Source organism: Adiantum capillus-veneris, chromosome 20 (genome assembly GCF_014529385.1).
Source record: "Adiantum capillus-veneris isolate H3 chromosome 20, ASM1452938v2, whole genome shotgun sequence".
Taxonomy (NCBI): domain Eukaryota; kingdom Viridiplantae; phylum Streptophyta; class Polypodiopsida; order Polypodiales; family Pteridaceae; genus Adiantum; species Adiantum capillus-veneris.
Genome location: NC_140950.1, coordinates 86,260,009 through 86,836,724, shown reverse-complemented (window position 1 = coordinate 86,836,724; position 576,716 = coordinate 86,260,009). Strand labels below are relative to the sequence as shown.

The 576,716-nt window shown below is 41.3% G+C and overlaps 1 pseudogene; it reads left to right on the top strand.

The window, feature by feature from the left end:
• The first annotated feature begins 148,070 nt into the window (after positions 1-148,070).
• On the top strand, positions 148,071-151,226 carry LOC147432858 (chlorophyll a-b binding protein CP24 10A, chloroplastic pseudogene; annotated as a pseudogene).
• The last annotated feature ends 425,490 nt before the right edge of the window (positions 151,227-576,716 follow it).

Genomic DNA, 576,716 nt, shown 5'->3' with positions numbered 1-576,716 from the left:
GAAGACTTTAACGTTGGGGTATAAAGCCCAATGTGGTCACCCACGTAAGTGGGCGGGCCGCCAGGTATGTACACATATTCTTTTGTTAAAACCTAATAAGAACTCACTATGCTCTACACATTATAGTAGAGCAAGTTCACCATATCATCGTGCTCTTCTTCTCGCACTCTCTCTCGCATCGCACATCCGCTTGTACTTCTTCAACTGGTATCAAAGCTCAGATCGAGGCTCGGGGCAGCATTGTAGGAGGCTAGAGTCACCAGCTCAGAGTGGAGTGAAATTCGGCAGGCAAAGACACGGCCCCAAATCTTGTGGGAGAGCCCGTAGGCCCTGGTGTGCTCATAATTTCATTCTGAGGTCATCTCGGTCACCGTTCGGCTTCGACAAAGTTCTGCGCAGGCCATTTTCTACTACGTGGTCCCAGCCAATGCAGATCCGACTCTGCAAATTTGGGGTTTTCGGCCTACAACTGCAGGTGCTGAGGATATCGACACTCCCAAAGTGTTGATTTGTGGCTGTCTACACATCGAAGGACGGCTCACAGTTCTTGGAGGCATGTCACATACGACACGGGCGCATCTACACACAGACTATAGGCGACATCCACTAGTTCATCAAGTAGCTTGTGTTTGCTGCTTGATATTCCAGATTTCATCCTGACATTGCAGGTACTTCCACATGGGATGTATTGTCAGAGATTATGTATGTCAGTTGAGGGTTTGCTGGCTGTGAGTCACGCAGCAAACAACCGCCGCAACGGTTACAGCATACAGTGGGAAATTTGTGGATGTAAGACTTTGTGGGAAGTCTATGTACTGTCAAATTTACTGCAGCCTTTGTTGAGGGTCGAGTGAGGTTTTATTGAGCTGGGGGATTCTCGAATGTTGAGATCCTTTCGGTGATAGAGGTCTTGGAGCGATCCCTCGAGCACCCTTAGATAGGCAGCTAGGATGTATTGACTGTGAGTTAGACAGTTCGGATTGCATCTTTGCTTTACTGCCGTTGAGGCATTGTCATAGTCTATGCTTACAGGACAGCGACAGGACAGTGAGAGATAGTACAGGTGCAGGACAGGTTTAGCCACAACTTACAGTGTCAGAGAGACAGTGTTTTTGGAGCTGTTTTTTGGTCTGTTTTTTGAGTACACCAGAGCCATTTTACAAAGGAGACTCTGCCAAAATTTATGCAGAATCTGAAGCTTTCTTGGTTCATTTGACAGGTTGATATTGGTTCAGAGGTCAGTTTACAGGGGAAACTCTGCTGAATTTTTCCCAGGAAAGTAAACTACTGTGAAGCGTAGCTATGGCTGGATCACAGGACACTGCTCTTTACAATATCAAGAAGCTGGATAGAACCAATTTCCCATTGTGGAAGAAGCAGATTTGGCACGTGTTGGTACAAAAGAATCATATAAAACCTATAAAGCTCAAGGGGATAAAACCAGAAGCTATGGACGAAGATGAATGGAGCGAAATGGATGAATTGGCACTTTCTACCATTATGCTGACTTTGGCAGAAAGCGTTCACTTCAATGTAGCAGACGAGATGTCGGCTTATCAAGCATGGTTAAAGCTGAGTGATCTTTATGAGAAGCAGAGTGCAGCTTCACAGGTATACTGGCTTAAGAAGCTTGTTGACTTGAAGATGAAAGAAGGGACACCTATGTCCAATCATCTGAATGAATTCAACACAATTTATAGTCAGTTGTCAGCTCAAGGTGTCAAGTTTGATGAACCTGTTAGAGCTATGTTCCTATTGATCACATTGCGGGAAAGTTGGGACACTTTTCGCACAGCTTTGAGTAATTCTGCACCTCCAGATGGTTTGAACATAGCAGGTGTAGAAGGAAGTCTGCTTACTGAAGAAACCAATAGAAAGACAATGGACAAAGGCAAAGGAATAGCCTTAGTTGTCAGGGGAAGGACCAAAGAACAGTACGAAAGTGGAAAGAGGAATCAGTCTCGTAGCAAGTCCCGCAGTGCTAAAGGCAAGAGGGACATAGAATGCTACCATTGTGGCAAGAAGGGTCACATGAAAAGAGACTGGAGAGAATGGAAAGCAGAAAAAGGCAAAGAGAAAGCTAAAGACCATGGTGAGAAGAACAAGTCCTCAGTGAAGATTCAAGAAATAAATGTGACAAACACTGTTGCAGAGGATGACAGTCTAGTGTCAGGAGACATGTACTTCTTGAAGAATACAATGGACTCAGCTCTTCTTACAACATCTGATGGAAATGCACTGAGTGACTTGATTATAGACTCACGGGCATCACTTCATGTGTCTCCAAACAAGGAGTGGTTTACTTCTTATGTGACCACTAAAGATCATGTTCCGCTAGGAAATGGGTAGACATGTGAGATCTTAGGTGTTGGAGATGTTCAATTGAAGTTTCAGAATGGCTCTTCTTTCACGCTGAAGAATGTGAGACATGTTCCCGCAATTACAAAGAGCTTGATCAGCACAGGTTTACTTGATGATGCTGCTACGTCACCACTTTTGGACTAAACATGTGGAAGATATCCAAGGGTTCTATGACAGTAGCACATGGAGTAAATTCTGGAGGACTTTACATGATTTATGTATCAAATGTCTCTCAAAATATAATCAATGTAACCGAGCAGCCGAACGTTTCTTTGTGGCATAGCCGGTTAGGACATATGTCCAAGAAGGGAATGGAAATCTTGTCTCGTTCTCGTTATTTGCCTGGATTTTCATTTAATGATTTTGAATTCTGTGAACATTGTCTGTATGGTAAGCAAACACAGCAGCCACATAAGCATAGAAGCAATAGAAGAGATACACAGTTGGCACTTGTTCATAGTGATTTGTGTGGACCTATGACTAACCTATCTCTAGGGGGAGCTTCTTACTTTATAAAATTTATAGATGATTACTCGAGGAAAGTATGGGTTTACTTTCTCAAGCACAAGGATGAAGCGTTTAGTGTTTTCAAAACGTTTGTGACACTTGTGGAGAATCAGAGTGGCAAGAAGCTTAAATGCGTACGCACTGACAATGGTGGAGAGTATGTTTCAAAGGCCTTTCAGGACTTTTGTGAGTCAAAAGGTATAAAACGTGAGCTTACTGCTCCTTACAATCCTCCTCAAAATGGTGTTGCTGAGAGGATGAATAGGACCATACAAGAGAAGTTCAGAAGTATGTTGTCTAATGCACAGCTGCCAAATGGGTTTTGGGCTGAAGCTGTATCAACAGCTGTTCATCTTGTAAATAGATCTCCTAGCAAGGTTTTGCAGAAGGATTCAGTGCCAGAGATGGTATGGTCAGGCAAAATGCCCTCATACAAGCATCTCAGAGTCTTTGGATGTGAGGCATATACTCACGTTCCAAAGGAATTTAGGAACAAACTTGAGCCAAAGAGTAGAAAGTGCATCTTTCTAGGCTATGGTAATTCTGGTGAGATGGGGTACAGACTTTGGGATCCCGATTCCAGAAAGGTTGTCCGCAGCAATGATGTTCACTTTAATGAATCCAAATATCATTCTAAACCAGAGAGGGTTGAGGAGATTAGAAGAGTTGTCTTCCAAGAAGATGGACCTGCACGTGCAAGACAAAATGTCAGGGCTCAAGAGGAGCAAGGACAGGATAGAGTGGAACCACAGGTTGTGGCTGAGCTTGAGCCACCTATTGTGCGTAGATCTGGTGTCACGCGACCTCCTGATAGGTTTGTTCCATCTATGAACTATGTCATGTTGACTGATTGCAATGAGCCTTCATGTTACAAGGAAGCAGTGCAAATGAAGGACTCCGGGAATTGGCAATTGCCATGCAGTCAGAGATGACAGCTCTGCATAAAAACAAGACATGGAAGCTAGTTAAATTACCACAGGGCAAAAAGGCTCTACCTTGTAAATGGGTTTACAGGTATAAGATCACCGCTCATGATAGTCAGCCAAAGTACAAAGCAAGGCTTGTTGCCAAGGGCTTTAAGCAAGAACAAGGCATTGACTTTGATGAAGTCTTCTCTCCGGTGGTCAAGATGACTACATTGAGATGCTTTCTTGCATTGGTTGCCATATTAGATTTGGTGTTGCACCAAATGGATGTCAAGACAACGTTCTTGCATGGTGATTTAGATGTGGAAATTTACATGCAGCAGCCAGAAGGGTTTGTTGAGAAAGGCAAGGAAGATTGGGTATGCCAGTTGTTAAAGAGTCTTTATGGCTTAAAACAATCACCGAGGGCATGGTACCATAAATTCCACAAGTTTATGCTTTCTCAAGGCTACAAACGTAGTGAGTTCGATCACTGTCTATATACAAAGAAGGCTAAGGATGGTAGTTGGCTGATCCTTATTTTGTATGTGGATGACATGTTGATTGCTGGCAAGCACTTGGAAGAAATTTCAGCTTTGAAGTCAAAGATGGCAAAATCGTTTGACATGAAAGACATGGGTGAGGCAAGTCATATACTTGGTATGCGCATTGAGAGAGACAGATCAAAGAAGTTGATTTGGTTATCTCAAACAGAGTATATTGACAAGGTTTTGCAACGTTTCAATATGGAGAAGGAAAGGCATTGAGTGTTCCATTGCCACCATATGTGAAACTTAGCAAACAAGATTGTCCTGTGTCTGAGGAAGAACAGGTGAAATGGATAAGATTCCATATGCGTCTGCAGTGGGTAGTTTGATGTATGCAATGATTGCTACTCGCCCAGACATTGCATTTGCAGTGGGAGTAGTAAGTCGATACATGTCAAACCCAGGCAAGAAACATTGGGAGGCAGTGAAAGGAATATTGAGATACCTGAAAGCTACAAAGAGTATGCGTATATGCTATGGGAGTCAGGAGCTAAGTGTAAAGGGTTTTACAGACTCAGATTATGCAGGTGACTTAGACAACCGAAGGTCTACGTCAGGGTATGTCTTTACATTGGCTGGTGGAGCAGTATCATGGCGTTCTAGATTACAAGATTGTGTTACTCAGTCTACTACAGAGGCTGAATATGTTGCAGCATCAGAGGCATGCAAAGAATCAATTTGGCTTAATCGACTAGTAACAGATTTGGGAATCAAAGAAGAGATGCCTGTGTTATATTGTGATAGTCAAAGTGCTATACAATTGGCTCGCAATCCAGTTTATCACTCAAAGACAAAGCATGTGGATGTGAAGTATCATTTCATCAGGGAAATGCTCGAGGATAAGCAACTTCAGCTTGTCAAAGTTCACACCACAGAAAATCCTGCTGATCTACTTACAAAAGGACTTCCGTCAGAGAGCTTTGCGCATTTTCGCAAGCAATTAGGTGTAGGGTAGTACATCACTTCTCTACATCTCTTGTATATTAGCTTGTATAGTAGCTTCTCTCACACTTAAAGTACCACATTGGAATTTAAGTGGGAGGTTGTTGGGGTATAAAGCCCAATGTGGTCGCCCAGGTAAGTGGGGGGGCCGCCAGGTATGTACACATATTCTTTTGTTAAAACCTAATAAGAACTCACTATGCTCTACATATTACAGTAGAGCGACTTCACCATATCGTCGTGCTCTTCTTCTCGCACTCTCTCTTGCGTCGCACTTCCCCTCGTACTCCTTCATTTAATCGTAATCAAAAACTTTAGCTCTGTCGTCTACTGTGTGTGAGAGAGAAAGAGAGTGAGAGTGAGCTTTATCCTCTAGCTATGCCCGGCTCGCTCAACACATTGGAGATCCGACTGCACCATTGTTGTAGGCTCGAGGAGAGCTACGCGACAACGCCAAGCATTCCATGCGAGACGAAGCGCACATGCCGACGCATCTACGAGCTATTTGTGGCCGTAAGTGTATCAAACGATGTCTGTTTTCTGCGTGCTAGTAGTCTATAGAATCGTGGTGACATAAGCTACGCATAGGTACTCATAAGTTTCAATTTTGGGAACTTTCAAAATTATGCTCTGTCATCCTACGCGTTTTCCGCAGATGGGTTAAGAGTGAGGATTTAGAGTGTAGAAGTTAGGGATAGTTTATTAGTGAGGGGGGTAGTTCTTAGTGTGGTAGAATTATGATAGTGTTTCCTTATATGTGGTATGGTGTTACATCTAGTTTGGTATTATCTTAATAATTCAGCATGACAAGCTAAAGAGATTTCCTTTGTGTGCCTATCGTGTCATCTGTGTCCTCGATTGACATTATGTTGATCTAGGTAGTGTTTGCATGCACTTCATGTGTGTGTGAGGCGCTCCGGCAACATTGGCACCGCTGCCAGGGACACAAGGACCTAAGTAGGTTTCCTACTAACACTCCTGTGATGGTTGCTTGATTTAGTTTCGGCTAAAGAAAGCATTTTTCTTAAGTGGATCCGAAAGAGGATATTCTGCAATCAAGTGGATAGCCAGGAAGCGTGTGTCTTGCCAAGGGCCTGCGACTAGATAGGTTTAGTTAGGATCTGTGGATTAGAGTAGTTGTTGGTGGTCGAGTGATTTGTGAGGTGATAAAAGCGTTTACTAGTCCGTGTGTGGCAGTGAAGCGTTTTTCTACTCATAGATGCAAAACCCCATATGATTTGTAGGAGTAGCTTTAGGTAAGTGATCCGATTCTGATCTAGAGCTATTCAACACTGAATTATTTGCTAAAGTGGTTGATTGCATTTGAAATCACATAAAAGTGTGCTTTTGAGGGTAAAAATGCATTAAACAAGCTTTTGTGGATATTTTTGTATGACTGACTGATGCTGTGCAGATAAAAGAGCATTTGCAAGGGTTCTGTGAAGAAAACCTGCAATTCTGTAAACATAGAAATCCTACGCGTAGGATGTCTCAAGGGGGTTCTGGAGACCAAATTTGAAAATTTTGACTACACCAGTGTGTTCAGAAGGGGGGGTTTACCCTAAGTATACATTGAAACTAGAGTTTTGGCCAACTCTTGACACCCAAAAGACCAAAGACGGAGTGTCAAAAATGCGAAAACAAGAAACTTAAGATTTTGAGCACAATTTTGCATAAAAACTGGTAGGAATGCTTGAAAAGTAGTGCTCAAGACTTCGGGATGCCTGTGGATGAATTCTGCCAAAAATTTCATCAGTAGACATCCTACGCGTAGGATGTCTAGAGAGTGATTCTGGAAGCAAAAATCAAGTTTTGACATCATACCCATATTCTGCATCTTGTGTTGGACACATACACCAAAGCTCATGTCATTTGGACATATAGACTAAGAGTTAAGGGGATGTTACTCTTTCAGAGAAATATTTTCCCAAAAGTGGTGATTCTGAGCAATTTTGACATCCAAAATTTGTTGTGATCACATATTCTTGTTATATGCATCAAGAAGCACCTTGGGTAGAAACAGAAGTCCATTCTGAGAAAAAAGACATCCTACGCGTAGGATGTCTACAGGGTGATCTGGGCACTGTTTTTGAAAATATGAGGTTACCAGTGTGTTTAGAAGGTAGGTTCTACCTTATTTTCACCTGAAAAGTAGAAATTTGACCAAATTTTGACACATTAAAGCCAAAAGATGAGAATTGTCAGATATCCTACCCAAATTGTGTCCAAGGCCTAACTTTGAGACCAAACCATAGGATGACTCCAAAGGCATGTTCTAAATGTTGTATTGAGTGCATGTGATAAATTTCATCTCATTTATGTCAGTGAAAGGAAGATTGAACAGACTTTAGCATTTTTTACTGAAAAAGGCAAGAATAGCTAGTTTTGGGGTCTTTTGACATTCAAATTAAAATCTAAGCATAGAATTGGGTTGCTGACATGAAGGGGAAGCTGTGGCTCAAGTTTGGGGCAATTTTAAGCACTTAGACATCCTACGTGTAGGATGTCTTCACCATGATTTAGCACTCCAAATCAACCTCTGAGCATACCAGTGGGTTGCTGAAGACTAGGGGAATCTTTGGTCCAAGTTTGGGTTCATTCTGAGCAAAAAGACATCATACGCGTAGGATGTCTACTGCACAATTCTGAAACCAAATTTCTACTATGACCATACCATGCTGTCATATAGCCTTAGATAAGCCACGTAGGCAAATTTGGTCCAATTTGGAGTTGATTTGACTTAGGAATTCATCAGAACAGACATCAGGATTTTGGAACAGATTCTTGATCATTTGACCAACCTATAGGTGTTAGAATCAAAAAGTAAAAATAGAAGTGAGCTTAGCACATCAAGGGGAAGCTACAGTGCAAGTTTGAGCTGAAACATAACAAAAAGACATCCTACGCGTAGGATGTCTCCTGGGTCATAAAGTGGTCAAAATTCTATTGTAGCCATAAAGGGATGTTCTAAGTGTCTCAAGGACTCAATAACTTTTTTCAAAAGTGAATTTGGACCTTGTTTGGCCTATTTACCAAGCAAAGACAAGAATTGTCAGACATCCTACTCTTGGAGTGCACTAGAAGCTCTTGCAGCCTAAATCTTGACCTATTGGCATCCAAATTCAATTTTGAGTATACCATTGGGTTGCTGAGCACTAGGAGAATCTTGGGATCAAGTTTGGACAAAATCTGAGCAGTTAGACATCCTACACATAGGATGTCTCCAGCTTGATTTAGGACTCCAAATCAGCCTCTGAGCACACCACTGTGATCAACACATCAAGGAGAAGCTGGGGTGAAAATTTCAAGTCATTCTGAGCAAAAAGACATTCTATGCGTAGGATGTCTCAAGGCCATTTTTAGGTCCAAATGAAATTCTGAGCATACCATTGTGTTTCTAGACTTAAGGGGAGTCTCTAGACCATATTTTGTTAAATTCTGAGCATATAGACATCCTACACATAGGATGTCTCTATGCCAGTTTTAGGGTCAACTGTAATTTTGACCATACATAAGTGTTCACGGTACTGCAAATCCCTTCTTTTAAAAATAATTTGGACTCATTTTTCCATTCAAATTGCGTTTCACTGTTTTCATGTTATTTGTGCCAGTGACGGGTTATGGATGAGTTTTATCGGAGTAGTTGGTCCTCGGCATTAAATTTGCGCGCGTATGACTAAGTCCTCCCAAGAAATTCTTGCAGCAGAAGATCCCGATTTCGAGACTTTCTACACAAAGAATATCTTACTAACGAAGGGATCCGTGCCTGGATGGCAGCTCAGGATCAGCAAGCCTCACGAAATCTTGTATTCCCCGAGGAGGTTTTACCCCGTGGAAACGCTCTTTATTGAACTCTCTCGCTGGTGGTCGCGATCAGGAAACCACGGGTTTTGCTTGGTGGGCGGGGAACGCCCGGTTGATTAATTTGTCTGGTAAATTGCTTGGTGCCCACGTAGCTCATGCTGGTCTGATTGTATTTTGGGCTGGAGCTATGAATTTATTTGAAGTAGCTCACTTCGTATCAGAGAAGCCTATGTATGAGCAGGATTAATTCTACTTCCCCACTTGGCAACCCTGGGTTGGGGGGTAGGTCCTGGCGGGAAGTGCCGATACCTTCCCTTACTTTGTTTCCGAGTGCTGCTATTCATCATTTTGATTCTTCCGCAGTTTTGGGTTTTGTGAGGCATATATCATGCTTTGATTGGTCCCGAAACTCTGGAAGAATCTTTTCCTTTCTTTGGTTACACTTGAAGGATAAAAATAAAGATGACTACAATTCTCGGTATTTCATCTAATATTACTAGGTTTCGGCGCTTTCCTACTGTTTTTCAAAGCACTCTATTTCGGAGGGTTGTATGATACATGGGCACCCCGTGGCGGAGATGTAAGAGAAATTACGAATCTTACTCTAAACCCCAATATTATCTTTGTTACCTACTAAAGTCTCCGTTTGGCGGAGAGGGATGGATTGCGAGTGTAGATAATCTAGAAGATATTATCGGGGGACATGTGTGGCTCGGATCCATCTGTATTTTCGGCGGATTTGGCACATAATAACAAAACCGTTTTGCCTGGGCTCGTCGAGCTTTGTGTGGTCCGGGGGAGCTTATTTATCTACAGCTTGGGAGCTCTAGCCATATTTGGCTTCACTGCCGTTTGAGGAGTTTATTGAAGAATTCTCGCAAAAAGGCATTGCTCACAACACGGTCTCGCAAATCCATAGATTCAAACAGAAAGAGGATGAATCAGTACGCAAAGCATCATTATGGCTCAAGAGATATGTTAAGCTCTATCCGGGAGCGGAATTACCTACGCAAGCACGACTGATGTTGATCTTTATCCAGGGAATGAGACATGCGGGCCTTCAGAAGGATCTACATATGATAAGGAGGATGATGCTAAACGAGTTGATCAAAGAAGCTCTTTATCTAGTGGATAACTGTGAGCATACAAAGAAAAGGACTCAAAGAGTCAAGGAGATGACACATCCTCTCAGCACAATGTTTCACAGATAAGTGAGTCCATTGCCAAGCCAACGGCACCTATTGATCAAGAAAAGCTTATCGACGACTTGGTCAAGAGGTTGATTCCTCTTGTAAGGTCTGATTCGGGAGAGCCGAAGTGGTGTGAAATTGAGAGAAAATGGACGAACCATATGGGGGAAGAGTGCTATTTTAGCATGGAAAATGCTAGGGAGAGGTATGTACAACCTGTTCCAGAATCACCTACTCCACCTAGATACATTACGAGGAATGCGCCACGATCAGTAGGAGTTTTAAGGCCACAACTTGTCTTAGGACAAAAACCTCCACTTCCTGGTGCTAGAATGCCGGTAGACATGAGATACATGCCAATGATGGAAGCATCAAATAAACCAATGCCAATACCAGCTACAATGTGGTATAGCAACCAAACTGAGTACTACCCTTCGGAGCAACAAAATGTGAGAGAAACACATGGAGTGGTGAGGCTGGTACAACCTCCACCTCTTGGGTTTCAGTTGAAAGAAAGAAGGTATGAAATGGACAAAAGGACATTGCGATTCATTGCAAATAGCAGCTTATCTAGGTCAAAGCTTGCTTATAGCCAAGAGGAAATGCTAAAAGAATCTCCTCAACCAGAGACAGACTGTCACAAAATTTGTGACAACCACTTGTAAAACAACGGAGATCACCGAAGTAAATGCCTATTGTCTTGAGTGGGGCATCAATCACTTGATCCCCGATTTCCCGAAAAACCCAAACCAAATCAGGAAAATGACAACAAATGTATTAGGGATTATTCAGCTACCTAGTAGCTCAGAAAATGAAAATGTCGTACCAGTTCAAGTGGTTACGAGAGCAATAGCTCAAAAGAAAGCTGATGAGAATCCAGAGACAAAGAACACGGAAAGTGACACGAGTCCAAAGACAGATGATGGACCAAAGACAGATGCACCTAGTCAGAAAACCAAGAGCAAACGAAATAGTTGGAAAGCTAGAAAGACTAGGATGAAAGCACGCAGGGAACGGGAGAGAAAATCCCTAGCTGAGAAGCTTACCGAAGCTGAGGAGAAGATAAAACAACATGAGAAAAGGAGGCACCTTCTCTTACACAGATGGTTAAACCTCTAGAAGAACCATCCATGGATGAGAAACTGAGAAGTGCTAGTTCATGAGGATTTGTGTTGGCAGAGAAGGTTAATGAGACATTAGATGCCCTCTTGAAAGCCTATGATGTGAGGCTCAAAAACAACCGAACCCAAGAACACAGGTGGATGACATATCCCTATGCAAAACTAGAAAACCAAAGGTTTGAAATGTGCCAGAAAATGATTCAAACAGCCCAAGATTTAGTAGAACCACTAGTTGCAAAACCTGAGGATATGATCCGTGTCTTGCCTACACAAGTAAATCCCACCAAACCAGGAACTAAAAGAGCTAGATTCTAGTCATGAGCACAGAACAAACCTCAAAGACCCAGCATTAGAACCAAGGATAGTACTGAATACCACGAATAACTCTTCCGAGGGATTTCACCAAGCTATACCTGAGGATTGTAAAGAGATAGATGGTCTTGATGAATTGTGAAAACAAGTCAAAGAGGCCAATGAAGCTAATGACCTAAGAAGACTAGCAGACAAGACTGGTGATAAACGAGGAGTGTTTCTACCACCAATAGAGGAATTTGAGATTGGATCTCAAATGAATCTAGACGTGAAATCGTATTGGGGCGACAAAGGATCTCTAAATGTAATAGGACTAATCTTTGAAGTTCTTAAAGTCGAAAAGAATGTAGCAAGGCATATCTTTCGTTAGCACGATCTGAAAGATTGTTGAATAGTCTATTAAATAGAGCTTATACGAATGAGTTGAAATATTAAGAGAGAACATATATTCTTTTTTTTAAATAATACACTAAAGACGGATTTGATAAAGATTAATGAATAACAGATAGTCTGTCTATGAACAGTAAAATTAAGATTTTTATTAATATCAATGTTTTATATTTATGTGTTTTAGCTTAAAATGCATGGGGAGGCTTAAAATAAGTTGTGAAAGTAGTGGAGACCCAAAAATAGAGGTTTTATAAGTCGCGACCTAAAAGTTGCGTTTTTAGCCAAACAAAGACGTTTTTTGCAATTCTGTCCGTGTTGCCTTGTAGACCAGACCTATTCCCGTTGTTTTGAGTACCTGGATTGCTCTGTTCTGATTTTGTTTGTAAAAGTTATGATGAAAACAAACAGAAGGCAGCAGCAGTGTAATGTACACAGGGACAGACAGACCTACAACATCATACAGTTCTCCCTGCTATCAACCAAGAAGTGGATTGTTTCTTCATGGTAGAGTATGGCAATTGAGATTATGAAGGTATACTTGGTACGAAAATCGTACAGGCTTTTCGAGGAAAAGAAGGATAAAAGCACGACGGGTGGTGCGTTTGGGGATCATTCACCGATCTCTTCTTCTGCGAGTGCGAGTGCGAGTGCGAGTGCGAGTGAGAGTCAGAGTGAGAGTGCGAGTGCGAGTGCGAGTGAGACGCTGCATGCAAGCGAACTGAAGCTCGGGGGTGGTCGGGAGGTTCGAGCTCCGTACAACGGAGTGCGCCCATATATTTTTCTCCTCTGTTGTATCAAAACTCTACAAAGATTCATCAATACAAAGATCTCTTTCTCTATCTTTTTCTATCGATCTCTATTATTCGGTTCCCGTGACAATTGGTATCAGAGCAAGCGGTTGATTCTGGACATGGAAGGATACGAGAGGAGGATGAAGGAGCAAGAAGACCTGATTCGGCGACTATGAGAAGATCTGAAAATTGCAAATCGGGAGTGTGTTGAGGCTCTGCGGGGCAAAGCAGCACGAGAGCTTGATATCTATGTAGACCTTGATGGCCAACATGAAGGTGAAAACCATGCTAATCCACCTGGAAACAATAATCATCGTGGTGGCACTGGGGTACCGCCAAAAGAAACGATGACGATATGGGAGAAGCGACAACCAAATCATTCTTAACGAAGGCTAAGCTTAAAGAGTTTGATGGCATAAGAAAGATATGCGAAGATTTAGAAGCGTGGATTGAAGAACTCAAAGATTGGAATTATACTTTCAATATCGAGAACACGACCACGAGACTTTCGAATGCTCGAGCAAGGTGATCGATAAGACAATACGTACCAAGATGGCTCAATTGGAGACTTTTGGCGATGCGTACGATAAAGGTAAGTCATCTACCCCTTCTTTGTGATGTTTTATGTCTTTGATACGTCCTTTGAAAGCTTCTGTGAGATCGAATTTATGCGTAGAAGTTGAGATTAAAATTTGAATTTCTTAATTGATTTGGATAGTATTCATTGCTTCTTATCGTCTAAATTGATTGAGAAATTAAACTTGAAATTAAATCGAGAAGTTAAAAGACTTGTGGATTTAACTAGTGGTAATAATAGTTTCACGAAAGAGTTAGTAGAAAAATTGTTTTTTTTTCTTGAAGAGTCGAAATCATAAAGATGATTTCTATAACATAAACATTGATATGCATGATGTTATCATTGGTATCAATTAGATCATTGAAAATCATGTTTTGATTGATTGTTAAGAAAGAAAAATATATCTTTAATCATTTGATGGTGATAAGTCACACTCTTTGTGGAAAGAAAGAGATTCTAAATCTAGTTTTGGCAATGGAATTGATAAGGTGACTTAGATAAGAGTGTGAGACGTTGCTTGTGTTTGCTAATGAGATTAAAGAGAATCTAGGGATAATCATAAAGACACAAATCGAGAATTTATAGAGGATCTCTTACATGAAGTTAAGGATGTGTTCCAGGACGATCTTCCTGGTATACCTCCGCCTAGAGCGGTAGACCATGCCAAAGATCTATATCCAGGAGCGACACCTTATTCCAGATCTCCATACAGGCTCAATATTGATGAGCTTAAAGAGCTCAAGATACAACTTGATGATCTTTTGAAAAAGGGTTTCATTAAACCTAGTGTATCTCCTTGGGGTAGTCCTGTGTTATTCCAAAAGAAAAAGGATGGTACATATAGGTTATGCATCGACTATAGGGGATTAAACAAAAAGACCATTAAGAACAAATATCCTCTTCCTCACATAGATGAACTGCTTAGTCATTTGAGTGGTGCCACAATATTTTCAAAGGTTGCTCTTCGTTCTGGCTACCATCAAATCCGTATTAAGATCGAGGACATTCCAAAGATTTCTTTTCGTACACGTTATGGACATTATGAATTTAGAGTTCTTGCTTTTGGTTTGACTAATGCACCAACAACTTTCATGTGCTTAATGAATAATATTTTTCACCCGTATCTTGATGACTTCATTCTGGTATTCTTGGATAATATTTTTGTGTATTCTACGAATGAAGAAGATCATGCATTGCACTTAAAGAAAACATTTGAGGTTTTGTGTCAACATAAATTGTCTGCCAAAGCAAGTAAGTGTACTTTTGCAAAGGATCAGATTGTGTATTTGGGAAGAGTGATTTCTAAAGAGGGGATTCACATTAACCTTGACAAAGTTAAGACTATTGTGGAGTGGCCAACATCAAAGTCATTAAGGGATGTGAGAAGCTTTATGGGTCTAGCACAATATGCGAGAGCACACATTAAAGATTTCTCTAAGATAGCAAGTCCTTTGACCAAATTGACCAAGAAAGACAAGGGTTTTGCGTGGACTTCTACCTGTGAGACTGCTTTTGAGACCTTGAAGGCTAAAATAGCAGAAAATTGTGTTTTGAAAGTTCCTGAGATGGGCAAACCATTTGTTGTGTCATGTGATGCTAGTGGTGAACAACTAGGGTGTGTTTTGACACAAGAAGGAAGAGTGGTTGCATATGAGTCTAGGAAATTAAGACGACATGAATTGAACTATGCAACACATGATCTAGAATTGCTTGCTGTTGTTCATGCATTGAAACATTGGCGTCATCTTTTGCTTGGTGTCAAATTTGAATTGCGTACTGATCATCAAAGTTTGAAGTATATTTTCACGCAGCCATTGTTAAACAACAGACAAAGGAGATGGATTGAATTGTTGGCTGAGTATGATTTTGACTTGAAGTATTTGTGTGGGAAAGAAAATAAAGTTGCAGATGCATTGAGTCGTAAGCCCATGTGTAATTTGTTGACTGTTGTGCGATCCAATTTGGTTGATGAGATACATACCGAAGTTGAAAACGATTCTTTTTACATGACTATTTTGAAATTCTTGCGTGAGAATATTGGTGAGAGGTATGAGAACAGATATCACTTGTATAAGGAAAATCTGTATTATTATGACCGCTTGTGTATTCCTACAAATTCTGCTTTCAAGAGTCAAATTTTGTATGAGTGTCATAATTCAACTTTTTCTGGTCATCCTGGATTGAATAAGACACATGAAAAGATTAAAAGTTCATTCTTTTTCCGCGTATGAAATTGGATGTTAAGAATTATGTGCGTGAATGCTTTCAATGTCAACAAGTTAAGATTGAACATAAGAGGATACTTGGTGACCTTCAACCCTTAGACATTCCTTTACAGAAGTGGGAGTGTATATCCATGGACTTTATCATTAGACTTCCTACTACTCGTGGAGGGTATGATTCGATCTTTCTGGTGGTAGATAGACTCACAACACAAGCTCACTTCTTTCCTGTAAAAATAACTTATACTGCATTGACCATTGCATACTTGTTTATGAAAGAGATATTTCGTTTGCATGGCATGCCCAAGAGCATAGTGGCTGACAGAGATTCTAAGTTCACTTCTCATTTCTGGAGAGCGACTTTTGACTCTATAGGTACCCAGTTACGCATGTCTAATGTCACTGCTTTTCATCCTCAAATAGATGGGGAAACGGAGAGAGTGAGATCGTATTTTAGAAGATATGTTACAAATGTATGTCAATGAAAACCAATGTAATTGAAATGAATACTGCCTTTGGTGGTTGAATTTGCATATAACAGTTCATATCATTCATCTATTAGGATGACTCCGTTTGAGGCAATGTATGGCATAACTATCTACAACATATTCATTTTCTTAATACGAGGAATAAGGTAGAACTGTCACGTGAGATGCTTGAGAAAATGGATAGCGAGTCGGCCAAAAATCAGGGGGAATATAAGAGAATCTCAAAAGAGACATAAACCGTATTATGACAAGAACATCGTGTTGTGGAGTATGAAACGGTGAATTTTTTTAAAGGTTATTCCTGAGAAGTCTCATTTGATTCTTGGAAATGATAGAAGATTGTCTCCACGATTTGTTGGTCCATTTAAAATTTTGAAGCGCATTGGTTCATTAGCTTACAAATTGGAATTGCCTTCTCATGTTAAAGTGCATCATGTATTCTATGTGAGTTTAATTTATTGAAAAAGTATGTTCCTAATGTGCATCATGTTTTAGAGGACAACTCTAAGTTGAAAGATGACGGACCATTGATTGTAGAACCAGACTTAGTACTAGATAGGCGTTTTAAACATATGAGAAATAGAGACATTGTGGAAGTTTTGGTTAAGTGGCAGAACTATTCAGTAGAGGATGCATCATGGGTTTGATCTTAGTGTTTTGCAAAGAGAATTTTTCTCTCTTTAGACCAACTCTGAGGACAGAGTTAATTTTGATAAGGGGAGAATGTAATAGGACTAATCTTTGAAGTTCTTAAAGTCGAAAAGAATGTAGCAGGGCATATCTTTCGTTAGCACGATCTGAAAGATTGTTGAATAGTCTATTAAATAGAGCTTATACGAATGAGTTGAAATATTAAGAGAGAACATATATTCTTTTTTTTAAATAATACACTAAAGACGGATTTGATAAAGATTAATGAATAACAAATAGTCTGTCTATGAACAGTAAAATTAAGATTTTTATTAATATCAATGTTTTATATTTATGTGTTTTAGCTTAAAATGCATGGGGAGGCTTAAAATAAGTTGTGAAAGTAGTGGAAACCCAAAAATAGAGGTTTTATAAGTCGCGACCTAAAAGTTGCGTTTTTAGCCAAACAAAGACGTTTTTCGCAATTCTGTCCGCGTTGCCTTGTAGACCAGACCTATTCCCGTCGTTTTGAGTACCTGGATTGCTCTGTTCTGAGTTTGTTTATAAAAGTGATGATAAAAACAAACAGAAGACAGCAACAGTGTAATGTACACAGGGACAGACAGACCTACAACATCATACAGTTCTCCCTGCTATCAACCAAGAAGTGGATTGTTTCTTTATGGTAGAGTATGGAAATTGAGATTATGAAGGTATACTTGGTACGAAAATCGTACAGGCTTTTCGAGGAAAAGAAGGATAAAAGCACGACGGGTGGTGCGTTTGGATCATTCAGCCGAGTGCTGCTTCTTGCGAGCGAGTGCGAGTGCGAGTGCGAGTGAAGAGTGAGAGTGCGAGTGCGAGTGCGAGTGCGAGTGCGAGTGAGACGCTGCATGCAAGCGAACTAAAGCTCGGGGGTGGTCGGGAGGTTCGAGCTCCGTACAACGGAGTGCGCCCATATATTTTTCTCCTCTGTTGTATCAAAACTCTACAAAGATTCATCAATACAAAGATCTCTTTCTCTATCTTTTTCTATCGATCTCTATTATTCGGTTCCCGTGACACTAAATCTATGGATAGTCAACCCCATTTGCTAAAAACACTACCGTCCTACATGGGAGAGTACGAGACCAAGTCAGATATGGTTGTAGTCCCATCACAGAGACTGTCTCCCAACAAGGCCATCGATTCAAAGGGGCTAGTACATATTCTATCTACCCCAGTCACCTGTACAATAATGTTAGCCGAGTTGCTCAGAATAAGACAAAACATGTGGGCTAATGTCGGAAATATGTCTATGTCTAGAGAAATTTGGTGTAAAAACCCCAATGACTCAAATCGAGGAAGGCATCAAAGAGCTTGAAATGCCTCAACTAAATACTAGGCCAGTGCCATTAAACAAGGTAGGCGAGTATTACGAGGGAGAAGATGGAAACACCACCCTTCCTCTGGAATTCAACGGTGTAAAGACCATGGCAATCCTTGACAGTGGAGCTGGTGTGGCCATTGCAACCAAAGAGGTTTGGAAAAAATGAGGAAAACCTGCCCTCATATCCACACGAATGACCCTGAAACTTGCAGACGGACACAAGGAAAAGCCCCTAGGACTGCTAGAAAAAGTACTTGTTACTTCTTGTGGCATTGAATATGAACACACTTTTGCTGTTGTTGACTTTGGCAAGAAGAACAACTATGACATAATTCTGGGAAGACCATTCATGCGACAATTGAAAATGGTCCAAGATTGGGGTTATGACCATATATACCCGAGACATATGGAAACCATAACAAAGATTAACTTGAGGGACCATAGCTATAGGGATGTGACAAGAACGTCGGTTGAGGATTTTGATTCCGCCACAATAGCAGGATCAGAACTTCCAGCTTGGTTAGGTAAGCCTAAAGAACTGTGGATGTGTGGAGCTTCACAATGTGGTAGCTTGAAACATGAGGAATGTATCCTAGAGCGGGTTATAGAGATAGGGACTATATCCTAGAACCATTTCCTGAAGAAGAGTTAGAGCCTTTTGTGATGGGAAAACATCTTGGCTAATCTGGACGTGTGCGTCGTGGAGGATGCTCCCACAACAAAGTTTGTGATGAAAATGGCTATGATGTCGTTCCTTATTTTGTAGTGAGTGTAATCCAGGAAAACGAAGAGATCTAGACATCAACAAGCTCTCGAAATAAGGAGCAAACAAAGAAATGTGGAAATCAAAAGATGAAGAAGACGACGAGTTCTATGACTCTGTAGAACACTTTGAGTTTCCAGAAGATCAACGACCCGGGAATCAATGTCATCGCTACACGGATAAAGTGCATCAAAAAGTGGATTCCAAAGTCCTCGATGAAGATACATCCACCACAAGCATCTTCATACATGGCTCCTAATAAGGATGCAAAGACTCATCTAGAGGAATACGACCCAGAGCAACGGCGAACAATGCTCTAATCAATGGGCCAGAAAAGTCCTCCAAGAAACTACCACCTCACAGACAAACCAAGTCAGAGACAAAAATATCGACAAATCTGGATACCAAAAAGCCAAATCGGCCAAAACAATATGGATCAAGAAGACAAAGATCTCTAACGACAAATCACAAGATCCAACACCAAAACAAAAACAAGGAAAGCGTGCAAAAACGGGTAAGAATATCACAAAGTCCCAAGCTTTCACAACTCAGGTTTGGGCTCCAAAGAAGTTAATTCAAGCACATAAAATTCAGGAATTCATTTGGATTCCAAAACAACCACAGTATCAACCTTCAAAGCCTAAATCACATCCCCAACCAAGCGTACAAGGGCTGAAGCAAAGACCACTGTCGACTCACACAACAAAAAGGTGGATCCCAAAGAAGTCTCTTCAAACACAAACGAAGCGCAGACAAGTATGGGTTTCCAAACGAGCGTTGCAACAAAACAATAAATAATCGCAAAGAAATGGGTCCCAAAGAAGAACAACAAAACTGCTGTCAGTGCATCGCCGCTTGAATTCTTACAATTCTTCCTACGATTACAGCACAGTTAGAAGAGAGCGAGTCGCTTCAATCAAGCAACGATACAGGAGCTTCAAAGACCATTACATTGCTTAGAATAGGAAGCCTCGCCAACAAATGCCAATAAGAAAATTGCTTATACCCACATCTTGCACAACATAAATCTTTTCCATGCATTCACTGTGTATGTATAATAGGGCTACATTAGAAGGCCTGCATAGGCACAACTTTTAATTGCCCAAGCACAACGCATACCCTTTGCGATACCCTGTCGTAAACGATGACTCCAAATAGGAAGGGGGCAAGCATTCTGAATGCGGACCTAACATTATGACTATTAGAGGGCAATGTTTTGTGAGAGGCATTGAATTTTTGCGTTTTATTGTGATACCTTTTTTACGAAATTTAGAGGCATTGAATTTTTGCGTTTGGCGTGATGCTTTTTTTTACGAAATTTAGAGTATATGCTTATAGTAGTGTTACAGAGGAGTATGGGAAAAAATCCATATATGAGCCCCTAGGGACATGTGTATAGTGTACATAGCATTTAGATTTCTATTTGAATGAATTTTCTTTTGCTGAGTTGTTTTAAGATTTTCTTTGTTTATTATTAAGAAAAAAATAAAAAATTCCATAATCCACATGAAGAAAAGACTGACGAGAGGCCTGAGCACTACAAAGAGAAGAAGGTACATGAAAACGATGAAACTTCACGAATTATGTCTTAGCAACCACTACAATAGCCAAAGAACTTGTCACAAAGTAGTGTCAACATGCAACCGACAAGTCATACAAGTCAGAGTCGAGTAGCTAAGCCACAAAATGGGTGAGGTGTTAGTCCCAAAGCTTCAAGTAATATTCCCTGTGGTCTAAGCGTCTTAGCTATTGTAGGTACTGGTCAAGCTGGAAGAGTTGAGCATATTTACGTTGTGTCGCTCATGCTGGTATAGGTGAGCAAAAGAGTCGTAGTCTAAGTACTTAAGTCTGGTGAAGTGAAGGAGAAGGTCCAAAAGACACTCACGTACTGATCACAGTGAGATACGAGTGGAGAAACTTCTACATTGACAACCCTTCTTGGAAAGGTGGAAGCTATTGAGACATCTTTTGATGTCACATGTGCTACATTCATTCCTCGAAACACCCATCATCTCCTTCTTTCACATTGCATGCTTTTGGTGACAAATTTCTCATATGCATATAGAGTGTCCCATAATTGGCACTTGCATCAAGCACTCTTTCCATGTTTCACCCAAGCACTCACCTTTCACGAACATGTACTTCACGTTCAACTTCTCAACTCCAATAAGAGCGTATACCAAAGGCATTTTTTTTCCCACCGGGTTTTTTCCCTTTGGTCATCCAGGTTTTAGACCCTAATCTAAGGACACCTATCACCATCCTCTTGTACATATTCCTTCTACATCAACAATAAGGAAATGCTACTCAAATCAATTGACAAATGAATTGGAGCACCAATTTCAGATCATAGCATACTTCTCCTCAATGGCGAGTCGAAGAATGGCCTACAATGACAAAGCTGCAGACAACACTAACAACATGATTGCACAGGAACAAAGAAGTCCCCAATGAAGAAGAGCAGACATAAAAGTAATCAGAGGATCTCAAAAGATGAATGGTTATGATGATAGATGTCCGCTCTAACGGATCATAGTTCTTGTTGTGGTTCGACAAAGTTATAAGCAGTGCAGCAGATGAAGCCAAAACGACAGCAAAGACCACATTGCCATTGACAATCAGGTCATGTCGGGGACGACATGAACGCGGAAGGGGGGAGTGTTGACCGCTGGGTCAACAACACAATATAACCAAGTTTCGTACCAAAGTCTTCTCTTTTGCGAGTTATGGCTATAAACGTCATTTGTAATGAGTAGTTATTCTAGTTCCAGAAGCCGGGGTGCAATGGCACTTCCAGATTGTAAATACAAAGCCATTTGACCCTTTCAACCCCATTTTTGGTTAAACCTAAGGTAGCCTTAGTATATAAGGTACCTAGGTCATTTTGTAAAAGGGGGGGGGCGGGGGGGGGTAAGACTTTAATCGTAATCAAAAACTTTAGCGACGTTGCCGTCTACTATGTGAGAGAGAAAGAGAGTGAGCATGAGCTTTATCCTCTAGCTACGCCCGGCTCGCTCAACACACTGGAGATTCGACTGCACCATTGTTGTAGGCTCAAGGAGAGCTACGCGACAACGCCAAGCATTCCACGTGAGACAAATCGCACACGCCGACGCATCTACGAGCTATTTGTGGTCGTAAGTGTATCCAACGATGTCTGTTTTCTGCGTGCTAGTAGTCTATAGAATCGTGGAAACATAAGCTACGCATAGGTACTCATAAATTTATGTTTCGCGAACTTTCAAAATTCTGCTCTATCATCCTACGCGTTTTCCGCAGATGGGTTTAGAGTGTAGAAGCTTTGGGACAGGTGTATCCTAATGAGGGGATGGTGTTCCTTAAGTTTCGTACGAATCTGGCATGATTAGTTGAGTTACCTTTCGTATGTGTGTATGTGGCTAGGTGGTGTAGTTGAGAGCAGTGAGGTTCTTGATTGTGGTTTAGTTGGCCTTCCAGAGTGTTGTATGTGTAGGATGGTCTCATCCTGACAAGCTAAAGATATTTCCTCCGTATGCCTATTGTGTCATCTCTGTCCTCGATTGACATTATGTTGATCTAGGTAGTGTTTGCATGCACTTCATGGGTGTGTGAGTCGCTCCCGCAACAAGGAAGTCAAAGGTAGAAGAACCAGTTTGATAGAAGCACAAAGGGAAAGCGAAGGTAGAAGAAGTGGATGCTATGGGAGTGAAGCGTGCCAGGCACGAAGAAGCATCTCAAAGAGAAGAGAAGGTGAAAGGGAAGGCCGAGTCTAGCAAGCAAGTAGCTAAATCGCAACGGAAGATAGACATCGTGGACTTCTCACTAGGTGAGTATGCAAAACCCTATGACTTAGTTCAGGATGTGTTAATGCAGGGCCCGAAGATAACTTGGCCCCAATTACTCCACCTTGCACCAAGGATGAGGAGGCAATGGAAAAAAATGGTAAGTACCAGGAAATCAAGGATGAGGAGGCAACAACTTGGCCCCAATTACTCCACCTTGCACCAAGGATGAGGAGACAATGGAAAAAAAATGGTAAGTACCAGGAAATCAAGGCCCAGGATAGCTGGGGCTATCTCTGGAAGGGATCTTGACGACATCCTACCAACCATGGATGCTCACATCAAGGGGCAACGAATCTCAAATGTTTACATAGATGGTGGCGCACAAATATGCGTCATGAGTGAAAAGATGATGCACCATCTAGGTCTAGAGGTAAGTAGGCCGGCACCCTGCCGAGCCAAGATGGCAAACAATGTAAGAGTGAAATGCGCGGGCATTGTAAATGTGGTCAAAGTAAAAGCATTCAATACAAAAGTGGAGGTAGACATCTTCATCATGCCACATAAAGGGGAGGGCTACCCCATCATTCTTGGGAGGCCTTGGCTTATGGCTATGGAAGCTAATCAAGACTGAAGCACCGGGATGATTGAGATGAAGGACGCTAAAGGGAAGTCCATATTCTACGACATGAGGACTGGAAAGCAGCACAACATGATCTTGGAGGCTTCAGAAGATGATTCCACCAGCGACTATTCGTCTACCTCAGGAGAAGAGACGACCACCACCAACGGAAGTGACAGTAGCATCGAAGTGATGGGGTCATTCTTAGTAGATTGACACAATCTGAAACACCCTTGACAAACCAAGAGGGATCATCAGTTATGCAGTCCTTGGAGGATGCAGATAAGTTATAGAAAATGCTCTCAAATGATTTAACCAATGAAAAAAGGAAGGAGTATGTCTCCATGCTAGGTAACTTCACTACTTTGTTCATTGATGGCTATGATAAGATCACAGGAATTACAGTAGTGGAACACCACATAAAACTCAAGGAAGGCAGTAAACCCGTAGTACAAAATCTCAGAAGACTTGGAGTAATCCAACAAGAGGCACTACTTAAAGAAGTAAGCAGTTTGCTACAAGCAGGTTTCATCTACCCCGTCGAAGACTCATAATGGGCCTCCCCAGTAGTAGTCACACCAAAAGAAAATGGGAAGTGGAGAGTCTGTGTGGATTATAAACCTCTCAATGCATCCACGAAGAGGGATCACTTTCCCCTCCCATTCGAGGATGAAATACTCAATGAAGTGGCAGGTCACGAGCGATACACAGTGTGTGATGGCTACTCAGGATACTTCCAGATTAGCATTGCGGAGGAAGATCAGAAGAAGACAACCTTCATCACACCTTGGGGATGCTTTGCCTACAGAGTGATGCCATTTGGCCTCACTAACGTCCAAGACACATTTCAGCACTATATGACTTTTGTTTTCCAACCCTACTTTGGAACATCAATACGGGTTTTCATAGATGATTTTTACATCTATAGTTTACGAGCCCTTCATTTAAGCAAAGTCTATGATGGATTAACTAGTCTGCAAACCTTGGGTGGCTAGCTCAGCGTGGATAAGTGTCACATTGGTGAAAGCAAAGTCACCCTCCTTGGTCATGTAATTTCAGAAAAAGGGATCGAGGCTGACCCTAGCAAGATTCAAGCCCTGGTATCTTTGTCGTCACCCACCACCGGTCAACTACGCCAAGTTAAGGACCTTCTAAAGAACTTTGAAGCAGTGAAACTATTTCTTGTCCCCAGAGCAGAAAATCAGGAGGCAAATGCTCTAGCCAAAGAAAGAATACAAGACGTTCCCGTAGGAGCAATCAAACTGAAGCTACCCCTTTTCCAAGGTAGTGATGCTATGCCTGATGTCGTCAGATTTTTAGATATAGGAGAATGTCCGAGAGGATACACCAAAGGCCAGAAACAATGGCTGGTAAGGAAGGCTACTAGGTACCGCCTTGTAAACGACCACTTGTATTGTACGGGCAAGGATCAAATTCTCAGGTGGGTGGCAACCTCCAGTGAGATCACAGAGGTAATTTCAAGTTTCCATGATGGCATCTACGGCGGTCATTTTGCTTTACCAAGGGCCCAATCAGGTAAATTGTACATCATAGTGGGTGGAGACTACATGTCTCGATGGGCAGAAGCAATAACCACCACCCGCATTACAACCCAAGAGGTGGTAAAGTTCATTTTTGAGCATATATTTTGCCGTCTTGGCACTCCTCTTGAGATAATATCAGATAGAGGACCAAGATTCAGAGGTGATTTGGTGGGAGAATTGATGAAGAAGTTAGGCATCACACGCCGACATTCCACACCATACTATCCACAATGCAATGGTCTGGTAGAGAAGTTAAACGAAATGATTTGGAAAATCATCACAAAGCAGGTGAACAATCACACAGGGGACTGGGATAAACATCTCATGGCAGCTCTTTGGGCCTACAGAACAACATTCCGAACATCACTAGGTTTCACCCCTTTCCATCTAGTTTATATGAAGGAGGCAATTCTACCCATTGAGGTACAGATAGCCAGCTTACAAGTTTTTTCTACCCAGATACATCGTCCGATTGTAAATCTCCAGATCCACATCTTGGATCTGGAGAGATTCCAACTAGATAGGGAAGAAGCAATTAATCACTATGCAACGCAGGTAGAATGACACCGGCTCACCTTCAATCAAGGGCTTAAAGAAAAGGGACTGGAAAAAGGTATGCTAGTGCTGAGATACGACAACAGATTTGATACCAGGAATGACAAGAAATTTCAACCCAATGGGAAGGGCAGATGGGAAGGAAATTCATCATCATGACATGACAACGACAGCTATAAGCTGATGGAAGCAGATGGGAGAATTCACAAGACTAGGGTCAATGGATGGAGATTGAAAAGGTATTTTCTTAGGTTTGATCCAGAATTCATGCAAGACATTCCAGAAGAGGGAGAACCCTCTAACTCCACAGCTAAAGATGCAGAAGAAGGGCTAGAAGCATGAATGCCTCTAGCCAAAGGGAGAGGGCTAATGATGGCCGATTTTTGAAAATCAAAGAGAAATAGAAGAAAAAAAACTTATTTTTCCTCTACCGGAGCCTTGGCGACATTGTTGGAAGGCTCGGCAATGCTTGGTCAACCTCACAACACCCCTACGGGCATGGAACCCCCCCCCCCCCCCCCCCTTTTCGATTGGCCGGCCTTATCACCATCAGGCCCCCGCTTGTCTATACCCCAGCCTAGCCAGACGCCCTCGATTTCAGATACCCCTTCTCTCTTTCCCCCATAGTTTATTCCCCTGACGAGCATCGAATGAAATATCCCCCCCCCCCCCCCCCCCCCCTCTCTGTCTCTCATTTTTCCTACATACCTCTCTCTAATATCCTCTCTCTCTCTCTCTCTCTCTCTCTCTCTCTCTCTCTCTCTCTCTCTCTCTCCCTACACCCCTCCTACTGGCCACCCTCGGCCACAGGCGCAAGCCTCGAGTGCTCAGCCCGACCCCTCTCTCGCCCCCTCTCACAGTCTTTCCCTCGCCCTCTCATTTTCCCTCCCTTGGCCCGCTAATAATCTCCTCGCCTCTCTCTTCCCCACCCGCTCGCCTCACCCTTCCCTCGGCTTCATTCCCCCCCCCCCCCTTGGCCCGCTATCCCCACCCTCTTTCCTCCCCCCACACCATTGACTTATCCCCCTCCTCTCATACTTGAGACACCATGAAGGACAAAGAATAAGACCCCCCCCCCCCCCCCCCCCCCCCCCTCTCACACACTCTCTTCCCTCCCCCCACGATGGGCACCCGCCATAGAACTCTCACTCTCTCCTATCCATGCCACCTCATCCCCTTCTCTCTCCCTCGCTCTTCTCAGCCCGAAGGCGCAGCGCAAGAAACGGGAGCCCAGCCAGAGCCCACTCTCTCTTCACCACACACCCACATATCACACACACACACACACACACACACCCTCATGCTCTCCCTCACTCACCACCTCCAATCCCCTCTCCCTCTCTCATGCTCTGTTTTGGCACCAGATTAACTGCAATCTCTCTCTCTCCCTCTCGGCCTGTACAGGCACAATGCAAAATTTCTCTCTCTCTCTCTCTCTCTCTCTCTCTCTCTCTCTCTCTCTCTCTCTCTCTCTCTCTCTCTCTCTCTCTCTCTATACACACACCAAACACACAAACACACACACACACACCATCCCCCCCCTATTAGAAGCTGGACACACCCTACGAAAATTGACTGCTCGGTAGATTACCATTTTTTGTAATTATTCATTTATTGAGAAAACCCGACATTTCACCTTGTAAATATTGGGGCTTACAGAAGTTTCCAGATTGTATCCCATTTCTGACATTTAGATTGAGTAGATGGTTAATTTGGAACTTTAGGGTTTGAGAATTATAAGGTATTTATACCACTTTTTGACCTTAATGAAAAACCTTTGTCCTTCTAAAAAAGTTCTTGAAGTCTGTGAGTGAGCGTACTATGTACGAGAGAGAGTGTGAGCTTCATCTTGACGCTATATGTGCATCAATGGTCGGAATTGAGTGCGGAGAAGTGCAGCGTGTTGCCCCCGACAAGAGCTACGCCCCAATACCTACATTGCGCGCGTACGGTCTGGTTTTGCGAGCTCCATCTACGAGCTTCATCTGGTGATTCGGTGAGCATACGTTGTCCGATTTTGCATTGCAGCATATCCACGCATTCACATTGAGTAGAGATACACATTAGGCACTTTAGATTACGGAAACGAAGACCTGCAAATTTCGGCCAGACATCCTACGTGATTTTGCACTGGGTGTTATGGGTTGGGGTTTTGGTTCATAGACCTTAGGGAGAGCGCCTATTGGTGTTAGTAGGGTCTCCTTCAAGTTCTGTGGTGTTTCGAGATTGTTTGATGGGTGTTCGCGTCTCTAGAAAGCGTTGTAGGAAGTTTCCTCTTATGCACTCCCGAAGGCTGTGACTTAGACATTGGGTAGATACCTCAGTAGGAATTAGTTAGGAGTCCGTTCTGTGTAGGTTGACACCCTATGCTTGCTTCCACGCGCCTACGGGTCGAGCTTCGTCCTTAGCTGAAAAATCTTGTTAAGTGAGTTCTCGTTGTGCTGACGTCCGTCGCGGTGTATCTGTCCAACATTGGAGCCGCTGCTGGGGACGAAAACCTTAGGTAGGTGACCAAGACTAGTCGTTGAGGATAGGGATTCTTTGGCTTGCCAAGAGCCTCGTTTTACATTTAGATATGATGAGACGGTGGAGGACTCTCCAGGTCTTAGAGGGAGTCTAGGGAGTGTGTGTCTAGCCTAGATCCTCCGACTTAGGTAGATTTAGGTAGACTGAGATATTTTTAGATATTAGTTGAGTTCTTGAGTAGGCGTTGGAGTGGTAGAAGTGGTGAGGAGAGCTGGAGAGTCCGGAGAGGCCAGGAAGGAACCAAAACACCATTATCACCATTTCATATGATGAGTAGGAGTAGAGTAAGTAGGACATCATGATTCAGGATCTATAGCATTTCATGCATGTATACTTGCTTGTAGATTCATCACAAGGTTGTAAAAGACGTAAAAAGACGCAAAAGTGTGTTTGAAAGCTGAAGTGAAGTCTAAAAGTTACTGTGAGTGTTTCTGATAGAGCTGCAGAGCATCAGAAGCATTTCTATCAGGAAGAAATTTAATTTTAAGCCAGGAGACATCCTATGCGTAGGATGTCTACAGGCTAATCTGGTGGGAAGTTTGGAATTTTGAGTAGACCAGTGTGTTCAGAAGGTGGGGTTTACCCTATTTTCACGTGGAAAGTGGAGATTTGACCATATCTCGATAGGATAAGGCCAGATGGACTGAAATTTCCAGACATCCTACCCAATTGTGCCAAAGCATTATTTTAAGACCAAAACCATAGGATGGCTGCATGAGCATGATCTGCATAATATATATGATATATACTGACACTTCATCAGACAAATCTTTCTTCATGATGGGTAGTCAATAGCCAGGAGGTTTTACCTATGACGGACCAATGCCAGGAGGAAGCACCTCCCTAAATCCTTTGAATGATTCCAAGTTCACTATGATCTTCTTAGAAGGAACAAACTCGAGGGGAGCCCTAGTTTATTCTGACTATTGAGGACACAAGTGTATTTGTATTGAAGAAAGGCCGGCTCAGAGACTATAGATAATTTGAGTCTATGATGATGGAGATAGATTCCGAGACGAAAAGGGGAACCACTATCTGATAGTGAGTAACCCTGAAGATTACAACAGATATGGAGATAACGTGGAAAAAGGGAAAATCGTTTCAGAAACTCAAGAACCACCACCAAACATTGATCGACCTGGAGCAATTTTTATGTATGATAAGAAAACAACCCGGGTTTCAACTTATAATGAGAATGTGGGAATCTACAAGCATGAGAGCGAGGGAATAGTCTCTTACTTTTGTTGCAAAGAACCATACCCAAACCGAGTTAAGCAAAGACAAGGTTCATTACTTATTCTCTTATGAAACTGCTATGGGGAAGGATATAGCTTTTGTTGATAGGTACGGGCAGGAATACCAACGTATTCTCCCAGAGGAGGTAGAAAAGGAAACAGTTCCAGGAGCATCAACATATGCCCGTGACAAAGTGCCAAGAGCCACCTACACCCCTAGCAAGTCTACAAATCCCTTTTCAGAGGAGTATGACGCGACCTCACATTCTACCCGACCGCTGCCGCAGACATTCAACAACCAAAACCAACCAGCAACTCAGCCATCATTGCACGCATGGCTTCGACAGAGTGCAACATTAGAACAATACCGAAATCGAGATGGTTATCAAGCCTCACAAGGGCTAAGGGATTTACAAGAACCACCACTCTATTCAAGGTATCAAGGAGAGAGTAAACTAGAAATTCAATGGTCAACGGAGCCTGGAAGACCACCCATAGAACAAGTTTCAAGAGATCAACCATCTCTTGCAAGAACTATTGGAAATTATGGCTTAGGAGCACCATTGGGAGAGGAACCAGCCTACTACAAAATACCAGAAGAGGTATATCGATTAGGACGTGGAGATCCAATGATGAGGTTTGTAGACCATCGTAGAATTAGTCCTTCTCAAGTGCAAAAATGGGTAAACAAGAAATACACAGGGAACAGAGATCCCAGAGATCATATAGCTGTCTTTGTGCGTGTAATTAGAGAGGAAGAGGTGTTAGACTTCCCTACCCAATTTGCAGGGTTTGGACTAACCCTAGAGGATGACGGTGTTACTTGGTTTGACTATGTGGAGCGTAGAGACTTTGAGTCTATGGAGGAGGTGTTTGACAAGTTTATCGAGGAATTCTCACAAAGGGGGATAGCTCATAATACGGTCTCAGAAATCCATAAATTCAAACAGAAAGACGGAGAATCTGTGTGAAAGGCAGCCCTAAGACTAAAAGGATATGTTAAGTTCTGCCCTGTGGAAGAACTGCCAACTCAGTCCAGACTTATGATTATATTTATCCAAGGACTAAGGAATGCAGATCTCCAGAAGGACTTACATATGAAGAGGAGCACGACGTTGAATGAGTTAACCAAGGAGGCTCTTTACCTTGTAGACAATTGTGCGGTCTACAAAGAGGGTGAGTTCAAAGATCTTGACGACGATTCATCTTCACAACAAAGTGAAAGCAAGTCTTCTAAGACAGCACCGAAAGGAGAAGTAGTTGTAAGCCAGGAGCAGCTTGTAGAGAAAGTGCTAAAAAAGATTAACTTGTACGCCAAACCCCAGGCTAAATAGCCCAAGTGGTGTGCTATTGAACAAAAATGGACAAACCATGGGACGGAGGAATGTTATTATAACAAGGGATATGTGAGAGAAAGACCTTACGCTCCCCAAGCTCAGGTAGCTTCTCCTCAAGTTCCATGGATGCCTAGGTATCAAGCAGGCAACCTACCAGGACCTGTAGGTGTAGAAAGACCACAATCAGTGTTGGGGCAACAACCACCCTTACCAGGATTACGACCAACCGGCATAAGATACACACCAACCATAACCGAATCAGAAGAGAAGGCTTTGGTGCCTATGCATGCACATTATGAATATCCCAGTGGATATGCGGCAAACCCTATCTATTATCCATCGGAAGAACTCTCGACATCAAAACCATGGAGCATGATAGGAAATACAAGACCACCAATAGCTGCACAGGCCGCAGGAGAAGGAAGATATAGCTTAGATGAACGAACATTATTGTTCATAGCCAACGGAGGCATGGGCGGATAGAGACATGCATACCAACAAAGAGGAGCTCAAGGAGCAGCTCAACAGCCTAAAGGACCCTGCTACAAGTGTGGCGGAGACCATTGGCTAAGAGACGGTCCTCATGATGAAATCATTATAGTCAACGCATATTGCACCGAGTGTGGAATTAATCATTTGAATCCTGATTGCCCTAAGAACCCGAGCAAAGGATCAAAAACTACCTTGAAAATACTAGAAGCAGTGCCTTCCACTGGGGGGTCAAAAAACGAAACAATCATACCTATTCAGGCAGTGACATGAGCCCAAGCTCAAAGAATGACAAACGAACCCATAATTGAAGAGCCAAAAACCGATGTCCCAAGTTCAGAAACGAAAAATCAGAGAAGCACTTGGAAAGCTAGAAAGGCGCGGATGAAAGGTAGGAAAGAATGAGAGCAAATGGCTCTATCCGAGGAGTTAAAACACACAAAGAATAGATTAGAGTGGTTAGAGGATCTAGCTAGCCTAAGCTCATACTTTGCAACAACTATAGCACCCAAGGAAATAGCAGAACCCAAAAGTGCAGGATCAGAAGGATCAGTACTGGCAGACAAGGTAAATGAGCAGTTAGATGCACTTCTAAAAGCTTATGAAGCTAGACGAAAAAAAAACCAAACCCAAGAGCAAAGATGGATGACTTATCCATATGCTAAAATAGAAAAACAGAGGTTGGAAATGTGTAGAAAGATGATTGAAAAAGCTCAATCTCTGATAGAAAAGCTGCTTGGTAAATCTGCAAATTGGCATGAAGTACCAGCTCCAACCCCTATCAAACCAGCTTTAGAGGAACAAGTAGAAATGAAGGAAAGACTCATGAATGCCTGTGAGTCGAGGGGAGAGCCTATCATAGTGCCAAATACAAAAGATGAGGCAAGTGACGGGTTCCAACCTAAAACATTGGCAGAAATAGGTAATGACTGTAATGGTCTAGATGTCTGTGGAAGCAAATCCGTGAGGCCAACAAAGCTAACAGGGAAAGTTTCCACATGAATCGCAGGAGAAAAGAGAAAAATGAGATCTTACCTCCTATTGAAGAATTGGAGGCAAGGTCGCAAATGAACTTTGATATACATTCACAAGGGGGAGACCAGGGATCAATTAGTTCGGGGCATAGCCAACCAGACTCGCTGAAAACTCTACCCTCGTATCAAGGAGATTATGAAGCCAAGTCTGAAGTGAGAGCAATCCCATCTCAAAGACTTTCTTCTAACAAAGTGATGGATTCACAAGGGTTGATTGAGTTATTGTCCACCCCGGTGGCATGCAGAATCACATTAGCCGAACTCCTAAGGTTACGAACAAACATGTGGACCACAATAGGTAAATGCCTAAAAAATTTGGAGTGAAAGACCCCAGCTCGAAGCTTCAGGAAGGGATCAGAGAATTGGACAGGCCTCAACTAAATACTAGGCCAGTACCTTTAAACAAGGTTGGAGAGTATTGTGAGGGAGAAGATGGAAACACCACGCTACCAGTAGAATTCCAAGGAGTAGTTTCCAAAGCTATTCTTGACAATGGAGCGGGAGTTGCTATCGCCACCAAGGAAATCTGGAAAAAATGGGGAAAACCAGCTTTGAGAGCTACCAGAATGAAATTGCAATTGGCAGATGGGTTCATGGAAAAGCCTCTAGGACTCTTAGAAAAAGTGATTGTCACCTCGTGCGAAATCGAGTATGAGCATACATTTGCAATAGTCGATTTCGATAAAAATAACAATTATGAGATCATCTTGGGAAGACCATCCATGAGACAATTGAAGATGGTCCAGTATTGGGGTTACGACCACATATACCTCAAACATGGCGAGACAACAACCAAAATACACCTGAAAGACCATAGTTACAAGGATGTGACCCAGACACCAGTGGAAGAGTTTGATTCAGCTACAGTCGCAGGGTCGGAACTCTCAGCATGGTTAGGGCGACAAAAAGATCTATGGATGTGCGGAGCTTCACATTGTGGAAGCCTAAAAAGAGAGGAATGTGTCTTATAAAGAGCGACTGAGGACAAGGATTATATTCCGGAACCTTTTCCTGAAGATGCCTTGGAAACTCTAGAATGGGAACACATACTAGCAACATTGGATGTTTGTACCATTACAGATAGTCCAACAACAAAATTTTGCAATAAGGATGGCTATGATGTGCTACCTGATTACATGGTAAGAATTATACCAGGAGGAGATGAGATGATAGAACCACCAGAACAAGAAGAGTTTTATAACTCCTCTAAACATCTGGAGATAAACAATGATGCAGATAATGAGTGTTCAGACAACTCAAGTGGGTGTGGGGAGAAAAAAGAGAATATCAAATTTTATGATTTTGCTAATCAGCACCCTAGACACCAGGAACGCTATAGGAGAAAACGAGCAGGAAACAAAGTGAGAGAGAACCTGATGCCCAGGATAAAAGGTAAAACTCACTATCTGATGCTTGTAAAAGCAGGGGATTGTGTAAAAGATCAAATATCAGGAATATTCTCAAAAGTTCGAAGGGAAATAACGCGAGAGGAAATAAGACAAGTGCAGAAAGCTAAAACAGAAACAAAATCAAAAAAATCTCAAAAATAAAAAAAGAAACAACGAAAGACCAAGAGTGGACCAAACTGGAGCGTAAATTGAAATACCAAGAACTAAAACGGTCTTTACGAGAGATATAGACTACTGAGGAAGATAGTGATGGTAAAGGGGAGTTAGAAAAGGGAAACATGAATGTACCATCACACTATCGGAAATTCACCATCCAGGAGAGAAAAATCATAATGACACCACCAGTTAGGGAAAGAACAAACCAGGAATCTTACGATGGGCCAGAAAATGCAAAAAGGATAGATCTCGCGGAACCAGGTGAGAAGCCACAGCCGGTCTATATGGCAACCGATTTAGAGCCTGAAGAAGAAGAACGGCTAACACAACTTCTCAAGAAGTATAAAGATGTGTTTGCATGGTCCTATAAAGACCTCAAAGGAGTTGATCCATCGATATGCCAACATACAATTCCTTTGAAATCAGATGCAAAACCTAGCAAACAGCATCCTTATACATATAATGACACATTTGCTAAACGAATCACAGAGGAGATTGACAAGCTGATGGAAGTTGAATTCATCTATGAAATTGAACATACAGATTGGGTGTCACCCATTGTGGTAGTCCCTAAAAAGAACGGAAAACTGAGAGTGTGTGTAAACCTCAAAAAGGTAAACGTAGCCAACATAAGGGATAATTATCCCTTGCCAATCACAGAACATGTACTTGAGAGGGTGGCCGAGAAACGGACTTATTCCTTTGTGGATGGGTTTTCAGGATATAACCAACTGGCAATTGCAATGGAGGATCAACACAAAACAACATTTGCCACAGAATGGGGAATTTATGTGTATCCAATTATGCCATTTGGCTTAACTAATGTCCCAGCTACCTTTCAAAGGTTAATGATGCACGCGTTCAAAGAATACCTGAGAATATTCTTAGAAATATACATGGATGATCTTTGTGTACACTCTCTTCTACGAGAGGAACATATTGACCATTTGCAAAAGGTATTTGAAAAATGCAAGACATATCGAATTTGTCTTAACCCGGAAAAGTGCATTTTCATGGTTAGGCAAGGCCGCATCTTAGGACACATTGTCTCAAGAAATGGCATAACCAATGACCTAGACAAACTCAAAATCATAGTAGACCTACCCAAGCCTACTAATGCGAAACAAGTGCAATCCTTCATGGGACACTGTGGGTATTATCAAAGATTCATATATATTTATGCAGTCATCGCACAACCCTTGTATCGTTTGCTAGTCAATTTCGACTGGATCGAGGAGTGTGAAACTTCATTCCAAAAGCTGAAGGAAAACCTTGTACCAGTACCTGTACTTAAAGCACCGGATTGGGAAAAGATATTCCATGTTCACATCGATGCTTTTGCATATGCAATCGGGAGTATTCTGGCTCAACCTGGAGACGGAACAATGGATTTTCTAGTTTTTTATGCAAACCGACAGTTAAACAATGAGGGAAAGAACTACACAACCACCGAAAGAGAGGGGTTAAGAATGATTTATGTTGTAAAGAAATTTCGGCATTATTTGCTTGCAAACAAATTTGTGTTCTTCACAGATCATCAAGCTCTTTTGTATCTGGTGAATAAACCATGCAATACAGGAAGAATTGTACGTTGGTTTATTATATTGCTAGATTTTGATTTCACAGTGGTGGTAAAAAAGGGTAAAACCCATCTACAGGCGGATCATCTTTCAAGGCTACACAACGGGGAAGCTCCTGAAGGAGTAGATGATGACATACCAGATGCTTATCTTTTCAATATTGAAATGATCCCCAAATGGTCTCAGAAAATTACTAGCATTCTTTCCTTTGGAGGTAGGTTTGATAACACAGAAGACAAATCCAAACAACAAACAATTCGACAAACAAAAAACTTCCATTTGATTGTAGGACGGCTGTATCATCTAGGATCAGACCAAATTCTACGATTATGTATAAATCCGGAAGAATCCGAGTGTTATCTTGAAGAAGCACATGTCCAGGATTGTGCATTTCATTGTTCAACAGTGAAAAAACACCAGATAATGAGACAGTTAGGGGTTTATTGGCCAAATATGTACGTGGATAGACATGATTATGTTAACAATTGTACTATATGTAGTGCCAAACGACTAGTGGATCACGCGACATTGTTTCAGGTAAACATTGCACCTACATGGAGTCAATATATCATTGATTTCTTAACCATAAGGATGTTTCCTGAAAACATAACAAGAGCACGGAAAAGGGCTATAGAGCTGGAGGCTCATGACTTTCAACTAATTGGCAACCAAGTCTATAAGCGATGAAAGGACAATCAACTTAGAATCTGTGCAAGTGAAAGTGAATACCTGCTGATTCTAGAACACGTACATGGAGGTAAAAGTGGAGGCCATTTTTAGGCGACAAGACGGCAAAAATTGTCTTAACCGTAGGAATATGGTGGCCTACATTGCATATGGATCTTGAAGAGTTTGTAAAGAGTTGTGATGCATGTCAGCGCACCAAGGTGCCGATAAAGAGAGATGAGATTCCACTACGGCCAATGATGGGGGCAAGGGAATTTGCAAAATGAGGCATTGAGTTTGTGGGGCCTATTTCACCCCCTGCATATCGTACCCATACCCAATATATTATTGTGGCTACAGACTATCTCACAAAATGGACGAAAGCCAAGGCAACACAAAAAACAGATTCACGGGCCACTGCACAATTTTTGTATGAGAATGTTTCTGTACGGCACGGTTTACCAATAGAAATTGTCAGTGATCGTGGAACACATTTTCTTAATGAAGTCATTGAATATCTGATAGAGGAATTCAAGGTCATACATAGGAAATCTGCTCCATACCATCCACAGGCAAATGGACAAGGTGAGGCCACAAATAAAACACTATACACTGATCTCACTAAAATTATATCAGAGACAAGAATAGATTGGGATCAGCAGGTACACTCAACACTATGGGCATACAAGGTAGCTTACAAAACATCGATAGGAACGACACTGTACAACATGGTGTTTGGCCTAAATACTATATTACCCATAGAGTTTTTAATTCCAAATCTACGAGTAGGAAAATGCTTAAAATGGACAGGGCATGAGCTCTCTTCAAGAATAGATGATCTTGAAAAGCTAGATGAACTTTGCTTGAGAGCTGTAGCTTCGATCTATGCTAAAAAGAGAAGACATAAAGAGTTTTTTGACAAGCATGTGCGCATGAAAGAGTTCAAAATAGGTGATTATGTACTTGTTTATACTTTGAAGCAGCATGCCAAGAAACTTAAAAAGCGAAGGATGGGACCCTTTGTGATTCGTGATCTATCACAAAGTGGAGTTTTCAAGCTTACTACATTAGCAGGTGGAGAAATGCCAAATTGGATTAGTGGGTGTCGATTGAAGAAATGTCATTTACCACTAACACAGGAGATCATCAAGAAAAACAACGAATGAAGGAGAAATAGAGGGTACGAGAAGCAGCTCAAGCAGAAGAAAAAGAACGCATTGCAAAAAGAAGGCTTCTACGACAACAACAACAATGTGGAGCACCATTGCAAATCAATGCCATTCGACTAACGAGATTTGATGAAGACACAGTGGAGCCAATAATTGCAGTCAAAGTGGGTAGCAATCAAGTTCAATCGACGGCATTGCTTGATTCTGGAGCTCAAGCAAATTTAATCTCTTACGGATTATACAAAAAACTCAAGTCCACAGGTCAACTCCATCCTACTCCACAAGTGCTGGAAAGTAGTACATCACATTCGTTGAAAACATTGGGTTGGACTATATTGCATGTACAAGTACATCAATATATTTACCCACACAAGTTTTATGTGGTCAAGGTTGAAAGTACACAACACGCCATGTTTTTGGGACAACCTTGGCAAAAAGAGTACAATGTGCAGATAGATTGGAATGTGAATACAGTCAAAATTCAGCATGCACAAGAACAACAGGTAATAGCCTTTGCTCAGCAACCCCGGAATAATCAGATGCCAACAATTCAATCACTAGATAAAACGCCGAAAGGAAGAGTGCCACTAAAGGACACCATGATACCCGAGGCTAACAAACACGAAACTGCCAACCATGCTCACTACATACATACGAAGTCAACAACCGTAGTAAAAAGATCAGGGTTACCAAAGCAAGAGAAATAAGTATGGATGCGAAAGGATAGAAATGACATGGCAGACAGAAAACAAGACAATGGAGGAAGTCAACATAAGCCGATAGTTCAACCAAACACCAAGGACATAAAACAGATATGGATCCAAAAGAAAAATCTCAGCAACAACTCAAATGCAACTCGCATTTGGATACCGAAACCGTAGCAAAAAGAACTCCCTTCAGTACAAGCAACATCGGAAGGCAGACACCTGCATATAAAACCAACAAACCGATTTATATGGATGCCCATCAGCTCAAAACAATGGCACGCAATGCAGTAGCAATAAACACTAAACCAGCAGCACAAAGCTACAAATGGAAAGCCAAAGAGATAAGGTCTACGGCCATTCCAGCCAAGCCAATTCTCTCCAAAGCGACAAATACGGCCATATCAATAGTAGCGGCAAAGCAAGCGACCTTTGCTCGAAAGACAATCAAACAAAGAGCAGTAGAGTTACCGCTATTACTTGCAAAGAAAATAGGAAACCTTGACGGCGAATGCCAATAAGCATCTTGCTTATACCCTTCTCTGCACAGCATTAATTTTTCCATGCATTGACCGAGTATGCATTAAATAGGGCCACATTACACGGCCAAGCATTAGCACAATTTTTTTAACCCATGAACAGCACATACTCTGAGGCGATACCTTGCCGTCCAGGAGGACTCCGGCTAGGCGGGGGGGGGGGGGGGGGGGGGGGGGGGGATTTTCAAATGTGGAACCAATGGCAGAAAGAGCAAAAAAGGGCATGACTTTTGACTATCTTTAAGGGTTGTTGTTTGATTGCAAAATTTTCTGGACGAACCTAAGTACATATGCCCTTATACAACATGAATCTACACGTATATGGGGCCAAACGTAGAAATAGCCATTTTTCGGGCAAAATATTAGTAAAACGGAGAAATCCAGCCATAAAAATTGCATGTGAGTGTATATAATGTTTTGCAGTGATGTTTTTTGATTTATTATGATTTTTGGAGATTTTATGGGTTTGATTTGCTATTTTCCTTTTGATTTTGCTAATTTTCGGTAAAAAACCTTCAAAAATACAAAAAGCAGGTGAAAAACGGTCATGATGAAAAACAAAAAAAATGGGGATGATCAGTGACTATAGGACAACTTATGGTACAGCGGGGGTGCAATTATGAGACTAGAGCGGAAAGTGTGTTTTGGCCAGATTTTGACCGAAATGCCAAATTTCTGGTAAACAGGGCAAATGGAGTCCAAAGCCTAAAACTGCATCTCGCAAGAAGTTGGGAGCACATGTCAAATTTCATGAAAAGTGATTCGGGGACCCCCATTAAAAGAAATTTTCACTTCATTTTTAGCTCATTTTCACTATTGACCTTTGAGAGAGAGCTTCTGCCACCTAGAGCGAGCGGAACTTCCCACAGCTTCTATGACGCGCACGACTACCCAACGGGCTTCAGACATGAGAGGTAGGCTCACCACCTTGAGCTTTTTGCGCATGTTTGTCGTTTTGTCGCAAAAACTAGCGTAGGGTTCACATAGAAAGCCAACAGTAGAGACCTACAACTAGAAGTGGCCACCCAACGGCTAACCCAAAAGCAATGAGACTTCATTGGCAGCTTACCCTAGCATAGGAGGCTAGTCTTGGATGTCCAAAGGTAGTAGAAAAACATCGGGAAAAACCCTAGCTCCTAGAATCGTGCAAGAGACCTGTTACCATATACATGTGGTAGTGCTTACTCCCCTTTGTGGATTGATCCTGTCCTCTGGGCATGGCACTTCCCTTTACTCATGTGCCAGCTCTCGTTCACCGCATCACTCCAGGGGGGATTTGTTACCATATACATGTGGTAGTGATGTGTGTGAACACACTAGGACCGCCAGGGCATTTTTTCCCTCTTTAGGAGGTTTTTTTCCCCGTGCATTGTATATACGCCCATCACTCTAGGGCTATCTATCTTTCCATTGCACACTAAGTAACACACTCTCTGTCATGTGCCTTGAGCTTCCTTCATCTTCTCCAAGCAGTGTGTGTTTCTCTGCAACCCTAATTCCAACAATTGGTATCAGAGCAGGTCACGTCCTCCCGGGCTTAGTCGCCAGCTGCTCCAGCACACGCCTGATCACTTTCTCCGATTTCAGTGAGCTTTGGCGAGCGTTCGCAGGTCGACAAATATTTTGGGTGAGATCGAAGAGCTCGGTCTGCTCAGAATTTTGATTTGGGCTCATTTCGGCCTCGGTTTCCACTACGGACAGTACTGCACAGGCTATTTCGTCATTTTGTGGAGATTTTCTGTCAGTGCCGTTTTCTGCATAACAGGTGCCTTATAGTCTTCTACGGTTTGTGCTATATAGCACAAGTTGTTCCTGCTCCATTTCTCCTATTTCGGGCAGTTTTCACATCAGGTGCAGCATTTACCATGGCTGACAACAACAACACAGATGTGTTCAAGATGTTTGCTGCTGAGGACAGGTTGGATGGGGACAACTATCCTATGTAGGCTTATATGATGCAACATGTTCTTGTGTCAAAAGGTGTCTGGAACATTGTGCAGGGCATTGATGTACGTCCTCGTTCTGAAGATGTAGGCGATGTTGAGGATGTTGCAGGTCTTGCTGCAAGGATTGCAGCTGTTAGAGTTGTTTTGCCTACGGTAGAACAAGCTCTTTGGGATGTTAAGGATGCGCAGGCTCATGCATTGATTGCGTTGTCTGTGAAGCGCACCATTATTCCTCACATCCGTTCAGCAAAATCTGCAAAACAGGCTTGCGATATTCTAGCAGGTCTTTATGCAAGCCGCAATGAGGCTAAAATTGCTTTGCTGCGAAAAGAGCTATAGTCGAAGATTATGCATGAGGAAGATGATATGGACACTTTCCTTTCTAGTGTCAAAGATATCAATGAGAAACTCATTTCTGCAGGTGAAGTCATTTCGGACAGTTCCCTTGTGCAGACTGTTCTTGATGCCTTACCAGATTCCTACAAGACTTTTGCTAGTACTTGGAGACTGATGACCCAAGGAAATCATGAAGTTGTCAAGTTTGATGCATTATGCACATTGCTGTTGCAAGAGTCACTTTCTAGAAAAAACAGGACTAGGCAGCGTGCAGTTGAACAGGCTTTTATTGCTACTCAAAGAAAGGGTGGTAACAGTAATGCAGCCACTTCTTATGGTTCTGCTGCGAGTGGCAAAAATTCTGTTCCTGATGCTTCTGCTGGCAGCACTTTGTCTGGCAATTCTGGTGATAAGGGCAAAAAGAAGATGCGTTGCCATTATTGTAAAGCCAATGATCACTTGATCAAGTCGTGTCCTAAGTTGAAGGCCAAAGAGGCTAAGAAGAAAGAGGGTGGTTCCACTGCAAATGCTGGATCCACTACAAATTCAGCCATTGTTGAGTCTTCTGTGAAAGAAGATTGTGATGCTGATGTTGATGCAGAATGGGCTTTTAGCGCAGAGTGCACTTACAATCCTGCTGTCCATGATGCATGCTTGTCAGTTGATGCAGATTCACATGTGTGGTATTTTGACAGTGGTGCTACAAAGCACATTACCTCACATCGTGAATTGTTTACCTCTCTCGAGTCTGTCCCTCATGGGAATTCAGTCACTTGTGCCAACAACGCCTCTTATCCAGTTCAGGGAGTTGGAAAGATTGTGCTCACTGCTGCTAATGGCAGTTCCTTCACACTTGTTGATGCACTTTATGTACCTGGGATCAAGAAGAATCTCTTGTCTGTATCCGCACTTGCTAGAGTTGGACTTGCAGTCAAATTTGTGGATGACAGATGTACAGTTCATGATCTCAGTTTTGGTGATGAAATTGTTGCATCTGGGCTTTTGTGCCGTGGGCTGTATAAGCTCACTTTGTATGACAAGTGTGGACAAAATTTTGCAAATGCTGTTGCAGATTCAAGGGCTATTTCAGATGCAAAACTTTGGCATGCACGTTTTGGTCATCTGAATTTTGCCAGTTTGCTGCGTTTGCAGAAATCTGAGATGGATGCTTCTTTGCCGCCTCTTGAAGCACCTGTCAAACATGTTTGTGAAGGCTTTATTCTGGGTAAAATGCAACGTTCTAAGTTTCCAAAGGATGGTTCAGTTAGGGCCACATGCAGGTTGCAGCTTGTGCATAGTGATGTTTGTGGGCCCATGCAAACTCCGTCCTTGGGCAATTACTTGTACTTCGTGACTTTCATTGATGATTACTCCAGGCATGCATGGGTATTTCCGCTTAAAGTGAAGTCGGAAGTTTTTATGTGCTTCAAAATTTTTTTGGCTATGGCTGAAAATGTCTCAAAATGTACTATGGGCACCCTCCGTTCCGATCGAGGGGGGGAGTATATGTCTCATGAATTTAATGCAATTCTGGATAGTCGTGGGATAAAACACCAATGTACAGTGCCTTATACACCTCAGCAAAATGGTGTTGCTGAGAGGAAAAACAGGTCACTAACGGAAATGGCACGATGTATGGTCAAAAGTCAAGCTTTGCCGCATTCTTTTTGGCTTGAGGCCATCATGTGTGCCACTTATGTACTTAACAGGTGTCCTACGAAAGCTTTGCAGTCTATTACTCCATATGAAGCATGGCATGATAGAAAGCCTTCTATTGAGCACATGCATGTTTTTGGCTATTTGGCATATGCTTTGGTGCCACAAGTGCAGCGCAGAAAATTGGATGATAAGGCTGTCAAATGTATTTTTGTTGGTTATAGTGCTGAAAGCAAAGGTTATGTGAGGTCCCTGTCCCTAGTCGAGAGGAGCGGAGTAACTTTGATAGGTCTCCAATCCTGAGAAGGAAAAACCAACGGACATTGCCTTAGCTACTACGTAGCCACGGGCATGAACCGTTAGTGAAGGATTGGTCCTATCTCGCTGTGGCGGAGAGTGACCACCATAACCCTATCTAAAAACTATCTATAATCAATTATACCTAAAAGTATAAATCTTAGAGTGACCAACCTGTGCGCTTTTTTCCTTATGTTTCAGAAGCACAGCCGCCAAGGTTTGTCTCTTTTAAGATTTATGACTAAAAAAAATTCTAGCGTTGGAAAGTTACCCGACTCATCGGGTCCACTCGTCCATAGAATGATACCGTCGGGGTATCATTCTCCCACTTTCCACACCACACTCACCCTTCTTTTGTTATCTAATTACTGTTGGAGCTATATATGGCTCACTCTACTCAACTTGGTCTCACCTATATATTTGTATCTTGTCCTCAATATGAATCAGTCTTTGGGAGCGTATATAGTGTGTCTCTTGTCTCGTCTCTCTCTCTTTCTCTCTACATCTCAACATGGTATCAGAGCAGTAACGATCAAATTGCTTCAAATTTTATTTTTGAGCATTGATTCTTGTTAATTGTGGTTGTTTTGTGTTAAGAAGAATATGATTAGTGTTTTGTGTGACGTTTATTGCTAATCAATCTAATCATTGATTATGTTTTCTTGTTGATGACACCTTGAACTTCATCTCAATTTTTCTTGCTGTTCTGCTCAAAATTTGGAGAAACGGGAAAAACGCAATGGAGCGTGGCGCAATGGCACTTTTCATCCAAAACTTGTTCGTCTCCTCGAGCTCTTCGATTTGAGTTCTAGGTTTGCGTCAATCGGAGTTCGCAGTAGAAAGTTATGCTGTTTTTACTGCAATTGAGCTTGACGCAGCTTTCTTCGTCCTACTTCTTCGTGAAGCGTCCGCGATCATTTTTCTTATTTTGGCGTTAACTTTTTTGAGAAGATTTAGCTTTTTGCTATTCATATTGTGGCCGTCAATCTTGCGTCTCACGCCACTCTATTTTGAGGACTCTTTTATTATTAACGTCTCCTTTACCCTGCCCTTTTTGGGTGACATCTCTCACATCTTTGGAAGTTCCTTGAGCATCCTTATTACGTTTATCGTTGACAGAACGCAGTCCTCATATCTCTCTCATTCTCAATTGCGGCCTTCACCATATATGGTGTGCAAATTCTGCGATCTTATCTTATACGTCTTCTCGCAACAAGATATGGCTATGAATATTCTCGTCAACGGCTTTCCTTCTGGCCAGCGTTCTGTTTCTCCTCAGCCTGTTGATACGGATAATGATAACGTGCTTATCACTGAAGGACCTATATTTGAAGATTGGAATGTTTGTCCGCCTCAGCCTGTTGATACGGATAATGATAACGTGCTTATCACTGAAGGACCTATATTTGAAGATTGGAATGTTGCCTATACGGATTGGCAACGACGTGATAAAGCAGCTCGTCGGTATATTCTTTCTGCTCTTACTGATTCCCTTTTGCTTGATATGTACGAACTGCCTACTTCCCACGACGTATGGAAGTACCTTATTGCAAACTTTCAGAAGAAATCTGTCATTGAAATACTTTATTTGAGAGGGTTGCTTAACAAGTTACAATATGAAGTTGGTACTGCCATGACGGGACGTATTGAATCTTTCAAATCTATTATTAATCAACTTGCTGCTGCCGGTGATCCTGTTCCACAAAAGAAACTGATCACACTTCTCCTTGATACGGTGAAGGACTCTTCTTATGATAACATTGTTACTATTCTCTCTAATAAAGATGGTCTTGATTTCGACCAAGCCTGCATGTCTTTAATTGAATACTCTGAATGTCAAGAACATCGTAATGCTAGTCATGATACAACTATGATTTCACACGAGGAGACTGAGTCACAACAGATGGAACGGGCTTTTTATGCTTGAAGGCGTCCATTTCAACGAGGAAACCGCAGAGGTGGCCGTCGTGGTAATATTTTCTCTCGTCTCAAATTTCCTAATAAGCAATGTTCTTACTACAACAGAAATGGCCATACTGAAGATGATTGTTGGGCACGTCAATATGATGAAGAACACAATATTACCACAAAACAACCACGTTTATCTAGAGACTCTTCTTCTTCTTCTTGTGAATATTGTGGACGATCTGATCATCCCACTCATATGTGCTATAAGCGTCGATTCGACACAGATCGAAATAGAGCATATGCCACTGAACATCGAAACAACATTGTACCAGAAACAAGTTGCGTCCTATGTTCAGTTGCTCCAGACAGAATACTTCATGTACGCAATGGATCACTTTTTATTGTCGATTCTGGTGCTACCGGAAATATGACATATCAGTCTAAGTGGCTCCATAACTATCATCCATTGCCAGTTCAACGTGTTGTTTATCTTGCTGATGATACTACTTGTCAAGTAAAGGGTATTGGAGACTTATATCTTGGTACCTTATCTTCTTCCACTCGAATTTTGCGAGGAGTATTACATGTACCAGATCTTCAACGTAATCTTCTTTCAGTTGCTAGACTTGTTGATCTTGGTTTGTTTGTTGGATTTGATCATACCAAATGCCGAATTGAGAAAGATGGACAGACTATAGGCACTACTCCTCGAAATGGTAATTTGTTTGAACTTTCTCTCAACGATGCTGTAGCAAATGTTGTCACTGCTCCAGGTGATCATGATTGCAAAGTATGGCATCACCGTTTTGTTCATGCTGATTTCTCAAAACTCCTTGATCTTCAACGTCGTGATCTTGTTCATGGCATGGATCTTAAAGCCCATCCTCATATGGGAATTTGTGAATTTTGTGCTCTTGGGAAACACAATTGCAAACCTTTTCCTCTTTCAAATACAACTCATTGTCATGACATATTGGATCTTGTTCATACTGATATATGTGGACCTCTACCTTCTTCGAGATCACAATATCGCTACTTCATTACTTTTATTGATGATTTCTCAAGGTATACGACAGTATTTCTACTTAGACAAAAATCTGAAGCCTTATCTGTTTTCAAACAATTCCACAAGGCTGCGGAACTTCAAACTGGTCGTCGCCTTAAGAAGCTTCGTAGTGACAATGGAGGCGAATATGTTTCTCGAGAGTTTGTGAGTTACTGTGCTGACAGTGGAATTCATCATGAACATACTATTCCATATTCACCTCAACAGAACGGTGTTGCTGAACGAAAGAATCGCACTATTCTCAATGCTGTAAGATGTATGCTGATTCATTCTGGCTTATCTCGTGTTTTTTGGACTGAAGCTACTTTGACAGCAGTATTTATTCAGAATCATCTCTCTACTACTACACCCTCTGGTAAGATACCCATCACAGCATGGACAGGTGACATTCCTTCTGTATCTCATTTTCAAACCTTTGGATGTATTGCTTATATTCATGTTCCTAAAGAAACACGAACAAAGCTTGATGCTCCTGGTCTTAAAGTTATTTTTATTGGATATTCTAACACTTCCAAAGGCTAAAAATTCTATGACCCTTCCTCGAAGAAAGTAATTGTGAATCGTGATGCTACTTTTAACGAACATCTTATGGGAGGCTCATGGTCCATGGATGATTCTGATGATACTAAATCATTGCTTCAAGCTTTTCCATTTCTTTCAGAAGATGAAACTCTTCCTGTAGAGCAACTTTCCTCTTCACAACCATCCATTTCGAATGTCGCCAATGATGATATTGATATTTTTGTTGATCTGCCTATTGATTTTGAACATGGCTCATGTCATGTTTATGATGACGATATTGCTGATAATGCTTTTTCTACTTCCGAAGATCCAATTACTTATGATGAAGCTATCTCTACACCACAAAAGGATCAATGGCAAGAGGCTATGGAAGCAGAGTACGATTCTCTTATCTCTAAAGGTACATGGATACTAACTGAATTACCTCCTGGTCGTACAGCTATTAAATGTAAGTGGGTGTATAAGACAAAAGTAAAAGCAGATGGATCTTTTGACAAGTTCAAGGCGCGTTTAGTTGCAAAAGGTTATTCCCAAGTAGCTGGTGTTGATTATCAAGAGACTTTTTCACCAGTGGTTCGCATTACAAGTGTTCGAGTTTTATTGGCATTTGCTGTTCAATTTGATTTAGAAGCTCATCAAATGGATGTGCGAACTGATTTTCTTAATGGTGACTTGGAAGAGGAAATTTATATGGAACAACCAGAAGGGTTTGTTATTCCAGGTAAAGAAGACCTTGTTGCTCAACTCCATAAGGCACTATATGGTCTCAAACAAGATTTGCAAGCCTGGTATACAAAATTTGATCTTTTTCTCACCTCTAAAGGATTCATCTCTTGCTCGTCAGACCCCAACTTATACATAAAACGCCAAGGTAGCAGTTTTGTGATTCTTGCTCTTTATGTGGATGATACCATCCTTGTTTTCAATGATTTGGGATTTCTTCAGCAAGTGAAAAAGTTATTGTCTTCTGCATTTGATATGGTGGATCTTGGAGAGATTCACTCGTGTCTGGGCATTCAAATCCAACGGAACCATACAAAAGGTATTTTATTCCTTCGACAGTCAAAGTTTATTGCAGATACTATTCAAAAATTTGGTATGGAATCTGCACATTCAGCCAACACACCTTGTCTTGCAAGCTCTACGAAGAACACTTTTGACAACGGCGGTCAACTTGTCACAAATCAACCTTATGCTAACTTGATTGGATGTCTTCAGTTTATTGGCATGAACACTCGTCTTGATATTCTCTTTGCTGCTAATTATCTTGGACAACATCTTGCATGTCCTTCTCTTAAGCATTGGTCTGCTGCAAAGCGTGTGTTGAAATACTTGAAAGGCACTACAGATTTTGGTTTAGTCTATCGACGACAACTCACATCCGATTCTATGCAATCTCTTTCTCTTTTGGGTTACACAGATGCAGACTGGGCAAGCTCACATTTATCTATGCGATCTACTAGTGGAAATTGCTTCTTTATAAATGGTTGTCTTGTTTCTTGGACTAGCAAGAAACAACGTTGTGTTGCAGTTTCTACGACTGAGTCAGAATATGTTGCGGCATCACTTGCAGCTCGTGAGTTGATTTGGCTTCGACAAATGCTGGTTGATATTGGTCACTCTCCTCTTTCTAGCACACCCTTGCGGTGTGACAACCAAAGTGCTATTAGTCTTGCAAAAGACTATGTTCAACATAATAAGTCAAAGCACATTGCTGTCCATTATCATTATGTCATGTATGAAGTACCCAAAGGAACCATTATGGTTGAACACTGTCCAAGTGACCAGATGATTGCAGACATTTTGACCAAAGGCCTCAACGAGTCACGTTTCATCCTCTTGCGCTCGGCGCTTGGAGTTGCTTCGACCTCACTCTTTCTAGATTAGCTTCTTTGCTATTGTAATAGCTTTGTACATATGACATTGTAATCTTTTAGGTACCATGCACTATGCACACTCCACATTTGCACATTGTGATCTCTAAGTCACTTGAATATTTGTACATAGATGCACAATTCACTTTCACATCATCATCGCTGGTTCATATTTTCACATTGTATAGGGGCTTGGGTTTTTTCCTTGAACTCCCGAAAGGGTTTTTTCATCCAAAGCTAGAGACCTTTGTTTGAGTGGGGGTGTTGGAGCTATATATGGCTCACTCTACTCAACTTGGTCTCACCTATATATTTGTATCTTGTCCTCAATATGAATCAGTCTTTGGGAGCGTATATGGTGTGTCTCTTGTCGCTATTATGTCCGATCGGTGTATACATTATTCATAAAAACCCTTGTCCTCATGAGCGTCCCATACCGCTCGACAAGTACTCATTGTGCTAATCTGGACGTACTCCCGTCACAGCAACAACGGTGCCAATCTGGGCGTCATCCTCACGCCACGGCAAAACAAAACCGCAGTATCCTGCTGGGCTAATCTGGGTGTACTCCCACCACAGCATCAACGGTGCCATCCTGGGCGTCATCTCACGCCTCAGCAACTGCCACATAATACCAACCCTAATAAGTAGAGATACTTGAGAAAAACCATACCGAAGGTTTTGGACAAACATTCTTTCCTATAGCAACCAGTTTAACCAGACAATCTTTCCTACTTGTCAAACATATGACGCGTTTCTTGGGGTTAAGCCCCGTGGTTTCGGTCCGTATTTTCTTTTCATAAGGTAAATAATATATTCCTATGGTCTCGCATATGCAATGATGCATAACTTGAAACTGCCATACTAACCTGTACCATAGCTCCGATTGGTCCGATTGGTGGAGACATAGCATTTTCCGCAGGGATTCCACCGTTACTTGTACCAGCTTCATGATCATTAGTGCCTTGTGTTCGAGCACGCTTTGGAGCCATTTTTTTGTACTACACTTATGTTATACACTTAGAACTTTAAATTGGTCAATTTCCCTAGTAATATCCTTATTTTCAAAGAGAGTCTGTAATTTGAACCCTCGCCAACTCGGATTCACACTTAGTGTTGTTGTTCTACATATAATTTCTATACACCAAATATTTGCTAATCTTAATTAATAAATTAAGTGTGTAAATTATGAGTGAAAGTTTAGGAATGCATTACTTTTATGCTTGACATTTCTAATCCAATTCTAACTTCAATTCTATACTTCAACTAAATCAATTTTTAGTTATTATTCAAAATTCTATTTAACCTAATTGACAATAACACTGGTGAATGAGAATTTCATCATGTATGATAAGAATACGATGAGTTCTCTTATGTATTAACTTTCAATTAACAATATATAAGTTAATAGTGAAGATGTACTAACTAGAGAGAATAGGTATACTTAGAGAGATTAGAGTAAGAGAAAACACACACACACATCTTTTCTAAAGTTAATTGAATATCCCCAATCTATTAGAGAGATTAGAGTAAAAGATAACACACACACACACACACACACATATCCTTCTTAAACTAATTGAATCTTACTAATCTATTAGAAGATTAGAGTAATAATAGATAGCACACACACACACATAACTAATTGAATCTTACTAATCTACTAGAGAGATTAGAGTAAGAGATAGCACATACACACACACATAACTAATTGAATCTTACTAATCTATTAGAGATTAGAGTAGGAGATAGCACACATACACATAACTAATTGAATCTTACTAATCTATTAGAGATTAGAGTAAGAGATAGCACACATACACATTACTAATTGAATCTTACTAATCTATTAGAGATTAGAGTAATAGATAGCACACACACACACATAACTAATTGAATCTTACTAATCTATTAGAGAAATTAGAGTAAGAGATAGCACACATACACACATATCCTTCTTAGAACTAATTGAATGCTCAATTAATACATACCTTATTAGTCCACTAGAGTTTTTGCTCTCTTAGTGGTTTGTGGACGCCTTCTCTCTAAGAGAAGTGGCAGCACTTCGTGAGCGCTATAGAGGCAATTTCTATGCCCAAAGTGTGAGCATGGATGCTCTATTTATAGCAGAAAGAAAAACGTCCAACTTTTTTATTTATTTATTTATTTATTTTTTAAATATATATTTTTTTTCAAAAATCATATCCGCGTTTTTGGTACCCTTGTGGTACCCATGAGTTTGACCACTTTGTCATTATCATCAAAAGATAAGGCCACTCCTTTCCATGTGATAGTGTGTCCCACTTTGTCCCCTCCTATGTGATCCATGTGCCTTCATTTGTCATCCCTATGTATTATTTTATTTATTTTCTTGATAATAATTTACTTTACATTTTTAAGTTAAACTTTACAGTCTTATATTAACTTTACAGTAGTAAAAGAAAATTCTACAATCAGTAAATAAGTCTTGCAATAAGTTAGTTAGTGATTCATATAGCTAAACATGTCAGAATTTTGTAGCGTAAATTTTAAATTCTAGGTTTTCTCAACCTACGATTCATAATTTGAACTTGAATTTGAAAGTAGAGACCTTACAATCTCCCCAACTTAGAATTTGAGATGTCCTCATCTCAAGAACAGTGAAGGGTAATCCTTAAGAAGGGATGTCTCATCTTCCCAAGTAGCATCTTCTATAGGAAAATCCTTCCATAAGATAAGATGTTCTTTGATGGATCTATTCCTAAGCTTTCTCTCTCGAGTTTCTAGGATAGTATCAGGTTGGAGTTGTAGAACATCTTAATCAGGTAAAATGATTTGCTCATCATCAAGGACATGGTCAGGGTTATATACATAAGGTTTTAACAGACTTACATGAAATACATCGCGCACTTTGAGATGAGAAGGGAGTTTTAGTTTATAAGCTTGATCACTTACAACCTTGATTATTTCGTAAGGTCCACAATATCGTTAGCTAAGCTTCTTATACCTTCCGAGAGATAGATTGCTCTTTTTGGGCTTTACTCGTAAGAAAATTTTGTCACCTTCTTTGAAAATCCAATCATATCTTTTTAAGTCGGCGTATTTCTTTTGTCGATCTTGAGCCGCTGGAATATCCCTTCGAATAGCTTTGGTTTGAGCTGCCATTTCTTCAAGCATTTTCTTTGAGGCTTCTACCCTTATAGTGGGGTCAGAAAAGTTTAGAGGTGATAAACATTCTTGACCATAAAGAGCATTAAAAGGTGTCATTCCAATACTTCTATGAGTAGAGGAATTGTATGCATACTCTACCAAGGGTAGGTATTGAATCCACTTGCGAGGTTCCCTATTGCAGTAGGCTCTAAGGATGTCTTCAACTACTTGATTAACTCTTTCAGTTTGGCCATCAGTTTGAGGATGATAAGCAATACTAAAACATAATTGGGTTCCAATAGCTTGAAGCAATGATACCCAAAACTTTGAAGTAAACTTGGCATCACGATCACTGACAATCCTCTTGGGTAAACCATGAATTCTGAAAACCTCCTTCACAAACAGATGAGCAATATCTGAAGCTGTAAAGGTTGTCTTGACTGGGATTAAGTGAGCCACTTGAGTAAGCAAGTCGACTATGACCATGATTGAATCATAGCCAGCTTGGACAGAAGGAAACTCTGTGATAAAGTCCATGCTAATACATTCCCATTTCATTTGTGGAATATCTAAAGGATGTAATTTACCTTGTATCTTTAGTCTCTCTGCCTTAATCCTTTGACAAGACAAACACTGCTTGACATAGCGAAGGACAAATAGCATTCCTTAGGGTAGAATCCTTAGGTATGCAAAGTCGATTCCTATAGTAAATTTTCCCATCTTCTAAGGAGTAATGTAGAGGTTTAGGCTGATTTGATGATACCCTCTCTTCACGTAGGATACTAGCAAGCATCTGGTAATCTGCATCTCTGACAGCAGCATAGGAGACCTTGTCTAAAATAGGGTTGTTAGCCATGGAAATTGCCCCCAGAAAAGCTTTACGGCTTAGGGCATCTGCCACAACATTATCCTTACCTGGTCTAGATTTAATATCAAAATCATATTCGTGCATGAGCTCTATCCATCTCCTCTGTCTCATGCTAAGGTTAGGTTGGGTAAAAATCCACTTAAGACTCTTGTGATCTGTTACCAACTGGAATTTGCGTCCCAATAGATAATGTCTCCATAGCTTGAGAGCATGAATAACTGCTAACAATTCTAAATCATGTGTAGCATAATTCACTTCATGAATCCTAAGCTTCCGAGAAGTATATGCTACAGGCCTTCCTTCTTGAGTAAGGACTCCTCCTAATGCACTCTTGGGTTATCAATTGCAGAATGTAGAGTTTCTCTTTCCTCTTGTTCTTCTCCCAATGTTGGTTCTCCTATGATAGCATTGATTTGGAAGCCATTCCGCGCCCTCGACCTCTTCCTCCATTTCTTCCTCCACGATTTATTATTTGGCCTCGTCCTCTAGCTTGATTGGGTGTATTTGTTGCGGAGACTCGCCTCGGACATATATTCCTAAAATGTCCTAGCTCGTTGCATTCATAGCATCTAAGATCTGCATTTTGAGCTCCATTTGCTGAAGCTACAACTATTGGATGAGTTTGGTGAACGGGGTGAACTTGCCTTTGGTTCCACATCATAGACCGTCCTCTCCCTCCAGCATTCCTTAAATTTCCATTTCGTACCCTTTGAGAGTTTGACATCTCTTTAGCTAAGGGTTTAACTCTTAAAAGAGCATCTTGCAAATTTTCAGGCCTCATAGCTTCTAGACGTGTATTTAAAGGAGAATTTAGCCCTTGGCAGAAACGGGCTACTTGTTGATCTGCGGTCCTTGGCGGAGCATAGCGCCTAAGAGTTACAAATTTGGAGTAGTATTCTTCCACTGTAAGATGAAACTGACGTAAGTTGAAGAATTCATTCATCTTAAGGGATTCATGTGCAGGTGGAAGATAACGTCCTTTGACAGCATACTTAATGTCTTCCCAAGTTTGAGTGTTTTGAGCTACTTGGTTATCTTTGCAGTGTTGTTTCCACCAAAGCTTGGCATCCCCCATGAGACGAAACATAGCCTGGTTATCGGGAGTAGTACCAACAGCAACAAAATAATCCTCCATCTCTTCGAGCCACACTTCTGCATCACGCTCAACTAGGGCTCCTTCCCCTTTGAAAGAGGGAAGTTTAGCTTGCTTGAGAAGTAGCTTTTTCTCTTGAAGAGATGTATACACTGCACTCTGTGCAATATAGATTAAGTGAAACTTTATTGGATACTCTAACTTTAATCTACTTTAAGGCAAGACTTGATCACACAATAATACAAACAAAAGATAATATTAATCCAAACTTTATTTATATACACATTATTTACTACCAAGGTTGGTCGTCTTTAGGTACAAGGCTTGTAATGTCTCTATATTTTGAGTTTAGTGACTACAAAAGGATAGGCTAAAGGATCAAAATAATAAGTTTCCTTTGACCCTTGAAAGCTACGAGATACACATATGGGTCGAATCCTACCACCATGGATAACTTTTGTAACTTGGTTATAGACCCATTGAGTCTAAGATATCTTTTCTCCTCCCAAGGTAATGGTAGCATCTGGATTCTTAGTACCAATGAAAAGATACACTTCGATGACTTTTAACTCCTCTGCCCAACGAAGTTTCTTAAGATTGGTATCCATGCACCATATCTTGTCAGCATCGATGGTATAGATTCCTCCAGATGGACTCCAGTTGATACCCCATCGTCTATGCACCCTTGGAATAGGTGGTGCAAACACCCTATCCAAAATCATCATCACCCTTTTTCGAAACTGATAATTTGGTTATTGGCATGCATTTTCAAACATGATGGTGAACACCTGGAATTTCTGGTAGGCTGAATGAACATTTTCCTATACCAGGAAAGTTCAGTCTTCAATACCATATAAAAACTCAAAACAATTTTTCTAGGTTCTTCTATTATTTCAAACATTCGCATCCTTCAATATCCAAACATCAATCTGAAAATATCCCCAAGCTTTAACCTAGGCTTTGATACCAGTGTGAGGTCCCTGCCCCTAATAGAGAGGAGCGGAGTACCTTTGATAGGTCTCCAATCCTGAGAAGGAAAAACCAACGGACATTGCCTTAGCTACTACGTAGCCACGGGCATGAACCGTTAGTGAAGGATTGGTCCTATCTCACTATGGCGGAGCGTGACCACCATAACCCTATCTAAAAACTATCTATAATCAATTATACCTAAAAGTATAAATCTTAGAGTGACCAACCTGTGTGCTTTTTTCCCCATGTTTTAGAAGCACAGCCGCCAAGGTTTGTCTCTTTTAAGATTTATGACTAAAAAAAATTCTAGCGTTGGAGAGTTACCCGACTCATCGGGTCCACCCGTCCATAGAATGATACCGTCGGGGTATCATTCTCCCACTTTCCACACCACACTCACCCTTCTTTTGTTATCTAATTACTACCACACTGTTTAAACATACATGTTCCTTTACTTTATTTATGATACTGGTTCGTTAAAACAGCCCTTCAACCAGTATTACAAACAATTGTCAAACAAGAAGTCGTCCAATTTTTAAACCAACAACCCTTGGATTAGGTTCACTCAAGAATCTCTACTGGCGCTATTATGTCCGATCGATGTATACATTATTTATAAAAACCCTTGTCCTCATGAGCGTCCCATACCGCTCGACAAGTACTCGTTGTGCTAATCTGGACGTACTCCCGTCATAGCAACAACGGTGCCAATCTGGGCGTCATCCTCACGCCACGGCAAAACAAAACCGCAGTATCCCGCTAGGCTAATCTGGGTGTACTCCCACCACAGCATCAGCGGTGCCATCCTGGGCGTCATCTCACACCTCGGCAACTGCCACATAATACCAGCGTTAATAAGTAGAGATAGTTGAGAAAAACCATACCGAAGGTTTTGGACAAACATTCTTTCCTATAGCAGCCAGTTTAACCAGACAATCTTTCCTACTTGTCAAACATATGACGCCTTTCTTGGGGTTAAGCCCCGTGGTTTCAGTCCGTATTTTCTTTTCATAAGGTAAATAATATATTCCTATGGTCTCGCATATGCAATGATGCATAACCTGAAACTGCCATACTAACCTGTACCATAGCTCCGATTGGTCCGATTGGTGGAGACATAGCATTTTCCGCAGGGATTCCACCGTTACTTGTACCAGCTTCATGATCATTAGTGCCTTGTGTTCGAGCACGCTTTGGAGCCATTTTTTTGTACTACACTTATGTTATACACTTAGAACTTTAAATTGGTCAATTTCCCTAGTAATCTCCTTGTTTTCAAAGAGAGTCTGTAATTTGAACCCTCACCAACTCGGATTCACACTTAGTGTTGTTGTTCTACATATAATTTCTATACACCAAATATTTGCTAATCTTAATTAATAAATTAAGTGTGTAAATTATGAGTGAAAGTTTAGGAATGCATTACTTTTATGCTTGACATTTCTAATCCAATTCTTTCAATTCTATACTTCAACTTAATCAATTTTTAGTTATTATTCAAAATTCTATTTAACCTAATTGACAATAACACTGGTGAATGAGAATTTCATCATGTATGATAAGAATACGATGAGTTCTCTTATGTATTAACTTTCAATTAACAATATATAAGTTAATAGTGAAGATGTACTAACTAGAGAGAATAGGTATACTTAGAGAGATTAGAGTAAGAGAAAACACACACACACATCTTTTCTAAAGTTAATTGAATATCCCCAATCTATTAGAGAGATTAGAGTAAAAGATAACAAACACACACACACATATCCTTCTTAAACTAATTGAATCTTACTAATCTATTAGAAGATTAGAGTAATAATAGATAGCACACACACACACATAACTAATTGAATCTTACTAATCTATTAGAGAGATTAGAGTAAGAGATAGCACATACACACACACATAACTAATTGAATCTTACTAATCTATTAGAGATTAGAGTAGGAGATAGCACACATACACATAACTAATTGAATCTTACTAATCTATTAGAGATTAGAGTAAGAGATAGCACACATACACATTACTAATTGAATCTTACTAATCTATTAGAGATTAGAGTAATAGATAGCACACACACACACATAACTAATTGAATCTTACTAATCTATTAGAGAGATTAGAGTAAGAGATAGCACACATACACACATATCCTTCTTAGAACTAATTGAATGCTCAATTAATACATACCTTATAATTCCACTAGAGTTTTTTCTCTGTTAGTGGTTTGTGGACGCCTTCTCTCTAAGAGAAGTGGCAGCACTTCATGAGCGGTATAGAGGCAATCTCTATGCCCAAAGTGTGAGCATGGATGCTCTATTTATAGCAGAAAGAAAAACGTCCAACTTTTTTTTTTTTTTCAAAAATCATATCCGCGTTTTCGGTACCCTTGTGGTACCCATGAGTTTGACCACTTTGTCATTATCATCAAAAGATAAGGCCACTCCTTTCCATGTGATAGTGTGTCCCACTTTGTCCCCTCCTATGTGATCCATGTGCCTTCATTTGTCATCCCTATGTATTATTTTATTTATTTTCTTGATGATAATTTATTTTACATTTTTAAGTTAAACTTTACAGTCTTATATTAACTTTACAGCAGTAAAAGAAAATTCTACAATCAGTAAATAAGTCTTGCAATAAGTTAGTTAGTGATTCATATAGCTAAACATGTCAGAATTTTGTAGAGTAAATTTTAAATTCTAGGTTTTCTCAACCTACGATTCATAATTTGAACTTGAATATCTTAAATAATGAGTGATGGTTAAAAAAATTCAATTGCGTAACAGAACTTGTGTGAAATTTGAAAGTAGAGACCTTACAGGTTACAGGTTGTATCATCCGCAAACAAAACGTATTCTTGTTTCACGAGATGTAGTGTTTGTGGAAGATTCTGTTCAGCCCTAGCTGTCATGTACTAGAGACAGTAATGTAAGCTCAAAGGACATATTTGACACTTTGTTGCCTCTTTTCAGTGGTGGAAATACGAATGTAAGTTCCAATGAGGCAAATGTACAGCATATGGGGGTTTCTGAAAATGTTTTAGAACAGCCTATTACTGATGCAGATGTACATGATGTACTTGATGAGGAAAGGGCTGAAAATGAGCAGGCTAGAGGTATGCCAAAATGGCTGGTGCACACTTTGCGTGACAATAAATTGGATGCACCTTTATCTAGTCGTACTCGTTCAGGCTCTCGCCATGCATCTTATGCATCAGATTGTTATGCTTTGGCTGTGTGTAGTTTACATGATGTTGAGGAGCCTCTGTCTTTTGATGAAGCACAGAATTCAGAAAATTGGATTGCTGCCATGAAATCAGAATATGATGCACTTATAGAGAATGACACATGGACTTTATGTGATTTGCCTCCTGGCAAAAAGGCCATTGGTACGAAGTGGGTTTACAAGTTGAAACGCAAGCCGGATGGTGAGATCGCCATAAGGCTCGACTTGTTGCAAAGGGTTATGCACAACAAAAAGGCATAGATTATGAAGAGACTTTTGCTCCCACTTGTCATATGACTACTGTACGTTTTCTATGTGCATTGGCAGCTCATTTTGGTTGGGATGTACATCAATCAGACATTGTTACTGCTTTCTTGAATGGTGACATATTTGAGGAAGTTTATGTAACGCAGCCTCGCGGTTTTGTCATAAAAGGACAAGAGGACAAAGTGTGCAAATGTAAGAAGGCTTTGTATGGGTTGAAGCAATCTCCTCGTGCTTGGTATGAGAAAGCTGACACTCATTTGGTTAAACGAGGCTTTCGTAACAGTCCAACAGAAAGCACATTGTATGTAAAGCGTGAGGATGATGTATTTCTCATTGTGGTTCTTTATGTTGATGATTTGCTGATCACTGGACCAAATGAGAGACATATTGCTAAATTTAAGGCTGATTTGAATGCTACTTTCAAGATGAAAGATTTGGGGCTGTTGCATCAGTACTTGGGTATACAGTTTAAGCAGTGTGATGGTGGTATTGCCTTGTGTCAGAAAAGTTACATAGAGACATTGCTATGTAAGTTTGGACTTGAGGATTGCAAACCTATTGCCACTCCCATGGAAACAGGTTTGAAGTTGAGTCTACATGATGCTGGCGATCCTGCTGATGTCACTCTTTACCAAACTGCTGTTGGCTGCCTCATTTATGTATGCAACACGAGGCAAGATACTCAGTTTGTAGTCTCGCAGGTCAGCAGATTTATGCATAGCCCAGGGTCTAAGCATTGGCAGGCTGTCAAGAGGATTTTCTGCTACCTTAGTGGCACTTTACATGTTCGCTTGTTTTATCCCAAGGGGGGATCATTGCCGCCAGACTTACATGCTTTTTCGGACTCAGATTGGGCTGGTTGTTTTAACACGCGAGTATCCACAAGTGGTTTTTGTTTCATGCTTGGCCGTTCATGTATATCATGGTTGACAAGAAGCAACCTACTGTGGCCACTTCGAGTTGTGAGGCTGAGTACAGGGCAGTCTTCACAGCTACGGTTGAGTGTGTATGGCTCATACGCCTTATGGATGACTTGGGTGTTGGACAGGACACTGCCAACACTATCTACACTGACAGTCAGAGCGCATTGGCAGTTACGAGGAACCCAGTTTTTCATGCTCGCACAAAGCACATTGAGGTGCATTACCACTATGTCAGGGAGAGGCTCTCAGCAAGAGAGATCAGCTTGGCTTATGTGCCAACACAGGACAACCTTGTAGATATTTTCACAAAGGCATTGTCTCGTGAGAAGCTTGAAGCTTTCCGCAAAGCTTTGGGCTTACTCCCCTTTGTGGACTGATCCTGTCCTCTGGGCATGGCACTTCCCTTTACTCATGTGCCAGCTCTCGTTCACCGCATCACTCCAGGGGGGATTTGTTACCATATACATGTGGTAGTGATGTGTGTGAACACACTAGGACCGCCAGGGCATTTTTTCCCTCTTTAGGAGGTTTTTTCCCCCGTGCATTGTATATACGCCCATCACTCTAGGGCTATCTATCTTTCCATTGCACACTAAGTAGCACACTCTCTATCGTGTGCCTTGAGCTTCCTTCGTCTTCTCCAAGCTGTGTGTGTTTCTCTACAACCCTAATTCCAACAAGACCACCAAATGGAAAATCGGCGGAAAGGCTCCCAAATGCTACCAAAATTCATGGGTAGGAGCATCTCGACATGCTCGACAAGTCTATGAAGCCCACATGACCAAAAGGTGACCCGAAGCGGCACTAAACTTCAGAACGGCATCAGACACACAAAGTGTCAAATAGCTCTTGCGGCCAAACCGCATGTCTGTTTGCCACCAAACTTCACGAGCGGCTTTCCTAGACCATCAACAACCAATTCCTATGGTGGTAGACTGCCACAAGTCATCGAAGGCATGTAAACGCAACCACAGGTGCTTCTAGGGTGACAAATTTCCAAATGGAGCTCCAGTGAAGCCAAAGTCGACAAAAACCATACGGTAAGCATCCCCAAGGGATCGGGAAGCAAAGGAGACCAACATGAAGAAATTTCATCGCTGAAAAGCACTCCAAAAGTCAAGAAACGGTTCGGAGGCTCTGAAATCCACATAGGGAGTTATTTTCTCTCCATTTGATTTTTTTGTTGAAATTAGGCTTAAAAGGGACTCAGGGGGACTAAGGGCAGGCACTAGTGACAATTTCTATGAAAAAATCATCAAGAGACATCCTACGCGTGTCTATTTGACATTTTTGGCCTACACAGGGTATTTTTACATTCAAGATCTTTTCTTATCATCTTCAAGAGCTCATATATCAAGTTTGAAGCCATTCTAATCATTTTTGACCCCCAACACCTTCAAGATACACTTTTTGAGCCCAAAAACATTGCACAGGGTCTTACCAACATCAATTCTTGTCCAAATCAAAATCCAAGAGGATGGCCATGTTCCACAGGCCAAGAGCTAACCACAGAACAAATCTCAAGCCATTTTGATGAAATAGACATCCTACGCGTAGGATGTCTCCAGCATGTTTTTGAACTTCTGTGCAAAGAATGACATCATGGGAGCCTTACCATGGTGCAAGGAGCCCATATATCAATTTTCAACCCATTTGGATATCATTTAATACTTGTTATGGACATTCTACCCAATTTGTGACCTAAAGCCAGAATCTTCCCAAAAATCCACTTTTTGATGCCCAAATCCAATTCCAAGCACATAGCTATGTTGTACAAGCAAAGGACCACCAGCATGTCAAGTATCACCAAATTCTGATGAAAAAGACATCCTACGCGTAGGATGTCTAGATGATAAATTTTTGCCAGAAATGCGTTGTGAGCACATGCACAGTTTCTCAAGTTCCTTTTAAGTTTTATTTTCATTTTTCAAGTCATTTGTATAAGGCCTAGGGTAACTGAACCTGGGATCCTCCTCCCTACCGCCCCTTATATAGGCTAGCTCCTAGCACTTGCTCTAAGCAGATCCCCAGTCCGCACTGGTCCAGCCGCGGCCCTTGGCCTAGGTCCCTGACCCCCTAGGTTGGGCCTTGCCCCGTAGGACCCTTGTACTGACATTACTCCCCCCTTAAGAAAGAGTTTTCGTCCTCGAAAACACAAGTAGTAATATCTTCTTAAGAATACTAATGTTTTCTTTACTAACATCCCATAAGTGAGCCAGTTGTTTGTATGACTGATAATTGGTGCAGTGAGGAGGTTCAATGAAACCAATAGCAACATATTGATTTTCAACATTCTTGTCTGTTTGCAACCACTTGGGTCTAAAATGGTAACTCCATTTATGACTCACTTGAGTGCTGTAAAGGAGTAACCACAACTAAGAGTTGTCCAAAGGCATAACCAGTTTTCAGATCTTCTAAAGGTACTAGAATAATGCAAGGGAACTTTGGCGTAACTATCCATGCAGTTGTGAGCCAGATTTCCTACTCACCTGAGTATCTTGAAAAGTCCGTAGATAGGGAATGTCCTCATGTTACAATTCTGAATAGTTTGGAACACAAAGAACTACATGCTCATCCCTAATGAAGGTTACTTGCCAACATACTATGTCAACACACCTGGTAAGTCCTTTACATATGAATGTACTGAGACAATCTCCAACCCCACCACAAGAGGTGTTCAAAGTCGAAAATCGTACTTAAGCAAATTCTAGAATAGGGAGAAAATCATCTATTCAGAAATGTGTTGAGCTAACATATGATCTTAGCAGATCCTTTAGCACAAGATTAATCTTTGTAATCTTCCTATCCCCTTGGATAACTGACAATACTGAGGTGTGTTTTCCTCACGGTTTACAGAGAGTCGTCCCAGATGATTGGTAAACGGGGAATCATAGTAGTGTTTAACATTGGTGAAGAATCAACAATGTCTGAAATAACCATCGTGGTTAACTTGAAAAAATCCACAAACGCCCAAACCAAGCCATGAACTCTATTGGTGATTAGTGGATCAAAAAGTAATCTCATAGAGATAGTGCACATAGAGTGCAAAATGCTTCATAAGCAACAGCCTGTGGAATATGCATGCCGTTCCAAATCAGCCTTTGCTAAACACTAGGGACCATAACACCTAGTGTGCATGCATTTAGCAAAGACTAACCCAAACCTGTATATCCACAATGATCCTTGCCAATACTTATGGCAAATGTGATGCACCTAGCATGCATTTAAAAGGAATGTAAATAGTTCTGAAAAGAAACTAAATACTTTTAGCTGCAATCTTTTGCAAACCTTGCTGAAACGTCTGAATCACAATAGAAGGTGAAACATTGATCACTTCTAGGTACAGACAATGAAACTTTTTCATTAACAACTTATAGCCTTGCTATATGTATAAACAGCCATCTGTAATGTTTTTTAGCAGTACTTGTACCTTAACAAGTCATTCTAAGTATCCGACAATTTTTGGCCACGAAATTGCTCCTGATACGTTGTGCTAAAAATGGTCTAGAAAATAGATGTGACCAGCACCTAGGGACTTTGTCATGACACATAATTGAAATAATGGCGCCAGTGTCAATCTAGAGACTCATATTCTCCACATGTGGAATATGTCTCATGTAAGGATGTGAAGAAAAGAACATCCTTCATGTACAAGATGTACTTGTGTGTGGAGGTAATTGCAAACAATCTACGACGGGAGTGAGAGGGACCCTCACTAGCCTTGCTCCACACTAGCTAAATCAAACTCCTGGAGTTCCTAGACCATGTCGTATCCCATTTGACAACATTTGCCAAATTGAACCCTACGAGTAGGTTTGTAACAGCATAAGACAGAAAGATAGATTTGACACTTGGCCCAAAATACTTTGTGCCGACATGACCTTGGCATTGCTTTGTAACATTCAAGCGTACTTAGATGTATTGAAAAACCAAGCAAAGAATACTAAAAATGGAATAGCACCAAATCAATAGATGCGTACTTGGAGATTTGAACGTAATGTACACTTACCTGTATTCAAATGTAGAGGAGGACGTACCCTACCTAAAACAACAAATAGCATTGCACTAGGAACCCTGGGTGTTGCCTTTGCAATCCAAGCCCTTGGATTAGAATCTATGTAGTCAAACCCCTTGGTAAGACTCTTTGTAGAAACTGCTCAACTAAAAGATAACAATAACCAACATAGTCAACCGTGTACAGAATGATTGGAATCAACTTGAAAAGTGTGTCCATCCGCTACCGTGTGTGGTAGATCACAGACTTCTTTCCTTGGAGAGATCAACTGTGATCCTTAATGGAGACCAAACTGTGATCCTTAATGCCTATGGGGTGATGTAACAATCACCTGCCAGGTCTTACCCCAAAACAGTGGTACCGTGACTACAAAGCATCATAACCACTTGAGGCTATAGAATGCTATCGACAAGATGTCGTGACCTTTCTCTCCCGACTAGGACTACCTACAAGAGAGTGGTAAGTTTTATAGATTGTTTACACATAAAAACAATCTTAATGAAGAGTCCTACTCGCCTTTATCTATCTTGTAGAAAAAGGACACTATCTCTGAGGCATTGAGAAGAGAAACACCTCACAAGAAAACACGAATGACTCATAGGCATGAGACTCGTATCCAAGCGACGTACCACAATGTAACTCATAGTCAAAACTATGGTAAAAGAACCACCAAGACAAAGTGTCATCCATCTGCTGAAACTGATCATCATGCCTTGCATGTAAGGACAAAACATCTCAAGTGTATACTACACTTGTAACGTGGTAGACATTCTTGAAATCCCAACAGTGTAGTGAAACAACTAGATGTTCACAAGAGAAGTTCATGGCTCCTAGCCTAGCTTGAAGTTGGACAAGCCTTGCTTACAAAATCCTAGTTGTGTCTTGCACAAGTCAAGAAATAACAACAACTTAAGCAGCTCTATTGTCGCATCGTACAACTCGCCACATGCCTTGGATGTGGTGTATACATAGCATACATATTTTGCTTGATGAGAGGTTATCTCGAAGACAAGAGAGTTGAACACAACTCTTTTTTCCCACACAAAGGAGAAACCGTGTCTCACCAAAGTATCAAAAAGTCTCAAATGGACAACCACTGGAATTATGCCTTGCATATTCCCTGTTGAAATCTCTAACACATGCTCATAGTAGTGTGTCATGTAGATCTGGAGCAAGCAAACCATAATAGATGCAATCACCACGGAGCCAGCATCTTCATGCATCAAAAAACGTGTACCCTTACTCAACATACAAGGTCATGCCCAATTCATAGAGTATGCCTTGTCATGCGAGTGGAGGGATACCAATTCATGCAAGCAAGAAAATCCCAAGCAACATGTTACATACGATGGTCTACTAGCACTTCAATAGAGCATACACCTTGTGTGACCACTCTAACCACCTTGTGATGAAGAGTATGCTTTAATTCATAGTTTATGGCTCGTAGATACAAACGGAACATACTTTACATGCCAGAAACTACTTGTAGTGTTCATAAGACCTCACAACTGGGAGTGTGCATATGTGCACAAAGACATGGCATCCATGGCAGTAAGTTCAAAGTACTTTGGATAGATAAAAGAACGTAAGCTGCTCACAAACCTTGTAGGATGTGCAATCAGCTCATACACCTCTTGTGTATGACTCCGATTTGATAACTGAGAAGCATACGACGACATGAAATTCGTTGCTTCCTAACCATCATATACATACATAATAAAGATGGATAGGTGCAAGTAGGATAGTCTCAAGCACTAGGTGACTTTACAATGAGCAACAACCATCATTGCACCGTAAGTCACTGCAAGTGCTTCCAATATAACATGCCATGCATTCTTGAATCTCCTTGAGAGAGCTTGTCATATCGACTCAAGCAACATAAAATATGTTTGTAATCCTTGTAGGATAATGTAATCCATAGACGTGATGTCGTATTACACTTGTAGACATAGAATCATAGCCTAGTGACATGTAGACAAGCTATTGTTACATGTTTTACATGTTGCCCAACATGCTCACCGTCTAGGTCGCATCATCGTAAAATAGTGGCATGTACTCCAAGATCAAAGTAAGTGCATAACATGTCGTACATGTCAGCAACTATGAAAGGTTATGTCGTACAGACTATTGTTTATATATCTTAAAAAACATGATTTACTAAAACAAGAAGTCATACCTTGGCATTAGGTCATGCATAGCATACCTCAACAATATGCTTCAAGCCTTAACCACCATGTAGTTAACAATTAGTACTATGAGAGATGCTTTGCATGTCCAGGTATTCAAGCCATTATCATGAGTAGTCATATATGGAGACGTGCTCCCTGGTAAGCTACAACACCTAGAAGGGATTATGCATCCAATGCATGGAGCCATGCTTCTAAAATCCTTGCTCCCCCTCTTCTAGATAGCACCAATGAATCCCATGGAATGTCTCTTGCCAACACGGAATTTAGGTACCATTTCTGAATGCCAGCTTCGTAGAATCAGATTATTGATCGGCCTTGCTTGAGTTACAGGGAAAGGCCATGCCTGAGCTACATGTACTAGTAGACAAATGGTGTCATTCATCGATGCAATCCAAGGCCTTGCCCATCTCCATGATATTTGTAAACACATGATTATGGTAATGATCACAAGCCTTGCTTGTGTCATGAGTGCCATAATTTCAATATTATGGAAAAACAACCATGGCAGTGCGTATATCCTTTACATGCCATAACCATGCCGCAAAATTCAAACAAAGCCAAATATAACTGCATACCTCAGTAATGAAGCGAATCATCTTGCCATGTCGATCACATGGCCAGGGTGTTCAAGAAAATCGGCGTAGCCAATAGCATGGTTCGAGCCCTTTCGGTCCATGCTAGTACCTAAATATTTTTTGCATGCTCTGCGACACCATGCATTTTACCTTTCTGTCCATGCCAGTACCTTGCATGCTTTCCTTGTATCCTACCTTGACTGCTACCGAGGCGGGATACGCCGCTTAACTGGATTTAGGGTACCCTTAGGGTGCCCATGCAGTTCCCATGTAAACCCCAGTGATGGCTAAACACAGACAATGCCGTCAGAGAAGGTTCGCTCATGGCGTCATGTGCGCTATCCAGTTGAGCACAAGCAGGAAACGATTTTTCCTCAGCAGCCCTGCACGCGCTCGACAAGCTCCCTCTTGCTCCATATGGTGCTTGCCTCCACTGCTCTTCTTGAGCCTACAAGCGGCGGTTCATGCCGAGATCCTTTTCCCCTGCAAGCGGTCTCTCCCATAGCTCTCGACCCTGAGGTTTCCTCCTATGGAAGTTGTGATTCCCATGGGCTTATCTGCGTTGTCAAGCCCGCCTTGCTTGTTCCAGACCCGCCCACACAGAGAGGGAGAGAGAGAGAGAGAGAGAGAGAGAGAGAGAGAGAGAGAGAGAGAGAGAGAGAGAGAGAGAGAGAGAGAGAGAGAGAGAGAGAGAGAGAGAGAGAGAGAGAGAGAGAGAGAGAGAGAACGATCATGCAATCCTCCATGCTCGGCTTCCTCCTCCTCCATAGCTCCCCCTTCCCCTAAGCTCTGATACCAATATAAGGCTTAGGGTAACTCAACCTAGGATCCTCCTCCCTACCGCCCCTTATATAGGCTAGCTCCTAGCACTTGCCCTAAGTGGATCCCCAGTTCGCATTGGTCCAGCCGGCCCTTGGCCTAGGTCCCTGACCCCCTAGGTTGGGCCTTGCCCCGTAGGACCCTTGTCCTGACAATTTGGATAGTTAAAACTCCGTTTCTTAGCTAATATGGGGAAAACGCTAACTTCGGACTACTAAGTGCAACAGGATCTATGGCAGCCACCGCAAAGTCACCGGAAAAGAAGAAAAGGATGACCATAAAGGATTATTTAAAAGAAGTAGAGCCCTTCGTCATACCAGAAGAAACTCTAAAGCCAACCAGCACATGGATCTAAGAAGATCTGTTAGAGTCAAATGATCTAAAGATTTACCAAGGAGTGTTCAAAGACACGGAAGGAAATGTGATAGAGCTACCAATGCTACCGGGGAGCTCAATGAGTTCGTCAGAAGCGAGATGGCAGAGTACGTGGAAAAGATTGATCTCCACAATTATTTTGAAGCTGTGCCGGTAGGTATTGACATAAAAAGAGTATGGGAATTTGTGACGACAATCAAAGAAGATAGAGTGGCCCGGGTTACAGATCTGCAGGGCAAGCCAGACACGGAGATTATAATCACGGAGAGAGTGGTGGCAGCTGCACTAGACCTCTCAAACAAAGGGGATAGTGTAACCAAAAGAAGAGACGAAGTAAAGGTGTACACAGAAAAGAAATCCAACTACACCTTTGAAGACATTGCCAACCCTAAAGTGGCAATCATGAGTCAGCTGTACAATCAATATTTCCATATGTGTACAAAGCGGCCACAAAAGTAAAGAATGCCGCCTGCAGCAATTGCCACAACATTCACCGGGGCAATGCAGAAGAGCAAGCCAAAGGTAATCAATTATGTAGCTTTTATACATGATAATCTGGTGAAGATGGGCAACAACAACCCCACATGCATCGAGTCGAGTGAGCTAATCACGAAGGTGATTTATGGAGCATTGCATGCCAAGGGGAGATGGCTTGACCCTCCATCATAGAACGACTGGCTGAGGCTCTAGGAAGATAAGGAAGACGAACATCCCAAAACACCAAGGGTGGCAATGCGTTTGAAACGCCGGTTAGAAACCGTGCAAGAAGAGCAGCCTGAGCTGAAGAAGGGAAAGAAGGAATCTGTCCAAGTGCAAGTAAAAGAGACGAAATCACAGAAAGCGGCACGGCTAGAGCGGCTGATGGAAAGTTTCAGGGCCGAAAGAGCCCTCAAGGGAGATTTGAATGAGCTATGGAAGCCGTCTCTAGAAGCAATGTCGGGATCATCCCGGAGGGTGCACATAGACAGATTCGACGACTATATTAAGAATTTTGAGATTCTGGATGCCACAGCGGAAAATATCCCACATGTACCATTTACAAAGCAGAAGTGGAGCAAGTCCGATGAAAATTTCTAGAGGAGCAGGAAAGCCAAGACAGAGAAAGGAAGACAAAGGCGGACAGAGATTTCAAGAAAAATCTGACAACTCCACCGTCCAGCCCTGAGTCCAGCCCACTACCCTCACCACCTCCTCGTAGCCCTCCACAAGAAGAGAAAGAGGAGAAGGACAAACCGGAAGACCAAGAAGAGTCAAAGCAAGAACAAAGCCAAGAGCAAGAACCAAAGGAAGAGGCTAAGCCTAAAAGTGATTAGCCAGAGCCAAATGAAGCAAGATATAACACATTTCTCAGACCTACTAGCTGCTAGATATACAAAAGAAGAGGCTTCCCCCACAGTCACATTTGACTTGGCAAGCATGGGGCCCAAAGAGAAAATGCAGAGCCTGCGGTTAGTGGAGATTAAAGAAATGGCCACTGATATAGTGGACCTACATCCACCCACCAATGATTGGGATGTGGTGATGATCAAGCTAACCGGGCTAAGAGCACAATCAATGGCCTTAGAAAGTGAAATGGCAACTCTCAAATCCACTGAAGTGCAGATAAAGCTTGAAGTCAACACTTTACAAAAACAAAGCCAAAGGCAGATAGAGAGAGAAACAGAGCTACAAGCCCGTCTGGCAAAGGCATTGCAAAGATGCCAGGAAATGGAAAGAGAAAATCATGAAGCAGCTCAAAGACTGCAAGGAGCCAAAGAGGATTATAGACAACTCAGCAAGTCATTGACAGATGCAGAGAGGGAAAGAGATAACCTAACCTGAGGAGTCCAAGGAAGTTGAAGCAATGTGGAATGCCAAGGAGAAGGAAGAAATAGATCAGGAGGCTAGCCAGGATGAGGTCGTTGAGCTCAAGGACCAGCTTCAAGTTAAAGATCAAACCATCCAGCGGCTACGGTCATCTCCTGCCAGAGTCAGAGCTACTAGCTCGACTCACACCACTACAGAGAGCCAGATCTATGAAGAACATATGAAAGAGCTCTAGAAAGAGTTGACCTTATAGAAGAAGCAAAGGTTGATGATGGAAGAGAGGTCGGTGGTTATGCAAACACGCCTGGAAGAAGAGGAGAAGGCAATGCAAGATGAGCTAGAAAATTCAAGAGAAAGCTGGAGGAGGCGGAGAAGATAAACGCCGAGTTGAACGACCTCCTCGTGAGCATGGGGGAACAAGATGAAGCAGAGAAACATACACTCCAAAAGCAGATAGAAGAGTTGAGAGGCCAGCAGGCAAGCACAGGGCTAGCAGCCATGGAAGGCATAGACCTAGAGAATGTGGCAGATCCTGTGGACACACCCATGCAAGAGGAAATCCTAGTAGGACCCTCTCAAGAGCCACAAGATCTGACAAAAAAAGAGGAAGAGAAGATGCGCAAGGCCATAGAAGCAGAAATCAGAGAAATGGCTAAGGAAGCTTTGGAATGGGAGCAGAGGGTTTTTAAATCCATGACCATTCAAAAGATATATGCCAGCAACCTTCGGCATGAATGGCTATAGCCCTCTCTCCCATATCCTTTGCTAAAGTACGAAGCCGCCACAATCAACAAGAGAATGAGAGAAGAGCCAACAGTGCCACTCTACATAGCAGATATCTCCAAGCGTGAAGGGGTAAAGTTTATTGTCGACTCCCAGCCCAGGTGGAGAGAGGCATGGCTGACGAAGTATCCACAATACCTAATCCATTTGGTAGAGGCACCCAAAATCATCAGAGATAACCTAAGCTTCTACCCTCTACCAAGGATGCGGACCCAGAAGCTACTACAAAGAAGCCAACCCACTTGGATAAACTATTTGAAGCTGCCAGGCTTGAAGGCAAGCGATGTCGGGGGATAAGTGCTCGAAACTTGAGCCAGATCAGCACCGGCGGGTTGCTGGCTATGGAAAAATTGAGAGCAAAAATTTGCCGCACCGCACAATACAATAGCTTCTAATCACTTGGTAATGCTGTCGACGCACAAAACTTGCTCGGAAACCGGTAACACCGACGAAATTGATGCACAATTATAAAGAAGTGTCATTAACAACACCGTTTATTCTAATGACGATTTCGGAGCTTAAACTCCCCGTACAGAATACTCCGGGCCATTAAGAGCTCCGCGATGCAGTAAAAAGAAAGAAAATAAAATTAGGTTGCCTGGCGACGAACAAAATCCTAATGTGCCGGTTCCATTTGATTGACTTGTCTTCGAACACTATCTTGGCTTTTCTTTAGCATTGGACTTTCCAATTTCCCTTCACGGTCGGCTTACCCGGGCTCCCAAAACTTGTCCTGCTTGCTATGCCGAAGCTTGGCTTTCTTTCTCAAAGACTGCTTACGAGCCTTGTTTGCCCTCTTCTTGCTTGAGCCGGAGATCGAGAGAGAGGGAGAGAGAGCTTGCCTTGAATTGGTGAGTGATAGAGAGGGAGAACTCGTTCTCGCCAAGATTTTCCTCGCCCTTCAATACGAGAGAGAGAGAGAGAGAGAGAGAGAGAGAGAGAGAGAGAGAGAGAGAGAGAGAGAGAGAGAGAGAGAGAGAGAACTAGTCCTTGCTTGTGTGCCAAAGACGAGCCCAATCACCTTCTTGTCCAAGCTCGCAAGAGAGAGCACACCTTCCTTGCCTCTTTGCTTCCTTCCTTGATGCACTACCTCTCCCTTCTTCTCTTGCTCATTTTCTTCCCAACTCACGCATGCAAAAAAGACCTCCTCTATTAATAGCATGCATCCTCCCTTAGTAACAACGGCGCCGTCGTTGCTAGGGAGGCATAAAAACCCTCTCCTGCTGACGTGGCAACGCGAGAAAATCGACCAGCGTGAAATTTGTTGCAAACAACTGGGATCAAAATTGTGCACGCTCTCGAGTTCTGCATTTTTTCGCTTCTTCATGAGGGTCATCCAAGGCTCATACAAGCCTCTGCGAGCTCATTTACCCTCCCCTGCTTTCCTGCGCACTGTTGAACGCCATTCTTTTCCTTCTTTTCTTTTGTTCATACCCCCTTTTAATGGGCGGCCTCGCCATAAGCGGGCGGCCTAGCCTATATAAGGTTATGGCTTTGGGCATCACACTGGGAAGCGCGCATGGCATACATCTCGGCCAAGGTATTGCCAAGCATAACATCTTCAGTACACCCCTTTTTGCATACATAACCGACTGCCTCAAAGAAATATCCATGCTCCATGTAAGCTTGTATCCAACTAACAACATCTCGTCGGTGCATAAGTTTCTTGAAGACCAGACATGCACAATCTAGGTTTCTAAGATCGGCATACATACTGACTAAAGCAATGCCAAGCACATTATTTTTCTCTATTGGGCGGCCATAGCCATTGTAAGGGCACCACAATTGGCATAAATGTTGGCCAAGGCAATGCTTGGCACCTCATTTTTCTCCAGCATGCCGTAGCCACGTTGACTTTTCCCTGCAATCATTGCATTCCAAAACCTAGATAAAGCTCAAAAATGTCTAGTTAGCACTCTAACCAAGCCCGACCAGATTGGTACAGAACCGGCCCCCAGGGAATATTTAACGACCAATAACTTGGCAATCGGAACTCTGATCGTTGCTGATCTGAAAAGACCGACGCGCTCCACAAAGTGAGCTCTTCAGGCCCGTGCATTCATTTCAATTCTGTCACCTCAACTGCGGTTGCCCAATCCGGTATGGATCTGCAATCGACTTAAACTTTAAACTGCCATAACTTCTTCAACATAGCTCCTATCGATGAGCCATAGAGACAGGCCGTTAGAGAACTTCAAGCACTTCACTTCTAGATCATAATCTCCCACTTATTCTCACCTCAAGAATACTCATTTTTTGGCATCATTAAGGCATGTTTTGTCTCTTTCAGCCGCATTTGACGTACATTCAGCATTGAACTTGGCCTGTTACCAAGGCCCTAATCACTGTTCATTAATCTTGTAAGCTTCAAACAAACTTGATGTGCATTTTCTTGGCATCTTTCTTAGCATGGGAGCAGAGCTGCACAACATCCACCCCCTCTGAACCTACACAGCCTCCGGTCTGTGCCAACCGCACTTATAAAGCATCATCAAGAGCATCATCAGACTCATCGTCTAATGCATACATAACGTTGTCTTCAGGAGGTTGATCTCTATTGAAGTCTCCAATATTAATCTCACTATCTCGTTGCTTAAACAACTTAACTCTTTTCCCTGCAATCGGCACCTTGAGCTCAGTGCCATCAAGCTCGCATAACATGTAGGTCGCATTATCATAAACATGAAGTACTAAATATGGACCGAACCATTGTTTAACCATCTTTCGTATAGCAGTGTACTGGTTCTCCAGGATACTGTCATGTACAAGGACCCAATCCCCATCTTTAATAGCACGAGGTCGTAGTTTGTGCTTACCATCAAACGTTGCTTTGTTCTTCAACCTTGCTTCCTTAAGCATTACTTTAGCCTGTTCAATATCTTCTTGACGTCTCTCAAGTTGGTGTATGCGCAATGCAAGCAGATCTTTGTAGACATACCTTCTTTCCATGGCATTATGGTCCAAGAGATAACCGCTTCCTCTGTAGGCATAATGGGTTTTTGCCCGTACATTAGCTCAACTGGCATAAAACCTGTAACAGAACTATGTGTAGTTCGATGAGCTCATAAAGCAAATGGTAAGAGTTTAGGCCAATCACCAATATGTCCCTGGCATGACTTTGCTAAAGCTTTAACAATAGACAGATGCCCTCTTCCACTTTTGCCATTACCCTATGGATTGTATGCCATAGTGAGAGCCAATTTCATGCCCAAGCGAGCAAAGAAATCCCGAGCTTCATCTGCATCAAGCTCTCCTCTATCAGCAGTAATTCTACCAACACATCCATACCTGGAAATAACATCCTCAAGCAAGAACTTGCATACGGAACTTGTAGCCTTGGTATGCAAAGCTCTGCCTTCCACCTGATTAGTAAGATCCTCTCTGGCAAGAACTATATACCGCATTCGCCAGACACCTACTGGCATGGTAATCAGGTCCACCACCCACTTGTAGTGCATAGCCAGTGGATAGGTGGGATGCAATCCATCTCGATGTCGTACATTAGAATACTGTTGGCATATTAGGCATGTCTCCACAAACTGAGCCACATCTTTATACATACCTTTCCACCAGTAATGATCCTTAATCTTGACAAAAGTTGCCCAGACCCCTCTATGTCCAGCCCATAAACTTTCATGAAACTCTTTGATAAGCTGCTGTTGAGTCACTTTATCACAAACAATCCACTGCGGTACTCCTTTAGAGCATTTTGGCTGCTTCCATAAATGCCCATCCTTCAAAAAATAGCTGTAAGCTTTCTTCCTTATCTTTTTGTACTCTTGATCCATCCACACTTCATGCTTAGTAAGAGTGCTAAGGTAGCGACCAATCAAAAGCCATTCTCCTTCATAGAACTCTTTAGAAAATACCTCAAAAGCATGAGCAATATTTCCAAAATTTGCATGCAGATAAGAAGACGAATAGAACTTCAAGCCAACATCATCACTTGTGGTCAGCATCTCTTCTTCATCTTCAAATCTAGCTCTTGATAACATATCTGCAATAGGATTATCTCTACCTGCAATATGACAAAATTCAGGATTAAGAGACTTAATATAGGCTATCCATCGTAGCATAGCAATATCGAGAGTAGAGCAATTTGAAATCATCCCTATCAGTGGCAATAAATCTGTCTCTACCACGACTAAAGCTCCAATAAAGTGTTCTTTATCAGACCTTAGAGCAGTAGCAACGCCCCAAACTTATCTCTTAACCTGTGGGTAGCCTCTTTGGTGAGCATTGAGCACTTTTGCTCCAAATCGACCTGTTACCTCCTTCATCATCTTGACCTATAGCCCATCCAATACCTGTCGGGCTAGTGTCAACTGTTAAAATTACGGGCCTTCCACATTTGTAGTCGACTTTCCTCAAGGTCAGAGCCTCAAGAAGCATCTTCTTTAAATTCTTGATAGTCTGTGTATGAACTTCTTCCCAAACAAATCTTTCACCTTTTCTTAGCAGTTGATAAAGCACTTCTACAACATGAGAAAAATGTGGCAGCCAAATAAGATAGAAAACACATGCACCCAGAAATCGACGAACTTCAGTAACCGAAGAGCACGTTTCCTTCATCTTTTGAATAGCTTCGACTTTAGCCAGACTTGGCCTTCTACCTTCTGGACTGCACATGTGCCCTACAATTAGAACCTCTTTGGCACCAAAAGTTGATTTTTGCGTTGAAAGTGTTAAGTTAACTTCTTCAAACCTGGATAAAATAGCATCACAATCAGCAATATGTTGAGCAACAAAAACTGTCGGCACCCCCTCTGATCTTTTACCTCATCTTTTGAGCTTTCCTCACATCCCTTAATCGGTACATCATCAATGAAAGGCATAGTAACATGTGGGATAAAGTCCCTTAATACCTTATTCATGCCGTTCATCATATGAGCTACAGAATTATTAGCACCCTGTGGCAGAGTGCACATCCTTACCAATCCGAGAGGTGTACGCATCGTAGTAAGATCCCTACTCTCGAAAGCTACTAAAATTGATCATATCCAAGATTAAGATCACCCATAGAGTAAATTGACCTTCCTGCAAAAGCCTCAGCAAATTCATCCAAAATTGGGCAAGTACCCACATTGCGGATTGTTACCTTGTTAACAGGTTGCATATCCTATATAAACCTTAAAGTACCATTTTTCTTTGGAACAGTGAACCATCGGTTAGAGTATGGCGCACTTGATGGTTCCAAGATTCCCATTTGTATCTTCTCATTAAGAAAATTGATAAGCTTTGGGAAGTGAGCTTTAGGAACTAGAATAGGACGTAAGCTCCATGGCATGTGAGGAACAGTGAATATAACCATAGGTGCAACAACACTTGGATCCACACACCCAATCTCACTTGGCTAAAAGGAAAAAGCCTTACCATGTTTTTCGAGCATACCTTGAAAACACTTGATTTCCTCTTTGTTGTTAAGAAAACCATCTTCTCCCACCTTCAGTTGCTGCTGCTACAATGTCTCTTTAGTAAACTTGAGCTCAATGTTCTTAGGATTTCTGAGCATACGCCATCGAGAAGCTTCTTTAATTAATCCATCACTTCCCTTTGGTAGAGGTGTAGCCCACAGGTATCACTTTCTTTGCAACTGTCTTATACTTCGTCTCTACCTGTGCTTCAACTTCTTTATCCAAGTCATCCTCAATATGCATAAGTGCCTTGTATATGTCCAGCTCTTCGTACATGTCCATTGAGTGCACTTTAACAACGTCGGTTCCACTTTCTAACGTGTTCTGCTTGATATCCTCAAGCTCTGACATAGTATCAACATAAGAGATCTCTTCGAAGATTCCTGAAATCACATCACCTGGTTCTAGCACATCACATCCCTGCAAGTCACTTTGAATGCTGAAACATATTGTTTCTCCCACTTAGTTAAATCATTAAATTTCCTGTAAGATACTGAACCCTCACATGTCAACCCTAGAAATCCTGAAGAGAAGGTTTCTCTCTGCGAGAACTTCTCCTCACTTGCACCACCATAGGCCCGCTTTATAGTGGCACCCCAAGAAAATCCTGAAAATATCTTTGTTCTTTAAACTCCTTGTGTATCTTTGGCATTTGGACGATCACGTAAACTGTCTTTGTTTCTAACATGATCAACACATACAGTTAGAAATTGAACCGCTTTCTTACCATCTCAGCTTCGAACCTTGGCATAGGCCGAGCCACCATCTAGCACCTTAGTTTCCATCCGCACAGCTGTAATGTAGGGTTGTCCCTGAGTCAATGGATAGGAGGAATGCTCTTGTATAAAAAAGTTCTGCTCATCCCAGACATTCCCAATAGCTACCTTAACATTTGCACATGCACCATAAGGATCTCTAGGAAGCATGTTGGCAGCTCGTATCCGCCACCCATGATCTACATCAATAGGCCACTTCCCCTTTTGGTGCAAATTCTTTGCCATATTGAGATTGATTTCCGAACCATGGTCTATGAGGGCTAAGACCGCCGGCTCCTCAATGTCGCCAAGCTTTACAACTGTTTCTGTCATTGCTCTGGCCCAATAGGTCCTCGAAAAGTGACTCTTGGGTATAACTTCTTCATCTTCACCATCATTAAAATGCATGTTTCTTACCTCAGGTATAATCGGGCTGGGAACCACCACAGGCTTTGGCTCTTCTTCTTCAAGATCTGCTAAATACTCTTCATAGTCTTCCAAGATTGCTTCAATGTGATGAACCACTTGGCTTTTAACGGGATCTGACTCTTGATCACTCGGTACTTGTCGCTTCCTTTTTATAATGTCAATGATCTCTTCGTGGAACTCGCGCTTAGCAATTCCAAGAATATCCCCCAAGGTGAGCTCCACTTTACTATTTAGGATACGTTCTTCAAAAAATTTATTCAAATCTGTAGCCAGTTCAATATCAGACTTGAGTTTATAGGAGGGCCCTTTAGGCTTACCTTGCTTCTTGTCCTTCGGAGCCTCTTCTGTAACCACCTCCATAGCAGGTTTAGGAGCTGGAACTTCTTCTTTCTTATTGTTGGATCCCAGCCACCTCTTCATCTCTTTTCCGCTTCTCTTCCACCATAGCTTCATTGGCTTGAGCTTTAGCAATATAAGCATATACTGAAAGACAATCCACTGGATCGGTCCACCTAGTAGTTTCTCGAATTGAATTATCCACCTGGCGTAACTTCCCATATGTTACCTTACCTGCTTCTGCTGTCTTTAAAGCATATGGCCACAACTGGCCCTTTGTACGTGTACTATCATCATCTTCCTTACCACAAACTTGGAGCTCATATGTAGCTCCTTCCACAAGGGCAACATTATGCTGTATTTCCTCCACTATTTTCTTCATTCTGCGTCTGCCAAAGTTCAAGCAGAGCAGCTCCCCTGTCGCCCTAAGATGAATCTTCTTGTCTTTCCAGAAAACACATTCTTCTTATAAGCTTCATCAAACTCATTACATTCTCTCACAAACCTGTGGTCTTCACTGTCGCACCACATGCATCGATCCCAATTTTTACGTGGTGGTTGCTGCTGCTTAGGTTCAGAAGTAGACGCCTTTGTAGCTAACCCTTCAAATTTAACAGTTTTAAAATTCAAATTTGGTTCTTGAATACCTTTAACGAGATCATCAAGAATAGGCCCCTCCACTTTGGGTAATGTCGAGGGTGGCTTCTCTTTAAGCTCTTCTTCATCATCATCCAGTACCTCGATACGATTTGCTTATTAGCCCGCTTATGTCATTTTACGATCATGTTCACCGCTTCAGATACTATTTTCAAATCTGATGTCAATCCCAATTCTCCCGCCGGATCCTCCAATAATTGCACCAAATTCTTTTGTAGTCGCGGATCAGCAGCTTGAATAAACAATTCCACCTTTTAATCCTTCAAGGAACGTTGTTCTGCTGACGATAATTGATCAAACTTCTTTTCAAACTCTCGCAACAGTTCTCGTACAGATAAATTTTTACCCTTCTTCTGCACCCACTTCGTAAAACTCTGCCTGGTCACCCATTGAGAATCCTCCAGAAAATATTCCTCTTGCAACGCCTTCTTAAAATCCTGCCACTTTGTCCCTTGAGCCGCTTGAATTTCTTTAATCCGGGCCCTAAGTTCTGGCACTGCAATCAAATGAAATCCTTCCACTGAATCCAAGTCTTCAATACCATTATCTTCCATAGACTGCTCATATAAATTGCAAAATTTTGAAATATCTCGGCCCTCAAACCGTTGTAGCTTTTTCGTAACATTTTGATGAGCTTTACGAATCCGCTCTTGAAAATTATGTTGCTGCTCGGCAGCCTGTTGCTATTGCATGTATGATGCAAACTGTTGCATCATCTACTGCATGGCTGCTTCTTGTAGTGTAGACATAAGCTTCAACAATTTTCCCACCCCGGCTCGATTTCGCGTCGGGTTCACCAGGTGTCAGGGGATAAGTGTTCAAAACTTGAGCCAGGTCAGCAACGGGCTGCTAGCTGTGGAAAAATTGAGAGCAAAAATTTGCCGCATCGCACAATACAACAGCTTTTAATCACTTGGTAATGCTGTCGATGCACAAAACTTGCTCAGAAACCGGTAACACCGATGAAATTGATGCACAATTATGAAGAAGTGTCGTTAACAACACCGTTAATTTATACTAATGACGATTTAGGAGCTTAAACTCCCCTTACAGAATACTCCGGGCCGTTCACGACTCCGCGATTCAATAAAAAGAAAGAAAATAAAATTAGGTTGCCTCCCGACAAACAAAATCCTAATGTGCCGGTTCCATTTGATTGACTTGTCTTCGAACACTATCTTGGCTTTTCTTTAGCACTGGACTTTCCAATTTCCCTTCACGGTCGGCTTACCCCGGGCTCTCAAAACTTGTCCTGCTTGCTATGCTGAAGCTTGGCTTTCTTTCTCAAAGACTGCTTACGAGCCTTGTTTGCTCTCTCCTTGCTTGAGCCGGAGATCGAGAGAGTGGGAGAGAGAGCTCGCCTTGAATTGGTGAGTGAGAGAGAGGGAGAACTCCTTCTCACCAAGATTTTCCTCGCCCTTCAATACGAGAGAGAGAACTAGTCCTTGCTTGTGTGCCAAGGACGAGTCGAAGCACCTTCTTGTCCAAGCTCGCGAGAGAGAGCACGCCTTCCTTGCCTCTTTGCTTCGTTCGTTGAGGCCCTACCTCTCCCTTCTTCTCTTGCTCGTTTTCTTCCCAACTCACGCATGCAAAAAAGACCTCCTCTATTAATAGCATGCATCCTCCCTTAGCAACGACGGCGTTGTCGTTGCTAGGAAGGCGTAAAAACCCTCTCCTGCTGACGTGGAAACGCAAAAATAGACCAGCGCGAAATTTGCTGGAAGTGGGATCAAAATTGTGCGCGCTACCGAGTTCTGCATTTTTCGCTTCTTCACTAGGCTCATCCAAGGCTCGTACAAGTCGCTGAGAGCTCATTTTCACTCCCCTGATTTCTTGTGCGCTGTTGAACGCCATTCTTTTCCTTCTTTTCTTTTGTTCATACCCCCTTTTAATGGGCGGCCTTAGTTTATGTCGGCGGCCTCGCCATAAGTGGGCGGCCTAGCCTTTTATAAGGTTATGGCTTTGGGCATCACACTCGGGCATCGTGCATGGCGTACATCTCGGCCAAGGTATTGCCAAGCATTCATTTCAATTCTGTCACCTCAGCTGCGGTTGCCTAATCAGGGACGGATCTGCAATCGACTTAAACTTTAAATTGCCATAACTTCTTCAACATAGCTCCTATCACGACGAGCCGTAAGGACAGACCGTTAGAAGACTTCAAGCACTTGAGTTCTAGATCATAATATCCCAGCTATGCTCACCTCAATAATACTCATTTTTGGCATCATTAAGGCATGTTTTGGCTCTTTAGCCGCATTTGACACACATTCAACATTGAACTTGGCCTGTTTCCAGGCCCTAATCGCTGTTCATTAATCTTGTAAGCTTCAAACAAACTTGATGTGCACTTTCTTGGCATCTTTCTTAGCATGGGAGCGGAGCTGCACGACAGCGAGAGAATAAGTGTTCAATACATGGTGAAAACCCTAGGGGCGCCATCAAATTGTTCACTGGCTCGCATGACCTTTCTTGCATAATGATGAGGAAGATCTGAAAAATCCTTTTGGCAGTCTTCGAGACTTTGAAACCGGGCCAGGTGACAGACAGTATCTTCTTCTTTCAAGATACTTACAGATGTGCATATGATCTGTCCGGGTCAGCCTTTCACGGAGGTGATAAATGCATTGTATCAAAGGATCATGTTTTTGCCATCCTATCACCTCTAGTCCTTTGAAGAAGCTTTCTACACCGGCTTCTTCACCATCATCACCGACATATTCGGCCCAACACTACTGGATTTACATGCAAGATACGAGTCGCTACTCAAGATGTGAGAAACCATAAGATAAAGAAGCAGCTCAACAGCCATGTCGGGGATGACATGAGCAAGGAGGGGAGGAGTGTTAGAAGGTGGACACATCCTACGGAAATTGACTGCTCGGCAGATTATCATTTTTTTTAATTATTCATATATTGAGAAAATTCGACATTTCACCTTGTAAATATTGGGGCTTACAGAAGTTTCCAGATTGTATCCAGTTTTGACATTTAGATTGAGTAGATGGTTAATTTGGAACTTTAGGGTTTGAGAATTGTAAGGTATTTATACCACTTTTTGACCTTAATGAAAAACATTTGTCCTTTTAGAACAGTTTTTGAAGTCTGTGAGTGAGCGTACTGTGTACGAGAGAGAGTTTGAGCTTCATCTTGACGCTACATGTGTACCGATGGTCGGAATCAAGTGCAGAGAAGTGCAGCGTGTTGCCCCCGACGAGAGCTACGGGCCGATACCTACATTGCGCACGTACGGTCCGGTTTTGTGAGCTCCATCCACGAGATTCATCTGGTGATTCGGTGAGCATATGTTGTCCCATTTTGCATTGCATCATATCCACGCGTTCACATTGAGTAGAGCTACACATTAGGCACTTTAGATTGCGGAAACGAAGACCTGCAAATTTCGGCTAAACATCCTACGTGATTTTGCACCGGGTGTTATGGGTTGGGGTTTTGGTTCATAGACCTTAGGGAGAGCGACCTATTGGTGTTAGTAGGGTCTCCTTCAAGTTCTGTGGTGTTTCGAGATTGTTTGATGGGTGTTCGGCTCTAGAAAGAATTGTTGGAAGTTTCCTCTTATGCACTCCCGAAGGCTGTGACTTAGACATTGGGTAGAGACCTCTATAGGAATTAGTTCGGAGTCGGTCGAGTGTAGGTTGAAACCCTATGCTTGCTTCCATGTGCGTGCGGGTTGAGCTTTGTCCTTACCTGACAAATCTTGTTAGGTGAGTTCTCACTGTGCTGACATCCGTCGCGGCGTATCCGTCCAACACCCCCCCCCATCCTCACGTAGCAGTCTACCGTCAACAAAGCTGAAAAAGATCTAAAATATATATATATATATTTATTTATATAATATATATTATACAAGCCCATTCCCAGACTCGCATGCGCATCCACACATATATATACACACACATCCGTCCACATGCATACATACACACACACACACACGCATATACGCACATAAATACAAGGAAAAACGAAGGATTCCACGACTACGATGACAACAAAAAAGAAGGACGACCCAAAGCACGCGCCGCCAACAACAAAAAGAGGAAATGTGCCGAAGGCATGCCCGGCCGACCCCGAAAAGAAGTACTCTCTACACCGACGCACCGGCAACACACCATTCGTCGACAACACGCAACCACGACGCCAATTCAGTAATTTATAGGTTATTTTCATCATTTCTTTAGTTTTCACCCAAGCCATTGTAAAATTTCCTCTCCCTAGCTGATGGTCACAAAGGCCCACCTAGAGATTCTCATCTTTTAATAACCTCCCAAAACAAAGCAAGGGTCAACCACACCTGGCCCACCACTTGCTTTGTCTCCCCGATTAAGCTTACCCTAATCACACCAGGATTACCATAATCCAAACAGCCAACACCTATAAATTGGCACTAAGAAGTCACTATCTGGGGAGGGGGGGGCAGTTCATGAGAAGCCAGCACTTGGTAGTGTAGTGGGAAGAGTTGACACTATCACCATCATGGGGAGGGGGCTTGTGTGTTGCGTTTGCCTTGGGAATTTCACCATGCGAAGGGAGCCACGTCCATCTCTCGACTCCAATGGTCGATACACACACATATACACGCTCTTGGTAGAAAGCTTCACCATCATTGTGTCATCTTAGAGAGCGCACCAAGTAGTTGCACCATCTTTTCTCCCTACCTCTCTATCACCACGGCGTGCCATTTGTAAATACTGCACAAATAGTTCTCCCTCACACCCCCGAAGGTTTTCATCATTTGCAAAATCTCTCTCTCTCTCTCTCTCTCTCTCTCTCTCTCTCTCTCCTCTCTCTTCTCTCTCTCTCTCTCTCTCCCCCCCGTGTGTAAGGTTGCGGTGTTCATATCATCGTGGTTTGCGTCCTAGCCGCTCAAAGCTAGGTGTTGCCCCCTGTTCGCTTTACCGTGACAATTTCGAGGCGCGCCATTCGGCCCCATACGTTTTAGAGGCCGTCAGGGCTCGGGGTTCACTTTGCTCCCGTCAACGTCTCTTGTAATGCAATGAGTGCGGGGAGTGCCCAACACGGATACGGTAACAAGCTTCGGGCTATTTTCAGCGAGTGCGAAGGGAGTTCTCTCAGCCAAAGCAATCACCTATGCTTGCATCTTGAAGGTGTATGGCATTGAGATGCCAATATGAGCAGTTAAATTCACGGATTGTATTGTTGATCAAGCATATTGTGTAAAGATGTCGTGCCTTGCAAGAAGTTGGCCGGCATGTGTGCCAAATTTGGTGCCCTTCATAAGGCCGCCCATAAGCCATGAAATAAGGCCGCCCATTGAGACCGGCCACCCACCCAATTAGAGGGTTTTATTAAGTGTAAAAAGAAAAGGAAAGAAAGAAAGGCATGGTGGGCAACAGAGGCGCTGTAGGTAGCGAGGAAGGAGATGAGAGCTTGCACAAGCCGCTAGGGTGCTCATACGAGCCCGATTGTGAAACGTGATTCCCTTAGTAGGTCTAGGCGCCCTCGTTCGAGCAAAAAGCCCTCGAATTCTGTGCAGATCGGGGACTCAACTGCCACATCATAGAGAAGGTATCCATTAGCGACGTTGGTAATGGGTAGGCTTTTTTTAACAAGAAAATAAGCCATGCAAGATATAAAGCGAAGGGGGCTCTCTTGAGCACTCTCATGTGTTTGGAATTCTCTCCCCTTTCTTGAGCTCTCTCTGTAGGGGCGAGCAAAGCTCTTGATTTCTTAATCTTGCTTAAGCCATATTCCTAAGCTCTCTAATCCTTAAGCCTAATCTTAAGCTCATGAGCCAAGCCTAAGCTTGCTTTCATTAAGCTTTCAAAAGCCAAGATTTCCTAAGCTCTAATCTCATTACCCAAGCCTAGCCAAACAAAGCTCTTGATCTTATTAAGCTCAATTTCTTAAGCCAAACCTAATCTCGCTCTCATTAGCCAAGCTTAAACCTTAATCTCCTTAAGCCAAACCTAAAGCTCTCAAAGCTAAGCTCTCAAAACCAAACTTCCCTAATCATTAGCCACTATAACCTTAAGCCGTAAACCTGAGCCACAATCGTAAGACAAATCAAAACTCCTAAGGCCGTTCGAAACTGAAGCTCCCATAGCCATAGTGGAAGGTAAATCGATTCTCTTTCAATCTTGAAGGAGCAGGCGGGAACGAATCACATCAGTAATAATTGTCTCGATTAGCACCTAGATTAAGACAGGTTCAACCTTGTAAGGAGCATAAACGCATCCATTAACAATTGATTAATCATGGATACTGTTGATTATTTGGTTTAAGTTAAACTGTTTGTTCTAAGCTCTGTTCCCATTAATTGTGTCTATTGTAACTCTTTTCCTGGCACCTCTGACAGTTAGGGGCCATGTGCCTTCCTGGCTCACCTTTCAAATACAAATCCCTCGACATTCTTGGTGAACCCAACGAGAAACAAGCCGGGATGAGCAATGTTGTGGAGAAAGATGTCGACACCACAAGAGGCACCCATTCAACAAATGATGCAGCAGTTTGCTACTTACATGAAACAAGAACAGGCTTTCCAACAACAGTATAATTTGCAAGAGAGGATCCGTAAAGCTCGGCACACAGTTACTGAGAAATTACATCGATTCGAAGGCCGGGATATTATCAAGTTTTGCAATATCTATGAGCAAGCAATGGAAGATAATGGAATTGATCAGATTCCGTTTAATTGTGGAGCCGAATTAAAGAAATTCCAGCGGTTGAAGGCCCGAATTGGGAGGACTTCAAGAAGGCTCTTCAAGAGGAAGAATTCCTTCAGGATTCACAAAGAGTAACAAAACAAAGATTTATGAAGTGGGTGCAGAAGAAGAACAAAAATCCATCTGCACGAGAATTATTACCGGAATTTGAGAAGAAATTCGAGCAATTGTCCTCGACAGAGCAATGTTCAATGAAGGATCAAAAGGTTGAACTGTTCATTCAGGCTACTAATCCACGACTTCAGAAGAGTGTAATGCAGTTGCTGGAGGATTCGACAGGAGAATTGGGCTTAACATCCGATTGGAAGATAGTCAGCACTAAAGATGATCGTGAAACGACAAATGAGAGTCGATAAGCTGATCGTGGCTGACATCATGGATGTTGTGGAAGAGGATCCTAAGGATAAAACAACCTCGTAAATACCAAGAGTGGAAGAGCCAGTTCTTGCAGAATTGGTGAAAGTTATTCAAAGATAGTAGAAGAGATCCAGCATAATGTTGCTCTTGTGGAAGCAGCTACATATGGGCTGCAAGTCTGCGGAAAGGGTGATGATGATGGTGTAGGTACTAAGGGTCAATTATGGCCTTATGCTTTGAAGATAGAAAAAACAGGGCAGGTAACTTATGGGAAGCTGCGACAAGTAGGGAATTCAATTCGAGAAACTACATGGTGGACTGATCCAGTGGATTCCCTCTCGGTGTATGCATTCATTGCGAAGTCTCAAGCTAATGAGGCTATGCTGGAGGAAATGCGCAAAAGAGATGAAGAAGCTCCTAGGACATCGAAAAGAACAACGAGATTCAACAGCAAAAAAGAAGAATGTCCTACTCCGAAGCCCGCTCCGGAAGCGGTGATGGAGAGGCACCCAAGGACAAAAGCAAGGTAAACCCAGGGGACCCTCGTATAAGCTTAAATCTGACATTGATTTAGCTATAGATTTAAAGATTTTTTTTGAAGAACGCATTGGGAATAGCAAAGTGGAACTCACATTCGATGATATTTTGGGCATTGCCAAACTTGAGTTTCATGAAGAGATTATTGATATTATCAAAAGAAAGAGGCAGATACCAAGTGAACAGGAGCCATAGTCAGTTAAGAGCCAGGCGGTTCGCCACATTGAAGCAATTTTGGATGACTATGAAGAGTATTTGGCTGATCTTGAAGAAGAAGAAGAGTCGAGGTCTGTGGTGGTGTCAAATCCAACCGTACCAGAGGTAAGGCATGTTCATTTCAATGAAGATGAAGACAATGAAAGTATACCAAGGAGTCACTTTTCAAGGACTCATTGGGCAAGAGCAACAACTGAAACTGTTGTAAAGCTTGGCAACATTGAAGAACCGGTCTTAGCACTAATAGATCATGGATTGGAGATCAATTTGATGGAAAAAAGCTTGTACAAAAAGAGGAAATGGCCTATTGATGTGGACCATGTTTGGTGGATTCGAGCTGCCAATATGCTTCCAGGTGACCTCTATGGTGCATGTGCCAATGTTAAGGTAACTGTAGGGGATGTCTGGGATGAGAAAAATTTCTTTATACAGGAACATTCCTCTTATCCATTAATTTTAAGGCAACCATACATTACGGCTGTGCGAATGGAAACCAAGGTGTTGGATGATGGCTCGGCCTATGCCAGGGTCCGAAGCTGAGATGGTAAGAAAGCTGTTCAATTCTTGATTGTATGTGTTGAACATGCCAGGAACAAGGATAGTCTACGTGATCATCCAATGCCAAAGATACACAAGGAGTGTAGAAAACACAGGTTTTCACAGGATTTTCTTGGAGTGCCATTATAAAGCGGGACTATGGTGGTACAAATGAGGAGAAGTTCTCTCAAAGAGAAGATTTCTCTTCGGGGTTTTTGGGGTTAACATCTAAAGCTTCGGTATCTTTCAAAAAATTTAATGATTTGCCAAAGTGGGAAAAACAGTATGTTTTAGGTATCCAAAGTGAATTGTAGGGATGTGGTGTGCTTGAATCACATGATGTGATTTCAAGAACCTTTGAAGAGGTATCATACGTAGATACTATGTCAGAGCTTGAGGAAATCAAGCAACACAGGTTACAAAGCGGAACTGAAGTGGTTAAGGTCCATTCAATGGACATGTATGATGAGTTAGGTATATATGAAGCACTTATGCATATTGAGGATAATTCAGGTGAAGCAGTTGAAGCATAGGTAGAGACAAAATACAAGATTGTTGCAAAGAAAGTGAGGCCAGTGGCTACACCGCTACCAGAAGGAAAAGATGGGATGATCAAGGAGGCTTCTCGACAGCCTATACTCAGGAATCCAAAGAACATAGGGCATAAATTTACTAAGGAGACATTGCAGCAACTGAAGGTTGGAGAAGATGGTTTCCTCAATGAAGAGGAGATCAAGTGTTTTCAAGATATGCTTGAAAAAATTGATAAATATTTTGCTTTTGAGCCAAGTGAGATAGGATGTGTGGATCCAAGTGTTGTTCACCTATGGTTATTTTCACTTCCTTACATGCAATGGATCTTACGTCCTATTTTAGTTCCTAAAGCTCACTTGCCAAAGCTTATCAATTTGCTTAATGAAAAGATTCAAATGGGAATTTGGAGCCATCATGTGCACCATATTCCAATCAATGGTTTACTGTTCTGAAGAAAAACGATACATTAAGGTTCATTCAAGCTATGCAACCGGTTAAGAAAGTAACAATCCGCAATGTGGGTACTGGCCCAATTGTGGATGAATTTGTTGAGGCCTTTGCAGGTAGATCTATTTACTCCATGGGTGATCTTTATTTAGGATATAATCAATTCCAGTTAGCTTTGGAGATCAGGGATCTTACTACGACGCGTACTCCTCTTGGTTTGGTAAGGATTTGCACTCTGCCACAGGGTGCTACTAATTTTGTAGCTCATGTGATGAACTGCATGAATAAGGTATTAGGGGATTTTGTCCCACATGTTACTATGCATTTCATTGATGATCTACCAATTAAGAGATGTGAAGAAGTCTCAAAAGATGAAGCAAAAGACCAGACTCGGGTGCAAATAGTTTGTTGCTCAACATATTGCTGACTGTGATGCTATTTTATCAAGGCTTGAAGAAGTTAACTTAATACTTTCAGGTCAAAAATCAACTTTTGGTGCTAAGGATGTCTTAATAGTGGGACATACGTGCAGTTCTAAAGGTACAAGGCCATGTCCATCAAAAGTCGAAGCTATCCAAAAGATGAAGGAAACATGTTCTTCGGTTACTGAAGTTTGTCAATTCTTGGGTGCATGTGTGTTCTATCATATTTGGCTACCACAACTTTGCTCATGTTGCATAGGTGTTGTATCAATTGTTAAGGAAAGGTAAAAGGTTTGTTTGGGAAGAAGTTTACACACAAGCTAACAGAAAATTAAAGAAGATACTTCTTGAGGCTCCGACCTTTAAGGAAAGCCGACTATAAATGCAAAGTTGAAGACCCCTTCCAAAGTTGAAGACCCCCCAGTATAAAAGTCATTTTTTAATCAAATTAGGGGCTTTTTGCGTGCCGTTTGAAGCCTGCAAAGGAGAGTTCTTTGGCAGAAGAGTGTGCCTATCAAATCCTTTGTAATTTTTCTTGAAATGAACATGGTGATGGCATTGTAAACTCTGTACATGCCTTTTCAAGCTTAATCAAGCAACTATTGCCCCGCTTTGCTGTTGTTTCCCCTTCCCCACCTTATCTTTCTCCTTCTCCTATGTCTCTCCTCGGTGCCGACAGTGTGGATGCATGTGCCCCCTCCGACCGACGGTGTTTTGTGTGAGAGATTGAGATTGAGCGGCTGTGTGTGTGTGTGTGTGTGTGTGTGTGTAAGGGTGGAGACCGACTGTGGAAATATGTGTGCATTGTGTGGTGGACTTGTGGAGTGTGTAGACATTGGGAAAAGAGAAGGCAGTGTTCTACTAGTGAGAAGTGTGTTTTTGAAGGTGTTTTCTGAGAGGATAGGGGTGTGTGGATACCCTAAGCTATAGACAGGCCTTTGTTGTTATGGTGGATGTGTTCCCCCATTCCCCCTCTCCATCTTCTGGTGCCCCCACTAAGGAGTTGTCTGATGCTCCTGGTTAATGTCGAAGCAGTAATATTGGTGATGCCAAAGATGCAACCTTTGAAGAGCAAGTGCTGCTAGAGATGGAGTGGACAGGTTTTCCCATTTTCACTAGGGTTGAATATATGGAAACCTAACTCCAAGACTACGGATTGTTCGTGTTGGAAAGCGGTCTATCGAGAGAAGAAAGTGTCGGTACAGGTGTTCTCGCTCCTAGTTCGTGGTAAAGCGATGCTATGGTTCAATGGCTTGTGTGAAGAAGACAAGGCAGATTGTGAAGCCCTAGAGGTGGATTTTTGAAGCAAATTTGTAGCGGATGCGCAGCTGGATGAAGTAAAGTAGAAGTTAATCGGGTTGAATCAAAGCTTGGAGGGTGATTTTCAAGCGTTTGAGTGGGAGTTCAAGGCCCTTTGGGGGAAATTGATCAAGGTAATTACTGCAAAAAATGCCAATTTTTTAAAGTTGAGTAAATTCATGGATTGCCTGCATGGGGAAGTGTGTGATAAGATGGAGATAGATGGCCCGGTGTCGTATCATTCTAATGGAACAATCGGATCAAAAATTACACTTTAGAACTATTTATTATGACTCTCACTCACTTGAAAACAATAGGTTGGTGGGAAATTTAAGCCTCAAGATTGTATCTAAAGATAAGAGTTGACCCTTTAGGAAAGAGAGAGTAATTTTAGGAAAGGAGGTGTAATTTTAGAAGAGAAGGAGTAGGAGGAGTACTTTTAGGAAAGAACGAGTCTTTTTAGAAAAGAGAGAGGAGAAGCTTAGTTTAGAGCTCTTTTCTTGGGAGACAAGCTTCTTCTAAGAGGCACAAAATCGTGCATCCGATCAGTGTCCGCAAAAGAAAAAAAACAGCCCCACGAATGTGCGTGAACTTATCTCTCCTTGCTTCCCTTTATTCTTACCTCGTCTTGGGAGCCTATATAAAGACCCCTCTCCCTTCACTTTGAGACACAAACTCTCAGAAGCAGAAGCTCTCTTGCCTTGACGTCAGAGTTACCTTCTCTCCCTCAACCTTTCTCCCTCAAGCTCTTACCCTCAAGCCATCTCCATCTCCAGATTCTTTCTCTACCATCATCGTGTTGTCGCTCAATGTATTGAGTTCTCTTTCTCCCTTATCTTTTTCAATACAATGGCCCTGAAGTGAGTGACTTGAAGCTTGAGGATGCTCATGCCGCTCCACCTCCAAGAAAGGTGCAGAGGAAGGCATCAACTACTCCAAACATTACTCATGTGGAGGTATTGGTTGTGGAAGAAGTCGAAGCCGTCCAACCTCAACCACGAGAGGTAGCAAAACGTGTTTTCTAATTCGGTAAGGTGAATTTATAATTCTACATCGTTATACATGATGACCGGTAAGTTAAGCCTAAGACTTCCCTTAAACTATCCAAGAAACGTGATTATATCACAAGAAACAAGCATATGATTTCATAGAGTAGAGAAAGAATTATTTGATTAATGGTTATTGTTTGATAAACTGCATTTGTTTAATATAAGAAGTTGGGTAATTATGCTTGATAAATCAGTTAAAGATAATTATTGCTCAAAGAATATCTTGTTTCCAGATGGAACTCGCGGTTAGTGAGGTGATTCCGCGATTAGCAAAGATTAAGCTGAGGTTATTGGCTTTCTTTTTATCTCTTGCGGTTAGCAAGATGCCTTCTTGCGCGGTTAGCAAGATGTATTCTTGCACGGTTAGAAGGATGTATTGCGATTAGCGAGAGGTTCCCTTGAAGTTAGCGACTGGGAAAGTATGCGTATTTTGCGATTAGCGAATAAGTAAATACTTTGCAAAGGCTCTATTGATTAGACAAAGAAAGTCCACGGGCAGTGGCAAATTCTTAAGAATAATTGAAAGATTCATTTTTGTTGAATTATAGGATTGTCTTCATTAGACCGTGTCTGAGAAAGAAATGTTTTGGTGATATTTGAAGGACTGGATGAAAGAACTTGTGCTTGGAATCAAGAAAAGAACATTGTTTGTATATGTAAAACAATGTGGTAGTAATAAGAAAACAAGCTAAAAAGTGCGAGTGTGGGGTGGAAAGTGGGGAGTTGGCTCAGGTTGCCAGTGAAGGATGGGTGGTTTTGAGTAGTCGGGAAACTCTCCACTCCCTCTTATTAAGAGAAGTGAAATTAGAGACTCATTCTGCCAAGAGTCGAGATGTCCCAAATCTACATGCCCTGGAAGCTAGGGACCCAATTAGTCGGGTACTTTGATTACTAGTTAGTTTAGACTAAGTATCATATCATATTTATGGTTTATGGATGGCAGCCGTGCCTCTCAAATGTGGGGAAAAAGACGTTGTTTATGGATTCTAAATATGTCAATGGGATTTCATCTTTATATTAGGAGAAAAATTTCAATATAATCCTAGATTTATTGACCTGGCTTATGGCATAACACCCTTATAACCACGTAAACGATGGATAGAGGACTTTCTCTCTTATGTTGCTCATATCTCTACTTTGTGGAAACGAAGTAGGGTGTCGTCAACAAAAAATGAGAATAAAGGAAGGCCATCTATCAAGTCGCCCCAATCTTCTTGGGGTTGGGGACATCACAATTGGTATCAGAGCCTTAGGTTTAAAGCTTGTTTTCTTAACCTCCTGTACTATTCTTAGACTAATTGTATGAATACTTGCTTTTACATAGTTATTCTATCTATTTTGTAGCACAAATTTATGGACATCAATTGTTTAACCATCTTTAAGGCAAAATATAACACTGCTTGCCAATCACCAATATTTGAATTCCGTGAGAATATGTTCCGCATTCTTGATAAGATTTTTGCACCTCACATCAATTTTGACCCACCAAATACATGGTTATATACAAGTCATTGGGTTCGCGGAACAACTTTTGCTATTCGAGCACGTCACATTGAACACTTGGAGATTGACCTACATCGAATCAAGTGGGTTGAAGACTTGAAGTTGGTTTCATACTTTCAATTTTATGAAGCACGATTGGCTGTCATGGCCCCAGATGGAGTCACAATTTGTAATCGATGGGTTTACGACAAAGTGACATCAGTTATCCCTTCCAATTATGTTGTTATCGACAATCACACTCAATCGACCTTCAAGGGAAAAGTTTTCATTGGCTACCCCGAGCTTGCTCTTGTGTTTTGCTTCTTACATCCACATCACCAACCACCAATATTTTATGATATGTCAATTGATGTGTATTACAGTTATGGTTGAAACCTCTATTATATATTTTCATGGAGAGATTTCTTGTAGACGCGCATATGGATTTTTGATGAGTTTATGATTAGTAATGTTTTTCTTACAAAAATGGTTGACTGCTTAAGTCATTTGATTGAGTTGTTTTTCTTTTGAAAATAATCATATGACTGGTTAAGTCGTGTGACTGACAAGAGTCGTATAATTATATGACTGGTTAAGTTGTGTGACTGACAAGAGTCATGACTGGTTAAGTCGTGTGACTAAGTTCTAATACGCTAGGTAAGTCATGACTGGTTAAGTCATGTGACTAAGTTCTAATACGCTAGGTAAGTCATGACTGGTTAAGTCATGTGACTGAGTTTTGATGGACTAAATAAGTCAGAGTTGGTTAAGACATATGGTTAAGTTTTACTAGACTGGATAAGTCATGATTAATAAAGCCATGTGGTTGAAACTTTACTAGACTGGATAAGTCTAAGTCTAGAAAATACCCGAGTGTTTTGAGTTACTATTAATATTAACGTTAATATATGCGTACACTCAAAATAATTCTCAAATCACTCCTATAATGGGGATCTCTCGATGTTATCTATACGGAGATTCAGGAGAAGAAGTTATTGCTGAAACAAATGCAACCACCTTCTTTTAAAGGAGAGGGTGTTGATATTGAGAAGGGTACAAAAGTATGGATTGAAGCTATGGATGATTACTTCTTGGCTGCAAGGACTGCACCTGCAAATAAGGTGATGATAGGGATGTTTTGCCTCTCTGGTGAAGTGAAATTATGGTGGAAACAACATTGTTGTGACATGGGAGTATTGGAGAACTCCCAGAGTTGGTGGGAAATTAAATAGGCATTGAACGAAAGATACTTTCCTCGTGCCCATGAAGCATTGAAGATGAATGAGTTCTTTAGCTTGAAACAATACAGTTTAACCCTGGAAGAATACTACTCAAAGTTTGTAAGGCTTATGCGTTGTGAGCGGGATGGAAACACACAGAACGTCTCTATAATGACCCGACACACACTCTTGGAAGGATATACACACACACTATGGGGCACCACTTGGCTGACACAACACACCTGGCCGAGACACGGAACACACCGATGGAGCGAGAGGAGAGAGACTATCCGCTTACCCACTCCACACAGAGACACACACACACACACACCCAAAAAACTCAGCCCAAAAGAGGAGAATTTTGGATGTTTAGATACAAATGAGCTTGGGCCAACACCAATGGGGAAAATAGTTTACACAGTTTTCAAGAAATACACCAGATACAACCACAAAGTTAAGAAGAGGCTTCACTCTCATCGGAGAAGATTACACAGAAAACAACAAAAAAAGAGTGGGGAATTTGGAAAAATGGATAGCTCCATCATGTCCGGAACGGCCCAAAACCATAGTCTACAATGTCAAAGTGCTCAAATCCGACCTCGGATGAGCAGTTTACGACCAAAACAGGCTCCAAAAACCCCAAAAAACACACCTGCGGCTTTTCCTCCTCTCTTCTCCACATTTTTTCTGGTCTTCTCTCTCTTTTTTAGTTCCCACACTTAGCTTTATTACTTGGGCACCCTTGGCCTTTTAGATGACCTCAAACGGACCCCGAACATGCCAAAAACTGACCTTGCAGTGCATAGTTGTCACCTTTTTGCATCATCCGCACACCTAGCACTCAACTTTTTCCAGTAATGCATCCCGCCACCACGTGAAGTGGTTCCAAAATATGGTCCTCATGATGAACTTTTTGCATAATTAGCACAAGAAAACACCCACGTCGTGTCTGTACTTATCCACGTGCAAGTATTGACCCCATTCAGCCTCCTGACGCCACTAGATGCCATCTGACGCACCTGCTTACCTCATGTCGTCGGCCCGCGGATAGCTTTCTCGAGAAGTTTTACGCGCTACCAACTCCTCCTTATTGTAGAAAAAACACACTGGTACTGGTAATAGTGAAAATCGATGCACTATGTACATGTTGTCCTACCTGTATACATGTGGGCCCCATGTAACCACCTGGCTATGGAAAATGGGCAATACTTTATTCGATGCACCATGCATGTGTATGTACATATGCGCAATCCCTTGCTCCAAAAAACTCGTGACATAATTTGCCCATCCCCTAGCCTGCTAGATCATTCATGATCAGCAGTAGCAAAAAGCGATTTGAGACTCGTGGAATCACAAGTCTCCTCATCCTTCACCAACATTACTTTCTCCACAGACAACTCATCTTGCTCCATCATCATTAACCTCGCATGATATAATTTAAGACGCAATCCATTGACCCTTGCCTTATGCAGAATTCCATCCAGGTTAGCCAACTGATATGTACCATTCAGAAAACACTCCACTACCTTGAAAGGGCCTTCCCACTTAATTTGAAACTTCGTTTGGAAGGTGTTTTCCAACTTACTGTTGTAGCGCAAAACCAAGTCATGCTTCTTGATACCCTTACTTTTGACCTTTTAATTTATCTTTGCCAAAGCCTGTTGACTGCTGGGTCAACAACACAACATAACTCAAGTTTCGTACCAAAGTCTTATCTTTTGAGAGTTATGAAATGCTGCGGATTATGGCTATAAACATCATTTGTAATGAGTAGTTATTCTAGTTTCAGAAGCCGAGGTGCAATGGCACTTCCAGATTGTAAATACAAAGCAATTTGACCCTTTCAACCCCATTTTTGGTTAAGCCTTAGTATATAAGGTACCTAGGTCATTTTGTAAAGAAGACTTTTTAATCATAATCAAAACTTAGCGTTGTCGTCTACTATGTGTAAGAGAGAAAGAGAGTGAGCGTGAGCTTCATCCTCTTGCTACGCCCGGCTCGCTAAGCACATTGGAGATCCAACTGCACCATTGTTGTAAGCTCGAGGAGAGCTACGTGACAACGCCAAGCATTCCACGCGAGACGAAGCACACACGCCGACGCATCTACGAGCTATTTGTGGCTGTAAGTGTATGAAACGATGTTTGTTTTCTGCGTGCTAGTAGTCTATAGAATCGTGGAAACATAAGCTACGCATAGGTACTCATAAATTTCAATTTCGGGCACTTTTAAAATTCAGCTCTGTCATCCTATGCGTTTTCCGCAGATGGGTTTTGAGTGAGGGTTTTGAGTGTAGAGGCTTAGGGACAGGTGTATCCTAGTGAGGGGATGGTGTTCGTTAAGTTTCGTATGAATCTGGCATGATTAGGTGAGTTACCTTCCGTATGTGTGTATGTGGCTAGGTGGTGTAGTTGAGTTGAGAGCAGTGAGGTTCTTGATTGTGGTTTAGTTGGCCTTTCAGAGTGTTGTATGTGTAGGATGGTCTCAGCCTGACAAGCTAAAGAGATTTCCGCCGTGTACCTATCGTGTCATCTGTGTCCTCGATTGACATTATGTTGATCTAGGTAGTATTTGCATTCACTTCATGGGTGTGCGAGTCTCTCCCGTCCAACATTGGCGCCGCTGGCAGGGACACAAGGACCTAAGTAGGTTTCCTACTAACACTCGTGTGATGGTTGCTTGATTTAGTTTTGGCTAAAGAAAGCGTTTTTCTTAAGTGGATCCGGAAGAGGATATTCCGCGATCAAGTGGATAGCCAGGAAGCGTGTGTCTTGCGGAGGGTCTCCGACTAGATAGGTTTAGTTAGGATCTGTGGATTAGAGTAGTTGTTAGTGGTCGAGTGATTTGTGAGGTGATAAAAGTGTTTACTAGTCCGTGTGTGGCAGTGAAGTGTTTTTCTACTCATAGATGCAAAACCCCATATGATTTGTAGGAGTAGCTTTAGGTAAGTGATCCGATTCTGATCTAGAGCTATTCAACACTGAATTATTTGCTAATGTGCTTGATTGCATTTGAAATCATGGAAAAGTGTGCTTTTGAGGGTAAAAATGCATTAAACAAGCTTTTTGTGGACATTTTTGTATGACTAACTGATGCTGTGCATATAAAAGAGCATTTGCAACAGTTTTGTGAAGAAAACCTGCAATTCTGTAAACATAGACATCCTACGCGTAGGATGTGTCATGTGGGTTCTAGAGACCAAATTTGAAAATTCTGATTGCACCAGTGGGTTCAGAGGGTAGGTTTTACCCTAGTAACATATTGACTTGGGTGTTTTTTCCTATTTTTGTTGACCAAAAGCCAAAAGGCGGAGTCAGAAAACGTAAAATTTCAGCAAAGGCTTAATTGAGTGATTTTTGCATGTTTTTGCAATTGTGAAGCATACTTGCACTTGCTGAGAGCATAAGGAAGCATCAGGGACACTTCGCTCTCAAAAAATAAGCAGTAGACATCCTACGCGTAGTATGTCTACAGGGTGATCTGGTGGAAATTTTGAAAAATCTGAGATTACTAGTGTGTTTAGAAGGTAGGTTTTACCCTATTTTCACCTGGAAAGTGAAACTTTCACCAAATTTTGACATATCAAAGCCAAAAGACGAGAATTGCCAGACATCCTACCCAAATTGTGTCCAAGGCCTAATTTTGAGACCAAACCATAGGATGACTCCATAGGCATGCTCTAAATGTTGTATTGAGTGCATGTGATAAATTTCATCTCATTTGGGTCAATGAAAGTGAAGATTGAACAGACTTTAGAGTTTTTGGACAGGCAAAAGGCAAGAATAGCTAAATTTGGGACTTTTGAAATCCAAACCAAAATCTAAGCATACCACTGGGTTACTGACATCAAGAGGAAGCTGTGGGACAAGTTTGGGGTCAAACAAGCCAAAAAGACATCCTACGCGTAGGATGTCTTCTGTGTGATTTTGGACTCTAAACAAAATTCTGAGCATACCACAGTGATCAGCACCTTAAGGAGAGTCTGTGGTTCAAATTTGGAGCAATTCTCAACAGTTAGACATCCTACGCGTAGGATGTCTAAGGCATGATTTAGAGGCCAAATTCAAACTGTGGACATAGCACGGTGTGTATAGCCTTAGGCAAGCCTCCTAGTCAAATTTGGTCCAATTTGGAGTTGATTTGACTTAGGAATTCATCAGAACAGACATCAGGCTTCTAAAGCAGATTCTTGATCATTTGACCAACCTATAGGTGTCAGAATCAAAAAGTAAAAATAGCTGTGAGATCAGCACATCAAGGGGAAGCTACAATGCAAGTTTGAGCTGAAACAGAGCAAAAAGACATCCTACGCGTAGGATGTCTCCAGCTTGATTTAGGACTGCAAACCAACTTATAAGCACACCACTGTGATCAGCACATCAAGGAGAAGCTAGGGTGAAAATTTCAAGTCATTCTGAGCAAAAAGACATCCTACGCGTAGGATGTCTTATGGCCAAATGAAATTCTGAGCATACCATTGTGTTGCTGGACTTAAGGGGAGTCTCTGGACCAAATTTTGCTAAATTCTGAGCATATAGACATCCTACGCGTAGGATGTCTCTAGGCCAGTTTTAGGGTCCAACTGTAATTTTGACCATATAGAAGTGTTCACAGTGTCACAGAGATCCAAACCTTCTTTTAAAATTGAATTTGGACTCATTTTGACCAGTCTAAACTACATTTCACTGTTTTGGCCATAACTTTCACAAAAGGTATCGGATTGAAAAAGTTTTTATATCAAAACGTAGCCTGAGAGTGGATCTACAGATCTTAGAGCAACCATTTAGTTTGACTTTGAAAAAAACATCGTTTGAGGACTCAAAATTCATTCGCAAGTTAGGGGTGTCTAAAAGCGACAATTTACGAGAATTGTGACGAAACGGATGCGGTTTTGGACATAGTTTCGACTTTTCCTTAACCAAAGAGCTTGAACACAGTGGACTAAGTCTACTTGAACCAATAAAAAGCTCTTAAGCCCAGAAATCATGTCTACCCTAGATTCAAACGCAGCTTACACAAGCTTGGAGATCCCGACGATAGAGGAATATCCTCCAAATGGATCTTCCAAACTTGCAATTGATAAAGACCCATCTTGTTGAGAGAGTTTGGATGATTGGTCATGAGAGTGAAGGACTATATAGATACATTGACGACAATGAGGTCAATCTTTATAGGTGCTGAGATCCATACCTAGAAGAGATAACGGATTACAAGCTCTTATATGTCTACACATACGGAGTCGACTGTCAATGGAGATCTATAGTTGTCGACAAGTATGGACGAGAATACAGAGTTGAAGAAAGCACAAATCCACAGATTGTACTAGAAAGCGGTGGATGTTTGGTCAATGAAGGACCACAAATGCCTCCACCAAACACGAGAATTCCTATAGGAATTCCAAGAAGAGAGCCACCAGGATTCCCTTCAAGAGCAATAACTAGAGAAGGATTGGGAGAGTCTCTGGTTAGACTTGTAGACAATCGACGAGTTAGACCATCCCAAGTCCAGAAATGGGTAAACAGAAAATACTCCGGAGATAAAGATCCGAGAGATCACGTAGCGGCTTTTAGAAGAGTGATTAGAGAGTAGAGGAAGTTTCAGATTTTGCGATACAGTTTGCGGGATTTGGATTGACTCTAGAAGATGATGCAGCTACATGGTTCGACTCGATGGAAAAATGGGATTTTGAGACCCTAGATGAGCTGTTTGAGGAGTTTATTGAAGAATTCTCGCCAAAAGCCATTGCTCACAACACGGTCTCGCAAATCCATAGATTCAAACAGAAAGAGAATGAATCAGTACGCAAAGCATCATTACGGCTCAAGAGATATGTTGAGCTCTTTCCGAGAGCGGATTACCTACGCAAGCACGACTGATGCTGATCTTTATCCAGGAATGAGACATGCGGGCCTTCAGAAGGATCTGCATATGATAAGGAGGATGACGCTAAACGAGTTGATCAAAGAAGCTCTTTATCTAGTGGATAACTGTGAGGGATACAAAGAAACGGACTTAAAGAGTCAAGGAGATGACACATCCTCTCAGCACAGTGTTTCACAGATAAGTGAGTCCATTGTCAAGCCAACGGCACCTATTGATGAAGAAAAGCTTATCGACGACTTGGTCAAGAGGTTGATTCCTCTTGTAGGTCTGATTAGGAGAGTCCGAACTGGTGTGAAATAGGAGAGAAAATTGGACGAACCATACGGGGGAAGAGTGCTATTATAGCATGGAAAATGCTAGGGAGAGGTTTGTACAACCTTTTCCAGAAGCACCTACTCCACCTAGATACATTACGGGGAATGCGCCAAGACCAGTGGGAGTTTTAAGGCCACAGCTTGTCTCAGGACAACAACCTCCGCTGCCAGGTGCTAGAATGCAGGTAGACATGAGATACATGCCAATGATGGAAGCATCAAATAAACCAACGCCAGTACCAGCTACAATGTGGTATAGCAACCAAAGTGAGTACTACCCTTCGAGCAACAAAATGTGAGAGAAACACATGGAGTGGTGACCTCCACCTCCTGGGTTTCAGTCGAAAGAAAGAAGGTATGAAATGGACGAAAGGACATTGCGATTCATTGCAAATAGCGGCTTATCTAGGTCAAAGCTTGCTTATAGCCAAGAGGAAATGCTAAAAGAATCTCCTCAACCAGAGACAGATTGTCACAAAAGTCGTGAAAACCACTTGGTCAAACAATGTCCTCATACGGAGATCACTGAAGTAAATGCCTATTGTCTTGAGTGTGGCATCACTCACTTGATCCCCGATTGCCCGAAAAAACCAAACCAAATCAGGAAAGTCACGACAAATGTATTAGGGATTGTTCAGCTCCCTAGTAGCTCAGAAAATGAAAATGTTGTACCAGTGCAAGTGGTTACGAGAGCACAATCTCAAAAGAAAGCTGATGAGAATCCAGAGACAAAGAACACGGAAAGTGACATGAGTCCAAAGACAAATGATGGACCAAAGACAGACGCACCTAGTTAAAAAACCAAGAAAAACGAAATAGTTGGAAAGCTAGAAAGACTAGTATGAAAGCACGCAGGGAACGAGAGCAAAAATCCCTAGCTGAGAAGCTTACCGAAGCTCAGGAGAAGATAAAACAACATGAGGGAAAGGAGGCACCTTCTCTTACACAAATGGTTAAACCTTTAGAAGAACCATCCACGGATGAGAAACCGAGAAGTGCTAGTTCAGGAGGATCTGTGTTGGCAGAGAAGGTTAATGAGGCATTAGATGCCTCTTGAAAGCCTATGATGTGAAGCTTAAAAACAACCAAACCCAAGAACAAAGGTGGATGACATATTCCTATGCGGAACTAGAAAAGCACAAGTTTGAAATGTGCTAGAAAATGATTCAAACAACCCAAGCTTTACTAGAACCACCAGTTCCAAAACCTGAGGATGTGATCTGTGTCATGCCTACACAAGTAATCCCACCAAACCAAGAACTAAAATAGCCAGATTCTAGTCATGAGCATAGACCAAAACTCAAAGAACCAGCATTAGAACCAAGGATAGTACTAAATAGCACGGATAACTCTTCCGAGGGATTTCACCAAGCTATACCAGAGGATTGTCAAGATATAGATGTTCTTGACAAATTGTGGAAACAAGTCAGAGAGGCCAATGAAGCCGATGACCTAAGAAGACGAGTAGACAAGACTGGTGATGAACGAGGAGTGTTTCTACCACCAATAGAGGAATTTGAGACTAGATCTCAAATGAATCTAGACGTGCGATCGTATTGGGGCGACAAAGGATCTGTACAATCTATGGATAGTCAACCCCATTCGCTAAGAACACTACCATCCTACATGGGAGAGTACGAAACCAAGTCAGATGTGGTTGCAATCCCATCACAGAGACTGTCTCCCAACAAGGCCATTGATTCAAAGGGGCTAGTAGATATTCTATCTACCCCAGTCACCTATACAATAATGTTAGCCGAGTTGCTCAGAATAAGACCAAACATGTGGGCTAATGTGGGTAAATGTCTAGAGAAATTTGGTGTAAAAACCCCAATGACTCAAATCGAGGAAGGCATCAAAGAGCTTGAAATGCATCAACTAATTACTAGGCCAGTGCCATTAAACAAGGTAGGCGAGTATTACGAGGGAGAATATGGAAACACCACCCTTCCTTTGGAATTCAATGGTGTAAAAACCATGGCAATCCTTGACAGTGGAGCTGGTGTGGCCATTGAAACCAAAGAGGTTTGGAAAAAATGGGGAAAACTTGCCTGAGATCCACACGAATGACCCCCAGCTTGCAGACGGACACAAGGAAAAGCCCCTAGGACTGCTAGAAAAAGTACTTGTTACTTCTTGTGGCATTGAATATGAACACACTTTTGCTGTTGTTGACTTTGGCAAGAAGAACAACTATGACATCATTCTGGGAAGACCATTCATGCGACAATTGAAAATGGTCCAAGATTGGGATTATGACCATATATACCTGAGACATATGGAAACCATAACAAGGTAAACTTGAGGGACAATAGCTATAGGGATGTGACAAGAACACGGTTGAGGAGTTTGATTCCGCCACAGTAGCAGGATCAGAACTTCCAGCTTGGTTAGGTAAGCCTAAAGAACTGTGGATGTGTGGAGCTTCACAATGTGGTAGCTTAAAATGTGAGGAATGTATCCTAGAGCGGGTTATAGAGGATATGGACTATATCCCAGAACCATTTTCCTGAAGAAGAGTTAGAGCCTTTTGGATGGGAACACATCTTGGCTACTCTGGACGTGTGCGCCGTGGAGGATGCTCCCACAACAAAGTTTTGTGATGAAAATGGTATGATGTCGTTCCTTATTTTGCAGTGAGTGTAATCCAGGAAAACGAAAGAGATCCAGACATCAACAAGCTCTCGAAATAAGGAGCAAACAATAAATGTGGAGAATCAAAAGATGAAGAAGACGACGAGTTCTATGACTTGTAGAACACTTCGAGCTTCAAGAAGATCAAAGACCCAGGAATCAATGTCATCGCTACACAAATAAAGTGCATCAAAAGTGGATTCCAAAGTCCTCCGTGAAGACACAGCCACCACAAGCATCCTCAAACATGGATCCTAATAAGGATGCAAAGACTCAGCTTGGAGGAATACGACCAGAGCAACGAGCTAAAATGCTCTAATCAATGGGCTAGGGAAAAGTCCTCCAAGAAACTACCACCACACGAGCAAACAGACAGTAACTTTCCACTACCAGCCAAAAAATCAAAGGAAAGTACAAGAAGTCAACCTTGCTGAGGATAGTAGAGATAGCAATGAATCTTACGACATTTCCTATCATCAACTCTGGCCATCACTATCACCAACCCCTTCAGCAACAACCATGAAAGGTCAAAAGAACAGGACAACAAGTCAAAGCCAAAAATCTCGACAAATTTGGATACCAAAAAGCCAGATCGGCCAAAAACAGATATGGATCAAGAAGACAAAGATCTCTAATGACAAATCACAAGATCCAACACAAAAACAAAAACAAGGAAAGCGTGCATGAACGGGTAAGAATACCACAAAGTCGCAAGCTTTCACAACTCAGGTTTGGGCTCCAAAGAAGTTGATTCAAGCACAAAAAAGTCAGGAATTCATTTGGATTCCAAAACAACCATAGTATCAACTTTCAAAGCCTAAATCCCGCCCCCAACGAGGCGTACAAGGGCTGAAGCAAAGACCACTGTCGACTCACACAACAAAAAGGTGGATCCCAAAGAAGTCTCCTCAAACACAAACGAAGCACGGGCAAGTACGGGTTCCCAAACGAGCGCCAACAACAAAACAACCAATAATTGCAAAGAGACGGGTCCCAAAGAAGAACAACAAACAGCCTCTTGAATTCTTACAATTCTTCCTACGATTACAGTACAGTTAGAAGAGAGCAAGTCGCTTCAATCAAGGAACGATAGAGGAGCTTCAAAGACCATTACATTGCTTAGAATAGGAAGCCTCGCCAACAAATGCCAATAAGCAAATTGCTTATACCCACATCTTGCACAATATAAATCTTTTCCATGCATTGACTCTGTATGCATAATAGGGCTACATTAGAAGTCCTGCATAGGCACAACTTTTAATTGCCCAAGCACAACACATACCCTTTGCGATACCCTATCGTAAAGGATGACTCCAAATAGCAAGGGAGGAGGCATTCTGAATGCAGACCTAACATTATGACTATTAGAGGGCAATGTGTTGTGAGATTCATTGAATTTTGCGTTTATTGTGATAATTTTTTGACAAAATTTAGAGTATATGCCCTCATAGTAGTGTTACAGAGGAGTATGGGGACAAAATCCATATATGAGCCCCTAGGGACATGTGTATAGTATACATAGCATTTAGATTTCTATTTGAATGATTTTTCTTTTGTTAAGTTTTTTTTTATTTTCTTTGTTTATTATTAAGAAAAAATTAAAAAAATCCATAATCCACATGAAGAAAAGACTGACGAGAGACCTGAGTACTACAAAGCAAAGAAGGTACAGGGAAACGATGAAACTTCAAGAAGTATGTCTCAGCAGCCACTACAACAGCCGAAGAACTTGTCACAAAGCAGTGTCAACATGCAACCGACAAGTCATACAAGTCATAGTCGAGTAGCTAAGCCACAAAATGAATGAGGTGTTAGTCCCAAAGCTTCAAGTAATATTCTCTGTGGTCGAAGCGTCTTAGCTATTATAGGTACTTCTCTAGCTGGAAGAGTTGAGCATATTTACATTATGTCGCTCATGCTGGTATAGGTGAGCAAAAGAGTCAAAGTCTAAGTACTTAAGTCTGGTGAAGTGAAGGAGAAGGTCCAAAAGACACTCACGTACTGAGCACAGTGAGATACGAGTGGAGAAACTTCTACATCGAACACCCTTCTTGGAAAGGTGGAAGCTATTGAGATATCTTATGATGTCACATGTGCTACATTTATTCCTTGAAACACCCATCATCTCCTTCTTTCACATTGCTTGCTTTTGTTGACAAATTTCTCATATGCATATAGAGTGTCCCATAATTGGCACTTGCATCAGGCACTCTTTCCGTGTTTCACCCAAGCACTCACCTTTCATGAACATATACTTCACATTCAACTGCTCGACTCCAATAAGAGCGTATACCAAAGGCATTTTTTTCCCACCGGGTTTTTTCCCTTTGGTCATCCAGGTTTTAGACCCTAATCTAAAGACACCTATCACCACCCTCTTGTACATATTCCTTCTACATCAACAATAAGGAAATGCTACTCAAATCAATTGACAAATGAATTGGAGAACCAATTTTAGATCATAGCATACTTCTCCTCAATGGCGAGTCGAAGAATGGCCTACAATGACAAAGCTGCAGACAACACTAACAACATGATTGCATAGGATCAAAGAAGTCCCCAATGAAGAAGAGCAGACATAAAGTAATCAGATGATCTCAAAATATGAATGGTTACGATGATAGACGTCCGCTCTAATGGATCATAGTTCATGTTGTGGTTTGACAAAGATACAAGCAGTGCAACAGATGAAGCCAAAACAACAGCAAAGTGTTGACCGTTGGGTCAACAACACAACATAACTCAAGAACAAAGAAGTCCTCAATGACAAAGAGCAGACATAAGGGTAATCAGAGGATCTCAAAAGCTTGTCCTTGATAATGCGCATCGAATGCTCGGCAGGGTTTTGAACCTCAAATTAGAATAATTAAGTCCTGGATTCGGCCTGACAGACAGACTTTGAATTGGAGTGCAACTTGGCCTAAAGAAGTTAGGGGTTTAGCCATACAATTTCTACAAAATCCTTACAGAGTTTTCATTGGCTCACAAGATCAGAAAGCCAATCACTTAATTCTACAGATTGTAGAAGTTGTTTCTGAGAATCACAAATACTCCGAATTCACAGATTTGCTGGAGAAAATGATGGATGGAGCTTTCTCTATCCATGATAATAAGAGTCAAGTTAAACGACATTGGGTTCTTTTTGAATTTAGATCTGGCAGTAGACCTATAATGACAGAAACAGATGCTACAGCTCGGAGTGTGGATGTGAAAGACATAAAGTTCGTCATCAATTATGATTTTCCTGAATCATGTGAAGACTATGTACATCGGATTGGACGAACAAGACAAGCTACTACAAAGGCTATGGTCTATACTTTCTTTCCAACAACAAAACGAAAACAAAGACCACATCGCCATCGACAATCAGGTCATGTCGAGGACGACATGAACGCGGAAGGGGGGAATGTTGACCGCTGGGTCAACAACACAACATAACTCAAGTTTCGTACCAAAGTCTTATCTTTTGAGAGTTATGAAATGCTACGGATTATGGCTATAAAAGTCATTTGTAATGAGTAGTTATTCTAGTTTCAGAAGCCAGGGTGCAATGGCACTTCCAGATTGTAAATACAAAGCCATTTGACCCTTTCAACCCCATTTTTGGTTAAACCTAAGGTAGCCTTAGTATATAAGGTACCTAGGTCATTTTGTAAAGAAGAATTTTTAATCATAATCAAAACTTAGCGCTGCCGTCTACTGTGTGTGAGAGAGAAAGAGAGTGAGCGTGAGCTTCATCCTCTTGCTACGCCCGGCTCGCTCAACACATTGGAGATCCGACTGCACCATTGCTCTAGGCTCGAGGAGAGCTACGCGACAACGCCGAGCATTCCACGCGAGACGAAGCGCACACGCCGACGCATCTACGAGCTATTTGTGGTCATAAGTGTATCAAACGATGTCTGTTTTCTCCGTGCTAGTAGTCTATAGAATCGTGGCAACATAAGCTACGCATAGCTACTCATAAGTTTCAATTTCGGGCACTTTCAAAATTCAGCTCTGTCATCCTACACGTTTTCCGCAAATGGGTTTTGAGTGTAGAGGCTTAGGGACAGGTGTATCCTAGTGAGGGGATGATGTTCGTTAAGTTTTGTATGAATCTGGCATGATTAGGTGAGTTACCTTCCGTATGTGTGTATGTGGCTAGGTGGTGTAGTTGAGAGCAGTGAGGTTCTTGATTGTGGTTTAGTTGGCCTTCCAGAGTGTTGTATGTGTAGGATGGTCTCAGCCTGACAAGATAAAGAGATTTCCTTCGTGTACCTATCGTGTCATTTGTGTCCTCGATTGACATTATGTTGATCTAGGTAGTGTTTGCATGCACTTCATGGGTGTGTGAGTCTCTCCCGTCCAACAAAGCCCTATCCTGCATCTGCCCATAATGTTCCAATGCACTCATCCTATTAGCCTGAACCTCTTGTAATTGTAAGAGCCTCTCTTTGAATGCATCACTAGGCGGCCCAAGCAACGTTTCTAACATCTTGACTGCAGGCAAATCCACTTCCAGAGGCAATAATGCTTCCTTTCCATATACCAAATGAAATGGAGTAAACCCTATACCCATCTTCACTGAAGTACGATAAGCCCATAATGCACTAGGCAATTCCAAATCCCAATTATTTCCTTGGTGCTCTGTCACTTTCGAAAGAATCTGTACCAACTCACCATTGAATCTTTCATTTAATCCATTACAATGTGGGTAATAAGGAGTGGTATGCTGGTGCCTAATCTTCATCTTTGCACATAAAAAATCTAGTAGTTTAGCTCTAAAGCCAGGCCCCTTATCTGAAAGTAGCTCTAGTGGCACCCCAAACTTGCAACATATTTCATTGTACACAAATTTTTCCACATCCTTTGCAGTGATTTGTTTTACTACTATAGCCTCTGCCCATCTAGAGAGATAGTCCACTGCAGTCAAAATATAGCTTTTACCCCTGCTTGTGATAGGTAACGGGCCTATTGCATCAATCCCCCACTTTTCAAACACATCAAACGCCATAATGTTTTTTCGTAGCTCTGGCTTCAACACTCTCTTCCCAAATGATTGAAACCTATTGCAAGACCTACACCAATGGTGAACATCCTTGTGCAAACTAGGACAGACATACCCTTCTTGCAATATCTTATGCAAAGTGATCTTTAGAGCAAAATGGCCACCACATGCGCCTTCACGATTCTCTTCGAACACTCTGTAAAGCTCCTCCCTCCAAGGCACACGTCTCAACATGAGATCAGCCCCTTTCATGTATAATACATCACCAATCAATTTGTACCTATATGCTCTACGCACAAAACCATACTTCACATTCATCATATCGAGCCAATACCATCTGCAGCTTCTCATAGTGTTCAACCATGCTGTTGTAGGCACATAAGTCATCCATAAAAGCTTTAACACAATTGCCAATGAATGGTTTCAATACCCAATTTTCTCTCTCTTGATAGAAAGATGGTCCATTTGAAAACCCAAATGGCAATACCGTGTAGCAATAGCATCCCCATGGCATAATGAAAGTTGTCTTTGTGCGGTCTTTAAGAGCAATCTTCAATTGAAAATAGCCTGAAAAACCATCACACACACTGTATCTCTCATAACCTGCCACTGAATCCAAGATCTGATCAATGAATGGAAGAGGATATTGATTCTTCTTAGTGGATGCGTTTAAGGGTTTTAAATCTACACAAATCCTCCACTTCCCATCCTTCTTTGGACTCACTACTACTGGACTCACCCATTCTGTGGTCTCCACTAGGACTATGAACCCTGCCTTCAATAGCTTGTCCACCTCTTCCCGCAAGGCTTCCATCTGCTCTTGACCCATCCTTCTTAGCCTTTGCCGCACTGGCTTAGCACCTTCTTTCAGCTCTATATGCATCTCTTCACCCTTGAACCCGCTGATCTCTTCATATGAAGTAATGAACAAATTAGGAAAACTAGCTAGCATGTGCAAATATATCTCCTTCTCCATGGCTGAGAGGTCTCCACTGATCATTTGTGTCATCAAATCCTGCTTCTTTGACAACTCAACGTTGGTTTGCATCAGCCCTTCAATCACTTCATAAGGCCCTTCACTTTCATCTTCAACCTCATTTGCAAATGCGACTACACCAGACTCCTGGATTCCTTTGTCCATCAAAAGAAATGCAACATCAGCATCCTCATCACTGTTGGTAGTACTATCACTGTCCTCATCAGACACTGTGGAATAGTCTTCATCACTAGACTCATCTTCATCTTCATAAAGCTCCTCCAATCATTTCCTTGTGTCCATATTATATAGCTTCTTGGCACCTGTCTTTCCATAGAGGCTAATAGTACCACGTCGCCAATCTTGAACAGCTCCCACTGCACGTAACCATGGTTTGCCCAGTATAATAGGATATGCTCCCAACCCCGTTTTCCTTTGCATCATATGCCTCCACTTATAAGCTCTTTACAACACCCAAACATTTTACTTTCTGATGGTTTGCCAATCTAATCCGGAAGCGTGACACCCTAGTCACTCTAAGGCCCATCTTCTCAACGAATTAGTGTGTTATGACACATATTTGGGCTCCACCATCCACATAACCTTGTCCCAGATTTTTTCTTTTATGCCACACATCTACTATTGGACAAATGTCCGGTAGCTCATCCATCGCCAACACCTTCATAGAACCTCTCTCTGGATCTTTCTCCATTGGGTTAACCATCCTCTTCCACTGTCGCTTTACTTTAGGCACCATCTCTATAAGCTGTCCAAAAGTAACATCTACCTTCCTGCTTATCAGATCCTCCTTCAAGTCATAGCTTAATTGCCCATCCCCTAGTGGAAAATCTGAAACATGAAACTTGCGACGAGCTCTCCTTTTCCTCTTGGACTTGACATCTTCGCCTTCATGGCTCTTTCCCTTCTTCTTGCTAGGACCTAGGGCACTTCTTTCTTCCTTTCCCTCTGTGGTCCTCTTCCCAATGGGCATCACTAATGTATCCTCTAAATTTGATGCCTTTTCCAAGGTGACTACACTTACACTTTTGTCTTTCCCTTTTCCTCTTGGGTTAATCCATTGGTTCCTTCATCTCCCTTAATTTCGACGCCATAATCATTGGACCTAGTTAGCACATGTCTTGGCAATGGATACATGTCTCCCCCCATCCTTGTTGGCTTATCACATTGTGGGCTGATGTGGCCCAACTCTCCACAATTATAACATGTGGGCGTCTGCATCTAGAACCTACCATTTCTTTGTCCAACACCATTCCTAGGTCTTTCTTCACCTCTTGGCTGATTTTCAAACCTCCCTCGACCTCGATTATTTCCCACTTGACCAAGAATTTTTAGACTGAGATTATTCATTAAATCTACCACTTGCCTCATGTCTTACCTTAGCCCATCATCTTGCACTGCTGTAGTGACCACTGCTGACATAACCTGAGGAGTAACAAAAACCACTGGTTCATGATGAACCCACCCTTGCGAAGAATCCATAGGCTCATGGGCAAAGACTCCACCCCTACCTGGCTCATTTTCCTCAGCTTCCACTCTTTGTTCCTTGCCACCTCTAGTGCATCTTCACATGTCCTAGGCTTCTTTAGCTCCACTCTCCAACGTAAATTCTCCCAAAGACCAGCCAAGAATCTGTCCTTCTTCATCATATCACGTGGGGGTACCTGTGGTGCTAAGGCCTTGCACATCCTCTCCCATGACAATGAGAACTTACGTATGTATGCATCTACTGGCTCACCTTCCTTTTGCACTAAAGCCTGTACTTCTTGCCACACTTTGTCAGGATCTTCTATCTTCACAAATTCCACTTCCAATCCATGCCTTACATTGTCCCAACTCAATCTTACAGGTGGATCAGCCACACGCAACTCCTCTTCAAATGCTTTGGACCACACTCGTGCATCACTCTTCAAACAAATCTGGAGAAGACGCAACATCTGCGCAGGGTCATGAATCTGGTTGCTAATGCATGCAACCTCCATCTTTTCTAAAAAGTCTTCCACATCTTCATCACTTCTTCCATGAAACTCCGGATAAGAGAAAGCCATGGCTACCCAAGTTACAATGCTTTGAGAACCCCTTTGAACACACGTGCAAGAACCCAAAACTTTTGACTGACTCAATTCCCAAAAACTTCAATGGAGCTCAAGCTTTAGATAAGGACAAACACATGTACATCAAATGAGTTTTCATAGTTAATCATCGGAATTACAACAGGCAAAGGACATTCAAGTATCTCTCTTAATCTTCTTGGCCCGAACATAAAGACTATGTGTTGCTGGAAAAAATATCTTCCTGGACACATGAACATTTATCTAGATTCTCTGAGTTAAATGAACTGGAGTGAACTGAGGTCCATTTTGATCATGCATTAAAGTCAACCATGCAGCTCCCAAGAAAGCACACCTGTCTTATTGTCTGATTTTGTCAAAACTTCATCAGCATAACAGCATAAATGGCTCAAAAGACCAAAAATCCAGCCATCATATCTTGGAAAAATTTTGACAGAGTTTCCCCAGAAGTAGAACCGTAAGAACCTAGAATATAGACTGTATATGTATGCATAAATTGACAACAATAGAACCCAAGCATCAATTAGGAATCACTAGTACATAGCCTATGGAGAGGTCACGAAAAGGGTGCTCCAGCTACATGTATCACTGAAAGGATCTCCACATTTGAGAATCCCCCAGCTCAATAGAACCTCACACGAAGGCTAATGCAAATCGCGTATAGTCAAGTCTCAGAAATGACTATCTTCCAGACCAAGTCTCAGAAATGGCTGAGACTGCCAAATAAAACCAAATATGGCTCCACAAAAGCGTATAATGGGAGTTTCCACAAGTAACGTACAATCTAGCAGACAATGCGCTCAAACAGGCGCCAAATGATGCATACCCATAACAACTGCAAGTGACACCACTCCTAGTATATCACTGTACTCCAACTACCTGTACCTGTGTGAATCACCTGTACTTGTCCCTGTAATCTGTAACCTGTAACCTGTAATCCCGAATCTAGAAGCTTGAAGCTCGAAGCAAAAGGTACTCGAAGAAGATCCTCTGTGGGGGCGCCAAAAGAATGTGAGCGGGATGGAAACACACAGAACGCCTCTATAATGACCCGACACACACTCTTGGAAGGATATACAAACACACTATGGGGCACCACTCGGCTGACACAACACACCTGGCCGAGACAGGGAACACACCGATGGAGCGAGAGGAGAGAGACCATCCGCTTACCCACTCCACACAGAGACACACACACACACACCCAAAAAACTCAGCCCAAAAGAGGAGAATTTCTGATGTTTAGATACAAATGAGCTTGGGCCAACACCAATGGGGCAAATAGTTTACACAGGTTTCAAGAAATACACCAGATACAAGTTCCACAAAGTTAAGCAGAGGCTTCACTCTCACAGGAGAAGATTACACAAAAAAATAGCAGAAAAAGATTGAGGAATTTGGCAAAATGGACAGCGCCATCGCGTCCCAAACAGCCCAAAACCACTATCTACAATGTGAAAGTGCTCAAATCCGACGTACCTCGGATGAGCAGTTTACGGCCAAAATAGGCTCCAAAAACCCCAAAAACACACCTGCGACTGTTCCTCCTCTCTTCTCCACATTTTTTCTGGTCTTCTCTTTATTTTTTCAGTTCCCACACTTAGATTTATTACTTGGGAACCCTTGGCCTTTTAGATGACCTCAAACGGACCCCGAACAGGCCAAAAATTGACCTTGCAGTGCATAGTTGTCACCTTTTTGCCTCATCCGCACACCTAGCACTCAACATTTTCCAATAATTCATCCCACCACCACGCGAAGTGGACCCAAAAGATGGTCCTCATGATGACCTTTCTGCATAATTAGCACAAGAAAAAACCCACGTCGTGTCTGTACTTATCCACGTGCAAGTATTGACCCCATTCAGACTCCTGACGCCACTAGATGCCATGTGACGCACCTGCTTACCTCATGTCTTCGGCCCGTGGATAGCTTCCTTGATAATTTTTACGCGCTACCAACTCCTCCTTATTGTAGAAAAAACACACTAGTACTGGTAATAGTGAAAATTGATGCACTATTTACATGTTGTTCTACCTGTATACATGTGGGCCCCACTTAACCACCTGTCTATGGAAAATGGGCAATCGTTTATTCGATGCACCATGCATGTGTATGTACATATGCGCAATCCCTTTGCTCAAAAAACTCCTGACAACATTATGCTCCACCAATGACCATAGAGCCGTAGGTAGCCCATTTCTATCAAGGTTTGAGAGAACCAATTAGCTCACGATTAGAAGCCATGAAACCTACTACTATGCAAGATTCTTTACTTACAAGCTAAGAGCTTAATGAAGGAGCAAGGGATTAGAAGGAGAGTTGAACAAAATCAAAGTTTTAATGGTGCCAGACAACCAATAAGGCTTCCCAATAATAATTGACAACCACAAAGAGCTTATGCCGCTAATGCTCAAAATCCTTCACGCTTGGATGTTGGATGCTTTGAGTGTGGAGAGTTGGGACATTCTCAGAATATATGTCCACGTCTGACTAATAGAGCAACAAAAACTACTAGATTACATCAAAGACACTGCCCTTTTGGACATAACAATGGACGAGGTAGAGGACGAGGAAAGGCAGCAAGAGCCTTTGGAAGAGGTCAAGGTAGGAATGCCCATGTACATGTAGTCTTAGGAGAGCCTAGCCTTGGTGAAGAAGAAGAGAGAGCAAGAATTTATGTAGCTATTGACAACCCTAGAGCCCAAAGAAAATTGGATGTTATTCAAACACCAACAACCCATTAAGGTAAATCTTTTAACATCCTCATTGATTGTGGAAATATTCATTCTTTTCTATCCCCAAAATGCTTGCGAAAGTTGAACTTGAATAAAAAACAAGCTAAACCTATGATGGTAGAATTGGCTAATGGGTAAACCGCGGTATCACAATATTTTGTGGAAACCCTTGACTTTGAACTAGGAGGACATGCTACTTCAACTTTCTTTAGAACCCTACCAATTGAGATGTATGATGGAATTTTTGGGATGGATTGGCTATCTAATAATCACTCTAGCATCCGTTGTGGCTTAGGTAGTATGAGCTTTAGAGATAGTCAAGCAAAGCAAGTCAAAGTATAGGGAAAGGATGGGATTCCAATGATTCAATTAGTTAAAGCCAACCGTCTACTCAAAGTTATGAGGGCCGGTCAAAAAATACTAGTGGTCAAGCTGAACAAGATGGATTCAAAATCAAGCATTACAAAACCCTCTTGGATTCATGAATATTCAGATGTCTTCCCTGAAGATCTCACCTCTCTTCCTCCAAATGGAGAGATCGATCATGAGATAGAGATTCTTCGAGGAAGTGAGCACGTGTCAAAGAGACCGAAAAAGTATGCTACCAAAGGCCATTGAATTGAAAGAACAACTTCATCAGCTTATAGAACAAGGATCTATTAGACTGAATAAATCAAGTTGGGGAGCTCGAGTACTCTTTTAGAAGAAAGATGGGACTTTACAAAGTCTACATTGATTACAGAGGACTAAACCAGGTAAGAGTTAAGAACAACTATCCTATCCCACAAATCAATGATTTGTTGGACAGGCTACATGGTTCCAAGGTCTTCTCAAAGATATATTTAAGATTTGGTTATTATCAAATTAGAATGAAGGAATCAGATATTCCAAAGATAGCTTTCAACACTTTTGAGTTTATAGTAATGTCATTTGGTCTGACTAATGCTCTGGATACATTCAATAGATTGATGCAAGATGTTTTTAGGCCGTACCTAGATGACTTTGTTCTTGTCTTCTTTGATGATATTCTAATCTACCCAAAGGATAAAGAAAAACATGAAGACCACCTGAGAAAGGTGTTTGATACTCTTCGAGAACACAAGCTATATGCAAAGATAAGCAAGTGTTCATTTTTCACTCCAAGGATTTAGTATTTGGGATTTATTATTTTGCATGAAAAAATATCAGTGGACCTTGATAAAGTTCGATGTCTCAACCATTAAATGAAAGTGAGCTAAGAGGATTCTTGGGCATCACAGGATGGTAAAGAATATCTATAAAGGATTATGCAGTGATTGCTTCACCCTTGACCGATCTTTTGAAGAAAGGAGTGAAGATAAGCTGGGGGGCCACTACACCAAGAAATATTCGATCAACTTAAGCAGTATGTGACTACAACACCGTGCCTAAAGCTACCAAATTTTAATTAGGCCTTTGAAGTCATCACTGATGCTAGTGGGATAGCAGTTGGAGGAGTATTAGTTCAAGAAAGCAGACTAATAGCTTTTACCTCGCGTAAGCTTAAAGGTACATTAAAAGAACTACCCCACCCATGACCTCCAACTATTGACAATCATTCATGCTCTGAAGCTATGGAGACACTTCTTATTGGGAAGGGAGTTTGGACTCATAACCAACCATAAGAGCTTAAAGTGGATTTTCACCCAAGCAACCTTGAATATGCGGCAAAGGTGATGGGTAGAACTTTTGCAAGAGTTAGACTTTGACATTATCTATTGTCCTGGAAAAGAAAAAACAGTTGCAAATTCACTTAGTCGAAAACCCTTTTTGAGCTCATATCTATACCCAACAACCCAATCATTGAAAATATTAAGGAAGTTGTGTCATTTGATTCAGAGTATCAAAGGCAGCTTAACCTAGTTTGATATGGGGATTCAAAGAATATACCTTCAATGTTACACTTCTCACATGATGGACCTTGTCTCTACTGTAGAGATAGGTTATGTGTACCAAAGGACCTGAACTTAAAGAAGGCTATCTTATTTGAGGCCCATGATAGCCCTACTGCAGGACACCTAGGATATGCGAAGACTCTCAATGCCGTATAAACCAGTTTCTATTGTACTGGGCAAAAGGAAGATGTTCTACGTTATGTTCGCGTTAATGCTTGACATGCCAAAGGATAAAATCTAAGAGAGTTAAACTTCCCGGTAAATATCAACCATTGGACATTCCCCAAATGAAGTGGGAGTGCATAAGTATGTAATTTGTCATTGGATTACCTACAGTACAAGGAGGTTATAATTCACTTATGGTAGTTGTTGACCCACTCACAAAGTTTGCACACCTCATACTGGTCAAGACAACTTTTACCGCCTTTGATATTGCACGACTATTTGTTAAAGAGATTTTCAGATTGCATGGATTGCCCAAACGGATTGTAAGCAAGCAACATGTGAAGTTCACTTCAAACTTTTGGACCTCACTCTTCAAGGCGAGTGGAACAGAATTAAACTTTAGTACCGCATACCATCCTAAATCCCATGGTCAAACAGAACGAGTAAACCAAGTCATCACAGATATTCTTAGAGCTTACTGCAGTAGAGAACCTAAGTGATGGATTCAATTTTTACCTCTAGTGGAGTATGCTTACAATGCTTCTCATCTCATCAAAGCATTGTATGAACCATTTTGTGCCTTGTATGGTCAAGTATGTGTCTCTCCACTCAACTTTTCTCACCCTACCATCAAAGTTGAAGTGTCTAAGAAATGTCAAGACAACAGCAAGGCCGGACTAGACAAGGGCAAGGCCGGGCTAGGCAGTGTGGGAAGGGAGTCTAACTAGGGCAAAGGTCTAAGAGCCATGCTATATAATGGGTGGTTGGGAGGTGGACTCCTAGGTTCTAGTTCCCCTTGTCTAACATTGTTATCAAGAGCAAGGTTCCTATTTTTGGGAGGGGAGAGATGTGGTGTTGGCGAGCCACACGAAACTTTGCATGTCGGGATGAAGAGCACCGTCGAACTCACCCCCTGTGAGGAGGACGATGAAGAAGACGTCGTGGGCAACACCGCTTGCGAGGAGAAGGGGCCAAAATGTTTCCTTTGCAAAATCTTCTCCTCTCGGGCTCTACGGCATCGTGCCGGGCTACTGAGCAAATCACAAACCAAGGCTCTACTCCTGCCGTCTATGGCATTTGTGGAGCTTTGAATTCACACTTAAAACGCCTAACGTCCTTGGCCTTAGGACTTTAAAGTGGTCCTAGGGGTGATACACACCCCGCATCAAGCAATGAGCTCTGACCTCCAGAGTTGTAAGCAGATCCAAGGGGATCGAAGGCAGGGCCGACAAGTACACACACCCACACAAATTTTCTGTGTACTATCCACATAAATATATAGAATTAATAAATCGTCTCAAGGGGAGTCAGAAGCAATGTTATTTCTCAAAATTGATTGCGGTGGAAAGCAATTCTACTCATACTCTATAAGGCTACAACGGGTTAAGTAGTTTCCTACACGGCTGACATTTTGGATCAATTTCGACTTGGAGAATATCCATTTCATCGAGATTAGGAAGGCTAATTAACCTTTGCAGTGCATATCAGTCATGGAAGAAAATTTTAAATCTTTAAATGAAAATGTCACTAAATTATCCACATTAGTGATCCAATTAATGCAATAGCAGTACAAGGGTCCTGCTGACATGCACATGCATGAGCACGTTGCTACGTAGGGGCAAGGCCCTTCTAATCTCGGACAAGGTCCATCTGCTGCTGCTGCTAATACTTTGCACACTCTCACTGCAAAAGAGGTGGATGAGTTGTTGAAAAACACCAAACCACCGACTTTTAAGGGAGAAGACCGATACCACAATAAGGATGCAGTGAATATCTTTCTCAGCAAGTGGGATGGAATTCACTCCTTACGACGTACTCCGGACACAGTCAGAGCACTGCAAACGAGCTTAACTCTAGAAGGCAAGGTCTACAAATGGTGGATGTCTCTCAAGGATAAGAATATCATACCACAGAGTTCGGTAGCGTTTGAAGCTATGTTTCGCAAAGAATTTTTGCCTACAAATGAGGCAGATTGTAATTGGACGGCTTGGGACACGTGTTCCATGTGCCAATACCCATCATTACTTGAATATATATCTCACTATCGAGATGTTATCCTCAAGTTGGAAGGCTTAGATAATTTTCAGCAAGTACAGGGGTTTATACGTGGTCTCACACAAGAGCTTAAGAAGCACGTCAAGACCCAAAACCCTAAAACACTTGAGGAAGCCATCGTGAAAGCACATATTCATGATGATCCATATGAAAATAAATCACATAATACAGACGTACCTGCTAATACACATGATAATATACGCACACAGTATGGGAAAAATAAAAAGAAATTTATAGTAGCCAATTCAGAAGCATCTAAAAAACCCAAGGGGTCCATAGACCCTCTCTCTCCTGAGTACATGATAAAGCTAAGAAAGAGAAATTATGTTTTCAATGTTTAAGAAGCGGTCATGGAAAAAAGGATTATCTCAAGGGGAAATATGCTACTCATGGCAAGGAGAAAGCAGTGCACACGGTGCAACTGCTACTTCTTGAGTTTTCCTTACGATTCTCTACAGTGGAAGTAACACACACCGAGGTGGTGCATGAATGTTGTCTCATAGCTTCCATGTGGCAAAAATCTTTGGACCACATGTGTTAGTATGTATGCACGGATCTCTGTAGGGACACAAGGTGCGCATCTCCGTAGATGATGGTGCTACTAACAATTTTATCAATTATGGATTGGTGAAAAAACTCAAATTGCCTCAAACTCCGTGTACCCACTACTACAAGGTAGCAATGATGAATGGACATAATACCGAAATCAGGGATACTCAAGTCCGAGCTGCTCTGTTGGAAGTACAAGGCTACTCTACATCCTTGGATTTTCAGGTTATGAACATGGAGAGGGCAGACGTGGTCCTTGGTAGAGAATGGTTGCATAGCCTAGGACCATCACTGAAGCGTAGCTATGAGCACAACAACTTGATGTTCAAATCCCATGGCGCACATGTGGTGTTGTTTGGAGAGAAGGATATACCTTCTTCACCATTGATATGTACAGATGAGCTTATGCAACTCATTTTTGATGATGAAATAGATCAAGTTTTCTTGTGTTACTCATTGTCTCATTTTCTCTCTAATATTGAATCTGTTGAACATTCCTCAACGCTGCATGCTTCTCTCTCATCTCGTCCACCAATGGCTACTTCCAAACAAGAAAAAGTTTCTAGTGAGTTACAAAAATTATTAAAGGAATTTCAAGATGTTTTTCCTAATGATTTACCACCAGGATTACCATTGACACGATCGATGCAACATACCATCGATGTGGTTGCAGGCAGTAAACTTGTCAGAAAACCACCCTACCGTATAAGTTACTCTGAAGTTGCTGAGGTGGAATGTCAGCTTGCTAACTACCTTAGCAAAGGGTTTATCCAACCGAGTTCTTCACCATGGGCTTCTCCTATCCTATTAGTGAAGAAAAAAAGACGCAGTATGCACATGTGCGTAGACTACGTGGCTTAAATGCGGTTACTGTTAAGAACAAGTACCCATTGGCACGCGTGGATGAGTTGTTCGACAAACTCACTCCTACTCTATTTTTACAAAAATAGACTTGTGTTCAGGTTATCACCAGTCCGTATTCGACTTGCTAATATACCAAAACTGCATTCCGAAACTAGTTTGGGGGGTGGCAAGGTTTCATGGACACTGACAAGGTTTGGACACTACGAGTTTTTGGTGATGCCCTTTGGATTGACCAATGCGCCCGCAACATTCATGACACTTATGGATAGTGTCTTGAATCTGTATTTGGGCAAATTTTTCATCATTACTACATCTGAGGCAGGTGTTTGAATTGTTACAAACAAATCAATTATATGCCAAGGAATCTAAGTGTGATTTTTTGAAAGAAGAAATTCACTATCTTGGGCATGTTATTTCAACTAATGGGCTATATACGGATCAATCCAAAGTGGATACAATCCGGTAGTGGCCTTCTCCTAAAAATCTAGAGGAGTTACATCTTTTTTTAGGATTTGCAGGTTTTTATCGAAGGTTCATTAAGAACTATGCTAATATTGCTATTCCCATGACGGATCAACTGAAAGGCAAAGGCAAAAATTTTTAGTGGGGACCCGCTCAACAACACAGTTTTGATACGCTCAAGGATGCATTAGCTACAGCTCCCATACTAGCTATTGTAGATTTTTTGAAACCATTCATTTTGGAAACGGATGCCAGTGACTGTGCTATTGGAGCAGTCTTGTTACAAGACGGATGGCCAATTGCATTTGGAAGCAAGAAGCTTGATGCAGCTCAGTAGAACTACTCTACTTATGAGTGCGAACTCTATGCAGTAGTGTCTGCCTTAAAAACATGGAGGCATTATTTGTATGGTGCTCACTTTGAGATTGTGTTTGACCATGAAATCATTAAATGGTATACACAACAAACGGATTTGAAGGGTCGGAAAGCCAGGTGGGACAAGATTCTTTAGGAATATGAGGCCAAGCTTCAGTATCGTAAAGGATGATACAATGTGGTGGCCGAAGCTCTAAGTCGTATGCCGGAGATCAATTCTCTCTTGTTCACAGAACTTCATAGTGAATTTTTGATTCTCTAAAAGGAAAATATGAGCATGATGAAGGATATTCCAAAGTGTGGAGCCATGTACAAATGAGGGATCCTTCTCTCTCCAATGATGGTAGGGTAACGTTAACCTCCACAGATAGTTCTCCTCTATCGAGTGATGAACTACAGCGATGGAAGCATTTCACCATCAACAACGGTACCTACTCCATAAGGGGAGAGTCTGTGTACTGATGGACACAGACAATCGGTGCCAAATTCTTTATGAATGTCATGATAGTCCAAGTGCAGGGCACCCGTGTATTAGAAAGACTTATGCTCTCGTATGACCATAGATTTATTGGCCAGGTTTACATGTCTTTGTTCAAACTTATGTCTTGCATTGCCAAAAATGTCAATTTAACAAAGCAGAGCACCTGTAAGCAAGAGGACTCTTACATCCTTGGGAGATTCCCAATGGAAAATGGAAAAGTATCTCTATGGACTTTATTGTGGGTTTACCAACCACTGTACGAGGTCATGACTCGATATGGGTGGTCGTAGACCGGTTGACTAAAGTATGTAAGTTTATTCCAACCAAATCAATGGTTAAGACTCCAGAACTAGCCAAGTTATTTGTGGACAATCTATACAAGTTGTCTGGTTTGCCAAGAAACATTGTCAATGGTCGTGATCCTCAGTTTAATAGTCATTTTTGGAGGTCTGTGTTCAAACATTTGGGTACACAATTAAACCTCAGTACAACCGATCATCCAGAAACAGATGGTCAGTCTAAATGAGTTAACCAAGTGCTAGAGGATATGCTAAGAGTATACGTTAGCAAGAAACAGTCAGACTGGGAAGAATATTTACCTATTCTCGAGTTTGCTTACAATAGTGCTGGGCATGTCACAACTAGATTTAGTACTTTCATGGTCGTGTATGAGTTTCAACCTAGATCACTAGTTATGGTGGGTTTGGCAATCAAAAAGCTCCAACAGGTTAAGGAGTTTCTCCAAGATCACATGGATATGCTAAGACTCGTTCATCAGAATTTCCAAGAAACGCAGGATCGGTATAAGAAGTACGCTGATGAGAAACGTCGACAAGTTACCTTTGAGGAAGGGGAGAAAGTATTTTTATGTCGGGCGGCAAGTTTCTCCAAGACCACATGGATATGCTGAAACTCGTTCATCAGAATGTCTGACAAGCGGCGCAGGATCGGTATAAGAAGTACGCTGATGAGAAACGTCCGCAAGTTACCTTTGAGGAAGGGGAGGAAGTATTTTTACGTATGCCAAAACATTCAAAAAGTCCAAAAATTGGGCCAACACCTAAATTATCTCCATGATATTTTGGGACTTTTAAAATACTCAATCAAGTAGGTGATCGTGCCTACAAACTATTGCTACCTACACATTCTCGTATTCATCCGGTGTTTCATGTAAGTTGTTTACATAAGCGGTTACATGGGGATGCCAATGTCATTGACCAACAGATTTTGGTTGATTTCGTTCAACCTCCTACCTTTATCGCATGAACCTGAACGCATTCTCGACTATCATGATTTACGTATGCGTCATCATGTACGTTAACAAGCATTAATCAAGTGGAAAGATCTACCTGAGGAAGGCGCCACTTGGGAAAACATTAGTGTTCTTAAGAATAAGCTCCCCACTTTTGTTTGAGAGGAAAAAAACTCTTCTTTAAGGGGAGTAATTTCAGGACAAGGGCAAGGCCGGACTAGACAAGGGCAAGCCCAGGCTAGGTAGTGTGGAAAGGGAGTCCAACTAGGGCAAAGGGCTAGGAGACATGGTATATAGTGGGTGGTTGGGAGGTGGAATCCTAGGTTCTAGTTCCCCTTGTCTAACAAGAGATGCTAGAAGAAATGGAAAATCAAACAAAAGCCATCCAAAAGGATATTCAGGTAACTCAGGATTGTCAAAAGCAGTATGCAGATAATAAGATATCCAAAAGAAGATTTAAAGAAGGTGACAAGGTTTTTCTTTGAATTCATCCAAAGAGAAGTACCTCATCACTTGGAAAGTACAAGAAGCTTAGTCTACATTATTTTGGCCCTTACAAAGTGACCAAGTGTATAGGAACCCAAGCTTACAAGTTGAAGTTGCCAGATCACATCAAAGTCCACGATGTATTTCATATAAGCTTATTAAAACCCTATATTCCCAGTGATGATCAACTCCTAATGATGAACAAATTTTCATGCCTACTCAAAAGATCTTGGAACTCCAACCTTCTAGAATTTTAGAGTCTCAAGAGAATATTCTTTGAAATAGAGTTCTCATAGAACACCTTGTTCAGTGGAAAAACTATCCTGAAGAAGATGCGACATAGGAAGATGAAGCCACCCTAAAGAAGGAATATCCATACTTTTTCCTGAGATGAGAACATGTCCAATCCCTAAGTTGGGGAGATTTTAATGTACCCAACATTTTTCAATAAAAGTATTTCATTTACTTTGCAAATATTCGAGGTTTGCATTTTATGAAGTCAAAGAGCATTCTAATGGAACGATCAGATGAAAAAAATCATACTTCAGAACTATTAATTATGACCCTTATTCACTTGAAAACAATAGGTTGATGGGAAACATAAGTCTCAAGATTGTATCTATAAATAAGAATTGACCCTTTAGGAAAGAGAGAGTAACTTTAGGAAAGGAGGAGTAATTTTGGAAGAGGAGTGGGAGGAGTAGTTCTAGGAAAGAAAGAGTCTTATTCACTTGAAAACAATAGGTTGATGGGAAACATAAGTCTCAAGATTGTATCTATAAATAAAAATTGACCCTTTAGGAAAGAGAGAGTAACTTTAGGAAAGGAGGAGTAATTTTGGAAGAGGAGTGGGAGGAGTAGTTCTAGGAAAGAAAGAGTCTTTTTAGAAAAGAGAGAGGAGGAGCTTAGTTTAGAGGTCTTTTCTTGGAATCCAAGCTTCTTCTAAGAGGCTCAAAATCGCGCATCAAAATCTGTGTCCATAGAAAAAAAAACAGCCGCCGCAAACGTGCACAAAGTTATCTCTCATTTCTTCCCTCTATTCTTAGCTGGCCTTGAGAGAGCCTATATAAAGATCCCTCTCCCTTCACTTTGAGATACACACTCTGAGAAGCGGAAGATCTCTTGCCTTGATGTTTGGGGATAGACCAAACGGGTGCCCAAGTAGTCAAACACGTAGCTGGACACCACATTTGTAGTCTATTATTTTGCCGAGCTAGTGTAGTTATACTCTGTGTAAATCCTGATTCCAGGGTAGTGGATCAATTCCCTGAGTTGTAATGATGTCATGATATTTGTAAAGGTTCATGTGAGTCGGCCAGTGGCCATTTAGAATGCCCTAGGTAAAGGTCAATAATTTTAATGTGAAAGAGGGCTTATTTTTAGAAGAAAAAAGAGCTCTGTTGTACATACACTCAAGCTACGAGTTGCTCCAACTTGTAATCACCATAACTAATGATTGAGTAATCCATTTTTGAATCCAAAACTTGCATTGTGTTCGTCTCTCTTTGCTCTTTCAATTAAGTGATTAAGCATTGTCAGTTTGCTATGGTTTGTGACTACACGTCTGTGAGCCTTAATTGCAGATTTGAGTGTTTAAATCACTACTTTTAGTCGTTCTGACCATAGGAGAGTGTTCTTAAACCATAGGACGACTTTTGGGATAGTTTTGTTGCAATTTTCAAGACCTTTTCCATGATGGATCGTGATTTTGGTACCTTGTCCAATTGTGGCCAAACTTGGTAGGATAGTGCCCCTATGTGTCCTAGACCTCCTCCTAAAGTTTCATTGCATTTTGAGTCCGTTCGAGTGCCAAAATGTCGTGATGACCTAGAGCTGTGAGAAAGGATATAAGCAGATTTCCTTGATCTTTGAGTGCTGATTTGCTTGTTGAGCTAGTGTGTTTGCTTGTTAAGGTTCACTTCTTGAGATTGACGATCTCAAAGAGTCTCCGTGTCCCATCCAAGTCACTTTCTCTGAGTATTGACATTATATTAGTACCAAAAAGCTATGATGTAGACGTTTGTCACAGCGACCCGCTAACATTGACGCCGTTGTCGGGGATATGATCCTTAGATGGTGAGTGACCGAGTGTGTATTTAGAGCGTTCTTTTCTAACATTTGTCTCTCCATTCCATTTACACCTTAGCAGTGAAGCTGCTAGACACGGGGTTTAGTGCTTGATAGAGTATAGAAGTTGAGGACTTGCTAGATCTATTCTTGAGAAGTAAAGAGGGTTGTGAGTGAGATAGCCAAAAGAATTTCATTTTTTGATTTTATTTATGCTTTTAGAGTGCTGTTCCATTTTCCATTTTGACTATTTTTTGTATCATTTTGTTTGTTTTTGTTTCATGTTTCATTTCAGTACTTAGAAGTAGGTAAGTAGAGACTATGACCATCAAATTTGGGCTAAAAGAGTGAGGGAAAAATGGATGAAAACCATATTTTTACCAAAACGACCATATAACTCTTAAATTTTGAAAAAATTTGATGGTACAGACCTCAAAAACGATCCAAATTCAAAAATTTGTTGATCACAGGCATCAAAATACTCTCTAGAAGAAATCTAGAAAGTTTGGCCAGAATCTATGGAGGAACATGGATCATGATCCATGCACCCCAGAGACCATTTTTGGTAAAAAGTGACTTGTTACATTGAGCATCAATGGGATACTGCTTTGATCAGGTTTACTTGAAAGAAAAACTCAAAATCACATCAGAATTGGCTGTAAGGACAAAACCAGTAAAACAGGAATTCAGACACAAAATTGGGCAAATCTTGAGATTTTGGGATCCAAATTCAAAAAGGGGTGAGATTTGGCTTCTACAAGGCATAGAGAACCTGTAGAACAAAATTAATGAAAAAATGCTGCCAAACATGGATCGCGATCCATGTTGACATTTGGGGCTGATATTTGACAAGTACATTCCTAATAACTATTGGAACAACTTTGCCAAAAGGGACCATGTCAAAAAATTAAAAAAAGGTTGGTCAAAATAGCCAATACAAAAACTAGTCAAAAGTCGCAGGGGAGACAGAAAAAAGTCACTTTTGACTAAGAAAAATTTGGCCAATTTCAAAAAGATTTGGGAAAGAGTGTCACCATAACATGGACTATAAGTTGACCAAGTTTCGTGTCAAAATGAGATCAAACATGGATCACGATCCATGTATCTCATGAAAAAAATGATTTTTTTTTTGCTGAGATTTGAGCAGTGGATAGCTGACACATAGACAAACAACTATCCCAAAAGAACCATATGCAAAAATGTTGTAAAAAGTGGTCAAAAGAGCCAAACTAGTTCATTGTCAAAACTGCCACAACAAAATTTCAGATCCAAAAGTGGTGGAACATGGATCGCGATCCATGTACCCCTGAGAAATTTTTGGACAGAAATGTTTCTAGCCTGTAGTAAAGAACATTGTGAGCAAAAGTCCCCAAAGACGTTTTGTCAAAATAGTTCAAAAAGTGGTTGAAAAGAGCCAAAAACCGTTCAAAGAGGAAGACCCTAAAGTAGACTTAGGGATTGACTTTTGCCTGGCCTAAACAAGTCCAAATCACACAAAAACCACATAGCTAGCAACAAGAGCCCAAGGGAAAGCTGTGTACCAAGTTTTAGTACATTCTGACACATAGGTATGTGGATCGCGATCCATGTTCCTTTGTCATAGATTGATACCAAATTTGTGTCATAGCTAGAGGACATCACAAGGAGTCTAGTGGTCTTTTCAAAAGTGAATTTAGATCCCAAAAACCAAACCAAAAGCCTAAAACTACCAAGTACGCTGACAAAGTGATAGAATTGACCTAACTTTCAATCCAAAGGTCCATTTTCAAAAAAACTAATACCACAGGACCTCCTAATCATGCTGATTTTGATGGTACCAAGAAAAGTTAATTTGGGCTCCACACATGGATCATGATCCATGTACCCATGGTGATAGCATGACCTATAACTTTTCAGAGTAGTAGTGCATACACAAGGAAACATATCCCCAAGTTCAATTTTGAAAAAAAATTGAGCAAAGTTGGGTCAAAAGAGAGCAAAACATGTGACAGACTGAAAACCACTATGCAAACCTAGTATTGGCTATTTGACCTATCAAAACAAGTCCAAATACAAAAATATTTGAGATTTAGCTTGTGGACATAGATTACAACAAGATGCCAAGAGAGCAAGTCCAGATGTGGTTGAACATGGATCGCGATCCATGTACCTCAACCTCAAAAATTGATGAAAATTGGTATATAGCCTGCATATGACCTTGTCTACACATAGTAAAAATTTGGGAAATTTGGAGAAAAAATTTGACAAAGGAACATGGATCGCGATCCATGTACCTCAGCATAGTGGGGGTATTTGAGTTGGTGATCTTGTAGATATTTTTGAGTACATCCCAAATCTCAAGTTTGAGCTAAAAATACCTTCTGGAGACCAAGATACAAGCCAAAGTTTTTGTGTTCTGGTCTTGAGACTATCTTGAGTGCTATTTCAAGTGGAGTTCACTAACAGTGCTCTAGCTTTTGATAGACAACTCCAAATTCAGTCCGGTATAGCCAGGAAGAAAGCTTGTGGGAAATAACACACACCTAGACCTGAGTTTTGGTTTTAGAGTTGAGTTTTACTAATTTTCCTAAATCCAAACTTTTAGGGTATCTCAGAACCAATTTCAAGAAACCAAAAAGTCACAAACTCCTAACTTTTGAGATACCTTACCAAGGGCAAAAAGGGATAAGTTGCACTAAGCCATGTTGGAGCTGTCAAGTACTATCTTGAGAGATTTGAGTGAGCCTTAACCATGACAAATCATCCACCACTAGGGTTTTCTACTCCACTCAGAGACATGAAAAACGTTGCAAGGCCGACAAGAGTGGGCTTGGGAGAATACATAGAGGAGAGGCATCCTCTGATCAACAAACCAAACGTGAGATTCATCAAAGCCAAAGAATCCATGAGAGTGCTTACAGATTATTCTCATGAGGCTTATTTAGGTTCACAAACGGGGATCCATGTTTTATCTTCTACAAGTATGTAGAGCCCAATGCTAAAGAGTTGGCCACCCATAAGAATCTCTATGCATTAACGTATACAGATGCCAACGAAGTGCAAGTTTTGATGGTAGATAAATATGGACGTGAGTACAAACTTGTCGATCCCATTGACCTAGACAGATACACATACAAGGGAACTCCTATCTCTACTTACTTTCAGTCAAAAATGATACCAGAGTATACATCATAGAGGATTCCACTGGGATTCTCTCCAAGACAAGAGGAGAGCACCAGACACGTCTTTCCAAGAGACCATAAATTGGCTAGATTGGTGACTGAACCACAACGATTAAGACCATATCAAGTGGTCAATGTGTCAAAACAAAATACGATGGGTTGAAGGATCCATATGCTCATGTCTCACTCTTCAAACAAGTTTTAAGAGACGAACAAATTGCAGATTTCCATACTCAATATGAGGGATTTGGGTTGACATTAGAAGGAACAGCTTTGATTTGGTTCCAACCATTGAATAGGGATGACTTTCCCAATATAGCACAACTCTTACAAGATTTTGTAGAGGAGTTCTCAAAAAGGAGAATCAAAACACAACAAGTGTCCCAGATCTACGCTTTCAAACAAAAAAGGATGAAAGTGAAGGAATCTTTGCTTTGCTTCAAACAGTACATAGACAGATGTCCTATGAGAGAGCTACCACAAGATGAAAGATTATCAGTTCTCTCCATAAAGGGCTTAAGGAATGAAACTCTCAAAAAAGTCCTACATCCGAAAGGATGCACAACATTTCACCAAGTCACTAGAGAAGCTCTATATCTAGTTGACAATTGCAAGGCCTGCAGAGAGGTGAGTGAAGATATAGACAACACGACTAGTAGTGCATCATCTCCAAAAAGAAAATCAACAACAAAGGAGGATGTTCAAACTCCTTGAACATATCAGTGAGCAAGTGATTGAGTGGGTAATCAAAAAAATAAACCAAGGCTACAAAAAAAACTTGAATGTACGACAACTTCAATTGAGGAGATGTAATACTTGTGCAGGGGATCATCACACTCCATGGTGTAGCACTCAACCAAAACTGCAACGTATTCTAGGGCAACAACCGCATCCTTTGAATGATGGTAGAGTAGTAGTCAACTACACCTAGCCAACACATGTGCCACAACCTACAAGAAACCAGTACGCCATGAATACAAATACACTCATGTTCATAGCCAATCATGAGTATGGTTCAAATAAAATCCTTACAAGTCAAGAACAACCATCGGTGGATCACCAGCTGTGAAACAAGAAGGTCCATGTTATGAGGGTGGAAGTGATCATTGGGCACGAAGTTGTCCAAACAAGGGTCCACAAATAGAATTATTTGTATTCTGTGTGAATGTTGTGGGACAGAACATCTATGCCAAAACTTTGCCAAAAATCCAGACTACAAGCGGAAAGCAAGAATGAATGTTGTAGGCGTTATGCCTTCTTCAAGCGGATCTAAGGTAGAGCCTTCCATTCCTTTTAAGGTGATGACTCAAGCTCAAGCTCAAGAAACTGCCAAAAACGTAATCATTGAGGAGGAAGCCACATTGCCTGTTCAAATAGAAATAAAAAACGTATCGATGAGAACAGGAAGAAAATTGTGGAAAGCCAAAAGGGAAAAAATGAAAGCAAAGAGGCTGCAGGATAAAGATGCTTTGGAAATTGAACTACATCAAACCAAAGAACAACTTAAACATGAGCAAGAAAGCAAGAAAACACAAAGGAATACAAAGAGTCAAAGACTAACTTGGGAGGTTTGGTCTTGGTCGACAAAGTCTTGAACCTTTGGATGCAATCTTGAAAGCTTATGATGCTAGGTTAAAGACGAACCAAACCCAAGAGGATAGGTGGTTGACATATCCTCATCGAGGATATGAAAAAGAGAGGCTGCAAATGTGCAAGGAGCTCATCCAGAAGGCCCAAGCTCTTATGGAACCAGTTCCAGATGCTCCAAAACTGGAGGTACTAGTCCACGAAAAAATCAAGGAAATGGAGAGCCGTGGTATTGTAAAGAAAGAGGAAGAGCCAGAAGTTGAGGAACCTTTAGATACAAGGGAAGTAGCCAATACCACATATGGGGTGGGCTCACAAGTAGTGATGCCTATTCTGGAGGTAGAAGAACTGTGGCCACATTCCTTGTGGGATCGATCAGAAACCAAAAAGATGGTAATGCTACTTTACAGTCTACACTTATCTCTGAGATAAACATGGATCACGAATTTTTCCCAGGGGATATAAGATCTCTATACGGGGATGTCGAGTATGTTATCTAAAGACTTTGCCATCTTTCATAGGAGAACTCAAAACAAAATTGGAGGTTGAAATGCTACTACCTTCTCAGTGGAAAGCCACACCAAAAATGATGGATACCAAGAGCTTGCATGAATTGATGTCTTCTCTTATATAATTCACACTTTATCTCTCCGAGCTACTAAAAATTAGACCGCATCTATGGGGACAAATGGGCAAAAACCTAGAAAATATGGGGTTGATAATCCCTTCACATGACCAACTTTCAGACAAAAACATGGATGACACCATGCCTAAGAAGCCACAAACAAAGCCAATATCGGTAAATAAGGTGGGTGACTACTGTGAAGGCAAAGAAGGAGACACCACCTTACCACTTGAGTACAAAGGAGTAAAGACGGTTGCTATATCAAATAGTGGGGTAGGAATTGCCATTGCAACCAAAGAAATATGGAAAAAATGGGAAAAGCTTGCTCTTACAAAACCCGAATGAAACTGTAATTAGCAGATGGATACGTGGAGAAATTGATAGGATATTAGAAAAAATCATTGTATCCTCGTGGGGCATTGAGTATGAGAACACCTTTCCCATAATGAATTTTGACAAGAGAAGCAACTTTGATATCATATTGGGCAGACCATTCATGCGTCAGCTCAAAATGGTACAAGACTGGGGGATATGACTATAGCTACTTGAGACACAAAGAGATCACTACAAAAATCGGTGTCAAAATTCATAGTTATAGAGATGTAGAACAAACCCCGGGGGAAAAATTAGACTCCACAACTGATTTTGAAAGGAAAGTGCATATTTGGATGTATGGAGCTCCTGAGAGCGGAAGTCTTAGAAAGGAAGATTGCATCCTAGAGCGTTCAGTAGAAGATGAGGCATATGTAGGAGAGCCATTTCTAGAGGAGTTATTTGAACCCTTTGGATGGGATCAAATTGGCCACTCTTGATGTGTGTGTGAATGAGGTGACCCTGACTAAATTTTACGATGAAGATGGGTATGATATAACTCCCTTATTTATGATAAAGGTGTTGAAGGAAGCTAATGAAGTTTGTGAGTGTGAAACCAGAAAAGGTGAGACAGATAGCTACATCCTGGAGCATGATGCCAAAGTGCAAAAGAAGGAAGCAGAGCAACCACGAGAATATGTCATCATTGACATACTTGAAGAATCGACGAAAGCTGTTTCAAAGAAGCCGACTCCAAAAAAAGTGCAAATAAAAGTAGATGAAGGAGAAAAGTTTCCAAGTTCATCGGAAAATCTTCAACAAACGCAAGATCAAAAGAAGAATAGGGATAAGGACGAAGATCGATTGTCTCCTACTATGATCAAATTCAGCATGTGCGGAGAAACAAAACTCAAAATCACATGTGTAGATGTGATAGATCCAGGAGCAGCAAAGAATCTAATGATTTATGGAACGAGGATCATGATGGGAAAGCCACCAATCACTGTGCTAGAGAAGATCGTGTACACTAGTTCAAAAATACCGATTCCTAGCTTCAGAGTGGCAGAAGATGTACTCAAGTTGAGTACCGGGGAGTATAAGGATATTTTCCACATAATCGACTCCCATCACATCAAAGAGGGTATGGTCCTGACAGAAAGCTAGAGGAACATCTTCTTTTGACAACAATCACAAGCTTCAACAACAACAACTATAAGAGTTCATGAAGCTTCTCAAATCCATGTGGAGAAGAAATCGCCAACCATCACGAGAAAAGGTAAAGCAAAGGAAAACATTAAAGTATATCAACCTTGAAAGACGACTTTTACCTTCCACGAGCTTTGATCAAACTTCCATAGCAAAGCCTCTACATCAGTAGCCAAACCATTGGCAATGCAATGGAAACCAAAACAAAAAGTCTATCAAGCAAAAGTTTTCCATCACAAAAAAGCAAGTCAGAAGAATCCAAAGAATGTCAACCAAGTTCTAGTATCCAAACAACACATCCAAGTCAAAGACCCAGTTTGGATACATGAAGCACAAGTTCAACCACAACAACAAAAGGTGATAGGGTGGGTAGCATCAAATGAGTCAATCACTGCTCAGGGCTACTTCCAAGGAAACACTAATGTTTGGGCCAAAAAGCCTAAAGTAGTAGCCTGTATCTACTTGTCTCAACCAAAGAGTTCTACAAGGAGCAAGACGAGCTATAAACGCAAGACAAACAGCTCAACAAGGAGAAAGAACTACCACAAAAGGCAGAAGAAAAGACCTTTCAATAAAGCAACACGACAAGTTTGGGTATAAAAGTCAGACCTCGTCGAAGCTACCCAGCACAAACAGTTGAAGCAGCAGATGATTCCAGTGAAGCTACCCGAAGCACAAGGATTTTATGAAGGTAACACTCAAATATGGTTACCAAAAGTTGTAGCTCAGTCTGGAACAACCAAGAACAATCATGCAACACAAGCTTATATCGAAAGGCAAGCAATGACAACCAAAATCTACAATTGCAACCAAGTCTGCTACAATCTCTAGATGGATACCTCATCATCAACTCCAAAATCAAGGCTTCTACAAAGGAGATCATCAGATGTGGATACCAAAGCCTAGTGTCAATCAAGCCAAAGAAGCAGAGAAAATTCCACATACGATCACACAAGGACCAAATACAAGGTGGGTTCCAAAATTGCTAGTCAAAACTCAATCACAAAGAACCCACACCTCTCGGTAACTGATTCTCATGGAAAATAATGGAAAGGCTACATCAGTCCCTACCAGAGCTGAAGGACTTGTTTCACAATGTAGTATGAACATACAACAAGCAAGTCAAGAAGAGCCAAAATATGCCAACCTACTTGAAAAAATGGTGGCATCCAAAGACCAACACAATGGAAGAGGCCTAAATTTCAAGAACTTATGGGAATGAGTTTCTGGCCTTGAACAGGTAAGTCCAAGTCGCCATTAAAAATACATGGCATAAAAGTCAAAGTCGGGCAGCTAAGCCACTAAATGAGCAAGAGTTAGTCCCAAAACTTCATGTAATATTCTTTGTGGTCTAAGCATCTTAGTTATTCTAGGTACTGCTCAAGCTGGAAGAGTTGATCATAAGAGTAAAAGTGATTGTAGTATAGTGGTAAGTGAAGAAGGAAGTCCAAAGACACTCACACACTTAGCACAATGAGGTATGAATGGAGAAGCTTCTTCATAAAAAACCCTTCTTGAAAACGTGGAAGCTATTGAGACGTCTTTGATGTCACATGTGCTACATTTGTTCCTTGAAGGACCCATCAACTGCATCTCTTGTACTACATGCTTTTTTCAAAAAAATTCTCGTATGCATATAGAGTGTCCCATAAATAAAACACTTGCATTAGACACTCTTCCTTTTTTCTCCCAAGCACTCACCTTGCATGACAGGTAGTTCAAGTACAAATGCTCAACTCCAATAAGAGAGTATACCAAAGGCACTTTTTTCCTACTGGGTATTTCCCTTTGGTTATCCAAGTTTTAGACCCTAATCTAGGAACCCTCATCATCAATTTCTTGTATATATTCCTTCTACATCAAAAATCACATCTCACCACATGAGCTAACGACAGCCATGCAGCACCTATATGGATACCCAAATATATTAACAATGACTTGGAGCAAAATTGTAGGTCTCCATATGCTTATCAAGATAATCTTTTATCTCCAAGGTCAACAACAAAGCTCCATCAAACAATGGCAAGTCAAAGAGTGGCCTACAACTACAAGAAATGACAAATTCCGCAAGAGAGTCATCCACAACGACCTTCAACATTGACTACCTACTATGGTAATCTCAAATTGCAGGGGGCCTTGAAAGAAAATCCATTGTAAATTCCACTCCATAAAGAGGATTGGTTCTATAAACTCCAAAACATTAAAATCCTTCTTCATGGTGGCCAAGACTAGCAAAAGAGAGAAGACAGTGCACTGAGAAGAAAAGTTATCTTGATAATGAAAGATCAAGTCATGTATCCACAACACAGCAGATATGAATAACTCAAGGAAGGGGGACCGTCATGAACAACAATGTACTTCCAAATCTAAAGACCAACCTTGAAGACAACGATTCAATGATCAATGGAAAGACGAAGAATGTCATAAAAAGACAACACACAAATAATTATAGCTTTAACAAAAAGCTGCCAACAACAAAACATAAGGAGTTCCATAGTGCTGAAGCTAGTGAAGTATTGCAAGTGAATGACAAAGACAGAAACATCAAGAGAACTCTTCATGGCATATATGAATCACTCAAGGGGGGTACAAGGGGGGTCATCAAGACAAAGCACTTCCCAAGCTAAAGTCCAACCTTGCAGACAAAGCTGATGACAACCCTACGACAAGACTGCACAAGGTTGTGTCAAGGGACGTCACGAATTAGGAAGGGGGGAATGTTTGAGGACAGACCAAATGGGCACCCAACTGGTCGGACACGTAGTCGGACACCACATTTGTAATCTATTATTTTGCCAAGCTAGTGTAGTCATACTCTGTGTAAATCCTAATTCGAGGATAGTGGATAAATTCCTTGAGTTGTAATGCTATCATGATATTTGTAAAGGTCCATGTGAGTTGGCCCCTTTCCAGGCCCCTGGCCATTTAGAATGCCCTAGGTATAAAGGTCAATAACTTTAATGTGAAACAAGGCTTATTTTTAGAAGAAGAAAGAGCTCTACTGTATGTACGCTCAAGCTACAAGCTGCTCCAACTTGTAATCATCGCAACTAATGATTGGGTAGTCCATTTTTGAATCCGAAACTTGCATTGTGATGCTCTCTCTTTGCTCTTTCAATTAAGTGTAAGCATTGTCAGTTTTGTTGTGGTTTGCGACTACACATTTATGAGTCTTAAATGCAGATTTGAGTGCTTAAATCACTATTTCTAGTCGTTTTGACCATAGGAGAGTCTTCTTAGACCATAGGGGACCTTTCTGGATAGTTTTGTTACAATTTTCAAGACCTTTTTCATGATGGATTGTGATTTTGTTACCTTGTGAGATTGTGACCAATCTTGCTAGGATAGTGCCCATAGGTGTCCTAGACCTCCTCCTAAAGTTTCGTTGCATTTTGAGTCCGTTCGAGTGCCAAAATAGTGTGCAAGTTGTGAGAAATGACATGGGCATATTTCCTTGATCTTTGAGTGTTGGTTTGCTTGTTGAGCTAGTGTGTTTGCTTGTTAAGTTTCACTTCTTGAGATTGACGATCTCAAGGAGTCTACGTACCCCATCCAAGTCACTTTCCCTGAGTATTGACATTATGTTAGTACCAAAAGTCATGGCGATCCGCTAACACTTGACGTTGGAGTTACCTTCTCTCCTGCAACCTATCTCCTTCAAGCTCTTACCCTCAAGCCATCTCCATATCCAACTTCTTTCTCTACCATCATTGTGTTGTCCCTCAATTTCTTGAGTTCTCTTTCTCTCTTTCTCCCTTCTGTTTGGCGATACGATGGCCATGAAGCGAGTGACTCGAAGCTCAAAGGAAGCTCATTCCACTCCATCTCTAAGAAAGGTGCAGAGGAAGGCTAATCTTGGAAGATGAATTTATAATTTTGCATCGTTATACATGATGATCGATAAGTCAAGCCTAAGAATTCCCTTAAACTATCCAAGGATTATATCACAAGAAACAAGTATATGATTTCATAGAGTAGAGAAAGAATTGTTTGATTAATGGTTACTATTTGATAAACTGTCTTTGTTTGATATAAGAATTTGGGTACTTATTCTTGAGAAATCAGTTAAAGAAAAAAATTGATGAAAGAAATGGAACTCGCGGTTAGCGAGGTGATTCCGCGATTAGCGGAGATTAAGGTGAGATTATTGGCTCTCTTTTTGTCTCTTGCAGTTAGTAGGATGCCTTGCGATTAACGAGATGTTCCCTTGTGCATTTCACGACTCGCGAATAAGTAAATCCTTTCCAAAAGCTCTGTTGGGGTTAGGCAGATCAAGTCCACGGGTAGCGGCAAGCTCTTAAGAACAATTGAAAGATTCATTTTTGTTGAATTATAGGATTTTGTTAATTAGACCATGTCTAATTAAGAAATATTTTGGTTATAGGATTGTGTTAATTAGACCATGTCTAAGAAAGAAATATTTTGGTGATGTTTGAAGGGCTGGATGAAAGAACCTATGCTTGGAATTAAGAAAAGAATATTGTTTGTATATGTAAAACTGTGTGGTAGTAATTTGAAAACAAGCTAAAAAGTGTGAGTGTGGGGTGGAAAGTAGGGGATGGCTCAAGATTCCAGTCAAGGATGGGTGGTCTCAATTAGTCGAGAAACTCTCCACTCCCTCTTATTAAGAGAAGTGATATTAGATAATCATTGTGCCAAGAGTGGATATGTCCCAAATCTACGTGCCCCTGGAAGCTAGTGTCCCAATTAGTTGGGTAGTTTTCACAAAATTACCTTAGCTTAGACTAAGTATCATATCATATTTATGGTTTATGGATGGCGATCATGCCTCTTAAATGTGGGGAAAAAGGCGTTGTTTATGGATTCTAAATATGTCAATGAAATTCATCTTTATGTTGGCAAACAACTATCATTAGAATCCTAGATTTATCGACGGCTTGTGGCATACGACCCTTATAACCACGTAAACGATGGATAGAGGACTTCCTCTCTTTTGTTGCCTGTATATCTACTTTGTGGAAACAGAGTAGGATTTTGTCACAACAGAAAAGGAGAATAAAGGAAGGCCATCTATCAAGTTGCCCCAATCTTCTTAGGGTTGGGGACCTCACAATGACAGGTGAGAGGGGCAGTGCAGAGTCAAAGATAGAGGTGCTTCCTATGCAACCAGTGCACTCTATGACAGGTGATGCCGGTTGCAAGGTGGTGTCTAAGCTTTCCAAGGGCTTTGTGAACCGTGGTTGAAAGGGATGCTGATAAAAGAGGATGTGCAATGGGCCACTGAGCAAGTGCAGAATCTAGTGGAGGAGAATTTAGCTTTACATGGATGGGAGGGTGGGCCAGGTATGTCAAGAGTGTTGGTTGAATAGGATGGTGAGCACGATGGTGCTCTATTTGGTGTTCTTGGAGGTGCTTTTTTGCGAGTGGGAAGTAGGCCATTGGGTGCATGGAGTGGTAGAAGTATGCCGCTGGCGGTTTGGGTATGCAATTGGCTATGTGCCTTGGTGTGCACTATGCAAGGGTGTTACAGGTGGGTGGAGGAGACCAATGGAAGGTGTTTGACCCAGGTAGATGAGGGTAGGTAAAGTAGGGAGTTGGGAAACCCACTTAAACAAAAGCAGCGGGTGACAGATGCCAGGTTTTGTACATATTCTAGGTGCTTTGTGATGTCTAGAGAGTTTTTTTTTGGTGTGCGGTCTTTTGGTGTAATAAGCCTATGTGTGGTCAAACATAAAGGTTCGACGAGGGACAGGGCAATAATGGTGCAGCCAAATTTGGTCGAAGCTGGAAAGTGATCTATGTCAAACAAAGGCTACATGAAGGTGCACTGCAGAAGGCTAGGGCAGGTACCAAGGTCCTGGGCAGCCAAAGGGTAGTGGGAATGTATGCTTAATGCATATCTTAGGCCAAAAAAATCTCCAAGGTGGCTCAGTTGGGATAGAAAGTGAAGGTGCCCAAAGTGCCAAGTGAGTGCTCTAGAATGTAGTGTTTGATGTGCTCTATAATCTGGTCCAGACGGCTCGTCAAACGGAGCCATGGTGTGTAGAATATTGCAGTTCAAAGTTAGAAGGTTTAGCAGATCCCCGACGGGCAGGGCAGATGGGGACATGAAAAAAGATATTTGAATCATATGATATGGTCCCTCTTTTGTATTATTTTGGGTGAAAGAGGAAAAAGTATCCAAGTAAAGCAAAATCATATAATAAAAGTAACCAGGGAGTAGAAACAGTTTTTTTGTTTTCACAAGGGTGAGGATAAAAATGTGGGGGTGATTTGTATAAAAGAAAACAAATATTCATGAGACTAGGGAATGTGTACATTGGAAAAGAATATATACTTATGGTGCAAGAGGATAAAAGAAGGCATACATAGGTTTAATAAAACACACACACTAGGTATAAATGTTTAAATAAAATGCCAAAATAATTATAACAAAAAGTCCTTGATGATTAGGTCCTATATACAATGAAATATTTACACACAAAAAGGCCATAATATACCGTTTTATCTTTATTTTATTTATGTTTTTGGCTCAACTAGACCAGTGAATAGCTAATCGAGGGTTTTTAAGGAGATATGGGAAAAGTCCCCTAACTCACACACGGCTATGTAATGCAAGGGTGAGGATAACCACAGTTTTTGAGTGATTTTGATAGGGTGAGGTAGCTCCACTATGGAAATTTTGGATAGCCAAAAAACGGCTATCATTAGCCCCCCCCCCCCCCCCAAGATAATGGCACATTCATGTGGCATTATCCAATTGATCAAGTCACGAAGATACATCTTTTAAGGCTTGTAGTGTTTGTCTTTGTCTGCTTTTATCTTTCTTGAAGCACATGTGATGTATCATTAGAGAACTTTGTGTGCTACGAAAGATTGTCTCCAAATTCAATAGCATGATGCAATGAAGTGGTTGAGTAAACCGCCTCCATTAAAAAAAATCCATAAGCACCTCCCAAGATCAAAGATCTTGAAGTTTGTTTCCCAGAGAAAGATGTATGGTATGGAATCACTTACTAAATCTCGTTGAAGAAACTTGTGGCTCATATTGTTGTCCATCATTGCCTCCACCACTATCAATGTGATATAAAAGATAGGTTGCTCTTTCTCCTGTGTAAAGTTGATGTATCTACTACAATCTTCAAGAGCTTGTATGAGAGAATCTTTGAATTGTAGCTCATAAAATTCATTCAACCTAGGTAGGCTCATCAAGTCAAAAATTCTATGACTTGCATGATTTAGGAAAGCTTGATCCATGCTTCCATGTTGGAAACTATTGCAAATAGTTTACCGCATAAGTAGATAATAGACGAAGGTTCCTATTGCTTTCAACACATTGGAAGAGAATAGATTTTGGTACGGATTGATGAAATATCCTCAGGTAGCAATCAACAAGTTTTCCATATATGATGAAGACCAGAACCATCACAATCTGAGACCTCTATACACCAAAGAACCAAATGAAGAAGGTTTGGAAACACTATGTTCATCACCAAGTACTCATGTCCTCTTCCACTTAAGAAGGTATGGTGCCCATGTTGAAAGGTATATGTGAAGAGAGGATAAGTTGATTTTGAAGAGGTGAAACCCAATGTGAAGCTGATTGAGACTTCAAAAACTTGGATTTTCTTACTAGGAGATTGTCCTATGAGTGAAAATCCGCCCACTAATACACCATTGGAGAGAATAATACCCTTTTAGTAGTTTCTTTTTACGGTTTTATTTTTGCTACTCTCCCATGTTCTTCATCCCCTTCTAAGCACCCCCCTTGGCAAGTTTGGAACTCCTCACATTGTACCACCTCAAAGGTTGATGGATTATTTTTGATTTTGTAAAAACTTTGGCTTCTTGCATGGTAGGTTCCTCCATGCTTAGCATACAAGAGTCATACCAATGCTTTTCAAAATCCTCAAACACTTCTTGAAGATTATCCTCACATGGATTCAACTCACATCTTCTACTTTGTTTTGAACTTGGCCTTCCATGTACATAGTCATCTCTTTATGATCAATGTGGTCAATGATCTTCCCACTTATGATTTCATATTCTTCTTCACTCTCTTTGTTTAGACAAGACACATTCTCAAAACATTCCATAGGATCAAGGTTACCTTCAATGTCTTCATTCTCCATAGAGTCATGTTGCATAAAAGCTTCCTCTGCTTTGACTAGAAACTAGCCCTCCAAAAGGTTGGGTGTATCTATTATTGAATCATCCCCAACACCATTCGAGATATCTTGTGTTGATCATTTCAAGATTGTAATGAAGGTAGGAGAAAGAGATGCCACGTTTAAATCTCTATCACACGCTTTAGCACTTGAAGCATTGATTTCCATGTTAACATCATTTTCAATATTTTTTGGAGTATAAGGAAAGAAAGACGACAAAGGAACCAATTCTTTTATTGAAACACTTTGTTGATGGTTGGTTCTTCCAGAATGATGGAAACCATTTTTAATGTAGAAGTACTTGTGAAACTTTCTTCGTGCAATAGTGACCCCTTCTTCAAAGGTGGAGGGTCCACTATAAGTAACCTTAGTCTTTAGGAAAGGAGACAAAAAACCCAAAATAAATTGATACATTTTTACATAATCTGGAAATGTAAAATTAAATCCACATCCTGTCCATTGACGAGAAAAAATCTCCTCATAAGCATAGTAGTCTTTACCGTGTTGTTGAAGTCTCCTCAATGAAGCCCATGCTTTCTCCGTTGTTGGAACTTTAGAGAATCTGCTCTTTAAAGGTTTGAAATTTGGGTATCTTCAATCTATGAAGACATACTCCAAAACCATTGCTCAGCATTGCCTCTAAGGCATAGCAACAAAACATCCCCTTATTCAATGTCATCCCTTTTGCCAAGGATATGGTAAACCATTCTAAAATCAGCAAGAAAATCATCATCATCTTCTTCTAAATTTCCAAAGAAGATTGGGATATCCTCAAAGGTATAGCATGGCATAGTCTTTAAATGCTAGAACCACACATATGCTAGTTCCAAACAATCATTTTTGCTCATGACATGCAATAAACCACATGGAGTGTTGAAAGGAATTCCAACATAAATTCTAGATTCTTGTATGAAAATTGTTTTTCTTTATTATGTTATGCCAATCCATATTGGTACTACCTTTTGTGAACAAGTTTAGAGCAAGGTCACACTATCAATTACTTCTTCTAATAATTATGCCTTGGTGGTTATGTGAGAGAAGACTTTGAGCAGAGTAGAAATGTGCAACAACTTTTGGAACTATGCATTGCAATTAAATGGGTTTGAGTGATGAAGCTTTTATTAGATGTTGGATGTTGCCCGCATGATATGGATTCCTAGAATTGGCTACAACATCACCTCCATGCTCCCTTGTGTGCAGGCCAAGCCTCTCTCTCTCTCTCTCTCTCTCTCTCTCTCTCCACGTTAGTGTGAAGTGTTAAAGAGTTCATTTTTTGCAAGAACAAAAATTTGATCGACCTGCCTCTTGCATTTTAATCATTATATAATTGGCTCCCTCTTCTCTCTCTCTCTCTCTCTCTCTCCTCTCTCTCTCTCTCTCTCTCTCTCTCTCTCTCTCTCTCCACATTAGTGTGTAAAGAGGCTAATTTTTAAAGAACAACAACTTGATCGACCCGCCTCTTGCATTACTTAATTATATCCCACTTGGCTCCTCTCTCTCTCTCTCTCTCTCTCTCTCTAAGAAGTTAGAGTTTCTCTTTCTCTTCTTCGGAGTCTTCTTCTCTCTCAATCAGTTAATGATCTTGAACCATCAAAAGCTAAACTTTCTCTAGCGGCACACACCAACATGGATTTCTAGAGAGAATGTTATCAACTCTTTCTCTCTTTCCCTCTACCCCTCAAGGCTAGAAAAATACATTTTTCCTAACTAGTGAAAATAAGGGAAAACTTGAAACTCTCCCGGTTTGTAGGTCAAAATTTCAAGCTTTTAGCCTTAATTACACTAAGACGTGTAAATTTCTCATTTTTTCCAAATGCAACCTCAAAATCTAACCAGGATTTTTATCATTTCAAACAATTTAAATACATGGGACCCGTTTTTTCCATTTGGAGTTCTACATGAATCTCCTTCTCCTCATTTCTCTCTCTAGAATGACGCGCATGTGCACAAGAAGTAGGAAATAGAGGCTCCTTGCTGTTTTCCAGTCAACCTAGTGCATCTCTCTATCTCTCTTTATTAATATAATAATCTCTCTATAAATAAATTAAGCTTTTCTCAATCAGGATAAATTGCTAAGTTAGAATTGCTACCCACATCATCAAGTTTGCATAAGTTTACGCTTCTCTTGAAGAAGAAGAAGAGTGCCCACTTTGCCTTAGTAATTGTAGATTTCATACAAAACTTGCCTACTATTGATTCATACATCACCATTTGTGAGCTTGAAACAATCCATGATTGTGGGCTCGCAAGGGGACAAACAAAGAAACCGAGGGCTACCCTTGTTGTTTGCACCAGCCTAATCAGAGATGAGGGTTGGCCCAGGACAGAGGGGCGGGGGGGGGGGGGGGGGGGGGGGGGGGGACTGCACCAGATGGATGCGTGCATAGATCACCATGCAAACAGTGATGTATGCAAGGGATGACGTGGTAGTATGATTTTGCAAGATCGGGGGTGAGAGGCTTGTGGGGCAATAGTAGTGCCTCCACGCTCCGTGATCCCAAAAGAATGTGCCTCAAAGAAAATACCTTCAAAGAAACATCCCCTTCATAACCCTTCAACGATACATTTTTTGTTGCTTCGTATTGTGCTAATAGTTCCCTCGAGGTCCTATCCACCTTCATGCAAGGCATCCACCATCACCCACAAATCTTGCTCTCTCTCTCTCTCTCTCTCTCTCTCTCTCTCTCTCTCTCTCTCTACCTCTGGGTACACAAGAAGTTTTAGACAAATTCTCACAATAACTCCCACATTGTGACTTACCTTAACATCATTAGCTTCTATGAAGGAGACACTAGATACCTAGCTAGGTACGATTGGGGCAGGGGACCACCGGCCGGTGAGGGGTGGTGGTCCTCCGACCCCAATCGTACCTAGCTAGGTATGCGATGCCTCTCGAGCAGAAGCTCATGATGTTATGTACTGTATGAAAAACATTGAAAAAGAGTCCTTTTTCTTACATGAGGAAATGTTTAAATCTTCTTGTGAATTAAGGGGACCTACACTTTTCTACCTTGAGTCACAAAAGAGTCTTGAAAACCGGTTTGGCATTGTCATCGTGATACTCGAAAAAGATATCATAATATAATTCAAAGATAGAGATTCTTGAAGACGAGAAAAAGATTGAATGATCATTTAAAGGCAATGCGAGAATTATAATGACCCACTTCCACACACATAAACTTCTTGTGAATTAACTGACAAAATGCTTTTTACGTAATCTTCAAGACATGCTACATATTTTCAGTTCTTGTAAAACTTTCATGTGTAAATGTGATGTTGTTGCCAGAGATGGGAGGCGTTGCCATCATTCTACGCAATGGCATTGAAATTTGACAGGCTCAAGTACTCCCTTGCAAAACGACTTTTGGGTCCCTTAGGTTGCCTACAATGATGAATAATTCATGTCTTTGACAAGGGGGACAACGATTCCCACTCAAGCACACATCATGTCCACCCTTCTCTTCTTGCCTTGAATAAGTAAAGGCCTTGATTTTGACTTGGATCGGTGGACGTGATGATTGGTCCACATGGTTCACTCGACTTATTCTTAGTTCATGGGTAGGACGCCGTCAAGTTCGCTTTTGCTGCTGATATTTTGGCCACCTAGCAATCCTCCAACAACACCGCGCCCCCATTTGCTGCCACACCGTTTCCTATAACCATGCACGCTCTCCTCTAGTTGCACCTTCAAGGCCACCTATTGATTAAGCTTCTGCCTCAGCCATTTTCTTACCTACTGGGCACTCAAGTCTGCATGCACATCAGTGCTTCTACATTACTCCACGTGAATATGGGCTTTCCATTCCTTAGCGCAACCATCAATAGGCTTGCATCATCAATCTCAATCGCCTTGGGCCGCCAACTACTTATGACACCATCTCTCTCTCTCTCTCTCTCTCTCTCTCTCTCTCTCTAACCCAAATAAATATTGAGCTCAGATTTCTCTTAGAAAAAAATAAAGTGTGTCTCCAACAAACTGTTGGAAAGAGGTTGTTGAAAGCACTTTACCATAAGCATACATCCATGAAGAAGGGTTATCTGATCACCAACACTCGAGCAATTGTGTACAAGGGTTAAGAAATAGAAACCTACAAATGCTTTTGTTCAAAATAGGTTGAACGGTGTCAGGAGTTTTTTGGAGAAAGGGATTACGCATATGTACATACCCATGCATGGTACATCGAATAAAGGATTGCCCATTTTCCATAGCCAGGTGGTTACGTGGGGCCCACATGTGTACAAGTAGGACAGGGTGTACATAGTGCATCGATTTTCACTATTACCAGTACCAGTGTGTTTTTCTATAATAATGAGGAGTTGATAGCACATAAAACTTATCGAGGAAGCTATCCGCAGGCTTAAGACATGAGGTAAGCAGGTGCGTCAGATGGCATCTAGTGGCGTTAGGAGGTCGAATGGGGTCAATACTTGCACGTGGATATGTACGGACACAACGTGGGTGTTTCCTTGTGATAATTATGCAGAAACGTCATCATGAGGAACATATTTTGGGGCCACTTCATGTGGTGGCAGGATACATTATGGGAAAAAGCTGAGTGCCAGGTGTGCGGATGGATGCAAAAAGGTGACAACTATGCCTGTTCGGGGTCCGTTTGAGGTCATCTAAAAGGCCAAGGGTGCCCAACTAATAAAGCTAAGTGTGGGAACTGGAAAAACAGAGAGAAGACCAGAAAAAACGTGGAGAGAAGAGGAGGAACAGCCGCAACTGTTTTTTGCTCATTTTGGAGCCTGTTTTGGCCGTAAACTGCTCATCCGAGGTCGGATTTGAGCACTTTGACATTGTAGATTGGGTTTTTGGGCCGTTCTGGACGCGATGGAGCTGTCCATTTTGCCAAAGTCCTCACTGTGTTTTTGTTTGTTTTGACTTTGTAAGTTTCTCCTATGAGCGAAGCCTCTGCTCCAGTTTGTGATTGTATCTGGTATATTTTACCCATATTGGGTGAGCTATTTGCCCCATTGGTGGTGGCCCAAGCTCAATTGTATCTAAACATCATAAATTCTCCTCTTTTGAGCTGAGTTTTTTGGGTGTGTGTGTGTGTGTTTCTTTGTGTGGAGTGGGTAAACCGACAGTCTCTCTCCTCTGACTCCATCGGTGTGTTCCCTGTCTCGGCCAGGTGGATTGTGTAAGCCGAGTGGTGCCCCATAGTGTGTGTGTATCATCCCAAGAGTGTGTGTCGGGTCATTATAGCGGCGTTCTGTGTGTTTTCATCCCCTCACATTCTTTTGGTGCCGCCACGGAGGATCTTCTTCGAGTACCTTCTGCTTCGAGCTTCAACCTTCGAGATTCAGGATTACAGGTTGCAGACTACAGATTACAGGTTACAGGTTACAGGGACAGGTACAGATACAGGTGATTCACACAGGTACAGGTAGCTGGAGTACAGTGGTATACTAGCAGTGAAGTCACTTGCAGTTGTCGTGGGTATACATCAATTAGCGCGTGCTTGAACGCATTGTTTGTTGGTATTGTATGTTACTTGTGGAAACTGCCAATTGTACGCCTTTGTGGAGCCATACTTGGTTTTATTTGGCAGTCCCAACCATTTCTGAGACTTGGTCTCGAAGATAGTCATTTCTAAGACTTGACTATACGAGATTTGCATAAGCCTTCGTGTGAGGGTCGATGGCGTGAGGTTTTATTGAGCTGGGGGATTCTCAAATGTTGAGATCCTTTCGGTGATACAGGTAGCTGGAGCAACCTTTTCGTGACCTCGCCATAGTCTATGTACTAGTGATTCCTACTTGATGCTCGGGTTCTATTGTTGGCAGTTTATGCATACATATACAGTCTATATTTTGGGTTCTCACTGCTCTACTTCTAGGGAAACTCTGTCAAAATTTTCCCAAGTTATGATGGCTGGTTTTTTGGTCTTTTAAGCCATTTATGTTGTTATGCTACTGAAATTTTGGCAAAATCAGAGGATAAGTCAGTGTGCCTTTTTGGGAGCTTCATGGTTGACTTTAATGGATGATCAAAATGGACCTCAATTCACTCCTTTTCATTTAACTCAGAGAATCCAGATAAATGTTCATGTGTCCAGGAAGATTTTTTTCCAGCAATGCATAGTCTTTATGTTCCGGCCAAGAAGATTACGAGAGATCCTGGAATTTCCTTTGCCTGTTGTAATTCCAATGATTAACTATGAGAACTCATTTGATGTGCATGTGTTTGTGCTTATCTAAAGTTGAGCTCCATTGAGGTTTCTAGGGATTGGGTAGTGAAAAGTTTTGGGTTCTTGCACGTGTGTTCGAAGGGGTTCTCAAAGCATCGTAATTTGGGTAGCCATGGCTTTCTCTTATCCGGAGTTTCATGGAAGAAGTGATGAAGATGTAGAAGAATTTTTGGAAAAGATGGAGGTTGCTTGCATTAGCAACCAGATTCATGACCCTGCACAGATGTTACGTCTTCTCCAAATCTGTTTGAAGAGTGATGCACGATTTTGGTCAAAAGCATTTGAAGAGGAGTTGCGTGGGGCTGATCCACCCAGAAGGTTGAGTTGGGACAACCTACGGCATGGGTTGGAAGTGGAGTTTGTGAAGATAGAAGATCCTGACAAAGTGTGGCAAGAAGTACAATGTTTGGTGCAGATGGAAGGTGAGCCAGTAGATGCATACATACGTAAGTTTTCATTGTCATGGGAGCGGATGTGTAAGGCCTTAGCACCACAGGTACCCCCGCTTGACATGATGAAGAAGGACAGGTTCTTGGCTGGTCTTTGGGAGAATATACGTTGGAGAGTGGAGCTAAAGAAGCCTAGGACATATGAAGATGCATTGGAGGTAGCAAGAAACAAAGAGTGGAAGCTGAGGAAAATGAGCCAGCTAGGGGTGGAGTCTTTGCCCATGAGAACTGAACTTCAGCCTATGGATTCTTCGCAATGTCGCATGCCAGGGGTTCATCATGAACTAGTGGTTGTTGTTACTCCTCAAGTTATGCCAGTAGTGGTCACTACAGCAGTGCAAGATGATGGACTAAGGCAAGACATGAGGCAAGTGGTAGATTTAATGAAGAATCTCAGCCTAAACATGCTAGGTCAAGTGGGAAATAATCGAGGTCGAGGAAGGTTTGTAAATCAGCCAGGAGGTGAAGAGAGACCTAGGAATGCTGTTGGACAAAGTAATGGTAGGTTTTGGAGGCAGACGCCCACATGTTATAATTGTGGAGAGTTGGGTCACATCAGCCCGCAATGTGATAAGCCACCAAGGATGGGGGGAGACATGTATCCATTTCCAAGACAGGTGCTAACTAGGTCAAATGATTATGGCATCGAAATTAAGGGAGATGAAGGAACCAGTGGATTAACCCAGGAGGAAAAGGGAAAGAAAAAAGTGATCAATGTAGTCACCTTGGAGAAGGCATCAAAGCTAGAGAATAAATTAGTGATGCCTATTGGGAAGAGGACCACAGAGGGAAAGGAAGGAAGAAGTGCCCTAGGTCCTAGTAAGAAGATGGGAAAGTGCCATGAAGGCGAGGATGTCAAGGCCAAGAGGAAAAGGAGGGCTCGTTGCAAGTTTCATGTTTCAGATTTTCCACTAGGGGATGGTTAATTAAGCTATGACTTGAAGGAGGATCTGACAAGCAGGAAGGCAGGTGTTACTTTTGGGCCACTTATAGAGATGGTGCCTAAGCTAAAGCGAAAGTGGAAGAGGATGGTTAACCCAATGGAGAAAGAGCCAGAGAGAGGTTCAGTGAAGGTGTTGGCAATGGACGACCTACCAGATATTTGTCCAATAGTAGATGTGTGGCATAAAAGAAAAAAATTGGGACAAGGTTATGTTGATGGCGGAGCCCAAATATATTTCATAACACACTCATGCGTTGAGAAGATGGGTCTTATAGTGACTGTGGTGTCAGGCTTCCGGATTAGATTGACAAACCATCAAAAAGTAAAATGTTTGGGCGTATGATGCAAAGGCGGTGGTTGATTTTCATGTGATGCCAACAGGGTTGGGAGCATATCCTATTATATTGGGTAGACCATGGTTACGTGCAATGGGAGCTGTTGAAGATTGGCGACGTGGTACGATTAGCCTCTATGGAAAGACATGTGCTAAGAAGCTTTATAATATGGACACAAGGAAACGGTTAGAAGAGATTTATGAATATGAAGATGAGTCTAGTGTGATGAAGACTATTCCATAGTGTCTGATGAGGACAGTGATAGTACTACCAACAGTGATGAGGATGCTGATGTTGCATTTCTTTTTATGGACTAAGAAATTCAGGAGTCTGGATTAGTTGCATTTGCGAATGAGGTTGAAGATGAAAGTGAAGGGCCTTATGAAGTGGTTGAAGGGTTGATGCCAACCAAGGTGAATTGTCAAAGAAGCAAGAATTGATGCCACAAATGATGAGTGAAGACCTCTCAGCTATGGAGAAGGGGATATATTTGCACATGCTAGCTAGTTTTCCTGATTTGTTCATTACTTCATATGAAGAGATCAGAGGGTTCAAAGGAGAAGAGATGCATATAGAGTTGAAGGAAGGTGCTAAGCCAGTGCGGAAAAGGCTAAGAAGGATGGGTCAAGAGCAAATGGAGGCCTTGCGAGAAGAGGTGGACAAGTTATTGAAGGCAGGGTTCACAGTCCCTGTGGAGACCACAGAATGGGTGAGTCCAGTAGTAGTCAGTCCAAAGAAGGATGGAAAGTGGAGGGTTTGTGTAGATTTTAAACCCTTAAATGTAGCCACTAAGAAGAACCCATATCCTCTTCTATTCATCAATCAGATCTTGGATTCAGTGGGGCAGGTTATGAGAGGTACAGTGAGTGTGATGGTTTTTCAGGCTATTTTCAATTGAAGATTGCTCTTAAAGACCGAACAAAGACAACTTTTATTATGCCATGGGGCTGATATTGCTACATAGTATTGCCATTTGGGTTGTCAAATGGACCATCTTTCTATCAAGAGAGAGAAAATTGGGTATTGGAACCATTCATTGGTAGTTGTGTTAAATCTTTTATGGACGAATTCTGTGTTTATAGCAGTAGGGCTGAACACCATGAGAAGTTGCAGATGGTATTGGCTTGATATGATGAATGTGGAGGACAAATAAATCCAAAGAAATGTCATCTAGCACAGCCAAGGGTGAAGTTATTGGGCCATATGGTGTCAGAAAATGGCATTGAGGCTGATCCAGACAAGGTTAAGTCTATTATTCTTCTTCCATCACCTACGAGTACGAAGCAGTTGGCAACTTTTATACACAAAGTGAAGTACATGGCACAATTTATTCCATTGTATTCACAGCTCCTTTATCCATTACAACAAGTGGCAAAGCATGATCCATTGCAATGGGACGACAAGTGTGAAGAAGTGTTTCAAGAGGTCAAAGAGTTGTTAGGGGGGTTGTCAGCCATGCAGGCTCCTGATTGGGAAGCAAGAGTTTTGTGTAAATCCATCAGTAGGGGATGATGCCATTGGAGCCATGCTATTGCAAAAGGGGAAGGGAAAACATTATATGAGGCCAACGTATTGTGCAAGTTGAGTGAAGTTGGTAGCAGAGAGAAAGTTCTAGGAAGTAGAGCTAGTGATGGCCAGTGTAATATTTTCTTGTCGACGATTTCGTCATTACTTGCTACCACGACCGTTTGTTTTCCTGACGAGTTATGCTTTTTTGCCACAGTTAATTAATGGAACTAACATGTCAAATGTGGTGAAGAAATGGGTAATTGAGTTGCAAGAGTTTGAGTTCTCGTTTTTAGTGGAAGAAAGCATAAGAGCTACCCTAGCTGATTTGTTGACTTACAAGGAGAATCCCCTTCTTGTTAAGGAAGAGGTGGTGAGAAGGGTAGTCAAAGAAATGCCACAGATCAGAAATGCACATGTGTTGTTCTTTGATGGCTCATACAGAAAGAGCCATGATGCCGCTTCAGGGGGTATAGCACTTTATGATCCAGAGGGGAAGCTAGTATGCAAGAGAGGGTTCAAGTTGGATGTGCATAGTAACAATGAGGCTGAATATGTTACTTTGGAAGCCAGATTACACATTTGTTTGAAGCATGGGATTCAAAGGTTGAGCATAAAAGATGATGCCTTGTTAGTGGTGAAGCAAGTGCTGGGTGTGTGGAAGAGCAAGAACAGCTCATTAAAGGAAATGTGTTTCAAAATTAAAGGCCTGTTAAAAAAGTTTGAAGCATGAAGCATTAGACACATTTAACGTGCTCTAAATGGAGAGGCACATGAAGCAGCTCAAAGCATGATTGGGGAGCTATTTGTGTTGAGGACCACTTTACCTCTTTATCATGGCCGGGAAAGTTTGGCTCAAGAAGAGGAGTTTTTGCTATAACAGGAATCATTCCGAAGGACATTGAGAAGCCTAAGAAGTATGTTTTTGTGCGTAGAGCATACAGGTAAAAATTGATTGGTGATGTCCTCTACATGAAAGGGGCTGATCTCGTGTTGAAACGTGTACCTTGGCGGGAGTAGCTTTATAGAGTGTTGGAAGAGAATCATGAAGGCGCATGTGGCGGACATTTTGCTCTAAAGATCACCTTGCATAAGATCTTGCAAGAGGGGTATGTATGGACTAGTTTGCACAAGGATGTTCACCATTGGTGTAGGTCTTGCAATAGGTGTCAAGCATTTGGGAAGAGAGTGTTGAAGCCAGAGCTACGAAAAACCATTATGGCGTTTGATGTATTTGAAAAGTGGGGGATTGATGCAATAGGACCGTTACCTATCACAAGCAGGGGCAAAAGCTATATTTTGACTGCAGTCGACTATGTCTCTAGATGGGCAGAGGCTATAGCAGTAAAACAAATCACTGCAAAGGATGTGGCAAAATTTGTGTATGATGAAATATATTGCAAGTTTGGGGTGCCATTGGAGCTACTTTCAGATAAGGGGCCAGCCAGGCTTTAGAGCTAAACTGCTAGACTTTTTATGCGCAAAGATGAAGATTAGGCACTGGCATACCACTCCTTATTACCCGTAGTGTAATGGCTTGAATGAAAGATTCAATGGTGAGTTGGTACAAATTCTTTCAAAAGTGACAGAGCACCAAGGAAAGAATTGGGATTTGGAATTGCCTAGTGTATTATGGGCTTACCGTACTTCGGTGAAGACAGGTACAGGGTTTACTCCATTTCATCTGGTGTATGGAAAGGAAACACTATTTCCGGTGGAGGTAGAGTTGCCTGCAGTAAAGATGCTAGAAAATTTGCTTGGGCCGCCTAGTGGTGCGTTCAAAGAGAGTCTCTTACAGTTTATAGGAGGTTCGGCTGGATAGGATGAGTGCATTGGAACATTATGGGCAGATGCAAGATAGGGCTGTGGCAAAGATAAATGAAAAGGTGGTTACGTGGGGCCCACATGTGTACAGGTAGGACAGGGTGTACATAGTGCATCGATTTTTACTATTACCAGTACCAGTGTGTTTTTCTATAATAATGAGGAGTTGATAGTGCATAAAACTTCTCAAGGAAGCTATTCGCGGGCTAACGAAATGAGGTAAGCAGGTGCGTCATATGGCATCTAGTGGTGTCAGGAGGTCGAATGGGGTCAATACTTGCACGTGGATAAGTACGGACACAACATGGGTGTTTCCTTGTGATAATTATGCAGAAAGGTCATCATGAGGACCATCTTTTGGGGCCACTTCGTGTGGTGGCAGGATGCATTATGGGAAAAAGCTGAGTGCCAGGTGTGCGGATGGATGCAAAAAGGTGACAACTATGCACTGCAAGGTCAGTTTTTGGCATGCTCGGGGTCCGTTTGAGGTCATCTAAAAGACCAAGGGTGCCCAGCTAATAAAGATAAGTGTGGAAACTGAAAAACAGAGATAAGATCATAAAAAACATGGAGAGAAGAGGAGGAACAGCCACAACTGTGTTTTTGCTCATTTTGGAGCCTGTTTTGGCCGTAAACTGCTCATCCGAGGTCGGATTTGAGAACTTTGACATTGTAGACTGGGTTTTTGGGCCATTCTAGATGCGATGGCGCTATCCATTTTGCTAAATTTTTTATTATCTATTGTTTTGACTGTGTAAGTTTCTCCTATGAGCGAAGCCTCTGCTCCAGTTTGTGATTGTATCTGGTATATTTTACCCATATTGTGTGAGCTATTTGCCCCATTGGTGTTGGCCCAAGCTCAATTGTATCTAAACATAAGAAATTCTCCTCTTTTGAGCTAAGTTTCTTTTTTTTTTTGTGTGTGTGTGTGTTTCTCTATGTGGAGTGGGTAAACCAACTGTCTCGCTCCTCTCGCTCCATCGGTGTGTTCCCTGTCTCCGCCAGGTGGATTGTGTAAGCCAAGTGGTGCCCCATAGAGTGTGTGTATCATCCCAAGAGTGTGTGTCGAGTCATTATAGAGGCGTTCTGTGTGTTTCCATCCCGCTCACAGTGGGAAGCCATCAATAGGATGCACAAGGTATGTAACCAAGAGTGCCACAAACATTAGGGCATAGGCAATGCCAAGGTCAATTGTGGTTCCATCACTGGTTGGGGAAGGAGCGCGGAAGCCATTGATGGCTAGCCATGCGGCATTGCATTCTGCATAAGAAAAAGGAGAAAGACAAATAAGAGGAAGGAGAGCTTGGAGTACGCCATAGTCAGGTCACTCCAAGTTTCCTATGCAGAAGCCTGTCTCTCTCTCTCTCTCTCTCTCTCTCTCTATCTTGGTCTTGAGGTTTCATCCAATCATAAACGGAACGATTGTGCAATGCGTAGCTTGGAAGCTGGAAAGAGGGCTTATTATGCATTTGAGAACATGTGCAATGCTGGAGAGATCAAGTGTTGGGCTCTCAAAAAGTACCTCTTTGACACATTGGTGACACCGGTGCTTCTTTATGGAGTGAAGGTGTGGGGTGGAAGCATTGGGAAGTCTACTTGGAAAGAGTTTGAGAATGTCCAAAAGCGTTTTCTCACCAACTTTCTCCAAGTCAAGACACAAACACCCTACATGATCTTACTTCTTGAGTCCTGATCGCTTCTTATTGAGGTCTTGGGCATGCAAAGGGTTGTGGAGTACATGCGTAAGACACAACGTAGCCCTTTCCATCGACTTCCTAGAATTGCATATGAAGCAAGTCAAAAGGTTCAAAAGACATGCAAGAGAAAAATACTAAGTTCGGGGTGGATGCTTGACATCAAGAATTGGTTTGGAAGATGGGATGCATGTCACTTGGTCAAGGATGCGTCGATTGACTCCCAAGGCCTTCTTACAACGCCAATGTATCATGGCTTGGGAGAAATCCGGAGGTTCTCACTTTAGCCATTACACCACACACGTTGCCCCAAATTACAAATCTCTCTTCTTCTCCGAAAGAGGTAACCGAACCCATCCCTACATCCTTGAGCCCATCCGGTTGAGCGCGATCCGCACCATTGCCTCCATTCGTCTTAGCTCCCACTCTCTACGCTGCGAGATAGGACATTGGGGCACTGGCGAGGAGTGTCATTGACTTTGCACCTTATGCCCTCGTCAAGTGCAAGAGAGTGAGTACCACACACTACTTGAGTGCTCAGATTTTGACCACATTAGGTCCTCTTTTCTCCATATATTCAACCATGATCTCTCCCTACATACCTTCCTCTCCCAACCACGATATGGACTCTCTATTGCGACGCTCATTTGAGCCATTTTTGAGCATCGAGAGTCACTTATGACCTACACTCACACCACGTGACATGTTTAAGTTGGTCCCATAGGTCATATTTGACCTCCGAGGATGATAATAGAACTATCTATCTATCTATCTATCTCTCTCTCTTACTAACAACCCCCATGCCCATGCAGCGAGAGGCATAGAATGCGTAGAAAGAGAGACTAGTCACTGGTAAGAGCTAAATTCTCTCTCGCTCAAACGCACACGTGCAGACAGAATCACAAATCGAGAGAAGCAGAGAACACGTAGAAAGAGAGACTAGTCACTGGTAAGAGCTAAATTCTCTCTCGCTCAAACTCGCACGCGCACACAAAATCACAAATCGAGAGAGAGAGAGAGAGAGAGAGAGAGAGAGAGAGAGAGAGAGAGAGAGAGAGAGAGAGAGAGAGAGAGAGAGAGAGAGAGAGAGAGAGAGAGAGAGAGAGAGAGAGAGGAGTTTGCTCGTAGGTGAAAGAGTGAGGAAAGGTAGTTGGCAAGATTGCTTTTGTGTGTAAATATTGTGGCCATTGTATTAAGCTCTTCATCCATCTCGTCTTTGCATAGTGTCACCCTATGCTCGTCCTCTTCATCAACATCCTTTTCCTTGAAGTTCTAACCCTCCCTCTCCTTCACCCCCTCCAGTGGTTTTTGCCTTATTTGCATGGTCACCGAGAAGGCCTCTGCCTGATCCTCCGGAAAGATGTCGTGGCTTTTTGAGATTAGGGGAGGTGGCAACCTTGTCGATCTTGAATGGCTTGATGGATTTATTTTCAATGACTATGGATTTAATCTCCTACAACTTGGAAAGGATATAACTACCAACAAAGGTGAAAATATTTGTGGGGCAAGTATGGAGCGTAGTCCCCTAGTTCCAAGTTGGAGCTCAACCTTGAGTAGTTGCTCCATTCTCTTTTGGAAAGATGTTTGGTACTCAACTATTGTTGATGTGATGGTTTGAGAGCACAAGATGGGTTGATTTTTTTGACACCGGTACCCAATCTTTGCTCGGGTATTAGTTTGCTAAAAAAATCTCGCTCGAGCTATGGTAAGACTCATTTTTTGTGTTCTTTAAATTAAACTATGCACTCAAGACTATTTTGCTAAGTTGCACTAAAACAAGATGAAAGCATGCACGTCAAAGGATGCATGATGGTCAACAAGAGGCAGGATGAGAGGGTTGATGATGCAAGAACTTCTCCTACTTTTTGGGCACCAATATGAACACCATATGTTGTTGTAAATGGATCTTTCTACTAATTGAAATGTTTACTCTAATATGTGGAGTGAAATGAAAGGAAAAACCTTTCATGATGGGCCATTATCCATGGTTTATGCATGACCTAATTCTTAAAACAAAACAAAAATATAGACGTCAAACTAAGGTCGTACCTAATGAGAGGCCAAATAAAAGGTTTACCGAAGCTTTTATCTCGGCCAACCTAAGAGGGCCTAAAATTCTACAAATTACACGTTGAAATTGCAAATAGTACTAGCAAATATTTATACCTTTTGCCTTGCAATGGGAATGAAAGGATCATACAAATTCTTGTGATTCATGCAAACTAATTGACTATGTTAAAGGTTGAACCTACACAAAAACATACACAATCCATCCTCCATGGGAGCACAAAAATTGAGGCAATCCGGGGCGGGCAACAAGAGAGGCAACCTATAAACACCCCTCAAGGCTCCCGTGCTGCTCAATTGGGGTTGGGGCTACCACAAACAAGCAAAACAATAGCAAACACATAGCCACAACAACAAGTGAAGGGGAACCACCTAGTTATAGAGAGAACTAGAATGCAACAAATTAGTAGAATCCCTGAGCAAGAAAGCGAGAAGGAAGGGTATACTATCACTAATATCAATGATACATATACACACATCAACCATAGAGAGACAGATAGACAGAGAGAGAGAGAGAGAGAGAGAGAGAGAGTTTTGTGCAAGAATTTATCTTCATGTTAATGATTGATGCGGGTGTATAAACATCTTGGAGAAGAGTCAAGAGACACAATTAAGTTTGACGTTGTTGAAATCTACACATTATCTTAGGGTTATGGAAACCCTCTCACCATACAACCCTCTTATAATGTTTTCCCAAGCAACAAAAACAAACACAAAATCTCTTGAGTCACATATAAGAAAATACTATGAAAGAATCTCAAAATGAAAAAGCGTCACCTTACACCAAATGAGATGAGGTTGGCAAGCCTGAGTTGGAGAGACTCAAGAGAGTTTTGAACCATGGTTGCACCCAACTTAGTGATTCAATTGATGTGCAAAAGTAGGTACAACTTTGATTGGAAGTGATGAATCACTCACTCCGTTGCAATGCTACAACTAGCTCAAAGAAGATTTCCTATACACCACAAGTATGGTGTATAGAGAGATCACTCTCTCCCTACAACTAAGATGGAGAATGGTATTCTTAAAGTAGTGAGAAATAGTGTAGAGATCATGCCATTTGCAACAGGAGAAGGGCTCTATTTTTAGGTGAGGAGAGCCCTTATTAGGATTATATCTTGATCAACATTTACATAGAAAACCATGTTTCTGAAATTGTTTACATATTCTTATGAGAGTGGGCTCTCTTGTCTCTTGAGTCACATGGATGTGGGTTGAAGACGAGAGAATTTTTGAGGTGAAATAGAGAAGATTCTAGAGAGGTGAAATAGAGAAGATTTTTGCGTAAGGTAACCTCAATAAATAGAGAATATTAATGTGTCAGGTTTGCTCAATAGATTCTTGATTTATTGAGGGGAAATAGAGAAGATCTTTGTGTGAGGTTTCCTACTCCAAGGTAAAGTAGAGTGCGTACAATTTACAAGAAAGGGTTAGCAGTTAATATTAGCAATCACTAGAAAATGCTAGTAATATAATTACAATGGGTACAATTACTTGAAGGATGAGAAAAGAGGGGTGAATGAGGTGGGTGTACCCTCGAGATGGTTAATCCTTATCTTGGACTCACTCGTGTGTAGATTGTCAAGCGTGATCGCGTCGATTTTCTTCATCTTCTTTTCTTCATGCCACCACCATAGTTGAACACCTCCAAGAATATGAGGGTTATTTGTTGATAAAAAACCCCCATTTTGCAGAGCTGTAAGCATGGTTAGGTTATTGAATTTTTAAAAGATGAAATAAAATTGTAATATGCGAGTAATAAAGAGGGATATGGAGATAATGTATGTAGGTAGACCTTCAAGATAAAGATATGGGTGTGAGAGGAGAGGGTAATGGTGAGGAGGATGAGAGAAACCATGGAAGTGAAGGTTTGAATGAGGGATGGAGAGAAATGAGTGTGTGTGTGTGTGTGGAAGTGGGAAGGGAAGTATGAAAAGAAGTGAGAGAAGACTATGCTAGCTTGTGAGAAAAGGTGGACAAACTGGGGTCCACCATAAAATTCATATCTCACCGATGGTAGCTCTAGAAATCATGAAAAACTTTGAGGTGATTACTCAGCTTGTGGGCTATATTTTGTTTGTTGGTCACTTCTTCAAATTCCGAGTGGAGATAGGCGCCAAAAATCTCACCCAAAATCCTGTTTTTTATGTTTGCAAAGGTCTTTATTGCCTCCCTCCTTTGTTGAATTTGCATAATGCATCCAAGAGTGAGCCCCTCCTTTTTCATATCATATCATGATACAAAGCATCCAAGTTATCTTTACACATGCATGGAGGAGGATTATTGGTGAATAAAGAAACATATACATGGTGGGACTAGTGTATGGACTATTCATGGATTTTAGCTCAATGAGCACATTGTGCTAGAATAATGAGTACATAATGAGAAAATATGGAAGAATTATGGATATGAAAAAAGATATTGGAGTCATATGATATGGTCCCTCTTTTGTATTCTTTTGGGTGAAAGAGAAAAAAGTATGCAAGTAAATCAAAATCATATATTAAAAGTGATTAAGGGAGTAGAAGCTAGTTTTTTTGTTTTCACAAGGGTGAGGATAAAAATGTGGAGGTGATTTGTATAAAAGAAAACAATATTTATGAGATTGAAGAATGTACACATTGGAAAAAATATATACTTATGGTGCAAGAGGATAAAAGAAGGCATACATAGGTCTAATAAAACACACACCTAGCTATAAATATTTAAATAAAATACCAAAATAATTATAATAAAAAATTTCTATATTTAGGCCCTATATACAATGAAATATTTACACACTAAAAGGCCATAAAAAATTTAAAATTTTTATTTTTGTCTCACTAGCCCTGTGACTAGCTAATTGAGGGTTTTTAACACTAGGTTGGTAACCTAACAGGACATAAAAGTGTCCTTTCAGGGTTTTGAAAAAAACCTCCAAAACCATAGTAGATCCACTCATTTTGTGAAATCCTTTCATGAGGTTATAGTTCAAGGCCTACTACACATGGAAAAAATAAGAAACTTGTAAAATTTCTCATCTTTGGTCACACCAAGCCTCCAAAGTTGATGGAGCAGTACATTTTCATCAAAACAGTCATTTCTTATGTTTTGTTGCATAAAAATAAGATTAGGGATTTTTGTAGGACTTGAGATAAATTCCCTAGTTAACTTCAATGGGTTGGTGATCAGAATACATGAGTGCTTCTCACTCACTATTTTTTGTTTTGCCAAAAGAAATAGGTACAAAAGTTGAATTTTTACCAATCTGCAAACCTATCATCAAAGTTTCTATAGACACGCTCAATACAAATAATATATGCATGTTTTCTTAGTTCCCTGTTGTCCTTTAGGTTCATAAGGATCCATGGAGCATCTCAAAAGAATAATACATCTCTTACCAAGGGGAATCTTGGGGACAAAGATGAAGTGCTAAAGACAACAAACATGAAAAAACTGGGTTCAACATTATGAGTTGTAGAATCCCATAGAAACTATTCAATATCTAGCCAAATTTGATCCTTATGACTAGATATGGTTACTACCTACAAAATGCATATAGTTGTCACAAGAAGCTAGAAATATTGAAAAAGCTATACGTGATATACTAGAATGTTTCGTTTTCTTCTATAATTGAAAAAATCAACCATCGTTGTGTACTATGCAAAATAGGGTATTAGGTGCCCCAAAACTCAGGGAATATTAGATTTATGTTACAATATGCGACATAGAAAATCAAAACTGCATTTGGATATCATGAAAGCCACCAAAAAAATCATAGAAGAGCTAAAACTGGCTAAAAAACAGTTTTTGTAATTTGGTCATAACTTACAACTTTAACATTTATTTATCCCTAGAAGCATCTAGACATGTTGAGGACTACTAAAGATAGTTCTCTAGCATTATAGACCTCACAAACATGAATTCTAGAGTGGTATAGTTGCAAAAAGTTGAAAAAAGCCAAAAACAGGACCCATTCTTTCACACAGTTTAGGTTGTGAAATGTTGTGCAAGGACGAGGTTAAAGATGGAATTGATATTCCAAAAAAATGTCAAGTTTTTTTCAGCTCATGAGACAACTTTCTAGATAGATAGAACCTCAGAATCCATTTTAAAACTTTTGATATAATTCAAGGAAAATGGTCACTTAACAGGACATAAAAGTGTCCCATTACCAACCTAGTGTTAAGGAGATATGGTGAAAGTCCCGTAGCTCACACATGCCTATGTACAGTGAAAGGGTGAGGATAACCACAGTTTTGAGTGATTTTGATAGGGTGAGGTAGATCACTATGGCAATTTTGAATAGCCAAAAAACGACTATGAGTGGCTCTCCTTTGTAGGGCTTAAGTAGGCTCACATGAAAAGCATTGTGTATGAGACAATGGTTGGGAAACTTGAGTTGATAAGCCATGTCATTGATTGGATTCAAGATTTGAAAAGGACCATAGGATATTAATACTTTTGATGGCCTGTAGGATTTTTTCCCATCGTTTGCCTCAATCGAAACTTGGGAGACTTAAGTAAGACCCAATCATTTCCTTTGAACGTTAAGGCCCTTCTATGCTTGTGAGCAGCATCTTTTTGCCTTTGCTGAGAGATATACATAGCCTTCTTAAACTTTTGAAAACATCCTTGTAGGTCACGCGTATACTCATTAGCAGCGAAGAGCTTCCCATGTACTTTAAGTAGCAAGGGATTTTTAGGTCTTCCCTCTATGATCTCAAAGGTGCTTTTCCCATAGAAGTATGGACAATATTATTGTATGCATACTCTACAAGGGGTAAATACTACTCCCATTGTGAGCATTAATCTAGTTTTGTAACATAAGTCTTTAGTATATCAAGTATTGTAAGATTGGCTATCTCACTTTGGTCATCCACTTCTGTGTGATAAGCCAAAGAGAAATTCAATCTTGTACCTAGATTTTCAAAGAGACCTTTCCAAAAATTATTAGTCATCCTAGAATCACTATCCATGGTGTTTAAAAATCTGAGATATGAAGCTGGTTACCATTTGGTGTGCCTTAATAGTATTTTTGACAAGAATAAAGTGTGCTTGCTTTCTAAACCTATCGATTGTTGTCCATATTCCCGTATTCCCATGGATAGACATGGGTAATCCAAAGATAAAATCCATGGATATACTCTCCCATGGTGAATTAGGGATTGGCAATGGATGGAGTAATCCAGGTTTCTTCCCTCTATCATACTTAGTCTTTTGGCATACCACACATTTTGAAACATACTCTTGTATGTCCACTTTCATGGTAGTCCAATAAAAGTACATCTCTACTCCTTGAAGAGTAGGTTGAATGCCTCTATGCCCCGCATAGGGAGGATAATGGGATTCATACATGACTTTCTCACGAAGAGAGTGGGTAATACATAGCCTATTGCCATGGATAAGACAACCATCCTGCAAGGTGAATGGTTGCTTCCGCAAATCAAGGGTTGACATTACATCTTTAAAGTCAAGGTCAGTTAGCAAACTTATTTATCATAAAAGATAGATCATTGTGAGTTTCTATAGAGACCGCATTAACTTTTGGTCCTTGTTAAAGTGCACTAGCCACTTGATTGTGCTTACCAGCAATGTGAGCAATATGAAAAAAAATTACAAAAAATGTTTTTCCCACTTCATTTGCTCGTCGGAAAGCTTGGTTTGCGTCATGAAGTACTTGTGACTTTGGTGGTGTGTTTGTAAAATAAATGAGTCCCCAATAAATAGTGCTTTTATGTGTCTAGGACTTGTAGAATAGCTAAAATCGCTTTCTCATAAATGCCCAAGACCCGTTCATCCGTATTGAGCCTTTGCCTCTCATATGCTATGGCATGCCCTTCTTGAAGCAATACTTCTCCAAGGAAATCACCACAACCATCACATTGGACCTCAAAAGGCTTTGAGAGATCCGGAAGCATGAGGATTGGTTGGGAGGTAAGATTATCTTTGAGCTTGTCAAAAGAGTTTTGTTTTGTAGCAGTCCATGAGTACTTAACGTTCTTATTTGTTAAGTCGTGCAATGGTCCTTCTATTTCATAATTTTTTTCTATGAAGCGCCTATAGTATGCACACATACCAATAAAGCTTCTTAGCTCATGTAGATTCCTTGGATTAGGTCATGCTTTTATTACCTCTAACTTCAATGGATCCATACGGATACCATCTTGAGAGATAATATGACCTAAGTATTGAATATATTGAAGAATTTTTTTATTTATTTTTTGTTGAGAAAACATTTTTTCTCCCTCAATTCTTGGAAAAACTTGGAGATGTGATTGTGTTCCTCCAAGGACTTGGAGTAGATGATGAAATCATCAACGAATGAACTTGCATTAGGGTCTAACATTTTCTCCATCAAATGATTGAATGTGGATGGTATATTGTGCAAGCCAAAAGGCATGACTAGTTATTCATAAAGACCAAACGTTGTACGAAACACGCTCTTTAGGATATCTTTATCCACTATCCTTATTTGATGATAGCCACTTTTAAGGTCAATCCTACTAAAGTAGGTAGATACTTGTACCTTATCCAAAGAGATCTTCTACCCGAAGCATGGGAAATTTGTTTCTGATAGTGATATGGTTTAGTGCTCGATATAGTCCACACACATACCATATGTACCATCTTTCTTTTGCAGTAAAAGGATTGGAGAACAAAAGAGAGAGGATCTAGGCTTCACCATCCCTTTGTCTATCAATTCTTGTACCTGCCTCATGATCTCCTTTTGTTGAGCTTGGGAAACTCTATAAGGAGGATCGTTAGGCGATGAGCTTCCTGGAAGGAGCTCAATTCAATGGTTATCATCCCCTCATTTTGGAGGTAAGTCCTTAGGGATATTTAGAAAAGTAGATAAGTGTAACTCTTCTTGATTCCTACCATTTTCATTTGATAGATGATTAGCGTCATTAGTGGATTCTTTGACAAAAATCATGTACGCAGAAAACCAAGCTTTTCATTGACTTATCAAAAGCTGATGAATTTACAAGTGGTATAATATGACCAGACTCATTAGCATCTATATACATTCTCTTTTCCGTGTAGGTGAAGTAGATTCTCCTTTCAGGGAACTTCATGTTGGCAAAAATGTGGTTGAACCATGGTGTCCCTAGGAAAGCACTCATGTTGGAGAGGAGAGATAAAAAAGTCTTCTTTGTCAACGTAGCTTTGGACATGAAGCCTTAAATTCCTAATCAAGGGAGTAAAGGAGGCTTGTGGTCCCTTGAAAGCTCCATCAACAGTGACTGTATCTCCCATATCAAAAGCTTACATGCCCAGATTGGTGGCCAACTCCTTTTATATATAGTTGTGAGTAGAGCCAGGGTCAAAGACAATAAGAGCATCATGCTCCCTCACCTTTCCCCAATCATACGAAAGGGATGAGTATCCTCTTTTGGAGCTTCAACCATGGAAGCCCTAGAGGTATCATTTCATACATTTCTCTCGGTGCAAGAACAATAGCCATGTCCTTGCTCCCAACACTTAAAACACTTATGGTCCTTATGAAAAGATTCAAGCTCTTCAGGAGAGAGTTTTTTTCTACCTTTGTAAACTCCCTTCTCCTTGTACCAGTTGTTGTTGTTGTTGGTATTTGAATTTCCTTGCAAAGAATTTTGGGCATTGGTTTTTCCCTTTGCATCACTTTTGTCTTTGTTTTCCATGGGCTTGACATTCCGTCTATCCGCTTGTTAGAAAATGGTGTGGGAAGTAACCATGGTGTGGTGGATTACTTCAAAGATAGAACCAGACCGTTGGGAGTTGACATACTCTAGTGTGTCAACTCCCCTCTTGTATTCTCTAGGAGAATAGCCATAGCTTTAGCCATAGCTTTCGTTGAAAGAGGAGAAAGGTGAAGAAGAAGGAGAAGAGGTTGACCTATTTCTTGAGCTTTTCTTTCTTTTTTTCCTCTCTTCCCTTTTGGAATGACAAGGAGAAGGACTGTGTGTTGATCGTTTCCTCTTAGGAGGAGTTGTCAATCATCTAGATCGTTGTCTTCATCGAGCCCCATCTTCATAGGAACTTAGGGATTCATTATTATTGTTCTTTGCATTCCTCTTCTTGTATGGGATAGATTTTTCTTTTGGGGGTCTCATCAAGAGGCCTCCTAATCTCTCTCTCCTCTTGGAGAGAAAGGGAAATCCCATAAGCACAAAGTTGTTGAGTAACTTTGGCTTGCAAAGCACGGTTGCCCATAGCTTGTTGCCCATAGCTTGCTACAACCTAGGGGTAACCGGATAGTTGACAAACATGGAGGGATCATCATTAGCACCTTCATGTGCAAAATCAAAGTTATCAATCTTCATTCTACTCTCTTGGTTATTGCCATCCATGCTAATTATACTAGTTGTTTACTTAGTGTATTCTTTGGGCAATTCAAAATGTTAGTTGGCACTCCTCTTAGCCTTTGAAAATCAGCAGACTCAAGTATCTAAACCCACGGCTCAAATTGGTTAATTATAGATAGTAGTGGAGTGGATATAATATTGTATAATTTTTTAGGGCTATCTCCTTTTGGACTTCTTATGGCTTAATAATGGTAAAGCACAAGCAAGTCTAAAAAGACCCCATTATTATAACCGAAGCTCCCGAGGTGTGCACCATATCCTACATAGTGGGCTCAACAAAATTGATAATAGATCCTAGTCCCACTTATCCTAATATAATTAACATAATCAACCATTATTAGGCAATGCTCTGATACCAATGTAATGGAAATAGCCTATGAACTTTGAGAATAGCGGAATTAAGATAATTGGAGTGAACATTTTTGTGAGGTTACTTTGAGAACATAGAGGATGAACTTAATTGATGGTAGAAACATAAAAATAGTACTTAATTAAATTGACATGAAAAATAATTTTGCAAGAGAGATTATTAGAGGACATGACAATAGTTGAGGACCGGATTTACTTGGAGCCGGTACCCCCTCCAAAAGGCGTTTGTGTTATAGATTCTCCCATCAAGAGAGACTTGGTACAATACAAAAGTTGTGTTCCTTGTGACCTAGGTGATGCAATGAAGATGGAAAGCTTCATGCATCATAAGAATAGCATAAAATTTGCAAGAAGCATTAACTATCCCAAGCCTCGATCCCAAGGCCTCAAACACCTTCGAAGGTGGAGAGAGCTAGTGGGGGAATGAGGGTGGGGAAGAGGAAGAAGAATCATTCATAGGAGAAAGAAATAGTTCCTCACTTATCATCACTCTTCTTGCCTAGCATAGCATAATAGCATAGTAATGAAGATGAATAAGATGGCAAGATTAAGAATTTAAGCATGACTCTTGGTTGGATTTGCATTCGATAGCCAAGAGTGTTGGTGTAGGCTCTCAACTTCTCAACAAGCTTGGATAAGGAGATGGAGCTCCTGCATTTTTCACTTCACACAACGAGAGAGAGTGTGTTTTTGTGTGGGAGAGTATATTTCCTCTCATTCTTGGTCCACCCCTCCTCTCTCTCTCTCTCTCTCTTGTATTATTTAATTATATCATTTTGACATGTGTCCTCTTTTTCAACTGAGAGAAAGAACTTAATTATTTATTTGTATGCATCAAAACTCTCATTGGACCCCTTTAAATACTATCCAATAGGATTCAAGCATAGAATGAGGGCCCAATGGGGGGATCTTGACATGTGCCTTTTATGCTTCTTAAGATATCATGTTTGAATTGAACACTTCAAGCACCTTAGTCATTTAAGCATGAAAATTGTTTATGCCTCTTGAGAGATCATGTTTGAATTTAACACTTCAAGAAACTTATTAATTTATACATGAGAAACACCTCAAGATTCAGTAAGGTTCCCACAAACACTTTAAGCACCTTAGTTAGCAAGAACGAGAAGAACCTCATGCTTGGGTAGTATTCCCACCTCAAGGTCAGCCCTAGCTTGCCTAAGGTCAAAGGACCTTTTAACACTAATTTTGGAGGTCTTTAAAGAATCTAACCCTAAGGTCTTTAAGCTCCATTAGGTACCATTTCTCTTTAACAGACCATCTCTCATTTGGACCCTAATGTTTTTAAATCTCAAAGATTTGTCACGCATAGAGTTGGGATTCTAAGCATCTGTTACAATAAAAAAAACCTAGAAAATGATGAGATTTAGACGGTTTTCCAAATCTCAACAAAAAGAAAACTCAATTGCAAGCTTCATGAACATCTTTTCAATGGGCCTTGCACCACCGATGATCACAAATACATAAATGAGATTTGGACAACTTTCCAAATCTCAACCCCTAATTAGAAAGTGACAGCCACTTAGAAATCAAGCCAAAACTTCCAAGATCGCTTTTTGATAGGGTAGTTCCAATGAGATATAATCGTCTTTTGTTGATTTTACCTTCTGATGCACCAGTTATGGTCCATTACCGAGTTTTCAAGGTTCCTCTTAAATTGAAGACCTTAAACACTAGTGTTCACATATCAATAGGAGATGTTGAAGGTTTTCCTATTCTCAACCACAAGAAATATCCCATGCTTGAACATGAGATTTGGAAGGTTGTTGTCAAAATCTGAAGGATTTATCACTCATAGATTTATTACCGTTCACATATTTAGTAAAAGCAAACACTTGGAGAACAATGAGATTTGGACATATGTATAGATCTCAATTGCAAACCAAATTTGGACAACTATCCCATATCCTAAAATCCTTAGCAGATATAGAAAAAAGATTAAGGATACCATCCAAATACTCTGGTCATTGTTATTGAAATCCTAAAATTGTTCACAAATACACAAAAAAATGTTAGTACAACCATCCAAATCTCAACACCCAATTAGAGTTGGATGGTTGAGATTTTGGACAATTTTCCTTGTTTGTGTATTTGTTAAGGATGTTAGGATGTTCAAGATAGTGACATTCATGGAAACATGACAATCAATTATACTTAGTGTAAGACCCATAACTAAAATTAACATATTTTGTAAGACCATGGGTAACCTGAATGCCTATTCACCTCTGTAATCTATTATAGGACAACCCCAAGCCATGTTTAGACTGCCCAATGGCCTTTGGCGCTTGGCCTTACATTACTCCCCCCTTGAAAAATTTCAATCCTCAAAAATAAAAGTGAGAAACTTCTTCTTAAGAACACTAATGAAGTGGCACCTTCCTAAGGTTTGTCTTTCCACTTGAATAATGCGTTTTGACAAACATGATGATGCATACATAGATCATGGTAGTTGAGTATACACTCAGGTTCGTGCGGTTGAGTAGGAGGTTCGATCAAATCAACCAAAATTTTTTGATCAATAATATTTTTGTCCTTATGTAAGTGTTTACGTACATGACTTACATGAGATACAGGATGAGTATGAAAGTCCACAGGTAATGAGAGTTTGTAGGCCATATCACCAACTTGCTTGAGTATCTTGAAAGGACCAAAATACCTCGAGCATAATTTATGTATTGGCCCAATCTTTAGACTTTAAAAATGCTCTAGCACATGCAAAAATACCTCTTCCATTTTTTTTGAAGGTAACTGGGCGACGTTTCTCATTAGCATACTTCTTATACCGATCATATGCTTGTTGAACACTTTGATGAGCCAATCTCACCATTTCAATTTGGTCATCGTAGGGAATCCTTGATGTGTTGAATCTTTTCAATCACCATCCCCACCGTAGCAGGTGACCTACGTTGAAAATTGTTCATGAGCATAAAACCAATTGTGACATGCTTAACACTTTTATAAAGAGAACTTGAGAATAGAAAGATAATGTTCCCAATTTGATTGCTTCTTGCTAACGTACACCTCCACCACTTGGTTGACTTGTTTAGTTTGACCATCCATTTCAAGATGATTTGTACTACTTATGTTGCGTTGTGTATCCAATCGTTTAAACATAGCCCTCCAAAAGTGACTGTTATACCTGGGATCACGATCACTCACAATGTTACTTGGAAACATATACACTCAGTACAGATTGTTTAGAAGTAACTTGGTTATCTCCTGAGCCTTAAGTATGGATATGGCTGAAATAAACTTGCAAAGATTAGTCAAGTGGTGTACAACCATCCATACCAAGTCATGACTTTGTACAATGGTTTGTAAACATACAATGAGATCCATAGAGATACTTGTACTGTTTCCATTGGGAATATCTAATGGATTCAAGAGATCTCCTGACTTTAGGCGCTCTCTTTTATTTAATTGACATTTTTTTCAATACAAGATATAGTCTTGCACATAGCCCTATAAACGTGGGTAGTAAAACTATCGTCTTATGATAGTATAATTCTTCTTAATGCCCCCTACACTTAAATTATTGTGACATTCATAAAGAATGTTCCTTTAAATGTTCATGTCCATCAGTACACAAACTCTCCCCTTGTAGAGTAGGTACCCATCATTCATTAGGTAGAGGATGGGTTCACGGAGGGCTTCTTTATTTGGCATGATCTTATGGAGGAAATTTGGACAAATAGGTGTAAGCCATGTGTGCAACGATGGTGGGTGTGTAAGAGGTGTGTAAGAGTGGTCAAAGGATGTACTTTTCTTTCCAAAAAGGAGGTGGATAATTTTATGATTTATGGCCTTCCATAACTCCCACGTATGATCTCCAATTTGAGCAAAGATCATAGATCTTCAATCTACGCATCGACTTCTTTCTATTGATATGCTACATGATATAGTTTTACCTACTAGATTTGTATAATCCATTTAGGGGGGGAAATTTGAACACAAATAGACTAGCCATTTTTCTTGTTTGAACTCAAAAGCTTTCATTTGCTTACTTTATTAATAATAAAGGTTTGACTTCCTTAAAGAGGCCCTCCTAGACCCCATTCTCTTCCTACTGTATGGGGGGGGGGGAACGAGTTTTGCTTTCAAGTACAATTGGCCTTTCCTAGTGTATAAGAACTGGTCCAATAGCACAATTGCTAGCATTTGTTTCTAAAAAATATGGCTTCAAAACATCCACAATCAGTAGAATAGGAGTTGTGTGCTAATGTATCCTTGATAGCATTGAAACTTTGTTGTTGAGATTCGCCTTACTGAAACATTTTCCTTGTGTCTTTTAGTTGTTTGGTAGTTGAGCAACAATATGAGCATAGTTTTTAAAAAACCTTTGATAAAAACCTACAAATCCAAAGAAAATTTGTAACTCTTTGAGGTTTTTGGGATAAATCCACCTTTAAACGCAATCCACTTTGGATTGATCCATGTGCAGCCCATCATCTAAAATAACATGACCTAAGTAGTTAATGTCATCCTAAAGAAAATGACACTTTGATTCTTTGGCATGTAAGTTATTTCCTTGTAATAATTCAAACACATGTTTTAGATGTTATGAGTCATTATACACTAGAAGCTCATGGAGAATAACGATGACAAACTTGCCTAGCTATGGGTTCACGACGTTATCCATAAGCATCGCAAAAGCTTGGGTGCATTGATTAATCCAAAGGGCATAACCAAAAACTCATAGTGTCCAAACCATCTTCAAAATACAGTCTTGGCAGTGGGTACTAGTTCTTAACAGTCTTGGCAGTGGTGAGCTCTCAAGGGTGAGTACTCAAGAATAAATCCTCAAGAATGAAGCCTCTTTGGATAAAAGGCTTTCTTATAAAGGCATGAAGCACAAGACTTCTACGATGGGATTAAGTTGAGCTTTCTAGCTAGCATATACAATTTGGAACTCTCAAATGAGCCCAAGACCTTATACAATGTGAATAGGAAATATTGTGCACATCCATAGCACATCCCTATCTTGATGCATAATTGGTATAGCATGAGTTAGCTGCTGCTAACAGCCAACTAAGGACCGCATCAGCCCACTCCATATTCATGACTTGAAAATTCAAGAATTTGTGATATCCTTGATTCCCCAGCTATACATCTTTCACTTGAGTATCCCCCACCTCGGCATCACGGCTGTTCATCATTGCTACCTTGTGACAATGGGCTCAAAGTTTGGGGTAATTTGAGCCATTTCACTACCTAAATAGCTAATGAAATGTGCAAATGACCACCATTCACTAAGTTTTCTACCTTGTGTCTTTGGATAGACCCATGCATTTGTACGTCCATATTGAAAAATTATACGTATAAAACGCTATTATACACCGAAATCTCGAATAATCACCGAATAGCCATATTTTTTACTTCCCATCAAAAGATATTTTGATCGAGAAAACTACTTATATAAAGACAGTTGCTAACTTTGATTGAAACTAGAGACTACCTACTGTTACCTTGCTAGGGTTTGAGAGACTACCCATTTGGAGAGCTACACTACATTTATCGATGGATAGAGACTATTGAGGTATAATTTTTTACTTGTTTATGTGTACTAACTTGTTTTTTTTTTTGTGTCGGACTCGTGTGGTGTAACAATTTTTCTCTCACCACCCACAAAGTTGGCTTCTAGGTTATAGGCCACTTTGTGGTGTGTAGCTATTTGGCTCACTCCAGAAGTGAGTACAATCTAGTCGCTTTTCTTGTGTTGTGCAACCACTACGCTCACTAGAGAGAAGGGTTCTAGGACAGACTTAGATTCTCACTTGTGTGGTACAGTAGTATATCTCTCACCACATAGTTGGGTGTATGCAAGATAGAGCATACCCACTTTCCGTAGTCCGCACCCAAGCGTGACCTAGGCTAGCTCGTTGAGTTACCTTTGTGCCTGAAGCAAGAACTTTCGACACATGGCATACTTCTAGAATTCGACGAGCTATTGTGGTAAGAGGCTCCATGTAACTTGTGACTGATGTGGTTATGCCACAAAGGCAACAGGTTATTTCCACGTACATACGCACGTAGCATTTCCATGTAGCTCACAACGTAACGTGGCCATGCCAACATAGGCAGGCCACGTAACTCGTCGAGTTACGTGGCAAAGCCTACTAGATTGTCACATAGGCAGGCCACATAACTCAACAACTTACATGGCTACTGTCTAGGAAGAACTCTTAACAACGACATGGGATACACTTTAGATATCCATTCACCCGTTGAATCACATGGGCACCACATAACTCAGCGATTTAGGTGATCGCCATGTAACTTGGCAAGTTACGTGAACAAGTCTTTGACCGTTTGCATGCCATGCAACGCGACCAGTTATGTGTAACTTTGTGAGGCTTGCAAAGATAATTTTACATGGACCCACATCCGTGCATGGACTGTTTCGACAAGAATCTTACTAAGCATCTAGCTCAGAGAATGTTTGGACCAAATCTCCATCACTCCTTGTCTCTATTGACAATCTTTTTTTCTCTTTTCTCTCTCTCCTCATACAATAAGTATAAGAGTCCCTCCACCACATGAAAAATATCATATCATTTTTTTTATATATATACAAATACATATCCAAAAATGCACTTATTTCCAACCTTTGGGGGTGTTGCCCCCGAACTCCTCCGCGGGAGGCGGGGGGGGGGGGGGGGGGGGGGGGGCTAAATAGCTGTTACCGCCCCCCCTTGGATCCCACTGCTCACAATATATATATATATATATATATATATATATATATAGAGAGAGAGAGAGAGAGAGAGAGAGAGAGAGAGAGAGAGAGAGAGAGAGAGAGGAAGAGTTCTCTTTTAAATTTTAGTTGATAAAAATATATTTGTCCATATAGACGATGAGCTAGTTATCTAAGTAGACACCAATCTAGTTGACCATATATGAGACAATAAAGATGATGACATAGAAAATAATCAAAAAGACCATATAGATAAAATCTAGTTAACCATACAAAGAACCATTTAAAAGGCCTTGGAGCAATCATATAAGCAACCACATAGATGATCATATAGAGGATCATACCATCAACCATATAGATAATCATATAGATGACGATATGTATGCCTATACAAAAGATTATAGAACTGACCATATAGACTAGCATAGAGTTAACCATACAAACTACCATATGCATGTGTTCCATGGCAAAAGGATAACAATATATCTAGATGATCATATGGATTCCAATGTAGAGGACTATATAAATTCCCATGTAGATAGTCATAGAGACAACCATATAGAGGCCAATATAGATTTCCATAGTGCCACTATAAAGACTATCATATCATAATCCATCATAGAAAGATAGCAATGCAGATGACCCTATTGATGACATTACCAAACCATATTGATGATCCATGTAGACAACCAATATTTACAAAGTTAACCATGTATATGTCCATGTAGACAACTGTATAGATGACCATACAAAAAACATTGTAGATGCACTTGTAGAGGACCATATAAACACCCATATAGAAACTATATAGACAAGCATGTCCTAATCCATTATAAAAGGATACCAATGTAGATAACCATATAAAGATCTACATATATGGCTATAAATCTAAAGGTCCACATATATGAAGGATACCAATTTAAATGACCATGTAAAGGTCCACATATATAGCAACCATATTTGAAACTATAGGCAACCATATAAAGACCCATATGCATGGCCAAAGAGACAACAATACTAGATGATGAAGGAGTACGAGCGGAAGTGCGACGCGAGAGAGAGTGCGAGAAGAAGAGCACGACGATATGGTGAACTCGCTCTACTGTAATGTGTAGAGCATAGTGAGTTCTTATTAGGTTTTAACAAAAGAATATGTTTACATACCTGGCGGCCCGCCCACTTACCTGGGCAACCACATTGGGCTTTATACCCCAGCAACCTCCCACTTAAAGTCCAATGTGGTACTTTAAGTGTGAGAGAAGCTACTATACAAGCTAATATACAAGAGATGTAGAGAAGTGATGTACTACCCTACACCTAACTGCTTGCGAAAATGCGCAAAGCTCTCTGAGGGAAGTCCTTTTGTAAGTAGATCAGCAGGATTTTCTATGGTGTGAACTTTGACAAGCTGAAGTTGCTTATCCTCGAGCATTTCCCCGATGAAATGATACTTCACATCCACATGCTTTGTCTTTGAGTGATAAACTGGATTGCGAGCCAATTGTATAGCACTTTTACTATCACAATATAACACATGCATCTCTTCTTTGATTCCCAAATCTGTTACTAGTGGATTAAGCCAGATTGATTCTTTGCATGCCTCTGATGCTGCAACATATTCAGCCTCTGTAGTAGACTGAGTAACACAATCTTGTAATCTAGAACGCCATGATACTGCTCCACCAACCAATGTAAAGACATACCCTGACGTAGACCTTCGGTTGTCTAAGTCACCTGCATAATCTGAGTCTGTAAAACCCTTTACACTTAGCTCCTGACTCCCATAGCATATACGCATACTCTTTGTAGCTTTCAGGTATCTCAATATTCCTTTCACTGCCTCCCAATGTTTCTTGCCTAGGTTTGACATGTATCGACTTACTACTACTCCCACTACAAATGCAATGTCTGGGCGAGTAGCAATCATTGCATACATCAAACTACCAACTACAGACGCATATGGAATCTTATCCATTTCAGCCTGTTCTTCCTCAGACACATGACAATCTTGTTTGCTAAGTTTCACATATGGTGGCAATAGAACACTCAATGGCTTTCCCTTCTCCATATTGAAACGTTGCAAAACCTTGTCAATATACTTTGTTTGAGATAACCAAATCAACTTCTTTGATCTGTCTCTCTCAGTGCGCATACCAAGTATATGACTTGCCTCACCCATGTCTTTCATGTCAAAACGATTTTTCCATCTTTGACTTCAAAGCTGAAATTTCTTCCAAGTGCTTGCCAGCAATCAACATGTCATCCACATACAAAATAAGGATCAGCCAACTGTCATCCTTAGCCTTCTTTGTATATAGACAGTGATCGAACTCACTACGTTTGTAGCCTTGAGAAAGCATAAACTTGTGGAATTTATGGTACCATGCCCTCGGTGATTGTTTTAAGCCATAAAGACTCTTTAACAACTGGCATACCCAATCTTCCTTGCCTTTCTCAACAAACCCTTCTGGCTGCTGCATGTAATTTTCCACATCTAAATCACCATGCAAGAACGCTGTCTTGACATCCATTTGGTGCAACACCAAATCTAATATGGCAACCAATGCAAGAAAGCATCTCAATGTAGTCATCTTGAACACCGGAGAGAAGACTTCATCAAAGTCAATGCCTTGTTCTTGCTTAAAGCCCTTGGCAACAAGCCGTGCTTTGTACTTTGGCTGACTATCACGAGCTGTGATCTTATACCTGTAAACCCATTTACAGGGTAGAGCCTTTTTGCCCCATGGTAATTTAACTAGCTTCCATGTCTGGTTTTTATGCAGAGCTGTCATCTCTGACTACATGGCCAATTGCCAATTCCCGGAGTCCTTTATTTGCACTGCTTCCTTGTAACATGAAGGCTCATTGCAATCAGTCAACATGACATAATTCATAGATGGAACAAACCGATAGGAGGTCGTGTGACACGTCCAGATCTACGAACAATAGGTGGCTCAAGCTGAGCCACAACCTGTGGTTCCACTCTATTCTGTCCTTGCTCCTCTTGAGCCCTGACATTTTGTCTTGCACGTGCAGGTCCATCTTCTTGGAAGAAAACTCTTCTAATCTCCTCAAACCTCTCTGGTTTAGAATGATATTTGGATTCATTAAAGTGAACATCATTGCTGCGGACAACCTTTCTGGATTCGGGATCCCAAAGTATGTACCCCATCTCACCAGAATTACCATAGCCTAGAAAGATGCACTTTCTACTCTTTGGCTCAAGTTTTCTCCTAAATTCCTTTGGAACGTGAGTATATGCCTCACAGCCAAAGAATCTCAGATGCTTGTATGATGGCATTTTGCCTGACCATACCATCTCTGGCACTGAATCCTTCTGCAAAACCTTGCTAGGAGATCTATTTACAAGATGAACAGCTGTTGATACAGCTTCAGCCCAAAACCCATTTGGCAGTTGTGCATTAGACAACATACTTCTGACCTTCTCTTGTATGGTCCTATTCATCCTCTTAGCAACACCATTTTGAGGAGGATTGTAAGGAGCAGTAAGTTCACGTTTTATACCTTTTGACTCACAAAAGTCCTGAAAGGCCTTTGAAACATACTCTCCACCATTGTCAGTGCGTAAGCAATTAAGCTTCTTGCCACTCTGATTCTCCACAAGTGTCACAAACGTTTTGAAAACACTAAACGCTTCATCCTTGTGCTTGAGAAAGTAAACCCATATTTTCCTCGAGTAATCATCTATAAATGTCATAAAGTAAGAAGCTCCCCCTAGAGATAGGTTAGGCATAGGTCCACACAAATCACTATGAACAAGTGCCAACTGTGTATCTCTTCTACTGCTTCCATGCTTATGTGGCTGCTGTGTTTGCTTACCATACGACAATGTTCACAGAATTCAAAATCATTAAATGAAAAGCCAGGCAAATAACCAGAACGAGACAAGATTTCCATTCCCTTCTTGGACATATGTCCTAACCGGCTATCCCACAAAGAAACGTTCGGCTGCTCGGTTACATTGATTACATTTTTAGAGACATTTGATACATAAATCATGTAAAGTCCTCCAGACTTTACTCCATGTGCTACTGTCATAGAACCCTTGGATATCTTCCACATGTTCTGTCCAAAAGTGGTGACGTAGCCAGCATCATCAAGTAAACCTGTGCTGATCAAGCTCTTTGTAATTGCGGGAACATGTCTCATATTCTTCAACGTGAAAGAAGAGCCATTCTGAAACTTCAATTGAACATCTCCAACACCTAAGATCTCACATGTCTGCCCATTGCCTAGCCGAACATGATCTTTAGTGGTCACATAAGAGGTAAACCACTCCTTGTTTGGAGACACATGAAGTGATGCCCCTGAGTCTATAATCCAGTCACTCAGTGCATTTCCATCAGATGCTGTAAGAAGAGCTGAGTCCATTATATTCTTCAAGAAGTAGATGTCTCTTGACACTAGACTGTCATCCTCTGCAACAGTGTTTGTCACATTTATTTCTTGAATCTTCACTGAGGACTTGTTCTTCTCACCATGGTCTTCAGCTTTCTCTTTGCCTTTTTTTGCTTTCCATTCTCTGCAGTCTCTTTTCATGTGACCCTTCTTTCCACAATGGTAGCATTCTATGTCACTCTTGCCTTTAGCACTACGGGACTTGCTACGAGATTGATTCCTCTTTCCACCTTTGTACTTTTCTTTGGTCCTTCCCCTGACAACTAAGGTTGTTCCCTTGCCTTTGTCCATTGTCTTTCTATTGGTTTCTTCAGTAAGCAGACTTCCTTCTACACCTGCTATGTTCAAACCATCTAGAGGTGCAGAATTACTCAAAGCTGTGTGAAAAGTGTCCCAACTTTCTGGCAATGTGATCAACAGGAACATAGCTCTAACAGGTTCATCAAACTTGACACCTTGAGCTGACAACTGACTGTTGATTGTGTTGAATTCATTCAGATGATTGGACATAGGTGTCCCTTCTTTCATCTTCAAGTCAACAAGCTTCTTAATCCAGTATACCTGTGAAGCTGCACTCTACTTCTCATAAAGATCACTCAGCTTTAACCATGCTTGATAAGCCGACATCTCGTCTGCTACATTGAAGTAAACGATTTCTGCCAAAATCAGCATAATGGTAGAAAGTGCCAATTCATCCATTTCGGTCCATTCATCTTCGTCCATATCTTCTGGTTTTATCGCCTTGAGCTTTATAGGTTTTATCTGCTTCTTTTGTACCAACACGTGCCAAATCTGCTTCTTCCACAATAGGAAATTGGTTCCATCCAGCTTCTTGATATTGTAAAAAGCAGTGTACTGTGATCCAGCCATAGCTACGCTTCACAGTAGTTTACTTTCCTGGGAAAAATTCGGCAGAGTTTCCCATGTAAACTGACCTCTGAACCAATATTAACCTGTCAAATGAACCAAGAAAGCTTCAGATTTTGCTGAAATTTCGGCAGAGTCTTCTTTGTAAAATGGCTCTGGTGTACTCAAAAAACACTGTCTCTCTGACACTGTAAGCTGCGGGTAAACCTGTCCTGCACCTGTACTGTCTCTGACGGTCCTGTCACTGTCCCGTAAGAATAGACTGCGACAATGCCTCAACGGCAGTAAATCAAAGATGCAATCCCAACTGTCTAACTCACACTCAATACATCCTAGATGCCTATCTAAGGGTGCTTGAGGGATCGCTCCAAGACCTGTATCACTGAAAGGATCTCAACATTCGAGAATCCCCCAGCTCAATAAAACCTCACTCGACCCTCAACAAAGGCTGCAGTAAATCTGACAGTACATAGACTTTCTACAAAGTCATACATCCACAAATTTCTTACTGTATGCTGTAACCGTTGCGGCGGTTGTTTGCTGTGTGACTCACAGCCAGCAAACCCTCAACAGACATACATCATCTCTGACAATACATCCCATGTGGAAGTACCTGCAATGTCAGGATGAAATCTGGAATATCAAGCAGCAAACACAAGCTACCTGATGAACTAGTGGATGTCGCCTACAGTCTATGTGTAGATGCGCCCGTGTCGTATGTGACACGCCTCCAAGAACTGTGAGCCGTCCTTCGATGTGTAGACAACCACAAATCAACAGTATGGGAGTGTCGATATCCTCAACACCTGTAGTCGTAGGCCGAAAACCCCAAATATGCAGAGTCGGATCTGCACCCGCTGAGACCACGTAGTCGAAAATGGCCTTCGCAGAACTTTGTCGAAGCCCGAACGGTGATCGAGATGACCTCAGAATGAAATTCTGAGCACAACGAGCCCTACGGGCTCGCCCACAAGATTTGGGGCCGTGTCTTTGCCTGTCGAATTTCACTCCAATCTGAGCTGGTGACTCTAGCCTCCTGCAGTGCTGCCTCAAGCCTCGATCTGAGCTCTGATACCAGTTGAAGGAGTACGAGCGGAAGTGCGACGCGAGAGAGAGTGCGAGAAGAAGAGCACGACGATATGGTGAACTCGCTCTACTGTAATGTGTAGAGAATAGTGAGTTCTTATTAGGTTTTAACAAAACTTGAATATGTGTACATACCTGGCGGCCTGCCCACTTACCTGGGCGACCACATTGGGCTTTATACCCCAACAGATGATCATATCCTAATCCATGATAAAAGAGCTAAAATGAGATGTATGAGCCATATGTCTAATATGAGCACATAGTATGGCCCTTCACTACCTAAACCATATCAGATGGATATGTGACTCACTAGGAGTGGCTGAATGGTTATCACAACACTCCTAAAAAGTCTCATGGTCATTTGATATGATATGGGCAATCCCGACCCATACTATGCGCTAAAATGGGTTAGATGAGCCATATGTTCCATTATAGCGCATAGTATAGGCCTTAACTGAACATACCATATTGGATGGATATAAAACCTTGTAGGGGTGGGGAAGTGGTTCTCACGCCCATGCGTGCAAAGTCTCATGACCATCTCATATGGTCTGGGCAGTCCCAAACCATACTATGCGCTAAAATGGGTCGTATGACTCATACGACACATATTAGCACATATTATGAGCCTTGCCCACCCCTCGTCCACCCATGACATATTGGATGGTTTTGAAACTTTTTTTTTTTTTTTTTTTGGGGGGGGGGGGGGGGGAATGGTTCTCACCCCCCACCAGTGCAAAGTCTTGTGGCCATCCAATATTTTTTGGGCGGTCGCAAACCATACTATCTTCTCAAATGGCCATACGGCCCACTTTAGCACATAGTATACGCCTTGATCACACATACCAATTTGGATGGCTATGAAAATTTTTAGGGTGGGGGTGAGCACTCTTGTTCCACGTGTGCAAATTTTTATAGCCATACAACATCCAATATGGTATGGGCGATCAAGGCCTATATTGTGCACTAAAATGGGTTGTATAAGCCAAACGGCCCATTTTAGCGCATAGTATGGACCGAGTCCTCCCATACTATACCAGACATCCTTGAGACTTTACACGGGTGAATATGAGTATCATTTTTCCACTTGTAAAAATTTTTATAGCCATCCAAACTGGTATGGGCATTCAAGGACCATATTATGCGCTAAAATGGGCCGTATGGTTCATTTTAGCGCATAGTATGGGTCAGGACCACCCAGACCACATTGGATGGCTCTGAAAATATTTATGGATGGGAGTGAGAACCATTCCTCCATCTATGAAAAATTGCACATCCATCAGATATGGTATTTTATCCAAACCATATCAGATGGTTCTGAAAATTTACATGGATGGGTTTGTGGCTCAATATCCCATCCATTCAAAGTTTCACAACCATCCAATACAGCATGGGCGATCAAGGTCCATACTATACGCTAAATCTGGCCGTTTGCGCCATACAACCCATTTTAGTGCGTAGTATGGGTCGAGACTGCCCAAATTATATTGGTGAATAACCATGAAACTTTACATGGATTGAGGTGCACACTCCCCCCCCCCCCGTGCAGTTTTTCATAGCCATCCAAGCTGGTATATGGGCGGTCAAGGCCCATACTATGCACTAACATAGGTCGTATGGCTCATGCTAGTGCATAGTATGGGTCGGGACTGCCCAAACCATATCAGTGGATGACCATGAGACTTTACATGGATGGAGGTAAGCACTATTTTCCTACCCATGTAATTTTGCATAGCCATCCAAACTAGTATACTTTCATGGTAGGCCAAGAGAAATACATCTCTATTGCTCAAAGAGTAGGTTGAATGCCTCTATGTCCCATATATGGAGGAGCCTATTTCCATGGAGAAGATAACCATCATGCAAGGTGGATGGTTTCTCTTTCTTCCCCAAAGCACGGGCTGACATTATGTCTCTAAAGTCAGGGTCAGTAGCATACTCATCTATCATTGTTTGGGGGATACAAGCGGATGCACACCAAACCCTGTAAACATTGTTTGTAATGTGATTTGGCATACCCTCTCAACCTCTTTGAGTCTACACCCTTGTAAGTGGTCGGATGGCCGTGGGAAATCTCCTTTAACCTTTAAGTCAAAACCCTTAGTTTAGACTAAAGAGATATCATTAGCTTGGAGGATCTTGAAAACATTCACTGTGAGAGCTTCTTGCGGCTACAAATTGTAATCTTTTTTTCTCTTGGATTGGTAATCAAAATTCATTTTCGAAAAGCACATTGTGCACCTTGTCTCTTGATCTACAATCTAAGTATAATCATTTTCAATTCTGTTGTGGTTAGTGACACTTTTCTTGTGAGCTAAAATTCATTGATTTAAGGGTTAAAATGGTTGTTTTTTTATGCTTTGACCATGGATAAGTGTTTCTATGCTTAAGGGGGACCTTTTCAAATACTTATGTTTTAGTTTTTTGCACATTTTTTGTGATGGGTCGTGATTTATGTACCTTCCTTGATGGTGACAGAACTTGGTAGGATTGTGCTCTTAGCTGTTGTGATACTTCTCCTTAAGTTTCATTGCATTCCAAATTTTTTGGATGCCAAAAAGGCGTGATGGCCTAGAGTAGTGAGATTGGACGCATACTGATTTTTTGACTAGGAAGTGGTTGATTTGCTTTTGTTGTAGAATGAGCAGCCCTTTGTGTTCACTTTGGTGAGATCAACACTCTCATTAAGTCTCTGTGACCCAGTTGCTTCCTTGCATATTGACATTATGTTAGTACAAAAGAGCTATGCAGCAGACATTGGAGAGGGGGAATGGGGGAACACGCCCAGCACAAACAAAAGGGTCTCTCTATAGCTCAGCGTATTCCCAGCACCCCTATCCTCTCAGAAAACACCTTCAAACATGCAACTCACACTAGCAGACCACCACCTGCTCAATTTCTATTGCTCACACACTCCACAAAACCACCACACAAGATACACCTACTACCACTGCCTATCTCCACCCTTACACAAGCACATAGACACTCAGTCTCACTCTCTCACTCAAAATACCATCGGTCCGGGGGGTACACACATCCACACATCCACACAGTCCACCGGCACCGAGGAGAAACATGAAAGCAAGAGAAAGAGAAAGGGGGAAGGGTAAACAACAACACAAGAGGCAACTGTGGCTTGATTGCACTTTAGAAAACATATACACAGGCTTGCAATGCCATGACCATGGCCACTTTCAAGCAAAAGTTACAAAGGGGCTAGCTTACTTGAGAACTCCACTTTGCAGGCTTCAAACGGCACCTCAAAAGGCCAAAAAAAAAGCCCTTAATTTGATCCATTTTTGACTTTTATAGCGGGGGCCTTTAATTTGGGAATTTACAATTTAATTGGTCCACCTGGCACCTTGAATTGGCATTTTTGGGAAGGGGGCACCTCTTTGTTCTATCTCTCTCCTCTTCACTCTTTGCACTTGGGGGGGGGGGGGGGGGGCATTATCGATGTTACTATTGCCCCCTAGAATCTTCATTTTTTTATTTTTCACCTTTTACACTCTTTTGGCTTAGCCTTATACTGCTCATTTTTTACTTTGCCCCTCACTCCTTATCCGGCTCCTCTTTGTCCTCTTTTGGCCTTGCACTTGGCTTGGCTTTGCACCCTTTGATTTTTCCGGACGGGCTTTGAACCCTCTTTGCTTCTAACCCTACGGCCAACTGGCCCCTTGATTTACCTTGCACCATTTCTGTGGGACACCCCTCATATAGAAGGGGGAGGGAGCAATAGCGATGTCGCTATTGACTCTTCTCTCCCTCTCCAAAACCTAGCCAGGGAGAAGGCGCACCGTGTCGGGTATTGTCACCTCATCAAATTGCCGCCAACACGCCACCGGCACACGGTGCCTCGCCCAAAACCACCGTGGAACGCTACCACAGTAGCGCTCGGCAAGGCCCGCCATAGCCACCAACTCACGGAGCTCCAAGCTCCCTCTTCACCTTGTGATACCAATGAAGGTTACTCGCCCCATCCCATATAGGGCGCAACATCCAGCTTCCTCCTCGCATGTGGGTTTACTTTGACACCACGTGGCAGATCTGTGGCCCATGGCCTTCAAAGCCTTGTAAAGTTTTTTTGAAAACACTCCATAAAAAACCACTTTTTCCACATTGCTTGTCTGCTTGCCAACTAGCACTCGGTAATCGGGTTTCAGGGCCGTAAGGTTCAACTGATGGAGCTAGTTCTCGACTTTGAACCCCCCCGTGCTCACGACACTCTGACTCTCCCAGGCCTAGCAAACAAGGCCGACAAAATACAAGAAAAGCATCTGTAATCACCGCCCAAGGGATAGTCCCCCAACTTTGACCTGGAGCATCTTGCGGACCAGGAACCCGATAGGTGAACCGTCAATTTGTGCTAATTTTGCATGATGCACACTGCCACCGAGAACCTTGGCGAGGCTACAAAACTGCCAAACGTCACATCCTCCAATACGTGCAAGTGGGCTCAGACCCGGTCCCCCAGAAAATCTTCTAATGGCCATAACTTGCCATTCAGAGCTCCGATTTGCAATCCGAGAAGACAGGCATGCTCCACAACTTGAGCACTACACATAAATATACTCTCATTAGCCCGGGCCACCTGTCCTCAGCTGCACTGTATGTCGGGGATCTGCTACATACCCTTTCTTTAAACTGCAATATATGCCATCTGGACCGGCTTCTAGTGCACGCTGAACTCTACATTCTAGAGCTTTGACTTGGCATTTTGGACATCTTCATCTGCCACCCCATGTGGACCATTCCGCTACACTTTTGGCCTAGAACCTCTTTAAGCATACATTACCGCTACCCTTTGGCTGCCAAGGGCCTTAGCCCCTGCCCTAGCCTTCTGCACTACACTCACATGCTGCCTCTGCCTAGCATTGACCATCTCCTAGCTCAGACCAACTTTGGCTGCACCATCATTGCCCAGTCCCCCTCGTCAAACATTTATGTTCGACCAAAAGCATATGTACAAAACTTTAAAACTGGCACACCAAACCGATGATAAAAAACACTCACAAAACCATAACTGTATGTACAGGCTATGCACAAAAGCTTCATCTCCTTTATCTCACACACTGCATGCTTTAGGTGGGTTGCCCACCCCCCTTGACTATAATTTGCTACACTTCAGGCACTAGATTCCTCTCAAAATATAGTTTGAGCCGCACACCATTTACCCTATTCCTAAGAAGCTTGCCATTTGCCCTTACTAGTTGATATGTCCCATTCGGAAAGGCCTTCTTCACTTTATACGGAACTGTCCACTTCTTCTAGAATGTGAAATCCAGATAGCTTTTGTACTTCATGACCAGGTCTCCTTCATCTATCTTCTTGTCCGGCAGGTTCTGAGTGAATTTGGCAACCCTCATAGTAGTAGTCTAAGCTTCCTCTCTGTCCATCTGCAAAGCCTCCAAGCTAGCTATCCGATCCTGTCGAACCTCTTGTTGAGTGGCATTGACATGCCACATACCTTTTAAAGCACCTAGCTGTGCATGCACTGGAAACACAACCTCCTTACCATAGACAAGCTCAAATGGAGTGAAGTTTATAGCCACTTTATAGGACGTTCTATACGCCCACATACACTTCTCTAAATTTGCTTCCCACTCAGCTTCTTGCTTATACACATACTTCGTTAACATCTTGACAATTTGACCATTAGCACTCTCAACTAGACCATTGCACTGGGGGTGATAGGGTGAGGAAAACCGATGCTGAATCTTTAACTTTTCCACTAATGCCCTCATGAACTTGCTTCTAAACCCCTAACCCCTATCAGAAACTAACACCCATGGAACACCAAAACGGCAACAGATATTATCAAAAACAAATTGAGACACTACATTAGCATTTACTTCCTTCACTGCTTTGGCATCGACCCACCTTGTAAGGTAGTCAATGGCTACCACCGCGTACTTCTTACTGCTTGTAGACTTTGGGACAGGGCTTATAGCATCCAGACCCCACTTCTCGAAGGTGCTTTGTGCGATGATGGTGCCCTGTGACTCCGCTACCAGACGTCTTTCACCTATAGTATGACACTCGTGGCATGTCTTGCACCAATAATGCACATCTTTCACAATGGAAGGCCACCAAAAACCTGCTCTAAGCACTCAAAACAGAACTTGGTCTTTGCCCTGGTGTCCACTCTCTTCATGGAATTGCTCCAACACCATTGTTATCTCCTCTCTATATAGCACCCTTCTAAGCACACCGTCATGCCCATAGTTCATGAGATCTTCACCTACCAATGTGAATTTGCGGGCCTTTTGCACCACTCTTCTCTTTTGCAGCTTGGTCAAACCTTCTAAACATTGCTCTGTACTCAAAAAATCTTTGATCTCTTTACGGGTCTCCCTACCTGCATAAGTGGTTGGGGCCACATATAGACCTGCAACATGCACCTTTTCTTTGCTCCTAGCTACTTGATCCGCCTCTTGATTTTGCTGTCTTCTCACATGCTTGAATTGGACTTCTTCAAAAGACTTCAGCATCTTTTTGATGGAAAAGAACCAATGCTTCAAAAAATCGCACTTTACCTGCCATTGGCCTAGCAGTTGCTTGATGAGTAGCAATGCATCTCCCTTCACCACCAACCTTGAAATGCCGAACTCTATGCACTGCCTTAAATCCAAACGCAGAGTGAGATAATCTGCCTCATTATTAGTGTGGAAAACCTCCAAATCATACACCTTCGAGAATATAGTTTTTCCGTGTGGGTCGTGTATCACCACACCTCCTCCTGCCTTCTGTATTACCCTTCGATATGCTCCATCGAACCACATTGTAAAAGCATCTTCTAAGTCGGGTTCCTCCTTAGCTTCATCTCGCATCACCCATTATGAAAAATATGGACTCTCCTAGGGCCCTTTTGATTAGGTAAGGGTTAGTGGAGGACCAATGAGAGGGCTCTTGGGATATCACCTATAGCCTAAGGAGAGATAGGGGGCAGCCTATTTGTCCCCCTCTTCAATGCTTGATTCCTAGAGAGAAAGGGGAGATGGGCTGGGGGGGGGAGGTTAAAAGTGGGAAAGAGGTTTCATAAAGCCTAGAGAGGGACCCTTGACAAAAAGGGACCCCAAAAGAAAAATTGCGCAGGTCAAAAAACCCTAAAAATTTGAATTTTTGAAAAGTCTCAAAAATGACCATTTCCCCTCCAAAATTGCCCAAAACATAACCAAACATCAAAAAGTCACTTTTTCTCTCCAAATTCCGTCTCTCTCTGTCTCCCACAATCTTCTCTCCCTGCCCCCTCCCCTCCCCTCACTCTCTCTGTGCAGTCAACCCCACCATAGCCAAAATCTCACTCTCCATCTTCTCTAGCTCTCCCTCCCCTCCCCCCTCCATTCTCTCTGTGCTGTGCATCCTACCATAGCCCAAAGCTCATCACTAGCCTCCTCTCCATTTGTCCCTCCTCCCTCTCCTCACTCTCTTTACAGTCAACCCCACCATAGTCAAATGCTCACTCTCCATCCTCTCTAGCTCTCCCTCCCCTCACCCCTCCATTCTCCACAATGCAGCCCACCATAGCCCAAAGCTCATCACTATCCCACCGTAGCCAAAAGATCACTCTCCATCCTCTCTATCTCTCCCTTTCTCCCCTTCATTCTCTCTGTACTGTGTAGACCTCACTATCCTTCTCTCCAACCCTCACCCCCCTCACCCTTCCCAATCTCTCTCTGCTGTGTGGCCACCCGACCTCTTCCCAAGAATGTCCACCCATACCACACATAGACGGCCAAAGTTTGAGATACAAAAGGTCATACTGCACAACACAAAGAGCTCGAAGGTGGAATGGATCCCACAGGTATTTAGCAAGGCTCATGGGTCTACATGCAACCATTCAGTGTTGTTCCTCATGGAGTACAATGTCGAGGCATATTCGAACACCATTGGAAGTGAAGATTGATGGCTTTCAAAACAAAATTTGGAATGGTGGCCATCACTCAACATGTGTATAGTGTAGTTGAGATCCACTTGCAAAGAGATTCAAACCAATTTGCGCCTCATTGTAAGTCTAATGCTAAGTCATCTTATGGATATGTCCTCTTTAATTTTCATGTGTTCATATTTTTTGACAACGGTATTTGTGAACGTATTTTTCTATCCAGCTTACTTGCAAAGAAACCGCTTGAATGCCTCACGAGTACCTTTATGGTTTTGCATGCTATAGATAAGAACTAATCTATATAACTCAACAATGTATATTAATTTAAACTATAGTAGCTAACACCATATTTGTTGTATTACAGGATTTTATTGCAGTGGATGCTTGGGCTCAACCTGGTTTGGTGTCAAGTGGAAAGTGCGACTTCTCCAATCAGAAGATCATTCTAAATAGTCTTTGTTTGGTGAGTATACTTGTGGATATGGAGGTCCATGGAGTTATCAATGATGAGACAAGCCTTTCTAAGAGCATAGCAATTTCCTCAGTCTATATTCCATTCAATGTCTTTGATCCAGAACATAACATCCCAAGTTATTATTGTAGCCAAGGTACAAACTTTGTAATGAAACTACTTGAATAGAAAGCACTCTTGTTTCATTACATTTTTGTACACTCTAGTTAATCTTCAACTATATGATGTTGTGCTTGTGATCAATTTTTGTTTCATCTAATCTTGTATGGGTATTGTGCTTCTTGCCAAATTTTTGGTGCTCGTAAGTGAATTGATCAAGTAAATTGATTTTTTGGTAGCAAGCACACCTTTGCAATGTGCCTGCATGTAGATATAGTAAGCCATCTAATCTCAGAAGACAGGTTTGATTCATTTTCTATCGTATGAGCACTTAAAGTTTATCTCAAAATGGTGGCAAGCTTTAAATTCTTAGAAAATTCCCATACTCAAGACTAATCTAAGCAAGATAAAGCAATAATATTTTCTTGTGTTGCAGGCATAGACATGAGACTCCTTTGGCATTGAACAAACATTTAGTTCATGAGCACTCACAGTTTATCTCAATATATTTGGCAGTCTTCAAATTTTTGAAAGAATACACTCAAACCTAATCCAAGAAAGATAGAGCAATCATATTCCCTCATGTTTGCAAGCACACACATGAATCCCCTCTTGGCATTATGCAAACACTTCGTTCTACCTTTGCCATCAATAATGCAATGGCATGCTATTACGTTGTATTTGATATGAATTTGTGTAAGTTCAACCATAAGCTTGTGTTCTTTGAAATCCCTAGACTATGAAATCAAAATAAAGAAAAGAGAGCGAACAAACAAGATAGAGATAGGGGATATATATATATATATATATATATTGTACATAGATAGATGGAGGATAAACAGGCTGACAGACAAATAGATATAGATAAATACATTAATAGATAGATAGATAGATGGATAGATAATATGATAGATAGATACATAAATAGATAGATAGATACACATGCAGATAAAAAACACAAAGATAGATAAATAGATAGATAACTAGGGATAGAGAGAGAGAGAGACCCTTTTGGAACTCAAGGGCATTGGCCCTTTGTTGAGGATACACTCTTATGATGGATAAATGACATGATACATGGATCAAACCCAAGACAATTTATTCCTTGGATTGCTTGCTAATTAAGTATGCATCATGCATACTTTGAGCCATCTGTAGCAGAGAATGAGTAGAGAATGCATCATGCACATGGTGAGCGATCTATAGCCATTTGTAGTAGAGGATGATTTTGCTTTTTCTAGATATATCATATGAGCTATATTTTTGTAAAATGCTTCTTTGGATGGATGTTCATGGTTATCTTGTAGGCTCGAGGCCACCATGCCCAAAACTAAGCAAGCACAAAGAGTAGGAGGCAAGGCAGGGGGTGCATAGGCCTTGGGAGGCCCAAAGAAAGCCTGCCCACAAGGGAGGGCATTTGGGCCTTCCATAGGTCTATGGAAGGCAACCTATGGAAGGCCCAAATGCGCTCCCTTGTGGTAGGATTTCTTTGGGCCTCCCAAGGCCTATGCACCCTTTCCACAAAGGGAGTGCATTTGGGCCTTCCATAGACCTATGGAAGGCCTAAATGCGCTCCCTTGTGGGGTAGGCTTTCTTTGGGCCTCCCAAGGCCTATGCATCCCTTGCCTTGCCTTATATCTGTGCAAGCTTTCTTTGGCATGGTTGACATGGTCCTACAGGATGTTCAAACTTGACTCAACCATGCAATACTAGCTATCTCATACCATGGCGCGTTGCAAGTCCCCCCTTTGATTTTGAGGATAGTACCCCGTAGTGTGTATGCTCTAGTTTTGGTCTCTAAAGAAAAAGGGGGTGCTTTGCTTGGTTGTACAAGACACTTTTTAGTGTCACAAAGGCCTACTAGTGAAACAGAGCTGCCCAAAAAGGAGAGATACAGAGAGAGATAATTGATTCTTGAAGAATCTACCCATAAAGGAGACAATATTCTATTAGTACAAAACACTACTCTGTAAGTTTATGCAAAAAATAATTGATCATACATGGCTAGCTAGCTGAAAGGAAAGAGATATTGGGGGGGGGGGGGGGGGGGGGGGGTAGAGAGAGAGAGAGAGAGATAATAAAGGTTTTCTAAACCCATCCCATGCCTCTTTTCCATCCAATGCATGAATAGGCACCCTTGCCCCCTCTACTAAACTAACCAACTAGCCCCTACCTTTGAATCATTGGTTGATATAGTTTTAAAGCCTCAGAAATGCTACCATGATGGAATTACATGGCCCATCTTGATGCAGGCTTATGAGTGATGGGTAATCCTCCCCACTAGCATAATTCTCAACATTGGTTCAACACTTTCTATATTAGTTATTAACCCCTAGTATTCACAACGAATTTACCGTATTCATGTGACACACTTGTATAAGCATCAAACCCCTCAGTAAGAATCAAATCTTCAAAGAAATTTCTACATGGAAAATAATTTGCAAGATCAAAGATTTCATATATTAAAGCCATAGCGCTTGTTGTTACAAAACCATGTCCATTGTAGACCACCTCAAACATGATTTGATGTGATTACAAAGGAAAAGCTATGTTGATAGCTTTGGGCATTATGGATACATGATCGGCATGTATAGAGTACAGATTTAAATTCCTTAAATGTTGCCTCAAATACACTCAAGTTTGAAACTAGTGCCCTTGTGTAAAGTAACATCACCAATGCTTGACATACTTGACCTTCTTATGCTTGGGATCCATCTCTGTCTCATCGCTATGGAGTTTCCACCTATGGTGCAGGGGCACCCTTCTCTGTCCTTCCAACTAGAAATTTTGTGATGTGACTCCACCTTACATGAAAAAGAAATATTTTGTTCCATAGCTTGCAAGAATTTGGGTATGCTAGAGTCTTTTCCATAGCTTGTAGAAGTTGGGTATTAGTGTTGTGGGATGCAATAGAGGCAAAGGTGGATGTGAAGACAACTACATTAGCTTGTAATCAGGGTGGGCTTGGTTGATAGGGTAAGTTGAGTGGGAGGGAAGGGGTAGGGTCAGGGGAGGGGACGTTGACATTGAAATGGAAGATTGAGGAGGTAGATGAAGAGGTAGTTGTTGTAGATCTTGGTATTTTTGAGGGAGGACAGTGAACAATGGAAGAGGGTACAGGGATAGAAAGAAGAGAGGAGAGGAATGTGACAGTGAGAGGAAGGGTTTAGCAGGTAGATGAAGAGGCAGATCCAGGAGTGTGTGAGAATGAGAGGGAGATTTTAGCAGGTAGATGGAGAGGGAGATGAAAAATTCTGTAAGAGTGAGAAGGAGGATTTAGCATTTAGATGAAGAGGGAGATGTAGCAGGTCCTGGCTATGGTGGGCATGGCTACTTTGAGGAAGGGGAGTGAGAGAGAAAAAGAGGAGACATGGAGAAAGAGAAAGGGATTTTGGAGGCAAAAAATGATGTTTTGATATTAGAATAGGTTTGGGGTCACTTTTTGGGGGGAAATGACTACTTTTGAAATTTCAATAAATTTCAAATTTTTAGGGTTTATTTTTGGCCGAGCCTTTAGAAAAAAATGAAAGTTGGGGTTCTCTTTTTTTACAAGGGTCCCTCTCCCTATTTATGACACCCCCTTTTCTCTAGGAGATGCTGAAAAGCTAGAGAGAGAAGGTAGCCTCCTAGTCACTACTTACCCCACCTTTTCTAGGCTTGAAGGCTAGAAAATGACCTACCAAACTAGCCCCCATCATTTCCTTTGTCTCCCTTAATCACAACATACTTCCTTAAAATTAGGGATTCTTACAAGGCCAATGGAGAGTCCATATTTTTTCTAATGCCTTGGATAGGCCGGAAAATCAATGGCCTTGCTAACAAGAATGTCTACCAGGTGAGACCGCTCGTGCGATCTACCTTGAACTCGAACTCGAACTCATGTAGCTCCAACACCCATTTCATAATCCTCCTTCCTGGCTTCACGCACAATCAAATGGACTTTGAACTTCCTGCAAGCGAAGACTAGAGCCATCACCCACTGCTCCGCCTCAGTGTAGGTAGCCTCTCCTGGGTTAATCATCCTGCTCTCAAAGTATATCGGCTTGTATCTTCTCCCTACCTTTTGCAGTAGAAACGCTGCAATAGAAATTGTGCCCACGGTTATAGACACATAGAAGTTGCCTTCTTGATTGGGAGGACACACCGCTGGCAACTAACACGAAATCTCTTTAACCCTATCGAAAGCCTCCTGAGCTTCCCCATCCCACTCATAACCATGCACTTGCTGAGCCCTCTTTTGAAGAGGAAGCACATATTGCGACAGCATCCAAAAGAAACGTGACAAATACTTCAACTTATGAACAAATGAAGCCAAACCTTGAGCATCTGATGGTGGCTCCAGCAACACCAATGCTTTCACCTTCTCGGGATCAGCCTCTATACCGTTTTGTGACACCACATGACCTAACAACTGTGCTCGAGGCTGTGCTAGCTTGCACTTCTTGGGGTTCAGCTGACCCCCTTCTTCATCAAGCCTTTGAAAGCATAATTGGAGATTTGATAGATGCTCTATTCTTGAATTGTAGCAGCCGATATCATCCATGAAGACCCTAATAAAACGGCCCAAGTATGGACCAAATACCCTTTTCATCCAACCTTGGAAGGTGGCATATGCATTCACCAATCCGAATGGCATCCTGCGGTAAGCAAAATAACCCCATGAAGATATGAATGTGGTCTTCAACTGGTATTCAAGCGCAATCCCTATCTGAAAGTACCCCAAAAATCCGTCCATAATTGAGTATCTCTCATGCCTAGCCACCTGGTTTAGGATTTCGTCTTGGAATGGCAAGGGATAGTGATTCCTCTTGGTTGCGGAATTCAATGGCTTGTAGTCGACACACACTCTCCATTTCCCATTCTTATTAGGGGTTATGACCACTAGCGAGACCCACTCTGACTCCTTCACAGGATATATGATGCTTGCCTCCAGTAGCTTATTGATCTCCTGCCAAAGGGCTTCCTTTTTTATTTCTCCTAGTCTTCTCAGCTTTTGTGCTTTAGGCTTATGTCCCTCCTTAAGAACAATCTTGTGCTCCACCCCCTTTGCACCTCGCAAATGCTTGTACTCCGTCGCGAATAGGTTAGGATAGGATTCACACAGCTGAACATAGCCCTACTTTTCACCCTTGGTTAAGTCTTCACTCAACATGCTTGACACCTCCTTTATGCTTAAACCATGATCTTGAGACCGCATACCTTCTTCTTTAGGTGGAGAGTTGTCTATGGTGACCCCGAACAAGTCTGCATCTATTTTCAGCATGTCATCCTCGCTTTCCTCTTCCTCTGTGCTAGTATAGCCTTCATCATAGCCCGTCTCTGTATCATACTCATAGCTCGTCGTGTCGCCCTCATCTTTAACTACCATAGGACAAGAACTACTCTCCTTGGTCTTCAAATCAAGCACAATTTGTCTTCCTTTCTCTTTGTCAGGCAAAGTGAACACTTTGCTCTCCCAATCCTGCTTTGCACCTATCGCCAAAAGCCATGGCGTACCCAAAATTATTGGATAAGCATTGTCCCCTGCCTTCACCAGAAAAAAAAACGATCACGCACTCTATGCCCATCACCTTGACCTTTACATCCTGTGCCACACCCAGACACCTAGCTTTAGTATGGTTAGCCATCCTCATGCACAGATTTGACCTGACTCTACTGCCTTGACTCCCGTCTCTTTCATGGCTGCTTCCGTCATGACACAAACATGTGCTCCACTCTCTATGTAGGCTTGTACCTGCATCCTCTTCTCTATGATTGCATCCACCGACGGAAGAACATCAGTGGGGATACCTACCCTCAAAGCCATGTTTTGCACTGCTTGGACATTTCCCTTAGCTCTTGGCAGCCTAGTGCTAACACTTGTGGACCACTACCTTCTTAACTTTGGATTTAAAGCTAACAAATAACCAAACATAATATTTGCTTTTTGATTTTGAACATCACTCACCAGATTGTACTCGAGATAGCCTCGTCCTAGCTGGAAATCTGCTTGCTTGATCTTGCGACGCCTCCTTCTTTTTCTAGGCTCAGGTTGCTCTCTACCTTCGTACACCTTCTCTTTGCCCTTGCAAGCTCTAGTTTCCCACTCTTTCTCTGTCTCCCTCTCAGCTCTTGCTCTCTTATTGGCTAAAAGTTCAAATTCTTCAAATTCTTGCTTATCCACTCCTATGGTGTTTACTCTTGGGACCTCGCCTCCGTTTTGCGGAGCTGGCTGCACAGGGTTCTCTACCGCTTGCTTTCTTGGACCATCGTATTGTCCTTGACCTCGACCTCTACCAAAAAGCAGGTACATACCTCCTCTTTCTCTCTGCGGTTCAGGACAATCGGGTGCATAGTGCCCTTCTTCTCCACACCTACCAGGCAGTGGCCATGCCCTGCCCCTGGCTCCTCTTGGTTGTCCTCTATCTATGACACTGAGCCGCAAATCCTACATTTTCTCAGACAAATCTTGCACCGTGCGTACCCAGTTTTGCAGCACAACAGCTACACCTCGGTTTCCATGATTATCTTCGTGTGCAGCTTCTCTCGGACTCTGCGGTTGAACATGGGCCATTGTCTGATAGCCTGACACGCCCTGCTCTTTCTTCTTCTTTATCTTTCTTCTCTTCGATAATGCAATGGCTACCGCACCATTGTAATTCTCTGGGCTCTCAAAATAAACTATCTCTCTCACCTTAGGATGCAGACACGCCATGAATTTGTCCAGCTTGAAGTAGTCTCCATTAGCCAATTGCATGGCTGCCGCTAATTCTGCCCAACACTCTTCAAAATGACCCAAAAACAAATTGAACTCTTCACTTACATCTTGCTTAAGCGCCTTCAGCTTTGCATCCATTTCAACTAGGTAAGTTTCCTTAAGAAATTCGTGAAGAAACCTCGCCCGTAGAGCCGGCCATGCTTGCTTTAGCTAACCTTCCAATGCGTCGTACCATGCTTTAGCTCTACCACGCATCATCAAAGGAAAAGTTTGCATTTTGCTATCCTTGTTCGGCATACGCAACGATAGCATGTACAACTCAAAATATCTAAAACTTACTTTTGTCTGACCTTAAAAACTCCAAAACATTCAAACATCATATAGCCAGTATCAGTAGGCCAAGGACTCGCTGTGGGCTAAGTTTCAGTGCATACTAACACTAAGGAACATGGATTGCAATCCATGTTCCCCTGACACATTTTGATACCAAACTGGCACCATAGCTAGAGGGCATCACAGAGAGTCTAGTGGTCCTTCCAAAATTGAATTTGGATGCAAAAAAACATCCCAAAAGCCCAAAACTGGCAGAAGCTTAGTCAAATCGATAGAATTAACCTAGCTTCCAATCTAGAGGTTCATTTCCAACACTACAACAGGTAGTTCACATTAGTGACGCTCGTAGTGCGACACTCAAAAGTGAAAATCCACAGCGTCTCTATGGGCGTCACTATTGTTGCATAGTGACGCTTATAGCGACATCCATAGCAACACCGACAAGGGTAAAAAATAAACTGAGAGTGCCAAAATCTCAGATCTCATATTTGAGTTTTGGCGCTCAAGCGAAAGAGGTAAACCCGCGCTCTCCCTCTCTCTCTCTCTCTCTTTTTCCCCCCCACACACACACGCACATGCACACAAGCAGAGGAAGGAGAGCCAGGTATGCTCCTTCCCTCTCCTCTCTCTCATGTTCCCTTCCCCTCTCTCTCTCTCTCTCTCTCTCACAGAAAACAAAGAGAGAGAGAGAGAGAGAGAGAGAGAGAGAGAGAGAGAGGTAAAAAAAGTAGAGAAAATATGAAATGAAATGCTATATTAAAATTTAGGGTTAGGTTAGATTTAAACTTACATTTAATTATAGGTTAGATTAAGATCTAAGATTAAGTTAGATTACATTTAACTTATATTTAAAATTTATGCTAAATTTAAAATAAGGTTAGACTTAAGATTAGGTTAAGATTTAAATTAGATTTAAGATTAGGTTAGATTACATTTAGGTTTAGGTTAGATTTAGGTTTATCTTGAGTTTAAGATTAGGTTAGATTTCAAAATAGGGCAAGATTTAAGATTAGCTAGGTTAGATTTAACTAGATTACATTTAGGTTTAGGATTTAAGATTGGATTAGATTTAGGATTATGTTGAGTTTAAGATTAGATTAAATTTAGATTTTAGATTAAGACAAGATTTAAGATTAAATTAGATTTAGATTTAAGCTAGATTACACTTAGGTTTAGGTTAGATTTAAGATTATATTAGATTTAGATTTATGTTGAGTTTAAGATTAGATTAGATCTAGACTTATGTTAGATTTAAGGTTAGATTAGATTAGATTTAGGTAAGATTTTAGGGCATGTCAATGAAAGCTTTTCCCAAAGGGCAAACACTAGGTACACAACAATATGTATATTCCCATCGGAATCTAACACCTATCAACTCACCCACTAACCATGTTCAATTAGCTCAGAATCACTATATGTTCAATTAGGCTAGATTTAAGAGTAGATTTTGGATTTAGTTTTTATATTAAAGTTTACCTTCTGGATTACGAAAAAATTAGAGTTAGGTGAACGGTGATCCCTCTCTTCCTCTCTAAGGATGCGACCTTAAGTTGGAAAGCTTTCAATGGCATGATACTCAGATTGGAGGCCAACATGTAATGTGCTAAGTAATCCCTAGAACAAGGATCTGCTGAGATGTTAAGATGCTGTGAATTGCTACAACTAGAGAAGAGGCAAAGGGGTTTTTTCCACTACATGCACTATCATGTAGACATGAGTGTGTAGATTTCTTGTACCCACAAATATAGGCATTGACCAATAAAGACGAGATTATAGCCCGGTGGTTCTGATCTCCGTACACCTCTAGACCGAGGTGTGCAGGGATCGAACATGACTAGAGAATGTGAGGTAGTTTACAGAGTGTGAACAAAGAGAGAGGGAGAGAGAGAGAGACATAAAAGATGGAGGATGCCAATAGAAGATTAAATTTATGTCCAGGTTATAAGGTTTTTACATTCATTATGAGTAGTGACGAGGATGTGGGACCATCCAACCGAAACACCTATCTCTCAGCAAGGATCTTATCTCCTTGTAATCGATGAAAGAAGGCTGTGCGATGGACAAGACACGTTTCTTTGCAGCACGTTTGCAAATTTGGCGAGTTTGATCCATCTATTATAGATCGAATTGTTTCCAATTATAACTCGTCGGACTCTAACGCTGGGGTGGCCAACAGGCAGCAATCTTGCAACCCAATAGACGTATTCGCAGGTGCTTTGCAAGTAGCATACGTGAGGCCACAAGATGTAGCCTCTGACAGCTCGGAGGATGATCATGTAGACCACATTCCCAACAAGGCAATGTTTGAGCCCGAGATCGATGAAATGATCGAGACAATTATGGATTCAAAAAGGCTTATCTATGATGATATGAAAAGTGAAGCCGATATGCCATTATATGATGGAGCACGTGTGTCTAGATTGAAGGCGCTCCTAGTTCTTCTCAACATGTAGGCAAATTTTGGATGGAGTGACACTAGCGTCTCAGCGCTTTTGAGGTGATCTATTAGTATGTGTTTACTTCAATAAAAAACTCTAGATGTATAATGATCTGATAGATTACTTACACAAGTGTAACCTCCCTTACATACACTAATAATTACACTAATCAATCCTTGCTTTGGAAAAAAAAAAGCAAAAAAAAAGACAAATAATCAACAAAAATTGATAAGGCGAGCCAAGAAAGTCGGAATTGACTTTTGAAAGAAAATGCCAAAACTTCAAAGCAAGGATTTCGAACATGACAAATATGGAAAGATTTGACACAAGATGGATTTTGAGCCAACTTCTAAAGGATCAAAACTGCAGATCGAACACCAATTATCAATTGAGCGTCAGAATGATGAACGGTTCCAACCGCAAGTGATATGAACAACAAGATATGATCAATGGAGGTAAGTAAAAATAGGGCAATCCGGGTAAACTAGGAACATATAGTCAAATGGGGCAACATAAGCTCATTTGCATTCACAGAGAGAGAGAGAGAGAGAGAGAGAGAGAGAGAGAGAGAGAGACAGACAGAAGCATAGAGTTTCCGGATTTGTTTCTGCCCACTGCGACCACCTCGGTGGATCTTACTACACCAGATTTGAAAGATATGATCATTAACCTTGCAAGAGCATGTGTATATGCCCCATTCTGCATCAACATTGCCAAAACAACAAATCAGAGGAGTACAAAGTCAAGAAATTTTCAAACTAACAAGGCCAATGGAGTATCCCCAAACTCATCAAAAACAAAAACTTTTTCACCAGTAGACCTTAAATAGCTGGTAGAATCAGGCAGGACAAAAACAACAGCAAAAATTGGTGGAACATGGATTGTGATCCATGCAATCCATGTTCCTCAAACCCTAAAATCAGAGAAATTGGTACAAGAGCACCCACAAGTAGCCAGGAACAAACTCCTGCAGGTGGATTTTCAAAATGCATCCCAACATGGATCAGGATCCATGTTCCTTTTTGCCAAAATCAGGGCAAGAGTGACTCACTAGCTACAGAATGCAAAAATAGTATTCGTGCTACAAAAATAATCGCAAAAAATTTCTCTTAAGATCATCAAATCCTCCTGGTTTTCTACCTTCAGTTTGCAAATGGTCCTTTGGTCATTTTCAAGGGGGAAAAAGGTAGGATCCCAGAAGAAAACTCCGGGAGAGGTCAAATGGTCGGATGCTAGCAAAACTTATGAGGAAGGGCTAAAAGCAGAGATCTTGACAAGTTTCAAATTTCTGCTTAAGCCAATTGGGAGACTTCACACTCTCCTCAGAGCCTATCAGCAAATGAAATGTAATTTAAGGATGGTTGTAGGATCAAATAAGCAAAGGATTACTTGCAAAATGGTAAAAATTACAGGAATCAATTTGTCCCCTCAAAAGGATTCAATTTCTGATGGAATTTGACAGGGAGCCAAGCAAAGCTGTGAACTACAGACCTAAATCATTGGGAATCAAGACAATGATAGATGTCAGGCAAAACATGTGCCTAAAAATGGTTTCAAGAAATAGATATGGTGAAAACACAAAAAACATGGCCATAAAGTAGAAAATGGGGCAAAGTAAGGAAAAACATGTCCAAATTTGAAAATATTTCACCAGTGTAGTAGGAAAACTTATTGAAACATATGTGCAGGGAAACTGTGTCAAAATTCCTCTCAACATGGATCATGATCCATGTACCTTTTTGCCCACTAAAAGCAAAAACTATGCCATCTAATCGAGTATATTCAAGAAAGCCAAGCCATGAAGTTTCAATCCATTTGAATTCCAAAATCCACTTCAAAAAGCCACAAATCTCCAAGTTTGCAAAGAAGTCCCAAAATTTAGCCCAAGTGTTAGACCATTGATCCAAATCCCAAAACATTTGGACCAAGGCATCCTGTAGATAAACCCTACCAGATGGTATCATGAGATTTCCAAAATGTTGCCCAACATGGATCACGATCCATGTACCTCAAATCATAGATCCATAAAAAAGTGCACAGTAGCATCTCTATATGCCCAGGAACAACTTCCCCTAGTTGGAATTTCAAAGTTCTTCCCAACATGGATCATGATCCATGTTCCTTTTTGCCAAAATTCATATATTACATTCTATCTTTGTGCCTATAGTAATCCTAGATGCACTGGTGAAATTTGGTAAAATTTGAGGTTGTTTTGACAAAGTTATGCTCATTTTTCATTTTATGGTCAAGTTTGCAACTTTCCAACAGTCTGATCAATGGCTAAAACCTGGTTTCATTGCTAAAATTGACCACATGATGCCTCAAAGAAAAGCACAAAGGGAGTAGAATGTTGCACCTTATGAGATAACAGATATCTCCTGAAATGAGAAAGCTCATATCACAGAACAGGTACTGAAAGCAATACCCGCTAACATCTTCATCGAAAGGTTTCAAGCCACAGATGAAGAAATACTAAAGGCCACTATCTTTCCAAGAGAAATGTGGACACTTAACCAAAACCCAGTGTGCAAGCAGGGGTCAGGTGCCTACAATTAGACAGCTTCCTACAATTACCTCCTTGGGGAACGGACTTCACACGAGCTCATGAGCTCAGAAGTTCAATTTAGTACAATGGGGAAGCAACTCTGACCGACAAGGATGGGGAAGTAGTTAAGGTAAAGATCACAACAGAAATAATCAACAAAGCCCTCAACCTGCAGTAAGGGACGCACAATCTCTTGCAAAAGACAACGGCAATAGATAATGATAAAGCCTTCTTGAAGCAACGAGGCCACCAGTTCTGACGTATCAAGATTTGATATACTTAAAAACTGAATTGCCATTTCACCTTATATCGCAACACTTCAAAGTGCAGAAGCTGCCCAGATATACAGAACCATTTGGAGGATTTGCACTTTTTCAAAAAGAGGCAGCTAAGAGAAAGTGACATGAGAGAAAAGGGGGGAAATAAAGAGAGAGAGTTGGCTCACATTTTAGAGAGAGAGTACAGTGAGAGAACGTGAAAAATATGCTTTTTTGGCAGGGGGCTAAAAAAGTGCCTCCTTTAATGAGTTCTAAGTGAGAGAGAGTGTTTTATATGTTAGAGAGAGAGGAGGGGTGGGAAAAGGACATTTTAAAATTCATTTACCTCCCTCTCTTTTGGGTAGACTATTTTCAAATTCAAATGGAAATGGATTTTTTAAAAAATCTCAGCATAGGACTTTTTGCCCTCTCTTTTAGTCTTTGTCAAACTTGGCTTAAGCTTTAAGCATTTCCTTAAACTGCCAAATAAAGAGGCCCTCATATATCCCATTCACTTCCTAATCATAGTAGCTCCTAGGAATACTTTGAGATTCTTCCCCATCATCAACAAATTTCACTTGCCTTACATTCCAAGAAGACTGGTAGCATCCCACCATAGCTTCATCACTTTCTTTAGCATGCACTAGTAGTCCTTGTGTCTTCATAGTATCTCCTTGAGCTTGTAGGCAAACAGACTCTCCAAGTGTTTTCTTCTTTCTCTTGATGATGTCGATAATTTCTTCATGGAATTCATACTTGTCTATACCAAAAAGTAAACTCAACCTTGCTATTCAAAATCCTCTCCTCTAGAAATTTCTTCAAGTCTGTAGCAAGTTCAATGTCAGATTGTAGTTTGTAAGCTAGTATTTTGGCTTACCTTTTGTTGGATCCTTTTTCTTCCCTGTTGTAGATTCCTTCATGGTCACTTCTGGTGAAGGTGCCTCCTATGTTGGTGGTGCTCGCAAAGGTGCTGCATCATTCCTCTCTCCACTTCTTGTAGCTCTTTTTGAAGTCCCTCCATCGCCATTTTCACGCTCTTGGGGAGGGGAGGGGGGTCATTGTATATAAACTGTGTATATCACGTGCGTTCAAGGACTATTCTTAAAAACCTTTATTTGTGAATTTTTGAAAAATAAAGTACAGCCTTTTCTTATTCAATCTGTAAATTTTTTTCCCAATTATATTTTATGATACCCCTCTATATATGAAAATGTGAGAAAATAAAATTTAATAATCCCTTCTGCTGCACTCACGTGATTTTCATGCCTACGCTTTTCTTCTACAATGGCTTCATGGATTTGGAAGTTTGTAATGTAGACAGCATAGACATTGAATCCACTGGATCACTCCACCCTATTTCTAGACGTATGTAATCACCTACCTTATGTAGAATCTGTTTTGTAAGCTTTCCCTTTTTAGCTAGTTCCATGACATTTGGCCAAATTTGACCATGATGATCACTCAACTCTTCATCACTAAGATGCTTGATTTTTACTCCATAAGCAGCCACCTCAATTGAAGAGGTGGCATGGTTAGTTTTCATATCTTCAACTAAGGTTTGCATTCCCCCCTTCCCAAAGTTAGTTCTCAAGGGTAGACATGTCTCTCTTAAGTGGATTTTACCATCCTTAAAAAAGACAATGTCTTTTGTCAAAGTATCACTAAAACTATCACAATCCCTTCTTACATGGTATGTACTATCACACCAAATACATCTATTAACAAACCCTTATTTGAGCTATTGTCTTTGCCTAGGAAGTGGCCCTAATAGTTGGCCTTTTTCTTCGATATTTTCAAGATTCACCTTCATGCAACACATTTCCTTCACAACCTCATCTAGCATGGACTCATAAAACTTAAAAGCTATAAAAGTAGGCTTCACCATTTTGTCAAAAGTTGAGGTGGAAGGACTTAGTTTCTACTACCATCTTGTACCTTCTTCTTTGCCGTTTGCAAGCACTCAGACAGCACCTTCAATCTCATTCCAGTTGGTCTTTAGTCCTTGCTCAGCATCTTTATCTTCAAGAAGAATCCCCAAAATTTTCATGAAACTCTTTACCTGCAGCTTTTGAGAAAAGATCTGTCTTCTCTGCATCTAGTGTGGCCTTTTTTGTCCTAGTGAGTTGTGCATAGGGCCACTCAAATTCCTTGAGTATCTCTGTTATTGATATTCCTTGCTTTGGCTTGACTACCCATTCTAAGAATGTCCTTTTGATAACTCTCTTAGAGTCCTCCATGAAATATTCCTCCATTAAATCTACTTTGAGTTCTTTCCAATTTCTCCCATGCCCATCTTTGATTGCCCTACCATGTTCCCTAATTTTTGAGCAACAACTAGCTCAAACCTTTAAATAATCTCACCTTCTAACATGCACTGCAACTCCATCTCCTTCACATACTCATGCAAGTACTTGGTTACATATTTGTCATTGAACTGATACATTCTGTTTGTCGACCGCTTGTAATGGTTTGGTTGTTGAAATATCCCTTCTTTCATTGACATGTTGTTGCTGCATGAACATTTAAAATTCTTGAAACATTTGTATTGTTGTTGTGTCAAAATGCATACCATGTTACTCCACATGATCATCCATATCTACCCACAAACTCTCAGCCTGGCAGATTTGCATCGGGTTCATCAAAATTATGTCAAGAAGTTTTCAGTCTTGCCAAGAAAGCACCGGGCTTCTTGCTGTGAGAATTTGTGAGCTAATTCCAAAAATATGTAAAGGAGTTATTCCATAGATGCCATGAAGTCTAGAGTTTTGTAGGGAGTGCAATCAAAGGAGCCTGATTCTCTTTCTCTTGCACTCACACACACAAAGAAAGAACACAAAATAGAAAATTGGTAAACGAGTTGTTCAATTTCTCACAGTTTGTGTAAACCATAAAAGAAATCGTGACAGTCTCAGAGATCATCCTCTACCAAAGGTGAGCAAAGAGTTTCATGATCATAGGGAAATGATGGGTTTTGTCCGAGTGCCATTGTACAGTGTGATTACATTGGTACATAAAGAAAAAGGGTCTTGCTTGATCCAAAAATAAGTGAAACTTTCTCAACGGGCTCCTTAGTAAGGAGTGGATCAATATGTTTTACAAAACTTTAAGATTTGAAGAGATGTGAGATGCAATATGTATATAATGTACAAATAGGCATGAAAGAGAGTGGTTTGCTAGAGCCTACTGAAAATTTTTTGGGTTTGTGTGAGCAAGTTTCTTTTGTAGATGCTATGGGTGAGCTTGATGCTATAATGGAGTCTAGTTTGCATCTTGAAAATGAAGTTGTGGAAGTATGCTCTATGGAAATGTATCAAGTCATAGAAGCCTTTAAACAAAACCAATCTGTTTTAAGCAAATAGTTGTCCCAGAATTCCATGTTGAAACTAAATACAAGAGTGTAGAAAAGAAGCTGAAACCAATAGCTTCACCCTTGCCACCCACAACAATAGGGAAAAGATTGAGCAAGGTTCTTTGCAACCAATTTTGAGGAATGCTAAAAAGATTGGGTACACCTTCACAAAGGAGTCTTTTCAAGACTTTGTAGATTGGTTGCAAGGTGTTTCTAACACAGGACGAGACAAAGTACTTTAAAGAAATTATTTCAAAGTATGGTAAGTCTTTTGCATTTGATCCACATGAGATAGGATGTTTTGTAATTTTTACAATACCTTGTGTGCCTTGGAATCTGTGGCCTATTCCGGTTCCAAAGGCTCATTTACCAAAGTTAGTAGAGCTATTGAATGAAAAGATCAAAACGGGGATTTTGGATCCTTCTTGTGTTCCATACTCAAGCAAGTGGTTCACAATGCCAAGGAAGAATAGTGCTTTATGCTTCATCCAAGATATGCAACCAATGAACAAGGTGACAATTACAAATGTAGGTACATGTACGATTGTGGATGATTTTGTAGAGGCGTTTGCAAGAAGGGCAATCTACTCAATGGGGGACCTCTACTCAAGGTATAATCAATTTCTGCTTGCAAAAGAAATCAAAGACTTGACAACCATGATGACACCTTTAGGGTTTGGTAAGGATGTGTACCTTGCCACCCACAGGGAGAAACCAACTCTGTTGCACATATGATGAATGGGATGAATAAGGTCGTACGTGACTTTATTCCTCAAATCACAATGCCTTTCATTGATGATTTGCCTATCAAAAGATAAAGCTTTGGATCTCAAGGGACATCGTAGATTTGTGGAATCACATAAATGATTGTCATAAAAAAAATTCTAGGTTGGAAGAAGTGAATCTTACTTTGTTAGGGGAAAAGTCTATGTTTGGTGTCAAAATGAACTTCTCATTGGGGGGTACATGTGCATTCCATATGGTAGGAAACCTTGTCCAAAAAAAGATAGATGTCATCCAAAGAATAAAAGAAACATGTATTAGCATCACTGAGGCTCGAAGGTTTATGGGAGCATGTGTCGTTTATGTTATTTGGATTCCACACCATGCACATATAGCTGATCCTAATTATCAATTCCTTAGAAAGAATCAAAAGTTTAAATGGACAAAAGCACATGTAAAAGCCATGAAAAAGCTAAAGGAGTTGCTCCAATCATCACAAACTTTGAGAAAGGTAGACTATACGTGTAAAAGGCCAGTAATTGTGATAGTAGACACCAGTCCTACAGGAATTGGATGGTCAATAGGTCAAGATGATGAAGAAGGACACTGATATGTGGTGAGATTTAGAGCAAAGGTACTGAGTGCTCTCCAAAGAAACTGCCCACAAATAGAGCCTTGAAAAATGGAAAAGAGTACCTAATTTGGTGCATATGCGGTTGTAGAAACAGATTATCTACCACTTCTTGGGATGATTACAACTGTTCAATGCCGAACATTTTTATGTTGCAGTGGATTTCCTACATTAAGTCCTTAAATCCAAAGTTTAAGCACATTGCACGTAAAGACGATACAGTGACAGATATGCTATCAAGGATAAGGTATGAAGATGAGTCACAGATGATTGATGAGGGAGATGATGTGGACACAAACCTCTATTCTATCTCTCATGTCAAAGGTAACAATGTATGCATTACTAATCCACTTGAATTGTTCTTAAAAGAGCTTTATGGAGGTGATTGGCTTCTTATTGGAAGCTACTTAAGTACTCTAACAAAACAGGATGATTTGTCTGAACAAGAATTCAAGAGGATATGAAAGAAAGCATATGGGTACTTTTTGAGGGATGGTTACTTGTGGGAGCATTCTAAACAAAAGGGTGTTACACCAAAAAAGGGTTATATATAAAAAAGAGACTCAAGTAAAGCTCTTGCAAGAGTTTCATGAGAGTCTATGGGCTGGGCATAGGGGTGTGTGGACAACCTTCTCCATGTTGAAAGAAAAATACTGATGGAATGGTATGTATAAAAATGTATCTCAATTTGTAGAGTCGTGTGTAACTTGTCAAATGTATTCAAATGTTCAACATCTCTGATGGTTTGCAACCTACATATCCACTAGCCATGCACTATAAATGAATTGTGGATCTAGTCACAATGCCTTTAGGATTCTAGAAAATGAGATACTTAGTTCTTGCACGAGAGGACCTAACTAACCAAGGTGAAGGGTAAGCATTAAGATCAAAAACCGCAAAAGCTATATGCAAATTCCTTCTTGATGAGGTGATTTTTCGTTATGGTTGTGTGGGAAATATCTTTGCGGATAGAGGTGAACTAGATGCCGAGCAAGCAAGGGATTTACTTTCTAGATTAGGAATCAAGCTTTCTCTTATTATAGCTTACAACCTTGAAGCCAATGGAAAGAGTGAAAGAGGGCATCCTTCTGTCATCAAAAATTTGGCCAAGGCTTGCGAAGGGAGTGTTGGTGAGTGGCCAAAATTGTTGCCATATGATTTATGGGCTGATCGTATAACACATAGCTCAGTAACTGGCTATATGCCTATGGAGCTGATGTATGGTCAAAATCCAGTGATGCAAATTGAAGATACAATTTCCACATGGAATGTACTACCTTGGCAAGACGAGCTTAATAGGAGGGAAAATCTCCTTGCATTACGTATATAAGGCAACTAGAGAGAAGACCTGGAGACATTGAGGCTGCAAAAGAGAGACTGGAAAATGCAAGGTTGAAAAACAAGGGCTACTTAGATAAGCGACATCGGCTCAAGAGCAAAGCAATTGACAAAGCTGACTCAGTTTTAGTGTATAATAGTAGTCTTCATAGCCAGCACACAGTCATGCGTAATTTCTCAAAAAGATGGTTTAGATCGTCTGTTGTAAAGCATGTGCATGAAAATGCTACTTACATCTTGTCTAAACTAGATGGTATAGAAGTAAAGGTTTTCATTGCAGAAAAATGGATCAAAGTTTTTAAGAGAAGAGAAGACAGTGATCCAAAAGATATCGAGGAGGAGGAAGAGAAAAACACAGGTGAAGATCAAAGTGAAGATGAAGCATTGAAAGTTATCAATGAAGATGAAATCATGGAATATCTACAAGGAAATTAACTCTACAAAAAATCAAATGTGGCACATACCAAAGGATGTGCAAGTTTAGAGGGGGTGGATGTCGTGTTGTGACACGTACATAGTGACAAGAAATTCTACAAAGTCTATCTTGCAACTTTTTAGATACATAAGTATATTTTTCATAATGTACATATGCATATCTAAGAATAATAATAATATTATCCTAATATTTATCTGAAGGGTAACATATTCTTACTTTAATGTTAGAAAGTACTATAGAAAAAAGAGTCAATAGCTCCACCTCTTTAACTTGGGGCAAAACTCATTGGTTATTTCTTTCTAATATCTCATTATCATCTCACGCCCTAGCTAGATCATATATCTAGGGTAACTTCCAATATGTATATATTCTAGGGTTTTTTCTTATATTTATTTTTAATAGCTACTAGGAAGGAACCAAATCCTAGTGGGTCACTAGCTTGCATGATTTTTAAAGATACACCTATTTTAATGCATTATTTCAAGGACTTTTTCAAGAAGCAATTTCATGCTTTAATGTTGCATGAGGTGTCCATTGGAATCAAATGAAAGTCTAGGCTAAGGGGAGCACAAGAAGACTTTTATTGCCATAAATGTATCCTATATTGATGATTTTTTTGCACAAGGTTCCAATCCAAATTGAAAAAAGTATAGAAAATGGGGGTCATAGATTATTAGCTGAATTTTTTGCCTCTATTTTTACTTTCTTATTTGGAGCCACTGTTTAGGAGATATGATCAAAATGGTGGACCCCAATCTGCTCACATCATGCAGAGATAGCCCATTTCAAACTTTATTAGTTCATGTTCACACTGGCTCTTCTCTTTTTTGTGTAACCCTTGGGGGTTCCCTTCACCTATAAAGGGGGGCCTCTTCTTCCATGAAAACCATTCATGAGGGAGTGAGAGGATTAATGCCTAATTGTACTTAGTCATAATCATAAGCCTAAGCCTACACTTGCTCCTTGAGGAGGGCTAGCCAATCTTATAAACAATCCTTGTAAGATCAATTCTAGCCAAAGAAGGACTTGGATTTTGTGCATCATTCAAGGTTGGTATTCTTCCCTCTCCTTCTCTCTCCATCAAATTGGTGAATAAATCTTGAAGGGTTATCAAACAAGGTTTGTTTTTAATTTGTGATTTTGCTCGTTTCTTGGTGTTATTCTTTCGATCTCTAGTCTAATCCTTACCTCTATCTCTATTTCCAAATCTATTTCCTAGCCTAGATTTTATCCACTTCTAATTATGCACCTGTCCTATCTCTATCTCTATCTCTATCTCGATCTCTCTTGTGTCCTAGTTACTCAAGGCATTCAAGCTATAATACTCCGCCAAAGCTATGATCAACCTTCTTGGAGAGCTATGCAAATACATAACGTACATCTCTCCCCGTAGTATCCTTATTTCCTACGGGCAAGAATAGGGCTTGGGAGGGAAACTTCTCTTTCTTTCACTTCTCTCATATCTACAATGTGCACATACTAGAGTTATGATAAATGAATAATCCACATGATGTGAATCTCTATCACTTCCACTCCGTGTGATCTATTACAATTAATATATGGATTAGACATAAAATACACTTTCAACAATGTACATTTATCTTGCTATGAGCCAAGAGGATTTGTACACACGATTAACCCCAATTACTAGACATAACATTTATATCATAGTAAGCACTCAATGACAGTTCCAAAGAACAATTTGTAGCTTGTTTGATCAGCAAAGATTGAATACCATTAACTCATCTATGAGCCCTTTCATCCTACCCATGATAAGATATGACAAATTCCTTGATGTTTTCATCTCTATGTTGTTTTGATTTTCTCTTTTGTGTTCTTTCTTTGTGTGTGTGAGTGCACGAGAAAGAGAATGGGGTTTCTTTGATTGCACTCCCTACCAAAAGCTAAACCTCATAGCATCTATGGCATAACTCATTCACATAGTTTTGGAGTTAGCTCACAAATTCTCACAGCAAGAATCCCGGTGCTCTCTTGGAAAGATTGAAAACTTCTCGATAGCACGCTTTCCACCACACCCCCAAAAAACCGCCCCTTGTACATAGCTAGGCTAGTAGACACCTTGCTTACCCCAGTGATCCGTGCAGTTCCAACCATGCTTTTGGACACGACCATCCCCACACCCTTGGGAAATACATGGATACCAGTACGGTGCACTCACCACGGGGAGCTCACCCATGTTCCCGATTTCAAGGTCACCGTAGACACAGTCCGACCTTGGAAGTTGTCCATGGATACGAAGGGATGCACGACCTTCAGCCATGGGTACTAGCCCAAAAAGGGAGCCTTATCAAGATAATTCTAATTTATAAAACCATGTTTTCACAACAAGCAGGGTCGTCACCTTGCTCTCCCAAAGGGGCCACCACCCTTCCCCTCTCCCTCTTCTTGCTTGGCTCCATAGCCACCTCTCTCTCCATCACCCTCTTCTTAGCACCCCTCTCTCCCTCTCTCTAATGGCAGCCCTTTGGAGTCTCTCTCTCCCTTACACACACACCACCTCACTCACATGACCCCTCCATACTCTCTCTTGGACTCAACCCTCTCCATCTTGCTTGGCGCCACCACCCTCCCTCTCTCTCTTGTCCATTATCAAAAGAAAATGAACCCTCCCTCTGTGTGTGTGTGTGTGTGTGTGTGTGGCACAAACAGGCCAAACACACACACACACACACACACACTCACCTTCCCCCAACCTCTTTCTCATGCTCTTTCTTCCTCCTTGACCTCTCACATCTTCAATCAGGACAGAAATTCAGCTCCCTTCTCTCTCTAGCATTAAAAAAAGTCTTTCTCTTTCTTTATATGTCGGCATCCAACTTCAGCCCCTCTTTTGAATCACTCACACACACACACACTCCTTGCCTCTCACACACACACCTTGCCTCTCACACACGCCCTCACCCTCACAACCCCCCTCTTTTGAATCACTCACACACACACACACTCCTTGCCTCTCACACACACCCTCACCCTCACAACCCCCCTTCACTCTCAGCCAATCTTGTATCTTCTCTCTCTCTCTCTCTCTCTCTCTCTCTGCATACATATACACACACATAGACACACTCATGGATGCACATACACACACACTCCTCATCTCATGCCACACACACTCGCCCATACCCTCCCGTTCTCTAGCTCTCTCATAGCCTAAGAACAAGGAAAATTTCAGTTTTTTTTGTTTTGACACACATACACACACACACACTTCTTCTCTCATACTCACCTTCAAACACCTCTCAAATCAGCCCGTAAAGGAAAACACTGTTTTTTTTCAACCTCCCTCTTGCTCATATATTCACATACCTACACTCATGCATGTATTTATGTACATAATTGTACATACACGCTCTCCGACAAAAGAGTGACGGAAAATAAAATGGTGAAGAGATGCAAAGAGCAGTGAAATCAACCAAAAAGCTTGTAACAATGATCTCAAACGATGTAGTGGAGCTGAAGAGTGGGTTTGAGTGGGCATCAAACTACAAGGGCGACGGCTGGGCGGCGGGCCATCACTACTTTGAATCAACTTTGAATGATCCCGATGACATTAAACCTTACTAGGAATCTGGTGCATGATTGTAAGAGCCAAGAGTTTATTGAATGAAGTCTTTGCTAAGTCAAGGAGCTTCCACCACCAAGTCTAGCAGTTTTATCTTCTCCAACAACTACCACCATCGACAAACCCTTGTAACTCTCTACCCTCTATCCCTATCCCCCAATAAGCTAGCTTTGAGTAGCAAGCATGTAATTTCCTCTCTCAATGCTACCCCCCTCTCTACCTCTCTCCTATTCTCTCTTTGTGGACCTCTCCCATCACATGTATTATACAACATATATATTTGGGTCACCTAATAGTCTTGTGACTATCACGTGAGTGTAGCAGAAGGGGTTATTAAATTTATTTTTTTTCACATTTTCACATACAGAAGGGTACCATAAAATGAAATCAAGAAAAGAAATTATAGATTGAGTAGAAAAGGGTGTATTTTATTGGTCAAAAATTAATAGATAAGGAGCTTTAGAAATAGTCCTTGAATGCACAAGATATACTTATTTTATACATAGTGACTAAAGCATGAGACATCTCCACTCCTTGGCTATATAAAGAAAGAAAGGTCGCTCTCAAGGAAGCACAATCACACGTAAGCAATCACTACCATTAGTAGATCTTAAAGAAGGAGGGTATGATAGCTATCACCACGCCGATGATCATTAGGCATCCACTATGCACCATTGAGAATCTCTCTCTCTCTCTCTCTCTCTCTCTCTCTCTCTCTCTCTCTCTCTCTCTCTCTCTCTCTCTCTCTCTCTCTCTCTCTCTCTTTGTGTGTGTGTGTGTGTGTGTGTGTGTGCGCCCGCGCACACGCCATAGCATAAAGGCTTAGTGAAAACCATAGTTAACACACACCATCGCACTTCCCATTATGGCATCTCATAAATCATACCAATAGTCTTAGCCGCATGATATGCCACGTACTTCACTAGAAACATTGCAAAAGTGATGTGGAATATCCCAGATTCTTTGTTTCTAGATGGCATCATGCACCATGCGGCCAAGCAATCCGAATCCGCCAACAATAAAGCATCCTTGTGGACACACAATGTAAATGGATGGGAATCCACAAGAGCTCTTTTTTTGTAATATACCATCTACTCTATTTGTAAAATATACACACGCATTTGATACCTGTGACTCATGAGATTTGGTGTGATATTTGGTGTAGCATTCAAAGATATCTTCCTTTCTCTCTTCCTCCTCTCTCACACTTTCCATGCGCACGTGCTCTTTATTGTCGTTATTATATGGACGTTGTATACTATTTGCTTGGCTTTGCTGGATGAGCGCAAGCATCCTAGCTCTTGTGTGTGTGTGTGTGTGTGTGCTACTCTATGAGTTCCTGCACTGCGTCCTAGCCGCACATCTGCTAGGTGCTGCCCCAAGTTTCTATCTCCCCCCACTGATAAGGTCCCTAGGCATCGTCTTGGTGTAGAGGCCACCAAACTTGATTTTCTTGCCTTGGAAATACATGGAAATAAATTTCCGTTTTGCACAAAATGTAGTACTGCTTCAGCTTCATAGGCTTGACATTATCAAGCATGAGGATTTCCTAGGGTAACTACTCATTTTTCCCATAAGTGGTGTCCTCTTGACATCAATCTCAAGAAAAATATTTTGCAAAATGAGTATGTCTCTTATGAAATTTAAAAGATAATTTTATGTCATGCTACGTAACGAACATAGTGTTAAGGATCCTACTAATCTTGTATGTGATGCTATTGTGTGTGTGTGTGTGTGTGTGTGTGTGTGTGTGTAGTAGTAGTAGTAGTAGTTTTAATCATAATAAATACACATCAATGAACAAGATGTTCAAAAAGACGACTGGCTAAAGATGTCTAGGCAAAGATAAGTACAGAAATAACTCAGTCTTTGATTCATAATTGTACAACATAATAAGAATGAAGTATCATTCCAATTGATTTGTACAAAGTTATCAAAACTATCCCAATTGAATCATCAAGTGTTTTCAAAGTGGACTGCAGAAAGCTAATCCTTTTTAAGCCAAGATAGAATTCTCACCTGCATACATATAGTCAAGACAATAGATATGTTAGACCTAGCTACGTATGGCAGGATTCAAAGAACCTATTAGACTAGCTATTGTCCTATACATCACAGTAGATAATATCTCAAGGTTTTTTTGCATACAAAGTAATCCTACTAGAACTGCTTCATATGTTTATAACAATTATTCAACCATTTACTGTGAGAAGAAATTGTCTTACATTATATTATTCAAAGTATATCTTTAGCTAAACATTGTATGAAAAAAACAAAAGTTTTTAGATAGTATTTTTCAGGCTTATTGAGCAGGCCCGAAGTATATTTATCCAGTTTCAAGCCATATTTGGCCCAAAGAATTCCAACCTATTTTGTGTTGAAGCCAAATTTCAATATTTTATTTCTGTTAAACTATAGAGACCAAGTAAGTTGATCTGCCTAAATTATAAAAGATACTTTCTCAACATTTCAAGTAAAACTTCAACTACTCAGTGCACCAAAACCAGGTAGTATAGTACCACCAAAAAAATGAGCTACCTGTAAAAAGTTTTGCAACTTACCAGAAATCCAAGACCCAAAAGGCCAACCAGTAATCACCAGTCAAGGTGCAGGTAAATCAAAGCAAACCAGTACCCCACTCAGCATTATTGTACTTTTTTCCACGAGTATGTACCATAAACAAACTCAGATTTCATCAGTACATCAAACTAAGTCAACCAAAGAAATATACAATGATGAACCTGGCATCCTTCATGTCAAATTTTCAAACCTGGACTAGATTAAAATGCATTAATCTAGTAATTAATAGCATGATGTATGTTAGATTTTTTACCATCAAAGCAAGCACGACAAAGTCTAGCAAGGTCAGCAAAAAAGAAGTGAAAGGATCTTGCAAAAAAAACCAGCTCAGAGAAGTTTTTGCCAGAGCAAGAGAAGTGCCAGAGAAGTACCAGCCAGAGCAGATCAAAACAATTATGGAAATAACCCTAAGAGCTAGCTGTAGTAAAAAAATCATGACTACGCCAGAAATCCAAGTGTAAGGACATGGGTCCTACAGGCAAGGCCACTGACACAGTTGGACAGTGTATACGCTGTCGAGAAATTTGCAGTCTTGGCAGGAAAGAACCGGGCTTATGGCTCTGAGAGTATCTACAAAAAAAACTTGTTCACACAAACCCAAAACATTTTCAGTAGGCTCTAGCAACCCACTCTTTTTCATGCCTATTTGTACATTATGCACATATTGCCTCTCACATCTCTTCAAATCTTCAAGCTTTGTAAAACATACTGATCCATTCCTTGTTACCAAGGAGCCCGTTGAAAAATTTTCACCTGTTTTTGGATCAGGCGAGACCCTTTTTCTTTATGTACCACTGCAATCTTGCTTTACAATGGTCCTTGGCCAAAACCCATCATTTCTCTATGATCATGAAACTCTTTGCTCACCTTTGGTAGAGGATGTTCTCTGAGGTTGTCACGATATCTTTCATGGTTAACACAAACTGTGAGAAATTGGACAGCTCATTTACCATCTTTGCTACGTATCCTAGCATATGCTAAACCATCATCCATTACCTTTGTTTCCATTCGAACTCCCACAATGTAGGGTTGTCCAAGGATGAGATGATATGAAGATGTATCCTGTACAAAGAAGTTTTGGTCAATCTTTACATCACCTATTGTCACCTTCACACCTGGACATGCTGCATACAATTCACCGGATGAATTGTTTTTCACTTTCACCATCCAACCATGATCTTTGTCCATCGGCCATTTGCACTTGTTGTAGAGACTCTTTGACATTATGTTTATTTCTGAACCATGGTCAATCAAGGCAACAAATGGCTCTTTAAGGTCACCTACCTTGACCAAATCTTCTGTAGTAGCCCTTTCCCAGTGACTTCCTGAATAGTAGCTCCTAGGAATATCTTCAACTTCTTCATCATCATTTGAGAAATGCACTTGCTTCACTCTCCCACTAGATTGGTAGCATCCTACCACAGCTCCATCATACTTCTTATTTTGCAGCTGCATCCCTTGTGTCTTCAAGGTTTCCCCTTCGACCTGTGGACGAAAAACTTCAGCAAGGGTTTGCCTCTTCCTCTTGATGATGTCAATGATCTCCTCATGGAATTCACGCTTTGCAATGCCAAGAACTTCTCCCAGAGTGAACTCAATCTTGGTATTCAAGATCCTTTCCTCCAAGAATTTCTTTAAATCTGTAGCAACCTCAATATCAGATTTTAGTTTATAAGCTGGGCCTTTTGTCTTACCTTTTGTTGTCTCTTTCTTCTTTCCTATTGTAGACTCCTCCATGAGTACTTCAGGTGGAGATGCTACTTGTGTTGAGGGTGTTTGAGAAGGCATTGAGTCGCTTCTTCGCCCACTTCTAGATTCAGCTCTTTTTGCTGGTCCTTCATCAGCATTCTCACGTCTGCGCTTCTCTTCTACAATTGCCTCATTTTGTTGGCATTTTGTAATGTAGGCATGCACTGAGAATGAGTCCACTGGATCATTCCATCCTGTTTCTAAACGTATGCAATCACCTGCTTCATGTAACATCTCTTTTGTAATCTTTCTCTTTTTAGCTAATTGCATGACATTTGGCCAAATTTGACCATGATGGTCACTCACTTCTTCATCACTGAGATGCTCAATTTTTACTCCATAAGTAGCTGCCTCAATTGAAGAGGTGGCATGCTTAGTTGCCATATCTTCAACTAAGGTTTGCATTCCCCCCTTCCCAAAGTTAGTTCTTAAGGGTAGACCTGTCTCTCTTAAGTGGATTTTACCATCCTTAAAAAAGACAACATCTTTTGACAAATCAACACTACAATCATCACAATCCCTTCTTACATGGTCTGTACTACACACCAAATACATCTATTTACAAACCCTTCTTTGGGCTGTTGTCTTTGCCTAGAAAGTGGCCCTGACGGTTGGCATTTTTCTTCAAGCTTTGCAAGCTTCACATTCAAGTCACGCATTCGCTTCACAAGCTCATCTAGCATGGACTCATCAAACTTCGGAGCGATAAAAGTAGTCTTTACCATTTTGTCAGGAGTTGAGGTGGAACGACTTGTAGTGCTTACTACCATCTTGTCCCTTCTTCGTTGTTGTTTGGCAAGCAGTGAGGCAGCACCTTCAACCTCATTCCAGTTGGTGGTCTTTAGTCCTTACTCAGCATCTTTATCTTCAAGAAGAAGCTCCAAATTTTCTTGAAACTCTTTACCTGCAGCTTGTAAGAAAAGATATGTCCTCTCTGCATCTATTGTGGCCCTTTTTGTCCTAGTGAGTTGTGCAAAGCGCCGCTCAAATTCCCTAAGTAGCTCTGTTATTGATAGTCCTTGCTTTGGCTTGACTACCTATTCTAAGAATGTCCTTTTGTTCACTCTCTCTGAATCCTCCATGAAATATTCCTCCTTTAAAGCTACTTTGAGTTCTTTCCAATTTCTCCCATGCCCATCTTTAATTTCCCTAACATGCTCCCTAATTTCTGGAGCAACAACTGGCTCAAAGCTTTGAATCATCTCACCTTCTGACAAGCGATGGAGCTCCATCTCCTTTACATACTCACGTAAGTACTTGGTTACATCTTTGCCATTGAATTGATCCATTCTGTTGATGACCGCTTGTATGGCCTTTATTGCTGAAATCTCCCTTCTTTCATTGGCATGTTGTTGTTGCATGAACATTGCAAATTCTTGAAACATTTGCATTGTTTTTGGGTCAAAATGCATACCCTGATGCTCAACATGATCACCCATGGTTACCCACAAACTCTCACCCTGGAAGTTTCACGTCGGGTTCACCAAAAATATGTTGAGAAATTTGCGTTCTTTCTAGGAAAGCACCAGGCTTATGGCTATGAGAGTTTGTGAGAGAACTCAACAAAAAATTATATGAAGGAGTTAAACCATAGATGCCATGAAGACTAGGGTTTGGAAAAAAGTGCAATCAAAGAAGCCCCACTCTTTCTCTCTTGCAGTCACACACACAAAAAAAGAACACAAAAGAGAATTTCAAAACAACACTAAGATGAAAACATCAAGGCTATGGTCATATCATATCATCGGTAGTATGAAAGGGTTAATAGATGAGTTAATGGCATTCAATCTTGGCTGACCAAATAGGCTACGAATTGTTCTTTGGAATTGTAGTTTTGTGCTTACCATAATATATATTTTTTGTCTAGTGATTGGAATTAATTGTGTGTAAAAATCCTCTGGGTTTATAGCTAGATAACTACGCTTATGTCAAAAGAAAAGTTATAGTCTGTGAGAGGTAGTTTAATGGGATCTGTTGAGAGAAGTATTTCATTGAGCCTTTTTGGGCCAAAGAGAAACACTATACGTTGTTGAAAGTGTATTTTACGGCTAATCCATACGTGATTCTAATAGATCATACAGAGTGAAAGCGATAGAAATTATCATCATGTGGATTATTCATCTAGGATAACTCTAATATGTGAAAAATGTAGATACGAGAGACGAGAAGGGAAGAGAAGAGAAGAGAGTTTCCCTCCCAAGCCCTATTCTTACCCGTAGGCAATAAGGATACTGCGGGGAGAGATGTACATGTAGCAAGGAGAACCTAAAATTTGTAGAGCGGATGAATTACTAAGAGTGAGAGAGATAGGTTTGGTTAAGGAGATGAGATTAGATACATATATATATATATGTTGGATTAGAGATGAAAAAGAAAACAACAAGAAATCAAGAAAACATCAATGTAGAACACATCTTACTTGACAAACCCTTCGGCACCATTATTGATGGAGAGAGAAGAGGAGGGGAGAACTCAACGTTGATTGATACGCCAAGTCTAAGACCTTCTTTGATTAGAGTTGATCTTTCAAGGATAGCATGCAAGAATGGCTAGTCTTCATCTAGGAGAAAGTGTAGGCTTAGGCTTATGTTAAGGGCTAAGTACAATTTGGCATTACTACTCACTCCCTCATGAATTCCTCTCATCAATGGCTTGAATGCTTGAGTGTTTCTCAAGGACGAAGAGGTAATCTTTTATAGGTGAAGGGAAACCCCAAGGGTTTACACAAGAAGAGAAGAGCCAGTGTGAACAGAAACTGGAAAAGTTGAAAATGAGCTGTCCTTGCATGATGTGGGCAGACTAGGGAGTAGTATTTTGATCATATCTCCTCAACCGTGGCTCCAAATAAAAAAGTAAAAATATGGGCAAAAACTCCAGCTCATCACCTAGGACTTCTTTTCTATATGCATTTTCCAATTCGGATTGGAACCTTGTGTAAAACATTCATCAAAATAGGGTACAGTTTTGGCAGCAAAAGTCTTCTTGTGGTCCCCTTAGCCTACACTTTTATTTGATTCCAATGGACACCTCATGCCATATGAAAGCATGACATTGATCCTTGATAAATTTTTGTAATCATGCCTGCAATAATGCATTAAAATAAGTGTATCTTTGAAATCATACCACCTAGTGTCCCACTAGGATTTGATTCCCTCCTAGTAGCTATTTAAAAAGAAATATAAGAAAAATATGAAAACTACATAGAATATATATAGATCAGAAATTACCCTAGATATAGGATCTAGATAGGGTGTGAGATAATAATGAGATGGTAGAAAGAAAGAATCAATTCTTTTTGCCCCAAGTTAAAGAGGCGGATCTATTGATGCTTTTCCCATAGTACTTTTTGATGGTGAAGTAAGAATACATTACCCTTGAGATAAATAATAGGATGAGTTAGAAATCTTATTTCTATACTTACATATTCATATGTACATTATAGGAAATATAATTATGTATCCAAAAAATTACAAGATAGATCTTGTAGCATACGTTTCCAGTGTGTAGGTGTCACAGTACGACATCCACTCCCTCTAAACCTGCACATCCTCCGGTATGTGCCACATTATTTCTTTGTAAGATCAGCCCTCTTGTACATCTTCCTTGCTTTCTTCTTCACTGGACGATTCCAAAGCTTCATCTTGATTTGTGTTTTGCTCTTCCTTCTCGTCAACATTTTCTAGATCATTGTCACCTCTTCTCTTAAACATTTTGATCCTTTTTCCTGCAATGGGAATATTTACTTCTGTACCATCTAGTTCAAACAAGCTGTCGGTAGCATTCTCATGCACATGCTTTACAACATACGGTCCAAACCATATTTTTGAGAACTTACGCATGACTGTGTGCTGGTTATCAAGGCTACTATCATACACTAAAACCCAGTCACCTTTGTCAATTTCTTTGCTCCTGAGACGATGTCTCTTATCAAAGTAGTCCTTGTTTTTCAATCTTGCATTTTTAAGTCGTTGTTTTGTAGCCTCAATGTCTCTAGGTCTTCTCTCTAGTTGCCTTATGCGCAATGCAAGAAGATCTTCTCTGTTTAGCCCCTCTTGCCAAGGTAGTATACTCCATGTGGGAATTGTATATTCAATCGGCATCACTGGCTTTTGACCATACATTAGCTCCGCAAGCATGTAGCCAGTTATTACTGAGCTATGTGTTGTACGATCAGCCCATAAAGCATATGATAACAATTTTGGCCACTCACCAACTCTTCCTTCACAAGCTTTGGCCAATGATTTGATGATAGGAGGATTCCCTCTTTCACTCTTTCCATTGCCTTCACGGTTGTAAGTTGTATTAAGAGAAATCTTGATTCCTAATCTAGAAAAGAACTCCTACTTCTTCGACATCCAGTTCACCTCTGTCTACAGTGATCTTTCCCACACAACCATAACGGCAAATCACCTCATCAAGAAGTAATTTGCACACAGCTTCTGTTGTTTTAGATCTTAATGCTCTTCCTTCAACCTGGTTAGTTAGGTCCTCTTGTGCAAGAACCAAGTATCTCATCTGAGAGAGTCCTAAAGGCATTGTGACTAGATCCACAACCCATTTCTAGTGCATGGCTAGTGGATATGTAGGGTGAAATCCATCACGATGTCAAACATTTGAATATATTTGACAAGTTACACATGACTCTACAAACTGAGATACATCTTTATGCATACCCTTCCACCAATATTTTTCTTTCAACTTGGAGAAGGTTGCCCATACACCCCTATGTCCAGCCCATATACTCTCATGAAACTCTTGCATGAGCTTTACTTGAGTCCCTTTTTTACATATAACCCGTTGTGGTGTAGCACCTTTTTATTTAGGATGCTTCCACAAGTAACTATCCCTCAAAAAGTACCCATATTCTTTCCTACGTATCCTCTTGAACTCTTGTTCAGACCAATCATCCTGTTTTGTTAGAGTACTCAAGTAGCTTCCAATAAGAAGCGAATCACCTTCATAAAGATCTTTCAAGAACAATTCAAGTGAATTAGTCATGTAGACATTGCTACCTTTGACATGAGAGCTAGAATAGAACTTTGTGCCTACATCATCTCCCTCATCAATCATTTGTGACTCATCTTATTACCTTGCCCTTGATAGTATATCTGCCACTGTATTGTCTTTACCTGGAATGTGCTTAAACTCAGGGTTTAAGGACTTAATGTAGGCAATCCACCGCAACATAGCAATGTCTGACGTTGAGCAGCTTGTAGTCATCCCAAGAAGTGGTAGACAATCTGTTTCTACAACCACACATGCACCAATTAGGTACTCTTTCCCACTTTTCAAGGTTGTAACCATACCCCGTAACTCTCTCTTTATCTGTGGATAGTTTTTTTGGCGAGCACTTAGTACCTTTTCTCAAAATCTTACCACATACCTGTGTCCTTCTTCGTCATCTTGCCATATTGCCCATCCAATCCCTGTAGGACTGGTGTCTATTGTCACAATTACTAGCCTTAGTCTACCTTTCTCAAAGTCGTGCTGACAAAGAGCAACTCTTTTATCTTTTTCATGGATTTTACATGTGCTTCTATCCATTTAAACTTTTGATTCTTTCTAAGCAGCTGATAAAGAGGATCAGCTACATGTGCATAATGTGGAATCAAAATAACATAGAAGACACATACTCCCAAAAAACTTCTAAACTCAGTGATGCTAGTACATGTTTCTTTCATTCTTTGGATGGCATCTACCTTTGCTGGACAAGGTTTCCTACCATATGGCCCGCACATGTGCCCCACAATGAGCACTTCATTGACACCAGACATAGACGTTTTCCCTGACAATGTAAGATTTACTTCTTCCAACCTAGACAAAATTTTATCACAATCATTTATGTGATTTACCACAAACCTGTGACCTCCCTTGAGATCGAAAGCTTCATCTTTGTCACTTTCTTCACATCCATTGATAGGCAAATCATCAATGAAAGGCATTGTGATTTGAGGAATAAAGTCATGTAGTACCTTATTTATCCCATTCATCATATGTGCAACCGAGTTGGTTGCTCCCTATGGCAAGGTACACATCCTTACCAAACCCAAAGGTTTCCTCATGGTTTTCAAGTCTCTGCTTTTGATTGCAAGCTAAAATTGATCATACCCTGAGTAGAGATCCCCCATTGAGTAGATTGCCCTCCCTGCAAACGCCTCTGCAAACTCATCCACAATTGGACCTGTACCTACATTTCTAATTGTCACCTTGTTCACTGGTTGCATATCTTCGATGAAGCGTAGAGAACCATTCTTCTTTGGAACTGTGACCCATCTGTTTGAGTATGGAGCACAAGAAGGCTCCAAGATTCCCATTTTGATTTTTTCATTTAGTAGCTCTACTAACTTTGGCAAATGAGCCTTTGGAACCGAAATAGGCCGCAGATTCCAAGGCACATGAGGTATTGTGAAAATTACCATAGGAGCTACAATAGAAGGATCAACACATCCTATCTCATGTGGCTCAAATGCCAAAGCCTTGCCATGTTTTGAAAGCATTTATTTGAAGCACTTTGTCTTCTCCTGTGTTAGAACTCCTCGCGACCAATCTGCAACTCTTGGAAAGACTCCTTTGTGAAGGTATGCCCAATCTTTTTAGGATTCCTCAAACTTGGTTGTAAAGAAACCTGCTCAATCTTTTCCCTATTGTTGGGTGGTAAGGGTGGAGCTACTGGTTTCACCTTCTTTGCTACACTCTTGTATTTAGTTTCAACATGGACTTCTGGCCCAACTGTATGGTTTTCTTTGAACGCTTCTATTACTTGATACATTTCCATAGAGCAAACTTCTACAACTTCATTTTCAAGATGCAAACTAGACCCCATTATAGCATCAAGCTCACCCATAGTATCTACAAAAGAAACTTGTTCACACAAACCCAAAACATTTTCAGTAGGCTCTAGCAACCCACTCTTTTTCATGCCTATTTGTACATTATGCACATATTGCCTCTCACGTCCCTTCAAATCTTCAATTTTGTAAAACATACTGATCCCTTCCTTGTTATCAAGGAGCCCGTTGAAAAAGTTTCACCTATTTTTGGATCACGCGACACCCTTTTTCTTTCAGTACCACTGCAATCTCGCTTTACAATGGTGCTTGGCCAAAACCAATCATTTCTCTATGATCATGAAACTCTTTGCTCACCTTTGGTAGAGGATGTTCTCTAAGGTTGTCACGATTTCTTTCATGGTTAACACAAACTGTGAGAAATTGGACAGCTCATTTACCATCTTTGCTACGTATCCTAGCATACGCTGAACCATCATCCATTACCTTTGTTTCCATTCGAACTCCCACAATGTAGGGTTGTCCAAGGATGAGATGATATGAAGATGTATCCTGTACAAAGAAGTTTTGGTCAATCTTTACATCACCTATTGTCACCTTCACACCTGGACATGCTGCATACAATTCACCGGATGAATTGTTTGCCACTTTCACCATCCAACCATGATCTTTGTCCATCGGCCATTTGCACTTGTTGTAGAGACTCTTTGACATTATGTTTATTTTTGAACCATGGTCAATCAAGGCAACAAATGGCTCTTCAAGGTCACCTACCTTGACCAAAGCTTCTGTAGTAGCCCTTTCCCAGTGACTTCGTGAATAGTAGCTCCTAGGAATATTTTCAACTTCTTCATCATCATTTGAGAAATGCACTTGCTTCACTCTCCCACTAGATTGGTAGCATCCTACCACAGCTCCATCATACGTCTTATTTTGCAACTGCATCCCTTGTGTCTTCGAGGTTTCCCCTTCGACCTGTGGACGAGAAACTTCAGCAAGGGTTTGCCTCTTCCTCTTGATGATGTCAATAATCTCCTCATGGAATTCACGCTTTGCAATGCCAAGAACTTCTCCCAGAGTAAATGTAATAGGACTAGTCTTTGAAGTTCTTAAAGTCGAAAAGAATGTAGCAGGGCATATCTTTCCTTAGCACGATTTGAAAGATTGTTGAATAGTCTATTAAATAGAGCTTATACGAATGAGTTGAGATATTAAGAGAGAACATATATTATTTTTTTTAAATAATACACTAAAGACGGATTTGATAAAGATTAATGAATAACAGATAGTCTGTCTATGAATAGTAAAATTAAGATTTTTATTAATATCAATGTTTTATATTTATGTGTTTTAGCTTAAAATGCATGGGTAGGCTTAAAATAAGTTGTAAAAGTAGTGGATATCCAAAAATAGAGGTTTTATGAGTCATGATCTAAAAGTTGCGTTTTTAGCCAAACAAAGACGTTTTTCGCAATTCTGTTCGCCATGCCTTGTAGACCAGACCTATTCCCGTCGTTTTGAGTACCTGGATTGCTCTGTTCTCAGTTCGTTTGTAAAAGTTATGATGAAAACAAACAGAAGACAGCAGCAGTGTAATGTACACAGGGACAGACAGACCTACAACATCATACAGTTCTCCCTGCAGAGTTTATGGTAGAGTATGGAAATTGAGATTATGAAGGTATATAATTATGTTTTTTACTTTGATTATCATGTTGAATTGGTTGCACGAGTATGTTCTTTTGGCTATTTTGTAGGTGATGCAGAAATCAATGTGTGAAACACGATCTGTGCAAAGTATCATGATAGAAATCTAACCTTTACGGATCGCTTAGCGATCACGTTCTTATATTATTCTCGCAGGTATACTTGGTATGAAAATCGTGCAGGCTTTTCGAGGAAAAGAAGGATAAAAGCACGACGGGTGGTGCGTTTGGGGATCATTCACCGATCTCTTCTTCTGCGAGTGCGAGTGCGAGTGCGAGTGAGAGTGAGAGTGAGAGTGAGAGTGCGAGTGCGAGTGCGAGTGAGACGCTGCATGCAAGCGAACTGAAGCTCGGGGGTGGTCGGGAGGTTCGAGCTCCGTACAACGGAGTGCGCCCATATATTTTGCTCCTCTGTTGTATCAAATCTCTACAAAGATTCATCAATACAAAGATCTCTTTCTCTATCTTTTGCTATCGATCTCTATTATTCGGTTCGCGTGACAATTGGTATCAGAGCAAGCGGTTGATTCTGGACATGGAAGGATACGAGAGGAGAATGAAGGAGCAAGAAGACCTGATTTGACGACTATGAGAAGATCTGAAAATTGCAAATCGGGAGCGTGTTGAGGCTCTGCGGGGCAAAGCAGCACGAGAGCTTGATATCTATGTAGACTTGATAGCCAACATGAAGGTGAAAACCATGCTAATCCACCTAGAAAGAATAATCATTGTGGCGGCGTTGGGGTACCGCCAAAAGAAACGATGACGATATGGGAGAAGCGACAACCAAATCATTCTTAACGAAGGCTAAGCTTAAAGAGTTTGATGGCATAAGAAAGATATGCGAAGATTTAGAAGCGTGGATTGAAGAACTAAAAGATTGGGATTATACTTTCAATATCGAGAACACGACCAGGAGACTTTCGAATGCTCGAGCAAGGTGATCGATAAGACAATACGTACCAAGATGGCTCAATTGGAGACTTTTGGCGATGCGTACGATAAAGGTAAGTCATCTACCCCTTCTTTGTGATGTTTTATGTCTTTGATACGTCCTTTGAAAGCTTCTGTGAGATCGAATTTATGCGTAGAAGTTGAGATTAAAATTTGAATTTCTTAATTGATTTGGATAGTATTCATTGCTTCTTATCGTCTAAATTGATTGAGAAATTAAACTTGAAATTAAATCGAGAAGTTAAAAGAATTGTGGACTTAACTAGTGGTAATAATAGTTTCACGAAAGAGTTAGTAGAAATTTTATTTTATTTTCTTTGAAGAGTCTGAAGTATAACGATGATTTCTATATCATAAACATTGATATGCATGATGTTATCATTGGTATCAATTACATCATTGAAAATCATGTTTTGATTGATTGTTAAGAAAGAAAAATATATCGTTAATCATTTGATGATGATAAGCCACACTCTTTGTGGAAAGAAAGAGATTCTAAATCTAGTTTTGGCAATGGAATTGATAAGGTGACTTAGATAAGAGTGTGAGACGTTGCTTGTGTTTGCTAATGAGATTAAAGAAGAATCTAGGGATAAACATAAAGAGACAAATCCAGAATTTATAGAGGATCTCTTACATGAAGTTAAGGATGTGTTCCAGACGATCTTCCTGGTATACCTCCGCCTAGAGCGGTAGACCATGCCATAGATCTATATCCAAGAGTGACACCTTATTCCAGATCTCCGTACAGGTTCAATATTGATGAGCTTAAAGAGCTCAAGATACAACTTGATGATATTTTGAAAAAGGGTTTCATTAAGCCTAGTGTATCTCCTTGGGGTAGTCTTGTGTTATTCAAAAAGAAAAAGGATGGTACATATAGGTTATACATCGACTATAGGGGATTAAACAAACAGACCATAAAGAACAAATATCCTCTTCCTCACATAGATGAACTGCTTAGTCATTTGAGTGGTGCCACAATATTTTCAAAGGTTGACCTTCATTCTGGCTACCATCAAATCCGTATCAAGGTCGAGGACATTCCAAAGATTTCTTTTCGTACACATTATGGACATTATGAATTTACAGTTCTTGCTTTTGGTTTGACTAATGCACCAACAACTTTCATGTGCTTAATGAATAATATTTTTCACCCGTATCTTGAGGACTTCATTTTGGTATTCTTGGATAATATTTTTGTGTATTCTACGAATGAAGAAGATCATGCATTGCATTTAAAGAAAACATTTGAGGTTTTGCGTGAACATAAATTGTATGCCAAAGCAAGTAAGTATTCTTTTGCAAAGGATCAGATTGTATATTTGGGAAGAGTGATTTCTAAAGAGGGGATTCACATTGATCTTGATAAAGTTAAGACTATGTTAGTAAGAGATGTACGAAGCTTTATGGGTCTAGCACAATATGAGAGAGCACACATTAAAGATTTCTCTAAGATAGCAAGTCCTTTGTCCGAATTGACCAAGAAAGACAAGGGTTTTGTGTGGACTTCTACCTGCGAGACTGCTTTTGAGACCTTGAAGGCTAAAATAGCAGAAAATTGTGTTTTGAACGTTCCTGAGATGGGCAAACCATTTGTTGTGTCCTGTGACGCTAGTGGTGAACAACTAGGGTGTGTTTTGACACAAGAAGGAAGAGTGGTTGCATATGAGTCTAGGAAATTAAGACGACATGAATTGAACTATGCAACACATGATCTAGAATTGCTTGTTGTTGTTCATGCATTGAAGCATTGGCGTCATCTCTTGCTTGGTGTAAAATTTGAATTGCGTACTGATCATCAAAACTTGAAGTATATTTTCACTCAATCATTGTTAAATAACAAACAAAGAAGATGGATTGAATTGCTGGCTGAGTATGACTTTGATTTGAAGTGTTTGTGTGAAAAAGAAAATAAAGTTGCAGATGCATTGAGTCGTAGGCCCATGTGTAATTTGTTGACTGTTGTGCGATCCAATTTGATTGATGAGATACATGCTGAAGTTGAAAATGATTCCTTTTATATGCCTATTTTGAAATTCTTGCGTGAGAATATTGGTGAGATGTATGAAAACAGATATCACTTGTATAAGGGAAATCTGTATTGTTATGACCGCTTGTGTATTCCTGCAAATTCTTCTTTTAAGAGTCAAATTCTGTATGAGTGTCATAATTCACCTTTTTCCGGTCATCCTGGATTAAATAAGACATATGAAAAGATTAAAACCTTATTCTTTTGGCCGCGTATGAAATTGGATGTTAAGAATTATGTGTGTGAGTGCTTTCAATGTCAACAAGTTAAGATTGAGCATAAGAGGATGCCTGGTGACCTTCAACCTTAGACATTCCTTTACAGAAGTGGGAGTGTATATCCATGGAATTTATCATTAGACTTCCTACTACTCGTGCAGGGTATGATTCGATCTTTCTGGTGGTAGATAGACTCACAACACAAGCTCACTTCTTTCCTCTAAAAATAATTGATATTGTATTGACCATTGCACGCTTGTTTGTGAAAGAGATATTTCGTTTGCATGGCAGTCCCAAAAGCATAGTGTCTGACAGAGATTCTAAGTTCACTTCTCATTTCTGGAGAGCAACTTTTGACTCTATAGGTACCCAGTTACGCATGTCTAATGCTTTCCATCCTCAAACCGATGCGAAAACGGAGAGAGTGAATCGTATTTTAGAAGATATGTTACGAATGTATGTCAATGAAAACCAATCTAATTGGAATGAATATTTGCCTTTGGTGGAATTTTCATACAACAGTTCACATCATTCATCTATTAGGATGACTTCGTTTGAGGCAATGTATGGCTATAACTATCCTACACCTATTCATTTTCTTAATTCGAGGAATAAGATAGAACTGTCACGTGAGATGCTTGAGAAAATGGATAGCGAGTTGGCCAAAATAAGGGGGAATATTAGAGAATCTCAAAAGAGACATAAACTGTATTATGACAAGAAACATCATGTTGTGGAGTATGAAACTGGTGATATGGTTTTTTAACGGTTATTCCTGAGAAGTCTCATTTGATTCTTGGAAATGATAGAAGATTGTCTCCACGATTTGTTGGTCCATTCAAAATTTTGAAGTGCATTGGTTCATTAGCTTACAAATTGGAATTGCCTTCTCATGTTAAAGTGCATCATGTATTCTATGTGAGTTTATTGAAAAAGTATGTTCTTAATGTGCATCATGTTTTAGAGGACAACTCTAAGTTGAAAGATGACGGACCATTGACTATAGAACCAGACTTAGTACTAGATAGGCGTTTTAAACATATGAGAAATAGAGACATTGTGGAAGTTTTGGTTAAGTGGCAGAACTATCCACTAGAGGATGCATCATGGGTTGATCTTAGTGTTTTGCAAAGAGAATTTTCCTCTCTTTAGACCAACTCTGAGGACAGAGTTAATTTTGATAAGGGGAGAATGTAATAGGACTAGTCTTTGAAGTTCTTAAAGTCGAAAAGAATATAGCAGGGCATATCTTTCCTTAGCACGATTTGAAAGATTGTTGAATAGTCTATTAAATAGAGCTTATACGAATGAGTTGAGATATTAAGAGAGAACATATATTCTTTTTTTTAAATAATACACTAAAGACGGATTTGATAAAGATTAATGAATAACAAATAGTCTGTCTATGAATAGTAAAATTAAGATTTTTATTAATATCAATGTTTTATATTTATGTGTTTTAGCTTAAAATGCATGGGTAGGATTAAAATAAGTTGTAAAAGTAGTGAATATCCAAAAATAGAGGTTTTATGAGTCGTGATCTAAAAGTTGCGTTTTTAGCCAAACAAAGACGTTTTTCGCAATTCTGTTCGCCATGCCTTGTAGACCAGACCTATTCCCGTCGTTTTGAGTACCTGGATTGCTCTGTTCTCAGTTCGTTTGTAAAAGTTATGATGAAAACAAACAGAAGACAGCAGCAGTGTAATGTACACAGGGACAGACAGACCTACAACATCATACAGTTCTCCCTGCTATCAACCAAGAAGTGGATTGTTTCTTCATGGTAGAGTATGGAAATTGAGATTATGAAGGTATATAATTATGTTTTTTACTTTGATTATCATGTTGAATTGGTTGCACGAGTATGTTCTTTTGGCTATTTTGTAGGTGATGCAGAAATCAATGTGTGAAACACGATTTGTGCAAAGTATCATGATAGAAATCTAACCTTTACGGATCGCTTAGCGATCACGTTCTTATATTATTCTCGCAGGTATACTTGGTACAAAAATCGTGCAGGCTTTTCGAGGAAAAGAAGGATAAAAGCACGACGGGTGGTGCGTTTGGGGATCATTCACCGATCTCTTCTTCTGCGAGTGCGAGTGCGAGTGCGAGTGCGAGTGAGAGTGAGAGTGAGAGTGAGAGTGCGAGTGCGAGTGCGAGTTCGAGTGAGACGCTGCATGCAAGCGAACTGAAGCTCGGGGGTGGTCGGGAGGTTCGAGCTCCGTACAACGGAGTGCGCCCATATATTTTGCTCCTCTGTTGTATCAAATCTCTACAAAGATTCATCAATACAAAGATCTCTTTCTCTATCTTTTGCTATCGATCTCTATTATTCGGTTCGCGTGATAGTGAACTCAATCTTGGTATTCAAGATCCTTTCCTCCAAGAATTTCTTTGAATCTGTAGCAACGTCAATATCAGATTTTAGTTTATAAGCTGGGCCTTTTGTCTTACCTTTTGTTGTCTCTTTCTTCTTTCCTATTGTAGTCTCCTCCATGAGTACTTCAGGTGGAGATGCTACTTGTGTTGAGGGTGTTTGAGAAGGCATTGAGTCGCTTATTCCCCCACTTCTAGATTCATCTCTTTTTGTTGGTCCTTCATTAGCATTCTCACGTCTGCGCTTCTCTTCTACAATTGCCTCATTTTGTTGGCATTTTGTAATGTAAGCATGCACTGAGAATGAGTCCACTAGATCATTTCATCCTGTTTCTAAACATATGCAATCACCTGCTTCATGTAGAATCTCTTTTGTAAGCTTTCCCTTTTTAGCTAATTGCATGACATTTAGCCAAATTTGACCATGATGGTCACTCACCTCTTCATCACTAAGATGCTCAATTTTTACTCCATAAGGAGCTGCCTCAACTGAAGAGGTGGCATGCTTAGTTGCCATATCTTCAATAAGGTTTGCATTCCCCCCTTCCCAAAGTTAGTTCTCAAGGGTAGACTTGTCTCTCTTAAGTGGATTTTACCAACCTTAAAAAAGACAACATCTTTTGACAAAGCATCACTAAAATCATCACAATCCCTTCTTACATGGTCTCTACTATCACACCAAATACATCTATTAACAAACCCTTCTTTGGGCTGTTGTCTTTGCCTAGAAAGTGGCCCTGACGGTTGGCCTTTTTCTTCAAGCTTTGCAAGCTTCACATTCAAGTCACGCATTCCCTTCACAAGTTTATCTAGCATGGACTCATCAAAATTCGGAGTGATAAAAGTAGGCTTTACCATTTTGTGAGGAGTTGAGGTGGAACGACTTGTAGTGTTTACTACCATCTTGTCCCTTCTTCTTTGTCGTTTGGCAATCAATGAGACAGCACCTTCAACCTCATTCCAGTCGATCTTTAGTCCTTGCTCAGTGTCTTTATCTTCAAGAAGAAGCTCCAAATTTTCTTGAAACTCTTTACCTGCACCTTGTAAGAAAAGATCTGTCTACTCTGCATTGAGTGGGGACCTTTTTGTCCTGGTGAGTTATGCATAGCGCCGCTCAAATTCCCTAAGTAGCTCTGTTATTGATAGTCCTTGCTTTGGCTTGACTACCCATTCTAGGAATGTCCTTTTGGTCACTCTCTCTGAGTCCTCCATGAAATATTCCTCCTTTAAAGCTACTTTGAGTTCTTCCCAATTTCTCCCATGCCCATCTTTAATTGCCCTAACATGCTCCCTAATTTCTGGAGCAACAACTAGCTCAAAGCTTTGAATCATCTCACCTTCTGACACGCGATGTAGCTCCATATCCTTCACATACTCGCGTAAGTACTTGGTTACATCTTTGCCATTGAATTGATCCATTCTGTTGACAACCGCTTGTATGGCCTTCATTGCTGAAATTTCCCTTCTTTCAGTGGCATGTTGTTGTTGCATGAACATTGCAAATTCTTGAAACATTTGCATTGTTGTTGGGTCAAAATGCATACCTTGATGCTCAACATGATCACCCATGGTTACCCACAAACTCTCACCCTGGCAGTTTCACGTTGGGTTCACCAAAAATGTGTTGAGAAATTTGCAGTCTTGCCAGGAAAGCACCAGGCTTATGGCTATGAGAGTTTGTGAGAGAACTCAACAAAAAAATATATGAAGGAGTTAAACCATAGATGCCATGAAGACTAGGGTTTGGAAAGAAGTGCAATCAAAGAAGCCCCACTCTTTCTCTCTTGCAATCACACACACAAAGAAACAACACAAAAGAGAATGTCAAAACAACACAAAGATGAAAACATCAAGGCTATGGTCATATCGTATCATGGGTAGTATGAAAGGGTTAATAGATGAGTTAATGGCATTGATTCTTGGTTGACCAAATAGGCTATGAATTGTTCTTTGGAATTGTAGTTTTGTGCTTACCATAATATATATATTTTGTCTAGTGATTGGGATTAATTGTGTGTACAAATCCTCTTGGTTCATAGCAAGATAACTACGCTTACGTCAAAAGAAAAGTTATAGTCTATGAGAGGTTGTAATGGGATCTGGTGATAGAAGTATATCATTGAGCCTTTCTGGGCCAAAGAGAAACACTATACATTTTTGAAAGTGTATTTTACGGCTAATCCATACGTTAATTATAATAGATCGTACAGAGTGAGAGAGAGATAGAAGTTATCATCATGTGGATTATTCATCTAGGATAACTCTAGTATGTGCAAAATGTAGATATGAGAGAAGAGAAGGGAAGAGAAGAGAAGAGAATTTCCCTCCCAAGCCGTATTCTTACCCAAAGGCAATAAGGATACTGCGGGGAGAGATGTACATGTAGCGAGGAGAACCTAAAATTTGTAGAGAGGATGAATTACTAATAGTGAGAGAGATAGGTTTGGTTAAGGAGATGAGATTAGATACATATATATATATGTTGGATTAGAGATGAAAAATAAAACAACAAGAAATCAAGAAAACATCAATGTAGAAAACATCTTACTTGACAAACCCTTCGGCACCATTATTGATGGAGAGAGAAGAAGAGGAGAGAATTCAACATTGATTGATACGCCAAGTTCAAGACCTTCTTTGATTAGAGTTGATCTTTCAAGGATAGCATGCAAGAATGGCTAGTCTTCATCTAGGAGAAAGTGTAGGCTTAGGCTTATGTTAATGGTTAAGTACAATTTGGCTTACGCTTATGTTAATGGTTAAGTACAATTCGGCTTAGGCTTATGTTAATGGCTTCGTCTTATGTTAATGGTTAAGTACAATTTGGCATTACTACTCACTCCCTCATGAATTCCTCTCATCAATGGCTTGAATGCCTGAGTGGTTTTCAAGGAAGAAGAGGTCCTCTTTTATAGGTGAAGGGAACCCCCAAGGGTTTACACAAGAAGAGAAGAGCCAGTGTGAACAAAAACTGGACAAGTTGGAAATGAGCTGTCCTTACATGATGTGGGTAGACTGGGATCTAGTATTTTGATCATATCTCCTCAATTGTGGCTCCAAATAAAAAAATAAAAATCTGGGCAGAAGCTTCAGCTCATCACCTACGACGTCTTCTTTATATGCATTTTCCAATTCGGACTGGAACCTTGTGTAAAAAATTCATCAAAATAGGGTACAGTTTTGGCAGCAAAAGTCTTCTTGTGGTCTCCTTAGCCTACACTTTTATTTGATTCCAATGGACACCTCATGCCATATGAAAGCATGACATTGCTCTTTGACAAAGTTTTGTAATCATGCTTGCAATAATGCATTAAAATACGTGTATTTTTGAAATTATGCCACTTAGTGTCCCACTAGAATTTGATTCCCTCCTAGTAGCTATTTAAAAAGAAATATAAGAAAAATATGAAAAATACATATAATATATATAGATTGGAAATTACCCTAGATATAGGATCTAGATAGGGTGTAAGATAATAATGAGATGGTAGAAAGAAAGAATCAATGCTTTTTTCCCCGGGTTAAAGAGGCAGAGCTATTGATGCTTTTCCTATAGTAGTTTTTGATGGTAAAGTAAGAATACGTTACCCTTGAGATAAATAATAGGATGAGATAGAAAGCTTATTGTTATACTTACATATGCATATGTACATTATAGGAAATATAATTATGGATCTAAAAAATTACAAGATAGATCTTGTAGCATACGTTTCCACTATGTACGTGTCGCAGCATGACAACGCTAGGGGGAGGCTATAAGATAGCGCGTTGGGTGGAAATTAGCACATGCATTACCACCGCCCTTTCACTGGTATCCAAGCTATTTTTGGAGAAGGGGAAAACCGGGTTGCATATGCATGCGACGTGCTGCTTCTCTCCCATGTTCTACAGACAGCGATATCTTCGTTGTGCAGGCAAAAGAAGGCAGGCACGGTTTTTTCACAGAGAGATATCAAAAGCCCCTCACCTATGCCTTCCACAACGGGCAACCAAGGCAAACTTGATCGACAACTCTACCACATCAAGGCTCCAAAGGCTTCCGTTGGCGCTATTGGCTACACGTGTAGGAAGACCCGCTTAACCCTTGCATGAAGGAGGGTTGAACCCACACCATGAGAGTAAGAGGCCAACACTTTACCATCAAGCTATTGACCCTTGTTGTGTATAACGAGGAGAGATAGCATACTTGTGTCGAAAGAAAAACTAGAAGGAAAGGGAAAGCTTCAAACTTCAAGGAAGTAGTTTCCCCTTTCCTTTTTACATCTTGGAGAAAGGCAATTTCTCCTCCAAAAATTCTTTTTTTCTCAAGGAGGTAGCTTCAAGGTGAACAAAAGCCTTTACAAAAACGACGAGTTTTTGTGAAGAATCAACAAAGGTGTTCTTACAACAAACAACACGTGAAGCGCTACAATTCTCACAAGGCGAGGTTCGCATGCAGCGCAAATTTGGAGCATACAAAAAACAAAGACTTCAAATTCACAAGGTACAAGTTGACGTTTTTTTCTCTCTTTACATTAGTGTGTGTTTACCATGGCTAGTGAGTATATCCTACCTACACACACATTTGATTTTGAGCAGGTAGATCAAAATCAAGGCACCACGGGTGCAGCTGATGCTAATATGCATGATGATGATGATCTAGGAGATCATGGCCTTGTAGATATGGCAGCTTTCAAAACTTTGAAAAATTGCTAAAGCGTACTTGAACGCAACCTCTTTGCACTCAATGCACAATTTATCAATCTTACGAAGTTACTTGTGAAATTTATGAATTCACAAACGGCTCAAGGAGCCACAAGTGGCACGGTTCAAGGGAACCAAGCTCGCACAACTTAAGGAGTCCAAGAGACAAGTGCTTCTAAAGATGCAGAAGGTAGCAATGCATTACTTAAGAATATCACCATTCTTGAGTTTCATGGAGAAGAGAGTGATCGCAACAAGGATGCGGTCGCGCTTTTTGAGAATCCCATTTTTTGTAAATTTGTACATACGGACATGACGCCCGATGTCAAAAGGGTGTATGGGCTTTCTTTTTGTGGGGTTTTTATCTTGCTTTAGCAAGCACATGTACATGCACTGCAAGTCGCTAGTCTAGTGACAGCTGTCGGGCTACTGTAAGTGCCTGTGAGTGAGTTTTTTGAAGTGAGCCTTGTATATAACTAAAAATCGTGTACAAACTTAAAAAATTTTAGCCAAACTTCAGAATTGCAGGTTTTGGGTCATTGTGGCTTCTTGATGCTTTTGGATGCAGTTTTTTGCCCCGACTAGCCTTCTCTACGTGTAGTCGTGCTGGGACAGCTTTCTGTTTGCGACAATTTTTCTCATGGCGGCGTATGGAATCAATTTTGGTCATCTTCAGCTTTCTCACCAGTCATTTTTCAAGCTTTCTCTCAAGCTTTAAAGTGCCCCAACTGGAGTTGTGCTCATCAGGTTACGACTAGTTGTCTGCAGGGTTATGGCTATGGCAGCCTAGTGGTAAACTGTGTGTAGATAGATTCGGAGGGCATGTATCTATGAATTGTGGAATTGATGTTGAAGTTGTGGTTTTGTGATTTTCAATGGTGAAAGGGGAGGCCCTTGTCTTCATATGCATTGGTCGGCGTGTGCTATAAATCCGTGCTTTGACAGGGTTTTGCTCCTCTGTGACATAGTCTCTTGGGTGGGCGACGGCTAGTAAATTCCCAAGGGTCTACTCCTAATGGACTTGTGGTATTTCAAAGGGATTTTGCAAATCTTTTGGTTTCTTGTATTTCTCTTTCAACTCTCTTCGGTGACATCGCTATAGAGGTGTTTCAGTTTGCTTGTTTCCCAACAGTGTTTTGGTGCCCCCCACGGAGGATCTTCTTCAAGTGACCTTCAATTGACAGATTTGATGGCTATGATGACAGAGTTTCCAAGTTTCTATGGTCATGTAGGTGAGGATGCTGATGCATTCATTGAAAAGATGGAGTTTTCTTGTTTGATGGCAAATAAGGAAGATCCAATGATTATGCTCAAGATTTTGTTCTTTTGCTTGAAAGACAATGCAAGGACATGGTATGATGAGTATGATTTTTGGTTGAAATCATCTCAACCTCTATAGGTGATGAATTATGATGCATTAAAGAAGGCTTTTCTTGAGAATTTCAAAAAGGTAGAGGGCCCAACGGATGTATGGCATTCCATTGAAGGACTTGTCCAATGTGATGGTCAAAGTGTAGATGCCTTTGTCAAGGAGTTCAATGCCTTGTGGAAGAGATGGTGTGTTTCTTTGGGCAATGATTCTCCTCCTATTATGCTTAAAAAGTGTATGTTTATACAAATTTTGAGGGCTGATTTGAAGTTAAAGGTTGAGCTTAAGAGGCCACTTACATTTGAGGATGCAGTATCGATTGCAAAGCATAATGAATGGAAACTAGAGAGAGTGAGGCAACTTGGATTGCAAGAAGATGTGAAGCCAAATGTATCTTATGTTTTAGACATAAATATGGACAACGTATGCAATGAAGACTACCATGTTTCTCATTCTCTTGAGCATATGAAAGAAGAATTCCATATGTACAATGAGATCAAGAAGAATGCTCAATGTATGCCATCTTTGTTGCTTAAGCACTTTGATGTCAACCTTCCTGTCAAAGATGATGATGCTAGTAAGATGGATGTAGGCAAGAAGGCTACCATGGTCATGAATGAGTCTCAAATGCAAGGAAATGAGAATTTTAAATATCCAAGTCACATGGTTGATTCTTGTTATGTATGTTCTAATGAAGAGGAGTATGTTTGTGATACAAATGTGACTCTTGGGAGTTCTCTTTGTGTAGATGAAGTAGTCAAAGATCACATGATGGAGGTCAAGGAAGTTAGCAATGGAAAAGATGGTGATGTGTATGATGAGGGCTCTCGAGTATCTGCTTTGGGTGATTGTATGCAAAAGGGTGATGTAGCAACTAATTATACTACTTGTGTTTTTGATGAGGACCCTATCAATGAGAAGCTTCATGGCGTGCATGATGGTGTGGGTGATCCTGCCTTAATTGATGAAGAGAATATTGAGGTTTTAGAAGATATGGAAAATGATGGAGATTCGCTTGTTATGCCTCATGTGAATATGGTTGATGCTACCTTGTTTGATCCTCTTGTTAAGGAGCCTAAGGCATATATGGAAGATGGCTTACCTATCAAGCATGATATGGTTGAATTGGATAGAGGCTTAATTAAGAGTGGGGAGAATGAAATGGATATACATGAGGATATGAAAATGGCTGAGATGAATATTGAAGGCAGTTTGGATGAGATGTTGAAGGCTTATTTGCATGCTTTAGTAATGAAAGGGTGTCTCTATGTGGTATCTATTTAGAGTACTTTATGCTTATTGAGGATTTGGATTCTACATATGGTTTATGCTTTGATATTGGAAGTTGGAGAATTGATATGGTTGGTGTATTTTCATGCATTTTGTGCTTATGTTGTATGGTCTTTTGATCCAGGTGGACAATATTCTTATGCTACTGCTGAGCATGAATGCTCTAGCAGATTGGGGGGTTGGCCAACTATGTTGCGCGCATTTTGAGAATCACATTTTTTGTAAATTTGTACATACCGACATGACGCTTGATGTCAAAAGGGTGTATGGGATTTCTTTTTGTGGGGTTTTTATCTTGCTTTAGCAAGCACATGTACATGCACTGCAAGTCGCTAGTCTAGTGACAGCTGTCGGGCTACTGTAAGTGCCCGTGAGTGAGTTTTTTGAAGTGAGACTTGTATATAACTAAAACTCCTGTAAAAACTTAAAAAATTTCATCCAAACTCCAGAAATTTGCAGGTTTTGGGTCGTTGTGGCTTCATGATGCTTTTGGATGCAGTTTTTTGCCCCGACTAGCCTTCTCTACGTGTAGTCGTGCTGGGACAGCTTTCTGTTTGTGTCAATTTTTCTCATGGCGGCATATGGAATCAATTTTGGTCATCTTCAGCTTTCTTGCCAGTCATTTTTCAATCTTTATCTCAAGCTTTAAAGTGCCCCAATTGGAGTTGTGCTCATCAGGTTACGACTAGTTCTCTGCAGGGTTATGGCTATGGCAGCCTAGTGGCAAATTGTGTGTAGACAGATTCGGAGGGCATGTATCTATGAATTGTGGAATTGATGTTGAAGTTGTGGTTTTGTGATGTTAAATGGTGAAAGGGGAGGCCCTTGCCTTCATATGCATTGGTCGGCGTGTGCTGTAAATCCGTTCTTTGACATGGTTTTGCTCCTATGTGACATAGTCTCTTGGGTGGGCGACGGCTAGTAAATTCCCAAGGGTCTACTCCTAATGGACTTGTGGTGTTTCAAATGGATTTTGAAAAGCTTTTGGTGTCTTGTATTTCTCTTTGAACGCTCTTGGGTGACATCGCTATAGAGGTGTTTCACTTTGCTTCTTTCCCAACAACGTTCTTACACAAATGGAGTGATATTCATAGATTGAGACACACCCCGGATATAAAGATAGCTGTGGAAATAAGTCTATCTCTTAAGGCAAGGCCTATAAGTGCTGGATGACATTTCCAATAGATGTCCGTCCTCCGTCTTGGGCTGTGTTTCAAGCTTCTTTCTCCAAAGAGTTTTTGGACTCCAATGAAGAAGATAAGAATTGGTTAGCATGGGATGCATGTCACATGTTGGGCCTCTCTCTCACACAGAACCGTTCAAAATATCGCAAATTCATATTAAAACTAGAAGGTCTAGATGAATTCCAAAAGATACGGGGTTTAAATAGGGGCCTTGACAAAGACTATCGTCTTCATGTCAAGACCCAACATCCAAAAACTTTGGAAGAAGCCATCAGTCATGCCCAAAGATATGATGATGACCAAGAGAGGGAAGAAAATGTTCCTTACTCTAAGCATAATTTTCTGAAGAGCAATGTGGCTAAGAGCCAATGGCGAGGTAGATCCCCCACACGTTGTGACGTGTTTTGGCGAAATGGTGCGGACCACCCCAAAGTCTTTGCCAGATGTTTTTTGTTTCTCGTAGACCTCTTGGATGTTAATAAATCATGCTTGTACAAAGTGTACAAAGGTGGTGTGTGCCAGCTGTCTCTATGCATGCGTGCCAGTTGTGCGGGGTACATAGTTTTGTTGTTTTTGTACATAAAAGTGTCGAGACTTAAAGGTGTGAGTAAGTGCTTTAAAATTATGAATAAAAACTGAACTTTTATCAGCTTGGGGTCGTGAGTGAGTGGGAGTTTTCAGCTATGAAGAAGAAAGCCTCTCTTGCTGCAGTCTGCGGTGGTGCATGGGGATTGTGTAGTGGAGGTGCCCGTGTGTGTGTGCGAGGGCTTGGAGCCTTAATTGGAGAGTGTGTCTCTCATCAAGAAGGCCATGAACATGGGTGTTGACCTCTGCACTTTCACCCCTCTTCTCTCTTTTTGGTGATGGAAGCTGCGTGAAGCGGAGCTTTCTTGTACATGTGTGCCTGCTACTCAAGTTTGGCAGTGAAAGCCCCTTCTTATTGTTGTGAATGGGAGGTTGTTTCCCCATGTTTTCCATGGTTTTTTCTGATTTTTTTGTCTGAGCATCATGAGTTTTTGTATAACTCATGATTGGCATGGTTTTTGATGGGTTTGTGTACATGGTTGGGAGCGACTATGGAGCCCCTTATTGCATATGCAAGGTCTGTTGAGATGGTGTGAGGGTATGGTGTTTATGAAAAAAAGTTCAGAGATTTTTCTTTGTTTTCATTGGTTTTTTTTCTCAAAATCTAGTGCCTTTTTTTCTTCCTTGACTACAATTGATCATAGCTAGGGCTATGACAATATAGAGGAAAGCTAGTCGAGTGTAGGCGGACTTTTGTGCATGCAAGGGTGAGTGTGTTTGTGAGTGGAGATTGGATCCTATCCTCTTGTGAGAGATACTTTACTTTTCCTCATATATATCTTGTGAGTATGGAGGTGTTATAGAGGCCACCCCCCAATCCTTCACATGTTTTGGTGCCCCCTTTCTGAGGATCTATTTTGGCTCTCGGGTTGAGACTTTCCCTGGAGTCAACCTCAACCTTCTATTTGTAAGTTGTTTTCATGAGTTCTCCAAGTTTTACAGGTGAAGATGATAAGGACCCGAGAAGGTTCTTGAGACAGGTACAATTGCAATGTTTACTAACAAGGAATGATTGTGAAGCAGAATGGTTGCATATGTTTCCTCTCTTGCTTGAGGGTGATGCTTATGTGTTGTATAAGAACTTGAATGATGCAAAGAAGAGTTGTTGGTCACTCTTGGAAGCATTATTTCTTCAAAGATATGTAGTGATGCCAACTCCAAATGAAGCTTGGTCAAGGGTGAAGAGCTTATCTATGCACGAAGATGAGTTTGTTTCTTTCTTTTGGAAGAGGTTCAATGATGTATGGATGCAATGGGAAAAGTGTGTAAAGTATGCTAATGTGATGTCAGTGAAAGAGTTACATGGTACACACATTCAATTTGAGAGGTTGAAAATGTTGATAAGCAAGCTGAAACATACCTTGCGTTCACATGTGGAATTGAAGAATCCAAAAAGCATGAAAGAAGCACTACATGTTGCCTACAACAAAGAGAGGAAGATAAGGCTTATGGTAGGTTTGGATGCACCACCTAAGATAGAGGATATGCATTTGGTTGATTTATTATATAAAGTTGTTGAAAATGGTCATGAACTTGAGAAGCCACTTTCTATTGATGAGGAGGAAACAAAGCATGCAAATGTAGCAGCATGTGATCACGTGGAAGAAAATGACATACATGTGGTGAATGCTTATGATGTAAACATATACAATTCTATGGATTCTTCTCTTGATGTTGGAGATGCTGATTTTTGTGCTTTGGAAAATGGTTTGAATCCCATGGTTAAGAGTGATGTTGATGTGGATGGAGCTTATGTGTCTACAAATGGCTTATTTGATGAAAATGCTTTGGTATGCGAAGTTGTGGGAGCATCTACAATGGAAGATGTATGTGATGTGGGTTGTATAGACTCTCCTCTTGAGTATGGTATACAAGAATCTCATGCTACTCTTGTGGTTGATGATGAAGACTATGCCTCTACTCCTAGGTTGTTTGATGAGTTTCCTATGGCTGCCAATGATGATGTAAATGATTTTGGTGATTTGGATTATCACTTGGATGTTAATGAGGTCAATATGGATTCATTTAGTTTCACCAAAGAACCCATTGGTGAGGATGAGGTGACTGATATCCAACACTTTGTTTCCACTTGTGGCATGTTTGATGATATGCATATGGTTGCCGATCATGTGGACGGTTGTGTTGCACAAGGTTCTATGGAGTCCCATGTTGAGCTTAAACGTAATGACTTGGATGCTTTGATTGTTGATTTTCAGCCTAAATTTTTGCATGATGATGTGGTCTTTGATGATGGCATATCTCTTAGTGGCTTGCTTGGTGAGCTACTTGTTGTTGGAAGCTCTAATGTCAACCATGAGAGAATATTAGAGGAAGTTTTGAGACTAATGAAAGAGGGTCTTTTCTTTGGAAATTTTGATGATATGGATGGTCATATGCTTTGTGCTAGTGGCTTTGATATGCTTGCCAAGCTGGATGATGTCATGCCTTATGGTCTTAATTGTGATAGGCAAGAGAAAGTGCTCTTTTGTGGTTTGGCATGCAAGGACACTTTGAATGTCTTGACTAGACAAATTATGGTTGAGAATGTAGAAGCTTTGATGGATATTTGAAATCACTGATTTGTATGAGTTGAAACATGAAAGTTTTGGCTTGGATTCAATGCAAAATTATGTGTATGATAGAGGGAAAAGACAAATGTCTCGTGTCAATATCATATGGGATTTTGCTTCGGTGGGAGAAGCTCCTAGTATGTTATGCATACGTTTATTGGATGTAACATGGAGGTGGATGGTAAGAGAATCTATGTTATTTTTAGCTCTCATCTTATATTTTGGGTCTTTTATGGCATGAAAAATACGAGAATGTTTACAATGATGTGAAAGTATGCACATGAAACACTTGAAAGTGTTCCATGCTTGTTGGGGGGGCAATATGTGACGTGTTTTGGCGAAATGGTGCGGACCACCCCAAAGTCTTTGCGAGATGTTTTTTGGTTCTCTTAGACCTCTTGGATGTTAATAAAGCATGCTTGTACAAAGTGTACAAAGGTGGTGTCTGCCAGCTGTCTCTATGCATGCGTGCCAATTGTGCGGGGGTACATAGAAGTGTCGAGACTTAAAAGTGTGAGTAAGTTATTTAAAATTATGAATAAAAACTGAACTTTTATCAGCTTGGGGTTGTGAGTGAGTGGGAGTTTTCAGGTGTGAAGAAGAAAGCCTCTCTTGCTGCAGTCTGCGGTGGTGCATGGGGATTGTGTAGTGGAGGTGCCCGTGTGTGTGTGCGAGGGCCTGGAGCCTTGATTGGAGAGTGTGTCTCTCATCAATAAGGCCATGAACATGGGTGGTGACCTCTGCACTTTCACCCCTCTTCTCTCTTTTTGGTGATGGAAGCTGCGTGAAGCGGAGCTTTCTTGTACACGTGTGCCTACTACTCAGGTTTGGCAGTGAAAGTCCCTTCTTATTGTTGTGAATGAGAGGTTGTTTCCCCATGTTTTCCATGGTTTTTTCTGATTTTTTTGGTTGAGCATCATGATTTTTTGTATAACTCATGATGGGCATGGTTTTTGATGGGTTTGTGTACATGGTTGGGAGCGACTATGGAGCCCCTTCTTGCATATGCAAGGTCTGCTGAGATGGTGTGAGGGTATGGTGTTTATGAACAAAAGTTTAGAGATTTTTCTTTGTTTTAATTGGTTTGTTTTCGCAAAATTTAGTGCCTTTTTCTCTTCCTTGAGTGCAATTGATCATAGCTAGGGCTTTGACAATACAGAGGGAAGCTAGTCGAGTGTAGGCAGGGTTTTGTGCATGCAAGGGTGAGTATGTTTGTGAGTGGAGATTGGATCCTATCCTCTTGTGAGAGCTACTTTACTTTTGCTCATATATCTTGTGAGTATGGAGGTGTTATAGAGGCCACCCCCCAATCCTTCACAACATTCCAAGAGTAATAAGAGACAATCTACCTCTCCATGCCCACAAGAGGCTAAGAAGCCTAAGCAATCACGAGATACTCCACGTGGGTCTCTCAGCACTACCGATTTGGAGCGTGCGAAGAAACACATTTTGTGTTTTAAATGTCTTTCGGACCAACATAACAAGAAAGATTGTCCTCTTTTGCAAGGCAAAGAAAAGGCCATGCACATGGTGCAACGCCTCACATTAGATTCATCTCCTAAATATTGTGTTGTAGAGGTTCTTCATATGGAAGAAAAGCACAAGTGTTGTGTGCCTGCTTCAATGTGGTAGCCCACCTTTGGCCCCCATGATTTGATTCGCATGTGGCACTATTAATGGACAACATGTTCGTATTTTAGTGGATAATGGTGCAACTCATAACTTCTTGAACTATAAGCTCGTCGAGAAATTGAAGCTTACACAGACTCGCTACTCTCACAAGTATATGGTGGAGCAGATGTCTGGAAATGATAAAGAAGTATGGGATGCGGTAGTTCAAGAGGTTGAGCTTATTGTTCAAGATCATACGATGACCCTTGACTTCCAAGTTATGAACATGGAGAGTGCTCATGTAGTTTTAGGACAGGAGTGGTTGCATGGTTTAGGAAACACGTTGCACACTAGTTATGAACACAACTCCTTATCCTTTATGGACAATGGTAAACATGTGCTTTTGCTTGGTGAGAAAAATATACCATCTGCACCTCTTAGATGTACAGCTGATCTTTCTATTTTACAGAAAGCAAATTTAATAGACGAAGTCTTTTTGTGGTACTTCTTGTTTCCAAGTCTTGTGAGTTCTCAAGAGCAAAGTGCGTTGAATTCTAGTAATGGTATGCAAAGTTCAATGAATTCTAATGATAAACAAAGTGTTAACAAATCTATCGAGCAAAGTGCTCTCAATTTTAATTCTATAGAGCAACGTGCAACTGTTGTGATTTACCACCGGGTTAAACTCCTACACGTGATGTGCAGCATGGCATAGATGTCTTGCCAGGAACTAAACCGGTGAGTAAACCACCTTATCGTATGAGTGCTAAAGAAGCCAAGGAGGTTGAGAGTCAGTTGACTGACTACCTCGCCCCTAGTTTCATTAGACCTAGCACTTCGCCTTGGGAATCACCAATTCTATTGGTAAAAAGGAAAGATGGTACTATCCACATGTGCGTAGATTATTGCGGGTTAAACACCATAACCATCAAGAACAAGTATCCTTTGCCATGAGTATATGAGTTGTTTGATCAACTCCATGGGGCTATACAAAGATAGATCTTCGCTCAGGATACCACCAGGTGCGTATCCGTTTACAAGATATCTCCAAAACATCCTTTAGAACACGGTTCAGGTATTTTGAATTTCTGGTTATGCCTTTTGGTGTAACCATTGTTCCAGCTACATTTATGACACTCATGGATAGTGTCTTACGTCCCTATCTTGGAAAATCTGTTGTGGTTTTCCTTGATGTCATTCTCATTTACAATAAGAATGAAGATAAACACATAGAACACTTACGATTAGTGTTTGAACAGCTACGAGCTCACGTGCTGTATTCTAAGCAAAGCAAGTGCGATTTCTTTAAAGAAGAAATACATTACCTCGGTCATGTGATCTCTTATTCTTGCATCAAGATGGACACTGACAAGGTCGCTGCCATTCTTTGATGACCACATCCCAACATGGTTGAGGAGATTCAAATATTTTTAGGCATGGCTTGTAATAGGACTAATATTTGAAGTTCTTAAAGTCAAAAAGAATGTAGCAGGGCATATCTTTCGTTAGCACGATTTGAAAGATTGTTGAATAGTCTATTAAATAGAGCTTATACGAATGAGTTGAAATATTAAGAGAGAACATATATTCTTTTTTTTTAAATAATACACTAAAGACGGATTTGATAAAGATTAATGAATAACAGATAGTCTGTCTATGAACAATAAAATTGAGATTTTTATTAATATCAATGTTTTATATTTATGTGTTTTAGCTTAAAATACATGGGTAGGCTTAAAATAAGTTGTAAAAGTAGTGGATACCCAAAAATAGAGGTTTTATGAGTCGCGACCTAAAAATTGCGTTTTTAGCCAAATAGAGACGTTTTTCGCAATTCTGTCTACGCCGCCTTGTAGACCAGACCTATTCCCGCCGTTTTGAGTACCTGGATCGCTCTGTTCTGAGTTCGTTTGTAAAAGTTATGATGAAAACAAACAGAAGGCAACAACAGTGTAATGTACACAGGGACAGACAGACCTACAACATCATACAGTTCTCCCTGCTATCAACCAAGAAGTGGATTGTTTTTTCATGGTAGAGTATGGCAATTGAGATTATGAAGGTATATAATTATGTTTTTTACTTTGATTATCATGTTGAATTGGTTGCACGAGTATGTTCTTTTGGCTATTTTGTAGGCGATGCAGAAATCAATGTGTGAAACACGATCTGTGCAAAGTGTCATGATAGAAATCTAACCTTTACGGATCGCTTAGCGATCACGTTCTTATATTATTCTCGCAGGTATACTTGGTACAGAAATCGTGCAGGCTTTTCGAGGAAAAGAAGGATAAAAGCACGACGGGTGGTGCGTTTGGGGATCATTCACCATTCTCTCTTCTGCGAGTGCGAGTGCGAGTGAGACGCTGCATGCAAGCGAATTGAAGCTCGGGGGTGGTCGGGAGGTTCGAGCTCCGTACAACGGAGTGCGCCCATATATATATTCAATTGCTCCTCTGTTGTATCAAACACTATCAATACAAAGATTTCTTCCTCTGTTTTGCTGTCTATCTCTATTATTCGGTTCCCGTGACATGGCTGGATTTTATTGATAGTATATCCGTGACTATGCCAAAATCGTTGTTCCTATGACGGATCAACTTAAAGAAAAAGGTAAGACATTTTTTTGGGAAGAAGCCCAGAAACGCAATTTTGAACATCTCATGGTAGCTATAGACACTGCTCCCATCCTAGCAATCATTGGCCCACTTAAGCCATTTGTGGTAGAGACTGATGCTAGTGATAAAGTACTTGGTGTGGTACTTCTCCAGGAGGGAATACCTATACCCTTTGAAAGTAAAATGTTAGATAGAGCTCAACATAATTATTTTGTCTATGAGAGAGATCTCTATGCCATAATTCACGCTTTACGAAAGTGGCGACACTATTTATATGGTGCAGAGTTTGAGGTAGTTTTTGACCATGAGAGTATCAAATGGTTTACTACTCAAACATACTTGAAGGGCCATAAAGCTACATGGGTAGAAATCCTTCAAGATTATGATTGTAAGCTACGATATTGCAAGGGGTGATATAATGTAGTAGTGGATGCACTAAGTCGGATGCCTCAGATTAATTCACTTGCTTTCACAAAAATAAAGAGTGGATTCTTGGAGTCATTACGTGGCAAGTGGCACAAGATCAATCATATGCTAAAGTGTGGAGTTCAGTTTTAAAAAGGGATCCCTCAAATTCACATGTCTCTGCACGCACAGATAAAAACTCCAACCCACAGAGCTCCACCCCTACACACGAAGAGCTTAAGCGATCGAAGAATTTTTCCATTGATGATGGCTACTTACTCCACAAGGGTAGAGTATGCATGCCAAAGGACTCAGACACTAGGCGCCAAATCTTATTTGAGTGTCACGATAGTGCAAGTGCTGGTCATCCAGGTATTTGTAAGACGTATGCCTTAGTTCGATGGCAATTTTATTGGCCGGGCTTACATCATATGTTCAAGAGTACGTACTAAATTGTCAATAGTAACCAAGTTAATCAGGAAAAACACCTCAAGGTAGGTGGCCTGTTACATCCTTTAGAGATTACACAAGGTAAGTGGGAGAGTCTCTCTATGGATTTTGTAGTAGGAAAACCTACTACAAATCGTGTCCATGATGCCATTTGGGTAATTGTAGACCGTCTCACAAAGATGGGTCGATTCATTCCCACTAAGACTACGGTTAAGACATCGGAATTAGCACGGCTATTTGTAGAGCATATATATAAACTCTACAATATTCCAGCTAGTATCCTTAGTCACAGAGATTGAAAAATTGATAATCACTTTTGGAGAGCTGTGTTGGAAAAGTTGGAAACTAAGCTTAATCTAAGTACGGCTAATAATCCAGAAACGGATGGTCAAACCGAAAGAGTTAATCAAGTGCTAAAGGATAAGCTACGAGCGTACGTCAGCAATAAGCAAAAAAATTTATGGGACTACTTACCTATTATATAGGAATTTTCTTATAATAGTTCAAAGCATGTGACTAGAGGGTTTAGTCCATTTATGCTTTTGTATGGATTTCAACCTAGATGACCCGTTACAGTGGGGTTGGCTAAGGAGAACAGACAACAAACAAAGGATTTTCTCCAAGAACATTTTGACATGCTTCGAGTTGCTCGACAGAATGTTAAGCAAGCTCCAGATCAATATAAGATGTACGCAGATGAACATCGTCGTCTTGCTACTTTTGAAGAAGGAGACAAGGCTTTCCTTGAAGTTTCGAAGCATTCACAAAGTTTGAAGACGTGAAAAGGTTCTAAAATTTCACCACACTATTGTGGACCATTTACCATTCTCAAACGTATAGTTCAATTGTCCTATAAGTTAGCTCTTCCAGATCAATCACAAGTTCATCCTGTTTTTCATGTTAGCCGTTTACAAAAACAGCTAGGACAGGGTGATAATGTCATTGACACAGGTGTGTTAGTTGACCTTATTGAATCACCAAGCATCCCTCATGAGACCGAAAAGATTTTGGATTCTCATGAGCTTCGCACCAGACATCATGTCAGACGACAAGTGTTGGTAAAATGGCTAGATAGACCTCAAGAAGGTTCTACATGAGAGAATGTCTCTGCACTTAAGAAACATTTTCCTACGTTTGTTTTTTAGGAAAAAAATGATTCTCCAAGGGGGGGGGTAATGTAAGGACATGGGGCCCATGGGCAAGGCCATCGACACGGCCAGATAGTGTGTACGCTAGGGGGAGGCTATAAGATAGCATGGTTGGGTGGAGACTAGTTCATGCTGACGGGAGCAAAGCGAACCCCGAATCCCGACGGCCTCTAAAACGTCGGGGGCAGAATGGCGCGCCTCGATCCTGCCACGATAAAGCGAACAAGGGGCACCACCTAGCTTTGAGCGGCTAGGATGAAAGCCACGATGATACGAACACCGCAAACTTACACACGGAGAGAGAAAAGCGAGAGAGAGAGAGAGAGATTTGCAAATGATGAAAACCCTTGGGGGTGTGAGGGAGAATTATTTCTGCAATATTTACAAATGACACACCGTGGTGGTAGAGAGGTAGGAAGAAAAAAGATGGTGCAAACTACTTGGTGCGTTCTCTAAGACGACTCAATGATTGTGAAGCTTGCTATCAAGAGCGTGTATACACATATGCATGGACCATTCGAGTCGAGAGATGGACGTGGATCCCTTTGCATGGTGCAATTCCCAAGGCAAACCCAACACCCAAGCCCCCTCCCCGTGATGGTGATGGTGTCAACTCTTCCCACTACACTCTACCAAGTGCTGACTTCTCATGAATCCCCCCCCCCCCCCCCCCCCTCGATAGTGACCTCTCAGTGCTAATTTATAGGTGTTGGATGCTTGGATTATGGTAATCCCAGTGTGATTAGGGTATGCTTAATCGGGGAGACAAAGCAAGTGGTGGGCCCGGTGTGGTTGACCCTTGCTTTGTTTTGGGAGGTTATTAAAAGATGGGAATCTCTAGGTGGGCTTTTGTGACCATCTTCTAGAGAGAGAAAATTTACAAAGTGGGGATTTTACAACGGCTTGGTTGAAAGTTGAAGAAATGATGAAAATACCCTTTAAATTATTGAAAATGGCATCGTGGTTGCATGTTGCCAGCAAATGGTGTGTTGCCGGTGCGTCGGTGTAGAGCATACTTCTTTTCGGGGTTGGCCAGGGCATGCCTTCGACGCATTCTCCTTTTTTTTTGCTGGCGGCGCGTGCTTTGGGTGTTCCTTCTTTTTTGTCGATGTTGTAATCGTAGACCTCCTTCGGGTTTTTTTGTATTTATGTGTATATATGCGTGTGTGTATATGTATGGGTGCATGTGGATGGATGTGTGTGTGCAAGCGTGCGATGGGAACGGGCTTGTATGCAATATATATATATATATATATATCTTTTTTTTTTTTTGGTTTCTGGTAGTGCAGACGACGCAGAAATGGGGGGGGGGGGTGAGGATGGTGAAAAGGGGGGGGGGGGGGCGTGAGCGTGAGCGTGTGGGTGCGTAGCGGGTGTGGGTGTGTGTGTATAGCGTGAGGTTGCGACAGTGTAGCGGGTGCACGAGCTTGTGGTGCAGTGGAGCCGAACAGGGTGCGAACGAGACAGGGCACGAGAGAGAGTGAGAGTGGGGGAGGGGGAAGATGGTGAGGGAGGGGATGAGGGGATAGGGTTGGGGTGTGGTGTATGGCAGAGCCGTGCGCGTCAGGAGGGGAGGAGCGCAAGACCTGGGGGCAGTGGTATTGAATAGCGCGCGACAAGGAGGGGAGAGGGGGGGTGTTTAGTCAATAAGAGGAGGAGAGAGAGAGAGTAGGTAGGGGGGGGTTCCCACAAGAGATAGAGTGAGAGGGGTTGGGAGAAGATAGGGTAGAGAGAGGATATGATGGGGGTTAGAGGAGAGAGAGAAGAGAGGGTGAGAGAGATGGAGGGAGGGTGAGGTGATACTTGCCCTAAGGCCCGCCGTGGTTACTTCTAAGAGAGAGGAGGGGGAGAGCTAGGTGTAGATAAGGGGGGGGGGGGGGGGGGGGGGGGGGTGCTTAGGCTAATGGTCCACCAAAAACGGGGGGTGTGGGGGGCTTAAGGCCGAAAGGGGGGGAGGTGTGGACGAGCGGAATGGGAGTACGGCCCGCCGTGGCTAGAGTGTGGACAAGCAGAGAGGAGAGCGAGAGAGAGAATATGTGAAAGAGAGAGAGAGAGGATATTATCTATGGCGGCCCGCCGGGCTGAAGTGTGGAAGAGATACCAATGGTGCCTATCGACTGGATGATACAGCAAGTACGTAGGAGAGAGAGAATATGGGCGGGGCCGGGCAGTGAGAGAGAGAGAGAGATCATCTTGTGGTGATATTTGAGGGGTGTGGCCAATCTGGCGGCGCCCCACCCGTGGTTAACTTTGGGGGAGGGGTATGGTAAGTGGCAAGGGACTTTTCTTTGTTTTTTTCTTTCTTCTTGGTAACAAAACCCCTCCCTTCCTTAGGGTGTGGTTCTCACGGGCATGGTTTCGACAACCAACCATCATTAGCCCTCCCATCTGGCTAGAGGCATTCATGCTTCTAGCCCTTCATCGGCATCTTTAGTTGTGGAGCTAGAGGGTTCTCCCTCTTCTGGAATGTCTAGCATAAATTCTGGATCAAACCTAAGAAAATACCTTTTTAGTCTCCATCCATTGACCCTAGTCTTTTGTGAATTCTCCCATCTGCTTCCATCATCTTATCGTTGCCGTTGTCATAATGTTTCTTGATGATGAATGGACCTTCCCATCTGGGTTGAAATTTCTTGTCCTTCCTAGTATCAAATCTGTTGTCGTACCTCAGCACTAACATACCTTTTTTCAGTCCCTTTTCTTTAAGCCCTTGATTGAAAGTGAGCCGGCGTCATTCTGCCTGCGCTTCATAGTGATTGATTGCTTCTTCCCTATCTAGTTGGAGTCTCTCCAGATCCAAGATGTGGTTTCGGAGATTTACAATCGGACGATGTATCTGGCTAGCCAAAACTCGTAAGCTGGCTATCTGTACCTCAATGGGTAGAATTTCTCCTTCGCATAAACTAGATGGAAAGGGGTGAAACCTAGTGATGTTCGGAACGTTGTTCTGTAGGCTCAAAGAGCTACCATGAGATGTTTATCGGGTGTTTATCCCAGTCTCCTCTGTGATTGCTCACCTGCTTTTGTGATGATTTTGCAAATCATTCGTTTACCTTCTCTACCAGACCATTGCATTGTGGATAGTATGGTGTGGAATGTCGACGTGTGATGCCTAACTTCTTCATCAGTTCTCCCACCAAATCACCTCTGAATCTTGGTCCTCTATCTAATATTATCTCAAGAGGAGTGCCAAAACGGCAACAGATATGCTCAAAAATGAACTAAGCCACCTCTTGGGCTGTAATGCGGGTGGTGGTTGTTGCTTCTTCCCATCGAGTCATGTAGTCTACACCCACTATGATGTACAGTTTACCTGAATGGGCCCTTGGTAAAGGACCGATTGCATCTATTCCCCATATGAGATGATATGAGTTTGTGGCTTGTAGGTTAATGTGTGATCACTGGCCACTTGACAAGCCTTACATGTTTTACACCAATGGTGTACATCCCTGTTCAAGCTAGGCCAAGAGTATTATGCTTGTAGAATCTTCCTATTGGTGATGTCTAGAGAAAAATGACCGCCACAGACACCATCATGGCAACTTGAAATTACCTCTATGATCTCACTGGAGGTTGGTACCTGCCTTAGAATTTGATCCTTGCCCTTACAATACAAGTGGTCGTTTACAAGGCGGTACCTAGTAGCCTTCCTTACCAGCCACACTGTTTTTGGCCTTTGATGTATCCTTTCGGACATTCTCCCGTATCTAAAAAATTGACGATATCAGGCATAGCATCACTACCTTGGAAGAGGGGTAGCTTCAGTTTGATTGCTCCTACAGAAACGTCTTGTATTCTCTCTTTGGCTAGAGCATCTGCCTCCTAATGTTTTGCTCTAGGGACATGAAATAGTTTCACTACTTCAAACTTCTTTAGAAGGTCCTTAACTTGGCTAGTTGACCAAGTAAAACCTGATTCTTACAAACCCAGGTGCCATTTATCTGCCTTATCAAAAGCAAAGCATCACCAAACACATTTAGGAGCTGAATTCCTTGTGAGATACATTGTTCCAACCCAAGAATTAGGGCTGCATATTCTGCTTCATTGTTGGAGTGGGAGTGTAATAACTGCCCAATGGAGAACATTCTTTCTTGCTGTTCATTGAAAATGACTATGCCTGCTGCAGACTAATCCATTGTTCTCTTGTATGCTCCGTCAAAGAAAAGAGAGTGAGCTCTTTCTAGCCTAGGACTCTCTACCATTGGTGTTTCTTCCTTTGCTTTTTTGTTGACCTTCAGCTTCTTCTTATAATGGCGATGAGTGAGAATTCTTGCTAAACTAGCCCTGGTGGAGTTTTCTACTTGCATGGTGTAGTCAAACTCTTGTAATCTAATCAACCACTTTGAGATCCTAGATGAGACATCCATGTGTCGCATTACATATGGGAAAACCTCTTCCATCGTCAGGATTACAAAGGGTCTAGGTAGGATATAGGAGCGAAACTTTGTGGTAGCAAACATTAGTGCCAGAACCATGTGTTCTACTTCGGTAAATCCCTTTTCTGACGGGGTCATTACACGACTAGAGAAGTAAATAGGACGCATGAAAGAAGTTTGGGGGTCCTTTTGCATTAGCACGGCTTTGAGTGTATCACTTCCCACACTAGGGTTCACATAAAATGGCTTGCCCCACGTAGGAGGTGAAATAGTGGGAAGATTAGCTAGGATTTGCTTTAGCTCAGTAAACTGCTGCTCATTCTCTTCACTCCATGAGAAGACATCCCTCTGGGTGAGTTGTTGTAGGGGAAGGACCACTTGAGATAGCAAGTGAATGAACCTGCTTAAGTATCTTACCTTCTGAAGGAAAGAAACCAGCTGCTTAGTGGTGGTGGGTGACGACAAAGATACCAGGGCTTGAATCTTGCTAGGGTCAACCTCGATCCCTTTTACTGAAATTACATGACCAAGGAGAGTGACCTTGATTTCACCAATGTGACACTTATCCACGTTGATCTGGCTACCCAAGGTTTGTAGCCTAGTTAAGCCATCCTAGACTTTGCTTAAATGAAGGGCTCATGAACTATAGATGCAAAAATCATCAATGAAAACCCATATTGATGTTCCAAAGTAGGGTTGGAAAACAAAAGTCACATAGCGTTGAAATGTGGCCGAGGCGTTAGTGAGGCCAAACGGCATCACTCTGTAGGCAAAACATCCCCAAGGTGTGATGAAGGTTGTCTTCTTCTGATCTTGCTCCGCAATGCTAATATGGAAGTATCCTGAGTATCCATCGCACACTGTGTATCGCTCGTGACCTGCCACTTCATTGAGTATTTCATCCTGGAATGGGAGGGGAAAGTGATCCCTCTTCGTGGCTGCATTGGGAGGTTTATAATCCACATAGACTCTCCACTTACCATTTTTCTTTGGTGTGACTACTACTAGGGAGACCCATTCTGAGTCTTCGACAGGGTAGATGAAACTTGCTTGTAGCAAACTTCTCACTTCTTTAAGCAGTTCCTCTTGTTGGATTACTACAAGTCTTCTAAGATTTTGTACTACGCGTTTACTGCCTTCCTTGAGTTTTATGTGGTGTTGCACTACTGTAATTCATGTGATCTTATCATAGCCATCAATGAACAAAGTAGTGAAGTTACCTAGCATGGAGACATACTCCTTCCTTTCTTCATTGGTTAACTCATTTGAGAGCATTTTTGTAACTTACCTGCATCCTCCAAGGACTACATACCTGATGATCCCTCTTGGTTTGTCGGGGGTGTTTCAGATTGTGTCCATGTGTTTGGGTCTTTAAGAATGACCCCCATCACTTCGATGCTACTGTCACTTCCGTCGGTGGTGGTCGTCTCTTCTCCTAATGTAGACAAATAGTCACTGGTGGACTCATCTTCTGAAGCCTCCAAGATCATGTTGCTCTGCTTTCCAGTCCTCATGTCGTAGAATATGGACTTCCCCTTAGCGTCCTTCATCTGAATCATCCCGGTGATCCAGTCTTGTTTAGCTTCCATAGCCATAAGCCAAGGCCTCCCAAGAATGATGGAGTAGCCCTCACCTTTGTGTGGCATGACGAAGATGTCTACCTCCACTTCTGTATTGAATGCTTTTACTTTGACCGCTTTTATAATGCCCACGCATTTCACTCTTACATTGTTTGCCATCTTGGCTCGGCAAGGTGCTGGCCTACTTACCTCTAGACCTAGATGGTGCATCATCTTTTCACTCATGATGCATATTTGCACGCCGCCATCTATGTAGACATTTGAGATTCATTTCCCCTTGATGTGAGCATCCATGGTTGGTAGGATGTCATCGAGATCCCTTCCAGAGATAGCCACAACTATCCTGGGCCTTGATTTCCTGGTACTTACCATTTTTGTCCATTGCCTCCTCATCCTTGGTGCAAGGTGGAGTAATTGGCGCCAAGTTATCTTCGGGCCCTACATTAACACATCCTGAACTAAGTCATAGGGTTTTGCATATTCACCTAGTGAGAAGTCCACAATGTCTATCTTCCGCTGTGGTTTAGCTGCTTGCTTGCTAAACTCGGCCTTCCCTTTCATCTTCTCTTATCTTTAAGATGCTTCTTCATGCCTGGCATGCTTCACTCCCATAGCATCCACTTCTTCTACCTTTGCTTTCCCTTTGTGCTTCTCTCGAACTGATTCTTCTACCTTTGCCTTCCCTTTAGCCTCCAAGCTAGTAACACTCACCACTTGGTTCACAGCAAGTGGTGGGAGTAGTGGCGGAATGAGAGGTTGGGGTGGTGGTTGCTATTGTACAGATGATCAAAGGATTTGTACCGGTGGGATCAGTCCTGGTTTCCTAGCCGGTGGTGGTCTTGCTCTTGGCGGAGAGATCTGATTCTGTCTCCCCTCTCTATTGAAATTCTGTCTCCTTGGGTGTGGGCAATAGTACATTCCATGGCCATCTTCCCCGCGGTTGTAACAGTGGTACTCCTGGTTCTGCCTTCGTTTTCCTCTTCCTTGGTTTTGGATTCCTACCACGTGCATGCCTTTTCTACACCAGATGCACAGATAAACTCTCTAGTTGGGTGGTGATGCGACTCAGCAGGTCTTGCTGATCTTCTGATGCCTCTTGCGATTGGGCTCTATAATTGGCTGTTTGCAGTCAACTGGGGTTGGTCGGCTTGTTTCCTCTGACTCATTTACTCTTGCTTGCATGCGTAGCTTCTTGTCTTTAAGGCGGGTTACTTCGACTGCCAACTCATATATTGCAGGAAACCTTCCCTTCACCTTCTCTCTAAGCGACGAACATAGACCATCAATAAAACGGTCCTTCTTTAGGAAATTAGGCGCTCCTTCGCCTTCCTCTAGTGAGGCAACCCATCTCTCCCATAAGTCCACAAATTTGGACTCGTAGGTGGCATACTCCAGCAGACCTCCCTGCTTTAATTCTATCAGTAGAGCTTCCATAGCTTCTCCGACGTTGTACCTCCACCAAACCTCTTTACAAAAGCAACCCTTAACACATCCCATGCATTCTTGGTAGCCTAGGGCAATGCATTATACCAGGAGTTGGCCTCTACTTTCATCAGTAGAGGAAAAATTCTAAGTCGTGAAACGTCGTCATCTTTGTTGGAGACGACACAAGCAATGTCGAAATCATCCAAAAAGTCGGTGGTGAGATCCCCTCCCTTCTTTCCACTGAACGTGGGGAAAGAAGCACTTGCCATGGTAGTGACTCAGAAAATTACAAACCCTTTTTTTTTTCTTTTTTCTTTTTTCTTTTTTTACATTAACAACAGTAGCGGCTCATAGTGGCTTTTTACAGGGTTGGGTGGATAGGTTAAAACAAGATAAAGATAGAAACATTAAAGGAATGATGGTAATCCAATATGGGGATAATGATAGGGTTAGGGGAATTGAGGATTTCTCCTAGTACTGCCACACCGAATAGTATACGATCATCTGTTGGTAGAAGACTTTCCTATCTACATAGATATTCACATGCATATGCTGCAGGAATCTGAGCGGGAATGCCGTCGGCCCGTTTTCCATCATGCACAGAGGATGGAATACTTACTTATACTCTTACCGTGCCAGTGTTGATGAGTCGAAACATCCACAAGAGGTCATCGCCTTTCCTGGGCTCTACCTTTCCTTCGTTGCTCAACACCTCCGGGGTGATGGCGACGCGTCTGACCACTCCTAGCCTTTTGGCTAGTAGCAATTGCAGGTAATTTCAGTAGTCCATGTGTTGCATGAATTCTAATCCATTCATTTGAAACTCGTCCCCAGCCCACTGGGTTTCACCCGTGGTAGAAAGCTTCTTCAGGATAAGTTGTACAGGGAGAGGAGGAAGATCCTCCACTCGCTTCCCAAAACAGTGAGAGCAGTAGCCAAACCACTCTTCCCTAGGACATGGGAATCTCTTTACCACTTCTTCTTCAGGATTGTTGAAGTGGATTGGTAGCACTCGCATGCGTCGTGAAAATCGGTAGGCGACCTTCTGCCGCTTAGCTTTGGATGACTTCCTCTTTGGCAAGCTGCTTGAAGCACTTGCTTGGCCAGATGCTTCTCCCTTCGGGGTCATGTGTTTCCAAAACTGGCTTAACTTCTCCTTACCTTTGGCTCAAGCAGCCGCTTTAGGCAACTTTGGAGTTATAACTTTGACTGCAGTTTCTTTAGGGAAAAGAGGCCTCACCATTTTCTTCCTTCCTTGATGTGAATGACTTCTTCGCGATGAATGTCGATGTAGACAATTTCAGCCCTTTCGTTGTCTTCGCTGTTGCTGGCAGTCATTGACAGTGTGTCTTGGTTGAAAAAAGTGATGGAACTTCATCAACCTCCCACCTGATGCTCTCAATTTATGGTTAGAACGAGTAACACGAGATGGAGAATTTACCTCTTGAATACTGACGACACTGCAGCCTAGTAGTAGCACTTCAATGAAGGCGGCTAGTGCCTCCTTCATCTCCTCTTCTTCCGTCCTCCAGTTAGAAAATTCCTTCAACCATTCGTCCATGATTGATAGTGGGCGTCGCTTTCACCATTGTAAACTGAAGGGTCTTAGAAATCCCTCCTCCGTGGGGGCACCAAATGATGGGAGCAAAGCGAACCCCGACGACCTCTAAAACTCCGGGGGCCGAATGGCGTGCCTCAAGCCTACCACGGTAAAGCGAACAAGGGACACCACCTAGCTTTGAGCGGCTAGGATGCAAACCACAATGACATGAACACCGCAAACTTACACACGGAGAGAGAAAAGAGAGAGAGAGAGAGAGAGAGAGAGAGAGAGAGAGAGAGAGAGAGAGAGAGAGAGAGAGAGAGAGAGAGAGAGAGAGAGAGAGATATTTCAAATGATGAGAACCCTCGGGGGTGTGAGGGAGATTTATTTCTGCAATATTTACAAATGACATGCCATGGTGGTAGAGAGGTAGGGAGAAAAAATATGGTGCAAACTACTTGGTGCGTTCTCTAAGACGACTCAATGATTGTGAAGCTTGCTATCAAGAGAGTGTATATGCGTATGCATCAACCATTGGAGTCGAGAGATGGACGTGGCTCCCTTCGCATGGTACAATTCCCAAGGCAAACCCAACACCCAAGCCCCCTCCCCGTGATGGTGATAGTGTCAACTCTTCCCACTATACTCTACCAAGTGCTGACTTCTCATGAATCCCCCCCCCCCCGATAGTGACCTCTCAGTGCCAAAGTTATATGTGTTGGTATGGCTGCTTGGATTATGGTAATCCCAGTGTGATTAGGGTAAGCTTAATCGAGGAGACAAAGCAAGTGGTGGGCCTGGTATGGTTGACCCTTGCTTTGTTTTGGGAGGTTATTAAAATATGGGAATCTCTAGGTGGGCCTTTGTGACCATCTTCTAGAGAGAGGAAATTTACAAAGTGGGGATTTTACAACTGCTTGGTTGAAAAGTGAAGAAATGATGAAAATACCCTATAAACTACTGAAAATGTCATCGTGGTTGCGTGTTGTCGGAAAATAGTGTGTTGCCGGTGCGTCGGTGTAGAGCGTACTTCTTTTCGGGGTCGACCGGAGCATGCCTTTGGTGCATTTCTCCTTTTTTGTTGTTGGCGGCGCGTGCTTTGCATGTTCCTTCCTTTTTGTCCATGTCGTAATCATAGACCTCCTTCGGGTGCTTTTGTATTTATGTGCGTATATGCGTGTGTGTATATGTATGGGTGCATGTTGACAGATGTGTGTGTATTTGTATGTGTGCGCAAGCGTGTTGTGGGAACGGGCTTGTATGCAATATATACATATATATACATACATATGTATATATATATATATATATATTTCTTTTTTTTTCGGTTTCTGGTAGTGCAGACAACACAGAAATAGGGGGGTGACGATGGTTAAAAGGGGGTGTGTGTGTGTGCGCGTGAGCGTGTAGGTGCATAGCAGGTGTGGGTGTGGGTGTGTATAGTGTGCGGTTGCGGCAGTGCAACAGGTGCGCGACCTTGTGGTCCAGTGGAGCCGGACAGGGTGCGGACAAGACAGGGCGCGAGAGAGAGTGAGAATGGGGGAGGGGGGAGATGGTGAGGGACGGGATGAGGGGATAGGGTTGGGGTGTGGTGTGGTGTATGGAAGAACCGTGCACGGCAGGAGCGGAGGAGCGCAAGGCCTAGGGCAGTAGTATTGGACAGCGGGCACGACAAGGAGGGGAGAGGGAGGGGTGTTTTAGTCAACGAGAGGAGGAGAGAAAGAGTAGATGGGGGCGGGGGGGGTTTCCACCAAGAGAGAGAGAGAGAGAGAGAGAGGGTTGGGATGAGATAGGGTAGAGAGAGGATATGATGGGGGTTAGAGGAGAGAGAGAAGAGAGGGTGAGAGAGATGGAGGGAGGGTGAGGTGATACTTGCCCTAAGGCCTGCCGTGGTGGGGGGTGTGGACAAGCAGAGATGGGGGTACGGCCTGCCGTGGCTGGAGTGTGGACAAGCACAGAGGAGAGAGAGAGAGAGAGAGAGAGAGAGAGAGAGAGAGAGAGAGAGAGAGAGAGAGAGAGAGAGAGAGAGAGAGAGAGAGAGGATATTATCTATGGCGGCCCGTCGGGCTGAAGTGTGGCAGAGATACCAACGGTGCCTATTGGCTGGATGATGCAGCAGGTGTGTAGGAGAGAGAGAATATGGGCGGGGCTGGGTAGTGAGAGAGAGAGATCGTCTTGTGGTGATATTGGAGGGGTGTGGCCAATCTAGCGGCGCCCCACTGGTGGTTAACTTTGGGAGAGGGGTATGGTAAGTGGCAAGGGCCTTTTATTTGTTTTTTTTTCCTTCTTGGTAACAAAACCCCTCCCTTCCTTAGGGTGTGGTTCTCATGGGCATGGTTTCAAAAGCCAGCCATTAATGCATTACCACCGCCCTTTCACCAAGGCCCAAAAAGTCAGCTAGTATTCAGTAAAGAGGCTATAGGTAAATCAAAGTAAACAAGCACCCCCATCTCAATAGAGAGATTAAGCCAAATACAAATAGATAGTCATGGTATTTTTCTACAAACTGTATGTATCATAACCAAATAAACAACTGCAGTCTTTGAAACTCAAGTTTTGGTAGCATAACCAGCAATGCCACTAGGCTCTCAACATTATACTCACCATAAGTATCAAATTAATGGCAAAAGCACCAATTTTTCATAAATTTCCATGATAAGCCACTACTTCAAAGATTGCATAGAGTGATTTCTAAAGTAAAGTGAGCAGGGCTGAAGCCCCACAAAAAACCATTTAATTTTCAAGTCAAAAAGACCAACAGTATTTCAAAAGCTTCTTGTATTGTGTCCAAGCTTCAATTTAAACACTACCCTAGAACAAGGACTTTCTCACAAAATAGTGCCAGAGTTTAGCCCACTATTAGGAATCAATCTCATCAGTCAAATTATAGCCAATAACCGATTCTTTTGTAAGTCAGAACAGTTTCCTTCATATCAGCATAATGCAACCCAATTAGGTAGCACAAGAAACCCAATCATTATCCATATGCATGTCAGACTTGATGCCATTTGTTAATACAGCAGAAACAAACCAGAGTATGTATGAAATCAATACCAGGCAAGAAGCACCAGAATACTTACCGAAGGAATATGAACCATCACATAGCATCCAGAATAACAACCTGTGATTAGCACATTCAAAAGAGTTTCCCCATATAGCACATTTAGGTATTAAAACATCTCGATCACTAACCATATGTCCGTTAGAATTCATGCCACTTTTTAGTAAAGCAACAAAAACTAGAGTGAGTATGTATGTAATCTGTACGAGGCAAGAAGAAAAAAAAACCTCTGTTGATGTGCAAAAATCAGTAACTAGGTTATCCTAAGGTGAAAAAACCTGTTATAATCACCCAACAGAGCAAGGAACTAAGCATTTGAGATTTTGAGTTTCAAAATTATATAACCTATGAGCAGGAGTACTCCCTAAATTTTCTCCAACAAGCCAAGGGCGACCAAGTCTAAGTGAAGGGAAAAAACCCTCACCTTATTATAGGGGTCAGAGAAGTATGACAGTAGTCGTCACAGCAAACCAGGTAAGGCCATACCCTGCAAGCCCTTCATAGCGCACAATCTTCATCGGGATCGTGAGAGGCCCTAAAGAAGAGGGAGATTTTATGAAAAAGCAGAGCTACAAGCCTCGCCAGGCCCCCGATCATCATCAAAAGAGGAAGAGGATTGTGGCAACAGATACTGCATAGGATTCAACCCGGTGGTTTAAGTTGGGAGACTGCCATATAGACACCATATAGGGTAGGGTTATTTCCACAAGGGTCTAGTTCCATAGGGTTAGGTTTTTAGAGGTACCATGCTACCAAAACAGCATAGTAGATAGCTTCTCTTAGCCATAGTGTTCACCATAGAAAAAGATAGTAGTTAATTATTATGTAAAGCATGAGGTAAAACTCCCATAAGGCAACAAACATCAAGTTTGAGTGTAACTTGTTGGATGCCATATTTTGTAGCCAGATATAGTGATTCAAGACACAATCAGAAGCCCCCCAAATGCTATCAAGGCCAGATGTTGAGATGTTGTGACAAAGTGTGTGTGTGTGTGTGTGTGTGTGTGTGTGTTGTGACCAAGTGTGTGTGTGTGTGTACCCGCCCTAACCTAGGCGCCATACACAATGGGTTTTGGCAATAGGCCATTGTGTATGGGCGTACTGCCTAATCTAAAACATGAGTTTAAAAAAAGTCTTTAGCATCGAAGTGCCAAGTTGGAGTGTCCCTGAAAAGGGTAGATTTTTTTGTGATAAATTTTAATACACTATCTAATAACGTCTTCCAGGAAGACATTACTCCGGTAGGAGTTTTAAGGATTTGTCAGCTAATTTGAAAAAGTAAGGTTTTCATTGAGTAGTCAATAGATGATACCCGCCAAGCTTTTCCTCTTCTTCCAAAAGTCATCATATGTGCAATAGGTAGCATGTTCCTGTAATTGTCAAAATACAATTTTCTTAAGCAAAGGTGAGTAGAATTGGATTAACCTGCTACTTAACCGACTGAGCCAAAAGACTACAATAGCCATGAGTAGGAATCCAGTCTATAATCCAAGAGAAACCACCTAACACCTCTCAAACAGTTAAGGAATTATAGACAGTGGGTCACTCAAGTCCTACAGACACAAAATATCCAAAGCCAGTGTCTTGGTCCTCTCAGGAACGTAGGAGGGCCCCGGTGTTTAGGGGTGTGTGTAGGAGTTTTAATCATAATAAATACTGAGGCGGTCCGGGGCGGGCAACAAGAAGAGTGGCCTCCTAGCACCCTTCTAGGCTCCCGTGCTGCTCAATTGGGTTGGGGTTGGAAAAAAAAAAAACAACAAACACACACACAAACCCCAACCTAACCCTACACAAATTGGGCTGGCACCAGTTTTGGATGCGAACTAGGACGTTTAAGAGAAGACAGAGAGAGAGGAGAGAGAGAGAGAGAGAGAGAGAGAGAGAGAGAGAGAGAGAGAGAGAGAGAGAGAGAGAGAGAGAGATAGTGCTCGCGCTGCTTTGAAATGTTCAACAGTGATCAAGCAAACACAATTATATATGTAAGAAAAAGAGGGAAGGGGGAGGGGATGCTTGTTGCATTAATACCTTCTTACAAATCTGTCACCACCAATCAAAGTGAGATTAGTATTTGTTCAACATAGCTTGAGTAAATTACACCACAACACATCACAAGAAAAGTCACCCCAATCACTGTCTTAAGGCCAGCGGAGTCCTCTCCACCCTGTCGCCCTCTTACAGTATGTGGGATTTATGGCTAAATTGATGACAACACCCAGAGACAAGCTATCAAGAACATAAAGAAAACACCAAGACACTTACACATCATTGTTGTCCATTACTTTACGTTGGAAGAGAGACAAAGTATCCAAGCTTAGTCCAAATCCACCCTCCTTGATTCAGCAAATGTTGGGCTTACACTAGTAGGAGAAATGATAGATTTCCTACTCTCAATTGAATGATCACTCTCTCTTACAATGGCATAGAGTTCCCTTGCTAATCACCCCTAATACAACACATTCATATGCATAAGACAATGAGCTTCCATTCAAGAGCTCCTTCTAGAGAGGTTGAGCTTGGATTTTCAAGCTATAGCATAGTGCTCTTGCTTATGGCTCCCCCCATTTGTGCTAGCCACACCCTCCTTTTATAGCAATTTTGAGGCTAGGGTTACTCCTCTAACCATGGTTGGGTTAGATTTTCAGCACTTATCTAATTTTTTTTGCTTGGAATTATCAAGAAGTTGGTGGGGATAGATGAAGAAGAGAGAGAGGAGAGAAGTGGAGGTGATAGGACTTTTCATAGTAGGTTAGTGTTAGTAAATTAGTAGAGTTAGTATTTTATTGATTTACAAATAGAATTGGATATTTACAATGGAAGTATCCAAATAGGATACAAATAAGGAAGAAAAAACTCTTAATAGGTAAGAAAATATGGATTTCTTACAATGTTGATGCTCCAAGTGTCTTGAGTAGGGTCAATTTTGACGCTTGTTGACGGTCCACTAGCTTTGACGGTATGTTTTTTCTCCACTCTTGACCTTCCTTGAGAGCCAAGGTGATTGAATATGAGTAATCAATCAACATGGTGCTGTCTTTCAAGAGAAGAGGCTGAATTTTGTGGTTTTTTTATAGATATGGGTAATCTGGAAGAGGAAAAATGAGACTAGATGGTCAATTTTGGAATGGAAGTGTGTGTAGGAGATATGAGTTCACCATGGTTTCTCTTATTCTTCAAGGTTGAGAAGAAGGTGAGTAGGGTGCAGAGAGGACTGGTGAGAGAGGTGGGGATGATGAGTGGAGAAGTATGTGTGAAAGAGGAAAATGATAAAGTGGAAGGAGTGTGGCTGCATAGCATGGGCAAACTGGGGTCCACCAATAAAATCATAGCTCGCAGGTCGTAGCTCAAAAAAATATGAAAAACTTTGAGGTGAAATTTTAGCTCACGAGCTACAACTTTTTTTTGTATCACCTGTTCAAATTCGGGGAGCATGTGATCTTTAAAAATTCACCAAAACCGACTTTTTTCTTCCACTACACAAAATCCTTGTGAGGTCCTTCTTTGGATGATTCTTTTGAATACCTCCAAGAGTGAGCCTCCCATGGTGCATGCATACATTCCACATACCCTTGACCTTATTTGGTAGGTCTATAATTGAAGATATTGTTGAGATCATGATATAAGTGAATAGTACAACTAAGAAAATCAAATATTGAGGGGTCTAAAAAAAATATGTACATGTCAAATATAAATAATATAGGTGGAAAAAATATACAAGAGTCAAAATAAATCTCTCTCATTATAAGTCTACCATAAAAAGATGAATATTTTTGGTGGTCTATTTTATGAGAGTAATAGACAATAGATGTAGGAAGGAAAAAAATCACAATAGTGAAAAAATATACACATAAATAAAACTAGTTTTTTTGGATTTTTATTGGGATGTAGTTACACCAAAAATAAGAGAAGGTTGCATGAAATTATTTTTATATGGAATAAAGAGTATGCAAAATGGTAAGAAAAAATATGGTAATGGTGAGTCAATAGCATAAATAACACACCATAGGTAGAAATATTTAAATAAATACCAAAATAATTATGAAAAATGTTTTTATTTAGGCCCTATATACAATGAAATATTTATACACAAATGGGTCATAATATTTTTTATTTTTTTGGCTCAACTAGCCTAGTGACTAGCTAGCTGAGGGTTTCAAGAAAATATGGAGAAAGTCCCTAACTCACACACGCCTATGTACAGTGAAATGGTAGGGATAACCAAAATGTTTGAGTGATTTGATAGGGTGAGGTAGCTTACTATGGAAATTATGGAAAGCTGAAAAACGGCTATCATTAGCCCTCCCTCAGGATGATGGTATATTCATGTACCATCATAGAGCATCTTTTCCAAAGAGAGTGCTTCAGAGTCCTTGACGAGATCTTCATTGTTTGGCCCCTCAGAATTTTGGTTTGAGTTACACTCGTGCTTCATGTAAGAATACTAACATGAGACAGCTACCCTTTGACATGTCTTTAGTAGATCCTTTGGTAGAAGGCGACTCAAATAGGGCTTCAAAAGATAACCATTTACCTTCCTAGAGTGCTCTTTCCCATTCAAGTCCATAAGATGATAGTAACTTGAATTAAAAGCCTTCTTAACTATGTATGGCCCTTGCCATCTAGTTTCAAATTTGGCATCAAAACGATTATCGAGTCGATTGTCATACCTTAGCACAAGATCTCCTTCATTGATGCCTTTGTCCTTCAGTTTCTTGTCAAGCTTTTCCTTCGTTTGTGTGGCTTTCCTCTTGTAGCACTCGTATGCTGCTTCTCTTTTCCACTCAAGCTCAGCTAAGGTAAGAAGTCGATCCATCCATGCTTCTTGATCATCTTGCCATGAAGTCACATTGTTGGAATGTTGAGCTCAATGGGTTGTAAAGCCTCTTGGCCATAGACCAAGTGAAATGGTGTGAACTCCGTGGCTTCCCTATATGTGGTTCGATACGCCCACAAGGCACCATCCAAGAAGTCATCCCACAACTTTGTCTTGTTTCTCACCATCTTTCTAATGATGCCTGCAATGACACCATTAGCTTTTTCTACCAGACCATTGGATTGGGGATAGTAGGGTGTACTATGACGATGTAGAATGTGAATTTCTTCACAGACCTCTGTCAACAAGCCCTTTCTAAACCCTGGACCATTATCAGAAACAATCTCCAAAGGTGTGCCAAATCTACGACAAATGTGAGTGTAGACAAATTTGCTCATTGTCCTCTCATTTACCTTTGCCACACTTTGTGCTTCCACCCACCTGGTCATAAAGTCTACAGCCACTAGAATGTAGAGTTTACCATTTTTTGTCCTAAGTAGAGGACCCATAGCATCAATGCCCCACTTTTCAAAGGGTCCATTTTCAAGCACGATTTTCCTTGGACCATAAACCAATCTTCTATTCCCATTTACCTGACAATTGTGAAAACTTTTACACCAATGTTGGACATCCACATGCAGACTTGGCCAAACATACCCCGCAAGAGAGATCTTCTTCACAGTTAACTCTTGGGCAAAATGACCACCACATGCCTCTTCATGCAAACATTTTAGAATGGTTGGAATTTCCTTGATAGTTGGTACTCTTCTGCACACTTGATCCTTCCCTCTTTGATAGAGGGATCCTTCTAGAAAGAGATACGCGCTTGCCTTTTTCATGAGTCTCCTCTTCTGAGCCTTCGTGAAGTCTTGTGGAAACTCACCCTCCAAAATGTAGCTAATAATGGAATTCAATGACTCCAATCCCTGGTATCTCGGTTGCTTGACAGTTGCTGCCACCATGATGACCTGCACTTCTTTCTCAACACATGTAACTGCTTGTTGTGCAAGTAAATCGGCATCTTCATTTTGTTTCCTAGGAATATGATATAGTTGCACTTCTTCAAACTGATTAAACATCCTACGAATGGCATGAACTTTTGTCCTTAAGCTTTCATTCTTGCATGCCCAAATGCCTAAAATTTGCTTCACAATGAGAAGTGCATCCCCTTTTACCATGAGGCGTTGTATACATTGGCCAATGCATATCTTTAAATCATGAAGTAGTGTGTCTTATTCTGCTTCATTGTTGCTAGTTGAACCTGGTAGAATGACCTTCTCTTTCATGACCACCTTTCCACTTGGGTTGAGCAATACTAGCCCTCCCCCTGCTTTTCCTGTGACTTGTCGAAAAGCTCCATCAAAGAATAAGGTAAAAGCATTAGGAATACTTTTAGGTGGTGGCAATGGTAGGGTCTTTACTTCAGGCACCTTAATCTCCTTCTCATGTATCCTATAAGTAAGGATCCCTGCCAATTGTGCATGCACACTATCTTCTACCTTGAAAGAGTATTGGAACTCTTGCAATTCCATAATCCACTTTGAGATCCTGGTGCTAAGATTCATTTGAGATGACACCCAAGGAAATAAATTTTTTGCAGTGAGAATTACAAAAGGTTTTGGTAGCAAGTAGGATCTAAACTTTCTCACCGCAAACATGAGAGAAAGCATCATGAGTTGTGCCTCCGTGTAGCCTCTCTCCAAAGCATTCATGACCCTACTAGCGAAGTAGATGGGTCGCATCCTGGTACTGTGGGGATCTTGTAAAATTGCACCAATTGTTTCCTTCCCAACACTAGAGCTAACAAAGAATGTGTACCCCCAACAATGAGGCATGAGTGTTGGTAGCTCTGACAAAATGACTTTAATGTTACAAAAGTACTCTTCAAGCTCATAATACCATGAAAATTCTACTTGTTGTGTCAACTTTTGGAAAGGATGAAGCAACTCCAAAGCCAAGTGAATAAAGCATGACATATACTTCACCTTTTGAATGAATGAGATGACCTCTTTGAGATTCTTGGGTGATGGGAGCTCAATAAGAGCCTTTGCCTTTGAAGGATCCACCTCAATGCCTTTATAGGAAACCTTGTGACCAAGCAAGATCACTTCATCCTCACCTATGTGACACTTGTCCGGGTTGAGTTGACCTCCCATGTCGTAAAGTTTTTTTAAACCTTCTTCTACATTTTGTAGATGCAATGATTTTGAGCTATAAATGCAGAAATCATCAATGAACACCCTTATTTACTTTCCAAAGAATGCTTGAAACACCATGTTCATGAAGCGATGGAAAATTGCAGGAGCATTTGTCAGTCCAAATGGTATGACTCTAAAAGCATAACAACCCCAAGGAGTGATGAAGGTTGTTTTCAATTGATCTTCCAATGCGATACCTATTTGAAAGTAATCCGAGTAGCCATCACAAACAGTGTACTTCTCATGAACAGCTACCTCATTTATTATCTCATCTTGAAATGGGAGGGGAAAGTGATCTCTTTTTGTTGCCTCATTGAGTGGACGGTAATCCACACACACCCTCCACTTGCCATTTTTCTTAGGAGTGAGAACAACGGGAGAGACCCACTTTGAATTCTCCACTGGATAAATGAAACCTGCTGCTAGAAGCTTTCTTACCTCCTTGAGTAAAGCCTGCTCCTTGATGACTCCTAGCCTTCGTAGCTTCTGAGCCTTAGGTGTGACCTCTGGCTTCAACTCATTTTGTGTTGAACAGCATCTACTCCACACACATCGGTGTAGTCTTTAGCAAAAAGCCTAGGAAACTTCCTTAACACACCTTTGAGCTCCTCTCTTTCATCCTTTTTAAGTGTTGTAGACAACATACCTTCTAACATTCCTTTATCTTGAAAATTTTGGTTCTCTTGGGAACCTACCTCTTCCAAACCTGGGCAAGAGGTCTCTTGGTTGTTTGGATTAAACCTTACCCCCATGACTTCGATGGAAGACTCCTCTTCAGTAATGCTGCCACCGCTACTTTCTCCTTCTGAAGTGCTATCGGTCCAGCCTTCCTCCGTCTCACTTTGAGATGATTCTTCATGGAGCTCCTCTTGGAGTTGCTCCTTCATGTCAAAGACAACCTTCTTATGATTTTCATTTCTGCAAATTAGCTTTCCACTCTCCCAATCCTACAAAGCTCGCATTTTCATTAGCCATGGTCTCCCTAGGATAAATGGGTAACCATTTCCTTTGGTAGACATGACATAGAAATCCACTGCCTTCTTAATGCCAAAGGCCTCCATAGAGACATTTTTACAAATGCCTACGCACCTAGCCTTGCTATTGTTTGCCATTTTGACTTTAATTTCAGGTGTCTCATGGATGTGCATGCCTAGTCTTTGCATGAGTCCTTCTATCATGATGCAAATTTGTGCACCCCCATCCACTAGACCTTTCCTAACCAATCTTCCTTTGATGTAACAATCTAGCACAGGTGTAATATCCTCATTCATTTCAGCATGTGCAAATTTTACAACAAGAACACTCTCTTTTATCTTTCTCCTAGTGCTAACTGCCTTCGTTAAATCCCTCCTAACTTGTGGGCATAATGCAAGAAACTGAGGCCATGAGATATCAGGACCCTTACCTCTCATGTCTTCCAATAGGTTGTATGGAGCCATACCATGTCCAAGAGGGAAGTCTTGGAGATTGATACGACGTCGAGTCCTCTTATCTTCCTTGGTCTCCTTTGCCTTCTTGCCTCGTCCATGGTCATTCTGTGATGTGACACCTTCTTTCTCTTTACCTTTTCCTCGGCCACGCTTAATGCCATTTGCTTCCATGTCAACCTCATTTGAGTTTGTCACCTCTACCACATGCACATTTGGGTCTGGAAAAGGCGGAACTCCTTCCACTCCTTGTGGAGGTGGTCTTGCTCCATTTGGCCTTTGTAGAAGCCTTGGTTGTTGACCAATTCCTTCACCTGCATTCATCACTGGGTAATTCAAGTTAGTTCTCCCTGGCTCCCCACAGGGCCAAGGACAATTATACATCCCATGTCCAGACTCTCCGCAATTCCAACATTGCAAGACTCTCCTTGGTCGTGGATCTCGCTCTTCAGACTTCTTTGCTTGTCCCTTTGGACCTACAGCTTGTGCAAGGTGAATTGACAAGCTGCTTAAAGATTCATTTAACTTCTCAATCACCGCCGTTACCTCAGAAAGCTCCCTAGGTATTGATGCTTGTGATTTACCTTTGGGTCTAAGACCTTCTATTGGAACCTCTCCCCTTAGGCACTTGAGTTTTCTATATTTCTCAGCAGCCCTAGTTTCAGCTGCATCAAAGGTAGCAGGTGCACCCGCCTCAACTTTTATCTTAAGGTCAGGAAAGAGTCCGGCTATGAACCTCTCCTTCTTTAGAAATTCTGCACCATCACCAGGGTTAGCAACATTTCTCACCCATACAGCCCAAAGACGTAGAAACTCTTGCTTGTACAAGTAGTAGTCATCTAGGTCTTTTTGCTTATCAGAAACAATGTCTTGCCATAGTTTTTGAGTGTTTTGGGGATCAAATAAGTATCTCTTGAAATGATTCACAACTTCCGTGTAATTCCCTTTAACTTCCTCAGGCAACGAGTCAAACCAAGTGCTAGCATCTTTCCTAAGGACCACTTCAAACATCTCTACGCGTTCTTGATCAGTTACTATCCTCTTGATACGACAAGACATCTTGAAATTTGCTAAAAATAATTATGCATCATCTCCAGGCTCTCCAAAGAAAAGAGGATATCCAGACATTTGGCGTTGGCTCTCCATTGAATTGATTTCAAAGTGACGCGTTTTTGTTTTTTCTTTCTTTAAAAGATTTACACAATAATATTTTCTAAATTGCAATCTAATCTACAACAAAATAAAAATATTCACATCAAATGACCTATGATAATCAATAAGAGGTAGAATGACAGGGTTTGGTGACGCGAGAATTTCTCCTACTCTTTGGGCACCAAACATGAACACCATACGTTGTTGAAAGTGGATCTTCCTACTAATGGCAACGTTTATTCTAATGTGTCGAGTGAAATGGAAGGGGAAAACCTCTATTCCTGGGCCATTATCCATCGTCTATGCATGACCTAATGCTTAAAACAGAACAAAAATATAGACGTCCAAACTAAGGTCGTACCTAATGAGAGGCAAAATAAAGGGATTTACTGATGCGTTTATCTCTGCCAACCTAAGGGGACCTAAAATTCTACGAATTACACGTTGAAATTGCAACTTAGTACTAACAATTATGTGTACCTTTTGCCTTGCAATTGGAATGAAACGATCATATAGATTCTCGTGATTCATGCAACCTACTTGACTATGCTAAAGGTTCACCCTACACAAAAACATACACAAGTTGGTTCCTCCGTGGGGGCACCAATTTGAGGCGGTCCGGGGTGGGCAACAAGAAGAGTGGCCTCTTAGCATCCTTCTAGGCTCCCGTGCTGCTCAATTGGGTTGGGGTTGGAAAAAACAACAAACACACACACAAACCCGCAACCTAACCCTACACAAATTTGGGGCACCACCTAGTTTTAGATGCGAACTAGGATGCGTAAAGAGAGAGAGAGAGAGAGAGAGAGAGAGAGAGAGAGAGAGAGAGAGAGTGCTCGGGCTGCTTTGAAATGTTCAACAGTGATCAAGCAAACACAATTATATATGTAAGAAAAAGAGGGAAGGGGGAGGGGATGCTTGTTGCATTAATACCTTCCTACAAATCTGTCATGACCAATCAAAGTGAGATTAGTATTTGTTCAACATAGCTTGAGTAAATTACACCACAACACATCACAAGAAAAGACACCCCAATCACTGTCTTAAGGCCAGCGGAGTCCTCTCCACCCTGTCGCCCTCTTACAGTATGTGGGATTTATGGCTAAATTGATGACAACACCCAGAGACAAGATATCAAGAACTTAAATAAAACACCAAGACACTTACACATCATTGTTGTCCATTACTTTACGTTGGAAGAGAGACAAAGTATCCAAGCTTAGTCCAAATCCACCCTCCTTGATTCAGCAAATGTTGGGCTTACACTAGTAGGAGAAATGATAGATTTCCTACTCTCAATTGAATGATCACTCTCTCTTACAATGGCATAGAGTTCCCTTGCTAATCACCCCTAATACAACACATTCATATGCATAAGACAATGATCTTCCATTCAAGAGCTCCTTCTAGAGAGGTTGAGCTTGGATTTTCAAGCTATAGCATAGTGCTCTTGCTTATGGCTCCCCCCATTTGTGCTAGCCACACCCTCCTTTTATAGCAATTTTGAGGGCTAGGGTTACTCCTCTAACAATGGTTGGGTTAGATTTTCAGCACTTATCTAATTTTTTTTGCTTGGAATTATCAAGAAGTTGGTGGGGATAGATGAAGAAGAGAGAGAGGAGAGAAGTGGAGGTGATACGACTTTTCATAGTAGGTTAGTGTTAGTAAATTAGTAGAGTTAGTATTTTATTGATTTACAAATAGAATTGGATATTTACAATGGAAGTATCCAAATAGGATACAAATAAGGAAGAAAAAACTCTTAATAGGTAAGAAAATATGGATTTCTTACAATGTTGATGCTCCAAGTGTCTTGAGTAGGGTCAATTTTGACGCTTGTTGACGGTCCACTAGCTTTGACGGTATGTTTTTTCTCCACTCTTGACCTTCCTTGAGAGCCAAGGTGATTGAATATGAGTAATCAATCAACATGGTGTTGTCTTTCAAGAGAAGAGGCTGAATTTTGTGGTTTTTTAATAGATATGGGTAATCTGGAAGAGGAAAAATGAGACTAGATGGTCAATTTTGGATTGGAAGTGTGTGTAGGAGATATGAGTTCACCATGGTTTCTCTTATTCTTCAAGGTTGAGAAGAAGGTGAGTAGGGTGCAGAGAGGAGTTGTGAGAGAGGTGGGGATGATGAGTGGAGAAGTGTGTGTGAAAGAGAAAAATGATAAAGTGGAAGAAGGAGTGTGGCTACATAGCATGGGAAAACTGGGGTCCACCAATAAAATCATAGCTCACAGCTCGTAACTCAAAAAAATATGAAAAACTTTGAGGTGAAATTTTAGCTCACGAGCTACAACTTTTGTTTGTATCACCTTTTCAAATTCGGGAGCTTGTGATTTTTAAAAATGCAGCAAAACCGACTTTTTTTTTTCCACTGCACAAAATCCGTGTGAGGTCCTTCTTTGGATGATTCTTTTGAATACCTCCAAGAGTGAGCCCCCCATGGTGCATGCATGCATTCCACATTCCCTTGAACTTATTTGGTAGGTCTATAATTGAAGATATTGTTGAGATCATGATATAAGTGAATAGTACAACTAAGAAAATCAAATATTGAGGGGTCTAAAAAAAATATGTACATGTCAAATATAAATAATATAGGTGAAAAAAATATAAAGGGGTCAAAATAAATCTCTCTCATTATAAGTCTACCATAAAAAGATGAATATTTTTGGTGGTCTAATTTATGAGAGTAATAGAGAATAGATGTAGGAAGGAAAAAAATCACAATAGTGAAAAAATATACACATAAATAAAACTAGTTTTTTTGGATTTTTATTGGGATGTAGCTACACCAAAAATAAGAGAAGCTTGCATGAAATTATTTTTATATGGAATAAAGAGTATGCAAAATGGTAAGGAAAAATATGGTAATGGTGAGTCAATAGCATAAATAACACACCATAGGTAGAAATATTTAAATAAATACCAAAATAATTATGAAAAATCCCTTTATTTAGGCCCTAAATACAATGAAATATTTATACACAAATGGGCCATACTATTTTTTATTTTTTATTTTATTTATTTTTTTGGCTCAACTAGCCTAGTGACTAGCTAGTTGAGTGTTTTAAGAAAATATTGAGAAAGTCCCTAACTCACACACGCCTATGTACAGTGAAATGGTAGGGATAACCAAAATGTTTGAGTGATTTGATAGGGTGAGGTAACTTACTGTGGCAATTATGGAAAGCCGAAAAATGGCTATCAATACACATTAATGAACAAGATGTTCAAAAAGACGATTGGCTAAAGATGTCTAGGCAAAGATAAGTATAGAAACAACTCACTCTTTGATTCATAACCGTACAACATAATACGCATGAATTTGTTACCATATACATGTGGTAGTGATGTGTGTGAACACACTAGGACCGCCGGGGCATTTTTTCCCTCTTTAGGAGGTTTTTTCCCCTGAGCATTGTATATACGCCCATCACTGTAGGGCTATCTATCTTTTCATTGCACACTAAGTAATACACTCTTTATTGTGTACCTTGAGCTTCCTTCGTCTTCTCCAAGATGTGTGTGTTTCTTTGCAACCCTAATTCCAACAATTGGTATCAGAGTAGGTTGCATCCTCCCGGGCTTAGTCGCCAGCTGCTCCAGTACACACCTGCTCACTTTCTCCAATTTCAGGGAGCTTTGGCAAGCGTTTGCAGGTTGAGAAATACTTTGGGATAGCTCATAGAGCTCGGTCTGCTCAGATTCTCGATTTGGGGTGATTTCGTCCTCTCTTTCCACTACAGGCAGGTCTGCACAGGTAATTTCATCATTTTGTCCAGAATTTTTATCAGTGCCATTTTCTGCATAACAGGTGCCCTATAGTCTTCTGCAGTTTGTGCTATATAGCATGTGTTCTTGTCGCTCCATTTCTCCTATTTTCGGGCAGTTTTCACATCATGTGCAGCATTTACCATGGCTGACAACAACAACACAGATGTGTTCAAGATGTTTGCTGTTGAGGACAGGTTGGATGGGGACAACTACCCTATGTGGGCTTATATGATGCAACATGTTCTTGTGTCAAAGGGCGTCTAGAACATTGTGCAGGGCATTGATGTACGTCTTGGTTCTAAGGATGTAGGCGATATTGAGGATGTTGCAGGTCTTGCTGCAAGGATTGCTGCTGTTAGAGTTGTTTTGCCTATGGTAGAACAAGCTCATTGGGATGTTAAGGATGCGCAGGCTCATGCATTGATTACATTATCTGTGAAGTGCACCATTGTTCCTCACATCCGTTCAGCAAAATCTGCAAAACAGGCTTGGGATATTTTGGCTGGTCTTTATGCAAGTCGCAATGAGGCTAAAATTGCTTTGTTGCGTAAAGAGCTGGAGTCAGAGATTATGCATGAGGAAGATGATATGGACACTTTCCTTTCTAGTGTCAAGGATATCAATGAGCAACTTATTTCTGCAGGTGAAGTCATTTCAAACAGTTCCCTTGTGCAGACTGTTCTTGATGCCTTACCAGATTCTTACCAGACTTTTGCTAGTACTTGGAGACTTATGACCCAAGGAAATCCTGAAGTTGTCAAGTTTGATGCATTATGCACATTGCTGTTGCAAGAGTCACTTTCCATAAAAAACAAGACTAGACAACGTGCACTTGAACAGGCTTTTATTGCTTCTCAAAGAAAGGGTGGTAACAGCAATGCAACCACTTCTTATGGTTCTGCTGCGAGCGGCAAAAATAGTGTTCCTGATGCTTTTGTTGGCAACACTTCGTCTAGCAGTTCTGGTGATAAGGGCAAAAAGAAGATGCGTTGCCACTATTGTAAAGCTAATGATCACTTGATCAAGTCGTGTCCTAAGTTGAAGGCCAATGAGGCTAAGAAGAAAGAGGGTGGTTCTACTGCAAATGCTGGTTCCACTACAAATGCATCCATTGTTGAGTCTTCTGTGAAAGGAGACTGTAATGCTAATGTTGATGCAGAATGGGCTTTTAGCGCAGAGTGCACTTACAATCCTGTTGTCCATGATGCATGCTTGTCAGTTGTTGCAGATTCACATTTGTGGTATTTCAAAAGTGGTGCTACAAAACACATTACCTCACGTCGTGAATTGTTTACCTCTCTCGAGTTTCTTCCTCATGGGAATTCAGTCACTTGTGCCAACAATGCCTCTTATCCAGTTCAGGGAGTTGGAAAGATTGTGCTTATTGCTGCTAATGACAGTTCTTTCACACTTGTTGGTGCACTTTATGTACCTGGGATCAAGAAGAATCTCTTGTCTGTATCCGCACTTGCTAGACTTCGACTTGTAGTCAAATTTGTGGATGACAGATGTATAGTTCAAATGATCTCAGTTTTGGTGATGAAATTGTTGCATCTGGCGTTTTGTTCCGTGGGCTGTATAAGCTCACTTTGTATGACAATTGTGGACAAAATTTTGCAAATGCTGTTGCAGATTCAAGGGCTATTTCAGATGCAAAACTTTGGCATGCACGTTTTGGTCATCTGAATTTTTCCAGTTTGCTGCGTTTGCAAAAATCTGATATGGTTGCTTCTTTGCCACCTCTTGAAGCACCTGTCAAACATGTTTGTGAAGGCTGTATTTTGGGTAAGATGCAGCGTTCTAAGTTTCCAAAGGATGGTTCAGTCCGGGCCACATGCAGGTTGCAGCTTGTGCATAGTGATGTTTGTGGGCCCATGCAAACTCCGTCCTTGGGCAATTACCTGTACTTTGTGACTTTCATTGATGATTACTCCAGGCATGCATGGGTATTTTTGCTTAAAGCAAAGTCCGAAGTTTTTATGTGCTTCAAACAATTTCTCGCTATGGCTGAAAATGTCTCGAAATGTACTATGGGCACCCTCTCTTCCGATCGAGGGGAGGAGTATATGTCTCATGAATTTAATGCATTTCTGCCTAGTCGTGGGATAAAACACCAATGTACAGTGCCTTATACACCTTAGCAAAATGGTGCTGCTGAGAGGAAAAACAGGTCACTGACGGAGATGGCACGATGTATGGTCAAAAGTCAAGCTTTACCGCATTCTTTTTGGCTTGAGACCATCATGTGTGCCAGTTATGTACCATAGGGTTAGGTTTTTAGAGATACCATGCTACCAAAACAGCATAGTAAATAGCTTCTCTTAGACATAGTGTTCACCATAGAAAAAGATAGCAGTTAATTATTATGTAAAGCATAAGGTAAAACTCTCATAAGGCAACAACTCAAATCAAGTTTGAGTGTAACTGGTTGGATGCCATATTTTGTAGCCAGATATAGTGATTCAAGACACAATCAGAGTCCCCCCCACATGCTATCAAGGTCAGATATTGAGATTTTGTGACCAAGTGTGTGTCTATGTGTGTATGTGTGTGCACGTGCGTGTGTGTTGTTGTTGTTTTAAACTAACCCGTATACACAACAGAACATATCATTTCAAAAGACAGTTGGCTCTAGAAAAAAGAATAGAGAGAAGCATAAAAACAATTTAGTCTTTGATTCATCTTTGCACTTTACAATGAGACTGAAGGATCACTTCAATGTTCTTGTACACTGATGAATAGTTATGAGTAGAAAGGGCTAAGGTGCACTAATGGCAGACAACAGATTTAAGCTAAAAAGACCCTAAGTAAAGATAGAGTCCTCACCTACGTTGGAGAGGGGGAATAGGGGACACACCCAACACACAAAATGTTTGCCTCTCTATAGCCCAGGGATTCCACAGCACCCCTAACCTCTCTAATAACACCTTCAAATTGGCTAATTTGCACTAGCAACTCCACTTTATCATACCGAGCCACCGCCTCACACCTTGCAAAAAAAACACCTTTCAACACAAACACGCCCACACTACTCAACTTACCCTTTCCAGCTCACTACATCCCAATTTTGCCCTATTGGTAGAACCCTTCAAGCTACAAGAAAACCCTCTGCAAACAGCGGCAAGTACACAAAGAGCAAGAGAAAAGGAGGGGTTTCAAGAGAAGCAACACAAGAAGTAGGGCCAAATATTTGGTATTATTGCATAGGGAGATAGTACAGCCAAGTATGCAGCTCCAATGGAAAACTTGCAATACACAAGCTTGAAAAACTCCAATCACTCTCTCTGGCAAAAAAGCCCCCAAAAAATCACTTCTATGCCCTTTTATAAGGCTTGGCTAAGGCTAAAAATGAAAAACACAAGGAGCTATCTAGCTTGTACAATTAACTAGAGATTCCTTTAGAAATTTTCTTGCATGGGCACCACTTGGCACTTTCTTGGTTTTTGGTATCTACATGGTACACACATTCTTGCTCTTTGTTTGCTCCATCTTGCCACCTGACTTGGTAGTTGCCTCCTTACTCCTTCCACTTACCCTTTTAGGGGTTTGAACTCCTTCCTATTTCCCATGGGCAGGATAGGACCCTTTGGTTCATCTTTGACCAGCCTTGGGCCTTTGAACTCCTCTTGCTTTGGCTCACTATCCACGGGATCCCTTCCCTGTGGAATTTCCTCTCTCTCACTACCTTCACTGCGGGACCCCTCTGTTGCGCAGGCAATAGCAACCTCGCTATTGGAGGGGTGTGACTCATCTCCTCAAAATGGGGGCCCCCTTGAGCGCAAGACTGAACCCCTAAGGGCGCCCACTTCATTGCACAACAACTGCCTGCTGGCCGGCCGCGCCGCTAGCACACATTTGCCAACTTGTCCAAAATCACCACCCAGGCCGCCCGGAGCGCCACCGGCGTAGATCCCCCGCTGAGTCGCCATCGCTGGGAAGCTCACAAGCTCACTCCGCCTTCTCACATCAATGGGGTTCCACTTTGTGGCGGTTATACACTGGCCACCCTGCCTTTTCCCTGCGCATGTGGGCATACTCGCTGCCATGTGGCAAGCCCACACCCCACGGCCTCTTAAGCACTGCAAACCTTTTTTTTAAAACCCTTCAAGCCTACCTTTTTTTTCCTTGGCCTTCCTTCCCCAGGCTCTTATGTCCCCTTCCAATGTTGGATTACCAAGCCGAAAAAAACCGGTCCCAAACTTACTTGACTGACTTTGGATTCACCCCACCTTGTCGCATTTCATAATTCCCCAAGCCCCCAAAATGAGGCTGCCAAAAAACGATCAAATCATGTGCAATCAACTTCGAACAAAGGAACCCCATCTTCTAGCTTCCATATCTTTCTGCTCCGGGCTCCGTTTGACATGCAATCACTTTTTGCTAGCTCCGTATGATGCATATCCTACTGTAGAACCTTGCTGGGGCTCAAAAAATGCAGATGGCATGATTCCCCATGTAGACAGGTGGGCACCAACCTAGCCTCCAACAAAACTTCAATTGGCCATAAAATGAAAACGGTGGCTTTGATTTGTAATCTGAAAAGACCGGTCGGCTCCAGAATTTGAGCAGTACACACCTATATCGTGACATCCACTTGGACCATCTGTCTCCAACTTCCATGGTCGGCAAGATCTGCAACACATTGAACCTTCAACCTTCAAGATCTTGGGCTTGTAGCTCGGTTTGATGAGCCGCTTGGACCTGCTCCTTCAGCACTTCAAGCTCTATATTCCTGGACCCAAAGACTACATCTTGCATCTCCTTATCTTGCTACTCAAATTAGCTCTTTATGGAGCCCTTCCTGGCCTATTAGCGGCATCAGGCATACATTTTTTCCGGTGTTTCTTGTCAACCCATGATCTTCCTAGCTGCTCTAGCCTTTTGCCAAGCTTCTGTTATCCTGCACATATTTGTCCATGCCATCTTCTATGGTCTACACACTGTCGTTGTACCATCATTGTCTACCCCCTAGTTGAGCATTTATGCTCAACCACATAAGAACTTTAAGACCCTGCAAACTGCAAACACCGAGCACACTATGAGAAAACCCAAAAAAACTCGACCGCATGTACATCATTTTATTCATGGCATATGAGAACACTACTTAGGTTGGTTGCCCAACCCCCTCCATTAGAACGTGATACACTGCTGGCACCAACTCTCTTTCAAAATAGAGCTTGAGACGCAAACCATTAACCCTGTTCTTGAGAAAAAAACCATCCATCCTCATTAATGCATAAGTACCATTAGGAAAAGCTTGATGGACCTTGTAAGGTCCTATCCACTTCTTTTCAAATTTCTTCTGAAAGGTGAAGTCAAGATAGCTCTCATACTTAATCACTAGATCGCCCTTCTCAATCATCTTTTTTGGAAAATGTTGGTTGAACTTTGCAACTCTTTTCTCTCGCTGCTTGACATAAAAATATGCCACTGCCTCATGATCCATTTTCAAATTTTCAAGACTTGTAATCATATCCTGCAAAACATCTTGATGAGTCTTATCGATTCGCCACAAACCTTTGAGAGCCCCTAATTGCACATATACAGGTAATACTGCTTCCTTGCCATATACAAACTCATAAGGAGTAAAGTTGGTAGCCACCTTATATGAAGTCCTGTATGTCCACAAACATTTGTCAAGGTTAGATTCCCAACCTTCAACTTGCTGGTAGATGTACTTAGTAAGCATCTTGAGTATCTGTCCATTGGCACTTTCCACCAAACCATTACACTGTGGATGGTATGGAGATGAAAATCGATGTTGAATCCCCACTAGGGCACGCACCAAATTTCTTCTGAAGCCGTGTCCTCAATCTGATATAAGCACCCAAGGTACTCCAAAATGACAGCATATGCAATCAAAAACAAACTGAGCAATAGTATGTGCATTTACCTCTTTGATTGCTTTAGCCTTGACCCACCTGGTAAGGTAGTCTATGTCCACCACAACATACTTCTTACCGCTTGCTGACTTGGGCAATGGACCAATTGCATCCAAACTCCACTTTTCAAAAGCATCATGTGCTATGATAGCCCCTTGCTACTCGGCTACCAGTAGTCTTTCACCCATCACTTGGCACTGATGGCACGTCTTGCCCCAATAATGCACATCTCGCACAACAGAAGGCCACAAAAACCACTTCTTAAAATACAAAACAAGACTTGATCCTTACCCTGATAAGACCCCTTTCTTCGTGGCACTGCTCCAATACCATATCGATCTCCTCCTTGTAAAGGATTCGATGCAGCACCCCATGTCTACCGTTCATCATAAGATCCTCTCCTATCATAGTGAACTTTCGAGCTCTTTGAACAAGTCTTCTCTTTTTTAGCTTGGAAAGCCCTTCAGAACATTGATATGTACTCAAGAAATCATCAATATCTTTCAAAGTCTCTCTACCTGCATAAGTAGCGAGTGCCACATACAAACTCGACACATGAGTCTGAACACCACTGCTAGCCAACCAATCTGCTTCCTGGTTTTGTGCCCTTCTTACATGTTTGAACTGCACGGCTTCAAAAAACTTCAAGAGCTTCTTCATAGAGAAAAACAAATTCTTGAGAGAATCCCTTTTTACCTGCCATTGGCCCAAAAGTAGTAGAGCATCACCTTTTACTACTAACCTTGATATGCCAAACTCAATACACTGCTTTAGTCCCAGATGTAGAGTAAGATACTCCACCTCATTGTTGGTATGCACCTCTTCCAAGTTGTAAGGTTTGGAAAAAAAGAGTGTGCCGTGCGAATCTTGAATGACCACACCTCCACGTGCTTTTTGTGTTTCCCTTCTGTAATCACCATCGAACCCATAGTGGAGGCCCCTTCCAAGTCAGGTTCCTCCTTATCCTCCTCTCGCACTATTCTTGGATAAATTGGTAACTCGACCTCCCTGTTGACTAGGATATCTGCCAAATGAGACCAACTCATGTGATCCACTTTGCACTCAAACTCAAATTCTTGAAGCTGTATTACCCATTTCATGATCCAATTCCCTGGCTTCAAGTGTAGCACCACTTTAAGAAAAAGATTGTTAGTAGTCAACATATAAAATTTTCAAACAATCAAATACACTTTGAACTTTCTGTACGCAAAGACTAAAGCCATCACCCACTGTTCCACCTCTATATAAGTAGTTTCCCTTGGACTCATGACCCTGCTTTTGAAGTAAATAGGCTTATAACTTCTTCCCACCTTTTGTAGCAATACTGCTCCAATCACCACCATACCCACCATCATAGCAATATAGAAATCATCCTCCTGGTTAGGAGGGCACACTGTAGGTAGTTGACATAGAATACCTTTCACTTTGTCAAATGCCTCTTGAGCTTCCTCATTCCATTGAAATCCATGCACCTGTTGAGCTCTTTTCTAAAGAGGGTACACATATTGAGACAACATCCAAAAGAAGCAGGATAAATACTTTAATTTATGCACGAACGATGCCAATCCTATTGCACTGGTGGGAGGCTCCATAAGAACCAATGCCTTTACCTTCTCTGGATCTGCTTCTATTCCATTTTGTGATACCACATGACCCAAAATCTAAGCCCTTGGTTGTGCCAAATTTCACTTCTTTGGATTCAGTTGACCTCCTTCTTCATCTAGCCTTAGAAAACACAACCCCAACTTGGACAAATGTTCTTCCCTGGAACTATAACAACCAATATCATCCATAAAAACTCTAATGAACTTACCCAAGTATGGCACAAACACCTTGTTCATCCAATCTTGAAATGTAGCATATGCATTCACCAGTCCCAAAGGCATCGTGCGGTACGTAAAGCACCCCCATGGAGAAATGAAGGTAGTCTTTAGCTGGTCCTCCAAAGCAATACCAATACCCTGAAAATCCATCCATAATAGAATAGCGTTTGTGTCCGGCAACCTGGTTTAAAATTTCATCCTAAAATGGGAGAGGGTAATGATTCCGCTTGGTCGTAGCATTCAAAGGCATATAGTCTACACATACTCGCCATTTTCCATTTTTCTTTGGGGTAATGACAACAGGAGAGACCCACTCTGACTCTTTCACTGGATATATAATACCTGCCTCAAGAAATTTGTTGATCTCCTGCGGCCATAGAGCCTCTTTCTGAATATCTCCCAACCTCCTAAGCTTCTGTGCTTTTGGCCTGGATCCTTCTTTAAGTAGGATCTGATGCTCCACTCCTTTAGCTCCTCTTAGATCTTTATACTCTGTTGCAAATAGGTCGAGATAGGATGCACATAGGTCCATATAGCCTTCCTTCTCCTGCTTGGTTAAGTCTGTACCTAGCATACCTTCCACCTCTTTAGCCTTTAGACTACAAACAGGGACTTGCATACCTTTCCTTGCAATGGTAGAGTCTACAGTGACTTCGAATAAATCTGTATCCAGCTTCAATAAATCTTTGTTGCTCTCCTCCTCTTCAATAATGGTTAACCCTTCATCATCAGTAGACTTGATTATCTCCCTCAACTGATGGATGAAAATGGCTCTCCTTGGTCTTTAGATCCAACACAATCTATCCTCCATTTTTTCGATCCGGCAAAGTAAACACCCCTGTCTCCCAATCTTGCTTGGCCCCAATTTCCAACAACCATGGCCTTCCCAATATAATTGGATAAGCGTTTTCTCCTGATTTCATGACAAAAAAATCAATTAAACATTCAACTCCCATAACCTTTACCATGACATCTTGTGACACTCCTAAACAGTGAGCTTTGGCATGGTTGGCCATCCTCATTCGCACATTAGATCTGACAATAGCTTTAATACCAATATCCCTCATAGCAAATTCAGTGATAACACAGACTTGGGCACCACCATCAATGTAGGCTTGAAAATGCTTCTTTTTTTCAAGCAAAACGTCCACCACTGGAAGCACATTGGTCGGGGACTCCCCGCCCTTAAGGCTAGATTCTGTATCGCATGCACATCTCCTTCTACTCGAGGAAGCCTCGTATTGACGTTGGTTGACCACTGCCTCCTTAATTTAGCGTTTAATGCAAGCATCTACCCAAAAGTGATGTTAGCCTTTTGACTTTGAACATCTCTTACTAGAACATACTTCGGATTACCGCGTTCCAACTGAAAATCCTTCTGAGTAATTCTTCGTCTTCCTCTTCTTCTGCTTGGCTCTGGCTGCTCTCTTCCTTCGTTCACCTTTTCTTTTCCCTTCTTTGCTCTAGTTTCACGTTCCATCTTGGTCTCTCTTTCACCTCGTGCTCTTTTGTTGGCCATAATATCAACCTCCTGCCTGTCAACACCAATAATATTAACCCTTTGTACTTCATCATTACTTGACGGAGCCCCCTGTGCTTAGTTTTTGATTGCTTGCTGCTCCCTCTGGCCATTAAACTGTGCCTGACCCTTGCCTCGATAAAAAAAGGATACATGCCGCCCCTTTCCCTTGGTGGGTGAGGCAATCTGGAGCATATTGTCCCTCCTCTTCGCAATTGTAACATCTAGCACGCAATTGCCTAGACCTGCCTCTTCCTGACCTTGCTTGACCTTTCTCCATAACACTTAAACCCAACTCTTGCATTTTCTCAGACAAATCTTGAACTATACGTACCCATTGTTGAGGAATAGCTGCTACCCCTCGATTAGGCTGATTCTCCATTTGAATTTTTTCTCTCGGATTTGACATTAGATTGGGAACCATTGCTTAGTACCCCAACGCGCTGTCAGCAGATTTTTGGAGCAAGGGATTGCGCTTATGTACATACACATGCATGGTGCATCGAATAAAGGATTGCCCATTTTCCATAGCCAGGTGGTTACGTGGGGCCCACATGTGTACAGGTAGGACAGGGTGTACATAGTGCATCGATTTTCACTATTACCAGTACCAGTATGTTTTTTCTACAATCATGAGGAGTTGGTAGTACGTAAAAATTCTCGAGGAAGCTATCCGCGGGCCAATGACATGAGGTAAGCAGGTGCGTCAAGATGGCATCTAGTGGCGTCAGGAGGTCGAATGGGGTCAATATTTTCACGTGGATGAGTACGGACACGACATGGATGTTTTCTTGTGATAATTATGCAGAAAGGTCATCATGAGGACCATATTTTGGGTCCACTTCACGTGGTGGCAGGATGCATTATTGAAAAAAGTCGAGTGCCAGGTGTGCTTATGGATGCAGCAGGGTGACAACTATGCACTGCGAGGTCAGTTTTTGGCATGTTCGGGGTCCGTTTGAGGTCATCTAAAAGGCCAAGGGTACCCAACTAATAAAGCTAAGTGTGGGAACTGAAAAAAAAGAGAGAAGACCAGAAAAAACGTGGAGAGAAGAGGAGGAACAGCCGCAACTGTGTTTTTGCTCATTTTGGAGCCTATTTTGGCCATAAACTGCTCATCCGAGGTCGGATTTGAGCACTTTGACATTGTAGACTGGGGTTTTGGGACGTTCCGGACGCAATGGCGCTGTCTATTTTTCCAAATTCCTCAGTGTTTTTTTGTTGTTTTGACTGTGTAAGTTTCTCCTATGAGCAAAGCCTCTGCTCGAGTTTGTGATTGTATCTGGTATATTTTACCCATATTGTGTGAGCTATTTGCCCCATTGGTGTTGGCCCAAGCTCAATTGTATCTAAACATCAGAAATTCTCCTCTTTTGAGCTGAGTTTTTTGGCTGTGTGTGTGTGTTTCTCTGTATGGAGTGGGTAATGTCACAGGAACCGAATAATAGAGATAGACAGCAAAACAGAGGAAGAAATCTTTGTATTGATAGTGTTTGATACAACAGAGGAGCAATTGAATATATATATGGGCGCACCCCGTTGTACGGAGCTCGAACCTCCCGACCACCCCCGAGCTTCAATTCGCTTGCATGCAGCGTCTCACTCGCACTCGCACTCGCACTCGCACTCTCACTCTCACTCGCACTCGCACTCGCACTCGCACTCGCAGAAGAGAGAATGGTGAATCACCCCCAAAATGCACCACCCGTCCTTCTATTCTCCTCCAAAAAGCCTGCGACCTCTTAAAATAGCCGCTTTTCTATTTTTGGCGCTCGGTCGACTCGACTTGCGCGCCAATATACCTGCGAGAACAAGGTAAAAAAACGTGATCGCGAAGCTGTCTTCAACTGAACATAACTCCCAAACGGAGCCAAAACAGCCCAAGTCCGTCTCATACAATCTTGTTGCCCTCGCTGCGCTCTTCGACGGCTATGTGATGGAAAATTTCCATAGCCTGCTCCGATTTGCTGAAAATCAACCTGCAAAACAGCATTTTCTACAAAAACGATGCAAAAACAGCAAATCCAACTTTTTTTCTTAATCTTTGGCCTTCAACATCAAAATCTCTAAAGACTCAAAGAACCAAAGTTGTTCCTTATAACGCAGGCTTCAATCGCTTCATACATCACTTTTTCAAAATCCCACGTTAACGCCTTCAAAAATGCCCTAGAAAGTGCCTTCCGGATCAAAAAATTTTATCGGACGAAAACAATCCACACATCCTTCTACACAGTGGACTAACTTTAAAATGACAAAAACTTCCTAGAAAACAAAATTTATTACTAAAACACCTCGAAATCAAGTCTTGTTACAGGTAAACCGACAATCTCTCTCCTCTCACTCCATCGGTGTGTTCCATGTCTCGTCCAGGTGGATTGTGTAAGCCAAGTGGTGTCCCATAGTGTGTGTGTATCATCCCAAGAGTGTGTGTTGGGTCATTATAGAGGTTTTCTATGTGTTTCCATCCCGCTCACATTCTTTTGGTTCCCCCACTAAGGATCTTCTTCGAGTACCTTCTGCTTCCAACTTCAAGCTTCTTCGAGTACCTTCTGCTTCGAGCTTCGAGATTCGGGATTACAGGTTGCAGAATGCAGATTATAGGTTACAGGTTACAGGGACAGGTAAAGATACAGGTGATTCACACATGTACAGGTAGCTGGAGTTGAGTGATACATTGACAAAAGGGAGTCACTTGCAGTTGTTGTGGGTATGCATCAGTTGGCGCCTGCTTGAGCGCATTGTCTGTTGGTACTGTATGTTACTTGTGGAAACTGCCATTGTATGCCTTTGTGGAGCTATATATGGTTTTATTTGGCAATCCGAGCCAATTCTGAGACTTGGTCTAGAAGATAGTCATTTATGAGACTTGACTATACGCGATTTGCATAAGCCAAATTCCTCACTCTTTTTCTGTTGTTTTTCTGTGTAAGTTTCTCCTATGAGCGAAGTTTCTGCTCTAGTTTGTGACTGTATCTAGCTTATTTTACCCATATTGTGTGAGCTATTTGCCCCATTGGTGTTGGCCCAAGATCTATTGTATCTAAACATCAGAAATTCTCCTCTTTTCAGCTGAGTTTTTTGGGTGTGTGTGTGTGTGGCAGTGTGGAGTGGGCAAGTGCATAGTCTCTCTCCTCTCACTCCATCGGTGTGTGTCCTGTCTCGGCCAGGTGTGTTGTGTTCGCCGAGTGGTGCCCCCTAGTGTGTGTTTGTATCTTCACAAGAGTGTATGTCGGGTCGTTATAGAGGCGTTTGTAATTTTCCATCCCGCTCACATTCTTTTGGCGCCCCCACGAAGGATCTTCTTCGAGTACCTTCTGCTTCGAGCTTCAAGCTTCGAGATTCGGGATTACAAGTTGTGGGTTACAGGTACAGGTACAGGTACAGGTGATTCACACAAGTAAAGGTAGCTAGAGTACAGTGATATACTAGCAGTGATGTCACTTGCAGTTGTTGTGGGTATGCATCACTTGGCGCCTGTTTGAGCGCATTGTCTGCTGGATTGTACGTTACTTGTGGAAACTGCCATTGTACGCATTTGTGGAGCCATACTTGGTTTTATTTGGCAGTCCCAGCCATTTCTGAGACTTGGTCTGGAAGATAGTCATTTCTGAGACTTGACTATACACGATTTTCATTAGCCCTCGTGTGAGGGTCGATAGCGTGAGGTTTTATTGAGCTGGGGGATTCTCAAATGTGGAGATCCTTTTGGTGATACAGGTAGCTAGAGTACCCTTTTCGTGACCTTGCCATAGGCTATGTATTAGTGATTCTATTTGATGCTCGGGTTCTATTGTTGGCAGTTTATGCATACATATACACTCTATATTTTGGGTTCTTACTGCTCTACTTCTGGGGAAACTCTGTCTAAATTTCTCCAAGTTATGATGGCTGGTTTTTGGTTTTTAAGCCATTTATGCTGTTATGCTGCTGAGATTTGGGCAAAATCAAAGGATAAGTCAGGTGTGCCTTCTTGGGAGCTTCATGGTTGGCTTTAATGGATGATCAAAATGGCCCTCAATTCACTCCTTTTCATTTAACTCAAAGAATTTAGATAAATGTTCATGTGTCCAGGAAGATTTTTTTCCAGCAGCGCATAGTCTTTATGTTCGGGCCAAGAAGATTACGAGAGATCGTGGAATGTCCTTTACCTGTTATAATTCCAATGATCAACAACAAAAACTCATTTGATGTGCATGTGTTTGTCCTTATCTGAAGTTGAGCTCCATTGAAGTTTCTAGGGATTAGGCCAGTCAAGCGTTTTGGGTTCTTGCACGTGTGTTCGAAGAGGTTCTCAAAGCATCGTAGCTTGGGTAGCCATGGCTTTCTCTTATCCGGAGTTTCATGGAAGAAATGATGAATATGTAGAAGAATTTTTGGAAAAGATGGAGTTTGCATGCGTTAGCAACCAGATTCATGACCTGGCGCAGATGTTACGTCTTCTCCAAATCTGTTTGAAGAGTGATGCACGAGTTTGGTCCAAAGAATTTGAAGAGGAGCTACGTGGGGCTGATCCACCCGTAAGATTGAGTTGGGACAATCTTAGGCATGGATTGGAAGTGGAGTTTGTGAAGATAGAAGATCCTGACAAAGTGTGGCAAGAAGTACAGGCTTTAGTGCAAAAGGAAGGTGAGCCAGTAGATGCGTACATACGTAAGTTCTCATTGGCATGGGAGAGGATGTGCAAGGCTTTAGCACCACAGGTACCCTCGCCTGACATGATGAAGAAGGACAGGTTCTTGGGTGGCCTTTGGGAGAATATATGCTGGAGAGTGGAGCTAAAGAAGCCTAGGACATATGAAGATGCACTAGAGGTGGCAAGGAACAAAGAGTGGAAGTTGAGGAAAATGAGCGAGCTAGGGGTAGAGTCTTTGCCCATGAGGTCTGAATTTCAGCCTATGGATTCTTCGCAAGGTCGTATGCCAGGGGTTCATCATGAACTAGTGGTTTCTGTTACTCCTCAGGTTATGCCAGGATTGGTCACTAGAGCAGTGCAAGATGATGGGCTAAGGCAAGACATGAGGCAAGTGGTAGATTTAATGAAGAATCTCAGCCTAAACATGCTAGGTCAAGTGGGAAATAATCGAGGTCGAGGGAGATTTTCAAATCAGCCAGGATGTGAAGAAAGGCCTCGGAATGGTGTTAGACAAAGCAATGGTAGGTTTTGGAGGCAGACGCCCACATGTTACAATTTTGGAGAGTTGGGTCACATCAACCCGCAATGTGATTAGCCACCAAGGATGGGGGGAGACATGTACCCATTGCCAAGGCAGGTGTTAACTAGGTCCAATGATTATGGCATCAAAATTAAGGGAGATGAAGGAACCAGTGGATTAACCCAGGAGGAAAAAGGAAAGACAAAAGTGCTAAGTGTAGTCACCTTGGAGAAGGCATCAAAGCTAGAGGATACATTAGTGATTCCTATTGGGAAGAGGACCAGAGAGGAAAAGGAAGGAAAAAGTGCCCCAGGTCCTAGTAAGAAGAAGGAAAGAGCCATGAAGGCGAGGATGTCAAGGCCAAGAGAAAAAGGAGGGCTCGCCGCAAGTTTCATGTTTCAGATTTTCCACTAGGGGATGGGCAATTAAACTATGACTTGAAGGAGGATCTAACAAGCAGTAAAGCCGATGTTACTTTTGGGCAGCTTATAGAGATGGTGCCTAAGCTAAAGTGACAGTGGAAGAGGATGGTTAACCCGGAGAAAGAGCTAGAGAGAGGTTCAGTGAAGGTGTTGGCGATGGACGAGCTACCATACATTTGTCCAATAGTAGATGTGTGGCACAAAAGAAAAATTTTGGGACAAGGTTATGTGGATGGTGGAGCCCAAATATGCATCATAACACACTCATGCGTTGAGAAGATGGGTCTTACAGTGTCTGGGGTGTCAGGTTTTCGGATCAGATTGGCAAACCATCAAAAAGTAAAATGTTTGGATGTTGTAAAGAGCTTAGAAGTGGAAGCATATGATGCAAAGGCAGTGGTTGATTTTCATGTGATGCTAGCGGGGTTGGGAGCATATCCTATTATACTGGGCAGACCATGGTTACATGTAGTGGGAGCTGTTCAAGATTGGAGACATGGTACGATTAGTCTCTATGGAAATACAGGTGGCAAGAAGCTATATAAAATGGACACAAGGAAACGATTGGAGGAGCTTTATGAAGATGAGGATGAGTCTAGTGATGAAGACTATTCCACGGTGACAGATGAGGACAGTGATAGTACTACCAGCAGTGATGACGATGTTGATGTTGCATTTCTTTTGATGGACAAAGGAACCCATGAGTTTAGTTTAGTTGCATTTGCAAATGAGGTTAAAGATGAAAGTGAAGGGCCTTATGAAGTGATTGAAGGGCTGATGCAAACCAAGGTTGAGTTGTCAAAGAAACAAGAATTGATGACACAAATGATCAGTGGAGACCTCTCAACCATGGAGAAGGAGATATATTTGCATATGCAGGTATATGCCAAAGTAATGGATGGTTTTCTTGATGCAAGGTTGATATATGGAATCTCTATAGGTTTTCCTTCGGAACCAGGTGGACGCTTGATTAAGTTTTTGATGCAGGGAATGCCAAGTGTTTTTGTGTGGGATCTAGGCGGCGAGTCTCATATCTCTTTTTGCTTCTGCTGAGCATGAATGCTCTAGCAGGCTAGGGAATGGGCAAATTATGTCAGGAGTTTTTTTCGAGTAAGGGATTGTGCATATGTACATATCCATGCATGGTGCATCAAATAAAGGATTGCCCATTTTCCATAGCCAGGTGGTTATGTGGGGCCCACATGTGTACAGGTAGGACAGCATATACATAGTGCATCGATTTTCACTATTACTAGTACCAATGTGTTTTTTCTATAATAATGAGGAGTTGGTAGCGCGTAAAAATTCTCGAGGAAGCTCTCCGCAGGTCGAGGACATGAGGTAAGCAGGTGCGTTAGATGGCATCTAGTGGCGTCAGGAGGTCGAATGGGGTTAATAGTTGCACATGGATGAGTACGAACACGACATGGATGTTTTCTTGTGATAATTATGCAGAAAGTTCATCATGAGGACCAGATTTTGGGGCCACTTCACGTGGTGGCAGGATGCATTATTGGAAAAATTTGAGTGCCAGGTGTGCGGATGATGCAAAAAGGTGACAACTATGCACTGCGAGGTCAGTTTTTGGACTGTTCGGGGTCCGTTTGAGGTCATCTAAAAGACCAAGGGTGCCCAACTAATAAAGCTACATGTGGGAACTAAAAAACCAGAGAGAAGACGAGAAAAAACGTGGAGAAGAGAGGAGGAACAACCGCAACTATGTTTTTGGAGTTTGTTTTGGCCGTAAACTGCTCATCCGAGGTCGGATTTGAGCACTTTGACATTGTAGACTAGGGTTTTGGGCCATTCCGGATGCGATGGCACTGTCCATTTTGCCAAATTACTCACTCTTTTTCTGCTATTTTTTTGTGTAAGTTTCTCTTATGAGCGAAGTTTCTGCTCTAGTTTGTGATTGTATCTGGCTTATTTTACCCATATTGTGTGAGCTATTTGCCCCATTGGTGTTGGCCCAAGCTCTATTGTATCTAAATATCAGAAATTATCCTCTTTTGAGCTGAGTTTTTTGGCTGTGTGTGTGTGTGTGTGTGTGTGTCTCTGTGTGGAGTGGGCAAGTGGATAGTCTCTCTCCTCTCACTCTATCGGTGTGTGTCCTGTCTCGGCCAGGTGTGTTGTGTAAGCCGAGTGGTGCCCCCTAGTGTGTGTGTGTGTATCTTGCCAAGAGTGTCTGTTGGGTCGTTATAGAGGCATTCTGTGTTTTTCCATCCCACTCACAACGTTTTTTTGTTTTCACTTTACTTGGCAATTATTGTCATTGTGCAAAGCAAAGTGCTTTGGAAATTTTATAGGAAGCACGGCTTCAGGGAACTGGCAAAATAGGGAATCTCAGCTCACAGAATCCTTACCAGTTTCAATTGTGCAAGGTGCCCCTTTCAAGTCATCCCCATACAGTCACGACCCTGCACGGTAGATGGTCAAGATTCAACTTGTGTTTTCTATTGCCTCTCTCGATGAGAGCGTCATACAGACAGATTGTGGAATGCTTATAGGATAAGCTGCAATTCATGCATAAGATGTCTAAGAGCACACATTCTGGGCACGCACTCTACAAATTTAAGGAATGCTCCTTAGCCCAGCATGCTCGTCTTTTCTCTCTTTTTCTTATTTCTTTCACGAATAACAAAACTCTTCTAAGAAGCTTTTGCTACATATTCTGCTCGTGAGTCAGCTTGAGCCAAGGTGCTCTAACTCATAGTTCGCACTTGGCTAAGATTCTAGTCAAATTACTCTTCATCGGTTCGTCGATTGAACACTATTTTGCCTAAGGGCTATGAGACAAACAGGCTAAGAGCCGATGTCAGGACCTGTAATAGGACTAGTCTTTGAAGTTCTTAAAGTCGAAAAGAATGTAGCTGGGCATATTTTTCCTTAGCACGATTTGAAAGATTGTTGAATAGTCTATTAAATAGAGCTTATACGAATGAGTTGAGATATTAAGAGAGAACACATATATATATTTTTTTAAATAATACACTAAGGACGGATTTGATAAAGATTAATGAATAACAGATAGTCTGTCTATGAGCAATAAAATTGAGATTTTTATTAATATTAATATTTTATATTTATGTGTTTTAGCTTAAAATGCATGGGTAGGCTTAAAATAAGTTGTAAAAGTAGTGGAGACCCAAAAATAGAGGTTTTATGAGTCGTGACCTAAAAGTTGCATTTTTAGCCAAACAGAGATGTTTTTCGCAATTCTGTCCGCGTTGCCTTGTAGACCAGACCTATTCTCGTCCTTTTGAGTACCTGGATCGCTCTGTTCTGAGTTCGTTTGTAAAAGTTATGATGAAAACAAACAGAAGGCAGTAGCAGTGTAATGTACACAGGGACAGACAGACCTACAACATCATACAATTCTCCCTCCTATCAACCAAGAAGTGGATTGTTTCTTCATGGTAGAGTATGGAAATTGAGATTATGAAGGTATATAATTATGTTTTTTTTACTTTGATTATCATGTTAAATTGGTTACACGAGTATGTTCTTTTGGCTATTTTGTAGGTGATGCAGAAATCAATGTGTGAAACAGGATCTGTGCAAAGTGTCATGATAGAAATCTAACCTTTACGGATCGCTTAGCGATCACGTTCTTATATTATTCTCGCAGGTATACTTGGTACGAAAATCATGCAGGCTTTTCGAGGAAAAGAAGGATAAAAGCATGACGGGTGGTGCGTTTAGGGATTCACCATTCTCTCTTCTGCGAGTGCGAGTGAGAGTGAGAGTGCGAGTGCGAGTGCGAGTGCGAGTGTGAGTGCGAGTGCGAGTGCGAGTGCGAGTGAGACGCTGCATGCAAGCGAATTGAAGCTCGGGGGTGGTCGGGAGGTTCGAGCTCCGTACAACGGAGTGCTCCCATATATATATTCAATTGCTCCTCTGTTGTACCAAACACTATCAATACAAAGATTTCTTCCTCTGTTTTGTTGTCTATCTCTATTATTCGGTTCCCGTGACAATTGGTATCAGAGCAAGCGGTTGATTCTGGACATGGAAGGATACGAGAGGAGGATGAAGGAGCAAGAAGACCTGATTCGGCGACTATGAGAAGATCTCAAAATTGCAAATCAGGAGCGTGTTGAGGCTCTGCGGGGCAAAGCAGCACGAGAGCTTGATATCTATGTAGACTTGATGGCCAACATGAAGGTGAAAACCATGCTAATCCACCTGGAAACAATAATCATCGTGGTGGCACTGGGGTACCACCAAAAGAAACGATGACGATATGGGAGAAGCGACAACCAAATCATTCTTAACGAAGGCTAAGCTTAAAGAGTTTGATGGTATAAGAAAGATATGGGAAGATTTAGAAGCGTGGATTGAAGAACTCAAAGATTGGGATTATACTTTCAATATCGAGAACACGACCACGAGACTTTCGAATGCTCGAGCAAGGTGATCGATAAGACAATACGTACCAAGATGGCTCAATTGGAGACTTTTGGCGATGCGTACGATAAAGGTAAGTCATCTACCCCTTCTTTGTGATGTTTTATGTCTTTGATACGTCCTTTGAAAGCTTCTGTGAGATCGAATTTATGCGTAGAAGTTGAGATTAAAATTTGAATTTCTTAATTGATTTGGATAGTATTCATTGCTTCTTATCGTCTAAATTGATAGAGAAATTAAACTTGATATTAAATCGAGAAGTTAAAAGTCTTGTGGATTTAACTAGTGGTAATAATAGTTTCACGAAAGAGTTAGTAGAAAAATTGTTTTTTTTTCTTTGAAGAGTCGAAATCATAAAGATGATTTCTATAACATAAACATTGATATGCATGATGTTATCATTGGTATCAATTAGATCATTGAAAATCATGTTTTGATTGATTTTTAAGAAAGAAAAATATATCTTTAATCATTTGATGATGATAACTCACGCTCTTTGTGGAAAGAAAGAGATTCTAAATCTAGTTTTGGCAATGGAATTGATAAGGTGACTTAGATAAGAGTGTGAGACGTTGCTTGTGTTTGCTTGTGTGAGACGTTGCTTGTGTTTGCTAATGAGATTAAAGAGAATCTGGGGATAAATATAAAGAGAAAAATCGAGAATTTATTGAGGATATCTTACATGAAGTTAAGGATGTGTTCCGGACGATCTTCCTGGTATACCTCCGCCTAGAGCGGTAGACCATGCCATAGATCTATATCCAGGAGTGACACCTTATTCTAGATCTCCATATAGGATCAATATTGATGATCTTAAAGAGCTCAAGATACAACTTGATGACCTTTTGAAAAAGGGTTTTATTAAACCTAGTGTATCTCCTTGGGGCAGTCCTGTGTTATTCCAAAAGAAAAAGGATGGTACATATAGGTTATGCATTGACTACAGGGGGTTAAACAAACAGACCATTAAGAACAAATATCCTCTTCCTCACATAGATGAATTGCTTAGCCATTTGAGTGGTGCCACAATATTTTCAAAGGTTGATCTTCGTTCTGGCTACCATCAAATCCGCATTAAGGTCGAGGACATTCCAAAGACTGCTTTTCGTACACGTTATGGGCATTATGAATTTACAGTTCTTGCTTTTGGTTTGACTAATGCACCAACAACTTTCATGTGCTTAATGAATAATATTTTTCACCCGTATCTTGATGACTTCATTCTGGTATTCTTATATGATATTTTTGTGTATTCTAAGAATGAAGAAGATCATGCATTACACTTAAAGAAAACATTTGAGGTTTTGCGTGAACATAAATTGTATGCCAAAGCAAGTAAGTGTACTTTTGCAAAGGATCAGATTGTGTACTTGGGAAGAGTGATTTCTAAAGAGGGGATTCACATTGACCTTGACAAAGTTAAAACTATTGTGGAGTGGCCAACACCAAAGTCATTAAGGGATGTGAGAAGCTTTATGGGTCTAGCACAATATGAGAGAGCACACATTAAAGATTTCTCTAAGATAGCAAGTCCTTTGACCGAATTGACCAAGAAAGACAAGGGTTTTGTGTGGACTTCTACCTGGGAGACTGCTTTTGAGACCTTGAAGGCTAAAATAGCAGAAAATTGTGTTTTGAAAGTTCCTGAGATGGGCAAACCATTTGTTGTGTCATGTGATGCTAGTGGTGAACAACTAGGGTGTGTTTTGACACAAGAAGGAAGAGTGGTTGCATATGAGTCTAGGAAATTAAGACGACATGAATTGAACTATGCAACACATGATCTAGAATTGCTTGCTGTTGTTCATGCATTGAAACATTGGTGTCATCTTTTGCTTGGTGTCAAATTTGAATTGCGTACTGATCATCAAAGTTTGAAGTATATTTTCACGCAGCCATTGTTAAACAACAGACAAAGGAGATGGATTGAATTGTTGGCTGAGTATGATTTTGACTTGAAGTATTTGTGTGGGAAAGAACATAAAGTTGCAGATGCATTGAGTCGTAGGCCCATGTGTAATTTGTTGACTGTTGTGCGATCCAATTTGGTTGATGAGATACATGCCGAAGTTGAAAGCGATTCTTTTTACATGCCTATTTTGAAATTCTTGCGTGAGAATATTGGTGAGATGTATGAGAACAGATATCACTTGTATAAGGGAAATCTGTATTGTTATGACCGCTTGTGTATTCCTACAAATTCTTCTTTTAAGAGTCAAATTCTGCATGAGTGTCATAATTCACCTTTTTTCTGGTCATCCTGGATTGAGTAAGACATATGAAAAGATTAAAAGTTCATTCTTTTGGCCACGTATGAAATTGGATGTTAAGAATTATGTGCGTGAATGCTTTCAATGTCAACAAGTTAAAATTGAACATAAGAGGATGCCTGGTGACCTTCAACCCTTAGACATTCCTTTACAGAAGTGGGAGTCTATATCCATGGATTTTATTATTAGACTTCCTACTACTCGTGGAGGGTATGACTCGATCTTTGTGGTAGTAGATAGACTCACAAAACAGGCTCACTTCTTTCCTGTGAAAATAACTTATACTGCATTGACCATTGCACGCTTGTTTGTGAAAGGGATATTTCGTTTGCATGGCATGCCCAAGAGCATAGTGTCTGACAGAGATTCTAAGTTCACTTCACATTTCTGGAGAGCGACTTTTGACTCTATAGGTACCCAGTTACGCATGTCTAATGCTTTCCATCCTCAAAAGGATGCGGAAACGGAGAGGGTGAATCGTATTTTAGAAGATATGTTACGAATGTATGTCAATGAAAACCAATCTAATTGGAATGAATATTTGCCTTTGCTTGAATTTGCATACAACAGTTCATATCATTCATCTATTAGGATGACTCCGTTTGAGGCAATGTATGGCTATAACTGTCCCACATCTATAAATTTTCTTAGCTCGAGGAATAAGGTAGAACTGTCACGTGTGATGCTTGAGAAAATGGATAACGAGTTGGCCAAAATCAGGGGGAATATTAGAGAATCTCAAAAGAGACATAAACTGTATTATGACAAGAAACATCGTGTTGTGGAGTATGAAACTGATGATATGGTTTTTTAACGGTTATTCCTGAGAAGTCTCATTTGATTCTTAGAAATGATAGAAGATTGTCTCCACGATTTGTTGGTCCATTTAAAATTTTGAAGCGCATTGGTTCATTAGCTTACAAATTGGAATTGCCTTCTCATGTTAAAGTGCATAATGTATTCTATGTGAGTTTATTGAAAAAGTATGTTCCTAATGTGCATTATGTTTAAGAGGACAACTCTAAGTTGAAAGATGGCGGACCATTGACTGTAGAACCAGACTTAGTACTAGATAGGCGTTTTAAACATTTGAGAAATAGAGACATTGTGGAAGTTTTGGTTAAGTGGCAGAACTATCCAGTAGAGGATGCATCATGGATTGATCTTAGTGTTTTGCAAAGAGAATTTTCCTCTCTTTAGACCAACTCTGAGGACAGAGTTAATTTTGATAAGGGGAGAATGTAATAGGACTAGTCTTTGAAGTTCTTAAAGTCGAAAAGAATGTAGCTGGGCATATTTTTCCTTAGCACGATTTGAAAGATTGTTGAATAGTCTATAAAATAGAGCTTATACGAATGAGTTGAGATATTAAGAGAGAACATATATTCTTTTTTTTTAAATAATACACTAAAGACGGATTTGATAAAGATTAATGAATAACAGATAGTCTGTCTATGAGTAGTAAAATTGAGATTTTTATTAATATTAATATTTTATATTTATGTGTTTTAGCTTAAAATGCATATGTAGGCTTAAAATAAGTTGTAAAAGTAGTGGAGACCCAAAAATAGAGGTTTTATGAGTCGTGATCTAAAAGTTGCGTTTTTAGCCAAACAGAGATGTTTTTCGCAATTCTGTCCGCGTTGCCTTGTAGACCAGACCTATTCCCGTCGTTTTGAGTACCTGGATTGCTCTGTTCTGAGTTTGTTTGTAAAAGTTATGATAAAAACAAACAGAAGGCAGCAGCAGTGTAATGTACACAGGGACAGACAGACCTACAACATCATACAGTTCTCCCTCCTATCAACCAAGAAGTGGATTGTTTCTTCATGGTAGAGTATGGAAATTGAGATTATGAAGGTATATAATTATGTTTTTTTTACTTTGATTATCATGTTGAATTGGTTGCACGAGTATGTTCTTTTGGCTATTTTGTAGGTGATGCAGAAATCAATGTGTGAAACAGGATCTGTGCAAAGTGTCATGATAGAAATCTAACCTTTACGGATCGCTTAGCGATCACGTTCTTATATTATTCTCGCAGGTATACTTGGTACGAAAATCGTGCAGGCTTTTGGAGGAAAAGAAGGATAAAAGCACGACGGGTGGTGCGTTTAGGGATTCACCATTCTCTCTTCTGCGAGTGCGAGTGAGAGTGAGAGTGTGAGTGCGAGTGCGAGTGCGAGTGCGAGTGCGAGTGAGACGCTGCATGCAAGCGAATTGAAGCTCGGGGGTGGTCGGGAGGTTCGAGCTCCGTACAACGGAGTGCGCCCATATATATATTCAATTGCTCCTCTGTTGTATCAAACACTATCAATACAAAGATTTCTTCCTCTGTTTTGCTGTCTATCTCTATTATTCGGTTCCCGTGACAGGACATGGGTAAGACCCAACTATTGGCATTCTTTGGGTGATTGTTGTCCAGATATACCCAAGGAAGTACACATCAACTTTAATGGCCAAGCAAGAGTCTTGTCATTACGGATATTTAGGGTGTCATTTTTGCACTATAGGTTTCTAGTGTGATGCTCAAGTTAAGTTTTTGATACTCTTGCACTTACATCAGCAGCTGATCTATACCATGGAGTCTAGAGACAGCACACAATTCAGACAACATGGCTGTTAATACGAGCTAGACATCTGACTTATGTGGATTTCTTGCTCTCACTATAGCACTACGGCGTGTCTATGGATATACTTTTTGGGGTAAGGCCCGGCGGGTGATTGTTACATCACCCCATAGGCATTAAGGATCACAGTTTGATCTCTCCCAATTAGACTTTCAAGAAACGCGGTACCGGACAAATTCAACTTCTCAAGTTGATTTCAATCATTACGTACACGGTTAACTATGTTGGTTACTGTTACCTGCTAGTTGAGCAGTTTCTACAAAGGGTCTTACCAAAGGGTTTGACTATGTAGATTTTAACCAATGGGGTTGGATTGCGAGGGCAACACCCATGGTTCCCACTACAATGCTGTTTGTTTTTCCAGGTAGGAGACGTTCTCCTCTCCATTTGAATACGGGTAAGTGAACATTACGTTCAAATCTCCAGGTACGCATCTATTGATTTGGTGTTATTCCATTTTTAGTATGCTTTGCTTGGTCTTTCAAGACGTATAAATATGCTTGAATGTTGAAGAGCCATGCCAAAGGGCATGTCGGCACAAAGTATTTTGGGCCAAGTGTCCAATCTATCTTTCTGCCTTATGCTGTTACGAACCTACTTGTAGGGTTCAATTTGGCACATGTTGTCACATGGGATACAACATGGTCTTGGAACTCAAGGAGTTCGGTTTAGCCAGTGTGGAGCAAGATAATGAGGGTCCCTCTCACTCTTGTCGTAGAGTATTACAGTTACCTCCACACACAAGTACATCTTGTACTTGAAGGATGTTCTTTTTTTACACATCCTTACATGAGACATATTCCACATGTGGAGAATATGAGTCTCTGGACTGACACTGGCACCATTACTTCAATTACGTGTCACGACAAAGTCCCTAGGTGCTGGTCACATCTGTTTTCTTGACCATTATTTAAAACGACGTATCAGGAGCAATTTCGTGGCCAGAAACTGTTGGATACTTAGAATGACTTGTTAAGGTACAAGTACTACTAAACAACATTACAGATGGTTGTTTATACATATAGCAAGGCTATAAGCTGTTAATGAAAAATTTTCATTGTCTGTATCTAGAAGTGAGCAATGTTTCACCATTTATTGTGATTCAGACGTTTCAGCAAGGCTTGCAAAAGATTGAAAACTAAAGTATTTAGTTCCTTTTCAGAACTATTTACATTCCTTTTATTGTGTGCTAGGTGCATCACATTTGCCATAAGTATTGGCAAGCATCATTATGGATATACAGGTTCGGTTAGTTTTTGCTAAATGCATGCACACTAGGTGTTATGGGCCCTAGTGTTTAGCAAGGGCTGATTTTGAACGGCATGCATATTCCACAGATTGTTGCTTATGAAGCAGTTTGCACTCTATGTGCACTATCTCTATGAGATTACTTTTGGATCCACTAATCACCAATAGAGGTCATGGCTCGGTTTGGGCGTTTGTGAATTTCTCTCAAGTTAACCACGATGGTTATTTTGGACATCGTGAGGAAAACACACCTTAGTACTATCAGTTATCCAAGGGGATAGGCAGATTACAAAGATTACAAAGAGTGATCTTGTGCTAAAGGATCTGCTAAGAGCATACATTAACACAACGCATTTCTAAATAGATGATTTTCTCCCTATTCTAAAATTTGCTTAAGTATGATTTTTGACTTTGAACACCTCTTGTGGTGGGGTTGGAGATTGTGTCACTACTTTCATACGTCAAGGACTTACCAGGTGTGCTGACAAAGTATGTTGGCAAGTAACCTTCATTAGGGATGAACACTTAGTTCTTTGTGTCCAAACTATTCAGAATTCTAACGAGGACATTCCCTATCTACAAACTTTTCAAGATACTCAGGCGAGTAGGAAATCTGGCTCACAACTGCATGAAAAGTTACGCCAAGGTTTTGTTGCATTATTCCAGTACCTTCAAAAGATCTGAAAACTGGTTATTCCTTTGGACACCTCTTAGTTGTGGTTACTTCTTTACAGTACTCATGTGAGTTATAAATGGAGTTACCATTTAGACCCAAGTGACTCTTAGTTGTGGTTACTCCTTTACAACACTCAAGTGAGTCATAAATGGAGTTACCATTTAGACCCAAGTGGTTGCAAACAGACAACAATGTTGAAAATCAAGATATTCCTCTTGGTTTCATTGAACCTCCTCACGCCACCAATTATCGGTCATACAAACAACTGGCTCACTTATGGGACGTCAATAATGAGAACATCAGTATTCTTAAGAAGAAATTTTCCACTTTTGGTTTTCGAGGACGAAAACTCTTCTTTAAAGGGAGAGTAATGTCACGACATGGGTCCTGTACCCTAAGAACTAGGCTAGGCAATGACTACGGCCAAGGGCCGGGCTAGGTAGTGTGGACATGGGATCCGTCTAGGGCAAGGGGCTAGGAGCCCACCTATAAAGGGAGGTTGGGAGGAGGATCCAGGAGAGCCTAGTTGCCTAGTTTCTTACACTGGTATCAGAGCTAGTTGCCTAGTTTCTTACATCTCCATTGGGTTAACCATCCTCTTCTACTGTCGCTTTAGCTTAGGCACCATCTCTATAAGCTGCCCAAAAGTAACATTTGCCTTCCTGCTCCTCAGATCCTCCTTCAAGTCATAGCTTAATTGCCCATCCCCTAGTGAAAAATCTTACACATGAAACTTGCGACGAGCCCTCCTTTTCCTCTTGGCCTTGACATCCTCGCCTTCATGGCTCTTTCCCTTCTTCTTACTAGGACCTAGGGCACTTCTTCCTTCCTTTTTCTGTGTGGTCCTCTTCCCAATAGGCATCACTAATGTATCCTCTAGCTTTGATGCCTTCTCCAAGGTGACTACACTTATCACTTTTGTCTTTCCCTTTTCCTCCTGGGTTAATCCACTGGTTCCTTCTTCACCCTTGATTTCAATGCCATAATCATTTGACCTAGTTAGCACCTATCTTGGCAATGGATACATGTGTCCCCCCATCCTTGGTGGCTTATCACATTCGGGTTGATGTGTCCCAACTCTCCACAATTATAACATGTGGGCGTCTGCCTCCAGAACCTACCATTACTTTGTCCAACACCATTCCTGGGTCTTTCCTCACCTCCTGGATAATTTGCAAACTCCCTTGACCTTGATTATTTCCCACTTGACCTAGCATGTTTAGGCTGAGATTCTTCATTAAATCTACCACTTGCCTCATGTATTGCCTTAGCCCATCATCTTGCACTGCTGTAGTGACCACTGTTGTAGTGACCCACTGCTAGCATAACATGAGGAGGAACAGGAACCACTGGTTCATGACGAACCCCTGGCATGTGACCTTGCAAAGAATCCATAGGCTGAAATTCAAACCTCATGGGCAAAGGCTCTACTCCTAGCTGGCCCATTTTCCTCAGCTTCCACTCTTTGTTCCTTGCTACCTCTAGTGCATCTAGATATGTCCTAGGCTTCTTTAGCTCCACTCTCCAACGTATATTCTCCCAAAGACCAACCAAGAACCTGTCCTTCTTCATCATGTCAGGCGGGGGTACTTGTGGTGCTAAGGCCTTGCACATCCGCTCCCATGCCAATGAGAACTTACGTATGTACGCATTTACTGGCTCACCTTCCATCTGCACCAAACCTTGTACTTCTTGCCACACTTTCTGAGGATCTTCTATCTTCACAAACTCCACTTCCAATCCATGCCGTAGGTTGTCCCAACTCAACCTTCCGGGTGGATCAGCCCCACGCAACTCCTCTTCAAATGCTTTGGACCAAACTCGTGCATCACTCTTCAAACAGATTTGGAGAAGACGTAACATCTGCGCAGGGTCATGAATCTGGCTGCTTATGCAAGCAACCTCCATCTTTTCCAAAAAGTCTTCCACATCGTCATCACTTCTTCCATGAAACTCCGGATAAGAGAAAGCCATGGCTACCCAAATTACGATGCTTTGAGAACCCCTTGGAACACACGTGCACGAACCCAAAACTTTTCACTACCCAATCCCTAGAAACCTCAATGGAGCTCAACTTTAGATAAGGACAAACACATGCACATCAAATGAGTTCTCATAGTTAATCATTGGAATTACAACAGGCAAAGGACATTCCAGGATCTCTCGTAATCTTCTTGGCCGGAACATAAAGACTATGCATTGCTGGAAAAAAATCTTCCTGGACACATGAACATTTATCTGGATTCTCTGAGTTAAATGAAAAGGAGTGAATTGAGGGCCATTTTTATCATCCATTAAAGTCAACCATGAAGCTCCCAAGAAGGCACACCTGACTTATCCTTTGATTTTGCCCAAATCTCAGCAGCATAACAGCATAAATGGCTTAAAAAACAAAAACCAGCCATCATAACTTGGAGAAATTTAGACAGAGTTTCCCCAGAAGTAGAGCAGTAAGAACCCAAAATATAGAGTGTATATGTATGCATAAACTGCCAACAATAGAACCTGAGCATCAAATAGAATCACTAATACATAGCCTATGGCAAGGTCATGAAAAGGGTGCTCCAGCTACCTGTATCACCAAAAGTATGGCCACATTTGAGAATCCCCCAGCTCAATAAAACCTCACGCTATCGGCCCTCACACGAAGGCTAATGCAAATCGCGTATAGTCAAGTCTCAGAAATGACTATCTTCCAGACCAAGTCTCAGAAATGGCTGGGACTGCCAAATAAAACCAAGTATGGCTCCGCAAATGCGTACAATGGTAGTTTCCACAAGTAACGTACAATCCAGCAGACAATGCGCTCAAACAGGCGCCAAGTGATGCATACCCACAACAACTGCAAGTGACATCACTGCTAGTATATCACTGTACTCCAGCTACCTTTACTTGTGTGAATCACCTGTACCTGTACATGTACCTATACCTGTACCTTTACCTATACCTGTACCTGTAACCCGCAACTTGTAATCCCGAATCTCAAAGCTTGAAGCTCGAAGCAGAAGGTACTCGAAGAAAATCCTCCGTGTGGGCGCCAAAAGAATGTGAGCGGGATGGAAAAACACAAAACGCCTCTATAACGACCCGACATACACTCTTGAGAATATACACACACACTAGGGGGCACCACTCGTCTTACACAACACACCTGGCCGAGAGAGGACACACACCGATGGAGTGAGAGGAGAGAGACTATGCACTTGCCCACTCCACACTGACACACACACACACACCCAAAAAACTCAGCTAAAAAGAGGAGAATTTCTGATGTTTAGATACAATAGATCTTGGGCCAACACCAATGGGGCAAATAACTCACACAATATGGGTAAAACAAGCCAGATACAATCACAAACTAGAGCAGAAACTTCGCTCATAGGAGAAACCTACACAGAAAAACAGCAGAAAACGAGTGAGGAATTTGGCAAAATGGACAGCGCCATCGCTTCCAGAATGGCCCAAAACCCCAGTCTACAATGTCAAAGTGCTTAAATCCGACCTCAAATGAGGAGTTTACAGCCAAAACAGGCTCCAAAAACCCCAAAAACACAGGTGCGGCTGTTCCTCCTCTCTTCTCCACGTTTTTTTGGTCTTCTCTCTAGTTTTTTATTTCCCACATGTAGCTTTATTAGTTGGTCACCCTTGGCCCTTTAGATGACCTCAAATGGACCCCGAACAGTCCAAAAATTGACCTCGCAGTGCATAGTTGTCACCTTTTTGCATCATCCGTACACATGGCACTCAAATTTTTCCAATAATTCATCCTGCCACCACGTGAAGTGGCCCCAAAATCTGGTCCTCATGATGACCTTTCTGCATAATTATCACAAGAAAACATCCATGTCGTGTCCGTACTCATCCACATGCAACTATTAACCCCATTCAACCTCCTGACGCCACTAGATGCCATCTAACGCACCTGCTTACCTCATCTCGGCGACCTGCGGATAGCTTCCTCGAGAATTTTTACGCACTATCAACTCCTCATTATTATAGACAAAACACACTGGTACTCGTAATAGTGAAAATCGATGCACTATGTACATGTTGTCCTGCCTGTACACATGTGGGCCCCACATAACCACCTGGCTATGGAAAATGGGCAATCCTTTATTCGATGCACCATGCATGTATATGTACATATGCACAATCCCTTACTCCAAAAAACTCCTATCAACGTAAACTTGGCTAACCTGGTCATTGTTGCTACAACCACTTGTCATGAAATTTGGAAGGAAAAACTCATTCCAAAATGGCTTATAGCCGTATCTGCACAGATGCCGTCGTATATCCTATTCACCCGCCTGGTACATAATGAAATAACCTGCAATATGAATTAACCTGCAAAGACATTGCCTATGTCTTCGCAATTTTGTATGCTCATAGCATATGCCAAACGCACGAAGTCTCCACATACCCAAGCTTCACACATGAACCAACTCTCCAGCATAAGGAGTAAGAGACATAGCACCTAGCCCAGTCTCATCCAACGTAAGGAGTAAGAGACATAGCAACAAGCCTAGTCTCACATTGGACAAGCCTTATGTGTCTAAGCTAACTCATGCCCTGCACAAGTAGGTAGCACAATCTAGTGTCCTTGCATCGTACATGACATCACCATGCCAAGCATGTGACGCATGCTTTGACGCCTTGCATACCTCAAGATCTGCTTGACAACTGCCTTTGAGACATGTGTGTACGCCCTGCACACCTTCATGATCTCCTAGGCATGCTTATTGCCACTTAGGCAAACATGGTGCCTGCTAGGCACACTTTTTCTACCTCCGAGACATAGAGGTTACCTCGAGGATGGCCCTATCATCGGTTAGGCATAAGGGTACCTCTTAGGCTTACCCTAGCGCGTCCCAAGCATAAGGGTTACAAATCGCCTCAAGAAAGTCAACAACATGCTCTACAAATATGACACATGCATTGATCGAGTAGACTAGAGTATATGCAACTACTAAGGACATCCCCGCATCATGCTACCAAAGCCATACCCTCCGCAAGCACATATGGTTATGCCCCCTCCGTGAGAGCCATGTCCATGTCGTACATGTAGGGTAAAAGCCATGACACACATGGAGTGTATTCCGAAGTAATTTGACACACACATCCATCTACTACGACTCAACCAAGTGTTCTATCGTAAGCATACCATATCAAGCATACAAGGTCGTATGCCTTCTCTAGGGGCATTCCTTGTCATGCATGATATCAAAACATCTAATGTACACTGTACTTGCAGTCTTGTGCAAAGTTTGTGTACATCAAGCAACACATAGCTATCTCTACGACTACTCAAGCATAACTGCTTGTGTCAAATGCATATGTGAAAGAAGAAAACATAACTTTAAAAAGTTACCTTGGCTTCCAGTCCCTCAGCTTCATGTTTCCTCCGGCATGTGCCACCTTTGGATGCTGCCATTGCCCCATGCATGCATCTATGCATGGCAATATCCTTGACGTTCCCTCTTTGCATGCAACATCTCAGCATGTGCACGCGTCCCTCAATGCAAACAATCCGCTCGAAGAGCGTACAACGCCTGCCGACTGCCCTCTAACCAGACATGTGACACCTTTGGATGCTGCCATTGCCCCATGCATGCATCTATGCATGGCAATATCCTTGACGTTCCCTCTTTGCATGCAACATCTCAGCATGTGCACGCGTCCCTCAATGCAAACAATCCGCTCGAAGAGCGTACAACGCCTGCCGACTGCCCTCTAACTATACCCAAGAGAGCTCTGCATTATCCGCCTCGTTCGAATGCAGTCCGACTGTTGGACCAACCCCTTGTGTGGGGAGGGTGCCCAAGTTGGGGCGCCCATTTGTGTGTTAAGGAAAAAAAACAAAAAAAAAAAGAAACCTCCCACTGCTGCAGCGATGGCGAAAAATGCAGGTTTGTCACCGTTAATCGATCGGGATGCTCCAACCACGCCCCTACAGGGCCCCGTGCTGTGATGAAATTTTCCTATCTTGCTAGGGAGCACCCTTTTCGTGCTAGGCCCACCTGAAACGGTGCACGTTGATCATCCTCTCCCCCTCCCGCAAAGCAGCCCTTCCCACGAGCTTCCACGAAGGTCTTGCTCGGCTCTGCAGGGGCCGTTTCTTACGGCTGGGAGAGACAAAGAGACCGAGAGAAGAAGAGAACTTGCAACCATGACCCTACCTTGCCATGCAAGGCCATGCAACCACGTCCCCTCCATAGCTCGCTCTGCCCTGAGCTCTGATACCAGTGTAAGAAACTAGGCAACTAGGCTCTCCTGGATCCTCCTCCCAACCTCCCTTTATAGGTGGGCTCCTAGCCCATTTCCCTAGACGGATCCCCTGTCCACACTGCCTAGCCCGGCCCTTGGCCGTAGTCCTTGCCTAGCCTAGTTATTAGGGTACAAGACTCGTGTCCTGACAGGAGAAAGAACCAGAGAGAGGTCCAGTGAAGGTGTTGGTGATGGATGAGCTACCAGAAATTTATCCAATAGTAGATGTGTGGCATAAAAGGAAAAATCTGGGACAAGGTTATGTGGATGGTGGAGCCCAAATATGTGTGATAACACACTCATGCGTTGAGAAGATGGGTCTTACAATGAGACTGGGGTGTCAGGGTTTCGGATCAGATTGGCCAACCATCAAAAAGTAAAATGTTTGGGTGTTGTAAAGAGCTTAGAAGTGGAGGCGTATGATGCAAAGGCGGTGGTTGATTTTCATGTGATGCCAGCAGCGGGGTTGGGAGAATATCCTATTATATTGGGTAGACCATGGTTACGTGCAGTGGGAGTTGTTCAAGATTGGCGACGTGGTACAATTAGCCTCTATGGAAAGACATGTGCCAAGAAGATTTATAATATGGACACAACGAAACGATTAGAAGAGCTTTATGAAGATGAAGATGAAGATGAGTCTAGTGGTGATGAAGACTATTCCATAGTGACTGATGAGGACAGTGATAGTACTACCAGCATTGATGAGGATGTTGATGTTGCATTTCTTCTAATGGACAAAGGAATCCAGGAGTCTAGTTTCGTTGCATTTGCGAATGATATTGAAGATGAAAGTGAAGGGCCTTATGAAGTCATTGAAGGGTTGATGCAGACCAAGGTTGAATTGTCAAAGAAGCAGGAATTGATGACACAAATGATTAGTGGAGACCTCTCAGCTATGGAGAAGGAGATATATTTTCACATGCAGGTCTATGCCAAAGTAATTGATGGTTTTCTTGATGCAAAGTTGATATATGGCATCTCTACAGGTTTTCCTTGGGAACCATGTGGAAGCTTGATTAAGTTTTTGATGCAGGGAATGCAAAGTGTTTTTGTGTGGGATCCAGGTGAAGTGAATATCTCTTTTTGCTGTTGTGCTGAGCATGAATGCTCTAGCAGGCTAGGGGATGGGAAAATTATGTCAGGAGTTTTTTGGAGCAAGGGATTGTGCATATGTACATACACATGCATGGTGCCTCGAATAAAGGATTGCCCATTTTCCATAGCCAGGTGGTTACGTGGGGCCCACATGTGTACAGGTAGGACAGCATGTACATAGTGCATCAATTTTCACTATTACCAGTATCAGTATGTTTTTTCTACAATAATGAGGAGTTGGTAGCACGTAAAACTTCTCAAGGAAGCTATCCGCGGGCCAACGACATGAGGTAAGCAGGTGCATCAAATGGCATCTAGTGGCGTCAGGAGGTCGAATGGGGTCAATATTTGCACGTGGATGAGTACGGACACGACATGGATGTTTTCTTGTGATAATTATACAGAAAGGTCATCATGAGGACCATATTTTGGGGCCACTTCACGTGGTGGCGGGATGCATTATTGAAAAAAGTCGAGTGCCAGGTGTGCATATGGATGCAGCAGGGTGACAACTATGCACTACGAGGTCAGTTTTTGGCCTGTTCGGGGTCCGTTTGAGGTCATCTAAAATGCCAAGGGTGCCCAGCTAATAAAGCTAAGTGTGAGAACTGAAAAAACAGAGAGAAGACCAGAAAAAACATGGAGAGAAGAGGAAGAACAACCGCAACTGTGTTTTTGCTCATTTTGGAGCCTGTTTTGGCCGTAAACTGCTCATCCGAGGTCGGATTTGACTTTGACATTGTAGACTAGGGTTTTGGGACGTTCCGAACGCGATGGAACTGTCCATTTTGCCAAATTCTTCACTGTTTTTCTGTTTTTTTGACTGTGTAGGTTTCTCCTATGAGCGAAGCCTCTGCTCGAGTTTGTGATTGTATCTGGTATATTTTACCCATATTGTGTGAGCTATTTGCCCCATTGGTTTTGGCCCAAGCTCAATTGTATCTAAACATCAAAAATTCTCCTCTTTTGAGCTGAGTTTTTTGGGTATGTGTGTGTGTGTGTGTTTCTCTGTGTGGAGTGGGTAAACCGACAATCTCACTCCATCGGTGTGTTCCCTGTCTCGGATAGGTGGATTGTGTAAGCCGAGTGGTGCCCCATAGTGTGTGTGTATCATCCCAAGAGTGTGTGTCGGGTCATTATAGAGACGTTCTGTGTGTTTCCATTGCACTTACAGCGCCTTGCTCAATCTTCTCTTTAATTTTTTGGCTCTTAGACCGTGCAATAGCAACAGCCCCGTTGTAATTCTCCTGGCCCTCGAAATCCACCTTCTCACGAACTTTGGGATGCAAACAAACCAAAGACTTTTAGAATTTAAAGTACTCACACCATTGACCAACTGCATGGCCACTACAAAGTCCCTCCAACACGGCCATATAAGTCTTGGCTCTCCTTCCAAAGCATAGAACCATGTCTTTGCTCTTCCCCACATCAGCAGAACAGAATCGTTTGCATTTTGCTATCTTCATTTGGCATATGCAGTGATAGCATATACAAATCAAAATCTGCCATCCACTCTTTGGATCTTATTCTTCGATGAAAATTGGGATCAACAGTTTGAGGAGCAATCAGCTGCTCCTAAGTGGGGGCGCTAGAAGATGGAGAGGGGGAATAGGGAACACATCCAGCACACAAAAGTTTTGCCTCTCTATAGCCCAAGGATTCCACAGCACCCGTAACCTCTCTAATAACACCTTTAAATTGGCTAATTTGCAATAGCAACTCCACTTTAGCATACCAAACCACTGACTCACACCTTGCAAAAAAAACACCTTTCAATAAAAACATGGCCACACTGCTCAACTCACCCTTTCTTGCTCACGGGACACCCCAATTCTTCCCTCTTGGTAGCACCCTTCAAGCTACAAGCAAACCCTCTGCAAACACCGGCAAGTACACAAAGAGCAAGAGAAAAGGAGGAGGATGGGCAAAAGCAACACAAGAAGTAGGGGCAAATATTTGGTATTATTGCATAGGGAGATAGTATAGTCAAGTATGTAGCTCCAATGGAAAACTTGAAAGACTCCAATCACTCTCTCTGGTAAAAAATCCCCCAAAAAATCACTTATATGCCCTTTTATAAGGCTTGGCTAAGGCTAAAAATGAAAAAAACAAGTAGCTATCTAGCTCGTACAATTAACTGTAGATTCCTTTAGAAATTTCCTTCCATGGCCACCACTTCGCACTTTTCTTGGTGTTTGGTATCTGCATGGTACACACATTCTTGCTCTTTGTTTGCTCCATCTTGCCACCATAATTGGCAGTTGCCCCCTTACTCCTTCCACTTACCCTTTTAGGCGTTTGAACTCCTTCCTATTTCCCATGGGCAAGATAGGCCCCTTTGGTTCATCTTTGATCCGCCTTGGGCCTTTCAACTCCTCTTGCTCTGGCTTACTATCCACGAGATCCCTCCCCTGTTGAAATCTTTTTACCTTAAACCTACCATCCAGATTTGTTTGTTGTTTTTTTGTCCCATGACTTTTTGAGAGGATATCATCTTACTCCTTTTATGAATTGAAGGTCATCACTTCTTTAGTTTCTAATAATAGGTTATAAATAAATATAGTAAGTGACCCCATTTTTTAGAGAAGAGTTTATTTTTATTTAAATAGAGTAATTTTGATGATAGGGTCAGCACGCCTTCTAGTCCAAATGTCTTACCAAAATCATTGTCGCACAAGGTTTTCATTAGGAAAAATTTGGTATTTCAAAGGGGCCCTATAAGGAGTTTGGCTTTGCCCCTCTTGTCCAAAGTGGGCAACCTAGTAAAGTATATAAATGTGTTCACTATAACACATCGCACAAAAATCGGTGCAGATACCAACAAGAAAAAATTTCTTTAAAGAGTAACATTCTCTAGAATAAGCATCGTAATAAACGTCGGTATCATGGCGTCGGTATATGCACCGGTAAAGATCGTCGAAATAAACACTGTTATATGCATCGAAAATGTTTTCATATACCGACGATTGTTTCGAGACCCATACTGGTGCATGTACCGAATTTTGTTCTGATGACCAAACCTGCAAAAAGAATTTATGCAGAGAGAGCTGGGAGTACATGCAGCAACAAAAACCAGCCCTCTCTGCCCAAAGGAAGAGTGCACAAGCAAATGCACTCCACCTACAAGTTGACGCTAAAGAGCGAGTGTATACAAATTAGCAAAACTGTAAAAAGAACAAAACCACAAAATCAAAATCTTAATCATGACAAGTTCTCAAAGGCATAAGCATAACGTCGACTCCCAAAACATAGGCACAACGGCATAAAGATTTTATAGCCATAATTAAAACATGATTCAAAAACTGCAAAACCATAAATATAACCCACGTCCCATACCATAACCATTACCATACCTTGCTTGTCATACCATAACCATAACAACCATATCATCATTGAAAAACCATAACCATAACTATAATTTGATTGGCAAACCATAACCATCACATGATTGCCATACCAACATTGCAAAACGATAACCATAACATGATTTCCAAACCGTAACCATACCATGATTTCCATACCATCATTGCAAAACCATAACCATAACTTGATTGCCAAACCATGATCAGAACCTATGTGCCATACCATAACCATAACCTCTGTGCCATACCATAATTGCAAAACAAATCATAATTGCAAACAAAATGCAAAACCATAAACATAAGCACTACAAAACTGTACATGCAAACAATCACTGAGTAAGATTGTATCAAGAAGACCACAGCTACAAAAACGATTGTACCAAGAAGACTGTATCAAGAAAACCCTCATGGTAATGCCTCCCAATCGATGTCCTCTCCCTCGTCCTGCTCTGTTGTGCAGGTGGGTCAAAAGGGCCACAAGTCCATGCTTGTACCCATACTTCTCCTCTCGGCATGTTGTGAGGAGCTTCATGATAACTTCCTGCAAAATTATGGTTTAATCATGAGATAAACCTTCAAATAACATATATATTTTCAACAATGCAAAGCATATGTATAATACTTACAAACTCATGTCCACTCACAAGATGTGACAATTCAGTAGACTCCAAACGTGCTCTGGTTGCATCTCTCTACTGTGCTGAAATCTGTCAAGATTATCTTATGTCTCTCATGCAATCCCCACCCACTCCTTTGCATCCAACCATGCCGAATTTGGACTACCGGTATTGTACCAATATCTTGCCTCTGACCGATGGTGTAACATTTTGGCCTTTTCCATGCCCAAAATCCAACCATTTGAGACTAGATCTACCCCTTTGTCGGCGTGTACTCTCTGTGAATGGCCTCAATGTTGTAACTCTTTCTTTCATCACCAAGATTATCCCAAATATCCATCACAGAGTGACCAAACTGAACTCTACAGAGATGCCAAATTTTGAGTCACATGGCCTTTTTGACCCTATCCACCACAATAGCCCCATCCTTGCTCTTAAACACCCCTCTAGGATCATGCTCGTGTGATCCCCAATGTGTACGTGGTGTGCCAATCGGCGAACTATCTACTGAAAAGAGTCGTGGACACTCTCTTGGTGGTGTGAATGCACTGGTAGACCGCTACCACAGCAACCACCACCTCCACAACAATGTCTGCCTCGTCTTGAGGATGAACCACCCGCGGATGTAGGGGGCACACTAGTCCTAGGCGTAGGGGGCACACTCGATTGAGGTGTGGGGCCGGTCAATGTAGGGACCACACTAGTCCTAGGCATAGGGGGTCAACCATAGTAGGTCTAGAGGAACCTGTTGCCCAAAGGTTTTGTGCCATCGCAATCTGCTTTGGTGTGAACTGTGTCAAAAAGAGGCTCATGTGCTCGGGTGACATGCAGGCCGGAGTGACAGGAAAACTAAAACTAGGAGAGTATGGCTCATTGTCATTGGCCATAGCTACAGATACACAAATAAAACCCACAAAATACATTAGTTTACAGAAGAAATGCTTAATCAATACAAATAACAAATAAGCAAATTGCCAACAGAAATGACTCAATCTAAAGTGTATTGTAGACTAATAAAAAGAGTTTTACATAAGAGTTCCTATAAAAAATCATTGATTAATCTCTCATCTTCTATGAGATCTAATGCACCAAATATTTCTATCTCAATCTGTACTTCTACATCTTCATCATCAAACCCTACTTCTTTGTCGCTCTCTGCATCAGCTTCAGTATTTGACACTTCATCTCTAGGTTCAAGCATATGCTCACCACTGAACGCCATCTCAAAATACAAACTTATATCATCCGTCAGCCCTACACTTGGTTCATGAATCACCTCTTCGACCTCAATGTCGAATCCTTCACACACTTGCTTGCTCCGTGGAGAAACTTAAACAACATAGAGACAGCATGGTTTAGACAGATCATTTTCATCATTTTCTCTCCATAGTGGATCTAGTGTGAACAAAACTTCTTCACAATGCTGCCGAAGTACGAATGTATCCCACACATATGTCCACAACCGCCTAGAGTTCACTTGAATCAATCCACTCTTGTCTTTGCACACAATTACATTAGGGCCACTGGTGGTAATAACTTTGAACCACTTGACATCAAAAATAAAAATATCAAACTTTCTAGCTAATCTTCCAGATGTCTTGGATGTAGCCAAAGTACTCAAGTTTGCTAGTCTCTGTGTTCTCATCCCTGGCACTACTCCTACTTTCTTGGACAAAGCTTGCCCTAACACCACTATCAAAAGTGACCCTTTTTTTTTGATTCGTTGCACTTTGAAGTGTTTCCCATGCGACCATAAAGCTCCGTATTTGTGATACTGTAGCCACAAAATTGAAACAGACTTAAAGTTCTTAAAGTAATGTTATCATGTGAAGCTCAAAAAGAAAGTTGTGAAAATATACATGCCAATCGCAACCCCTTGACATCTCCTCTTCCTCTTCAGTATTCAACACTCCATTCCTCTTTTCCTCTGAGATTGTCGCATCTAACCACCACCCAATTGGAAAGTCAAGAAATTTCTGAAGATGATCTAGAAAAAGAAGGTTTCTAGTGGCATGGTTGCGCTTGAATTGCAGGCGATCTGTCAAGTGTTGTTCTCTCTAGCTACTTTTGCATGATGTCTGAGTTGAGAAGGCAACATCTCATAACCTTTTCTTGCATTGTGACTTCCATCTTCTTAATGATGCCTTGTCCATGTGGTTTGTCCCTTGTCACCTTGATGTTGACCTCAGTAGTCCACATTCAGGGCATCTTTGGATCAAATGAGCCTAAAAATTCACTGATGAGGACAAGAGTCTCTTATACAAGCTATCCTTCAGCCATGCTACCCTCAAGGCGAGCCCTTTGATGAACGAACCCCTTTAAAGTCTTCATAAATCTCTTCAAGAAGAACATCCACCTACTAGGGACTACCCCAGCAACTCTAACTTCATCAACCACATGCACAAGTACATGCATTTGGATGGTAAGAATGTTGGAAACTACTTCTCCACCATGCACACTGCTTCAATAGAATTTAAGCGTGCTGCATCGATGTTGTCTTCTTTTATCTCTTTTGAACTGATCCGGCATACCAACTCGTTGATTTTGTAGATTGTTCTTCTAATGTCATTTGTCAAAAAATCCTTTATGGCAATTTGTAAGATAAACTGTAAAAATTTGTGTCAATCGTGGACTTAAGACCACTAAGATTTTCATATCTTGAAAAGTTGTTTTCAAACATCGGATGCACCCAGTGGGAGTCTTGAATGAAGATATAGTCTTCTTCATTTGTTGCTCTTCTGCACAACTCAAACCCCATGGTCCTTTTGGTATAGAAAACTTTCCATTGGGTTTAAGTCGAGGCAACATCTCTGGCATTTGACCCATAGTCTGCAGGTCATCTCTTTGGGCCTTGCTCTCCCTTTTTTCAATGATGGTTTTCCATATGATCTCCCCCACATTCTTGAAGATATGCATTGACTTAAGTAGATGATTAATGAGCAAGTCACTCCAATACGGGAGTTCATAGAAAATAGAAAGTCTTTTCATTCCAGGTGGCCACATATTTTTCTAGTCGCTCGCTTTTAGTGGATTCATGTCATGTTTTCATATGTTTGGTCCACGTAGCTCATGTCCTTCAGGCAAAAATATACCATGCTCAAATGCTCAGAGCGGCGGAAGCCAAGTCGAGGATCACATTTTGGACATGCATGATTGCTCGAGTAACTCAAGCCTAAAAAGGCATAAATTTAAAATATAAAAGCGTTGGCATAGCCAGGAATAACATGTGTGTGAGGGTTTCAAAGGCACTTACTTGAACACTCACCAAATTCTGGCCAATCGTGCATGGTCCACATGAGAATGCCTTGCACATGTACATTCCGTCATCCAATTGGTTTGGATATATCAACCACATCGATTCCTATCCATAAGATTTGGAGCTCTTCTATAAGTGGTGCCAGATAGACGTCCATGTTCTTTGCTTTGTACTTTCCTGGGATGATTAGTGACAACAACAGATGGCCCTTCTTGATAGCAAGCCATATAGGAAGATTATAATTAACCAAACAAATATTCCACGTGCTCCATGACGAACTCCGTAATCCGAATGAGTTAGCTCCGTCCATTGCTAGACCAAAGCGGATACATCGAGGCTCATTCCAAAATGTAGGCCAACTTTCCTCTATGTGCTTCCATGCAATTTTCATACTCATTGCAAAAAAGTAAACAGTCATTAGGACATGCATGTATTTTAAGATAATCCAAGTCCAAATTAGTAAGAAGCATTTTAGCGACTGGACGGATAGGAGGCATGTGATTCCCTTCTGGCAAGATTTGCTTGTTGAACAACCTGTAGTTACATGAACAAGTCAGCCCCTTGATCAAATTATTGAATTACAATTTACACTTTATCATGCTTAGAATACAATGTAGTTACTTGAAAATCTCTGTGATGGAGGTGTAAGACCACCCATACACAGACTGCAAATTAAGCATTGCCAAAGCAGTAAGGAGAACTGATATTTTTGCACCATTGTAAAGCGTCATGCGTGCAAGATTTTGCATCATCTCACCCTCTTTATTGTTGCTATCATGCCGTCGATATGGACGGGATGGCTGAGGTTAATTGGTAGTATTGCCTTGAATGTTGTCGTCTTCTATGTTTTATGGGATCCATGTCAAAGAACGTGTCTAACATCTGTTAATGTGAGGTTGTTAAGGCTAGCGGAAAATATTAAACCTCATCAATCGCATGATGAGATGAGAGCGGTAAGGAGAACAGGGTAATAATCTCATCTTTATCGATCAATGACTATATATTATTGTTTTTGAAGTTTGTGTGCGCTTTTGAAGTCCAATTGCGCTTTTGAAACCTATAACCTAAACCTAATCTATAACCTAACCTAACCTTTTATATACAACCTAACCTATAGCCTAAACCTGACGTAACATACAACCTAACATAACCTAACCTACCTTATGACCTAACCTAACCTATAACCTAAACCTAACCTAGAACATATCCTAACCGAAGTCCATTTGCGTTTTTTGAAGTACAAGAGTCATTTTCGAAGTCCGTTTGCGTTTTTTCTATTATTTGCCCGCTAGCTCTAACCCAACCTATAACCTAACCTAATCTATAACCTAAACCTAACCCATAAGCTAATCTAACCTAACCTATAACATAACCTAATCTATAATCTAGCTTAAAACCTAAACCTAACCTAACCAAAGTCCGTTCGTGTTTTGAAGTACACGAGACATTTTTGAAGTCCGTTTGCATTTTTTCCACTATGTGCCGCTAGCTCTAACCTAACCTATGATCTAACCTAAACATAATCTAACCTAACATATAACCTAATCTAGCCTAACATATAACCCATACCCTAATCTAACCTATAATCTAAACCTCATCAATCGCATGATGATGATGAGATGAGAGCGTAATTTCAAAACAAAATTTCTCCAAAGCACAATTTCAAAACAAAATTTTCCCATAGCATAATTTAAAAACAAAATTACCCCAAAGCATAATTTCAAAACAAAATTTTCTCAAAGCATAATTTCAAAACAAAATTGCATAAAAATTTAAAGCATTGAAAGCCTAATGAATGAAATTTTATTTTGTCAATATACAATATAATTTTAAACTAAATAAAAATGCATAAAACTTTTAAGCACTCACATGCAGCCAATTTGAGCAAGAAAGGGTTTTAAAAATGTCTTTAAACCTGCAAAAACGTACGCACACACACACACACTATGTTAGACACCCATACACACAAACCTACAAGCAAACTTGAAAAAAATCTCACCTTGATGCTGGGGAGTAGTCCACAAGCAAGAATCTCACCTCTGGCAACTCGTTGGGCAACAGATCTGCAGCAAGTGAGGAGGAGGAGGGAAAGAGAAGAGGTGGAGAATGAAAGAAATGCACAAGGAAAGACCCGCAGCTTTGTTTTTTGTAGGGTCCATTGGTACAGTGGCTAGTACAGACGTTGAAATATCTTTCGGTACAGGTGTCGAAATATTTGCTAGTAGAGGCACCGAAATACCTGCCTGTACAAGCCTCAAAAATCCAAAAATTAATTTTTTTAAAAGTTGATCTCCCTTCAGATTTACCTACACATATACCGACGCCCGCCATTGACGCTGGTAATTTGACGTTGGAATTCAAGCGGGCTCTTGTAGTGTTCGTCAAAACCCTATCAACCAACATATCATTGGAAAGATATTAGAAAGTAGATTCTAAATCCTTAAACCGACAAACATGGAGTTGATTTGTAGAAGTCGCAACCTCTCCATTGAAGCTAAAATATGGGGAGAGATTCCATTTATAAGACGGAGTTGTCACATCAAAAAATGGAATCTTCTAGAATATGATGGCATGCTATATATCAATGGATAGATCTTGATGAGTACATTCTAAATCCAAAAGGTCCGACAAGTTTTGATTTCATTTGTAAAAATTTTACCATGCGCCCATTTTGGAGAAGAGGGAGAAAGTTAGTCCTTATAGGGCCTATTTGAGAGTTTAAAATTTCCCTAATGTTTGCCTCATTTTAAATCTATTATGGTACCAAATGTTTCAATTCATCTATCATAATTTGAATTTAGAGCCGTATGAGATATAACAAAGAGAATAAGGCCTATTAGTCAAAGAAAATACTTGGGATTATGGTATAAGCTAGAAGAATTTCTCCTTTCGAAACAATAGTCTAGAAGATGCACTTAGGTAAGTAAGTAAAGGTGAAAAATAGATAATATTTTGTTATCATAATGCAGGAGCATCAAGCAAGATGATTAAGTATTCTAAAATATGCCAGTATTTCTAGGGAAACAATCATTTAGTGTGATGATAGACTACTACACCCTAACAAACCATATGAGAGTCTTTGCAAATATGAGGGCTCTAAGAAATGTAACAGTTTAATGCATGAAACCAAGATGAATAATCCAACCAATAATAGTCCAAGTAAGAAATGATCAAACTTCCAAAAAAACTTGTGTCTAATTACTCAGCTAAAAAATTTATGTGTAAATCAACTTAATTCCACAAACTAATCTCATGATAGTTTTCTTAGAAAACAAACCCATGTCAGGTGCAAGCTAGTAATGCCCTATCATATCCTCACTAATATTGTGATTTAAATTGTGAACCAGTATGTCAACCACTAATGCCAAGGCCGAGTCAAACCCAATGTGGGAATAAGCACAAACTAGTAGATGCCAATTCAAACCGTGTCTAATTAGTAAAAGAGCTGCTCATTATCAAACCTAGGGGATGGAGTCGCATTTGCTCAATCTAACCCCCAATATACATACGTTTCTTAAAAGAATTAATATGTTCCTTTGCAAACTGTAGAAAAGAACAAAACAGACGATGGAAAGGGGGGAGGAGGTACACACCCAACAAACACACACAAGTGCCTCTCTATAGCCCACGATCCACACAACACACCAATCCAATGGGATTCACCTTCAAAATCCACACACTCACAAATGCAAACCACCATTTGCACACCACACTACACACACATTGGATGCAACATGGAAAATCAGCTCAATCATCCCGCACATGCTATATTCACTACCTTCCACACACACAGGACCTCTCTCAATCTCTTTTTGCACATCCAACCTCAAGGGAGAACACCTACCAACACACACCCAACAACGCACGCACACAAGTAAAGAAGAGAAGGGGGAAGGGGAACCGATACATTCTCACAGTAATGATGGCTTCAACTCTCAACAAACAACAATGTGTACAAGAAGCTTCAAGGAGCACGCACATTGGCAAGCTCGAACATAAACCGGCAGCCCTCTTGGTGCCCAAGATCTCCATGAGTTGTGCAGGGCACATCCCTCTTGCACTTCATCTTCTTCAATTCCAAAAGCTTTCCAAACAATGGCTTCAAAAGCCCAACTACAAAAAGTCCTTCCCTTTGACAAAAAAAAATGCCACTTATATGGAGCTCCTTCTAAAAAACAACAAATAAAAAACTTTTTTTTTGGCTCGTGCAGCTCGCCATGGGTTCATTTTGATGTTTTAACCCCTCTATTACATCCTACTTAGCATACTTGATGACGTGGTGACATCTCGGCCAGTCTCCAAGTTCACCTGCATGTGAAGCACCTCATGGATCCTTCTTTGGTTGTCACGTCCTCATGGATCCCCCTTTGGTTGTCACGGTGCCGTGACAACCCAGAGACTCCTTCTTTGCCTTCAATAAAAAGGAAGGCCCCCTTGTAGGCACGAGAACAGCACCCTCGAGGGGTCTTCCACCATAGCTCGTAGGCTATGGTGGCATGTGCCACTAACGGCCAGCACATGCCACACTGCATAAAACCACTACCATCACCACCACGAGCAGCACCCGTAAGGGCATTACCATAGCCTACGAGGTCGTGGATCTCCCTCTCCACTTATTGATGGCACACTTCCCAAAGCATGCAAATTTTCTCAAAGCTGACCCCCGTCATCAAACCTTCGACTACCCATAACTTTTTTGATTCCTGAAAGGACCGATGTGGCCCACAACTTAAGTACTTCACAGTTACCTGCTAAAACAAGGCTTGGTCATTTGTCCATATCTTCCCTATTTGTCAAGGGTCTGTAACCACCTCCATCTTCAAAGCACCATACCTTGCACACTATCGCTTTGTTTGACGAGCCGTCTGGACCATCTTCCACAGCATCTTGAGCACTACATTCCCAAGCATTAGCGCAACACTATGAAAACTTTGACATGCCAACCCAAGCCTTTCCGAGGGCCCTCCTGGCCTAGAAAACCGCATTATGCGTGCATTTCTACTGCCACTTGTCTGGCCAGGTCTCTCACATGGGCTTTAGACCTTTGGCCTACACCTATAGGCACCCTTTGCACTACTTGGCACTACTTTTAGCATTGACCAACTTTGCTTGCACCATCATTGCCCACCCCTAGTTGAACATTTATTCTCAACCATAAACATATTTATTGCAACTAAAAAATTTGCAACACCAAACTGGCAACCAAAGGCACTCCAAAACCACAGTCATATATACAAAGCATGTCACCTCTCACCCGCATCCTTTACTCAAGTGGGTTGCCCAACTGATGCTTTACAGCATGGTTACCACCTGGGTCAAATACCTGACTTTGATCACCCCCATTAACCAACAGCATCTCCCCATAGTGCCTCACCAACGCATATAGACTTCCACACACCCAAACTGCTAGTAACATAACTTCACTGCTCAAAGTACTCATAGGCTGCCCACTTCCAAAAAAGCATCACCAACCACATTATCATCACTTAGAACAGACGTACCATCATCCACATTGAACATACCTGGACCTCCCTCCCAACCATGTAAAGAAACCTACAAAGGGCACTGCGGTTGATATACATACTCCTCCACACATGCCTCTATCAGCACAACAATAGCAGCAGACCTTTGCTCTCCCAAATAAGCCTCCACATCTAGAAGGACATACCCTTGCATCACATGTACACTGGTCGAAGCTTTTCCAGCAAGCACCTGTGTCTCTCCATCTATCTCACCCATCGGGTCATCAAAACCCCAATTGGCTTCCTCTTCAATGCACACCTGGCCCAAAGAACCTATTTCCAAGGCATCTCTCATGCAATTGTATGTAATTGCATTTGTGCTTCCCTTTGGTTAGCATCCAACACCTCTTACCTGCCATCTTCTTCAACTTGTCCTTTTTTTGTATCCATAGCAGCTCTCTCCTTCTTGGAAAACCTATGTATCTATTATACCATTCAATCCCATTCCACAGCTACCTTGGTGAGCATCACCATCAACATGGTGTTGCATAGCACCCTCACCTGCATGTCTTCATTCCCAAGCTCTAATGTTATCACCTGCTCTTCCTTTATAGTGAAAACCACCACATCTTCATGCATATAACAAGGTAACTTTACCTTTACCAGTATCGGCCCTTCGGATTCTATCTCTCATCTCATATCTCTATCCTCCTCACTTGTTTCCTAGAAACTCAAGCTTGTAGCTTCATCATCATAACCATAGGCCAATTTGGCACCTAAATTTTCATCCTGCCTTTTCTCCACAAGAGATTGACCTCCATCTTGCATTTCCACACTTCCGTCATCTAATTCCAAGATCTCGGTACCTACAACTTGGTCACAATCTGCTCTCCTTGCATACAAACACTCCACAAGAGTAGGCTCCACCTCTTCAAGTGAAACTGGGCACTTGGCATATACTAACGCATATAGAGTCTCTTTAAAAAAGCGCTCATCTTCATTTACAAGATTCTCCAAAATTGGCATAGGCATCTCACAAACAGGAAACTCCCAAGGAACTTAATTGAACAAAGATCTTACCCTAGCACGCTCCACACTTTGCACATTTGGCATCATCCTCAATCGGTCCGTAGAACAGCCTACTATTGCCATAGGCACATAATCTGTAGGCTTTATCAAGCCTAATTCCATATTTCTCATCATTTTTGTTCTCTGTATCATGGAAACTCTGATAGCGTCAGCATAGTTCCCCGGCTCTTCATAATCAACCTTCTCTTGAACATACAGATGTAGACAAGGTAGGAGCTTCTCCAGCTTAAAACAATCCGCATTGACCACTTGAGTGACAACGACGAAATCCTTCCAGCTTGCTTCAAACTTATTGACAAAAGCATGAAAACTTTCACTTCTTGTTGTAGCCACTTTAGCAATCGACCCCACTTTGCAAAACCAACATAGAAAGTTCTCTTGAAAACATTCCTTTGCCTTACCTTGCAGCACCAATGGCACGTCTTCTCCTTCTTGTTATCACTCCACATTTGCAACAACAGCATGAACAACTTGAAATCTACTAGCCATTCATCCGCATCTTCGTCGCTGTGGAAAATTGGACCCAAACTCTCCCGCATCTTTGATCACAAACTCAACATTGGGAAGCAATCAGCATGCTCCTCCATGGGGGCACCAGAAGATGGAGATGGGGGAGGGGGTACATGCCCATAACACACACAAGCACCTCTCTATAGACCAAGATACACACAGCACCCCAATCCACTACGATTCACCTTCAAAATCCACACACTCACATAGGCAAACCATTGTTTACACACCACACTATGCACACACTCAATGCGACATTGCAAATCAGCTCAATCATCCCGCACATGCTCAATTCACTACCTTCCATACACACACAACCTCTCTCAATCTCTCTCTTTGCACAACCAACCTCGGGGAGGCACACCAACCAACACACAGATGCCAATGCACACACAGAAGCAGAGAAGAGAAGGGGGAAGGGGAAACCGACATGATTGTGCAACAATGATGGCTTCAATTCTCAACAAAAAACATTGTGTACAAGACACTCCAAGCCGGCATACACACCAGCGAGCTCAAACATAACCCGGCAGCCCTCTTGGCGTCGCAAGAGATCCATGAACTGTGCAGGGCACATCCCTCTTGCATTTTGTCTTCTTCACTCCCAAAATATCTCCAAATGATGGCTTCAAAATCTCGACTATAAAAATTCCTCCCCTTTGATAAAGAAAATGCCCCTTATACGGAGCTCCTTCTTTAATTTAAAAAAATACTTTTTTTTTGGCTCATGCACCTTGCCATGGGTTTATTTTGATTTTTTCACCCCTCTATTACATCACATTTAGCAAACTTGATGAGGTGGTGACGCCACGACTAGTATCCAAGTTCACCTGCATGTGAAGCACCTCATGGAGCCCTCTTTTCTTGTAGCAACATCGTGACAACCCAAAAACTCCTCCTTTGCCTTCAATAAAAAGGAAGGCCCCTTTGTGGGCGCGAGAACAACACCCTCGAAGGGTCTGCCATGTCATCAATTGCATTGCATGAGCGGTGCCACCATTTATCGCCTGCCACCTACACCACTAACCTCCATCACACATCACACTGTGCAAAACCACCACCATCACCGCGACGGGTAGAGATCGCAAGGGCATCACCATAGCCAACGAGCTCATGGAGCTTCCTCTCCACTTCACTGGCCTAATGTGGTGCACTTTGCAGCTGTTATACCACGTTGTCCTAGCCTGAGGCACCCTATATGGGTTTATTCACCTACCATGTGGTGGTCCACTGTGGCCTCCCATTCAGAAATCCCCCACAAGCCCCCAAATAAACTCAAAGGGCTTAACAAAAAAAAAAAAAAATCCTCCTCACTTTGTTGTACTACATATGATGCATAGAGATCTTGTCCCCAAGCCAAAAAGAATCATCAATAGAACCAATCCCTAGCTACCATCCATACCAACATTGCCAAAATTTGATCTCCTCGGGCTCGCTAACCAAGGCCGTCAAAACGGCAAAAAAACATCTCGTATTTTCCCCCTATCCACACTGCACCAAACTTCATTGGGCCATAACTTATTGAAGAGGCACCCAATTAATGAGCAATGTCTTTTTTATAACAACCCATGTTAAGCACTACATCCGCAACCCTTATCAAGATCCAAAAACTAATTCATGGCACACTTCCCAAAGTGGGAAAATTGGCTCAAATTCGACCCCCGTCAAACCTTCAATTGCCCATAACTTGCTCATCTGGGATTCAATTCTCAATCTGAATGGACCGACGTGGCCCACAGCTTGAGTACTTCATGTTTATTTGCTAAAATGATCCCTAGAAATCTGTCCCCATTTTCCCTATCCATCAAGGATTTGTAACCACTGTTGAGCCAGCAGAGGATCACACCCACATTCTTGCTCACACTCATCATTTTGTAATCATTGATTGTAATAAATGTCTTTCCGACATTAATTTTGATTTCAGCCATTCATTAAGTAACGGGACTCAATTGAGTTTCCAGCTTGTAATCCTGAAGTAATTTCACTTGCTGATGTAATTAGTTAGAGATGTTATCACCTTCAAGGCTGAGGTATATAAGCCAAAGTTTTTGTAACCTAAGGGGGAGATCATTTTGAATCAAGGTGACTTTTTTGGAGCGCCGTGACTGTGTCGGAGAGAGAGAGAGAGAGAGAGAGAGAGAGAGAGAGAGAGAGAGAGAGAGAGAGAGAGAGAGAGAGAGAGAGTGAGAGTCTTATCTACTTGCTACGCGAGCTACGGAGCCGCCATTGGAGAAGCGACACCGCCATTGTGTTAGCAACGGCGAGAGCTACGCACAGATACCAAGAGTGCGCGCTATCGGCTTCTATGTGTGGTAAGTTCCTACGAGCTTCGGTGTGAGTTTTCTTCCAACTCGTGTGTCGGAATGGAGCGTGCAGCATATCTATAGAACCACAACGAGTAGAGCTACATATTAGTACCATCGGGGTCAAGTTTCGATCACCTGTATTTTTTGGCCTGTCTTCATACGCGTTTACTGCCCGGAGTGGTTATAGGTTGAATTTGCTGTTCAAGTCTTTAGGGTGTTGTTCTTACCTGGTGTATAGACTTCCCCTTGAGTTTGAGATCGATTCAATGATTCTTGATCCTGTTTCGTATAGCATTCGTTCGTAGTACGGATTTCAGTCACTTGCATATTTTAGAACTTAGATTTGATTTCCTTAGTAGTGATTGTCATTAAAAGGTCGAGTAGGTGATTTGACACCCACCTAGTTGTTTCCATGCGCCTGCGGATCAAGCTCCGTCCTCGTCTGACAAATTCTGTTGTTGGTTGAGTTCTCGCTATTTAGCTTCCGCTAGCTGCGTAACCGCCTTAACATTTGGCGCCGCTGCCGGGGACGAGAGCCCTAAGTAGGTGACCTTAGACTAATCCTACGAGGTGAGTCATATAAACTACTTTGTATACTTTAGTTAGAAAAGATCTAGGAGTGGTGGACTCTGAAGATCTCGAGAGATACTAGGAAGTGGGGTATTCCTGGGTCTTCCGTGTTGACAGTATTTTTAATTTAGCTTAGATTTGTTTGTTGTTTTGTTGGTGTGGAGTAGTTGTTGATAGAAGAAGAATTTTCTAGTCTGTGAGTGACAGTGGATCTCTTTAAAATCACAATTATCAAACCCATTTTATGATTAGGAATAGCTTAGGTAGGACTTCATTTGATCCTGATCTGGAGCTAGTAATCATTGAAGTATTTGCTTGATATGGTTGATTGCATGATAGATCACTAAACCGTCATGTTAGTAGTGAAACTTGCAATAAACAAAAGTCAGAGAAATTTTTTGTGTATCTGGGAGCTGCTGAGCACTTGAGAAAGCTTTAGGAAGGATTCTGTGCCAAAAAAACTGGAAATCTGCAACTTTAGACATCATACGCGTATGATGTCTAAATGACCAAACAGAGACCAAAACAGAAATTTTGACTTTACCAGAGTGTTCAAAAGGGGGGTTATACCCTAATTTCAACTTAAAACAAGAGCATCAACACTCAAAGAAACCCAAAAAGACAAGCCGGAGTCCAAGAAACGCAAAGAATAGGAAATTTTGGATTCAGATCTTGTTTTTACATTCAAACCTGACAAAAACACTTGAAACTCAATTATAAACATTGGAGAAGGCTTAAAACCAAGAATAGTCAAAATCTGGGACAAAAGACATCATACGCATATAATGTCTTTTAGCACATCCACTGATTATTTTTTATATCTGACCTGACAAGATTGTTACAAACACTGTAGAAAGCATAAATATCAAGTCTTGACCCAAATTGATGAAAAAGACATCATACGCGTATGATGTCTTTGACCTAATTTTGGACATATTTTGATACTTTGCCAACACAGATCCATTGTAATAGCTATCTAGAGGTTATATTTCAAGTTTCATCCCATTTGGATCACAATTGACCCAAAACAAGTCAAAAGCGGAAAATTGCCAAGAAAAGCCTAAATTAGCCATAACTTGCTCAAACAGAGTTCAAACTGAATTTTGTGAGTGGACAGAGCATATGGGGGCTACTGAGAGTGAGCATAACCAAAATAGTCCAAATCTGTGAAAAAAGACATCATACGCATATAATGTCTTTTTCAGCATAACTGCAACAAAATTCTCACTTGATGAAACAGAAGTTGTCCAACTGACAAGATCAAACAATTGACCAAGTATCAATCAGTTTGGATCAATTCTGACCACAAAAACTTGGGAAAACAAATTGCCGAGACGGAAAAGTTAAAGTCCTTTAGGGGAATTGATGAATTTGAGATCGGGCAGGAATCTCCAGAATAACCAACCAAAACAAGGGGAACAAGCAAGTGTCATATCAACCGAGGGAAGTGTAAACCAAAGTTGGGTGCAACCATTAGAGCCGATCTTTGAAGGAAGTGTTTCTGATACTTCTTCGGAGAGATCTTACGAGATTTTCACCGAACACTTGGAACACTTGAACCTGAACAACAGAGAAAATATGGCAGCAGGACCATCAAACCCTTCCGCCACAATGAAGCTATTGTTCATAAAATATCAGTACGACAATGAGCAAGGTGCCAAGATCTACAAAGATGGAATGGACCGCTATTGTGTAAAGATAGAAGATAGACCTAGTGAGTTCAAGGACTTAGTGCCTGTGAGCTATAGCGGAGATAGATATCTAGATGATGAGGGTACCATGTACTTGGTAGTCCTAAACCCTAACATTGTGGACAAGTGGGGATTGATGGGCACCAAAGCCAAAGTAGATGAAGAACTCAAGGAGAAAGCACCAATAATGAACTTCCCTGATGCGAGGTTAAGAAGAGAGAATGAAACTACAAGGATCAACACTGATAACATCTATGTGGGGCTATACAAATATAATAATGGGGAGCAAGATCTCTATTATAGATGTGAAGAACCCTACACCGGAGAGTTGACAGACCAAAAAAGACTTTATGTCTTTACCTACACAGAGGGATCGGAAGTGAAAATTGCCGCTTATGACAAGTATGGGAGGCAATACTCAACAATGGGCAAGAAAGAATTAGAAGGATATACATACTTTGGGGGACCACTACATCAGTATTATGTTACTTCTAGCTCACAAAGACCAACACCAACAAATGGAGTGCAAAACCCAATGACGACAGGAGGACAAAGAACTCAGGCTGCTGACTCTTTCAGTCAACCTCAGTACTCGGAGCCCGGACCAATGGGATCATTACATTCCAGAGAGTCAATGGATATGAATCGAGGTAGTGCAGTTCCAATCCCCACGTATACCACTCCAGGTCCAAGGTTCGAAGCGGAACCATCACATTTACCTCCTAGTAGTAGACTCAGGGCAGGGGAACCGACAAGGGTAACCCATGAAGTCCATGATGCTAGAGAAAGCTTTAGCCGGGACACAGGAGCAATGAGATTGGTAGCAGACCATAGACGTATGAGACCATCTCAAGTAGCCAAGTGTATGCCAAAGAAGTATGGTGGTTCAGGAGATAACAGATTTCCATACACAATACGAGGGATTTGGTCTTACTCTACAAGTTACAGCATTGACATGGTTTCAACCACTGAACAGAGGGGGATTCCATGACATTGACCATTTTCTAAGAGAGTTTGCTGAGGAATTCTCAAAACGAGGGATTAAGCACAATACGGTCTCACAAATATATGCTTTTAAACAAAGAGAACACGAAAAAGTGAAGGAGGCTTCACTTCACTTCAAACAATACATTGAGAGATGTCCAGTACATGAACGACCACAAGATGACAGACTATCTTTTCTCTTTATTGAAGGATTGAGAAACGACACTCTCAAGAAGGACTTGCACTTGAAATCTTGTACAAGTTTCGAGCAAGTAACGAGAGCAGCATTGTACTTAGTGGATAACTGTACGGTTTATGGAGAGGTGTCAGCAGATACAGATTTTGCATCCAGTAGCTCTTCCTCCATAGCGAGCGAGACTACCACTAAAAAGAATGCTCAAACAACAACCATGCCAAATGTAGAGCAAATGATAGAAGATGCTCTAAAAAGGATGGCACCATACCAAAAACCATTGCCAAAACCACTGAAATGGTGTGCTATTGAACAAAAATGGACAAACCATCCAACAGAGGAGTGCTATTACAACAAAGGGTATGTAAGGGAGTGTCAGTATGCACCTCCTGCTCAATTAGCACCACCACAAGTACATCCAGTACCTCGATACCCAATGGGAAATGTACCAGGACCTATGGGGATAGAAAGACCACAACCGGTATTGGGACAACAACCACCTTTACCAGGAGCAAGACGAGTGGACATTATATATGCACCAACCTTAGGGAATCAGGAAGAACAAACCTTAGTGCCTGTTCAAGCCTATTATGAAGAATCTGGTGCACACATGTCTCCAACTGTGTATCACCCACCAGAAGAACCCAAACAACCAGAACCATGGGGCATGATTGGGAATGTTGGAATACCAATAGTTACAAGTGCTTCTGATGAAGAGAGATACAATTTGGACGCAAGAACATTGATGTTCATAGCTCATGGAGGGTTAACCGGACAAAGACCATCCTATCCACAAAGGACGAATCAAGTGGGACCAAGACTAGCACTAGGACCCTGTTACAAGTGTGGAGGTGACCATCTGATGAATGTTTGTCTACATACAGAAATCATTAGAATTAAATCTTATTGCACTGAGTGTGGGGTTACTCACTTCATTGAGGATTGTTCAAAGAATCCAAACAAAGTGCAAAAGACGACATTGAATATGCTAGAAACTATTCCTACCAGCAGTGGGTCTGAAAATGAAACTCTGATACCAACGCAAGTTGTTACTAGAGCTCAAGCTAAGAAAACCACTAGAGAACCTGAGAATGGAAAGTTAGCGACTGGAGTGGTTAGTCAAGGACCGCGGAGTCAGAGAAACACATGGAAAGCTAGAAAACCACGCATGAAGTTGAGAAAAGAACGTGAAGACGCTATTCTAGCTGAGGAACTAAAGCGAACTAAAGATAGATTAGAAAAACTTGAGAGTCAAAACGGGAAACGAGAGATGAGCCCGGAAAGAACGAAACAAAAGAGTATCAAAGAAACAACGAGCTTAAGCTCAGGGGGATCAGTGCTAGTCGACAAAGTACACGAACCATTGGACGCACTAATGAGAGCTTACGAAGCTAGGTTAAAGAACAACCAAACACAAGAACAGAGGTGGATGACATACCCAAACGCGGAATTGGAAAAGCAGAGACTTGAAATGTGCCAGAGAATGATCGAGACTGCACAAGCCTTATTAGAACCACCAAGAGAAACAATGAATTGTGGAACGGAAAACCCAATTCAGCAAGAGACTATCATTTCACGGGTAGCTGAAAAGACTCACAGTGCACAAAAGTCTAAAGATACACACAAGGATGACCGCATAGTATTGAACACAACCGATCAGGAGATAGAGAGTTTTCATCCAGTCATACAGAGGTCTTACGGAAGAGATGAGGATTACAATGAATTTTGGAAACAAGTGAGAGAGGCAAACTTTGCAAACGAGCTAAGTTACCAAGCTCATCAGAAAAATTGGGAAAAGGACAACAGGAATCCTCCCATAGTGGAATTTGAGGCAGGATCTCAAGTGGATTTGGATTTGCAATCTTACTAGGGAGATGGGGGCTCTATTAGAACAATGGAGAGCAAACCTCATTCACTGAATACCTTACCTTCATACTTGGGAGAGTATGAAGAAAAATTCGAGATTAGAGCACTTCCCTCACGAAGAATCTCATCAGAAAAAGTCATGGACTCGCAAGGATTGATAGAGATCTTGTCAACACCAGTGACATGCACTATCACTCTAGCTGAGCTTTTGAGGCTAAGACCACATATGTGGACCACTGTAGGAAAATGCTTGGAGAAATTTGGGATAAAAGACCCGACATCGAGACCTCAAGAGGGTATACAAGAGCTGAGCAAACCACAAAAGAACGCTAGGCCTGTACCCTTAAACAAGGTCGGAGAGTATTGCGAAGGTGAAGAGGGGAATACAACCTTACCAGTTGAATTCCAAGGAGTATACACGATGGCAATACTAGACAGTGGAGCTGGGGTAGCCATTGCTACAAAAGAAATCTGGAAAAAATGGGGGAAACCAGCAACAAGGAAGACTAGGTTGAAACTCCAATTAGCATATGGACACATGGAGAAACCTATGGGGTTATTAGAGAAAGTCGTAGTGACTTCTTGCGGCATTGAATACGAACATACTTTTGCTATTGTCGATTTTGGCAAGGAGAATAACTATGATATCATACTGGGAAGACCATTCATGAGACAGTTGAAAACGGTCCAGGATTGGGGCTACGATCACATATACCTGAGAAATATGGAAACCACTACACGTGTGAACCTGAAAGACCATAGCTACAAAGATGTGAACCGAACACCGGTAGAGAGTTTGATTCAGCTACTTTGGCGGGATCCGAATTTCGAGCCTGGTTAGGTAAGCCCAAGGAGTTATGGATGTGTGGGGCCTCGAAATGTGGAAGTCTGAGGCGAGAAGAATATGTTTTAAAAAGGGCTATCGAAGACGAAACTTATATAGGAGAACCCTTTCCAGAGGACACGCTTGAACCATTAGAATGGACACACATTCTAGCAACCCTAGATGTTTGTGCAATTCTGGATGGTCCCACAAAAAAATTTTGCGACAAGGACGGGTACGACGTGGTTCCGTACTTCATGTTGAGAACTGTACTCGAAAAAGAAACTGAAAAGAACGATACACTGGAAAAGGAAGATGAAGAAGAGGTGTTTCACGACATTCCCGATCATCCAGAGTGGGAAAATGAAGCAGACAACAAGTCAACGGACAATTCAAGCGGAAACGAAGAAACTATAACGGATGTCAGATTTTATGATTTTCTGAACCAAACTAAACAATGCCAGAAACTCTATAGAGCAAAGAGAAAAACAAGGGGGGTTAGAACCAATCCGATGCCTAGAATAAGGGGAAAAAATCAATTCCTAATGCTAGTAAAGGCGGAAGATTGTGTTAAGGACAAGATTTCTGGAAGAATGAGAGGCAATGATCAAAAGAGCTTACGAAAAGACAAAAGAAGCTCAAGAAATCAAGTTCAAAGGAATGAAAAGAAAACTAAAACAGAAAAATCAGAAAAGAACAAGCGCAACAGAGAACACACGGAGTCCAAGTTAGAACGTAGAAACAAGTACAGAGAGCTCAAGAAAACTCTGAAAGAAGTTTGGACGATAGAAATTGAGAGTGGAGAGGACGAAAATGCCAAAATTAAGGAAAACATGGATGTTCCCTCTCACTACAAGAAATTCACAATAGAGGATAGGAAGGTGGTATTAACCCAACCTATTCGAGAGAGAAGGGACAACGAATCTTATGACGGACCGGAGGATGCAAAAAAAGTTGATTTAGCAGCTCCAGGTGAGACACCTAGACCGGTGTACATAGCCACAGATTTGTCTCCAGGCGAGGAAGAGAGACTTTTGAGTCTTCTCTGAGAGTACAGGGATGTGTTTGCATGGTCTTATAAGGACTTAAAGGGATTTGACCCATCAATATGCCAACACACAATCCCACTAAAACCAGACGCAAAGCCTAGCAGACAGAGACCATACACATATAATGATAAGTTTGCTAAGCGAATCAAAGAAGAGATAGATAAGCTAATGGAAGCTGAATTCATATATGAGATTGAACACACCGATTGGGTATCTCCGATTGTGGTGATACCCAAGAAGAACGGAAAACTCCGAGTGTGTGTCAACTTAAAGAAAGTGAATGCTGCAACAATCAGGGACAATTATCCCCTGCCGATAACTGATCATGTTCTAGAGCGTGTATCAGGGAAAACAGCATACTCCTTTCTTGATGGTTTTTCAGGATATAACCAGCTAGCCATAGCACCGGAAGATCAACATAAAACAGCTTTTGCAACGGAGTGGGGAATTTATGCTTATCGGGTTATGCCCTTGGTCTAACCAATGCTCCCGCAACCTTCCAGAGGCTGATGACGCATGCTTTCAAAGAATACTTAAGGTTGTTTCTAGAAATATACATGGATGACTTATGTGTACATTCTCTTCTGAGAGATGAGCATCTAGAACACCTAAGAAAAGTATTTGAGAAATGTAGGACATATCGCATTTATCTCAATCCTGAGAAATGTGTGTTTATGGTCCGACAGGGCAGAATTCTGGGACATATTGTCTCACAAAACGGAATATCCACGGATCTAGAGAAGATAAAAGTTATAGTGGATATGCCTAGACCAACCAATGCGAAACAAGTACAGAGCTTTATGGGACATTGCGGATATTATAGACGATTCATTTACATGTACACTATAATAGGCCAACCACTTTACAGGCTAATAGTGAACTTTGAATGGACAGAGGAGTGTGAGGAATCATTCAAGAAATTGAAAGAGGCACTCATTACTGCTCCAGTCTTGAAATCACCAGATTGGGAGAAGATATTCCATGTGCATATAGATGCTTCGGCATATGCAATAGGATGCATTCTGGCTCAGCCAGAAGAAGGAAACATGGATTTTCCTATCTGTTACGCCAGTCGACAGCTCAACAATGCAGAGAAGAATTACACCACAACAGAGCGGGAGGGATTAGGAATGATATATGCTGTGAAGAAATTTCGGCATTATCTTCTAGCCAACAAGTTTGTGTTTTTTACGGATCACCAAGCCTTGCTCTACCTAGTGAATAAACCATGCAATACCGGGAGAATAGTGAGATGGTTCATTATCTTACTGGAATTCGACTTCACGGTAGTAGTAAAGAAAGGAAAAACACATCTTAGAGCTGATCACCTTTCGCGATTGACGAATGGGGAAGACCCTATAGGAGTAGATGACGACATGCCAGATGCGTACTTGTTCAACATAGAAATGATACCGAAGTGGTCTCAAAATGTCGTTAGCTTATTGACCTATGGAGGAGAGCTTGATAGAAGAGAATACAACCAGAAACATATTTCTATTCAGCAATCCATGAACCTTCAATTGGTTGCAGGAAGGTTGTATCAATTGAAAAATGATCATGTTTTACGACTATGCATCAATCCTGAGGAATATAATATATATCTGCGCGAAGCACATGTTCAGGAATGTGCATTTTATTGTTCAAGAAGGAACACATATAGGAATTTGTTACAATTGGGAGTCTATTGGCCAGGAATGAAAGAAAGCGTACATGAATATGTCACTGTATGTATTGTATGTTCATCAAAACCGCCAGCAGAGTATTCGACATTATATCAGATAATGATAGCTCCGGAATGGAGTCAGTATATTGTTGAATATCTCACAAATAGAACTTTCCCAGAAGGAACGTCAAAAGCTCGTCAGAAATTTGTAGAGACAGAAGCTAGAGATTACGCTTTAATAGGAGATCAACTCTATAAGAGAGGTAAAGACAACCAGCTTAGGATTTGCGCGTCAGAGTCTGAGTATGTGATAATCCTGGAGCAAGCTCATGGAGGAGTAGGTGGAGGCCATTTCTCAGGTGATAAGACAGCAAAACTTGTCTTAGCCGCAGGAATATGGTGGCCAACATTACATATGGACACTGAGGAATACGTTAAACGGTGTGATGACTGTCAGCGGACCAAAGTACCACTTAAAAGAGATGATATGCCGCTTAGACCAATGATGGGGGCAAGAGCTTTTGCAAAATGGGGGATTGATTATGTCGGACCCATTTCACCTCCTGCATATAAGACTCATGCACAATACATCGTTGTGGCTACAGACTATCTAACAAAGTGGGTCGAAGCAAAGGCAACTCAAAAAGCAGATGCCAGGACCACGACACAATTTCTATATGAATACGTCTTTGTACGATATGGATTGCCAATAGAAATTGTGAGTGATCGAGGCACACATTTTATAAATGAAGTGATAGAGATCCTTCTAGATGAATTCATGGTAATCCATAGGAAATCAGCCCCGTATCATCCACAAGCAAACGGACAAGCTGAAGCAACAAACAAAACCATATGCACGGTCCTTACGAAGATTGTATCTGAGTCGAGAACTGACTGGGACCAGAAGTTGCATTCAACATTATGGGCATATAGGGTAGCATATAAAACATCAATAGGAACGACCCCATATAACATGGTTTTTGGGCTAAATGCTATCTTACCAATAGAATTCTTGATTTCAACCTTAAGGGTGGCTAAGGATCTAGAGTGGACAGGACACGAGCTTTCTGATAGAATAGATGACCTGGAAAAGCTAGACGAGCTTCGCCTAAAAGCAGTAGCTTCTATCTACGCTCAAAAAAGGCGACAAAAGGAATTTTTTGATAAGCATGTGCGGACTAAAGAGTTTAAGGTTGGGGACTATGTCCTAGTTTACACTCTGAAACAGCATGCTAAGAAGCTTAAAAAGCGAGGGATGGGACCTCTGGTGATTAAAGATCTATCACCAAGTGGAGCCGTCAAGCTTGCTACATTAGACGGAGAAGAAATGCCCAATTGGATTAGTGGATGCAGAGTGAAAAAGTATCTTTTGCCGCTAACCCAAGACATGCTTCTCAAAATACATCAAGAAAAGCTGCGTGTCCAGAAAAAGAAAAAGATTGTGGAGGAAGCGCAAGCCGAGGCGAAGGAAAGAATGGAGAAAAGAAGACTACTACGTCAGAAACAGCGCAATGAAGGAGCAATACGAATAAACGCAGTCAGTATAACAGAAATGGATAATGACAAAGAAGAACCCATCATTGAATGCAAAGTAGGAACCAACCAAATCAAAGCCAGAGCACTATTGGATTCAGGAGCTCAAACTAACCTACTTTCACTCAGTTTGTACAGACAATTGACAAATGACACTAAATTACAAACTGCCAAGCAAGAGTTAAAGAGTTACTCTGAGAATTCAATCAAAACTGTCGGATGCACAGTTTTACATATACAGATTAACCAGTATGTGTATCCTCATATGTTTTACGTGGTTGAAGACCAAGCTACACAACATCCATTATTGCTAGGACAACCATGGCAGAAGCAATACAATGCAATGATTGACTGGAGTTCTAAATCAGTGCTTATCAAATACGAAGGTGAAAGTCAATCAGTTAAGTTCACCAAAGGAGCAGAGCCAAATCCAAAGGAAGAATCCAAGAACAAAGGTAAACAACAACCAGAGAAAAAGAAGAAGCAATGGCAACCAAAAATTTCTATACAACTGGATTGCTCTTCAACGAGGAACTCTCAACATTGGATAAGGATGACAAGCAATAATATAACAGCTCAACCTTTGGAAAAAACGGAGTCAAAGTTGGTATGGAGACCAAAAAAGGTTGTGCCAGAGAACACAAAGGTGGAAAACAGAGTTTTCAATACCAGACAACAGAGTGGTCCCAGACAATCAAGGACAGTGAAACAGATCTGGATTCCAAAGAAGTTCATGATGGCACAAAGCTATAGCAAGCAAATTTGGATCCCAAGGATTTGTAAACAGGATCTCCCTTCAGTACAATCCATGGAAACTCATAGGTATATCAAGGCGAGGAAATCAAAACAAAGAACAAAGCAGGTTTGGGTCGCAAAGAGTTTGTGGCAAGCACAAGCGAAGCGGAAGCAGATTTGGATTGTGAAAACAACAACAAGGTAAAGAAGAATCCATCTACTGATTCTACTACCAAAGTGCCAAAACCAACCCAAAACCCGACCACCAATCCTTCAATCAAACAAAGAGCAGCTTTATTGGAAAGACTGTTGTATCATTGCTCTACAATTGCATTGGGAACTTATGACCAAAACAACTACAATGCTTCGCCCACAGACACTTCATAGTCGTCCAGGAGGACTCAGACTTAGAGGGGGGGAGGTATACAGGTATATCGGAGCTACAAAGCAGCTACAAGCGACAAAAACAAAGAAAAACAAAAATTATATTACAAGGGCAGTGTCTTTCATGATTTCGCAATTTTTATGTTTGATTGCGGATATTGATAATATTTATTCCCTTATATACCTTGTTTTGCAACAAGAAGAGATCAAATGATGAATTTGGGTCTCTAGATGTGTAAATATCACTAAATAAGAGTGTTTTCGGAGCTAAAAAGTGGAAAAAAGTGGTAATCCAAGTCCAGAAATCACAAATAAGTGTATATTTATATACACAGGGTTACCAGCTATTTATTGTGTATGTTTGGAATTTTTTGGCTTCAATTTGCTATTTTCCTTTATTTTTTATGATTTTCTTGATAAAAGTAAAAGAAAAATAAAAAAGCAGGTGAAACGAGATCAGAAAAAAGAAAAGAATAGATGGTGATGATCCTAATGACAAGGGAAACCCATGGTAAAAATTGAGTACAATTCGGAAAAGTTGCTGAAAGCCTGAAATGACAGAATTTTGGCAAAGTGGACAGATTTCTCAAAAACAGGTCAAACGGAATCCAAGTTGAGAAATTTCAAATCCTAAAGTGAATTTCACGACGAGATAGGAGCACATGTCAAATTTGGTAACAAGTGATCCGTGAAGTCCGAAGTTAAGTATTTTTGACTTCACTTACAGGCTCATTTCCACTATTACCTTCTTGGAGAGAGCAAAGAGCACACAGGAGCATCCAACCTTCTACAGCCTTCTACAACTGCTACGAGAGCTCAGAGGACACCAGACATGAGAGGTAGACTCGTTGCCATAAGCTTTTGATGCTTATCATTAACTTTTGTCGCGAAAACTGACCAAAACCAAGAAACAAGAGTAGACGGGGAATGCGGTAGAAGGCTAGGTAGTGGCACAACCGCCTAACCAAACCTTGCAAGAACTTATAGGTGGGTTACCCTAGTATAGAAGATGGGTTTCTAACACTCAAAGCTCGAGAAAGAACGACTGGAAAAACCCTAGGTCAACAGAGCCTGCAAGAGGCAAACAGGAAAAAGTTGTCGAAACGACACAAAACTTCTCATGAAGCTTAACAACATCGAGGGAAATGCAACCATGGAGTATCTCTAGGTTTGGACCACCAAAAGTGGGTCAAAAAAATCGATTCGACGACAACACACAAAGCGTCATTTTGGCATAACGGCTGAAATTGACGACTGAATGAAATGAAACTTCACAAGCAGCTTCAAGTAACTATTGATGACTTATGTTTGCAAGCAAAACCCAAAAGAAAGCTGATTCACTTACCGATGGTGAAAAAGACGCTTTCGGGCAACCAAAAGGAGAAAGATGGAGAACGGGGAGCCAAAGTCAAGTTCAACCAAATAGATGGCTTCACAACATATCCAATGAGCTGGAAATGCAACTCTCGAGAAGAAAAGTTGAAGAAATTCAACTCCAAGGCAAAAAGACGATTTCGGAGACTGAAATGCCTATAAGGGGGCTTTTTAGCTAAACTAATGACTTTTTAAGTTGAAAACTAGTTAGCAGGGCTTAGGGCACTAGCACAAAGCATTCTTTGCACAAAAAGACCAACATTTCAAGAAAAGACATCATACGCGTATGATGTCTCACAGCATGAATTTCACATCCATTTCAACATTTGAGTGCATAGCCTCATTCCACATGTTAATCACATCCTATGAACCAAGTATCATGAGAATTGGAGTTAGAAAACCCAAGGAAAACCAAAAAGACGCAAAGTAGGCCATAAAATTGATTTTTGGTCCTAATTTTGTCAAAATAACTCCAAACTCATTGAAACTTTGTAGGATTGTTGATTAACACATCTACAAGCTATCTGGAACCAAAAAGCACCATTTTGACACAAAAGACATCATACGCGTATGATGTCTATTTGCACTTACAGAGCCAAAACTGCTCATTTGTCATCATACATCCATTATATATATCTAATACATGCTACATATGAAATTTGGAACCATTTGGTCAAGAGGATCACCCCATTAGCCCAATTGAGGGAAAATCCTTCACCTAAAGCCTATTTTTGGCCCAAATCCAACATACTCAAGTCCAAACCAAGATTTGAGTAGGAACAATCCTTCACTAGTACATGGGGAGTCCACATAACCAATCCCATGCAAAATTGATGAAAAAGACATCATACGCGTATGATGTCTCCAGAGCCATTTTTAGCCCAAAATCTATCCAAACTTCATAAATCCATTGAATAAGCCTATCTAAAGCCAAATCCAAGCTTATAGAGAAATTTGGTCCAAAAATACACTAAAAGACATCATACGCGTATGATGTCTCACTATGTGATTTTGGCACCTCAGGGCTTCAACCACCAAACAGAAGTGATCTACATGCCATTTGAAAGTGAACCACCAAGTTTTATCCAATTTGGATCCTAAAATCCAAGTCCCTTTCAAAATTTTGCCAAGAGCCGGAACTGGACTAAACTGGCCAAAACTTGCTGGCCAAAACTTGCTGGCCAAAACTTGACCAAATGGTATCCAAACTCAAATCCAAGCATATGATAATCATGTATACACTATCAGCTACAAGCACAACCAATATGAAGTCATTTTGACACAAAAGACATCATACGTGTATGATGTCTCCAGCATGATTTTGAGCCCATTTTGCATATTTTTTCACCTACCTTGTATCCTTAGGCCCTGAATAGCTCATGTTTCAATTTTCAAGTCATTTGAATAGTTAAAAGCTTCACTTCGACTTTCAGTACTAAAAAGACGCTAACTTCTGAAATTGGAGTTACAGGATCCATGGATTCCGCCAAGTCATCAGCAACGAAGAGAAAAAGACCGACAATCAAAGATGCTCTTGCAGAAGCGGAACCCTTTGACATTCCAGCAGAAACCCTCAAGCTAACCAAAACTTGGGTGGAGGATGCAGTATTGGAGAAAGAGGGAATAAAGATATACCAGGGGACTTTCAGAGATCCTCAAGGGCAAGCGGTGGATGTACCGATGATCCCACATGAATTGGTAGATTATAGCAGGTCAGAAGACATCAGCAGGTACCTGGAAAGGGCAGACTTGCACAGATTCTTCACCTCGAGACCATCAGGTGTGGATACAAGAAGAGTGTACGAGTTGGCAACATCCATTCAAAAGGATGGAAAAGCCACATTGACAGCCATGGATGGAGAGAAAGTAGAAGTACAGATCACTCCACAGCTCATCACAGACGCATTGAAGCTGCACAACAAAGGGAGCTCGGTCAGGGAAAGAAGGGAGGCCATAGAGGTCTATGGGCCCAAGAAGCAGAATGCAACCTATGGAGATATGGCGGACCCAAGAGCGGCAACCCTTTGCCGACTGTACAACCAATTTCTTCATGTTTGCAGTAAAAGACCGCAAAAGTATACGACACCACCCCATGCCATTGCGACCACCATCACATGGGCATTAAAGAGCAATATGCCGAAAGAGGTGAATTACGCTCAACACATCCACGAGCAAGTAATTGCCATGCACAATGAGAAGCCAAAGTACATAGGAGGAGCGGAAATTCTGACAAGAATAGCTTATGAAGCTATTGGAGCTAGGGATCAATGGCCAAAGGTTCCCTCCCAGAATGAGTGGCTTAGAGAAGCCGACGAGGAGGAAGAACAGCCCGAAGTATCCAAGAGGGAATCCACAAGAGCACGCCGGAAACTAGAAGTAGTTTCAGAACCTGAAGAGGATGTGGAGGAGCCGCTTAAGAAGAAAGTAAAGAAGAAGGTTGCTCCCAAGCAAACCAAAAGTCAGAAAGCGGCAAGAATGGAAAGACTAGTGGAGCAATTTAGAGCGGAAAGAGCTCTAAAGGGTGACTTTGAAGAAAAGTGGGTGCCAGACCCCACTAAAGTCGGAACTAGCTCAACCAGACCACATATTGATCAATACGATCAATATGTTAAAGCTTATGAGGAGTCAGAGGCTATTCTGGAGCAACAACCTGTCGAGCCATACACTGAAGAGGAGGTACAGCAATTAAAAGCTGAGCTGAAAAAAGACGACAAGGGGAAAAGGAAAGTAGATGAGTCTACTAAGCCTCAAGAGAAAGATGGGCAAGCCGACAAAGGGAAAGCCAAGGAAGCTGAGGACAGATATCCCTCTATGACTGATGTACCAAGCCCTAAGAAGACGGGAAAAATTGTGGAGGAGACCACAATAGAGGTGGACACAGATGATTTGGAAAAGCCAGAGGCCGAGACCAAAGAAAAGAAGATAGATCCAGTTCAGCAAAAGAGAAATGATTATGAGGATCTGGTAGAGATAGGATACACCGAAGAAGAGGCCCTTGAGGCAGTTTATGGGATCACCCTACAAAAACAAGATGAACGGAGGAAAAAACAAAGAGTAAAAAAGAAAGTGAAGAGAAACTGGACGAACCGAAAGTACTAGAAGAGCCAAAGCCAGTGGAGGTGGTGGCGGAAAGAGCTTTAGAGTTGACAGATGATGATGAAAAAGACATGCACATGGTGCATGAACTGCTCAGCAAGATAAAAGAAAGGTCCAAGGCAAAGGAAGTAGAGATTGAGACAGCCAAACAAAGGGAAGCGGAGTTGCAGAGAAAATTAGAGAATGCTATGACTGAATCTGAAAGTCATAAAGCATCACTCTATGACGTGGAAAACGAGAGAGACGGCTTGATACTCCAGCTAGCCGAGGCTTCAAGAGAAGTAACAAGTGCACAGGAAGCAAGGGAGCGGATAGAGGATGAGTTGGAGGCGGCCAAGGATGAGCTCATTGAGCTAAGGGAGAGAGTCGAGCTCCAAGAAAGAACAATCACTAGACTCAGGACTACCCCTAGAGCTAGCAGAGCAGGAACCGAACAAGAGGGAGCTATCATACCAGCTTTGAAAGATCAGGTCCGAAGCTTACAAAGAGAGCTGAGATTAGAGCAAGTGCAAAGGTTGCACATTGCAGAGGGATCATTGGCCGCAGAGGAGAGGCTCACATTAGAAAATCAAACACTACGGACAGAGAATGAGGCCCTCCGCAAACAGCTCCAAGATCTACAAGAGCAACAAAGAAGAGAGACAGAGATACCACAAGAAGAATCAGGTGGAGCAGCCATAGAGCTACCAGAAACGGGAGAGGCAACCACAATTGAAGATCCAACCCCAGCTCAAGAGGTGGCCTCGACTTCAAGAATCTCTAAAGAAGAAGAACAAAGGCTCCATGACCAAATAGAAAAGTCAGCAGAGGAGAGTGCCAAGGCGGAAATGGAATGGGAGAGGAGACTCCTAATCTCCATTAGACTTCAAGGGCTAGACACAAAAGTGCTCCATGAACAATGGATGCAACCCAGCCTGCCTTTCCCTTTGATGAAATTTGAAGTGCTAAAGACGAAAAAGAGAATAGAGGAGGAGCAGTATGTCGCTCTTTACGAAGGCGACATCACAAAGGAGGAACAATCAAAGAAGGTAGTAGATTCACAACCTAGATGGAGGAAAGGTTGGATGAACAAATACCCAGCCTACCTCATCTACTTGGTGGAGGCACCAAAGAAAATTCAGGAGGATGCAACCTTCTGCCCGGTGCCGAGAGTCAAAAACTGGAAAGAGCATGGGAGGATTGCAGAAAAGAATCCAAATTGGCTTAATTATCCCAGGATGCCAGGACCAAAGGCAGGAGAGAGAATAGGTAAAGCCTACATGGTGAAAACCCTAACGGGCACCATCAAGCTCTTTACTGGCTCTCCTGACCTTTCTCTCTTAACTTGCATTGAAGTGTTCGCGCCAGATAAAAGCCACTGACCTCGAGTCTACTACGACGGCCGACACAGTGACTGATATGATGTACGATCTTTCATTGCAGCCTTCTCCAAAAGTGTTACACCTCCTATACCAAAGGATTATGTTTTTGCCTAGCTTCCACATGCAAACATTCGAAGAAGCTTTCTACACCGGCTTTTTCACCCACGAAAGCAAAATATTCGGCCCAACCTTGACCATCGGCAACCTACGATACGAATCACATTTGCAGATGCTCAAGACGACAGGACTTTATTGACCAAGCATAAAAGTCATGTCAGGGACGACATGAACGCGGAGGGGGGAGTGTTGAGCCAGCAGAGGATCACACCCACATTTTTGCTCACACTCATCATTTTGTAACCATTGATTGTAATAAATGTCTTTCCGACATTATTTTGATTTGAGCCATTCATTAAGTAACGGGACTCAATTGAGTTTCCAGCTTGTAATCCCGAAGTAATTTCACTTGCTGATGTAATTAGTTAGAGATGTTCTCACCTCCAAGGCTGAGGTATATAAGCCAAAGTTTTTGTAACCTAAGGGGAGATCATTGAATCAATGATATTTTGAATCAAAGTGAGTTTTTTGAGCGCCGTGACTGTGAGAGAGAAGAGAGAGAGATGAGAGAGAGAGAGAGAGAGAGAGAGAGAGAGAGAGAGAGAGAGTCTTATCTACTTGCTACGCGAGCTACGGAGCCGCCATTGGAGAAGCGACACCGCCATTGTGTTAGCAACGGCGAGAGCTACGCACAGATACCAAGAGTGCGCGCTATCGGCTTCTATGTGTGGTAAGTTCCTACGAGCTTCGGTGTGAGTTTTCTTCCAACTCGTGTGTCGGAATGGAGCGTGCAGCATATCTATAGAACCACAACGAGTAGAGCTACACATTAGTACCATCGGGGTCAAGTTTCGATCACCTGTATTTTTCGGCCTGTCTTCATACGCGTTTACCGCACGGAGTGGTTATAGGTTGATTTTGCAGTTCAAGTCTTTAGGGTGTTGTTCTTACCTAGTGTATAGACTTCCCCTTGAGTTTGAGATCGATTCAATGATTCTTGATCCTGTTTCGTATAGCATTCGTTCTAGTAACGGATTTCAGTCACTTGCGTATTTTAGAACTTAGATTTGATTTCCTTAGTAGTGATTGTCATTAGAAGGTCGAGGAGGTGATTTGACACCCACCTAGTTGTTTCCATGCGTCTGCGGGTCAAGCTCCGTCCTCGTCTGACAAATTCTGTTGTTGGTTGAGTTCTCGCTATTTAGCTTCCGCTAGCGGCGTAACCGCCTTAACAACCACATCCAAATTCAAAGCATCATACCTTGCACACCGTGACTCTGTTTGACGAGCAGTCTAGACCAGCTTCTAGAGCATCTCAAGCACTACATTCTTGGGCACTAGCACATCACTCCGGACACTTTGACATGCCAGCCTGATTGGTTTTTTCTTAATCCCTCTTGGCTAAGAAATCACATTATGCATGCATTTCCGTTTCCACATGTCTGCCTAGGTCTCTCACACAGGTTTTAGCCCTTTAGCATGCACCTGTAGGCACCCCTTTTATTGATTGGCACTGCTTTTAGCATCGACCAACTTTGCTTGCACCAATGACAGTATTCAAAAAATATCATTGTACACTTTCACGATGAATGTGGTACCAACCTGGGAAAACGATAAGGGGGGAAGGGGAAACAACACCAAAATTGGGCAACAATGGCTTGATTACACTTCAAGAGACACATACAAAGCTTGCATTTCCATCACAATGGCCATTTTCATGAGAAAATATAAAGGGGGTTTGACAGGCATGCTCCTTTATCAAAAACTCTACTTTGCAGGCTTCAAACGGGCACCCAAAAAGCCCTTCATTCGATTTTATAGTGGGGGGCCTTCAAGTTTGGAAATTGCTGCCTATTTGGTCCACTTGGCACTTCAATTTGGAAGCTCTACTTTGGCTTGGACTCATTTGCTCTCATTTTGAACTTGAGAGAGGGGTGCACTAGCGATGCCCCTAGTGCCCCTAGCATTTTTCTTTTTTTTATTTAATTTTTTCCTTTTGCCTCTTTTTTCTCACCTTAGGTCCTCATTTGTTGGGCTGTTCTCTTTGACCGCCTTTAGTAGGCCCTTTGACTCCCTTCGATAACCTAAATTTTTTCTCTCTCACTTGCCTTTGTCTCAGACTAATTGCCTTGTGGAGTCCACTTTGTCCAGCCCTTGACTGAACTTGGAGTTTTCATTTTGGCTCCCCTTCGAGCCCTCTCTCTCTCTCTCTCTCTCTCTCTCTCTCTCTCTCTCTCATAAGTACGCAAGGGGCACTATCGAGGTCTCTAGGGATCCCTCCCTAGATGCCTTTAAACTTTTAGGCCACAATTGGTGTTTGACAATGCCCTTACAAGACTGCCATGTCATCACTACATAGCCCCCATTCATTGGCCGTCATCAGCACTCGTCCATTGAGAACTATCTTTGTCACCTTTGCCAATGCGAGCTCACCAAAACCACCACAACGGCCACCATCTGTGTGCACAACAATCCCCCAATTGAGTGGCCACCATATCCGGATCTCCTTGGAGCTCCTCGTGAAGGCCAACATATCCCAAGTGGCTAAAGAATATAGGGGTTAGTATGTACAATTGTACAAACGTGAAGCATGACCATAGCTTCACCCTACACCCATCATTTGTATGCAATGTGCAAACCGCTCTACGGCTAAGCTCTTTTTTAGAGAATCCGTTGGGTTTTCATCCTTGTGAACTTTGGCTAACTCAATGCATTTTCTAGCCAAAATATCCCGTATCACATGATACATGGCTCTATGTGCTTTGACTTGGAGTGAAACACGTGGTTCTTAGCTAACACAATTACACTCTGACTGTCGCAATGTAGCACTATATTTTGGTGTATACCAAGGTCTCCCACTAAATGAGATAACCACACATCTTCCTTAGAACTAGAAACTCCAACATAGTCTTCCTTAGTGGTGGAAGACTAAGTGCAATTTTGGAGACATGATCTTCAAGAGACTATTGCTCTAGAGAACCAAGAAAATGTAGCTAGGTGTGGATCACCTAGTGTCCACACAACCCGTATAATCCAAATTAGTGTATCCAACTATGGATGCATCACTGTTCCCAATCTTGCTGACTGAGCCCTTGATGTATCTCAAGATGTGCTTCACTGCTTCCCAATGCTTTCTGCCTGGATTTTCCATATACCTACTGACCACTACCACTATATATGCAATGTTTGGTCATGTGCTAATCATGGAAAACATGATATGGCTCCCAAGGGTTGCCCAATTAAGGCCAACATGAGGTTCTAGGCTCGATTTCATTGGTTGCTTCTAATCTCACACAATTTGGCTTCAATTTCTCTTGCAAGGGATTAAATATTTACGTGATCATGTGAAATTTCTTGTGATCACAATGTTTATTATCACATTCACATAATCACAATTAACGTGATCACAAAAGAGATGGTAAGGAATGACATGGCAACTTACCAAAACCCCATCAAGTTATGTGTTTTTCTCAACGGGCCCATCAAGCACTATAAGAATGTTAAACCAAGCCCACCAAGAAATGAAAAAACCCCAGTAGGCGTACTAAATTGGACAATCTCTTTAGGTTAAAGGAAATTCACGAGAATGTTTAACGTGATCACGTATTTTGAAATGTGATCACTCAACGTCATTAATGTGATCACGTACTCGTGATCATGTTAATGAAATCCTTGCCTCCTACCTTTGCTTTGTGAGCTACTTCCACTCTCTAAAGGAGATCCCCAAAGTTGTTCATGCCTCCAAACCCGCTCAAAATGATTTTATTGCAGATCCCGAGTTTTTGCACAGCTTCAAAATCTCTCAAGATTCCATGCTTTGCTTTGGGAGGGCTGCACACGCGGGTAGTCGGGACTCATGGCCTCTCATACCACTTGTGGGAACCAAACCTTGGACACACTATAGTGAGAAGTCAATTTTTTTTAAAAAAAGAATTTGTTAAAAACTATCAAAATCCTGTTGCACGTTCGATTGTGTATGTGTGTAGTATGGATCAACGAGGTGTGTGTGTGGGTGTGCTATCACACAAGCAAGCTCAATTTCCCCTTTTACTTCTTGACCTATAGCTTGAACACAACTCCCAAGGGTTGCCCAATTAAGGCATGCACAAGCTTCTCTGCCAATTTCACTAGTTGCTTCTAGTCTCACACGATTCAGCATCAATCCCTCCTGCCTTAGTTTTTTGAGCTAATGGGTGGGCGCTTGGCCAAACCGGCTACTATCACTTATTGGTTATACTATAACAATAACGAGATGAGAGGTCTTCTTCCTCTCATGTGCTCCACCAAACCCTCCTATGTACTCTTCTCCTTTTGCTTCCCCCTTCTCTCCTTCCCTCTCTTGCACTCACCTCCCCGGTTCCCACAAGCCAAACCGGCCACCAACCGCTATCACTTACTGGCTATAATGATAACAATAAGGAGATGAGAGGCCTTCTTCCTCTCATGTGCTCCACCAAACCATCAAGTGTATCGTTCTCCTTCTTCCTCCCCCTTACCTCCTTCCCTCTCTTGCACTCACTTCCTCGGTTCCCACAAGTTCCAGGAGCCCCGACTACCCACACGTGCAACCCTCTCAAAGCAAATCATGGAATCTTTAGAGCTTTTGAGGCTTCGGAGAAAGTTAGCATTTGCAAGAAAAAACATTCAGCATGTTTTGAGGCTTTAACAGCTCTGTGGAAGCCTTGTAAAGAGTAAAAGTAGCTCATGAAGCTAAGGCAGGATGAATTGAAGCCAAATTGTGTGAGATTAGAAGCAGCCAATAAAATCAAGTTGAGAAGCTCGTGCAAGCCTTAATGGGTAGCCCTTAGGATCCCTGTTTGAGTTATAGGTCAAGAAGTAAAAGGGGCACTTGAGCTTGCTTGTGTGAGAGCACACCCACACACACACCTCGTTCATGATCTCTGCCACATATGTACACAATCGAACGTGTAGCAAAATTTGTCTTTTTTTAAATTGTCTTTACACACTATAGTGTATGCAAGGTTCGCTTTCCACAAGTGGTACCAGAGCCCAGGAGTAGCCCTCCCAAAGCAAAGCATGGAATATTGAGAGCTTTTGAAGCTCTGCAAAAAGTCGAGATCTACAGGAAAATCATTGTGAGCAGGTTTGGAGCCTTGAACATCTTTGGGGAGCTCATGTAGAGAGTGAAAGTAGCTCACAAAGCTAAGGTAGGAGGAATTGAATCCAAATCGTGTGAGATTAGAAGCAACTAGTGAAATTGAGTTGAGAAACTTGTGCAAGCCTTAATCGGGTAGCCCTTGGGAGTCGTGGTCTAGTTGCACGTCAATAAGTAAAAGGGGACATTGAGCTTTCTTTTATGAGCACATTCCAACACACACACCTCGTTGATCTCTATCAAAAATTGTTGAAAGCATGTTGCACGTTCGACTGTGTACGTGTGTGGTAGAGATCAACGAGGTGTGTGGGTGGGTGTGCCCTCACACAAGCAAGCTCAATTTCCCCTTTTACTTCTTGACATGTAGCTTGACCACGCATCCCAAGGGCTGCCCGGTTATGCCTTGCATGAGCTTCTTAGCTCGATTTCACTAGCTACTGTTAAGTATGGAGCCTGATTTACCCTTGTAATTTTCTGTGGTAAAAGGCACATTTGTAAGGCCCCCATTATGAGGAGAAGCCATCCTGCGTGAAGGAAAATCACTCACCGGAAACCAAAATTTTCATGGACAAGAATCAGGGCGGAATATTATGGCCGGACGGCGGCCGGAAAGTGGTCGGAAAACAACCGGTCGGTTGGCTGGTGGCCGGTAGTCAATGGCCGATGGCCGGTGGTCGGAAGTCAATGGCTGGTGGCAGGTGGTCGGAAGTCAATGGCCGGTGGCCGGTGCCGAGTTCAAAAGTGGACTTGTCTTCTCAAGGGCGGCCACACATGGGCCGATTGGAGGGTCCGATTTGGACTTATTCGCACAAGTGCGGCTACACATGGCTATCTCTCATAAGAGAGGGCAGTCCTTTTGGCCTATAAAAGGGGGCCATTTCTACACACATTTCATAGTGTGAAGTTGATGCAACAAGGTGAGTGTGAGGTGCTGAGAGTGAAGCAAGGCGGGAGCTCCATTAAGGGTATAATCCCTTTGTAAACTACTTCTTGTTTTGAAGTACTAAAGCCATTGAGTGGCTGCTTTCCCGTGGACGTAGCCCACATTGGGTGAACCACGTATATCATGTGTACTCTCTCTCTCTCTCTCTCTCTCTCTCTCTCTCTCTACTCTATAATCTTGTGTATATAAATCTGTCTCTCTCCATTAAGTAATCTACTCAATTATCTATTTAGCTACGTCTTATTTCCTAATAACTGGTATCAGAGCAAGGTTTGCTCGTAGCTAAATTATCTCAAGGATTCCTTGAATTGAGTGGGAGTTATGGCGGAGGAAGGGAAGCTCAAGATTGAGAAGTTCAACGGAAAAAACTACCAACATTGGAAGATGCAGATTGAAGACTATCTCTACCAGAAGGACCTCTACTTGCCACTAGGCGGTCTTGCGAAGAAGCCCGCAACAATGGTAGATGAAGCATGGATTGTCCTTGATCGAAAGGCACTGGGAACAATCCGGTTAAGCTTGGCGTCAATGGTGGCCTTCAATGTTTCGGAGATGAAGACCACGGAGGACTTGATGAAGTCACTTGACGACTTCTACGAGAAACCATCGGCATCCAATAAGGTATTTCTTATGAAGCGCTTGTTCAATCTAAAGATGGCAGAGAATGGTTCAGTTGCAGAACACCTAAATGACTTTAACACAAACATAAGTCAACTTCGATCAGTGAAAATCAATTTCGATGACGAAGTGCGAGCTCTCCTTATACTATCATCTCTACCGGATAGTTGGGATAGCCTTGTGATGGCTGTAAGTAATTCTATCAGCTTGTGGAGACAGGCAGTGGTAGTAGGTGTACCTTGTGTGGTGGTTATGTGGAGTGTGTGAGCAATAGAAATTGAGCAGGTGGTGGTCTGCTAGTGTGAGTTGCGTGTTTGAAGGTGTTTTCTGAGAGGATAGGGGTGCTATGAATACCCTGAGCTATAGAGATGCCCTTTTGTTTGTGCTGGGCGTGTTCCCCCATTCCCCCTCTCCATCTTCTGGTGCCCCCACTGAGGATCACACTGATTGCTCCAAGTAGATCGAAAAGAAGCGGTTTTTTGCATTGGAAGTCATGGCAGCTATAAGCTATGGACTGATTTTCATAGGAGAAGAGAGCCCTGACGAGTGGATGGAGAGGTTCAAAAACCAAAAGGGTCATGATCGCTCAAGGCGGAGCAAGTCACGCACAAAGTAAGTTCTTGAATGTTGAAACTGCGGCAAGAAGGGCCACGTCAAGAAGAATTGCTGGTCCAAGAAGAAGAAGGAGACAGAGTCTCAAGACAACAATCCAACATCGGAGGCCAATGTGGTAGGTAAAGTAGAGCAAGATGCTCTAATTCTCTCATTAGACAATGTGTCTAATTCCTAGATAGTAGATTCTGGGGCTTCATTCCATGCGACACCACACAAGCAACATTTCCAAGACTACACCAAAGGTAATTTTGGGTATGTATACTTGGGAGATGATGAAGCTTGTGAGATTGTCGGCAAAGGTACAGTTTCTATCAAAACTGCTAACGGAAATGAATGGAAGCTTAAAGATGTTAGGCATGTTCCTTCTCTTCGCAAAAATTTGATCTCTACAGGACAATTGGACGATGAAGGTCACAACATTGCATTCAGAAACAAACGGTGGAAGATCTCAAAGGGATCTTTGGTGGTTGCCAAGGGTGAAAAAGTCGGTACACTTTACTTGTGTACTGTTAGCACGCAACCTTCAGCTTGTGCAGCAACTACAGAAGTTGACAGTGCGGTGTGGCACTACCGACTTGGGCACATGAGTGCCAAAGGAATGCAAATCTTTCAAACAAAGAAGCTTCTACCAGGTGTGAAAAAAGTGGACTTAGAGTTCTGTGAAGATTGTGTTTATGGTAAACAAAAGAGGGTAAAATTTCAAAAATCAGGAAATGAAAGAAAAAATAAAAAACTTGAGTTGGTTCATTTTGATGTTTGGGGTCCTGCAAGTACACCATCACTTGGTGGCTCATTGTACTATGTAACATTCATAGACGATGCGACTAGAAAAACATGGGTTTATGTCATGAAGAATAAATCCGATGTATTTTCCATATTTCAAAGGTGGAAAGCCTTTGTATAGAATGAAACAGGTACCAAGGTTAAATGCCTCAGATCCGACAATGGAGGCGAATATTGCAGCCAAGCTTTTGAAAGCTTTTGTGCTAGCAATGGCATTCGAAGGCAAAGGACAACCCCAAGGACACCTCAACAAAATGGGATTTTGGAAAGGATGAACAAGACAATCATGGAACGAGCACGAAGCATGCGGCTACATGCAGGCCTACCGCTTGAGCTTTGGGCGGAAGTTGTAAGTACGTCTGTGTACTTAATCAATCGGTCACCCTCAACGGCATTGGATGGGGGAGTTCCAGAAGAGACATGGACAGGTAAACCGGTGAATTATGCATTTCTCAAAGTGTTTGGGTGTGAGGCTTTCATGCACATAGATAGAAGCCTAAGATCAAAGTTAGATGCAAAGTCCAAAACGTGTTTCTTCATTGGCTATGGAGAAGGAGACTTTGGGTATCGCCTATGGAATCCTGAAGATGGTAAAATCTTAAGGAGTAGGGATGTAATTTTTAACGAACAAAATATGTACAAAGATTACATGGAAAGAAAACAAACAAAAGAAACAGGTGATGAGTACATGGAGCTTGAGGACGGTGAATAATCAAGTACTGCAAACTGTGACAATGTGCAACAACGTCAACCAAATGAGGAGCCTCAACCTATTCCCCGAGGATCTACAAGAGCAAGTAGACCTCCAGAAAGGTTTGTTCCTTCCTTCAACCATCTCTTGAGCTCAAATTCTGGAGAGCCGGAATCATATGAAGAAGCTATGCAACATGAATCCAAAGAAGAATGGACGAAGAGCATGCAAGTGGAGATGGACTCACTACATCGCAACCAAACATGGGAGTTGGTTGAGTTGCCTAAAGGTAAGCGGGCACTTCAAAACAAATGGGTGTACAAGCTAAAGAAAGAAGAAGGTGGGAAGAAAAGGTACAAGTCTAGGCTTGTGGTAAAAGGCTTTTCTCAAAAGAACGGTATTGACTTCAATGAAATATTTTCTCCTGTTGTAAAAATGAACTCAATTAGGCTTTTCTTAAGCCTTGTGGCTGCTCATGATCTAAATCTCGAGCAAATGGATGTAAATACGGCATTCCCTCATGGTGACTTAGAGGAGGAAATCTACATGCTTCAACCAAAGGGGTATGAAGTAAAAGGTAATGAGAAAATGGTTTGCAGATTAAAGAAGAGCTTGTATGGTTTAAAGCAAGCATCAATACAATGGTACTTGAAGTTTGATCGATGGATGTTGGATCATGGATTCACAAGATGCAACTCGGATCACTGCGTCTACACGGAGAATTTGGGAGATGGGAAATTCATCATCCTAATGTTGTATGTTGATGATATGTTGATTGCAAGTGCTAACATGCAGGACATCAAAGACCTAAAAGAGGAGCTGTCCAAATCCTTTTCAATGAAAGATTTAGGTGCTGCAAAGAGGATACTTGGTATGAAAATATCAAGGGACAGGACGAAGAAGACAATAAAGCTATCTCAAGAAGATTACATCAAGAAGGTACCACAAAGGTTTGCAATGCAAAATGCAAAACCAGTTTCTACACCTTTGGCTGGTCATTTTAAACTAACGAAGGATATGTGTCCAAAGACACAAGAGGAGATAGCCTATATGTCTAAAGTTCCATATGTTGCAGCGGTAGGTTCTCTAATGTGTGCTATGGTCTGGACAAGGCCAGACATTGCACATGCAGTGGGAGTTGTGAGTAGGTTCATGGACAACCCAGGTAAAGAGCATTGGCAAGCTGTGAAGTGGATACTTAGGTATCTAAAAGGGACAACAACAAATGCTTTGTATTTTGGAGGAACTGATATTTTTCTAGAAGGGTATGTTGATGCAGATATGGCATGTGACAAAGATACTCGAAGGAGCACTACTGGCTATGTGTTCACGGTTGGAGGCAGAGCAGTAAGCTGGGCTTCAAAGCTGCAGAAAGTGGTTTCACTTTCTACCACGGAAGCAAAGTATGTAGCAATGATGGAGGCAAGCAAAGAAATTCTGTGGCTTCAAAGATTCTTAGAAGAGCTTGGATTCAAACAAGACAATTTTTTCTTGTATAGTGATAGCCAAAGCGCTATCCATCTTGCGAAGAACTCAGCCTTTCATTCAAGGACAAAGCACATTGAGGTGAGATATCACTTCATACGCACTCTTTTGGAAGAGGGACAACTAAAGCTAGGAAAGGTGCATACAAGTGAAAATCCTGCAGACATGTTTACAAAGGTGGTCAACAAGAAGAAGTTGAGCTTTTGCTCATCTTCAATCAGCATTCAAGGATAAGAAGCCAGAATGAAAAGCAGTCACAGGTTTGGTTTGGACATCAGTCTCCAAGTGGGAGATTGTGAAGTATGGAGACTGATTTACCCTTGTAATTTTCTGTGGTAAAAGCGCACATTTGTAAGGCCCCCATTATGAGGAGAAGCCATCGTGCGTGAAGGAAAATCACTCACCGGAAACCAAAATTTTCACGGACAAGAATCTGGGACAACTTTAAAGGCCTTGGGGGCGGAGGCCCCCGAGACTTTTTTTTCGTTGGAATATTTTTTTCGCCGGAATATTATGGCCGGACGGCGGCCCGAAAGTGGTCGAAAAACAACCGGTCAGTTGGCCGGTGGCCAATAGTCAATGGCGGATGGCTGGTGGCCGGTGGTTGGAAGTCAATGGCCGGTGGCCGGTGGCCGAATTCAAAAGCGGACTTGTCTTCTCAAGGGCGGCCACACATGGACGGATTGGAGGGTCCGATTTGGACTTTTTCGCACAATTGCGGCTACACATGGCTGTCTCTCATAAGAGAGGGCAGCCCTTTTGGCCTATAAAAGGGGGCCATTTCTACACACATTTCATAGTGTGAAGTTGATGCAACAAGGTGAGTGTGAGGTGGTGAGAGTGAAGCAAGACGGGAGCTCCATTAAGGGTATAATCCCTTTGTAAACTACTTCTTGTTTTGAAGTACTAAAGCCATTGAGTGGCTGCTTTCCCGTGGACGTAGCCCACATTGGGTGAACCACGTATATCGTGTGTACTCTCTCTCTCTCTCTCTCTCTACTCTATAATCTCGTGTATATAAATCTGTCTCTCTCCATTAAGTAATCTACTCAATTATCTATTTAGCTACATCTTATTTCCTAACTGCTACTTCTAATCTCACATGATTTGGCTTCAATTCCTGATGCCTTAGCTTTGTGAGCTACTTCCACTCTCTACAAGAGCTTCCTAAATTTGTTCAATCCTCCAAACCAAACCTCCTCAATATAATTTTCTTGTAGATCCCTACTTTCTACAAAGCTTCAAAATCTCTCAACATTACATGCTTTGCTTTGGGAGGGATGCACGCGTTGGTAGTCGGGGCTCCTGGGCTTTCATACCACTTGTGGAAATTGGGAAGGTGAGTGCAAGAGAGGGAAGGAGAGAAGGGGAAAGAAGAAGGAGAACACTACACAAGAGGGTTTGGTGGGGCACATGAGAGGAAGAAGACCTCTCATCTCCTTATTTTTATCATATTAACCAATGTTAGCAGCGGCTAACATAGGATACTCTGGTTATGCATCAAGTGGGAGATATGCTATGGTTGTGCATAATATTTCCAACTCACGTTGTATAGTCTTGGGCTCATTGGGAGTTCCAAACTTGTATATGCTAGATAGAGGGCTCAAACTTAAACCCATAGTAGAAGGGATTGTGGTGAAAGCCTTTAAAAGGAAGCCTTTATGCAAGGAGGCTTCATTCTTGAGTATCCACTCTTGAGGATCCACTTTTAAGAGCTCTCTCTCTCTCTCTCTCTCTCTCTCTCTCTCTCTCTCTCTCTCTCTCTCTCTCTCTCTCGTGTTCATTCTATGGCCTAGCCTTGAGCTTAATGACCATGCTTAAGAGCCTAGTGCTAATCCATTTTAATTGGAGTAAGCTCTTCTTGATTAATCTAATCTTATTTTCTCATTAGTCTACTTCTTCTCTACATTTCATTATGTCATGAAGTAGTATTGGACTCTCATTATTCTAGATTTGAAAGAGGTATATACTTCTTGCTATTAACCACTCTTATCCTTCTATGAGCATTAGATTTGTGCATCACTAATTAGGTTTGATTAAGTTGGGTCTTAATCTTAGTGTGTGTGTCCTATTGTTTGCTTGTGTGTGGATAGGTTTTATGAAACTCTAGCACCATTCACCTTGTGTGTATGCTATTGATGAAGTGCCGTGATTGGCATGTTGTGATTGGAGAGGCCAACACCAATGTAATTATTGTGTGCTTATCATTAGTGTGCTTGGGGTTTCTAGTCTATGGTAAGTTGGACTTTGATGGACTTGATGTGTGTAGGAGTTGATTGATTAGTGATTAGATTATGTTTAGAGTTAGTCTTGCCATGGCTAATCTCTACTTGCATTGGAGAGGTGTTCTCTTGAATCCTTTATTTCTATTCATACGATGCTCATCCTTCCATGCCCTATCCGGGTTGTCAATCCAAGGATTTGATAATTTTGTGTGGGTTGCGATTAGTTCGTTGCTACAATGCCTCCCTACATTTGGCACCGTTGCCGCGTATCAATAACCTAAGCTAGTGAGTATAGGATGTTTAGAATAGAGTAATTTCGCTACTAATTTCTCAGTTTTGGAGTGTGTGTAACTCAATTTTGGTTTGATCTGATGATGTTGTGCAATTAGTTGAAGCTAATTGTTGAGTTATGAATACCAAAAATCCCCAATTTCACTAATTTCATACTAACCCTTACTAATTTTTCTTCATTTCCATGCTAATTGTACTAATTCCATACTAATTGCTACTAATTTTGACTAAATTTGCTAACCTAACCACTAACATTTGAAGTGTAATCTATGTTAAATCCCCTTTTAAGAGGTGGAATCATCACTCTTATCAAGTTAGTTGTGCTAATTTATGCTTAATTTGATGATTTTGAGTGTTTTATTTTTGACCTATAATGGTCAATTTTGGAGCCAATTTGATGGTGCACACACTTGTGTGTGAAATGATGTATTTCCACGTGGAGCAAAGGAATAGCTTGGAGTGTGATTACAATGTAAGTGCACTCACTTGCTCATGTCAATTATTGATTGATTAATGTGGTTCAATGTGTGCTAATTGTTTGCTAAAAGTAGGTGTGTAACTTAATTGACCTACACTTTGCACCTAATTTGATTCACTGGGAATGAAATTGATGGTCAAATTTTGACTAATGAACCTTGTGTGTATCAAGATAATTCTTAATTCCCATCAAGAATTCATGTGTGTGCGTAAAACTCATTGTGTGTGTAATGCACCAAAAAGGGAAAAACTGCCAAAAAATTCAAGTGTGTGTGCATTCATGGGAATTGATGGAATTGATGGGATATGTGTTGGTATTCAAGCCAACTAGCTGAACATCCCACTTACTACTAACCCATCCACTAACATAACCATTATACACTTATTCTTTAATACAACAAAATAAGGAGCGGCAAACACGATAACGTTGTTGTGGGCTCCACCCAAAGCAGGTCTCTCTCTCTCTCTCTCTCTCTCTCTCTCTCTCTCTCTCTCTCTCTCTCTCTCTCTGCTCTCGCACTTGCACTCGCACACGCTTCCGGCGGAATTTTCAACTTGTATGAGAGCAGGGTTTGTGCTTGTCCGTGTGCGTGCTTTTTTAAAAGTGCAAACAGGTTTCCGAATTCGGCATCGGTAAATTCAGTATTCTAAGAGCGTTTCATGTAGGTGTCATGGGGTTTTACCTCCCTTTTGAAGTTGTTTATGCAGTCGAAAGCTTCATCCGAGCTACACTTCAGGAGTTGTATTTTTTCAACTCCACTTTTGCTACAGGTACAGGACACAGGTGCAGGTTTTTTAGAGACTATTTTGGGATGGTATATAGCCGCTTTATGGCTATTATGTGCTATTGAGATGGTGTTTGTGGGCTGATTAGCAGCACTTTTCGGCATCGACATTGCCTCGGGCATCCATCTCCTCACAGGTTCTTGCATACATATAGGTAATCTAGGTTTCTTACAGGTTGTAGTGTTCAACATCAGCACATATTTCAGTGGGAGTATTTGATGCGGATATGCATTGTTTTGGCACTTTTGACAGTGCTTGAGCTCTTTTGAGAGCGGTTTTACCCCCCCCAGGGATTTGTTTACTACTTCAACATTTTGTTTGGCGCCTGTTTGAGCACATATACTGCACCTTGCAGTATTGTTGACAGTGGATGTACGTTGAGTTGTGGAAACTTCCATGTGTACCTTTTGTGGAGCCCATTTGGCTTGTTTCTGGCAGTCCCGACCGTTTCTGAGACTCGGTTTGGAGGCCCTTTCTAAGACTGGGCTAGTTTCTTGTCTGCATAACCTTTTGTGAGGGTCGATAGCGTGAGGTTTTCTTGAGCTGGGGGATTCTCAAATGTTGAGATCCTTTCCGTGATACAGGTTGCTGGAGTACCCCTTTTTTGTGGCCTCGCCATAGGACATGTATAGAGAGGTCTAGGTGCATTTGACGCCGTGTTGGCAGTCTTGGTCAGCTTTTGACCTTTTTATGCACAGTTAGTGGTTGATGCACCTGTCTTATGCTCTGAGAGCATTACTTTTTATGCGTTATTGATCACTTGTGACAGTTTTGGATTGAGATTCTATCAATTTTTCTGGGAAAACTCTCTCAAATGTTTTCCAGAATTATCAGTGTTTATTGCCATATTATCTTTAGCTTGCAGCCATGTCATCTAGCGTTGAAAAGGATATTTATAGTATCCGGAAATTTGATGTGACAAATTTTGCTATGGAAGAGCAAATTCAAGATGTTTTTATACAAAAAGTCCAACTGGATCCTATCATGGAGCACCCAGAGGGCGAGTATACAGATGCTGAGTGGGAGAAACTTGATGCTAAGGCCAAATCTACCCTCCGTTTTCATTTGGCCGAATTTGTGTACTTTACTATAGTTGGAGAAAGAACTGCTAGAGATGTATGGGATAAGTTTTGTTCTAGTTATTAGAACAAAAGTGCCACTAATAAGGTTTTCTTGATGAAGAAGTTGTTTGACCTTCGTATGAAGGAAGAGGGCACTATTCCTACTCACATTAATGAGTTCAATATCATTTTCACTCAGTTGACCACTCAGGGTTTGGTCTTCGATGAGGAAATCAAATGTATCTTCTTGCTATGCAGTTTACCCTCGTCTTGGGATGCATTCTGATTAGCAACTCAGCCAACTGGTACCGGTTTAGTGTACAATGACTTCCTTGGGAGTCTGTTTATTGAGGAGATTTGCAGGAAATCTCTCGAAGGCAAGAAGGATGGTGATTCATATGTTGCTAGTGATAGACAGAGGGGTCACACTCAAAGTCGTGCCAAAAGCAAGGAATGTGGGGGCTCACGCATTAAGTCTCGAGGTTCTATGTGTAATGTCGAGTGCTATCACTACCATAAAAAAGGGCATGTGAAGAAGGATTGCAGGAAATGGAAGCAAAGCAAGAAGGATAAAAATCCGGTGAAACTTCTAAGTTTGATGATTCAAACAAGGGCAAAGAAAAGTTAGAGGAGATCAATGTGCTAGAGTCTTCAAATGCTCCTATTGTAGAGACACTTCTAGTGGTTTTTACGCCATTTACCTTTGACGTATTGGTCTTCACAGCATAATATGGATAAAATTGGATAATATGCACAAAATTGGATAGTAGATTCTGGTGCAAGTTTCCATGTGACACCACATAGAGAGTGGTTCTCTACTTATTCTCACTCTTGTGGCAAAGTGAGACTTGGTGATGCTTGGTGATGGCCAACTACCATCCTTAGCCTTCTTTGTATATAGACAGTGATCAAACTCACTACGTTTGTAATCTTGAGAAAGCATAAACTTATGGAATTTATGGTACCATGCCCTCGGTGATTGTTTTAAGCCATAAAGACTCTTTAACAACTGGCATACCCAATCCTCCTTGCCTTTCTCAACAAACCCTTCTGGCTGCTCCATGTAAATTTCCACATCTAAATCACCATGAAAGAACGCTGTCTTGACATCGATTTGGTGCAACACCAAATCTAATATGGCAACCAATGCAAGAAAGCATCTCAATCTAGTCATCTTGACCACCGGAGAGAAGACTTCATCACAGTCAATGCCTTGTTCTTGCTTAAAGCCCTTGGCAACAAGCCTTGCTTTGTACTTTGGCTGACTATCATGAGGGGTGATCTTATACCTGTAAACCCATTTACAAGGTAGAGCCTTTTTGCCCTGTGGTAATTTAACTAGCTTCCATGTCTTGTTTTTATGCAGAGCTGTCATCTCTAACTGCATGGCCAATTGCCAATTCCCGGAGTCCTTCATTTGCACTGCTTCCTTGTAACATGAAGGCTCATTGCAATCAGTCAACATGACATAGTTCATAGATGGAACAAACCTATCAGGAGGTCGCGTGACACGTCCAGATCTATGCACAATAGGTGGCTGAGGCTCAGCCACAACCTGTGGTTCCACTCTATCCTGTCCTTGCTCCTCTTGAGCCTCGCCATTTTGTCTTGCACGTGCAGGTCCATCTTCTTGGAAGACAACTCTTCAAATCTCCTCAACCCTCTCTGGTTTAGAATGATATTTGAATTCATTAAAGTGAACATCATTGCTGCGGACAACCTTTCTGGATTCGGGATCCCAAAGTCTGTACCCCATCTCACCAGAATTACCATAGCCTAGAAAGATGCACTTTCTACTCTTTGGCTCAAGTTTGTTCCTAAATTCCTTTGGAACGTGAGTATATGCCTCACAGCCAAAGAATCTGAGATGCTTGTATGAGGGCACTGAATCCTTCTACAAAACCTTGCTAGGAGATCTATTTACAAGATGAACAACTGTTGATACAGCTTCAGCCCAAAACCCATTTCGCAGTTGTGCATTAGAAAACATACTTCTGACCTTCTCTTGTATGGTCCTATTCATCCTCTCAGCAACACCATTTTGAGGAGGATTGTAAGGAGCAGTAAGTTCACATTTTATACCTTTTGACTCACAAAAGTCCTGAAAGGCCTTTGAAACGTACTCTCCACCATTGTCAGTGCGTAAGCATTTAAGCTTCTTGCCACTCTGATTCTCCACAAGTGTCACAAACGTTTTGAAAACACTAAACGCTTCATCCTTGTGCTTGAGAAAGTAAACCCATACTTTCCTCAAGTAATCATCTATAAATGTCATAAAGTAAGAAGCTCCCCCTAGAGATAGGTTAGGCATAGGTCCACACAAATCACTATGAACAAGTGCCAACTGTGTATCTCTTCTACTGCTTCTATGCTTATGTGGCTGCTGTGTTTTCTTACCATATAGACAATGTTCACAGAATTCAAAATCATTAAATGAAAAGCCAGGCAAATAACCAGAACGAGACAAGATTTCCATTCCCTTCTTGGACATATGTCCTTACCGGCTATGCCACAAAGAAACGTTGGGCTGCTTGGTTACATTGATTACATTTTTAGAGACATTTGATACATAAATCATGTATAGTCCTCCAGACTTTGCTCCATGTGCTACTCTCATAGAACCCTTGGATATCTTCCACATGTTCTGTCCAAAAGTGGTGACGTAGCTAGCATCATCAAGTAAACTTGTGCTGATCAAGCTCTTTGTAATTGCGGGAACATGTCTCACATTCTTTAGCGTGAAAGAAGAGCCATTCTGAAACTTCAATTGAACATCTCCAACACCTAAGATCTCACATGTCTGCCCATTGCCTAGCCGAACATGATCTTTAGTGGTCACATAAGAGGTAAATCACTCCTTGTTTGGAGACACATGAAGTGATGCCCCTGAGTCTATAATCCAGTCAGATGCTATAAGAAGAGATGAGTCAATTGTATTCTTCAAGAAGTAGATGTCTCCTGACACTAGACTGTCATCCTTTGCAACAGTGTTTGTCACATTTATTTCTTGAATCTTCACTGAGGACTTGTTCTTCTCACTATGGTCTTAAGCTTTCTCTTTGCCTTTTTCTATTTTCCATTCTCTGCAATCTCTTTTCATGTGACCCTTCTTGCCACAATGGTAGCATTCTATGTCACTCTTGCCTTTAGCACTGCGGGACTTGCTACGAGACTGATTCCTCTTTCCACCTTTGTACTTTTCTTTGGTCCTTCCCCTGACAACTAAGGGTGTTCCTTTCCCTTTGTCCATTGTCTTTCTATTGGTTTCTTCAGTAAGAATACTTCCTTCTACACCTGCTATGTTCAAACCATCTGGAGGTGCAGAATTACTCAAAGCTATGTGAAAAGTGTCCCAACTTTCCGACAATGTGATCAACAGGAACATAGCTCTAGCAGGTTCATCAAACTTGACACCTTGAGTTGACAACTAACTATAGATTGTGTTGAATTCATTCAAATGATTGGACATAGGTGTCCCTTCTTTCATCTTCAAGTCAACAAGCTTCTTAAGCCAGTATACCTGTGAAGCTGCACTCTGCTTCTCATAAAGATCACTGAGCTTTAACCATGCTTGATAAGCCGACATCTCGTCTACTACATTGAAGTAAACGCTTTCTACCAAAGTCAGCATAATGGTAGAAAGTGCCAATTCATCCATTTCGCTCCATTCATCTTCGTCCATATCTTCTTGTTTTACCCCCTTGAGCTTTATAGGTTTTATCTGCTTCTTTTCTACCAACACGTGCCAAATCTGCTTCTTCCACAATGGGAAATTGGTTCCATCTAGCTTCTTGATATTTTAAAGAGCAGTGTCTTGTGATCCAGCCATAGCTACGCTTCATAGTGGTTTACTTTCCTGGGAAAAATTCAACAGAGTTTCCCCTATAAACTGACCTCTGAACCAATATCAACCTGTCAAATGAACCAAGAAAGCTTCAGATTCTTCATAAATTTTGACAGAGTCTCCTTTGTAAAATGGCTCTGGTGTACTCAAAAACAGACCAAAAAACAGCTCAAAAAACACTGTCTCTCTGACAGTGTAAGATGCGGGTAAACCTGTCCTGCAAATGTACTGTCTCTCACTGTCCTGTCACTGTCCTATAAGCATAGACTGCGACAATGCCTCAACGGTAGTAAAGCAAAGATGCAATCCCAACTGTCTAACTCACAGTCAATACATCCTAGCTGCCTATCTAAGGGTGCTCAAGGGATCGCTCCAAGACCTGTATCACCGAAAGGATCTCAACATTCGAGAATCCCCCAGCTCAATAAAACCTCACTCGACCCTCAACAAAGGCTGTAGTAAATCTGATAGTACATAGAATTCCCACAAAGTCATACATCCACAAATTTCTCACGTATGTTGTAACCACTACGGCGGTTGTTTGCTACGTGACTCACAGCCAGCAAACCCTCAATAGACATACATCATCTCTGAAAATACATCCCATGTGGAAGTACCTGCAATGTCAGGATGAAATCTGGAATATCAAGCAGCAAACACAAGCTACCTGATGAACTAGTGCATGTTGCCTACAATCTGTGTGTAGATGCGCCCGTGTCGTATGTGTCACGCCTCCAAGAACTGTGAGCCGTCCTTCGATGTGTAGACAACCACAAATCAACACTCTGGGAGTGTCGATATCCTCAGCACCTGCAGTCGTAGGCCAAAAACCCCAAATTTGCAGAGTTGAATCTGCACCCGCTGAGACCACGTAGTCAAAAATGGCCTTTGTCGAAGCCGAACGGTGACTGAGATGACCTTAGAATGAAATTCTGAGCACACCGAGTCCTTCGGTTACTCCCACGAGATTTTGGGCCGTGTCTTCGCCTGTCGAATTTCACTCCAATCTGAGCTGGTGACTCTAGCCTCCTGCAGTGATGCCCCGAGCCTCGATCTGATCTCTGATACCAGTTGAAGGAGTACGAGGGGAAGTGCGACGCGAGAGAGAGTGCGAGAAGAAGAGAACGACGATATGGTGAACTCGCTCTACTGTAATGTGTAGAGCATAGTGAGTTCTTATTAGGTTTTAACAAAAGAATATGTGTACATACCTGGCGGCCCGCCCACTTACCTGGGCGACCACATTGGGCTTTATACCCCAACATCTCGCACCCAGAATCTTGTAGAGTCATCCGTAGTTCAGATGTGATCTTCAATGAGTCAAAGATGCATAAACAACCTATCAAGGAAATAGAAATTCGAAGAGTCACTTTTTAGGATGTTGCCTCAGAGACAGTGAAATCAACTCAATGGGCTAGTGATATACCTTCCACTAGCAATGCTCCAGAGGGAGCGGATAGCAATGGTCAAGGAGTAAGATGGTCTACTAGAGTCTCTCGTTCACCTGCGCGTTTTGAGCCAGGTCTTGATTACATCATGTTGATCGATTGCGGTGAGCCAAGCTGCTACCAAGAAGCCATGATAGTGGATGATGTGATGAAGTGGGAGCAGGCTATGCAATCTAAGTATAACTCGATTCTAGCTACTGACACTTGGGACTTGGTAGAACTGCCAAATGACGCGAAATCTTTACCTTGCAAATGGGTTTACAAGACGAAATTTACCTTGGGTGATCCAAATCCAAAGTACAAGGCTAGACTTACAGCCAAAGGGTTCAAACAGCAAAAGGGAATCGATTTTGATGAAATCTTCTCGCGTGTGGTCAAGATGACAACACTTAGAACCATACTTGGTCTTGTAGCGATTGAGGACATGGAACTTGTCCAAATGGATGTGAGGACAGCATTTCTTCACGGGGATCTCAATGAGGATGTTTACATGCAGCAGCCTGAAGAGTTTGTTCCGGAGAATGAATCTCGTGAGGAGCTAGTATGTAAGCTCAAAAAGGCACTTTATGGCTTAAAGTAGGGTTCAAGGTAGTGGTATCATAAATTTGATGCATGTATGAGGTCTCAAGGATATAAAAGGAGCAAAGACGATCACTGCTTGTACACAAGAAAGCTCGATGATGCCTCGATGATCATTCTAGTTTTTTATGTTGATGACATGCTTATGGCTGGGAAATCCATTGCGGAAATTGCCAACTTGAAGAAAACACTTAGCCATAATAATGCAATGAAAGATTTGGGGGATGCTACACACTTTCTTGGCATTAAAGAGATTGCAAACATTGTATTGTTGAGTTATCTCAAGAAACATACATTGAAAATTTTTGCAGCGTTTCAATATGCAGGGGGGGAAAGCATTGAGTACCCCAATGTAGGCATTCTTGAAACTCAGCAAGGAAGATGCACCCAAATCTAATGCTGAGCGAGCTGAAATGGCTAAGGTACCATATTCTTTGGTAGTGGGAAATCTCATGTACGCTATGGTGGCCTCAAGACCAGACATTGCTTTTGCAGTGGGAGTAGTGAGCCTATCTATGGCAAATCTGGCAGCAAGAATTGGGAAGGTGTGAAGCACATTCTTAGGTACCTCAAACGTATAGTCGGTAGGTGTTTATGCTTCGAAAAAATTGATGCATCCATCGTGGGTTATGCTGATGCAGACTATGCGGGCTGTGTCAACAATAGGAGATAGACATCTGGCTATGTTGTCATATTTGCTGGGGTAGCAGTATCTTGGAGGTCATGTCTTCAAGATTGTACGTCGTCTTCCAGTACGGAAGCAGAGTACGTTGCATTGTCGGATGCAAGTAAAGAGGCTGTATGGTTATCTCGCTTAGTCAAAAATCTTGGCATTGATGAGACTCCAGTAATATATTGTGATAGTCAGAGTGCTCTTGCATTGGCAAGGAATCCTGTGTTTCACTCCAAATCAAAACACATTGAAGTCGGGTTTCATCTCGTGAGAGATTTCTTGGCCAAAGAGCTCATTGATTTGGTCAAGGTACACACTGACAACGACCCATCAGATGCTTTGATGAAAGGCTTAGCTTTGGAGCGGTTTACACATTGTAGTGAGTTGATGGGTATAGGTTGAAGCCACTAGATTGCTTCATGGTTGTACATAACAAGTCACTTGGTTCGCGTTGTACTTCAAGTGGGAATTTGTTGGGATTCAAGCCAACTGGTCGGACATCCCACTTACTACTAACCCATCTACTAACATAACCATTATACACTTATTCTTTAATACAACAGAATAAGGAGCTGCAACAGGATAACGTTGTTGTGCGCTCCACCCAAAGCAGGTCTCTCTCTCTCTCTCTCTCTCTCTCTCTCTCTCTCTCTCTCTCTCTCTCTCTCTCTCCCCTGCTCTTGCACTTGCACTCGCACACGCTTCCCGCGGCACCTTCAATATGAGTATGCAATCATGTAATTGATGCGTATGTGAGGCTAATTTAATCATTGGATTAGCCTAAATGCCAAAAATTTGGGCAAAAATTGAGTGTGTGTGCCTATCCAAGGCCACTTGATTTTCTATGATTGATGGTCAATTAAGGCACCTAAATGATTTCTTATTGTGAAATGTGCATGAAAAGTTTGTGCAATCATTAGGTTTAAGCCTAAATGCATTGCCAATTGAGCCAAATTTGAATTTTTGTGCTTAATTTTTGAGTGTGTGCATTGCTTGATTGGGTTAAAATAGTGTTAATTTTTTAAAAATTGAGCATGCATGCATTCACTTATGCTTGATTAAGTTTGCAATTTGAAATTTTCAATGTGAAATTGATGGATTAATTGCATAAATGTTTTCTCTAAATTTGTGTGTGTGTGCTAATCAATGGCATGTACAATCCAATTTCTGGATGAATAATTGGTAGCAATTACCAATTAACAGGATTAGTAGACCAATAAAAGATTGGTGTGTACATCAATGATGACTCAATTGATATGCAATTGGGGTTGATTTTTGGGTAATATCATTGTCGTGTATGTCTATATGATTGGATATGGTAAGAATTTCTTAATTCTTGCGTCCATGAGTTGCCATAATCACGTGTGAAGCTATGTAAAAACCAAAAATGACAAATCCAATGGGTTTGAATAATTTGAGCTAATGGGATACGAGCAAATCAAAAATTTCTATGATTGAAAGGAATTTGAGGAAAAGTATAATGCTATATTTATGTGTGCAATGCTCCACTGAGCTTGCATCATTTGGAAAGTGGTGTGGATGGCTCCACTAATATGCAACTAGGGATTATATATGTGTATTACCACTAGGTGGTATGTCAAAATTGCTTGGATGTGATAATCTTGCATCAAATGCATGTCAATCAAGACCAAACATCAAATATGTGTAGCCTTGTAATCCAATCGGGTTTGGATGCCTTTTTGACTTGGGATGTGAGCAATCAATTTTGCAAAGATTAATGGGTATATTCATTGCTTAATTAGGTAATATTGCAAATTGCATTTAAATCTATAAGGCCACTACGTGTGCATGGATTCAATCCAAAAAGAAACATGAGGAGGGTGCAGTATTTGAACGGTTGGTTGATATTGTGAGTGATTTTGTGTGTTGAGGTGGAGTCTCTATTTCAATTTAAAATGCAACACATTTAACGACTAAGAGGGTGATAGCTTAAAAGAGCAGCATTGAAATTAAAGATTTGCTCATGTACCTTTGATGCCATGAGAACTCCCCTTAAGCAAAAAAAAACAAGAGAGCATTTCTTATAATAAAAAAGAAGGAGCCTCTCTCTTTGCTTTGTCGCCAACCTCACCACATTTCTTGACGCGCTTGGCTTGTACTCCACGCGCACACACATCTCACCAGAAAAATTCTCTCGGCCTTATTAGTTAGGCCCTCTCTCACTCACACCCTCTTGAGCGCCAAATCAGGCTCCGCCAAGCCTCGACAGGCTCGATGCCTTGTCGCTACACTTTTATTGAGCCCGCTTTCTTGGCTTGTAGCATGCTCCACACACACACACACACACACACACACACATGCTTTAAAGTGCATGCCTCAATTAGCCACTCTCCTACTCCGGGCTCCACCAACCCGCGAAGCCTTCGCCTTTCAAATCCTGCACCACTCCTGAAAAATAGGGCACCCAACCCCACTAGCTCGCTATCGACCTGGTCCTGCCAAGACCCACTGCAAGCAAAGACATACACACAGGTGCAGCCTCGCATGCTAGCTTCAGTGCCCGTGGTTGTCGCCATCTAGGTTTCCCACTCCCACCACGGCGCATCCTCACACGCGCTGCATGGAGACCCCACAAGTTACAACCAAGCGGCTAGATAAACACACACACACACACACACACACACGCTCACACTCCTCTTTCCCACACTCCACTCTCCCACAGACGCTCTGTCACCAAGATTGCTGCAGCCACAATTCTTTTGAAAAGAAAATAAATAAATTAATAAAAAAATACAAAATTCAAATGGTAGGGCATGGTTCACGCTCTCGCCTTCTCACCCTCATCTCTTTGAAAAAGAAGAAGTAGAAGAAAAATGATTTTTCGCATAAGAGAGACTTTGGCCATACAAGAAACTCATTGATGGATGAATGCATTTCTTTGGATCTCTCTTATTGCTTGATTTCAATAATGAAATGCACTAATACACTTATTGTTGAGATATTTCAAAGTGAGGACTAGCAAGGACGAGCCACAATGTTTTGCTATGTAAAGTTTACCATTATCATGACTAGCATTGGTCGGAGTTGAATATGTCGTGAGTTAAGTATGTTAACCTTGGATTACCACTTATGATAAATTTGAGGATTCCTTTGTGTATGCTACAGTTGGTGTGGGAGAGTGAGATGCTCATTTGTATTGTTCATTGACTCTATCTCTCTCTTCTTTTTTGGCATGCATGTGGGATTCATCCTAAGCTACATTGACACTAAATCAATGCTTGGTCGAGAATGTGCATTAAAATTTGGACTTGGCATTGAGTGTACATTTTTAGTGCATGATTTGAATGAAAAATCACCGCATAGCACTAGCCATTGAGTTTGCTCATAGGGCCATAAGATACCATTTTGATTTATGATTGAACTCGATCTTTTCCGGTGCTTGATGTGCATGTACAAATTCTTTGGCACTAACAATTGAGATTCATTGTGAAGAGTGATTGGGAAACTATGATTCCATTGCAGATACGGGATGTCATCATTGCAAAATATTGCAAAATGTGGCTAGCTAGAGCCATTCCACTTCTTTTGACTAAAAGTTGTATACATGCTGGCTCATAGCTTGGTCAAAAGTGAAATGTTTTCATTTTGGGCTAGTGTTTACCCAACTTTTTTGGAACCTTTCAAGTACAGAGCCATTCATTTTCATTTCATCAAGTTGCAGTCATCTCTAGCTCATAGGTTGCTCTTTAAAAAAATTGTAAAACTTTATTTGAGCTAGTGTTTAGCCAACTTGTTTAGAGCTTCAAATTGTAAAATTTGGCTTTGAAGAGCCGCTTCATTTCATCAAAGTTGCATTATTTTCAGCTCTTGGCTTGTTTTCAATTCCATACTTCAAGTGAGCTAGAAACTAATCAACTTTTGAATCATGCATGAGAGACTTTAAACTATAAATTTTGCTTATGTAGAAGCAGTTTATCTCTCTCATTTTTTATATGTATGCATAAATTTGTTGTCAAAGAGCATCATGTGCAAAACCAAAGGCACTTTTTTCCCTTGGGTTTTTTCCCTTTCGCCAATTCGGGTATGCAAGACCCTAGCTTTAGGTTTTTATTAATGTTTTTTGTGTGCTTTTTGGCTTTCAATAAAAGGCCTTTGAATCTTGTGTTTACACTTAGCTTCAAAAATCTTCTTTTTTCAAATAAAAAGGATCAAGAGACTTCTCTAGGCAAAGGGGATGCTTGCTCAAGGATGCACAAAGAGCATGAATAGGTGTAATCCTTCCATGATTTTGCTATTTTGTTCATCTCTCCATTCTCTATGCTTGGCTTAAGTAATTTTTGCTTCTAAGCTATGGTTCTTTTATGTTCAAAAGCTAGGCATCCTAAAGTTTCAATACTTTTCTTTGTGAATATTAACTCATCAAAAAAATTTGGTTTTATGTGTGCTAATCATAGCTAATTGGCCTTGACCTTAGGTTAATGTAGGTTCATTTCTCATTAGCCCTAGACTCTTAGTGATAGTCTTAATACTCCACTCATTTTTTAACATGATCTAGGGTTATGATTGGGCTTTAGTCCTTTAGTCCAATTTTCATAAACATCTCATGTTGGAAGAAACAAAAAAGTGCTAAAAAATGAATCAATGAAACAAAAAAGTGTCAAGAAAAAGTAGCAAAAATGCTACTACACACATGAAAAGAAAATTTATATGTTATGTTGTGTCTATGTGAGGCCTAGTGCCTTATTGGTACTTGGCAGGCGAGGGGAATCATCTTGGCTCCCTTGGTCAAGGCCCTAAACCAATGCCCCGGGTTGATAGGGGTTAGTTGTTGCCTTGGTAGTCTAATAAGGTTTTGGAACACCTTCTTGAGGGTTCAAGGAGCCAAGAGTCGCCACCAAGAAACAACTCTCCAATGCAAGTAGAGATTAGCAACTCAATAGAGTTGTAGGTCAAGAAGTAAAAGCTGGTGCTTCCATGCCCTAGCCGGGTTTTCGATCCACGGATTTGATAGTTTTGTGTGGGTTGCGATTAGTGCGGTGCTACAACGCCTCCCTACAACCAATAAGTGATAGTGGCCGGTTTGGCCAGGCGCTCGTCCATTCTCACTTATTGGTTATAATGGTAACAATAAGGAGATGAGAGGTCTTTTTCCTCTCATGTACTCCACCAAACCCTCATGTGTACTCTCATTAGAAAGAGGATGGGGTCTAGGAGGACCTCTTTATTTGCCATGATATTATGGAGATGATTAACATTTTTACAAATAGATGCATGCCATGTGTGCAAGAATGGTGGGTGTGTAAGAAAGGTGTAAGAGTGGTCAAAGGATGCACTTTTTCTCCCAAAAAGGGGGTGGACAACTTTATGATTTTTGGCCTTCCATGACTCGTACATATGATCTTTGATTTGAGCTGAGATTATAGATCTTGAATCCACAGACCGAGCTCTTTCCGTAGTTACATGATCTGGTTTTTCCCTCTATATTTTAAATTTCATTTTGAGGGGGAATTTTGAATTCAAGTAAACTAGCCATTTTGCCTGTTTGAATTCAAAAGCTATCCTTTGAATGCTTTCTTAATACTAGAGGTTTGACTCCCTTAAACTGCCAAATAAAGAGGCCCTCCTAGAACCCATTCTCTTCCTAATGTTCTCCTTCTGCTTCCCCCTTCTCTCCTTCCCTCTCTAGCACTCATCTCCCTGGTTTCCACAAGCCAAACCGGCCACCAACCGCTATCACTTATTGGTTATAATGATAACAATAAGGAGATGAGAGGTCTTCTTCCTCTCATGTGCTCCACCGAGGCTCCACCAAACCCTCCTATGTATTGTTATCCTTCTTCTTCCCCCTTCTCTCATTCCCTCTCTTGCACTCACCTCCCCCATTGCCACAAGTGGTATGAAACCCCAAGAGCCCCGACTACCCCACGTGCAGCCCTCCCAAAGCAAAGCATGGAATCTTGAGAGATTTTGAAGCTCTACAGAAAGTCAAGATCTGCAAGAAAATAATTTTGGAGCAGGTTTCGAGACTCGAACAACTTTGGGGAGCTCCTGTAGAGAGTGGAAGTAGCTTACGAAGCTAAGGTACGAGGAATTGAAGACAAATTGTGTGAGATTAGAATCAGCCAGTGAAATCGACCTAAGAAGCTCATGCAGGTCTTAATGGGGCAACCTTTGGGAGCCGTGTTTGACTTGTAGGTCAAGAAGTAAAACAGTCAATTGATCTTGCTTGTGTGAGAGCACACCCACACACACACCTCATTGATCTCCACACATACACAATCGAACATGAAGTAGGCTTTTGATAGTTTTTGGCATCAAAATTCTTTTTTTCTAAAAAAAATTTGACTTTACACACTATAATGTGTGCAAGCTTCGATTCCCACAAGTTGTATCAGAGCCCACGAGCCTTGACTACCCGTGCGTGCAGCCCTCCCAAAGCAAATCATGGAATCTTGAGAGTTTTTAAAACTCTATAGAAAGTCACGATCTCCAAGAAAACCATTATGAGTGATTTTGGAGGCTTGAACAGCTGTGGGGAGCTCCTTTAGAGAGTGGAAGTAGCTCACAAAGCTAAGGCAGGAGGAATTGAAGGCAAATCGTGTGAGATTAGAAGCAGCCATTGAAATCGTGTGAGATTAGAAGGAGCCATTGAAATCGAGTTGAGAAGCTCGTGCAAGCCTTAATCGGGTAGCCCTTGGAAGCCGTTGTTGAGCTGCAGGTCAAGAAGTAAAAGGGACAATTGAGCTTGCTTGTGTGAGTGCACACCCACCCACACACCTCTTGATGTCTTCCACACACGTACACAGTCAAAAGTGCAGTAGGCTTTCCACAGTTATTGGCAGAGATCAACAAGGTGTGTTTCTGTGTGTCTTTGCACTCACATAAGCAAGCTCAATTGTCTCTTTTACTTCTTGACTTGGAGCTCCACCACAGCTCCCAAGGGCTACCCGATTAAATCCCGCACGAGCTTCTCAACTCGATTTCACTCGCTGCTTCTAATCTCACACGATTTGGCTTCAATTCCTCCTGCCTTAGCTTTGTGAGCTACTTCCACTCTCTACATGAGCTCCTTCAGAGCTGTTCAAGTCTCCAAACCTTCTCAAAATGATTTTATTGCAGATCTCAACTTTTTGCAGAGCTTCAAAATCTTTCAAGATTCCATGCTTTGCTTTGAAATAGCTGCATGCGTGGGTAGTCGGGGCTCCTTCGCTCTGATACATTCATGGGAGTTGAACCTTGCACACACTATAGTGTGTAAATTCAACTTTTTTAAAAACGAATTTTGCTACCAAAAACTCTCGAAAGCCTGTTGCACGTTTGATTGTGTACGTGTGTGGCAGAGATCAATGAGGTGTGTGTGTGGCTAAGCAAGCTCAATTGCCCCTTTTACTTCTTGACCTATAGCTCAAACATGGCTCCCAAGGGCTGCCCGATTAAGGAATGCACAAGCTTCTCAACTCAATTTTATTGGCTGCTTCTAATCTCATACGATTTGGCTTCAATTCCTCCTACCTTAGCTTCGTGAGCTACTTCCACTCTCTACACTTGGCTCTCCTTTGACGTGCCTATATAGCCTTCAGACCCCTGCCTTTATAGAGTGTGCTTGTAGGCCTTGCTTTCGCATATGGGCCCATTTGTCTACCACATGTTGCTCTCTGAGCACCTCAACCTCCTTGGGCTTCAAAAAACCCCCAAAATTTTCTAAAAAACATGATTTTTTTCCCAAAACTTCAAAGCACTGCTACATTTTGCTCACTGGTCAAAAACCCAGACCGCAAAGCCCTGCCAAAAACTCGCATGGTTGACGCCGATTCCACCTGGCGTGTTTGAAGATCCAGAAAGCCACGAATTAAGGCCGCAAAAATGGGGGGAAAAACCTCTATCTACTCCTCACCGCCAAATGCATCTAGTTTCAACTTTGGCATATCTCACCACCAAAAATTTGATTGATGAGTCATGACTTCCTATCAACCCCACGTGGTGCATACTAATTTTTGAAACCTAGTCAAGCTCAAAAAACCTTAAGATGGCATGATCTCCAACGCGACCAAGTGGGCACATACCCGACCCCCTTCAAATCTTCAAATGTCCATAACTTTTTGTGTAGAGCTCCGATTTGCAATCTGAAAATACCAGCATGGTTCACAATTGGAGCTCCTTGCATCTATCCTCTTATACTAGCTCTGGCCACATGTCCCCACTTTCCTTATCCGCCAGGGATCTGCTAGAACTTCCAACTTTGAATCACAATATCTTTCAGATTGGGGCTCGGTTTGAGGAGCAGTCTGGACCGGCTTCCATAGCATCTTGAACTCTACATTTCAAGGCACCAACATTGCACATTTGACACTTGGACTTGCCATACCATTGGTCCATCTTGGAGCCTTCTTGGCCTATGAAACCACCTTAGACATACATTCATACTAGCCTCTACTTGCCCATAACATTTGTAGCTGTTGTGAAACACTTTGCCATGCACTTGTGCACACCTCTAGCATTGCTTGATAGCACCACTTCTAGCTTCAAAAAACTTTGCTTGTACCATCATTGCTCAGTCCCCCTCGTTAAACATTGTTGTTCAACCAAAAGAATATTTATAGAACTTAAAATTTTTCACACAGAACAGATTATCAAAAGACACTTGCGAACTGCATATGTATAGGCTATGTACAAAAGTTCCATATTATTCGCATGTTGCATACTCTAGGTGGGTTTCCCAACCCCCTTAGCTACAATCTGATGCACCTCAAGCACTAGAATTCTTTCAAAGTACAACTTCAGCCACACACCATTCACCCTGTGCTTAAGAAGCTTACCATTTTCTCTCACCAATTGATAGGTCCCATTTGGAAAAGCCATCTGCACCTTGTATGGACCCGTCCACTTCTTCTTGAATTTCTTTTGGAAAGTGAAATCCAAGTAGCTTTCATACTTCATCGTCAGGTCTCCCTCTTCTATCTTCTTGTCCGGTAGGCTCTTATTGAACTTGGCAATCCACTTCTCCCGCTCCTTCACACAGTAGTCCGTTGCTCCCTCTCTATCCATCTGCAATGCTTCAAGACTGGCAATCCAATCTTGTAGAACCTTGTGTTGAGTGGCATTGACATGCCACATACCCTTTAAAGCACCTAAATGTGCATTCACCGGCAACATTACAACAAAAAGTGTATTACTTAGTGTGCAATGGAAAGATTAAATAGCCTTAGAGTGATGGGCGTATATACAATGCGCAGGTGAAAAAACCTCCTAGTGAGGGAAAAATGCCCCGGTAGTCCTAAGTGTGTTTACACACATCACTACCTCATGTATATGGTAACAAATCCCCCCTGGGAGTGATGGGGTGAATGAGAGTTGGCACATAGAGTATAGGGAAGTGCCATGCCCTAAGGACATGATCAGTCCACAAAGGGGAGTAAGCCCAAAGCTTTGTAGAAAGCTTCAAACTTCTCACAAAACAATGCCTTTGTGAAAATATCTGCAAGGTTTTCCTGTGTTGGCACATAAGCCAAGCTGATGAGTCTTCTATTGAGAGCCTCTCCCTGACATAGTGGTAATGCACCTCAATGTTCTTTGTGAGAGCATGAAAAACTAGGTTCCTGGTAGTGTCTTGTCCACCACCCAAATCAGCCATCAGGTGTCTCAGCCATACACACTCAAACATAGCTGTGAAGAATGTTCTCTACTCAGCCTCACAACTGGAAGTGGCCACATTAGGTTTCTTCTTGTTCAACCATGAGATACATGAATTGTTGAGCATGAAACTAGAACCACTTGTGGACACTCCCATGTCAAAACAACCAGCCCATTCCCAGTCCAAAAAAGCATGTAAACTTGGTGGCAATGATCCCCCCTTGGGATAAAACAAGCCAAGATGTAAAGTGTTACTCAAGAAGAAAAAAATCCTCTTGACACCCTGCCAATGCTTAGATCCTTTGTTATGCATGAATCTACTGACATGTGAGACTGTAAACTAAATATCTGACCTCGTGTTGCATACATAAATGAGCATCCAACAACAATTTGGTAAAGAGTAACATCATCTAGATCACCACCATCATGAAGACTCAATTTCAAACTTGTTTCCATGGGAGTGTCAATAGGTTTTCAATCCTCAAGTCCAAACTTACATAGCAATGTCTCTATGTAACTTGTTTGACACAAGGCAATACCACCATCACACTACTTAACTGTATAAACCAAGTAATGATGCAACAGCCCCAAATATTTTATCTTGAAAGTAGCATTCAAATCAACCTTAAATTAAGCAATATTTCTCATTTGGTCCAGTGATCAGAAAATCATCCACATAGAGAATAACAATGAAAAGTACATCACCCTCACGGTTTACATACAATGTGCTCGTTGTTGGACTATTACAAAATACTCGTTTGACCAAATGAGTGTCAATCTTCTCATACCAAGAACGAAGAGATTGCTTCAACCCATACAAAGCTTTCTTACATTTGCACACTTTATCTTCCTACCCTTTAATGAAAAAACCACAAGGCTATGTTACATAAACTTCCTCAAATATGTCACTATTCAAGAAAGTATGTAACAATTTTTGATTGATGTACATCCAAACCAAAATGAGCTGTCAATGCACATAGAAAATGCACGGTAGTCATACTACAAGTGGGAGAAAAAGTATCTTCATAATCTACATGTTTGTTGTGCATAACCCTTTTCAACAAGTCAAGCCTTATAGTGATCAATCTCACCATCCGGCTTGCATTTCAACTTGTAAATCCACTTCGTACCAATGGCCTTTTTTCCAGGAGGCAAATCACATAAAGTCCATTTTTCATTTTCTATAAGTGCACCATATTCTGATTGCATGGTAGCCATCCAATTTTTTGAGTTTTGTGCTTCATCAAAAGACAGAGGTTCCTCAACATCACATAAGCTAGACATAGCCAAACATAACAATCTGATGCATAAGAGGCATGGCAAGAACTTGAATGAATGAGACTAGATAAAGGTGCATCCAATAAGTAAAATATGCAACAACCATTTTGGCATACATCTAGCCTACTCATTCTCAATCCTTTCCTTATCAAGTACATGATGTACATCTGCATCAGTAATAGGTTGATCTCTAAAATTTTCAGAAACCCCACAGGCTATACATTTTCCTCATTGGAATTTACATTCTAACTTCGACCACTAAAAAGAGGCAACAAAGTGTCATAAATTTCCTGTGAGCTTACATTTTTGTCTCTAGTACATGACAGTAAGGGTTGTACAGAATCTTCCACAAACACAACATCCCCCTGTGAGACCAAGATACAACCTGTAAGCTCTTCTTTTAGCACTATAACCAAGAAAAATACATTTGACGGCCTTATCATCCAATTTTTGTGTCGCGTTTGTGGCAGCAAAGCATATTCCAAACAGCCAAAAACTTGCATGTCCTCAATGGAAGGCTTTCTATCATGCCATGCTTCATATGGAGCCCTAATTGAACCATCCTTTAGAAACTTTGAATGCTGCATCTTACCCAAAATACAGCCTTCACAAACATGTTTGACAGGTGCTTCAATAGGCGGCAAAGAAGCAACCATATGAGATTTTTGAAAAACATAGCAAATTGGAAAAATTTAGATGCCCAAAACATGCATGCCAAAGCTTTGCATTGAAAATAGCCTTTGTATCCACAACAGCATTTGGAAAATTGTGCGCACACTTGTCATACAAATCGAGCTTATATAGCCCACTGCAAAAAATGCTAGATGCAACAAAAATGAAGATCATGTATTAATAGTACATCTATCTTCCACAAATTTGACTACAAAACCAAGTCTAGTAAGTGCAGATACATACAAGAGATTCTTCTAGATCCCAGGTACATAAAATGGAGCAACAAGTGTGAAAGAACTACCATTTGTAGCAATAAGCACAATCTTTCCAACTCCCTGAACTGGATAAGAGGCATTATTGGCACAAGTGGCTGAATTCCCATAGGGATAGACCCAAGAGAGGTAAACAAATCACGATTTGAGGTAGTGTGCTTTGTAGCACCACTGTCAAAATACAACACATGTGAATCTGCACCAGCTGACAAGCATGCATCATGGACAGAATAATCATAAGGACACTTTGCACTAAAAGCCCATTCTGTATCAACATCAGCATCACAATCTCCTTTCATAGAAGACTCAACAATAGCTTCATTTGTAGCAGCATTTGTAGTGGAACCAGCCTCTTTCTTCTTGACCTCTTTTGTCTTCAACTTAGGACATTGCTTGATCAAGTGATTGTTAGATTTGCAATAATGGCAACGCATCTTCTTTTTTCCCTTTTCACCAGAATTACCAGACAAATTGATGGCATCATAAGCATTAGGAACATGTAATTTACCACTCGTAGAAGAATCATGAGAAGTGGCTTTATTGGTTTTAACACCTTTTCTTTGAGCAGTAATAAAGGCATGCTCAACTGCATGCTGTCTAGTCCTATTTTTTCTCAAAAATGACTCTTGCAACAGCAATGTGCATAATGCATCAAACTTGATAGCTTCTGGATTTGGTCATAAGTCTCGAAGTACTAGCAAAAGTCTAGTAAGAATCTAGCAAGGCATCAAAAATAGTCTGCACAAGGAAACTGTCAAAAATGACTTCGCATGCATAAATAAGTTGCGCATTGATATCCCTAACACCAACAAGAAAAGTTTCCATATCATCTTCGTCATGCATAATCTTTGACTCAAGCTCTTTACGCAGCAATGCAATTTTTTGCCTCATTGCAACTTGCATAAAGACTAGTCAGAGTATCCCGAGCCTGTTTTGTAGATTTCACTGAAAAAATGTGAGGAGTAATAGTGTGCTTCACGGATAATGCAATCAATAAATGAACCTGAGCATCTTTTACATCCTAATAACGAGATTATTCAGCCGTAGGTAGAACAGGTCTAGCAGCAGCAATCATGCGACCAAAACCTACAACATCCTCAACATCGCCTACATCCTCAGAATCAGGATGTACATCAATGCCCTGCACAATATTCTAGACACCCTTTGACACAAGGACATGTTGCATCATGTAAGCCCACATAGGGTAATTGTCCCCATCCAATCTATTCTTAGCACAAAATATCTTGAACACATCTATGTTGTTGTCGGCCATGGCGAATGCCTACAGCTGATGTGAAAATTTCCCAAAAGAGGAGAAACAAAGCAAGAACAATACATGCTATATAGCACAAACCATGGAATATTGTATGGGACCTATTATGCAGTAAACAGCACTGACATAAAATTTTGCACAAAATGACAAAATAGCGTTACAAAGCACTGCATGTAGTGGAAACAGAGGCCAAAATGAGCCCGAATGAGAAATCTAAGTAGACTAGAAACTACGAGCTCTCCCAAAATATTTGTCGACCTGATGATGCTCGCTAAAGCTCACAAAATTTGGAGAAAGTGAGCAGGCGTGTGCTGGGTTGCTGGCGACTAAGCCCGAGAGGATGCAACCTGCTCTGATACCCATTGTTGGAATTACAGTTGTAGGAAAACACACACTACTTGGAGAAGATGAAGGAAGCTCAAGGCACACGACAAAGAGTGCATTACAATGGAAAGATTAGATAGCCCTAGAGTGATGGGCGTATATACAATGCACATGGGAAAAAAGCTCCTAGTGACGGAAAATATGCCTTGATAGTCTTGAGTGTGTTTACACACATCACTACCACATGTATATGGTAACATCAGGGGTGTCCTTATTGGTGCACCATGGTGGGTTGAGCCCCTGGCAATCCTAACCTTGAGGTCAAGAGACTTTTGTAGCTGTCATTCTTGTATGACCTCCTGTATCTTGGTGTCAATCTTCTTGTGTGTTGCTTCTTCAGATTCTTTTGAGCCGTCATAATAGTCTCAATGAGAAAGGATTTAAATTTGTTCTTTTGTAAGCAAATCTTGGCTCTCTACTTCCTTCGTGTCTTCAAGCTTGGATAGAGGTTGTTTGAGTCTCATGTTCTTCTCAATGAGTTCTTGGATCTGAGCCTTGAGGGTTGTGATCCTTTCTTTTCTTAGCACCACTACCATCACAAGAAATCTCTTGCATGAAATGGGAGTGCCAAAGGAAGAAATCACTTCCCGAGATAGGGCTAGTAACACTTTCTCAGAGGTTGTATCTATTGAACTGGGAGTGATATTTGAGAGTGCCCAACTAGCTTTACAATCTATTTTTCTTGGTGAGATCAAAAAATAAGATTTGAAAATCTATTTGTCTTGGTGAGAACAAAGCATTAAGAGATATCAGAGGTCTTTAGGAGGGCCTTTTGGAAGAGAGAGGAAAATAAGCTCCTACAATGAGAGAAGAGCCTACGTTACGTAGAAAAATAGATTGATATTAACAAAAATATAAAAGGTGTCCCTCTCCTCATTTAATAATCGAGTGGTCCTTGAAGACGATCACTCTCTTTCATTTAATGCGAGCACCTTTTTCAGAAGGTAGATGCGGTGCATTTAATACGGCTTACGTCATCACTGGAACTCAAAAAGTCACAAAACTATCAAGTGGTGGAAGATTTTAAAACTTTTGATACTGTCAATGCGTCTGGAATGCCCAAATATCCTAGAAATGAATGTCTAATTGCCTCGCTCCGACATCCAAAGACACAAAAAATGTCAAAAACCCCTAAAAGAACATTTTACTAACGGCGCGCGAGGAGACATTCCAAAATTTTGGAATGCCTCCTCGTGCGCCGTTGGTAAAAAGCCCCTTTTTTCCTCTTTTTAGGGAGCTTTTTGAGAGGAAAATGTCAAAAAACCTCTAAAAAGGGTCTTTCTTGAAAGATAAGTGTCCAGAAACCACTAAAAGAAGCTTTGTACTAACGGCGCGCAAGGGGGCATTCTAGAATTTTAGAATGCCTCCTCGCGCGCCTTAAGTAAAAAGCCCGTTTTTTTGGGTTTTTTGACATTTTTTGCCTCTCCGGATGTCGGAACGAGACAAGTAGACATTCGTTTTTAGGGTATTTTGGCGTTTCAGACGCATTGGTGGTGTCAAAAGCCTCAAAATCTATCATTATTTGACAGTTTATGAAATTTTATGTTCCAGTGATGACGTAAGATGTATTGCATGCACCGCACCTACCTCCTGAAAAAGACGCTCGCATTAAATAAAAAAGTGACCGTTTTCAAGGACGATTGGGAATATAAATCTACTTTTTAGAGTGTCTGGTTGTCCTTTTGGACGTACTCACAAGGTGCAAGTGCATTTTTTAAAAAAAAATTCTAGAGAGAGAAATACAATTTCTTACAAGGCCTTCCAAATGACCTCCGAAATTTTCTAATGGATAAGGTTTAAAATGAGGATTTTCTAATTAAGGTATGCTCTGAGCAATTCCACGTCGGAAGAGAGAGCTCGTAGTCGATGTTGTGTAAGCAGGTTCCAAGTTGGTAGAGGGTGCTTGGAGGTAGGCAAGCATACTCGCAGATCGGCACGAATGCCGAGAGTATGTAGCACATGAGTTCTTTGCGACCAGCTCCTCTCTGTGCGAAGCTTGGCATGGGCCAGAGGGTTGTGCATTAGTGGCCCCCTATAGGGCCACCCTTGCCTAGGGGGAGAAAGGTTACACACATAGAAGATTGAGCGAGGGTTTGAGTGGGAGATTGAGAGAGAGAGAGAGAGAGAGAGAGACAGAGAGAGAGAGAGAGAGAGAGAGAGAGAGAGAGAGAGAGAGAGAGAGAGAGAGAGAGAGAGAGAGAGAGAGAGAGAGAGAGAGAGAGAGAGAGAGAGAGATAGGTAGAGAGGGAGAGAGAGAGAGAGAGATTGCATCTATAAGCAACACAACTCACATATCACAAACCAGTGTACATTATAAGCTCTTGGAGGTGTGGATAGCACACCGTATATGTAGGCCAAATAGAATGTGTGTGTGTGTGTGTGTAGCTCTTTAAATCTTAACTAATAAGACATAATTGAATTTTTACATTCAAAAGACAGCTGGCCAAGGAACAATGAATAGATAAGTACAAAAATAACTCAGTATCAGAATTATTTAGGTACAATGATTGTAGGAAAGAGATCCTCTTTTAGTTAGACCAGTAGTAAAAGAACTTCCCCGTTCCTCAGTGAGTACTTCATTAAAGTAAGGTTGCTTTCCAAAGAAAAGAAAACCCTCCAAGATAGGATAGAGTCCTTACCTGCATCCATCCAAACAAGACAACAATTTAGTTAGCCTTGGATGTGTTTTAGAGTGGATGCATGAATAGGTGGCCCGGTTTTAACCGATTGAAAGTAACTTTTGGAGGGTTAAAATTTAGGGGGTATGAAATTGGTGTTATGGGCAAGAATTGTTTGAATTAAATAATCATGTGGAGGATTCAAAAACACGTGTGGAGCCTACGTTAGACGAATGGTCAGTCGAATGTTTTCATGACTGTACTTCTCCATATCTCTGTGCCTTTCTCCTTCTGCGCCTTTCTCAGCTCACTCTACAGACCCTTGTGCACGCTTCTTATCCTTTGCTATGGATAGCAACTTAAGAAAGAGCCCAAGGAATGCAGCCCGACAGGTCTCCCCCACAAAGTCCCGACATTTTCCCACTAAGGTATGTCACCTCTCTCTATCTCTCTCTGTGTTGTGTAAAGCAGACCTGTATGTGTAGTAGAGTATTGAGGTGTGGATACATTGAGTAATGAATATGGGTTTATTCCTTTCAGAGACAGAAGTTACAGCCTCCTCCCAAAATCAGCCGCTTTGTTCACCCCAAGGAAGTGGACGTGCCGTTGAAGGCATTCTGCACGACAAAGGAGGATTTTCACTGGGAATATGCGTTAAGTCTTGAGGGAAAAGATGTTAGGAAGTTGACAGATGCAGATGTGCCCATATTCGACTGGATGAAAGTTTTCACGTGTCTTCCAGTGAAGGAGAAAAAAGTGCCGATAAAAACAGCAAGGCCGGATCACTACAAGGCACTCTACCAGCTCTACAAGCAGGTGTCCCAATCCAAACCACCAAACTATCTGCTGCTGGGAGTCAAGTTTGCATGCGGATATGTTTATTTTGTATGCACAGGTCCGGTAAAGTGGGCTGAGTTTGCATCTGAGGTGGTGAAGAATGTGACCAATGAAGGTCAGTAGATAGGAAAAGAGAACAATGGAAGTTAGAGACTTCCTAAGTATCCACAGGAACCCCAAGTGGTTCTGCCATCTTCTTAGTAAATACCCCATCCGGAAGTACACTAGTTGGAAGTGGGCTTTTTGTGACTACTCAGTGTGCATTTAGTGTTGAAGTATCCACTTCCTTGCAATAACTTCTTGTTGAGGTTAGAAAATCTCATGACAATGTATCAGCAGCCGAGTGTCAGAAGGCTCAGGATTCTATGGTCAAATCTGTTGCTGATGTGCACCATTGCAAGCTTGCTTGACAGTCTCCAAGAAAAGCCACCCTACAACACGCACAGGTATGCTTTTAACTCCATCTGATTGTAGTATAATACCTACAAAGTACCATACGGTATGATTTTTCATACCGGTAGGATTATATCATACTCGGTAAGGGTAGATGACAATACCGGTAGGATGTTATCATACCAGTAGGATTATATCCTATCGATATGATTACATCCTACCGGTATGAATATATCCTCCTGGTACGATTACATCTTACCGCCGGTAGGATATAATCCTACCAGTATTATATCCTACCGGTATGATAACATCCTACCAGTATGGTTACATCCGATCCTTATGGTTAGATCTGACCGGTATGATAGAATCCAACCGGTTTGATGTTATGCTTCTGGTATAATGTTATCCTACCGATATGATGTTACCAGATGTTATCCTACCGGTATGATGTTATACTATCCAGTATAATAACATCATACCGGTGGGATAACATCATGCTGGTAGGATGTAATCATACCGGTATGATAACATCTGGTAACATCATATCGGTAGGATAACATTATACCAGAAGAGGAAGAGACCCAGGGGCAGCCAGAAGAGGAGATGGACATAGAAGACACTAAGGAGATGCAGAATACCGGCACAAGTTCTGACCCTAAACCCAAAGCGTGCAAAAGATTATAGTTTGCCCCCCCTATGTTTCTTTTTATGTAACCACTTCTGAAATTAATATAAGTTTCTTTCCCATTCGACGTCTCTTTCATCTTGTGCCTAATTTTTGAACATTGTGTATGTTTATTCTATGATTTCAATCTGTAGATATGTCCTAATTGCATATTTAAATTTGAGTCTTGTGTAATTTGGCATCTGCAGATATGTTTTCAGCTAAAGAATGGCGCCTTGCAAATAGGTTCAGGGCTGACAAGTAGAATGGCAAGGCTGACATTCGTGCAATATGGAATTGCGTGTTGTCTCTTACAATGCTCGTGTTTACTCTATGGTATAGACTAATTAAAAGAATCCCACTGATATGGCCAAGGCCACCACCTCCGTTGAGCGTCCAGCGTAGGGTTCTCATTTTGGACCTTAATGGATTACTGCTCAAGAAATTTGATGGAAAATATGGTGAAGAATTGCCCTACTAGCCAGAAATGCGGTATGTTGTTGAAGGGGATACATAGTTTTGGGTAAGGCCCGATGCAGAAGTGTTTCTGAATTTTTGTTTCAGATGGTTCGAAATGTGGATATGCAGCTGCTGCGAGTTTGAGAAGCTCAAACGCACGCTAGCGATAGTGTTCCCTGACCACCACAAAATATTCAATAGAGTGGTAAGTCAGGCGTAGTGCACAAGGGCCCCTTTTAAATTGGGCGCGACAGATAAACTGGTGTTCCACAAGAATCTCGAAAATTTTCTTGACCTACCACCTGACACACTTATCTTTGATGATTCTGGATATAAGCTAATGTTTAACCCATTGGGGTCATTTCTTGTTTTTCCCAAGCTAGAAAAGCAGTCTAAAGAAGTGCACACCTGTTTTTTGTCAACCACTATCATAAACTGGCTAGCACACTGATTGTACTCTAAGGATAGAATTGAGTATACAAAGAGGACTGTAATTTGTGCAGACGAACAACTTGATGACACCTATGTGCGTCATTTTTATTGGAAATGGCAGATTGACTTTTTCCAGAAGAAAGGAACGGATTTCTTTTATTAAAAAAAAGCTTCATAAAGTCTATGAAGTGGGCGACTTTTCTCGATGTATTTTTTTGTCTTGATGGATGTAAATGGATAATTACTCAGCCTTCTTGTCATCAATGTAATAGAATTCATGTATAATACATTTACAAGCAAGTTGCACGGAAATACGTTGTATTCTATATTTGAAGTATCTTGCAAATTAAAGGAGAGAGGGAGAGGGACAAAGCCTAGAGAGAGAGAGAGAGAGAGAGAGAGAGAGAGAGAGAGAGAGAGAGTCTGATACTGAGAAATGACTGGTATGATACCGGTATGATACTAAGTAGTGACTAATATGATACCGGTATGATATTGAGAAGTGACAAATAGAGAGAGAGAGAGAGAGAGAGAGAGAGAGAGAGAGAGAGAGAGAGAGAGAGAGAGAGAGAGAGAGAGAGAGAGAGTCTGATACTGAGAAGTGACTGGTATGATACCGGTATGATATTGTGAAGTGACTGGTATGATATCGGTATGATACTGAGAAGTGACCGGTATGATACTGAGAAGTGACAAGAGAGAGAGAGAGAGAGAGAGAGAGAGAGAGAGAGAGAGAGAGAGAGAGAGAGAGAGAGAGAGAGAGAGAGAGAGAGAGAGAGAGAGTCTGATACTAAGAAGTTACTGGTATGATATCGGTATGATACTGTGAAGTGATTGGTATGATACCGGTATGATACTGAGAAGTGATCGGTATGATACTGAGAGAGGGGGAGGGGGAGAGGGAGAGGGACTTGTATGATACCGGTATGATACTGAGGAGTGACTGGTATGATACTGAGAAGTGACAAAGACACACACACACACACACACACAGAGGGAATGTATGATACTGGTATGATACTGAGAAATGACTGGTATGATACCGGTATCATACCGGTATGATACTGAGAAGTGACTGGTATGATACTGAGAAGTGACTGGTATGATACCGGTATGATACTGAGAAGTGACTGAGAAGTGACAAAGAGAGAGAGAGAGAGAGAGAGAGAGAGAGGGAGAGAGAGGAAGAGGGAGAGGGACTTGTATGATACCGGTATGATACTGAGAAGTGACTGGTTTCAAACACAGTTCAATTTACAGTTAAAGGCAAATATACACAAAATCATGCATTATGTATTTCTTAAGATGGTTACAGCTCAAAAGGCATACTATTGTAGATAGACTCACTGACATCAAGTGATATTGTATATAGTTTTGAGTTGTTGGGATGGGGTATCATGGGGATTTTGATTGCCCGAACAAGATGTGAATATATGAACACCTTCATTGTCATCTAGTGCGGGAACAACAAAATTATCACCAAGAATAAGAGCTTGACTGAGGGTGTCATAGTGTCCTTCATACGCTGCATCCTCATTTATTTCGTCGTCATCATCTTCCCCTTCTTCTGTAGGCTCCAAAATAAGGTATGTCCAGAAAGGAACGTGTGACTTGCTCACACATCTCCTCCACTTTTCCTATTTACATGCACTATAGAAACAAGACAGTGAACGTGTTCTCAAAGCAGTTGTATCATGCTCTGAATATGCAGAAACAGAGTGCATTGAGCGGGTATTTTTTACAGCCATCACATCCCAATTTTTTCCCCTTTCGACATCCCTCAATTCAATCACCCCAAAAATCCTGCTTACATAACGGGCCTAGGATGCATAGGTGGCTGTAGCACCATCTGACAAGGTCCATCTCAATAATGCCACAACATCTGCAGCACAGCCTATCTTTGGGCAGTTTGGCTGCAATTGGTATTGAGTTAAAGACCTTTTTATCACTGCTCTAGCATCGTCGTGTTCTCCCTTATCATGGTCGGATCCAAAAAAGTTCTAAGACATTTTCCATCCCGTAAAAACACTGTATCTGTATTTTATTCAATGGATAGAAGAAGATTAATATACTCTTGGCACGATAAAATTACCAAAAAAAACACGTATTATAATATTACTGATGTTAGACAAGCATTTTATTACAACTTTAATGCCAATATTATAGGTCTCTATATTAAAACCACCTTCAGATAATGTTTGTTAGAACATGGTATACTTGGCAAGGAAATAGAATGGTCTTCATGCTTTGAATTGTGAAGCTGCTCCATCAGACCATACCCAATGATGCCTTATGTTTAGACCAAATTGCTTTAGCCATTCCGCGTGTTTCAGAAAACAGTGTTGAACAAAATGCGTGTCATGCTGCTTGCCATCTGAAATGAAGAAGTGAATTGTCTTGTGGATGTCACCTGCATAATATAAAAATCATAAATTATTGAAGCCTTAATACAAAATAAATAAGACTGAGCTAGGGTGATGTCATTACCTGCAATTTGAAAATATGTTATTTGCACAAAAGTAGTTACTTGATTTGAATACCAGTGCATGGATTGAATCTCATTTTGATCTTTGAAACTATAATTTTCAGCAAAGTCAACAACTGACACAACAACATCTTTTGGAAAGCTTTGTATACATTCCTTATATTGTTCTGCTTGCCATCTCTACACAAAATTATGCATTATGTATTTCTTAAGATGGTCTTTGAACATGACTGAGAGATCCTGGCATGATATTTCCTTATGCGACAAGACTTTCCTTTTTTTCTTCTGACCGTCACGCGCAAATCCTACTTCTAGGTCCTCAAAAATCTTCACCACAATCTTTTTAGCAATAAATGCGGCCTCTGCAGCACAAAAATCTAACTTATCTGGGCTACACCTTTTACATTGACCACTCAAGCAGGCAAGAGCATGGAAGGTGGACGTATCTGATTTTGGACATAGTATAGAGTCCAATAAGGATGTTACACTCTTGATAGGGTTTTTTGGTGCCTTGCATCCACCATTGTCTTTTCATATGTTGCATTGACATTGGCAAGCTTTTCCATGCAGACCGAATATAGAACTTTGCATGTGATTTATGGCATCCTTTAGGAAGGACATTTGAACATGTGAAATGCAGCAGCAAGTATATCGGTCTCTCAATTTCCGCACAAAATATGGCTTCATGTACTCAAACGCACGCTGCCTTATTACAATTTCAGGGTATTGTTCTTGGAAGTTGAGAAAGAGCTCCACCTACAATGAAAGACATATATGGTTAAAACTGCATGTTTTTATTATCTTTATAGAAAACTGTTAAATTACTATAAACCAATATTTTTATTTCAAACCAGTATGTTTTTTCACTTAATTGGTTAGGCAAACCAGTACATATGAACACATGTCCTTGGTACGTACCAGTGGTATATAAGTGTCAACCTGTTCAAATGTTCTTACTGCTCTACTGATGTAAACCAGTCTTTTCATTTAAAACCGGTATGTTATTTACCTAACCAGTACATGTGAGCACTTAACCATGATGTATACCAGTGAGAAATAAGTATTAAAAAAAATGAACACATGTCCTTGGTACGTACCAGTGGTATATAAGTGTCAACCAGTTCAAATGTTCTTATTGCTAATGTAAACCAGTCTTTTCATTTAAAATCGGTATGCTATTTACCTAACTAGTACATGTGAGCACTTAACGATGATGTATACCAGTGAGAAATAAGTGTTTAAAAAAATGAACACATGTCCTTGGTACGTACCAGTGGTATATAAGTGTCAACCAGTTCAAATGTTCTTACTGTTGTTGTTGATGTAAACCAGTCTTTTCATTTAAAACCGGTATGTTATTTACCTAACCAGTACATGTGAGCACTTAACCATGATGTATACCAGTGAGAAATAAGTGTTAAAAAAAATTTACTGGATATGTAAACCAATATTTTCCTTTCAAACCAATATGTTTTTTACCTATCTGACATGACAAACAGTACATGTGAAGACTCGACCAGTACATGTGAACACTTAACCACGATGTATACCAGTGAGAAATAAGTGTTGAAATTTTTTTATTGGTTATGTAAACCAGTTTTTTACTTAACTGGTATGACAAACAGTACATGTGAACACTAGACCAAGATGTTTACTGGCATAAAATGTGTAAACGGTTTTAAATCTATTTACGGGCTATGTAAACCGGTATTGTAATATCAAACCGCTATTAGTTTTTATATAACTTGTTATGTAGTATGTCTACTACATACCACATATACACTTGACCGAGCTGTAAACTACGGTGAAAATGTGTTAACCATTTGAAATTAATTTACTCGTTATATAACCGGTCTTTTTATTTCAAACTGGTATTAGTAAGTGCATAATTGGTCGGGTTCACTAGTACATCTTTCACATACCACATATATACACTTGACCAAGTTCTATACTAGTGGAAAAAAAGTGTTAACCAGCTAAAATTAATCTATTGTCTATGTAAACCAGTTTTTTCATTTAAAATCGGTTTTAGTTATTACATAACTGGTTTCCCCTTATTTCCATTTATAACGACCATAAACCACTTATCAGAGATTTCTTGAAAGTTAAGAGTGAGATGAGAAGTAAGCCAAGATTCCTCAGAAGACAACCAATTACTAGGAAGTTGTGAAATTTTATGAAGGAAGCATTCCTTCACTACTTCCCTAAAGCTCGGTAGGACTATCTTCTCCAGTTGGAGAGCACTGACCAGGTCAGTGAGATAGCTTAGTATAGCTGATAGAGCAAGGTATGGATTTTGTGGAAATTTAGGTATATAATTGAGCCCTTTGGTTACCAATTTCTTCAAAATTCCTACAAAATGTGGTAAAAGGAACACATGTACACTGAGGGACTGCTTCCTGCCAAAGAAATTCATTATTGTGTAACAATCTTTTTATGGGATGATGATATTTTTATCCTATGAGAATACTTTCACAAGCAATTTGTGATTTCCAAAAAGTAAGTCAAAGCACTCGTAAATAAGCTATGAAGCCTCCAAGCTGCTAATACATCTGAGGACAAGAGAAGAGGCCACAGAGAGGGGCTCCGAGGTTAGTTCCCATCCTTGAGAGAGCAAGAATATGCAAAAACAGTGAGGTCAGGTTTACATTTTCTTGCCATAGTATGCAATACATAATTTGGCCTTCCTAGAAAGGAAAGGTCCAGTTCTAGTAGCCAAGGCATTCATTGGTTTATGGTCTTTAAGGTAAAGCTTAATTTGATCGAGAATCTTTTCATGATTCTCAAGGTTGTGATTAGTACTCATGCAAGTTGTCATTCTATAACGTGAGCAATCCTGAAAAAGAGGTGACATACAATTAGCAAAGTGTCCAAAAATGTATACTTGGTCCTGTAAACCTTCAACCGGCAAAGTCAGAGACTATGGTATCCGTGAGCAGGGAACCAGAAAAAGAGTCTAAAAGGGGCCACCTAACACCAGTCTACCAATAAAGGATTTACAGACTGTGGGTCCAAATTAGAGCTCCATTCCTAAGACAATTTCCTAGGCCAGCATCTCGGTTTCCCAAAGAAAGGAAAAACCTTATGTATAGGATGTGTGTGTAGCTGTTTAAATCTTAACTAATAAGACATAATTGAATTTTTACATTCAAAAGACAGCTGGCCAAGGAACAATGAACAGATAAGTACAAAAATAACTCAGTATCAGAATTATTTAGGTACAATAGGAAAGAGATCCTCTTTCAGTTAGACCACTAGTAAAAGAACTTCCCCATTCCTCAGTGAGTACTTCATTAAAGTAAGGTTGCTGGCCAAAGAAAAGAAAACCCTCCAAGATAGGATAGAGTCCTTACATGCATCCATCCAAACAAGACAACAATTTAGTTGGCCTTGGATGTGTTTTACAGGCATCAATGGACCATATCAGTTGTTATCCATGTCCATCTTACAGAACCTAATTTCTTTAGACAAGCTAGGTCATTTATTAAGACTTGTTTTTTAGCAGTTTTCGTTTATTACTTAAAAATGAATGGTACCATCTACCTTCTAATTTGAGTGGTGATGTCCACCAAGAATCCAATCATCATGAGTTTTCTTTAGAAGATTTAAAATAATGAGGTTTATTTATAAATCTAGAGCAAAAAAAGCTTAAATTGATTTCGTGATGAAATCAAATGTAATTTTAATCAAATTATTCATCCACTAATGGCTAGCCCAAAAAAGGAGAGGCCTACCATGTCCAAACAAGTTCATAAATGCCACGCTAACTATATTATTTAAAGTAGACCCTATAGCAATTTCTGCCTCTAGTACATTGGTTTTTAACCATCATAACCACTATCTTCAATCGGTAAGTTACTCTAAATACCAAAAAAGGTGGTAGATACCATGCAGTATAGTACTACCAGTCCCCATAATAGTAAAAATTTATCGTCTAAATGAGGTACATCATTTTAAGGACCATAGCTTGGTTACTTTTCATATGCCAAAGCCCAAAGTAATTGTCATATACTTACCTTCAGAAGTTATAGGTCAAAGATTTCATTAGACCTACCAGTAGTATCCCTTTTTAGCAAAGAAAGGTATTGTTTGGCCATGTTTGTGCAAGATGCCAAACGTTTTCATATATTGTGTAACCACCAAAGGTACCAGAGGGTTTTGTACGCAACAAGGACAACGACTAACCCCTTTTCTCAATGAGTAAACCAATCTAAAAAGCGACATAACGAGTTAAGCCTGCAAAGCCTTGTAGTGGCTAAAACAGAGCCAAAAAAAGTTGATCTTGAACGCAACTACTTCAAAGAATAAACTCCCCCTTTTTTTTAAAACCTAGTTAAGTCGGCAGTCGCCAAGACTTGCAGCGGCTTTGAACAAAGCCAAAAGAATCTGAGAGATGCCAGTTGGTGCACAGATTTACCTCAGAAATACCAGTCTCGACAAAAATCTCCAATAGTCAACCTCTTTAACCAACAAATCACCCCACTTGTATAATGTACAAGAGCCCTGGTGTATCAACTGTTGAAAAAAACCAGTTGTGTCCGCAAGTAACAAACCCCAATGAATAAGACGACCTCATTTCTAATCATGCTAGTCAACAGAATGGCAGGGTGCCATATACTTACCTTCAGAAGTAGCCATCCCAACCAAGTGTTTTAACATAGTACGCTACGAGTGTAAAGTCCTATAGTGACTCAAAAATAAAGCCAATATATCAATCTGCAGTGAAAACCAGAACCTACAGGATAGTCAACAACAACAAAAAAACCAAACGCAGTCGGTCTCAAGGCCCACCATAATGCCCAAGCGCAGCAGCCTATGTAATGGAAAAAATCAACCTATATTGTATATGCCAACCGGCTCCCATCCAACCATGCACAATGTTTCATAACCTATTTATACCATAATAGAAACAAACGAAAACTCGTACTGGCATTAGAGTAAAAACACAGCACCTCCGATGTTTGAGTGGCAAGCTCCGTAGCTCAACAAGTTTGGACAGTAGCAACATAGAGCAGAGAAAAAAGAACTTAATCCAAGGCTAAGTGAGGGCCAAGGTGTTCCCTCACCTTTGTTTGAATAGGTAGGTGTGCACGCATCCACAGCAGACGAGATGAATGGCCCAAGCCACCCTCCACTGCGTGAGTCTCACAAGCGGCCAGCGGATACCATCGCCAGGGGAGGTTCATCGTCAGAGAATAGAAGGGGCCGCCTTCATCATATAATGATAGCAGGGGATTTTCACGCTTTTGAGGAGAAGTATATTAAGGTCCTTGTCCCATTATAAGGAAAGTTTTTCACATTAGTAGCTGAGAAAATAGCCCTATCATGCCAATGGGGGGGGGGGGGGGGAATTGTAGGGGGGGAAATATTATAAGCATTCTCTAGTACTTGTGTGTGTGTGTGTGTGAGAAAGAGAGAGAGAGAGAGAGTGACCTCCCTATATCAATTCTTGCAAGTAGAAAGGTTGATCCTTTATGTGAGTAGATAGCTAGAGGACAGAGAAAGAAGAAGACAAAGAAGAAGGAAAAGATGGTCCATGCAAGCTACAATCAAGGCGAAACTCCCTACGGCTCCCAAGTTATTTGTTCCAAGGTTTCCTATTTCATCCTCACCAACCTTACAAATTACCCACAGCTCCTTGGAGGGATCTCTCTCTCTCTCTCTCTCTCTCTCTCTCTCTCTCTCTCTCTCTCTCTCCCCCTCTCCCAAAGATTTCATTCGTCCCTTTTTTTAGGTAGCAAAGCAAGATTGACTTAGGCAAGGAAGGATGAGGAGTTGGTGCAGGAGAGTCGGTCTTAATAGGGTTGTATTTTGAGGGGCATCGCTCCGTTGAAGGGTATGTACCATGGAAAATGTGGTACAAGTTGTAGACTACATGAATTCCAGACCCGCTCGCGGGTAGTTTTTGCAAAATCGTTTTCAATCAGGAGAAAACTCAAAAACAGAAAGCGAAAGTTGCTTTTTGGGTATGTACGCAGTCCGCGAACGATAACTCAAAATCGTTGCAGAATTTGAAAAAACTTCCTTCTACAAAGTTGTAGACCTCATCGATTGCGGTCTCTTTCGTGAGTAGTTTCTGCAAAATTGTTTTCAATTAGCAGAGAAATCAAAAACAAAGTGTACTGCTGTGATACCATGTTGAGAGAGAAAGAGAGAGCACAGAAATAGAACCCCAAAGTGTGTAGAATACACACATGAGATGATGTATATATAGAGGGGACCTGGGTGCCATATATAGAGAATCCATATATTGAGTAGCTTCACATATAAGCTCAACATTCGGGATGATAAAGGGAAAGACAAAGCTATGGCTGAGGGACCAACAAGTAATGAGCAACATTTATTACAACTCATTATGCTTAAAAAGAGATTGAGACATCAACAGGCTCTTATAACCAAGAGATATTTGGAGTATGATGATCTTATATCTAACCTAGAACGTTTTCAGTGATTGTATGTCGGAGCCAAGGAAATGGTCGAACATTGGAAATCAACAGCTTTTCATGATCAAGAGGCCTGCCAATTACTTGCGCATCCCAGTACAATATAACTGTTAGAAAGGGTGATTGAATGGATTCTAACTACTAAAGACAGAATAACCAATCCACATTGGCAACGACGGTCTACTGTAGATTGTCGTTCACTAGCTATGGAATTAGAGCTTTTGTTGGGGAACAAGCCAACGAATAAATGCATAAGGGATGTCAGGAATCAGTTGAAAGAGGTCTTAATGCAAATGCAGATTGCCAGGGAAGTTGTGGATCAAAGGGTGCGGACCATTCTTAAAGACCAGACTGCCACCAGCAAAGGACCTCAAACTAGAATGTCAGTAGGAGCACAGCAACCGCTCTCCGGCAACTATTTCAACTGGTTAGAGTAATGAGAAAGATGATGCAGCAAGAGAACCAGGATGTCCTTAACTTTTTGGAATTTGTGCCTGATTCCCCAGTTCTCTTGTATGATTTACAAGTAGAGCCAGAGTTGCCAAGATTCTTTCCAGCACTTTACCCTCAACATCTCGAACCAGTCGATCGACTCACTTATTTCAAGATTACTCATGAACTTCAGAATTGGTATGAGCAACCTACGGTGGAATGGAAAACTTGGAAAACGTTGTTCAACCATGCTCTTCAACTGAATGATCTCTAGGAGCTGAAAGAGGAGGTGCAGAGGATTAGACTGTATGGGCCAGTGGAAAATTCAGATCAGAGGCCTCACTAAGGTCACCAACCAACTGCTGCAACTCATTGTTGAGTCCTCTAAATTACCTGAAAAGGACATTACGGCTAAACCAGGTCTAGGACCATAGTACACAGAGATGGCTAAGATTCATTTTGAAGCTCAGATCAAAACTAATCAGCCTCTCCCAGAAGGATGGATCCACACAGCCTCGCATTGTCACAAACTGGTCAACACTCGGATCGCCAAAGGCAGACGCACGCTCAATGATCCAGATACCAAAACATATCATCCTCTCACGCCTTATGAAATGGAGATAACCATGGGCAAACGGAAGCGGGTTCAGTGGAAGGATACTGGGTAGTTCCATCTCAGAATTTAGTGAAGGATTTTTCATTCCTCTCTTCTAGCATTGGAATCAGCTAGAAGGTTGATATCAGTCGGGGTCGATGATAAAGAGCTCTACCTTGGCCTTTTCAGTTGCCTCTCTATAGATGATGAGAACTCTACCTTGGACTTTTCAACTGCCTCTCGCAATTTTTGTATGGAAATATTTCGAGCAGAATCAGAAGGTGGATTTTTTTCTCAGAAATTTTGGAATCTTGCCAAAACTCAAGAAAGGAGGGAAGGATGTAGAGGGCGGAGATAGTCTCACTAGGTGGGAACCGGCTATTGTGAGATGAACAATGGATGTGGATTAGTCAGTAGTTACCACGGCAGTTACCGCAGTAATCGGGTTGGTAGTTGTTGGCATTAGTCGTGGGCATAAATCAAGGCATTTGTCGACTGTACTTTTGCTTAGCTGTTGGTTCATAATTGTTATCTATAACCTTTTGTCTGTAACCCTAAATACAGTAGTCCAGTGTACTTCAGTCACACATATCTTGTACACATTCTCTCTGAATCTGAATCTGAATATGAATCTCATTCTCAGTCTTTCAGTCTGTTCTCATTTGAGTAAACATATTCCAGTTCAATTCTATCTTCTTTTAGTTTCACTATCTGAATTGACTCATCACCAGTAGCTGTAAACTTCTAACACTGGAATCGTGATCAGCTCCAACTCCAAGGTAGAATATGGTGTTGCGTCTGACGCAAGCAAGGAAGCCTTATGGTTATCTTGTCTACTAGTGGGAGATTTGGTTATTCACAAGTTTTTAGTACTCCGTCATGATAGTCAAAATGCCATTGCTTTGGCAAATAATTCGGTGTTTCACTCAAAGTCAAAACATATAGAGATTAGATGCCATGTCATAAGAGATGCATTGGCTGGCAAGGGCATCAAGCTTGCTAAGGTTCACACTGATGACAACCCGCAGATGCTCTCACAGAGAGCCTGGCTTTGAAGTTCTTTACAGATAGCATAGATCTTATGGGTGTAGGATGAAGCCTAGGCGATGTTTCATCAACTTTGTATAGACTAACTATACCGATGCCACTATTGGCCACCATCACCTTCAAGTGGGAGGTTTTTGGGATGTAGGCCATGTGGTCGTGGGAAACCACCCTTACTTTTTCTTTTCCTAATCAATATAGGGAGAGAAAGTGAGAGAGTTGACTACTCTCTCACTTTTCACTCAAGTAACCTACTATGATGTGTAGCTTCTCCTTCTTCCCCAATTCCCCCTTACACAGTTTCCCTTTCTAGTGCACCTATGCACACACATATCCGCACGCACATAAACTCCACATTCAAGAGAGTGATTTAGTGCCAGTACATATGTTTCATGAGGAAGAACACCACAAACATTTTCATCATAGTGATCCCTACCCACCGAGGGTCCAAGAATTCTATGACGAAGAAAGTTTTGTTTCACCTTCTAGAGCCTTAGAGCCAATGAAGAGTAGCTTAAATCAAGGACTAAGGCAAGGGACTCTAATGTTTATACCTAACCAAGGCAAAATGAGGCCAAAACCATATCCTCAAAGAACATATGCGCAACAATCTAAATAAGAAAGATCTTTGGGACCTTGTTTTAGGTGCAATGGTGTTTTTTGGGCTAGAGATTGCCTAGAGGATCAACCAGATGTAGTAGTCATCACTCCTCATGGAAAGAAGAGTGAAGGAGAATATTGTGGGGATTGCAAAACTGAGAACTTATACCCAGGCTGCTCTCAAAACTTAGAGAAACAAAGAAAGGTGACAATGAACATTGTGGAAGTTTCACCATCTTTGAGCGGATCAGATTTAGAAACAAAGATACCATTGAAAGTGATGATGAGGGTGCACACAAAACAGATTAGAAGGAGGGTAGTGACTCTCACAAATCTATTGGTGAAAAATTAGTGAGAAAATCCACACCAAATCCCAATACCATTGGAAGTTAACAAATGTTATAGCTGATCTCTCTCAACCTCAAGAGCGATTCACAACAATTAGCACAACCCAATCCTAGTGTTATTCTAGAGGAAATACATGAAATGGGACTCAAACCAAAGGAAACCAAACAAAAAGAAGTTAGTTATCGAGGTTTTGTGCTATTTGAAAAAACATTTGATCCATTGGAGGAAATTATAAAGGCTTAACAAGCAAGACTGGACAATAGATAGACAATGGAACATAGATGGTTGAATTACGAAAAAAGCTACAATTGGAGATGTGCAAAAAGTTGATTGAGACTTCTCTAACTCTTATGGGCTCTCATTCGGCAATGCACATCTAAGAGAGGATAGCTCCCCAACCATCTACAAACTCAAAAGATCTTGAAAAAACAAAAGAAGTGATGAGTGAACAGAAAAGAGACCCTGAAATTTAAGTCACAAAGAAAATCAAAAAGGAAACAGTAGATGAGTGAGATGAGGAGAGGGAGTTGGAACACCATTTAGAAAATAAAAAAACACACGCATGCCAGAAAGACGTAACAATTCAAGTAGCTGAGAACCATATGGATAACTTCACATACTAAATACCGCCTAATGTGCGAAAGGCTACAAATACTTGGTCGGAAGAACTCTGGAAGATGGTCAGGAAAGTGAGAGACCAAATGAATGGACAACACCCCTTGCAAACGTTGATCTTGACAAAGGCATGATTAATGTTGACAATCAATAAATTTACAAGGAGCAAGGTACATAGTCATCGACGGAGGATAGTCGAAAGGATTCCATTAAGGAGCTACCTCCTTGCTTGGGTCCTTACAAAGGAAAACCAAATGTGATGGTCCTAAAATCATAGCAAGGGACCTTACCACCAAGTATAGATTCTCAAGGATTGCAAGATCTTGTGTCCACACCAATTAGATGTACTCTAATAGTGGAGAAACTGCTGAAAATTAGACTACATATGTGGACAGATGTCAAAAAGTGTCTTGGGAAAGTGGGCATAAAAAAACCAATTGAAACCTTAAACCTTGAAAAAAAGTTGAGCCAGCCCAAAAAGAATGAGAAACCCTCGGGGGTTTCACTATATGTAAACCATCTATACAACGTGCGTTCAAAGGGTATTTAAAAACCCCTTATCTGTGAATCTTGAACTAATAAAACAACCCCACTTTCTTTATGAACTTATGGGTTTTTTTCCAAAGTGCAATAAAACAAACCCTTATTTAAATATATTTAAGTAAATTTATGCAAAAGTTTTGAATTAAAAACCGCTTCTGTTGAACTCTCATGGTATACTTACATACATAGAGGTGGACCCCACGAGGAGAAACTAGGTCCCATACACAAGGTTGGGGATTACTGTGAGGGAGAAGAAGGAAATACCACACTGCCCATAGAACACTAGGGAGTAGAAACCATTGCTATCTTGTATAGTGGAGCAGGGCTTTCCATCACAACAAAATTGATTTGGGAGAAATGGGAAACAACCGGCCCTTCGGAAAACAAGGATGAAACTACAGCTAGCTGACAGCTATATTGCAAAACCTATTGGTATTCTAGATCAAATAGTGATGAATTCTTGTGGAATTCAGTATAAACATACATCTACTATAGCAGATTTTGGTACTGCTTATAACTATGATGTTATTCTAAGAAGGCCACTCATGCACCAGTTAAAGATGGTTCAAGACTTGGGTTATGATTATATCTACTTGAAACACATGGAGACCACTATACGCATCAACTTAACGACCACATCTATAGATATGTACGAAGAAAACCCGTATATAGGATTTTGATTTTGCAACTCATACAGAATATGAAGTACCCACATGGTTGAGCTCTAAAGCTTTCTTGTGGATGTGTTGAGCCTCTGGCTCTGATTATTTTGTCAAATATGAGAGCAAGAAAGCAAGAGTATTTGAAGATCTAGAGTGCGTACGTGAGCCTTTTCTTGAAGGGAAATGGAGCCCGTAGAGTGGACTTAGATCTTGGACACCTTAGGTGTGTGTGTCAATGAAATCACACCCACCAAGTTTTGCAACAAGAATGGATTATACTTAGTTCCCGTATGCATGATTAGAGTAAATCCAAACAAAGATCATCGAGAGACCGACAACGAAGTACAGTCTTTATGTATCTATGATGGGATTTCTATTAGAGATCTTAGCATGGGAAGTGATTCAAGATGCACCTTGGAGAAAAATAGGGTATCAAGTGATGAATATTACTTTGACACCCTTGATGCTCAAAGGTACGAGTAGCTTACTGTAGATGATGAAAAATCAGAAGGTCGTCAGAGTGATCATGAACCAAATCCTAAAAAATTCTTTGATTTTTTAAATAAAAAACCTAAAAGACAATGACATTATAGGAGAAAACAAGCAACAAGAAGGATGAGAAACAATTCAATGCTACATATCAAGGGGAAACAATCTTACTTAAGATTGGTGGGATCCCATGACTATATATGCCCTCGATGGGTGCACTATGTAATCATGTTAATGTATAACATAAGGAGGGGTTTTAAATGCAAAGAAATTATGAAATTTAGGAGAGATACATTAAAATAAAGGGTTTTTATATTCAATTTTGGAAAAAAATCCTTAAATAAGGGGTTATTTTTTTCATTCAGACATTTTAAAAGAGGGATTTTTTAATACCCCACAAATGCACATTATATAGAGGATACTAAACCGTGAACCCGCTGAGTGGATGCCATGAGCTTATCATTCAACATTCCATGATAGCTCAATGGACTATCAACCAAATATCATCGACCAACTCTCATATTGATCTTTTACACAAGTTCAAGCACGCGATCAGGGCTATAGGGGCTGCTTCATTGGCACTAGGCACCAAAAATATAAGGAGTCAAAGCTCTAAAAAGAAGATACTAGAATATTTGGGAATACCTCTTCTCAATTTTCCATACAAGTGACCTACTGACATAACCCACCAGCATGCACGAAGTCCTTGACTTGATGTCATTTCTATCAGTAGACAACCCCACCATAACTTGTGTTCAAGGTTGAGAAACGGATATAATCATAAAGAAGCTAAACTTAGACTCGCAACATGCTTTGCCGCATGGTAAGAAAACTCCAGCTAGAGAGATAACCTTTCCAATTGGATTTCTTGGTGCTAATGTATGAATTTAGCATACCTTTTAGCATAAGATTGACATTTATAAATTGCCTATCCTGTTAGGAAATAAGATGTAGCTAAATAGATAATTGAGTTGATTACTTAATGGAGAGACATATTTACATACACAAGATTATAGAGTAGAGAGAGAGAGAGAGAGTACACACGATATACGTGGTTCACCCAATGTGGGCTACGTCCACGGGAAAGAAACCACTCAATGGCTTTAGTACTTCAAAACAAGAAGTAGTTTACAAAGGGATTATACCCTTAATGGAGCTCCTGCCTTGATTCACTCTCACCACCTCACACTCACCTTGTTGCATCAACTTCACACTATGAAATGTGTGTAGAAATGTCCTCCTTTTATAGGCCAAAAGGGCTGCCCTCTCTCATGAGAGGCAGTCATGTGTAGCCGCCCTTGTGTAGATAAGTCCAAATAGGACCCTTCAATCCACCCATGTGTGGCCGCCCTTCAGAATACAAGTCTGCTTTTCAATTTCACCACCGGCCATTGACTTCTGACCACAGGCCACCGGCTATTGACTACCGGCCACTGGCCAACCGACGCCGGTTGTTTTTCGACCACTTTTCGGTCGCCGTCCGGCCATAATATTCCGGCGAAAAGGAATACTCTCTTTTAGATACCTTAGTATCCACTTCATAGCTTGCCAATGCTCTTTACCTAGGTTGTCCATGAACCTACTCAGAACTCCCATTGCATGTGCAATGTCTGGCGTTGTCCAGACCATAGCATACATTAGAGAACCTACCACTGCAGCATATGGAACTTTATACATATAGGCTATCTCCTTTTTTGTCTTTGGACACATATCCTTCGTTAGTTTAAAATGACCAGCCAAAGGTGTAGAAACTGGTTTTTCATTTTGCAATGCAAACCTTTCTAGTAACTTCTTGATGTAATCTTCTTGAGATATCTTTATTGTCTTCTTCGTCCTGTCCCTTGATATTTTCATACCAAGTATCCTCTTTGCAGCACCTAAATCTTTCATTGAAAAAGATTTAGACAACTCCTCTTTTAGGTCTTTGATGTCCTGCATGTTAGCACTTGCAATCAACATGTCATCAACATATAACATCAGGATGATGAATTTCCCATCTCCCAAATTCTTCGTATAGACGCAATGATCCGAGTTACATCTTATGAATCCATGATCTAACATCCATTGATCAAAATTCAAGTACCATTGTCTTGATGCTTTCTTTAAACCATACAAGCTCTTCTTTAATCTGCAAACCATTTTCTCCTTACCTTTTACTTCATACCCCTTTGGTTGAAGCATGTAGATTTCCTCGTCTAAGTCACCGTGAGGGAATGCCGTATTTACATCCATTTGCTCGAGATTTAGATCATGAGCAGCCACAAGGCTTAAGGAAAGCCTAATTGAGTTCATCTTTACAACAGGAGAAAATATTTCATTGAAGTCAATACCTTTATTTTGAGAAAAACCTTTTACCACAAGCCTAGACTTGTACCCTTTCTTCCCACCTTCTTCTTGCTTCACCTTGTACACCCTTGTTTTGAAGTGCCCGCTTACCTTTAGGCAACTCTGTTAGGAAATAGGACGTAGCTAAATAGATAATTGATTAGATTACTTAATGGAGAGAGACAGATTTATATACACGAGATTATAGAGTAGAGAGAGAGAGAGAGAGTACACACGATATACGTGGTTCACCCAATGTGGGCTACGTCCACGGGAAAGCAGCTACTCAATGGCTTTAGTACTTCAAAACAAGAAGTAGTTTACAAAGGGATTATACCCTTAATGGAGCTCCCGCCTTGCTTCACTCTCACCACCTCACACTCACCTTGTTGCATCAACTTCACACTATGAAATGTGTGTAGAAATGGCCTCCTTTTATAAGCCAAAAGGGTTGCCCTCTCTTATGAGAGACAGCCATGTGTAGCCGCCCTTGTGCGAATAAGTCCAAATTGGACCCTCCAATCCGCCCATGTGTGGCCGCCCTTGAGAAGACAAGTCCGATTTTGAATTCGGCCACCGGCCATTGACTTCCGACGACCGACCACCGGCCATTGACTTCCGACCACGGGCCGTCGGCCATTGACTACCGGCCACCGGCCAACCGACCGGTTGTTTTCCGACCACTTTCCAGCCGCCGTCTTGCCATAATATTCCGGCGAAAAGAAAAGTCTCGGGGCCTCCGCCCCCCAGGCCTTTGAAGTTGCCCCTGATTCTTGTCCGTGAAAGGTGAGTGATTTTCCTTCACGCACGATGGCTTCTCCTCATAATGGGGGCCTTACAAATGTGCGCTTTTACCAAAGAAAATTACAAGGGTAAATCAGGCTCCATACTTAACAAACTCAACCAACTCCCATGTTTCATTGCGATGTAGTGAGTCCATCTCCAATTCCATGCTCTTCGTCCATTCTTCTTTGGATTCATGTTGCATAGCTTCTTTGTATGATTCTGGCTCTCCAGAATCTGAAATCAAGAGATGGTTGAAGCAAGGAACAAACCTTTCTGGAGGTCTCCTTGCTCTTGTAGATCTTCGGGGAATTAGATGGAGGCTCCTCATTTGGTTGACATTGTTGCACATTGTCACCGTTTGCAGTCCTTGAGTCTTCACCGTCCTCAAGCTCCATGTACTCATCACCTGTTTCTTTTGTTTGTTTTTTTTCCAAGTAATCTATGTACATATTTTGTTCGTTAAAAATTACATCCCTACTCCTTAAGATTTTACCATCTTCAGGATTCCATAGGCGATACCCAAAGTCACCTTCTCCATAGCCAATCAAGAACACTTTTTGGACTTTTCATCTAGCTTTGATCTTAGGCTTCTATCTATGTGCATCAAAGCCTCACACCCAAACACTTTGAGAAATGCATAATTCACTGGTTTACCTGTCCATGCCTCTTCTGGAACTCCCCCATCCAATGTCGTCGAGGGTGACCGATTGATTAAGGATTAAGTACACAGACGTACTTACAGCTTCCGCCCAAAGCTCAAGCGGTAGGCCTGCATGTAGCCACATGCTTCGTGCTCACTCCATAAATTTCGGGGGCTTCCGCCCCCGAGGCCCCTAAAGTTGCCCCTGATTTTTGGCCGGAAAATTTTTGGTTTCCGGCGAGTGATTTTCCTTCACGCACAATGGATTCTCCTCATAATGGGGGCCTTACAAATGTGCGGTTTTACCACAAAAAATTACAAGGGTAAATCAGGCTCCATACTTAACGATCTCCCACTTGGAGACTTATCTCCAAACCAAACCTGTGACTGCTTTCCATTCTGGCTTCTTATCCTTGAATGCCAATTGAATATGAGCAAGCTGAACTTCTCCTTGTTGACCACCTTTGTAAACATATCTGTAGGATTTTCACTTTTATGCACCTTTCCTAGCTTTAGTTGTCCCTCTTCCAAAAGAGTGCGTATGAAGTGATATCTCACCTCAATGTGCTTTGTCCTTGAATGAAAGTCTGAGTTCTTCACAATATGGATAGCGCTTTGGCTATCACTATACAAAACACAATTGTCTTGTTTGAATCCAAGCTCTTCTAAGAATCTGTGAATCCACATAATTTCTTTGCTTGCCTCCGTCATTGCTACATACTCTACTTCCGTGGTAAAAAGTGAAACCACTTTTTGCAGCTTTGAAGCCCAGCTTACTACTGTGCCTCCAACCGTGAACACATAGCCAGTAGTGCTCCTTCGAATATCTTTGTCACCTGCCATATCTGCATGATTATACCCTTCTAGAAAAATATTAGTTCCTCCAAAATACAAAGCATTTGTTGTTGTCCCTTTTACATACCTTAGTATCCACTTCATAGCTTGCCAATGCTCTTTACATGGGTTGTCCATGAACCTACTCACAACTCCCACTGCATGTGCAATGTCTGGCGTTGTCCAGACCATAGCATACATTAGAGAACCTACCACTGTAGCATATGGAACTTTATACATATAGGCTATCTCCTCTTGTGTCTTTGGACACATATCCTTCGTTAGTTTAAAATGACCAGCCAAAGGTGTAGAAACTGGTTTTTCATTTTGCAATGCAAACCTTTCTAGTAACTTCTTGATGTAATCTTCTTGAGATATCTTTATTGTCTTCTTCGTCCTGTCCCTTGATATTTTCATACCAAGTATCCTCTTTGCAGCACCTAAATCTTTCATTGAAAAAGATTTAGACAACTCCTCTTTTAGGTCTTTGATGTCCTGCATGTTAGCACTTGCAATCAACATGTCATCAACATATAACATCAGGATGATGAATTTCCCATCTCCCAAATTCTTCGTATAGACGCAACTATCCGAGTTGCATCTTATGAATCCATGATCTAACATCCATTGATCAAAATTCAAGTACCATTGTCTTGATGCTTTCTTTAAACCATACAAGCTCTTCTTTAATCTGCAAACCATTTTCTCCTTACCTTTTACTTCATACCCCTTTGGTTGAAGCATGTAGATTTCCTCGTCTAAGTCACCGTGAGGGAATGCCGTATTTACATCCATTTGCTCGAGATTTAGATCATGAGCAGCCACAAGGCTTAAGGAAAGCCTAATTGAGTTCATTTTTACAACAGGAGAAAATATTTCATTGAAGTCAATACCTTTATTTTGAGAAAAACGTTTTACCACAAGCCTAGACTTGTACCTTTTCTTCCCACCTTCTTCTTCCTTCACCTTATAATACACCCATTTGTTTTGAAGTGCCCACTTACCTTTAGAAAACTCAACCAACTCCCATGTTTGGTTGCGATGTAGTGAGTCCATCTTCACTTGCATGCTCTTCGTCCATTCTTCTTTGGATTCATGTTGCATAGCTTCTTCGTATGATTCTAGCTCTCAAGAATCTGAGATCAAGAGATGGTTGAAGGAAGGAACAAACCTTTCTAGAGGTCTACTTGCTCTTGTAGATCTTCCGGGAATAGGTTGAGGCTCCTCATTTGATTGACATTGTTGCACATTGTCACCATTTGCTGTCCTTGATTCTTCACCGTCCTCAAGCTCCATGTACTCATCACCTGTTTCTTTTGTTTCTTTTCTTTCCAAGTAATCTTTGTACATATTTTGTTCGTTAAAAATTACATCCATACTCCTTAAGATTTTACCATCTTCAGGATTCCATAGGCGATACCCAAAGTCACCTTCTCCATAGCCAATGAAGAAACACTTTTTGGACTTTGCATCTAGCTTTGATCTTAGGCTTCTATCTATGTGCATGAAAGCCTCACACCCAAACACTTTGAGAAATGCATAATTCACTGGTTTACCTGTCCATGCCTCTTCTGTAACTCCCCCATCCAATGCCATTGAGGGTGACCGATTGATTAAGGATTAAGTACACAGACGTACTTACAGCTTCCACCCAAAGCTCAAGCGGTAGGCCTCCATGTAACTGCATGCTTCGTGCTCGCTCCATAAATCTCGGGGGCTTCCGCCCCCGAGGCCCCTAAAGTTGCCCCTAATTTTTGGCCGTGATAATTTTGGTTTCTAGCGAGTGATTTTCCTTCACGCACGATGGCTTCTCCTCATAATGGGGGCCTTACAAATGTGCGCTATTACCACAGAAAATTACAAGGTTAAATTAGGCTCCATACTTACCAATCTCCCACTTGGAGACTGATCTCCAAACCAAACCTGTGACTGATTTCCATTCTGGCTTCTTATCCTTGAATGCCGATTGAAGATGAGCAAAAGCTCAACTTCTCCTTGTTGACCACCTTTGTAAACATGTCTGTAGGATTTTCACTTGTATGCACCTTTCCTAGCTTTAGTTGTCCCTCTTCCAAAAGAGTGCGTATGAAGTGATATCTCACCTCAATGTGCTTTGTCCTTGAATGAAAGTCTGAGTTCTTCACAATATGGATAGCGCTTTGGCTATCACTGTACAAGACACAATTGTCTTGTTTGAATCCAAGCTCTTCTAAGAATCTATGAAGCCACATAATTTCTTTGCTTGCCTCCGTCATTGCTACATACTCTACTTCAGTGGTAGAAAGTGAAACCACTTTCTGCAGCTTTGAAGCCCAGCTTATGCTGTGCCTCCAACCGTGAACACATAGCCAGTAGTGCTCCTTCGAATATCTTTGTCACCTGCCATATCTACATCAGCATACCCTTCTAGAAAATTATAAGTTCCTCCAAAATACAAAGCATTTGTTGTTGTCTCTTTTAGATACCTAAGTATCCACTTCAGAGCTTGCCAATGCTCTTACGTACTCACAACTCCCACTGCATGTGCAATGTCTGGCCTTGTCTAGACCATAGCATACATTAGAGAACCTACCACTGCAGCAGATGGAACTTTAGACATATAGGCTATCTCCTCTTCTGTCTTTGGACACATATCCTTCATTAGTTTAAAATGACCAGCCAAAGGTGTAGAAACTGGTTTTGCATTTTGCATTGCAAACCTTTCTAGTACCTTCTTGAGATAGCTTTATTGTCTTCGTCGTCCGGTCCCTTGATATTTTTATACCAACTATCCTCTTTGCAGCACCTAAATCTTTCATTGAAAAATATTTAGACAACTCCTCTTTAAGGTCTTTGATGTCCTGCATGTTAGCATTTGCAATCAACATGTCATCAACATATAACATCAGGATGATGAATTTCCCATCTCCCAAATTCTTCATGTAGACGCAGTGATCCGAGTTGCATCTTGTGAATCTATGATCCAACATCCATCGATCAAACTTCAAGTACCATTTTCTTGATGCTTGCTTTAAACCATACAAGATCTTCTTTAATCTGCAAACCATTTTCTCCTTACCTTTTACTCATACCCCTTTGGTTGAAGCATGTAGATTTCCTCCTCTAAGTCACCGTGAGGGAATACCGTATTTACATCCATTTGCTGGAGATTTAGATCATGAGCAGCCACAAGGCTTAAGGCAAGCCTACTTGAGTTCATTTTTACAACAGGAGAAAATATTTCATTGAAGTCAATACCTTTATTTTGAGAAAAACGTTTTACCACAAGCCTAGACTTGTACCTTTTCTTCCCACCTTCTTCTTCCTTCACCTTATAATACACCCATTTGTTTTGAAGTGCCCACTTACCTTTAGGAAACTCAACCAACTCCCATGTTTGGTTGCGATGTAGTGAGTCCATCTCCACTTGCATGCTCTTCGTCCATTCTTCTTTGGATTCATGTTGCATAGCTTCTTCGTATGATTCTAGCTCTCAAGAATCTGAGATCAAGAGATGGTTGAAGGCAGGAACAAACCTTTCGGGAGATCTCCTTGCTCTTGTAGATCTTCAGGGAATAGGTTGAGGCTCCTCATTTGGTTGACATTGTTGCACATTGTCACCGTTTGCAGTCCTTGAGCCTTCAGCGTCCGCAAGCTCCATGTATACATCACCTGTTTCTTTTGTTTGTTTTCTTTCCAAGTAATCTTTGTACATATTTTGTTCGTTAAAAATTACATCCCTACTCCTTAAGATTTACCATCTTCAAGATTCCATAGGCGATACCCAAAGTCACCTTCTCCATAGCCAATGAAGAAACACTTTTTGGACTTTGCATCTAGCTTTGATCTTAGGCTTCTGTCTATGTGCATGAAATCCTCACACCCAAACACTTTGAGAAATGCGTAATTCACTGGTTTACTTGTCCATGCCTCTTCTGGAACTCCCCCATCCAATGCCGTTGAGGGTGACCAGTTGATTAAGGATTAAGTACACAGATGTACTTACAGCTTCCGCCCACAGCTCAAGCGGTAGGCGTGCATGTAGCCGCATGCTTCGTGCTCGCTCCATAAATCTCGAGGGCTTCCGCCCCCGAGGCCCCTAAAGTTGCCCCTGATTTTTGGCCATGAAAATTTTGGTTTCCAGCGAGTGATTTTCCTTCACGCACGGTGGCTTCTCCTCATAATGGGGGCCTTACAAATGTGCGCTTTTACCACAGAAAATTACAAGGGTAAATCAGGCTCCATACTTAACATATCCTCTCTGGATAATTGACATGAGGTGGTGTTCCCCACCATTTACAAACAATCCTCCAAAACAATTTGATGGTAGAGATGTGAAAAGTGATCCAAATTCAAAAAATTGTTCATTAAGGGCATTTGGTATGTAGAAGTGATCTGAAAAGTTTGAGCAGATTCTATGGAGGAACATAGATCAGGTTCATGTACCCTCGATACTATTTTTACAAAAAAGTGATCAATGGCAATGTGCATCAATGGGATTTTCTCTCTAATATTTTTAAAAAAAATTCCAAAGAAAAATTAAAATTCACATTTCAAATTACACCCACTACAAATTTCACAACCAAAAAATCTTAATCAAAAAACTACAACAACACCACCATAATCCAACCAACCCAAACCACACAAGCCAAACCCGACCAACCCCCCACAACCACAACAACACCACACCTAATACCATTTGAACAACCAAAAACAAAACAAAAATCAAAAAAAACCAAAAAACAACACAAAATCTCAAAACTGACCACAACAAACACCTAAAACAAAAACAAGCCAAAAATACCCCCAACCAAAAAGGGAAAACCCAAACCACACACAACAACACAACCCCACCAAACTAACACACATGGAGAACCATGACCCCCATTAAAACAAGAAGAGAATGACAACATGTGAACATAACAAACACTTTCTCAAAAACATTTCCAAAACTTTTGAAAAAAGTTCACAAGGTAAAAACCGTAAAGCAGACTGGGAGACTTTTATCACTAATCAAAAAACACACAAAAACCAATAGTAGGGATCATTGACCCAAGGAAAGACTGTGTCAGTTCATTGCACATAAGAGAGTACATGGATCTACCATGTCTCCCCCATAGACTATCAAAATTCACCAAAAAAGGTAGACAAGTCTATTTCTTTTCATCAAAATTGAATCCCAACCAAAATCCAACTATTCAAAATCTATTCTTCCAAATACCAAAAAACCCATACCCAATTAACAATATTATATACAAATTCAAAAATCCCTTTATCCCCTAAAATCTCACCAAATCAATATTAATGGCATTCAAACCATACCATACAACCTCCAATTACTCAATTCCCCCTTCACCACATCCCATTAACTACATAACCCCCAAATTTACCCAAACATTTTCAGATACAATATATAAAAAAACCAAGTCAATTTTTAACAAATTAAGCATTTAATAGTCAACAATCAACCCAAACAAATGAAATTTACGCAGACAAACTGTCCAACACCCTCCCCAATATTCACAAAGATAGAATAAAATGAACTAACCTCACAATACCAAAACCAAAACACTCACATCCAATCCCCCACCACAATAACCATATCAATCAAAAACATACAGATACACAAACCTCAATACTTGAAAATCAATTTGATCCGTAACCATCTAAACAAACCATGACAGATATACACACTTTCCAATCAAACTGATCCCCCATATAGACCCCAAGACCAAGATCCAACCAATCCCTTGTACTAGTTTTGAACTTTTTTCAAAAATTATCCACATTCAAAAATTACTCTAACCAAAATCAACATCACAGCAAATCACATCCCAAAGGTTGACAAGGATATACATTTTTAATAATACCATCCTTTAACAATGAATACATTATTCATTACAAACAAATTTTCACAACTTCATAACACCAATATAGATTAACCAAAAAACTCAATATCAAAAACCAAATATTTAAACACATAAACACATTCAACAGATGTCATTTTTGATACTTTTTTTAATCAAACACACCTTTGTGTCCAAATCTCAATCAATTTGAATAATGTGTCCTTCTTTCTGTCTCATTGCACTCTACAAATTCTCTCTCTCTCACGCTCTCATGTACCCTCTTCAATAAATTCATCATACAATATTTCCTTTGTTGTTATCATAAAGTCATCACATATGGCCAAAATCTTTAAATGATTGAAATATCTGAAAAGCATTCCAAAGGCCATGGGAGCATTGCTACAGTCCATGGCATGCCAATACATTCCTTAGTACAATGTTTAGTAAATGATTTTGGAAGTGTTTAGTTTTGTAGAAGTGATCCATCCATAAAGCTGTACATTCATGGCCTGCAATCTCATCTCTAGTCTATGTCTATGGGAAAAGGGTTTTTAGTCTGATCATTTACACTTAACTCCTATAGTACATGTACCCTTATTTCCATTATTTTTTGGGACTACCACTATTAGAAATTATCAGTCACTAATTTCTACTTCTATTATGAACTCTCCTTTGAGAATATTGTATATTTTTCTTGACTTTCTTGGCATAATTAGGCTTCAACCTATACCTTTCAAATTTGATTGGTTTTCCATCAAGCTTCACTGGTATTTGATGCTCACACACTTTTGGATCTACTCCTTTCAAATAAGTATATTCCCATGCAAATGCTCCTTGTATTTATAAAATAGTACCCTTTCTTTCTCATTCATATCTAGCTTCAGATGCTTATTAGTTTTGATCATCCTAGGCTTCTCTTTTGAGCCTTGATTGTGACTCTTCAAATTCTTGATCGTTTGGAAGCAACTAGTTTGGTCCTTCTTTCTTCATTAAGCCAATGAATCAGCTTCTTTCTCACTTCAAATATCAGCAACATAGTCCTTGAAGAGATTGCCTAACTCCAATAGTCAATTTTGAATCTTTGTTTTCTCGATCGTTGGGTTCCATTCATCAAAATTTGATCGACTAGTTTTCCCTACTGGTTTGAAGTGAAATTTTTCTAGTGCTCATTGCTTTGCTGGTTACTACCTATTTGAATTGATCTTTTCTCAAAGTTCAGCTCAGTAAATATAAATTAGGTATTGTTTCCTTTGTCTCTCAACCTATTTTGTATCCATCAGCACTGCACTCAGGTCTATCTCTATTAGAGAAAAAATATTCATTGAGTCAAGAATCTTCTCTATCTTCTTTGTTCCATGCGTCTTACACAACACTTTAGGCCTCAAGGTTTTCTTCTAGCTTGTAGTGTTATCAGTCTCTATCCAGATTCTTATGTTGGTTCCTTGAACTGTCAGTGTTTGACTGGCATAGTCAAGTATCCCACCAATAGTTCTAAGCCATTGTTTGCCTAAAAGCATCCCATATGTCCCTTGAACATCCAATACTAAGAATTTGGTATTGAAAATTTTCTTTCCCACTCTCACCTTCCTGTTTTCAACTAGACCAATAGCCTGGACCACCCTGTGGTAGCCATCCTGGCTCTCAATAGTGCTAGTTTTCATTCAATTTTTGCCTTCAATGTTCTCCAAGCATATTAACATAGCTCCCCCATCTAGGATTACTCTTAATAATGATTCCCGTGGATTTATCAGCTTATAATCAATCTGGATGACTAGAACTTCATCATCTGTAATGGCTGCTAGGTCACTCCTCTAGCTTTAGCTTCAACATTCCACTTTTGTAGAATGAAATCTACAGCCTCTTGTATGTCCATCTAATATCATTTAGCTCTAATGTTATCTTCTGAATCCTTTCATAGACCTTGGCATACATCTCATCTTGCTCACTACAAATCTACAATATGAACTGGAAGATTTCTCCTCAATACTATCTTTGCAATTCCACACAGCTAACGAGATGTCTCTAGTTTGGCAGCATCGGTACACTGAGCTATGTAGCGGTCATAATTCCCATAGGTATAACAATTTAAGATTCTTTTTTGAAAGTCCTCTCTACCTCTGACTTGGCTAGTACCCCCTTTGTATCTGCCTTTGGCCACTACCAGTGGCTATGCTCGTTTCATTATCTTTGGACCCACTCACCTCAACTACTTCTAAATTTGTTAGTGCAATCATTGATGAAATATAATTTTCCCTTTTTAAAACGATAAATTTTGATACCATCATTGTTCTAGCCATGTCCATAGGCTTTGCAACAAGTACATTGTGAGCACTCATTAGACCTATGATCTTTTAACTTACACTTTGAGCACCATATTTCCATCTTCTTAACTAAAGGTCTTATCTTGACTATTTCAATAATTTTCTTTGACATTTTCTCCAGTTTTCTGGTCCATAGTCCCTTTTCCTAGCCTTTCCTTTTTCATTTGACACAATTTCAAATAAACTAGAATTGGTACTAGATTCCAACTCTTCAGTCGATGATTCACTATCACTGGACTATCTCTTCTTATGATCTTTCTCTTTTTTAGCCTGTCTTCCAGTTTCAGCACCCTTTGCACCAAGTCATTAAACTTTTTTTTTGGTGTTGAACTTCTATTCCATTAGCTTCTTACTTATGAACCCATTCAAAACCCAAGCTTTCATTTTCTTTTAGATGGAGGCTCTTGTAGTTGTCTAGTCAGTTCCTTGATCTTTTCCACATAGCTCCTAACCAAAAAATTTCATTGCTTGATCTTATCGAACTAGGGTAAGATGTCCTCATCTCCTCTATTATATTAATATTATAATCTAATTTCTTGTCAATGAGCTTGTTGTAGGATCTAAGTTGGCAAGCTGGGTAATGGTAGTATCAATTCCTAGATGCCTCTTTCAATGTCTGGGGAAAATATTATCCCCATTCATCTTCATCAATATCCTTGAAGCATATTACTCAAATGGTTGAATGTGAGGATCTGGGTCATCCTTTTTGCCTCCCTTGCACATTAGACATGATATTTTCAGATTAGTGGAATGCTCATGACTAGTGACTGTGAACTTCTGACGTAGTTTTTTGTCCTTGGATTTTCTCTTGTTCTAATGGTGTGTATCTTCTTCCCAATCATTGTCTATGTATTTTCAATAACTGTGTCTTCAAATTTCTTCTCTGATGGTTTGTGTCCTCCTCAATGATGACTTTTCTTCTTGCCCTCACTCTCCTCAGCACATCTCTAGCTATGCTCAGATCCATGGGATTGATTGTGTCTTTATGCTCGCTCTGCCTGTCTACTCCTAGAATGAGATGAGTGCCAAGAATCCCTCGATGCATTAGGTGTCCTTGGTCCAGGAGGAACATCTATCTCATTCCAGGGTTCTCTTTCTGTATCTGAGCCTTGTTCAAACTCTTTTGGAATTGGGTTGACACGGTCTAGATTATCCATGAATCTAGTAGCTGGTGTTCTGTCCCGTATTGTAATTTTTTTGGGTAGCATGACTGATGTGTGAGGATTCTAACACCAGATAGGAGGTGTTTTCCTGTAAAGAGAAACTTAGCTCAAGCCACCTTGATTTCCAAAATGGAATGAGATGCACACTCGCAGACAACTATTCTAGGCTGGTAGTTAGAGTTATTTCAGATCAAAACGCAAGAGAAATGACATTGAACATTGAACGTGGAAATGAGTACTAAAATTGGAAAATATATTTAGATTAGATCAATGTAAACAAGTACAGTCAATGATTCAAATATGCACGAACCTTGTTTAGATCTATAAGAGCGATATAGAGCTCTAAAATGTGAAACAAAAATCTTTAGCTAGGCTACAAGGGATCAAGGGTACTCAAGTGTCCCTCTAAATGAAGTAGTGGCCCCTATTTATAGCTTCTAGACTAGATTTGGGCCGATTGTGCCTTGTACCAGGCACTATCTTAACTGTCACTGGAAATTACCATGTACAACCACCACAACTAAACAGTTGTTCCTGCCATCTACAGGACAGAGACTTGACACAAGGTCAAATAGAAAGAAAATAACTCAATTTCTAACATCATATTAGATACAATTGGGCATTTTTCACTAAAATGGGAATCTTAAACTTTGACCCATTTGACTTAAAATGGGAGAAATCCGGGGATAAATCCCACTTATTTTGGGAGAACCCAGTTATGCTAAAATTTGGGGACTATTACACAACATAAATATTGTTCAAGCACAAGGTTATCAAGGTCAATATGTGTTTGATCTATCACTTGTAGAATCCTTTTTTGGTTAAAAAGAGCCCACATCTCATAGTGTATTTGGTGTTGATAAATAGCTTAAATAGCACAAACATCATATAAAGAGTCTTAATCTCATATGCTAGACACAACCTTTAAGAAAGAAATGGAAAGTGTTAGATCCAAAATTAGAGCTTTGCATAAACTTAAATGAAATGTAATGGAACATTTAAAGGGTCAATACTCCTCAACCATACTTAACATCTTATGCACAAATATGATGTCCCCTTGGCTGTGGACCACAATATTAGTCATTGTACTCCTCATGGACCTCAAACTTAGAATCCTCTTCCATTTCCAACAACACCATGTAATGAGTTTCTTCCAATAGATGTCAAAATCTAAGTTCATACATGTGTGCATTTGGTAGAGAGGGTTTTTGTGATTCAATGAACACTTTCTTCCAATACTCAATCATGATATTGATACATTTCTCATAACTTTACCTAGAAACCATGATGCCCACCCATTTATCTCGATATCGTATGTGGTCATTTATCCCTTGAGCCACTTGGATATTGTTGTTGAAAGCATATGTTAACTGCAAGAGCATTAGTAACCCTTAAAGAAGCATGGTCTTGCCTGTATCATCCCTATTTGATAGCTCTAGCCCTCCCTCTATTATCTTCTAGTCAACCATCTTTGGGTACAACTTGTATTGCATGAAAAATCCTACAAGGGTTTTGAGTTCCCTATTAGAGATTCTGGACCATCATGTAGATATCCTTCCACAAATCTAATAAGAACATTGATGACATACCCTCTTGCCTTTTTTTCTCATGGAAATGAAAGTGGGCTTTACAAACAGCTTGCCCTCCTACCGTTTATGCTTGTTTCTTCTCATATGGCATGCCCAAACTATAAATAGGAAAGTGGGAAATCTATGTGTGAAGCAGAAATGAAAAAAGGACAAGCCATTTATGAAGGTTCGATTGCATTTTTTTGCATAGAAACACGATCAAACTTCAAAATAGCTTTTCCTCTTGCTATTTGTGTTTTCCAATTTGCATAAAGCTTGCCTAAACCATTAATTAATAGGGACAATATTAATCTTTGTGCAAAGGGAGAAGTAGGCATTGCAAGTGTGCAAGACATTTGTGAAGTCTGTATGCCTTTTTAGGAGAGAAAACATAGGTAGACTCCAAAAACACCTTGCTCTCTTGCTGTTTGTCCCAACAAAAACATTGAAGACTTGCTAAAACCAATAAAAACAAAGAGGGGTAGCCAGATACAAATCCATAACCAAAAATATCAAGAGAGAAAGCTATTTTTAAAGACTATTTGTGTTTTTCCAGATCGAAACACAAATGAACTTTAGAAAATTTTCCTCTTCTCGTTTGTTTTTTTTCTTTGCATATGGCTAGCTCAAACTATCAATAAGGACAAGGTAAAGAAAAAATGGCAAGTGTGCAAGCCATTTTGGAATCTTTTTTGCACTTTCAAGAGGAAAAAGCAATTAGACTCCAAAAATGGCTTGGTCCCTTGCGCTAACAAGAACATTGTGCTTACTAAAAGTAAAAACTAGCAAGAGAGATAGCTATATACCAAGGAGGAAGTAGGAATGACAAGAGAACAATCCATTATTGAAGTTTATTTGTTTTTTTTCTCATGGAAACACAAATGGAACTTCAAAAAGTTTTGACCTATTGTTTGTGTTTGTCACTTTGCATACGGCTTGCCCAAACCATCAAAAGTGATAAGGGCAAGCCGTAAGTTTTTTTTTGTTCTTTTAAAGTTTTGTTTATTCTAAGCTTATATATTGTTTTTCTTCTTAGTATAAGTGTAGGTTTAAATTTAACTTTATGTTTATGATTGTATTCACAAGCATTATGAGTAGTGACAATGTGTCGAGCGGTTGGATTGACATGTGTGTCTCTCGATCAAAATTTTGTGTCCTTGTAATTATGCAAATAGACTATGTGGTGAACACGGCATGCTAGCACAAAATCATGTCCACAAATATAAAATGTTTTATGCATAAATTATCAATCGCATTATTTTCAACTTGAAATCATCGATAAGTGTGAATGAGAGTAGTAAAAGATACCTTTCTCAATTACAGGGCTTACTTTGTATTGAAAATTATAAATTATCAATTCTTTAAGACTCAAACAATGGAAATTGTGTAACAAGCCTATAACCTACAAGGTGTGATATGCTCAGGCATAAAACAAAGCCATGCGTGAAGTGTCATCAAGCTTAGAGGGTAACAACACAGATCAATAGTCCAACCAAGAGATGTATGAGCCAAAAATTGACGAAATGATTGAAACATTCATGGACTTAGAACATCTTCTTTATGATTATATGAAAGATGAAGCTCATGAACCATTGTATGAAGGAGCTAGAGTTCCCAAATCGAAGACAATATTGTTTCTTCTCAACATACAAGCAAATTTTGGATGGAGTGACACGAGTGTTATGGAACTTTTCATGTGACTCTTCATGTTGTGTTAACTATATTTATGTAATGACAATATTTTTTCACAAGTCCGTTCATGCTTGCTTATATGTAGGCTACTTAAAAAAACATAGCTAGTAGTGTGATGCGAGCCTCACAGGATGATGTAAGAAAGGTCCTACACGATTTAAGAATGGACTATAATTACATTCATGTTTGTCCCAATGATTGCATTCTATTTAGAGGTGAGTATGTAGACATGGAAACATGTCCTATGTTGAGCATATAGATATCACAAAGACCATCAAGGTCAAAAAGTACCACAAAAGGTGCTCAAATATTTTTCTATTTTACATCTCATCAGGAACTTCTTCCAATACAAATCAATGGCTGCTCTAGCATCATGATGTAAGGATAACCAATCTTTAGATGGTGTGCTAAGGATTCTTGCAGATAGTGCAGCTTGGAAGCATATTGATGAAAAATGGTCATTTTGCACAAGATCTCAGGAAATTACAACTCAGTAAATCCATTCGAGCAATGATCAACATATTACAGTGCATGGCTAATTGCCATTGTCAGCTACAATATTCCACCATGGCTACCAACTAAGAAAGAATATTTATTCTTAAGGTTTAATGTGTCGGATCGATACATGGTGAAGAATATAGATGTTTATCTTTGTCCCCTATTTGAAGAGTTATAAAAATTGTGGACATGCATAGAAGTCACGGACATGAGCCGGCATGTAGGTCGATAGAATTCAAACATTAGAGATAAATGTTTTGGAGAATTCTTAGGTAAGTACGAGACTCCTTCACCCATGATTATGAATTCATGATTGTTTATAGTGTGTGAAGTAATTAGTGTTAATCATAGGACTTAAATACAGCGGTTACTATGTTTACATCTCATGTGGTCCAAGGCTTGTTGCACACTAGTCGACATCATTCAATCACAAATTCTTTTCAAATTTTGTGTCATGTCAATGCTTCTAGGTTAATTTGGTGTTGATCAATTTTTTTATCTTTTCCAGAGTTCAAAATTATTGAAGATGGTGAATTGGATGGTAAGACCAAGAGGTCTTGCCACCTTCAAACTTTTTTACCTACAGGTGTAGATATATACATCGATATACATGGTTATGCAGCGTCATTATCACAATCAATATAGGCATCGATATTTACGTCAATATATTCATATAGCAACGCATGTATCAACGTTTTTATTGCAACTTAGATATCGAGGCCAAGAGGAGTTCATCTACATCAATACGTGCGTCATAAGTGTAAAGAGGTAGCATTGAAGAAACCATTGAAGACATGGCCGTAGTTGTTGCATTGAAGCCTTGATATAGTTTTACCATGGTGAAGCTCTTGTACATATAGCCACTCCTTTTCTTGCACCATTTTCTAGAACCAGAGCTCAAACAAAACCTGTAAGCTAAACTTAGATTGATCAATGCTCTTCTTTTCCGCAAGAAGTAAGAGTCGTTGGCTCAAGCAAAATTAGTGAATTCTAAGTAAGATACCATCTATGCTCACTTAGAAGTAGGTGTCTTTGCAACAACTAAGAAATCTCTATTGTATGTCCTAATTACAAATAGAGACTACTTGGAGGTAAGAGTATCATCCCATAACAACCAAGAGACCTATTACTCCATTGTTGTCAAATATCATTCTCAAGACGTCAAAGAATTTTCTATTGTGTATGTCCTAATTACCAATAGGGACTACTTGGAGGTAAGATTATCATCTCATAACAACCAACATACCAATTTCTCCCTTGTTGTCAAAAAATCATTCTCAAGGCATTAGCCAAATTTCTATTATAATCCACAAAATAGCTAGCTCCTATTTCCTAAAGTAATCTCCAACACCTTAAACCTATGTGATGTGTTGAACCTAAATTTAACACATGATCCCAATGATTTAGTTATTATTAGGTAATGAATTGTTCATACCACACAAATGATAGCAATGCCAATGGTGAACTATGACATGAAGGAGTACGAGCGGAAGTGCGACCGAGAGAGAGTGGTGCGAGAAGAAGAGCACGACGATATGGTGAACTCGCTCTACTGTAATGTGTAGAGCATAGTGAGTTCTTATTAGGTTTTTACAAAAGAATATGTGTACATACCTGGCGGCCCGCCCACTTACCTGGGCGACCACATTGGGCTTTATACCCCAAAACCTCCCACTTAAAGTCCAATGTGGTACTTTAAGTGTGAGAGAAGCTACTATACAAGCTAATATACAAGAGATGTAGAGAAGTGATGTACTACCCTACACCTAACTGCTTGCGAAAATGCGCAAAGCTCTCTGAGGAAGTCCTTTTGTAAGTAGATCAGCAGGATTTTCTGTGGTGTGAACTTTGACAAGCTGAAGTTGCTTATCCTCGAGCATTTCCTGATGATGAAATGACACATCCACATGCTTTGCTTTGAGTGAAAAACTGATTGTGAGCCAATTGTATAGCACTTTGACTATCACAATATCACATCATGCTTCTTCTTCTGATTCCCAAATTTGTTACTAGTCGATTAAGCCAAATTGATTCTTTGCATGCCTCTGATGCTGCAACATATTCAGCCTCTGTAGTAGACTGAGTAACACAATCTTGTAATCTAGAACGCCATGATACTGCTCCACCAGCCAATGTAAAGACATACCCTGACGTAGACCTTCGGTTGTCTAAGTCACCTGCATAATCTGAGTCTGTAAAACCCTTTACACTTAGCTCCTGACTCCCATAGCATATACGCATACTCTTTGTAGCTTTCAGGTATCTCAATATTCCTTTCACTGCCTCCCAATGTTTCTTGCCTGGGTTTGACATGTATCGACTTACTACTCCCACTGCAAATGCAATGTCTGGGCGAGTAGCAATCATTGCATACATCAAACTACCCACTGCAGACGCATATGGAATCTTATCCATTTCAGCCTGTTCTTCCTCAGACACAGGACAATCTTGTTTGCTAAGTTTCACATATGGTGGCAATGGAACACTCAGTGCCTTTCCCTTCTCCATATTGAAACGCTGCAAAACCTTGTCAATATACTCTGTTTGAGATAACCAAATCAACTTCTTTGATCTGTCTCTCTCAATGCGCATACCAAGTATATGACTTGCCTCACCCATGTCTTTCATGTCAAACGATTTTGCCATCTTTGACTTCAAAGCTGAAATTTCTTCCAAGTGCTTGCCAGCAATCAACATGTCATCCACATACAAAATAAGGATCAGCCAACTACCATCCTTAGCCTTCTTTGTATATAGACAGTGATCGAACTCACTACGTTTGTAGCCTTGAGAAAGCATAAAATTGTAGAATTTATGGTACCATGCCCTCGGTGATTGTTTTAAGCCATAAAGACTCTTTAACAACTGGCATACCCAATCTTCCTTGCCTTTCTCAACAAACCCTTCTGGCTGCTGCATGTAAATTTCCACATCTAAATCACCATGCAAGAACGCTGTCTTGACATCCATTTGGTGCAACACCAAATCTAATATGGCAACCAATGCAAGAAAGCATCTCAATGTAGTCATCTTGACCACCGGAGAGAAGACTTCATCAAAGTCAATGCCTTGTTCTTGCTTAAAGCCCTTGGCAACAAGCCTTGCTTTGTACTTTGGCTGACTATCATGAGCGGTGATCTTATACCTGTAAACCCATTTACAAGGTAGAGCCTTTTTGCCCTGTGGTAATTTAACTAGCTTCCATGTCTTGTTTTTATGCAGAGCTGTCATCTCTGACTGCATGGCCAATTGCCAATTCCCGGAGTCCTTCATTTGCACTGCTTCCTTGTAACATGAAGGCTCATTGCAATCAGTCAACATGACATAGTTCATAGATGGAACAAACCTATCAGGAGGTCGCGTGACACGTCCAGATCTACGCACAATAGGTGGCTCAGGCTCAGCCACAACCTGTGGTTCCACTCTATCCTGTCCTTGCTCCTCTTGAGCCCTGACATTTTGTCTTGCACGTGCAGGTCCATCTTCTTGGAAGACAACTCTTCTAATCTCCTCAACCCTCTCTGGTTTAGAATGATATTTGGATTCATTAAAGTGAACATCATTGCTGCGGACAACCTTTCTGGATTCGGGATCCCAAAGTCTGTACCCCATCTCACCAGAATTACCATAGCCTAGAAAGATGCACTTTCTACTCTTTGGCTCAAGTTTGTTCCTAAATTCCTTTGGAACGTGAGTATATGCCTCACAGCCAAAGACTCTGAGATGCTTGTATGAGGGCATTTTGCCTGACCATACCATCTCTGGCACTGAATCCTTCTGCAAAACCTTGCTAGGAGATCTATTTACAAGATGAACAGCTGTTGATACAGCTTCAGCCCAAAACCCATTTGGCAGTTGTGCATTAGACAACATACTTCTGACCTTCTCTTGTATGGTCCTATTCATCCTCTCAGCAACACCATTTTGAGGAGGATTGTAAGGAGCAGTAAGTTCACGTTTTATACCTTTTGACTCACAAAAGTCCTGAAAGGCCTTTGAAACATACTCTCCACCATTGTCAGTGCGTAAGCATTTAAGCTTCTTGCCACTCTGATTCTCCACAAGTGTCACAAACGTTTTGAAAACACTAAACGCTTCATCCTTGTGCTTGAGAAAGTAAACCCATACTTTCCTCGAGTAATCATCTATAAATGTCATAAAGTAAGAAGCTCCCCCTAGAGATAGGTTAGGCATAGGTCCACACAAATCACTATGAACAAGTGCCAACTGTGTATCTCTTCTACTGCTTCTATGCTTATGTGGCTGCTGTGTTTGCTTACCATACAGACAATGTTCACAGAATTCAAAATCATTAAATGAAAAGCCAGGCAAATAACCAGAACGAGACAAGATTTCCATTCCCTTCTTGGACATATGTCCTAACCGGCTATGCCACAAAGAAACGTTCGGCTGCTCGGTTACATTGATTACATTTTTAGAGACATTTGATACATAAATCATGTAAAGTCCTCCAGACTTTACTCCATGTGCTACTGTCATAGAACCCTTGGATATCTTCCACATGTTCTGTCCAAAAGTGGTGACGTAGCCAGCATCATCAAGTAAACCTGTGCTGATCAAGCTCTTTGTAATTGCGGGAACATGTCTCACATTCTTCAGCGTGAAAGAAGAGCCATTCTGAAACTTCAATTGAACATCTCCAACACCTAAGATCTCACATGTCTGCCCATTGCCTAGCCGAACATGATCTTTAGTGGTCACATAAGAAGTAAACCACTCCTTGTTTGGAGACACATGAAGTGATGCCCCTGAGTCTATAATCCAGTCACTCAGTGCATTTCCATCAGATGCTGTAAGAAGAGCTGAGTCCATTGTATTCTTCAAGAAGTAGATGTCTCCTGACACTAGACTGTCATCCTCTGCAACAGTGTTTGTCACATTTATTTCTTGAATCTTCACTGAGGACTTGTTCTTCTCACCATGGTCTTCAGCTTTCTCTTTGCCTTTTTCTGCTTTCCATTCTCTGCAGTCTCTTTTCATGTGACCCTTCTTGCCACAATGGTAGCATTCTATGTCACTCTTGCCTTTAGCACTGCGGGACTTGCTACGAGACTGATTCCTCTTTCCACCTTTGTACTTTTCTTTGGTCCTTCCCCTGACAACTAAGGTTGTTCCTTTGCCTTTGTCCATTGTCTTTCTATTGGTTTCTTCAGTAAGCAGACTTCCTTCTACACCTGCTATGTTCAAACCATCTGGAGGTGCAGAATTACTCAAAGCTGTGCGAAAAGTGTCCCAACTTTCCGGCAATGTGATCAACAGGAACATAGCTCTAACAGGTTCATCAAACTTGACACCTTGAGCTGACAACTGACTATAGATTGTGTTGAATTCATTCAGATGATTGGACATAGGTGTCCCTTCTTTCATCTTCAAGTCAACAAGCTTCTTAAGCCAGTATACCTGTGAAGCTGCACTCTGCTTCTCATAAAGATCACTCAGCTTTAACCATGCTTGATAAGCCGACATCTCGTCTGCTACATTGAAGTAAACGCTTTCTGCCAAAGTCAGCATAATGGTAGAAAGTGCCAATTCATCCATTTCGCTCCATTCATCTTCGTCCATATCTTCTGGTTTTATCCCTTTGAGCTTTATAGGTTTTATCTGCTTCTTTTGTACCAACACGTGCCAAATCTGCTTCTTCCACAATGGGAAATTGGTTCCATCCAGCTTCTTGATATTGTAAAGAGCAGTGTCCTGTGATCCAGCCATAGCTACGCTTCACAGTGGTTTACTTTCGTGGGAAAAATTCGGCAGAGTTTCCCCGGTAAACTGACCTCTGAACCAATATCAACCTGTCAAATGAACCAAAAAAGCTTCAGATTCTGCATAAATTTCGGCAGAGTCTCCTTTGTAAAATGGCTCTGGTGTACTCAAAAACAGACCAAAAAACAGCTCAAAAACACTGTCTCTCTGACACTGTAAGTTGCAGGTAAACCTGTCCTGCACCTGTACTGTCTCTGACTGTCCTTTCACTGTCCTGTAAGCATAGACTGCGACAATGCCTCAAGGGCAGTAAAGCAAAGATGCAATCTCAACTGTCTAACTCACAGTCAATACATCCTAGCTGCCTATCTAAGGGTGCTCGAGGGATCGCTCCAAGACCTGTATCACCGAAAGGATCTCAACATTCGAGAATCCCCCAGCTCAATAAAACCTCACTCGACCCTCAACAAAGTCTGCAGTAAATTTGACAGTACATAGACTTCCCACAAAGTCTTACATCCACAAATTTCCCACTGTATGCTGTAACCGCTGCGGCGGTTGTTTGCTGCGTGACTCACAGCCAGCAAACCCTCAACAGACATACATAATCTCTGACAATACATCCCATGTGGAAGTACCTGCAATGTCAGGATGAAATCTGGAATATCAAGCAGCAAACACAAGCTACCTGATGAACTAGTGGATGTCGCCTACAGACTGTGTGTAGATGCGCCCATGTCGTATGTGACACGCCTCCAAGAACTGTGAGCCGTCCTTTGATGTGTAGATAGCCACAAATCAACACTCTGGGAGTGTCGATATCCTCAGCACCTGCAGTCGTAGACCGAAAACCCCAAATTTGCAGAGTCGGATCTGCACCCACCGAGATCACGTAGTCGAAAATGGCCTGCGCAAACCTTTGTCGAAGCCGAACGGTGGCCGAGATGACCTCATAATGAAATTTTGAGTACACAGGATTTGGGGCCATGTCTTTGCCTGTCGAATTTCACTCCAATCTGAGCTGGTGACTCTAGCCTCCTGCAATGCTTCCCCGAGTCTCGATCTGAGCTCTGATACCAGTTGAAGGAGTACGAGCATAAGTGCGACGCGAGAGAGAGTGCGAGAAGAAGAGCACGACGATATGGTGAACTTACTCTACTGTAATGTGTAGAGCATAGTGAGTTCTTATTAGGTTTTTACAAAAGAACATGTGTACATACCTGACGGCCCGCCCACTTACCTGGGCGACCACATTGGGCTTTATACCCCAACATGACATCAACTATTTTTGGATGTTCAAAAAATATAAAACTAAAAATTTATCTAAAGCTCATCTATTTTCAATATTGTATTTCTTCAAAATCCAAAACTAGAGTATCATATATTCAAACTATGTTTAAATAGTACATTTATAATTTCTTTTTCAAAAAGTCAATGTTATGATTTTGTTTAGAAAATCGACCTATACTTTTCACTAATTGTATTAACCTTGCAATTTAGAGAAAGTGAGAGATGCTAAGACGGATAAAATTGATCATTGAGCAATAAGCTTATCGATCTATATGTAAGAACAAATACAAAATTTTGAAAAACGATAACATTTCACCACATACTACATTCAAATCATATGATTAAATGTATTATATGATCATTATCATGTTTGAAATGTTTTACGAATAATGTATCACGCTACATAGGTATTGAATTGTCTTAATTAACACTTGCTGGATAGTCTTTGAGGTCTCTTGGAATCGTTTTGATGACACTAAAAACTTCATTTTTATTTCTATCTCATGGTGTGCATATGCACCCTCCATGACCCTAAACCCAATGGAAAAGCGTAAGAGGTCCGCCCCAATCCCACCATGTCCCTCTAGTTTTCAAATGTCTCTTTCACAACTTCTATCGGCATCCTTCCTTGTGCAGTGTCGTTTGTAGCCCTTCTCCACCGGTGGGGATACGGAAAGGTGATTCATGTTGAGCTATATATAGTGTCTCTATATATAGCACCCTGGTCCCCTCTATATAAACTCATCTTGTGTAGTCATTGGACACACTTTGGGGTTTTCATATGATGGTGTCATCTCTCTCTTCTCATCTACTTGCGCTCTCTCCCTCTGGTTCAACATGGTATGAGAGCTCGACATATGCAGATAAGTAAATTTATTTATTGGATTCTCTTAGTTTCTTATGTTTCATGATTGAGAACGTTTGTCAGATAAAATTAGTTTCCTTCAAAGAAAACACAGAAAATATTTCTCTGCTTGCAAGAATCAGAGTAAGTAAGGAAGAGTGTCTTCCATGGCTTCGTGAGCAAGCAAGCTCACTTGTGATATACATATCGTAGATGGTGGCCTTGTTGCCTCTATGTCGTTGTGGCCCTTTTGACACTGGCCCTGTTGCATGGGAAGCAAAAGCATGTCTCTTGAGCCCAGCGGTGGAAGAAAGTTGAGGGTTGGCAGCACCAAGTAACCTCCCCAGAGATGGAGAGCACAAGAGAGGATTGTACTGAAAATTGTTGCATGGAAACTATCATGACCCGTAGTGCTTTGTCTAAACTATCATACCCCACCTAGTTTTTGGCAGGCTAGCAACAAACCTCACAGTAGCCAAGCGTTGCCATAGTAGGTAGTTTGCAATCGGATGTCAATGTTCTTCCATAAGCATCGAGTTGTCCTCAGTCATCGAGACTCAAATCTTTCTCAATCACCGAGTCTTAGACCTAGACTATGAAAAAGGTTATAGGCAAGCTTGTAAATAGCGATGGCGCTGGTCATGCTACATTCAAAATATAATTCTCTTTTTAATTTGATGCTATTTTGAGCCTCGTTCTTTTTAACCGTCGTGCTATTTTAATGACCAGATTCTAGTTACTTCCGAGATGAGGAGCGGCGAGGGTCTGTAATTAGTGCTAGCGCAAATTAAAACACAAGCCGGGCTCTATATTTCACTCAACAAAAAGCTGCAAGATTTCTCTGGGCACTTGGATATAAGCTCCACAACATCTCGGCAGATATCGGCAGCCATTGCTACTTCTTGTTGGCCTGCACCTTCTCATAGCGTCTACGGTCATCGCAACCTGGTTCTTCTCGATGGGAAAGCTTCTCTCTACTCATAAGCATGTATCCAGTAGCTTTGTCGCAAGCACGTGCTTCTTGCATAGATTTGAAAGGGTTGCCTTAGTATGCTTGCGCCCTTGTTTCTCGTATGCTTGCCCCTTGTTTCTCGAACTCAACACATGAGGAGGAGAAACAATGCTATGGCTGGCAGCATGACCACAAACAGTGCTATATTAAATGTTATTTTAAGAATAGTGAATGACCTGGCGTTAAAATTGTTGGTGGCTTGTATTTTAAGAGTTGCTTTTGGATGCTCATAAAAGCTAAGAGGTCATGCACATTGATCGTGTCTGCATGTCTCAGCTAGCTCAGTTATTCATAGTTTGGTAATAGGTTTTTGCATCGTTTTGATTGTGTTCAATTGTTGTTTTATTTAGTCAAAAATCTATATATCTTTGAACAACCTTTGATTAATAGATTGGGCATGTGGCATTCGGCCTTCGTCATCACTAGGGATTGCCCTAGCCACCTTGACCTTGCCATCTTTAGGTTGTATGTTTGAGCATCAATTCTTGTAATTTGTTTCTACCTCAATGATAGCAGGGTCACACCACTTGATGCGATTTATAGCATGAATGCTACTGCTCTCATTGCAATTTGTCATAAAATACTCGTTTTATGTGATCGTACACTAACGTGTGTGATGGTTTTCATGGGAATCATCAATTTAGAGATGACAAGATTTACCAAGCCATTATCTATACTGACTAGTCATTGTCTTCAGGTTTTGCAGATTTTGCACAAAACTAGCGTCTCTGATGGCATGGTACGTAAAGCCATGATGGTGATTATTATTTTACAATTTTTATTTGATTTGAAGAAAACCTCTCTAATGCCATGGCACGTAAAACCATGATGATTGGTATTTTCAAGCTTTTCTAAGAGTCTCTTATGCCATGGTGAATACCGTGATGCCATGGTACATAAAGCCATGATGATTGGTATTTCAAATTATTTTATTGAAAGCGTCTATGATGCCATGGTACCTAAATCCATGATGATTGTTATTTCAAAAAATTTCTAAGCGTCTTAATGCAATGGTTAACACCATGATGCCATGGTACGTAAAGCCATGATCATGAAAACTGTTAGTTGAGATCTTGGGGGTCCCAATGTATTTATTACATGCCGACTTTGTATATATTTGTGCACAAGCGATATCATTGATGTTACGTTTGTTTCTATGTCATCTACACATGTGATTGCATCGGCATTACGTTTGTTTCTATGTCGTCTTTAAAGCGGCATCGCGAACCGTCTCTAAGGATAATGTGATGTATTTATTTCTAACCTTCATGACTCGATATGTTTTTCTTGAGTTGATTTTTTTTTTTCAGAACTTAAATCACATCAAGCAATGTGTACGGAGACGCAAGAACGTTGAAGTTGCTCTACCAAAGAATTCGCAGTAGCTCAATAGTCTATATCTTGGATTTTAAGAAGACCCTTGAAAGGGCTCATTGTAAAACAGGAGTGATGTAGCTCCTTTGAACATTGTAAATGTACATTTAAAATTTTTCAATATAACAGTGGGTATATATAGTGTCTCTATATATAGCTCAACAATTCATTTGTTGGCATGCTCTACAAAGACAAGTGGAAAGCAACAATCAGTGCTACATGTGCGCAATATGTCGATAGTTACTGTCCTCAATGCCTTCTTTTTGTCCCTATTGTATGTGCTCTCTCTCTCTCTCTCTCTCTCTCTCTCACTCACACACACACACACACACACACACACACACACACACACATAACTTGTCAAAAGGTCAACTGTTGTTGGGCGGTTTTGCAAGGCATCAACATCAAGGGACACCGCACATCAATTCCAGTTCTTTTGCGGGCTGACACAGTCCAAATTATGGATTGTGATGCCTTGATAGTCCAGGGCGTGGGGTGGACGTCAAGGCAAGACCAATTATATTTCCATGATTCACTGGCAATGTCAATATATTTCCTTGTCTTTGTAATGAATATCTCCAATAAAAAAAGATGCACTTTTTTAAAACCACCTCCGAGGAGAGGCATTATAAGCCTTATCCTTTGGGCAGACCAAAAACCTCTCTCTCTCTCTCTCTCTCTCACTCTCTCACACACACACACTCTCCATTCTCACAGACTCTCATCAGGCGTCACTCCACTGTAACCTTGGCCAACGCGCGCAGCCCAAGATCAGCTCTGGTTTCTGATGCCTTAACAGTCCAGGGCGTGGGGGGACGGCAAGCAAGGCAAATTATAAAGGCATACTACACGTACCTCATTGATTTAGCAAATCAATGCGAGCTGAGCTAGTCGCGTCCCCCCTTAGTAGCAGCAAAATGCAGATTTACTGTGCAGCATGCAGCTACGGCCCGCATCCCACAGCTTCCCCCCCTCATCCACCCCCACATCCCGAGCACCGACCACCGTTCATGGAAGCTGCTTATCACAGCTTCGCATTCCTCCATCCCGGCCCTCCTCCTCATCGCCCTCGCTCCCCTCCTCCTCCTCATCATCATGGGCGCCCTCCTCCACCTCATCACCCTCCCCCTCACCTCCACCCCTACAACCCCCCTCCCTCCTCCTCTTCCAACTTGCTCTTTCTGTGCCGCCCTTTCCACCCCACGAAGCCACCCATGCTCCGGCGATGCTGCCCGAGTCGACGCCTCGCCTGCTCCCCCTAGTTCTCCTATCATGCCTGGCCAGCGTTCTGAAGCCAAAACAAGAGAACAACCAAATCATAGTGGGCATAATATAGCTAAATATATATGTTTTTTTTGGGCTTTAAGAAGAAGTCGTAAGTGGAGGGTTATAAGAACACATGTAGGCCTATAGACAGTGGAGGATTATCAGACACATACATGACAATAACACATGCCTTAAATTAAAATCATCATATTAAAGCCGGGTTGCACCATGAGTTAGTGGGGGCAAAAGGCTAGAGCGTTGCACATGGTCACACCCTAATATGGGATGAAAAGGGTTGGGCTATCTATTTTCAAGAAGATCATGAGAGATATTTGATTGGAGATGGTTAGCCTATGTTTATGTTTAAGGAGAGCTTTTCACTCCTAACTAATAGCTTGTACCCCCCTTTTTCAAAGTGCTAGTGGGGTTTAGAAACTTCTTCTATATTTATGGAGCAAAACATGGATATGCATTTATATAGTAAACACTAATCCTACTAGCCCATGGTGCGACCCAGCCCTTACTTGTATCTGTACATACATTGCACGTCTACCATGTAAACACATAAAATGCAAGTACTTGCTCGATTTTGGCTTTCACTGGCCCAATCTTGTGTGTGTGTTTGTGTGTGTCAATGGAAGCATGTAAACACATAAGATGGAAGTACTTGCTCGATTTTGGCTTTCGCTGGCCCAGTCTTTTATGTGTGTGTGTGTGTTGTTGTGTTGTGAGAGAGAGAAGAGAGAGGAGAGAGAGAGAAGAGAGAGAGAAGGCGGGGGGGGGGGGGGGGGGGTGTTTCCTCTTCCAATCTCCAAAGACAAATGCAGTTACGCAAGTAAATATTTTGGCAACTTCTAGTTACAATTTATTTAGTATTTGCAAAGGAAAACTACACATTTATTTGAGTATTTTAGCAATAAGCTTACATTATGAAAAAACTGCCATATTGACAATTTCGATTAGAGACGCTATAGTGGCTCAACCTCAAACACTACGTCATGTGCCTTGAGGGGTCACTATTTCCAAAAGGGGGCCTTGTATAGGTAAGCAGCAGAAGGTAGACAAAGAGCTGCTAAGTATCACCAGTCAATCAGTTGATGCAACTAAGTACATATGTTAAATCTTCCGCATTAGCGGTTGTGCCTCTTTTTTATCCTACAACACATAGCAACTCAATGTACTCGCTCATTGAATTGAGCCATGGGATGTTTTACTTCAAAGACAGAAAGATTCCATGTCTCTTTCAAATAATGGAATCTGTAGATTTGAGTGAAAATCAAAATGGCTTAGTTTCGAGATCTACTCCCTCGCAGGATCAGGTCGGTTGTGTAGATGATAATCTTCCAGGTCTTTCACATCCAATTGTAAATTTTTGCAGCTAGACCTCGCGTGACAGGGAGATTTTTGAAAAGATAAGGCCAATGCCAATCCCTTTAGTGCAAATCTTGTTTCATTAGAGATGGTTCCCTATAGAACCTTCCATGCAAACATCTTCAAGTAGTTCGTCCATTTAATTTCCCAAATGGCATTGACATTCTTTTGCCAATGCTCTTCTAACCAATTTTCCTTCCATATTTCACAAGTGGAGCAAATCACGCTATGACTGAAAAGCTTGGTATTGGCTAAAGGATATACTCCCCAAGGCATTACTCTCGGGCCAAGGGCCTACAGGCTACGGGCCAAGACTAAACTCGGATCGGGTCGCCTATATATTTCCAAGAGTATGGAGGTTAGTAGCCTTGCCTCACATTGGTATCAGAGCTCAAACCCGAACATGGTGTGTGAAGGTCCGCTTAGCATGGGAGCGTGTAGGGGACGACCTTCACCAAATCTCTCTCTCTCTCTTTCTCTCTTTGTATTTGCAGCAGTCTGTGGAGTCCTTCACGTTGATAGACCGCTTTTGACGTGTACAAAGTAGCATTTATATGCATGGTCATATGTACAAAAATATGTAAATATATGCATTTGGGAGCTTTGCAAAGTGGTTTCAAGTTAAAAAAAGATGCAACATGTACACATTGTGAAAAGGCAGATTTACGTGCTAGTAGTCAGACACATGTACATGCCCGGATAGGGTATCACGGCCTTGGATATAGTTCTAGGTGGATTATTTTGGCTCTAGAGAATGTTTTTGACATTTCTAGAATTTAAATAATGCAAGCTACAAGTATGGGTACTCTCATCCCGCTCGAGAAGTTTGGTACATGCAGTAATTGTCTATTTACGGTGCCTGATCTGCGGTTGTAACATTTAATGGCCTAAGAACTTGTGTGTAGCGGAAATTAGCATGGACATAGTGGGCATTTCATTAGAATAGATTCCTAATGAGAATTACAAGAGTTCTTGGGTGGAGAGAGCAACAAAAAGCATAACACCTAGTTAGATAGCATGAACAATACTTTCAAAAGAGAGAGAAATTAAGCTATTGACAACATTTGAGGACCGGATTTGCATGGAGACGGTCCCTCCTCCAAAAGGCTTTGTATTATGGTCTCTCCCATCAAGAGAGACTTGTACAATACAATTCTTTGTGTTCCTTCAAGACTAGCTAGTGCAATGAAGATGAAAGCTTCATGCACTAAGCAAAACACTTAGCAAACACAACATCAATTATCCCCGGTCTCAAACCCAAGACCTCACACACCTTCGAAGATGGTGAGAGCTAGCAGGGTATGAGAGTAGATTGAGAGGAAGAAGGAGTATTTTACGAAAAAGATGTACATATCCTCACATAATCACTCATATTAGCATAGCTTACATTAGTAATTAGCATGGTAGAGGAGATGAGCATGCATTGAAGCTTGGCTCTTGGTTGGATTTGCATCACAAAGCCAGAGAGTTGTTGGTGTAGGCCTCCCTTCTCACAAGATTGGAGTAGGTGGTAAGCTTTCCATTAAAGCTTGAGAAGGAGAGAGAGTCTTCTTTACTTCACACATGAGATTCTGTGAGTGTGTGTGTCATAATGCTTGCAAAAATCAGCCCCCTCTCTCTCTTGGGCGAGCCCCCTTGCTATTTGCTCTTGTTGTCCTCCCATTGGACCTCCCTAGGGTTAGCTAGCCAATGATAATTAAGCAGCATAAGTGATAGACTTCTGACATGTGTCCCCCTTTCCCCTTTTGTGAGAGCTTAGGTATTTTAATAATTCAACTAAACTCTCATTGGACCCCTTTGCCTCCTAGCCAATAGGAGTCAGGCAAGCCATTGGGCTACTAAATGCTCATTGGACCCCATGGGAGACTGTCCAATAGTCATCCAGGAGACTTAATTTTCATTGGTTCTTTTTATTAAGGTTTTTTAAATTAATTAAACTAGATTTACTCTAGCCTAATTCTCATTGGTCCACCTCCAAGGCCATCCAATAGAATTGGGTGCACCTTGTGGGCATCTGGGCTAGGGAGCTGACATGTGTCCCTCATTCCCTTTGTGTAAAGGGAGCTTGTGTGTGTGTGTGTGTGTGTGTGTGTGTGTGTGTGTGTGTGTGTACTTTCTCTCTCATCCCCTACTCCCAAGGCTCACCCCCTCCTATGTAGGGATTGGAAATACTTTTTTTGTACACACACAAAGCATCCAATTCCCCTATGGTTGACCTTTGGACACAACCTTTGAATTTTGGAACCTTAGCATTTTGGAAGTCTTAATGGGCTGAACCTTAGGGTATTTTTATCCCATTGTTGCACATGGCTCTTTTGCAGATGGCCCCCCCTTTGGATCCCTACCATGGCCGGTCTGCTACCTTAACCAATATTCTACCTTTTTCTCCCCTGGCACTTCCCCATATTAAATGATGATTTTAACATGAGAAAATCATTTAGGAGAATTAGATATTGATTATTATGACATTACCTCTCTTTTGAAATCATAGTCGTCCTCGACTATGGTGTAGAGAAGATAAATCATATTCATGAGTCCTTTTCTTAGCGGGTAGAGGATCCCTATGTTACCCTACGACATCATTCCACAATGGATGACTAGTCCATTTGGCGCTTGAGAGCCTGAGGCTACCGCAAGAATGTCTGCACATTAGTCCTATCAGTCTTCCATAGTAGAGTGACAAGCTCTACTTGGTGTTTGGGAGACGTCATCTCCGCAAACTTGATCTAAGCATGCATACTACTTCATTTTTGTGCACAATAAAGAAAAGAGAGTCTTATAAGACAAAAACTTTCTTCATTTTTAACATTTTGTACATTTGCTTACTCTTGGGAAGCATTGTAAGCATTGACAAGGTTTAGGTTATCCTTTAATTGTATGCCTTGCATCCATCTAGCATCTTCAACAGGATAATTCTTAAACTTAATAAGATATCGTCGGATAGATAGCTTACCGCCTCTTAGTACCTTGTCTTCATGTCGGAGAATGGACTCGGGCTGCAGCACCTCCTCTTGGTCCTCGATCTCCGGTGGGTCTTCAATAGTTGGTTCTTGAGGTGGCTCTCCTTTGTAAGGCTTTAATAGGCTCACATGGAAAGCATTGTGTATGAGCCAATGATTGGGCAACTTGAGTTGATAGGCCATCTCATTGATTGGCTTAAGAATCTGGAAGAGACCATAGTACCTTTTTGATAGTTTAGCATAGTACTTTTGGTGGCCCGTAGGATTCTTGCCCGTCGTGTGCCTTAATCGAGCCTCGGGAAACTTTAATAAGACCCAATCATTTTATTTAAAGGCTTAGGATCTTCTGTGCTTGTTAGAAGCAGCCTTTTGCCTTTGCTGTGAGATAGAGATAGCATCCTTAATCTTTTGAAAAGATTCTTGTAGGTCTCGGCTATACTCATCTGCAGCGAAGATCTTCCCATGTACCTTAAGTAGCAAGGGACTTTTTGATCTTCCCTCAATTACCTCAAAAGGTGCTTTTTCCGTGGAAGTATGTACAGTGTTATTGTAAGCATACTCCGCTAAGGGTAAGTACTTCTCCCATTGGGATCTTTGATCTACTTCCGTTACATAGGCTTTTAGTAGATCGAGAATGGTTAGGTTAGCTATTTCACTTTGGCCATTCGTTTGTGGATGATAGGCCGAAGAGAAGTTTAGCCTTGTCCCTAAAATTCTCAAAGAGACCCTTCCAAAAATTACTGGTCATTCTAGGATCTCTATCCGACACTATGGACATTGGCAAGCCATGGTGCTTGAAAATTTGTGAAATGAAGAGGGTTGCCATTTGATGGGCTTTGATAGTCTTTTTGACAGGTATAAAATGAGCTTGTTTACTGAACATGTCCACTATCGTCCATATTCCTGTATTCCCATGGATATACTTAGGCAATCCAAAGATAAAATCCATGGATATGCTCTCCCATGGTGAACTAGGGATTGTCAAGGGTTGAAGCAATCCAAGTTGCTTCCCTCTATCAAATTTTGTCTTTTGGCATAGCACACATTTAGAAACACACTCTTGTATATTCACTTTCATGGTAGGCCAATAGAAATATGTTTCAATTCCCTTTAAGGTAGACTGAATCCCTCTATGCCCTACATAAGGTGGAGCATGAGATTCATACATTACTTTCTCACGTAGTGAGTTAGTAACACATAGTCTATTGCCATAGAGAAGATAACCATCTTGTAAAGTAAATGGTTCTTCTTTCTTCCCTAATGCAAGGGCTGAAATCACATCTCTAAAATCGGGATCAATAGCATACTAATCTATCATTGAAGATAGATCATTATGAGTTGCTATGGAAACCGCATTCACTCTCGGCCGTCTTGAGAGTGCATCAGCTACTTGATTATGCTTGCCAGCAATGTGAGCATAATGAAAATGAAATTGCAAAGGATCTTCCCACCTCATTTTTTTTTGTCTGGAAGAGCTTGGTCTGCGTCATGAAGTACTTAAGACTTTGGTGATCCGTTCGCAGAATGAAAGGAGTCCCCAATAAATAGTGCTTCCATGAGTCTAAGGCATGTAGAACTGCAGGAGTTCCTTTTCATATATGCCTAGAGCTTGCTCAATAGGGTCAAGCCTTCGACTCTCATAGCCTATGGCGTGCCCTTCTTGGAGCAAAACAGCTCCAAGGAAATCACCACAAGAATCACATTGGACCTCAAATGGTTTTGAGAGATCCGGTAGTGTAAGCACAGGTTGAGAGATAAGATTTTTGAAAGCATTGTTCTCCTAATCAAACCATGTATACCTAACGCTTTTCTTTGTTAGGTCATGTAATGGTCCCGCAATTTGTGAGAACTTTTCTATGAAGCGTCTATAGTATGCACATATACCTATAAAGCTTCTTAGTTCATGAAGATTCTTTGGTTTAGGCCATCCTTTTATCACCTCCAACTTTGATGGATCCATTTGGATGCCATCTTGAGAGATAATGTGACCTAAATACTGAATCTCTTGCAAGAAAAATTCACTTTTCTTTCGATTAACATAAAGTTTATTCTCTCTTAAAACTTGAAATATTACCTGGAGGTGTTGCATGTGTTCGTCTAATGAATTAGAGTAGATGATAATATCATCAAAGAACACTTCAGTGAAGGTTCGATGAGGCCTGAACAGCTTCTCCATCAAGTGGTTGAATGTGGCTGGTGTATTGGTCAAGCCAAAAGGCATGACAATGTATTCGTAAAGACCAAATGTGGTGCTAAATGCGGTCTTTACAATGTCTTGATCAACTATCCTTATTTGATGATAGCCACTTTTTAGGTCAATCCTACTGAAGTAGGTTGATCCTTGTAGCTTATCAAATAGGTCTTCTACCTGTGGAACAGGAAACCTATTCTTGATAGTGATCCTATTTAGTGCTCTATAGTCCACACACATACGATATGTGCCGTGTTTCTTTTGCAATAATAGCACAGGTTAGCAAAATGGAGATGAGCTAGGCCTAACCATGCCCTTCTCAACTAACTCATGCACTTGCCGCATAATCTCCTCTTGTTGAGCTTGAGAAACTCTACAAGCTAGGAGGTTTGTTAGGCAGTGAACTTCCTGGAAGAAGTTCAATTGCATGGTCATCATTACCTCGTTTAGGAGGTAGCTCACAAGGGATGTCGTCAATAAAAACATCTTGAAACCCCTTGACAAAATTGGATAACTCTAATTCCTTATGGTTACTTATATTTTCTTTTGCTAAAGCATTAGGTTCATTTTGAGAATCTTTAACAAAAATCATGTACACGGAAATAGAGCTCTTTATTGACTTGTTGAAAGTTGGTGTATGTACAATGGGGATAGTGTTACCCGTTTCCTTAGCATCTATATACATGTATTTTTCCCTAAACTTAAAGGAGATTCTTCTTTCAGGAAATTTAACATTGGCAGCCAGGCGATCAAACCATGGTGCCCCTAGGATTACATCCTCATGCTTGAGAGGAGAGATAAAGAAGTCCTCTTTGTCCACATAGCTTTGAACATGAAGCCTCAATTTCCCAATTAAGGGAGTGATTGAAGCTTCTTGCTCCTTGAAAGAACTGTCTGCGGGTAGGACATCTCCCATCTCGTAGGCTTGTATGCCTAGCTTGGTAGCCAACTCTATAGATATAAAATTGTGAGTAGAACCAGGGTCAAAGAGCATAAAAGCATCATGTTCTCTTACCTTTCCCCAAGCATTACATAGAGGAGATCCTTTGTGATGAGTTTGGTGAGTCTCCTCTTCTTGGATTTCAACCAAGGAAGCTCTAGGAGGATCTTGGCGGTTGTTCTTTTGGGGACAAGTGTGGTACGCATGCCCTTGTTCGCCGCACTTGAAACACCGGTTATCCTTGCGATAACGCTCAAGCTCTTTAGGGGAGAGTTTGTTTTTACCTTTGTAAACTCCCTTCTCTTTAGCTTTGTTGGAGTTTCCCTTAGGAGACTTTTGGACATTGTCCTTCCCCTTAGGCACGTTGGAACCCTTGTTTTCCGTGGGCTTATTATTTCTTTTAGCCCCCGTTTGGAAATTGATTTGAGAGGCCACCATAGTATGGTGTATTACCGCCGATATGGTACGTGGCCATTGGGAGTTGACATACTCCGCCATTTCTTCGGTTAAGCCCGCACAAAATTGTTGCTTTTTCTCTCCAAAATCCAACTTTTTGAAGACAGTGGCTTTGAGTTGTAGGTCCCAAAACTTGTCTACATATTTGTGGATGGATTCATAGGGAGAGAGCTTTCAGCTTCGCCATTCGGTGAGTACTTTGTCTTTGGCATTGGTGGCCAAAAACTGCTTCATAATGGAATCTCTTAAAGCTTTCCATGTTCGTGGAGCTTCACCATTGGCTCGTAGGCTAGACCACCATTGCCTGGCGGACTTTTGAAAGTGCATAGCTACATGGCGTAGCTTAGAGGACTCCGTGAAGCCCTCATCTCCAAACGCCGCATCAAACTGTGGATAAAGGCCAAGACTTTGTCTGTAGCACCAAAGGTGCCATCGTAGGTAAGGAAAGAGATGCTCTTCCCTCCCTCTTTGAACTTCATCAGCTTGATGACCTCTTCCATGTGGCATAGGATTTCCTATGGCCTCTTCTTTTTGATGGTTCAAAGGTTGCACCATCACTTTCTTCAGAAGGTGAAGAATTTGAAGAAGGTGGAGAAGAGGGTGTCCTCTTTCTCACCTTTTTCTTGTCTTGATCTTTGGCGTCTTCACCATCACTTTCATAAGAGGAAGAGGATGAAGAAGGTGGAGAAGAGGGTGTCCTCTTTCTCACCTTTTTCTTCTCTTGCTTTTTATCATCCCTCTTTGAATTATGGTGTGGAGAAGAGTGTGATGGTCTTCTCCGCTTTGGTGGTGATGGAGAGCATTTAGCCCGCCGTCTTTGTGGAGCCATCTTCGCCGAGGTGGTGGGAGACTCACTTCTTTCTTGTTCCTTTGGTGGAGGCTCTTGAGTTCTCCTTTGGGAAGGAGATCCATCATCAAGAAGTAAATTCTTGAGCCCTTCGTATGGATTCTCTTCTTCTCCCCGAATCGGAGACAGACCTCTTTTGGGAGTCTCACAAGGAGGCTTCATAGGTGTTCTCTCGTCATGGTGATGAGCTTGGAGAATCCCGTGAGCACTGAGCTACCGTTGCACTTCATTTTGGAGAGATGGATTGCCCATGGCTTGTTGAAGCCTAGAAACAAGATAGTTAACAAGCACTGGAGCATCATTAGTAGCTTGCTCATTAGCAAAATCAAAGTTATCAACATTAATTTCACTCTCTTTACTATTTTCATCCATTCTAACAACTTTTAGGTGTACTTTGGCACTTCAAGCCCTAGTTGCTACTCCTATTTACCCCTTTAGAAAAAACACTCAAGCTACTGTACCCGTGGCTCGAATACCATTAATTGCAAGGAATAGAAGAGAGGGTCTTTCAACACCAAAACAGCACCGGCTCCTGTCAAGCTTCTAAAAGCTCAATAGTGGTGCCGTAGGCAAGCCCCGTAGGACTCGACTATTAAGACCATAGCTCTCGACGGTAATGCCCCGTTAACTGCACGAAGGCAGGCGCGCTACAAGGCTGAAAAATCCCTATTCTACTTACTCACAGGCAATTAATAATACCAACCATTTATAGCTAGCTTGAGGACGTCCATTCTTGAGCAAGAAAAGAGAAACCTTGTGCTCTGATACCAATGTAACATTTAATGGCCTAAAAACTTGTGTGTGGAGGAAATTAGCACGAACATAGTGGGAATTTCATTAGAATAGATTCCTAATGAGAATTACAAGAGTGCTTGGGTGGAGAGAGAAACAAAAAGTATAACACCTAGTTAGATAGCATGAACAATACTTTCAAAAGAGAGAAAAATTAAGCTATTGACAACAATTGAGGACCGGATTTGCATGGAAACGGTCCCCCCTCCAAAAGGCTTTGTATTATGGTCTCTCCCATCAAGAGAGACATTGTACAATACAATTCTTTGTGTTCCTTCAAGACTAGCTAGTGCAATGAAGACGAAAGCTTCATGCACTAATCAAAACACTTAGCAAACACAACATCAATTATCCCGGTCTCAAAACCAAGACCTCACACACCTTCGAAGATGGTGAGAGCTAGCAAGGTATGAGAGTAGATTGAGAGGAAGAAGGAGTATCTTACGAAAAAGATGTACATCTCCTCACATAATCACTCATATTAGCATAGCTTACATTAGTAATTAGCATGGTAGAGGAGATGAGCATGCATTGAAGCTTGGCTCTTGGCTGGATTTGCATCACAAAGCCAAGAGTTGTTGGTGTAGGCCTCCCTTCTCACAAGCTTGGAGTAGGTGGTAAGCTTTCCATTAAAGCTTGAGAAGGAGAGAGAGTCTTCTTTACTTCACACATGAGATTCTGTGAGTGTGTGTGTGTCATAATGCCTTGCAAAAATCAGCCCCCTCTCTCTCTTGGACGAGCCCCCTTGCTATTTGCTCTTGTTGTCCTCCCATTGGACCTCCCTAGGGTTAGCCAATGATAATTAAGCAGCATAAGTGATAGCCTTCTGACATGTGTCCCGCTTTCCCCTTTTGTGAGAGCTTAGGTATTTTAATAATTCAACTAAACTCTCATTGGACCCCTTTGCCTCCTGGACAATAGCAATCAGGCAAGCCATTGGGCTGCTGAATGCTCATTGGAACCCTTGGGAGACTGTCCAATAGTCATCCAGGAGTCTTAATTTTCATTGGTTCTTTTTATTAAGGTTTTTTAAATTAATTAAACTAGATTTACTCTAGCCTAATTCTCATTGGTCCACCTCCAAGGCCATCCAATAGGAATTGGGTACACCTTGTGGGCATCTAGGCTAGGGAGCTGACATGTGTCCTTCATTCCCTTTGTTTAAAGGGAGCTTGTGTGTTTGTGTGACTTTCTCTCTCATCCCCTACTCCCAAGGCTCGCCCTGTCCGATGTAGGGATTTCTAAGAATTTTTTTGTACACACACAAAGCATCCAGTTCCCCTATGGTTTACCTTTGGACACAACCTTTGAATTTGGGAACCTTAGATTTTGGAAGTCTTAATGGGCTGAACCTTAGGGTCTTTTTAACCCATTGTTGCACATGGCTCTTTTGCAGATGGCCCCCCCTTTGGATCCCTATTTTCCCTCCTTTGGATCCCAACCGTGGCCGGTCTGCTAACTTAATCAATATTCTAGTTTTTTCTCCCCTGGCACTTCCCCATATTAAATGATCAGTTTAACATGAGAAAATCATTTAGGAGAATTAGATATTGATTATTATGACAGCGGTGATGGGTGCACCACCCTACAAGTGGTCAGAAATAGAATGTGGGAATGTGGAAAAGTGCTTTGGGTATCAAGAATCAAGCGTACAAAATTTGGTGAATTTTTGAGTCCGTTTGGGGTTTTTTCCCGCGAAAAATGCCCGCCGAGGGTCAAAATTGGCCAAAATTGGGTCAAAAATGGTGTGAAATGACTTTATTTTTCCACACGAGTGACGCTGCAATGAGTGATTAAGCTGAAGGAGAATTTTGGAAGCCAATTCTTGGCACTTTCACCTCTCTGTGTGGGAAGGAAGGAGGGTTCCTACAGGTGGTCTAGTGCAATCCCGTAGCGTACACGTCCTGTTTTCGAGTGTGTGGAGGAGTGAATGAGATCTTTCTCTCTTCAATTTTGCACTTGGGAGAGTATATGTAAATTTTGAGGTTTCCATGGATGTGTGTGTGCAAGGAATTGAGGGAAGAAGGTGCGGGTTTCTGCAAGACTATGTGACCCTGTATCGGTGCCATTAGGATTGGCGCTACTCCAAAGAGTCCAACAAAGTGGAGTTTGGTGAAGGATTTTCTATGTTTTGAGAGTGACATTTTGTGGCTAGAGTTTTTGTCTTTGTGATGGTTTTTCTTGTATATTTTGCTCACCACCATCAAGTGTGATTTCAAGTGTTGATCAACTCGACTCACCTTGTAGTGTCTGCGGGCAGGCAAGGGCTTGTAGATTGCGGCGTTTGGAGTTTGAATCAAGCTTGTGGGTAGTGTTTTTATTGAGGTCTTGAGTGGTGGTGTGTGTGGGTTTGAATTTAAGCAAATTCCTTGTGGTGTGTTGAGTTTTCTGGGTGTGTGAGTGTGCGCATGATGTCTTTTGCTCCATCAACGTTGTCATGACGCTCCGCTCCCAAGACAAGAAAATGGGCAAAGGAATGCCAATCAGGTGTACTTGAATCCTACATGATTATTCAGCAGTTATAAGGGCTTGCTAACAAGGAAATTTTTAAGCTAAAAGTGTGCAGATACGGCTCTAAGGGCCAAAAGATATCTTGGTAATGCTAAACAATGAGTATTCTTGAAGTGGTCATAGCTGGGATTTTATTAATTAAAGTTGAAGTACTTGAAGGGTTCTACATGCTTGTCTTTACGGCTCGTGAATCGGAGCTATGGATAAGACGTTATGATAGATTTAAGTTGAGTAAGTAGCAGATCCATACCAGATTGGGCAACTGCAGCTGAGGTGACATAAATGAAATGAATGCACGAGCCTAAAGTGCTCATTTTGTGGAGCGTGTCGGTCTTTTCAGATCAGCGATCAGAGTTATGGTCCGTTAAAGGTTCAGCGGGGGGCCCGGTTCCGTGCCAGTCTAGTCGGCTCGGTCGGAGTGCCATCTGGGAGTTTTTGAGCTTCATTCAGGGAATACGGAAAATTGATATGCTTTGGAAGTTAAATACGCAAAATGTGGTGCCGTACGGAAGGACATAAGAAATGACGTTGATGGCCGATTTTTGAAAATCAAAGAAAAAAGAAAAAAAAACTTATTTTTCCTCAACGGAGCCTTGGGGACACTGTTGGAAGGCTCGGCAATGCCAAGTCAACCTCACGACACCCCTACGGGCATGGCACACCCCCCCCCCCTCTTTTGATTGGCCGGCCTTATCATCCTGAGGCCCCTGCTTGTCTATACCCCAGCCTAGCCGACCTCCCTCGGTTTCAGATACCCCTTCTCTTTTTCCCCCGTAGTTTATTCCCCCAGCAAGCATCGGATGACATATCCCCCCCCCCCCCCCCCCCCCCTTTCTCTCTCATTTTCCCTACATACCTCTCTCTAATATCCTCTCTCTCTCTCTCTCTCTCTCTCTCTCTCTCTCTCTCTCTCTCTCTCTCTCTCTCTCTCTCTCTCTCTCTCTCTCTCTCTCTCTCTCTCTCTCTCTCTCACCCACACCCCCCCCCCTACTGGCCACCCTTCGCCAGGCGCAAGCCTCGAGCGCTCACCCTGACCCCTCTCTCACCCACACCCCCCCCTACTGGCCACCCTCGGCCAGGCGCAAGCCTCGAGCTCTCACCGCGACCCCTCTCTGGCTTTCCCTCTCACGCTCCCTCTATGTCGAGCCGCATGTGAACTCCCAGTCTCCCATATTCTTATCCACACCCCCGCCCCCTCTCACACTCTTTCCCTTGCCCTCTCATTCCCCCTCCCTTGGCCCGCTAATATTCTCCTCCCCTCTCTCTTCCCCCCCTTGCCTCACCCTTCCCTCGCTTCCCCCCCCCCCCCCCCCCCCCCCCCCCCCCCCTTCACACACTCTCTTCCCCCCCCCACGGTGGGTACCGGCCATAGAACTGTCACTCTCTCCTATCCACGGCACCTCATCCCCTTCTCTCTCTCTCTTTCTCTCTCTCTCTCTCTCTCTCTCTCTCTCTCTCTCTCTCTCTCTCTCTCTCTCTCTCTCTCTCTCTCTCTCTCTCCTCAGCCCGAAGGCGCAACGGAAGAAGCCGGAGCCTACTCTCTCTTCACCACACACACACACACACCCTCATCCTCTCCCTCACTCACCACCTCCAATCCCCTCTCCCTCTCTCGTGCTCTGTTTCTGCACCAGCCTGCCCGCAATCTCTCTCTCTCCCTCTCGGCCTGTACCGGCGTAGCGCAGAATTTCTCTCTCTATATATAAATACACCACACACACACACACACACACACACCATCCCCCCCTCCCACCCCATCCTTGTGTAGCAGTCCGCTATCAACAGAGCCAAAAAAGATTTTAAAAAAAATTAAAAAAATAACAATAATAAATATAATATATATATATATATATATATAATATTATACAAGCCCGTTCCCACACACGCATGCGCATCCACACATATATATACACACACATCCGTCCACATGCACATACATACACACACACACACACACACACACACACGCAAAAACGCACATAAATACAAGGAAAAATGAAGGATTCCAGGACCAGGACGACAACGAAAAAGAAGGAGGACCCAAAGCACGCGCCGCCAACAACAAAAAGAGGAAATGCGTCGAAGGCATGCCCCGGCCGACCCTGAAAAGAAGTACGCTCTACAGCGACGCACCGAAAACACACCATTCGCCGGCAACACGCAACCACGATGCCAGTTCTAGTAATTTATAAGTTATTTTCATCATTTCTTCAGTTTTCACCCAAGCCATTGTAAAATCCCATTTTTGTAAATTTCCTCTCTCTAGGTGATGGTCACAAAGGCCCACCAAGAGATTCTCATCTTTTAATAACCTCCCAAAACAAAGCAAGGGTCAACCACACCAGACCCACCACTTGATTTGTCTCTCCGATTGAGCTTACCCTAATCACATTGGGATTACCATAATCCAAGCAGCCAACACTTATAAATTGGCACTGAGAAATCACTATCCGGGGGGCAGTTCATGAGAAGTCAGCACTTGGTAGAGTGTAGTGGGAAGAGTTGACACTATCACCATCACGGGGAGGGGGCTCGCGTGTTGGGTTTGCCTTGGGAATGGCACCATGCAAAGGGAGCCACGTCCATCTCTCGACTCCAATGGTCGATGCACACATGTATACACACTCTTGGTAGAAAGCTTCACCATCATTGAGTCGTCTTAGAGAGCACACCAAGTAGTTTGCACCATCTTTTCTCCCTACCTCTCTATCACCAGGGCGTGCCATTTGTAAATACTACAGAAATAATTCTCCCTCACACCCCCGAGGGTTTTCATAATTTACAAATCTCCCTCTCTCTCTCTCTCTCTCTCTCTCTCTCTCTCTCTCTCTCTCTCTCTCTCTCTCTCTCTCTCTCTCCGTGTGTAATTTTGCGGTGTTCATATCATCGTGGTTTGCGTCCTAGCCGCTCCAAGCTAGGTGGTGCCCCCTGTTCGCTTTACCGACAGGTTCGAGGCGCGCCATTCGGCCCCCGGCCTTTTAGAGGCCGTTGGGGCTCGGGGTTCGCTTTTCTCCCGTCATTTGGTGCCCCCGCTGAGGAGGGCTTCCTAAGACCCTTCGGTTTACAATGCTGAAAGTGAAGCGTACTATCAATCATGGACGAATGGCTGAAGGAAATTTCTAACTGGAGGACGGAAGAAGAGGAGACGAAGGAGGCACTAACCACCTTCATTGAAGTACTACTGTCAGGCTGCAGTTTCGTCAGTATTCAAGAGGTAAATTCTCCATCTCGTGTTGCTCGTTCTAACCATAAATTGAGAGCATCAGGTGGGAGGTCGGTGAAGTGCCATCACTGTTGTCAAACAAGAAACACTGTCAATGAGTGCCAGCGACGAAGGCACCGAAAGGGCTGAAATTGTCTACATCGACATTCATCACGAAGAAGTCATTTACATCAAGGAAGGGAAGAAAACGGCGAGGCCTCTTTTCCCTAAAGTAACTGCAGTCAAAGTTATAACTCCAAAGTGGCCTAAAGGGGCTTCTCAAGCCAAAGGTAAGGAGAAGTTAAGCCACTCTGGAAACACATGTGTAGACCCCAAAACTTTTTGACAATTTGTACACAACTCCGGGTTAATTGGGATATGCATGGGCATGTTAGAATCATTTGCATTTTAAATTACTACACATGTATGCCTGTTTAGCATGATTTGATGTTGCTGCACATAAATGATTAGATAGAATCTGAAAGTATTTGCTAATGTTTACGTTAAAATTTGAATGCTATGATTAGTTCGTTTAAGGGAAGTTCATAATTTCTTGACCTAATTTGGCCATATTCATCTGGAAAGCAATGGAAATCTTACCAGCTCGAGAAAGTTTCAAGGTGAGTACTACTCTTGAGTTTAGTCTTAGCCGAAGTAAATCTTCGAACTCTTGTGAGTTTACCCTAATTTGCGTTAAGGCATGTTAGTCGGTTTAAACACTAGAATTCCAGTTAGATTTTGAGCTAGCTTTTGAGGAAAACGGAAAGTGTACACAAGTTTTAGTGTAAGTATCGGGCAAAGCTTTAAATTTTGACTTAGAATCCGGGAGAGACCGTGAAGTTCAAGAGAGTAAGGAGAGAGAAGATGTGACTCGATGCTCATTGTCATTATGGAGATCTTTAAGGTTTCGGGGACTTTAACCCTTTTTCAATGTGGGAGCAAGGTCTTAAAAGACCAATGCTTGACAATGTTTTTAAGAAAAAATAACAAAACAAAAACATAATTACGTTTTGATTGGCAGCTCTGAATCGCCATGCATGAGGGAACCGCCATGAAACGAGGAAGCCAGAAGACGAGAGGGGGAATGGTCGCTAGGAGAGTGGGTAAGAAGGGAGCCCAAGAGGGCTACCCTTGCCTGTACTGTGTGTGTGCAGAGGAGATAGGAGCCACCAAGGGCCGCTAAGTGTGTGAGGTCGTCATGCAAGCCCGAGAGGGCGCTCTGAGAGGCGAGCCCATGAGGGGCCGAGAAGGGCTGCACTGGGTGTGCAGAGCATAGGAAGAGAGAGAGAGAGAGCTGCGAGGTGGCGTGGTTGAGAAGGGCGTGGCCAGAGCGCCATAGGAAGAGGGTTTCCTGAACCATAGGGTCGCCTGCAGTGGTCGCGAGAAGGGGAAGGACGCCATGCGAGCCCTGGTGGAGGACATATAAGTTAGAGAGTGAGAGCCTGAGGAGAGCGCTGCAGTATACAAGCAGAGAGGGAGAGTTTTAGCGCTGGTTTTATAGTGAGAGAAAGTAGGAGAGAGAAATATTACGCTTGGCAGTGTGTGTACGTCCATTTGCTTGACAGTGTATGTATTACCTACTTCCTGCATAATATAGGTCGCTACACAAAAAAACATGAGAGGGAGAGAATGAATTTGCTATAGCGCAAGTTAGAGAGAGGGCCACCTGCAATGGTAACGAGGAAGAGCCGAGAGCAGGGTGGTGTGATTGAGGAGGGTGATTGCGAGAGGTCGTAAGCATGCTGAGAAAGGAAGGGAGAGAGCATGAACCAATTTCAAGACCAAGTAGGAAACTGTGTGTATCTGTGTGATTGATTTATTGAGAGTGTGTGTATCATCTTGAGCATGAGCAATTAAGGAGAGGGAGAGTCATGAGCAGTTCATAAAAGAACTGTGTGTGTGTGTTGCGCTGATTACATGTGTGTAGGGGTGTGTGTACTCCCATGCATGGAGAGCCGCGTGAAGAAGGTGCTTCTTGGTGAGGTCGCAAGCAATTGCAAGAGGGTGTGAGGGCACATCTGAGAGGGGGAGAGTATCCAAGAGCCTGAGAGAGTAGTAAGAGAGGCCGTGAGGCCGTTGTGGGCAGGGTACGAGATCTGTGAGAGTGAGAGAAAGAGAGAGAAATTTGGAAAGTAAATTCAAAATTTTGCTGCGTAGTGACTCACTTTCAAGTGAGAGGAGCCGCTGCTCGAATTCTGACGGAGACGGAAAGCAATAAACCCGAAATCAAAAGTTAAAATTCACTGGTTAGTTTTTCTTGATTTCTAAACAAATTCATAAAATTAGAAAGAAGCATTGCTAGTTTCATTATTTGCATTGCTAGCTTCATAATTGAGCACAAATGTGATTGTTTGAAGATATATCTGTATTGAAATCATACTTGGAAATGAAATGCTGCATATTTTTTCATGGTTAGTGGCATTTAGGAAGAGAAATTCAATCATTGACACTTTTTGGCATTTCAATAAAAATTTACATTTTACAAGTTTATTCTCGTGTTTTTCATTGGAAAATTTGCAAAACTGTTGAATGACTCTAGTTGCATTGTTCAATAATTTGAAGTCCAGTAAGTGATTGATTTGTTTTGTGAGTTCTGAAGTGTAGTTTTGAATTATAACAGTCAAATAGATATTCTGGATAATTGCATGTTGATGAATTTTGACTAAAAACTCCATTAAAAATGTATATGGGAACTCAGATTTTAACCCTAAATAGCATGTTTGGAGAGCATACATGAGTAATCTTGCATATTAGAGAGTTGGACTACGAAGCATAGAAAAGTAAGTGAAATACGAAAGCATAATCAGATATTAGTTAAAATGGGTTTGAAAATCGCAAATATATGGCAAATTAGTGCACGTTTAGGTTAGTTAGGGGACCATAGGTTTACTTGAACGTTAATTAGAATGCTTGGAACGTGACGTTCATTTGGTGCGTCCGCCGAGAGCTAGCTGGCTGTTAAAGTTACGGGGCACCCGGTGCATATATTTTGCATGCTGGTACCTAGGGTTTGGCCAATCAAAAAGAGGCAATGTCTGTGTAGTAACGCCAGGAGAGGCAAGTCTTAAATAGAGTTTGGGTTATCCCAATGCATACCTTGGTTTTGATGACCTTGAGGTTGCTGATAGAATATGTTAGTCAAGAGTCGTCTGTTAGTTTATCGAAGCTGAGAGATTCAATCACTTGTTAGAGTTAGCATGGTATAAACAGAAAGAGAGGGAGATGAAGTTGGTGGAAGTAGACATAGGTGGGTGTGTAGGAGATCCTAGTGCACTCAAAGAAGAAAAGGATTTTCACATAGAACTACTTAAACAACAAGAACTAGTTGATGAGGCTTTCACTCAAATTCGGCAAAATTTGATTAGATTAAAGTTAGAAACTTAGCAAGCTTTGATGAAGGCTAGGCAAGATAGAGAGTCGGCCATATTAGAATATAATCTATTTCAACAAGATATAATACGTTTTAATGAAGAAATAGGAAAAACTTGTCAAATTTTAGATAAGCAACCTAAATCGCATGTTGAGGAAATGAAAACCATGAGTGGGTGCATTAATACAATGGGAGAGGAGCTTAATGAGTGTAAGCAGCTTATATTTGGATGCCAAGTACTTTCCAATGATGAGAGGCCACGTGAGAGTGAGAAGCCTATGACTCCTATAGTCAATAATGATTGTTGTATTGACAATGTTAACAAATATATAGATGTTTCTTTTGATAACTCATGTTTGCTGAGAGATGTAGAACGGGAGGAAAGAGAGCTAGTAGATAATAATATAGCTACCTTGATAGATATCGAGAAAAGACAAGCCTTGTTAGAAGTGTGTCTTCATAGGGAGCATTTACAAATATTTCAGCAAATTTACTTTGAAACTTTAGTACCCTATGAATTAAGTGGTGCATGCTATAGTAAAGAAGAGAGATGTACTTTTCTTTTGATGGAATATACCATAGAAAGTATTCTTAATTATAAGGATGCATGTACGAAGCAATTTGCATATGAGAAATATTTTGAGATTGAAATTGAATTAGGTTCATCTAACTTTGAAACTAGACATGATTGTGACGAGTTAAATATAGAAAAAACTTTAATTTTGAATGAACCTGAGAGATTGAGAGAAAATCATACTCAACATGTTAGTGGGAATGGTGAGGAATGTAAGAGACATATTAGATATGAATTTCAAGTAAATGCAGTCATTTTAGGGAATGAGATTAGGCAATGCATTGCATATGTGCAAAAGGGAGATGAAACAAAGAGAGGGAAAAATAGTAGCATGCCTAGGAGACAAAATGTCCAACCAAAGTTTCCAATAGAGCCTAGAAAAGGCTGGATAGAAAACAAGGATAGTAAAATCTATGAAAAGAGACAATCTGGGTATAAGTATTATGGTGTAAAAGGCCATATTGCAATGTTTGGTGAAAATTTGAAATTAGTAAACCAAATTACCTGAGCTCAATGATGAGGGAATTATAGGAGAGAGTGAGTAGTGACTGCTTGGTTTAGAAAATTGAAAAACAAAACAAAATATTTTCTTGTTTGTAATATGGAATAGCTAGCTCATTTTAATTGAGATACGATATAATAAGGGAGATTTCATTTCATGTCATGTGGAAAGTGAGTGTGAGTTCTAATGTACTATCATTTATGTGTAGATATTTGGGCTACACTAAGAAGTCTTTGTTGTTCCTATTTGAACGTTTAGTGATTTTATGTGTGTGCAAGATGAGTTAGAATCATGGAAGTTGACTAACTGGTTAAGTTATTGTGTGAGGAGAGAAGCTAAAAAAAGATTGTGAGTTTGAGGGAAAGTGAGAAGTGAGTAAAGAGTAGGAGTGAGTAAGTGTGACTTGAGTGGTGTGAGATAAGTTATTGTTGAGGAGAGGGTTCCTTGTTTATTCTTGCTCATATGCAAGTTATTTTCATTCATTTGTAGGAAGAATGATGAGTTTTAGTGAAATCCAAATTCAAACATATTTGACAAAATTTTACAATTTGACTAATAGAATTTTAGCAAAGCTATTTAAGAGAGTTGGCCAAATGAGAAAAGATAGGTAGCATATAAATTCTACGACAACTTAAATAGGTACAAAGCAATCTAGATTTAGTAGATGCCATGTTTGGTGGGATCCGTGTTTTAAAATTGAAATGCATATGTTAGTGCAAGGAAAATGTGTGTTTAAGGATTAGAGGTGCATGAGAGTAATGCAATGCAAAAATATTATTGATTGTACCTAGTGAGTTATAATACATGATGCTACTTTATTTGCATATACATTTTGGTTTTTGAAAAGAAGAAATTTTTCTTTTAAAAAATTGTGTAGTGGATAGGGCATTATAAAAGTAGGTATTGTAGCTTTCTAGTGGAAAGTAGGTGTCTGTAGCATGTATATATGTTTGGAATCCATAGCACACTATAAGAAAAGTGGATAGGGTTTGACATACATGTAGGGAGCTGTAGCTTTTTGGTAAAAGTAGGTTTCTGAACCTTATATAGATGCCTCTAACTAGGGCATTGAATACGAGTAGGATTCTGAAGCTTTTACTGAGAGTAGGCAACTGGACCATGTGTGGATACCTGTAGTCCATAACGTGCAGCACCTTTTGGCTTAGCCAATGCACCTGCACTATTCCGTCATATGTAGCGAGAGGCTTTAAAAAAAACAACAAAACAAAACCACACAAAAAAAAAAATGAGAGTAGGCAACTGGACCATGTGTGGATACCTGTAGTCCATAACGTGCAGCACCTTTTGGCTTAGCCAATGCACCTGCACTATTCCGTCATATGTAGCGAGAGGCTTTAAAAAAAACAACAAAACAAAACCACACAAAAAAAAAAACCAAAAAAAAGAAGTTTCACAAAATCCAAAAAGAATCATTTCTTTTATGCTTGATTTTCTGTTTTATTCAAACAAAACACTAAAAAGGAAAAAAACACCAACAAAAACAAAACAAAACAAAAACCCATAAAAATTAGGAGTAGGATATCTACATTCCTTTAGGGGGAGTCTAATCTTTTTGCAGAACCGAGCAATTTTGCGGAGAAGTACCTGTTACAAATTGGAGCTGACTGTCAAAGCTATTTCTGGGGAAGTAGCTCTAAAGTGGAGTATTTTCAAGCACATTAACCAGGTGGTTTACTTCTAACTACACTGTTCAGTTATTTAGTTTTTATTATTTGTGTGCTTGCTGTAATAGATATGTCAGTGACAAGTTAGTACAAAACTATTCATAGTTATATTAGACTTGTTAGCTTAGGGGGTTTATATGTTCTTTTTAACTTTCCTTTATCTAGACTTAGCAATCACTGACGGTGACCAAGCTGTTAGTGGCTGAGAAAGGTAGTCAAGGTGATTATTTAATAGAATCACTTTAGCTAAACTAGTTTTGGGCAATATATTTATGCTCTTAATGGTGATCTAACGATCCCTTAGAAGTGATGTAGGTCTTTGTGGTTGGGAGTATAGACCTTTAAACTCTAGATTATGGTCGGTATGCTAGTTAATTTACACTAGTGATGAGCCAAGGGAAGAATAAAACAAGACTTATATGTTATATGTTGTGTGACCGTCGCCGTACAAGTTTGGTAGGTGGGTGGATCCACTTTGTCTCTAGTGACAGAGCCACGAGCCGTAGCCAGGTTTTGTACGGGGTGGAAGTGTAAGTGCTAATAATTCCTGCTCGATGCAGCAGTGAGAGTGGATGTGTGTGAAAAAAAAACAATCAAGTCTGATGTGACTTCAAAATAAAAACAAAAACAAGAAAAAGAATGCATGAAAAAAAAAACTTGGGAATTCAAAAAAAGGGAAATAGATTAAAGGCGATGACTTCCACTTAGATGTGAATACTGTATATTTTCTATAATATAGGGCTTAATTGGTTTACCTCTATAGAGATCTAGCACCATGGAGAGGGGTTGTTCTTGCTATTAAACAGTAATAAATTTATAGTCTTGCCTAGGGCGGTTTATAGTTATTCTATTAACTAGTCACTTTATTATTAATTTTAGTTGCTATTGGTGAGGTTTAGGTTTGTGATTTTTAAATCTTTGTAAATGCTAGTTAGTGAGGGTATATACGTTTTCTGGGCCCAACATGTTTATATAACTATGTCTAGTGTTTATTAATTTGTCACTGAGTTGTCACTGACTGACTGATTAATGGTTTTATTGTTGAAACAAATTTAGTTCTTATTTTAATTCAAGTAAGAATGGACAGACTACTGGTGTTAGTGTAATGTGTTTCAGGCTTTATGCCACTAGGGTGTTCGCAGTTAAGGAGGGGAGCTAGTTATTTTTCAAAGTGTAGCTGCTAAGCTGGAGAGTTGCATCAATTTAAGAAGTTCATACGAGTGTAGAAGACATTCTTGCTCGTCGAGGACGACTCCATAATTCAATGGGGGAGGAATGTAGACCCCAAACCTTTTTGACAATTTGTACACAACTCCGGGTTAATTGGGATATGCATGCGCATGTTAGAATCATTTGCATTTTAAATTACTATACATGTATGCCTGTTTAGCATGATTTGATGTTGCTGCACATAAATGATTTGATAGAATCTGAAAGTATTTGCTAATGTTTATGTTAAAATTTGAATGCTATGATTAGTTCGTCTAAGGGAAGTTCATAATTTCTTGACCTAATTTGGCCATACTCATCTGGAAAGCAATGGAAAGCTTACCAGCTTGAGAAAGTTTCAAGGTGAGTACTACTCTTGAGTTTAGTCTTAGCCGAAGTAAATCTTCGGACTCTTGTGAGTTTACCCTAATTTGTGTTAAGGCATGTTAGTCGGTTTAAACTCTAGAATTCCAGTTAGATTTTGAGCTAGCTTTTGAGGAAAACGGAAAGTGTACACAAGTTTTAGTGTAAGTATCGGGCAAAGCTTTAAATTTTGACTTAGAATCCGGGAGGGACCGTGAAGTTCAAGAGAGTAAGGAGAGAGAAGATGTGAGCTCGATGCTCATTGTCATGATGGAGATCTTTGAGGTTTCGGGGACTTTAACCCTTTTTCAAGGTGGGAGCAAGGTCTTAAAAGCCCAATGCTTGACAATGTTTTTAAGAAAAAATAACAAAACAAAAACATAATTACGTTTTGATTGGCAGCTCTGAATCGCCATGCATGAGGGAACCGCCATGAAACGAGGAAGCCAGAAGACGAGAGGGGGAATGGTCGCTAGGAGAGTGGGGAAGAAGGGAGCCCAAGAGGGCTACCCTTGCGTGTACTGTGTGTGTGCAGAGGAGATAGGAGCCACCAAGGGCCGCTAAGTGTGTGAGGTCGTCATGCAAGCCCGAGAGGGCGCTCTTAGAGGCGAGCCCATGAGGGGCCGAGAAGGGCTGCACTGGGTGTGCAGAGCATAGGACGAGAGAGAGAGAGAGCTGCGAGGTGGCGTGGTTGAGAAGGGCGTGGCCAGAGCGCCATAGGAAGAGGGTTTCCTGAACCACAGGGTTGCCTGCAGTGGTCGCGAGAAGGGGAAGGATGCCATGCGAGCCCTGGTGGAGGACATATAAGTTAGAGAGTGAGAGCCTGAGGAGAGCGCTGCAGTATACAAGCAGAGAGGGAGAGTTTTAGCGCTGGTTTTATAGTGAGAGAAAGTAGGAGAGAGAAATATTACGCTTGGCAGTGTGTGTACGTCCATTTGCTTGACAGTGTATGTATTACCTACTTCCTGCATAATATAGGTCGCTACACAGAAAAACCTGAGAGGGAGAGAATGAATTTGCTATAGCGCAAGTTAGAGAGAGGGCCACCTGCAATGGTAACGAGGAAGAGCCGAGAGCAGGGTGGTGTGATTGAGGAGGGTGATTGCGAGAGGTCGTAAGCATGCTGAGAAAGGAAGGGAGAGAGCATGAACCAATTTCAAGACCAAGTAGGAAACTGTGTGTATCTGTGTGATTGATTTATTGAGAGTGTGTGTATCATCTTGAGCGTGAGCAATTAAGGAGAGGGAGAGTCATGAGCAGTTCGTAAAAGAACTGTGTGTGTGTTGCGCTGATTACATGTGTGTAGGGGTGTGTGTACTCCCATGCATGGAGAGCCGCCTGAAGAAGGTGCTTCTTGGTGAGGTCGCAAGCAGTTGCAAGAGAGTGTGAGGGCAAATCTGAGAGGGGGAGAGTATCCAAGAGCCTGAGAGAGTAGTAAGAGAGGCCGTGAGGCCGTTGTGGGCAGGGTACGAGATCTGTGAGAGTGAGAGAAAGAGAGAGAAATTTGGAAAGTAAATTCAAAATTTTGCTGCGTAGTGACTCACTTTCAAGTGAGAGGAGCCGCTGCTCGAATTCTGACGGAGACGGAAAGCAATAAACCCGAAATCAAAAGTTAAAATTCACTGGTTAGTTTTTCTTGATTTCTAAACAAATTCATAAAATTAGTAAGAGGCATTGCTAGTTTCATTATTTGCATTGCTAGCTTCATAATTGAGCACAAATGTGATTGTTTGAAGATATATCTGTATTGAAATTATACTTGGAAATGAAATGCTGCATATTTTTTCATGGTTAGTGGCATTTAGGAAGAGAAATTCAATCATTGACAGTTTTTGGCATTTCAATAAAAATTTACATTTTACAAGTTTATTCTCGTGTTTTTCATTGGAAAATTTGCAAAACTGTTGAATGACTCTAGTTGCATTGTTCAATAATTTGAAGTCCAGTAAGTGATTGATTTGTTTTGTGAGTTCTGAAGTGTAGTTTTTAATTATAGCAGTCAAATAGATATTCTGGATAATTGCATGCTGATGAATTTTGACTAAAAACTCCATTAAAAATGTATATGGGAACTCAGATTTTAACCCTAAATAGCATGTTTGGAGAGCATACATGAGTAATCTTGCATATTAGAGAGTTGGACTACGAAGCATAGAAAAGTAAGTGAAATACGAAAGGCATAATCAGAAATTAGTTAAAATGGGTTTGAAAATCGCAAATATATGGCAAATTAGTGCACGTTTAGGTTAGTTAGGGGACCGTAGGTTTACTTGAACGTTAATTAGAATGCTTGGAAGGTGACGTTCAACATGACCCCGAAGGGAGAAGCATCTAGCTAAGCAAGTGCTTCAAGCTTAGAAAGTCGGGTAGTACCCAGCTTGCCAAAGAGGAAATCATCCGAAGTTAAGCGGTGGAAGGTCACCTACCGATTTTCACGACGGGTGCGAGTGCTACCAATCCACTTCGACAATCCTGAAGAAGAAGTGGTAAGGTGATTCCCATGTCCTAGGGAAGAGTGGTTCGGCTACTGCTCTCGCTGTTTTGGAAAGCGAGTGGAGGATCTTCCTCCTCTCCCTGTACAACTTATCCTGAAGAATCTCTCTACCACGGGTGAAACCCAGTGGGTCGGGAACGAGTTGCAACTTAATGGAGTAGAATTCATGCAACACGCCAACTACGGAAATTACCTGCAATTGCTATTAGCCAAGAGGCTGCGAGTGGTCAGACGCATCGCCATCACCCTGTACGTGCTGAGCAACGAAGGAAAGGTAGAGCCCATGAAAGGCGACAACCTCTTGTGGATGTGCCGACTCATCAACACTGGCACGATAAAAGTATAAGTAAGTATTACACCCTCTGTGCATGATGGAAAATGGGCCGACGGCATTCCTGTGCAGATTCTTGCAGCATATGCATGTGAATATCTATGTAGATAGGAAAGTCTTCTACCAACAGAAGATCGTATACCTATTCGGTGTGGCAGTACCAAGAGAAATCCTCAATTCCCCAAACCCTATCATTCTCCCCATATTGGATTACCATCATTCCTTTAATGTTTCTATCTTTATCCTGTTTTAACCTACCCACCCACCCCTGTAAAAAGCTACTATGAGACGCTACTGTTGTTAATGTTTTTTTTTTGGTTAAAGATTTGTAATTTCCTGAGTCACTACCATGGCAAGTGTTTCTTTCCCCACATTCATTGGAAAGAAGGGAGAGGATCTCACCACCGACTTTTTGGATGATTTTGACATTGCTTCTGTCGTCTCCAACAAAGATGACGACGCTTCACGACATAGAATTTTTCCTCTACTGATGAAAGTAGAGACCAAGTCCTGGTATAATGCATTGCCCCATGCTACCAAGAATGCATGGGATGTGCTAAACGATGCTTTTGTAAAGAGGTTTGGTGGAGGCACAACCTCAGAGAAGCTATGGCAGCTACTGATAGAATTAAAGCAGGGAGTTGTGCTGGAATATGCCACCTACGAGTCCAAATTTGTGAACTTATGGGAGAGATGGGTTTCCTCACTGGAGGAAGGCGAAGGAGCACCTAATTTACTAAAGAAGGACCGTTTCATTGCTAGTCTATGGTCGCCGCTTAGAGAGAAGGTGAAGGGAAGGTTTCCTGCAACATATGATTTGGTAGTCAAAGTAGCCCGCCTTAAAGACAAGAAGCTGCGCATGCAAGCAAGAGTAAACGAGTCAAAGGAAACAAGCTCAGCTCGACCAACCCCGGTGACTGCAAAGCCAATCATAGAGTCCAACCGCAAGAGGCATCAGAAGAGTAGCAAGACCTACTAAGTCGCATCACCACCCAACTAGAGAGTTTATCCGTGCATCTCGTGCAGCAAGGGCATGCACCTAGCAGGAATCCAAAACAAGGAAGAGGACAAAGAAGGCAGAACCAAGAGTACCACTGTTACAACTGCGGGGAAGATGGCCATGGAATGTACTACTGTCCACACCCAAGGAGGCAGAATTTCAATAGAGGGGGGAGACATAATCAGATCTCTCCACCAAGAGTAAGAGGACCACCACCTAGGCAACTAGGACCAATCCCAATGGTCCAAATCCTTCGACCACCTGTACAACAGCAACCACCACCCCAACATCTCATTCCCCCACTACCCCCACCACATGCTGTGAACCAAGCGGTGAGTGTTATTAGCTTAGAGGCTAAAGGAAATGTTGACTGCTGGGTCAACAACACAACAGAACTCAAGTTTCGTACCAAAGTCATATCTTTTGCGAGTTATGAAATGTTGCGGGTTATGGCTATAAACGTCATTTTTAATGAGTAGTTATTATAGTTTCAGAAGCCGGGGTGCAATGGCACTTCCAAATTGTAAATACAAAGCCATTTGACCCTTTAAACCCCATTTTTGGTTAAACCTAAGGTAGCCTTGGTATATAAGGTACCTAGGTCATTTTGTAAAAGGGAGGGAAGACTTTAACATTGGGGTATAAAGCCCAATGTGGTCGCCCAGGTAAGTGGGCGGGCCGCCAGGTATGTACACATATTCTTTTGTTAAAACCTAATAAGAACTCACTATGCTCTACACATTACAGTAGAGCGAGTTCACCATATCATCGTGCTCTTCTTCTCGCACTCTCTCTCGCGTCGCAGTTCCGCTTGTACTCCTTCAACTGGTATCAGAGCTCAGATCGAGGCTCGGTGCAGCACTGTAGGAGGCTAGAGTCACCAGCTCAGAGTGGAGTGAAATTCGGCAGGCAAAGACACGGCCCCAAATCTTGTGGGAGAGCCCGTAGGCCCATGTGTGCTCATAATTTCATTCTGAGGTCATCTCGGTCACCGTTCGGCTTCGACAAAGTTCTGCCCAGGCCATTTTCTACTACGTGGTCTCAGCGGGTGCCGATCCGACTCTACAAATTTGGGGTTTTCGGCCTACGACTGCAGGTGCTGAGGATATCGACACTCCCAAAGTGTTAATTTGTGGCTGTCTACACATCGAAGGACGGCTCACAGTTCTTGGAGGCGTGTCACATACGACACGGGCGCATCTACACACACACTATAGGCGACATCCACTAGTTCATCAGGTAGCTTGTGTTTGCTGCTTGATATTCCAGATTTCATCCTGACATTGCAGGTACTTCCACATGGGATGTATTGTCAGAGATGATGTATGTCTGTTGACGGTTTGCTGGCTGTGAGTCACGCAGCAAACAACCGCCGCAACGGTTACAGTATACAGTGGGAAATTTGTGGATGTATGACTTTGTGGGAAGTGTATGTACTGTCAGATTTACTGCAGCCTTTGTTGAGGGTCGAGTGAGGTTTTATTGAGCTGGGGGATTCTCGAATGTTGAGATCCTTTCGGTGATATAGGTCTTGGAGCGATCCCTTGAGCACCCTTAGATAGGCAACTAGGATGTATTGACTGTGAGTTAGACAGTTGGGATTGCATCTTTGCTTTACTACCGTTGAGGCATTGTCGCAGTCTATGCTTATAGGACAGTGACAGGACAGTGAGAGACAGTACATTTGCAGGATAGGTTTACCCGCATCTTACAGTGTCAGAGAGACTCAGCTCTTCTTGAAGAATACAATGGACTCAGCTCTTCTTACAACATCTGATGGAAATGCACTGAGTGACTTGATATAGACTCACAGGCATCACTTCATGTGTCTCCAAACAAGGAGTGGTTTACTTCTTATGTGACCACTAAAGATCATGTTCCGCTAGGCAATGGGCAGACATGTGAGATCTTAGGTGTTGGAGATGTTCAATTGAAGTTTCAGAATGGCTCTTCTTTCACGCTGAAGAATGTGAGACATGTTCCCACAATTACAAAGAGCTTGATCAGCACAGGTTTACTTGATGATGCTGCTACGTCACCACTTTTGGACTAAACATGTGGAAGATATCCAAGGGTTCTATGACAGTAGCACATGGAGTAAATTCTGGAGGACTTTACATGATTTATGTATCAAATGTCTCTAAAAATGTAATCAATGTAACCGAGCAACCGAACGTTTCTTTGTGGCATAGCCGGTTAGGACATATGTCCAAGAAGGGAATGGAAATCTTGTCTCGTTTTGGTTATTTCCCTGGATTTTCATTTAATGATTTTGAATTCTGTGAACATTGTCTGTATGGTAAGCAAACACAGCAGCCACATAAGCATAGAAGCAGTAGAAGAGATACACAGTTGGCACTTGTTCATAGTGATTTGTGTGGACCTATGACTAACCTATCTCTAGGGGGAGCTTCTTACTTTATGACATTTATAGATGATTACTCGAGGAAAGTATGGGTTTACTTTCTCAAGCACAAGGATGAAGCGTTTAGTGTTTTCAAAACGTTTGTGACACTTGTGGAGAATCAGAGTGGCAAGAAGCTTAAATGCGTACGCACTGACAATGGTGGAGAGTATGTTTCAAAGGCCTTTCAGGACTTTTGTGAGTCAAAAGGTATAAAACGTGAACTTACTGCTCCTTACAATCCTCCTCAAAATGGTGTTGCTGAGAGGATGAATAGGACCATACAAGAGAAGGTCAGAAGTATGTTGTCTAATGCACAGCTGCCAAATGGGTTTTGGGCTGAAGCTGTATCAACAGCTGTTTATCTTGTAAATAGATCTCCTAGCAAGGTTTTGCAGAAGGATTCAGTGCCAGAGATGGTATGGTCAGGCAAAATGCCCTCATACAAGCATCTCAGAGTCTTTGGCTGTGAGGCATATAATCACGTTCCAAAGGAATTTAGGAACAAACTTGAGCCAAAGAGTAGAAAGTGCATCTTTCTAGGCTATGGTAATTCTGGTGAGATGGGGTACAGACTTTGGGATCCCGAATCCAGAAAGGTTGTCCGCAGCAATGATGTTCACTTTAATGAATCCAAATATCATTCTAAACCAGAGAGGGATGAGGAGATTAGAAGAGTTGTCTTCCAAGAAGATGGACCTGCACGTGGAAGACAAAATGTTAGGGCTCAAGAGGAGCAAGGACTGGATAGAGTGGAACCATAGGTTGTGGCTGAGCTTGAGCCACCTATTGTGCGAAGATCTGGTGTCACGCGACCTCCTGATAGGTTTGTTCCATCTATGAATTATGTCATGTTGATTGATTGCAATGAGCCTTCATGTTACAAGGAAGCAGTGCAAATGAAGGACTCCGGGAATTGGCAAGTGCCATGCAGTCAGAGATGACAACTCTGCATAAAAACAAGACATGGAAGCTAGTTAAATTACCACAGGGCAAAAAGGCTCTACCTTGTAAATGGGTTTATAGGTATAAGATCACTGCTCATGATAGTCAGCCAAAGTACAAAGCAAGGCTTGTTGCCAAGGGCTTTAAGCAAGAACAAGGCATTGACTTTGATGAAGTCTTCTCTCCGGTGGTCAAGATGACTACATTGAGATGCTTTCTTGCATTGGTTGCCATATTAGATTTGGTGTTGCACCAAATGGATGTCAAGACGACGTTCTTGCGTGGTGATTTAGATGTGGAAATTTACATGCAGGAGCCAGAAGGGTTTGTTGAGAAAGGCAAGGAAGATTGGGTATTCCAGTTGTTAAAGAGTCTTTATGGCTTAAAACAATCACCGAGGGAATGGTACCATAAATTCCACAAGTTTATGCTTTCTCAAGGCTACAAACGTAGTGAGTTCGATCACTGTCTATATACAAAGAAGGCTAAGGATGGTAGTTGGCTTATCCTTATTTTGTATGTGGATGACATGTTGATTGCTGGCAAGCACTTGGAAGAGATTTCAGCTTTGAAGTCAAAGATCGCAAAATCGTTTGACATGAAAGACATGGGTGAGGCAAGTCATACACTTGGTATGCGCATTGAGAGAGACAGATCAAAGAAGTTGATTTGGTTATCTCAAACAGAGCATATTGACAAGGTTTTGCGACGTTTCAATATGGAGAAGGCAAAGGCATTGAGTGTTCCATTGCCACCATATGTGAAACTTAGCAAACAAGATTTTCCTGTGTCTGAGGAAGAACAGGCTGAAATGGATAAGATTCCATATGCGTCTGCAGTGGGTAGTTTGATGTATGCAATGATTGCTACTCGCCCAGACATTGCATTTGCAGTGGGAGTAGTAAGTCGATACATGTCAAACCCAGGCAAGAAACATTGGGAGGCAGTGAAAGGAATATTGAGATACCTGAAAGCTACAAAGAGTATGCGTATATGCTATGGGAGTCAGGAGCTAAGTGTAAAGTGTTTTACAGACTCAGATTATGCAGGTGACTTAGACAACCGAAGGTCTACGTTATGGTATGTCTTTACATTGGCTGGTGGAGCAGTATCATGGCGTTCTAGATTACAAGATTTTGTTACTCGGTCTACTACAGAGGCTGAATATGTTACAGCATCTGAGGCATGCAAAGAATCAATTTGGCTTAATCGACTAGTAACAAATTTGGGAATCAAAGAAGAGATGCCTGTGTTATATTGTGATAGTCAAAGTGCTATACAATTGGCTCGCAATCCAGTTTATCACTGAAAGACAAAGCATGTGGATGTGAAGTATCATTTCATCAGGGAAATGTTCAAGGATAAGCAACTTCAGCTTGTCAAAGTTCACACTACAGAAAATCATGCTGATCTACTTACAAAAGGACTTCCGTCAGAGAGCTTTGCGCATTTTCGCAAGCAATTAGGTGTAGGGTAGTACATCACTTCTCTACATCTCTTGTATATTAGCTTGTATAGTAGCTTCTCTCACACTTAAAGTACCACATTGGACTTTAAGTGGGAGGTTGTTGGGGTATAAAGCCCAATGTGGTCGCCCAGGTAAGTGGGCGGGCCGCCAGGTATGTACACATATTCTTTTGTTAAAACCTAATAAGAACTCACTATGCTCTACATATTACAGTAGAGCGAGTTCACCATATCGTCGTGCTCTTCTTCTCCCACTCTCTCTCGCGTCGCACTTCCGCTCGTACTCCTTCATTTAATCGTAATCAAAAACTTTAGCGCTGTCGTCTACTGTGTGTGAGAGAGAAAGAGAGTGAGCGTGAGCTTTATCCTCTAGCTACGCCCGGCTCGCTCAACACATTGGAGATCCGACTGCACCATTGTTGTAGGCTCGAGGAGAGCTACGCGACAACGCCAAGCATTCCATGCGAGACGAAGCGCACATGCCGACGCATCTACGAGCTATTTGTGGCCGTAAGTGTATCAAACGATGTCTGTTTTCTGCGTGCTAGTAGTCTATAGAATCGTGGTGACATAAGCTACGCATAGGTACTCATAAGTTTCAGTCTCGGGCACTTTCAAAATTATGCTCTGTCATCCTACGCGTTTTTCGCAGATGGGTTTAGAGTGAGGATTTTGAGTGTAGAAGCTTAGGGATAGGTGTATCCTAGTGAGGGGATGGTGTTCCTTAAGTTTCGTACAAATCTAGCATGATTAGGTGAGTTACCTTCCATATATGTGTATGGTCTCAGCATGACAAGCTAAAGAGATTTCCTTTGTGTGCCTATCGTGTCATCTGTGTCCTCGATTGACATTATGTTGATCTAGGTAGTGTTTGCATGCACTTCATGGGTGTGTGAGGCGCTCTAGGAACATTGGCGCCGCTGCCAGGGACACAAGGACCTAAGTAGGTTTCCTACTAACACTCCTGTGATGGTTGCTTGATTTAGTTTCGGCTAAAGAAAGCGTTTTTCTTAAGTGGATCCGGAAGAGGATATTCCGCGATCAAGTGGATAGCCAGGAAGCGTGTGTCTTGCCAAGGGCCTGCGACTAGATAGGTTTAGTTAGGATCTGTGGATTAGAGTAGTTGTTGGTGGTCGAGTGATTTGTGAGGTGATAAAAGCGTTTACTAGTCCGTGTGTGGCAGTGAAGCGTTTTTCTACTCATAGATGCCAAACCCCATATGATTTGTAGGAGTAGCTTTAGGTAACTGATCCGATTCTGATCTAGAGCTATTCAGCACTGAATTATTTGCTAAAGTGATTGATTGCATTTGAAATCACATAAAAGTGTGCTTTTGAGGGTAAAAATGCATTAAACAAGATTTTGTGGATATTTTTGTATGACTGACTGATGCTGTGCAGATAAAAGAGCATTTGCAAGGGTTCTGTGAAGAAAACCTGCAATTCTGTAAACACAGAAATCCTATGCGTAGGATGTCTCAAGGGGGTTCTGGAGACCAAATTTGAAAATTTTGACTACACCAGTGTGTTCAGAAGGGGGGGTTTACCCTAAGTATACATTGAAACTAGAGTTTTGACCAACTCTTGACACCCAAAAGACCAAAGACGGAGTGTTAAAAACGCGAAAACAAGAAACTTAAGATTCTGAGCACAATTTTGCATAAAAACTGGTAGGAATGCTTGAAAAGTAGTGCTCAAGACTTCGGGATGCCTGTGGATGAATTCTGCCAAAACTTTCATCAGTAGACATGCTACGTGTAGGATGTCTAGAGAGTGATTCTGGAAGCAAAAATCAAGTTTTGACATCATACCCATATTCTACATGTTGTGTTGGACACACACACCAAAGCTCATGTCATTTGTACATATAGACTAAGAGTTAAGGGGATGTTACTCTTTCAGAGAAATATTTTCCCAAAAGTGGTGATTCTGAGCAATTTTGACATCCAAAATTTGTTGTGATCACATATTCTTGTTATATGCATCAAGAAGCACCTTGGGTAGAAACAGAAGTCCATTCTGAGAAAAAATACATCCTACGCGTAGGATGTCTACAAGGTGATCTGGGCACTTTTTTTGAAAATTTGAGGCTACCAGTGTGTTTAGAAGGTAGGTTCTACCTTATTTTCACCTGAAAAGTAGAAATTTGACCAAATTTTGACACATTAAAGCCAAAAGATGAGAATTGTCAGATATCCTACCCAAATTGTGTCCAAGGCCTAACTTTGAGACCAAACCATAGGATGACTCCAAAGGCATGTTCTAAATGTTGTATTGAGTGCATGTGATAAATTTCATCTCATTTATGTCAATGAAAGGAATATTGAACAGACTTTAGCATTTTTTATTGAAAAAGGCAAGAATAGCTAGTTTTGGGGTCTTTTGGCATTCAAATTAAAATCTAAGCATAGCATTGGGTTGCTGACATGAAGGGGAAGCTGTGGCTCAAGTTTGGGGCAATTTTAAGCACTTAGACATCCTACGTGTAGGATGTCTTCACCATGATTTAGCACTCCAAATCAACCTCTGAGCATACCAGTGGGTTGCTAAAGACTAGGGGAATCTTTGGTCCAAGTTTGGGTTCATTCTGAGCAAAAAGACATCATACGCGTAGGATGTCTACCACATAATTCTGAAACCAAAATTCTACTGTGACCATACCATGCTGTCATATAGCCTTAGATAAGCCACGTAGGCAAATTTGCTCCAATTTGGAGTTGATTTGACTTATCAATTCATCAGAACAGACATCAGGCTTTTGGAACAGATTCTTGATCATTTGACCAACCTATAGGTGTTAGAATCAAAAAGTAAAAATAGCTGTGAGCTTAGCACATCAAGGGGAAGCTACAATGCAAGTTTGAGCTGAAACATAACAAAAAGACATCCTACGCGTAGGATGTCTCCTGGGTCATAAAGTGGTCAAAATTCTATTGTAGCCATAAAGGGAGGTTCTAAGTGTCTCAAGGACTCAAGAACTTTTTTCAAAAGTGAATTTGGACCTTGTTTGGCCTATTTACGAAGCAAAGACAAGAATTGTCAAACATCATACTCTTGGAGTGCACTAGAAGCTCTTGCAACCTAAATCTTGACCTATTGGCATCCAAATTCAATTTTGAGTATACCATTGGGTTGCTGAGCACTAGGAGAATCTTGGGATCAAGTTTGGACAAAATCTGAGCAGTTAGACATCCTACACGTAGGATGTCTCCAGCTTGATTTAGGACTCCAAATCAGCCTCTGAGCACACCACTGTGATCAACACATCAAGGAGGAGCTGGGGTGAAAATTTCAAGTCGTTCTGAGCAAAAAGACATTCTACGCGTAGGATGTCTCAAGGCCATTTTTAGGTCCAAATGAAATTCTGAGCATACCATTGTGTTTCTATACTTAAGGGGAGTCTCTGGACCATATTTTGTTAAATTCTGAGCATATAGACATCCTACGCATAGGATGTCTCTATGCCAGTTTTAGGGTCAACTGTAACTTTGACCATACATAAGTGTTCACAGTGTCACAAAGATCCCAAATCTTCTTTTAAAATTGAATTTGGACTCATTTTGACCATTCTAAACTGCGTTTCACTGTTTTGGCCATAACTTTCACAAACAGTATCGGATTGGAAAAGTTTTTATATCAAAACGTAGCCTAAGAGCGGATCTACAGATCTAAGAGCGGCCCATGGCAACCACGGCCCACGACCTAAGAGAGGCCCACAACATCCATTTAGTTCAACTTTGAAAAAAACATTGTTTGAGGCCTCAAAATACATCCGCAAGTTAGGGGTGTCTGAAAGCGACAATTTGCGAGAATTGTGACAAAACAGTTGCGGTTTTGGACATAGTTTCGACTTTTCCCTAACCAAAGAACTTGAACACATTGGACTAAGTCTACTTGAACCAAGCAAAAGCTCTTAAGCCCAGAAATCATGTCTACCCTAGATTCAAACACAGCTTACACAAGCTTGGAGATCCCGACGATAGAGGAATATCCTCCCACAATGGATCTTCCAAACTTTCAATTGATAAAGATCCATCTTGTTGAGAGAGTTTGGATGATTGGTCATGAGAGTGAAGGACTATATAGATACATTGACGACAATGAGGTCAATCTTTATAGGTGCTCAGATCCATACCTAGAAGAGATAACGGATTACAAGCTCTTATATGTCTACACATACGGAGTCGACTGTCAATGGAGATCTATAGTAATTGTCGACGAGTATGGACTAGAATACAGAGTTGTAGAAAGCACAAATCCACAGGCTGTACTAGAAAGAGGTGGATATTTGGTCAATGAAGGATCACAAATGCCTCCACCAAACACGAGAATTCCTGTAGGAATTCCAAGAAAAGAGCCACCAGGATTCCCTTCAAGAGTGATAAACGAGAGAAGGATTGGGAGAGTCTCTGGTTAGACTTGTAGACAATCGACGAGTTAGACCATCCCAAGTCCAGAAACGGGTAAACATAAAATACTCCGAAGATAAAGATCCGAGAGATCATGTAACGGCTTTTAGAAGAGTGATTATAGTAGAGGAAGTTTCAGATTTTGCGACACAGTTTGCGGGATTTGGATTGACTCTAGAAGATGATGCAGCTACATGGTTCGACTCGGTGGAAAAATGGGATTTTGAGACCCTACATGAGCTGTTTGAGGAGTTTATTGAAGAATTCTCGCCAAAAGGCATTGCTCACAACACGGTCTCGCAAATCCATAGATTCAAACAGAAAGAGGATGAATCAGTACACAAAGCATCATTATGGCTCAAGAGATATGTTAAGCTCTATCCGGGAGCAGAATTACCTACGCAAGCACGACTGATGTTGATCTTTATCCAGGGAATGAGACATGCGGGCCTTCAGAAGGATCTACATATGATAAGGAGGATGATGCTAAACGAGTTGATCAAAGAAGCTCTTTATCTAGTGGATAACTGTGAGCATACAAAGAAAAGGACTCAAAGAGTCAAGAAGATGACACATCCTCTCAGCACAATGTTTCACAGATAAGTGAGTCCATTGCCAAGCCAACGGCACCTATTGATCAACAAAAGCTTATCGACGACTTGGTCAAGAGGTTGATTCCTCTTGTAAGGTCTGATTCGGGAGAGCCGAAGTGGTGTGAAATTGAGAGAAAATGGACGAACTATATGGGGGAAGAGTGCTATTATAGCATGGAAAATGCTAGGGAGAGGTATGTACAACCTGTTCCAGAATCACCTACTCCACCTAGATACATTACGAGGAATGCGCCACGATCAGTAGGAGTTTTAAGGCCACAACTTGTCTTAGGACAACAACCTCCGCTTCCAGGTGCTAGAATGCCGGTAGACATGAGATACATGCCAATGATGGAAGCATCAAATAAACCAATGCCAATACCAGCTACAATGTGGTATAGCAACCAAACTGAGTACTACCCTTTGGAGCAACAAAATGTGAGAGAAACACATGGAGTGGTGAGGCTGGTACAACCTCCACCTCTTGGGTTTCAGTCGAAAGAAAGAAGGTATGAAATGGACGAAAGGACATTGCGATTCATTGCAAATAGCAGCTTATCTAGGTCAAAGCTTGCTTATAGCCAAGAGGAAATGCTAAAAGAATCTCCTCAACCAGAGACGGACTGTCACAAAAGTTGTGACAACCACTTGGTCAAACAATGTCCTCATACGGAGATCACCGAAGTAAATGCCTATTGTCTTGAGTGGGGCATCAATCACTTGATCCCCAATTGCCCGAAAAACCCAAACCAAATCAGGAAAATGACAACACATGTATTAGGGATTGTTCAGCTACCTAGTAGCTCAGAAAATGAAAATGTCGTACCAGTTCAAGTGGTTACGAGAGCACAAGCTCAAAAGAAAGCTGATGAGAATCCAGAGACAAAGAACACGGAAAGTGACACGAGTCCAAAGACAGATGATGGACCAAAGACAGATGCACCTAGTCAGAAAACCAAGAGCAAACGAAATAGTTGGAAAGCTAGAAAGACTAGGATGAAAGCACGCAGGGAACGAGAGAGAAAATCCCTAGCTGAGAAGCTTACCGAAGTTGAGGAGAAGATAAAACAACATGAGAAAAGGAGGCACCTTCTCTTACACAGATGGTTAAACCTCTAGAAGAACCATCCACGGATGAGAAACTGAGAAGTGCTAGTTGTTGGAATTAGGGCTGCAGAGAAACACACACAGCTTGGAGAAGACGAAGGAAGCTCAAGGCACACAATAGAGAGAGTGTTACTTAGTGTGCAATGGAAAGATAGATAGCCCTAGAGTGATGGGCGTATATACAATGCACGGGGGAAAAAACCTCCTAAAGAGGGAAAAAATGCCCCGGCGGTCCTAGTGTGTTCACACACATCACTACCACATGTATATGGTAACAAATCCCCCCTGGAGTGATGCGGTGAACGAGAGCTGGCACATGAGTAAAGAGAAGTGCCATGCCCTGAGGACAGGATCAGTCCACAAAGGGGAGTAAGCCCAAAGCCTTGCGGAAAGCTTCAAGCTTCTCACGAGACAATGCCTTTGTGAAAAGATCTTCAAGGTTGTCCTGTGTTGGCACATAAGCCAAGCTGATCTCTCCTGCTGAGAGCCTCTCCCTGACATAGTGGTAATGCACCTCAATGTGCTTTGTGCGAGCATGAAAAACTGGGTTCCTCGCAACTGCCAATGCGCTCTGACTGTCAGTGTCGATAGTGTTGGCAGTGTCCTGTCCAACACCCAAGTTAGCCATAAGGCGTCTGAGCCATACACACTCAACCGTAGCTGTGAAGACTGCCCCGTACTCAGCCTCACAACTCGAAGTGGCCACAGTAGGTTGCTTCTTGATCAACCATGATATACATGAACTGCCAAGCATGAAACAAAAAACACTTGTGGACACTCGCGTGTCAAAACAACCAGCCCAATCTGAGTCCGAAAAAGCATGTAAGTCTGGCGGCAATGATCTCCCCTTGGGATAAAACAAGCCAAGATGTAAAGTGCCACTAAGGTAGCGGAAAATCCTCTTGACAGCCTGCCAATGCTTAGACCCTGGGCTATGCATAAATCTGCTGACCTGCGAGACTACAAACTGAATATCTGGCCTCGTGTTGCATACATAAATGAGGCAGCCAACAGCAGTTTGGTAAAGAGTGACATCAGCAGGATCGCCAGCATCATGTAGACTCAACTTCAAACCTGTTTCCATGGGAGTGACAATAGGTTTGCAATCCTCAAGTCCAAACTTACATAGCAATGTCTCTATGTAACTTTTCTGACACAAGGCAATACCACCATCACACTGCTTAAACTGTATACCCAAGTAATGATGCAACAACCCCAAATCTTTCATATTGAAAGTAGCATTCAAATCAGCCTTAAATTCAGCAATATGTCTCTCATTTGGTCCAGTGATCAGCAAATCATCAACATAAAGAACCACAATGATAAATACATCATCCTCACGCTTTACATACAATGTGCTTTCTGTTGGACTGTTACGAAAGCCTCGTTTAACCAAATGAGTGTCAGTTTTCTCATACCAAGCACGAGGAGATTGCTTCAACCCATACAAAGCCTTGTTACATTTGCACACTTTGTCCTCTTGTCCTTTTATGACAAAACCGCGAGGCTGCGTTACATAAACTTCCTCAAATATGTCACCATTCAAGAAAGCAGTAACAATGTCTGATTGATGTACATCCCAACCAAAATGAGCTGCCAATGCACATAGAAAACGCACAGTAGTCATACGACAAGTGGGAGAAAAAGTCTCTTCATAATCTATGCCTTTTTGTTGTGCATAACCCTTTGCAACAAGTCGAGCCTTATGGCGATCGATCTCACCATCCGGCTTGCGTTTCAACTTGTAAACCCACTTCGTGCCAATGGCCTTTTTGCCAGGAGGCAAATCACATAAAGTCCATGTGTCATTCTCTATAAGTGCATCATATTCTGATTTCATGGCAGCAATCCAATTTTCTGAAATCTGTGCTTCATCAAAAGACAGAGGCTCCTCAACATCATGTAAACTAGACACAGCCAAAGCATAACAATCTGATGCATAAGATGCATGGCGAGAGCCTGAACGAGTACGACCAGATAAAGGTGCATCCAATTTACTGTCACGCAAAGTGTGCACCAGCCATTTTGGCATACCTCTAGCCTGCTCATTTTCAGCCCTTTCCTCATCAAGTACATCATGTACATCTGCATCAGTAATAGGCTGTTCTAAAACATTTTCAGAAACCCCCATAGGCTGTACATTTGCCTCATTGGAACTTACATTCGTATTTCCACCACTGAAAAGAGGCAACAAAGTGTCATAAATGTCCTGTGAGCTTACATTACTGTCTCTAGTACATGACAGCAAGGGCTGAACAGAGTCTTCCACAAACACTATATCCCGTGAAACCAGAATACGTTTTGTTTGCAAATGATACAACCTGTAACCTTTGCTTTCAGCACTATAACCAACAAAAATACATTTGACAGCCTTATCATCCAATTTTTTGCGCTGCACTTGTGGCACCAAAGCATATGCCAAACAGCCAAAAACACGCATGTGCTCAATAGAAGGTTTTCTATCATGCCATGCTTCATATGGAGTAATAGACTGCAAAGCTTTTGTAGGACACCTGTTAAGTACATAAGTGGCACACATGATGGCCTCAAGCCAAAAAGAATGCGGCAAAGCTTGACTTTTGACCATACATCGTGCCATTTCCGTTAGTGACCTGTTTTTCCTCTCAGCAACACCATTTTGCTGAGGTGTATAAGGCATTGTACATTGGTGTTTTATCCCACGACTAGCCAGAAATGCATTAAATTCATGAGACATATACTCCCCCCCTCGATCGGAACGGAGGGTGCCCATAGTACATTTTGAGACATTTTCAGCCATAGCCAAAAATTGTTTGAAGCACATAAAAACTTCGGACTTCGCTTTAAGCGGAAATACCCATGCATGCCTGGAGTAATCATCAATGAAAGTCACGAAGTACAGGTAATTGCCCAAGGACGGAGTTTGCATGGGCCCACAAACATCACTATACACAAGCTGCAACCTGCATGTGGCCCTAACTGAACCATCCTTTGGAAACTTAGAACGCTGCATTTTACCCAGAATACAGCCTTCACAAACATGTTTGACAGGTGCTTCAAGAGGCGGCAAAGAAGCAACCATATCAGATTTCTGCAAACGCAGCAAACTGGCAAAATTCAGATGACCAAAACGTGCATGCCAAAGTTTTGCATTTGAAATAGCCCTTGAATCTGCAACAGCATTTGCAAAATTTTGTCCACACTTGTCATACAAAGTGAGCTTATACAGCCCACGGCACAAAAGCCCAGATGCAACAATTTCATCACCAAAACTGAGATCATGAACTATACATCTGTCATCCACAAATTTGACTACAAGTCCAAGTCTAGCAAGTGCGGATACAGACAAGAGATTCTTCTTGATCCCAGGTACATAAAGTGCATCAACAAGTGTGAAGGAACTGCCATTAGCAGCAGTGAGCACAATCTTTCCAACTCCCTGAACTGGATAAGAGGCGTTGTTGGCACAAGTGACTGAATTCCCATGAGGGACAGACTCGAGAGAGGTAAACAATTCACGATGTGAGGTAATGTGCTTTGTAGCACCACTGTCGAAATACCACGCATGTGAATATGCAGCAACTGACAAGCATGCATCATGGATAGCAGGATTGTAAGTGCACTCTGCGCTAAAAGCCCATTCTGCATCAACATCAGCATCACAATCTCCTTTCACAGAAGACTCAACAATGGCTGCATTTGTAGTGGAACCAGCATTTGCAGTGGAACCACCCTCTTTCTTCTTAGCCTCTTTGGCCTTCAACTTAGGACACGACTTGATCAAGTGATCATTGGCTTTACAAGAATGGCAACGCATCTTCTTTTTGCCCTTATCGCCAGAATTGCCAGACGAAGTGCTGCCAGCAGAAGCATTAGGAACAGAATTTTTGCCACTCGCAGCAGAACCATAAGAAGTGGCTGCATTACTGTTACCACCCTTTCTTTGAGAAGCAATAAAAGCCTGTTCAACTGCTCTCTGCCTAGTCCTGTTTTTTCTAGAAAGTGACTCTTGCAATAGCAATGTGCATAATGCATCAAACTTGACAACTTCAGGATTTCCTTGGGTCATCAGTCTCCAAGTACTAGCAAAAGTCTGGTAGCAATCTGGTAAGGCATCAAGAACAGTCTGCACAAGGGAACTGTCCGAAATGACTTCACCTGCAGAAATGAGTTGCTCATTGATATCCTTGACACTAGCAAGGAAAGTGTCCATATCATCTTCCTAATGCATAATCTTCGACTCTAGCTCTTTACGCAGCAAAGCAATTTTAGCCTCATTGCGGCTTGCATAAAGACCTGCTAGAATATCCCAAGCCTGTTTTGCATATTTTGCTGAACGGATGTGAGGAATAATGGTGCGCTTCACAGACAACGCAATCAATGCATGAGCCTGTGCATCCTTAACATCCCAACGAGCTTGTTCTCCCATAGGCAAAACAACTCTAACAGCTGCAATCCTTGCAACAAGACCTGCAACATCCTTAATATCGCCTACATCTTCAGAACCAGGACGTACATCAATGCCCTGCACAATGTTCCAGACACCTTTTGACACAAGAACATGTTGCATCATATAAGCCCACATAGGGTAGTTGTCCCCATCCAACCTGTCCTCAGCAGCAAACATCTTGAACACATCTGTGTTGTTGTTGTCAGCCATGGTAAATGCTGCAGCTGATGTGAAAACTGCCCGAAAATAGGAGAAATGGAGCGGAAACAACTTGTGCTATATAGCACAAACCGTAGAAGACTATAAGGCACATGTTATGCAGAAAATGACACTGACAGAAAATCTGCACAAAATGATGAAATAGCCTGTGCAGTACTGCCCGTAGTGGAAAAGGAGGCCAAAATGAGCCCAAATCAAAATTCTGAGCAGATCCGAGCTTTTGAGCCCTCCCAAAATTTTTGTCGACCTGGGAACGCTCGCCAAAGCTCACTGAAATCGGAGAAAGTGAGCAGGCGTGTGCTGGAGCAGCTGGCGACTAAGCCCGGGAGGACGTGACCTGCTCTGATACCAATTGTTGGAATTAGGGTTGCAGAGAAACACACACAGCTTGGAGAAGACGAAGGAAGCTCAAGGCACACAATAGAGAGAGTGTTACTTAGTGTGCAATGGAAAGATAGATAGCCCTAGAGTGATGGGCATATATACAATGCACGGGGGAAAAAACCTCCTAAAGAGGGAAAAAATGCCCCGGCGGTCGTAGTGTGTTCACACACATCACTACCACATGTATATGGTAACACTAGTTCAGGAGGATTTGTGTTGGCAGAGAAGGTTAATGAGACATTAGATGCCCTCTTGAAAGCCTATGATGTGAGGCTCAAAAACAACCGAACCCAAAAACACAGGTGGATGACATATCCCTATGCGGAACTAGAAAACAAAAGGTTTGAAATGTGCCAGAAAATGATTCAAACACCCAAGATTTAATAGAACCACTAGTTGCAAAACCTGAGGATGTGATCCGTGTCTTGCCTACACAAGTAATCCCACCAAACCAGGAACTAAAAGAGCTAGATTCTAGTCATGAGCACAGAACAAACCTCAAAGACCTAGCATTAGAACCAAGGATAGTACTGAATACCACGGATAACTCTTTCGAGGGATTTCACCAAGCTATACCTGAAGATTGTAAAGAGATAGATGGTCTTGACGAATTGTGAAAACAAGTCAAAGAGGCCAATGAAGCTAATGACCTAAGAAGACTAGTAGACAAGACTGGTGATAAACGAGGAGTGTTTCTACAACCAATAGAGGAATTTGAGATTGGATCTCAAATGAATCTAGACGTGAAATCGTATTGGGGCGACAAAGGATCTGTACAATCTATGGATAGTCAACCCCATTTGCTAAAAACACTACCGTCCTACATGGGAGAGTACGAGACCAAGTCAGATATGGTTGTAGTCCCATCACAGAGATTGTCTCCCAACAAGGACATCGATTCAAAGGGGCTAGTACATATTCTATCTACCCCAGTCACCTGTACAATAATGTTAGCCGAGTTGCTCAGAATAAGACAAAACATGTGGGCTAATGTCGGTAAATGTCTAGAGAAATTTGGTGTAAAAACCCCAATGACTCAAATCAAGGAAGGCATCAAAGAGCTTGAAATGCCTCAACTAAATACTAGGCCAGTGCCATTAAACAAGGTAGGCGAGTATTACGAGGGAGAAGATGGAAACACCACCCTTCCTCTGGAATTCAATGGTGTAAAGACCATGGCAATCCTTGACAGTGGAGCTGGTGTGGCCATTGCAACCAAAGAGGTTTGGAAAAAATGAGTAAAACCTACCCTCATATCCACACGAATGACCCTGAAACTTGCAGGCGGACACAAGGAAAAGCCCCTAGGACTGCTAGAAAAAGTACTTGTTACTTCTTGTGGCATTGAATATGAACACACTTTTGCTGTTGTTGACTTTGGCAAGAAGAACAACTATGACATAATTCTGGGAAGACCATTCATGCGACAATTGAAAATGGTCCAAGATTGGGGTTATGACCATATATACCCGAGACATATGGAAACCATAACAAAGATAAACTTGAGGGACCATAGCTATAGGGATGTGACAAGAACGCCGGTTGAGGATTTTGATTCCGCCACAGTAGCAGGATCAGAACTTCCAGTTTGGTTAGGTAAGCCTAAAGAACTGTGGATGTGTGGAGCTTCACAATGTGGTAGCTTGAAACATGAGGAATGTATCCTAGAGCGGGTTATAGAGGATAGGGACTATATCCTAGAACCATTTCCTGAAGAAGAGTTAGAGCCTTTTGGATGGGAAAACATCTTGGCTAATCTGGACGTGTGCGCCGTGGAGGATGCTCCCACAACAAAGGTTTGTGATGAAAATGGCTATGATGTCGTTCCTTATTTTGCAGTGAGTGTAATCCAGGAAAACAAAGAGATCTAGACATCAACAAGCTCTCGAAATAAGGAGCAAACAAAGAAATGTGGAGAATCAAAAGATGAAGAAGACGACGAGTTCTATGACTCTGTAGAACACTTTGAGTTTCAAGAAGATCAACGACCCGAGAATCAATGTCATCGCTACATGGATAAAGTGCATCAAAAAGTGGATTCCAAAGTCCTCGATGAAGATACATCCACCACAAGCATCCTCATACATGGCTCCTAATAAGGATGCAAAGACTCATCTAGGAGGAATACGACCAGAGCAACGAGCTAACAATGCTCTAATCAATGGGCTAGAAAAGTCCTCCAAGAAACTACCACCCACGAGCAAACAGACAGTAACTTTCCACTACCAGCCAAAAAATCAAGGGAAAGTACAAGAAGTCAACCTTGCTAAGGATAGTAGTGATAGTGATGAATCTTACGACATCCCCTATCATCAACTCAGGCCATCACTATCACCAACCCCTTCAGCAACAACCATGACAGGTCAAAAAAACAGGACAACAAGTCAGAGACAAAAAGATCGACAAATCTGGATACCAAAAAGCCAAATCGTCCAAAAACAGATATGGATCAAGAAGACAAAGATCTCTAACAACAAATCACAAGATCCAACACCAAAACAAAAACAAGGAAAGCGTGCACCAGCGGGTAAGAATATCACAAAGTCGCAAGCTTTCACAACTCAGGTTTGGGCTCCAAAGAAGTTAATTCAAGCACATAAAATTCAGGAATTCATTTGGATTCCAAAACAACCACAGTATCAACTTTCAAAGCCTAAATCACGTCCCCAACCAAGCGTACAAGGGCTGAAGCAAAGACCATTGTCGACTCACACAACAAAAAGGTGGATCCCAAAGAAGTCTCTTCAAACACAAATGAAGCACAGGCAAGTATGGGTTTCCAAACGAGCGTTAGCAACAAAACAATAAATAATCGCAAAGAAATGGGTCCCAAAGAAGAACAACAAAACTGTTGTCAGTGCATTGCCGCTTGAATTCTTACAATTCTTCCTACGATTATAGTACAGTTAGAAGAGAGCAAGTCGCTTCAATCAAGCAACGATACAGGAGCTTCAAAGACCATTACATTGCTTAGAATAGGAAGCCTCGCCAACAAATGCCAATAAGAAAATTGCTTATACCCACATCTTGCACAACATAAATCTTTTCCATGCATTGACTGTGTATGCATAATAGGGCTACATTACAAGGCCTGCATAGGCACACTTTTAATTGCCCAAGAACAACGCATACCCTTTGCGATACCCTATCGTAAACGATGACTCCAAATAGGAAGGGGGCAGGCATTCTGAATGCGGACCTAACATTATGACTATTAGAGGGCAATGTTTTGTGAGAGGCATTGAATTTTTGCGTTTTATTGTGATACTTTTTTTACGAAATTTAGAGTATATGCCCTTATAGTAGTGTTACAGAGGAGTATGGGGAAAAAATCCATATATGAGCCCCTAGGGACATGTGTATAGTGTACATAGCATTTAGATTTCTATTTGAATGAATTTTCTTTTGCTGAGTTGTTTTAAGATTTTCTTTGTTTATTATTAAGAAAAAAATAAAAAATTCCATAATCCACATGAAGAAAAGACTGACGAGAGGCCTGAGCACTACAAAGAGAAGAAGGTACAGGAAAACGATGAAACTTCACGAATTATGTCTTAGCAACCACTACAATAGCCAAAGAACTTGTCACAAAGCAGTGTCAACATGCAACTGACAAGTCATACAAGTCAGAGTCGAGTAGCTAAGCCACAAAATGGGTGAGGTGTTAGTCCCAAAGCTTCAAGTAATATTCTCTGTGGTCTAAGCGTCTTAGCTATTGTAGGTACTGCTCAAGCTGCAAGAGTTGAGCATATTTATGTTGTGTCGCTCATGCTGGTATAGGTGAGCAAAAGAGTCGTAGTCTAAGTACTTAAGTCTGGTGAAGTGAAGGAGAAGGTACAAAAGACACTCACGTACTGATCACAGTGAGATACGAGTGGAGAAACTTCTACATTGACAACCCTTCTTGGAAAGGGGGAAGCTATTGAGACATCTTTTGATGTCACATGTGCTACATTCATTCCTCGAAACACCCATCATCTCCTTCTTTCACATTGCATGCTTTTGGTGAAAAATTTCTCATATGCATATAGAGTGTCCCATAATTGGCACTTGCATCAGGCACTCTTTCCATGTTTCACCCAAGCACTCACCTTTCACGAACATGTACTTCACGTTCAACTTCTCAACTCCAATAAGAGCGTATACCAAAGGCATTTTTTTTCCCATCGGGTTTTTTCCCTTTGGTCATCCAGGTTTTAGACCCTAATCTAAGGACACCTATCACCATCCTCTTGTACATATTCCTTCTACATCAACAATAAGGAAATGCTACTCAAATCAATTGACAAATGAATTGGAGCACCAATTTCAGATCATAGCATACTTCTCCTCAATGGCGAGTCGAAGAATGGCCTACAATGACAAAGCTGCAGACAACACTAACAACATGATTGCACAGGAACAAAGAAGTCCCCAATGAAGAAGAGCAGACATAAAAGTAATCAGAGGATCTCAAAAGATGAATGGTTATGATGATAGATGTCCGCTCTAACGGATCATAGTTCTTGTTGTGGTTCGACAAAGTTACAAGCAGTGCAACAGATGAAGCCAAAACGACAGCAAAGACCACATTGCCATCGACAATCAGGTCATGTCGGGGACGACATGAACGCGGAAGGGGGGAGTGTTGACCGCTGGGTCAACAACACAACATAACCAAGTTTCGTACAAAAGTCTTCTCTTTTGCGAGTTATGGCTATAAACGTCATTTGTAATGAGTAGTTATTCTAGTTTCAGAAGCCAGGGTGCAATGGCACTTCCAGATTGTAAATACAAAGCCATTTGACCCTTTCAACCCCATTTTTGGTTAAACCTAAGGTAGCCTTAGTATATAAGGTACCTAGGTCATTTTGTAAAAGGGGGGGGGGGGGGGGGGGGGGGGGGGGAGAGACTTTAATCGTAATCAAAAACTTTAGCGACGCTGCCGTCTACTGTGTGTGAGAGAGAAAGAGAGTGAGCATGAGCTTTATCCTCTAGCTACGCCCGGCTCGCTCAACACACTGGAGATCCGACTGCACCATTGTTGTAGGCTCGAGGAGAGCTACGCAACAACGCCAAGCATTCCATGCGAGACAAATCGCACATGCCGACGCATCTACGAGCTATTTGTGGTCGTAAGTGTATCCAACGATGTCTGTTTTTTGCGTGCTAGTAGTCTATAGAATCGTGGAAACATAAGCTACGCATAGGTACTCATAAATTTATGTTTTGGGAACTTTCAAAATTCTGCTCTATCATCCTACGCGTTTTCCGCAGATGGGTTTAGAGTGTAGAAGCTTAGAGACAGGTGTATCCTAATGAGGGGATGGTGTTCCTTAAGTTTCGTACGAATCTAGCATGATTAGTTGAGTTACCTTTCGTATGTGTGTATGTGGCTAGGTGGTGTAGTTGAGAGCAGTGAGGTTCTTGATTGTGGTTTAGTTGGCGTTCCAGAGTGTTGTATGTGTAGGATGGTCTCATCCTGACAAGCTAAAGATATTTCCTCCGTGTGCCTATAGTGTCATCTGTGTCCTCGATTGACATTATGTTGATCTAGGTAGTGTTTGCATGCACTTCATGGGTGTGTGAGTCGCTCCCGCAACAAGGAAGTCAAAGGTAGAAGAACCAATTTGATAGAAGCACAAAGGGAAAGCGAAGGTAGAAGAAGTGGATGCTATGGGAGTGAAGCGTGCCAGGAACGAAGAAGCATCTCAAAGAGAAGAGAAGGTGAAAGGGAAGGCCGAGTCTAGCAAGCAAGTAGCTAAATCGCAACGGAAGATAGACATCGTGGACTTCTCACTAGGTGAGTATGCAAAACCCTATGACTTAGTTCAGGATGTGTTAATGCAGGGCCCGAAGATAACTTGGCCCCAATTACTCCACCTTGCACCAAGGATGAGGAGGCAATGGAAAAAAATGGTAAGTACCAGGAAATCAAGGATGAGGAGGCAACAACTTGGCCCCAATTACTCCACCTTGCACCAAGTATGAGGAGACAATGGAAAAAAATGGTAAGTACCAGGAAATCAAGGCCCAGGATAGCTGGGGCTATCTCTGGAAGGGATCTTGACGACATCCTACCAACCATGGATGCTCACATCAAGGGGCAACGAATCTCAAATGTCTACATAGATGGTGGCGCACAAATATGCGTCATGAGTGAAAAGATGATGCACCATCTAGGTCTAGAGGTAAGTAGGCCGGCACCCTGCCGAGCAAAGATGGCAAACAATGTAAGAGTGAAATGCGCGGGCATTGTAAATGTGGTCAAAGTAAAAGCATTCAATACAAAAGTGGAGGTAGACATCTTCATGATGCCACATAAAGGGGAGGGCTACCCCATCATTCTTGGAAGGCCTTGGCTTATGGCTATGGAAGCTAATCAAGACTGAAGCACCGGGATGATTGAGATGAAGGACGCTAAAGGGAAGTCCATATTCTACGACATGAGGACTGGAAAGCAGCGCAACATGATCTTGGAGGCTTCAGAAGATGATTCCACCAGCGACTATTCGTCTACCTCAGGAGAAGAGACGACCACCACCGACGGAAGTGACAGTAGCATCGAAGTGATGGGGTCATTCTTAACAGATTGACACAATCTGAAACACCCTTGACAAACCAAGAGGGATCATCAGTTATGCAGTCCTTGGAGGATGCAGATAAGTTATAGAAAATGCTCTCAAACGATTTAACCAATGAAGAAAGGAAGGAGTATGTCTCCATGCTAGGTAACTTCACTACTTTGTTCATTGATGGCTATGATAAGATCACAGGAATTACAGTAGTGCAACACCACATAAAACTCAAGGAAGGCAGTAAACCCGTAGTACAAAATCTCAGAAGACTTGGAGTAATCCAACAAGAGGCACTACTTAAAGAAGTAAGCAGTTTGCTACAAGCAGGTTTCATCTACCCCGTCGAAGACTCATAATGGGCCTCCCCAGTAGTAGTCACACCAAAAGAAAATGGGAAGTGGAGAGTCTGTGTGGATTATAAACCTCTCAATGCATCCACGAAGAGGGATCACTTTCCCCTCCCATTCCAGGATGAAATACTCAATGAAGTGGCAAGTCACGAGCGATACACAGTGTGTGATGGCTACTCAAGATACTTCCAGATTAGCATTGCGGAGGAAGATCAGAAGAAGACAACCTTCATCACACCTTGGGGATGCTTTGCCTACAGAGTGATGCCGTTTGGCCTCACTAACACCCAAGACACATTTGAGCACTATATGACTTTTGTTTTCCAACCCTACTTTGGAACATCAATGCGGGTTTTCATAGATGATTTTTACATCTATAGTTTAGGAGCCCTTCATTTAAGCAAAGTCTATGATGGATTAACTAGCCTGCAAACCTTGGGTGGCTAGCTCAGCGTGGATAAGTGTCACATTGGTGAAAGAAAAGTCACCCTCCTTGGTCATGTAATTTCAGAAAAAGGGATCGAGGCTGACCCTAGCAAGATTCAAGCCCTGGTATCTTTGTCGTCACCCACCACCGGTCAACTACGCCAAGTTAAGGACCTTCTAAAGAACTTTGAAGCAGTGAAACTATTTCTTGTCCCCAGAGCAGAAAATCAGGAGGTAGATGCTCTAGCCAAAGAAAGAATACAAGACGTTCCCGTAGGAGCAATCAAACTGAAGCATCTGCTTTGGCAGATGCTCTAGCCAAAGAAAGAATACAAGACGTTCCCGTAGGAGCAATCAAACTGAAGCTACCCCTTTTCCAAGGTAGTGATGCTATGCCTGATGTCGTCAGATTTTTAGGTACATGAGAATTTCCGAGAGGATACACCAAAGGCCAGAAACAGTGGCTGGTAAGGAAGGCTACTAGGTACCGCCTTGTAAACGACCACTTGTATTGTAAGGGCAAGGATCAAATTCTCAGGTGGGTGGCAACCTCCAGTGAGATCAGAGAGGTAATTTCAAGTTTCCATGATGGCATCTGCGGCGGTCATTTTGCTTTAGATATCACCAGTAGGAAGATTCTACAAGCGGGATACTCTTGACCTTGTTTTAACAGGGATGTACACCATTGGTGTAAAACATGTAAGGCTTTTCAAGTGGCCAGTAATCGCACATTAACCTACGAGCCACAAACTCCTATCATCTCAAATGGTCCATTCGAGAAATGGGGAATAGATGCAATCGGTCCTTTACCAAGGGCCCAATCAGGTAAATTGTACATCATAGTGGGTGTAGACTACATGTCTCGATGGGCAGAAGCAATAACCACCACCCGCATTACAGCCCAAGAGGTGGCAAAGTTCATTTTTGAGCATATATTTTGCCGTTTTGGCACTCCTCTTGAGATAGTATCAGATAGAGGACCAAGATTCAGAGGTGATTTGGTGGGAGAATTGATGAAGAAGTTAGGCATCACACGCCGACATTCCACACCATACTATCCACAATGCAATGGTCTGGTAGAGAAGGTAAACGGAATGATTTGGAAAATCATCACAAAGCAGGTGATGATTTCCAAATCATCACAAAGCAGGTGAACAATCACACAGGGGACTGGGATAAACATCTTATGGCAGCTCTTTGGGCCTACAGAACAACATTCCGAACATCACTAGGTTTCACCCCTTTCCATCTAGTTTATAGGAAGGAGGCAATTCTACCCATTGAGGTACAGATAGCCAGCTTACGAGTTTTTGCTAGCCAGATACATTGTCCGATTGTAAATCTCCAGATCCACATCTTGGATCTGGAAAGATTCCAACTAGATAGGGAAGAAGCAATTAATCACTATGCAACGCAGGTAGAATGACACCGGCTCACCTTCAATCAAGGGCTTAAAGAAAAGGGACTGGAAAAAGGTATGCTAGTGCTGAGATATGACAACAGATTTGATACCAGGAACGAAAAGAAATTTCAACCCAGATGGGAAGGGCCATTCATCATCAAGAAACGCTATGACAACGACAACTATAAGCTGATGGAAGCAGATGGGAGAATTCACAAGACTAGGGTCAATGGATGGAGATTGAAAAGGTATTTTCTTAAGTTTGATCCAGAATTCATGCAAGACATTCTAGAAGAGGCAGAACCCTCTAACTCCACAGCTGAAGATGCAGAAGAAGGGCTAGAAGCATGAATGCCTCTAGCCAAAGGGAGAGGGCTAATGATGGCCGATTTTTAAAAATCAAAGAGAAATAGAAGAAAAAAAATTTATTTCTCCTCTACCGGAGCCTTGGCGACATTGTTGGAAGGCTCGGCAATGCTTGATCAACCTCACAACACCCCTACGGGCATGGAACCCCCCCCCCCCCCCCCCCCCCCCCCCCCTTTTCGATTGGCCGGCCTTATCACCATCAGGCCCCCGCTTGTCTATACCCCAGCCTAGCCAGACGCCCTCGATTTCAGATAACCCTTCTCTCTTTCCCCCATATTTTATTCCCCCGACGAGCATCGGATGAAATATCCCCCCCCCCCCTCTCTGTCTCTCATTTTTCCTACATACCTCTCTCTAATATCCTCTCTCTCTCTCTCTCTCTCTCTCTCTCTCTCTCTCACCTACACCCCCCCTACTGGCCACCCTCGGCCACAGGCGCAAGCCTCGAGCGCTCAGCCCGACCCCTCTCTCGCCCCCTCTCACAGTCTTTCGCTCGCCCTCTCATTTTCCCTCCCTTGGCCCGCTAATAATCTCCTCGCCTCTCTCTTCCCCACCCGCTCGCCTCACCCTTCCCTCGGCTTCATTCCCCCCCCCCCCCCCCCCCCCCCCTTGGCCCGCTATCCCCACCCTCTTTCCTCCCCCCACACCATTGACTTCTCCCCCTCCTCTCATACTTGAGACACCATGAAAGACAAAGAATAAGACCCCCCCCCCCCCCCCCCCCCCCCCTCTCACACACTCTCTTCCCTCCCCCCACGATGGGCACCCGCCATAGAACTCTCACTCTCTCCTATCCATGCCACCTCATCCCCTTCTCTCTCCCTCACTCTTCTCAACCCGAAGCCGCAGCGCAAGAAGCGGGAGCCCAGCCGGAGCCCACTCTCTCTTCACCACACACCCACATCACACACACACACACACCCTCATGCTCTCCCTCACTCACCAACTCCAATCCCCTCTCCCTCTCTCATGCTCTGTTTCGGCACCAGATTGCCCGCAATCTCTCTCTCTCCCTCTCGGCCTGTACAGGCACAGTGCAAAATTTCTCTCTCTCTCTCTCTCTCTCTCTCTCTCTCTCTCTCTCTCTCTCTCTCTCTCTATACACACACCAAACACACAAACACACACACACACACACCATCCCCCCCCTATTAGAAGCTGGACACACCCTACGAAAATTGACTGCTCGGCAGATTACCATTTTTTGTAATTATTCATTTATTGAGAAAACCCGACATTTCACCTTGTAAATATTGGGGCTTACAGAAGTTTCTAGATTGTATCCCAGTTTTGACATTTAGATTGAGTAGATGGTTAATTTGGAACTTTAGGGTTTGAGAATTGTAAGGTATTTATACCACTTTTTGACCTTAATGAAAAACCTTTGTCCTTTTAAAAAAGTTCTTGAAGTCTGTGAGTGAGCGTACTGTATACGAGAGAGAGTGTGAGCTTCATCTTGATGCTATATGTGCATCAGTGGTCGGAATTGAGTGCGGAGAAGTGCAGCGTGTTGCCCTCGACAAGAGCTACGCCCCAATACCTACATTGCGTGCATACGGTCTGGTTTTGCGAGCTCCATCTACGAGCTTCATGTGGTGATTCGGTGAGCATACGTTGTCCGATTTTGCATTGCAACATATCCACGCATTCACATTGAGTAGAGATACACATTAGGCACTTTAGATTACGGAAACGAAGACCTGCAAATTTCGGCCAGACATCCTACGTGATTTTGCACTGGGTGTTATGGGTTGGGGTTTTGGTTCATAGACCTTAGGGAGAGCAACCTATTGGTGTTAGTAGGGTCTCCTTCAAGTTCTGTGGTGTTTCGAGATTGTTTGATGGGTGTTCGTCTCTAGAAAGCGTTGTAGGAAGTTTCCTCTTATGCACTCCTGAAGGCTGTGACTTAGACATTGGGTAGATACCTCTGTAGGAATTAGTTAGGAGTCGGTTGTGTGTAGGTTGACACCCTATGCTTGCTTCCACGCGCCTGCGGGTCGAGCTTCGTCCTTAGCTGAAAAATCTTGTTAAGTGAGTTCTCGTTGTGCTGACGTCCGTCGCGGTGTATCCGTCCAATATTAGAGCCGCTGCTGGGGACGAAAACCTTAGGTAGGTGACCGAGACTAGTCGTTGAGGATAGGGATTCTTTGGCTTGCCAAGAGCCTCATTTTACATTTAGATATGATGAGACGGTGGAGGACTCTCTAGGTCTTAGAGGGAGTCTAGGGAGCGTGTGTCTAGCCTAGATCCTCCGACTTAGGTAGATTTAGGTAGACTGAGATATTTTTAGATATTAGTTGAGTTCTTGAGTAGGCGTTGGAGTGGTAGAAGTGGTGAGGAGAGCTGGAGAGTCCGGAGAGGCCAGGAAGGAACCAAAACACCATTATCACCATTTCATATGATGAGTAGGAGTAGAGTAAGTAGGACATCATGATTCAGGATCTATAGCATTTCATGCATGTATACTTGCTTGTAGATTCATCACAAGGTTGTAAAAGACGTAAAAAGATGCAAATGTGTGTTTGAAAGCTGAAGTGAAGTCTAAAAGTTACTGTGAGTGTTTCTGATAGAGCTGCAGAGCATCAGGAGCATTTCTATCAGGAAGAAATTTAATTTTAAGCCAGGAGACATCCTACGCGTAGGATGTCTACAGGCTAATCTGGTGGGAATTTTGGAATTTTGAGTAGACCAGTGTGTTCAGAAGGTGGGGTTTACCCTATTTTCACCTGGAAAGTGGAAATTTGACCATATCTTGATAGGATAAGGCCAGATGGACTGAAATTTCCAGACATCCTACCCAATTGTGCTAAAGCATTATTTTAAGACCAAAACCATAGGATGGCTGCATGAGCATGATCTGCATGATATATATGATATATACTGACACTTCATCAGACAAATCTTTCTTCATGATGGGTAGTCAATAGCCAGGAGGTTTTACCTATGACGGACCAATGCCAGGAGGAAGCACCTCCCTAAATCCTTTGAATGATTCCAAGTTCACTATGATCTTCTTAGAAGGAACAAACTCGAGGGGAGCCCTAGTTTATTCTAACTATTGAGGACACAAGTGTATTTGTATTGAAGAAAGGCCGGCTCAGAGACTAGACATAATTTGAGTCTATGATGATGGAGATAGATTCCGAGACGAAAAGGGGAACCACTATCTGATAGTGAGTAACCCTGAAGATTACAACAGATATGGAGATAACGTGGCAAAAGGGAAAATGGTTTCAGAAACTCAAGAACCACCACCAAACATTGATCGACCTGGAGCAATTTTTATGTATGATAAGAAAACAACCCGGGTTTCAACTTATAATGAGAATGTGGGAATCTACAAGCATGAGAGCGAGGGAATAGTCTCTTACTTTTGTTGCAAAGAACCATACCCAAACCGAGTTAAGCAAAGACAAGGTTCATTACTTATTCTCTTATGAAACTGCTATGGGGAAGGATATAGCTTTTGTTGATAGGTACGGGCGGGAATACCAACGTATTCTCCCAGAGGAGGTAGAAAAGGAAATAGTTCCAGGAGCATCAACATATGCCCGTGACAAAGTGCCAAGAGCCACCTACACCCCTAGCAAGTCTACAAATCCCTTTTCAGAGGAGTATGACGCGACCTCACATTCTACCCGACCGCTGCCGCAGACATTCAACAACCAAAACCAACCAGCAACTCAGCCATCATTGCACGCATGGCTTCAACAGAGTGCAACATTAGAACAATACCAAAATCGAGATGGTTATCAAGCTGCACGAGGGCTAAGGGATTTACAAGAACCACCACTCTATTCAAGGTATCAAGGAGAGAGTAAACTAGAAATTCAAGGGTCAACGGAGCCTGGAAGACCACCCATAGAAAAAATTTCAAGAGATCAACCATCTCTTGCAAGAACTGTTGGAAATTATGGCTTAGGAGCACCATTGGGAGAGGAACCAGCCTACTACAAAATACCAAAAGAGGTATATCGATTAGGAGGTGGAGATCCAATGATGAGGTTTGTAGACCATTGTTAGTCCTTCTCAAGTGCAAAAATGGGTAAACAAGAAATACACAGGGAACAGAGATCCCAGAGATCATATAGCTGCCTTTGTGCGTGTAATTAGAGAGGAAGAGGTGTTAGACTTCCCTACCCAATTTGCAGGGTTTGGACTAACCCTAGAGGATGACGCTGCTACTTGGTTTGACTATGTGGAGCGTAGAGACTTTGAGTCTATGGAGGAGGTGTTTGACAAGTTTATTGAGGAATTCTGACAAAGGGGGATAGCTCATAATACGGTCTCAGAAATCCATAAATTCAAACAAAAAGATAGAGAATCTGTGTGAAAGGCAGCCCTAAGACTAAAAGGATATGTTAAGTTCTGCCCTGTGGAAGAACTGCCAACTCAGTCCAGACTTATGATTATATTTATCCAAGGACTAAGGAATGCAGATCTCCAGAAGGACTTACATATGAAGAGAAGCACGACGTTGAATGAGTTAACCAAGGAGGCTCTTTACCTTGTAGACAATTGTGCGGTCTACAAAGAGGGTGAGTTCAAAGATCTTGACGACGATTCATCTTCACAACAAAGTGAAAGCAAGTCTTCTAAGACAGCACCGAAAGGAGAAGTAGCTGTAAGCCAGGAGCAGCTTGTAGAGGAAGTGCTAAAAAAGATTAACTTGTACGCCAAACCCCAGGCTAAATAGCCCAAGTGGTGTGCTATTGAACAAAAATGGACAAACCATGGAACGGAGGAATGTTATTATAACAAGGGATATGTGAGAGAAAGACCTTACGCTCTCCAAGCTCAGGTAGCTTCTCCTCAAGTTCCATGGATGCCTAGGTATCAAGCAGGCAACCTACCAGGACCTGTAGGTGTAGAAAGACCACAATCAGTGTTGGGGCAACAACCACCCCTACCTGGATTACGACCAACCGGCATAAGATACACACCAACCATAACCGAATCAGAAGAGAAGGCTTTGGTGCTTATGCATGCACATTATGAATATCCCAGTGGATATGCGGCAAAACCTATCTATTATCCATCGGAAGAACCCTCGACATCAAAACCATGGAGCATGATAGGAAATACAAGACCACCAATAGCTGCACAGGCCGCAGGAGAAGGAAGATATAGCTTAGATGAACGAACATTATTGTTCATAGCCAACGGAGGCATGGGCGGACAGAGACATGCATACCAACAAAGAGGAGGTCAAGGAGAAGCTCAACAGCCTAAAGGACCCTGCTACAAGTGTGGCGGAGACCATTGGCTAAGAGACGGTCCTCATGATGAAATCATTAGAGTCAACGCATATTGCACCGAGTGTGGAATTAATCATTTGAATCCTGATTGCCCTAAGAACCCGAGCAAAGGATCAAAAACTACCTTGAAAATACTAGAAGCAGTGCCTTCCACTGGGGGGTCAAAAAACGAAACAATCATACCTATTCAGGCAATGACATGAGCCCAAGCTCAAAGAATGACAAACGAACCCATAATTGAAGAGCCAAAAACCGATGTCCCAAGTTCAGAAACGAAAAATCAGAGAAGCACTTGGAAAGCTAGAAAGGCGCGGATGAAAGGTAGGAAAGAATGAGAGCAAATGGCTCTATCCGAGGAGTTAAAACACACAAAGAATAGATTAGAGTGGTTAGAGGATCTAGCTAGCCTAAGCTCATACTTTGCAACAACCATAGAGCCCAAGGAAATAGCAGAACCCAAAAGTGCAGGATCAAAAGGATCAGTACTGGCAGACAAGGTAAATGAGGAGTTAGATGCACTTCTAAAAGCTTATGAATCTAGACTAAAAAAAAACCAAACCCAAGAGCAAAGGTGGATGACTTATCCATATGCTAAAATAGAAAAACAGAGATTGGAAATGTGTAGAAAGATGATTGAAACAGCTCAATCTCTGATAGAAAAGCTGCTTGGTAAATCTGCAAATTGGCATGAAGTACCAGCTCCAACCCCTATCAAACCAGCTTTAGAGGAGCAAGTAGAAATGAAGGAAAGACTCATGAATGCCTGTGAGTCGAGGGGAGAGCCTATCATAGTGCCAAATACAACAGATGAGGCAAGTGACGGTTTCCAACCTAAAACATTGGCAGAAATAGGTAATGACTGTAACGGTCTAGATGTCTGTGGAAGCAAATCCGTGAGGCCAACAAAGCTAACAGGGAAAGTTTCCACATGAATAGCAGGAGAAAAGAGAAAAATGAGATCTTACCTCCTATTGAAGAATTGGAGGCAAGGTCGCAAATGAACTTTGATATACATTCACAAGGGGGAGACCAGGGATCAATTAGTTCGGGGCATAGCCAACCAGACTCGCTGAAAACTCTACCCTCTTATCAAGGAGATTATGAAGCCAAGTCTGAAGTGAGAGCAACCCCATCTCAAAGACTTTCTTCTAACAAAGTGATGGATTCACAAGGGTTGATTGAGTTATTGTCCACCCCGGTGGCATGCAGAATCACATTAGCCGAACTCCTAAGGTTACGAACAAACATGTGGACCACAGTAGGTAAATGCCTAAAAAATTTGGAGTGAAAGACCCAAGCTCGAAGCTTCAGGAAGGGATCAGAGAATTGGACAGACCTCAACTAAATACTAGGCCAGTACCTTTAAACAAGGTTGGAGAGTATTGTGAGGGAGAAGATGGAAACACCACGCTACCAGTAGAATTCCAAGGAGTAGTTTCCAAAGCTATTCTTGACAATGGAGCGGGAGTTGCTATCGCCACCAAGGAAATCTGGAAAAAATGGGAAAAACCATCTTTGAGAGCTACCAGAATGAAATTGCAATTGGCAAATGGGTTCATGGAAAAGCCTCTAGGACTCTTAGAAAAAGTGATTGTCACCTTGTGCGAAATCGAGTATGAGCATACATTTGCAATAGTCGATTTCGATAAAAATAACAATTATGAGATCATCTTGGGAAGACCATCCATGAGACAATTGAAGATGGTCCAGTATTGGGGTTACGACCACATATACCTCAAACATGGCGAGACAACAACCAAAATACACCTGAAAGACCATAGTTACAAGGATGTGACCCAGACACCAGTGGAAGAGTTTGATTCAGCTACAGTCGCAGGGTCGGAACTCCCAGCATGGTTAGGGCGACAAAAATATCTATGGATGTGCGGAGCTTCACATTGTGGAAGCCTAAAAAGAGAGGAATGTGTCTTATAAAGAGCGACTGAGGACAAGGATTATATTCCGGAACCTTTTCCTGAAGATGCCTTGGAAACTCTAGAATGGGAACACATACTAGCAACATTGGATATCTGTACCATTATAGATAGTCCAACAACAAAATTTTGCAATAAGTATGGCTATGATGTGCTACCTGATTACATGGTAAGCATTATACCAGGAGGAGATGAGATGATAGAACCACCAGAACAAGAAGAGTTTTATAACTCCTCTAAACATCTGGAGATAAACAACGATGCAGATAATGAGTGTTCAGACAACTCAAGTGGGTGTGGGGAGAAAGAAGAGAATATCAAGTTTTATGATTTTGCTAATCAGCACCCTAGACACCAGGAGCGCTATAGGAGAAAACGAGCAGGAAACAAAGTGAGAGAGAACCTGATGCCCAGGATAAAAGGTAAAACTCACTATCTGATGCTTGTAAAAGCAGGGGATTGTGTAAAAGATCAAATATCAGGAATATTCTCAAAAGTTCGAAGGGAAATAACGCGAGAGGAAATAAGACAAGTACGAAAAGCTAAAACAAAAACAAAATCAAAAAAATCTCAAAAATAAAAAAAGAAACAACGAAAGACCAAGAGTGGACCAAACTGGAGCGTAAATTGAAATACCAAGAACTAAAACGGTCTTTACAAGAGATATAGACTACTGAGGAAGATAGTGATGGTAAAGTGGAGTTAGAAAAGGGAAACATGAATGTACCATCACACTATCGGAAATTCACCATCCAGGACGGAAAAATCATAATGACACCACCAGTTAGGGAAAGAGCAAACCAGGAATCTTACGATGGGCCAGAAAATGCAAAAAGGATAGATCTCGCGGAACCAGGTGAGAAGCCACAGCCGGTCTATATGGCAACCGATTTAGAGCCTGAAGAAGAAGAACGGCTAACACAACTTCTCAAGAAGTATAAAGATGTGTTTGCATGGTCCTATAAAGACCTCAAAGGAGTTGATCCATCGATATGCCAACATACAATTCCTTTGAAATCAGATGCAAAACCTAGCAAACAGCGTCCTTATACATATAATGACACATTTGCTAAACGAGTCAAAGAGGAGATTGACAAGCTGATGGAAGTTGAATTCATCTATGAAATTGAACATACAGATTGGGTGTCACCCATTGTGGTAGTCCCTAAAAAGAACGAAAAACTGAGAGTGTGTGTAAACCTCAAAAAGGTAAATGTATCCAACATAAGGGATAATTATCCCTTGCCAATCACAGAACATGTACTTGAGAGGGTGGCCGAGAAACGGACTTATTCCTTTGTGGATGGGTTTTCAGGATATAACCAACTGGCAATTGCAATGGATGATCAACACAAAACAACATTTGCCACAGAATGGGGAATTTATGCGTATCCAGTTATGCCATTTGGCTTAACTAATGTCCCAGCTACCTTTCAAAGGTTAATGATGCACGCGTTCAAAGAATACCTGAGAATATTCTTAGAAATATACATGGATGATCTTTGTGTACACTCTCTTCTACGAGAGGAACATATTGACCATTTGCAAAAGATATTTGAAAAATGCAAGACATATCGAATTTGTCTTAACCCGGAAAAGTGCATTTTCATGGTTAGGCAAGGCCGCATCTTAGGACACATTGTCTCAAGAAATGGAATAACCAATGACCTAGACAAACTCAAAGTCATAGTAGACCTACCCAAGCCTACTAATGCGAAACAAGTGCAATCCTTCATGGGACACTGTGGGTATTATCGAAGATTCATATATATTTATGCAGTCATCGCACAACCATTGTATCGTTTGCTAGTCAATTTCGACTGGATCGAGGAGTGTGAAACTTCATTCCAAAAGCTGAAGGAAAACCTTGTACCAGTACCTGTACTTAAAGCACCGGATTGGAAAAAGATATTCCATGTTCACATCGATGCTTTTGCATATGCAATCGGGAGTATTCTGGCTCAACCTGGAGACGGAACAATGGATTTTCTAGTTTGTTATGCAAACCGACAGTTAAACAATGAGGGAAAGAACTACACAACCACCGAAAGAGAGGGGTTAGGAATGATTTATGTTGTAAAGAAATTTCAGCATTATTTGCTTGCAAACAAATTTGTGTTCTTCACAAATCATCAAGCTCTTTTGTATCTGGTGAATAAACCATGCAATACACGAAGAATTGTACGTTGGTTTATTATATTGCTAGATTTTGATTTCACAGTGGTGGTAAAAAAGGGTAAAACCCATCTACAGGCGGATCATCTTTCAAGGCTACACAACGGGGAAGCTCCTGAAGGAGTAGATGATGACATACCAGATGCTTATCTTTTCAATATTGAAATGATCCCCAAATGGTCTTAGAAAATTGCTAGCATTCTTTCCTTTGGAGGTAGGTTTGATAACACAGAAGACAAATCCAAACAACAAACAATTCGACAAACAAAAAACTTCCATTTGATTGTAGGACGGCTGTATCATCTAGGATCAGACCAAATTCTACGATTATGTATAAATCCGAAAGAATCCGAGTGTTATCTTGAAGAAGCACATGTCCAGGATTGTGCATTTCATTGTTCAACAGTGAAAAAACACCAGATACTGAGACAGTTAGGGGTTTATTGGCCAAATATGTACGCGGATAGACATGCTTATGTTAACAATTGTACTATATGTAGTGCCAAACGACTAGTGGATCACGCGACATTGTTTCAGGTAAACATTGCACCTACATGGAGTCAATATATCATTGATTTCTTAACCATAAGGATGTTTCCTGAAAACATAACAAGAGCACCGAAAAGGGCTATAGAGCTGGAGGCTCATGACTTTCAACTAATTGGCAACCAACTCTATAAGCGAGCAAAGGACAATCAAATTAGAATCTGTGCAAGTGAAAGTGAATACCTGCTAATTCTAGAACACGTACATGGAGGTATAAGTGAAGGCCATTTTTAGGCGATAAGACGGAAAAAATTGTCTTAACCGTAGGAATATGGTGGCCTACATTGCATATCGATGCTAAAGAGTTTGTAAAGAGTTGTGATGCATGTCAGCGCACCAAGGTGTTGATAAAGAGAGATGAGATTCCACTACGGCCAATGATGGGGGCAAGGGAATTTGCAAAATGAGGCATTGAGTTTGTGGGGCCTATTTCACCCCCTACATATCGTACCCATACCCAATATATTATTGTGGCTACGGACTATCTCACAAAATGGACGAAAGCCAAGGCAACACAAAAAGCAGATTCACGGGCCACTGCACAATTTTTGTATGAGAATGTTTCTGTACGGCACGGTTTACCAATAGAAATTGTCAGTGATCGTGGAACACATTTTCTTAATGAAGTCATTGAATATCTGATAGAGGAATTCATGGTCATACATAGGAAATCTGCTCCATACCATCCACAGGCAAATGGACAAGGTGAGGCCACAAATAAAACACTATATACTGATCTCACTAAAATTATATCAGAGACAAGAATAGATTGGGATCAGCAGATACACTCAACACTATGGGCATACAAGGTAGCTTACAAAACATCGATAGGAACGACACCGTACAACATGGTGTTTGGCCTAAATACTATATTACCCATAGAGTTTTTAATTCCAAATCTACGAGTAGGAAAATGCTTAAAATGGACAGGGCATGAGCTCTCTTCAAGAATAGATGATCTTGAAAAGCTAGATGAACTTTGCTTGAGAGCTGTAGCTTCGATCTATGCTAAAAAGAGAAGACAAAAAGAGTTTTTTGACAAGCATGTGCGCATGAAAGAGTTCAAAATAGGTGATTATGTACTTGTTTATACTTTGAAGCAGCATGCCAAGAAACTTAAAAAGTGAGGGATGGGACCCTTTGTGATTCGTGATCTATCACAAAGGGGAGTTTTCAAGCTTACTACATTAGCAGGTGGAGAAATGCCAAATTGGATTAGTGGGTGTCGATTGAAGAAATGTCATTTACCACTAACACAGGAGATCATCAAGAAAAACAACGAATGAAGGAGAAACAGAGGGTACGAGAAGAAGCTCAAGCAAAAGAAAAAGAACGCATTGCAAAAAGAAGGCTTCTGCGACAACAAAAACAATGTGGAGCACCATTGCAAATCAATGCCATTCGACTAACGAGATTTGATGAAGACACAGTGGAGCCAATAATTGCAGTCAAAGTGGGTAGCAATCAAGTTCAATCGACGGCATTGCTTGATTCTGGAGCTCAAGCAAATTTAATCTCTTACGGATTATACAAAAAACTCAAGTCCACAGGTCAACTCCATCCTACTCCACAAGTGCTGGAAAGTAGTACATCACATTCGTTGAAAACATTGGGTTGGACTATAGTGCATGTACAAGTACATCAATATATTTACCCACACAAGTTTTATGTGGTAAAGGATGAAAGTACACAACACGCCATGTTGTTGGGACAACCTTGGCAAAAAGAGTACAATGTGCAAATAGATTGGATTGTGAATACAGTCAAAATTCAGCATGCACAAGAACAACAGGTAATAGCCTTTGCTCAGCAACCCCGGAAAATAAGTAGAGATACTTATAAAAACCATACCGAAGGTTTTGGACAAACATTCTTTTCTATAGCAATGCTAATAAGTAGAGATACTTGAGAAAAACCATACCGAAGGTTTTGGACAAACATTCTTTCCTATAGCAACCAGTTTAACCAGACAATCTTTCCTACTTTTCAAACATATGACGCGTTTCTTGGGGTTAAGCCCCGTGGTTTCGGTCCGTATTTTCTTTTCATAAGGTAAATAATATATTCCTATGGTCTCGCATATGCAATGATGCATAACTTGAAACTGCCATACTAACCTGTACCATAGCTCCGATTGGTCCGATTGGTGGAGACATAGCATTTTCCGCAGGGATTCCACCGTTACTTGTACCAACGCTAATAAGTAGAGATACTTGAGAAAAACCATACCGAAGGTTTTGGACAAACATTCTTTCCTATAGCAACTAGTTTAAACAGTTTAACCAGTTTAACCATTTTCCGCAGGGATTCCACCGTTACTCTACCAACACTAATAAGTAGAGATACTTGAGAAAAACCATACCGAAGGTTTTGGACAAACATTCTTTCCTATAGCAACCAGTTTAACCAGACAATCTTTCCTACTTATCAAACATATGACGCGTTTCTTGGGGTTAAGCCCCGTGGTTTCGGTCCGTATTTTCTTTTCATAAGGTAAATAATATATTCCTATGGTCTCGCATATGCAATGATGCATAACTTGAAACTGCCATACTAACCTGTACCATAGCTCCGATTGGTCCGATTGGTGGAGACATAGCATTTTCCGTAGGGATTCCACCGTTACTTGTACCAACGCTAATAAGTAGAGATACTTGAGAAAAACCATACCGAAGGTTTTGGACAAACATTCTTTCCTATAGCAACTAGTTTAAACAATTTAACCAGTTTAACCATTTTCCGCAGGGATTCCACCGTTACTCTACCAACGCTCATAAGTAGAGATACTTGAGAAAAACCATACCGAAGGTTTTGGACAAACATTCTTTCCTATAGCAACCAGTTTAACCAGACAATCTTTCCTACTTGTCAAACATATGACGCGTTTCTTGGGGTTAAGCCCCGTGGTTTCGGTCCGTATTTTCTTCTCATAAGGTAAATAATATATTCCTATGGTCTCGCATATGCAATGATGCATAACTTGAAACTACCATACTAACCTGTACCATATCTCCGATTGGTCCGATTGGTGGAGACATAGCATTTTCCGCAGGGATTCCACCGTTACTTGTACCAGCTTCATGATCATTAGTGCTTTGTGTTCGAGCACGCTTTGGAGCCATTTTTTTGTACTACACTTATGTTATACACTTAGAACTTTAAATTGGTCAATTTCCCTAGTAATCTCCTTGTTTTCAAAGAGAGTCTGTAATTTGAACCCTCGGCAACTCGGATTCACACTTAGTGTTGTTGTTCTACATATAATTTCTATACACCAAATATTTGCTAATCTTAATTAATAAATTAAGTGTGTAAATTATGAGTGAAAGTTTAGGAATGCATTACTTTTATGCTTGACATTTCTAATCCAATTCTAACTTCAATTCTATACTTCAACTAAATCAATTTTAAGTTATTATTCAAAATTCTATTTAACCTAATTGACAATAACACTGGTGAATGAGAATTTCATCATGTATGATAAGAATATGATGAGTTCTCTTATGTATTAACTTTCAATTAACAATATATAAGTTAATAGTGAAGATGTACTAACTAGAGAGAATAGGTATACTTAGAGAGATTAGAGTAAGAGAAAACATACACACACATCTTTTCTAAAGTTAATTGAATATCCCCAATCTATTAGAGAGATTAGAGTAAAAGATAACACACACACACACACACATATCCTTCTTAAACTAATTGAATCTTACTAATCTATTAGAAGATTAGAGTAATAATAGATAGCACACACACACACATAACTAATTGAATCTTACTAATCTATTAGAGAGATTAGAGTAAGAGATAGCACATACACACACACATAACTAATTGAATCTTACTAATCTATTAGAGATTAGTGTAGGAGATAGCACACATACACATAACTAATTGAATCTTACTAATCTATTAGAGATTAGAGTAAGAGATAGCACACATACACATTACTAATTGAATCTTACTAATCTATTAGAGATTAGAGTAATAGATAGCACACACACACACATAACTAATTGAATCTTACTAATCTATTAGAGAGATTAGAGTAAGAGATAGCACACATACACACATACCCTTCTTAGAACTAATTGAATGCTCAATTAATACATACCTTATTAGTCCACTAGAGTTTTTGCTCTCTTAGTGGTTTGTGGACGCCTTCTCTCTAAGAGAAGTGGCAGCACTTCGTGAGTGCTATAGAGGCAATCTCTATGCCCAAAGTGTGAGCATGGATGCTCTATTTATAGCAGAAAGAAAAACTTCTAACTTTTTTTTTTTGAAAAAAAAAGTATATTTTTTTTTAAAAATAAAAAAATAATTTATTTTTTTTTCAAAAATCATATCCGCGTTTTTGGTACCCTTGTGGTACCCATGAGTTTGACCACTTTGTCATTATCATCAAAAGATAAGGCCACTCCTTTCCATGTGATAGTGTGTCCCACTTTGTCCCCTCCTATGTGATCCATATGCCTTCATTTGTCATCCCTATGTATTATTTTATTTATTTTCTTGATGATAATTTACTTTACATTTTTAAGTTAAACTTTACAGTCTTATATTAACTTTAGAGTAGTAAAAGAAAACTCTACAATCAGTAAATAAGTCTTGCAATAAGTTAGTTAGTGATTCATATAGCTAAACATGTCAGAATTTTGTAGCGTAAATTTTAAATTCTAGGTTTTCTCAACCTACGATTCATAATTTGAACTTGAATATCTTAAATAATGAGTGATGGTTAAAAAAATTCAATTGCGTAATAGAACTTGTGTGAAATTTGAAAGTAGAGACCTTACAATCTCCCCAACTTAGAATTTGAGATGTCCTCATCTCAAGAACAGTGAAGGGTAATCCTTAAGAAGGGATGTCTCATCTTCCCAAGTAGCATCTTCTATAGGAAAATCCTTCCATAAGATAAGATGTTCTTTGATGGATCTATTCCTAAGCTTTCTCTCTCCAGTTTCTAGGATAGTATCAGGTTGGAGTTGTAGAACATCTTAAGCAGGTAAAATGATTTGCTCATCATCAAGGACATGGTCAGGGTTATATACATAAGGTTTTAACAGACTTACATGAAATACATCACGCACTTTGAGATGAGAAGGGAGTTTTAGTTTATAAGCTTGATCACTTACAACCTTGATTATTTCGTAAGGTCCACAATATCGTTAGCTAAGCTTCTTATACCTTCCGAGAGATAGATTGCTCTTTTTGGGCTTTACTCGTAAGAAAACTTTGTCACCTTCTTTGAAAATCCGATCAGATCTTTTTAAGTCGGCGTATTTCTTTTGTCGATCTTGAGCCGCTTGAATATCCCTTCGAATAGCTTTGGTTTGATCTTCCATTTCTTCAAGCATTTTCTTTGAGGCTTCTACCCTTATAGTGGGGTCAGAAAATTTAAGAGGTGATAAACATTCTTGACCATAAAGATCATTAAAAGGTGTCATTCCAATACTTCTATGAGTAGAGGAATTGTATGCATACTCTACCAAGGGTAGGTATTGAATCCACTTGCGAGGTTCCCTATTGCAGTAGGCTCTAAGGATGTCTTCAATTACTTGATTAACTCTTTCAGTTTGGCCATCACTTTGAGGATGATAAGCAGTACTAAAACATAATTGGGTTCCAATAGCTTGAAACAATGATACCCAAAACTTTGAAGTAAACTTGGCATCACGATCACTGAAAATCCTCTTGGGTAAACCATGAATTGTGAAAACCTCCTTCACAAACAGACGAGCAATATCTGAAGCTGTAAAGGTTGTCTTGACTGGGATTAAGTGAGCCACTTTAGTAAGCAAGTCGACTATGACCATGATTGAATCGTAGCCAGCTTGGACAGAAGGAAACTCGGTGATAAAGTCCATGCTAATACATTCCCATTTCATTTGTGGAATATCTAAAGGATTTAATTTACCTTGCATCTTTAGTCTCTCTGCCTTAATCCTTTGACAAGACAAACACTGCTTGACATAGCGAAGGACAAATAGCATTCCTTAGCGTAGAATCCTTAGGTATGCATAGTCGATTCCTATAGTAAATTTTCCCATCTTCTAAGGAGTAATGTAGAGGTTTAGGCTGATTTGATGATACCCTCTCTTCACGTAGGATACTAGCAAGCATCTAGTAATCTGCATCTCTGACAGCAGCATAGGAGACCTTGTCTAAAATAGGGTTGTTAGCCATGGAAATTGCCCCCAAAAAATCTTTACGGCTTAGGGCATCTGCCACAACATTATCCTTACCTGGTCTAAATTTAATATCAAAATCATATTCGTGCATGAGCTCTATCCATCTCCTCTGTCTCATGTTAAGGTTAGGTTGGGTAAAAATTCACTTAAGACTCTTGTGATCTGTTACCAACTGGAATTTGCGTCCCAATAGATAATGTCTCCATAGCTTGAGAGCATGAATAACTGCTAACAATTCTAAATCATGTGTAGCATAATTCACTTCATGAATCCTAAGCTTCCGAGAAGTATAAGCTACAGGCCTTCCTTCTTGAGTAAGGACTCCTCCTAATGCACTCTTGGGTTATCAATTGCAGAATGTAGAGTTTCTCTTTCCTCTTGTTCTTCTCCCAATGTTGGTTCTCCTATGATGGCATTGACTCTGGCAGCCATTCCGCGCCCTCGACCTCTTCCTCCATTTCTTCCTCCACGATTTATTATTTGGCCTCGTCCTCTAGCTTGATTGGGTGTATTTGTTGCGGAGACTCGCCTCGGACATATATTCCTAAAATGTCCTAGCTCGTTGCATTCATAGCATCTAAGATCTGCATTTTGAGCTCCATTTGCTGAAGCTGCAACTATTAGATGAGTTTGGTGAACGGGGTGAACTTGCCTTTGGTTCCACATCATAGACTGTCCTCTCCCTCCAACATTCCTTAAATTTCCATTTCGTACCCTTTGAGAGTTTGACATCTCTTTAGCTAAGGGTTTAACTCTTAAAAGAGCATCTTGCAAATTTTCAGGCCTCATATCTTCTAGACGTGTATTTAAAGGAGAATTTAGCCCTTAGCAGAAACGGGCTACTTGTTGATCTGCGGTATTGGCGGAGCATAGCGCCTAAGAGTTAGAAATTTGGAGTAGTATTCTTCCACTGTAAGATGAAACTGACGTAAGTTGAAGAATTCATTCATCTTAAGGGATTCATGTGCAGGTGGAAGATAACGTCCTTTGACAGCATACTTAATGTCTTCCCAAGTTTGAGTGTTTTGAGCTACTTGGTTATCTTTGCAGTGTTGTTTCCACCAAAGCTTGGCATCCCCCGTGAGATGAAACATAGCCAACATTGCCTGGTTATCGGGAGTAGTACCAGCAGCAACAAAATAATCCTCCATCTCTTCGAGCCACACTTCTGCATCACGCTCAACTAGGGCTCCTTCCCCTTTGAAAGAGGTAAGTTTAGCTTGCTTGAGAAGTAGCTTTTTCTCTTGAAGAGATGTATACACTGCACTCTGTGCAATATATATTAAGTGAAACTTTATTGGATACTCTAACTTTAATCTACTTTAAGGCAAGACTTGATCACACAATAATACAAACAAAAGATAATATTAATCCAAACTTTATTTATATACACATTATTTACTACCAAGGTTGGTCGTCTTTAGGTACAAGGCTTGTAATGTCTCTATATTTTGAGTTTAGTGACTACAAAAGGATAGGCTAAAGGATCAAAATAATAAGTTTCCTTTGACCCTTGAAAGCTACGAGATACACATATGGGTCGAATCCTACCACCATGGATAACTTTTGTAACTTGGTTATAGACCCATTGAGTCTGAGATATCTTTTCTCCTCCCAAGGTAATGGTAGCATCTGGATTCTTAGTACCAATGAAAAGATACACTTCGATGACTTTTAACTCCTCTACACAACGAAGTTTCTTAAGATTGGTATCCATGCACCATATCTTGTCAGCATCGATGGCATAGATTCCTCCAGATGGACTCCAGTTGATACCCCATCCTCTATGCACCCTTGGAATAGGTGGTGCAAACACGCTATCCAAAATCATCATCACCCTTTTTTCAAACTGATAATTTGGTGATTGGCATGCATTTTCAAACATGATGGTGAACACCTGGAATTTCTGGTAGGCTGAATGAACATTTTCCTATACCAGGAAAGTTCAGTCTTCAATACCATATAAAAACTCAAATAAATTTTTCTAGGTTCTTCTATTATTTCAAACATTCGCATCCTTCAATATCCAAACATCAATCTGAAAATATCCCCAAGCTTTAACCTAGGCTCTGATACCAGTGTGAGGTCCCTGCCCCTAGTCGAAAGAAGCGCAGTACCTTTGATAGGTCTCCAATCCTGAGAAGGAAAAACCAACGGACATTGCCTTAGCTACTACGTAGCCACGGGCATGAACCGTTAGTGAAGGATTGGTCCTATCTCGCTATGGCGGAGCGTGACCACCATAACCCTATCTAAAAACTATCTATAATCAATTATACCTAAAAGTATAAATCTTAGAGTGACCAACCTGTGCGCTTTTTTCCCCATGTTTCAGAAGCACAGCCGCCAAGGTTTGTCTCTTTTAAGATTTATGACTAAAAAAAATTCTAGCGTTGGAAAGTTACCCGACTCATCGGGTCCACCCGTCCATAGAATGATACCGTCGGGGTATCATTCTCCCACTTTCCACACCACACTCACCCTTCTTTTGTTATCTAATTACTACCACACTGTTTAAACATACATGTTCCTTTACTTTATTTATGATACTGGTTCGTTAAAACAGCCCTTCAAATAGTATTACAAACAATTGTCAAACAAGAAGTCGTCCAATTTTTAAACCAACAACCCTTGGATTAAGTTCACTCAAGAATCTCTACTGGCGCTATTATGTCCGATCGGTGTATACATTATTCATAAAACCCCTTGTCCTCATGAGCGTCCCATACCGCTCGACAAGTACTCGTTGTGCTAATCTGGACGTACTCCCGTCACAGCAACAACGGTGCCAATTTGGGCGTCATCCTCACGCCACGGCAAAACAAAACCGCAGTATCCCGCTGGGCTAATCTGGGTGTACTCCCACCACAGCATCAGCGGTGCCATCCTGGCGGTCATCTCACGCCTCGGCAACTGCCACATAATACCAGCGCTAATAAGTAGAGATACTTGAGAAAAACCATACCAAAGGTTTTGGACAAACATTCTTTCCTATAGCAACCAGTTTAACCAGACAATCTTTCCTACTTGTCAAACATATGACGCGTTTCTTGGGGTTAAGCCCCGTGGTTTCGGTCCGTGTTTTCTTTTCATAAGGTAAATAATATATTCCTATGGTCTCGCATATGCACTGATGCATAACTTGAAACTGCCATACTAACCTGTACCATAGCTCCGATTGGTCCGATTGGTGGAGACATAGCATTTTCCGCAGGGATTCCACCGTTACTTGTACCAGCTTCATGATCATTAGTGCCTTGTGTTCGAGCACGCTTTGGAGCCATTTTTTTGTACTACACTTATGTTATACACTTAGAACTTTAAATTGGTCAATTTCCCTAGTAATCTCCTTGTTTTCAAAGAGAGTCTGTAATTTGAACCCTCGCCAACTCGGATTCACACTTAGTGTTGTTGTTCTACATATAATTTCTATACACCAAATATTTGCTAATCTTAATTAATAAATTAAGTGTGTAAATTATGAGCGAAAGTTTAGTAATGCATTACTTTTATGCTTGACATTTCTAATCCAATTCTAACTTCAATTCTATACTTCAACTAAATCAATTTTTAGTTATTATTCAAAATTCTATTTAACCTAATTGACAATAACACTGGTGAATGCGAATTTCATCATGTATGATAAAAATATGATAAGTTCTCTTATGTATTAACTTTCAATTAACAATATATAAGTTAATAGTGAAGATGTACTAACTAGAGAGAATAGGTATACTTAGAGAGATTAGAGTAAGAGAAAACATACACACACATCTTTTCTAAAGTTAATTGAATATCCCCAATCTATTAGAGAGATTAGAGTAAAAGATAACACACACACACACACATATCCTTCTTAAACTAATTGAATCTTACTAATCTATTAGAAGATTAGAGTAATAATAAATAGCACACACACACACATAACTAATTGAATCTTACTAATGTATTAGAGAGATTAGAGTAAGAGATAGCACATACACACACACATAACTAATTGAATCTTACTAATCTATTAGAGATTAGAGTAGGAGATAGCACACATACACATAACTAATTGAATCTTACTAATCTATTAGAGATTAGAGTAAGAGATAGCACACATACACATTACTAATTGAATCTCACTAATCTATTAGAGATTAGAGTAATAGATAGCACACACACACACATAACTAATTGAATCTTACTAATCTATTAGAGAGATTAGAGTAAGAGATAGCACACATACACACATATCCTTCTTAGAACTAATTGAATGCTCAATTAATACATACCTTATTAGTCCACTAGAGTTTTTGCTCTCTTAGTGGTTTGTGGACGCCTTCTCTCTAAGAGAAGTGGCAGCACTTCGTGAGCGCTATGGAGGCAATCTCTATGCCCAAAGTGTGAGCATGGATGCTCTATTTATAGCAGAAAGAAAAACGTCCAACTTTTTTTTTTTCAAAAAAAATAAATTTTATTTATTTTTTAAAATAAAAAAATAATTATTTTTTTTCAAAAATCATATCCGCGTTTTTGGTACCCTTGTGGTACCCATGAGTTTGACCACTTTGTCATTATCATCAAAAGATAAGGCCACTCCTTTCCATGTGATAGTGTGTCCCACTTTGTCCCCTCCTATGTGATCCATGTGCCTTCATTTGTCATCCCTATGTATTATTTTATTTATTTTCTTGATGATAATTTACTTTACATTTTTAAGTTAAACTTTACAGTCTTATATTAACTTTACAGTAGTAAAAGAAAATTCTACAATTAGTAAATAAGTCTTGCAATAAGTTAGTTAGTGATTCATATAGCTAAACATGTCAGAATTTTGTAGCGTAAATTTTAAATTCTAGGTTTTCTCAACCTACGATTCATAATTTGAACTTGAATATCTTAAATAATGAGTGATGGTTAAAAAAATTCAATTGCGTAATAGAACTTGTGTGAAATTTGAAAGTAGAGACCTTACAGGTTACAGGTTGTATCATCCGCAAACAAAACGTATTTTGGTTTCACGGGATGTAGTGTTTGTGGAAGATTTTGTTCAGCCCTTGCTGTCATGTACTAGAGACAATAATGTAAGCTCACAGGACATTTATGACACTTGTTTGCCTCTTTTCAGTCGTGGAAATACGAATGTAAGTTCCAATGAGGCAAATGTAGAGCCTATGGGGGTTTCTGAAAATGTTTTAGAACAGCCTATTACTGATGCAGATGTACATGATGTACTTGATGAGGAAAGGGCTGAAAATGAGCAGGCTAGAGGTATGCCAAAATGGCTGGTGCACACTTTGCGTGACAATAAATTGGATGCACCTTTATCTAGTCGTACTCGTTCAGGCTCTCGCCATGCATCTTATGCATCAGATTGTTATGCTTTGGCTGTGTCTAGTTTACATGATGTTGAGGAGCCTCTGTCTTTTGATGAAGCACAGAATTCAGAAAATTGGATTGCTGCCATGAAATCAGAATATGATACACTTATAGAGAATGACAGATGGACTTTATGTGATTTGCCTCCTGGCAAAAAGGCCATTGGTACGAAGTGGGTTTACAAGTTGAAACGCAAGCCGGATGGTGAGATCGATCGCCAGAAGGCTCGACTTGTTGCAAAGGGTTATGCACAACAAAAAGGCATAGATTATGAAGAGACTTTTGCTCCCACTTGTCGTATGACTACTGTACGTTTTCTATGTGCATTGGCAGCTCATTTTGGTTGGGATGTACATCAATCAGACATTGTTACTGCTTTCTTGAATGGTGACATATTTGAGGAAGTTTATGTAACGCAGCCTCGCGGTTTTGTCCTAAAAGGACAAGAGGACAAAGTGTGCAAATGTAAGAAGGCTTTGTATGGGTTGAAGCAATCTCCTCGTGCTTGGTATGAGAAAGCTGACACTCATTTGGTTAAACGAGGCTTTCGTAACAGTCCAACAGAAAGCAGATTGTATGTAAAGCGTGAGGATGATGTGTTTCTCATTGTGGTTCTTTATGTTGATGATTTGCTGATCACTAGACCAAATGAGAGACATATTGCTGAATTTAAGGCTGATTTAAATGCTACTTTCAAGATGAAAGATTTGGGGCTGTTGCATCATTACTTGGGTATACAGTTTAAGCAGTGTGATGGTGGTATTGCCTTGTGTCAGAAAAGTTACATAGAGACATTGCTATGTAAGTTTGAACTTGAGGATTGCAAACCTATTGCCACTCCCATGGAAACAGGTTTGAAGTTGAGTTTGCATGATGCTGGCGATCCTGCTGATGTCACTCTTTACCAAACTGCTGTTGGCTGCCTCATTTATGTATGCAACACGAGGCGAGATATTCAGTTTGCAGTCTCGTAGGTCAGCAGATTTATGCATAGCCTAGGGTCTAAGCATTGGCAGGCTGTCAAGAGGATTTTCCGCTACCTTAGTGGCACTTTACATCTTGGCTTGTTTTATCCCAAGGGGGGATCATTGCCGCCAGACGTACATGCTTTTTCGGACTCAGATTGGGCTGGTTGTTTTGACACGCGAGTGTCCATAAGTGGTTTTTGTTTCATGCTTGGCAGTTCATGTATATCATGGTTGAGCAAGAAGCAACCTACTGTGGCCACTTTGAGTTGTGAGGCAGAGTACAGGGCAGTCTTCACAACTACGGTTGAGTGTGTATGGCTCAGACGCCTTATGGCTGACTTGGGTGTTGGACAGGACACTGCCAACACTATCTACACTGACAGTCAGAGCGCATTGGTAGTTGCGAGGAACCCAGTTTTTCATGCTCGCACAAAGCACATTGAGGTGCATTACCACTATGTCAGGGAGAGGCTCTCAGCAAGAGAGATCAGCTTGGCTTATGTGCCAACACAGGACAACCTTGCAGATCTTTTCACAAAGGCATTGTCTCGTGAGAAGCTTGAAGCTTTCCGCAAAGCTTTGGGCTTACTCCCCTTTGTGGACTGATCCTTTCCTCTGGGCATGGCACTTCCCTTTACTCATGTACCAGCTCTCGTTCACCGCATCACTCCAGGGGGGGATTTGTTACCATATACATGTGGTAGTGATGTGTATGAACACACTAGGACCGCCGGGGCATTTTTTCCCTCTTTAGGAGGTTTTTTCCCCCGTGCATTGTATATACGCCCATCACTCTAGGGCTATCTATCTTTCCATTGCACACTAAGTAACACACTCTCTATTGTGTGCCTTGAGCTTCCTTCGTCTTCTCCAAGGTGTGTGTGTTTCTCTGCAACCCTAATTCCAACAAGACCACCAAATGGAAAATCGGCGGAAAGGCTCCCAAATGCTACCAAAATTCATGGGTAGGAGCATCTCGACATGCTAGAAAGTCTATGAAGCCCACATGACCAAAAGGTGACCCGAAGCGGCACTAAACTTCAGAACGGCATCAGACACACAAAGTGTCAAATAGCTCTCGCGGCCAAACCGCATGTCTGTTTGCCACCAAACTTTACGAGCGGCTTTCCTAGACCATCAACAACCAATTCCTATGGTGGTAGACCGCCACAAGTCATCGAAGGCATGTAAACGCAACCACAGGTGCTTCTAGGGTGACAAATTTCCAAATGGAGCTCCAGTGAAGCCAAAGTCGACAAAAACCATACGGTAAGCATCCCCAAGGGATCGGGAAGCAAAGGAGACCAACATGAAGAAATTTCATCGCTGAAAAGCACTCCAAAAGTCAAGAAATGGTTCGGAGGCTTTGAAATCCACATAGGGAGTTATTTTCTCTCCATTTGATTTTTTTGTTGAAATTAGTCTTAAAAGGGACTCAGGGGGACTAAGGGCAGGCACTAGTGACAATTTCCATGAAAAAATCATCAAGAGACATCCTACGCGTGTCTATTTGACATTTTTGGCCTATAGAGGGTATTTTTACATTCGAGATCTTTTCTTATCATCTTCAAGAGCTCATATATCAAGTTTGAAGCCATTCTAATCATTTTTGACCCCCAACACCTTCAAGATACACTTTTTGAGCCCAAAAACACTGCACAGGGTCTTACCAACATCAATTCTTGTCCAAATCAAAATCCAAGAGGATGGCCATGTTCCACAGGCCAAGAGCTAACCACAGAACAAATCTCAAGCCATTTTGATGAAATAGACATCCTACGCGTAGGATGTCTCCAGCATGTTTTTGAACTTTTGTGCAAAGAATGACATCATGGGAGCCTTACCATGGTGCAAGGAGCCCATATATCAATTTTCAACCCATTTGGATATCATTTACTACTTGTTATGGACATTCTACCCAATTTGTGACCTAAAGCCAGAATCTTCCCAAAAATCCACTTTTTGATGCCCAAATCCAATTCCAAGCACATAGCTATGTTGTACAAGCAAAGGACCACCAACATGTCAAGTATCACCAAATTCTGATGAAAGCACATGCACAGTTTCTCAAGTTCCTTTTAAGTTTTATTTTCAATTTTCAAGTCATTTGTATAAGGCCTAGGGTAACTGAACCTGGGATCCTCCTCCCTACCGCCCCTTATATAGGCTAGCTCCTAGCACTTGCTCTAAGCGGATCCCCAGTCCGCACTGGTCCAGCCGCGGCCCTTGGCCTAGGTCCCTGACCCCCTAGGTTGGGCCTTGCCCCGTAGGACCCTTGTCCTGACATTACTCCCCCCTTAAGAAAGAGTTTTCGTCCTTGAAAACACAAGTAGTAATATCTTCTTAAGAATACTGATGTTTTCTTTACTAACATCCCATAAGTGAGCCAGTTGTCTGTATGACTGATAATTGGTGCATTGAGGAGGTTCAATGAAACCAATAGCAACATATTGATTTTCAACATTCTTGTCCGTTTGCAACCACTTGGGTCTAAAATGGTAACTCCATTTATGACTCACTTGAGTGCTGTAAAGGAGTAACCACAACTAAGAGTTGTCCAAAGGCATAACCAGTTTTCAGATCTTCGAAAGGTACTAGAATAATGCAAGGGAACTTTGGCATAACTATCCATGCAGTTGTGAGCCAGATTTCCTACTCACCTGAGTATCTTGAAAAGTCCGTAGATAGGGAATGTCCTCATGTTCCAATTCTGAATAGTTTGGAACACAAAGAACTACATGCTCATCCCTAATGAAGGTTACTTGCCAACATACTTTGTCAGCACACCTGGTAAGTCCTTTACATATGAATGTATTGAGACAATCTCCAACCCCACCACAAGAGGTGTTCAAAGTCGAAAATCGTACTTAAGCAAATTCTAGAATAGGGAGAAAATCATCTATTCAGAAATGCGTTGAGCTAACATATGATCTTAGCAGATCCTTTAGCACAAGATTAATCTTTGTAATCTTCCTATCCCCTTGGATAACTGACAATACTGAGGAGTGTTTTCCTCACGGTTTACAGATAGTCGTCCCAGATGATTGGTAAACGGGGAATCATAGTAGTGTTTAACATTGGTGAAGAATCAACAATGTCTGAAATAACCATCGTGGTTAACTTGAAAAAATCCACAAACGCCCAAACCAAGCCATGAACTCTATTGGTGATTAGTGGATCAAAAAGTAATCTCATAGAGATAGTGCACATAGAGTGCAAAATGCTTCATAAGCAACAGCCTGTGGAATATGCATGCCGTTCCAAATCAGCCTTTGCTAAACACTAGGGACCATAACACCTAGTGTGAATGCATTTAGCAAAGACTAACCCAAACCTGTATATCCATAATGATCCTTGCCAATACTTATGGCAAATGTGATGCACCTAGCATGCATTTAAAAGGAATGTAAATAGTTCTGAAAAGAAACTAAATACTTTTAGCTGCAATCTTTTGCAAACCTTGCTGAAACGTCTGAATCACAATAGAAGGTGAAACATTGATCACTTCTAGGTATAGACAATGAAACTTTTTCATTAACAACTTATAGCCTTGCTATATGTATAAACAGCCATCTGTAATGTTGTTTAGCAGTACTTGTACCTTAACAAGTCATTCTAAGTATCCGACAATTTCTGGCCACGAAATTGCTCCTGATACGTCGTGCTAAAAATGGTCTAGAAAATAGATGTGACCAGCACCTAGGGACTTTGTCGTGACACATAATTGAAATAATGGCGCCAGTGTCAATCTAGAGACTCATATTCTCCACATGTGGAATATGTCTCATGTAAGGATGTGAAGAAAAGAACATCCTTCATGTACAAGATGTACTTGTGTGTGGAGGTAATTGCAAACAATCTACGACGGGAGTGAGAGGGACCCTCATTAGCCTTGCTCCACACTGGCTAAATCAAACTTCTGGAGTTCCTAGACCATGTCGTATCCCATGTAACAACATGTGCCAAATTGAACCCTACGAGTAGGTTTGTAACAGCATAAGACAGAAAGATAGATTGGACACTTGGCCCAAAATACTTTGTGCCGACATGACCTTGGCATTGCTTTGTAACATTCAAGCATACTTAGATGTATTGAAAAACCAAGCAAAGAATACTAAAAATGGAATATCACCAAATCAATAGATGCGTACTTGGAGATTTGAACGTAATGTACACTTACCTGTATTCAAATGTAGAGGAGGACGTACCCTACCTAAAACAACAAATAGCATTGCACTAGGAACCCTGGGTGTTGCCTTTGCAATCCAAGCCCTTGGATTAGAATCTATGTAGTCAAACCCCTTTGTAAGAATCTTTGTAGAAACTGCTCAACTAGAAGATAACGGTAACCAACATAGTCAACAGTGTACAGAATGATTGGAATCAACTTGAAAAGTGTGTCCATCCGCTACCGTGTGTGGTAGATTACAGACTTCTTTCCTTGGAGAGATCAACTGTGATCCTTAATGCAGACCAAACTGTGATCCTTAATGCCTATGGGGTGATGTAACAATCACCCGCTAGGTCTTCCCCCAAAGCAGTGGTACCGTGACTACAAAGCATCATAACTACTTGAGGCTATAGAATGCTATCAACAAGATGTCGTGACCTTTCTCTCCCGACTAGGACTACCTACAAGAGTGTGGTAAGTTTTATAGATTGTTTACACATAAAAACAATCTTAATGAAGCGTCGTACTTGCCTTTATCTATCTTGTAGAAAAAGGCATTGAGAAGAGAAACAACTCACAAGAAAACACGAATGACTCATAGGCATGAGACTCGTATCCACGCGACGTACCACAGTGTAACTCATAGTCAAAACTATGGTAAAAGAAACACCAAGACAAAGTGTCATCCATCTTCCGAAATTGATCATCATGCCTTGCATGTAAGGACAAAGCATCTCAAGTGTATACTACACTTGTAACGTGGTAGACATTCTTGAAATCCCAACACTGTAGTGAAACAACTAGATGTTCACAAGAGAAGTTCATGGCTCCTAGCCTAGCTTGAAGTTGGACAAGCCTTTCTTACAAAATCCTAGTTGTATCTTGCACAAATCAAGAAATAACAACAACTTAAGCAGCTCTATTGTCGCATCGTACAACTCGCCACATGCCTTAGATGTGGTGTATACATAGCATACATATTTTGCTTGATGAGAGGTTATCTCGAAGACAAGAGAGTTGAACACAACTCTTTTTTCCCACACAAAGGAGAAACCGTGTCTCACCAAAGTATCAAAAAGTCTCAAATGGACAACCACTAGAATTATGCCTTGCATATTCCTTGTTGAAATCTCTAACACATGCTCATAGCAGTGTGTCATGTAGATCTGGAGCAAGCAAACCATAATAGATGCAATCACCATGGAGCCAGCATCTTCATGCATCAAAAAACATGTACCCTTACTCAACATACAAGGTCATGCCCAATTCATAGAGTATGCCTTGTCATGCGAGTGGAGGGATACCAATTCATGCAAGCAAGAAAATCCCAAGCAACATGTTACATACGATGGTCTACTAGTACATCAATAGAGCATACACCTTGTGTGACCACTCTAACCACCTTGTGATGAAGAGTATGCTTTAATTCATAGTTTATGGCTCGTAGATACAAACGGAACATACTTTAGATGCCAGAAACTACTTGTAGTGTTCATAAGACCTCACAACTGGGAGTGTGCATATGTGCACAAAGACATGGCATCCATGGAAGTAAGTTCAAAGTACTTTGGATAGATAAAAGAACGTAAGCTGCTCACAAACCTCGTAGGATGTGCAATCAGCTCATACACCTCTTGTGTATGACTCCGATTTGATAACTGAGAAGCATACCACGACATGAAAGTCGTTGCTTCCTAACCATCGTATACATACATAATAAAGATGGATAGGTGCAAGTAGGATAGTCTCAAGCACTAGGTGACTTTACCATGAGCAACAACCATCATTGCACCGTAAGTCACTACAAGTGCTTCCAATATAACCTGCCATGCATTCTTGAATCTCCTTGAGAGAGCTTGTCATATCGACTCAAGCAACATAAAATATGTTTGTAATCCTTGTAGGATAATGTAATCCATAGACGTGATGTCGTATTACACTTGTAGACATAGAATCATAGCCTAGTGACATGTAGACAAGCTATTGTTACATGTCTTACATGTTGCCTAACATGCTCACCGTCTAGGTCGCATCATCGTAAAATAGTGGCATGTACTCCAAGATCAAAGTAAGTGCATAACATGTCGTACATTTCAGCAACTATGAAAGGTTATGTCGTACAGACTATTGTTTATATATCTTAAAAAACATGATTTACTAAAACAAGAAGTCATACCTTGGCATTAGGTCATGCATAGCATACCTCAACAATATGCTTCAAGCCTTAACCACCATGTAGTTAACAATTAGGACTATGAGAGATGCTTTGCATGTCCAGGTATTCAAGCCGTTATCATGAGTGGTCATATATGGAGACGTGCTCCCTGGTAAGCTACAACACCTAGAAGGGATTATGCATCCAATGCATGGAGCCATGCTTCTGAAATCCTTGCTCCCCCTCTTCTAGATAGCACCAATGAATCCCATGGAATGTCTCTTGCCGACACGGAATTTAGGTATCATTTCTGAATGCCAGCTTCGTAGAATCAGATTATTGATCGCGGCCTTGCTTGAGTTACAGGCAAAGGCCATGCCTGAGCTACATGTACTAGTAGACAAATGGTGTCATTCATCGATGCAATCCAAGGCCCTGCCCATCTCCATGATATTTGTAAACACATGATTATGGTAATGATCACAAGCCTTGCTTGTGTCGTGAGTGCCATAATTGCAAAATTATGGAAAAAAACCATGGCAGTGCGTATATCCTTTACATGCCATAACCATGCCGCAAAATTCAAACAAAGCCAAATATAATTGCATACCTCAGTAATGAAGCGAATCATCTTGCCATGTCGATCACATGGCAAGGGTGTTCAAGAAAATCGGCGTAGCCAATAGCATGGTTCGAGGCCTTTCGGTCCATGCTAGTACCTAAATATTTTGTGCATGCTCTGCGACACCATGCATTTTACCTTTCTGTCCATGCCGGTACCTTGCATGCTTTCCTTGTATCCTACCTTGACTGCTACCGAGGTGGGATACGCCGCTTAACTGGATTTAGGGTACCCTTAGGGTGCCCATGCAGTTCCCATGTAAACCCTAGTGATGGCTAAACACAGACAACGCCGTCAGAGAAGGTTCGCTCATGGCGTCATGTGTGCTATCCAGTTGAGCACAAGCAGGAAACGATTTTTCCTCAGCAGCCCTCCACGCGCCCGACAAGCTCCCTCTTGCTCCATATGGTGCTCGTCTCCACTGCTCTTCTTGAGCCTACAAGCGGCGGTTCATGCCGAGATCCTTTTCCCCTGCAAGCGGTCGCTCCCATAGCTCTCGACCCTGAGGTTCCCTCCTATGGAAGTCGTGATTCCCATGGGCTTATCTGCGTTGTCAAGCCCGCCTTGCTTGTTCTAGACCCGCCCAGAGAGAGAGAGAGAGAGAGAGAGAGAGAGAGAGAGAGAGAGAGAGAGAGAGAGAGAGAGAGAGAGAGAGAGAGAGAGAGAGAGAGAGAGAGAGAGAGAGAGAGAGAGAGAGAGAGAGAGAGAGAACGATCATGCAATCCTCCATGCTCGGCTTCCTCCTCCTCCATAGCTCCCCCCTTCCCCTGAGCTCTGATACCAATATAAGGCTTAGGGTAACTCAACCTAGGATCCTCCTCCCTACCGCCCCTTATATAGGCTAGCTCCTAGCACTTGCCCTAAGTGGATCCCCAGTTTGCATTGGTCCAGCCGGCCCTTGGCCTAGGTCCCTGACCCCCTAGGTTGGGCCTTGTCCCGTAGGACCCTTGTCCTGACAATTTGGATAGTTAAAACTCCGTTTCTTAGCTAATATGGAGAAAACGCTAACTTCGGACTACTAAGTGCAACAGGATCTATGGCAGCCACCGCAAAGTCACCGGAAAACAAGAAAAGGATGACCATAAAGGATTATTTAAAAGAAGGAGAGCCCTTCGTCATACCAGAAGAAACTCTAAAGCCAACCAGCACATGGATCTAAGAAGATCTGTTAGAATCAAATGATCTAAAGATTTACCAAGGAGTGTTCAAAGACACGGAAGGAAATGTGATAGAGCTACCAATGCTACCGCGGGAGCTCAATGAGTTCGTCAGAAGTGAGATGGCAGAGTACGTGGAAAAGATTGATCTCCACAATTATTTTGAAGCTATGCCGGTAGGTATTGACATAAAAAGAGTATGGGAATTTGTGACGACAATCAAAGAAGATAGAGTGGCCCGGGTTACAGATCTGCAGGGCAAGCCAGACACGGAGATTATAATCACGGAGAGAGTGGTGGCAGCTGCACTAGACCTCTCAAACAAAGGGGATAGTGTAACCAAAAGAAGAGACGAAGTAAAGGTGTACACAGAAAAGAAATCCAACTACACCTTTGAAGACATTGCCAACCCTAAAGTGGCAATCATGAGTCAGCTGTACAATCAATATTTCCATATGTGTACAAAGCGGCCACAAAAGTACAGAATGCCGCCTGCAGCAATTGCCACAACATTCACCTGGGCAATGCAGAAGAGCAAGCCGAAGGTAATCAATTATGTAGCTTTTATACATGATAATCTGGTGAAGATGGGCAACAACAACCCCACATACATCGTGTCGAGTGAGCTAATCACGAAGGTGATTTATGGAGCATTGCATGCCAAGGGGAGATGGCCTGACCCTCCATCATAGAACGACTGGCTGAGGCTCTAGGAAGATAAGGAAGACGAACATCCCAAAACACCAAGGGTGGCAATGCGTTTGAAACGCCGGTTAGAAACCGTGCAAGAAGAGCAGCCTGAGCTGAAGAAGGGAAAGAAGGAATCTGTCCAAGTGCAAGTAAAAGAGACGAAATCACAGAAAGCGGCACGGCTAGAGCGGCTGATGGAAAGTTTCAGGGCCGAAAGAGCCCTCAAGGGAGATTTGAATGAGCTATGGAAGCCGTCTCTAGAAGCAATGTCGGGATCATCCCGGAGGGTGCACATAGACAGATTCGACGACTATATTAAGAATTTTGAGATTCTGGATGCCACAGCGGAAAATATCCCACATGTACCATTTACAGAAGCAGAAGTGGAGCAAGTCCGATGAAAATTTCTAGAGGAGCAGGAAAGCCAAGACAGAGAAAGGAAGACAAAGGCGGACAGAGATTTCAAGAAAAATCTGACAACTCCACCGTCCAGCCCTGAGTCCAGCCCACTACCCTCACCACCTCCTCGTAGCCCTCCACAAGAAGAGAAAGAGGAGAAGGACAAACCGGAAGACCAAGAAGAGTCAAAGCAAGAACAAAGCCAAGAGCAAGAACCAAAGGAAGAGGCTAAGCCTAAAAGTGATTAGCCAGAGCCAAATGAAGCAAGATATAACACATTTCTGAGACCTACTAGCTGCTAGATATACAAAAGAAGAGGCTTCCCCCACAGTCACATTTGACTTGGCAAGCATGGGGCCCAAAGAGCAAATGCAGAGCCTGCGGTTAGTGGAGATTAAAGAAATGGCCACTGATATAGTGGACCTACATCCACCCACCAATGATTGGGATGTGGTGATGATCAAGCTAACCGGGCTAAGAGCACAATCAATGGCCTTAGAAAGTGAAATGGCAACTCTCAAATCCACTGAAGTGCAGATAAAGCTTGAAGTCAACACTTTACAAAAACAAAGCCAAAGGCAGATAGAGAGAGAAACAGAGCTACAAGCCCGTCTGGCAAAGGCATTGCAAAGATGCCAGGAAATGGAAAGAGAAAATCATGAAGCAGCTCAAAGACTGCAAGGAGCCAAAGAGGATTATAGACAACTCAGCAAGTCATTGACAGATGCAGAGAGGGAAAGAGATAACCTAACCCTACAACTTGCTGAGGAGTCCAAGGAAGTTGAAGCAATGTGGAATGCCAAGGAGAAGGAAGAAATAGATCAGGAGGCTAGCCAGGATGAGGTCGTTGAGCTCAAGGACCAGCTTCAAGTTAAAGATCAAACCATCCAGCGGCTACGGTCATCTCCTGCCAGAGTCAGAGCTACTAGCTCGACTCACACCACTACAGAGAGCCAGATCTATGAAGAACATATGAAAGAGCTCTAGAAAGAGTTGACCTTATAGAAGAAGCAAAGGTTGATGATGGAAGAGAGGTCGGTGGTTATGCAAACACGCCTGGAAGAAGAGGAGAAGGCAATGCAAGATGAGCTAGAAAATTCAAGAGAAAGCTGGAGGAGGCGGAGAAGATAAACGCCGAGTTGAATGACCTCCTCGTGAGCATGGGGGAACAAGATGAAGCAGAGAAATAGACACTCCAAAAGCAGATAGAAGAGTTGAGAGGCCAGCAGGCAAGCACAGGGCTAGCAGCCATGGAAGGAATAGACCTAGAGAATGTGGCAGATCCTGTGGACACACCCATGCAAGAGGAAATCCTAGTAGGACCCTCTCAAGAGCCACAAGATCTGACAAAAAAAGAGGAAGAGAAGATGCGCAAGGCCATAGAAGCAGAAATCAGAGAAATGGCTAAGGAAGCTTTGGAATGGGAGCAGAGGGTTTTTAAATCCATGACCATTCAAAAGATATACGCCAGCAACCTTCGGCATGAATGGCTACAGCCCTCTCTCCCATATCCTTTGCTAAAGTACGAAGCCGCCACAATCAACAAGAGAATGAGAGAAGAGCCAACAGTGCCACTCTACATAGCAGATATCTCCAAGCCTGAAGGGGTAAAGTTTATTGTCGACTCCCAGCCCAGGTGGAGAGAGGCATGGCTGACGAAGTATCCACAATACCTAATCCATTTGGTAGAGGCACCCAAAATCATCAGAGATAACCTAAGCTTCTGCCCTCTACCAAGGATGCGGACCCAGGAGCTACTACAAAGAAGCCAACCCACTTGGCTAAACTATTTGAAGCTGCCAGGCTTGAAGGCAGGCGATGTCGGGGGATAAGTGTTCGAAACTTGAGCCAGGCTAGGTCAAAAACCGGTAACACCGACGAAATTGATGCACAATTATAAAGAAGTGTTATTAACAACACCATTTATTCTAATGATGATTTCGGAGCTTAAACTCCCCGTACAGAATACTCCGGGCCATTAACGGCTCCGCGATTCAGTAAAAAGAAAGAAAATAAAATTAGGTTGCCTAGCGACGAACAAAATCCTAATGTGCCGGTTCCATTTGATTGACTTGTCTTCGAACACTATCTTGGCTTTTCTTTAGCATTGGACTTTCCAATTTCCCTTCACGGTAGTCTTACCCCGGGCTCCCAAAACTTGTCCTGCTTGCTATGCCGAAGCTTGGCTTTCTTTCTCAAAGACTGCTTACGAGCCTTGTTTTCCCTCTTCTTGCTTGAGCCGGAGATCGAGAGAGAGGGAGAGAGAGCTTGCCTTGAATTGGTGAGTGATAGAGAGGGAGAACTCGTTCTCGCCAAGATTTTCCTCGTCCTTCAATACGAGAGAGAGAGAGAGAGAGAGAGAGAGAGAGAGAGAGAGAGAGAGAGAGAGAGAGAGAGAAATAGTCCTTTCTTGTGTGCCAAAGACGAGCCCAAGCACCTTCTTGTCCAAGCTCGCAAGAGAGAGCATGCCTTCCTTGCCTCTTTGCTTCCTTCCTTGATGCCCTACCTCTCCCTTCTTCTCTTGCTCGTTTTCTTCCCAACTCACGCATGCAAAAAAGACCTCCTCTATTAATAGCATGCATCCTCCCTTAGCAACAACGGCGCCGTCGTTGCTAGGGAGGCATAAAAACCCTCTCCTGCTGACGTGGCAACGTGAAAATCGACCAGCGTGAAATTTTTTGCAAACAACTGGGATCAAAATTGTGCACGCTCTCGAGTTCTGCATTTTTCGCTTCTTCATGAGGGTCATCCAAGGCTCATACAAGCCTCCGCGAGCTCATTTACCCTCCCCTGCTTTCCTGCGCACTGTTGAACGCCATTCTTTTCCTTCTTTTCTTTTGTTCATACCCCCTTTTAATGGGCGGCCTCGCCATAAGCGGGCGGCCTAGCCTTATATAAGGTTATGGCTTTGGGCATCACACTCGGGAAGCGCGCATGGCATACATCTCGGCCAAGGTATTGCCAAGCATAACATCTTCAGTACACCCCTTTTTGCATACATACCGACTGCCTCAAAGAAATATCCATGCTCCATGTAAGCTTGTATCCAGCTGACAACATCTCGTCAGTGCATAAGTTTCTTGAAGACCAGACATGCACAATCTAGGTTTCTAAGATCGGCATACATACTGACTAAAGCAATGCCAAGCACATTATTTTTCTCTATTGGGCGGCCATAGCCATTGTAAGGGCACCACAATTGGCATAAATGTCGGCCAAGGCAATGCTTGGCACCTCATTTTTCTCCAGCATGCCGTAGCCACGTTGACTTTTCCCTGCAATCATTGCATTCCAAAACCTGGATAAAGCTCAAAAATTTCTAGTTAGCACTCTAACCATGCCCGACCAGATTGGTACAGAACCGGCCCCCAGGGAATATTTAACGACAAATAACTTGGCAACCGGAACTCTGATCGTCGCTGATCTGAAAAGACCGAGGCGCTCCACAAAGTGAGCTCTTCAGGCCCGTGCATTCATTTCAATTCTGTCACCTCAACTGCGGTTGCCCAATCCGGTATGGATCTGCAATCGACTTAAACTTTAAACTACCATAACTTCTTCAACATAGCTCCTATCGATGAGCCGTAGAGACAGGCCGTTAGAGAACTTCAAGCACTTCAGTTCTAGATCATAATCTCCCACTTATTCTCACCTCAAGAATACTCATTTTTTGGCATCATTAAGGCATGTTTTGTCTCTTTCAGCTGCATTTGACGTACATTCAGCATTGAACTTGGCCTGTTACCAGGCCCTAATCATTGTTCATTAATCTTGTAAGCTTCAAACAAACTTGATGTGCATTTTCTTGGCATCTTTCTTAGCATGGGAGCAGAGTTGCACAACATCCACCCCCTTTGAGCCTACACAGCCTCTGGTCTGTGCCAACCGCACTTATAAAGCATCATCAAGAGCATCATCAGACTCATCGTCTAATGCATACATAACGTTGTCTTCAGGAGGTTGATCTATATTGAAGCCTCCAATATTAATCTCACTATCTCGTTGCTTAAACAACTTAACTCTTTTCCCTGCAATCGGCACCTTGAGCTTTGTGCCATCAAGCTCGCATAACATGTAGGTCGCATTATCATAAACATGAAGTACTAAATATGGACCGAACCATTGTTTAACCATCTTTCGTATAGCAGTGTACTGGTTCTCCAGGATACTGTCATGTACAAGGACCCAATCCCCATCTTTAATAGCACGAGGTCGTAGTTTGTGCTTACCATCAAACGTTGCTTTGTTCTTCAACCTTGCTTCCTTAAGCATTACTTTAGCCTGTTCAATATCTTCTTGACGTCTCTCAAGTTGGTGTATGCGCAATGCAAGCAGATCTTTTGTAGACATACCTTCTTTCCATGGCATTATGGTCCAAGAGATAACCGCTTCCTCTGTAGGCATAATGGGTTTTTGCCCGTACATTAGCTCAACTGGCATAAAACCTGTAACAGAACTATGTGTAGTTCGATGAGCTCATAAAGCAAATGGTAAGAGTTTAGGCCAATCACCAATATGTCCCTGGCATGACTTTGCTAAAGCTTTAACAATAGACAGACGCCCTCTTCCACTTTTGCCATTACCCTATGGATTGTATGCCATAGTGAGAGCCAATTTCATGCCCAAGCGAGCAAAGAAATCCCGAGCTTCATCTGCTTCAAGCTCTCCTCTATCAGCAGTAATTCTACCAACACATCCATACCTGGAAATAACATCCTCAAGCAATAACTTGCATACGGAACTCGTAGCCTTGGTACGCAAAGCTCTGCCTTCCACCTGATTAGTAAGGTCCTCTCTGGAAAGAACTATATACCGCATTTGCCAGACACCTACTGGCATGGTAATTAGGTCCACCACCCACTTGTAGTGCATAGCCAGTGGATAGGTGGGATGCAATCCATCTCAATGTCGTACATTAGAATACTGTTGGCATATTAGGCATGTCTCCACAAACTGAGCCACATCTTTATACATACCTTTCCACGAGTAATGATCCTTAATCTTGACAAAAGTTGCCTAGACCCCTCTATGTCCAGCCCATAAACTTTCATGAAACTCTTTGATAACCTGTTGTTGAGTCGCTTTATCACAAACAATCCACTGCGGTACTCCTTTAGAGCGTTTTGGCTGCTTCCATAAATGCCCATCCTTCAAAAAATAGCCGTAAGCTTTCTTCCTTATCTTTTTGTACTCTTGATCCATCCACTCTTCATGCTTAGTAAGAGTGCTAAGGTAGCGACCAATCAAAAGCCATTCTCCTTCATAGAACTCTTTAGAAAATACCTCAAAAGCATGAGCAATATTTCCAAAATTTGCATGCAAATAAGAAGACGAATAGAACTTCAAGCCAACATCATCACTTGTGGTCAGAATCTCTTCTTCATCTTCAAATCTAGCTCTTGATAACATATCTGCAACAGGATTATCTCTACCTGCAATATGACAAAATTCAGGATTAAGAGACTTAATATAGGCTATCCATCGTAGCATAGCAATATCCAGAGTAGAGAAATTTGAAATCATCCCTATCAGTGGCAAGAAATCTGCCTCTACCATGACTAAAGCTCCAATAAAGTGTTCTTTATCAGACCTTAGAGCAGTAGCAACACCCCAAAATTATCTCTTAACCTGTGGGTAGCCTCTTTGGCGAGCATTGAGCACTTTTTCTCCAAATCGAACCGCATACCTGTTACCTTCTTCATCATCTTGACCTATAGCCCATCCAATACCTGTCGGGCTAGTGTCAACTATTAAAATTACGGGCCTTCCACATTTGTAGTCGAATTTCCTCAAGGTCAAAGCCTCAAGAAGCATCTTCTTTAAATTCTTGATAGTCTGTGTATGAACTTCTTCCCAAACAAATCTTTCACCTTTTCTCAGCAGTTGATAAAGCACTTCTACAACATGAGAAAAATGTGGCAGCCAAATAAGATAGAAAACACATGCACCCAGAAATCGACGAACTTCAGTAACCGAAGAGCACGTTTCCTTCATCTTTTGAATAGCTTCGACTTTAGCCAGACTTGGCCTTCTACCTTCTGGACTGCACATGTGCCCTACAATTAGAACCTCTTTGGCACCAGAAGTTGATTTTTGCCCTGAAAGTGTTAAGTTAACTTCTTCAAGCCTGGATAAAATAGCATCACAATCAACAATATGTTGAGCAACAAACTGTCGGCACCCCCTCTGATCTTTTACCTCATCTTTTGAGCTTTCCTCACATCCCTTAATCGGTACATCATCAATGAAAGGCATAGTAACATGTGGGATAAAGTCCCTTAATACCTTATTCATGCCGTTCATCATATGAGCTACAAAATTATTAGCACCCTGCGGCAGAGTGCACATCCTTACCAATCCGAGAGGTGTACGCATCGTAGTAAGATCCCTACTCTCGAAAGCTAACTAAAATTGATCATATCCAAGATTAAGATCACCCATAGAGTAAATTGACCTTCCTGCAAAAGCCTCAGCAAATTCATCCAAAATTGGGCAAGTACCCACATTGCGGATTGTTACCTTGTTAACAGGTTGCATATCCTATATAAACCTTAAAGTACCATTTTTCTTTGGAACAGTGAACCATCGGTTAGAGTATGGCGCACTTGATGGTTCCAAGATTCCCATTTGTATCTTCTCATTAAGAAAATTGATAAGCTTTGGGAAGTGAGCTTTAGGAACTAGAATAGGACGTAAGCTCCATGGCATGTGAGGAACAGTTAATATAACCATAGGTGCAACAACACTTGGATCCACACACCCAATCTCACTTGGCTCAAAGGAAAAAGCCTTACCATGTTTTTCGAGCATACCTTGAAAACACTTGATTTCCTCTTTGTTGTTAAGAAAACCATCTTCTCCCACCTTCAGTTGCTGCTGCTACAATGTCTCTTTAGTAAACTTGAGCCCAATGTTCTTAGGATTTCTGAGCATAGGCCGTCGAGAAGCTTCTTTAATTAATCCATCACTTCCCTTTGGTAGAGGTGTAGCCCACAGGTCTCACTTTCTTTGCAACTGTCTTATACTTCGTCTCTACCCGTGCTTCAACTTCTTTATCCAAGTCATCCTCAATATGCATAAGTGCCTTGTATATGTCCAGCTCTTCGTACATGTCCATTGAGTGCACTTTAACAACTTCGGTTCCACTTTCTAACCTGTTCTGCTTGATATCCTCAAGCTCTGACATAGTATCAACATAAGAGATCTCTTCGAAGATTCCTGAAATCACATCACCTGGTTCTAGCACATCACATCCCTGCAAGTCACTTTGAATGCTGAAACATATTGTTTCTCCCACTTAGTTAAATCATTAAATTTCATGTAAGATACTGAACCCTCACATGTCAACCCTAGAAATCCTGAAGAGAAGGTTTCTCTCTGCGAGAACCTCTCCTCACTTGCACCACCATAGTCCCGCTTTATAGTGGCACCCCAAGAAAATCCTGAAAATATCTTTGTTCTTTAAACTCCTTGTGTATCTTTGGCATTTGGACGATCACGTAAACTGTCTTTGTTTCTAACATGATCAACACATACAGTTAGAAATTGAACCGCTTTCTTACCATCTCAGCTTCGAACCTTGGCATAGGCCGAGCCACCATCTAGCACCTTAGTTTCCATCCGCACAGCTGTAATGTAGGGTTGTCCCTGAGTCAATGGATAGGAGGAATGCTCTTGTATAAAAAAGTTCTGCTCATCCCAGACATCCCCAATAGCTACCTTAACATTTGCACATGCACCATAAGAATCTCTAGGAAGCATGTTGGCAGCTCGTATCCGCCACCCGTGATCTACATCAATAGGCCACTTCCCCTTTTGGTGCAAATTCTTTGCCATATTGAGATTGATTTCCAAACCATGGTCTATGAGGGCGAAGACCGCCGGCTCCTCAATGTCGCCAAGCTTTACAACTATTTCTGTCGTTGCTCTGGCCCAATAGGTCCTCGAAAAGTGACTCTTGGGTATAACTTCTTCATCTTCACCATCATTAAAATGCATGTTTCTTACCTCAGGTATAATCGGGCTGGGAACCACCACAGGCTTTGGCTCTTCTTCTTCAAGATCTGCTAAATACTCTTCACAGTCTTCCAAGATTGCTTCAATGTGATGAACCACTTGGCTTTTAACGGGATCTGACTCTTGATCACTCGGTACTTGTCGCTTCCTTTTTATAATGTCAATGATCTCTTCGTGGAACTCGCGCTTAGCAGTTCCAAGAATATCCCCCAAGGTGAGCTCCACTTTACTATTTAGGATACGTTCTTCAAAAAATTTATTCAAATGTGTAGCCGGTTCAATATCAGACTTGAGTTTATAGGAGGGCCCTTTAGGCTTACCTTGCTTCTTGTCCTTCGGAGCCTCTTCTGTAACCACCTCCATAGCAGGTTTAGGAGCTGGAACTTCTTCTTTCTTATTGTTGGATCCCAGCCACCTCTTCATCTCTTTTTCGCTTCTCTTCCACCATAGCTTCATTGGCTTGAGCTTTAGCAATATAAGCATATACTGAAAGACAATCCACTGGATCGGTCCACCTAGTAGTTTCTCGAATTGAATTATCCACCTGGCGTAACTTCCCATATGTTACCTTACCTGCTTCTGCTGTCTTTAAAGCATATGGCCACAACTGGCCCTTTGTACGTGTACTATCATCATCTTCCTTACCACAAACTTGGAGCTCATATGTAGCTCCTTCCACAAGGGCAACATTATGCTGTATTTCCTCCACTATTTTCTTCATTCTGCGTCTGCCAAAGTTCAAGCAGAGCAGCTCCCCTGTCGCCCTAAGATGAATCTTCTTGTCTTTCCAGAAAACACATTCTTCTTATAAGCTTCATCAAACTCATTACATTCTCTCACAAACCTGTGGTCTTCACTGTCGCACCACATGCATCGATCCCAATTTTTATGTGGTGGTTGCTGCTGCTTAGGTTCAGAAGTAGACGCCTTTGTAGCTAACCCTTCAAATTTAACAGTTTTAAAATTCAAATTTGGTTCTTGAATACCTTTAACGAGATCATCAAGAATAGGCCCCTCCACTTTGGGTAATGTCGAGGGTGGTTTCTCTTTAAGCTCTTCTTCATCATCATCCAGTACCTCGATACGATTTGCTTATTAGCCCGCTTATGTCATTTTACGATCATGTTCACCGCTTCAGATACTATTTTCAAATCTGATGTCAATCCCAATTCTCCCGCCGGATCCTCCAATAATTGCACCAAATTCTTTTGTAGTCGCGAATCAGCAGCTTGAATAAACAATTCCACCTTTTAATCCTTCAAGGAACGTTGTTCTGCTGACGATAATTGATCAAACTTCTTTTCAAACTCTCGCAACAGTTCTCGTACAGATAAATTTTTACCCTTCTTCTGCACCCACTTCGTAAAACTCTGCCTGGTCACCCATTGAGAATCCTCCAGAAGATATTCCTCTTGCAACGCCTTCTTAAAATCCTGCCACTTTGTCCCTTGAGCCGCTTGAATTTCTTTAATCCGGGCCCTAAGTTCTAGCACTGCAATCAAATGAAATCCTTCCACTGAATCCAACTCTTCAATACCATTATCTTCCATAGACTGCTCATATAAATTGCAAAATTTTGAAATATCTCGGCCCTCAAACCGTTGTAGCTTTTTCGTAACATTTTGATGAGCTTTACGAATCCGCTCTTGAAAATTATGTTGCTGCTCGGCAGCCTGTTGCTATTGCATGTATGATGCAAACTGTTGCATCATCTATTGCATGGCTGCTTCTTGTAGTGTAGACATAAGCTTCAAAAATTTTCCCACCCCGGCTCGATTTCGCGTCGAGTTCACTAGGTGTCAGGGGATAAGTGTTCAAAACTTGAGCCAGGTCAGCAACGGGCTGCTAGCTGTGGAAAAATTGAGAGCAAAAATTTGCCGCAACGCATAATACAACAGCTTTTAATCACTTGGTAATGCTGTCGATGCACAAAACTTGCTCAGAAACCGGTAACACCGATGAAATTGATGCACAATTATGAAGAAGTGTCGTTAACAACACCGTTAATTTATACTAATGACGATTTAGGAGCTTAAACTCCCCTTACAGAATACTCCAGGCCGTTCACGACTCCGTGATTCAATAAAAAGAAAGAAAATAAAATTAGGTTGCCTCCCTACAAACAAAATCCTAATGTGCCGGTTCCATTTGATTGACTTGTCTTCAAACACTATCTTGGCTTTTCCTTAGCACTGGACTTTCCAATTTCCCTTCACGGTCGGCTTACCCCGGGCTCTCAAAACTTGTCCTGCTTGCTATGCTGAAGCTTGGCTTTCTTTCTCAAAGACTGCTTACGAGCCTTGTTTGCTCTCTCCTTGCTTGAGCCGGAGATCGAGAGAGTGGGAGAGAGAGCTCGCCTTGAATTGGTGAGTGAGAGAGAAGGAGAACTCCTTCTCACCAAGATTTTCCTCACCCTTCAATACGAGAGAGAGAACTAGTCCTTGCTTGTGTGCCAAGGAGCCGAAGCACCTTCTTGTCCAAGCTCGCGAGAGAGAGCACGCCTTCCTTGCCTCTTTGCTTCGTTCGTTGATGCCCTATCTCTCCCTTCTTCTCTTGTTCGTTTTCTTCCCAACTCACGCATGCAAAAAAGACCTCCTCTATTAATAGCATGCATCCTCCCTTAGCAACGACGGCGTTGTCGTTGCTAGGGAGGCATAAAAACCTTCTCCTGCTGACGTGGAAACGCAAAAATAGACCAGCGCGAAATTTGCTGGAAGTGGGATCAAAATTGTGCGCGCTATCGAGTTCTGCATTTTTTGCTTCTCCACCAAGCTCATCCAAGGCTCGTACAAGTCGCTGAGAGCTCATTTTCACTCCCCTGATTTCTTGCGCGCTGTTGAACGCCATTCTTTTCCTTCTTTTCTTTTGTTCATACCCCCTTTTAATGGGCGGCCTTAGTTTATGTCGGGCGGCCTCGCCATAAGTGGACGGCCTAGCCTTTTATAAGGTTATGGCTTTGGGCATCACACTCGGGCATCCTGCATGGCATACATCTCGGCCAAGGTATTGCCAAGCATTCATTTCAATTCTGTCACCTCAGTTGCGGTTGCCTAATCAGTGACGGATCTGCAATCGACTTAAACTTTAAATTGCCATAACTTCTTCAACATAGCTCCTATCACGACGAGCCGTAAGGACAGACCGTTAGAAGACTTCAAGCACTTGAGTTCTAGATCATAATATCCCAGTTATGCTCACCTCAATAATACTCATTTTTGGCATCATTAAGGCATGTTTTGGCTCTTTAGCCGCATTTGACATACATTCAACATTGAACTTGGCCTGTTTCCAGGCCCTAATCACTGTTCATTAATCTTGTAAGCTTCAAACAAACTTGATGTGCACTTTCTTGGCATCTTTCTTAGCATGGGAGCGGAGCTGCACGACAGCGAGAGAATAAGTGTTCAATACATGGTGAAAACCCTAGTGGGCACCATCAAATTGTTCACTGGCTCGCATGACCTTTCTTGCATAATGATGAGGAAGATCTGAAAAATCCTTTTGGCAGTCTTCGAGACTTTGAAACCGGGCCAGGTGACAGACAGTATCTTCTTCTTTCAAGATACTTACAGATGTGCATATGATCTGTCGCGGGTCAGCCTTTCACGGAGGTGATAAATGCATTGTATCAAAGGATCATGTTTTTGCCATCCTATCACCTCTAGTCCTTTGAAGAAGCTTTCTACACCGGCTTCTTCACCATCATCACCGACATATTCGGCCCAACACTACTGGATTTACATGCAAGATACGAGTCGCTACTCAAGATGTGAGAAACCATAAGATAAAGAAGCAGCTCAACAGCCATGTCGGGGATTACATGAGCAAGGAGGGGAGGAGTGTTAGAAGGTGGACACATCCTACGGAAATTGACTGCTCGGCAGATTATCATTTTTTTTAATTATTCATATATTGAGAAAATTCGACATTTCACCTTGTAAATATTGGGGCTTACAGAAGTTTCCAGATTGTATCCAGTTTTGACATTTAGATTGAGTAGATGGTTAATTTGGAACTTTAGGGTTTGAGAATTGTAAGGTATTTATACCACTTTTTGACCTTAATGAAAAACATTTGTCCTTTTAGAACAGTTTTTGAAGTCTGTGAGTGAGCGTACTGTGTACGAGAGAGAGTTTGAGCTTCATCTTGACGCTACATGTGTACCGATGGTCGGAATCAAGTGCAGAGAAGTGCAGCGTGCTGCCCCCGACGACAGACGTTGGTAATGGGTAGGCTTTTTTTAACAAGAAAATAAGCCATGCAAGATATAAAGCGAAGGGGGCTCTCTTGAGCACTCTCATGTGTTTGGAATTCTCTCCCCTTTCTTAGAGCTCTCTCTGTAGGGGCGAGCAAAAGTCTTGATTTCTTAATCTTGCTTAAGCCATATTCCTAAGCTCTCTAATCCTTAAGCCTAATCTTAAGCTCATGAGCCAAGCCTAAGCTTGCTTTCATTAAGCTTTCAAAAGCCAAGATTTCCTAAGCTCTAATCTCATTACCCAAGCCTAGCCAAACAAAGCTCTTGATCTTATTAAGCTCAATTTCTTAAGCCAAACCTAATCTCACTCTCATTAGCCAAGCTTAAACCTTAATCTCCTTAAGCCAAACCTAAAGCTCTCAAAGCTAAGCTCTCAAAACCAAACTTCCCTAATCATTAGCCACTATAACCTTAAGCCGTAAACCTGAGCCACAATAGTAAGACAAATACAAACTCCTAAGGCCGTTCGAAACCGAAGCTCCCATAGCCATAGCGGAAGGTAAATCGATTCTCTTTCAATCTTGAAGGAGCAGGCGGGAACGAATCACATCATTAATAATTGTCTCGATTAGCACCTAGATTAAGATAGGTTCAACCTTGTAAGGAGCATAAACGCATCCATTAACAATTGATTAATCATGGATACTGTTGATTATTTGGTTTAAGTTAAACTATTTGTTCTAAGCTCTGTTCCCATTAATTGTGTCTGTTGTAACTCTTTTCCTTGCACCTCTAATAGTTAGGGGCCATGTGCCTTCCTGGCTCACCTTTCAAATACAAATCCCTCGACATTCTTGGTGAACCCAACGCGAAACAAGCCGGGATGAGCAGTGTTGTGGAGAAATATGTCGACACCACAAGAGGCAGCCATTCAACAAATGATGCAGCAGTTTGCTACTTACATGAAACAAGAACAGGCTTTCCAACAACAGTATAATTTGCAAGAGAGGATCCGTAAAGCTCGACACACAGTTACTGAGAAATTACATCGATTCGAAGGCCGGGATATTATCAAGTTTTGCAATATCTATGAGCAAGAAATGGAAGATAATGGAATTGATCAGATTCCGTTTAATTGCGTAGCTGAATTAAAGAAATTCAAGCGATTGAAGGCCCGAATTGGGAGGACTTCAAGAAGGCGCTTCAAGAGGAAGACTTCCTTTAGGATTCGCAAAGAGTAACCAGACAAAGCTTTATGAAGTGGGTGCAGAAGAAGAACAAAAATCCATTTGCACGAGAATTATTACCAAAATTTGAGAAGAAATTTGAGCAATTGTCCTCGAGAGAGCAATGTTCAATGAAGGATCAAAAGGTTGAACTGTTCATTCAGGCTACTAATCCACGACTTTAGAAGAGTGTAATGCAGTTGCTGGAGGATTCAACAGGAGAATTGGGCTTAAAATCCGATTGGAAGATAGTCAGCAGTAATGATGATCGTGAAACGACAAATGAGAGTCGATAAGCTGATCGTGGCTGACATCATGGATGTTGTGGAAGAGGATCCTAAGGATAAAACAACCTCAGAAATACCAAGAGTGGAAGAGCCAGTTCTTGCAGAATTGGTGAAAGTTATTCAAGAATCAAATTTGAATTGTAAAGCTGTAAAATTTGAAGGGCTAGCTGCAAAGGGGTCTACTTCTGAGCCTAGACAGCAGCATCTTTGCAAAGACTAGGACCGATGCATGTGGTGTGATAGTGAAGACCACAAGTACGTTAAAGAATGTGATGAATTTGACGAATCTTATAAAAAAAACGTGGTGTTCTAGAAGGACAAGAAGATACACCTTAGGGCAACAGGTGAGATGCTCCGCTTGAACTTCGGTAGGGGCGGCATGAAAAAGATAGTAGAAGAGATATAGCATAATGTTGCTTTTGTGGAAGCAGCTACATATGGGCTGCAAGTCTGCGGAAAGGGTGATGATGATGGTGTAGGTACTAAGGGTCAATTATGGCCTTATGCTTTGAAGATAGAAAAAACAGGGCAGGTAACTTATGGGAAGCTGCGATAAGTAGGGAATTCAATTCGAGAAACTACATGGTGGACTGATCCAGTGGATTCCCTCTCGGTGTATGCATTCATTGCGAAGTCTCAAGCTAATGAGGCTATGGTGGAGGAAATGCGCAAAAGAGATGAAGAATCTCCTAGGACATCGAAAAGAACAACGAGATTCAACAGCAAAAAAGAAGAATGTCCTACTCCGAAGCCCGCTCCTAAAGCGGTGATGGAGAGGCACCCAAGGACAAAAGCAAGGTAAACCCAGGGGACCCTCGTATAAGCTTAAATCTGACATTGATTTAGCTATAGATTTAAAGAATTTTTTTGAAGAACGCATTCGGAATAGCAAAGTGGAACTCACATTCGATGATATTTTGGGCATTGCCAAACATGAGTTTCATGAAGAGATTATTGATATTATCAAAAGAAAGAGGCAGATACCAAGTGAACAGGAGCCATAGTCAGTTAAGAGCCAGGCGGTTCGCCACATTGAAGCAATTTTGGATGACTATGAAGAGTATTTGGCTGATCTTGAAGAAGAAGAAGAGTCAAGGTCTGTGGTGGTGTCAAATCCAACCGTACTAGAGGTAAGGCATGTTCATTTCAATGAAGATGAAGACAATGAAAGTATACCAAGGAGTCACTTTTCAAGGACTCATTGGGCAAGAGCAACAACTGAAACTGTTGTAAAGCTTGGCAACATTGAAGAACCGTTCTTAGCACTAATAGATCATGGATCGGAGATCAATTTGATGGAAAAAAGCTTGTACAAAAAGAGGAAATGGCCTATTGATGTGGACCATGTTTGGTGGATTCGAGTTGCCAATATGCTTCCAGGTGACCTCTATGGTGCATGTGCCAATGTTAAGGTAACTGTAGGGGATGTCTGGGATGAGAAAAATTTCTTTATACAGGAACATTCCTCTTATCCATTAATTTTAAGGCAACCATACATTACGGCTGTGCGAATGGAAACCAAGGTGTTGGATGATGGCTCGGCCTATGCCAGGGTCCGAAGCTGAGATGGTAAGAAAGTTGTTCAATTCTTGATTGTATGTGTTGAACATGCCAGGAACAAGGATAGTCTACGTGATCATCCAATGCCAAAGATACACAAAGAGTGTAGAAAACACAGGTTTTCACAGGATTTTCTTGGAGTGCCATTATAAAGCGGGACTATGGTGGTACAAATGAGGAGAAGTTCTCTCAAAGAGAAGATTTCTCTTCGGGGTTTTTGGGGTTAACATCTAAAGCTTCGGTATCTTTCAAAAAATTTAATGATTTGCCAAAGTGGGAAAAACAGTATGTTTTAGGTATCCAAAGTGAATTGTAGGGATGTGGTGTGCTTGAATCACATGATGTGATTTCAAGAACCTTTGAAGAGGTATCATACGTAGATACTATGTCAGAGCTTGAGGAAATCAAGCAACACAGGTTACAAAGCGGAACTGAAGTGGTTAAGGTCCATTCAATGGACATGTATGATGAGTTAGGTATATATGAAGCACTTATGCATATTGAGGATAATTCAGGTGAAGCAGTTGAAGCATAGGTAGAGACAAAATACAAGATTGTTGCAAAGAAAGTGAAGCCAGTGGCTACACCGCTACCAGAAGGAAAAGATCGGATGATCAAGGAGGCTTCTCGACAGCCTATACTCAGGAATCCAAAGAACATAGGGCATAAATTTACTTAGGAGACATTGCAGCAACTGAAGGTTGGAGAAGATGGTTTCCTCAATGAAGAGGAGATCAAGTGTTTTCAAGATATGCTTGAAAAAATTGATAAATATTTTGCTTTTGAGCCAAGTGAGATAGGATGTGTGGATCCAAGTGTTGTTCACCTATGGTTATTTTCACTTCCTTACATGCAATGGATCTTACGTCCTATTTTAGTTCCTAAAGCTCACTTGCCAAAGCTTATCAATTTGCTTAATGAAAAGATTCAAATGGGAATTTGGAGCCATCATGTGCACCATATTCCAATCAATGGTTTACTGTTCTGAAGAAAAACGATACATTAAGGTTCATTCAAGATATGCAACCGGTTAATAAAGTAACAATCCGCAATGTGGGTACTGGCCCAATTGTGGATGAATTTGTTGAGGCCTTTGCAGGTAGATCTATTTACTCCATGGGTGATCTTTATTTAGGATATAATCAATTCCAGTTAGCTCTGGAGACCAGGGATCTTACTACGACGCGTACTCCTCTTGGTTTGGTAAGGATTTGCACTCTGCCATAGGGTGCTACTAATTTTGTAGCTCATGTGATGAACTGCATGAATAAGGTATTAGGGGATTTTGTCCCACATGTTACTATGCATTTCATTGATGATCTACCAATTAAGAGATGTGAAGAAGGCTCAAAAGATGAAGCAAAATACCAGACTCGGGTGCAGATAGTTTGTTGCTCAACATATTACTGACTGTGATGCTATTTTATCAAGGCTTGAAGAAGTTAACTTAACACTTTCAGGTCAAAAATCAACTTTTGGTGCTAATGAAGTCTTAATAGTGGGACATACGTGCAGTTCTAAAGGTCCAAGGCCATGTCCATCAAAAGTCGAAGCTATCCAAAAGATGAAGGAAACATGTTCTTCGGTTACTCAAGTTTGTCAATTCTTGGGTGCATGTGTGTTCTATCATATTTGGCTACCACAACTTTGCTCATGTTGCATAGGTGTTGTATCAATTGTTAAGGAAAGGTAAAAGGTTTGTTTGGGAAGAAGTTTACACACAAGCTAACATAAAATTAAAGAAGATGCTTCTTGAGGCTCCGACCTTTAAGGAAAGCCGACTATAAATGCAAAGTTGAAGACCCCTTCCAAAGTTGAAGACCCCCCAGTATAAAAGTCATTTTTTAATCAAATTAGGGGATTTTTGCGTGCCGTTTGAAGCCTGCAAAGGAGAGTTCTTTGGCAGAAGAGTGTGCCTATCAAATCCTTTGTAATTTTTCTTGAAATGGACATGGTGATGGCATTGTAAACTCTGTACATGCCTTTTCAAGCCTAATCAAGCCACTATTGCCCCGCTTTGCTGTTGTTTCCCTTTCCCCCCCTTATCTTTCTCCTTCTCCTATGTCTCTCCTCGGTGCCGACAGTGTGGATGCATGTGCCCCCTCGGACCGACGGTGTTTTGTGTGAGAGATTGAGATTGAGTGGCTGTGTGTGTGTGTGTGTGTGTGTGTGTGTGTGTGTAAGGGTGGAGACCGACTGTGGAAATATGTGTGCGTTGTGTGGTGGACTTGTGGAGTGTGTAGACATTGGGAAAAGAGAAGGCAGTGTTCTACTAGTGAGAAGTGTGTTTTTGAAGGTGTTTTTTGAGAGGATAGGGGTGTGTGGATACCCTAAGCTATAGACAGGCCTTTGTTGTTGTGGTGGATGTGTTCCCCCATTCCCCCTCTCCATCTTCTGGTGCCCCCACTAAGGAGTTGTCTGATGCTCCTAGTTAATGTCGAAGCAGTAATATTGGTGATGCCAAAGATGCAACCTTTGAAGAGCAAGTGCTGCTAGAGATGGAGTGGACAGGTTTTCCCATTTTCACTAGGGTTGAATATATGGAAACCTAACTCCAAGACTACGGATTGTTCGTGTTGGAAAGCGGTCTATCGAGAGAAGAAAGTGCGGTACAGGTGTTCTCGCTCCTAGTTCGTGGTAAAGCGATGCTATGGTTCAATGGCTTGTGTGAAGAAGACAAGGCAGATTGTGAAGCCCTAGAGGTGGATTTTTGAAGCAAATTTGTAGCGGATGCGCAGCTGGATGAAGTAAAGTAGAAGTTAATCGGGTTGAATCAAAGCTTGGAGGGTGATTTTCAAGCGTTTGAGTGGGAGTTCAAGGCCCTTTGGGGGAAATTGATCAAGGTAATTATTGCAAAAAATGCCAATTTTTTAAAGTTGAGTAAATTCATGGATTGCCTGCATGGGGAAGTGTGTGATAAGATGGAGATAGATGGCCCGGTGTCGTATCATTCTAATGGAACAATCGGATCAAAAATTACACTTTAGAACTATTTATTATGACTCTTAATCACTTGAAAACAATAGGTTGATGGGAAACTTAAGCCTCAAGATTGTATCTAAAGATAAGAGTTGACCCTTTAGGAAAGAGAGAGTAATTTTAGGAAAGGAGGTGTAATTTTAGAAGAGAAGGAGTAGGAGGAGTACTTTTAGGAAAGAACGAGTCTTTTTAGAAAAGAGAGAGGAGAAGCTTAGTTTAGAGCTCTTTTCTTGGGAGACAAGCTTCTTCTAAGAGGCACAAAATCGCGCATCCGATCAGTGTTCGCAAAAGAAAAAAAACAGCCCCACGAATGTGCGTGAACTTATCTCTCCTTGCTTCCCTTTATTCTTACCTCGTCTTGGGAGCCTATATAAAGACCCCTCTCCCTTCACTTTGAGACACAAACTCTCAGAATCAGAAGCTCTCTTTCCTTTACGTCAGAGTTACCTTCTCTCCCTCAACCTTTCTCCCTCAAGCTCTTACCCTCAAGCCATCTCCATCTCCAAATTCTTTCTCTACCATCATCGTGTTGTCGCTCAATGTATTGAGTTCTCTTTCTCCCTTATCTTTTTCAATACAATGGCCCTGAAGTGAGTGACTTGAAGCTTGAGGATGCTCATGCCGCTCCACCTCCAAGAAAGGTGCAAAGGAAGGCATCAACTACTCCAAACATTACTCATGTGGAGGTATTGGTTGCAGAAGAAGTCAAAGCCGTCTAACCTCAACCACGAGAGGTAGCAAAACGTGTTTTCTAATTCGGTAAGGTGAATTTATAATTCTACATCGTTATACATGATGACCGGTAAGTTAAGCCTAAGACTTCCCTTAAACTATCCAAGAAACGTGATTATATCACAAGAAACAAGCATATGATTTCATAGAGTAGAGAAAGCATTATTTGATAAATGGTTATTGTTTGATAAACTGTATTTGTTTAATATAATAAGCTGGGTAATTATGCTTGATAAATCAGTTAAAGATAATTATTGCTCAAAGAATATCTTGTTTCCAGATGGAACTCGCGGTTAGTGAGGTGATTCCGCGATTAGCAAAGATTAAGCTGAGGTTATTGGCTTTCTTTTTATCTCTTGCGGTTAGTAAGATGCCTTCTTGCGTGGTTAGCAAGATTTATTCTTGCACGGTTAGAAGGATGTATTGCGATTAGCGAGAGGTTCCCTTGAAGTTAGCGACTGGGAAAGTATGTGTATTTTGCGATTAGCAAATAAGTAAATACTTTGCAAAGGCTCTATTGATTAGACAAAGAAAGTCCACGGGCAGTGGAAAATTCTTAAGAATAATTGAAAGATTCATTTTTGTTGAATTATAGGATTGTCTTCATTAGACCGTGTTTGAGAAAGAAATGTTTTGGTGATATTTGAAGGACTGGATGAAAGAACTTGTGCTTGGAATCAAGAAAAGAACATTGTTTGTATATGTAAAACAATGTGGTAGTAATAAGAAAACAAGCTAAAAAGTGTGAGTGTGGGGTGGAAAGTGGGGAGTTGGCTCAGGTTGCCAGTGAAGGATGGGTGGTTTTGAGTAGTCGGGAAACTCTCCACTCCCTCTTATTAAGAGAAGTGAAATTAGAGACTCATTCTGCCAAGAGTCGAGATGTCCCAAATCTACATGCCCTGGAAGCTAGGGACCCAATTAGTCGGGTACTTTGATTACTAGTTAGTTTAGACTAAGTATCATATCATATTTATGGTTTATGAATGGCAGCCGTGCCTCTCAAATGTGGGGAAAAAGACGTTGTTTATGGATTCTAAATATGTCAATGGGATTTCATCTTTATGTTAGGAGAAAAATTTCAATATAATCCTAGATTTATCGACCTAGCTTATGGCATACGACCCTTATAACCACGTAAACGATGGATAGAGGACTTTCTCTCTTATGTTGCTCATATCTCTACTTTGTGGAAACGAAGTAGGGTGTCGTCAACAAAAAATGAGAATAAAGGAAGGCCATCTATCAAGTCGCCCCAATCTTCTTGGGGTTGGGGACATCACAATTGGTATCAAAGCCTTAGGTTTAAAGCTTGGTTTCTTAACCGCCTGTACTATTCTTAGACTAATTGTATGAATACTTGCTTTTACATAGTTATTCTATCTATTTTGTAGCACAAATTTATGGACATCAATTGTTTAACCATCTTTAAGGCAAAATATAACACTGCTTGCCAATCACCAATATTTGAATTCCGTGAGAATATGTTCCGCATTCTTGATAAGATTTTTGCACCTCACATCAATTTTGACCCACCAAATACATGGTTATATACAAGTCATTGGGTTCGCGGAACAACTTTTGCTATTCGAGCACGTCACATTGAACACTTGGAGATTGACCTACATCGAATCAAGTGGGTTGAAGATTTGAAGTTGGTTTCATACTTTCAATTTTATGAAGCACAATTGGCTGTCATGGCCCCAGATGGAGTCACAATTTGTAATCGATGGGTTTACGACAAAGTGACATTAGTTATCCCTTCCAATTATGTTGTTATCGACAATCACACTCAATCGACCTTCAAGGGAAAAGTTTTCATTGGCTACCCCGAGCTTGCTCTTGTGTTTTGCTTCTTACATCCACATCACCAACCACCAATATTTTATGATATGTCAATTGATGTGTATTACAGTTATGGTTGAAACCTCTATTATATATTTTCATGGAGAGATTTCTTGTAGATGCGCATATGGATTTTTGATGAGTTTATGATTAGTAATGTTTTTCTTACAAAAATGGTTGACTGCTTAAGTCATTTGATTGAGTTGTTTTTCTTTTGAAAATAATCATATGACTGGTTAAGTCGTGTGACTGACAAGAGTCGTATAATTATATGACTGGTTAAGTTGTGTGACTGACAAGAGTCATGACTGGTTAAGTCGTGTGACTAAGTTCTAATACGCTAGGTAAGTCATGACTGGTTAAGTGATCATGTGACTAAGTTCTAATACGCTAGGTAAGTCATGACTGGTTAAGTCATGTGACTGAGTTTTGATGGACTAAATAAGTCAGAGTTGGTTAAGACATATGGTTAAGTTTTACTAGACTGGATAAGTCATGATTAATAAAGCCATGTGGTTGAAACTTTACTAGACTGGATAAGTCTAAGTCTAGAAAATACCCGAGTGTTTTGAGTTACTATTAATATTAACGTTAATATATGCGTACACTCAAAATAATTCTCAAATCACTCCTATAGTGGGGATCTCTCGATGTTATCTATACGGAGATTCAGGAGAAGAAGTTATTGCTGAAACAAATGCAACCACCTTCTTTTAAAGGAGAGGGTGTTGATATTGAGAAGGGTACAAAAGTATGGATTGAAGCTATGGATGATTACTTCTTGGCTGCAAGGACTGCACCTGCAAATAAGGTGATGATCAGGATGTTTTTCCTCTCTGGTGAAGTGAAATTATGGTGGAAACAACATTGTTGTGACATGGGAGTATTGGAGAACTCCCAGAGTTGGTGGGAACGAAAGATACTTTCCTCGTGCCCATGAAGCATTGAAGATGAATGAGTTCTTTAGCTTGAAACAATACAGTTTAACCCTGGAAGAATACTACTCAAAGTTTGTAAGGCTTATGCGTTGTGAGCGGGATGGAAACACACAGAACATCTCTATAATGACCCGACACACACTCTTGGAAGGATATACACACACAATATGGGGCACCACTTGGATGACACAACACACCTGGCCGAGACACGGAACACACCGATGGAGCGAGAGGAGAGAGACTATCCGCTTACCCACTCCACAGAGACACACACACACACACACCCAAAAAACTCAGCCCAAAAGAGGAGAATTTCGGATGTTTAGATACAAATGAGCTTGGGCCAACACCAATGGGGAAAATAGTTTACACAGTTTTCAAGAAATACACCAGATACAACCACAAAGTTAAGAAGAGGCTTCACTCTCATCGGAGAAGATTACACAGAAAACAACAAAAAATGAGTGGGGAATTTGGAAAAATGGATAGCTCCATCATGTCCGGAACGGCCCAAAACCATAGTCTACAATGTCAAAGTGCTCAAATCCGACCTCGGATGAGCAGTTTACGACCAAAACAGGCTCCAAAAACCCCAAAAACACACCTGCGGCTTTTCCTCCTCTCTTCTCCACATTTTTTCTGGTCTTCTCTCTCTTTTTTTAGTTCCCACACTTAGCTTTATTACTTGGGCACCCTTGGCCTTTTAGATGACCTCAAACGGACCCCGAACATGCCAAAAACTGACCTTGCAGTGCATAGTTGTCACCTTTTTGCATCATCCGCACACCTAGCACTCAACTTTTTCCAGTAATGCATCCCGCCACCACGTGAAGTGGTTCCAAAATATGGTCCTCATGATGAAATTTTTGCATAATTAGCACAAGAAAACACCCACGTCGTGTCTGTACTTATCCACGTGCAAGTATTGACCCCATTCAGCCTCCTAACGCCACTAGATGCCATCTGACGCACCTGCTTACCTCATGTCGTCGGCCTGCGGATAGATTTCTCGAGAAGTTTTACGCGCTACCAACTCCTCCTTATTGTAGAAAAAACACACTGGTACTGGTAATAGTGAAAATCGATGCACTATGTACATGTTGTCCTACCTGTATACATGTGGGCCCCACGTAACCACCTGGCTATGGAAAATGGGCAATACTTTATTCGATGCACCATGCATGTGTATGTACATATGCGCAATCCCTTGCTCCAAAAAACTCGTGACATAATTTGCCCATCCCTTAGCCTGCTAGATCATTCATGATCAGCAGTAGCAAAAAGCGATTTGAGACTCGTGGAATCACAAGTCTCCTCATCCTTCACCACCATTACTTGCTCTACAGACAACTCATCTTGCTCCATCATCATTAACCTCGCATGATCTAATTTAAGACGCAATCCATTGACCCTTGCCTTATGGAGAATTCCATCCAGGTTAGCCAACTGATATGTACCATTCAGAAAACACTCCACTACCTTGAAAGGGCCTTCTCACTTAATTTGAAACTTCTTTTGGAAGGTGTTTTCCAGCTTACTGTTGTAGCGCAAAACCAAGTCATGCTTCTTGATACCCTTACTTTTTACCTTTTAATTTATCTTTGCCAAAGCCTGTTGGCTGCTGGGTCAACAACACAACATAACTCAAGTTTCGTACCAAAGTCTTATCTTTTGAGAGTTATGAAATGCTGCGGATTATGGCTATAAACATCATTTGTAATGAGTAGTTATTCTAGTTTCAGAAGTCGAGGTGCAATGGCACTTCCAGATTGTAAATACAAAGCCATTTGACCCTTTCAACCCCATTTTTGGTTAAGCCTTAGTATATAAGGTACCTAGGTCATTTTGTAAAGAAGACTTTTTAATCATAATCAAAACTTAGCACTGTCGTCTACTATGTGTAAGAGAGAAAGAGAGTTAGCGTGAGCTTCATCCTCTTGCTACGCCCGGCTCGCTAAACACATTGGAGATCCGACTGCACCATTGTTGTAGGCTCGAGGAGAGCTATGTGACAACGCCAAGCATTCCACGCGAGACAAAGCGCACACACCGACGCATCTACGAGCTATTTGTGGCTGTAAGTGTATGAAACGATGTTTGTTTTCTGCGTGCTAGTAGTCTATAGAATCGTGGAAACATAAGCTACGCATAGGTACTCATAAATTTCAGTTTCGGGCACTTTTAAAATTCAGCTCTATCATCCTACGCGTTTTCCGTAGATGGGTTTTGAGTGTAGAGGCTTAGGGACAGGTGTATCCTAGTGAGGGGATGGTGTTCGTTAAGTTTCGTATGAATCTGGCATGATTAGGTGAGTTACCTTCCGTATGTGTGTATGTGGCTAGGTGGTGTAGTTGAGAGCAGTGAGGTTCTTGATTGTGGTTTAGTTGGCCTTTCAGAGTGTTGTATGTGTAGGATGGTCTCAGCCTAACAAGCTAAAGAGATTTCCGCCGTGTACCTATCATGTCATCTGTGTCCTCGATTGACATTATGTTGATCTAGGTAGTATTTGCATTCACTTCATGGGTGTGCGAGTCTCTCCCGTCCAACATTGGCGCCGCTGGCAGGGACACAAGGACCTAAGTAGGTTTCCTACTAACACTCGTGTGATGGTTGCTTGATTTAGTTTTGGCTAAAGAAAGCGTTTTTCTTAAGTGGATCCGGAAGAGGATATTCCGCGATCAAGTGGATAGCCAGGAAGCGTGTGTCTTGCGGAGGGTCTCCGACTAGATAGGTTTAGTTAGGATCTGTGGATTAGAGTAGTTGTTAGTGGTCGAGTGATTTGTGAGGTGATAAAAGTGTTTACTAGTCCGTGTGTGGCAGTGAAGTGTTTTTCTACTCATAGATGCAAAACCCCATATGATTTGTAGGAGTAGCTTTAGGTAAGTGATCCGATTCTGATCTAGAGCTATTCAACACTGAATTATTTTCTAATGTGCTTGATTGCATTTGAAATCATGGAAAAGTGTGCTTTTGAGGGTAAAAATGCATTAAACAAGCTTTTTGTGGACAGTTTTGTATGACTAACTGATGCTGTGCATATAAAAGAGCATTTGCAACGGTTTTGTGAAGAAAACCTGCAATTCTGTAAACATAGACATCCTACGCGTAGGATGTGTCATGTGGGTTCTAGAGACCAAATTTGAAAATTCTGACTGCACCAGTGGGTTCAGAGGGTAGGTTTTACCCTAGTAACACATTGACTTGGGTGTTTTTTCCTATTTTTGTTGACCAAAAGCCAAAAGGCAGAGTCAGAATACGTAAAATTTCAGCAAAGGCTTAATTGAGTGATTTTTGCATGTTTTTGCAATTGTGAAGCATACTTGCACTTGCTGAGAGCATAAGGAAGCATCAGGGACACTTCACTCTCAAAAAATAAGCAGTAGACATCCTACGCGTAGTATGTCTACAGGGTGATCTGGTGGAAATTTTGAAAATCTGAGATTACTAGTGTGTTTAGAAGGTAGTTTTACCCTATTTTCACCTGGAAAGTGAAACTTTGACCAAATTTTGACAGATCAAAGCCAAAAGACGAGAATTGCCAGACATCCTACCCAAATTGTGTCCAAGGCCTAATTTTGAGACCAAACCATAGGATGAATCCATAGGCATGCTCTAAATGTTGTATTGAGTGCATGTGATAAATTTCATCTCATTTGGGTCAATTAAAGTGAAGATTGAACAGACTTTAGCATTTTTGGACAGACAAAAGGCAAGAATAGCTAAATTTGGGACTTTTGAAATCCAAACCAAAATCTAAGCATACCACTGGGTTACTGACATCAAGGGGAAGCTGTGGGACAAGTCTGGGGTCAAACAAGCCAAAAAGACATCCTACGCGTAGGATGTCTTCTGTGTGATTTTGGACTCTAAACAAAATTCTGAGCATACCACAGTGATCAGCACCTTAAGGAGAGTCTGTGGTTCAAATTTGGAGCAATTCTCAACAGTTAGACATCCTACGCGTAGGATGTCTAAAGCATGATCTAGAGGCCAAATTCAAACTGTGGACATAGCACGGTGTTGTATAGCCTTAGGCAAGCCTCCTAGTCAAATTTGGTCCAATTTGGAGTTGATTTGACTTAGGAATTCATCAGAACAGACATCAGGCTTCTAAAGCAGATTCTTGATCATTTGACCAACCTATAGGTGTCAGAATCAAAAAGTAAAAATAGCTGTGAGATCAGCACATCAAGGGGAAGCTACAATGCAAGTTTGAGCTGAAACAGAGCAAAAAGACATCCTACGCGTAGGATGTCTCCAGCTTGATTTAGGACTGCAAACCAACTTATAAGCACACCACTGTGATCAGCACATCAAGGAGAAGCTAGGGTGAAAATTTCAAGTCATTCTGAGCAAAAAGACATCCTACGCGTAGGATGTCTTATGGCCAAATGAAATTCTGAGCATACCATTGTGTTGCTGGACTTAAGGGGAGTCTCTGGACCAAATTTTGCTAAATTCTGAGCATATAGACATCCTACGCGTAGGATGTCTCTAGGCCAGTTTTAGGGTCCAACTGTAATTTTGACCATATAGAAGTGTTCACAGTGTCACAGAGATCCAAACCTTCTTTTAAAATTGAATCTGGACTCATTTTGACCAGTCTAAACTACATTTCACTGTTTTGGCCATAACTTTCACAAAAGGTATCGGATTGAAAAAGTTTTTATATCAAAACGTAGCCTGAGAGTGGATCTACAGATCTTAGAGCAACCATTTAGTTTGACTTTGAAAAAAACATCGTTTGAGGACTCAAAATTCATTCGTAAGTTAGGGATGTCTAAAAGCGACAATTTACGAGAATTGTGACGAAACGGATGCGGTTTTGGACATAGTTTCGACTTTTCCTTAACCAAAGCACTTGAACACAGTGGACTAAGTCTACTTGAACCAATAAAAAGCTCTTAAGCCCAGAAATCATGTCTACCCTAGATTCAAACGCAGCTTACACAAGCTTGGAGATCCCGACGATAGAGGAATATCCTCCCACAATGGATCTTCCAAACTTGCAATTGATAAAGACCCATCTTGTTGAGAGAGTTTGGATGATTGGTCATGAGAGTGAAGGACTATATAGATACATTGACGACAATGAGGTCAATCTTTATAGGTGCTGAGATCCATACCTAGAAGGGATAACGGATTACAATCTCTTATATGTCTACACATACGGAGTCGACTGTCAATGGAGATCTATAGTTGTCGACAAGTATGGACGAGAATACAGATTTGAAGAAAGCACAAATCCACAGATTGTACTAGAAAGCGGTGGATGTTTGGTCAATGAAGGACCACAAATGCCTCCACCAAACACGAGAATTCCTATAGGAATTCCAAGAAGAGAGCCACCAGGATTCCCTTCAAGAGAAATAACTAGAGAAGGATTGGGAGAGTCTCTGGTTAGACTTGTAGACAATCGACGAGTTAGACCATCCCAAGTCCAGAAATGGGTAGATAGAAAATACTCCGGAGATAAAGATCCAAGAGATCACGTAGCGGCTTTTAGAAGAGTGATTAGAGAGTAGAGGAAGTTTCAGATTTTGCGATACAGTTTGCGGGATTTGGATTGACTCTAGAAGATGATGCAGCTACATGGTTCGACTTGATGGAAAAATGGGATTTTGAGACCCTAGATGAGCTGTTTGAGGAGTTTATTGAAGAATTCTCTCCAAAAGCCATTGCTCACAACACGGTCTCGCAAATCCATAGATTCAAACAGAAAGAGAATGAATCAGTACGCAAAGCATCATTACGGCTCAAGAGATATGTTGAGCTCTGTCCGAGCTCTGTCCGAGAGCGGAATTACCTACGCAAGCACGACTGATGCTGATCTTTATCCAGGAATGAGACATGCGGGCCTTCAGAAGGATCTGCATATGATAAGGAGGACGACGCTAAACGAGTTAATCAAAGAAGCTCTTTATCTAGTGGATAACTGTGAGGGATACAAAGAAACGGACTTAAAGAGTCAAGGAGATGACACATCCTCTCAGCACAGTGTTTCACAGATAAGTGAGTCCATTGTCAAGCCAACGGCACCTATTGATGAAGAAAAGCTTATCGACGAGTTGGTCAAGAGGTTGATTCCTCTTGTAAGGTCTGATTCGGGAGAGCCGAAGTGGTGTGAAATTGAGAGAAAATGGACGAACCATACGAGGGAAGAGTGCTATTATAGCATGGAAAATGCTAAGGAGAGGTTTGTACAACCTTTTCCAGAAGCACCTACTCCACCTAGATACATTACGGGGAATGCGCCAAGACCAGTGGGAGTTTTAAGGCCACAGCTTGTTGTCTCAGGACAACAACCTCCGCTGCCAGGTGCTAGAATGCAGGTAGACATGAGATACAAGCCAATGATGGAAGCATCAAATAAACCAACGCCAGTACCAGCTACAATGTGGTATAGCAACCAAAGTGAGTACTACCCTTCGAAGCAACAAAATGTGAGAGAAACACATGGAGTGGTGACCTCCACCTCCTGGGTTTCAGTCGAAAGAAAGAAGGTATGAAATATACGAAAGGACATTGCGATTCATTGCAAATAGCGGCTTATCTAGGTCAAAGCTTTCTTATAGCCAAGAGGAAATGCTAAAAGAATCTCCTCAACCAGAGACAGATTGTCACAAAAGTCGTGAAAACCACTTGGTCAAACAATGTCCTCATACGGAGATCATTGAAGTAAATGCCTATTGTCTTGAGTGTGGCATCACTCACTTGATCCCCGATTGCCCGAAAAAACCAAACCAAATCAGGAAAGTCACGACAAATGTATTAGGGATTGTTCAGCTCCCTAGTAGCTCAGACAATGAAAATGTTGTACCAGTGCAAGTGGTTACGAGAGCACAATCTCAAAAGACAGCTGATGAGAATCCAGAGACAAAGAGCACGGAAAGTGACATGAGTCCAACGACAAATGATGGACCAAAGATAGACGCACCTAGTTAAAAAACCAAGAGAAAATGAAATAGTTGGAAAGCTAGAAAGACTAGTATGAAAGCACGCAGGGAACGAGAGCAAAACTCCCTAGCTAAGAAGCTTACCGAAGCTCAGGAGAAGATAAAACAACATGAGGAAAAGGAGGCACCTTCTATTACACAAATGGTTAAACCTTTAGAAGAACCATCCACGGATGAGAAACCGAGAAGTGCTAGTTCAGGAGGATCTGTGTTGGCAGAGAAGGTTAATGAGGCATTAGATGCTTCTTGAAAGCCTATGATGTGAAGCTTAAAAACAACCAAACCCAAGAACAAAGGTGGATGACATATTCCTATGCGGAACTAGAAAAGCACAAGTTTGAAATGTGCTAGAAAATGATTCAAACAACCCAAGATTTACTAGAACCACCAGTTGCAAAACCAAACCAAGAACTAAAATAGCCAGATTCTAGTCATGAGCATAGACCAAACCTCAAAGAACGAGCATTAGAACCAAGGATAGTACTGAATAGCACTGATAACTCTTCCGAGGGATTTCACCAAGCTATACCGGAGGATTGTAAAGATATAGATGTTCTTGACGAATTGTGGAAACAAGTCAGAGAGGCCAATGAAGCCGATGACCTAAGAAGACGAGTAGACAAGACTGGTGATGAACGAGGAGTGTTTCTACCACCAATAAAGGAATTTGAGACTGGATCTCAAATGAATCTAGACGTGCGATCGTATTGGGGCGACAAAGGATCTGTACAATCTATGGATAGTCAACCCCATTCGCTAAGAACACTACCATCCTACATGGGAGAGTACGAAACCAAGTCAGATGTGGTTGCAATCCCATCACAGAGACTGTCTCCCAACAAGGCCATCGATTCAAAGGGGCTAGTAGATATTCTATCTACCCCAGTCACCTATACAATAATGTAGCCGATTGCTCAGAATAAGACCAACACATGTGGGCTAATGTGGGTAATTGTCTAGAGAAATTTGGTGTAAAAACCCCAATGACTCAAATCGAGGAAGGCATCAAGAATTGAAATGCATCAACTAATTACTAGGCCAGTGCCATTAAACAAGGTAGGCGAGTATTACGAGGGAGAATATGAAAACACCACCCTTCCTTTGGAATTCAATGGTGTAAAAACCATGGAAATCCTTGACAGTGGAGCTGGTGTCGCCATTGAAACCAAAGAGGTTTGGAAAAAATGGGAAAACTTGCCTTGAGATCCACACGAATGACCCTCCAGCTTGCAGACGGACACAAGGAAAAGCCCTAGACTGCTAGAAAAAGTACTTGTTACTTCTTGTGGCATTGAATATGAACACACTTTTGCTGTTGTTGACTTTGGCAAGAAGAACAACTATGACATCATTCTGGGAAGACCATTCATGCGACAATTCAAAATGGTCCAAGATTGGGATTATGACCATATATACTTGAGACATATGGAAACCATAACAAAGGTAAACTTGAGGGACAATAGCTATAGGGATGTGACAAGAACACCGGTTGAGGAGTTTGATTCCGCCACAGTAGCAGGATCAGAACTTCCAACTTGGTTAGGTTAGCCTAAAGAACTGTGGATGTGTGGAGCTTCACAATGTGGTAGCTTAAAATGTGAGGAATGTATCCTAGAGCGGGTTATAGAGGATATGGACTATATCCCAGAACCATTTCCTGAAGAAGAGTTAGAGCCTTTTGGATGGGAACACATCTTGGCTACTCTGGACGTGTGCGCCATGGAGGATGCTCCCACAACAAAGTTTTGTGATGAAAATGGCTATGATGTCGTTCCTTATTTTGCAATGAGTGTAATCCAGGAAAACGAAGAGATCTAGACATCAACAAGCTCTCGAAATAACGAGCAAACAAAGAAATGTGGAGAATCAAAAGATGAAGAAGACGACGAGTTCTATAACTTTGTAGAACACTTCGAGCTTCAAGAAGATCAAAGACCCAGGAATCAATGTCATCGCTACACAAATAAAGTGCATCAAAAGTGGATTCCAAAGTCCTCCGTGAAGACACAGCCACCACAAGCATCCTCATACATGGATCCTAATAAGGATGCAAAGACTCAGCTAGGAGGAATACGACCAGAGAAACGAGCTAACAATGCTCTAATCAATGGCTAGAAAAGTCCTCCAAGAAACTACCACCCACGAGCAAACAGACAGTAACTTTCCACTACCAGCCAAAAAATCAAAGGAAAGTACAAGAAGTCAACCTTGCTGAGGATAGTAGCGATAGCAATGAATCTTACGACATTTCCTATCATCAACTCGGCCATCACTATCACCAACCCCTTCAGCAACAACCATGACAGGTCAAAAGAACAGGACAACAAGTCAAAGCCAAAAATCTCGACAAATTTGGATACCAAAAAGCCAGATCGGCCAAAAACAGATATGGATCAAGAAGACAAAGATCTCTAATGACAAATCACAAGATCCAACACAAAAACAAAAACAAGGAAAGCGTGCATGAACGGGTAAGAATACCACAAAGTCGCAAGCTTTCACAACTCAGGTTTGGGCTCCAAAGAAGTTGATTCAAGCACAAAAAATTCAGGAATTCATTTGGATTCCAAAACAACCACAGTATCAACTTTCAAAGCCTAAATCCCGCCCCCAACGAGGCGTACAAGGGCTGAAGCAAAGACCACTGTCGACTCACACAACAAAAAGGTGGATCCCAAAGAAGTCTCTTCAAACACAAACGAAGCATGGGCAAGTATGGGTTCCCAAACGAGCGCCAACAACAAAACAACCAATAATTGCAAAGAAATGAGTCCCAAAGAAGAACAACAAACAGCCTCTTGAATTCTTACAATTCTTCCTACGATTACATTACAATTAGAAGAGAGAAAGTCGCTTCAATCAAGGAACGATAGAGGAGCTTCAAAGACCATTACATTGCTTAGAATAGGAAGCCTCGACAACAAATGCCAATAAGCAAATTGCTTATACCCACATCTTGCACAATATATATCTTTTCCATGCATTGACTCTGTATGCATAATAGGGCTACATTACAAGTCCTGCATAGGCACAACTTTTAATTGCCCAAGCACAACACATACCCTTTGCGATACCCTATCGTAAAGGATGACTCCAAATAGGAAGGGAGGAGGCATTCTGAATGCGGACCTAACATTATGACTATTAGAGGGCAATGTGTTGTGAGATTCATTGAATTTTTCGTTTTATTGTGATAATTTTTTGACAAAATTTAGAGTATATGCCCTCATAGTAGTGTTACAGAGGAGTATGGGGACAAAATCCATATATGAGCCCCTAGGGACATGTGTATAGTATACATAGCATTTAGATTTCTATTGAATGATTTTTCTTTTGTTTAAGTTTTTTTAAAGATTTTCTTTGTTTATTATTAAGAAAAAATTAAAAAAATCCATAATCCACATGAAGAAAAGACTGACGAGAGGCCTGAGTACTACAAAGCAAAGAAGGTACAGGGAAACGATGAAACTTCACGAAGTATGTCTCAGCAGCCACTACAACAGCCGAAGAACTTGTCACAAAGCAGTGTCAACATGCAACCGACAAGTCATACAAGTCATAGTCGAGTAGCTAAGCCACAAAATGAATGAGGTGTTAGTCCCAAAGCTTCAAGTATATTCTCTGTGGTCGAAGCATCTTAGCTATTATAGGTACTTCTCTAGCTGGAAGAGTTGAGCATATTTACATTATGTCGCTCATGCTGGTATAGGTGAGCAAAAGAGTCAAAGTCTAAGTACTTAAGTCTGGTGAAGTGAAGGAGAAGGTCCAAAAGACACTCACGTACTGAGCACAGTGAGATGAGTGGAGAAACTTCTACATCGAAAACCCTTCTTGGAAAGGTGGAAGCTATTGAGACATCTTATGATGTCACATGTGCTACATTTATTCCTTGAAACACCCATCATCTCCTTCTTTCACATTGCATGCTTTTGTTGACAAATTTCTCATATGCATATAGAGTGTCCCATAATTGGCACTTGCATCAGGCACTCTTTCCGTGTTTCACCCAAGCACTCACCTTTCATGAACATGTACTTCACATTCAACTGCTCGACTCCAATAAGAGCGTATACCAAAGGCATTTTTTCCCACCGGTTTTTTTCCCTTTGGTCATCCAGGTTTTAGACCCTAATCTAAAGACACCTATCACCATCCTCTTGTACATATTCCTTCTACATCAACAATAAGGAAATGCTACTCAAATCAATTGACAAATGAATTGGAGAACCAATTTCAGATCATAGCATACTTCTCCTCAATGGAGAGTTGAAGAATGGCCTACAATGACAAAGCTGCAGACAACACTAACAACATGATTGCATAGGATCAAAGAAGTCCCCAATGAAGAAGATCGGACATAAAGTAAATAAGAGGATCTCAAAATATGAATGGTTACGATGATAGACGTCCGCTCTAATGGATCATAGTTCATGTTGTGGTTCGACAAAGATACAAGCAGTGCAACAGATGAAGCCAAAACAACAGCAAAGTGTTGACCGTTGGGTCAACAACACAACATAACTCAAGAACAAAGAAGTCCTCAATGACAAAGAGCAGACATAAGGGTAATCAGAGGATCTCAAAAGCTTGTCCTTGATAATGCGCATCGAATGCTCGGCAGGGTTTTGAACCTCAAATTAGAATAATTAAGTCCTGGATTCGGCCTGACAGACAGACTTTGAATTGGAGTGCAACTTGGTCTAAAGAAGTTAGGGGTTTAGCCATACAATTTCTACAAAATCCTTACAAAGTTTTCATTGGCTCACAAGATCAGAAAGCCAATCACTTAATTCTACAGATTGTAGAAGTTGTTTCTGAGAATCACAAATACTCCGAATTCACAGATTTGCTGGAGAAAATGATGGATGGAGCTTTCTCTATCCATGATGATAAGAGTCAAGTTAAACGACATTGGGTTCTTTTTGAATTTAGATCTGGCAGTAGACCTATAATGACAGAAACAGATGCTGCAGCTCGGAGTGTGGATGTGAAAGACATAAAGTTCGTCATCAATTATGATTTTCCTGAATCATGTGAAGACTATGTACATCGGATTGGACGAACAAGACAAGCTACTACAAAGGCTATGGTCTATACTTTCTTTCCAACAACAAAACGAAAACAAAGACCACATCGCCATCGACAATCAAGTCATGTCGAGGACGACATGAACGCGGAAGGGGGGAATGTTGACCGCTGGGTCAACAACACAACATAACTCAAGTTTCATACCAAAGTCTTATCTTTTGAGAGTTATGAAATGCTGCGGATTATGGCTATAAAAGTCATTTGTAATGAGTAGTTATTCTAGTTTCAGAAGCCAGGGTGCAATGGCACTTCCAGATTGTAAATACAAAGCCATTTGACCCTTTCAACCCCATTTTTGGTTAAACCTAAGGTAGCCTTAGTATATAAGGTACCTAGGTCATTTTGTAAAGAAGAATTTTTAATCATAATCAAAACTTAGCGCTGCCGTCTACTGTGTGTGAGAGAGAAAGAGAGTGAGCATGAGCTTCATCCTCTTGCTATGCCCGGCTCGCTCAACACATTGGAGATCCGACTGCACCATTGCTGTAGGCGCGAGGAGAGCTACGCGACAACGCCAAGCATTCCACGCGAGACGAAGCGCACATGCCGACGCATCTACGAGCTATTTGTGGTCGTAAGTGTATCAAACGATGTCTGTTTTCTGCGTGCTAGTAGTCTATAGAATCGTGGCAACATAAGCTACGCATAGCTATTCATAAGTTTCAGTTTTGGGCACTTTCAAAATTCAGATCTGTCATCCTACGCGTTTTTCGCAAATGGGTTTTGAGTGAGGGTTTTGAGTGTAGAGGCTTAGGGACAGGTGTATCCTAGTGAGGGGATGGTGTTCGTTAAGTTTCGTATGAATCTGGCATGATTAGGTGAGTTACCTTCCGTATGTGTGTATGTGGCTAGGTGGTGTAGTTGAGAGCAGTGAGGTTCTTGATTGTGGTTTAGTTGGCCTTCCAGAGTGTTGTATGTGTAGGATGGTCTCAGCCTGACAAGCTAAAGAGATTTCCTCCGTGTACCTATCGTGTCATTTGTGTCCTCGATTGACATTATGTTGATCTAGGTAGTGTTTGCATGCACTTCATGGGTGTGTGAGTCTCTCCCGTCCAACAAATCCCTATCCTGCATCTGCCCATAATGTTCCAATGCACTCATCCTATTAGCCTGAACCTCTTGTAATTGTAAGAGCCTCTCTTTGAATGCATCACTAGGTGACCCAAGCAACGTTTCTAACATCTTGACTGCAGGCAACTCCACTTCCACAGGCAATAATGCTTCCTTTCCATATACCAAATGAAATGGAGTAAACCCTGTACCCATCTTCACTGAAGTACGATAAGCCCATAATGCACTAGGAAATTCCAAATCCCAATTATTTCCTTGGTGCTCTGTCACTTTCGAAAGAATCTGTACCAACTCACCATTGAATCTTTCATTTAATCCATTACAATGTGGGTAATAAGGAGTGGTATGCTGGTGCCTAATCTTCATCTTTGCACATAAAAAATCTAGTAGTTTAGCTCTAAAGCCAGGCCCCTTATCTGAAAGTAGCTCTAGTGGCACCCCAAACTTGCAACATATTTCATCGTACACAAATTTTTCCACATCCTTTGCAGTGATTTGTTTTACTGCTATAGCCTCTGCCCATCTAGAGAGATAGTCCACTGCAGTCAAAATATAGCTTTTACCCCTGCTTGTGATAGGTAACGGGCCTATTGCATCAATCCCCCACTTTTCAAACACATCAAACGCCATAATGTTTTTTCGTAGCTCTGGCTTCAACACTCTCTTCCCAAATGCTTGAAACCTATTGCAAGACCTACACCAATGGTGAACATCCTTGTGCAAACTAGGACAGACATACCCTTCTTGCAATATCTTATGCAAAGTGATCTTTAGAGCAAAATGGCCGCCACATGCGCCTTCACGATTCTCTTCGAACACTCTGTAAAGCTCCTCCCTCCAAGGCACACGTCTCAACATGAGATCAGCCCCTTTCATGTATAAGACATCACCAATCAATTTGTACCTATATGCTCTACGCACAAAACCATACTTCTTAGACTTCTGAATCTCCTTTGGAATGATTCCTGTTAGCAAAAACTCCTCTTCTTGAGCCAAACTTTCCCGGCCATGATAAAGAGGTAAAGTGGTCCTCAACACAAATAACTCCCCAATCATGCTTTGAGATGCTTCATGTGCTTCTCCATTTAGAGAACCTTCAATGTGTCTGATGCTCCATGCTTCAAAATTTTTTAACAGGCCTTTAATTCTGAAACACATTTCCTTCAATGAGCTGTTCTTGCTCTTCCACACACCCAGCACTTGCTTCACCACTAACAAGGCATCACCTTTTATGCTCAATCTTCTAACCCCATGCTTCAAACAGATGTGTAATCCGGCTTCCAGAGTAGCATATTCAGCCTCATTGTTACTATGAGCATCCAATTTTAACCCTCTCTTGCATACTAGCTTCCCCTGTGGATCATAAAGTGCTATACCCCCTGAAGCTGCATCATGGCTCTTTCTGTATGAACCATCAAAGAACAACACATGTGCATTGCTGATTTGTGGCACTTCTTCAACTACCTTTCTCACCACCTCTTCCTTAACAATAAGAGGATTCTCCTTATAGGTCAACAAATCAGCTAGGGTAGCCCTTGTACTGTCTTCCACTAGAAAACAGAACTCAAACTCTTGCAGCTCAATTACCCATTTATTCACCACATTTGACATGTTAGTACCATTAATTAACTGTGGCAAAAATGCATAACTCGTCAAGAAAACAAAAGCTCGTGGTAGCAAGTAATGACGAAATCGTCGACAAGCAAATATTACACTAGCCATCACTAGCTCTACTTCCGAGAATTTTATCTCTGCTACCAACTTCACTCGGCTTGCACAATATATTGGCCTCATATAATGGCTGCCCTTTCCATTTTGCAATAGAATGGCTCCAATGGCATCATCCCCTACTGATGGATTTACATAAAAAACTTTCTCCCAATCAGGAGCCTGCATGGCTGACAACCCCCCTAGCACCTCTGGAAACACTTCTTCACACTTGTCATCCCATTGTAATGGATCATGCTTTGCCACATGCTGTAATGGATAAAGGAGCTGAGAAGATAATGAAATAAACCGCGCCATGTACTTCACTTTGTGTATAAAGGTTGCCAATTGCTTCGTACTTGTAGGTGATGGAAGAAGAATAATAGACTTAACCTTGTCTCGATCAGCCTCAATGCCATTTTCTGACACCATATGGCCCAATAACTTCACCCTTGGATGTGCTACATGACATTTCTTTGGATTTAGGTGTCCTCCACATTCATCATATCGAGCCAATACCATCTGCAGCTTCTCATAGTGTTCAGCCATGCTGCTGTAGGCACATAAGTCATCCATAAAAGCTTTAACACAATTACCAATGAATGGTTTCAATACCCAATTTTCTCTCTCTTGATAGAAAGATGGTCCATTTGAAAACCCAAATGGCAATACCGTGTAGCAATAGCAGCCCCATGGCATAATAAAAGTTGTCTTTGTGCGGTCTTTAAGAGCAATCTTCAATTGAAAATAGCCTGAAAAACCATCACACACACTGTATCTCTCATAACCTGCCACTGAATCCAAGATCCGATCAATGAATGGAAGAGGATATTGGTTCTTCTTAGTGGCTGCATTTAAGGGTTTAAAATCTACACAAATCCTCCACTTCCCATCCTTCTTTGGACTCACTACTACTAGACTCACCCATTCTGTGGTCTCCACTAGGACTATGAACCCTGCCTTCAATAGATTGTCCACCTCTTCCCGCAAGGCTTCCATCTGCTCTTGACCCATCCTTCTTAGCCTTTGCCGCACTGGCTTAGCACCTTCTTTCAGCTCTATATGCATCTCTTCACCCTTGAACCCGCTGATCTCTTCATATGAAGTAATGAACAAATTAGGAAAACTAGCTAGCATGTGCAAATATATCTCCTTCTCCATGGCTGAGAGGTCTCCACTGATCATTTGTGTCATCAACTCCTGCTTCTTTGACAACTCAACGTTGGTTTGCATCAGCCCTTCAATCACTTCATAAGGCTCTTCACTTTCATCTTCAACCTCATTTGCAAATGCGACTACACCAGACTCCTAGATTCCTTTGTCCATCAAAAGAAATGCAACATCAACATCCTCATCACTGCTAGTAGTACTATCACTATACTCATCAAACACTGTGGAATAGTCTTCATCACTAGACTCATCTTCATCTTCATAAAGCTCCTCCAATCGTTTCCTTGTTTCCATATTATATAGCTTCTTGGCACCTGTCTTTCCATAGAGGCTAATAGTATCACGTCGCCAATCTTGAACAGCTCCCACTGCACGTAACCATGGTTTGCCCAGTATAATAGGATATGCTCCCAACCCCGTTTTCCTTTGCATCATATGCCTCCACTTATAAGCTCTTTACAACACCCAAACATTTTACTTTCTGATGGTTTGCCAATCTAATCCGGAAGCGTGACACCCCAGTCACTCTAAGGCCCATCTTCTCAACGCATTAGTGTGTTATGACACATATTTGGGCTCCACCATCCACATAACCTTGTCCCAGATTTTTTCTTTTATGCCACACATCTACTATTGGACAAATGTTCGGTAGCTCATCCATTGCCAACACCTTCACAGAACCTCTCTCTAGATCTTTCTCCATTGGGTTAACCATCCTCTTCCACTGTCTCTTTACTTTAGGCACCATCTCTATAAGCTGCCCAAAAGTAACATCTGCCTTCCTGCTTATCAGATCCTCCTTCAAGTCATAGCTTAATTGCCCATCCCCTAGTGGAAAATCTGAAACATGAAACTTGCGACGAGCTCTCCTTTTCCTCTTGGACTTGACATCTTCGCCTTCATGGCTCTTTCCCTTCTTCTTGCAAGGACCTAGGGCACTTCTTCCTTCCTTTCCCTCTGTGGTCCTCTTCGCAATGGGCATCACTAATGTATCCTCTAGATTTGATGCCTTTTCCAAGGTGACTACACTTACACTTTTGTCTTTCCCTTTTCCTCTTGGGTTAATCCACTGGTTCCTTCATCTCCCTTAATTTCGACGCCATAATCATTGGACCTAGTTAGCACCTGTCTTGGCAATGGATACATGTCTCCCCCCATCCTTGTTGGCTTATCACATTGTGGGCTCATGTGGCACAACTCTCCACAATTATAACATGTGGGCGTCTGCATTCAGAACCTACCATTTCTTTGTCCAACACCATTCCTAGGTCTTTCTTCACCTCTTGGCTGATTTTCAAACCTCCCTCGACCTCGATTATTTCCCACTTGACCAAGAATGTTTAGACTGAGATTATTCATTAAATCTACCACTTGCCTCATGTCTTACCTTAGCCCATCATCTTGCACTGCTGTAGTGACCACTGCTGGCATAACCTGAGGAGTAACAAAAACCACTGGTTCATGATGAACCCAACCTTGCGAAGAATCCATAGGCTCATGGGCAAAGACTCCACCCCTACCTGGCTCATTTTCCTCAGCTTCCACTCTTTGTTCCTTGCCACCTCTAGTGCATCTTCATATGTCCTAGGCTTCTTTAGCTCCACTCTCCAACGTATATTCTCCCAAAGACCAGCCAAGAATCTGTCCTTCTTCATCATGTCACGTGGGGGTACCTATGGTGCTAAGGCCTTGCACATCCTCTCCCATGACAATGAGAACTTACGTATGATGCATCTACTGGCTCACCTTCCTTTTGCACTAAAGCCTGTACTTCTTGCCACACTTTGTCAGGATCTTCTGTCTTCACAAATTCCACTTCCAATCCATGCCTTACATTGTCCCAACTCAATCTTACAGGTGGATCAACCACACGCAACTCCTCTTCAAGTGCTTTGGACCACACTTGTGCATCACTCTTCAAACAAATCTGGAGAAGACGTAACATCTGCGCAGGGTCATGAATCTGGTTGCTAATGCATGAAACCTCCATCTTTTCTAAAATCTTCCACATCTTCATCACTTCTTCCATGAAACTCCGGATAAGAGAAAGCCATGGCTACCCAAGTTACAATGCTTTGAGAACCCCTTTGAGCACACGTGCAAGAACCCAAAACTTTTGACTGACTCAATTCCCAAAAACTTCAATGGAGCTCAAGCTTTAGATAAGGACAAACACATGTACATCAAATGAGTTTTCATAGTTAATCATCGGAATTACAACAGGCAAAGGACATTCAAGTATCTCTCTTAATCTTCTTGGCCCGAACATAAAGACTATGCGTTGCTGGAAAAAATATATTCCTGGACACATGAACATTTATCTAGATTCTCTGAGTTAAATGAAATGGAGTGAACTGAGGTCCATTTTGATCATCCATTAAAGTCAACCATGCAGCTCCCAAGAAAGCACACCTGTCTTATTCTCTGAGTTTGTCAAAACTTCATCAGCATAACAGCATAAATGGCTCAAAAGACCAAAAAACCAGCCATCATATCTTGGAAAAATTTTGACAGAGTTTCCCCAGAAGTAGAGCCGTAAGAACCTAGAATATAGACTGTATATGTATGCATAAACTGACAACAATAGAACCCAAGCATCAATTAGGAATCACTAGTACATAGCCTATGGCGAGGTCACGAAAAGGGTGCTCCAGCTACGTGTATCAGTGAAAGGATCTCCACATTTGAGAATCCCCCAGCTCAATAGAACCTCACACGAAGGCTAATGCAAATCGCGTATAGTCAAGTCTCAGAAATGACTATCTTCTAGACCAAGTCTCAGAAATGGCTGGGACTGCCAAATAAAACCAAATATGGCTCCACAAAGGCGTACAATGGGAGTTTCCACAAGTAACGTACAATCTAGCAGACAATGCGCTCAAACAGGCGCCAAATGATGCATACCCATAACAACTGCAAGTGACACCACTCCTAGTATATCACTGTACTCCAACTACCTGTACCTGTGTGAATCACCTGTACTTGTCCCTGTAATCTGTAACCTGTAACCTGTAATCCCGAATCTAGAAGCTTGAAGCTCGAAGCAAAAGGTACTCGAAGAAGATCCTCCGTGGGCGCCAAAAGAATGTGAGCGGGATGGAAACACACAGAACGCCTCTATAATGACCCGACACACACTCTTGGAAGGATATATACACACACTATGGGGCACCACTCGGCTGACACAACACACCTGGCCGAGACAGGAACACACCGATGGAGCGAGAGGAGAGAGACTATCCGCTTACCCACTCCACACAGAGACACACACACACACACCCAAAAAACTCAGCCCAAAAGAGGAGAATTTCTGATGTTTAGATACAAATGAGCTTGGGCCAACACCAATGGGGCAAATAGTTTACACAGTTTTCAAGAAATACACCAGATACAAGTTCCACAAAGTTTGGCAGAGGCTTCACTCTCACAGGAGAAGATTACACAAAAAAATAGCAGAAAAAGATTGAGGAATTTGGCAACATGGACAGCGCCATCGCGTCCCGAACAGCCCAAAACCACTGTCTACAATGTCAATGTGCTCAAATCCGACCTCGGATGAGCAGTTTACGGCCAAAATAGGCTCCAAAAATCCCAAAAACACACCTACGGCTGTTCCTCCTCTCTTCTCCACGTTTTTTCTGGTCTTCTCTCTATTTTTTCAGTTCCCACACTTAGATTTATTACTTGGGAACCCTTGGCCTTTTAGATGACCTCAAACGGACCCCGAACAGGCCAAAAATTGACCTTGCAGTGCATAGTTGTCACCTTTTTGCCTCATCCGCACACCTAGCACTCAACATTTTCCAATAATTCATCCCTCCACCACGTGAAGTGGACCCAAAAGATGGTCCTCAGGATGACCTTTCTGCATAATTAGCACAAGAAAACACCCACGTCTTGTCGGTACTTATCCACGTGCAAGTATTGACCCCATTCAGACTCCTGACACCACTAGATGCCATGTGACGCACCTGCTTACCTCATGTCTTCGGCCCGCGGATAGCTTCCTCGATAATTTTTACGCGTTACCAACTCCTCCTTATTGTAGAAAAAACACACTGGTACTGGTAATAGTGAAAATCGATGCACTATGTACATGTTGTTCTACCTGTATACATGTGGGCCCCACGTAACCACCTGGCTATGGAAAATGGGCAATCCTTTATTCGATGCACCATGCATGTGTATGTACATATGCGCAATCCCTTTTCTCAAAAAACTCCTGACAACATTATGCTCCACCAATGACCATAGAGCCGTAGGTAGCCCGTTTCTATCAAGGTTTGAGAGAACCAATTAGCTCACAATTAGAAGCCATGAAACCTACTACTATGCAAGATTCTTTACTTATGAGCTAAGAGCTTAATGAAGGAGCAAGGGATTAGAAGGAGAGTTGAACAAAATCAAAGTTTTAATGGTGCCAGACAACCAATAAGGCTTCCCAATAATAATGGACAACCACAAAGAGCTTATGCCGCTAATGCTCAAAATCCTTCACGCTTGGATGTTGGATGCTTTGAGTGTGGAGAGTTGGGACATTCTCAGAATATATGTCCACGTCTGACTAATAGAGAAACAAAAACTACTAGAGTACATCAAAGACACTGCCCTTTTGGACATAACAATGGACGAGGTAGAGGACGAGGAAGAGCAGCAAGAGCCTTTGGAAGAGGTCAAGGTAGGAATGCCCATGTACATGTAGTCTTAGGAGAGCCTAGCCTTGGTGAAGAAGAAGAGAGAGCAAGAATTTATGTAGCTATTGACAACCCTAGAGCCCAAAGAAAATTGGATGTTATTCAAACATCAACAACCCATTAAGGTAAACCTTTTAACATCCTCATTGATTGTGGCAATATTCATTCTTTTCTATCCCCAAAATGCTTGCGAAAGTTGAACTTGAATAAAAAACAAGCTAAACCTATGATGGTAGAATTGGCTAATGGGTAAACCGCGGTATCACAATATTTTGTGGAAACCCTTGACTTTGAACTGGGAGGACATGCTACTTCAACTTTCTTTAGAACCCTACCAATTGAGATGTATGATGGAATATTTGGGATGGATTGGCTATCTAATAATCACTCTAGCATCCGTTGTGGCTTAGGTAGTATGAGCTTTAGAGATAGTCAAGCAAAGCAAGTCAAAGTATAGGGAAAGGATGGGATTCCAATGACTCAATTAGTTAAAGCCAACCGTCTACTCAAAGTTATGAGAGCCGGTCAAAAAATACTAGTGGTCAAGCTAAACAAGATGGATTCAAAATCAAGCATTACAAAACCCTCTTGGATTCATGAATATTCAGATGTCTTCCCTGAAGATCTCACTGCTCTTCCTCCAAATGGAGAGATCGATCATGAGATAGAGATTCTTCGAGGAAGTGAGCACGTGTCAAAGAGACCGTATAAAATGGCGCTACCAAAGGCCATTGAATTGAAAGAACAACTTCATCAGCTTATAGAACAAGGATCTATTAGACTAAATAAATCAAGTTGGGGAGCTCGAGTACTCTTTTAGAAGAAAGATGGGACTTTACAAAGTCTACATTGATTACAGAGGACTAAACCAGGTAAGAGTTAAGAAAAAATATCCTATCCCACAAATCAATGATTTGTTGGACAGGCTACATGGTTCCAAGGTCTTCTCAAAGATATATTTAAGATTTGGTTATTATCAAATTAGAATGAAGGAGTCAGATATTCCAAAGATAGCTTTTAACACTTTTGAGTTTATAGTAATGTCATTTGGTCTGACTAATGCTCTGGATACATTCAATAGATTGATGCAAGATGTTTTTAGGCCGTACCTAGATGACTTTGTTCTTGTCTTCTTTGATGATATTCGAATCTACCCAAAGGATAAAGAAAAACATGAAGACCACCTGAGAAAGGTGTTTGATACTCTTCGAGAACACAAGCTATATGCAAAGATAAGCAAGTGTTCATTTTTCACTCCAAGGATTTAGTATTTGGGATTTATTATTTTGCATGAAAAAATATCAGTGGACCTTGATAAAGTTCAAGACATTGTTGAATAGCCTCAACCATTAAATGCAAGTGAGCTAAGAGGATTCTTGGGCATCACAGGATGGTAAAGAATATCTATAAAGGATTATGCAGTGATTGCTTCACCCTTGACCGATCTTTTGAAGAAAGGAGTGAAGATAAGCTGGGGGCTACTACACCAAGAAATATTCGATCAACTTAAGCAGTATGTGACTACAACACCGTGCCTAAAGCTACCAAATTTTAATTAGGCCTTTGAAGTCATCACTGATGCTAGTGGGATAGCATTTGGAGGAGTATTAGTTCAAGAAAGCAGACTAATAGCTTTTACCTCGCGTAAGCTTAAAGGTACATTAAAAGAACTACCCCACCCATGACCTCCAACTATTGACAATCATTCATGCTCTGAAGCTATGGAGACACTACTTATTGGGAAGGGAGTTTGGACTCATAACCAACCATAAGAGCTTAAAGTGGATTTTCACCCAAGCAACCTTGAATATGCGGCAAAGGTGATGGGTAGAACTTTTGCAAGAGTTAGACTTTGACATTATCTATTGTCCTAGAAAAAAAAAACGGTTACAAATTCACTTAGTCGAAAACCCTTTTTGAGCCTCATATCTATACCCAACAACCCAATCATTGAAAATATTAATGAAGTTGTGTCATTTGATTCAGAGTATCAAAGGCAGCTTAACCTAGTTTGATATGGGGATTCAAAGAATATACCTTCAATGTTACACTTCTCACATGATGGACCTTGTCTCTACTGTAGAGATAGGTTATGTGTACCAAAGGACCTGAACTTAAAGAAGGCTATCTTATTTGAGGCCCATGATACCCCTACTGCAGGACACCTAGGATATGCGAAGACTCTCAATGCCGTATAAACCAGTTTCTATTGTACTAGGCAAAAGGAAGATGTTCTACGTTATGTTCGCGTTAATGCTTGACATGCCAAAGGATAAAATCTAAGAGAGTTAAACTTCCCGGTAAATATCAACCATTGGACATTCCCCAAATGAAGTGGGAGTGCATAAGTATGTAATTTGTCATTGGATTACCTACAGTACAAGGAGGTTATAATTCACTTATGGTAGTTGTTGACCCACTCACAAAGTTTGCACACCTCATACTGGTCAAGACAACTTTTACCGCCTTTGATATTGCACGACTATTTGTTAAAGAGATTTTCAGATTGCATGGATTGCCCAAACGGATTGTAAGCGAGCAACATGTGAAGTTCACTTCAAACTTTTGGACCTCACTCTTCAAGGCGAGTGGAACAGAATTAAACTTTAGTACCGCATACCATCCTAAATCCCATGGTCAAACAGAACGAGTAAACCAAGTCATCAAAGATATTCTTAGAGCTTACTGCAGTAGAGAACCTAAGTGATGGATTCAATTTTTACCTCTAGTGGAGTATGCTTACAATGCTTCTCATCTCATCAAAGCATTGGTATGACCCATTTTGTGCCTTGTATGGTCAAGTATGTGTCTCTCCACTCAACTTTTCTCACCCTACCATCAAAGTTGAAGTGTCTAAGAAATGTCAAGACAACAGCAAGGCCGGACTAGACAAGGGCAAGGCCGGGCTAGGCAGTGTGGGAAGGGAGTCTAACTAGGGCAAAGGTCTAGGAGCCATGCTATATAATGAGTGGTTGGGAGGTGGACTCCTAGGTTCTAGTTCCCCTTGTCTAACATTGTTATCAAGAGCAAGGTTCCTATTTTTGGGAGGGGGGAGATGTGGTGTTGGCGAGCCACACAAAACTTTGCATGTCGGGGTGAAGAGCACCGTCGAACTCACCCCCTGTGAGGAGGACGATGAAGAAGACGTCGTGGGCAACACCGCTTGCGAGGAGAAGGGGCCAAAATGTTTCCTTCGCAAAATCTTCTCCTGTCGGGCTCTACGGCATCGCGCCGGGCTACTGAGCAAATCACAAACCAAGGCTCTACTGCTGCCGGCTATGGCATTCGTGGAGCTTTGAATTCACACTTAAAACGCCTAACGCCCTTGGCCTTAGGACTTTAAAGTGGTCCTAGGGGTGATACACACCCCGCATCAAGCAATGAGTTCCGACCTCCAGAGTTGTAATCAGATCCAAGGGGATCGAAGGCAGGGCCGACAAGTACACACACCCACACAAATTTTCTGTGTAGTATCCACAGAAAAATATAGAATTAATAAATCGTCTCAAGGGGAGTCAGAAGCGATGTTATTTCTCAAAATTGATTGCGGTGGAAAGCAATTCTACTCATACTCTATAAGGCTACAACGGGTTAAGTAGTTTCCTACACGGCTGACATTTTGGATCAATTTCGACTTGGAGAATATCCATTTCATCGAGATTAGCAAGGATAATTAACCTTTGCAGTGCATATCAGTCATGGAAGAAAATTTTAAATCTTTAAATGAAAATGTCACTAAATTATCCACATTAGTGATCCAATTAATGCAATAGCAGTACAAGGGTCCTGCTGACATGCACGTGCATGAGCACGTTGCTACGTAGGGGCAAGGCCCTTCTAATCTCGGATAAGGTCCATCTGCTGCTGCTACTAATACTTTGCACACTCTCACTGCAAAAGAGGTGGATGAGTTGTTGAAAAACACCAAACCACCGACTTTTAAGGGAGAAGACCGATACCACAATAAGGATACAGTGAATATCTTTCTCAGCAAGTGGGATGGAATTCACTCCTTACGACGTACTCCAGACACAGTCAGAGCACTGCAAACGAGCTTAACTCTAGAAGGCAAGGTCTACAAACGGTGGATGTCTCTCAAGGATAAGAATATCATACCATAGAGTTCGGTAGCGTTTGAAGCTATGTTTCGCAAAGAATTTTTGCCTACAAATGAGGCAGATCGTAATTGGACGGCTTGGGACACGTGTTCCATGTGACAATACCCATCATTACTTGAATATATATCTCACTATCGAGATGTTATCCTCAAGTTGGAAGGCTTAGATAATTTTCAGCAAGTACGGGGGTTTATATGTGGTCTCACACAAGAGCTTAAGAAGCACGTCAAGACCCAAAACCCTAAAACACTTGAGGAAGCCATCGTGAAAGCACATATTCATGATGATCCATATGAAAATAAATCACATAATACAGACGTACCTGCTAATACACATGATAATATACGCACACAGTATGGGAAAAATAAAAAGAAATTTATAGTAGCCAATTCAGAAGCATCTAAAAGACCCAAGGGGTCCAGAGACCCTCTCTCTCCTGAGTACATTGATAAAGCTAAGAAAGAGAAATTATGTTTTCAATGTTTAAGAAGCGGTCATGGAAAAATGGATTATCTCAAGGGGAAATATGCTACTCATGGCAAGGAGAAAGCAGTGCACAAGGTGCAACTGCTACTTCTTGAGTTTTCCTTACGATTCTCTACAGTGGAGGTAACACACACCGAGGTGGTGCATGAATGTTGTCTCATAGCTTCCATGTGGCAACAAATCTTTGGACCACATGTGTTAGTATGTATGCACGGATCTCTGTAGGGACACAAGGTGCGCATCTCCGTAGATGATGGTGCTACTAACAATTTTATCAATTATGGATTGGTGAAAAAACTCAAATTGCCTCAAACTCCGTGTATCCACTACTACAAGGTAGCAATGATGAATGGACATAATACCGAAATCAGGGATACTCAAGTCCGAGCTGCTCTATTGGAAGTACAAGGCTACTCTACATCCTTGGATTTTCAGGTTATGAACATGGAGAGGGCAGACGTGGTCCTTGGTAGAGAATGGTTGCATAGCATAGGACCATCACTCAAGCGTAGCTATGAGCACAACAACTTGATGTTCAAATCCCATGGCGCACATGTGGTGTTGTTTGGAGAGAAGGATATACCTTCTTCACCATTGATATGTACAGATGAGCTTATGCAACTCATTTTTGATGATGAAATAGATCAAGTTTTCTTGTGTTACTCATTGTCTCATTTTCTCTCTAATATTGAATCTGTTGAACATTCCTCAACGCCGCATGCTTCTCTCTCATCTCGTCCACCAATGGCTACTTCCAAACAAGAAAAAGTTTCTAGTGAGTTACAAAAATTATTAAAGGAATTTCAAGATGTTTTTCCTAATGATTTACCACCAGGATTACCATTGACACGATCGATGCAACATACCATCGATGTGGTTGCAGGCAGTAAACTTGTCAGTAAACCACCCTACCGTATAAGTTACTCTGAAGTTGCTGAGGTGGAATGTCAGCTTGCTGACAACCTTAGCAAAGGGTTTATCCAACCGAGTTCTTCACCATGGGCTTCTCCTATCCTATTAGTGAAGAAAAAAGACGGCAGTATGCACATGTGCGTAGACTATCGTGGCTTAAATGCGGTTACTGTTAAGAACAAGTACCCATTGGCACGCGTGGATGAGTTGTTCGACAAACTCACTCCTACTCTTATTTTTACAAAAATAGACTTGTGTTCAGGTTATCACCAGTCCGTATTCGACTTGCTAATATACCCAAAATTGCATTCCGAACAAGGTTTGGACACTACGAGTTTTTGGTGATGCCCTTTGGATTGACCAATGCGCCCTCAACATTCATGACACTTATGGATAATGTCTTGAATCTGTATTTGGGCAAATTTTTCATCATTACTACATCTGAGGCACGTGTTTGAATTGTTACAAACAAATCAATTATATGCCAAGGAATCTAAGTGTGATTTTTTGAAAGAAGAAATTCACTATCTTGGGCATGTTATTTCAACTAATGGGCTATATACGGATCAATCCAAAGTGGATAAAATCCGGTAGTGGCCTTGTCCTAAAAATCTAGAGGAGTTACATCTTTTTTTAGGATTTGCAGGTTTTTATCGAAGGTTCATTAAGAACTATGCTAATATTGCTATTCCCATGACGGATCAACTGAAAGGCAAAGGCAAAATTTTTTAGTGGGGACCCGCTCAACAACACAGTTTTGATACGCTCAAGGATACATTAGCTACAGCTCCCATACTAGCTATTGTAGATTTTTTGAAACCATTCATTTTGGAAACGGATGCCAGTGACTGTGCTATTGGAGCAGTCTTGTTACAAGACGGATGGCCAATTGCATTTGGAAGCAAGAAGCTTGATGCAGCTCAGTAGAACTACTCTACTTATGAGTGCGAACTCTATGCAGTAGTGTCTGCCTTAAAAACATGGAGGCATTATTTGTATGGTGCTCACTTTGAGATTGTGTTTGACCATGAAATCATTAAATGGTTTACACAACAAACGGATTTGAAGGGTCGGAAAGCCAGGTGGGACAAGATTCTTCAGGAATATGACGCCAAGCTTCAGTATCGTAAAGGATGATACAATGTGGTGGCCGAAGCTCTAAGTCGTATGCCGGAGATCAATTCTCTCTTGTTCACAGAACTTCATAGTGAATTTTGGATTCTCTAAAAGGAAAATATGAGCATGACGAAGGATATTCCAAAGTGTGGAGCCATGTACAAATGAGGGATCCTTCTCACTCCAATGATGGTAGGGTAACGTTAACCTCCAGAGATAGTTCTCCTCTATCGAGTGATGAACTACAGCGATGGAAGCATTTCACCATCAACAACGGTACCTACTCCATAAGGGGAGAGTTTGTGTACCGATGGACACAGACAATCGGTGCCAAATTCTTTATGAATGTCATGATAGTCCAAGTGCAAGGCACCCGTGTATTAGAAAGACTTATGCTCTCGTACGACCATAGATTTATTGGCCAGGTTTACATGTCTTTGTTCAAACTTATGTCTTGCATTGCCAAAAATGTCAATTTAACAAAGCAGAGCACCTGTAAGCAAGAGGACTCTTACATCCTTGGGAGATTCCCAATGGAAAATGGAAAAGTATCTCTATGGACTTTATTGTGGGTTTACCAACCACTGTACGAGGTCATGACTCGGTATGGGTGGTCCTAGACCGGTTGACTAAAGTATGTAAGTTTATTCCAACCAAATCAATGGTTAAGACTCCAGAACTAGCCAAGTTATTTGTGGACAATCTATATAAGTTGTTTGGTTTGCCAAGAAACACTGTCAATGGTCGTGATCCTCAGTTTAATAGTCATTTTTGGAGGTCTGTGTTCAAACATTTGGGTACACAATTAAACCTCAGTACAACCGATCATCCAGAAACAGATGGTCAGTCTAAATGAGTTAACCAAGTGCTAGAGGATATGCTAAGAGTATACGTTAGCAAGAAACAGTCAGACTGGGAAGAATATTTACCTATTCTCGAGTTTGCTTACAATAGTGCTGGGCATGTCACAACTAGATTTAGTACTTTCATGGTCGTGTATGAGTTTCAACCTAGATCACTAGTTACGGTGGGTTTGGCAATCAAAAAGCTCCAACAGGTTAAGGAGTTTCTCCAAGACCACATGGATATGCTAAGACTCGTTCATCAGAATGTCCGACAAACGTAGGATCGGTATAAGAAGTACGCTGATGAGAAACGTCGACAAGTTACCTTTGAGGAAGGGGAGAAAGTATTTTTATGTCGGGCGGCAAGTTTCTCCAAGACCACATGGATATGCTGAAACTCGTTCATCAGAATGTCTGACAAGCGGCGCAGGATCAGTATAAGAAGTACGCTGATGAGAAACGTCCGCAAGTTACCTTTGAGGAAGGGGAGGAAGTATTTTTACGTATGCCAGAACATTCAGAAAGTCCAAAAACTGGGCCAACACCTAAATTATGTCCATGATATTTTGGGACTTTCAAAATACTCAATCAAGTAGGTGATCGTGCCTACAAACTATTGCTACCTACACATTCTCGTATTCATCCGGTGTTTCATGTAAGTTGTTTACATAAGTGGTTACATGGGGATGCCAATGTCATTGACCAACAGATTTTGGTTGATTTCGTTCAACCTCCTACCTTTATCGCATGAACCTGAACGCATTCTCGACTATCATGATTTACGTATGCGTCATCATGTACGTTAACAAGCATTAATCAAGTGGAAAGATCTGCCTGAGGAAGGCGCCACTTGGGAAAACATTAGTGTTCTTAAGAATAAGCTCCCCACTTTTGTTTGAGAGGAAAAAAACTCTTCTTTAAGGGGGGAGTAATTTCAGGACAAGGGCAAGGCCGAACTAGACAAGGGCAAGCCCAGGCTAGGTAGTGTGGAAAGGGAGTCCAACTAGGGCAAAGGGCTAGGAGACATGGTATATAGTGGGTGGTTGGGAGGTGGAATCCTAGGTTCTAGTTCCCCTTGTCTAACAAGAGATGCTAGAAGAAATGGAAAATCAAACAAAAGCCATCCAAAAGGATATTCAGGTAACTCAGGATTGTCAAAAGCAGTATGCAGATAATAAGATATCCAAAAGAATTTAAAGAAGGTGACAAGGTTTTTCTTTGAATTCATCCAAAGAGAAGTACCTCATCACTTGGAAAGTACAAGAAGCTTAGTCTACATTATTTTGGCCCTTACAAAGTGACCAAGTGTATAGGAACCCAAGCTTACAAGTTGAAGTTGCCAGATCACATCAAAGTCCACGATGTATTTCATATAAGCTTATTAAAACCCTATATTCCCAGTGATGATCAACTCCTAATGATGAACAAATTTTCATGCCTACTCAAAAGATCTTGGAACTCCAACCTTCTAGAATTTTAGAGTCTCAAGAGAATATTCTTTGAAATAGAGTTCTCATAGAGAACACCTTGTTCAATGAAAAAACTATCCTGAAGAAGATGCGACATGGGAAGATGAAGCCACCCTAAAGAAGGAATATCCATACTTTTTCTTGAGATGAGAACATGTCCAATCCCTAAGTTGGGGAGATTTTAATGTACCCAACATTTTTCAATAAAAGTATTTCATTTACTTTGCAAATATTCGAGGTTTGCATTTTATGAAGTCAAAGAGCATTCTAATGGAACGATCAGATGAAAAAAATCATACTTCAGAACTATTAATTATGACCCTTATTCACTTGAAAACAATAGGTTGATGGAAACATAAGTCTCAAGATTGTATCTATAAATAAGAATTGACCCTTTAGGAAAGAGAGAGTAACTTTAGGAAAGGAGGAGTAATTTTGGAAGAGGAGTGGAGGAGTAGTTCTAGGAAAGAAAGAGTCTTTTTAGAAAAGAGAGAGGAGGAGCTTAGTTTAGAGGAGTCTTTTCTTGGGAATCCAAGCTTCTTCTAAGAGGCTCAAAATCGCGCATCAAAATCTGTGTCCATAGAAAAAAAAACAGCCGCCGCAAACGTGCACAAAGTTATCTCTCATTTCTTCCCCTATTCTTAGCTGGCCTTGAGAGAGCCTATATAAAGATCCCTCTCCCTTCACTTTGAGATACACACTCTGAGAAGCGGAAGATCTCTTGCCTTGATGTTTGGGGATAGACCAAACGGGTGCCCAAGTAGTCAAACACGTAGCTGGACACCACATTTGTAGTCTATTATTTTGCCGAGCTAGTGTAGTTATACTCTGTGTAAATCCTGATTCCAGGGTAGTGGATCAATTCCTTGAGTTGTAATGATGTCATGATATTTGTAAAGGTTCATGTGAGTCGGCCAGTGGCCATTTAGAATGCCCTAGGTAAAGGTCAATAATTTTAGTGTGAAAGAGGGCTTATTTTTAGAAGAAAAACGAGCTCTGTTGGTCATACACTCAAGCTACGAGTTGCTCCAACTTGTAATCACCATAACTAATGATTGAGTAATCCATTTTTGAATCCAAAACTTGCATTGTGTTCGTCTCTCTTTGCTCTTTCAATTAAGTGTAAGCATTGTCAGTTTTGCTATGGTTTGTGACTACACGTCTGTGAGCCTTATTGCAGATTTGAGTGTTTAAATCACTACTTTTAGTCGTTCTGACCATAGGAGAGTGTTCTTAAACCATAGGACGACTTTTTTGGATAGTTTTGTTGCAATTTTCAAGACCTTTTCCATGATGGATCGTGATTTTGGTACCTTGTCCAATTGTGGCAAAACTTCCTAGGATAGTGCCCCTATGTGTCCTAGACCTCCTCCTAAAGTTTCATTGCATTTTGAGTCCGTTCGAGTGCCAAAATGTCGTGATGACCTAGAGCTATGAGAAAGGATATAAGCAGATTTCCCTGATCTTTGAGTGCTGATTTGCTTGTTGAGCTAGTGTGTTTGCTTGTTAAGGTTCACTTCTTGAGATTGACGATCTCAAAGAGTCTCCGTGTCCCATCCAAGTCACTTTCTCTGAGTATTGACATTATATTAGTACCAAAAAGCTATGATGTAGACGTTTGTCACAGCGACCCGCTAACATTGACGCCGTTGTCGGGGATATGATCCTTAAATGGTGAGTGACCGAGTGTGTATTTAGAGCGTTCTTTTCTAACATTTGTCTCTCCATTCCATTTACACCTTAGCAGTGAAGCTGCTAGACACGGGTTTAGTGCTTGATAGAGTATAGAAGTTGAGGATTTGCTAGATCTATTCTTGAGAAGTAAAGAGGGTTGTGAGTGAGATAGCCAAAAGAATTTCATTTTTTTATTTTATTTATGCTTTTAGAGTGCTGTTCCATTTTCCATTTTGACTATTTTTTTATCATTTTGTTTGTTTTGTTTCATGTTTCATTTCAGTACTTAGAAGTAGGTAAGTAGAGACTATGACCATCAAATTTGGGCTAAAAGATTGAGGGAAAAATGGATGAAAACCATATTTTGCCAAAATGACCATATAACTCTTAAATTTTTAAAAAATTTGATGGTACAGACCTCAAAAACGATCCAAATTCAAAAATTTGTTGATCACAGGCATCAAAATACTCTCTAGAAGAAATCTAGAAAGTTTGGCCAGAATCTATGGAGGAACATGGATCATGATCCATGCACCCCAGAGACCATTTTTGGTAAAAAGTGACTTGTTACATTGAGCATCAATGGGATACTGCTTTGATCAGGTTTTACTTGAAAGAAAAACTCAAAATCACATCAGAATTTGCTGTAAGGACAAAACCAGTAAAACAGGAATTTAGACACAAAATTGGGCAAATCTTGAGATTTTGGGATCCAAATTCAAAAAGGGTGAGATTTGGCTTCTACAAGGCATAGAGAACCTGTAGAACAAAATTAATGAAAAAATGCTGCCAAACATGGATCGCGATCCATGTTGACATTTGGGGCTGATATTTGACAAGTACATTCCTAATAACTATTGGAACAACTTTGCCAAAAGGGACCATGTCAAAAAAATTAAAAAAAGGTTGGTCAAAATAGCCAATACAAAAACTAGTCAAAAGTCGCAGGGCAGACAGAAAAAAAGTCACTTTTGACTAAGAAAAATTTGGCCAATTTCAAAAAGATTTGGGAAAGAGTGTCACCATAACATGGACTATAAGTTGACCAAGTTTCATGTCAAAATGAGATCAAACATGGATCACGATCCATGTATCTCATGAAAAAAATGAATTTTTTTTTGCTGAGATTTGAGCAGTGGATAGCTGACACATAGACAAACAACTATCCCAAAAGAACCATATGCAAAAATGTTGTAAAAAGTGGTCAAAAGAGCCAAAATAGTTCATTGTCAAACTGCCACAACAAAATTTCAGATCCAAAAGTGGTGGAACATGGATCGCAATCCATGTACCCCTGAGAAATTTTTGGACAGAAATGTTTCTAGCCTGTAGCAAAGAACATTGTGAGCAAAAGTCCCCAAAGACGTTTTGTCAAAATAGTTCAAAAAGTGGTGAAAAGAGCCAAAAACTGTTCAAAGAGGAAGACCCTAAAGTAGACTTAGGGATTGACTTTTGCCTGGCCTAAACAAGTCCAAATCACACAAAAACCACATAGCTAGCAACAACAGGAGCCCAAGGGAAAGCTGTTACCAAGTTTTAGTACATTCTGACACATAGGTACGTGGATCGCGATCCATGTTCCTTTGTCATAGATTGATACCAAATTTGTGTCATAGCTAGAGGACATCACAAGGAGTCTAGTGGTCTTTTCAAAAGTGAATTTAGATCCCAAAAAAACAAACCAAAAGCCAAAACTACCAGTACGCTGACAAAGTGATAGAATTGACCTAACTTTCAATCCAAAGGTCCATTTTCAAAAAAACTAATACCACAAGGACCTCCTAATCATGCTGATTTTGAAGGAACCAAGAAAAGTTAATTTGGGGCTCCACACATGGATCATGATCCATGTACCCATGGTGATAGCTTGACCTATAACTTTTCAGAGTATAGTGCATACACAAGGAAACATATCCCAAGTTCATTTTGAAAAAAAATTGAGCAAAGTTGGGTCAAAAGAGAGCAAACATGTGACAGACTGAAAACCACTGTGCAAACCTAGTATTGCTATTTGACCTATCAAAACAAGTCCAAATACAAAAATATTTGAGATTTAGAGCTTGTGGACATAGATTACAACAAGATGCCTCAAGAGAGCATCCTATGTGGTTTGAACATGGATCGCGATCCATGTACCTCAACCTTGAAAAATTGATGAAAATTGGTATATAGCCTGCATATGACCTTGTCTACACATAGTAAAAATTTGGGAAATTTGGAGAAAAAATTTGACAAAGGAACATGGATCGCGATCCATGTACCTCAGCATAGTGGGGGTATTTGAGTTGGTGATCTTGTAGATATTTTTGAGTACATCCCAAATCTCAAGTTTGAGCTAAAAATACCTTCTGGAGACCAAGATACAAGCCAAAGTTTTTGTGTTCTGGTCTTGAGACTATCTTGAGTGCTATTTCAAGTGGAGTTCACTAACAGTGCTCTAGCTTTTGATAGACAACTCCAAATTCAGTCCGGTATAGCCAGGAAGAAAGCTTGTGGGAAATAACACACACCTAGACCTGAGTTTTGGTTTTAGAGTTGAGTTTTACTAATTTTCCTAAATCCAAACTTTTAGGGTATCTCAGAACCAATTTCAAGAAACCAAAAAGTCACAAACTCCTAACTTTTGAGATACCTTACCAAGGGCAAAAAGGGATAAGTTGCACTAAGCCATGTTGGAGCTGTCAAGTACTATCTTGAGAGATTTGAGTGAGCCTTAACCATGACAAATCATCCACCACTAGGGTTTTCTACTCCACTCAGAGACATGAAAAACGTTGCAAGGCCGACAAGAGTGGGCTTGGGAGAATACATAGAGGAGAGGCATCCTCTGATCAACAAACCAAACGTGAGATTCATCAAAGCCAATGAATCCATGAGAGTGCTTACAGATTATTCTCATGAGGCTTATTTAGGTTCACAAACGGGGATCCATGTTTTATCTTCTACAAGTATGTAGAGCCCAATGCTAAAGAGTTGGCCACCCATAAGAATCTCTATGCATTCACGTATACAGATGCCAACGAAGTGCAAGTTTTGATGGTAGATAAATATGGACGTGAGTACAAACTTGTCGATCCCATTGACCTAGAGAGATACACATACAAGGGAACTCCTATCTCTACTTACTTTCAGTCAAAAATGATACCAGAGTATACATCATAGAGGATTCCACTGGGATTCTCTCCAAGACAAGAGGAGAGCACCAGAGACGTCTTTCCAAGAGACCACAAATTGGCTAGATTGGTGACTGAACCACAACGATTAAGACCATATCAAGTGGTCAATGTGTCAAAACAAAATACGATGGGTTGAAGGATCCATATGCTCATGTCTCACTCTTCAAACAAGTTTTGAGAGACGAACAAATTGCAGATTTCCATACTCAATATGAGGGATTTGGGTTGACATTAGAAGGAACAGCTTTGATTTGGTTCCAACCATTGAATAGGGATGACTTTCCCAATATAGCACAACTCTTACAAGATTTTGTAGAGGAGTTCTCAAAAAGGAGAATCAAAACACAACAAGTGTCCCAGATCTACGCTTTCAAACAAAAAAGGATGAAAGTGAAGGAATCTTTGCTTTGCTTCAAACAGTACATAGACAGATGTCCTATGAGAGAGCTACCACAAGATGAAAGATTATCAGTTCTCTCCATAAAGGGCTTAAGGAATGAAACTCTCAAAAAAGTCCTACATCCGAAAGGATGCACAACATTTCCCCAAGTCACTAGAGAAGCTCTATATCTAGTTGACAATTGCAAGGCCTGCAGAGAGGTGAGTGAAGATATAGACAACAAGACTAGTAGTGCATCATCTCCAAAAAGAAAATCAACAACAAAGGAGGATGTTCAAACTCCTTGAACATATCAGTGAGCAAGTGATTGAGTGGGTAATCAGAAAAATAAACCAAGGCTACAAAAAAAACTTGAATGTACGACAACTTCAATTGAGGAGATGTAATACTTGTGCAGGGGATCATCACACTCCATGGTGTAGCACTCAACCAAAACTGCAACGTATTCTAGGGCAACAACCGCATCCTTTGAATGATGGTAGAGTAGTAGTCAACTACACATATCCAACACATGTGCCACAACCTACAAGAAACCAGTACGCCATGAATACAAATACACTCATGTTCATAGCCAATCATGAGTATGGTTCAAATAAAATCCTTACAAGTCAAGAACAACCATCGGTTGGATCACCAGCTATGAAACAAGAAGGTCCATGTTATGAGGGTGGAAGTGATCATTGGGCACGAAGTTGTCCAAACAAGGGTCCACAAATAGAATTATTTGTATTCTGTGTGAATGTTGTGGGACAGAACATCTATGCCAAAACTTTGCTAAAAATCCAGACTACAAGGGGAAAGCAACAATGAATGTTGTAGGCGTTATGCCTTCTTCAAGCGGATCTAAGGTAGAGCCTGCCATTCCTTTTAAGGTGATGACTCAAGCTGACTCAAGCTCAAGCTCAAGAAGCTGCCAAAAATGTAATCATTGAGGAGGAAGCCACATTGCCTGTTCAAATAGAAATAAAAAACGTATCGATGAGAACAGGAAGAAAATTGTGGAAAGCCAAAAGGGACAAAATGAAAGCAAAGAGGCTGCAGGATAAAGATGCTTTGGAAATTGAACTACATCAAACCAAAGAAAAACTTAAACATGAGCAAGAAAGCAAGAAAACACAAAGGAATACAAAGAGTCAAAGAATAACTTGGGAGGTTTGGTCTTGGTCGACAAAGTCTTGAACCTTTGGATGCAATCTTGAAAGCTTATGATGCTAGGTTAAAGACCAACCAAACCCAAGAGGATAGGCGGTTGACATATCCTCATCGAGGGTATGAAAAAGAGAGGCTGAAAATGTGCAAGGAGCTCATCCAGAAGGCCCAAGCTCTTATGGAACCAGTTCCAGATGCTCCAAAAATGGAGGTACTAGTCCACGAAAAAATCAAGGAAATGGAGAGCCGTGGTATTGTAAACAAAGAGGAAGAGCCAGAAGTTGAGGAACCTTTAGATACAAGGGAAGTAGCCAATACCACAGATGGGGTGGGCTTACAAGTAGTGATGCCTATTCTGGAGGTAGAAGAACCGTGGCCACATTCCTTATGGGATCGATCAGAAACCAAAAAGATGGTAATGCTACTTTACAGTCTACACTTATCTCTGAGATAAACATGGATCATGAATTTTTCCCAGGGGATATAAGATCTCTATACGAGGATGTCGAGTATGTTATCTAAAGACTTTGCTATCTTTCATAGGAGAACTCAAAACAAAATTGGAGGTTGAAATGGTACCTTCTCAGTGGAAAGCCACACCAAAAATGATGGATACCAAGAGCTTGCATGAATTGATGTCTTCTCTTATATAATTCACACTTTATCTCTCCGAGCTACTAAAAATTAGACCGCATCTATGGGGACAAATGGGCAAAAACCTAGAAAATATGGGGTTGATAATCCCTTCACATGACCAACTTTCAGACAAAAACATGGATGACACCATGCCTAAGAAGCCACAAACAAAGCCAATATCGGTAAATAAGGTGGGTGATTACTGTGAAGGCAAAGAAGGAGACACCACCTTACCACTTGAGTACAAAGGAGTAAAGATGGTTGCTATATCAAATAGTGGGGTAGGAATTGCCATTGCAACCAAAGAAATATGGAAAAAATGGGAAAAGCTTGCTCTTACAAAACCCGAATGAAACTGTAATTAGCAGATGGATACGTGGAGAAATTGATAGGATATTAGAAAAAATCATTGTATCCTCGTGGGGCATTGAGTATGAGAACACCTTTCCCATAATGAATTTTGACAAGAGAAGCAAATTTGATATCATATTGGGCAGACCATTCATGCGTCAGCTCAAAATGGTACAAGACTGGGGATATGACTATATCTACATGAGACACAAAGAGATCACTACAAAAATCGGTGTCAAAATTCATAGTTATAGAGATGTAGAACAAACCCCGGGGGAATAATTAGACTCCACAACTGATTTTGAAAGCAAAGTGCATATTTGGATGTATGGAGCTCCTGAGAGTGGAAGTCTTAGAAAGGAAGATTGCATCCTAGAGCGTTCAGTAGAAGACGAGGCATATGTAGGAGAGCCATTTCTAGAGGAGTTATTTGAACCCTTTGGATGGGATCAAACTGGCCACTCTTGATGTGTGTGTGAATGAGGTGACCCTGACTAAATTTTACGATGAAGATGGGTATGATATAACTCCCTTATTTACGATAAAGGTGTTGAAGGAAGCTAATGAAGTTTGTGAGTGTGAAAGCAGAAAAGGTGAGACAGATAGCTACATCCTGGAGCATGATGCCAAAGTGCAAAAGAAGGAAGCAGAGCAACCACAAGAATATGTCATCATTGACATACTTGAAGAATCGACAAAAGCTGTTTCAAAGAAGCCGACTCCAAAAAAAGTGCAAATGAAAGTAGATGAAGGAGAAAAGTTTCCAAGTTCATCGGAAAATCTTCAACAAACGCAAGATCAAAAGAAGAATAGGGATAAGGACGAAGATCGATTGTCTCCTACTATGATCAAATTCAGCATGTGCGGAGAAACAAAACTCAAAATCACATGTGTAGATGTGATAGATCCAGAAGAAGCAAAGAATCTAATGATTTATGGAACGAGGATCATGATGGGAAAGCCACCAATCACTGTGCTAGAGAAGATCGTGTACACAAGTTCAAAAATACTGATTCCTAGCTTCAAAGTGGCAGAAGATGTACTCAAGTTGAGTACCGGGGAGTATAAGGATATTTTCCACATAATCGACTCCCATCACATCAAAGAGGGTATGGTCCTGAAAGAAAGCTAGAGTAACATCTTCTTTTGACAACAATCACAAGCTTCAACAACAACAACTATAAGAGTTCATGAAGCTTCTCAAATCCATGTGGAGAAGAAATCGCCAACCATCACGAGAAAAGGTAAAGCAAAGGAAAACATTAAAGTATATCAACCTTGCAAGACGACTTTACCTTCCACGAGCTTTGATCAAACTTCCATAGCAAAGCCTCTACATCAAGAGCCAAACCATCGGCAATGCAATGGAAACCAAAAAAAAAAGTCTATCAAGCAAAGTTTCCATCACAAAAAAGCATTCAGAAGAATCCAAAGAATGTCAACCAAGTTCTAGTATCCAAACAACACATCCAAGTCAAAGACCCAGTTTGGATACATGAAGCACAAGTTCAACCACAACAACAAAAGGTGATAGGGTGGGTAGCATCAAATGAGTCAATCACTGCTCAAGGCTACTTCCAAGGAAACACTAATGTTTGGGCCAAAAAGCCTAAAGTAGTAGCCTGTATCTACTTGTCTCAACTAAAGAGTTCTACAAGGAGCAAGACAAGCTATAAACGCAAGACAAACATGAGTCAATCACTGCTCAAGGCTACTTCCAAGGAAACACTAATGTTTGGGCCAAAAAGCCTAAAGTAGTAGCCTGTATCTACTTGTCTCAACTAAAGAGTTCTACAAGGAGCAAGACGAGCTATAAACGCAAGACAAACAGCTCAACAAGGAGAAAGAACTACCACAAAATGCAGAAGAAAAGACCTTTCAATAAAGCAACACGACAAGTTTGGGTATAAAAGTCAGACCTCGTCGAAGCTACCCAGCACAAACAGTTGAAGCAGCAGATGATTCCAGTGAAGCTACCCGAAGCACAAGGATTTTATGAAGGTAACACTCAAATATGGTTACCAAAAGTTGTACCTCAGTCTGGAACAACCAAGAACAATCATGCAACACAAGCTTATATCGAAAGGCAAGCAATGACAACCAAAATCTACAATTGCAACCAAGTCTGTTACAATCTCTAGATGGATACCTCATCATCAACTCCAAAATCAAGGCTTCTACAAAGGAGATCATCAGATGTGGATACCAAATCCTAGTGTCAATCAAGCCAAAGAAGCAGAGAAAATTCCACATACGATCACACAAGGACCAAATACAAGGTGGGTTCCAAAATTGCTAGTCAAAACTCAATCACAAAGAACCCACACCTCTCGGTAACTTATTCTCATGGAAAATAATGGAAAGGCTACATCATTCCCTACCAGAGCTGAAGGACTTGTTTCACAATGTAGTATGAACATACAACAAGCAAGTCAAGAAGAGCCAAAATATGCCAACCTACTTGAAAAAATGGTGGCATCCAAAGACCAACACAATGGAAGAGGCCTAAATTTCAAGAACTTATGGGAATGAGTTTCTGGCCTTGAGTAGGTAAGTCCAAGTCGCCATTAAAAATACATGGCATAAAAGTCAAAGTCGGGCAGCTAAGCCACTAAATGAGCAAGAGTTAGTCCCAAAACTTCATGTAATATTCTTTGTGGTCTAAGCATCTTAGTTATTCTAGGTACTGCTCAAGCTGGAAGAGTTGATCATAAGAGTAAAAGTGATTGTAGTATAGTGGTAAGTGAAGAAGGAAGTCCAAAGACACTCACACACTTAGCACAATGAGGTATGAATGGAGAAGCTTCTTCATAAAAAACCCTTCTTGAAAATGTGGAAGCTATTGAGACGTCTTTGATGTCACATGTGCTACATTTGTTCCTTGAAGGACCCATCAACTGCATCTCTTGTACTACATGCTTTTTTCAAAAAAATTCTCGTATGCATATAGAGTGTCCCATAAATAAAACACTTGCATTAGACACTCTTCCTTTGTTTCTCCCAAGCACTCACCTTGCATGACAGGTAGTTCAAGTACAAATGCTCAACTCCAATAAGAGAGTATACCAAAGGCACTTTTTTCCTACTGGGTATTTCCCTTTGGTTATCCAAGTTTTAGACCCTAATCTAGGAACCCTCATCATCAATTTCTTGTATATATTCCTTCTACATCAAAAATCATATCTCACAACATGAGCTAACGATAGCCATGCATCACCTATATGGATACCCAAATATATTAACAATGACTTGGAGAAAAATTGTAGGTCTCCATATGCTTATCAAGATAATCTTTTATCTCCAAGGTCAACAACAAAGCTCCATCAGACAATGGCAAGTCAAAGAGTGGCCTACAACTACAAGAAATGACAAATTCCGCAAGAGAGTCATCCACAACGACCTTCAACATTGACTACCTACTATGGTAATCTCAAATTGCAGGGGCCTTGAAAGAAAATCCATTGTAAATTCCACTCCATAAAGAGGATTGGTTCTATAAACTCCAAAACATTAAAATCCTTCTTCATGGTGGCCAAGACTAGCAAAAGAGAGAAGACAGTGCACTGAGAAGAAAAGTTATCTCGATAATGAAAGATCAAGTCATGTATCCACAACACAGCAGATATGAATAACTCAAGGAAGGGGGACCGTCATGAACAACAATGTACTTCCAAATCTAAAGACCAACCTTGAAGACAACGATTCAACGATCAATGGAAAGACGAAGAATGTCATAAAAAGACAACACACAAATAATTATAGCTTTAACAAAAAGCTGCCAACAACAAAACATAAGGAGTTCCATAGTGCTGAAGCTAGTGAAGTATTGCAAGTGAATGACAAAGACAGAAACATCAAGAGAACTCTTCATGGCATATATGAATCACTCAAGGAAGGGGGGAGTGTCATCAACGACAAAGCACTTCCCAAGCTAAAGTCCAACCTTGCAGACAAAGCTGATGACAACCTTACGACAAGACTGCACAAGGTTGTGTCAAGGGACGTCACGAATTAGGAAGGGGGGAATGTTTGAGGACAGACCAAATGGGCACCCAACTGGTCGGACACGTAGCCGGACACCACATTTGTAATCTATTATTTTGCCAAGCTAGTGTATCAATACTCTGTGTAAATCCTAATTCGAGGATAGTGGATAAATTCCTTGAGTTGTAATGCTATCATGATATTTGTAAAGGTCCATGTGAGTTGGCCCCTTTCCAGGCCCCTGGCCATTTAGAATGCCCTAGGTATAAAGGTCAATAACTTTAATGTGAAACAAGGCTTATTTTTAGAAGAAGAAAGAGCTCTACTGTATGTACGCTCAAGCTACAAGCTGCTCCAACTTGTAATCATCGCAACTAATGATTGGGTAGTCCATTTTTGAATCCGAAACTTGCATTGTGATGCTCTCTCTTTGCTCTTTCAATTAAGTGTAAGCATTGTCAGTTTTGTTGTGGTTTGCGACTACACATTTATGAGTCTTAAATGCAGATTTGAGTGCTTAAATCACTATTTCTAGTCGTTTTGACCATAGGAGAGTCTTCTTAGACCATAGGGGACCTTTCTGGATAGTTTTGTTACAATTTTCAAGACCTTTTTCATGATGGATTGTGATTTTGTTACCTTGTGAGATTGTGACCAATCTTGCTAGGATAGTGCCCATAGGTGTCCTAGACCTCCTCCTAAAGTTTCGTTGCATTTTGAGTCCGTTCGAGTGCCAAAATAGTGTGCAAGTTGTGAGAAATGACATGGGCATATTTCCTTGATCTTTGAGTGTTGGTTTGCTTGTTGAGCTAGTGTGTTTGCTTGTTAAGTTTCACTTCTTGAGATTGACGATCTCAAGGAGTCTACGTACCCCATCCAAGTCACTTTCCCTGAGTATTGACATTATGTTAGTACCAAAAGTCATGGCGATCAGCTAACACTTGACGTTGGAGTTACCTTCTCTCTTGCAACCTATCTCCTTCAAGCTCTTACCCTCAAGCCATCTCCATATCCAACTTCTTTCTCTACCATCATTGTGTTGTCCCTCAATTTCTTGAGTTCTCTTTCTCTCTTTCTCCCTTCTGTTTGGCGATACGATGGCCATGAAGCAAGTGACTCGAAGCTCAAAGGACGCTCATTCCACTCCATCTCTAAGAAAGGTGCAGAGGAAGGCATCAACTAATCCAAATATTTCTCATGCAGAGGTATTGGTTGTGGAAGAAGTCAAAGTCGTTTAACCTCAACCATGAGAGGTAGTCAAATGTTTGCTAATCTTGGAAAGATGAAATTATAATTTTGCATCGTTATACATGATGACCGATAAACAAGCCTAAGAATTCCCTTAAACTATCCAAGGGTTATATCACAAGAAACAATCATATGATTCATAGAGAAAGAAAAAGATTTTTATGTATTAAGTTCATAGAGTAGAGAAAGAATTGTTTGATTAATGGTTACTGTTTGATAAACTGTCTTTGTTTGATATAAGAAGTTGGGTACTTATTCTTGAGAAATCAGTTAAAGAAAAAAATTGATGAAAGAAATGGAACTCGCGGTTAGCGAGGTGATTCCGCGATTAGCGGAGATTAAGGTGAGATTATTGGCTCTCTTTTTGTCTCTTGCGGTTAGTAGGATGCCTTGCGATTAACGAGATGTTCCCTTGTGCATTTCACGACTCGCGAATAAGTAAATCCTTTCCAAAAGCTCTGTTGGGGTTAGGCAGATCAAGTCCGCGGGTAGCGGCAAGCTCTTAAGAACAATTGAAAGATTCATTTTTGTTGAATTATAGGATTGTGTTAATTAGACCATGTCTAATTAAGAAATATTTTGGTTATAGGATTGTGTTAATTAGACCATGTCTAAGAAAGAAATATTTTGGTGATGTTTGAAGGGCTGGATGAAAGAACCTATGCTTGGAATTAAGAAAAGAATATTGTTTGTATATGTAAAACTGTGTGGTAGTAATTTGAAAACAAGCTAAAAAGTGTGAGTGTGGGGTGGAAAGTGGGGGATGGCTCAGGCTTCCAGTCAAGGATGGGTGGTCTCAATTAGTCGAGAAACTCTCCACTCCCTCTTATTAAGAGAAGTGATATTAGATAATCATTGTGCCAAGAGTGGAGATGTCCCAAATCTACGTGCCCCTGGAAGCTAGGGTCCCAATTAGTTGGGTAGTTTTCACAAAATTACCTTAGCTTAGACTAAGTCTCATATCATATTTATGGTTTATGGATGGCGATCGTGCCTCTTAAATGTGGGGAAAAAGGCGTTGTTTATGGATTCTAAATATGTCAATGAAATTCATCTTTATGTTGGCAAACAACTATCATTAGAATCCTAGATTTATCGACGGCTTGTGGCATACGACCCTTATAACCACGTAAACGATGGATAGAGGACTTCGTCTCTTTTGTTGCTTGTATATCTACTTTGTGGAAACAGAGTAGGATTTTGTCACAATAGAAAAGGAGAATAAAGGAAGGCCATCTACCAAGTTGCCCCAATCTTCTTGGGGTTGGGGACCTCACAATGCCAGGTGAGAGGGGCAGTGCAGAGTCAAAGATAGAGGTGCTTCCTATGCAACCAGTGCACTCTATGATAGGTGATGCCGGTTGCAAGGTGGTGTCTAAGCTTTCCAAGGGCTTTGTGAACCGTGGTTGAAAGGGATGCTGATAAAAGAGGATGTGCAATGGGCCACTGAGCAAGTGCAGAATCTAGTGGAGGAGAATTTAGCTTTACATGGATGGGAGGGTGGGCCAGGTATGTCAGGAGTGTTGGTTGAATAGGATGGTGAGCACGATGGTGCTCTATTTGGTGTTCTTGGAGGTGCTTTTTTGCGAGTGGGAAGTAGGCCATTGGGTGCATGGAGTGGTAGAAGTATGCCGCTGGCGGTTTGGGTATGCAATTGGCTATGTGCCTTGGTGTCGCACTATGCAAGGGTGTTACAGGTGGGTGGAGGAGACCAATGGAAGGTGTTTGACCCAGGTAGATGAGGGTAGGTAAAGTAGGGAGTTGGGAAACCCGCTTAAACAAAAGCAGCGGGTGACAGATGCCAGGTTTTGTACATATTCTAGGTGCTTTGTGATGTCTAGAGAGTTTTTTTTGGGTGTGCGGTCTTTTGGTGTAATAAGCCTATGTGTGGTCAAACATAAAGGTTCGACGAGGGGACAGGGCAATAATGGTGCAGCCAAATTTGGTCGAAGCTGGAAAGTGATCTATGTCAAACAAAGGCTACATGAAGGTGCACTGCAGAATGCTAGGGTAGGTACCAAGGTCCTGGGCAGCCAAAGGGTAGTGGGAATGTATGCTTAATGCATATCTTAGGCCAAAAAAATCTCCAAGGTGGCTCAGTTGGGATAGAAAGTGAAGGTGCCCAAAGTGCCAAGTGAGTGCTCTAGAATGTAGTGTTTGATGTGCTCTATAATCTGGTCCAGACGGCTCGTCAAACGGAGCCACGGTGTGTAGAATATTGCAGTTCAAAGTTAGAAGGTTTAGCAGATCCCCGACGGGCAGGGCAGATGGGGACATGAAAAAAGATATTTGAATCATATGATATGGTCCCTCTTTTGTATTATTTTGGGTGAAAGAGGAAAAAGTATCCAAGTAAAGCAAAATCATATAATAAAAGTAACCAGGGGAGTAGAAACAGTTTTTTTTGTTTCACAAAGGTGAGGATAAAAATGTGGGGGTGATTTGTATAAAAGAAAACAAATATTCATGAGACTAGGGAATGTGTACATTGGAAAAGAATATATACTTATGGTGCAAGAGGATAAAAGAAGGCATACATAGGTTTAATAAAACACACACCTAGGTATAAATGTTTAAATAAAATGCCAAAATAATTATAACAAAAAATCTTGATGATTAGGTCCTATATACAATGAAATATTTACACACAAAAAGGCCATAATATACTTTTTATCTTTATTTTATTTATGTTTTTGGCTCAACTAGACCAGTGAATAGCTAATCGAGGGTTTTTAAGGAGATATGGGAAAAGTCCCCTAACTCACACACGGCTATGTAATGCAAGGGTGAGGATAACCACAGTTTTTGAGTGATTTTGATAGGGTGAGGTAGCTCCACTATGGAAATTTTGGATAGCCAAAAAACGGCTATCATTAGCCCCCCCCCCCCCCCCAAGATAATGGCACATTCATGTGGCATTATCCAATTGATCAAGTCACGAAGATACATCTTTTAAGGCTTGTAGTGTTTGTCTTTGTCTGCTTTTATCTTTCTTGAAGCACATGTGATGTATCATTAGAGAACTTTGTGTGCTACGAAAGATTGTCTCCAAATTCAATAGCATGATGCAATGAAGTGGTTGAGTAAACCGCCTCCATTAAAAAAAATCCATAAGCACCTCCCAAGATCAAAGATCTTGAAGTTTGTTTCCCAGAGAAAGATGTATGGTATGGAATCACTTACTAAATCTCGTTGAAGAAACTTGTGGCTCATATTGTTGTCCATCATTGCCTCCACCACTATCAATGTGATATAAAAGATAGGTTGCTCTTTCTCCTGTGTAAAGTTGATGTATCTACTACAATCTTCAAGAGCTTGTATGAGAGAATCTTTGAATTGTAGCTCATAAAATTCATTCAACCTAGGTAGGCTCATCAAGTCAAAAATTCTATGACTTGCATGATTTAGGAAAGCTTGATCCATGCTTCCATGTTGGAAACTATTGCAAATAGTTTACCGCATAAGTAGATAATAGACGAAGGTTCCTATTGCTTTCAACACATTGGAAGAGAATAGATTTTGGTACGGATTGATGAAATATCCTCAGGTAGCAATCAACAAGTTTTCCATATATGATGAAGACCAGAACCATCACAATCTGAGACCTCTATACACCAAAGAACCAAATGAAGAAGGTTTGGAAACACTATGTTCATCACCAAGTACTCATGTCCTCTTCCACTTAAGAAGGTATGGTGCCCATGTTGAAAGGTATATGTGAAGAGAGGATAAGTTGATTTTGAAGAGGTGAAACCCAATGTGAAGCTGATTGAGACTTCAAAAACTTGGATTTTCTTACTAGGAGATTGTCCTATGAGTGAAAATCCGCCCACTAATACACCATTGGAGAGAATAATACCCTTTTAGTAGTTTCTTTTTACGGTTTTATTTTTGCTACTCTCCCATGTTCTTCATCCCCTTCTAAGCACCCCCCTTGGCAAGTTTGGAACTCCTCACATTGTACCACCTCAAAGGTTGATGGATTATTTTTGATTTTGTAAAAACTTTGGCTTCTTGCATGGTAGGTTCCTCCATGCTTAGCATACAAGAGTCATACCAATGCTTTTCAAAATCCTCAAACACTTCTTGAAGATTATCCTCACATGGATTCAACTCACATCTTCTACTTTGTTTTGAACTTGGCCTTCCATGTACATAGTCATCTCTTTATGATCAATGTGGTCAATGATCTTCCCACTTATGATTTCATATTCTTCTTCACTCTCTTTGTTTAGACAAGACACATTCTCAAAACATTCCATAGGATCAAGGTTACCTTCAATGTCTTCATTCTCCATAGAGTCATGTTGCATAAAAGCTTCCTCTGCTTTGACTAGAAACTAGCCCTCCAAAAGGTTGGGTGTATCTATTATTGAATCATCCCCAACACCATTCGAGATATCTTGTGTTGATCATTTCAAGATTGTAATGAAGGTAGGAGAAAGAGATGCCACGTTTAAATCTCTATCACACGCTTTAGCACTTGAAGCATTGATTTCCATGTTAACATCATTTTCAATATTTTTTGGAGTATAAGGAAAGAAAGATGGCAAAGGAACCAATTCTTTTATTGAAACACTTTGTTGATAGTTGGTTCTTCCAGAATGATGGAAACCATTTTTAATGTAGAAGTACTTGTGAAACTTTCTTCGTGCAATAGTGACCCCTTCTTCAAAGGTGGAGGGTCCACTATAAGTAACCTTAGTCTTTAGGAAAGGAGACAAAAACCCCAAAATAAATTGATACATTTTTACATAATCTGGAAATGTAAAATTAAATCCACATCCTGTCCATTGACGAGAAAAAATCTCCTCATAAGCATAGTAGTCTTTACCGTGTTGTTGAAGTCTCCTCAATGAAGCCCATGCTTTCTCCGTTGTTGGAACTTTCTCCGTATATTTTTCTTCAATCTACGAAGACATACTCCAAAACCATTGCTCAGCATTGCCTCTAAGGCATAGCAACAAAACATCCCCTTATTCAATGTCATCCCTTTTGCCAAGGATATGGTAAACCATTCTAAAATCAGCAAGAAAATCATCATCATCTTCTTCTAAATTTCTAAAGAAGATTGGGATATCCTCAAAGGTATAGCATGGCATAGTCTTTAAATTCTAGAACCACACATATGCTAGTTCCAAACAATCATTTTTGCTCATGACATGCAATAAACCACATGGAGTGTTGAAAGGAATTCCAACATAAATTCTAGATTCTTGTATGAAAATTGTTTTTCTTTATTATGTTATGCCAATCCATATTGGTACTACCTTTTGTGAACAAGTTTAGAGCAAGGTCACACTATCAATTACTTCTTCTAATAATTATGCCTTGGTGGTTATGTGAGAGAAGACTTTGAGCAGAGTAGAAATGTGCAACAACTTTTGGAACTATGCATTGCAATTAAATGGTTTGAGTGATGAAGCTTTTATTAGATGTTGGATGTTGCCCGCATGATATGGATTCCTAGAATTGGCTACAACATCACCTCCATGCTCCCTTGTGTGCAGCCAAGCCTCTCTCTCTCTCTCTCTCTCTCTCTCTCTCTCTCTCTCTCTCTCTCTCTCTCTCTCTCTCTCTCTCTCTCTCTCTCTCGTCTCTCTCTCTCTCTCTCTCTCCACGTAGTGTGAAGTGTTAAAGTTCATTTTTTGCAAGAACAAAAATTTGATCGACCTGCCTCTTGCATTTTAATCAATTATATCCCACTTGGCTCTCCTCTCTCTCTCTCTCTCTCTCTCTCTCTCTCTCTCTCTCTCTCTCTTCTCTCTCTCTCTCTCTCTCTCTCTCTCACATTAGTGTGTAAAGAGGCTAATTTTTTAAAGAACAACAACTTGATCGACCCGCCTCTTGCATTACTTAATTATATCCCACTTGGCTCCTCTCTCTCTCTCTCTCTAAGAAGTTAGAGTTTCTCTTTCTCTTCTTCGGAGTCTTCTTCTCTCTCAATCAGTTAATGATCTTGAACCATCAAAAGCTAAACTTTCTCTAGCGGCACACACCAACATGGATTTCTAGAGAGAATGTTATCAACTCTTCTCTCTCTTTCCCTCTACCCCTCAAGGCTAGAAAAATACATTTTTCCTAACTAGTGAAAATAAGGGAAAACTTGAAACTCTCCCGGTTTGTAGGTCAAAATTTCAAGCTTTTAGACTTAATTACACTAAGACGTGTAAATTTCTCATTTTTTCCAAATGCAACCTCAAAATCTAACCAGGATTTTTATCATTTCAAACAATTTAAATACATGGGACCCATTTTTTCCATTTGGAGTTCTACATGAATCTCCTTCTCCTCATTTCTCTCTCTAGAATGACGCGCATGTGCACAAGAAGTAGGAAATAGAGGCTCCTTGCTGTTTTCCAGTCAACCTAGTGCATCTCTCTATCTCTCTTTATTAATAAATAATCTCTCTATAAATAAATTAAGCTTTTCTCAATCAGGATAGAATTGCTACCCACATCATCAAGTTTGCATAATTTACGCTTCTCTTGAAGAAGAAGAAGAGTGCCCACTTTGCCTTTAGTAATTGTAGATTTCATACAAAACTTGCCTACTATTGATTCCATACATCACCATTTGTGAGCTTGAAACAATCCATGATTGTGGCTCGCAAGGGGACAAACAAAGAAACGAGGGCTACCCTGTTTGTTTCACCAGCCTAATCAAGATGAGGGTTGGCCCAGGACAGAGTGGCGGGGGGGGGGGGGGGGGGGGGGGGGGGGGTGGGACTGCACCAGATGGATGCGTGCATAGATCACCATGCAAACAGTGATGTATGCAAGGGATGACGTGGTAGTATGATTTTGCAAGATCGGGGTGAGAGGCTTGTGGGGCAATAGTAGTGCCTCCACGCTCCGTGATCCAAAAGAATGTGCCTCAAAGAAAATACCTTCAAAGAAACATCCCTTCATAACCCTTCAACGATACATTTTTTGTTGCTTCGTATTGTGCTAATAGTTCCCTCGAGGTCCTATCCACCTTCATGCAAGCATCCACCATCCCACCACTCAGGCACAATCATCGCATCCATCTCATCTCTCTCTCTCTCTCTCTCTCTCTCTCTCTCTCTCTCTCTCTCTCTCTCTCTCTCTCTCTCTCTGGTACCACAAGAAGTTTTAGACAAATTCTCACAATAACTCCCACATTGTGACTTACCTTAACATCATTAGCTTCTATGAAGGAGACACTAGATACCTAGCTAGGTACGATTGGGGCAGGGGACCACCGGCCCGGTGAGGGGGTGGTGGTCCTCCGACCCCAATCGTACCTAGCTAGGTATGCGATGCCTCTCGAGCAGAAGCTCATGATGTTATGTACTGTATGAAAAACATTGAAAAAGAGTCCTTTTTCTTACATGAGGAAATGTTTAAATCTTCTTGTGAATTAAGGGGACCTACACTTTTCTACCTTGAGTCACAAAAGAGTCTTGAAAACCGGTTTGGCATTGTCATCGTGATACTCGAAAAAGATATCATAATATAATTCAAAGATAGAGATTCTTGAAGACGAGAAAAAGATTGAATGATCATTTAAAGGCAATGCGAGAATTATAATGACCCACTTCCACACACATAAACTTCTTGTGAATTAACTGACAAAATGCTTTTTACGTAATCTTCAAGACATGCTACATATTTTCAGTTCTTGTAAAACTTTCATGTGTAAATGTGATGTTGTTGCCAGAGATGGGAGGCGTTGCCATCATTCTACGCAATGGCATTGAAATTTGACAGGCTCAAGTACTCCCTTGCAAAACGACTTTTGGGTCCCTTAGGTTGCCTACAATGATGAATAATTCATGTCTTTGACAAGGGGGACAATGATTCCCACTCAAGCACACATCATGTCCACCCTTCTCTTCTTGCCTTGAATAAGTAAAGGCCTTGATTTTGACTTGGATCGGTGGACGTGATGATTGGTCCACATGGTTCACTCGACTTATTCTTAGTTCATGGGTAGGACGCCGTCAAGTTCGCTTTTGCTGCTGATATTTTGGCCACCTAGCAATCCTCCAACAACACCGCGCCCCCATTTGCTGCCACACCGTTTCCTATAACCATGCACGCTCTCCTCTAGTTGCACCTTCAAGGCCACCTATTGATTAAGCTTCTGCCTCAGCCATTTTCTTACCTACTGGGCACTCAAGTCTGCATGCACATCAGTGCTTCTACATTACTCCACGTGAATATGGGCTTTCCATTCCTTAGCGCAACCATCAATAGGCTTGCATCATCAATCTCAATCGCCTTGGGCTGCCAACTACTTATGACACCCTCTCTCTCTCTCTCTCTCTCTCTCTCTCTCTCTTCTCTCTCTCTCTCTCTCTCTCTCTCTCTCTCTCTCTCTCTCTCTCCCTCTCTTTTTGAACCCAAATAAATATTGAGCTCAGATTTCTCTTAGAAAAAAATAAAGTGTGTCTCCAACAAACTGTTGGAAAGAGGTTGTTGAAAGCAATTTACCATAAGCATACATCCATGAAGAAGGGTTATCTGATCACCAACACTCGAGCAATTGTGTACAAGGGTTAAGAAATAGAAACCTACAAATGCTTTTGTTCAAAATAGGTTGAACGGTGTCAGGAGTTTTTTGGAGAAAGGGATTACGCATATGTACATACCCATGCATGGTACATCAAATAAAGGATTGCCCATTTTCCATAGCCAGGTGGTTACGTGGGGCCCAAATGTGTACAAGTAGGACAGGGTGTACATAGTGCATCGATTTTCACTATTACCAGTACCAGTGTGTTTTTCTATAATAATGAGGAGTTGATAGCACATAAACTTATCGAGGAAGCTATCCGCAGGCTTAAGACATGAGGTAAGCAGGTGCGTCAGATGGCATCTAGTGGCGTTAGGAGGTCGAATGGGGTCAATACTTGCACGTGGATATGTACGGACACAACGTGGGTGTTTCCTTGTGATAATTATGCAGAAACCTCATCATGAGGAACATATTTTGGGGCCACTTCATGTGGTGGCAGGATACATTATGGGAAAAAGCTGAGTGCCAGGTGTGCGGATGGATGCAAAAAGGTGACAACTATGCCTGTTCGGGATCCGTTTGAGGTCATCTAAAAGGCCAAGGGTGCCCAACTAATAAAGCTAAGTCTAGGAACTGGAAAAACAGAGAGAAGACCACAGAAAACGTGGAGAGAAGAGGAGGAACAGCCGCAACTGTGTTTTTGCTCATTTTGGAGCCTGTTTTGGCCGTAAACTGCTCATCCGAGGTCGGATTTGAGCACTTTGACATTGTAGATTGGGTTTTTGGGCCGTTCTGGACGCGATGGAGCTGTCCATTTTGCCAAAGTCCTCACTGTTTTTTGTTTTGTTTTGACTTTGTAAGTTTCTCCTATGAGCGAAGCCTCTGCTCCAGTTTGTGATTGTATCTGGTATATTTTACCCATATTGGGTGAGCTATTTGCCCCATTGGTGGTGGCCCAAGCTCAATTGTATCTAAACATCATAAATTCTCCTCTTTTGAGCTGAGTTTTTTGGGTGTGTGTGTGTGTGTTTCTTTGTGTGGAGTGGGTAAACCGACAGTCTCTCTCCTCTGACTCCATCGGTGTGTTCCCTGTCTCGGCCAGGTGGATTGTGTAAGCCGAGTGGTGCCCCATAGTGTGTGTGTATCATCCCAAGAGTGTGTGTCGGGTCATTATAGCGGCGTTCTGTGTGTTTTCATCCCGCTCACATTCTTTTGGTGCCGCCACGGAGGATCTTCTTCGAGTACCTTCTGCTTCGAGCTTCAACCTTCGAGATTCAGGATTACAGGTTGCAGACTACAGATTACAGGTTACAGGTTACAGGGACAGGTACAGATACAGGTGATTCACACAGGTACAGGTAGCTGGAGTACAGTGGTATACTAGCAGTGAAGTCACTTGCAGTTGTCGTGGGTATACATCAATTAGCGCGTGCTTGAACGCATTGTTTGTTGGTATTGTATGTTACTTGTGGAAACTGCCAATTGTACGCCTTTGTGGAGCCATACTTGGTTTTATTTGGCAGTCCCAACCATTTCTGAGACTTGGTCTCGAAGATAGTCATTTCTAAGACTTGACTATACGAGATTTGCATAAGCCTTCGTGTGAGGGTCGATGGCGTGAGGTTTTATTGAGCTGGGGGATTCTCAAATGTTGAGATCCTTTCGGTGATACAGGTAGCTGGAGCAACCTTTTCGTGACCTCGCCATAGTCTATGTACTAGTGATTCCTACTTGATGCTCGGGTTCTATTGTTGGCAGTTTATGCATACATATACAGTCTATATTTTGGGTTCTCACTGCTCTACTTCTAGGGAAACTCTGTCAAAATTTTCCCAAGTTATGATGGCTGGTTTTTTGGTCTTTTAAGCCATTTATGTTGTTATGCTACTGAAATTTTGGCAAAATCAGAGGATAAGTCAGTGTGCCTTTTTGGGAGCTTCATGGTTGACTTTAATGGATGATCAAAATGGCCCTCAATTCACTCCTTTTCATTTAACTCAGAGAATCCAGATAGATGTTCATGTGTCCAGGAAGATTTTTTTCCAGCAGCGCATAGTCTTTATGTTCAGGCCAAGAAGATTACGAGAGATCCTGGAATGTCCTTTGCCTGTTGTAATTCCAATGATTAACTATGAGAACTCATTTGATGTGCATGTGTTTGTCCTTATCTAAAGTTGAGCTCCATTGAAGTTTCTGGGGATTGGGTAGTGAAAAGTTTTGGGTTCTTGCACGTGTGTTCGAAGGGGTTCTCAAAGCATCGTAATTTGGGTAGCCATGGCTTTCTCTTATCCGGAGTTTCATGGAAGAAGTGATGAAGATGTAGAAGAATTTTTGGAAAAGATGGAGGTTGCTTGCATTAGCAACCAGATTCATGACCCTGCACAGATGTTACGTCTTCTCCAAATCTGTTTGAAGAGTGATGCACGAGTTTGGTCAAAAGCATTTGAAGAGGAGTTGCGTGGGGCTGATCCACCCAGAAGGTTGAGTTGGGACAACCTACGGCATGGGTTGGAAGTGGAGTTTGTGAAGATAGAAGATCCTGACAAAGTGTGGCAAGAAGTACAAGGTTTGGTGCAGATGGAAGGTGAGCCAGTAGATGCATACATACGTAAGTTTTCATTGTCATGGGAGCGGATGTGTAAGGCCTTAGCACCACAGGTACCCCCGCTTGACATGATGAAGAAGGACAGGTTCTTGGCTGGTCTTTGGGAGAATATACGTTGGAGAGTGGACCTAAAGAAGCCTAGGACATATGAAGATGCATTGGAGGTAGCAAGAAACAAAGAGCAGAAGCTGAGGAAAATGAGCCAGCTAGGGGTGGAGTCTTTGCCCATGAGAACTGAACTTCAGCCTATGGATTCTTCGCAAGGTCGCATGCCAGGGGTTCATCATGAACCAGTGGTTGTTGTTACTCCTCAAGTTATGCCAGTAGTGGTCACTACAGCAGTGCAAGATGATGGGCTAAGGCAAGACATGAGCCAAGTGGTAGATTTAATGAAGAATCTCAGCCTAAACATGCTAGGTCAAGTGGGAAATAATCGAGGTCGAGGAAGGTTTGCAAATCAGCCAGGAGGTGAAGAGAGACCTAGGAATGATGTTGGACAAAGTAATGGTAGGTTTTGGAGGCAGACGCCCACATGTTATAATTGTGGAGAGTTGGGTCACATCAGCCCGCAATGTGATAAGCCACCAAGGATGGGGGGAGACATGTATCCATTTCCAAGACAGGTGCTAACTAGGTCAAATGATTATGGCATCGAAATTAAGGGAGATGAAGGAACCAGTGGATTAACCCAGGAGGAAAAGGGAAAGAAAAAAGTGATCAGTGTAGTCACCTTGGAGAAGGCATCAAAGCTAGAGAATACATTAGTGATGCCTATTGGGAAGAGGACCATAGAGGGAAAGGAAGGAAGAAGTGCCCTAGGTCCTAGTAAGAAGAAGGGAAAGTTCCATGAAGGTGAGGATGTCAAGGCCAAGAGGAAAAGGAGGGCTCGTTGCAAGTTTCATGTTTCAGATTTTCCACTAGGGGATGGTTAATTAAGCTATGACTTGAAG